General features: G+C 36.4%; 2 protein-coding genes across 4 annotated transcripts in view; both read left to right on the forward strand.

The window, feature by feature from the left end:
* Nucleotides 1–20,697, forward strand: part of Rpn7 (regulatory particle non-ATPase 7) — a 97,456-nt gene extending 76,759 nt beyond the window's left edge. Inside the window, exons 7-8 of the mRNA XM_090401137.1 lie at nt 3,792–3,897; nt 20,431–20,697. Coding sequence (XP_090257263.1) covers nt 3,792–3,897; nt 20,431–20,499 — 175 coding nt within the window. The 3' untranslated portion in view covers nt 20,500–20,697. The remainder of the gene's footprint in view (nt 1–3,791; nt 3,898–20,430) is intronic.
* A 33,134-nt stretch (nt 20,698–53,831) lies between these two features.
* LOC150100738 (beta-galactosidase-like) lies at nt 53,832–435,449 on the forward strand. Of its 3 annotated transcripts, none has more exons than XM_090401983.1 (17): nt 53,832–54,090; nt 111,025–111,253; nt 150,650–150,762; nt 170,769–170,938; nt 190,522–190,672; nt 213,903–213,966; nt 217,760–217,854; nt 239,921–240,101; nt 255,344–255,524; nt 299,305–299,345; nt 320,015–320,133; nt 332,467–332,541; nt 356,227–356,307; nt 380,561–380,668; nt 400,039–400,173; nt 416,574–416,798; nt 435,035–435,449. In XM_090401983.1, the coding sequence occupies exons 3-17, from the start codon at nt 150,694–150,696 to the stop codon at nt 435,302–435,304; spliced, it is 1,965 nt and encodes a 654-aa protein (XP_090258109.1). In that variant the 5' UTR covers nt 53,832–54,090; nt 111,025–111,253; nt 150,650–150,693; the 3' UTR covers nt 435,305–435,449. The 3 variants fall into 3 exon arrangements, with proteins under 3 accessions (XP_090258109.1, XP_090258108.1, XP_090258110.1); XM_090401982.1 differs by lacking the exon at nt 53,832–54,090 and adding an exon at nt 73,253–74,032; XM_090401984.1 differs by lacking the exons at nt 53,832–54,090; nt 111,025–111,253 and having other exon boundaries at nt 150,656–150,764; nt 170,770–170,938.
* The last annotated feature ends 39,973 nt before the right edge of the window (nt 435,450–475,422 follow it).

Here is a 475,422-nt window from a genome sequence, read left to right on the forward strand (position 1 = left end):
GATGATAATGAGAATAAACATTCTTTCACTTTCACTCTCTGCATCTTTACAGTATCACTAACATCCTTAATCTTGGCACAGGAAAACACTATTTTTTCACACTCTCCTCAAGCATTCCTGTTATCAATGAATCACTATACAAAATTTGATCCATATTCTTACACTTTAGCTCTGTCATACTCTGCTTTCTTTTGCTTCTGTGTCATACCATCTGCCATGCATTTCTGTGGAGAACTCCATTTAAGTATGTTACCACTCCATCTTACCATCTGGTCATTCTCTTCATTTTCTGCTGTTTCATTCTTGCAGTTACCCATACAGCTTGCAGCATCATCCATGCCAATCATATTTTCATGCATTTTGTCTTTCAGCTTACTACTGTCAATCTTTGTATTCTCCTCGATTCTGGTATTCACTCTTGAAACTCACGACAGACCTGCTCTCCAGTTTTCGTTGAATAATTATTGTATTGTTATTCATAGTGACATCTTCATTCAGGATATAAGAATATGTAGGGAGATTTAAAATAAGTGATATCATATTTAGTTTTGAGCAGAATAAAATTGAATATCATAATGAGAAGAAAAATATGCACAAAAATCAAGCAGGTTTCAGGGGCATAATGCCATCTCGTGTACAAATGTTATTCAAGAAAATGTGAACAAATTTGAAAACAATAAACCAAGAACTAAGTCTTGGCATCTCTAGCTAAATATGAAGAAAACATTTAATTTTGCTAAGGAAGTATGTGGAGAAGTTATCTGCAAGTATAGAAAAATCAGAATTCTGTGGTAGACCTATGAAGTTAAAGAAGCAGTCCTGGAAAAGAAATCATGTGATCCTGAGACAATTTAGAGAAAAATACAAGAAAGCTACGTAATGTGTAAAAAAAAATATCTAAATCAAAGTCATGGATAGTCTTTAGAAAGAACATAGAAAATAATTATTTCAGAAGGTAGGAAAATGCTCTTGGGAGAGTAATTGAAAATTAGAAATGGAAGAAATAGTAGTATTTAAAGAATTTCTGGGGTGGTTATTCTGAAAAATTATTAAAATAAGATAATAGTAGTGACAGAACAATGGTAGAAAAGATTCAAGAGAAATTGCAATCAGTAGCAATATGAATTCTTGAGATAGAAAGTCATCAGGAACCCAAAATACATAAAAGCAGCTCTTATGAATGTATAAATGTTTAGTTCAGTGGTCGATATAACATTGTTAGGGGTCGATAGAAAAATATAAGACATCATTGTATGGGTAATATTTAATTCGGTTAACTTGGATTACCTCCATCCTGAATGACAACGCAATTAAGAGTGAATCGTAGGAACAGTGACATGAATAAGACCTGTAAGATGAAGGTCATGAAAATAGTTACGGAGGCTAATCAAGTAGGCCAAAATGACGTATTTACCAATAAACGGATGTGTGTAGTTCCGGCGCAGTGGGAGCAAGATGGCAACACGTGCGCGGTCGCTTATTTACTTATACTTACACATATCCGATCCCAGTCTCATTTTTGCCATCGACATACAAGTGAGCCTTAACGTTCTAAAATTCATCAACATACATATTATAATTCAATCATTATTCATTCATGAACTAAACTTTTCTATGCTGAAGAATTGAGAAGGGCTGGTAATAATACCAGTGATATTAATACCAGTATATTAATATCACTAGTAATAGTAATATAATAATATATATTATATTATACATACAATAAACACATATTTAACTATAAAATAAACAATCTAAAAACTCACATAAGCGTCTTTTTCGCTTGTCCTATTATAATTACGTAATAGTAAAATAGAGGGGGTCGATAAAACATAAAGAAACTCTTGAAGGGGTCGACGGTCAAAGAAGTTTGGCGACCCCTGGTTTAGTTTGTATCCCTGAATAATTCAAAGACCTGAAAAGAGGAAATTCTGGATGGTGTAGAGGTTTCATAGGACCAATCTATAAAAAGGGATAAATGAAAGCCTGTGTAACTCATTGGAAATGGGATATCCATCCTCTGTGCTGTGCCACCCAAAGATAAACTTAAGTCTAGTCGCCAACTGGAAGAAATTTTTTAAAGCCTTTCTTTGACAGGTTCCAGAGTTAGTCAATCTCTTGCGTGGGCAAGCAGTTTCTTCTTCCAGAAACTTGGGCTTTTTTTGTCCCATGAACTCAAGAAAATCAACCATAGAACTCGCACTAATTCAACAATAACATATCATGTTAGATACTAAGAGATGGCAGCACTTGTTTGCCCATCTCTTTATTGGTTGCCACTTATAATTAGTGACAGTCTGGGGCATGTTATCTCTGATTGGCTGCTGGTGGAGATTGAACTGCCCACTCAGTCTCCAAAAGCTAGATAGAGCTAAAAACAGCCTCGCCTATTCCCTTTAAGGGAATAAAAGCATTGGCTGATTTTGATAAAACTTAATTATGAGAATTACAGAGGAATTTTCCTACTGAGTGTACCAGGTAAGATTTATTGCAAGAAGGGAAGAGGTTAGGGAAAATTGTAGAAGAGAATCGTGGGAAAAGAACAGGTGGTTTTAGGCCAAATAGGGATTTTGAGGATTGGATTTTTACGATAGGATAAATAGTTGAGAAATCATAGGAAAGAAAGCATACAGTAAGGTGCAAGACAGGCTTGTAAGGTGCAAAACATGTATGATGTATTGGCATGATACTGAAAAGTAAAATTAGCTATAAAAGATGACCAAAACTAGGAAAGTAAACAGGAGCATGGGGAAAACATCAACTGCAACCTAGGTGGAAAACATCAGAGGAGGTAAAATATTTCAGCTGTTTTGGCATAATTTTTAGTGAAGATAGAAAAATTAAATTTGAAAGTAGATAATAAGTAAAGCTGTCATCTAGTTGAGTAAATTTATATAGAATAAGTAAAAAAAATGATTAGCCAAAACACTGAACCAGCAATATACAACATAGCTATCAAACCAGTTTTAACTTGTGGATTTGAGAGTTGGACAATGAAAGATCAGTCAGGTATATAAGTTCTGGGGAAAATTAGAGGGTGGGGTGGAGGGGGGAGATGAACAGATAGCATTATTACTAGAATCATTAAAAATCAAGATATTAGACAACTTGACATTGCTAGCATTCAAAAATCTGCAGATAAAGGTGATATGTTCATTTAAACAGAAAGGATAAAGTTTAGCAAAACAGGTATTTCATTCCAGAATGGCAGGAAAAACATAGAGGAAAACTAGGATCTCAATAAATTGATGAAGTTGGAAGTGCCTTAGATGCTGAAATGTGTGATTTGAAAATATTGGAATCTTGACAAATAACAGATTATTTCGAAGAAAAATTGTTGGTATGCATCTAATGATAATACAAACCAAATGATGTAATACTGTCTTAGTATTGTTCATCCCTTGAAGGGTGTGTGTTATCAGAAGTTTGATTATGACTTAAAACAATTCATCAAATTAAAATACTTATTTAATAAAAAATAAAAAAAATAAAAAAAAGTTATAGGAAAAGAAGAGATGCAATTATCAAGTCTTGATAACCATTTTACACTCCTAACTTTATAGCAATTCTTTTATACCTTTAAGTGATTCATTAGTTTCTGTTCTTATAATTACTTCATATAATTCTAATAACATAATTCATTTATATCATTTCCTTGGAATAATAACTAATTAATTTCCTAGTTAGAACAATAACTAATTCATTAGTTATTGTTCTAACTAGTGAATTTTTCTTCACATGCCAACTTGTTTTTCTGCTTATAGTTGTGGACATTTTTGTATATAATCTAGGGAATTGGCTCGTTTTATTGCTGCTGGGAGGCTACATTGCAAAATTGACAAGGTAGGAGGAATAGTGGAAACAAACAGACCAGACAGTAAGAACTATCAGTATCAAGTAAGTACCTATAAAGTAGGAAAATTCAAAAATATTTTAATTTAAATATTGTTTTGTATTATGAAAGAACTCCTTTGATTGAGTTGCTTAAGGATCATATTTAGAATTAACATGAACTGGATTTATCCAAATTTAGGATTTATTTAGGATTTATCCAAATTTTATCCTGTATTGGTTACAAAATCTTACTGAAATCTTACATGCCAACTGAAGCTTGCCCTGCTTAAACAAGTTTCCACTTTTTTTCATTTGCAGGCCAAGTGGATAGCATACTCGCCTTCAACCTGTAGGTTACAAGTTTGAATTCACCTCAATATAGGCATGGATGTTTTTGAATGTCTTTTGGTGGGAGATGAATTTCATAACCCATTGTGAGACCATCCCCACTTATTGGAGACCTGAAGTATGCAAATATTCCATGTTTGGTCTCTTGAGCAGGGTTTCCAGATTATATACAAAATAAAATAAATTTTACCAACCCACAATACTAAATATACCAAAGATTTAGTCTTTCATGGATGGAAGTCACATAAAAAAAGCATCATTGAAAAAGTGGCAGAGATGGCAGCTGGATTACACACGCACAGAGAGAGAGAGATCATGTCATGATTGGTGTTACTGATATAAAGATAATAAAAACAAGAAATATTTTTACACAAATTAACTGATTTATTCAGGCAGTCATGATAAGAGAAAAGGAGTAACTATAATTTTCAGTATCAGTATGAAGATAAACTTCTTGAACAGCGAATAATAAAATGAGTTATTTGTGCCTATGCTTCACCCCTCCCAAAGATACTGATGAAACATAAATTCTTTTTTGAGGGCGTGGGGGGGGGCAGTAAAATAAATAAAAATTCCTTGTTCTTTATACTTTTGGGGATCTACATTAGCAGACTATGAAATGAATTGCAAACAAACTAGTGTTCTGGAGAAGTTTGGAGAAACAGATGCAACAATAATTTCTACTTAGCAGGTGTGCTCTTTATGACTAATCCAGTGATCCATTTGTAAAGATTATTGTATACATTAACATTGAGAGAACATGCATAAAATAAAATAAAAAAAGATTGTTATATCTGATACTAATATCTTCAGACCAATTTAACATACAAGAATGTATGGATTCCAAAATCGAAATGATCGCTACCTAATGTTTAGCAGGATGGAAATGAGTATCCTATTGAAAAGAGAAGCGGTTAGTATGGGTTAAGGACACTAACTAAATTGAATTACCTCTATATCAGATATCAGCAGTAAAAACATGAAAACTATGATAGTAGACAGAAATCATGTAAAAATGTTACTGCATTCTCCGTGGTTAACCCGTAGATTTGAGTAAAACATTTCACCTATTTAGATACAATCACAATTTTCAGTGAAAATCATAAATTAAATATGGAAATATAAACAAAGCTGATATGTGGAGAGTCAGTTGAATAAATTTTTATGGCATAAGAGAGAAATTAGCAAAAATGTCAAACTAGCAGTGTTCGAACTATTTTTAACCTATGGGACTAAAAGTTTGGTAAGAAATTAGTGTTGATTAACCGTTAGAGACCACAGATGGATCAGTAGCATGTCATACTGAAAAATGACAATATATGAAAGGAACTTGATATTATTGGCATTATGGTGTTTGTATGCAAGATTAATTTAAGGTGGTCATCATTTTAAATGAACTCTGAGTCGACAAAACAGGTGTTTGATGCTATAAATTAAAGATGCCAAGAAATTATATTCTTGGTTTAATCCTTTATCTAAGTAAGCAAGCAAAGTTTGTGCATGAAGTATCTTCACAACTGGGCTACTTATATATAGAGGCTAATGACTTCACATTAATTGCATTATTATTCCATAATGCAAAGCACACATCCTTTTGGGTGTGTGTGTGTGTATATAATGCTAAGCATTGTGGAAAGGGCCAATGCTCAGACAAGTTTCAACCTTTAGTAAGGTCTCATCAGTGGAAGCCAGACCCAGGAGAGTTACAAGGTTGAAGTAAAGCAGAAGTCATATATTTCTCATATACAAGTAGTGTTAGGATAAGGGACCATGAGATGTCAGCACTTGTTAGCTGTCTCTCCAGTGGAGATTGAACTGTCCCCCCCCCCCTCCCCTCAGTCTCCAAAAGTTAGATATGGCTAAGCAGTCTCATCTACTCCCTATAAGGGAAATAAAGGTTTTAATGGATTTTGGATAAGAGATCAATGTTGAAACTGATTAGACCTCAATAAAGGTCAAACTGGTCTGTGTAGTGACCCTTTTCATAATGCTTAGCATTATACACACCCAAAAAGATGTGTGCTTTGCATTATGGGATACTAAGACAATTAATGTGAAATCATTAGCCTCTAATGATTTCACATTAATTATGGTGTCTTTTAGCACAAACATTTTTTGCTTACACTTGGATAAAGGATTAAACCAAGAATATAATTTATTGGCATCTTTAATTTGATGCTAGTCTGATGGAAAAAAAATCCTGGTGTAGATCAAGTTCTAAGTGGATTGATAAAGTTAGTAGCATTTTAAGAGACCAAAATGCAAGACCTGACAATATCGGAGGCCTGATGAACAACAGATCCAGTACATTGCTCTTGGAAGTAGATATCAAAAACTGAACTACTGTTAATGACTGAATAAAAATCTTATCCTGTTTAAAAAAAAAAAATTAAAAAAAAAAAAAAGTTTTCATTACTCACTATAATCCATTATAACAGATGGTTTGCCTAATTCCTGTAATTTTTTTTTTTCAATGAGTAAATCAGTGACTAAATGGGCGAGATCCACAAATAAAGTAATATGACTGATTTTTATCACAGAGGATTTAACTTGTAAGAGCAGGAACAACTTTGTTTCATTTATATATTATTTGATGAGTTCATTGTAGAAATTATTAGCAGATATCAGAGAGAATGAGCATAAAGTTTAAGAGCAGAAAAATGTTACAGAATTATTGGAATATTAAACCATGTTTATGTGAAATGAAACCATGTTCAGACTTTGTACCTTTGAATTAGGTATTCATTATTACTTGTTCATTAATAATGAACCAGCTTTTGTTCATTTCATCTTCTTTGATGCCTGGAGTCCTTAACTAATCAGAGATTACAGTATAGATTATACCAATCAAGATCCATAGTAGATCTCCTTGCCTACATTACCCACCTCTAGTTACATGCTATGGGAAGGTTTGGAGAAACCTGTACTGTTGTATTATTATTTCCAAGGTATTTGATACAGGAATGTGTTAGCAGAGCTAATCTCAGGTGGTATATCACTTAAACAGAATGGGAGAGGAAAGATTAGCAAAACAAGTGTTCTCTGCCAGGTTGGCAGGAAAAAAGACCCAGAGGAAGACCAAGATATATGTAGATTGATACAATAAAAAGTGACTTAGAAGACAGAAATATAAGATCTGATAATGTTGGAATCTTGATAGATAACAGATTGATTTTGGAGGAAAATTGTAGATAGGAAGTTAGTAATTATGTAAGCTTTTCATGTAGTACTATCATAATATCATGTACACTCCTTGAAGATACACATCAGCAATTTGATGATGAGGTGTTTGATAGGATTTTCATTGAAGGCTTCTCAGCAAATTGCCATCTTATGATCTGCTTTCTCTTTGTAATCAGATTGCCAATTCTTTCTCTCTCTGGTCATTCACTGAGTGCAGTGGTGGAGGATGTTATCTCTTTAGCTTTTCCTGCTATTGCAGTTGTTAATTAGGACTGTTATTACACCCACCACAGTTTGGATAATGATAGTACTCTCCACTTATTCTACTCATATGATAAGGATTGCAGTGCTCGAATATCTCAAGCTTAAAGATTGTCTGTAATCAGTAAGTGCCCATCACTGATCTCCACAATGTTTTTCCATGGGATGATAATAGCTTGGTTATCTTTAATGCTTCCAAAACACAGTTTTGTCTTTTTGGTTATAAAAATAAAAAATAAACTTAATTCTTCTGTCCTTATCTTTGATAATGCTCCACTCAGCACTGAAAACCTCTTACTGATTTTCTCCTAGCCTTTCCTCACACAAACACTTCACTTCTGTAGCATCCATAACATCCATTTTCTCTCAAGACATTACTTTTCATTTGTCTAATTGCTTCCTCCATAAAAATCCCAAATCTGCACAACCTCAGAATGCTGCTCACACATTTGGACTGGTGGGCTTAAAATCCCTTTAAAAATTCGGAAAGGGGCAGTTTGGCAAGCTCCGTCTCACTGATTGTCTTCAGCTTCTGTCATATTGAAGGTCAGTTTTTGTAGTGTCACTTCTACAGATAATCTGCAGTAGAGATGAGCACTGTGAAGTAGAATTGACATCTATCATGCCTCCATTTCTGCTAACCCATGATAACATCGAGCCATAGCTTCTTAGCATCCTTTCACAGTTGAACTACTAACTCACCAAATCTGCCTTTTACTCATCTTTCATTCCATCTCCATGAGTTCTTTTGAGCAACCTTTTCCATGAAGTATTTCTCAAAGTAACCCCAACTCTTCGAAAAAAATAATATCAACAGATTATTTTGTTCAGTCCTTGCATCTTTTTTTGTGGGAGAAAATCACAGTTTTAGAATCCACAATATTCACCATACTTGGACCTGCCAAGTTCTCAAGTAGATAAACAATCCATTAAGGGTTCTTTAAATAATAGTGTATTAATACTTTAGATGGGCAGAAAGTTGATGAGAAAAAAGAAATATGAAGACCTGTAAAACTACTGTTTGGAAAATACATCAGTAGGAGAACTGTTTTGGAAAACAGCAGTAGAAGGAATGAATGAAGAGGAAGAAAATTTGTTCTGTGAGTTTTGATTTGAACTCTGCTTGGAGATAATGTGTGTGATTGACATGAAGTACGGGGGGGGGGGGTTCTGATAAACACCTAGAACAAAAATGATGTTAAAGCAACTGATATAACCACAAGAAAGAACATACTAGTAGCAGAGTTATGAAGGTAACTTATGTTCTTATCTTCTTAAATCCTCGTATGTTCTTTCTTGTGGTTATATCAGTTGCTTTAATATCATTTTTGTTTTAGGTGTTTATGAGAACTTTCAAGATCTCACTCATATATATATTAAGAACAGAGCTGGTGAATTATCAGTTCAAATTCTTATAAACAGCAAGTGTATCAATATTTGGAAAATGCAAGCAGCAGAAATTGAATGTCTGAAATGTGTAAAAGAGTGGAATGATTGAGACATGGGTCATTAATGAATCTTTTTATATGTGGATTCCAGCCACAATTCTCCTTCGTTATCTATGTGGTATTTCAACCTTCTTTCTTCTGGGTCTTCCAGCTATCCTCAAAGATTCCAGAGAACATGAAAAGTTCTTTAACTTTGTAAAACTTGACATGATTTAACTGAAAATTACTTGAAAATAAAACAAATCTCTTAGCCAACAATGTGTTAGTATTAGTAATGTGGGCAGACCAAATGATTGGCCTGCTTCCAAAAGATGCTCTGGAAACTGCTGTAGGGATCAAACAAAGATTATTCTAATCTCTTATTTCAAGCTACTTCAGTCTTTCAGTAAGCAGGATGATAGTCTCATGCTGGGTAATGACATTCTTTACCACCCAAAGTCACTCACAAGTAACCATGTTTGTGATGTGGTGTGGTGTAATTTGAATCTGCAGCCTGGTGGGGGGGGGGGGGGGGGGAGCAGATATGCTGACCACTTTTCCAACCAGGCCAGCAAATTGCTATCTTTTGTACCAAATCAAATGTTTTTAGGGGACTTTTAGGGATATCACCTCAAATATGAGGACATTATTCAATGGTTAGATAGATTTTTTGCAATTTGTATAGACATAATAGCTTTCACAGCTATTATGTCTATACTCTGTATCATTAAAATATATCTATTTATTATTATGATAAATTTCCTGATGTGTACTCCCAATAAGTGCACAGGATACAGACCTACATGGTTAAGTTTACATCAACAGTCAACAATCCTCCAAATTAGTCTATTACTTGGCATCAAGTATTTTTGTATTCTGACTGAATCAATCCACCTAGGTCATAATCTTCCTCTGGGTCTTTTTCCTGCCTTCTACTCATCAAACATCTGTTTTGCTAACCTTTCTTGTTAAGGAGGTGGGGGGGGGGAGTGGATATGTAGACATCAGTGAGGCAGTTGAGTGTAAGAATGTATATAATGTGCCCGAGCCAATACGAAGGACAAGAAATCAGAATGGATAGTTAGTATAACGCATCAAGATAGGAGTGGGACAAATGGACCTCTGTATTTCATGTATACTAATGCCAGGAGTATTAGGAAGAAGAAGGAAGAATTTTTGGCCTTGATTGGCTCTTCCTGGCCACAGGTTATTGGCATTAGTGAAACATGGCTGACAGAGGATGATATAGTTAGTGGGATAGGATGTGTAGGGTATAGTGTGTTCAGGAGGGACAGAGAGAATAAAATGAGCAGAGTAGTGTTGATGATAGCTGATGAACTGCAGCCAAGGAGAATAGAAGTTGTATTGCAGGATAGTTAAAAGAGCTCATTTGAGACTATTTGATGTGAGATTGAGACTAACAGAACAAAATATACAGTTGGGTGCTGCTGTAGACCAGGTGATGGAATAGATGGCGGCGATAGTATGCATAAACAAATTGATGAAATGTGTGGGAGGAGGGTAATTATTATGGGGGATTTCAACTATGGTAACATTGATTGGAAGGAGGAGAGGACACATGTGAGGAAGGAATTGGATTTTATTCAGTTATTAAAGGATAACTATCTGAGGCAGCATGTAATGGAAAATACTAAGGGTTCGAGAGTGCTTGACCGAATAATAGCATCTGAGAATTTGACTGTAGTGAATATGACCATGTTGCCACCTATTGGTGAGAGTGATCATAAGGTCATGACCAGGGAGGTGACTAAATGTGTGAAATTTTCGATTAAGACTGGGTACATGTGGAATTACCATGCTGGCAAGTATGACAAGCTTAGGAGATTGCTTGGTTCAGTGCCATGGCATGTTAAACTGTAAGGGCTGGATGTTGATAGTGCATGGGAAGTGGTCAAGGAGCATTTGCAGGAGGTTATGGCTGACTGTATACCTAGAGTCCGAATAGTAAATCAAGTAGGAGTTTAATGGATGAATAACACTATTAAGCTTGAGCTGCAAAAAGAGAAAAAACAACTGTGGAGGGTATTTAAAGAAGCAGGTGACCTGCAGGCACACGAACGGTATAAAGCGCAGGCCAGAAGGATAACGAGTGTGATAAGAAAAGCAAAAGCGGATTATGAGCAGAAATTAACCATGCAAGCTAAAGAGAATCCCAAACAGTTCTTTCAGTATTCATATAGGTGATAATTCAGAGTGGAGATAGTGTGCACCCTTGTCTTATACCTGATTTTACATCAGGCCATCCTGTATTTCCTTCAGTTCCACGTGATGACTTAAGTAAATTTAGCTGTATTGTCCTGTATAATTTTCCATTTATTTCATATGATCATAGTGTTTTGAAAATTTTTCTCTGGGCACTTCATTATATGCTTTTTTTAGATCTACAAAACTTGTAGGTCTTGATGAATCTGATCTTGACAGTCTCTATTTGACTGTAACCTGAGTTGTTCTCTCCTTTCCATAATTTTTTTAGCTTCTTTTTGAAGTATGATTGTATAAATTTTACTTGGAATAAAATTAGGGAATAATAGATGGTAATTATGAGAGCTTTACTCCAATCATCTAGAGGTGGACCTTCTGGCCAGGCTTCCTGAATTATGCAATGCAGCCATTGTAAATTTATACCTCCATACTTGAGCAATTTTGGTTGAATATTGCCCACTTCAGCTACTTTCTCACATTTCAGATTTTTTATGGTGTTTTCATTCTTCAAATATTGTTATGTACACCTGATTGGAATCCTCTTGAATAATTTCTGCCATTATTTTGTCATTTCTTGTTTAGTTTGTATTTTAAAGTAATTTCAGACATCTAAGATATCTTTGTTTTCAGTTTTCATATCACCTTTATCATCTTGGATTCCTTTTATGCAGTACTCTTTTCTCCATTTCTGAGCTTTTTCAAGAGCCTCCAGAATATTTTTCCATCTACCTGATATTTATTTTCTACTTTCTTATCAATCTTCCCATCACCTTTGTTTAGTTACTTTTACATGGTGCTTCACTCTTTTACATTTTTTTTCTGTATTCTCTTAGGACATCTATGGAGTTACTTGCTATGAACTTGCGGTGTGCTTTCTTCTTTTCCAGGACAGCTTCTCTCATTTCTCATCCACTATAGAGTTCTTCCGATGTTTCTATCTTATAACTAAATGGTGATGCTCCTATTTTAAATTCTCGGTATCTTGTGTCTTGAACCAGTATTAAAATATTGCTATCAGCAATAACATAGTCACTGAGACTTTCTAATTTCCTTGTATTTTCTTTCTCAACACTGGTCAAAAATGATTATAATATCTTATCATTTTTGACCTGTGTTGATTTGTGCACATCTTTATGTTGGAGCATGGTGTTAGTGATGACTTGTCTGTGTCCTGAAATCCAGCAGGTACATACCATTATTATTTGTTCTTTTAAATTTTCCCAGCACATTTCCATATGCATAAAAAAACGGCCGAGTTGGATAAAGGAAATGGATACACTATGATAATGTTGGATTTTTCTAAGGCATTTGATAGGATACCACACGATAGGCTGTTGTGTAAACTGGAGAATATGGGATTGGAACATAATCTATTGACTTGGATCAGAGGATGGTTGACAGACAGATATCAAAAAATGGTATACAGTGGGTGTGAATCTGCCAGATTTAAGGTAACTAGTGGTGTATCTCAGGGTTCAGTCCTTGGGCCAGTATTGTTCAATCTATACATTAATGACATCAAGCAGGGTCTATCATCAGATTTGCAATTGTTTGCTGATGATGCGAAGATAGGCAGGGCAGTCAGGGATGCTACTGATATTCTTCTTCTTCTTTGAGTGCCATCTCCTATCGGAGGTCGGCGACCACCTTGGCAAATTTTGAGCGATCTTCAGACACTCTAAACAGTCCCTCAGAGCTCATGCCAGTCCACTGTCATTTACTTCCCCTTTATAAGCAATTGAAGTATTTTATATTTTTCATTATGAAATAGGCGATCAAGATATGCAGTTTTCCTTCTTTTTATGGTATCTAAAAGTTCACATGATTTCCCCATTTGTTCCAGTACTTCCTGATTGGACGTTTTTGCTGTCCATGGGATATTTAACATTCGTCTGTATAACCACATCTCAAAGGCTTCAATTTTTTTTATTGATGTTGTCTTCAAGGTCCAAGTTTCTGCACTGTACAGCAGTATAGACCATACATAGCATTTAACCATGCGTACTGTAAGCTCTAAGTTTAAGTTGCAGTTACACAGTGTTGATTTCATCAGGAGAAAATTTTTTCTTGCCATTTTAATTCTAACTTTTATTTCCATTACTGGATTGCATTCTTCATTTAACCAGCATCCGAGATATTTAAACTTTGTAACTCTTTCTATTCGTTTCCCATTTAAAGAAAGTGATGAATTAAGAATTGGTTTCTTGCTTATGATCATGAATTTAGATTTGGTGATATTTATTTTTAATCCCATTTTTTCACTCTCTTCATTCACTAGTTCCAGAAGATTTGGAAGGTCCTGAATATTATCAGCCAGGAAAGCTGTGTTATCAGCATATCGGATGTTACTGATGATTTCACCATTTACATTAATCCTTTCCTCTCTTCCTTTTAAGATTTTTTGAAATATGGCTTCTGAGTATATGTTAAAAAGAAGAGGTGACAGCATACATCCTTGCCTTACTCCTTGTTTGATGTTAAAGGGGTCTGTAATAATGTCATCAACCTGAACAGATGCCTTTTGGTTCCAATATAAGTTTTGAATGATCCTGATGTCTTTACCATCTAATCCAATCCTCTTTAATAGTGCAATCATTTTAGTATGTTGGACTTTATCAAATGCTTTCTCGAAGTCAATGAAGCAAATAAATACTTCCTTGTTTTGATCAATACATTTTTAGAATAAGATTTGAGAGCAGAAAAGAGCCTCTCTTGTTCCCAAACTGTTTCTAAAGCCGAACTGGGTATCACTGACGGTGTCTTCACATTTTCTCTATATTCTTTTTTGAATTATTTTCAGGAACATTTTGAGAACATGACTCATTAGGCTGATCATTCTGTAGTCATTACAAGTTTTCGCATTTGCTTTTTTAGGTAGCATGATGAAGGTCGACTGTAACCGGTCTTGTGGGAATATGCCTGTATCGGAGACCTTATTAAATAGCTTTACTAATATAGCAATGTAATAACTTTACTATTTCTGCTGGTATTCTATCAGGGCCTAAGGCTTTACCATTTTTAGCTGAGTTCAGCATACATTCTACCTCTGATCTTGGAATGCATGGACCATCCATCTGTTCATAAGTATTTTCTGGGTTCTGTCTGTTATCAGATAAGAGTTCTACATATTTCACCCATTCTTGTATTTTGTCATCTTTTTTGGATATTATTTCTCCCTTTTTTGTTTCGAAGGACACATAGTTGTTTTTTCTTAAATATGCCTGAGGTCTCTTTCAGCTTTTTGTATAGATTAAAACTGTCATGCTTTTCTTGTAGAATTTCAATTTCTCTACATTTTTCATTCATCCAGATTTCTTTTGCTTCTTTGATCTTGCCTTTAATAATTTTTTGAACCTCTTTATATTTTGTTGGACTGTGATTTTTATATGATCTGCATTGATCCATGAGAGAAAGAATTTTGTCAGTTATCCAATCTTTCTTTTTTACTGCTTTATCAGGACACAAGGTATTGATACATTTCTCTATGAAGACAGATTTTAATTTGTCCCATCAACCCTCATGACGTCATCATTCTTGATAAGCACTATCTCTTGATTCAGATCTTGACTCAATTTGTGTCTTATCTCTGGTTTTTTTTTAACTTTCCTAAATTAAATCTCTTTTTGTTGATGTTTCTGAAGTATAGCTTTTAATCTAATTTTTAGCACTGTCACCAGTAGATTATGATCAGAAGCAATATCCGCACTAGGATAGGTTTTTGTGCTCTTTATGGAACTTCGAAATCGTTGATTAATTAGAAGTAATCAATTTGGTTTCTGACTATATTTGTATTATTATCTTGTGGTGATCGCCAAGTATATAGTCTTCGGGATGGTAGCTTAAACCATGTGTTTGTGACTATTAGCTCCTCTTCTTGGCAGAATTGAATAAGAGAGTCTCCTCTCTCATTTCTTGTTCCCAGTCCATGTTCGCCAACTATATCTCCACTTCTACCTTTCCCAACTTTAGCATTGAAATCACCCATGACGATGTTAATATCATGTTTTTTTTTTTTTTTTTTTTTGTTGTTTTTCATTAATTCTTTTAATTGGTCATAAAATTCTTCGATCTCGGTATCACTCTTGACAGCATTAGGAGCATAGACCTGTATAAGATCGATATCTAGTGGTTGACCTTTTAGTTTTAATAACATCATCCTATCTGAGTAGGGGATGAAGCTCAACAGTGACTTATTAGCATCTTTGTTTAATATTATTCCAACTCCATTTTGATGGTTGCTTTCACTACTTCCAGAGTGGTACATTGTCATGTCATTAACTTGAGTTTTGCCTGATCCTGACCACCTAACTTCACTCATTCCTAAAATCTCAATTTCAAGTCTTTTCATTTCCTGAATAGCATTTCTTAGCTTACCTGCTTCGTACAGGGTTCTGACATTCCAAGTTCCTAGTTCACTAGTTAAAAATAGTGAACGCACCATTTTGAGCCCAGAGATTCTTCGCACCCCTGTCCCATTTAAGGGATGCCGGGAACTCGGGGGCCATGTATGTAGATTTGCTTGCCATGGTGGTTAGTCTGGAGAAAATAGAGCAGCAGTTTCTCCATTTGCTTTCTGCTCTGCAGTATTAAAGACGTACACATCTGCAATTTTCTAATCACAAGCTTTACTGTCATCATGAGACTTCAACCTTGTGTCAGTACTGACAAAACTGCTTCCCTTTGTCAGAGGATTGAATCCTTTAATTTTCCTTGTAACCCTAGGTAGGGGCCCTAACCAGGTACTGACAGCTGGAGCTAGCTGAGCCCAGGTTGTTTATAGAGGTCTGCTCCTCTGAAGATTCTTCTGCACATTTCACCGTTGGGATATGAATCCTCCTCCGCTGATTTGTCCGTTGTTCTTCACAGAGGTCCATTAGCATCCTTGTAGGGAGTGTACCCTACAGAAGATCCCAGGGAGCACATCGGGGATGTGGGCTTGCCTCACTCCCCTACTGATATTCAGCAATTACAAAATCTTTTGCTATGTGACCTTTGAACTTTAAATTCTTATCCACCAATACACCAAGATCCCTTGCCTCGACAGTTTCTTGTAGCATAACCCCGCTAATATAATATGCCGCTGGAACTCTAATCACGCCAAAGTGCATAACTTTACACTTACTAACATTAAACTGACAGCCATTTTCGTTTGCGTAGATTTCCAGTCTATTCAAATCATTTTACTGATATTCAACAATTACAAAATGATTTGAATAGACTGGAAATCTGAGCAAATGAAAATGGCTGTCAGTTTAATGTTAGTAAGCGTAAAGTTATGCACTTTGGCGTGATGAGAGTTCCAGCGGCATATTATATTAGCAGGGTTATGCTACAAGAAACTGAAGAGGCAAGGGATCTTGGTGGATAAGAATTTAAAGTTCAAAAGTCACATAGCAAAAGTTGCAAATACAACTCAGAGGATAATTGCTATGTTGAAGCGAATCTTGACATGTAAGGTTAAGGAAGTAATTTTGCCTCTTTATAAGGCTTTGATAAGACCACACTTGGATTACTGTGCGCAGATTTGGTCTCCCAGGTTTCAAGGGGATAAAGAAGCTGTGGAAAGGGTGCAAAGAAGAGTTACAAAGATTATATTCGGATTATGAGATTTAGATTATGACGACAGATTGCGAGTATGTGGTTTGCAGACTCTGGTTAACAGGAGAATGAGGAGTGATATGATAGAGGTCTATGAACTTTTGAATGGGTGTTATAGCATTTCAACTGATGAAATTTTTCATTATATGGAAGGTGGGGGGGGGGAGAACATGGGGCATCCATGGAAGTTAAATTTATTTGCAGTCAAGATAGGGGTAAGAGCTAGGTTTTTCTCCCAGAGAGCAGTGAGTGAGTGAGTGGAATAATTTGCCCTTAGGGGGGGTGAGTGCATCTAGTGTGAATGAATTCAAGGATAGGTATGATAGCTGGGTTGGGTTTACAGCCTCCCTCGATGAGTCCTTGACTCCCTGGAGGTCTCAGATATTAATAATAATAATAATATTTCTTTTTGTTATTGTACTGGTGTTTATGTTGCTCTTGTTTCACCAGCTTTGAACAAATCTAGTAAAACATGTTTTGATTATGTCATATGGAATTGTTTTAATTGGGTGTTTTTTTATAACGATTAATTAATTTTGCCTTTAGTGGGATGTGATTTTCTCCGTTTGATAATATTGCATAATTTTATCAGGCAAAATCATTAGTTACAGATTTAGTTTTCTTAATTTGATTTCAAATGTATGATTGTCAATCAGGTATATTCCATTTAAAATGATTTACAAATTGCAGTTTAGGTGAACAAAAAAGGGGGGAGGTGATTTATTCAAAAAAAGAAAATAGAAGAAAAAATATTATGAACCATTAAAAGTAACAGTGCGTAAAATAAATATCAAAATATTTATCACAAACATATTTAAAACAGATTAGCCTTCTAGAGTAGTAGAATAACACAGTTATTCAATGAAACACATACCTTTGTTTTCAGCAATTTCTCCAGTTTGTGATCATCTCACCCTTTTTCTTCACTCATACCTTTCAAGGGCTGGTCAGTTGCACTGTCAGGATCAAGAATCTTCCCCTTTCAAGAGTGCAGCAATAAAGCAGTTCAACATTTCTGCAATATACTCTATCAAATTATGAATGGAGTTTGATTACAGTAGTATCCAAGGGTCCACGCGGTTAGCCTAGTGGCTGTGCGCTTCACAACCATATGCCTGGGGAAGGAGTATCCTCGGTTCGATTCCTGTCTGTGACGTGAGGAGCTGAAGGATCTTCCTCAGCCATAGCCAAGTTAGCCGGTCTTGGGCGTGGACAGCAGGGTTTTTTCCCCAGTTTATCCTGGGATTTTTCATCCTGCAAACAGGCAAACCGAACCTGTGAACATACAGGATACAGACATAGGCCATATAGACGAAGAGAGAAGAGGAGATGGGCATCTTCTGTCTGAATTCACCGCCCATTAGACATTCATGGCTCAGCCATGAGTGACCCAACGGTCCATTAAGGACTATGGGAGAGATAGTATCTAAGGGGTACTCTCAAATTCAAGGCCATGTATGGACAAGAGACTGGGTCTGTGAAGTTCTTCATGTTCCAAAAATGCTTCCAAACCAGTGTTGGTCTTCATTGGTACTCTCTGTTTCACCTGTGAAGAGTTCCAAACTGATAAAATATTGTCCATGTAGTAGAACTGTAGGGAAGGGAAGGAAAGGATAGTGAGCAAAGGTACTTAACATATATAACATGTTGTGTGTAGCAGAAAGTAGATGAGATTAGAGAACCTATCACTGCTTTCTTAATCTGTTTGTGCAATTTTAACTCTCAGGTCAGATATCTTAATGCTGTCTGAATCTGTTGAATCATTTGTGAGAAGGGGACTACATGCAAACTAATTCAAATGTCAGGAGGAAGAAAGAGAACATTAGACACTTTGTTCTTTAAAATCTCCAAAGTTGGATTATTTTACAAGTAGGGATGCCTGTGGAATCAATCTAAGTGGAATATTTGATTTGTGCATTAAATTTTAAGAGGCCATATTGCATCTGAATCTTATCTTTCAATTCTATGCTCTTCATGATTGGCCCTAATCAAGAAGTTATTTTGAGACTGTATTGGATCTCTTAAGATGTAACAGCACTTAAAGATCTGGTGAGAATAAATTGAATATAAGTTGAAAAAAATTAATATCTTATAATCATTTTTGACCTGAGCTATTCATCCTTTGCCACCAATGTTTATAATAAGATTGTCATTCTTTTTGAGAGAGAGAGAGGGACAAATTTTCATTTCATTCTTGTAAATTAGATGATGATGGGCTTGACTTAATATGTGAGATTTTTCAAAGTAAATTTTACTATCCTATATTATATAGTTAGTATAATATACTTTCTTTAAAGTACTTTATACTTTCTATAAAGCAATAACAGAAGCTTATATAAGACATAAGCTTCTGTTATTGCTTTATAGAAAGTGCATTGCATTTTTAAAAGAAATATTTTGCATCAGTCATAATCTTTAGCCAGTATAGCAATTTCATGTTAATGTTTTTAGCATCTAGGAATAGAACTGAGATCTAATCTTAGTTCATCCTTTTTGCTTATTAAGAAGTTAAATTTTTGTATAAACAGTTTTTTGTAATATTGAAAACTTCATACAGCTACATAGAGGGTCTAAAAATAATTTAAAAATTAGGAGTTAAGACCACTGATTTCAGCAGAAAGAGTAGTAGTATATTGGTTTATTTATGCTTGTTTTAGTGGATGTATCAAATTGTAATGACTAACTATGCAAATGCAAAAGATTTGCTGTTTAGTTTTAGTGGATTGAATTCATTTTATCAATATCCAGTGACGTTAATAGCAATTATCCAAATTATGTAGAATCTTATCTAAAAACTTAATTTGCTTCAGTATAATTGCCAGTAGCTGCTTCTAGTAAAATAGAAAAGGAAATGGTCATCATGGTAATCCTGCTTTTCCATGGCTTAGCTATTACTCTATTTATTCTATATGATTAGTTTGTAACATCACTGTCTCACCAAAAATAAAAAATAAATAAATAATATAGAACAAAAAGCATTATTATTTTTACATTGTTACTGTTACTTAATATTCACAATAAAAATATGGATGGGTTACTTTATAAGCTAAAAACAATATTTATTGCTGTATATTCAATCTCTCACAGCATGGTTTTGTTTGTTTGGGATGAAAAAAATATATATATAATTCATAATTTTCTCCTTCTAAGTTTTATTCTGAAATGAATTTTTATTATTTCATCTGTTTCCAATTATACAAATAAAACTGTGTACTGTACTTCTGGAAAGTGCAGTACATAGTTTTCTGTACTTCTGTAAGCCTTTAACTGAATAAGACATTCTTCATTTGGGAAGATTATTCTTAAGCATGAACTAAAAACTAATCCATTTTTCATTACTTGATGCATGTTGAATTTTCATATATTCATACATAGAAGGGATTGAAATTTCACAAGTTGAATTCATATGTTTGATAATGAAAATATGAGAACTATTTTTACCAGGGAAAGTTAAAGGATTTTCATGTATCCAAATTATATTGGTGTAATGACTAGACTTAAATGAACTTATTGAATTGTTTTTATATTGTAAGAATTTTTAAAATTTTTATTTTAGGCTTGTATTAAGCAAGGAGATGTTCTGTTAAACAGGATACAGAAGTTGAGCCGGGTGATCAATATCTGATCATTTTTTATGCATCTGTGAAGAATTTTATCATACTTCCTGATACATGTTTGTAGTAAAAGTGTTATTTAAATAATTGTATCTTATGATATATTCTTCAGCCTGAAGAAAAGAAGGAAAATACATTTTTTTATATAATTAACATTTGAATTTGATAAATAAGAAATTATGTACAGTAAAATAAAGAAAAAAAATTGAGACACGGGTTTATTATATTATTTCTCTCTCACTGAATTGAAGGAATTTGCTTCTGGAAAACTATGCAGTGTTAGAAGAGAACCAATTTAAGTGGAGAAATGTGGACTGATATGTATCACGTATTCTATGCCTTCTTAAATGCAGTGATCAAAACAGAGCCAAGTTAACAGTTTGTCTTTTTTCTCCATTATATTTTTAAGTAAAAAAGAAAACACTATTTGTGCAACAGCACAAATAGTGTTTTCTTTTTTACTTAAAATTAAGTAAAGTGAAGAAACATGTGGGGTATCCATAATTATAGAATGACATCTATGTCAAAGTAAATAACTTTTTTATTATGTAAATATTTCGTCTTATGTATCATGTATCATAAGACATCGTCAGTACAATTATTGAACAAGAATAGGAATTGAACTCAAGAAACAGTAGCATGCATGTTTAAATTGAAATCCCTCTATGTATATAGTCATGGATTAAAACTACTGGACTGAAATTAAATTAAGTCCTTTGTTCACATTCCATCAAGTAAAGGTAAGTTACCTAGTCTCATACACAGGTGGAAAGATTTCTCCTCCTGAAAACTCGGGTTTTTCACTACGAACTGTTTGAATGGGGGTGGGGGGGGGCTTAAGGATCAAAGCTGTATAACTGAGAGGAGACCTCCACATAGCCTTTAAAGGAATGCAGAGAACCGACCAGGGCTTCTGACCTAATGTTCAATCCTCACCTTCTCATGGTGCACCCTGTTGGGTATCTACCTGGATACTGAACAAACGAGGATGGGCTGGCAATTTGGGATTTAGCTGACCAAATTGTATTCTTATTGGCTTAAACCAATATACAAAATGATGATACAACATGACAAAATTTCATGCCGGCTGTGGCATCGCCCAGTTAACTGAAGCCCCCGTTCTTTTCGCCAGGGCGAACAGCGAAAAGTCAGCTACTGAAATAAATCCTAAAACACACCCCAACTCAGTATCGGCAGAATTGAAGATCGGTACTATCAACATAAGAAGCCTGAATGGCAAAGAAATGGAGCTAGCTGAGGAATTAGATAAGTACCAGATCGACATAATAGGGGTGACTGAAACAAAAAAGACAAAAACTGGTGAGATCTTTCTGAGCAATAAATACCAAATGTTATATTCAGGCAATGACAATCAAGGAAAAGAAGGAGTAGCCATAGTATTCAACACAAACTATGAGGCTAATCTACTTGAATTGCAGTCAGTCTCAAGTAGAGTAATGTGGGAAAATATGAGAATGGGGAACTGGACAATGAGACTTATTTGTGCCTATGGTCCCACAGAAGGTTCTACTAAAGTAGAAGTGGAAGAATTTTTTGATGCTTTAGAAAGAGCAACTGACAAAATGAAAGAGGAAAAGTTGGTCCTTGATGGGGATCTAAATAGCAGAGTAGGAAATGATTGTCAGACATACAAAAATATTTTGGGAAAATTTGGTGAAAAGAGCAAAGCTAATGATAATGGCAGATATCTGTTGGATTTCTGCTCAGGACATGGACTGGTTATTACTAACAAAATGTTCCAACATAAAAATGTGTACAAATTCACATGGAGAGAAGAGACAAGGAATAAGAAAAGTCTCATTGAGTACATTATTGTCGATAGTGATGTTTTCTCCCTGGTGCAGGACACCAGAGTGTACAGAAGATTTGAAATTGGAAGTGATCACTATTTAGTCTTATTTAGCAGGATAAAATTGAATTTCATATTGAAAAGAATAACATGTAAGAAAGTTTTAAAGCGAATAAAAGTTGAGCAGGTCTCAGATGTGAACTGTAGACTAAAATATACAAACATTATTGGGAAAAAAATGAAAGAGTTTGAGAACAGGAACAAAACTTTGGAGAATCAGTGGCAAGCCTTGAAGAAAACCCTAATTGATTCAGCGAGAGAGAGGCATGTGGTGAGGTAGTCTGCAAGGATAGCAGACTACCTCACCATAGAAGGATAGAAAAATCAGAACTCCATGGTGGACACAGGAAGTTAAAGAGGCAGTGAAGGAAAAGAAGAAAGCATATCAAAAGTTCCTGGCAAATAAGTCAGCTTTTGCTCTTAGAGAATACAGAGACAAATGTAAGAAAGCAAAACACTGTGTAAAACTAGCTAAACAAAAGTCACGCGAAGACTTTGGCAAGAACATAGATGATAAATATCAAGAAGGTGGTAAGATATTCTCAAGGTTATTGAAGAAGCTTACTCGAAGTAGAAAATGCCATCAAAGACTTGAAATTTGGAAAGGCAGCAGTAGTAGATGATATTCGACCAGAAATGCTGAAGTATGGTGGTATGATAGTCTTAAATTACCTGCACTGCATAGTTCAGAACACCTGGACAGAGGGACAAATTCCCATGATTGGGGTAGACTTCTAATAGTACCCATATATAAAAAGGGAAATAAAACTGAATGTGAGAATTACAGAGGTATTTCCCTACTGAGTGTTCCTGGCAAGATCTATGCAAGTATACTTGATAAACGGTTGAGAATAATTGTGGAAGAAAAGCTTGGTGAAGAACAAGCTGGATTCAGGCCAAATAGAGACTGTCAGGAGCAGATCTTCACTTTACGACAAATAGTTGAGAAAGCATGGGAATATAACAGATCTGAATTTAAGTTTTGTCGATCTGGTAAAGGCATATGACAAGGTGCCAAGAGAGAAGCTATTCAATACGCTATAGTTATATGGTGTCAATGGGCCGTTATGTCAAGCAATACTTAGTCTTTATTTGAGTTGTAATGATGTTAATGTCAGCTCTTTGCTTTATGTGGACGATGTTATACTTCTAAATAAATCTGCTGCAAGTTTGCAAGATTCCCTGACTAAATTGAATAACGGTTGTAATAGTTATGGTATGAAGGTCAGCATTAAAAAGACAAAGACAATGAAAATAGGTAGAATTTTTCAAAATGTCAGCTGTGTTGTGAATGGGAAAGCTGTGGAACAAGTAAAACATTTCAGCTACTTAGGCACGATTTTTAGTGAAGATGGTAAATTAAAATTGATGTTAATCGACATGGAAATCGACAACAGAATCAACAAAGCTGGTATGGTAAGAAATGAATTGAATAAATTCATATGGAATAAGAGAGAAATTACAGCTAATTTCTTATTAGCTGTATGCAAGGCAGTGTTCAAACCAGTTTTAACTTATGGATATGAGAGTTGAGTCAGAAGTAAAACACTTGACCAAAGACTAGAGACCGCAGATATGAGAGTCCTGAGAAAGATTATAGGTGTGAACAGATGGAATCAATGGCAATATCATATTAAAAACGAGTATATTACGAAAGAACTTGACATTGTCAGCATCCAGGAATGCATTATCAGAGCTAATCTCAGGTGGTATGGTCACTTGAAAAGAATGGGCAAGGAAAGATTAGCAAAACAAGTGTTCTCTGCCAGGTTGGCAGGAAAACGACCCAGAGGAAGAACAAGATATAGGTGGATTGATACGGTACAAAGTGCCTTAGACGATAGAAATATAAGATCTGATAATGTTGGAGTCTTGACAAGTAACAGACTGATTTGGAGGAAAATTGTAGATAGGAAGTTAGTAATGATGTAAATTTTTCATGTAGTACTATCATATCCTATACACCCCTTGAGGGTACATGTCAGGAATTTGATGATGATGATGACTGTTTGATTGGTATCTGTCTGTCTGTCTGTAACTTATTGCAGTAGGATTCACATAAAACATGCATGGAGAATATTGTGCAGTTGACAGACACATGTTGGTTGCAGCCTTAATTGATTTAGCTATCATTCCAAGCAATCTGATGCAATATAGTTGAAGATTTGGAGGATTGAGTATTTAAGCTCTTCCTCTTATTGGATACAAAGTATTCATATTATGTGAGTATTGGAGAAGGATATTGAATTCATACTTTAAAATTTCCTATTCTTCCCCATCAAAAAATAGAATAATAAAAAGTAAAAACAACTTGGCTACAGCATTAATGGATATAATTCTTGTCTTTGAATTTTGATGCCTTTGCACTTATGCACCAACATTGTGTAGTACATTTCTATATATCATTGTTTCTTTGCAGGTAGATTATTTTCCTCCTTCAGGTGTCTTTCCCGAGCATATATTGCTGCTTCATTCCCTGGAATGTCTGTTTTGTTGAGGTCTTGTTTGATATTCTAGTCCATCTCATTTGGGGCTCTTTTCCTAATGCATTCTGGATTACTCAACATAATCTTGTTAATCCAACCAAATATCCAGCACTCTGACAACATGGCTCAACCATCATAGCCTTTCCTTACATAAGATGGTGCTAAGAGATGGCTGACCATTCCAACACATTTAATTATTTATTAATTTAAACCATCTTACTCCCAAAATAAACACTGTTGATGAAAAGCATCAAGTCTCCGATTGTAACTCTTACATGATATCCATGTCTCAGCTCCATAATAAAACTGAGAACCAGAGTATTGTAGATTTTAGGTTTTCTTTTGATTGATATGCTGCTGTCTTTCCAATCTTTGAACACTCCTGAAGCAGTTCCTAATCTTTTACCTACTTTGTTCTTCACTTAATCAGTATCAGTTATATATCTATCAAGATAACTGAAGTGAGTGAGTGACTTGCACATACTTGTTTAGGGTTTTCAGTCAGCCAAGTTACTGTACTCTTCCTATCCCCCCTTTTGACATGTCTGTAGTAATCATATCACATCATATCCTGGTGAATTTTGAAGTTTTAATTTACTTATGCCAGTATAACCTTAGTAGGTGTAATGTGACTGATATTAAATTGAGAATTGGAACCAGTCTATTCACCAATGATAATTTGATCATAAGATTGAATATTGTTTAGAAAATTATCAAAATACTCTGCCCACCCTTGCCATGATGGTATCTTGTTCTTCTATTGTGTTCTTATTTTTTAATGATTTCACTCCATTCTCCCTCTTCCTACATGTCTTATTAATAACTTCATATAGTCCTTGTGATTATTCTCTAGCTGCTTGTTTATTAATTTCCCCGTATCTTAATTCTCATTATTTCTATGCTGCTCCAGCCTCTTCTACATTCTCTTCTTTCAGTAATTAACTGTATTGCTTCAATGCTCAAATAATTGTTTTAGCTTCTCCCTAATCATTAAAGCAGATTGACTAGTTTCATGCACAATTTCTTGAAGCTATCCATACACTTTCTGCATAACAATCCTTTAGGCTAGTTCTTTTATAACATCTGATCAACTCATCCTGGTAAATTTTCCACTTGTACCTGTGTGAAATTCAGCATGTTCTTGTGGATACCATCAAGTGAGACCCAAGTGTATTTGTAAATATCCTTACGTTCGAAATAGATGTTGGTTATTTTCAGTCCATTTAGCTTACATAACTGGAGGAATCTTTCACCATTGTCACAACAATTACCAATTCCAAACAGTCTAGTAATTGTCTAGATTGATTTCTGCTCAGTAATTAGAATTGGTCCTAACCTTGGCATTTAAACTAAAATAATGATATCACTCTTCTTAAAACTGCTTAATATATCTTGTAGCTGGTTAAAGCACTACTGCTGTTTCTCCATCTTCTGAATCTTCAGAAGATATCTACTGGCACATTCCAAATTTAATCCCAGTTTTAAATTTGGCATTTAGGAGCCTTGCATTAATACAGTTATATCCAAGAAGAGTATTACTTGCATTTCTATTATATAACAGTCCTGTATCTTGCAGATATTTGTCATCAAGTCCTGAGTATATGAATTAAGTGCTATTCTTTTCAGTGTCATCTTTTCCTATCTCTTATTTCTTGTAAAGCAAGAATTTCCAACTTGTACTTGTAACATTCTTCAGTGAAATTCAGCAAGAATTCTTGGTTCAGCTCACGTTCCAGGTCCCTGTGGAAAGAAGTTTTGCTAGGTCTGTACAAGAATGATTTCTTGTTTGTTTCGGGATCCCATCAAAATTGGCACCTTAATTGCTGTCATGAGGAAGTTACCTATCTGCTAATCCCCTTCAGCTTAAGCCACATAAACCAGTTGTCAGTGTGCTGGTTAATGTCAAGATGTGCACAAGTTCATGTGGTGAGGAGACACAAATAAGCTTCATTTGACTATGTTGTTATCATCATCATCAAATTCCTGCCATGTACCCTCAAGGGGTGTACAGGATATGATAGTACTACATGAAAAAAATTACATCATTACTAACTTCCTATCCACAATTTTCCTCCAAATCAGTCTGTTACTTATCAAGACTCCAACATTATCAGATCTTATATTTCTATCGTCTAAGGCACATTGTACCGTATCAATCCACCTATATCTTGGTCTTCCTCTGGGTCGTTTTCCTGCCAACCTGGCAGAGAACACTTGTTTTGCTAATCTTTCTTTGCCCATTCTGTTTAGGTGCCCATACCATCTGAGATTAGCTCTGCTAATGCATTCCTGGGTGTTGACAATGTTAAGTTCTTTCCTAATATCCTCATTTTTAATATGATATTGCCATTGATGCCATCTGTTCACGAATATAATCTTTCTCAGGACTCTCATACATGCGGTCTCTAGTCTTTGGTCAAGTGTTTTACTTCTGACGCTCTCAGATCCATAAGTTAAAACTGGTTTGAACACTGTCTTGTATACAGCTAATTTAGTGTTCCTTCTAATTTCTCTCTTATTCCATATGAATTTATTCAATTGACTTCCTACCATATCAGTAAAAATCTTGCCTAAGTAACTGAAATGTTTCACTTGTTCCACAGGTTCTCCATTCACAACACAGTTGACATTTTCAATGATTCTGCCTATTTTCATTGTCTTTGTCTTTTTATTGCTGACCTTCATACCATATCTATTACAACAGCTATTCAGTTTAGTCAGAGAAACTTGTAGCGGATTTATTTAGAAGTATAACATCGTCTGCATAAAGCAAAGAGCTGACATTAACATCTCCAATTTTGATATCATTTTTAATACCACTTTCCTTCATAATGTGATCCATATAGATAATGAATAATAGAGTGGATAATGTACATCCTTGTCTCACACCAGATTTAACATTAAACCATCTTCCTGTACTTCCTTCAATTCTAACTGCTGACTTGCAACTCATTGAATAGCTTCTCTCTTGGCACCTTGTCATATGCCTTTTCCAAATCGACAAAACTTAAATACAGATCTCTGTTATATTCCCATGCTTTCTCGACTATTTGTTGTAAAGTGAAAATCTGATCCTGACAGCCTCTATTTGGCCTGAATCCAGCTTGTTCTTCACCAATCTTTTCTTCCACAATTCTTCTCAACCATTTCTCAAGTATACTTGCATAGATCTTGCCAGGAACACTCAGTAGAGAAATATCTCTGTAATTCTCACATTCAGTTTTTTTTCCCTTTTTATATATGGGTACTATGAGAGCTCTACTCCAATCATCGGGAATTCGTCCCTCTGTCCAGGCTTTCTGAACTATGCAGTGCAGCCACTGTAAGACTCTTATACCACCATACTTCAGCATTTCTGGTCGAATATCATCTACTCCTGCTGCCTTTCCACATTTCATGCCTTGGATGGCTTTTTCTACTTCAAGTATGGATATGTATTCATGACTGCATGCCTGGTCAGTGTGTTTTACCACTGTGCTGTCATTACTGCTTGTTTCATTTAGCAGTTTTTCAAAGTAATTACTCCATACTTCAAGGATATCTTTTTCTCCCGTATTCATGTCACCTTTATCATCTCTAACTCCTTTTACAGCACTCTTTCCTCCATTCCTAAGCTTCTTCAACAACCTCCAGAATATTTTGCCACCTTCTTGGTATTTATTTTCTATATTCTTGCCAAAGTCATCCCATGACTTTTGTTTAGCTAGTTTTACACAGTGTTTAGCATTCTTGCATTTGTCTCTGTATTCTCTAAGAGCACAAGCTGACTTATTTGCCAGGAACTTTTGATATGCTTTTTTCTTTTCCTTCACTGCCTCTTTAACTTCCTGTGTCCACCAGGGAGTTCTGTTTTTTTTATCCTTGCAGACAACCTCACCACATGCCTCTCTGGCAGAATCAATCAAGGTTTGATTCCTGTTCTCAAACTCTTTCATTTTTTCTTCAATAATCTTTGTGTATTTTAGTCTACAGTTCACATTTGAGAGCTGCTCAACTTTTATTTGCTTTAAAACTTTCTTACATGTTATTCTTTTCAATATGAAATTCAATTTTATCCTGCTAAATAAGACTAAATAGTGATCACTTCCAATTTCAAATCCTCTGTACACTCTGGTGTCCTGCACCAGGGAGAAAACATCACTATCAACAATAATATAGTCAATGAGACTTTTCTTATTCCTTGCCTCTTCTCTCCATGTGAATTTGTACACATTTTTATGTTGGAACATTTTGTTAGTAATAACCAGTCCATGTCCTGAGCAGAAATCCAACAGATATTTGCCATTATTATTAGCTTTGGTCTTTTCACCAAATTTTCCCAAAATATTTTTGTATGTCTGACAATCATTTCCTACTCTGCTATTCAGATCACCAACAAGGACCAACTTTTCCTTTTTCATTGTGTCAGTTGCTTTTTCTAAAGCATCAAAAAATTCCTCCACTTCTACCTTAGTAGAACCTTCTGTGGGACCATAGGCATAAATAAGTCTCATTGTCCAGTTCCCCATTCTCATATTTGCCCACATTACTCTACTTGAGACTGCCTGCCATTCAAGAAGATTAGCCTCGTATTTTGTGTTGAATACTATGGCTACTCCTTCTTTTCCTTGTTTGTCATTTCCTGAATATAACATTTTGTATTTAATGCTCAGAAAGATCTCACCAGTTTTGTTCTTTTTTGTTTCCGTCACCCCTATTATGTCGATCTGGTACTTATCTAATTCCTCAACTAGCTCCATTTCTTTGCCATTCAGGCTTCTTATGTTGATAGTACCGACCTTTAACTTTGGTGATGTTGAGTTGGGGTTTGTTTTCAGATTTGTTCCAGTAGCTGACTTTTCGCTGTTCGCCCTGGTTCCCTGGCGAAAACAACGAGGGCCTTGTTTAACTGGGTGACGCCCCAGCCGGCATGAAATTTTGTCACGTCGTACCATCATTTTTTTATTTTGGTTTAACCAATAAGAATACAATTTTGTCGGCTAAATCCCAAATTGCCAACCCATCCTCGTTCGTTCAGTATCCAAGTAGATACCCAACAGGGTGCACCACGAGAAGGTGAGGATTGGACATTAGGTCAGAAGCCCTGGTCGGTTCTCCGCATTCCTTTAAAGGCTATGTGGAGGTCTCCTCTCAGTTATACAGCTTTGACCCTTAAGCACCCCTTATGTTGTTATTCATAGTGATATCTTCATAGGATACAAAAGTGTACAGAGGATTTGAAATTGCAAGTGATCATTACGTAGTTTTAAGTAATGGTGACTTGCAATATTACAGTTGCTTAAAACTGAATATCATTGTTATTTCAATGTGATATTCAGTTTTATACTGAATATCACATTGAAAATAACAGCATATCAAAAAGTTTAAAAAAAATTCATGTTTGTATAGTTTGAGCAGCTTTTACAGCTAAACTGTAGCCTCAACTATACAAACATTATTGAAGAATGGATGAAACAGTTCAGAAACAAGAACCAAACCTTGGAGTGTCAGTAGCAAACTGAAGAAAACATTGATTTATCCAGCTGGCGAGTTGCATGGCGAAGTTGTCTGCAAAAATAGAAAAATAAGAACACCATAGTGGACATGAAGTTGAAGTTCTGGAAAAGCATACTAAAAGTGTGAAAGTATGTGTAACAGTAGCTAAACAAGTTATTTGAAGACTTCGGTAAGAATATAGAAGGTAGATAGATAACTGGAAGCGACAAAATGTTCTGGAGACTATTGAAAAAAAAAACAAAAAAACTTAGAAATGGAGGAAAGAGTACTGTAAAAGGAATGAGATGATAAGATAACATAAAAACTAAAGATAACGATATCCTAGATGTCTGGAGTAATAACTGAAAGACTGTTAAATGAAATAAGCAGTAACAGAATCATAGTAGAAAATTGTCAGGAGAAATGCAAACAGGAGTATATATCAATATTTAAGGTAGAAAAGGCCATCAAAAAAAGAGTGATAAGGGCAGCTATAGTAGATGAAATTTGACCAGAATTGCTGAAATAACTATATATAAAAGTTTTATTTTAATAGTGGCTACACTGCATAATTCACAGGGCCTGGTCAGAAGATTGAATTCCAGATGATTAGAGCTGTCGTTGTTCCCATCTGTAAAAAAAAAAAAATGAAATAAAGCTGAATATGGGAATTAGAGGAATTTCTTTACTCAGTGTTCCATTAAGATTTATGCAAGCATACTTGAAAACAGGCTGAGAACAATTGTGGAAGAGAGACTGGGAAAAGGACAAGCTGGATTTAGGTCAAATAGAAGTTGTTAGGGTCAGATTTTCCTGGCAGAAAAACTTAAATACAGATCCTTGTTATATTTCCATTATTTCTCAACTATTTGTCATGAAGTTTTGTAGATCTGGAAAAGACTAATGATAAGGTGCCCACGGAAACGTTTTTCAAAACGTTGCATTTGTATGGGGTAAATGGAAAATTATAAGCAGTGTTCAAACCAGTTTTAATTATGGATCTGAGAGTTGGGTTAGAAAAGTACTTGATCAAAGATTAGAGACCACAGATATGAGAGCTTTTGGGAATATTAGAGATTTCAACAGGTGGCATCAGTGACAGAATCATATTAAAAATGAAGACCTTAGGAAGGAATTTGACATCGTTTGCATTTGAGAACGTGTGATCAGGGATAACATAAGGTGGTATGGTCACTCAAATATATAATGAGAGAGGAAAGGCAAGCAAAACAGGTCTCTGATGTTAAGATGGCAGGAAGAAGACCCAGAGGAAGACCAAAGTCTTGGTGATTGAGTCAGTCAGAATTGTCTTAGAAGAACAAAATGTTAGATAAAACAATATTGGAGTGCATACAAATAAAAGACTAATTTGGAGGAAAATTGTTGATAAGAAATTATTAATAATGGAAACTTGCTGATCTAGCGTTGTCATAGCAGCCTGAACACCTCTTGAGAGTACATATCAGGAAATTGATGATTTTTGCTTTATCACGAATGCTATTTTCAAATCTGCAATAATGCTTATCTCAAATCTTAAGTCCTCAATTTTTGTTAAACAGTGTCCTTTTTCTTTCCATGATTAACACTTACATCCTTATTGGTAACTATTCAGTTTGTTGCATTATTAGTAATTACAAACACAAGAAGCATAGCTAGAGTTTTGTTGTTCCTTTTACAACAAGCTCTTGTTATTTTTCATAGCAGAAAGTTTAGAATTATTATATTTTAGTGTAAATAAAATTTGTCTATGTTTTACTTTCTGCATTGAGGCTAAGTATACTTAGGTGAAATGTGAGAGTACCATCATTCCAATTGGAGGCCTGACACAGCTTGTGAAAAAAATCTGTTTGTTCTTAAGAGTGAGGTTTGTTAATTTTAGTCCACCATTTTATTAGTACAGTAGGCTTCACAGCCTTTTGTGGGGTGATATTCATATTAAATATATTTATATGCGCTACAGACAAGACATTGCTAACAGATTGATATGTTGGTGAATGTTTTTTTTTTTTTTTTTTGACCACTGTATACTACATAAGATGACATAAAAATTGAGTTTAATAGTTTTAAGGATGCACCTGCTTAACAATGACTAAGTGCTAACATCGATGCATTTGTGTAACGGTTCCTATGAATTTGATATTTTTTCATCTTTTGGCCTATGTGTTCATAACTTAGCTCGTTTTTGTTTTTAAGCTATTATTTGTAGATTATCTGGCCCAGAAGAATCCACCAGTTAATGTGGCAAAACTGGTAGGCTAATAGTTTATATCAAAATCTCTGACCTATTAAACCCAATTTTTATGTCATCTTATGCAGATTGATAGGTTATCCTTTTCAAATTTTCACTTTAGTGGACAAGTTAAAGGAAGAAAGGAATTTGTCAGTCTGTTTTTTGAAGAGTTAAGGGTTGTAATCATTGGGAAAACGTATGAGGGTGGTCTGAAAAGTTCTCGGCCTCGACCATAGATGGCAACACTTGGCAAGATTTTTTTTTTTAAGTTGGTACATGTCATAACCATCCATGTGAAATTGCAAGTCATTTTAAAAAGTAGTTTGTTTTATACAGCTGTCTGAAGCAAAAGTCTGTATCCCTTGAAATGGACAAAATTGAGTATCGTGTGGTTATAAAATTCTTTGTAAAAGAAGGTTTAACACCAAAAGAAATTCATTCGAAGTTCATAAAAGTTTGTGGGCACTTTTCTCCTTCATTTTCAACAGGTTAAGAAATGGGCTGCCGAGTTTAAACATTGCCATACCTGCCTTGAAGATGATCCATGTGAAGGACATCCAAAAAATGTAATGACACCAGAAATCACTTATCAAGTGCACGATATGGTATTGGATGACTGGCAAGTTATAGGGCATGAAATTGCTGAGACTATAGGCATTTCAACAAACTGTGTAGAATATATTTTGCATGAAGAATTGCAAATAAAAAAGTTTTGCGCAAGATGGGTGCCACGCTTGCTCACAGCAGATCAAAAACGCGTGCTCATGAAAATCTGAACAGTGCTTTGAGCGTTTTAACAAGAATAAAACTGATTTTGTGTGTCAATTTATTACTATGGATGAGACTTGGATTCACCATTACACACCAGAATCCAAACAGCAGTCAGAACAGTGGACTGAAGGTGGTGGTTCAGCACCAAAGAAGACAAAGTCGGTTCCATCAGCCGGAAAGGTCATGGCATCGGTGTTTTGGGATGCTAAAGGCATTTGGTTTATTAATTATCTTGAAAAGGGTAAAACAGTAACTAGGGAATATTATTCCGATCTTTTAACCAGACTAGACGAAAAACTTCATGAGAAAAGACCTGGTTTGCAGAAGAAAAAATCATCTTTCATCAGGACAATGCACCTGCACACAAAGGTGTTTTGGCAATGGGAAAATTAAGGGATCTGCACAATCAATTGTTGGAACATCCACCCTATTCCCCAGATTTGACTTCTATCTCTTACCAAAACTAAAACCCTTCCTTGCTGGTCAATGTTTTTCTTTGAATCAAGAGGTGGTTGCAGCTGTAGAGGGGAATTTTGCAAATCTTACTGAGAACCACTATGGGGATAATGGCACTGGACATCGCTGGGATAAATGTATTATTCTCAAGGGAGATTATGTTGAAAAATAAAAATAATTTTGAAATTATAAATTCGTTTTTTTCATTGTTAGACCGAGAACTCGTAAAGATCAGAACTTAAAGGAATGTAGGAGAAGGGTAAGAAGTTGGTTTGATGAGTTTGAAGCTCAAATGGATATGGATGCCAACCAACAGCTGCTCATGTTCATACATAATTAGAAGAAAGTGGCGGAATGGTAGTGGTTTGGTAGGGCTGTGGAAATATCTATAGAAAAGACAATATGGCAGCAGAGCCTCTATGGAAACGTGATTGGAGAGAATTGTTTACAATATTTACTCAAATATGACCTGCACTTTTTTTTTTGTCCCAAAATTGAAGCTAAACAATCGTGGTGTGAGATATATGCAGAGATTTTTGTTAACTAAACTTTTCAAGAAAAAACTGAAAATGGATATGACTTACCAAGAATCTCCTTTTTGCTATCGCTACTTCCGGTCTTGAATGAAAAAGCAGAATGCAAGACAGCAATGGTAAGCCATTAGAGATAGAGCAGCTATGAAGATGTGCAGTATTAACAAAAGATCACACAACCCAAAGACAAAGGCAAGCTCACAATTTTTGAGTTAAAATCTAGTTCTCTTCAACCGAATATGTACAGAGTGTTTCAAAAAGAATGTCCTGGTTTGAAAATTATATCTCTGCAACCACAAATGAATGTGACTTGTCAGACGGAGCACCGCCACATTGGAACCTCCAAGTTCGTCGGTTTCTAAACGAAATGTCTCAGCTTTGGATTGGATGCACGGGACCCCACGACTTGGCACTACACTCTTGGCCTCCAAGATCTGCAGACCACACCTTGTGACTTTTTTTATGGGGATACGTAAAAGACTTTATGTTCCCCCATTACCTGCTGACTTGGATGAGCTCAGAACGAGAAACACGGCTGCGGTAAATTCTGTGACAGAAGACACTCAGACGTGTTTGGGATGAATTCAGCTATCAACTTGATGTCTGGGCAGCAGGTAGAGGACACGAGATTTGTAATTGTGGTGAGTGAAACTTTAGGCCTTACTTCATACTTAATTTATTTTGTTACTACCACATTTTCATTATTAAATATAATTATTTGAAATTGGGACTTTTTTTTTTTGAAACACCCTGTGTATGTATGTATATATATATATATATATATCTTGAGTGTGTGGTTAGCCTAGTGGCTATGCGCTTCGCAACATATGCCTGGGGAAGGAGTGTCCTGTGTTCGATTTCCGTTAAGTGAGGAGCTTAAGGATCTGCCATAGCCAAGTTAGCCAGTCTTGGGCGTGGTCAGCATGGTTTATCTGGGATTCTTCCTCCCGCAAGCAGGCAAATCGGCCCCTTGAGCACAGATGGATTACACTCATGAATCCTTAGGAGATGCAGCAGAGGAGTGGCAAGCCAGCTGCATTTATATGCCAGTATCGCCTCATTAACACCACAACATGGTCATCACAACTGTGAATATGAAAATGAGAGAAATATTACCTACAAAATCAACTCGTAAAAGAAAAAAATTAAAAGATCCCCAAATAAATATACTATATAAATACAAATTAAAACAAATTTTTGACAAGCTTCAAGAAATATAATAATATCGAATCTAAAACCAAATACTTCTCACAAAAGATAACAGATAGCTGAAGAAATCCATGGATACAAAAGGAAAATAAACCATGGATAACCAAAAATATTTTGGACCTATGCAGTGAAAGAAGATATTTGAAATCTCATATTAATAGCAGTGATCATGGACAACCAGAAAATAGTTGATAGATGGAAATGTTATGCAATCAAGCTTTTTCATTGCAGCAGATAGCTCCTCAAAAATACGAAAATCACTGGGAATTGGTGTTTTAATGGAACTGATATGTCAAGGAGGTGACATCATCATAGACACCTTGCTAAATTTATCCCAGGACATATGGAACAGAGACTTTGCCTTCTGATTTGCCTTGTACCTATTCCTAAAAAGGGAAACAGCAATAAATGTAGCAACTACAGAACAGTAAGCCTTATTAGTCATCCAAGCAAAATCCTGTTAAAAATACTATTGTCAAGAATTGAAAAGAAAATAGAAAGCAGATGAACAAGGGTTTCTGGAAGTCAAGAAGTATAATCGACCATATTTTTACAATACACATACTAGGCAAAATATACATAGAACATAACAAAATAATCTGTCACAACTTTTTAGAAAGCTTATTTTTTTCAAAAAGCTTTTGACTCAGTATGGCATGAGGCATTATGGAAAATTTTAGAACATTATGGTATTGACAACAAAATCATTAGGATTATTAAATCTCTTTATTCCTCATCTGATATGAGAACTGAAATTAAAAATTACAGCAATGAACCGTTCTGGGCAGAACGGGGAGTAAGACAGGGATGCATCTTGTCCCCCTCTTTTTATTTGTTTTCTGGAATATGTCATAGATGAAGCTCTTCATGAATATGACACTAAAATAGTAGTTGGTGGACTACGAATAAATAACATGTTTTGCAGACGATATCGATCTTCTGGCAGAAAGTTAACAAGAATTACAAGAGATAACTAGCCGCGTTTTCGGAACATTAAAAAACTGGATTATGCATAAGCCTACAAAACACAAAAACAATGATAACCTCAAAATCAGACATTGAATTCTTAAAGATACAAATTGAGAATGTAAACAAGTTCACTTATCTACGAAGCACGTTGAGTAAAGATGGTCGTTCAAAAACCGACATTAAATACCGAATTATTAAGGCAACAGTGGCCCTACAGAAGTTAAAACCATTGTGGGGAGATAACAGAATAGCAATCAACCAGACTAAGACTAATTAATACCTTGGTGAATTCTATCCTCTTGTATGGTTGTGAGGCATGGACTTTATTGAGGGAAGATGAGAGGAGACTCCTGTCTTTTGAAATGAAAATTTACAGAAGACTTGAGAATTCCCTATACCGCTCACGAAACCAATGAAAATGTCTGAAAACTGATTGATTCAATAGACAGAAGAAGGGAAAATATTCTGACAGTCATCAGAAGAAGACAGATGAAATGGTTCGGACATGTGAAGAGGGCTAATGGCATTCCAAAGCAAACACTAGAAGGAATCGTTCCGGGATCAAGGGTTAGGGGTAGACCTCGATTAAAATGGACTGATAACATCAAAAAATAAATTCCTCCCTTTCTCAACTGACATCAAGAACAAGAGACAGATGATTGGAGGAGGCTAACAAAGAATATCACCTACCAGCCATGAATAACCCAACGGTCCATTTAGGACTATGGGAGAGAAGGAGAAGAACTCCTCATTAGGAGTGGACTCAACCCGTCCTGGGATGGATGGGATATGATATACAGTATATCTTAGTCATTTTGACACATTTACGAATTTTAACATGTTCGGTTGAATTTTGTTTGCATTCGAGCTCGCGGGCGGACTCGCATCTAAAAACAATAGTTTTGAGTTAGGTACTGTATTTGCCGGTGCAACATTTGGTTTTGCTTGAGTCTGTACAGCATGGTTAATGTGGTAGTGGACATGTGATTCATTAATTAGTGCCATTTTTATCCCAGTTGTCTCTACTTGCACTATTTGTTGAGAAATATATACTACACAGACTGCAAATATCTACTTTATTCAGTGATCCAATAAAGCTGCTAGTTTTTCTTGCATCTGCAGTATAGTGACTGTTGGGAAGGCCATTTTACCGTGGGGCGGGAGTTATTGCCCTGACGTGAAAGTGTTTACATTTTTTTTCATGCAATATATATGTGAAACGTTTTAATTTGTTTTTTCATTGAGTAAAATCTTGCGAGTTATACACGAGGACTAGTTATATTCGAGTAAATATGGTATCAGTTATTGAGATTATTCTCTTCTGAATGCAGTCAATCATTCTGAAGGAGATCCTAATTGCACCCACTGAAATCTAAAAACAGTTGAAAACCTGATAAAGTGTCAGGAGTTGAATAGGTTTGAAGCACTGTTGAAAGAAAAAGAATGCCAAACATTTTGGAGACAGAAGAGGCTATGGATCTGAAGTGCTTGTGCCAAGCACATGCTAGATGTGAAAAAATCCAAGAAGAGAAAATTGGTCATGGTTAGTGAGCAGGATATTGTCAACAGTGAGCGAAATGAGAGGTTGTATTTCGTTGGCATCAAGTCGAAACACGAATTACGTGCTCTCTGGACGATGTCAGAGAGAGTATATTATTGATGTGTAGGTGAAAGAAAATAACTTTCAGGTACACCAGCATGAGTTGAAAAAGCAAAACTGATGCAAGGACATCATCAACAAACTGGTGAAAAAGCTGACAATCCATTTACAAAAGAAGGATTATAAGGTAGCTTGCTAAGCTACAATGCCAGACTCGATCAGATCTTTAGATGTCTTGGAAATATCACTAGTGACATTTGAGTTTCTACAAACTTTTCCATGGCTTGTGTTCAAAGGTGAGCAAGGTTGGCTAGGAAATCTGAAGTGGAATGAGATGGAATGATGAAATCTGCATTGATCACTAAGTAATTAGTGAGTAGCAAAGCAATTAGCTGTTGATGACCTTTTCCATTATTTTTTAGGAGTAATGAAGTTAGAGCAATAAAGCAATAGTTTGACTTTTATCCATTATTTTGGGAACTGGCTGTATAGGCTTCCAAACCTTTGGAGAGATACCAGATAAGTACAACAGCTTCAAGAAAGGACCAGATTTATCAGAAAAATATTCAAGACCACTGAGTATTTTACTGATGTCAATCTAGTGAGATTTCAGAGGAGACATGATATGAATAGTTCATGGAATAGTCAAGAGGTCTGACTTATCTTTAGGAGATGCTATCATTGTATCCTCAGGATGTTAGGTGGAAATATGTAAGAACAGAACTGATCCACAGCCTTGGCAAGGGTCCAGAAGGCTTGATTGCCATTTGAACAAGAAGATAAGCTTAGTGAATTTGTCCCTTACAGGATTAGCTTGAGATTTGTTGATTTTTTACAGTTATTAAAGGGATCCACACTATTTTAGACAATAACATATCCTGTTAGGGGACCACGTGATGGCAGCGTGTTTACCTGTCTCTTCGTCAGTTGTCGCTTATAATTAGTGATAATCTTGGGCCAGTCATCTCTGATTTACTAGTAGAAATTCAACTGCCACTTCAGTTAGGACTAAAATGGCTTTGCCTACTTCCTATAAGGGAATAAAAGGCATTATTTGATTTTTTATACAAACAGCCTGTGTAGCTCAATGATAGAAGTGTGCGTTCGCGGCAGTAGGCCACTAGTAAGAAAAATCTGAGGTCAGTTCAAGTTGACTAGAGTAACTTTTGCTAAGCTTTTTTTCGACTAGTCCGGAGTTAATAGATCATTGACACAAACAAGCGGATTTTTCCTCCCAGAAACTCCAATTTTTCGTTTTGAAAACTCAAGAAAATCGACCATAGAACCCACACTAACTATTTCAGACATTGACTATATTATTTGGATTAGGGACCATGAGGTGGCGGCACTTGTCAGGTGAATCACTTTACCGGATGCCATGCATAATTTCTGATAGACTTGGCCAGCTCTCTCTCGGATTGGCTTCCCGGGGGATATTGAAATGCTCCTTCAGTCTCCAAAATGCCTTTTATTCCCCTATAAGAAGAGAGACATATCTAATAGGGGAATAAAAGGCATTAGCTGATTTATATCAGCTAAGCTTAGCTAACGCCTTTTTTTTTTATTACCGTATATACAGGGAGTAGGCGAAACCGTTTTTAGCCCTATCTAATATATATATATATATATATATATATATATATATATATATATATATATATATATATATATATATATATATATATATATATATATATATATAATAAAATTTCCTCTGGGCTACATTTCAACTGAATGGCTATTCCCAAAAAAACTATTGAATTCCTATTTAATCCACTCCCTCGCCATAATGAAGATACAAATGTTAAAAGTAACGTATCTGTACATTACATCAGCGCCGTCTCTCCCAAATCAGCCAAAATTCTTCGAAAGTACAACATATGGACTTGATTCACACCTCTACAGAAACTCCGCTCCTTACTGAGCAGACCTAAACCTGGACATGACAAAATAGAAAAGGCCACTTCATTCCTACCTACTCAAGATGCTAAACTTCTACGTATTGAATCCATATTCATTATTAATAATGCAAAAACTTCCAAAAGATAACATTTCTTCAGCTGAACAACAGGCTATAAAAAGCCTAAAAATCAACACAGATATAATAATATTACCGGCAGATAAAGGCAATGCTACAGTTGTCATCAGTTCTGAAGATTATCATAATAAGATGCTTCAATTGCTTGAAAATAATACATATTCAATACTTCAGGAAGATTCAACTCTAGAACTACAAAATCGCACCTACAATTTATTAAAAACAACAACTGAACTATCTCGAAACATTCGGCTTTCTCTGCGCTTTCTTCGTCCGCTTATCGCACATATTTATGGAGTTCCTAAAATCCACAAGGAAAACATCCCTCTTCGTCCAATTGTGGAAGGTACTGATTCTCCGACTTACAAACTTTCTAAACATCTTGCTAAATACCTTAAATGTTTTTCTAACAAGTCTTCGTCTTTCATCAACAACACCATAGACTTTGTATCACACATTAAGGATATAACTATCAATATATATATATATATATATATATTGATAGTTATATCCTTAATGTGTGATACAAAGTTATATCCTTAATATATATATGATGTCATTCTATATCAATATATATATCAATATAGAATGACATCATAGCTAGTTTTGACATAGGTTCCTTATTTACAAACGTCCCTAAGGAAGAATTACTGATATTACTAAAAGACAAATTATCCAAAAAAATGTTTCCTTTACTGACCCATTGCATTAAGTCTGGTTACTTTCGATATCAAGACACCATCTACAAACAAAACTAAGGTCTAGCGTTGGGCAATCCTTTATCCCCAATTCTTGCAAACATTTATCTAGAGGATTTTGAACTATATCATCCTTCTCGTTTAAACTTAAACTTTGGAAACGTTATGTGGATGACATTTTTATTATTTGGAGCCACGGCCACAATTCTCTCATGGATTTTCTTGATCATCTCAATAATCAACATCCTAATATAAAATTCACAGCTGAACTTGAAGATGACAATTCCCTACCTTTCCTTGATATAAAACTGTCCTGCTGCTCTGGAAAATTTAGAATTTCAATTTATAGAAAACCTGCACACACTAATAGATATCTTCATAGTCAAAAAAAAAAAAAAATCGCCTAACGCCTTTTTATTTCCGTATATACAGGGAGTAGGCGAGGCCGTTTGTAGCCCTATCTAACTGTTTTAGCCCTATCTTCATAGTCAGTCCAATCATTTTCCTCCACAAAAACTTGGAACTATTTCTACCTTAGGACATAGAGGAGCACACTCTCTTCTAAATGACCTGAATGAACTACAAAAAGAAATTAATTACCTGTCATATGTCTTTAGACAAAATGGATATTCTGATAGAACCATTAAAAAATTCCTTCTGGATTCTCCTAGCCACCGAAGAAAGAACCAATATTAAGGGTAATATCTCTATCCCATACATCAGTTCAGTTTCTCAAAAATTAGATAGAGTTCTTAAGAAATACAACATCAGGACTTTATTTACTACACTTCCAAAAATCCGCTCTCTAGTAAGCCATCCGATGCCTCATCATCATAATCTGAAATATCCTGCCATGTACAAGATATGGTGTAACTGTAATATCCTTTATTTTGGTCAAACAGATAAATCTATTGAATTACGTATAGAGGAGCATAAGAGAGACATCTCTTACAAAAGAACACGCGCCATTGCCTTGTCTTGTCATGTTCTTTTCTCGAACAATTCTGATGATAAACACCAGGGTCATTCAGTCTGCTGGGATAGATCCAAAAACATCTTTCGTTGCCATGATGAGTTTGAAAGAAAAATTGTGGAGTCCAGAGACATCATCCTTAATCATGAACATTTAAATAACAATTTGAGCTACAACCTCCCAGATAGCCATTCTGCTGTGGTTTAGTACTGGCATTCACGAGAGACTGCAAGTACGCACGCACTCACCAAACAATGACACGAATGAAAGAACAACTTAAATGTAACTACAACGTTTTTTCATGTTAATTATGTACTGCAATGTTTTCCTGTGTTTCTCAGTTTTTTTTTTAAGCTTCAGTGTTTTTAATGCTGTTTCCTACTTTTAAAAAACACTTGAAGGCCGTCAAAAGCCGAAACTAGTAGTGTGTTATACCACTAAAACCTTACAATTATTTTCGGTTTATATATATATATATATATATATATATATATATATATATATATATATATATATATATATATATATATATATATAGATTGATTCAGAACTCTTGGGCCAAACTTTAAGGGGTGATAGAACACACCTAAACAAGCACTTTTCTTCATACAATGCATGGTCCGAACTCAAGCTTTCACTATCAGGAAATGAAGAAACACAAGAATGACAGAGGAGATTTGAAACAATTGCAGAAATTACAGAACATAAATTAAACAATATTATTGAACAAATTACAGAAACTGCTCAAAAGTGTGACCGCCAACATTAATTAATGCAGCATGCACACCTTCGACGTAGTGATTGGCGTAAACACCAGGCATTTCTTGTACAGCCGCAGCAGCAATAGAAGTCCTGGAAATAAGGTCCTAATTGGAATCGATGGGGCTATCGTAGATCAGGCGATCGTGGCGGCTAAGCGATGGGACTTCCCCGACCAATCCATTGTCCTGGAAATGTTGCATCCAAGGCATTCCGCACATCCCCGCTGAAATGGGGTGGCTCTCCGTCGTGTTGGAACCACATACGTGTTTGAATGTTTGCTGGAACAGGGTTCAGTAATTCTGGGAAGACCTCTTGTAAAAATACGAGGTATGCATGTAATCGTTCGGCTCGTAGAACACGCTAGACCGTCGATTGGAGCACACGAACAGCATGGGAAATTGCTCGCGTGCTACATTCGGGACGATCTGCAACCATACGTAGAATTTCATCTGTAACACAATCCTTGCACGCTCTGTATCCTGCATGCCCTGACAAAGGAGCCCATTTCGCACAGCTACCGGTGCAATCGCTGAAAGGTTTTACAATCAGGCACGCGTATGGTCGGAAAGCCCTCTCGGTACAGTTTTTGGGCTTCCCTCGCATTCCCGTCCGCAACTCCGTAAATGAAATGCATGTCAGCCCTCTCCTGATTTGTGAAAAAATCCATCCTTTTTTCACTCCACGGTAGAAATAACGACGACTGCAAAAACCAGCGCTTATGTGTTCACTGGAAAGCGCCCGCTAGCGCTTCACCGCTTGAGTTCGGACCATGCATTGTATGACGAAAAGTGCTTGTTTAGGTGTGTTCTATCACCCCTTAAAGTTTGGCCCAAGAGTTCTGGGCCAAACTTTAATACAACAGACAAATTTCGTCGGAAAGCCGACTTCTTCAGGAGTGAGAACATTAAAAGCAAACATAAAAAACACCATAAAGAAACATTGTGCCACTATAAAACCGACTATGAACTACAGTTAAGTTTGAACTGCATCTACACTCGTGGCTAAAGTTCTACTGTTAGGCATCTGCGAGCGTGTGACTTCACGAGTGCTCCAGTATCTGATAGCAGAGTTAAACGAGTCTGGTAAATTATAACTGAGGTTACTGTTTATGTGATAAGAGTCGAGGAAAATTTCTTTAGACTCAACTATATGGCGTTCTACCTCGTCGTGACATATATGAGGGTTCGATGTTGTGGTCCAGTTTATCTCATGTTGGCAGCCTTCACTATTTGTGTTCACTGAGAACTGGACATGGCGTGAGAGGGCGCTTGCTCTGCTTCTGTTGTAAGCAATGTCCCTTTGATGTTCTTCGAGACGGAGGAAGATCAAAGACTTCTGTTTGGCCATAATATGGCTTCCCAGTCACACGTGATTTTATACACCCCTGGAAATTGAAGATGGTTGTGAGCCTGTTTTGGTTTGCTTAGAATTGATCTGAGTTTAGGAAGAGTGGAAAAGCTCGTTTTTATGTTAATTTTTTTCAAAATTCTTCTTAGTTTCTGGGAGAGCGAGCTTATGTACGGTAACGAGATATAACCTTTGGGGTTATCCTGTGTTTATGCTTTGTTTTGAAAACGGCGGTATAGTTGTTTATTAATAGTTTTTGAAGAGTGCCATTATTTGCAAAGGTTCTTTTTAGATGTAGTTCATTTTAAGCTCCTCCTCATCTGACAGTAGAGATCTGGCACGATGCGCTAGAGTGGAGATGATACCCAACTTCTGTGCTGGATAGTGGTGTGAGGACGCATGCAGGTATCTATCCGTGTGCGTTGATTTCCTTAAGATCGAGATTTTTATGGAATCAGACATCTTAGTAAGTTTCACATCTAAAAAAGGCAGACATCCATTTTCTTCAATTTCTATGGTCAGCTTGATGTCTGGGTGGAAGTTGTTTAAGTGATTTTAAAAAAATGGAGAAGATTATCTATACCGTATTCTCAAATAAAGAATATCTCGTCAACGTATCGGAGCTATATTTTAGGTTTAAGTGTAGCAGAGGAGATTGCCTTTTTTTCGAAATCCTCGAAAAAAATGTTGACTAGTATTAAAGACAGGGGACTACCCATTGCCGATCCCTTATTTTGTTTATAAATTTTTCCTTCAAACTCAAAGTAGACTGAATTAACACAATGTGATAGCAGAGCAAACATATTTTTTGAGATCTCGTTACTTAAAATATTAAGAACCTCTTGAGTTGGAATATTTGTGAAGAGTGCTATCACCTCAAAGCTCACCATGATATCTGAATTCTTGAGCTTTATATCTTTAATTTTAGAGACGAAGTCTTTTGAATTTTTGATGTGAGAAGGAAATTTTCCTGCAAAATCTTTTAAGGATGATGCTAGATATTTTGATAACCTATATGTAGGTGAGTTAATACTATCAACGATTGGCTTTAATGGACAATTTTCCTTGTGTACCTTCGGGAGGCCGTATAATCTTGGAAAGAACGAAGGGAAAAGTGTATGTTTCATGGAAGTTCCATGGTCTTTTTTAAAGGGTTGTGGATTCTGTTATATATCTCCCTCGTTGGATCTCTCTCTATCTCCGAGTACGTATCTGACTCTAATAACGTTACGATTTTGTTACGGTAATCTGTTTTATTTAGGACTACAGTTGCATTATCCTTGTCAGCTTGGAGGATGATGATATCCCTGTTCTTCTTAAGATTTTTAATGTCTTTCACCAGGGGAGATGTTATCAGATGGAGGTTTTGCTTTGTTGATCGCAAATATTGCCTCCATGCGAAGTAAACTCGCCTCTGCGGTATTAGTGAAGCAGCTTTCTCTTAGTTAAAAAGAATTCTCTGGGATTTGTTTTAGGCGAAAGTACAAAAGTGAGACCTTTTGCGAGAATTTGTTCTACGTCATGATTAAGAACGTACGACGATTGGTTTATCATTAATTTTGAATGTAATGAAATTAAATTATTGAATGTAGTGCCATGACATGCAGTCTAAGGATGCCGCTTATTGGTTTTCTAAAAATAATTTTTCGTAAAGAGAAGAGCTACGTTGTGTTGGTATCGCTAATCCTTTCTGCTAAAAGTTCTAATTTTGTTTTTTTGCCTATATATATATATATATATATATATATATATATATAGGCAAAAATAAAGAGATATAATCATCCTCCCTGCAGATAAAGGAAATGCAACAGTCATCCTGAACTCCGAAGATTACAAGAATAAAATGATCGAATTACTACATAATGATACCTACTCAATACTTGAGAGAGATCCAACTCGTGAACTTCAAAATCGTACAAACAACTTATTAAAAACAACAACTGAATTATCCCGAAACGTCCGTTTATCTCTACGCTCTCTCCATCCGTTATTTCCTCGCATATATGGTGTTCCTAAAATCCATAAAGAGAACACCCCATTACGCCCAATTGTAGAAGGTATCGATTCTCCTACATACATTCTTTCAAAATACCTTGCCAAATACCTCAAAAGTTTTTCAGGGAAATCACCTTCCTTTATCAAGAACACTACAGAATTTGTTACATACTTCAAGGATATTACAGTTGATGAAAATGACATCATGGCTAGCTTGGACATAACTTCTTTGTTCACTAATGTCCCAACAGATGAAGTCCTAACATTACTCAAGGACAAGTTATCCAAAAAAATGTTAGCCTTGCTTACACATTGCATCAGCTTCGGTTACTTCAAATTTCAAGATAATATATACAAACAAAATCATGGATTGGCTATGGGTAATCCTTTATCTCTGTTCTTGCAAATATTTACTTAGAAGATTTTGAAACCAAGACTATCTCTTCCTTTATTTTAACACCTAAAGTTTGGAATCGTTATGTGGATGATGTCTTCATTGTTTGGAGCCATGGATATGAATCCCTTATGGTTTTCCTCGAACATCTCAATAGCCGACATCAAAGTATTAAGTTTACTGCTGAGCTTGAAACGGATAATTCCTTGCCTTTTCTTGATGTCAAACTGACTCGCTCTTCTGCTGGTAAACTAAAGATATCGATATATAGAAAACCCACACATACCAACAGATATCTGCACAGTCAATCCCATCATTTCCCTCCTCATAAGCTTGGAATAATTTCCACCTTGGGACATAGAGCCCGTTCTCTTCTTGATGATCCAAATGAACTGCTTACAGAAATAAACCATCTGAAAACTTCTTTCGAAGTTAATGGATATTCCAAGAAAATCATTAACAAATTCCTTCTTAATCCTCCCAGACATCACTCAGAAGAAACAAATAGATTCAAAAGCAATATATCTATTCCTTACATAAGTACTGTTTCACATAAATTAGCAAACGTTCTAAAAAAATACAATATCAGAACCTTGTTCACTCCACTTCCAAAGATCCGTTCCTTAATTAGCCACCCAAAACCTTGTCATCATCAACTCAAATACCCTGGCGTATATAAAATATTATGTGACTGCGATATTCCTTATTTCGGTCAGACAGACAAATCTGTAGAAATGCGTATGGAAGAACACATGAGAGACATTACTTACAAGAGACAGCGAGCAAGCGCATTATCAAGTCATATCCTCTTCTCGGCTAATCCTAATGATGATAACCAAAGTCACAAAGTCTGCTGGGAAAAATCTACAAACATCTTCCGTTGCAGTGACGAAATAGAGAGAAAAATTGTGGAATCGAGAGAAATCATCTTCAATCCTGTTCATCTAAATAACAACTTAAGCTACAACCTCCCAGATAGTCATTCAGCTGTAATCATGTATTGGCGTTCACGTGATGCAGCAAGCACGCACTCTCCCAACAATGCAACAAATGAAAGAACAGCTTCAAATACAACTACAACGTTTTAATGCTAATTATGTATAAAGACTGTCTATGTTGTTCATAGTCTTTTAACCCTCAATGTTTAGTGTTTTTTCTTTTATAATGTCACCTGAAGAAGGCTGTTACAGGCCGAAACTAGTAGTGTGTTTATATTAAAACCTTTTTAATTAAATCTCGGTTCTAGTCATTCAATTTTTTTCATAAAACTATGTATGTTAACCGAGTCAATGATCATTCTGTCATATATATATATATATATATATGGGAATAAATTTTTAACTTGGGTATATTGTATATTAGGATAACCAAGCAATTTTATATGCTTGGTTATTTTAGCACCTAATCCCAAGTATGCAAACAATTAAGTTTGCGCCTGAAACAAAGTTCAAGTCTAAAGAACCATCTTTAGACTTGAACTTTGTTTCAGGCGCAAACTTAATTGTTTGCATACTTGGGATTAGGTGCTAAAATAACCAAGCATATAAAATTGCTTGGTTATCCTAATATATATATATATATATATATATATATATACACAGTAAAACCCCGTTTTTACGTTCCCGCAATTTACGTTTTCCTGCCATTTACGTCATTTTCCTTTGGTCCTGTCTTAAGGCCTATTCTCACGATATATTGTTTTCCCGCCAATTAACAACTTGATGTGGACGTTATTTCCCGTGATTTGTGTTTTTTTCTGGGGTGGCAATACTGATTTTTGAATCGATTTCTGCAGAAATCTGCGCATTTCTGTTCCCAGATGGCGTTGCTTTCGGTTGAAATTTCGTTTCTGCCATCACATTGACTGCACACTTGCACCAGTATAGTTCGCCCACCATTTCCAGATCCCTTCTTGGCTTGGTGCCAAGAATAGTCGATTCATGCTGAAGGGGAGAAAGAAATGAAGGATGTACGAATTGGTCGCCAACATGCGAAATCACGTGCTTTCTTGTCTGTCGCTGTACTAGTACTAGCTTGATTTTTGTTGTTCTCTTTTTGCATTATTTTTTTATTATTAATTTGAGTGATGGATCCAGTACAGTCAACAAGTTCTATTGTTACACTTTTCAGTAGTTCTTGCAAAAGAATATTGAATAATGTGCTGACATTCTGCGAAAAAGAATCGTCAGAAGGCCGCCTTCTTGTTCCCCTTTCTCAAGTCATAAAACGTGCAAGTGTGAGCGTATCGGGGTCGACTGTTAAAAGAATTCGTAGTGAATCAAAAGGTGAAGGTAAGCCAAAATTTAAATCTCCTAAAAAAAGCGCCAGAGAAAGAAAACCATCGAAACCGTAGCTTTGAATGATTTTGATGTAGACGTTATAAGAAGAGCTATTCACGAATTTTACGTGGTCGAGAAAAGAGTGCCAACTGTTCCGAAATTGATTCCTGTGCTTAAAGAAAAAATTAATTTTCCTTGGAAAAGAGAAACTTTAAGGAAAATACTTCAAGAAATCGGATTTTGTTTTAAAAAGTCACAGAATAAAAGGAAACTTATCATGGAGCGAAGTGACATTGTTTTATGTAGAACCCAGTATTTGCACGTATTAACACTCTACGTACATTTTTCCAACTGTTATACAAGCAAATAGTTACACTTTAAAAACAGCAATGTTCGTAAAAGAAAAGCTAAATTTTCCGACATGTAATAATAAACAAACTCAGTTTGTTTATTATTACATCCCAGAAGACAGACTGATTACCCTATTATCGGAACGGATTCTCCTTTTTCTGACATGCGCAGAAGTGTTGAGGCACCTCAAATCGGTGGGCGAACTATAATGTAGTAATTATTATTATTATTATTATTCCGGACACCTCCAAGGAGTCCGAAGACTCATCGCGAGAGGACACCTACAACTATCTCACCCACTACACCGAACCACCACTACGAATCATCTCCATCAACGCCATATACCGTCCACCTCCACCACTACCACAACTAGTATGTTTTGTCTGTAAATTGCGTGTGTTCTGAAGGGCCGATTTGTCTATATGCAGGATGAAAAACCCGAGTTTCCGGGAGAAAAAACCCTGCTAAAATGAGCGATACCGTTTTTTTTCAATCACAGTACGAATTGATATTGCAGAATTTCTGCTACGTAATTTAGTGCTTTTAAGTTGCGGTGGTGGATTATCCATGTTAGTGGTAGAAAAAAGACAGAAAATGTATTTCGGTAGAAGAAAAGATGGCAATTCTGCTACGTGTGGATTGGCATGCAGGAACACGTGTGCATTTAGCAAAAGATCTTGGACTCTCCGTGTCCATTTTGAACACGATAGTCAAAACAGGTCAAGCATTGAACTCAATGCAAAGCAATCTGGTGCTATGTCAAAAAAAAAACAAAAAACAAAAAGCAAAAACAATCAACAATTAAAGTTTTTTTAAATAGATAAATGTAAGTAATTATAAATTCATTTATTTTCAGTTATTAAATTTTGTAATCTAGTATGTAGACTCATATACTAGCAGTAAGTCATCTTTTAGACTTTTTAAATTTTTTTTTTACATTTCCTGCTAGGTACACTTTTTTTCATCAGTCCCGTGAAAAGTGTAAAAAAGGGAATTTATTAACTGAACCAACTAGTTTCGCCACACTTATCTGTTGGCATCTTCAGGGCTTACATAAAGGTTTAAACAATCTCACAATTATGCGTAACTCCAAACTGACAAGAATAACTGTAAAAAACTGACTAGAATAATTACAAATAAAATAGTATCGAACGCGAGTGAAACACGTATCGCGTGTACAAGATCAGCTAGCTGTTGCTGAGGAACTTTCTGTAGATTGTATTAAAGTTCATTTCTTCCGTTTTTAAGGTTCTGATTAGGGTTTTCCATATCTCTGGGAGTATTAGGCCTTGATTTCTGTTAAGGTTGACAGTAGAACGGGCGGCTGTGGCTGCCTCTTTGAAAATTCTTGAATGGTAATCTTCCTCTATGTAAGAGGAACAGCTTTTGTCCCACTCGATGACATGGTTAGTTGTAGAGAAATGAGACGATAGGCCAGAAATGTCCTGTCTGTTGTTTTTGACATAGCCAATGTGCTCCTTTTGCCTGATTTCGAGGCTTCTCGAAGTCTGTCCGATGTAACTAGAGCCACATGAGCATGGAATATTATAAACTCCGGCATATTTGTAGAAAGTCTTTTAACAAAAGATCCAACATTAAAAAACCACAATGATACCAATGAATTACTACGCAATTTATCCAACTGGCCAACAGACTTGATTAAAAAACTAAAATCGATGCATCCTTTAACTCCGCGACTCTATGGTGTGCCAAAAGTGCACAAAGATGGTATTCCTTTACGCCCAATCGTTGATGCAATCTACTCTACTACCTACTTATTGTCAACACATCTCTCGAAACTCTTACAGCAACACATTCACAACTCAGAGAGTTACATTAAAAACTCCGGACATTTTGTGGAAAAGTTAAAAAACATCAAGATATCGGATAATGATCTTCTAGCCAGCTTAGATGTCACCTCTCACTTTACAAACGTTCCTGTAGTAGAGGTCATTGACATCTTAAGTACCTTGTTCCCACAAGATATAACCTCATTGTTTGCTCACTACCTAAACTCCAACTACTTTTCTTGGAAAAATAAGATCTATCAACAATTAACAGGCTTGGCAATGGGGAGCCCACTCTCACGTTCATGTGCTGACCTCTTTAAGGAAAGCAGAAAACAAAATCTTATCGCAAATTTTTCCTAAACCTAAAATTTGGTTTAGATATGTGGACGATATCTTCATCGTATGGAACAATAACAAAGATGACATATATGATTTCCTCAAAAAGATCAATGCCTTCCATCATTCTATTAAATTCACTCTGGAACTTGAAAGAGAAAAACAACTACCGTTCTTAGACATCTTAATCAAAAAACAAATTGACGGCAGTATAAATCTATCGGTGTACAGAAAGAAAACCGACCAATACAGATCGCTACCTACATTTCAGCTCCTATCACCACATCTCACATAAACTCAGCATTGTACACATGTTAAAGAAAAGAGCGATTCGCATCACAACGGACAACAAGACCCTTCAAGATGAGTTAAAATTTATTTCCAACAATTTGTACTTGAACGGATATCCAAGAAGACTAGTCAATAAAATCCTTTTCTCTGAACCACCACAAAGAGAACAAGAAGATATTCAATATATAAAAATGATTGCAATTCCGTTTGTAAGTGGCATCTCCAACAAGCTCGCCAATCTCCTCAAACAACATAAAATAAGAGTAACATTCAAACCAATAGAATCTATTAGTAAACTACTAAGATATCCAAAAGACAACCATCCTTTCTACAGATATGCTGGAGTTTATAATATTCCATGCTCATGTGGCTCTAGTTACATCGGACAGACTTCGAGAAGCCTCGAAATCAGGCAAAAGGAGCACATTGGCTATGGCAAAAACAACAGACAGGACATTTCTGGCCTATCGTCTCATTTCTCTACAACTAACCATGTCATCGAGTGGGACAAAAGCTGTTCCCCTTAGATAGAGGAAGATTACCATTCAAGAATTTTCAAAGAGGCAGCCACAGCCACCCGTTCTAATGTCAACCTTAACAGAAATCAAGGCCTAATATTCCCAGAGATATGGAAAACCCTAATCAGAACCACCTGAAAAACGGAAGAAATGAGCTTTAATACAATCTACAGAAAGTTCCTCAGCAACAGCTAGCTGATCTTGTACACGCGATACGTGTTTCACTCGCGTTCGATACTATTTTATTTGTAATTATTCTAGTCAGTTTTTTACAGGTATTCTTGTCAGTTTGCAGTTACGCATAATTGTGAGATTGTTTAAACCTTTATGTAAGCCCTGAAGATGCCAACAGATAAGTGTGGCGAAACTAGTTGGTTCAGTTAATAAAATTGATCAACACTTGATCGGTAAACCAAAAAAAAAAAAAAATTATTATTTACTAATTTATGATCAAGAAAATAACCTTCATGGTATATAAAAGGGGTTTTACTGTATATATTACTTACAGGGGAATAAAAGGCATTAACTGATTTATATATATAAGTGGCGTGGCGTGCCTATTTAAGTTGGGTGTCATGAGGCTTATGCAATCTGCGCTACAAAATTCACATCATTTTGACCGTATGATCAGGGCGGTATTTACCATTAGGAGCAAGCTGGGGCACATTTTAAAACCTCACATTTGAACAAACATTGGAAAATTCGCGAAAAAAAAATCTTATATCTTGTCAGTAAAGTGAAAGAACATAAAGTTGTCTTGTTTCGATGCACTGATTTGAAGAATAAAAGACACCAAATTTCCTATTACTAAATAAATACATTGCAAAGGCTGCAAAAAAGGGTTAAATATCGTAGGACACTAAAGGAAATTCTAAGTAGCACAGTACACGTAAAGACAGATGACACAAAGGTCGCTTCGCCACAGTTAATCCGTTAACGCAGTGTTTTTCAACGTGGGTTGTACGCCCCACAGAGGGAGGAATTTGAATATTTTGGGGGCAATTCGAAAATGTACATGTACATATTTATATTATACTTTTCAGAATTTGGCTTACTATTATGCTAGAGGGGGGGGGGCATCAAAATCTTTGAGACGTTGAGGTGGGGAATGATCCAAAAAAGGTTGAGAAACACTGCTTTCACGCCCTTTCCCTGAAACACTGAGAAATACTGCGTTAACGCCGTTAATCCCTGAACAACTCTTAAATCGCCATTCAGGGATAAACGGTGGAAGGGGGCATGATAAAAGATAGAATTATTATTATTATTATTATTATTATTATTATTATTATTATTATTATTATTACGGGCAATTCGAAGGAGTCTCTAGATTCATCGAGGGAGGCCACGAACATCATGTTCATCAAGTATTCAACATTCACACAGTATCTATTGTTAAATTGTGAATGAAACTATGGTGTGTAATTTATTTTTTTTCATTCATATTTAACATTGCTTATTATGTATTAATCATGTTTTATATAAAAAGTAATTACTGTTCCTTATTTAAGAATTACTATTTAATTATTTATTCTATTCTTAACCTACTGTTAATATATTAAATAATAATATGTGTAAAATTTATGGTAACTAAATATATATGATGTAACGTAAAGTGTTATTTATAATTAATTTCATATGTAATGAAAATGTTGACTAAGTAGTTCAAATATTCTGTTTATTCTTATTTGTGAAATTATTTAACGTTATGTAATCATTCATGTAGTAGTAGAGCGTTGTATTACATTAGCGAAATGTTTGCGTTTAGTTTGTTGTCATGGAGACGCATGAGTAAACAACCACGGGGTCGAAGAGAACGTGGCATTCGAACGGGGGGGGGGGGGAAAGAGTAAAAAGGAGATAATTGAAGTTTTATTAGTAAGAGAGAGGGGAGAGTGAGCTTTGCGGAACCAGTAGGAAGGTAGCATACAAGCAAAGAAGTAAAAGAAGATTATAAATTCTTTAGGGCAGATATTCATGAGAATAGTGTTAGAAGGCCAAAGCGTAGTGAATCATAAAGTTTGTTATAAGTGAAATCAGCTGTCGTTGTGAAGAAAAGTTAATGCAGTAATCAGATAAACAAAATTGCTGTTTTTTTTAGAATAGTGAAGCGCAGTTAACAAAAGTTCAGTTAAAGCGTAGAAGAATTTTAATATGTGTGTTCCGCTAATGTAAATAAGTTAATTCATAAGTGTACTCGCAATAACTTGATGTATTGAAGATTTTATCTGGTAAGAGTAGTTGTATATGTTTGTCTATTCTAGCATTAACTGTAATAGATCTCCGATGCTCAAAGTCCGGAATAAGCTTGCTTGGAATATTGTCTACCTAGATTAGTGCCTGCTGTGAACTTAAGCATTGAACTGACAGATTTGTAGAGACAGATTAAATGTGAAGTTTGTTATTTTAATCTGAGTTAAGAAAATATGTTTTTGAAGTTGCAAATTGTTTTTGAGAATTTAGAACATCGAACTGGAATGAGAGACTTAGCAAGTTGTATTGAGTTATTTGTATTGTTTCATTTAAGAGTAGAATTATTGTACTTGTTATATATCATATATTAAATGTTTTATTTTGTTAATCTAAATATTGTGTTTGCCTGAATTCCTTTTTATTGCACCGTTCATTAAAATAATCGAATCTCGCGGGTGCCCCAATTTGAATGATAGTTAATTCGGCCAGAGTAAATGAGAAGACTGCTAGCTAATTGAAGATTGGTCCTACTATTTATATAGACTAACCTAAGATAGGGTGGCGCAGTATAAATATAAATTTCCCTATTTTAAGATTGGTGACCAATTGATAATTAGTTTATTTATTGATATAAGTGACTTGAAGCAAGACCACGGACTCGAAGGACAAGAGTCGTCACGACACTATCATACTTTGCCTTGAACTCATTCACAGTCGCAGCACCCACAACAGACTGTGGTAGCTTATTCCACTCATTCATCAATCTAAAACCCTTACTAACCATTTGTTCTCAAAAATATCCTCTGAATTAATCCAATAGAAACCTTTTAGTAAAATGAATGTCTCAATCATATCCTCCCTTTTCCGCCTATCAACCAATTTCTGCAATCAATCCAGAAATCTTCAACCTGTTCTCATAAGGTTCATTCCATAGACGTGATATCATCTTGGTCACTCGCCTCTGGATCCTCTCCACCTCCTCCCCATCTAGAAGAATCCCAGGCACCCAAATCTGGGCACAGTAGACGAGATGGAGTCTTATCAACGCTCGATACAGAGGAACAATAACTTATTTGTCTCTGCTCGTCATTTAGCAGCCAAGTGATTTGTTGAGCTGATTTAGCCACTTTTGCAATGTGCCCCTTAAACTTCAACTCCCTATCCACCAACACTCCCAAATCCCTGGCCTCATCAATCTCCTGGAGTATCTTTCCACCAATTTGTATACTGCTGCTAATCTTTTGACCCCAAAATGCATAACCTTACATTTTGCCACATTTAATTGACATCCATTCTCTTAGCCCAGTCTTCCAATCTATCCAAATCATCCTGCAAAATTCTGACATCATCTGTATTAACTATTGCTCTACCCAACTTAGCACCATTCAGCGAAAAAATGAACTGTTCCTCCCAGATCCTTTCCTATATCGTTAATGAACAAATTAAATAGTAGTGGTCCAAGAACAGAACCTTGCAGCACACCACTAGCCACTAGTTGTCTTTTGGACTCTACTTCTGAATAAACTAGTCTCTGATATCTCTCCATCAACCATCCTTCTATCCATCTCACCAACCCTATATCCATTCCCATGTGTTGCAGTTTACGGATTAGAATTCCATGTGGTATCCTGTCAAAGGCCTTAGCCAAGTCCAGCAGTATCACTGTAAACCCTTTACCCTTATCTAGTTCAACTCACTGTGTTATAAAACCAGAGCAAGTTACTGAGGCATGATCTACCCTTCACAAAACCATGCTATCCCCCATACAGTACATCATTTTCATCAACTCATTCCTGTATTTTTGCCCTTGATTACTTTCTCCAAGACCTTGACAACGACTCCTGATATGCTGATCAGTCAGTAATTTGCAACAGCTGTCTTGATTCCTCCTTTATGCAGTGGAACTATTTCCCCCTCTTTCCACCCCTTCGGGAGTAAACCAGACCCGAGACTCAGATTGAACAATATGGTCAAGGGCACTGACAATTCTCTAGCCGCTTCACGTAAGACCCATGCTGGTATACCATCCAATCCCACAGATGTATTCACATTAAGGTTCTGTAATAGACTATTCACCTCCACTTCATTCATCACGATTCCTGTATAAACTAATGGTTCCTTCATTTTTTTCAATGTCACCACCTGGATGATATACTCTTGCAAAGTGCTCACTCAGTAATTCCACTATATCGACCGATTCAGTGACCTCCCTACCATCGGCATTCTTTAAAATCATTCTGCCGTGTACAGTTTTTCTTTTACTTGCTGCTTATTGAAAGAACTGTTTGGAATTCTCTTTAGCTTGCATGGCTAATTTCTGCTCATAATCCGCTTTTGCTATTCTTGCCACACTCGTTACCCTTCTGGCCTGCACTTTATACTGTTCGTGTACCTGCAGGTCACCTTTCTCCGTAATTTCCCTCCACAGTTGTTTCTTTTTTTTTTTTGCAACTCCAGCTTAATGGTGTTATTCATCCATTTAACCCCTACTTGATTTACTATTCGGATTCTAGGTATACAGTCAGCCATAACCTCCTGCAAATGCTCCTTGACCACTTTCCATGCACTATCAACATCCAGCCCTTGCAGGTTTACATGCCAAGGCACTGAACCAAGCAATCTCCTAAGCTTTTCATACTTACCAGTACTGTAATTCCACATATACCCTGTCTTAATCGAAAATTTCACACATTTAGCACTTCCCTGGTCAGGACCTGATGATCACTTTCACCAATTGGTGGCAACATGGTCATATTCATTACAGTCAAGTTCTCAGATGCTATTACTAGTTCAAGCACTCTCGAACCCCTAGTATTTTCCATTACATGCTGTCTCAGATAGCTATCCCTTAATAACTGCATAAAATCAAGTTCTGTGTCCTCTCCTCCTTCCAATCAATGTTACCATAGTTGAAATCCCCCATAATAATTACCCTCCTTCTACTCATTGGATCAATTTGTTTATGCATACTATCTCCACCGTCTATTCCGTTACCTGGTCTATAGCAGCAACCAACTGTATATTTTGTTCTGTTAGTCTCAATCTCCCACCAAATAGCCTCAAATAAGTTAATTTCACTATCCTGCAAATGAATACCGATGAAGTTTTGATCCATGAAAAATGCTGAGGTGATCTGACTATTTAATCCACCTCGGCCGGTAGGTAGGTCAAGTGTCATTCGTACGTACGCGTAACAACTGATAGTGTAGTTACTGTTATTTATCATGTAGTATTTGTAAAGCAGTATACAAGTGTATACGTACTTATATGTTTAAAGTAGTTGCCACAGTCTGTAAGAATATATTTTTCAATGAATTTATTATTCTTATTTTACTGTTACTCGTTTATTTTAACAAAACCAATAGGCTACTGTATCTATTTTTGTATTTATTTTGGATTTAATAAATATTTATTTCGCTTTTGACAGTATGATACACATAATGATGCTAAGAAATTTTTGAATCGGGAGCTAGTAAAAGAAAACGATCTCAGAGAAAAGGAAAAACAGCTAAATAGTCAAAAGGGGGCAAAGATGTCTGTCTTACGTTCTTCTGAAAACGAAGGAAGTGAAGAATTTCACAGAACTGAAGTTGTACCTCAAACATTTCTGAATGAAAGCGAAACACTGGTATTAGTATCAGGAGAAGACGAAAGTGAAAATGAAGAACATGAAATAATGTGGAAAACATAGGAGAGAAAAAAGTAAATGAATGAATTCAAGAGGGTTTTTGAAGAAAATTTTCAATCGGAGACTGTACTTACCAGTAAGCAAGCTACCTCTTATCATAGAGATATAGCAGTTTGGCCAATTAGTATTAATGAACAATTTATCGAGCATATTTTAATAAATATGCCTCAAAATGTTCATAAAATCGAAAATTTAAGAAAATATACATCGAACGCAATACAATATATGTCAGAAATGTAAATGATTAACCAAAAGCGAATGGAACAAAGGAGAAACGAGAGTGGCTAATTTAAAATAATAAAAAACAACAAAGCAATTTACTGCTCTGTTTGTAAATTGTTTTCTAAGTCAAATAATAGCGTAATAAAGGATTTTAATGACTGGAGAAATATAACACAAACCTTATGTGATCAGGAGCGTTCTGCTGAACTTATACGAGCGATGTGCAGATATCGCAAAAGAAAAATTAAGTTCTGTAGATAGTCGAATCGATTCTGAATTGGTGAAACAAATACAATCTGGAGGAATTCATTGGAGAGAGGTTTTAAAATGAATAATAGCTACCATTAAGCTCCTGAGTAAACTAGGGCTAGCATTTAGAAACAATACAAATGTCTTTTTCTGATTCTTGCTGAAATTATTTATCGTGTTTACATTATTTAAATAAATTTGATGATTTTTTAAAATATCGCATGAAAATGTATGTCAACTGTGGTTCTGGCAGATAAAATTAGCTTTCTTACCATGCTTGCGATGAATTCACAGCGTTAATAGCTGATAAAACAAGAGAAATATTAATATCAGAAATTAAGAAAGCTACGTATTTTGCAATAATACTCGATTCAACGCCACACATTGCCCATAATGACCAACTAGCTATCATATTTAGGTACGTTACCGCATTATAGAAACATTTATCGGGTTCATCAGTATTACACAATCTAATTCCTTATATTTAGAAGCGGTAGTACTTAAAAAAATTAAAAAATGATCTTTGTAGATAAAAATGTACAGAGGACAAAGTTATGATAACGCTGCCGATATAAAAGGTGTCTGTACTGGTTCACAAGCTAGGCTGAAAAAACATAGTCCCTCTGCACATTATATATCATGCTCTAGTCATTCCTTAAATATAATTGCAAACTATGCCGCAGAATCTTCTCCAGAAGCAATGCAATGTTTTTGTTTTTATTCAAAACATATATAATTACTTTTCATCTTCCTCTAGATGGGGTATACTTCTTAGACATTTAGAAAAACCATCCTTAATAGTTAATAGACTCAGTAAAACGAGGTGGTCCGCAAGAGCTGACGCTATATTGGCTATGATACGTGGATATAAAGAAAATAAAGAGGCATTAATACTTGAGCATTTCTCCTCATGAAAAACCTATTTCTAAATTAGAGAGATCATCGTTGGCTGAACATTTTGACTTCAGAACCAGCAGTTTTAACAGTCGTGTGGGACAAAATTTTACACGAATAAATGCTATTTTTAAATCTCTACAAGATCCCGATATGGATTCGTTGTTAGATAATAATTAGTTGATCTTTAGTTGGTTTATTTTAGATATAATATATAGTTTCGCTGCTTTAAATGAAAAAATGAATTTATTAACAGATGAGACAAAGTTTAAAGATGAGAGGGAAATGGGAAAAAAAATGTGACGAAGTTTCACAATTTGATGAGATGATACATTATGAAAAATTATGGAGACGACTACCGTGTTAGAGCAAAACTTTAGTTTAATATAAACCAAAATGAACACTCGATTTCAACCTTCATATCAAAATCATCATCTGGAGCATGCAGATATACAAAGAAACAAGCTTAGTCCTTATAAGGACTGGCTTAAAGGGGCGAAGCAAGAATGCTTTTCATATTCCCCGTTATCTGTAGAGGACAGTGTAGGGATAAGGTGTTATTGGGCTATTAAAGCTCTGATCATGGCAGGAGGGTAACAGCAATAGCCGAGCTTCAGTTAGAACTTCATTGGCTATAGCATTGCCATCCATTACCCATCCAAGGGTAATGGATGGCAATTGGATTGAATGAATCAATCACCGCATCTCACGGTCGACTGATTCCTGTCCGACCACCATATATATCCTCCGAAACAAGCTGCACTACAATCTACATGCTAAAGTTACTGACAAACCGTTACAACAACTATTGGCCTGACCTCTGGTGAAAAAAAACTTTACTACATCAAAGCTAGAGTCCTATTATTATTAACTGTTAGGTTACAAAATTAGTATGTTTGCATTAAGGGTAAATATTAAGATTAGTGATCAGAGCTTATTCTACTTTTACCATGAGTTGCCTTGGTCTTGCACTACGTGCAGGGTTAGCTAGACTTGCAACACTTGCAGGCGCAAACTTGATTTGTTTGTCTGTTTGCTTACTTGGGAAATGGAGTAAAACCAGGTTTAAAATAGCTTGATATCTTTAACATATATATATATAAAAGCTGAAAATTGCTTAAAGTCTTAATGTCAGGGTATACTGGAAACTAAGTAGGCTGAATATGTGCCATCCAAATTCTTGGAATTTTTATGCCATAAAAATTCCAAAAAATTTGGATGACCACCCCACCATTTTTATTGAGATTAGGGTGGTTAATCAGAATTTCACAGGCTTCTTTAAATTTTCCTTCATACCAGGTTTTTGGATGATGTAAAGAGCAGGTAGTTTTCCAATCAATTTGGTGTAGGGTGCTGAGAGCTTGATCTTAGAGGTCCTCTTCACCAAAATTGTTATATTTAATGTGTCTTTTGTGTTCTTTTTTTACGTATAGGGATTGTACGTCCAGTTTCACCAATATCAGGTAAGTTACAGGTGCAGTAGATGCAATAAATTCCACGATGTGCCAATGGGAGGAGAGGATCCTTAGAGGAGTTAGAATATGTTTTTTAATTTTATAGGTGGTTTAAAAGTGACATTAAGATTATAATGGTGTAGGATTGTATTGATTTTTTTCTGATACCTTTAATGTATTAGATAACTATGGTTTTAGTTTTACTGTAATCTATATTCTTTTTGGATGAAGTTTTATGAAGAACTTTATTAATATTATTTTTGTTATAGCTATTATTTATAAATGTATTGCTAATAATCTGTAATTCTTGTTTAAGAGCTTCTTCATTAGCACAAATTATTATAGCTCTGTTTTTAAGGATGTTAATGACTCCAAATTTTTGCGAAGGGTGGTGATATGAGTTGGCATATACATATTGGCCAGTATGTGTCGGTTTGCAGTAAATTGTGAAGAATAGACACTGCCTGAGGGAAGACGTGTGACCAGTGTATCTAGGAATTGAGCGAGTTCTGATTTTCAGTTTCAATAGTAAATTCTATGAGCTCATGTTGTTTGTTCAGGTGGCTAAGGAATGTGTTTAAAGTTTTTCGACCGCGTGGCCAGATAATGAAAACATAGTCAACGTATCTAAGCCACACTGTAGGTTTTAGAGTAAAGGAATCAAGAGCACTTTGCTCAAAAGCTTCCATGTAAAAGTTAGCAACTGGGGGCGGGGGGGAATAATGGTGAGCCCATGGCCGTTCCATCTTTTTGTAGGTAAAATTTATTTTGCCACACGATGTAACCGGAACGTAGTACATGGACAAAGAGGGCCGTAATGTCGGACGGAAATTTGTCCTGTAAGAGAAGAATTGTGTCAGTGATTGGGAATTTGTGAAAAGGGCAGCAACGTCAAAACTGACTAATAAATCATCTTTGCTGAGCGTTATATTTTTAATATTGTTTATAAGTGAATATTGCAGGAAGTGAGAGAACGAGGGGTCATCCCTGGAGATTGTGTAAGAGTGTGGTTAACAAGGGTGTTAGGACTAGATTTTTTACTTGGAGGGTTGGGAATGGGTGGAATGTTTTGCCAGAGGTGGTTGTGAATGCTTCAATTGTGAATGAATTTAAGGAGAGGTATGACAGGTATTGTGTAAATAATGGTTATTATGACGGGTCTCACGCAATGATCTTTTGACTCCATGGAGACACCGTTAAAATAATAATAATAATAATAATAATAAATTGTTGCGTGTTCTTTATATAGGAGGGGGAATAACTTACTAACTCCTTCAGTGTTGACGCTAATTTCTTGACTATGTGATAATTAGGGCTATCTATTCCTTCAACTATCACCCGAAGCAGAACGTTTTGTTTGTGTACTTTAGGAACACCATATATTCTGGGAGAAAGGGCTTAATGGGGTAGAAGTTTTTTTAACAGTGTCTGACGGCCAAGAAGTGATGGATTAATAATTTCTCAGTTCTTTTCTTTATTCTGTTAATTGGATTATAGTTTACAAGCTGATAGGTGCTGTTATCGCAGACTAGTTGATTTATCTGATGGATGTAAGTTGATCTGTCAAGGATGACAGTGGCATTACCTTTATCCGATTTTGTTATAATTATATCTTGATTAGCTTTTAATAACTTGATTGCTGCTAGTTCTGTTTTTGTAAGATTGCTATAAAGTTTTCTTTTTATTCAGAACATTGCTGGTTTCTAAACGAATTTTATAAATCAAAAAAGTCAGCTAACACCTCCCCCCCCCTTATACACAGAAACGCAGAACGCAGAATGTTACTGGTTTGATCAGTGAAGCATGTATGCTTTTTGTATTCCCCTTTGTCTGAGAGGGAAGTTCTTTGAGTGGAGAGTTATTGAGCTTTAAGCTCGCCCTGGAAAGGCAGTGAGATTAGTTGTGTTCAGCTGAGCATAGAATTGACTTGGGTCTTTTGTATTTGTAGAATTCTGCTTCATTGTAGTCAGAAGCGTGTTTGATCAGCGGGTTTGTGTGATTGCTTGTCTTGCTTGGTGAAGAACTTTTCGGCTAGATCATAAAGGAGGGATGTGATGTAGAGATGTTGACTTCTCTGTGAATCTGGGAGTTCTAATAAACCTTGGGGCATCCAGAATCATTCTCAGGCATTTATTCTGTATCCTCTGCAGTTTTTGAATGTTTGTATCTGAGGCATGGCCCTATGCAGGAGATGCGTAAGTGATGACTGGGCTTATTACCATCCTGTATATGAGTAGTTTGTTCCCAGTATTGAACATGGGGTAGAGTTGCGCGATGACTTAGGTAGTCTTCGAGCTTATGTGTTTTATATGACTGGTGAATTGGAGTTTTTTGTCCAGCATCATACCGAGATATTTGACTTCAGTGTGCCACGGAATCTTGACTCCTAGCAGATCTGTGTCCTCCTTTGTCTGGACCTTCGTTTTGGAGAACAGTATGGCTGAACTCTTCTGGGTGTTTGCTTGGATCTTCCAGTCCATCAGAAACTTCTACAGTATATGAATACTGCTTTGGTGGCTTCTGATAGCTAATTTGGGACTCAGAGATCTTGCTAATAAAGCATTATCATCTCATATAATGTGAGATGGCTTTTTATATTGCATTGATAATGCTGACTAGGAGTGCATTGGAATAGTTGCATTATTCTGTTTGTGATTCCACCTAGACCTGGAGCCTTGTTGTTGTTCAGATGGGTTATGATATTTGTAACTTCTGCTGGAGAAGTGGGTGCGATAGGTTCTGAGTTATCCTTTTGTTGTGTTATGACCTGCTTGACTCGGTGGTGAATCTCGTAGATAAGATTGATGTTCAAGCTTTCATAAGAGAGGTTACATTGAGTTTACAAGCTAGAGCTTTTGCTTTTTCTTTGCCAGTGTGTGCTACTCTCTTCTTGGTCTGAATTGGGGATATAAGTTGTCTTTTAATGCAAAGGGTTGTCAAGAATTTCCAGATGGAGTTGTCATCTGGTTTTAGAGTAGTCAGTTAGGTTCCAAATCTTGGTTTAGATGTTTTTTCAGAGCTTCACGGACTTGTCTATTTAAATTATTCGAGTTGTTTTATATTGTGGAGCTCTTGTATTATGGTAACTCTTTCTTGCTTTGTTTTTTAATCTGATTAGGTCCATGATTTCCTAAGGGATCCGACCGCTAGAGTGAACGTTTGTGATTTGTGTAACAGATGTTATTGTTTTTTGATTTGGCTGGTAAGGTTATTCACGACTATGTCTATTTCCTCTTTTTTGTGGATAACAGGTACTGGGCCAATATGGTCTGAGAGAGTTCTGGAGAGCTTGTCCCAAGATAAAGGGGTGTAGAGGAGAGAATTGCTCTTGTGTACCGAGCTTAAGCAGAATGTAGACATGGGGATGGGGAAGACAACTCGTTTAACGTTTCCAGTTGATATTGGTATCTGATGTTTCTGAGAATGACGAGGTGTAGTACATCTGAGCTTCCAGTTGGGCTGTGATGAGTGGGCTCTGTAGGTCCGGCTATAACTATTGAGTTTTGGGTTGAGTAATTGTCTAGTGTACGACCTTTATTGTTGATTGTGGAGTTGACCCAAGCTGTGTGTTTGGCATTGAAATCTCCAGCCATAATAATGGAGTCAGTAGAGCCGAGAATGGAATCCAAATCAGCTGCCAACAGTGGGATGCCAGATGGGTTGTATGCAGCATAGAATTTTGATGCTCCCAGTTTTGTTAGTGTGAACTTCAATACCTGTTATCTGAAGGTTCGTGGTTTGTGGATTGGTCAGGACATTGTGGCTTAAATAATTTTTCATGTATACGGCTGTGCCTCCTCCACTGGCGGTAAATCTGTCTGTTTTATACACCATGAAGCCCCGTAATTTAGGGCTATTAGCCTGCCTAAGGTGTGTTTCATTAACTAAGACAATATCAGGATTGTATCTGTGAGTGAAGTCTTGCAGTTCAAGGATTTTGTTTAACAGACCATTAGCATTTCATGTTATTATCGTGAGTGAATTTTTTATACATCGTATTTGGCATTTTAAATTCACCGTCAGCATGGATTGGGTTTCTAGATAGACTCTCTTTCTGGAAGATGGTGAGGAGCTTGCGTTGCTGAATTCATTTAGCATGGTGGCAAGAGACGCAATTGGACCTGATGTTAAGTTGAAGCTTGCTTGCTCATGAGATGAAGGAATTAAGTTCGAGCCCCCTCTGCATATGTTTTGGTCATGGATGAAGATCGCGTGCCTTCCTGTGCTGTTGAAGGCGAGGTATTTCGAACAGGAAGGCAACTTTTCATTAATTCAATTAATGGAGTCATTAATGATTCCATAAGGGTCATTAATGACTCCATGATGCTTATGGGGTTATTACATGGAGAAGCAGGGTTCACTCTTGCTGACCCACGATTTTTTGGGTAGAAAAAGTCCCCACCCTCTAGTTTGCAGGGTGAGGTCCTCTACAATTGGCACAACAGGCAGGTGTAGTCCTTGGCTTGGTGCAAAAGCTGGTCTAGTGGCCTTCACCACATTTTAGACATCTGTAGGCTGCTCTGTACAAATTTTGGGCATGCCCAAACTTTTGGCATCTGTGGCATTGGCCTTCCGATGCCCTTTTCCTTAGAGGCTCAGTAGTAATGTTGAGCCTGCATATATTTCTCACTTCGTATATCCTTTTCTGAGTGTTGCTGATTTATATTGATTTTTAATTGGTCCAATGCAATTAATTGTAAGATAACTTTGAATACTTACATTTTTCAATTCATATAATTTTAAATATGAAAAGCATAAAAGGCAAATGAACAATATCTATGCTTCAAATGCGCAGTTAATGTGAAAAACACAAAGGGTTTACATAATCCAGGTGTGATTATGTGCAGATTTCGTCTCCAGGGTTCCAAGGGGTTAAAGAAGCTGTGAAATGGGTGCAACGGTTATGAGGAGAGATTAAAGAATCTGTTTATTAAGAGAAAGACTGGTGATGACATGATAGAGATCTGTAAACTTTTGAACTGATGGTATAAGATAAGATATCGTCTGATGAATATTTTTGTTAAATGGAAGGTTGGGAGAGAAAACGGGATCATCCATGGAAGTCAAATTTGTTTGCAGTCAAGAAATGGGTAAGAGCAGTTTTTGTCACAAAGCAGTGAGTGGAATAGTTTGCTCCTAGGGGTAGTGAGTGCATGCCATGTGAATGAATTTAAGGGAGGATATGACAGCTGGTTTGAGTGATTTACACCGCCTCCCTTTATGAATCGTTGCCTGCAGCTCAGATGACAATAAGAATATATATCCTCTTCTTTTTAAGCATTCTGCAATTGAGCAGGTTCTTCTCTTAGTAGCAAAAACTTTCCTTCCACTCTCTTTTGTTCTGTGCCTTCTCTTTCAAGGTTGTGTACTTGTCTCCAGAGATTCAGCATGTCATCTAGCATTGTTTCCTTTCTCTTCCTCTGGGTCTTTTCCCGTCTATTTTCCCTTCGATGGCATCTCTGATTATTCCATTTCCTCTCAGAATATGTCCAATCCAGTTTCCCTTTATTCTTTTTATCCTCTTTCACAGACTTCTTCTACTCTTTTTAAGACATCTTCATTAGTTATTTTATCTGATGGAAAAAATCCAATGATTTTTTCCAACCTTCTCCAGATCCAAATCTCAAAGCTTTCCAATATCTTATTTTCTTCTTTCTTCAATGTCCAAATTTCAGCTGCATAGAGGGCAACACTCCACACATAACATTTTATTAGTTTTTCTTTAAGTTTCTGTCCATTTTACTTCTGAATAAATTCCATTTTCTATTAAAGGCATCTCTTTCCATAGCTATTCTTGCTTTTATGTCAAAATTTTACATCTTCCATCACTGCTAATCACACTTCCTAGATATTTAAATGTCTTTATTTGATTCAGTTTTTCCCCATTTATTCTGATATCCATATTTGCCTCTTCCCTTGCTATTTCCATTACCTTTGTTTTTCTTATGTTAATTTTCATTCCATAATTGATACATGATTCCAGTAATCTGTTCAACAGATGTAGTCCTGTTTCAGTATTTGATAATAATGCCTTCTCATCTGCATATCTTATTGCAAATATCTGTCTACCTCCAATCTTTATTCCTTCTTCCGAATTCTCCAGTGCTTCTTTTAACATTGCTTCGGAATACATGTTAAACAAAATTGGTGACAGAGAACAGCTCCTCGTCCAATGATATCTGGTTCTGTTGTATCATATATGTCTCTCACCATGTCTTTCCAATCGATACCAGTCTTTTCCATTACTTCCCCCAACTTATCCCATTTTACAAAGTCAAAAGCTTTCTTAAAATCTATATAAGAGATGTTAACTTCTTTATTCACTTCCAGACTTCTTTCACTTATTTATTCTTAACAGTTCATTCGCCTCTATTGTTCCCCTACCCTTCCTGAAACCAAACTGATCTTCTTTGGCTCCCTCTGAAGTCAGAGGGAGACAATGGGTGGTTGTTGCAACAATTCGTGGTGTTAATTTTCCCATTGCCAAAACACCTTTGTGGGCAGGTGCATTGTCCTGATGAAAGATGATTTTTTTCTTCTGCAAACCTGGTCTTTTCTCACGAATTTTTCCCTCTAGTCTGGTTAAAAGATCGGAATAATATTCCTCGGTTATTGATTTACCCTTTTCAAGATAATTAATAAACAAAATGCCTTTAGCATCCCAAAACACCGATGCCATGACCATGATTTCCTACTGACGGAACCGAATTTGTCTTCTTTGGCGCTGAACAACCGGCTTCTGTCCATTGTTTTGTCTGTTGTTTGGGTTATAGTGTATAATGGCGAATCCAAGTCTCATTTATAGTAATAAATCGACCCACAAAATCACTTTTATTCTTGTTAAAACACTCCAAGCACTGCTCAGAGATTTTCATGCAAAAGCGTTTTTGATCTGCTGTGAACAAGCGCGGCACCCATCTTGCGCAAAGCGTTTTCATTTGCAATTCTTCATGCAAAATATATCCTATGCGTTCTTTTGAAATGCCTATAGTCTCAGCAATTTCGCGCTCTTTGACTCGACGATCATCCAATACCATATCGTGCACTTGATCAATGATTTTTGGTATTGTTACACTTTTTGGACATCCTTCACTTGGATCATCTTCAATGCTCGTGCGGCCACTTTCAAACTCTGCAGCCCATTTCTCAATTGTCGAAAACGAAGGAGAAGAGTGCCCATAAACGTTTATGAACGTCGAATGAATTTCGTTTGGCGTTAAACCTTCTTTTACAAAGAATTTTATAACTGCACGATACTCAATTTTATCCAGTTCAAGTGATGCAAACAACACTTTTGCTTCAGATAGCTGTATAAATCAAACTACTTGATAAAATGACTTGCAATTTCACACGGATGCTTACGACAGATGTACCAACTGAATAAAAATCTTGCCAATAGTGTTGCCATCTATGGTCGAGGCCGAGAATTTTTCAGACCACTTTAGTACACTATTACAAACAATAATACTAGTATTAGGGTTCCGGAAGACGATGGGGTGGCACTTTTCTGTTGTACTCTCTCTCTCTCTCTCTCTCTCTTGAAAAGCCTTCATTTATTGCTTGCGCTTACTGTCAGTGTAGGCTTGAAAACGGGGGATTGACTGTATTCTTCTTTTCAGTAATTAAATGCGTTAAAGGATTTATTTATGTTATAACCACGAGATGAAGGCGCTTGTTTGTTGTAATTAATCTTTCTCCTGCAAGTCTTGGATCATTGATAACCTCGAGTTCACGATCAGTGATGAGAGAAGGGTGGATTCCTGCTACTCCTTAACCTAGCCTTAACTTTTTAGAAGTTAAAGTGCTTGGCCTACTACCTTCGTGAACAAAAGGCTCTATCGGATTTATTTATATATTATTTATATGCTCTAATATAAATAGTTCAAGATTTATATTAAAAGTAAATATAATTCTCGATGAAGGCCAGTCGAAAGTAAATGGGCTGTATGTATCATAGTTCTTGAAAAGTGATCGCTTCAGTAATCAAGCCTGGGGCGAGGGAAGGGAGCGGGAAATTATGCTAAGGACCGGGAAGAAGACGGAGTTAGTGAGTGGAGAGGATTAGTCTTGGGGTGGTGGATAATAATCCTAGGGTTATTATTAATCGTACAGAAATCAAATGGATATTTATGTAGTTACACTGTTATGTATTGAAAGATTACAGCACTTTGCTGTAATCTTTCAATACTTTGTTTGCTGTAATTACAGCAAACAAGCGCCTTCATCTTGTGGTTATAAATCCAAAGAGGTATAACATAAATAAATCCTGAGATTAGAATTCGGATTGTATGCTGAAGGTTGATTGTGGTTGGTGATACTTGTTGCTATAGAGTAGTTAATAGTTAAGATGAAATGATATATAGAGGTAAACGTTCTATGCTGTATATAATGGTTGGGACTTCCGAATGATATATTTACAGGTAAGCTTTCTTCCTTTTGTCTATTTTTGTGATTACACATTGCTTAGCTGGTAGACTCTTGCGTGAGTCTGAGGGATTTGTCAATAGATCACCCTCCTAGATCGTCAGGAATAAGACATCGGAATCATTCCTCATTGTACACAAGGATGGAGATTGTAAAAGATATCAAGGACGCCATTCAACAGTTAAACAAAGATATGTCACTTGACATTCTCAAATTCATCCTAAAAAAATTTGAAACGGATTATCCTGGTTGCTTGAATCTCTTCACTCTAGTAAATGACACTGAAGATGATGATTTGGACATCGAAGAGGACATTACACCTGTTCCACCTACAAAGACTCCCCGACAGTTCGATTGTTCACAGGAGGAACAATCTAATAAAAGACGCAGAACATCGGAAGGTGGAATGGAAGATGATGTAACAAGTCACCAAAATCAGATCACCCAAGATAGAAAAGGAAAGGTCCCTCCAGTTATCCTTCGAGATAAAGATAAATGGACCTCAGTCTCAAGATCCTAGGAGAACAAAATATCAATTTCTCCTGGACAAGAAATACTAATAAAGATTCACCTTACCACTGTCACAGATTATCGCATGATGACGAAAATGCTGGACAACTCTAAATTGCCCTTCCACACCTTTGCGCTAGCAAGCAAGAACTTAAAAGTAGTTTTTAGAGGAGTGGCTGAGGACATCACAACTGATGAGATCACAGCTGACCTCATCAATCAAGGAGTGACCCCAATCAAAGTCAGTAGAATGTTGAGGTCAGATAAAACACCAATGCCACTGGTGTTGGTCGAAATCTCCAACACACAAAAAAGAATCTATGAAGTTACCGACATTTGTAAGCTTAAAATTACAACCGAACCTCTAAGGAAGAAGGTATCGGCAGGGCAGTGCCACAGATGCCAGAGGTTCGGGCATGCCCAAAAACTGCGCAGAGCTGCCTACAGATGCCTAAAATGCGGTGAGGGTCACCAAACTAACTCCTGCACCAAGCCCAGATTGATGAACACCTGCCTGCTGTGCCAATTATAGAGGACCACATCCCTCTATTTACAAGGGATGCCTTTTCCATCCAAAAAACTGTGGATCAACAAGCACGAACCACGCTCCTCTGAGCAATGACACAAACAACGAAACAGGTCGTCCTCCAGATCATAATACCTCATTCGGCAACACAGGAAGGCACTCAACCTTCATCCATGTCCAAATCATATGTGGAAGCGGTAAGAACCCAGACTCCTTCATCGCAAGAGCGAACAAGCTCTAATCTCACATCAGCTTTAACTTCATCACTTGCAATCACTTTGCAAGTGATGAGGTTTTTTGAAATCACTTTGCTGCATGAATTTAGCAAAGCAAGCACACCATCTTTCAGAAAGAGATTCTATCTAGAAACCTAATCCATATTAAGAGCTCTCTATAATGTTTAAAAAATTAAACCAAATTCTCTCATGATAACAGCATGGAATGCCAATGGCTTAACAAATAAAATTCTCGAGCGGCAAGAATTCGCAAAAAGATAAAATCCAGACATAATCTTGATCGGTGAATCCCACCCCAGACCATCAAACAACCCAAAACTAAGAGGTTATATTTTATAAAGGACAGACAGACATAACTCTAGTGGAGGCAGCACAACTATTTTTATTAAAAATTATTTAAGCCACAACTCACTGACCAACCTCCAAACTCTAAACCTTGAGGTGACAGGTGTGGAGGTGCACACTAATAATGCAGGCAAACTCAAAATCTACGCAGCGTAAAATCCTCCCAGCATTCCACTATTGACATCAGATGTAGACTCCATCCTCGGCTCCACGGATTCCATAATTATAGCAGGAGACCTAAACTCCAAACATATGACCTGGTTCAGTTCGTCAATCAACTCCAAAGGCCGTACCTTATTCAACTACACGTTACTCAACTCATCAATAGTAGCTGGACCCACTGAGCCCACCCACTACAGCCCATCAGGAAGTTCTGATGTATTAGACATAGTTATCCTCAGAAACATTAAATATCAATACCAGCTGGAGACATTAGAAGAGCTTAACTCAGATCACAATCCCATCCTTCTCAGGTTAGGACTTCAAGATCAGCTCTCTCCCCATCATTCTTTCTTACCATGGGACAAGCTCTCTAAGGTTCTCCCAGTCCACATCGGTCCACCCCCTGTCATTCGTAAAAAAGAAGAAATAGACCAAGCTGTAAGCAATTTAACTAGACAAATCAACACAGCAATAGCATCAGTCACTCAAACCACTGTTCTTCCACGCTCCCAACTTGATTCCAGAAGAGATAATGGACCTGGTTAGGGCCAAAAATAAAGCCAGGAAGCGATATCACAACATCAGAGCCCCGCAGGACAAAACAACCTTAAACAACCTGAACAGACTGGTTCGAGAAGCCTTCTAGAAGTACGGGAATTCCAAATGGGAATCCAAACTCAGGGAAATCAACCTAGAAGATAACTCCATGTGGAAGTTTGTAAAATCTCTTCGTACTAAAAACAACCACTTCCCCCTTTGAAGACCGATCTTGGAATTGCACATTCAGATGAAGAAAAAGTAGAAACCCTAATTGACAATCTGGAAAATCAATGCAGCCATCTTATGTAAACTTAAATATCAATCTTATTTACAAAGTTCATCGTAAAGTTAGAAATGCACTAAGACAGCCTAAGGATAATTCAGAAACCATAACCCCCACATCTCCAACAGAAATAATAAATATTATTTCCCATCTGAAGAATAAAAAGGTCCCTGGCCCTGATGGTATTACCAATAGAATAATAAAGCTACTTCCATGGAAAGCCATAATTCATCTAGTTAATATTACAAATTCCATTTTAAGATTCGAGTACTTTCCCACGGATTGGAAGATGGCGGACATTATACCTCTGAAAAAGCCTGGTAATAACCACAACTTCCCCAAAGCTACAGGCCCATCAGTCTTCTTTCCTGTCTTGGCAAAGTAATAGAAGAGGTCATCCTATCAAGACTACAATCAGCAGTGGACAAACAGAAAATAATCCCAAATGAGCAATTTAGGTTTCGCAAAACTCACAACATGGTGCAACAAATTCACTGACTAACAGAATATATCACTCATGGTTTTAACTGGCACCTTCACACTGCTGCTGTATTTTTGGATGTTGCCAAGGCTTTTGATAAGATCTGGCATCAAGGCCTTATCTTCAAACTAATTGAAAACAATATCCCAATTAAAATAGTGAAACTCATATATTCATATATTAATGAAAGATGCATGCAAGTAACACTCAACGGAATTGTGTCATCAAGGCGCAAAATTCTGGTGGGAGTACCTCTACCTCAGGGTTCTCTTCTGGCCCCAATACTTTTCACAACTTACATGGCAGATATTCCTCTCAATTCAAGAACAACTACTACGGCCCTTTATGCCGATCACACCGCTATTCTAGCTAGATCGCTCAGCCCTCGCCTAACAATCACTAGACTCCAAGGAATTATCAATGAGCTAGCAAACTGGTTTACCAACTGGAGGATTCAAGTGAACCCCCTCAAAAGCTCAGCCATGTTGTTTTCAAGAAGAAAGGTCTGCAATAAAGAATACATCCTGCTCTCTGGTCATAAGATCTCATGGCAATCAGAGACCAAATATCTTGGGGTATTAATGGATAAGAAACTCCTTTTTAACAAGCACATCAATCTCATTGGCTCCAAATCTTCCAAAGTAATAGCACAGCTCTACCCATTGATCAACCGCAAGAGCAAAATAAATTGCTTCTTTACCGGATGGTAATACGTCCAGTCATTACCTACGCCTCACCAGAATGGAGTCACATTTCAAGATCAAATATTTCGAAATTGCAGAGAATCCAAAACAAATGCCTTAGGATGATTCTGGATGCACCGTGGTTCATCAGAAATTCACAGATTCGCCGAGAAATCGGCTTTCCATACATTTCATCCTTTCTACAAGCTGTCAATTACAATGAGAGTGATTACAACAAACACAAAAGACCGAAGGCTATTCTTCTCTCAACTGATCATAGCTAACACAACTGCCCTCAGAGGGCGAGCTTAACTGCTCACAAACCTCCCATTCCCAAACAACTCTCAGTACAGATAAAGGGGAATATGAAAAGCACTAGTGCTTCACTCATCCTGTCAGTAATGTTAATCGTTAAAATAAATAAATCTTTTAACGCATTTAATTACACTTCGTTCAGTTATGTATTACAAAACAACTTCGTCCGTTCAGTTTTGTAATACATAACTGAACTGATACAAACCGAGCGAAGTTCAGTTTTGTAATACTGGAAAGATGTCAACAAGTTCATATGGTTCAAACCTTAATGACATTTTTATTTTCTTCTTGAACAAAAATGATTCTTTTTTTACATCTCTGTGCACTAGAATTATGAGCATTATTTTGATATTAGCAATATCCATGTGGCCTATGAAACTACAAGTGAAGTGAAATGTGTCCCACGTGTTATTTTATTTCTAATTAGTATTTCAATTTGGTATATCTTTGGTAGAATCGGATATGAATGTCTAGAAATAATGATAAACTTAACCCGCAGTCGAGGCTGTGAGAAATCCAATTAAATTCGCATTAAACGCACATTTATTGAGTTTTTAAGTAGAAAAACGGAGAATTTGTTCCTGGAGTGGCCATTGCCTTATGCAGATTCGCGTGTCATAAGGTTGCATTAGAAATACAAGTGTCAGAAAAGATGAAACTAATATATATCGTGTTTGCATTTTAGCACCCACCTCATCCCATTGATACCATTCGTCACAAAACGATAATCCTTTCTTTCTTCCAATAGCATCACGTAATTTAAAACACTGTTACAGTTTTACACTAGCCGCTTACACAATCGCATTATTAACTATTCCAATAATGGCGTACTCAAAAACTAAAAATACTTTTCCGAAGTACTTCGCTCAGTTTTGTAAAATTTGGTGTTGCATGTATATTGATACTGCCTTCGTTGCACATTCAAGTCCACGTTAATATCCAGTAATTTAAAAAAAAAAAAAAATCAGGTACGTTAAATATCAAATGAAAAGCTTATTTGAAGTTTTGCCCAGTTCATTCAGTATTATCTTAAGGAATTTACATGCCACAAGTTAGATATGAGATTTAATTAACTGCCTATTTCTGTATACATTGATCAGTGGCAGAATGAAAAAAAGAAAATTTTGCATCTCCCAATGTTTGGTTGGAATATATACAAAATACATATAAAGAATCATAAAAGCATTTCCTCATCCTAGCAAGGTACTTGGAAGGGGGGGGGGGTCCCCCCATTGTTTTCTATTTGCAATACTACATATGTAAATTTGTGCAGTGAAAAATTTGGATTATTTCATTGTACATGTCCAAGTTTGCTTGATGAAATAAGCCACAAATATGCACATTCTATTCTTTTATACTTTATACAAGCTTTTTGTAATACAGTCCCACCACACATGAAAAATCATGGAACTTGCAGCAGCCTTTGTTATTCTATTTGAAGAACAGTAGTTCATAGCTCTTTAGGAAAACTAGAGTGAAGAAAGCATTCCCGATGAATGGAAGCAGAAGAAAAGATATAGTAGGTTTGGAATTACTGTGTGTGTATATATATGTAGTGGCCAGCTGGTACTGCATCTGGTTTTATAGATTGGAAGGAATGAAGTTTGATGAATGGCCACTCACTATGTTATGTGTAAACAAACGACTGAAATGGAAACAGAAAGCCTGTGTTTTCCTGTCAATTTTGTATTGTAAATGTGATATGGATTTGATAATCTAGGAACCTCACTCTGGAGACTAAACATAGAACTTTCTTTTGAAGCCATTCCACATCTTTAACCACTCCAACAGCTTCACAGATGAAAAAATATATATAAAAAAAAAATATAAGCTTTGTATCTACATTATTTCAATAGTATTCAAATATTATATTAACGTCAATGGACACTTCACATCCATGTAATTATTGACATGTATATACATTAAGGCTGGTTCAGTGGTTAATAAGCAGGATAGTGTCTTCACATTAGCCAACAGAAATCATCTGCTGTGTAAAGATATTCATAGAACTTTCTTTCGAAGCCATTCCAGATCTTTAACCACCCTAATAGCCTCACAGATGAAAAAATATATAAAAATATATAAGCTTTGTATCTATGTTATTTCAATAGCATTCAAATATTATATTAACCTCGATGGACACTTCACATCCATATAATTATTGACATGTATACACATTAAGGCTGGTTCTGTGGTTAGTAAGCAGGATGATGTCTTCACATTAGCCAACAGAAATCATCTGCTGTTTAAAGATATTCATAAATATCCATGCCACAGTGGCATTTAAACCTGTAGTCTAGATTAGAGATCAGAGATGCCCTCTGCTCTGTCAACAAATTTGATGCCTCACCTCTATTTTAGAGGTGAGGCATCAAAATTGTCCAGCACATTAAATTATAACACTAATTTAATGTGCTGGACAGATTTGGGATTTATGCAATATGCAAATCTGAGTATTTGCTTGAGGGACCACATTGTTTTGGAAGCTACATATGAAACATGGTGTATTTTCCTTACTGGCTGAAAATCCTTTATTTTTCAGCAACATACACACATACACCATAGGATCTCCCCAAGTATTATTAGGTCTGATAATAATAAAATATTAGTATTATGTATAGAAAGCATTACAGTGATATGTAGAAATTCTGAAATATATTAGTTACCACACATTCTGTATTGAGATCAGTGGAGGAGAAAAAAAAAAGTCTATACAGAATTACCATAAGTGGCTGAAGATGCTTTATTTAATTTTAACAACTCATACATGTGGCCTCCAAAATATGGTATCCTACTTCATTCTGAAAGACTAGTTTTTTCTGAGCAACTCCTCTATAGGAGTACATAACTTCTAAAAGACTTGATTTGATCTGTACAAATCCTAAATATGTCCTGTATATTCAATTATTATTATTATTACCATATTTGGGATGGGTCACCAAATTTGTTGACCAAGAGTGAATACTGAAAGATTTTTTCACTTGGTTATACTATAAATTAAAGATGTCAAGAAACTATATTAGTTACATCTTTTATACAAGTCCAGAGTATTTTAGTTTGACACCTTTTGGCTACTTGTATATGGAAATATGAATTCTGTATTACTTCAACCTTGGTATCACTTCTCGGCTGTTCTTTGACAAACAGCAAAACTCCATGAGTTTGGCTGTTCACTAAACTTATGTTTAACATCTCTCCATTCCTTCCAATCTATAAAACTAAATGCAGTAGCAGCTGGCCACTGCGCGCGCACACACACACACACACACACACACACACACACACACACACACACACACACACACACACACACACACACACACACACACACACACACACATATACACACACACATATATACACACACACAGAGTAATTCCAAGCCTACACTATCTTTTCTTCTGCTTCCATTCATTGGCTGCCACTGATGAGACCTCAGTAAAGGTCAAAACTGATCTGGATAGTAGCCCTTATCATTATACATATCTGTAAGGAAATGTGCTTTGCATTATAGGATATAAAGGCAATTGATGTCAAGTCATTAGCTTCTATATACAAGTAGCCCAGTCATGAAGTGACTTCACGTGCAAACTTTGTTTGCTTTCACTTGGATAAAGGATGAAACCAAGAATATAATTTCTTGGCATCTTGAATTTTTAAGAGTGGATGCTATCTAATCTACAGGATTTGGTATATAAATACAGTATTAGAATCAGTACTAAAAAAAAGAAGCAACATTAACACTCGAATTACAAAAATACCACGTCAATATAATTGGTGTTTCTGAGACTAAGAAAATCAGAACAAGTGAGTCACTTCAAAATAATAAGGTGATTTATTCAGATGCTGGATTATTATTATTATTATTATTTAGGCTTACATGTAGTCAAAAGACTCATCGTGGGAGGTCCTTTCTAAGAAACACTAGTCTATCAAGACTCATCGAGGGAGGTCCCTCCTAGGAAACACAAAGTCTATCATACCACTCCTTAAATGCATTGACCATTCTTGCTCTCACCACTCCATCAGGCAATGCATTCCATGGTTCAACCACCCTCCATGCAAAGAAACCACTCCTCCTCATCCTCTTTCTCACAGTTTTCGTAACTTCCAGGGATGGCCCCTTATCATGACTCCTTCCCGCTGTTCAACCAAGCGAAAGAACTCCCTAATGTCAACCCTGTAACCACTGCTCAACAGTTTAAAAGTCTCAATCATATCACTCCTCCTTCTTCTATCCACCAAACTCTGCAGCTCACACTCCCTCAGCCGATCCTCATAACTAACATTGTACAGTCCCGACACCATCTTTGTCATCCGCCTTTGTACCCTTTCCACAGTTAATTTATCCCCTTCAAATCCTGGGGGACCAGATCTGAGAACAACAGTCTAAGTGTGGTCTGATCAGAGTCTTATACAACAGAATGATAACTATTTTATCTCTGTGGGTCAGTGTCCTTCTCATTATTGTAGCAATCCTCTGCATTACCTTCACTACCTTTGCAATATGTCCCCTAAATTTCAGGTTTCTATCACTCATCAAACCCAGATCTCTTGTCTCTCCTACTTCCTCCAGTTTAACTCCTCCCATAGAATATGCAGCATCCCATTGATGTGTCCCAAACCTCAAGTCCTTAGATTTTGCTGCATTAAACTGACCCCCATTCATTTGCCCATTTATCTAGCTTATTGAAATCCTCTTGCAGGGGTACCACATCTGCACTATTACTAATAACCCTTCCCAGCTTCGCATCATCAGCAAACAACCCTATATCCCCTTGCAATCCACAGACAATGTCATTGATATAAAGGTTAAACAATGTAGGTCCCAGTACTGAGCCCTGTGGAACCCCACTTGTAACCTTCTGCCTCTTTGATATTGCTCCACCATATACAACTCTCTGATACCTATCGGACAGCCAATCCAGTTGACCAATCTGACATCCAGACCCATGTGCTGCAACTTGAATATCAGCTTATCATGTGGCACCCTGTCAAATGCATTTGCTAAGTCTAGGAAAATGGCAGTATATGCCTTTCCCTCATCTAATGCTCTTGTAACTTTATCATAAAAGGCTAGCATATTGCTAAAAAAGGAGCGCCTCTGCACAAATCCATGCTGACTCTCACTGATAACATTACCCTCATCTGCCCAATGCTGTATATGGTCCCTCACTACTTTCTCCAAGATCTTACTAACTACTCATGACACACAAACTGGCCTATAATTAGACACTTCCAGTCTGCTACCTCCCCTATGCAAACCTTCCTTCCATTCCATGGGCACCTTTCCCGCAGCCACTTTCATTGAAAAAGCCAGGTCAAGGGCACTGTCAGTTCCTTAGCACATTCTCTCAAAACTCGTGATGAAATACCATCCAGTCCTACAGCTTTACTAACATCCAGAGTACTCAGTATGTGGAACATGCTCTCCTCCTGCACCTCTAAACCTCGAACCTGCTCCATCCCTCTAGTATTCAAATTGACTCCTCCAGGATGAAATTATCCAAGAAAGTGTTCATTGAACAATTTCACTATATCCTCTGCATCAGTCACTCTATTCCCATTTTTATCCCATAATGTCATTCTTCCACAGTCATTTCTCCTCCTACTGGCCACATAGCTAAAAAATTCCTTAGGATTTTCCTTGGATCTAAGAGCCAATCTTTTCTCATATTCCAGTTTTGCCTTCCTTACCATACTAGTCACTCTTCTAGCCTGTGTCTTATATTTTTCATGCATCTTCTCTTCACCTGTCTCCTTATATCTCTTCCATAGCCTCTTTTTCGCATGTAGCTCCTGTTTAATATTGTTTGTCATCCACTTTACTCCTAATTGTGTCCTCTTCTTCACTCGTGGAATACACCTTACCATTGCTGCTAACAAATATTCCTTCACAATTTCCCAAGCACTAATGATATCCCGTCCTTCCAATTCCTCCCTCCACGAAACTTCCCCAAGTTGACATCTAAGACTATTATAATCACCTGCTTTATAATTCCACATACATTCCTGTCTCTTTGATACTTCCGCATGTCTATTCATTTTCCAAGTCAAAACCATATGGTCACTCTCTCCAACTGGTGGAAGAGATGTCATCTCAGTTATTATCATCTCTTCTGATGCTATAACCAAATCCAAAACTCTCGAACCTCTTGTTCCCTCTGTTACATGTTGCCTAAGACATTTGTCCCTGAAGAATTCTAGAAAAAGGAAGTTGTAGTTATATCTTCCTCATTCAAGAAAGTTGTCTTCTTTATACATATAGATAAATTTTAACTAGAATGTTTCAAATAGAGTGATGTGAACAGATTTCAAAATTGAAAATTTGACCACTGATGCCAAGTATGCATATGTCTCCTATGAAGGGTAGCAGTAGGACTTTTGGAGTCATTTGAGAGGATAGCTAATATATTGGAGACTAAATGTTTAAGACGAATAGGGAATGAATCACAGAAACATAGAAGTGTATTGGGAAAATTTGGAGGACAGAACAGAACTAACAATAGTGGTAGTACTTCTTAGATTAATGTTCAGAACATGGATTATTCATTACTAATATGATGTACTACCATACAAATGCTCATAAATTCATCTATTGGGGGGGGGGGGAATACACATTTAATAAAATCTAAATAAGAGAATTCTTACATCCATGACCCAATTGTACAGAGGATTTGAACTAGGATGTGGGTACAAGCTACTGTTTAGCAGAATAAAATTGAGTATCACCAAAAAAAAAAATGTGTTTCTAAATTTTGAAGAGGAATCAAAATTGATCAACTTCAAGATATGAACTGTAGACTGAAGTATAAAAACATTGCAAAGGTTGGTCGATTCGTAGAGCCTCTGCTATTAATGGCTCAGTTAAGTAATTTTGAGCACGGTTAGTAGTTGGAAGGGGACCAATTGTTCGTTGCTGTTGGCACACTCTCCCTCGATGAGTCTTTGGACTCCATGGAGGTGTCAAATAATAATAATGATAACATTATTTGAGACAAGGAGGAGAGTTTGAAAAAACGAAGAAGAAGAAGAACTATTGATTTATTCAAGGAAGCATGTAATGATATTGTCAGCAAGTATAAAAATAAAGACTCTGTGACAGAAACAGGAAGTTAAAGAAGCAGTCCACATAGAAAGTTCATGGCCAATAAATCAGTATATGCTCTTAGAGAATATTTAGAAAAATTTTATAAATCCAGGTTGTGTAAAATTAACTAAAACAAAAGTCATAGAAAGATTTTGGAAGAATCGGGATTCTGGAGAAATTATTTATTGGTATGAGACCTGATACAGAGATTCAGGGAAATTCAATTATGATTAGAGGAATGGTGAGAATCTGTGTAAGTTATGTAACTATGTTATTATATGAATATGCTTAATCATAGAGATGATCATGAAAAGGATGATTGTGCATTCATCTGGTTTGGACATATTATGTGTGCACAAATATCTGCATAAGTGAAGCATTGAATATGAACAGAGATCTGAAAGTCATCCAACTGGGTCATATTAAAAAAAAAAAAAAAAAAAAAAAAAAAGCATGGGATAACTTTTTGTATCTGTACACAAATGCCAAGAGTATCAAGAACAAGGGAGGATTGAGTTTGTTGACTTGGTGAATATGTTTTGTCCTCAGATTATTGGCATTAGTGAAACCTGGCACTAGATTGAGTGTACCTTTTACACTCAATACTAGTACTATACTAGTACCTTTTAACTCAATACACTGGTATTGAGTGTAAAAGGTACAGTATTTTTTAGGAAGAATAGACAAAATTGGAGATGGGGGGGGTATTGTTAATTATATCCAATAATTTGAGTCCAGTTAGGGTAGGAAGTGATTGCAACATTAGTAACAATCTTCCATGTAGTAACAAGTTTGAAATAATTTGGTGTGAGGCGGAATCTGACAATCAAATACATAGTGGTGTGCCCATTAAGTTTATAGTACTGATGAAATGCATTGCTATAAACTTAATGGTCACTAAACAATTAATCATCATGGGTGATTTTAATTATCCAAATTATCTTGATTGAATTCCTTGAGCTGTTACGAGGCAACAGAAATTATCTGATACAATAGAACATTTAACCTGCATGTGACAGAAATAACTCATTATATCTGATTATAGGGTCAGAATGGGTTTCAGTTAAAGACATAACTATACTGTGTTTGGTTGGTGACAGTGATTATGCCATTCTGACCTGGGAAATGGCTAAGTATGTGGATGTTCCATCCAGAAAAGGTTACATCCAATCTACAGAGTAAGAAATCATGGATGAGGAGTATACTAGGTTCTGTTCTGTGGTATCATTTACTAGATGGGAAGCATATTGGAGATGCTTGGGATTAATTTAAAACATATTTAAATGTTGTAGTATCAGAATATGTTACTAAAGATTGAAGAATAAATAGCATAGGAATGATATGAACATTCAGTCTTATTAATGAAGAGATTCTTAAAAAGAATATGATGTGAAAGAAAAGAGAAATACTGTGTAGGTGGTAAAATGTTTTGGAAGAAATGATGGAAAGTACCATGAAATTTATCAATGATTATAAAGATATTAGAATTCAAGGATATTCTGGATTATTATTATTATTATTCGTGACACCTCCAAGGAGTCTGAAGACTCATCGCGGGAGGACACCCACTATACATCTGTCTCCAACACTACACCGAACCTCTACTACCAATCACCTCCATCAATGCCATCTACTGCCCACCACCACAACTAGTATTTTTTGTCTGTAAATTGCGTGTGTTCTGAAACGCCGATTTATCTGTATGCGGGATGAGAAACTCAAGTTTCCGGGAGAAACCCTGCTACCTCCGTATGAGATCGGCTAACTCATCTTTGATTGAAAAATTCCACATAAAGATTCCTCCCAAAAATATTTAAAAATAACAGGTGTAATTAACTCTATATTTAAACCAAACCTAGTTCAAAAACAAACCAGACTAAAAGTATACAATACATTAGCTCTACCAGTCTTAATGTATGGAAGTGAAATCTGGACAATAAAACAAAAAGACAAATAAAGATTAACAACAGCAGAAATGAAGTTTATGAGAAAAACTGCAAAGTATACCCTATTTGATCACAAAAGAAATGAAGAAATTATGAAAGAATTAAACCAAGAACCAGTAATAGAAAAAATTAAAAAATATAAGCATAAATGGATGGAACACGTTCAAAGAATGAAAACAGAAAGATTACCAAAACAAGCCTTAAAGTACAAGCCATTAGGAAAAAGAAACCCAGGACGTCCTCTTAAACGATTCAACGATGACTTCTAAGGCCGGAACAGGCCATGCTAGGCCTAAATCCTTGATACGCATGATGATGATGATGATTCCTCCCGTCATGACGAGAATCAAACTTAGGCCTATTCCAATCGAAGGGCACAGTGTACTGTCGTTCTTCCAATGCATAGAATAATCACTTTAAAATAGTTGAATAAACAGCATGGAAGGATTCAGTTTGATGAAGTAAGAAGTAAGAAGTAATTAGCTAATAAAGCTAAGAAAAATCCTAGTAAGTTCTTTGGATATGTGGCAAGTAGAAGGAAAAATGGCTCCATAGTTCAGTCGTTATAGGCAAAGCCCTTTGGTCACAAAGATCTAGGTTTGATTCCGTCAGTGACACGAGGAACTTTATCTGGTCTCTTTCGACGAAAGGCGAGTTAGCTGGTCTCATATGGAGGTAGGGGTTTTTTTCATCAGAAACTCAGGTTTTTCGTATCCCAGAACAGGCAAACCAGCCCCATGAACACGCATCTACAGACATAGGACACACTGGGAAGCATAGGACTTACCACCTTATCCTTAAGTTACAGTTGCGATAGCGAAGTCCAAGAATAGTTGGAAGGTCATGGGCACTTAAGTGCCTGTTTGGACCACTGAGGGATGGATGGATAGAGAAAGAAAAATGACTGGGGGGGGGGCGATGCTAGTTGATGGCACTGGCAGATTGGTAACCAGTGCAGAGGATATAGTTGAATTATTCAATGATCAGTTTATCAGCGTATTTCATTCTCATGAAGGCAACATCAGGAGGACCTGGAGCTTCAAAAGTATGGTGGAGGAGGGACTGATGGTGAATGAGCAGGAAGTATATGAGGAATTAAGCAAATTTGATGTTAATAAGGCAGTAGGATTTGACAGTATATTGTTATGTGTACTAAGGAAATGTCCTATGGAATTAATGGCACCTTTGGCACAACTATTTAACAAGAGTAATGCAACATGACAAGTCCCAAAGGTATGAAGGGTGGGGAAAATTGTTCCACTTCACAAAGGGAAGGAATATAAGACTTAGGCTACAAATTATTGGCTAATCTGTGTGTCTAGGTTTGTTGTTAAGGAATTAGAGAAGTTGGTGATAACTAGGATTCAGAAGTGGGTTCATAATAGTAGTGTTCTTTAGGATGGTCAGCATTGGTTTGTTAGGGGGGGGGGGATCATGTTTCAGCAATCTGCTTACATATTACAACAAAGTGACATACTCACTTGATAAAAGAGATGCATATGCGTTTGTGTACTTGGATTTTTCAGAGCCTTTGGAAGGCTGCCACATGACAAGTTAGTAGCTAAACTGAAACAGATAGGATTAGATAACAGGCTAGTATGTTGGATAGATGATTGTCTGTCAGACAATCATCTATCCAAGTCCTCCATATCAGCAGGTTGTATATGGAGGAGTGGTATCCCAAAAGAGGATGGTCACTAGTGGAGTGCCATAGGGATCTGTTTTGGGATCATTATTGTTTGTGATATTTGGGACTGGCTTAACTGGAGATGGGCAGCTGTTCACCAATGGTGCAAAGTTGGGAAGGGCTATGAGAAGTAGAGTAGATGTCGCATTGCAGGATATCTGAATATACTATGTGAGTTGGTAAATGATTGGAACTATCAGTTTAATGTTTCCAAGTGCAAGGTCTTAGAATTTGGTAGGCAAGGTTGGGATGCAGAGTGTATAATTGATGGAGAAATTTTTGGGAAGTGGAGGAGATGAGAGATCTGGAAGTGATGGTGTGGTGGACAGAGATTTGAAGTTTATGGGTCACATTGCCAAAATTATAAGAACACAATAGATTATCACAATTATGAGAGGGATGCTGATATTTAGAAGCAAAGAAGTCATGGTTCCCCTGTGTAATGCTTTGATCAGGCCACATATTAGACTACTGTGCACAGATTTGGTTGCCTGGTGTTCAGGGGGATGAGAATGAATTGGAAGAGGTTCAGAGAGTTTACTAAGTTAGTGTCAGCTCTAAGGAATGTCAGATATGAGGCGAGATTGGAGGAATGTAATTTACAGTGCCTTGTGAATAGAAGAAGAAGAGGGAATATGATTGAGACATAGAAATTGGTGAGGGGGGCCATCCATGGAAGCTATATAGGAGGATGTAAACAGGGGAGCAAGAAGTAGGTTCTTTGCATGGAGAGTGATTGGTGCAGAAACTGTGAAACTCATTCACGATGGTGCTGCACAACGTCTTATCATTTAATAGATTTCTGTAAAAAACTCTTAAATGATATTGGAAGAGGTTCAGAGAGAGTTTACTGTCAGCTGTAAGGAATGTCAGATTATGAGGAGAGACTGAGGGAATGTAAGGGAATGTAGCTGGCCTGGCTGGCCGAGTGGTTAGTGTATCTGCTCTCCAGCCAAAAGTCTGTGTGTTCGAATCCCGCTGTGGGCATGGATGTTTGTGATTGTCTGTGGAAAAACTAGTGGTGGTGGTGGTCAGCGATAGATGGCATTGGTGTAGTTGTGGTCTGTTGTGGACTGTGTGGTGGAGACAGAGGTGTAGAGCAAGTACCCTCCCTCGATGAGTCTTTGGACTCCCTGGAGGTGTTAAATAATAATAATAATAAAAAATAATATAATATGTGATTTAACGTCATGAGTATATATTTCAATTCTAGATGTAGAAAAGCCATCAAAAATCTGAAATAATGAAATATGGTTAAACTTGCCAAGAAATTATATTGTATAATCTTTTTAATCAATGTGTAAGCAAACAAACTTGAAATATCTTGATGACTAGGCCACTTGTATGTAGTGACTGATGGCTTCAGTGCATACCATTATGCACATCCAAAAGGAAGTGTGCTTTGCATTATGGGATACTAAGGCAATTGATTCAAGTCAGCCTCTATATGCAAGTAACCTAGTCATCAAGATACTCCACATGAAAACTTTGTTTGCTTACACTTAGATAAAGGATTAAATAAGAATATGACCTTGGTGAGTTTAATTTAATTTCTACCCAAGTGAAAAAATATTCACGATGGCTGCACAACATAGATAGCATTGGTGTAGTTGTGGTCAGTTGGTGGACTGTGTGGTGGAGACAGAGTTGTAGAGCAAGTACCCTCCCTCGATGAGTCTTTGGACTCCCTAGAGGTGTTAAATAATAATAATAATAATAATAATAATAATAATAATAATAAAAATAATATATGTGATTTAACATTATGAGTATATATTTCAATTCTAGATGTAGAAAAAGCCATCAAAAATCAAGCCATCACATTGCATTGTGTCCAAAACCCATGAACAAACACTATTTCTGAATATTACAACCATAAATTCAGATAAATCAGCTGTGACAATTTGTATAACTGATGATTTCGAGTAGAAAGTAGATGCGAATTCACATTTTCGAATTGCATGCAAACAGGTCGCATGATAGCACTTAACAGAATAAAAGGCAAAAGGTTACACAAAGCTAATTGTTTGAAGGAAGTGCTTTTTATGAAGGAATAAAGTTGCAAACTTGGATGTCTTGTAATTTATCAGAGACATCATCTAGATGATTTCACATAGGAAAATTATTGGAAAACTTGAAGAAGGGTGGGTACAGATTACTGATATTGCAAAGAGTTTGGAATCTCACATTGCATTGTGTCCAGGCTCTGAGGAATTTTTCAAATCAAAGGATTGTGTTCCAGACATTTGCTAAAAGGTTGCCCTTACTCTATCATGGGGCACGAAGACAGATTTTTGTTCATAACAGCTAAACGTAATTGATGCACCACAGCAGGTCACAAGTCGGCTCCATTAAGCACAGGGGAAAATTTTGTCAAGATATTATGCTAATATCTTGACAAACTGTGGCAAGATGTCTGCAACAAGTAAGCCTATATGCCTGAAGGCCTGTGTTTCTTTATCCACAGTTATCCATTGTAGAGCATTTTCAATGGTGTATCCATAAAAATTGGACAAGACACTAATGGATTAATGTACTCTTTACAGATGAGAGTTGTTTTAGTCTTTCCTCTGATTCTAGATGACACTTGATCTGGCAAGAAAGTGGTACTGCTTACCATCGAGAGAATGTTCTTGAAAGGTATAGATATGGTAGTGCTGGGGTAATGGTATGGGGAGGCATTATGCTTAATTTGAATGCATTATGGATGCACTGAGCTACATGTGCTGGACAAAGGAACTATGACTGGTGGATACTGCAGTGAAGTTATTCAACATCATGTCTGATTGTTCTGTGGTGCTGTAAGTTTTCATTTTTATGTATGACAGTGCCACACCACATTATACATCAAGTAGTGGAAACCCAGGATATTAATTGAATCAAGTGGCCAGCATGCTCCCCAGATCTCCAGTGTATTACAGAATAGGGAGAGAAGACACATTGCTGCTCAAAATTCCCCTCCAGAAAACCAGCAAGGCCTTATCCTTGCTCTGAAGGAGGAATGGGCCAGTTTATCTCAAGAACTCCTGAATCACTTCTTGGTGCTAAGCATGGTATGTGAAAGCTACATTGCAGTTTGGGGTGGTCAACCAGGTCTCACTAATGCCTGTATTTTTTGGCCAAGTTGAGCTTACCAATGCGCAAAACTCCTCACCCTTATTCCTGATACTTCTTGCATTTGTGTACATGCATTTCAACATCCCTCTGTATCCATAGTTATCCTTGTGTAATGTCATTATGAACCCATTTAAATTGGGGACCTGTGAAATCCTGTTTGGCATTGCATAATCATTATTGTACCCATGCTCGTTTATCACAGGAGTCACCAGATACACATGCTTGATGAGGACACATGCCAACAAATAGAAGACCAAAACAAGAAAGGAAAAACAAGAGATCTTTTCAAAAAGATCAGGGAACTGACAGGGAAGTTTAGTGCCAAGCTGACAATATCGAAAAGTAAACACGAAGGATATTATTATTATTATTATTATTTAGGCCTCCAAGAAGTCAAAAGACTCATCGTAGGAGGTCCCTCCTAGGAAACACAAAGCATACCACTCCTTAAACTCATTGACCATTCTTGCTTTCAGCACTCTATTAGGCAATGCATTCCACGGTTCAACCACCCTCCATGCAAAGAAACCACTCCTTACCCTCTTGCTCACAGCTTTCTTTCGTAACCTCCAGGGATGTCCCCTTGTCATCACTCCTTCCTGCTGTTCAACCAAGTGAAAGAACTCCCCAGTGTCAACCCTGTAACCACCTCTCAACAGTTTAAAAGTCTCGATCATATCACCTCTCCTTCTATCCACCAAACTCTGCAGTCCACATTCCCTCAGCCGATCCTCATAACTAACATTGTATAGTCCTGAAACTGTCTTTGTTATCTGCCTTTGTACTCTTTCCACGGTTAATTTATCCCCTTCAAATCCTGGGGACTAAATCTGAGAACAATAGTCTAAGTGTGGTCTGATCAGGGTCTTATACAATGGAATGATAACTCTTTTATCTCTGCAGGTCAGCGTCCTTCTCATTATTGCAGCAATCCTCTGTGTTACCTTCACCACCTTTGCAATATGTCCCCTGACTTTCAGGTTTCTATCAATCATCAACCCCAGATCTCTTGTCTTCCCTACTTCCTCCAGTATAGCTCCTCCAATAGAGTATGCAGTGTCCCATCGATGTGTCCCAAACCTCAAGACCTTACATTTTGCTGCATTAAGCCAACACTCCCATTCATTTGCCCATCTGTTTAGCTTATTCAAATCCTCTTGCAGGACTACCACATCTGTACTATTACTAATAACCCTTCCCAGCTTCACATCATCCACAAACAACTGAATATCCCCTCAATTCACCGACAGTGTCATTGATATAAAGGTTAAAAAATATAGGTCCCAGTACTGAGCCCTGTGGGACTCCACTTGTAACCCTCTGCCTATTTGAAATACACACAACTCTGATACCATACACAACTCTCTGATACCTATCATACAGCCAATCCTGAATCCAGTTGACCAACCTGACATCCAAACCCATGTGCTAGAACTTAAATATCAGCTTGTCATGTGGCACCCTGTCAAATGCCTTCACTAAATCCGAGAAAATGGCAGTATATGCCTTTCTCTTATCTACTGCTCTTGTAACTTTATTATAAAAGGCTAGCATATTGTTAAAATAAGAGTGCCCCTTCACAAATCATGTTGACTCTCACAGATAACATTACCCTCATTTGCCCAATGTTTTATACGGTCCCTAACTAATTTCTTCAAGATTTTAACAACTACTGATGACACACAAACTGGCGTATAATTAGACACTTTCAGTCTGCTACCACCCTTATGCAATGGCACTATCTTACCTTCTTTCCATTCCCTGGGCAGCTTTCCTATAGACAGGTCAAAGGTCAAAACCAGGTTAAAGGCACTGTCAGTTCCTTAGCACATTCTCTCAAAACTCGTAGTGAAATACCATCCAGTCCCACAGCTTTACTGACTTCCAGAGTACTCAGTATTTGAAACAACATGCTCTCCTCTAAACCTCGAACCTGCCCTATCCCTCTAGTATTAAAATTTACTCCTGCAGGATGAAATACACCAATAAAGTGTTCATTGAATAATTCCACTATGTCCTCTGCATCGGTCACTCTATTCCCATTTTTATCCCACAATGTCATTCTTTCACAATCATTTCTCCTCCTACTGGCTACATAGCTAAAAAATTCCCTAGGATTTTCTTTGAATCTTATGGCCAATCTCTTCTCATAACTTACAGAAGCTGCAGACATCAAAGAAAGATGGAAAGAGTATACAGAAGCCCTTTATAGAAAGGACTCCAAAATTACGGAGAAATTTGAAGAGCAGGATTATACACAGGAGCAAGTACCACTGGAGAGTGAAGTGAGGTAGGCACTGCAACAGCTATCCAGTAAGGAAAGCACTAGGAGGGAATGGAATACCTATTGCAATGCTCAAAACCCTGGGAGAAGAGGCAGTTAAAATTTTAACAGCTCTATGTCAGCAAATTTGGATTGCAACTACATGGCCTAGGGAATGGAAAAAATCAGTTTATATATCTTTATTGAAGAAAGGTGATGCACGAGAGTGCGAAAATGACAGAACTATAGCACTTATTTCTCATGCAAGTAAAGTGTTACTTAAAATCATTCAGAAAAGACTGGAGCCATTCATAAAAAGAGAAATGCCAGATGAACAGGCAGGATTTCCAAAAGACAGAAGATTGCCAATGTGAGATGGATAATAGAGAGAGCACAGGAATATCAAAAAAGAATGTCTATCTTTGTTTCCTTGACTATAGTAAGGCTTTCAACTCTGTAGACTATTGAAATTGTGGAATGTGTTAAGAACATTCAGAGTACCAGAGCATTTCATTATCCTTCTGAGGAATCTTTATTATGAACAAGAAGCTACTGTTCAAACAGATCTTAGAGAAACTGAGTATTTCACAATAGGTAAAGGGGTGTGACAAGGATGCATTTTATCTCCGTACCTGTTTATCTTGTACAGCGAATACATTTTAAGAATGGCAGGGCTGGATGAGTCAGCAATTGGAATTAAAATTGGTGGAAGAAATATTAATAATTTGAAGTATGCAGATGATACCACCTTGCTAGCAGAATGCAAAGAAGATTTGGGGGAACTTATTATGAAAGTTAAAGAAGAAAGTGCTAAATATGGCCTTAACCTCAAAAAGACAAAAGTTTTGGCAACCTGTGAACTTAATGATTTTGAAGTAGATGGGGAGAAAATGAAAGTAGCTAACAATTTTGTGCTCCTAGGATCCTGAATTTATAAAGATGGTTATTGTACTGAAGAAGTTTATTACAAATATCATGACAAATTTAAACAAGATCTTAGAAGATAAAGATATTAACCTCGCAACAAAAATCAGAATCGTGAAAGCTATGGTATTCCCTGTGATACTGTATGGATGTGAAAGTTGGACCATGAGAAAGAGCGAAAGAAGGAAAATAGATGTATTTGAATTATGGGTTTGGAGATGCCTGCAAAGCAAACCAATAAATTAGTGATAGAAATAAAGCCAGATTGCTCCCTTGAAACTATGATCATCAAGCAAAAATTGTCATATTTTGGACATATTATGCAAGCAAATGACAGTCTGGAGAAGATAATGATGCTTGATAAAGTTGATGAAAGCAGGAGAAGAGGAAGACCAAGAATTAGATAGGTAGATGGAGTTAAAGCAACTGGATTGCGCTTGGAAATTCTGAAAGATATGGCCAGGGACAGACCTGAATGGAGAATGTCTGTTCATAGAATCACCAGGAGTCGAAAACGACTCAGTGGAACATAAAACACACACACACACACACACACACACACACACACACACACACACACACACACACACACACACACACACACACACACACACATTATCTCTAGTTTCCCTGGTTTTGCACCACTACAGTTACTCCAGACCATTTAAGTGTAGTCCATCAGGCATATAAAAGTCCTTTCATCCATCAGATTCACTCCATACATCAGTAGACTGCACAATCCTTTAATTGATTCATTGCTCTTCTTCTCAGTTCTCTCGTATCATACTGAGGCAGCAGACTCACAGTCTTTATTTTCTTGCTCTTAATTTTCGATTCCACAAACAACTCTTTCATATCTTTAACTCTAATTTTGTTTTCACAGCAAAAAAAATGGCATTAATGGCCAAATCATATTAAAAATGATATTAGGAAGTAACTTGATTGTTAGCATTTGGGAAGGTTGAAGAGCACTTATCTTAAGGTAGTATGGTCACTTAAAGAGAATTGGAAAGGATAGGTCAGCAAAGCAGGTTTACATGCTACATTGGCGAGAAAAAAGACCAAGATTTAGGCAAATCAGTACAGTGAGGCATTCCCTAGAAGACACACAAAAAAAGGAAGATATGGCAATATTGGAGTGCTGACAGTGACAGACTGATTTGGAGTTATTATTATTACATGTCACCTCCAAGGAGTCCAATGACTCATTATAGGAAGGCACTCTACTCCACTCTGCTACACATGCATCTCACTGTCTTTCCTGCTACTTAACATTCCACTACACACAGCTATTATCAGCGTCATCTACTGCTCATCACCACCAACAGCATTTTTTTAGAGCTGGGTTCTTTACTTTTAGAGTGGTAAATGAGTGGAATAAGCTGCCAGAGTCTGTTGTGGGTGCTATGACGGTGAGTGAGTTCAAGGCAAGGTATAATATGAGTATGATATGAGAATGTCGTATAGTTGTGTGGACATGATGTTTAGGACCTCCCTCGATGAGTCTAAGGACTCCCTGGAGTCACCCGTAATAATAATAATAATAATAAATTAACACCTATCCTGTATTGTCACTTCAAACTTCCCTACTTAACTGGCACATATTCTCCATCCATCTATTCATTGGACATCATCATCAGATGCTGTATGGTTGCTCAGTGATGTGCCACACCAATCTTTGCCATGTGGTCCTGTTGTATGTGGTGAAGATCAGTCACTACAGGCACACCATCCATGTGTCCATCTCATTGATGGTCTACCCTTCCTCTTTGTTCAGGAACTTTTCCTTCTATTACTGTATCCTTAAGGAGCCTTAAAGTTCTTCCAGTCATTTCTGCACCCATCCTAATGTCTGCCTTTCAGTATATGATATCTTCAACAGCTTCATGTACCACCGCATCTCAAAAGCAGCTGTCATTTTCCTTTCAGACTTCTTTAGGTTCCAAGTCTCACATCCATAAGTCACTGTTGGAAAAACATTTACATCTGGAATTCTCAAATTTGTTTCTATGAAGATAGATCCATTGTTTCAGATTTTAGACAAGTCTCTGAGTGTTGTTTTAGTCATTCCTAATATTCTTTTGATGTCTACTGAACAGCAGTTCTTTACATTAATAATGGATCCCAGGTACTCATACTTACTGACTTCCTCAATTCTTTCTCAAAGGTAAGGTACACCTCTTTCTCAGGAGCTTCCCTCTCTGTATTTCCTTTGACAACCATAATCTGTTTCTTGCTAGGATTGAGCTGAAGTCCTCTGTTCTTATTGATCTCATTGACTTTGTCAAGGATTTGTCCTAGTGCTTCTTTGTAATGACAAGGACATGTATCATTGAGTCCTCTTAAGCTCATTCACTGCTTACACACATGATGTCCTCAGCATTGATACTAAACAGATGAGGAGAATGTAGTCATCCTTGCCTAACTCCCTTTCGAACCTGAAGCCTGAATTAATTCAACACCTGTTCTTACCATGGCTTCATGCTCACTGTACAAGTTAGCTATCAACCTGATAACGTGTTGAGGAAAACCCATTATTTTCATTCCTTCCCACAGTTTCTCATGCCGAACACGAGTAGTAGTCTGTGAAGCATATTACTATAGGGAGTCTAAATTCTTTATACTTTTCAATGATCTATCTAAGGAAAAGGATCTTATCTCTGGTACTCTTATCTTTCTTAAAGCCTGCTTGATCCTCAGGTATCTCTGCATCAACTTTTGCTTCAGTCTTATTTAGGATGATGTTTTATAATATTTTGCTTGCATGAGAGATTAAAGTAATAGTTGCAATCCTTATCACCTTTCTTGTGTTGTAGTATGAAAACGGACTTCTTCAAGTCTCTAGGTTAGTGTTTCCCAGTCTTTTTTGAGTTGTGACCCCTCTTCTATAATAGCCAAGTAATCTGCAGCTCCTGCCACATCTGCATAAAAAGTCATTTTTAATAGGGTAAAGAAAACACATTAAAATAGATTTTTCAGAGCATAATTCTAACCTAATATTTAATTAACTTAACATTTAATGTGATGGTTTTCAGTTTACTATTTGTAACATAGAATTTTATTCTAATGATAACACTGGATTTGTATATTTTATTTTAATGAGTGAATCAGGGTCTGCTGCAGCAGAAATTAAAAAAATATTAAAGGCCTGCCATTAATGATTGAAAATAATTAAAATAATATAAAATGTTTAATATATATGAACACGATGGGCCTTTGATATTTTGCAAGTATCCGCCACAGTGGACTTTAAATCGCTTCCCTTCATTTATCAAAAATCAGTGTTACAATCACTAGTAAAATATTGCAGTGTAGCCGTTTGAAATAAATAAGTGTCGAAAACTTCATGGTGAAATCCTATAAAAATAAAGGAAGCTAAAAATAATCGTGGTGATCACGGGACCCACCCCCTCTTGGGGATCACTGGTTGTGACCCACAGGTTGGGATCCCAGCCTCTAGGTCATGATCCTGTCTCCTATATCCTTGTAATTAATCTATAAAGCATTTTTATTTTCCCATCTCCTTTGGCTTTAATTAGTTCTGCAGGGAATCCACTTGCATCCAGGACCTTATTGTTGTTTAGCTGTTTAAGTGCTCTTTCAACTTCATGCCTTAGAGGAGGAGTTTCCGATTTGAAATTTTCATGGTGAGAGGGCACATCCAAATTTTCCTTATCCTCTCTGCTATACAGATCCTCATGGTATTCTTTTCATTTGTTTTTGATTTGCAGTTCTACTGTTAGTAGAATGGGATATCTTTGATGACATTCAATTTGGTCTTAAACTTGTGCTTTAGCTCACGAACTAAACAAAACATCCTTTTATAATAAGTCGAAACAGTGTGATTATAATTAAATTTCACATTTCTAACGACTGTAACTGCATAACTATTCAGCAGAACGAATTAATATTTATTCTTGTGAAAAGGCTTAGACGTTGGTTATACATTTTTACTAAATTACTTAAAGAAATTACAACATACAAAAGAATATACATTAAAATAAATTTTAATACATTTCCAATATTTCGGCACCGTCACGTTGCCATTATCACAGGAACAAATACAAGACACGTGCACGCAAGCACAACACACAGTAAACGAGGAACGAAGCAGGAAGCTATTCTTTCTCCTAAAAGTCCTGATGGTGCCCCCTAGAGGGCAATGTTGGTATTCTTGGCTGATTGGGCTGAAGGTCTGCTGATGTAGGTTTCCCAAATTTGGGGCAGTCTCATGCAACCAAATTTGTTGAGATTTGGATTGTTTCTTAGAGCTGAAGCTAATTCCATGAATAGCCTTTCGTATTTGAATTTACTACGGTGTATTATCGTGGCTTTCTTCCACTGTATTCTATGGTGGGTATCCAGTGCATGGTCTGCAAGACCAGAGTGGCTGTATTGGTAAAAACGGATCTAGTCCTTGTGTTCTGAAATTCTGATATTAGCTGTCCTGCCTGTTTGGCGAAAGTAGGACAGCTTACAACTGCAAGGGATTGGTATACACCAGGTAGGTCTAGTGGGGGGGGGTCTTTAGTGGAGCAGATAAGGGATGCCAATTGTTTATAAAGTCTGTAACAAGAAGTTAAGTCATGTTTTTTTAGAATTTTTGTAATTTTTTCCGAGGTGCCTCAGATATAGGGAATGGTGATGGATTTAGAGTAATCCTTGTTGTGAATGGGGGGGGGTAGAGGGGGTTGTGGTTTATTGGTTTCAATATTTTTTGGATTTTTGGTAGCCATTGGCTGAGAAAATGTTGAGAATGGGTTTAGTTCTGTGGTTAGGGCATTGTCATTGGAACAGATAAGTTTAGGCCTGTTGTGTAGTGTCTTAATGACTCCATATTGTTGTGAGGGGGTGGTGGTGGGATTGTTGGTTAATGTATATGGTGGGTTTTCTATAAACTGAGAAAACCAAGGTTCCATCAGGCTGACCGGTGACTAGTGTGTCTAAGAAAGGAAGGCAGTTGTTTTTTTCTTCTTCCAGGGTGAACTTGATTCTGGATGGTTGTTTAAGTGTGTTAGGAAGGAGAGGAGTGCATCAGAGCCATGTGTCCAAATAGCGAGCACATCATCAACATAGCGAAGCCATATGGTTTGTTTTTGTGGGGCAGAGCTTAAGGCTTTCTCTTCAAAAGTCTCCATATAAAAGTTGGCCAAAGGTGGGGAGAGTGGAGAACCCGTGACTGTCCCCTCTATTTGTTTGTAGAATTTTCCTTGCCAAACAAAATAGCCCGAGTTCGTTGTGTGAACTGAAATAGGGCTGTGATATCGGGAGGAAATTTAGCTTGGATTAGCTCCAAGGATTCTTTGAGTGGGACATTTGTGAATAGGAAGGAGACATCAAAACTGACCATTACGTCAGTGTGTTTGAGTGTAAAGTTTTCTATGCTGGCTTTGAAGTGGGCTGAGTTTTTTATGTGTCAAGGTGTGTTTCCAGTATAGTGTGTGAGGGCTTTGGCCAAATGTTTAGTTAGTTTGTATGTGGGGGAATAAATGCCATCTGCTATGGGACGTAATGGCACATTTTCTTTATGTATTTTTAGAAGTCCATATATACGGGGGGGGGGGGGGGTATGGAGTTAAACGGTTTTAATTTTTTAGTGACTTCTACAGGCCAAGAAGTGACCTTCTTAAGGAGCCTGTGGAGTTTTCTAATTTGTGAGTTAGTGGGATTGTACTCGATAAGGAGGTAAGTAGCCCGATCTAACAATAGAGCATTCAGCTTACCTGTGTAATCCTTTTGGTTAAGTAATACAGTGGCGTTCCCTTTATCCGCTGTAGTGATTATTATTTCCTTGTTTTTCTTTAATTCTTGCAGAGATTTAATTTCGTTATTGGGCATGTTGGTTTTTGGTGGTTTTGCTTTGGTCAGAACACAAGCCACATCCAGTCTAATATCGTTGGCAACTTGGTTTGGAAGGTGTTGTATCCCATGTTCAATTTGTATCATAATGTCATCATCAAATTCCTGCCATGTACCCTCAAGGGGTGTACAGGATATGATAGTACTACATGAAAAATTTACTTCATTACTAACTTCCTATCTACAATTTTCCTCCAAATCAGTCTGTTACTTGTCAAGACTCCAACATTACCAGATCTTATATTTCTATCGTCTAAGGCACTTTGTACCGTACAATCTACCTATATCTTGGTCTTCCTCTGGGTCGTTTTCCTGCCAACTTGGCAGAGAGTCCTCCTCCCATGACTTTTGTTTAGCTAGTTTTACACACTGTTTAGCTTTCTTACATTTGTCTCTGTATTCTCTAAGAGTACAAGCTGACTTATTTGCCAAGAACTTTTGACATGCTTCCTTCTTTTCCTTCACTGCCTCTTTAACTTCCTGTGTCCACCATGGAGTTCTATTTTTTCTATCCATGCAGACAACTTCACCACATGACTCTCTAGCTGAATCAGTCAGGGTTTTTTCAAGGCCTGCCACTGAATCTCCAAGGTTTGGTTCCTGTTCTCAAACTCTTTCATTTTTCCTTCAATAATCTTTGTGTATTGTAGTCCACAGGTCACATCTGAGAGCTGCTCAACTTTTGTTCGTTTTAAAACTTTCTTACATGTCATTCTTTTCAATATGAAATTCAATTTTATCCTGCTCAAGACTAAATAGTGATCACTTGCAATTTCAAATCCTATGTACACTCTGGTGTCCTGCACCAGGGAGAAAACATCACTATCAACAATAACATAGTCAATGAGACTTTTCTTATTCCTTGCCTTTTCTCTCCATGTGAATTTGTGCACATTTTTATGTTGGAACATGGTGTTAGTAATAACCAGTCCATATCCTGAGCAGAAATCCAACAGGTATTTGCCATTATTATTAGCTTTGCTCTTTTCTCCAAATTTTCCCAAAATATTTTTGTATGTCTGACAATCATTTCCTACTCTGCTATTCAGATCACCAACAAGGACCAACTTTTCCTTTTTCATTGTGTCAGTTGCTTTTTCTAAAGCATCAAAAAATTCCTCCACTTCTACCTTAGTAGAACCTTCTGTGGTTCTACCATAGGCACAAATAAGTCTCATTGTCCAGTTCCTCATTCTGATATTTGCCCAAATCACTCTACTTGACACTGTCTGCCATTCAAGAAGATGAGTCTTGTATTTTGTGTTGAATACTATGGCTACTCCTTCTTTTCCTTGATTGTCATTGCCTGAATATAACATTTTGTATTTATTGCTCAGAAAGATCTCACCAGTTTTTGTCTTTTTTGTTTCAGTCACCCCTATTATGTCGATCTGGTACTTATCTAATTCCTCCGCTAGCTCCATTTCTTTGCCATTCAGGCTTCTTATGTTGAAAGTACCTATCTTTAACTTTGGTGATGTTGAGTTGGGGCGTGTTTTCAGATTTGTTCCAGTAGCTGACTTTTCGCTGTTCACATGGTTCCCTGGCGAAAACAACAGGGGCCTTGTTTAACTGGGCGACGACCTAGCCGGCATGAAATTTTGTCATGTTGTACCATCATTTTGTATTTTAGTTTAACCAATAGGAATACAATTTGGTTGGCTAAATCCCAAATTGCCAGCCCATCCTCGTTCATTCAGTATCCAGGGAGATACCCAACAGGGTTCACCACGAGAAGGTGAGGATTGGACATTAGGTCAGAAGCCCTGGTCGGTTCTCCGCATTCCTTTAAAGGCTATGTGGAGGTCTCCTCTCAGTTATACAGCTTTGACCCTTAAGCACCCCTATCATAATGTCTTCAGCAGGTATTCTTCTGGTCGCATTAGTGAAGTTGTGGCCACGTGAGAGAGCGTCGAGTGCTTCAGGTTTCACACTAATTGACGAAAGGTTGACTACTGTGTCGGTAGGAAGTTGTGGTTTGGTGTTCGAGTTCTTTTTTAAATTCTCAAATTTTTTGATGTGTTGTTCCTGTACCTTTTTAAATTCTTTATCTGCAGCAGTGCATGAGATGTCGTATAAAATAGACCAAATCTTGTGGTTTAAGGTACTGGAAAGCTCATCTTCAAGTGCCTGGATAGCTAAGTTAGCATCAATAAGGGAACGGCGAGTAGCGACGATTTGTTCAATGAGCAAAGCTTGGCTGGCACGGTTATAAATACAGAGAGCCTTTTGGGAAACAAAATGGTGCTTGAATTTGACACAGTTTGGGATTACCTGGTTAGCCCGGCAGCGTTGTAATTTCCTTAAGCTATTTGGTAAGAATGTATAACCAACGTCTAAGCCTTTCCACGAGAATTACGATAATCCACGGAGATTCTATTGCACATAAGACCCGCATTACGGTAAAATGAAGTTGAAGCTATCAAGACAACTGAATCGTCTCGTTCCTAAAATGCTGCCTGGATAATCAGGTAATCCCAAACTGTGTCAAATTCAAGCACCATTTCGTTTCCCAAAGGCTCTCTGTATTTATAACCGTGCCAGCCAAGCTTTGCTCAATGAACAAATCGTCGCTACTCGCCGTTCCCTTATTGACGCTAACTTAGCTATCCAGGCACTTGAAGATGAGCTTTCCTGCACCTTAAACCACGAGATTTGGTCTATTTTATACGACATCTCATGCACTGCTGTGAATAAAGAATTTAAAAAAGTACTGGAACGACACATCAAAAAATTTGAGAAGACCTTAGCCAACGAGATCAAGGGTAATCCCAAAGAGTTCTTCCACTATGTGGCAAGTAAAAGGAAGAATGACTTTGGAAGGATAACTTTAGTGGTTGCTAATGGTATTGTGGTGACAAAATCAGATGTAATAGTCGAGTTACTGAGTGATCACTTTTCAAAAGTCTATCACCCAAGTGAGGATATCTCTGTACCTGTAGCAATAACTAATGTGAGAATTGAAGTTAAGAAATCAGAGGTATTTAATATATTGCAAAATTTAAATGCAAACACTGCTGGAGGTTTGGATGGAATAACAGCTCGGGTGTTACATTAATGTGCAAAGGAATTGTCAACCCCCCTTACTTGGATATTTAACTTAAGTTTGAACTCTGGTATGCTCCCTAGGGAGTGGAAGTTAGGCAAAGTGGTTCCTTTGCATAACGGTGAGTATTGGAAAAGTTGGTTAAAGACAAAATTGAAGAATGAGTTGATCAGGACATGATACTCTATAGAAGCCAACATGGTTTTGTTAAAGGTAGATCCTGCCTTAGCAATCTATTAACTTTTTATAATAGAATGACATCTGAGTTGGACAAAGGAACTGGCTACACAGTGGTACTTCTGAATTTTGCTAAGGCTTTTGGCAGGATACCCCATCGAACACTGTTATGCAAATTGGAGCAGATGGGAATGGATACTAAATTGGTGATATGGATAGGAGAATGGCGCAGAGAGAGAGAGATACCAGAAGGTTGTGTATGGAGGAGCCAAATCCAGGATGTAGCAGGTGACCAGTGGTGTGCCTCAGGGCTCTGTGCTTGGGCCATTGTTGTTTAATTTGTATATAAATGATATACAAAATGGCTTAAAGGGAGATATTTAGTTGTTTGCTGATGATGCAAAGTTGGGTAGTGCAATAAAAAATCAAGCTGATGTTGAAAGTTTGCAGGATGATTTAAATAAACTGGTAGAATGGGCAAAAGGTAATGGATGTCAGTTCAATGTGGAAAAGTGTAAAGTTATGCATTTTGGGATTAAAAGATTACCAGCTGTGTACTACACTGATGGAACAGTAATCCAAGAGATTGATGAGGCTAGGGACTTAGGGGTGTTGGCAGATGGGGAGATGAAGTTCAGGGGACACATTGCTAAGGTGTCTAAGATTGCACATAACATTACTTGGTTGTTGAGGAACACACTGACATTCAGAGATAAAGAGGTTATTATTTCCCTTTATAAAGCGTTGATACTTCGACATTTGAATTACTGTGCTCAGGTCTAGTTACCTGGATTCCTTGGAGATGAGGAGGCTGTGGAGAGTGTTCAGAGAAGACTGACTAAGTTGGTGAGTGATGTAAAAAAATGCTCCCTACATTGATAGATTGAGAGCTTGTGAATTGCAGAGGTTGGTTGATAGGCGGAGAAGAGGGGATATGATAGAAACAAACATTTAAATTACTGAAAGGTTTTTATAGGATTGATGCAGGGGAAATGTTTCGGCTTTGTGATAGTAATGGAAGAACAAGAGGTCATCCCTGGAAATTAAAGAAGAGTGTGGTTAACAAGGGTGTGAGAACAAGGTTTTTTGCCAAGGATGGTGAATGAGTGGAATTCATTGCCTCACTTAGTTGTGAGTTCTTTGTCTGTAAATGAATTCAAGAGGAGATATGACAGATATTGTTTTGCTAGTTTGGGTCTCCTGCGATGAGTCTACTGACTCCATAGAGATACCCATAATAATAATAATAATAATAATAATAATGATCTGGAAATTTGAAGAGATAGGTTCCTTAGATATCAAACTTGGCAGAGAACAGAAGCCCATCGAACGACAGACAGTGGAGGAAATAGACCACAGTGTTAGAGGAAGAAAAGATGGCAAATGTCATAGGAAGCAGCAGCAGTACAGTGTATTGTATTGTCTTTAGACAAACCGGTAAGCACAGTTTACAGAGTCATAAGACAGATTTTGTACTGTTATCCTTATAAGATTTCCCATGTTCAGCAATTGCTTAATCCTGATCAGGGTGCAAAAGAAACATGTGTCCTGCAGTTTCTGGCTTGAAATAAAATGGACAACGACTAGCCATGGAACATTTTTGAGACTAACGAAGCTCACATCCATCTGAACAGTGCTGTTGTGAATATTCACAACTGCAGAATTCGGACAACCGCAATCCCACATGTTGTGTGACAGATTCTGTTTCATTCCCCAAAAATGTCACCATTTGGTGTGGTTTACAGCAGAATTCATTATCAGACCTTTGTTTTTCAAGATGTTCTTTCCTGCTGGTCTCTTTACCCACATTAATGGCCAGCGATATGCATCTCTCTTAGCCAATCAGGTGATTCCAACACTTCAACAATGTTGTGGTTAGATTCAGCAGTTTTTATGCAGGATGGTGCTCCTCCTCGCATCACCACTCCTGTCAAGCAATTGCTTCAGACACATTTTACTGAGGACAGATTCATCATTTGCGATTTTTGTACAACGTGGACAGCATGCTCGCTGCATCTGAATCCCTACAACTTTTGGCTGTGTGAAACCCTACTCACAAATACATCCTCTGATGAAATGATCAGATCTAAAACTTTCGATCCTCTCGTGCCCTCCTTTATATGCTGCCTGAGATAGTTATCTCTCAAGAACGTGAGAAACTTGTTTTCCTTATTCTCAAATGCTATCTCTTCATTCCAATCTATGCTACCATAATTAAAATCACTCATAAAATTACCCTTTTCCGGGCCTTTAGTAACATCCAACTAAATATTTCTTCTTTCCAACTTCCAGATTACACCACAACCTGCTCATAACCATTGCCATTATTTCCCTCTTTCATGTCTTCCTTATGTGGACATAATTCCCCTGCTATCATCAGCAGCACTCCTGCTCCCTTCTTGTTCATTTCTATCATTGCGAAAAATATCGCATCCTTCCATTTCTATTCCCATTAGAATATCATCTTAATCAACCATGTTTCACTTATTCCAATGATTTTGGGACGAATAAACTCAATCAGTGAAACCATTTCATCTCCCTTATTTCTGATACTTCTAGCATTTGCAAACAAATACAGTAATTCATTTTTATGTCTATAGCAGTCCTATCCAAGGCCACTTGTTGGTTGTTATTTCTTCACCACACCTGCCCAATCACCTTTATTACCTTACCACATATATCTGCTCAATCTCAACTTTCCCACCCACATTGCAATATACTCCATCTTCATACACACATTCATTGCCAATTTCATCATCTACTCTCCCTATGCCATGTCTCCCTGTCCACCTGGGCTTTCCCCATTTCCTTGTTTCTCTTGCATTCCCGTTCTCCCTTCATCTCTCACACTACTACTGTTTTCACTGCCAAGCACTTCTGTCTCTTCAATACCACTCTCCTGATTTTTCACTGCATCTCTTGCTTCTGATCTCTTGCACGCATCACACACTGTGCTTCCATCCAGCAACATTTTCTTCAGTGCACTCACTTCAAAGTCATTCAAATGCAACCCATCACGCCTGTATAATTTCATTCTTCCCTCAAACACATGCGATACATCCACAAACTGTACTCCCTTCTCCTCACACAGTTCAGCTAGCATACCATTCATGATTTTGGCTCTCTGTTGCAACTCATCATTGTCATACCTGAGCAACACACTGACAACCACTACACTGTTAACTTTCACTCTTCTTAGTAACCTCCTGATATTTGTGCTTACATGCTCCTTATGTCTGCTTAGATCATTTGTCCCCACAATCACCATTAACTCTCTTGCTTGTTTCTTCCTCATGTCCAACGCCTGCATTATCCTACTCATTCTCTTTCCTGGATAGCAGACCTTATGGACTCTCTCATTAACTAATCATCTAACTAATTCCTGTCTTCTAGGCACTTCTGACTGCATCAATCCACCTACAGCTTAGTCTTCTTCTAAGTCTTTTTTCCTGCCCTCCTGCATCACAAATCAATGCTGTTTACATGACCATAATACCTTAGATTATTCATGACTTATTTTTAAAGGTATTAACAACACCAAATGAACTATTTTATAAAAAGATGTGTTTATTTTCACTGAATTTCCAATCAGCATATCAGAGCACAACACAGCATGTATATGTGATAGTGAGTAAGTGACATTTACTCATGTCCAACATGTAAGCTTATCTGCTAGATTGACACCTTAGATTAGTTCTGCTCACATATTCTTGAATGCTAACAGTCACTTTCCTCCCTAATATCTTCATTTTTAATATGATTCTGCTGCTGATGCCATCTGTTAACTCTTATAATTTTTTTTCATAACTCTGTGATGTAGTTTAGTCTTTGATAAACTGTTTTATTTCTAACCTAACTTTATAAATTAAAATTGGTTTGAGCACTGTCTTGTATATTACTAATTTAGTGTTTTAGCTAATTTTCTCTTATTCCATTTAAATTTTTATTCAAACTACCTCTCCTTTCATACTAGCTATGGTTATTCTGTTGTCTATTTCCATATTTAATGTGCCATATTCACTAGAAATTGTGCCTAAATGGCTGAAATCTAAATATTTTTCTTTTCTTTAGGTTCTTGAATGCAGTTGAGGTTTTTTTATGTTCTTGCCTTTTTTTTCTTTTTTCTTTCTAATTTTTATGCCAAATTGGTTACAGCTGTTGTTTAGTTTAGTTAAAGGATACTTGAGACTTACAATGAATGTTTTTAGGAGTACATATATTGTCATTTGAATAAAAGACAGAGTGAAGTTTGATATCTCCAATTCTGATGTCAGATTTACAAGTATGATATCACCAATTCTGATATGACCATAATGTCCATAATCACATATGACCATAATCACTTTCCTTCATCATGTTTTCCATATAGATAATAAATGAGATTGGAGATAGAGTGTAGACTTATCTCACTCTTGATTTTATATCAAGCCACCTTCCTGTGCCTCCTTTAGTTCTAACTGCTGACTTTGCTATGAATAATGTTCTGAACAGCTTTTCCCTTGGCACATTGTCATTAATGTTTTCCAGATCTACAAAACAATGCAGATCCTTGTTATATTTCCATAGTTTCTCAACTATTTGTCATAAAGTGAAATCTGATCTTGACAGCAATCTAATTGGCCTGAGCCCAGCTTGTTCTTCTTCCAGTTTTTTATCCACAATTTTTCTTTATCTCTTATCAAGTGTGCTTGCATAGATTTTACCTGGAGCACAATATCCCCATTTTTTTTAAGATATCCACATTAATTATATATCTTTGCAGTGTTATCTTTTGAACAATTCTCAGAATTGAATTGGCTGTCAGTCCATTTAGGGGCCTACATAGACATTCTATTTAAATCTTCCTGTAGAGTCAATGCATCCTCTCCTAGCCATTCTCATAGCTGTCCCCATTTAAACTTTTCACCAGAGGCAGATCAAGTGGGTATCAGACCTGGCAGCCACCAGGGGTCCTGAGCTGTGTGGAAAAATTAAAAGAGATCTATAAAAACAATATAGATATTATGCATTTTGATGATGAATTTGGGACGGTTTCTACTATTTTTAAAAGAAGATAAAGACAAATTCAATAATACTGCCACATAAGTATACCAGGCTGCAAGAGAAATGTTGTCAACTTTTCCAAATAGAAATTTTTTTTAGTGGTCCTGTAAATTTTACTGCCAGGGGCTGCCAGCTGGCTTCATCCATCCCCTGCCTTTCACACCGTCATTAATATATTGGTTTAACAATAGTGGTTTTTAAACACACTTTTTTGAAGCACACAATTAACGATTTTCCTCTTATAGGATACTGTTCCTTCAAGCTATTTTCCTTGCTCCTATATGTTATCTCCTCATTCTCTATTTCATGATTACATAATTTTCCTAATCTAATTAGGATCTTAAGACTAAGATCCTAATCTTAGTTAAGATAGTGATTCTTCTGCTGTAGTATGACAGAGTTGAGTAGAAGGAGGGCCATAATAGTGAATGAGGTTGATGCATAGGTTATGCAGGGAGAATGATGTGAAATTTGTGGATGTGTGTGGATGTGTACTGTGGAGTGAGTTTGATGGATGAAAGGACTTATACAAGAAGCATGGTTTTGCATCTGAATGGATTTGGTTTTCAGAGTTGAAAAAAGTGTTGTTGAATGAAGTGAAAGTGAATTCACAAAATCAGAGAAACTAAAGCTATTGGTGGACATAGCATATTACAGAACCCTGATTTGAATATAGCAATGCGATTAAATAGCATACCAGCTTGAATTTTATGAGAAGGTGCTTGGGAATTGGTAGTGCCTTTGACCACATTGTTTAATCTGAGTCTCGGCTCTGGGATAGTCCCAAAAGGGTGGAAAGAGGGGAAATAGTTCATTGCATAAAGGAGGTTTGAAGACTGATGTAGCAAATTACTGACCAATCAGGAGTCAGTCAAGGTACTCGAGAAGTTGGTTAAGAGCAAAAAATGGAATGGATAGACAAAAATGGGAACTATACGAGAGAAGGGGGGGCAACATGACCCACTCCAACAAGTAGTGGGTCATGTCTTAGTAACTTGCTCATGTTTTATAATACAGCAAAAGCAGAGTTGGATAAAGATAATGTGTTTACAGTGATACTGCTGGACTTTGCAAAAGTTTTTGACAGGATACTGCATGAAATTGTAATCCATAAATTGCAGCACATGGGAATATATATAAAGTTGGTCAAGTGGATAAGAAGGTGGTTGATGGAGAGATATCAGAGAGTAATTTATTCTGGACTAGAGTCTAGTAGAAGGCCAGTGACTAGTGGCATGCCACAGGGTACAGTTTTTAGGCTGCTACTCTTTAATTTGTACATTAACGATATAGGGAATGGTCTGAGAGGCACTATTCAGTTGTTTGCCAACAATGCAAAATTAGGTAGAGCAATAGTAATACAAATAATGTTAAAATTTTGCAGGATGATATGAATAGACTGGCAGTCTGGGCAAAGGAGAATGAATGTCAGTTTAGTGTGTTAAGTGTAAGGCTATGCATTTTGGGTTGAAAATATTACCAGCTATGTTATATTGATGGAACTGTACTCCAGGAAATTGATGAAGCCAGGGATTTGTTGGTGTTTGTGGGTAGCATATTAAAGTTTATAGAGCATATTGCAAAAGTGACTAATGCTGCTCATCGGTTTACTTGATCACTGAAGAAGACCCTCACAAGCAGGTTATTATATCTCTTTATAGAGTCTTGGTGAGATCCTGATTACTATATGATTACTATATGCAGATCTGTGGTCACCTGGGTTTCTTGGGGATGAGGAAGAAGTGGGGAGGATCCAGAGGTATCAGGTCTATGAAATAAACCTTATGAGGATATGTTGAAGATTTGTGGGTTAGAGAAATTGGTTGATAGTTGGAAGAGGAGTGATATGATTGAAACACAAATTACTGAAGGGTTTTTATAAGATTAATAGAGAGAAAATTTTTTAGAACAGGTCTGGTGGTGGGAGAACTAGGGGCCATCATATTCTTTTCCTTGGAAACAGGCAGAGTGTGGTTAGCAGGAGTGTCAGGGCTAGATTCTCTCCATTCATCTGATCGGCAACTAGCATATTCAACTTTTTGATCTTTGGAATACATTCAAACATTTGCTACTCTTAACTACTGTAGTTCTTGACCACTGCTCAAGAAGTATTTATTCCATTTCCAACTAACTAATCATTTCATGCTGTTGCACCAGGATGACTGCTTAGTTTTCTATAATCACTAGCCTCATTGTTCCTCATATCCTTTTTCTTGTAACAGTTCTTACAAGGAAAAAAACTCCTCGTAAATGGTCACCCATCAAGGGAATGGATTTCTTTATGATACATTTTCCAACTAGATAGAGAGATTCGACACTGCACTTCTTTTATATAACAGTCCTCTGATGCAGTAATGAAATCCATTATCCTTTTATTCTCTTTGTTATGTACTGTCTAAGATGGCCGTTTCTCAGAAATTTATATTAATTTTCCTTTTTCTAGATAGTATATCCTCATACCAGTCTCTGTTTCCATGATGACAATCACTTGTAATGATCACCTTCTCTTGTTAAACTAGTTCACTATACATTTCCTCATCATCATTATCTTTCACATTTTGAGGCCTTTATCCTTCTGAATATCTCATCTTGCCCAACTCTACTTTGCACTGTACTGTTTCAGAACTGTTTACTGGCTCACCACATTGTGTGGTGGGCACTTTCCTTTGCTATTGTGAATATCAGTTTCCCCCTTTCGTCTTGTCCTTCATCACCATCATCAAATTCCTGATACCGATCCATAATTTTCCTCCAAATTAATCTGTTATATACCAAGACTTTAATATTATCAGATCTTATATTTCTGTCTTTTAAGGTGCTTTTTACTGTATCAGTCCATCTACACCTTGGTCTTCCTCTTGGTCTTTTTCCTACCATCCTGCAAAGAACACTTGTTTTGCTAATCTTTCCTCTCCCATTCTGTTTAAGTGGCCATACCACCTGAGATTAGCTCTACTAACACATTCCTGAATGCTAACAATGGCGAGTTCTTTCCTAATATCCTCATTTTTAATGTGATACTGCCACTGATACCATCTGTTCATTTCACTAATCTTTCTCAGAACTGTTGTATCAGAGGTCTCTAGTCTTTGACTAAAGACTAAAGACTAGAGACCTTGTCCTTCCTCTCTCTTAAAAACTGTCTTTGCTCTCCTCTATCAACTTCTACATTTAGCATTTACCAGCAACTAGTAAATATCTCAACCTATCTGCTTCCCTCACGCTATACTACTTCATAACCAATGCCACTATTTCCCCCAACCATCAACAACAATTCACTGTTTTCTGTATTCTTCCTCTCCTTATGAAAAACACCATACTCTATTCATCTCTATTCCAATCAGTATATTATCATCCTGCCATGTTTCAATTATACCAATGATTTTTTGGAAGGTAAGCTCTCTCGATGCATCAAATTTATCTCCCTTATTTTTGATACTCTTGACATTTATAATATAGAAACATACTCATTTTTTGGGTCTGTAATCAGTCTTATTCATGCCCAGTTCCAGATTACCAAGTAGGCAGAGTAGGCATTGGCCTATGGGCCACACTCCATTTAGGGGTCCCACAACAACGGGTTAAAATAATATTGATTTGAGTCTTGAAAGGCAATTACAATCAAGCTTCCTTAAATTGTTTCCAAAAGATAGAAAAAATGAATCAACTCAACATTAATGTTATCCCACTAGAGTGTGTGTGTGTGCATGAGAAACCTCCAGAAATGAAACTTTCTGTGAGTTAGTGTGTCGCGAATCCCTGCCGACTCCAGATCCTAGTAGAATATTTGTGAGTAGAAGCTTTGAGAACACCAACAAGTATGTTGGTGTTCTCAAAGCAAAAGAATTCCTTACTTATTGTTTAATAATATTGTATAATATTGTTTAATAATATTTAATAATTATTGTTTAATAATATTTAATAATTATTGTTTAATAACATAATATGTTTATTTGTGTAATAACATTAATAATTGTTAATGCTTGTTTTGTGTAATAAAATTTGTTTATTAAAATTGTTGGTTGGTAAAGTTATAAACGTATTAGGAGGTAATTTCTGAGGAGAGATTTTGACTGCCTAGGGGCCTCTAGAGGGTTTAATCTGGCACTGGTGTCACCTCTCAGCAGTGGCTTCTCCATGTCTGATCTTGAATGTGACACTAATGTTTTAGAATAAGAAAGCCATCCTGCCACTTTACTAGCCTTTAGCATGACAAAACCAAGACTGTTGTACTCAGATCTAGTTTCCTTGATTCCAGTGGGATGAAGAATCTGTGAAAAAATTACAAAAGCAGATAAAACCAAATTATTCAAACTTTTGCAATGGGCACCAAGATAGGTTAACCACGCTACCAGCCAGAACGTATATATACATCCAAGTTACCATGGATGCGAAGTGCATATTAAAATTGTAACACCATTGATATTACTTTGAAATATATAATGCATACGAAGTATGAGGATGCATATTTGATCCATAATGGCCGGTAAGGTGGTTAAGGGACTGCAGGTTGCCGACCATGGCTAAGTGATGTGATTAAGTCATACAAGTTTCTTAGAGGATTTTATGGGATGTAGCTGAGTGAAAATTTTTTAACTTGTAATAGGTAGGAAAAGAACAAGAGGACATCCTCAGAAGTTTAGTAGTTTGGTTATCAGGAGTGTCAGAGTTAGATTTTTTTTTTTTTGTAACAAGTGGTAATTTAGTGTAATGGTTTACTGATAAATGGAGAGTGCATATTTAAAGTTTAATTTGAAAATTATGATTTCTGTGTCTGTTCAGGGTGATTTGGTATTCATTATGACAGAATACCAAAAAATATGTAAGAGTTACATTTTTGTCAGCGTTTGTTCATTGAGACTTCTAGTTTACCTTCAGATAATATAACGTTATTATAAAAAAAAAACAGCACTTATTTTTTGTTTTATCATCATCTATGATAACGAGTGGTTTGTCTACTGGAATGTCATCACAACAAAACTGTGCCTTAAACTCATTCACTGTTTCCACACATGACATTTTTCAGGCAATGCATTCCAATTTTTTTTTTCAGTTTTTTTTCATACCCAACATTCATTCAGAGACTGCCTTAGTCAGTTGTTTCTGACTAAGGAATATTCTGAACTCTGTTCAGTATATTCTCACCTGTTTGAAAACTGGTTAACACGATCTCTGCAGATTAATCCACATGTGGCATGATCAAGGCTTATACAAAGAAACCATAACTTCTTAACTTCTATTGTCCGGACATGAGGTATCCTATGCCTCATTGTCACAATTCATTGGGATGACCTTACAGTTTTAGCAGTGTATGTCCAAGATATCCCTACCAGTTTTATACTCTGCATCCCACTCTTGCCTTCCACATATCAAAACTTTACACACTGCAGTTTCAGTCGTGGGTCTATTCAGATACTCCTGTAAGGTCACAACATTTGTACTGATCCTTATAGTTCTTCTTAACTTGACATCATCTGCAGACTTAGCTGGCATGGTTGGCTGATTGGTTAATGAACCTTCTTTGCAAACAATAGGTGGCATGGATATTTGTGACTGTCTTTAAGTGGAGATGAATTTCATTGTCAGGTATAAGACCACTGTCCTACTTTTGGAGGTCTGAAGCCGATTGAAAAAGTTCCATGTTTGGTTTCTAGAGTGGAGTTTCTGGATTATGTAAAAATTGAATAAAAAATACAAAAAAATCTGTTAATATCTTTTATTCCCTACAGGGTGTAGGAGAAGCCATTTTAGCCCTATCTAACTTTTTTTTTTGAGCCTGAGGGGGAAGTCAGACTCCACTATTTGCCAATCAGAGATAACTGGGCATAAGCCTGTCACTAATTTTAAATGGTGTCTTCTGTCTCTTCACCAGATGCCATTTAAAATGAGTGATTTTGCACCCTCTAATCTTAACTCAATATATTATTGTCTGAAATAGTGTGAGGTTCTAATAGCCTGGTTCAGAGAGTAAGTGTTTTGAGGATGCCATAATGTTGGGAAGGGTGGTTATGGTGGTGGTGTGATTGTTTATATAAATACCTTCCTGTATGAGTGGGAAGCCATTAAGATAATGCCACTGGTGTATATAGAAAGGGATTGCTACTTTCTTTTTCTATGGTGGAGTTTATTTTTGAATGTTGGCTGTTAAGATGCACCAAAATGTATCTAATATGTCTTGGTCTGTGAGGCTAAATACATGATCAACACATCATAGTCAAACTATTGGTTTAAATGTGGCTGTGTTGAGTGCTTGATTTTCAAAATGTTCCATATAGACATTAACTGGGGGGGGGAACTCATAGCATTCCCATCCAGCTGTTTGTATATTTTTTCCTTTCCATCAGAAATAACTGCATATGTTGTGAATCTGAATAGCTTAGTATATCGGGGGGAGGAGTAGAAATGTGATTTAATGAGGTCAAGGATCTCTGTCTAAGGTATTTTAGTGAATATTGAAACTAACCATGATGTCAGAATATGTCATTGTTAGATTTTTTTTATTAATGTTTTAAAGTGTATGAATATTTGCCTTGTCTGATTTCACTCAACATATCTAAATAGAGTATGTATATCTTTTTTTAAATTTCCATATAATCTTTGCCCGCAGTATTGATTATTTCAAAATTCTTTTAATAAGCTAAATTAAATTTTTAATAAACAGTATAAGAAATTATTTTAATATTTAATAATATATTACTTGGATTACTTTGATTAACATTATAGTACTGCAAATGTGAAGTGCTGTGTAGCTTTATCATGGCACATGAAAAGTTTATCATATTATCAAAATATATGTTTTATCTTTTAGGGGCAGACTCTTATCTTTTGTCATGACTGATTAGAGAACAGTAATACTGAAAGAGGTATATATATGTGAGCAGCTTAGCAGCTTAGAGGGATGCCTTAAAGTAGCTTCCTATGTTTTTTTTTTTTGACTCATAAAGAAAAAAAATAAGTAAATGTTGGTTTATTAAGTTACAGAATTATAATCAGTGGCTTCAGGTGTGTGGTAAAAGATCTGCATTCTGTGGAGGCAAGTGTAACTTTGAAATGAGATGATAATTGTTATTTTTGTCTTGTGTTATTCTGTAAATCATATATTATAAAGGATTTATTTATTATTTTGTTTTTTATTCTCTTGTCCTAGAAGGACTGTTTGGTTGTTTTTATATTTTTCACATATTATTAATATGACTAAAACTCCTTGGCAAAAGACTTACTGTGGGAGGTCCTCACTATGAAATATAGTGCCATTACACCATTACTTAAACTCCTGTACTGTTTCCACACTAACTGTAAGCACTCAGGCAATGCATTTCTTTACCTATCCCTCTCCAAGCAAGGAAAAAAAAAGTTGCTCTCATTTACTCCACATAATACAATTATCTATTATTTATCTGGCCTTCAAATACTGGTCCTTGAACAGGTTAGCACATCTGACTCCTGGAATGGCACTTTGCAACAGCATATTCAGTTAGCTGACTAGCAAATCAGCTTCCATATGCAACTGGATAAAATAAGCTGGATGCAATGAATGTTTTTATATTGCCTAATTGTGATATTCATATAAGCACTGATTTTTAGCCTTCTATAGTGAGCTTTGTGACTGATTGGAGAAGATAATTATTATTATTACCCCAAGACCTCATGGAGTCAAAGACTCATCTGGGCTGTCCTTTTATCACACACACAGCTCATAATACCGTGTCTTAAACACACTAAAACTCCTTGCAGACACAACACTCTCAGGCAGGGCAAGGCAAGGCATTCCAATCATTTACAATTCTGCATGAAAAAAAACCTGCTTCTCACTCCCCAACTCACACCTTCTTTATACAATTTCCAGGGATGACCTCTGGTTCTCCCCCTGATCTCCCACTTTTTTCTGTAGAACTTTTCCAGCATTGATCCTATAACAACCCCTCATAGAATCTCCCTACTTCTACAAGCCAGTGTCCTCTGCATCATTCCCAGAAGCCTTTGTGTTGTCTTCACAATTTTGGCTGTGTGTCCCCCCCCCCTAAATTTCAGATCCTTATCCACTATCACCTCCAGAACTCTTATTTCCTCTGCCTCCAACAATATATCCTCACCAAGCATAAATTCTGCATCCCATCTTTATTTTCCAAATTTTAAAACCTTACATTTTGCAACATTGAACTCACATCCCCATTTCCGTGCCCAATCACTCAATTTATTCAAGTCTTCTTGTAAACATCTTCCCTACTCTTCATGGTTCGTCCCAACTTTGTATCATCCGCAAACATCTGAATATCTCCATCCAAATCTTCACCAATATCATTAATATATTAATACAAGTTAAACAGTAATGTCCCTAAAACAGACCCCTGAGGCACTAGTGACTTTCCTTTTCCTGGATATCGCTCCCCCATACACAACTTGTTGATACCTATCAGATAGCCAGTCTTCAATCCAATGCACTAATCTAACATCCAACCCCATCTGTTCTAGTTTGACTATCAACTTATCATGAGGTAATCTGTCAAAAGCATCTGCGAAATCCAAGTATATTATTGTGTATCCCTCTCCTCTGTCCAATGAAGCTGTCACTTTATTGTAATAAGTAAGTAGGTTACTAAAACATGACCTCCCTTTAGAAAATCCATGTTGTCCATCAAAGATAACACCATTGTTGTCAACCCAATTCTGGATCCTAGTTCTCATCAGCTTCTCAAACAACTTAACCACAATACCTGACACATAGATAGGTCTATAATTTGATGCTTGAGTTCTATCACCTCCCTTATGAAGTGGCACAATCTGCTCTCCTTCCACTCCTTTGGAACTTGACCCACTGCAAGACTCATATTAAAAGAATATATCAAGGCAGATGTCAACTCCCTGGTACATTCCTTCAGAATACGCGGTGATATATTATCAAGTCCCACAGCCTTATTAACATCAAGTTTGCTCAACTCCCCATACACCTCTTGTTGACTTACAGTCAGTCTCTCCTCCCCATCATCAACTGCTCCATCTCTCTATGAAGTCGTATTCACAAAAATGAAAGACCTTTATGAACTGCTCATTAAGTGTCTGCATTATATCTTCTGCAACAGTTGTCCTTATACCATTTTATCCAATCAATGTCATCCCTCCATAATCTTTTTTTTTTTTTTTTTGCTGGCTACATATCGAAAGAACTTCCTAGGATTCTTTTTGGTTCATTAGCTAACTGCTGTTCACACCTCTCTTTAGCTACCCTCACCAACCAAGTCACCCACCTTGCCTCGTCTTTTTAAGTCCTCATGGAATTGGTTATTACCACTTCTCTTATGCTGCCTCCATAATGCCCTTTTTCTCTGCATCGCATGCTTAATCTCTTCATTCATCCATTTCATACCTACCTTATTTAACTTTCTCTCCCTTGGAATGCATGTAGACATTGCATCTATTAGATAGTTCTTGAATATCCCCAAGCTGCATTGATCTCTTTTCCAGCTAACTTCTCATTCCATGCTACACCTGCAAGCTGTCTCCTGAGCTCTTCATAATCATCACTCTTGTAGTTCCACATATACCCTTTTCTTACAGAGGTCCTCACACTGCTCCAACCACCCAGGTAATCACTTCATGGTCACTCTCATCAACTTGGTGATTTGACACCTCATTTATAATAACATCTTTGATGAGATGATCAAATTCAAGACCCTCAAACCTCATATTCCCTCTGTTACATACTGCCTGGGGTAGTTGTCCCTCAAAAACTCAAACTCATTTTCTTTACTACCATTTGCTATTTCATTATTCCAGTCTATATTGCCATAATTAAAATCACCCATAATAATCACCCTTTTCTTATTTGTTTGGCTAATTTGATTATACATTTCATGGTCACTACCATCTACATTACCAGGTCTCTAACAACACCGTATTCACCTCTATCTTACACCATACTGCCTCAAAACCATTTCCCATGGCACTATTTCCCTCTTGTATCTCTCTCTACCTTGTATGGACATAACTCTTTCTCTATCATCACTCGCTCCCCCCCCCCCCCCCCCTTCCTTTTTACCTTTTCTATCTTCATGAAACACATCATACCCTTCCATCTCCATTCCTGTCAGGATGTTATCCTCATCCAACTATGTCTCACTTATTCCAACAATTCTTAGGTGAACAGACTAAATTAATGCAACCATTTCATTTGCCTTGTTTCGTACACTTCTAGCATTTGTATACAAACACAGCAGCTCATTCCTGGATCTATTACTAGTTCCACTGATACCATTGGATGTGATTTCTCCATGCTCAACTCAAACCAATTCTCTTTCTCCTTATTCATCTTAGAACCCTTTTCAAATCCAACTGTTTTCTCTTGATCCCAGGTCATCCCCTTCCTTTCCTGTCTACACATGCATTCACATTCTCTTGGAGCATCCACCTTTCTCACGCTCTGTTTCCAACCTGAGCCTTCCCGTTTCCCTGTCCATCCTGCATACCCATTCTTGCATTCTCTATACTCATGCCACTCACTTCTTCATTCATAACCACCTCTCCTGCCTTACTCTCCTGCTCTTTCACATCGCTTCCCACTTGATCAGATTCATTCTCTGCACTCACTTCTCTACTTTCTAGCAGCAGCAGCAGCAGTCTCTAAAACAACTCACACTAAAACCACTGAAATGCAGTCCACTCTTATATAGTTCACTTCATTGGATGAAGTGAACTACATAAGTGAACCACACATTAACAAACTGCACTCCTTTTTCCTCAGACATTTCCGTTAACATATCATTCATAATCTTCGCTCTCCGCCTTATCTTACGACTGTCATACCTAGGCAACACGCTTACCACCTTTCCTTTCACATTATTCTCTTTTTTCTGTCTAAGCCACTTCCTGATATCCAGTCTGAGGTGTTCTTTTGCACTCGTGTAATTTGTACCTATTACAACTACCAACTCTTTTGATTGCTTACTTCTCATATCCAATGCATCAATCGCTACTCATTCTACCTCCAGTAAAACATACCTTATGCATCCTTTTGTCCAGCAAACCTTTAATAATTGAATCACCATATACCGCCACTTGCGGGTCTTTCGTTACCTCTTTTATACCAACATTTCTTTTTTATTATTTTTACTCTCCCATACATATCTCAAATTTTCTTAACTTCATTCCACATCCATTCTCTTGCCTCATCCTAACCAACTCACTTTTGAATCTTGCATCACATTTTCGCTGTCATTCTTTCTTTTGAATTTTCGAACCCTGTGTCACACTTTTGCTGTCATTCATTCTTTCGAATTTTTGAGCTTTCGAACCTTGCATCACACTTTCGCTTTTATTCACTCTCTAAATTTCATTGCCTTCCACCATATTCGCATGACTTTTCATCTTTCTTGCCATCGATTAAGTTTCTCAGATCGCTTATTCTCATTTTCAAAACTTGAAAAAATTTTTTTTGTTACTCTTTTATATCATCCTTCTCTATCAGATGAGCACTAATCCTCCTCGTGGCATTCTTGCTACTAACACTTTCAGTCATCAACATATTAGCACTCATCAAGTCTTCATTCAGCTCATACTTTGCATACACATTCCTTCCATCCGCCTTAAATATCCACAATTTATCTATGTAATCAAATGAGTACATATAGCACACCTCACATTTCATGAAACAACTGAAATCCTGCATGGACAAAGCTGCCATTATCTTTCCTTTGCCAGTTTCTACACTAAACTCTAATATCAATGAATTTGTAAAGAAATTTAAACAAAATATCCAACACACTAATAACACTGCAAGCGCACAACCTTTATAGCAACTCTTACTCTGAACGTACACTTATATACTATTAATTATTTTGCAATTTATGCAAGTATACTTGAGAAATAGCTAAAAACAATTATGGAAGGGAAGCTTGGTGAAGAACAAGCAGGATTCAGGCCAAATAGAGGTTGTCAGCAGATTTTCACTTTAAGACAGATAGTCGAGAAATCTTGGGAATATAGCAAGCATTTGTATTTAAGTTTTGTTTATCTGGAAAAGGCGCATGACAAAGGTACCAAGAGGAAAGTTCTTCAAAACGCTACAGTTATATGGTGTAAATGGGACATTATATTCAGCAATAGATAGTCTATATTTCAGCTGTAAGTCAGCAGTTAGAATTGAAGAAGGTACAGGAAGATGGTTAGATGTTAAATGAAGTGTGCGAGAAGGGTGCAAATTATCTCCACTGTTATTCATTATCTATGGGGATCACATTATGAAGGAAAGTGGTATTAAATCTGATATCAAAATTGGAAATGTTAATCTTAGCTCTTTACTTTATGCAAATGATGCTATACTTCTGAATAAATCCAGCACATATCTATTGTAATAAATTTGGTATGAAAATCAGCAATAAAATGACAAAGACAAAGAAAATAGGCAGAAAGATTGAAAACCTCATCTCTATTCTTAATGGTGAACCTATAGAACAAGTAAAACATTTCAGCTATTTAGGCACAATTTTTGGCGAAGATGGCAAATTGAATATGAAAATAGACAAAAGAATTAGTAAAGCTGGTATGGTAGGAAGTCAGCTGAATAAATTTATATGGAATCAGAAAGAAATTGGTCAAAACGCTAAATTATCTGTATATAAAGCAGTGTTCAAATCAATTTTAACTTATGGATATGAGAGCTGGGTTAGAAATAAAACACTCGATCAAAGACTGAAGACCTCTGATATGACAGGTCTGAGAAAGATTAGTGGAGTCAACAGATAGCATCAATGGGAGTATCACATTAAAAATGAGGATATTAGGAAAGAACTTGTCATTGTTAGCGTTCAGGAATGTGTTCGTGGAGCTAATATCAGGTTGTATGGTCACTTGAATAGAATGGAAGAGGAAATATTAGAAAAACAAGTGTTCTTTGCCAGGTTAGCAGGAAAAAGTGCCTTAAATGACAGTAATATAAGATCTGATGGTGTTGGAGTCTTGACAGATAGTAGATTATTTTGGTGGAAAATTTTGAAGGCATGAAATAAGTTGAGATATAAGGCATGATATCTCAGCTGTTTCAAGACAGTACACTGAAAGAGTACAGCTTATTTTTGGAAAATATCAGTGATATTTGAAAACTCATTTCCAGTCCTTTAAATTCATGTCATGCTAAGGTCGGAAAAGAAATTGTCAAATTAAAGGATCCCAGATAAAATGAGAAGGGATTATAACTTTTATTTTGAAAATGAATAGAATAAGACATTTAAGGAATTGAACAATGTAGTTAAGGATATAAATTAAATTAAACTTTAATAAATATTTTCCGATATTTCGGCAACGTCACGTTGCCATCTTCTAAAGGAACTTACAAAAAAAGTTACGTGCATGTAGGCACTACAACACAGAAACTGGGAATGAAGAGATGAAGCTATTGTTCTCCTAACAGTCCTGATGGTGCCCTCTAGCGGGCTAAGTAGGTGTTCTTGGCCGTTGGGCTGAAGGTCTGATCCAGATCGAACGTGGAATCTGCCACCTTCTCACATCAAGTTGCCAACAGTGTAAGACTGGATGTAGCCTGTGTCCTTTCCAAAGCAAGACCACCAAAAACCAACTTATCCAACAAGGAATATAAAACTTAAGTATAAAGAGCTAATAAGCTTCATTTCGGCAATGAAAACATTACTTAAATTAAGGGTTTCTTTGAGTTTCTTATTCGGTTTTAAAACTATGTGGGATTTAATATCCCCTTAATTTAAGTAAGGAATATAAAGCTCTACAGGAAATGAAGGATAATAAAGAATTAGTTATCACCAAAGCAGATAAGGGAAATGCAACTGTGAAATCCAAAAGGACTACACTGGTAAGCTGAATGCTCTTCTATTAGATCAGGCCACTTACCTCCCTATCAATTACAATCCCACCAACTCTCAAAATAGAAAACTTCACAGGCTCCTTAAGAGAGTCACTTCTTGGCCTGTAGAAGTTACCAACAGATTAAAGCCATTTAACTCTATACCCCCCCCCCCCCCCGTATTTACGGACTCCCAAAAATACACAAAGAAAATGTGCCATTACGTCCCATAGTGGATGGCATTGATTCCCCCACATACAAATTAGCTAAACATTTGGCCGAAGAGCTCACACACTATACTGGCAACACACCATCACACATAAAAAACTCAGCCGATTTCAAAGCCAGCATAGAAAACCTTACACTCCAACATACTGACATAATGGTCAGCTTTGATGTCTCCTCTTTATTTACAAATGTCCCACTCAAGGAAACTTTAGAGCTAATCCAAGCTAAATTTTCTCCCGATATCTCAGCCTTATTTTAGTTCACAATGAATTCAGGCTATTTCGTTTGGCAGGGAAAATTCTACAAACAAATAGAGGGGACAGCCATGGGTTCACCACTCTCCCCACCCTTGGCCAGTTTCTTTATGGAGACCTTTGAAGAAAAAGCCTTAGCCTCTGCCCCACAAAAACCAACCATATGGCTTCGCTACGTTGATGATGTTGTTTGCTATTTGGCCACATGGCTCTGAAACACTTCCCTCCTTCTTAACACACTTAAACAACCAACACCCCAGAATCAAATTCACTCTAGAAAAAGAGGAAAACAACAGCCTCCCTTTCCTAGACACACTAGTCACCCGCCAGCCTAATGGAACCTTGGTTTTCTCAGTTTACAGAAAACCCACCCATACAGGCAGATACATTCACCAACAATCCCCCCCCCCCTCACAACAATATGGAGTAGTGAAAACACTATACAACAGGGCTAAACTAATCTGTTCAAACGACTTGGCCCTAAACACTGAACTAAATCACATCCTCAACACATTTTCAGCCAATGGGTACCCCCCCCCCCCCAAAAAAAAATCCAAAAAATATTAGAACCTACAAACCACAGATCCCCTCCCCCCTCCACAACAAGGATTACTCTAAATCCATCACCATTCCCTACATCCGAGGCACCTCGGAAAAGATTACCAAAATCTTAAAAAAACATGACCTGACCTCCTGTTACAAACCTTACAGAAAATTGGCATCCCTTATCCGCTCCACTAAAGACCAACCACTTCCCCTAGACCTACCTGGTGTTTACCAGGTCCCTTGCAGTTGTAAACTGTCTTACTTTGGCCAAACAGGCAGGACAGCAAATATCAGAATTTCGGAACACAAGGACTACATCTGTTTTCACAAATACAGTCATTCTGGGCTTGCGGACCATGCTCTGGATACACGCCACAGAATACGGTGGAAGAAAGCTACAGTGATACACCGTAGCAAATACAAATTTGAAAGACTCTTTATGGAATCAGCCTCAGCCCTAAGAAATTCTCCAAACCTCAACAAATTTGGTTGTATGCGACTGCCCCAAATTTGGGAGGCCTACATCAGCAGACCTTCAGCCCAATGGCCAAGAACACCTACTTAGCCCGCTAGAGGGCACCATCAGGACTGTTAGGAGAACAATAGCTTCTCCAAAAGAGAGTCACTCTTCATCTCTTCATTCCCAGTTTCTGTGTTGTAGTGCCTACGTGCACGTAACTTTTTTTGCAAGTTCCTTTAGAAGATGGCAATGTGACGTTGCCGAAATATCAGAAAATATTTATTAAAGTTTAATTTAATTTATATCCTTAACTACGTTGTTCAATTCCTTAAGTGTTTTAATAATGCATAACCAATGTATAAGCTTGTCTACGAGAATAGAATAAGAATTCCAAAATATGGAGCATTTATTGTGATGATGGGTACTGAAGAAGAAAAGATTCTATCAAAATGCATGCACTTGAACATCCTACCATTTGACATTCATCAGCAAGTGGGATATATAGTCTGAATGCACTTAATGAATTGTGTGTTTTCTCAGTTTTGTCAAATCTTACTTTATGTGGTAATCATATCGAGGTAATGAATTCAGTATGTGCTGAATATGTGTTTATTTTAGTAGTAAAGGTTGTTCAAGGGTATTATTATTATTATTATTAAAATATTAAGAGAGGCTTCCAAGGAGTCAGGGACTCATTGATTACTAACTTGTGATCAAAATTTTCTGCCAAAAAAGAATTAAATAGAGTGCCCAGATCCTTAATTTAAGGAACAATTTGTATGCCTGATTATGATTGTCCATCTGATTGGCAATTAAAAAAAAAAAAAAAACTGTGATAGAAGAACATTTTATCAATGTTTGCTTACCTTGAAATGGTTGCATTCATTGTGAAAGACTTATGGATTATATTGCCACCATCTAGAGATTAAAAATATAAGCAAAACTAAAATGTTACATTAGATATTTTAGTCTTGGTATTGAGGCTATTTTCAGGAGTGTACATATAACATCAGCATAAAGTAGTTGGTAGACTGTGATAATTCTGTTTATTAACCATAAGATGGATCTGTCTCCTAGTGGGAAAACAAAAATGAACATATTCATGAGCAAATCTTCAAACCTGGAGTTCTAATTTTGGCAATGAATGAGGAACAACTTAGGTGGTAAATTGAGAACTAGGCAGAGAAGGAGATGTTAGCTATCAGTTTGTAGATTGCTAACATATATTACTGAATGAGCCTGAATTATTAGGAACAAAGTATTTTAGAACTTTCTGAATTAAATATATTCAAATATATTCCAACCAGTGTATGGGCTCAACATTAAAAAAAACAAACAAACAAACAAACAGTGATTCTCTTCTCTTATGTGAAAAATTTCTGCCTAATATCATGGCCTTCATGTCTGCCTGCTATACTACTTCATTCTGGTTACTTCATCATAAAATAACTTTTACCTGGGAGAAAAAAAGTGTTAATTTATGTTTTCAAAATGCATATCATCAGTGTTTGAATTTAATCAGAGTAAAAAAAAACCAAACATAATACAATGGGTACTCGTTATGGAAATAAGCAAAATAGCCATAAGTATTAATATCAATTTAGAGGAGTAACATGGAAAATTTCCAGGAATAATATTTAAATATCAGTATTTCTGTTTAGGATACCTGCTAATCATGCAAACAATTGAAAATGAAACAAGACATTGCTGATATAAATTAAAGATACTAAAGTAAATTAAATTAAAGATACCAAGGTTGAAGTGATACAGAAGTCATATATTTCCCATATACAAGTAATGAAAAGGTGTATCACCTTATTATTAAAATACTCTGGATCACAGATGTTGAAAGTTTTTTAAACCTCAACAAAGGTCAAAACTGCTCTGAGTAGTGGCCCCTCTAATAATGCATAGCATTATACATGTTGAAAAGGAGAGCATTATACACATCCTTAGTATCCCATAATTGCATTATCAGTTACTAAGGCAGTCATTAGCCTCTTTATACAAATAGCCCAGTCATTAAGAAAACTTTGTTTGCTTACAATCGGATAAAGGATTAAATCAAGAATATAATTTCATGGCATCTTTTTATAGTTTAACCAAGTGAAAAAATTTTCAACATCTATCTCTGGCTCCCACTGATGAGACCTCACTGAAGGTTGCAGATAGCCCTTCAGCTGAATTCTTCAATAGACAATTTACCAAATTCTGCAAAGAAAGGACTATTGCTCAGATTGGCATGGTTGGTGAAGACATTTCCACCATTCAAGACATCCTTGACTCCTTTCAAAAATACTATAAAAATCTGCTTGAAGACAATAGTACTGTGGGAAATTATAATTCTTGGAACATTAATGACTTTCCTGTTCATATCCAAGACAAGCTTGAAGACCCATTACAGCAGCTGAAGTTGCCGCAGCTTATAAAGAATGCCAGAGAAGAAAATTCCCAGGATATGAAGGTCTAGAGAACTTTATCACAAGGCCTGAGATTTTATTCTTCCCATTCTAATTATGCTGTTTAAGTCTTTTCTCTTTACAGGATACGTACCAACTGAATTTGTAGCAAGCCATATTTCTCATTCCCTTCCTTATTCCAAAACGTAATGGAGATCATACCTTTATCAACAGTTGGAAACTTATTTCTTTATCTAATACTGACTACAAGATATTTTTCCACATCATCAATAACAGGCTCAAAATAGGAATGAGATACATGATTAAAAGCATGCAAGTGTATGGAGTTCCAGGCCAAGTAGTAGAATTTAATCTGTTTCTGCTATGTTATCTACTCCACCTAGTTAATACGAAAAGCAGCCAATGGCAGTATTATCAGCAGACCTTACTCAATCATTTGATAATATCTGGCATCCCTTTCTGTTTAACATTCTACAGCAAATTGCTGTGTGCAAGAAGGCTGCTATCCTCCTAGTTAATGGGTTCCTATCAGGCTGCTCAAAATTCAAAAAGGAGCCAAGCAAGGTTGCCCTTTTAGTGCATTGTGCTTTGCATTGGTTCTTGAACCTTTTTTCTTGCAGGAAGCTGCTGACAATACGTGTGTTGTGTGAGGGATAACAGTTCCCTCAACTATGGAGGAAAATTAAGTATTAGCATATGCTAACAATGTAGTGGGCATTTGAGTGATAATGATTCCATATACATCTTTTTTGGTATTTTGGAAAAATTCCACAAAATCAGTGGATTAACTGCCAGTGCTGACAAGACAAAATTAAAAGTAATTGGAAAGTGGGATCTCAGAAGTATTCCCTTTGGACTAACCCCCTAAGAGAGAACCTCTCACTATACTTGAAATTCTCTTTTCCACTTTCCCAATATTACTAGTTCAAGAACTTATATACAAAATTATTGAAGCCATAGAAGACTGGAAAATTTGGCCACTTTCCTTTTTCTTATAAAGCCGTAGTACTTAAAACCATAATCTTCCCTGCTCAGTTGTGCATAATAAATATTACATACATTACAGAAGCTAAAAAGCAATTATATAGTCATCATCACCAAATTCCTGCTATGTACCCTCAAGGGGTGTACAGGACATGATAGTACTACATGAAAAATTTACATCATTACTAACTTCCTATCTACAATTTTCCTCCAAATCAGTCTGTTACTTGTGAAGACCCCAACATTATCAGATCTTACATTTCTATTATCTAAGACTTTTGCTAATCTTTCCTCGCCCATTCTGTTTAAGTGACCATACCACTTGAGATTAGCTCTGCTAACGCATTCATGGATGCTGACAATGTAAAGTTCTTTCCTAATATCCTAATTTTTGATATGATATTGCCATTGATGCCATCTGTTCATGCCTCTAATCTTTCTCAGGACTCTCATATCTGAAGTCTCTAGTCTTTGGTCAAGTGTTTTACTTCTGACCCAGCTCTCAGATCCATAAGTTAAAGCTGGTTTGAACACTGTCTTGTATACAGCTAATTTAGTGTTCCAACTAATTTCTCTCTTATTCCATATGAATTTATTCAATTGACTTCCTACCCTACCAGCTTTGTTCATTCTGTTGTCTATTTCCATATATAATTGACAATCTTCAATAAAAATTGTGCCTGAGTAGCTGAAATTCTTTCTTAAGTGTTGCACAGTGATCAGCATTCGTTTTAGAAATTATGGACTTTACAACCGTGTTATAAATAATTCTTTTAATTTCCCGATGTTTTGATCTTCATATTAAGATCATCATCTGGAGTATATACAAATATACAAGGACAAGCTGAGTTACATTACACAAAGTAAGCTAGAGAAACAATGATTTGATCATCGGTTATTCTACTGGCATGATCTCTAGTGAAAAAAAAAAAAAATACAAATTAATTAATTATTTAGAAACTACATCAAAGCTAAATTCTATTTAAGGTAACATGAGAAAACATTCTTTCTTATAGGTAATCTTCTTTCAGTAACAATGATGTCCTATTTTTAACATTGCAATTGTTATTTTAGATTTAGGATTCTGGATTACCTACAGCCCTGTTTATAGTTAACTCTTAGAGAGAAAGATTGAATATGTGCCTTCCATATGCTTGGGATTTTTAGACCATCATTATTATACCATCAGATTGGAGTGGTTGATAAGAATCTCACAGGCTTCCTTAAATTTGTGTTCATACCATGTTTTGGTGTGATGTAAACAACTTTTCCAGTCAATTCTATATAAAGTGTTCAGGGCATGATGAAAGGCCAGCTTCACCTATTTAATGTGTCGTTTATGTTCCTTTTGTCTGATAGGAATTGTACGTTCTGTTTCCCCTATATATGGTAGATTACAGGTGCAATAAATAAATACGGTATACTCCAGGGTGGGCCAGCAGAGGGAGTGGGTCTTTGGATAAGTTGTTTTAATTTTGCTGGAGGTTTAAAGGTGGATTTGAGGTTGTATTTCTAGTATTCTGTTTATTTTATCTGATATCCGTTTAATGTAAGGAATGGTTATAGTTTTATTGTAGTCTGGTTTATCTTCGTTTTTTATTGAGCTCTTGTAGATAATTTTGTTAACAGTGTTTTGGCTGTAACCATTTTTTAGGAAAGTATTGCAGATAACTTTAAATTCATTTTTCAGAGCTTGTTCATTGGAGCATATCTTTAAAGCTCTGTTTTTTAGAGTATTAATGACATCTAGTTTTTGTGTTGGGTGGTGGTAGGAGTTTATGTGTATATATTGGCCAGTATGTGTCGGCTTCCGGTACACAATGAAGGAAAGACTGCCAGAAGGAAGACGTGTGACAAGTGTATCTAGAAATGGAAGTGTGTTCTGTTTTTCAATCTCAATTGTGAACTGTATGCGTTTGTGTTGTTTGTTTAGGTGGCTAAGGAAAGTGTCTAGTGTCTGGTGGCCATGGGACCAGATCACGAAAACATCATCAAAGCCAGACTTTGGGTTTTAAAGGAGATGAAGTATCTAAGCCAGACTTTGGGTTTTAAAAGAGATGAATCTAGACCATGTTGCTCAAAATGTTCCATATAAAAGTTAGCAATAGGTGTGTGTGTGTGGGGGGGGGGATAATGGCAAGCCCATAGCTGTGCCTTTTTTTTTTTTTGTAAGTAGAAAGCATTTTGCCAAACAAAATAACCAGAATGTAATACATGTGCAAAGAGTGCCGTGATATCTGGAGGGAATTTCTATAAAAGAAGTATTGTGTCATTGATTGGGACATTTGTAAAAAGGGCAAAGACATCAAAACTGATTAATAAATCATCTTTTTCTAATGTAATGTAATGTCTTTGATTATGTTTATGAAGTGTTGTGTCTTTCTGATATAGGAGGGGGGAATGACCTACCAACTCCTTGAGGGTTGCTGCTAATTTCTTGGCTGGGTAATAATTCGGGCTGTCTATACCTTCAACTATCAGCCATTGTGGTGTGTTTTGTTAGTGTATTTTTGCTAGACCATAAATTCTCGGGGAACGTGCGTAGTGAGGAAGTAGTTTTATGACTGTGTCTTCTGGCCATGTAGTAATAGATTTAAGTAGTTTCTCTGTTTTCTTTTTTATTCTATTGGTTGGGTTGTAGTTAACACGTTGGTATGTATAATAAATTTAGTTTAATCCTTTATCCAAGTGTGAACAAACAAAGTTTGCGTCTGAAAGTATCTTCAGGACTGGGTTAAGGTGTTACACACCAGGGCAACTCGTTGCAAAGGTGGAGCAAGCTACCAACACTCCTATCCTAGTATCTCCTATAATGCAAAACACATCTCCTTGCGGATATGTCTATTGTTATGCATTAAGGGAAGGGCCACTACCCAGACCGGTTTCGACCTTTATTGAGGTCTCTTCAGTGGGAGCCAGGCCCAAGTCGAGATATCAGGCAGAAGCATTTGCAGGTCATCTCCACCTATAGGAATTGCCAATTGGTGTGCCACCCTTTTTTTAATAAATTACTCTGGATTTAGAGAAAGATGTTGAAAGTTTATTTTCCATTGCAACGAGTTGCCCTGGTGTGTACCACCTTAACCCAGTCCTGAAGATACTTTCAGGCGCAAACTTTGTTTGCTCACACTTGGATAAAGGATTAAACTAAATTTATTATACTCTAACCAAGTGGAAAATAAACTTTCAACATCTTTCTCTAAATCCAGAGTAATTTATTAAAAAAAGGGTGGCACACCAATTGGCAATTCCTATAGGTGGAGATGACCTGCAAATGCTTCTGCCTGATATCTCGACTTGGGCCTGGCTCCCACTGAAGAGACCTCAATAAAGGTCGAAACCGGTCTGGGTAGTGGCCCTTCCCTTAATGCATAACAATAGACATATCCGCAAGGAGATGTGTTTTGCATTATAGGAGATACTAGGATAGGAGTGTTGGTAGCTTGCTCCACCTTTGCAACGAGTTGCCCTGGTGTGTACCACCTTAACCCAGTCCTGAAGTTACTTTCAGGCGCAAACTTTGTTTGCTCACACTTGGATAAAGGATTAAACTAAATTTATTATACTCTAACCAAGTGGAAAATAAACTTTCAACACGTTGGTATGTACTATTGTCCAAGACTAGCAGATTCATTTTTCTAAATAAGTAGTTGGTTTAGAATAATGGTGGCACTTCCTTTATCGGCTCTAGTTATTATGATGTTCAGATTTGATTTTAATTATTTCACCACCATTATTTTGTGTTTCGTTAAGTTACTTGTTTTCTTATGATTTATATTTAAAATGTTGGTGGTTTCTAAATGTATTTTGTCTGCTATGTTTTTTGGGATGAACCTTAAGCCTCTTTCAATATTACAAATAAAAATAAAATATTACAATAATACAAATAAAAACAATATTACAAATAACTAGAGCCGATAAATTGGATTTGGTCATAGCTTCAGAGGATCCAATTGTGACTTAGATGTCATACTTCCCCCCCCCCCCCCCCATTGGTGAGAGTGACCATGTAGTTCTGATTTGGAGGATGAATAGGCATGTGGAGGTATCACTACAGAAAGAATTTATGTAGAATTATAAGGCAGGCAACTGTAATGGATTTAGAAGCCAGCTTACAGCAGTAGTGTGATGGATGAAAGACTTTGAAAGAAGAGGGTCATTAGTGCATGGGTAATACTTAGAAAAAGTTGTTGACAACAATGGCAGATTGTATACCTCGAGAAAAGAAAATTAAGAAATTAGAAGTCAAATGGATGACAATAGAAATAAAAGGGGAATTGTAGAAGAAAAAGAGATTATGGAAGACATGTAAAGAGAGAGGTGAAGAACAGTTGCATGAGGAATATAGGACTCAGGATGGTAAAGTGACTAATATTGTAAGGAGAGAAAAATTAGAATATGAGAGGAGATTGGCACTGCAATCCAAGGAGAATCCCAAGGAGTTTTTTCTCCATGTGGTGAGTAGGAGAAAAAATTATAATGGATGAATTACCTTGCTGGATGGAAATGGAAATCAGGTGACCAAAGCAGATGACATAGTTGAACTATTTAATGATTACTTTATTAGTGTTTCATCCTGGTACAGCAGGTTATGTTCCTAGAAGGATAATGACTGATGAAATATTATAAGTGAAGGAAGAGAATCTATTCCAAATACTGAGTATGTTAAATGTTAATAAAGCAGTGAGGCCTAGATGGAATTTCATCACATTTTATTAATATGCTTCATGGCACTGACTGTACCATCAGTTTGGCATAACGAAAGTCTTGCAATGTGACAGGTTCCTGTAGAGCAGAAGGAGGGTAAGATAGTACCATTGCATAAGGGTGACAGTAGGATGTATGTATCAAACTGTAGGCCTGTTTGTATTTCCTTCTGCAGTTGTTAAAATTTTGGAGAAATTGGTAAGCGCTCGTATACAGAATTGGGTAGATGAGGGCAATATTATTTATGCAGGACTGCATGGATTGGTTAAAGGGTGCTCTTGTTCCATTGTTTTAGTAATCTGGTAACCTTTGACAATAGAGTAACCAGAGCAGTGCATGAAGGTAAAGTATACACTGTCATTGTTTTGGATTTTTCCAAGGCATTTGAAAGGATGTCACATGACAAGATTTTTAAATTGCAGCATATGGGTTTGGATATCAGGTTAGTGGATTGGATTGGTGAATTGTTCTCTGGTAGATATCAGGGAGTTGTTTATGGGGGGAACAGTATCAATGAGTAAGAAGGTTACAAGTGAAATTCCAGAGGGGTGTCACAGGACCACAGGGAGATGTTCAGTTGTTTGCAGATGATGTGAATCTTGGGAAGGTTATTAATAATAGTGCTGATGGCTCTGTTATTAATAATGGCTCTTCGAGAGGATTTGAATAAGTTGGAAAGGTGGGAAAATTAACGGAGATGTCAGTTTAATGCAACTAAATGTAAGGTTTTAAAATTTGGAATCACAGATGGGATGCTTCATACTTACCTGGTGGGATTATACTGGAAGAAATGGGGTCAACAAGGGATCTTGAGGCGATTGTGGATAGAGACATGAAGTTTCAAGGACATTGCAAGTTCGTGAAGACATATCAAAGAATTGTTGCATTGTTGAGGAGGACATTGACTGCAAGAGATAAAAGTGTGGTGGTCCCATTGTATAAATCTTTGATCAGACCACATCTGGATTTCGGTGCTCAGATCTGGTCAACGGGATTTGAAGGGGATGAAGTAATCTTGGAGAGGGTGCAGAGATGGAAAACAAAAATGATATCAGGGCTGTAATTATGAGGACAGACTAAGGGCATGGAGACTGCAGAGTTTGGTGAAAAAAGGATGACAGTAGAAATGATAGGGGGATATGATTAAATCATTTAAGCTATTGAAGGGTTATTATTGTGTTAACATCGAGGAGATTTTTCATGTGGTAGAACGAGAGGAAGGAGCAAGGACAAGGTGTCATCCCTGGAAGTTGCAAAAGGGAGTGATGAGTAAAAGGGTAAGAAGTAAGTTTTTTACATGGAGAGTGATAGGAACATAGAATGCATTGCCTGAGAGGGTGGTGAACGTGCAGACAGTGGACGAGTTTAATGAGTGGTATGATAGGCTTTGCGTTGACCTCCCACAATGAGTCTTGTGACTCCATAGAGGTCAGGAAAAATAATAATAAATAATAAATAAATATGATGGAGGATGACAGTAGTGCTCTCTGTTATTAATGCTGATAGGAAGATAGGGCGGTACGCCAAAATCTATTCACAATAACATCATCCGTCTTCCATAGATTGTAGTGCTCCTATCCCTTTTCTGTGATCTCTTTTACACTTCTTTGCAAATAATTTGTTTTAACATAGTCCCTTCTTCTTCTTTTGCACTGGTTAGAATACAGTCAATTCTGCACTTTGTTTACAATCTCATTCACTCTTCCTATTATACCTCCTCTGAAACACACCTTCCATACTTCCTTTGTTTAAACATTCTTCAGCATAGAGTTCAAATATAACAATATACCTTTCCAGTTTTCTGGCCCAATCATCTTCAGCTCCTCTTTCACTGGCAACTTCCTCCCTTTGTTTTTAAGTCTCTTCTTTGAATTTTCTGTCTCATTCTTCATCCACTCAAAATGGTCCTCATCAATTTGCTTCTCATCGTCTTGCATATTTTTAAATCTTTCATTACCATTCTTGATGTCCCCCCCTTTTCAATGTATCCTTTCTCATATGCTCTCTTTATTAAAACTCATTAATAAAACATTTTGTTATCATTCACCACCACCCTATCTTTTGTTCTGCTCAATGTTTTCTCTATTCATGTTGTTAAAAACATCATTCATTTTATTTCTGATGGCTTTCACAACAACAACATTACTCATATTTCACAATGTTTTCTACCCACTTATATGCTCCTTACTTACATATTTTTACTCATTCTCCTTATTATGTTGTTATTCACAACAGTTGCTCTCTCTTGATATCTTTACTCTCAGTCATTGATACATCACCACTACCTGACTCTACATTTAAATATCACTTTGTGCATGCTTTCGTACCATCATATTTTATCGTCCACAACATATCCACATAGGCTAATGAATATATATTATTATTATTATTATTCGTGACACCTCCAAGGAGTTCGAAGACTCATCGCGGGAGGACACCCACTGCACAATTCTCCATCTCCACCACTACCGAACCTCTACTACCAATCAACTACATCAGTGCCATCTACTGCCCACCACCACCACCACAACAACAATATTTTTTGTATGTAAATTGTGTGTGTTCTGAAGGGCTGATTTGTCTGTATGCAGGATGAAAAACCAGAGTTTCCGGGAGAAAAAAACCCTGCTACCTCTGTATGAGATCGGCTAACTCACCTTCAATTGAAAAAGTCCATATAAAGATTCCTCCCATCGCAACGGGAATCGAATTCAGGCCTTTTCCAATCGAAGGGCACAATGTACCATTGTTCTTCTAATTGTGCTTTGGAGGCACTTGACAAAACAACTGTTGTTGAAGTGCATATTATGGAGACAAAGCCGTTGTCATTTTGCATCGAATTCTGCATGTAATTGATTAAAAATGTTATATAACACAGCCTACAGTAAATCACATCTCTTAAGTGGTCTCTCACAACCTTCTCAGTATTTCTAATCAGATCTTCCTATAAACAAAGCCATCCTAAGTTTATTCAGTTATGCTTACATTAAATATACCTAGTTATGCTATACAACACTCAAGTTTGCCTTTAAACAAAAGTAGATGATTTTACCATAATTGTAAGTGCTGAATACAAAAAAAGGACATCCATATTATTCCATTTTCTCCAGTTTACTTAAGAAAATGTCTTGTCAGTAGAAGTTAGCAGCATTGAGTTATAATGAGTCAGTTCAAGATTGAACATCAAGGATATTATTATTATTATTATTATTATACAGTATCTTCATGGAGTCTGGAGTCTCATCGTGGGAAACCTAAACTATTATACACACAAAACCTATCATACCTCTCCTTAAACTCATTCACTGCCAGATAACTCACAACTTATTCTGGTAATCCATTCCACTCATTCATCACTCTCCAAGTAAAAAAATTAGTTTGTACATTCCTACTAACCTCACTCTTACACATCTTCCATGGATGACCTCTAGTTCTCTGACTTATATATATATTAAAAAATTTCATTTGCATCAATTTTATAAAATCCCTTTAATATCATAAAAAATTCTATCATATCCCCTCTTTTCTGCCTATCAACTGAACTTTGTAATCTACACACCTTCAACCTATGCTCATAGGGAACATTCCACAAACCTGTCACCAGTTAGTCCCTCATCTCTGAATCTTCTCTACCATGACCTGGTCCCCAAATGGCCCAGGTGACCAAATCTGTGTGCAGTAGTCAGCAGCCAAATCATCATCTTATAAAGAGGGAAAATAACTTCCCTATCTCTACTTCTTAGCATGTTTTTCAACATTCAGGTAATCCTTTGAGCTATTTTACCAGCTTTTGCAATATTCCCTGTGAACTTCAATTCTACATCCACCATTATCCCCAAGTCCCTAGCCTCATCAGTTTTTTTGCAATCCAGTACCATCAGTATGATACACTGTATGCAAACTTTTCAACTCAAAGTGCATAACATTACATTTTGCAATATTAAATTGATAGTCATTATCCTTTGCCCACAATGTCAGTTTATTTAAATCATCTTGCATGATATCTACATCACCTTTATCAACTATTGGTCTCTCCATATTTGCATCATCAGCAAACAACTGAATATCCTCACCCCCCCAAAAAAAAATCTTTAATATACAAATTAAAGAGTGGTGGCTGTAGTACAGAACCCTGAGTTACTTTACTAGTCACCCTCATTCTCCTATTCACTCCGCCATATTCTATTCTCTGGCCCCTCCCCCCAATCCATGCTGTAATCTTCATATCCATTCCCATTTGCTCTAACTTTTATAATAGATTTGACATATATTGTGTCAAATGTCTTTGTAAAGTCCAGCCAGCGGTATCATGATGTAGTCATTTCCTTTATCCCATTCTGCTGTGACTTTATTATTAAATGTGAATAAATTGCTAAGACAGAACCTATCTTTTACAAAGCTGTGCTACCCACTATAGAGTATTGCATCCCTGTCTATCCGCTGTTTGATTTTTAACCAAATTTTCCAATACTTTAACAGCCACTCCTGATATATATGAATTCGTCTGTAGTTTGCTACCTCTCTCTCTTGGAGCCACCTTCATGCACTGGAAGTATCTTACCCTCTTTTCACTCCATAGAACTCTGCCAGAGCTGAAACTTAGATTGAAAAACTTCATCAGAGATAATGTCATTTCTCTTTCGCATGAATGTGAAAGAGAAATGTGGTGTGAAGTGGAGGTTAACAGAATGAAATATATGGTGGGGTGTTGCTACAGACCTGGCGTTGCTACAGAACCACTCCTGTTACTACAGAACTACCCCTGATATATATGAATTTGTCTGTTGTTTGCTACCTCTCTCTTGGAACCACCTTCATGCACTGGAAGTATCTTATCCTCTTTTCACTCCCATAGAACTCTGCCAGAGCTGAAACTTAGATTGAAAAATTTCATCAGAGATAATGTCATTTCTCTTTCGCATGAATGTGAAAGAGAAATCTCGTGTGAAGTGGAGGTTAACAGAATGAAATATATGGTGGGGTGTTGCTACAGACCTGGCGGCTCAGTTGTAGGGGACGAAGAAATGCATCGCCAATTTAGCCTTATGGGGTACCAAGCGAATGATCATTATGGGCGACTTTAATTTTCCAAACATTGTCTGGGGAGAGAAAAGAGAAAATTCTAGAACAAGACCATATAGATTGCATATCTAATTATAAGAATAGGCTAGGTCGTAATTTAGTATATCTATACACAAATGCCAGGAACATTAGAAACAAAGGGGTTGAGTTCATTGCTTTATTGAATACGATGTGGCTTAGGATTGTTGGCATTAGTGAAACCTGGCTATCAGAATCAGATATGGTAAGTGAGATTGAGTGTAACGGATATACTATTTTTAGGAATGACAGAAGAGATAGGAGAAGAGAAGTGCTACTAATGATATCAGATGACTTAAGTCCAGTTAGGGTAGAAATACAAGAAAACAATGATGGTAACAATGTCACATGTAGTGATGAGTTTGAGTCTATCTGGTGTGAAGTGGAGATTAACAGAATGAAATATATGGTGGGGTGTTGCTACAGACCTGGCAGCTCAGTTGTAGGGGATGAAGAAATGCATTGCCAATTTAGCCTTATGGGTACCAAGCGAATGATCATTATGGGTGACTTTAATTTTCCAAACATTGATTGGGTAGAAGAGAAATCTCATGATGAGAAAGAACAGGAATTTATTGAATTGTTGCGAGACAACTTTCTCAAGCAGCATGTGAAAGAAGCAACTCGAGGTCAAAGAGTGTTGGATTTGCTCATAGCATCAGAAGGGATCTTTGTCAAGAATATGGCTATTTTACCACCAATTGGTGACAGTGATCATGCTGTTCTTTCTTGGGAAGTATCTAATTGTATTGATGCTCCAATTCAAACAGGTTACATGCTGAACTACAAAGCTGGAAATTATGATCAACTTAGAAGAATACTTATCCTTGGTCCCATGGTATCAGTTACTGAATGGAAAAAATGTCAGCAATGCATGGGAATCTTTGAAAAAGTTGAATGAGGCGGTATCTCAATGTATCCCTAGTGTTTGAAGAATAAATAGGTTGGGAGTAAAATGGATGTGCAGCCTTATTAAGCAAGAGATCTACAAGAAGGAGATGATGTGGAAAGAATATTATGAGAATAAGAGTGAGAGGAGTTATGAAATATATAAAGCTTAGGCCAGAAAAGTGACGAGTATTGTGAGAAAAGCTAAAATGGAGTATGAAAAGAAATTGAACATGCAAGCTAAAGGCAATCCAGAAGAATTTTATCATTATGCTGCAAGCAAAAGAAAGAATGAATGTGGAAGAATAACTTTATTGAATGCAGATAGTACATAAGTGTTAAAAGCAAAGGAGATTGTTCAGTTAATGAGTGCTCACTTTGCTAAGATATATCAACCAGGTGTATGTAGCATGCTGCACAGTGCTACTGCTACATTGGATGAAGAGTTAGAGGTTCATGAAAATGAGGTTGAGGAGCTCTTGCATAACCTGGATAAGAATTTGTCAGTAGGGACAGATGGAATATCAGCCCATTTACTAAAGGAATGTTCAGCTGAATTGGCTAGGCCTTTCACACATTTGTATAACTTGAGTCTCAGCTCAGGAATGTATGATAGTTCCATTGCACAAGGGTGGTGCAAAAACTGATGTGTCTGAAGAGTTGGATGAAGAGTTAGAAGTTCATGAAAATGAGGTTGAGGAGCTCTTGCATAACCTGGATAAGAATTTGTCAACAGGGACAGATGGAATATCAGCCCATTTATTAAAGGAATGTCCAGCTGAATTGGCTAGGCCTTTCACACATTTGTATAACTTGAGTCTCAGCTCAGGAATGTATGATAGTTCCATTGCACAAGGGTGGTGCAAAAACTGATGTGTCTAACTACCGACCTATTAGTATCTCTGGTGTGGTAGTGAAGATTTTAGAGAAGTTGGTAAGAACTTGCATACAGAAATGAGTAGACAAGCATTCTATACTTTGCAGGGAACAACATGGGTTTACTAAAGGAAGGTCATGTTTTAGCAATTTGCTCATATTTTATAACAATGTTACGGCCGAGTTGGATAAAGGGAATGGATTCACTATGATAATGTTGGATTTTTCTAAGGCATTTGATAGGATACCACACAATAGGCTGTTTCGTAAACTGGAGAATATGGGTTTGGAATATAATCCATTGACTTGGATCAGGGGATGGTTGACAGACAGATATCAAAAAGTGGTATACAATGGGTGTGAATCTGCCAGATTTAAGGTAACCAGTGGTGTACCTCATTGTTCAGTCCTTGGGCCATTATTGTTCAATCTATGCATTAATGACATCAAGCAGGGTCTATCATCAGATTTGCAGTTGTTTGCCGATGATGCAAAGATAGGCAGGGCAATCAGAGATGCTACTGGTATTCAGCAATTACAAAATGATTTCAATAGACTGGAAATCTGGTCAAGTGAAAATGGCTGTCAGTTTAATGTTGGTAAGTGTAAAGTTATGCACTTTGGCGTGATTAGAGTTCCAGTGGCATATTATATTAGCGGAGTTATGCTACAAGCAACTGAAGAGGCAAGGGATCTTGGTGTATTGGTGGATAAGAATTTAAAGTTCAAAGGTCGCATAGCAAAAGTTGCAAATTCAACTCAGAGGATAATTGCTATATTGAAGCGAACCTTGACATGTAAGGATAAGGAAATAATTTTGCCTCTTTATAAGGCTTTGATAAGACCACACCTGGATTACTGTGTGCAGGTTTAGTCTCCTGCGTTCCAAGGGGATAAAGAAGCTGTGGAAAGGGTGCAAAGAAGAGTTACAAAGATTATATCTGGATTATGGGATTTAGATTGTGGACAGATTTCGAGTATGTGGATTGCATTTCTAGTCAATAGGAGAAAGACGGGGTGATATGATAGAGGCCTATAAACTTTTGAATGGGTGTTATAGCATTTCAAATGATGAAATTTTTTGTTATATGGAAGGTGGGAGAGAACACGGGGACATCCATGGAAGCTAAGTTTGTTCACAGTCAAGAAAGGGGTAAGAGCTAGGTGTTTCTAGTGCATCTGGTGTAAATGAATTTAAGAGAAAGTATGATAGCTGGGTTGGGTAATTTACAGCCTCCCTGGATGAGTCCTTGATTCCCTGGAGGTCTTAGATAATAATAATAATAATAATAATAATAGTAATGTAATGCATGGGATGATATGCTGTCTCACTGCTGTGTTCACATTCATATTTTTTAATATGCTGAACACATCCTGTTCATCTACCTCAATGTTGATATGATCTCTGTCACATCAGCAACTGCAGAATCTCAACCTTGATTTATACACCTTTGCAAAATGATCACCCAGGGATTCAGCTATTTTTTTTTTGCATCTGTGACCTGCCTATCATGAGCATTGTTTAAAGTTATTATACCCATAGTAATTTTCCTTCTTGCTTTCACTTTGTACTGTACATGAGTATGTTGATCACCTTTTCTTTATATTCTCTTCACAGTGTTTCCTTCTTTTCCCCACTCTTGATTTATATGTCTACTCATATAAATGATTGTGTAATTTGGTCTCCCAAGTTACATGGAGATAAAGAAGCTGTGGAAAGGGTGCAAAAGAGATATAAAGATTATATCCAGATTATGAGGATAGATTGCGAGTATGTGGATAACAGACTCGGGTTAAGAGGTGTTTAAATGTCTGATGAAATTTTTCATTATATGGAAGGTGGGAAGAGAACATGGGGGCATCCATGGAAGTTAAGTAAGAAAAGGGTAAGAGCTAAGTTTTTCTCTCACAGAGCAGTGAGTGGAATAGTTTGCGAGTTTAGTTTGGGTGATGTATGGCCTCCCTTGATGAGTCCTTGACTCCCTGGAGGTCTCAGATAATAATAATAATAATAATCCCCAGTTGGTTTATCCTCCTGACCTTGAGTATGCAGTCTGCTACTGCTTCTCTCAAGTAATCTCTGACAACTTCCATGCACTACTGACATTCTTTCCTTGTAGCTTCTTAAGCCATGGCACTGCTCCAAGATGAAAACTTAGTCTGTAATAATTACCAGTTTTTATAGTTCAGCATAAACCCTTTCTTGACAGAGATTTTGATAAATTCTTGACAGAGCATATGTAAGGATTACATCATGCAAAACATATACTAATGTTCAATGAGATAACTTTCTTCATATGTTATAATCACATGGAGAGCAAGAGCAGCAGGAAGATGTAGGATTAGCACATTACATCTTGGAAATATTCAAAACATCTTCCATGTTTTGCATATTTCTGAGTATTGTGTTGAATTTTTTTTCTTTTTTGAATTTCTTTTTTTCTCTGTGTTTTCCTAATAAGTTGAAAGTTTTTTTTTGAAAGTTTGTCAACTCTTGCATGGGAAATAATTCCATTTATCTCAGAGAAGGTATTTCTTAGTTTTTGATTAAGGTCATGTAGGTTTTCTTCTCCCTCTTTTCAGATTTGAAATTTTCTAGTTTTAGTTCTTAGTTGTTGTTGTTTTTAATTCTTAGTTTCTTTTTTATTTTGTTTGTCTTTTATTTCTTCTATTTTATATTCCTATGTACATTTATTGGTTTTCACATTCAGGATTAATTTTTAGTGTCATTATTTTTGGTCCCCAGATATTAAGTTCAGTACTAAAAAAAATTAAAGCAAATTTATTTTTATTTTTATTTTTGCTAATGTGCCTAATTGGAAAGTTTATCCAAATATGGCAATCATTGTTAGAATTTTCAGTTAAGATTTGTTTTCAGTATTATTTCTAATATTAAATTTTAATCAGTAAATAAACAGTTAATTTCTAGCTTTATGGATTGGCTATTCAGTGGCAGTTCTATTTCCGCTAAGTTGTTGTATATGATTATGAAATAATGGGAGCTATATGAAATTGTTTTTTATTTATTTATTTATTTTTACATGATTATGGTATATGCTGATAAAGTGCTCATTAAATAATATCATTTGCTATGGTTACTCTGGTTTCAGAACTATTCACCCATGTCAACCTGCCATAGTTATTTTTCCTCTTGCTCATAATATAGCAGAAAAATTCCCTTGGATTTTTCTTTTTTTGACTAGAATGGACAATCTCCTCTCATATTCTCCTTTTTCTTTTTTAACCATGCTTGTCACTTTTCTGGTTTGCAGCTTATATTCTTCATGCATCTGTTTCACTAAAACATAACAGCTTTTTTTTTGCCACACTGCTTGCTTGCTTGTTTTCACAAGGAGGATGGTCATTAGTGGTGTGATGCAGGGATCAGTTTTGGGACCATTGTTGTATCAATTTGTATATTAATGATATTGTAATGGATTTAACTGGTGATATGCAGCTGTTTGCAGATAATGCAAAATTGGGGAGAGCAATGCAGATGTTATGGCCTTACAGGAGGACTTAAAGATTGCACGAATGGGCAGGTAAGTGAAACTTCAGTTCAGTGTTGCAAAGTGTAATGTTTTGAAATTTGTAATCGATAGTGGGATGAAATGTATACAGTTGGTGAGGTGGGGAAACTTTAAAGAAGGTAGAGGAGATGAGAGATCTGGGAGTAGTAGTGGTGGACAAGGACCTGAAATTCAAGGGACACATTGCACATGTTGTGAAGACATCACATCACGTGCCATTCTATAAGACTGTGATCAGACCTCATTTGAATTGTTGTGCATAGATTTGGTCATCAGGTTTTCATGTGATGAGGATATGTTAGAAAGGGTCCAGAGAAGATTCACAAAGGTGGTCAGTGGTCTTTGGAATGTGGAGTATGAGGACAGATTAAGAGAATGAAAATTGCAAAACCTTGTGAATAGGAGTAGGAGGGGGTGGAGATATGATTGAGACATATAAATGTTATCAGGTTGACATGGAAGAGATTTTCATAGAATGGGATAGGGGGAGTAGAACAAGAGACCATTGCTGGAAACTGTATAAGGAGGGTGTGAGCAAGGGAGTGAAGAGCAGGTTCTTTACATGGAGAGTGGTTGGTGAGTGGAATGCATTGCCTGAGTGTGTTATGAATGTAGACATATTGTATCAGTTTAAGGCACGGTTGGATGAGCTTAGTGTGTACCTCCCATGATGAGTCTCTGACTCCATGGAGGTCAGATGTTAATAATAATAATTTCACTCCTACTCTATTTATTTGTTTAACTTTTGGTATGCAGTAATGCATTTCCCATGCACTGTCAAATCTTTCTTCACAACTCATCAACCCAGTGTATTGATGCTAGTTGACTACAGAGCTTCTCATAATCTTATGAGAAGCTCTGTAGTCAACTACCTACCTTATTAGTGCCTACCTTATTAGTGCAACATATATACCTTCTTGATAACAACCTTTTTCTATTTGACCACCTTTTAATCCAATACCTCATGATTGCTCTCATCAACAGGTGGCTGTGTTGATACCTCATTCACAATCACATCCTGTGAGGATATCATGAAATCCAACATACCTGTAAACCTCGTATTGCTTCATCACATGCTACTTAAGATGGTTACCTGTAGAAACTCAACAACTTCACTCTCCTTGTTACCATACACTATCTCTTCTTTCCACTCCTCATTCTTATAATTAAAATCTCCCATTAGGATCACTTTCCTTTTACTTGCCCAACTAATTTATCTAAACTTTCACAGTTTGTGCTCAACATTCCCTGACCTATAACAATATTCTATTAGATATAGTATTCTATTGATCTCAACTTCCCATCAAATAGTTTCAAATCTTCACCCATACTATTATTTTCTACTTCACCCCTCTTCTGCTCCCCTGTGCCTTCCTTATCCATTTGGAAAATTCTATATCCTACCATTTCTAGTCTTGAGATTATATCATCTTCAGACAATCATGTTTTGCATATATCAGTTATCTTTGGGAATACTGACTCTATCAGTGATACAAATTCCTTTATTTCTGATACTCCTTACATTAGTATACAAACGTACCATATGAAAAATCTCCTCGGTGTTAATCCGGTAATAACCCTTCAACAGCTTAAATTAATGTCTCAATCATATTCTACCCTTCTCTTCTTTCTGCCAAACTGCAGCTTCCTTATATATTCAGTCTATCCTCATAATAAACATTGTACAGTCCTGATATCATTGAAGCAATTTTCTGAGATGTCTTCACAGCCATTGCAATATGTCCTTTGAACTTCAGTTTTCTATTCACTCCAAAATCCCTTGCTTCCTCCACTTTTTCCAGTATAACTCCACCAACTGAGTATGAAACATCCCATCTGCAGATCCCACATTTCAAAATCTTATTGTGGGCAAATGAATGATATTCCCATTCATTTTTCCACCTTTCCAGCTTATTCAAATCCTCTTAAAGATCCAGAACATGAGTACTATTAGTAATAATCCTCTCATGCCTCACATCATCTGCAAATAACTGAATAGTCCTTTGACAACCTTTAGTCCTTTGACAATATCATTGATAAAGGTTGAACAGTAATGGTCGCTGTACTGAACCCTGTGGAACTCCACTTGTAACCTTCTGACTTATTGATGCTGCTTCCCCATATACATATATCTGATATCTATCAGAGAGCCAGTTACCAATCCAGTCCACTAACCTGATATCTATTGCCATATGTTGCAACTTAAAACCAGCTTTGTAAAATAATGTAATATAAATAATATAAATAAAAAATATAAATGTCAAATCTTTTCTTTTAGTTGCATGGTGATCAGCATTTGTTTTAGAAATTATGGACTTTACAACCATGTTATAAATAACTATTTTAATTTCCCAATGTTTCGACTTTCATATTAAGGTCATCATCTGGAGTATATACAAATATACAAGGACAAACTGAGTTACATTTCTCATAGTAAGCTAAAGAAACAATGATTTGATCACCGGTTATTCTACTGGCATGACAACTCTGGTAAAAAAAAAAAAAACAGATAAAATTACAAATTAATTAATTATTTAGAAACTACATCAAAGCTAAATTCTATTTAAGATAACATGATGTCCTATTTTTAACATTACAATTGTTATATTAGATTTAGGATTCTAGATTATCTACAGTCCCGTTTATAGTTAACTCTTTGGGAGAAAGGTTTTCCGTGAGTAGAATATGTGCCTTTCATATCTATCTATCTATCCCAATGGCTTTAACAGGCCTTTAAAGCCCACAACCTTCCAAGCATGCTTGGATTTCGTAACCGAAATACGAGGATAGAATGGTCACTCCTATGCCTCAAGGTATTCTTGGCTGTATCCCTGTGTGTTCAAGGGGCCGGTTTGCCTGCTTGCGGGATGAAAAACACCAGATAAACTGGCGGAAAAAACCCTACTGCCCGCGCCCAAGACCGGCTAACTTGGCTATGGCTGAGGAAGATCCTTCAGCTCCTCACGTCTCCGACGGGAATCGAACCTAGGACACTCCTTCCCCAGGCATATGGTTGCGAAGCGCAAAGCCGCTAGGCTAACCGCGCGGACGTGCCTTTCATATGCTTGGGATTTTTAGACCATCATTATTGTTCAGATTGGGGTGGTTGATAAGAATCTCACAGGCTTCCTTAAATTTGTGTTCATACCATGTTTTGGTGTGATGTAAACAACTGGTTCTTTTCAAGTCTATTCTATGTAAAGTGTTCAGGGCATGATCAGAAAGGTCAGCTTCACCATAGTTATTATATTTAATGTGTCGTTTATGTTCTTTTTGTCTGATAGGAAATTTAATGTATCATTTATGTTCCTTTTGTCTGATAAAATATGTGCATCCTGTTTCCCCTATATATAGTAGATTATAGGTGCAATAAATACAGTATACTCCAGGGTGGGCCAGCAGAGGGAGTGGGTCTTTGGATAAGTTGTTTTAATTTTGCTGAAGGTTTAAAGGTGGATTTGAGGTTGTATTTCTGTGGTATTCTGTTTATTTTATCTGATGTCCCTTTAATGTAAGGAATGGTTATAGTTTTATTGTAGTCTGGTTTATCTTTTTACTGAAATAAGAGCCAACAGGCTTCACTTTGACAAAGTAAAATTATTCAAAATTAAGTGGATATTGAATACCACATTATTTCTTAGCTGAATAAGAAACTTAAAGATAGGAAAGCTAATCTGAGAGTTTCATGCAGAATATAGAAAACTATATAAAGTTCGGCGAGTCCAAGCATAATCCTGGTAGTGCAATGCTAGGGCGACTCATAGTAAAGGTGGGGGGGGGGGTATGCTCCGATTACTGTCCTTAGTATTTTCCCATAATGTAAAACACAGCTCCTAGGAGATGTATTATCGTTTTATATTATGAGAGAAGGTCACTACCCAGATTGGTTTCAACCTTTTTTGAAGTTTCAGTAATCAGAACTTATTTCTTTACTGTATGAGTTGCCAAAAGGTGCACAAATACAATTACTGAAATAAGAGCCAACAGGCTTCACTTCGGCAAAGTAAAATTATTAAAAATTAAGTGGATATTGAATACCACATTATTTCTTAGCCGAATAAGAAACTCAAAGATAGGAAATGTAATCTAAAAGTTTCATGGTGAATATAGAAAACTATATAAAGTTCGACGAGTCCAAGCGTAAGCCAACACCTGGTAGTGCAATGCTAGGGTGACTCGTACATCTCCTAGGAGCCGTGTTTTACATTATGAGAAAATACTAAGGACAGTGTTCGGAGCTTACTCCACCTTTACTACGAGTCGCAATAAAAAACAAAGATAATGGTTTATCTTTGTTTTTTATTGAGGTCTTGTAGAAAATTTTGTTAATAGTGTTTTGGCTGTAACCATTTTTTAGAAAAGTATTGCTGATAACTTTTAATTCGTCTTTCAGAGCTTGTTCATTGGAGCACATCTTCAAAACCCTGTTTTTTAGAATATTAATGACACCTAGTTTTTGTGTTGGGTGGTGGTAGGAGTTTATGTGTATATATTGGCCAGTATGTGTCGGTTTCCAGCAAACAGTGAAGAAAGACTGCCAGAAGGAAGATGTGTGACAAGTGTATCTAGAAATGGAAGTGTGTTCTGTTTTTTAATCTCAATTGTGAACTGTACGTGTTTGTGTTGTTTGTTTAGGTGGCTAAGGAAAGTGTCTGGTGGCCATGGGTCCAGGTTGCAAAAACATCGTCAACGTATCTAAGCCAGACTTTGGGTATGGTTTTTGAGCATGTTGCTCAAAATGTTCCATATAAAAGTTAGCAATGATTTCGCGTGTTGGCGACCAATTCGTACATCCTTCATTTCTTTCTCCCTTTCAGCATGAATCGACTATTCTTGGCACCAAGCAAAGCTCTACAAAGTGTGGGTATACTATAATTTGGGCTGTCTATACCTTCGACTATCAGTCGGAGTGATGTGTTTTGTTTGTGTATCTTTGGTAGGCCATAAATTCTCGGGAAACGAGCGTAGTGAGGAAGAAATGTTTTTACTGTATCTTCGGTCCATTTAGTAATTGATTGAAGTAGTTTCTCTGTTTTCTTTTTTATTCTATTGGTTGGGTAGTAGTTAACAAGTTGATATGTACTATTGTCCGAGACTAGCAGATTCATTTTTTTCTAAATAAGTGATTTGGTTTAGAATAATGGAGGCGAAGAATATCGGGCGGAGTGGTGTGTTTTGTTTGTGTATCTTTAGTAATTAACAAGTACACCACTCTGACCGATATTCTTTGCCACCATTATTCTAAACCGAACCACTTATTTAGAAAAAAATGTGGTTTAGAATAATGTTGGCGAAGAATATCGGTCGGAGCGGTGTGTTTTTTTTTTGTGTATCTTTGGTAGACCGTAAATTCTCAGGAAACGAGTGTCATGTGGAAGTAATTTTTTGACTGTATCTTCGGTCCATGTAGTAATTGATTTAAGTAGTTTCTCTGTTTTCTTTTTTATTCTATTGGTTGGGTCATAGTTAACAAGTTGGTATGTACTATTGTCTGAGACTAGCAGATTCATTTTTTCTAAATAAGTGGTTCGGTTTAGAATAATGGTGTCACTTCCTTTATCAGCTCTAGTTATCATGATGTTCAGATATGATTATAATGATTTCACCACTGTTAATTTGTGTTTAGTTAAGTTGCTTGTTATTGTTTTCTTATGATTTATATTTAAAATGTTGGTGATTTTTAGACGTATTTTATCTGCTATGTTATTTGGGATGAAACTTAAGCCTCTTTCAATATTACACATAAAATCCAGTTTGTTCATCGATCTGGGTGCTACGGCAAAATTTAGAAATTTGATGAGTAGCGCGACAGTTCATCTTTGTTTAAGGAGTGGTTGGATAGGTTAACTACATTACTGTTACCTGCAGGCGATTGGTGGCTCCTGTTGTTTCTTGCTTCTAGTTGGTTGTTAACGTTCAGTGTGAAGAAATTCGAATATGTCCGTTGATTTTGTCGATCTTTTAGTCTATGAAATTTGGATATGAGATTTTCTTTCTTAGTTTGAAGGATGTGGTTTGCCGTAATCTTTTCTATTCTATTGTGTTTTTTTTTTGTGTGTTTTTTTTTTGTGTATCTTTGGTAGACCGTAAATTCTCAGGAAACGAGTGTCATGTGGAAGTAATTTTTTGACTGTATCTTCGGTCCATGTAGTAATTGATTTAAGTAGTTTCTCTGTTTTCTTTTTTATTCTATTGGTTGGGTCATAGTTAACAAGTTGGTATGTACTATTGTCTGAGACTAGCAGATTCATTTTTTCTAAATAAGTGGTTCGGTTTAGAATAATGGTGTCACTTCCTTTATCAGCTCTAGTTATCATGATGTTCAGATATGATTATAATGATTTCACCACTGTTAATTTGTGTTTAGTTAAGTTGCTTGTTATTGTTTTCTTATGATTTATATTTAAAATGTTGGTGATTTTTAGACGTATTTTATCTGCTATGTTATTTGGGATGAAACTTAAGCCTCTTTCAATATTACACATAAAATCCAGTTTGTTCATCGATCTGGGTGCTACGGCAAAATTTAGAAATTTGATGAGTAGCGCGACAGTTCATCTTTGTTTAAGGAGTGGTTGGATAGGTTAACTACATTACTGTTACCTGCAGGCGATTGGTGGCTCCTGTTGTTTCTTGCTTCTAGTTGGTTGTTAACGTTCAGTGTGAAGAAATTCGAATATGTCCGTTGATTTTGTCGATCTTTTAGTCTATGAAATTTGGATATGAGATTTTCTTTCTTAGTTTGAAGGATGTGGTTTGCCGTAATCTTTTCGAGGATAATCCAAATATCTGCATTCAAGTAACTTGGAAGTTACAACAACGCCTTAAACAAAGATCAATTCTCGCTACTCAGCAAAGGTCTAAATTTTGCCATAGCACCCAGATCAATGAACAAACTGGATTTTATTTGTAATATTGAAAGAGGCTTAAGATTCATCCCAAATAACATTGCAGATAAAATACGTTTAGAAACCGGCAACATTTTAAATATAAATCATAAGAAAACAATAACAAGCAACTTAATGAAACACAAATTAGCAGTGGTGAAATCATTAAAATCAAATCCGAACATCATAACTAGAGCCAATAAAGGAAGTGCCACCTTTATTCTAAACCAAACCATTTATTTAGAAAAAATGAATCTGCTAGTCTCAGACAATAGTACATACCAACTTAACTACAACCCAACCAATAGAATAAAAAAACAACAACAGAGAAACTACTTAAATCAATTTACTACATGGCCGAAAGATACAGTCAAAAAATTGCTTCTGCACTATGCTCGTTCCCTGAGAATTTATGGTCTACCAAAGATACACAAACAAAACACACCACTCTGGCTGATAGTCGATGGTATAGACAGCCTGAATTATCACCTAGCCAAGAAATTAGCAGCAACACTCAAGAAGTTGGTAGGTCATTCCCCCCCCCCCCTCCTATATCAGAAATACACAACACTTCATAAACACAATCAATTGGTCCCCAACACATGAAATCACGTGCTTTATAGATAAAATTTTCCAACTGTTATACAAGCAAAATAGTTACCACTTTAAAAACTACAATGATCATAAAAGAGAAGTTAATTTTCCAACGTGTAATAATAAACAACTCATCCCAGAAGATGGATTGATTATCAGAATTATCAGAATGGATTCTCCTTTTTGTGACATGCGCAGAAGTGGCGAAGAGTCTCGAATCTGTGGGCATACTATATCACCTACCCAAGAAATTAGCGGCAACACTGAAGGAGTTGGTAGGTCATTCCCCCCCCCTCCTATATCAGAAACACACAGCACTTCATAAACATAATCAAAGATAGTACAGTAGAAAAACATGATATATCAGTTTTGATGTCTCTGCTCTCTTTACGAATGTCCCAATCAGTGACATAATACTTCTTTTACGAAACAAATTCCCTCCAGTTATCACGGCGCTCTTTGCACATGTATTATGTTCCGGTTATTTTGTATGGCAAAACGCTTTCTACCTACAAAAAAGAAGGCACACCCATGGGCTTGCCATTATCCCACCCCCATTGCTAACTTTTATATGGAACATTTTGAGCAGCATGCTCTAGATTCCCCTCCTTTGAAACCAAACCCAAAGTCTGGGTTAGATACGTGGATGATGTTTTCGCAATCTTGCCCCATGGCCGCCAGACACTAGACACTTTCCTTAGCCACCTAAACAAACAACACAGATGCGTATAGTTCAGAATTGAGATTGAAAAACAGAACACACTTCCGTTTCTAGATACACTTGTCACATATCTTCCTTCTGGCAGTCAAAGTGCTCCATGAAGTAGTTGGCATTCGAACAACATATCTTTGACAAACTTTACACCCAGACCTAACCTTTGGTTCAGATATGTGGACGACATTTTTGCCATATGGAAGGGCATTTCGGAAGAATTACAACAGTTTCTCTCAAAAATAAATGCACTTCATCCAAGGATACAGTAGAAGTAAATAAACAGTTAAGCCTTTCTAGACCTCTTAATTCTTTGCCAACAAGATGGTAACCTACAATTCACAGTCTATAGGAAGAAGACTCATATAGGCCAGTACATCCATGCTGAATCACATCACCATCCCAGTCAAAAGGCAGGTACTATAAAAACACTGGTTCATAGAGCTCACTCCTTTTGTTCTTCAGAAGAACTATTACAAAAAGAATTACAATATATTAATTCCTCCTTCATATCGAATGGTTATAAGAATTCCTTCATAAAAAGAGTTTTAAGTAGTCGTGCTTCAGCATCCTCTTCAAATACAGAAGAACCTACACATATACCTATCCCCTATGTGCATGGCATTAGCAAACGCATAGCTAAATATTTGTGTGGCCTTTCGACCCGTCAGAAAAATCTCCATATTCCTCATGTTTCCAAAGGACAAGCTCCCACATCTCAACTATCCAGGTGTCTACTGATTCCTTGCTCTTGTAGGTTATCATATTTCGGACAAACAGGAAGATCTGCTCTGATCCAGTTAGAAGAACACAAGTCGTATATCCAGTACCTTGAACCTGAACAGTCTGGACTTGTGGAGCATGCCATCAACACTAGACATTGAGTTCAGTGGAACAAGACAAAAGTCATTCACAAAAGTCGGTTCCTAATGGAACGGCATTACAAGGAAACATGTGAAATGTTATTTCACTCCCCTAACCTAAACAGATCCGATGGTCTACGTCTTCCCCCCCCCCTTGTGGGAGATAGTACTCTATAAATCAGCAAATCTTTCCTAACTTGTAATTGCGCGCGCACACACACACACACACATATAAAATAAAAAATAAATAAACTTTTTTTTTTAAAAATAAATTTAGGAAATTTAATCTTAGCTACTTAGATGGCTCTTTGTGAATATTACTGTTATTGTTTAATTAGCCTTTGTACCTGTACTAATGATGCCTGTGATACTCAGGTGAAAATTCTACGAATAAAGAATATTTTACATGAGCTAATTTTGTTATTATAATAGTAATATGTCTACACACTATTTCCTAACTGAAACTTATATGGAAGGCACATATTTTACCCACGAAACCTTTCTCCCTAAGAGTTAACTATAAACAGGACTGTAGATAATCCAGAATCCTAAATCTAATATAACGATTGTAATGTTACAAATAGGACATCATTGTTACTGTAAGAAAACTATTTATAAGAAAGAATGTTTCTCTCATGTTATCTTAAATAGAATTTAGCTTTGATGTAGTTTCTAAATAATTAATTAATTTGTAATTTTATCTGTATTTTTTTTTTTTTTCACTAGAGATCATGCCAGTAGAATAACCAATAATCAAATCATTGTTTCTTTTCTTTAGCTTACTGTGAGAAATGTAACTCAGCTTTATGTTGGAGGTTTAATGGATTTTTTACAACACTCAGAAAGAATTAAATTAGAATTTAATACTCCTATATTTCGTCCTAGTCACTAGGACATCTACGGGGATTACAAAAACTTACAATACTAAGCCCAACCACGTGGGTGACACTAAACTCCTATCTAGGTGGAGCGCCCTCTAAGGGCGGTAGTAGGTGGCCTGGAATGTAAGGTGGGACCTCTGGTGATGAGTGTTTCCCAAATCTTCGGAAGCTTAATGCAACCGTATTTGTTAAGATTTGGTTGGTTTCTGAGAGCTGCTGCTGCTTCTAAGAAAAGTCTCTCTTTCTTGAATTTGCTGTGGTGGAGCATGGTGGTTTTCTTCCATGATACTCTGTGGGTGGTGTCCAAAACATGGTCAGCCAAGCCTGAATGGCAATAGTTGTGTTTAACGATGTACGACTTGTGTTCCTCCAGGCGGATGGATGCTGATCTGCCTGTCTGTCCAAAGTATGCAAGCTTACAGGAACAGGGTACTTTGTAAACTCCAGGCAGAGAGAGAGGGGGGAGCTGATCTTTCATAGAACGGATAAGGGTAGCAAGTTTGCAGTAGGGCTTATATGCTGTGTGTAGGTTATACTTTTTTAGTATCTTGGCTATTTTTTCCGAAGTGCCTCGGATGTAGGATATGGTGATGGCATTTTTAAATTCTTGTTGACGAGAGGGACGGGGAATGGGGGAGGAATTGATTATTTTTTTGATACTGTGTTCACTGTAGCCATTGGAGAGGAAAGTTCTGTGTATGTGGTTAAGCTCAGTAGTGAGGGCGGTTTCACTGGAACAAAGATTGTGGGCTCTCTTGGTAAGGGTTTTAATGATGCCATATTGTTGTGAGGGGTGGTGGTGGGAGAGTTTGTGAATGTATCTGCCTGTGTGTGTGGGTTTTCTGTATACAGTGAAGGCAAGTGTATCATTGGGCAGGCGCGTGACTAAGGTGTCTAGGAAGGGTAAACAATTGTTCTTTTCCTTTTCCATAGTAAACTGGATTCTTGGATGTAGGCTATTGAGATGACCGAGGAAGGAGTCTAACGTGTCTGGGCCATGAGGCCAAATGGAGAACACATCATCTACATATCTTATGGAAACATATCTACATACCATAATGGAAAAGGAAAAGAACAATTGTTTACAAAGTACCCTGTTCCTGTAAGCTTGCGTACTTTGGACAGACAGGCAGATCAGCATCCGTCCGCCTGGAGGAACACAAGTTGTACATCATTAAACACAACTATGGCCATTCAGGCTTGGCTGACCATGTTTTGGACACCACCCACAGAGTATCATGGAAGAAAACCACCATGCTCCACCACAGCAAATTCAAGAAAGAGAGACTTTTCTTAGAAGCAGCAGCAGCAGCTCTTAGAAACCAACCAAATCTTAACAAATACGGTTGCATTAAGCTTCTGAAGATTTGGGAAACACTCATCACCAGAGGTCCCACCTTACATTCCAGGCCACCTACTACTACTGCCCTTAGAGGGCGCTCCACCTAGATAGGACTTTAGTGTCACCCACGTGGTTGGGTTTAGTATTGTAAGTTTTTGTATGCATGTTACATTAATTGTTTTTGTAATCCCCATAGATGTCCTAGTGACTAGGACGAAATATAGGAGTATTAAATTCTAATTTAATTCTTTCTGAGTGTTGAAAAAAATCCATTAAACCTCCAACATAATGTCCTCACAGCACTTAAGCCTCTACACAAGAAGTAACTCAGCTTGTCCTTGTATATTTGTATATACTCCAGATGATGACCTTAATATGAAAGTCGAAATGTCGGGAAATTAAAATAGTTATTTAAACATGGTTGTAAAGTCCATAATTTCTAAAATAAATAAATGTCAAATAATGTTTAAAAAAAAAATAGAGTCTCTGTAGCTCTGTTAGTATAGATGAGGTCCTTTGGTTGGAAAGATCTGGGCTCAATTCCCATCCATAGTACAAGGAACTTTTATGTCGTCTCTTTCGACTAAAGGTGAGTTAGCCGGTCTCATATGGAGGTTTCGTCCCTCAGAACAGGAAAACCGGCCCTGTGACACATACAGGTTTACAGCCATGAATACTTACAATGTGAAAGAAATAGGTCCTCACCACAATATTCTTATGCCCCATAGTCAACTATTAATCACATCATGGTAGTCAACCTCCTGCACGGAGATGATACATAATGATGATTGTAAAAAAAAAAAAAAAAAAGCTTAATTGAAGAATTGTTGTCAACATATCTTGTACTTAAAATGTTATTTTATGGACAGTTGTCTTTATAATTTGATTTTATAATTGCTCCATTTATTAAATGTCTCAGGCATTTATGAACAACCAAATGGCAAGAGCCTTTCCAAAATCTGTAATATTATAAAAAATTACATGCTTGTTTGGATTAATGTACAATTATTGAAAAATAATGTTTGAAATCATTTTCATGCATTTGCTTTCAATTTTCATGAACCTTACAAATTATGCAGACCAAAACAAACAAACAAACAACAACAACGACAATAACAACAAAAAATGTTACTCTGCACAGTTTATGTTGCTTGGGAAAACTCCACTTGGGTCACACACGATTAGGAAATTCACTCACAAAAAAGAAAAATGATGAATTTTTTTTTTGTTTTCTAATGAACAGAAATGATTTTGTTTAAATATATGAAGTATTTTGAATGGAAATATATTTTTATTGTGTTAATTTTTTCACTTATTTAATATTCTTATCTTTTTTTTTTTTTGCTGCAGGAAGAAATAACATATGTTGTACATTGTGTGGAAGTATTTAAGTTGAACATGTCAGCCAGGAACCTGAAATTTATATTAATACAGGCATTATTGCTTGCTATTTATTTTTCCTCAATGGTATAGTATATTAAGAAAAACTTTATTTTGATTATTATATATATATTATAATGGTAACTAGTATCGCTGCATTGATGTATGCATGTATGTTCCTGTAACTCACTTGGTAGCAGCAGAACCCTATGGGTGGAAAGAAAGACCTGGATTAAAATCCTACCTAGCATGTGAAGAACCTTTATACTGTAAGAACTTCTAAATCGAGGGTGAGGAGTTAGGCAGTTTTATACAGAGGCAGAATCTGGTTTCATCACATGCAACAGACATAGCAAACTATGTAGTTAAGACAGCCAGGTTACTTACTTGGTTTTGAAAGGCCTTTGAGGCTAACACAACACAACACATAACAAAGGTATAGGTGATAGATGATATGATTTGATATATATGAGTGGTGCACCCAGGGAGGGGGCCAAGGGGCCCTGGCCCACTCCAAAAGAAAAAGGAAAAAAACACTAGAAAATTTTCCAAAAATGTTTTCCTAATTAAAATTCATGTTTTTTATTTATGTTGTGTCATGTCTTCTATTTCTATACTACTTATGAATTAGTGATCATTGCAGATGCTCAGTCATAGGTCGTATTGCATATTCTCAAATTGTTTACTCAACTCCCCCCCCCCCCAAGATTAAATCCTGAATGCGCCACTGATATATATATACATACATACATATAACTATGCATTGCATTGGAATACTCACTTTGCATATGGGAAGCAAAAAAAAAAAAAAAAGGATTCCAGATATTCTTCACTAGAATGAAATGAAAAACACCTTATTTAACATCCCTGACTATTTACCATCCACTAATTCAGTGCCTAGTTGTATCACTGTAATATATAAAAATTAATCATAATAATAACTTCACAAGGGAATGTATATGAGAGTATGGGATGCAAAAGTTGAAAAAAGCATTGGGAAAGTTGAGAAATTATATGAAATGTATGCAGGATATGATAAGATGATTGATGCATGCAAATAGAAAGGAGTAAGATTATTAGGTGAAAGATAGAAGAAAAGATAAATTATTCAAAAATGGCATTGTATATGAATTCCATTATGAAAAGTATGGTAAATGAGAAGATGCATATGGTACACTTTCCAGATGTAAGGATAACAGGGTGATTGAAGCTTTGGATACATAGAATAAATGAACAAGGAAGTTAGCAGTGGTTGTATATGGTTTGGTTGACCATTTATTCCAAATATATATTGGAGGTGTCACGAATAATAATAATAATAATATTCCAAAATAATTGAGGAGAGTGAATGATAACATTGTGTTGCAAATTATGTTGGTATGCTGCTCATGTATGATGAGAGAGAGAGAGATGAGAATGAGAAAATGGCTATGTAAGATGAATAGAGTAGGAGGAAGAAGAGAAAAGAGAGATGACTGGCATTGCATGGGAATCAGTTTGATCTGGATAAAACAAGATAAGTTATGAACAAGGGAAAGGATTGAGGTAATCAGGATTACATATTTAGTGATATCAGCTATCGGCCTGGTAGTGTGGATGATAATAACAAGGAAATTTATAGGCAAATTGGTTTGAAACAGGGGGATTATCATTATGGATGGTTATGGTGATTTTGATTATGAAAATACATCATAAAATGAAGAGAATGCATTTAGGAGCAAGGAGAATTAATTTTTTTGGGTTTCTGAATGACTGCTGTCTTAGAATGCAACAGAAAGTACAGAGAATGTTATTGTGAGAAAAGTGTCAAATCTTGATGAACATTAATAAGAGTAATAACTTAGTCAATGTCCACTGATATGAAGGCAGGTTGTGAGGAAAAGATATATGTGGAACTACAAGGCAGCTGATTATGGAAAGCTCAGGAGATAGCATTAAATAAGAGAATGTGATAAGGAATTAGGTGAAAAGGAAATCAATGCTGCTAGGTGGTCAAGGAATATTTGACAACAGTGAGGCCTGAATTTATTCCAAAAGTCAGAGGAGTAGGGCAGATGTATAATGGATGAACGATGAGATTAAGTATACAATCTGGAAGAAACAGAAGGCATTAGAGACATTATAAAGGAAGCACTAATCTGGTACATGAAGAGTATGAAGAGAAGGCTAAAAAGATGACACTACATAGAAAACAAAGAGTACAGCATGAGCAGCTCTTATCAATCAGTCTAAGAAAAATACAAATCTCATGGAGTACTGTCTGGTATGCCAGTAAAAGTAAGAAAGAATGAATATGGATTGTTTATTAGTTGAAAAAATAGCAGACTGATAGCCACTGCTAGCAAGTTTAAGACATTTCATGCTAGTGAGTAAGATAATTTCATGCTAATGAGTGAGAATTAAATGGTACATGGGCTAGTACTGAGTAAGTAGGATGTGAGAAATTAGTAAGTAAGCAATGTTAATTAGTTAATATGACTTCAGAAATATCAGCCCTTATTTTAAAGTAATGCTCCATATAAATTCACTGTTGAAGTTGAGATGCTTGTTTAACAAGAGCCTTATGATTGGAAATGATGGAGAAAATTGTTCCACTACAGAAAAAAGTGATAGGACTAAGTCCTCAAATTATAGTCTGGTTGCGGTGTATGGAGTTAAGTGGTTAAAGTGTTAGAGACGTTGGCGAGTGGTTAGAATCTAGGATTGGGTTGATAACAGCAGGATTTGTTGTGAGTGTGTTGGCATGGATTTATAAAGGAAGAGTTGTGTTTTGGTGCAAAAAAAAAAAAAGTAATGAATTAATTAATTATATGAAGAGTCAAAGGCTTCAAATTGGCGACATGAACTTATTTAAGTTAAGGGATATTACATCCCATTTTCTCGGCTATGAAACAATATGGGATGTAATATCCCTTAACTTAAAAAAGTAATGAATAACTACAGTGATATACGTTATGGAGTAAATGGGATGTTGAAGTTCGATACTTTTTTTTTTTTGCACCATACCATATATTACGATAGGGTAACAGATGAACTAGACAAGGTGAGGATTCATATACATTAATATATTTAGATTTTTCAAAGGTCTTCCATAGGTTGCCAACAAGTTCATATTTAAATTGCACAGATGAGGTTTAATAATAAATTATTATATATCTAGAGAGGAAGTAGGACTTGATTACATCAAGTCCTACTTCCTTCCTAGATGTATATACTAATGTGTTAGCAACACATTAGTAAACAGAAAAGCAATATCAAAACCAGTCATGATGTCTAAATTTTTGAACAAAAATTAAATTGAACCCATAAAGGGTATGACTGCTGTTGAAATTTGCTGGGAGACTGTTCTTTCTTCATTGGTTATCTCTGTATAGAAATTGGTTGATGATGTTTCAACGATAACGATTTTGTGATAGTGTTATAGTGATTTGGGATAGTTCTGTTTGAACTTCTTCATCATTGGCGATAAAGTTTCTGGCTCGATTTCTCAACATGTGGATGATGCTCAGTTTATGTGACCTATGATGGTTTGAAGAGTAATGTAGATATCGTCCAGTGTCCGGAGGTTTTTTTTGTAAATGGACAGTTTGAAATTGTTACCTTGTCTTTTAACTAGTATGTCCAGGAAGTGTAGCTGTTTGTTGTTTTCTACTTCTAGAGTAAATTTGATTTTATTGTGGAGTGAGTTGATTCAATTGATAAACATATGTAGGTTTTCCATGTTGTCCTGCCATATGATGAAGATATCATCTACATATCTCCACCATATTGAAGGTTTAGGAGTAATGTTGGTGAAGATTTCATTTTCAAATTTCTCCATGAAAAGGTCTGCACATGGTGGTGACAGAGGGCTTCCCATGGCTAGGCCTTCTAATTGTTTGTATACCTTGTTGTTAATTTTGAAGAAATTTGATTGTAGGTAATGCTTGAACATCTTTGTAATATCAGCAGGAAAGACATCTTTGATAATGTTCATGACTTCTTCTACTGGTACATTCGTGAATAAGGATACTACATCTAGACTGGCGATTATGTCTGTTTGTGTTGTTATCTTCACGTTTTTGAGTTTGTCAACTAAGTGTTGAGAATTTTTTATGTAGGATTCTATTTGTCTAATTTTTTCCAGTGCCACTTCGTCCGATTGTGGATGGCAGGTCTTCCCCCACTTACCTATTGGCTAAGCACCTAGCGAACTTACTTAAGGGAAAAATTAGACAAACAGAATCCTACATAAAAAATTCTCAGCACTTTGTTGACAAACCCAACGTCTTTCCTACATTGGACAAACCCAACATCTTTCCTCATTGGACAAACTTCAAGAAGCCTGGAAATAAGATAGAAAGAACATGTTGGCCATGTAAATCACAACAGAATGATCACCTCCGGGTTAGCACATCACTTTTCAACTTCGAACCACACTATAGACTGGAACAACAGCTCTATGCCCTACGTAGATGAAGATTACAGACATTGATTATTTAAAGACGCAGCAGTAGTGCTACGTACAGGCAGCAACCTAAGCAGAAATCAAGGGGCCATACTGAACGATACTTAGAAAAATCTAATTAATTTCCTCAGTTCAACAGAACTACAGTACGTGAATAATCATATTACGCGTTTGCATGTAACGCGTGTTCATGATTCTGAGTAGAAAGTCACAATTCATACAGACATGTCACGCGAATGTGTTACCTTAGCTACCTAACAGGTACTAACATTTTTTGTATTCTTAAACCTTTTTTGCATTTATCAATTTTTTTTTGTACTGTGCAAGCCTTGAGAAAGCTAGTCAGTTACTAGCGAAACCAGTAGGCAATATTGTACGAACATATGTACAAATTAAAAATCTATGGTCAGTTTAACAATAAGTCTTATATTTTTTAACATTTTACGACCAAAAATATGTATAATTTAAATAGATCTTTGTTATATTCCCATGATTTCTCAACTATTTCTCATAAAGTAAAAATCTGATTCTGACAGAATCTATTTGGCCTGAATCCAGCTTGTTCTTCACCAAGCTTTTCTTCCACAATTCTTTTCAATGATTTCTCAAGTATACTTGTATAAATCTTACCAGGAACACTCATTAGGGAAATACCACTGTAATTCTCATATCAGCTTTATTTCCCTTTTTATATATGGATACTATGAGAGCTCTACTCCAACCCTTGGGAATTCGCCTTCTGTCCGGGCCTTCTGAACTGTGCAGTGCAACCACTATAAGACTTTTATACCTCCATACTTCAGCATTTCTGGTCAGATATCATCTACTCCAGCTGTCTTTCCACATTTCAAGCCTTTGATGGCTTTTTCTACTTCAAGTATGGATATGTATTCCTGACTGTATGCCTGTTGAGTGTTTTTTGCCACTGTGCTATCACTGCTTGTATTCATTTAGCAATTTTTCAAAGTAATTACTTCATACTTCAAGGATATCGTTTTCTCCATTTTTCGCATCACCTTTATCATCTCTAATTCCTTTTACAACACTCTTTCCCCCATTTCCGAGTTTCTTCAACAACCTCCAGAATATGTTGCCACCTTCTTGATATTTATTTTCTATGTTCTTACCAAAGTCTTCCCATGACTTTTGTTTAGCTAGTTTTATACAGTGTTTAGCTTTCTTACATTTGTCTCTGTATTCTCTAAGAGCACAAACTGACTTATTTGCCAGGAACTTTTGATATGCTTTCTTCTTTTCCTTCACTGCCTCTTTAACTTCTTGTTCCACCATGGAGTTCTGATTTTTCTATTGCTGCAGACATCCTCAACACATACCTTTCTGGTTGAATCAATCAGGGTTTTCTTCAAGGCTTGACACTGAATCTTCAAGGTTTGGTTCTTGTTCTCAAACTCTTTTATTTTTCTTCAATAATCTTTGTGTATTTAGTCTACAGTTCACATCTGAGAGCTGCTCAACTTTTATTCGCTTTAAAACTTTCTTACATCTTCTTCTTTTCAGAAATTCAATTTTATCCTGCTCAAGACTAAATAGTGATCACTTCCAATTTCAAATCCTTCCTCTGTACACTGGTGTCCTGCACCAGGGAGAAAACATCACTATCAACAATAACATAGTCAATGAGACTTTTCTTATTCCTTGCCTCTTTTCTCCATGTGAATTTGTGCACATTTTTATGTTGGAACATGGTGTTAGTAATAACCAGTCCATGTCCTGAGCAGAAATCCAATAGATATTTGCCAATATTATTAGCTTTGCTCTTTTCTCCAAATTTTCCGAAAATATTTCTGTATGTCTCACATACAGAAATATTTCCTACTCTGCTATTTTGATCCCCAACAAGGACCAACTTTTCCTTTTTCATTGTGTCAGTTGCTTTTTCTAAAGCCTCAAAAAATTCCTCCACTTCTACCTTAGTAGAACCTTCTGTGGTTCTACCATAGGCACAAATAAGTCTCATTGTCCAGTTCCTCATTCTGATATTTGCCCACATCACTCTACTTGAGACTGCCTGACATTCAAGAAAATGAGCCTCGTATTTTGTGCTGAATACTATGGCTACTCCTTCTTTTCCTTGATTGTCATTGCCTGAATATAACATTTGTATTTATTGCTCAGAAAGATCTCACCAGTTTTTGTCTTTTTTGTTTCAGTCACCCCTATTGTCTATCTGGTACTTATTTAATTCCTCAGCTAGCTCCATTTCTTTGCCATTCAGGCTTTTTATTGAATGAATTGACTGACCTGCTTGTTCACTGGATTGTAATCCAATTGAACATGGCTGGGATGCTTTGCATTTCTGTTCGACTAGTGCCACCACGATCGCTTCAAGAGCTCGAAATTGCTCTCACAGAAGAGTGGAGAAATATCACATAAGAACTGTTTGATCTTATCTGGTTCATGCAATCAAGATGTACTGCTGTTTTGGCTGTTAATGGAGACCATACGTCCTATTAAAAATTAACAAAAGCATTTTTGGCTATTCTTGTTGTTATTCTTGTTAAAATTATTCATGCTAAAATGTACAATTTGTTAAATTTGTAATAAATATCACACGACAGAAACTAAAATATCCCCTAATTGTTTTGACCAGTATAAATAATTAATAAATAAAAAAGTTATTAAAAGTTTAAATTCCTTCTCGACTTATCAGCCACCCTGTATAATGGAATTATTTTGCACTTCTCTTTTTTTTTTTTTAGCATGTGTTAGCATATGCTAAGTCATGCTAAAAAACCTCTAACTCACTTATCTGTTTTTAAATCCAGTTATACCTGACCATCCAGAGAGCTATGTATCATCATCATCATCATCATCATCATCAAATTCCTGCCATGTATCCTCAAGAGATGTACAGGGATATTATGATAGTACTACATGAAGAACTTACATCATTACTAACTTCCTGTCAACAATTATCATTCAAATTAATCTGTTATCTGTCAAGACTCTATGTATTTGCCTGGAATGTGTACCTTATGAAAATGAATACTGACAACTCTGCTATTTCTGACACTTGACTACCATTTACAATTCACCAGAGGTATTCTTCTGTGGTCATTCTTCTTTTTACTTGATACATAATGATAAAATTCTCTTAAATTTCCCTTGGCCTGCTTGGCTAACTTCTTTTCATAAATAAATTTCACCATCCTCATCATAACCATTGCTCTCCAGCCTGCTTTTCATATTTCTCCTACGCCTTATCATCACTTTTTCTCATGGTATCGATCTACATTTCCCTTTTATTCAGCATTGTTTTAAAATGTTATTTATTCATTCAACTCCCATTCTGTTTATTCATTTTATTTTCATACAATTTATTCTCAACTCTGGGAAGAGCAATCACAACTTTCAGGCATCCTTTGACTGTTCACTTGATTTCAGGCATCCTATACACTGTTGTTAACTCATTCTCACAGAAAACAGCCTAACTTATTGTCTGTACTGCTCATACTACCATCATCATTAGAGATTTCTACTTTGGTTAGATTTAACCCCTCTGCATTTATTCCTACTGACTTCTTGTCATTCCTTCCTGAATACACCAAACCAAACCCATCATATTTTGTCAACCAGGTCTCATTAAATGTCCATAATTTTTGGTTCTGCTCTATCTACTAATACTGAGAATTCATTGCCTTTATTCCTATACCAGTCTGATGAATATTCAGTAACTCTTATTTGAACTTACCATGTCAAATAAGAAGCTGGAATTTATTCCTAAACCAAATCATTTTTTCCCTCTCCAATTCCATTCAGTATTGTGAACAGTACTGTCGACAGGGTGTAGCATAGAGGCAGCCTGCCTCATGGTACGACTTAATAAGGGTGCTCATCCACCATATTACGGTAGGCAGCGTCGCTACGCTAACACTTTCTGTTAGCGTAGTTTTCCAAGCTTAAATTGATTAAAAATTATTTGTGAACAGCAATGACCCATGAAAGATTGGTTGGTGTAGCAACTATATCGATAGAGGCAGACATAGTTTATAATTTAAATTTAGAAGAGCTTATAAACAGTTTTCTTGTGCGATATCCCCATAGAGCAAACATTTAATTAATATTATTATGTAATTGTTTTGCATTAATGTTTCTCTTGTAATAAAAACAAAATAGCAATTAGAGATTTTCTTATATTTTTGTCTTATAATCCATCAGGGGTGATATTTAATTATTTACCTCAGGGCGCAATCTAATCTAGCGACAGCTCTGATTGTGAAGCACTCAAAGCCTCGAAACACTTTTTTCTTGTTACTTACACATTACTCATCTCACCTGTTTTACATTGTTGTCATGATGTTGCACTCTTAGACCTCCATTCATTTTTACATCCCTCTAGCATGCATCACTACCTGATATGCCAGCTCATTTGATCTCTCTCTCATTTATAATTTTGCAATATACCTCACGTTCTTCAATATGCCTGATCAACACAGTTCAAACACCATCCACCTTTTCCCTATAAACTATTCGAATTTGCTAACACATACTATCAACACATGCTACATCATATAAAGTGTTTCATGTTAAATACAGTGGACTCATGCTCCTATTGTTATAGTATACTACAAAAATGCAGTTATCAATATATATAAATAATTATAAAATAAGCACTCAACTATATACACCAATTAAAAATACATTTAGATTAATTAATAATAAACAACTAATTATTAATTAAACAAACATACTCATAGAAGACTAAATATTAAAAAACAACTTACCTCCTCATCAGCTACAACAAATCATTGCTGCATTATATCAGTCTCTGGATAAGGAGAAATATATATTATTATTATTATTATTATTATTATTCGTGGCACCTCCAAGGAGTTCAAAGACTCACCGTGGGAGGACACCCACTGTACAGCTCTCTGTCTCCACCACTACCAATCAACTACATCAGCGCCATCCACTGACCACCACCACCACCACCACAACAAGTATTTTTTGTCTGTAAATTGCTTGTGTTCTGAAGGGCCTATTTGTCTGTATGTGGGATGAAAAACCTGAGTTTCCGGGAGAAAAAACCCTGCTTCCTTCTTATGAGATCGGCTAACTCACCTTCAATTGAAAAAGTCTATATAAAGATTTCTCCCGTCACGACGGGAAGCGAACTCAGACCTTTTCCAATCGAAGGACACAATGTACCGTCGTTCTTCCAATTGTGCTATGGAGGCACTTAATTATAGTATATGTAGATTGATTTTTTTTTTTTTTGACTTATAAAGGCATTTCACAGATGGTGACATGGCATATTGGTGTACACTTTGAGAGAGATGAGAAAGGATAATAAATTAGAGAGAGAGAGAGAGAGAGATATGGCTGATGTTTCTAAATGTTGTGTATGTGGAAAACAATATCCTGAAAAAGGAAAGTAACCAGTCACAGTTACAGAGTTCTGTTTTTAGTCCACAGCTGTTCATCTTATTTATTAATGGTATTTCATGTAGCTAGACAAGTAATATTCAGTTGTTTCAGATTTCAAAGTTTGAGAAAGTGCTAAGAAATTATGCTAATATCAAGTCCCATCAGAGAAATATTTAAATACAGTATAGCTTAGACAGATGAGATATGCTGCCTTTTTAATATTAATAAGTGTAGGGTGTAGAAGTGCAGGGCTATGTACTACAGTATATTGTTATAAACCGTGTTCCAGGATGTGGATGCGATTTGGGGGGAAGGGTTTATGGTGGACAAAGGCTGATGTTATTTTGGATTTGTAATTGAACAAACTAAGTCTGTGAAGCCAGTGTGTTATGTTTGTTAACTGTATGTGCCCTTCTGGCTGGTTTGCCTGTTTTGTAGAATGAAAAGACAAGGGATTGAAGTTGAGATTGCAAGTGTTATATCGATGACTATGCAGTGTACTGCTACTGATAAGGAGAATGCTGAGTTATGATGAGGAAACTCCAGAGAGAAGTCAGAAGTAAGTTACTAAGACAATATCAGGAGTCCAGAAAGTTAGCTATGGAGGAAGTTTTAGGAAAATATTAATTGCAGTATTTAGTGAAGTGAAAAGAAGTGATATGATAGCGAAATTTAAGTTGGTTGTGAGGATTTCACAGGATTAAAATGGAAAGGATTATGCATAGAGTGAAGAGTGAGAGGGATGACAGAACAAGAGCCGTTTTTTTTTGCGATTGAGTGAGGATATAACGAAAAAGAAATGAGGAATAAATTTTTTTCCATATTGTGGAACAGTGAATCTATGATGATCTTGAGAGAAAAATCTTAGAATCAACAGAAATTGTAATAAATTCTGTTCACCTTAATGTCAACCTCAGCCACAACCTTTCTGATTGGTACTCCTCTGCTTCTTCTTCTTTTCAGCCATTTTGTGTCCACTGCTGCTGGACGAAGGCCTCCTCGAGTTCTTTCCACCTTTCTCTGTTCTTGGTAATGGTTGACCAATTTTCCCCAACAAAATTTGACAATCATCACTCCACCTTCTTTTAGGATGTCCTTGGCCTCGTTTCCCTTCTTTCGGAATACAGTTCATTAGTATGGTGGTGCATCGCTCATCTTTTCTTCTGGATTGATCCAGCCCATTTCCATTTTAGTCGCTTATGGCGAAGAATGATGTCAGTGATGTGAGTCTGGCTTCTTATCCAGATGTTTTGCTTCTTATCTTTTAATGTGATGCCTAGCATCAACCTCTCCATTAAAATTTTTTTTTTGAGTTCTTGTTAGTTTATTTGCCAGTGCTTTTGTTAACGACCAAGTTTTACAACCATATGAAACGACTGAAAGTATACACTGGTTAAATGTCTTCCTTTTTAAACAGAGTGGGACATCACTCTGTTTAAAATTTTAAAAATTGTTTTGAAAAATGCTTTTCAATTTTCTGAATGTACTCCAGGCAAGTTGAACTTTCCTATTTATTTCCTTTTGGAGTCCACAGTTTAGATCAATGAGATGACCTAAGTATGTATATGAAGAGACTCTTTCCAAGAAATTGTTTTCTATATTATGTTTTTTGGTGTTACAAAATGATTAAACATGATTTTAGTTTTTTCTCTGTTTATTTTTAGACTGACTTTTCTGCTTTCATGATATAGATCTTCTATCATTATATTAAGGTCTTCTGGAGTGTTTGCAAAAAGGTTCTGTTATTAATTTTTATACCAAGGTTTGTCCAGTTTATATTATTAAATATTTCTTGAAGGACTGCTGTAGAGATTTTAGGTGATAGAGTCTCCTTGTCAGACACCTTTTTCAATTGATATTTTATTGCTACTTCTGTGAAGTTGGATTGTTGCAGTGTGGTATATTGCCTGGAGGAGGTCCATATATTCTCCAGGAACTCCCTGCTTCGGGAGTGCTTTGATTATTGCATTAGTTTTGATGGAATGAAATGCTTTTTCATAATCAATGAAGGCTAAACAGAGAGGCAATTGGTTTTCTTCTGCTTTTTGTATTATTTATTTTACTGCATGAATATGATAAATTGTGTTAAAGCCTTTACAGAATCCTGCTTGTTTTACTGTTTGATTTGAGTCTAGAAGAGGGGTTAACCTGTTTGTTATTATTTTTGTGAGAATTTTGTACAGATTAGAGAGAATACTATTTGTTCTATTACTTCTTCTTTGTCCCCTTTTTTAAATAACAGTATCAGAGTGAATATTAATTGATTAATTTTATGCGAAATAGGTCTTCACCAGGACATTTTCCATTTTTTTTGTTTTAATGCTTGTTTTATTTCATCTGAAGTGAATGGGGAGATGAATTCTATATGCGATTGGAGAAGAGTTATTTATATTTGATTTACCTATTGAAGGATCACTATAGAGATCTTTATAAAATTCTTCTAGCCTCCTTAGGATTTGTTCATGGTTCCTTATTGTAGTTCCATTCTTATCTTTTATTGTAGTTATTTGACTTTTGCCAACTGATAAATGCTTTCTTAGTATTTTCATATTTTTATTGTTTTCAATTGTTTCTTTTATTTTTTTAGTGTTATAATATCTTATTTCGTTTTTCATTTTTTTCCTTATTGTTTTGCATAGTTGCATATTCTATTTTAGAAATTACTCCTCTGCTATTCAACTATTATTAGTTCTCATTCAAGAGACCAACAATATGGCTTGTCCACAAATTCATTCTAATATGAGCAATCCATTGATAATTTAGAACTTTGGTTATGTACCTAAGTAATGTTTTTATCTCTCTCTCTTTCTTTTTTCTCATCTCTTCCCTGTAATATGCACTTGATGAATTCTTCTAGAAAGTCGAAACTAGTAGTGCCTTTGGAAATAAATTAGTTATTTTATATTTTATCTTTTGACTATATAGTCATATAAGTTATTTTTGTTAAGAACATGTACAATAGCTGTGAAAATTTAATCTATGAAAAAAAAAAATACATATATATATATATATCACTTCCACACACACACACACACACACACACACACACACACACACACACACACACACACACACACAAAGAGGCCACATATATAGTCATATATGTTATTTGGCTATATAGTCATATAAGTTATTTTTGTTAAAAACATGTACAATAGCTGTGAAAATTTAATCTATGAAAAAAAATACATACATATATATATATATATATATATCACTTCCACACACACACACACACACACACACACACACACACACACACACACACACACATACACACACACACACACAAGAGGCCACAAGACCTATAGCAAATAGGTGCTTGTGTGGATTAAGGGCAAGAGCAAAGAAATCTGTTCATATTCTTCTTAAAGAGGGTTGTAGTCCTTGGGAAATACTTCATGTGTAAAGCTGTTCCACAGAACTGAGGTAGATGGAGTAAAAGATCACTAGGAATAACATGATCAGTGCATCTGCAGTACAACTGTAAAAGGATGTTAGGAAGCTGCTGCTCGTGTTACTGTAGGATTAGCAGAAATGGGGGCATAATTGATGCTAGTTCTGCTGAACATTGACCATGGAAATATCTATGGTACAATGTAGAAACTGATTGCTTCCACATTGTATCTCATATAATCAACAAGATTGCCCTCAAGTATTGCAGGCTTCAGTGTATATTGTAAATGAAGGTGGAATTTTTGTCTCAAGCCACTCCGGATAGGCTGTTTTCTTTAATTAGGCTACGCTGATATAATTTTGGAAAACCATGGCTTAGATATAGGATTGGAATATTGAAGAGAGTCAGGGAGGAATGTTAAGAAATTATCCTTGGAAAACCTCATTCCAAGGATAATTTCTTAACAAAAGGGAGGAGTAAAAGTCTTGAAGATCTTCCCACTTCTCATTGTTGCAATGCCAGACTACATGAGTCTAATCTTGAAAGGTACCTGTGGCATGACTATAAACAACAAATTACATGATAACTACAGTAATTAACTTTAATGAAATGAATGTACAGATATGTCTTACTGAAAATAACAGTAATTCATTTAACTGCCTAGGATGTATGATTACATATGAAAATGAAAAAGATATAAACCTAAAAATTGCAAAATATTTAAAAATAACAGATGTAATTAATTCTATATTTAAACCTAACTTAGTCCAAAAACAAACCAGACTAAAAGTAAGCAATGCATTAGCCCTACCAAGCCTATTGTATGAAAGTGAAAACTGGACAATAAAATAAAAGGACAAACAAAGATTAATAACAGCTGAAATGAAGTTTATGAGAAACACTTCAAAGTATACTCTATTCTAGTGCTTCCCAAACTTATGGATGTAAAGGCCCCCTTTGGAAAAATTAAAATATTTCATGCCCCCCCATCAAAAAAAAAATCGTAATACAGACATATATTATTATAATATTTATTGTATTTATATTCAAGATTTTGCATTTAAAACCTTTTTTGTGCTTCTTATCAATTTGGAAATGAAACTTATATGAATAAGCATATATTTACTAACATTCATTAAGCGCCAAAATAAGCAGGAAGCAAAATTTGTGAACCAACACCAATGTGTGTTTTTTTCCATTAAAATATAAAAAATAACAAAAAGAAATAATAAATAATAGAAATTAAATACGTTTCTTTTAAGATTAAAATAGAACTACTTAATCTTAAAACATTTTTAATTTGTTTTCATTATTTCACGTCCTCCTCAACAAAACTTGCAGTCACCAAGGGGGGCCGCGGCCCATGGTTTAGGAAGTGCCACTCTATTTGATCACAAAAGAAATGAAGAAATTATGAAAGAATTAAACCGGGAATCAGTAATAGAAAAAATTAAAAAATATAAACATAAATGGATGGAATATGTTGAAAGAATGAAAACAGATTACCAAAACAAGCCTTAAACTAAAAACCACTAGGAAAAAGAAAACCAAAAAATTAAGAGATTCAACAATGACTTCTAAGGCCGGAACAGGCCACTCTAGGTCTAAATCCTTGACAAGCATGATGATGATGAAAATAACAGTACATCATCAGTGCATGAAAACAAGCAAATCAAAGAAGCAGGAATACAAGGTACATGCAACAATCAATTTACCAATTAAAAACTGTTGCCACATACTAGAAATTAATATATTAATAAATAATATTATTAAAACTATTTTTGATGGTTACATAAAATGAGGCATTAGAGAGACAATTATTCCAATTCAGATTTGGCTGATGTAAAAGGGCTTCGCAACTTTCTTTGAAAATAGGTTTAATCATATTATTTAATATATTATATGTATCGATTGTTATATGTACCTTATATTCCCATTTCTTTGATTTGCTTGTTTCTACACATTTATGTTGTACTGTTATTTTCAGTATGAAATATCTGTACTTTCATTTCATTAAAGTTAATAACTGTGGTTATCGTGTAATTTGTTATTTATAGACTACACGAGGCTGTGAAAGGCTGAGAGGAGGATGTTCCACAAGAGATGAAACTCGGATTCGATTGTAAACTGAATTACCCAGAGAAGCAGTCATCTCCACAGTGTACCTCGAAGGATAACTGGTTAAGAAAAAACCCAGAGTATTTGATGCATGAAGAGGATTGTTGGGGATCCTGGTCGGTTGTCAGGAGATGAATGATTTGTTTTAAATCATTACTCACAGCAAATATCTCTGCTTTTCTTTCACCTTTGTAATTTCCTTTTTTGGAATTCGAAAAAGGAAGTTAGTTAAAAATATGGACATCAGTGTTGCCAAGGCAGATAACATGCTATTAGGGAATTTGGATTGTATGAAATCAATTTTGTGGATAAAAAGTTAAAGAGGTCACTGTGGTTTTCAGAACTAGTGAAATGGTAATGAAAAACAAATGAATGAGGCATAATGAAGAAATGCCTCATTCATTTGTTATTCTCATATAGTAGAAATGAAAAAATGCCTCATTCAATATAGAAAATTAGGCTATAGATGAAAAAGGAGAAATTCAATTATTATCATCATCAGATCTCTATGGAATCAAAAGACGAATGTGGTAGGTCTCACCATCGTACATGCATAGATATCTTCTTACTGGGCTTTAAATGGTGGTTCCACACACACACACACACACACACACACACACACACACACACACACACACACACACACACACACACACACACACATGCACGCACGCACACACATGCACGCACGCACACACATGCACGCACGCACACACAGAGAGAGAGAGAGAGAAAAAATTTACTGTCTCCTCACTCACCACACTCTCAGGCAATTCATTCCTACCACTCTCCTTCCAAAAAAAAAAAAAAAAAACTACCCTCCCACCCCACTGCTCATATTTTTCCTTATACAGCTTCCATGGATGGCCTCCCCTGTCTCCCCCTCATTTTATGAAAAATCTCATTCACATTGATGATGAATACAAATTGCATTCCTTCAATCTGTATTCATCATTCCGGAGATTAGCAACCACCTTAGTCCATCATCTTTGACCTTTTCCAATATCTCTTCATTCTTTTGAAAACAAAGTGAACAGATCTATGCACAATGATACATATGTAGACTGATCAAAGGCTTATACAATGGAATGAAAACATCTTTACTTCTACACTTTAGTGCCCTCCACATCACTGACATGATCAAAATTTTAGAAATGTGTCTTCAAAACTTCAAGTCCTTGTCCATCATCACTCCCCCAGATCTTTTATCTCTTCTACCTCCTCTAAGGTCTACTAGCCAATTGCATTCTCTGCATTCAATTTATGCTTTTTGAATTTAAAACCCTACACTTTGCAACATTGAACTAGTTAACTTTCTCATTTGCCTGCTTGGCCAGTCTATTCAAATCTTCTTTCATGCAAAGATACAGCACATGCTCTACTTCTCATACTTCTTCCCAACTTTGCATCATTCTCAAAGAGCTGAAACAGCTATTAACTTGGTAACTATCAGACAACCAATCTCTAATCCAGTGCACTAATCTACTATCCAACCCCATTCTTTCCAGTTTAATCAGCAGCTTGTCATGTAGCAATTTATCATAGGACTTTGCAAAATCTAAATATACCACTGTGTATGCATCTCCATTGTCCAATTCATTTGTTACCTTGGTAAAATAAGTGAGTAGATTGCTAAAACACAATCTTCCTTTAGCAAATCCTCACTTCCCATCAAGGAGAACATTGCTGTTATCAACACACACACACACGCGCGCGCGCGCATGCACACACACACACACACACACATGGAGCCTTAGTTTTATCATATCTCCCTTATGAAAGGGAAGAACAATTTGGCCATTTTTCCACTCCTTTGGAACTTGTCCCGGTCTAAGACTCATGTTAACAGTAGCATATTAATGCTATTGTTAACTGAGTGAAACATTTCCTCAAAACATGCAGTAATAAAAAAAGAAAAAAAGCTTTTGGCTTTTTTCTTTTTTTTTTGGCCCATTAGCTAATCACTGCACTTTTGCTACTCTTGCCTGCAAGTCACCTTTCTTGCCTGCTCTTTGTAATACTTGTGCAACTAATTATTGCCATTCATCCCATGCTGCCTCCATAATGCCTTTTTCTTCCAGATTGCATGCCTAACCTCCTTAGTCATCAATTTTACCCCTATTTATTTTACCTTAGCATCAATTTTATCTTATTTAATCTCCTGGCCTTTGGAATATATTTAGACATTGTTTCTGCCAGACAGTTTCTGAGTAGGGCCCAAGCAGCATTAACCTCTTTCCTATCCAATTTCACATTCCATGATATAGCTACAGTTCATAACTTGAGTTTGTTGTAATCACCAGCCTTATAGTTCCATATATATCCCCATTTCATAGAAATCCTCATAGAGGATTTCTTTGACACCACCCAAGTGACCACTTCTGGTCAATCATCAAATCTTCCTCCAGATAGACTGCCACATGGTAAGTTGGTGTGCATGTTGTTGAGGGAGATGGAGATGGATAATAGAACAATGAGGTAAAGATAGTGATTGCCTGAGAGATTACAGCAAGTTGTGTGTGTGTGTGTGTGTGTGTGGGAGGGAGCATAAGGAAATGAAATGTTACAGAAAAGGAAGGTAACCACTATGATGATAATGACATAGGATTTAGCCTTTTGGCCACTGCTGTTCAATTATTTGTTAATGACATTTCATGTAGTTTAACAAAGATATTTGTTTTTTTTTGCAGATAATACAAAGGTGTGTGTGTGTGTGGTGGTGGTGGGGGGGAGGGGATAATTAGAGTGGTGTAAGTGGCAAGTGTATTCAAGAAGGTCAAGCTGTTATTTTGAATGAATAAGTGGGACTGCTTTAACTTTGCTAAGTACAAAGGTTGATTCTGTGTACTTATTATACTGCACTTCAGGAGGTGGATGAAATCCATTAGTCAACAGAGACCTAAAATTTGTGTGGGGAGACACATTGCATAGAGATCATCTCTAGAAATTGTATAAGAGTATGATGAGAAAAGGAATGAGAACTAGGTTTTTTACATCCACTCATCCATCAAGTTCTAGATGAGTGGAATGCATTGCCAGCAGATATTGCAAATGTAAAAATTGTCAATGAGGTTGTTGTTTACACTCCTCCTACTTGCCATATCTCTTGCAGTGAGTCTGCCGACTCCATATCTGGTCTTAATAATAACTTTTGGGAACATAACGCTTCAAATTTATTTCAGTTAAAAATGCTAATTCCAAACTGTCTCAGACAATACAGAATAAATATATTCTGTATTGTCTGAGGTATCTCGCTAATTCGAACCTCTTTAGTCCGAACCCCTCCAGTAATCCCAATTGCGGTTTGAAAGAAAAAAAGTTTTATTTATTACGTATTATTATTTTGTGTACTATTATTTTTATTTAATAATTATTATTTTAACTATTATTATTTATTTTATTATTATTACAGTACAGTATTTTTTTCATACTGTTGATTGTACTGTTATACTGTAGTCTTATTTTGATTTATTATGTGTTCATGCTTGCTTTTTTATACCGTACACAAATGTAAATTTCACAAACAGATGTTACGAAATGGATTACAGGTAGAACCGAAAATGAATTCGAAATCAAATCAGATGCTGAAATTATAAATATGACTCTGCAGAATGAATTAGATGATGATAACAATAAAGAACTCGAAAAAAAAGTAAGGCATGAACAGTTTTTATGTGTTATAAAAACTGTTCATGCTGTTGCATGTTTTAATGTGTTGACAGTTGACAGTTGACAGTTTTAATGTGTATAGAATGGGCTAAGCAGAATGATATGCCATTCCACAAAATTTTATTGCTAATGCAGCTCTGAGAAGAAACATTAGAAAAATGTTTAGCTTCCAAGAAGCAAAAGAAAATCAGTGATTTTTTACAAAGAAATAAAAAAAAACTTTTTTGTGTGTTATTTTGTGAAACTTTTTTTATGTTGTTTACAAGAAAGTGATATTTTTTATGCAAATTAAGTTATGTACTGAACTATGCAATTTTATTAAATCAGAATCCTCAACAATACAGGTACATACAGACTAAATTTTTTACTAAAATAAACTTGTGTACTGTATTATTTTTTAATTTTCACATTACGGTACAGTAGCTTTTTTTCTATCAGTTACTTCATTTATTTACAGAATTAAATTGATGTACCATTGGAATCTGATTATTTTTGTCTTAAACGCTAGTTATTGTTGTCTCTATGGAGGAAATTCCCTAATCCAAACGAGCAACGTTTTTATTAGTTCGGATTTTTGAGATATCACTGTATATTCTTCTTCCTCTTGTGCCTTATCCCATCTATTTGGGCTCAGCCTTTTTACATGATACAACCTCCTCTGCTCGATCCCAACCAACTGTTGCAGAGCCTGATGTTGGCAGGGGGGAGGGGTAAGGTAGTTTTTTGTCTGTAGAAGTGTGTGTTGATGGGCCAGTTTGCGAGATCTGAGGGATGAAAAAACCCAAGTTTCCTGGTGATGTCTAGAATATGTTTTAGACATCAGTAACCCTCCACCTCCATATGAGACTGGCTAACTCACCTTTAGTCAAAAGAGACCTAGATAAAGGTTTCTTATATCACTGGCAGGAATCGAATCCAAGTCTTTCTGACCAAAAGGCTTCGTCTATACCGAATGAACTACAGAGGCTCTGATAAATATATATATGAACTTTTTAATTTTTCTGTGATATGCACCAATTTAAAAAAAAACTTATTTCTTAATTATTATTATTATTTGTTTTCACTCTCTAGGTTTTTTCTGAGCACTCATTTATTATTGATCATGAAAATAACCGTTTCTTGAAAGATGGAAAACCATTTCGTTACGTTTCAGGATCCATGCACTATTTTCGGGTACCATTTGTTTACTGGAAGGATCGAATGATTAAGATGAAGGCAGCTGGACTCAATACTATTCAGACGTAATTAATCACTTCATTACATGCCTTTATAATTGTTATGGTTTTATAGATGTTTTACGATGAAGTAGGGCATACATATATCTTATAACTTTTGTTTTAATCTGTGCATTTTTTTTTTTTTTCTGTGAAGATATATTAAAATTTTATTAAAATTTATTTTTCATTTAACTTAATATATTTATGTTTACATTCGACAATAACATGAAAACTGTTATTTATATTCTGCATGTGGCCTAAAACAGAAAGATAATTCTGTTTTAGGCAATAAATGAAATTCATTAATTAAAATTGAAAGAGATATCATGCAGGAATGAGTTATGTAATGTATTCAAAATTGGGACTCCAAGAAAATATGCAGTGTTTATTTTAGAATATAGTTCCATTCATTAAAAGTTAAAAAACCACTGCTATAGGATATTTGATGATGATATTTTTTTGCTGTTACATAGCAATTCTTTACCTGACTGTTTTTTACCTTGTTAATTTCATTCTTGTTACTAACAGACTTTGAATCTGCCATTTATCCATTTCTAACATATTTTTTGATAAGTTATCTTGATATCTGTGACAGCCTACCCATATATAAATATATATATATATATATATGTTTATAATTATTAACTGACTTAAACACCGAGAAAAAATATAAGAGATTTAATAAGGTTTCATTACTAGTTTCAGTGGAAATGCCAACTTCGTCAGGTGAATACAGTACCAGGGAGTAAACAACACCTTAAAAAATCTTAAATCTTAAAACATCTTAAAACAACTTATTATGGCCAGACAGAAAAGTCCATCTCTCTCCCCCTAGAAGAACATCAACATGACATTTCTTATAACCCGTGTTAGTGCCCTATTCAGCCATGTTTTATTCTCTGCCAATATACCAATGTTGAAGGACGACAACATCAAATAGACTGGAACTTAACTTCAAACATCCATAAATGCTCCAATGAATGAGAGAGAGAGAGAGACATATCTTGGAATCCAAAGAAATAGCTCTCGACTCTGCCTATCTAAACAGCAATCTCAGTTACAGTCTATCCAATTCACATGGCACTGTAATTCAGTTTTGGCGTACTTGTGATATCATTCACATGCAAAGTGCTTCATGCCAGAACTAATGCTTGAACTCAACTTCAAACACAACTACTACTTGTTCTAAACTCTGTGTTTGTTAAAGTACAATATTTTTAAGATGTTGTTTACTCCCTGGTACTGTATTCACCTGACGAAGTCGACATTTCCGATGAAACTAGTAGTGAAACTTTATTAAATCTCTTATATTTTTTCTCAGTGTTTAAGTCAGTTAATAATTATAAACATGTCATTAAACTGAGTCAATTACTCTGTAAATATATATATATATATATATATACATATCCTGACATTTTACAGAAATTTCGTATTTCATCCTCAATTATAAGGGAAATTTATTGTCATCATATAGAAGAGAAATGTTCATTAAGAACATGTTCAGGTAACTGCATTCAGTAATAAGTTATGGTGACTGTAATGAAGCAGCAGTCATGTGGCTACATTGAGCTTATACTATAGTAAAAGCTGTTCCTATGAACTCATAAATTTGCAAAAAAACTATCTAATTTTACATTTGTAGTTTTATATTGAAGTCATTCATCCTCAGTCCTTGGGTGGTAGATGATTTTCATCCCTCAGTGTGAAACTACTGTGACCACAATCTTTCTCTTTGGAGAGGCTTCAGGTTGTTGAAAAAGTACCAAATTTGGCCTTTAGCAGAGTTTTCAGATTATCTAACACTAAGCCTCTACACTACTAAATGTATTATAGGTTTATAGCACATTTTTTATAGCATTCGTAAGATTGATATGTGGTGATGGAGAAAACATGTTCAATATTAAGAAGGTACACTTGTTGTGAAGATGTGTCCAATGTATCTCTTAAAAAATGTCAAATATTAAGAAGTTACACTTGTTGCAAAGGGGTGTCCAATGTATCTCTTATTCCTGACATGCCATAATCATGCCATTCTTCCAAACATGTTAATAGATCTCTCTGTCTACATAAGTCGCAAGCATGTGGCACTTGATAGATTTCTTGAGGTGTCAAAGGATGGGTGGCATTTGTACTCAAGAGAATGGATAAGGTCAAGGACAGTTGCTAGTTTAATATGTGATTTAAAAGTGATGTAAATATCATATTAATGGAGCACTTTGGTAGTATTTTTATATCCAGATATATGGAATGGGAATAATTTTACTATGATCTTGTATGTCTGGAGTGTGACATGAAATATTTTAATATTTTACAGAGGTTTCAGGAATGGATAATTGCAGTCTGCTTGGCTCTATGTGTTATGTATTGTATAATACTGTATTGTTGGACTTGGTGCTGGTGTGGCTGTGCGTATATCTTCCAGTGGGCATTGACTTTCTATAAACAGAAAACAATAATAAACCATTTGAAGGAAAGGTTGACAGTTATCAATTCTTTTCTATAATGAAAAGTATTTTTGAACTGGCTGTTTTAAGGGCCTCACAATTATACCTGATGTGTATATGGATATGGGACCACTTAGCAAACCCATCATCGGCATAGTACAGCAGCTAGACTCATAACAAAACTATTCATATCCTCTGTGTCTTAGGTTCATGTGAAGACATAACCAAAATGCTACATAAATATAATCTTCCCACCACTACAATGGTATCATCATTATAGTCACATGGTGGTTCTATTAGTCCTGCCTTCCATATGATATAGATCACTATGGAAAGTCAGAGTTAACAAGAAGTGTTGGATATACTTCCCTTATCTAAGATTAACTAGTATTATGGTAACTACACAGAAATTATGGTAACTATAGAGAAGATTTTCATGTATCGGAGAGACTATATTTGGAATCAGCAATGAAGCCCAAAATCTTAACAAGTGCATCTGTACATTAATTTACCCAAAGTATGGAAGACTGTTATTATATTAAGATTATATCCAGCTGAACAGTCATAGAGTTGATACCTCCAGTCCTAAAACATACCATAATAGGATGCTGGTTCTCTTCTTTCTGTTACACTTTCATGTGTTTCTACAATCTCTTGATTATAGTGTCTTGTAGTTCTGTGACAAGTGCTTTTGTATTCCAAAGCTGCTGGTTTGAAATCCAACAAAATACAATAGCTTAATTTATTTTGTTCTTATATAGTTGTTGTGTGCCATGATATGTTTATACAGTGCTTTTTTTCAGGATGGTACACAATGTTATGACATACTGGCAACTTTATTAACAGTGACATGTGACATATAGATGTTGCAGTACATTTAAAAATGTGCAATATTCAGCAGTTTTTTTTTTTTTTTTTACATGTTTACCTGGTATTCAAATAAGTTTAATTATTCAATGAAATTTGTATTTTTTTTCACCTTACATCTATTGTTAAGATATTTGCTATATTATTATTATTATTTTTTATTATTATTATTATTATTATTATTATTATTACGGGCAACTCCAAGAAGTTCTTAGACTCATCAAGGGAGACCCTAAACATCATGTCAAGAACTATTCAGCATTTGCACATTATCTAACATACTTTTGAACTCATTCACAGTCATGGCACCCATAACAGACTCTAGCAGCTTATTCCACTCATTTACCACTCTCTCCAAGAAAAACCCTAGTTTTAACACCCTTGCTAACTACACTCTTGCTCAGTTTCCATGGATGGCCCCTAGTTCCCCCACCACCACACCTGTTCTGAAAAATGTCTTCTGAATTAATCTTGTAAAACCCCCTCAATAATTTTAATTGGTAATCTCAATCATATCACCCCTTTTTTGCCCTACCAACCAGTTTCTGTAACCCGCAAATCTTCAACTTGTTCTCATAAGATTCATTCTAGACCAGCTACCATCTTGGTCACTTGCCTCTGGATCCTCTCTATCTCCTCTCCATCACCAAGAAACCCTGGCACCCAGATCTGCACACATTAGTCAAGATGGGGTCTTATCAAGGCTCGATAAAGAGGAACAATAACCTGCTTGTCTCTGCTCATCAAAATATACTTCAGTAACCAAGTGATCTGATGAGCTGATTTAGCCACTTTTGTTATCCAGTAACACTCCCAAGTCTCTGGCTTCATCAACTTCCTGGAGAATGGTTCCACCAATGTGGTGGAACCATTCTGCTGATAATCTTTTCACCCCAAAACTTTACACTTTGCCACATTAAACTGACATCCATTCTGCTTAGCCCAATCTGCCAATCTATCCAAATCATCCTGCAAAATTTTGACATTGTGTGCATTCACTATTGCTCTACCCAACTTTGCATCATCAGCAAATAAACTGAAAAATTCCTCTCAGATCCTTTCCTATATCATTAATGGACAAATTAAATAGCAGTGGTCCAAGAACAGAACCCTGTGCCACACCACTAGTCACAGGCCTTCTTTTGGACTCTACTCCTGAATAAACTACTTTCTGATATCTCTCCATCAACCAACCTCCTATCCATCTCACCAACCCTGTATCCATTCCCATGTGCTGCAGTTTACTGATTAGAATTCCATGTGGTATCCTGTCAAAGGCGTTTGCAAAATCCAGCAGTATCACTGTAAACCCATTACCCTTATCCAGTTCAGCCATCAATGTATTATAAAACATGAGCAAGTTACTGAGGCATGATCGACCCTTCACAAAACCATGCTCCCCCCCCCATACAATATCCCATTTCCATCTATCCATTCCTGTATTTTGCTCTTGACCAACTTCTCCAATACTCTGACAATGATTCCTGATATGCTGATCGGTCAGTAATTAGCAACAGCAGTCATGGAGCCTCCTTTATGCAATGGAACTATTTTCCCCCTCTTTCCATCCTTTCAGGACTAACCCAGAGCTGAGACTTAGATTAAACAATATGGTCAAGGACACTGACAATTCCTTTGCTGCTTCACCTAAAACTCGAGCTGGTATACCATCCAATCCCACAGATGTATTCACATTAAGGTTCTGTAATATGCTATTCACCTCCATTTGATTCACCTCAGTTCCTGTAAGCCATCAGTTCCCTCATTCCTGCAATATCATCGCCTGGATGATATACTCTTGCAAAGTGTTCACTTAGTAATTCTGCTATTTCGACTGATTCAGTTACCTTCCTATCATCGGCATTCCTTAAAATCATTCTGCTGTATACATTTTTTCTTTTACTTGCAGCATATCAAAAGAACTCTTTGGGATTCTCTTTAGTACTAAAAAATAAAATATAAAAATTTATAACTACTTTTAGGCTTTTTTTAAATTACTTTCATGTTTATATCTTAGCACACTATGAGGCTGTGTCTCTTGCAAGTCATGCCTTGTGGGACTGTATTTAGTGCTACAATGAAACTTTACTTTGGTTTTTGACTATGAATTAGGGTGTGTTTTTGAGGAAGGATGTTTTTCTTAAATAGGGTAATTTTCATTCTATTTGTCTCTAATTACATTAAATACTCAAACTATTTTCAACTAAATAAGTGTACATTGACTGTGATTGCACAATTTTTAGTGCTACAATAAAACTTTACTTTGTTTTTCTTGTACCTATGCAGCATAGTGTGTAGGAAGATGGTTTTCACTATATATAGGATCATTTTTATTCCGGTACTAAGCTACCAATATATATCAGATATGCACAGACCAAGTGCAGCAAGTGAGAATTTGTCCCTGCCCCGTGTGAATGTGTTAAATAAATAATTTTACTAGGTTTTATCTGACTTGCACAGATGTTTTGTTCATCTAAAAAGTAATAAAAAAGTTGTCTTGAACCGTATTGGAAACATTAAAAATAATTAATAGTTTCTCCTCCCATTCCACAGTTAAGAAATTAAAATTAGTGAGAAAATGAGTGAAGCGTTAACTACAAAGACTATATCAAAGACTGGTTTTCTGCATCCAGCAACAAGGAATGACTGACATAAATGATTGACAAAGTTTCTGGACTGTTGATTAAAAAAATAAAATAAAATAAAAATCTTGAATGAAAATTGTCAAAATAAGACTTGGACATGCATTATGTAAATGAATTGGAACTCTTCAAGTTGAAAGATGGGCATGAAGACTTCTAAGGAATGGAAAGGTAGACAGCAATAGCTCTTTAAGAAAGAAAAATTTTGATCATAGGGAAACATGGGATATGAAGTTATAACACTGCTTACAGAAGTTGAGAAATAGCCCCTTGAAAATCTGTGTGAATGAGCTCAGCTGTAAATTTGTTTTTGGACTTGATCAAACACGAGAGTGTTACTGCAGAAGGGATATTTAATTCCCTGGTCAATTATCTTCGGTCATAAGGTATGATGGAAAATTATTTAAAATCTCAGTTAGTTTGTGTCACATGATGGTACAGCTGTTATGATAGGTTCTACAAGTGGGATTTCTGATTAGAACTGTTTGGTTATACTGTGAAATCCATTGCAGATGTCAATAGATTTAAAGCATTTATTGGCAAACTTTACATCAAGTATAGAAGATGAAAAGAGATAGCTGGCATTTGAAATGAGGTACTATAGATGACTCCTAAAAATACAATACACTCTTCACATCACATATTTTGAAGTAAGACAAAGAATCAGTTCTTTTGCTGGTCCAAGAGATAACATCATAACTAAAATTCAAAGGAAACAACTTATGTGGTTTGGTACTGTCATCAGATCATATAGTTGACCAGTGCAAGTTCTTGAAGGACTTATTCCAGGAACTCAAAAAAGAGGTAGAGCTAGAATAAAGTGGATAGACAATATATAAAATTGGACAGGTGCTTCACTTACAGAGCTGAAAGCAAAGTGTCAATCAAGGACTGAATGGAAGATTTCTGTGAGGAATTCCTAATATTTACTCTACAGTCCTTTATAGATTATAGGATGAAGAACAAGATAGCACATCACCAAAATATGCCTGAAAATTAAAAGTATGTGCAAACTCAGTTGATATTAAATTATTAAAATTTGAAGAATTTTAAGCACACACATTGTCACCATCGAGTTTCAGATCTGTTTCAGTTGTTTGAAACATTAGTTTCTTTTTGGTCTCAGATCTTTCCTTTTGGTTTGAGAGGAAAAGGAAAGATCCACATATGAAGGACTACAGAAAAAACTTACAAATACAACTTTTATATTAGACTTAGGTTTAATGTGCAATGCTCTTCAAGAATTATCAGATCTCAGTTTGGACTTTCTGGAAAGTAATATAAATCTGTATATAAAATAAAAATAAAAACAAATAAATTAAAAAAAACAGGAGTGCTACAATTTTTTCATTAAAAATGAACAGTATTACTAAAATTATTATTATTATGGCATCCCTCATCGAGTCAAGGACTCTTCAAGGGAGGCCATATGTCACCCACACTAGTTGTCATACCTTCTTTTAAACTCATTCACACTAGATACACTCACCACTTTTACAGGCAAACTGTTCCACTCACTCATTATTATTATTATTATTATTATTATTATTATTATTTCGTGACACCACCAAGAAGTCTAAAGACTCATCAAGAAAGGACACCTATTCTACAACTCTTCATCACCATCGCTACTGCCCACCACTAGTAATTTTTTGTATGTAAATTGCATGTTTCCTGAAGGCTAATTTGTCTGTATGCAGGATGAAAAACCTGAGTTCCAGGATAAAAAAAAAAAAAAACTTGCTACCTCTGTATGAGATCAGCTAACTCACCTTCAATCGAAAAAAAAACCCTTAAAGATGCTCATGGTTCTGTGTGAGAAAAATCTAGCTCTGATGCACTTTCTTAACTATACACAAACTTAACTTCCACAGATGCCTCCTTGTTCTCTCACCACCATCCATATAATGAAAAATTGTATCAAACCAATATTCTATAATCTTATCTAAAGTTTATAGACCTCTATCATATCGTCCCTATTTCTACTGTCTTCCAGTGTCTGAAGCCCACATACCCTCAATCTGCTCTCATAATTTACATTCCATAATTCTGCTGTCATCATTGTAACTCTTATTTGCACTCTTTCCACAGCTTCTATATTCCCTCTGAGCCCAGGAGACTAAATCTACACACAGTAGTCCAGCTGTGGTTGTATCAAGGCCTTGCAAAGAGGAAAAATGACTTCTATATCTTTACATGTCAGTGTTCATTTCAACATTGCAGTTATCCTCTGGATTATATTTGAAATTTTCGATGTGATCCTTGAACTTTAAATTCCTTTCCACCATGACTTCAAGATCTCTAGCCTTGTCAGTCACTCCAAGCATAGCATAATCGTGTCCGGACAGTTCATTGCAGAGACTATTCATCATGAGTAAAATTCATCGCGAAGGAAAATTAATTGTGGGGAAAATTAATTGCACTAAAATTCATCACGGATATATGTGAAAAAAATTTTCCATATAAGAAATATTTTAAAAAATATTTCTTTTAAAATATTTTTTAAAATAATTTAAGAAATATTTTAAAGAATTAAAAAATATTTTATATATTATTTACTATTTTGATTATATTTAGCTTTTTGAAAATTTTTATTCGGTATAAAGTTATTCATTGCGGATATATGTGAAAAAAAAAAAGAAATATTTCCCATATAAGAAATATTTTTTAAAAAATTGAAGAAATTATCCAAAAAATTTTAAGAAATGGCTGGCTTGGTTGGCTGAATGGATAGCTTATCTGCTCTCCAGCCAAAATGCTGCTGGTTCATATCCCGCCATGGACATGGATATTTGTGATCATCTGTGGAAATACGAGTGATGATCGGCGATAGATGACATTGGTGTAGTAGCAGTCAGTTGGTGATTGAATGTTGAAGACAGAGTTCTAGACCTGGCGCCTTCCCTCAATTAGTACTTGGACTCCTTGGAGATGTCAAATAATAATGATAATAATATTTCAGTTATACGAGGGTGGTCTAAAAAGTTCTTGGCCTCAACCATAGATGGCAACACTATTGGCAAGATTTTTTTTTTTTCTAAGTTGCACATCTGTCTTAAGCATCCATGTGAAATTTCAAGTCATTCTATCAAGTATTTTGTTTTATACAGCTGTCTGAAGTAAAAGTTTTGTCTGTATCCCTTGAAATGGATAAAATTGAGTTATAAAATTCTTTGTAAAAGAAGGTTTAATGCCAAAAGAAATTCGTTCGAAGTTCATAAAAGTTTATGGGCACTCTTCTACTTTATTTTCGACAATTAAGAAATGGGCTGCCATGTTTAAACGTGGCCGTACTAGCCTTGAAGATGATCCGTGTGAAGGACGTCCAAAAAATGTAACACCACCAAAAATCATTGATCAGTGCACGATATGGTATTGGATGACCGGCAAGTCAAAGTGTGTGAAATTGCTGAGACTACAGGCATTTCAAAAGAACGTGTAGGATATATTTTGCAAGAAGAATTGCAAATGAAAAAGCTTTGTGCAAGATGGATGCCAAGCTTGCTCACAGCATATCAAAAATGCACTCGCATGAAAATCTCTGAACAGTGCTTGGAGCGTTTTAAGACAAATAAAACTGATTTTGTGCATCGATTTATTACTATGGATGAGACTTGGATTCACCATTACACACCAGAATCCAAACAGCATCAAAACAGTGGACAAAAGCCGGTTGTTTAGCGGCGAAGAAGACAAAGTCTCTTCCATCAGCAGGAAAGATCATGGCATCGGTGTTTTGGGATGCTAAAGGCATTTTGTTTATTAATTATCTTGAAAAGATTAAAACAGTAACCAGGGAACATTATTCCAATCTTTTAACCAGACTAGACAAAAAAATTTGTGATTAAACACCCAGTTTGCAGAAGAAAAAAATCATCTTTCATCAGGATAATGCACCTGCCCACAAAGGTGTTTTGGTAATGGGAAAATTAAGGGATCTGCACAATGAATTGTTGGAACATCCACTCTATTCCCCAGATTTAGTTCCCTCTGACTTCTATTTCTTCCCAAAACTAAAACCCTTCCTCACTGGTCAACATTTTTCTTTGAATCAAGAGGTGATTGCAGCTGTGGAGGTGTATTTTGCAGATCTTATTGAGAACCACTACAGGGACGGGATAATATTTATTTATTTGCTGGAATAAATGTGTTAGTCTTAAAGGAGATTATGTTGAAAAATAAAAATAATTTTGAAATTATAAATTCGTTTTTTCCTTGTTAGACCAAGAACTTTTCAGGCCACACTCGTATATTTACGAATATCATATCTGCATGGGTGTCTAAGTGCACAGAAATATAATGAACGGTTCGCAGAATTAATATTCTTAAATGTGATGCCCTTTCTCCCTATACCTATTCCAGTTTTGTAAATGTTAATATTTCATCAACAGAACCTGCAGTATTTAAGTAATAAAAAATATTTATGACTTTTTAAGACAAAACAGAAATTAGGACCCTTGATCAATAATATATTACTTTCATTGTATAAGAATAAAAATATTATGAAAATCTAATTAAAATCTAAACAAATAATACATAAAAAACTATATTTTGTGAAATTTATATTGCACTGCATTTACTTTTCATATATCGATATCAATGCAATATCATTTCAATTTTGTAGCGATTAATGCTTTCAACGAATTTTTTCTGTGATGAATTTTCCACTCGACGAATTTTCCCCCCATGATGAATTTTCTCCGCGACAAATTTTCTTGTGATGGTTTGTCTGCACTTCTACGAACTGTCGGCGATGAATTGTCTGTGAACCAAGCATAATTCCACCAATATAATATGCCACTGGATATCTCATCACAGCAAAGTGCATAACTTAACACTTACACATTGAACTGATAACAATCCCTGGAGCACACCACTGGTTTATAGCTTTGCTGAAATACACTCCACCGCACTCTTGTAGTGTTCAAATGATTTATGCTTCAAATTTATAACTGAACTTAAAAACTGATCTTCAAACTGAAAATAAAAACATCATTCTCAAGTAGGGTGAATATAATCTAGTGAATTTCAATATTATCAAAATATAATTCTGTTTTATTTCCCAGAAGAAAGATCTTACTTCACTCCTTTTACTCCTAATAATATTTCATTCTTCAATCAAGATTAGTTTTCTCTTCTTGGGTTGACTTTCACGTCTAGCCTATTCTGGGACAAACATATCACATCCACACCCTTTTCAGATTCCAACAAACTATTTCACATCTCACAACTCACACTTCCATTCATGTGCTGTCTCCTATCTAGGAGGTTGACTACCAAGATGGACTCATGGTTAACTATGGACGTAACGACATGTGGTGAGGACCCTATCTCTTCCACATATTGTAAGTATTTATGCCAGTAATTCATGTGTGTTCACGGGGCCAGTTTGTCTGTTCTGAGGGATGATAAACCCGAGTTTCCAGGTGAAAAAACCCCTCTACCTCTGTACAAGACTGACTAACTCACCTTTAGTTGAAAGAGACCAGATAAAGGTTCCTCACATCTTGAACGGGAATTGAACCCAGGTCTTTCCGACCAAATGCTTTGTCTATACCGACTGAGCTACAGAGCTCCTCCTAACACTGCATAAACTCAAAATCCTCCATAAGGATGCTCAACTGTAGTGGGGAAAAATAAAAAAAATCCACTCACAGATTTTTTTTCTCTCACAGATGCTTTGTTTCTGCATTAAGTCTTATATTATATAATCTATAATAATATTATTCTATAATATTATTATAATATAATATTAAGTTAAGGGGATAATAAATCCCTCATTACGCTACCAGAAAAATAGCCTCTTGGCTCTTTATTGTAATAATATAATATTATTATAATGTTTTTTAAATTTCTGAATATAATGTTGCTCCTAATTCTTGTAGATAAGCTTATACATTGGTTAGACATACTTCTAAATTTTTAGGAAATGACAACATAAAATAAATTATTAATTATAAAAACTTTAATTAATAACTACTTATATTTCGACAATGTTACAATGCCATCTTCAGGGGATCACAAAACAATGTTATGTATCTGCATGCAGGCACTCACACTAAGCAAATGATGCTGAAGAAAGGCAACTGAAATCAGTTCTAGAGTCCTAAAAGGTGACCCCCCCCTCCCAGCAGGCTGAATTGGGTTGTCTTGGCTTTTGGGCTGACAATCTTAGAACGTAAGCTTCCCAAATTTGGGGCAGTCTCATGCACCCAAATTTGTTGAGGTTTGGGAAGTTTTTCAGAGCTGAAGCTGATTCAAGGAATAATGTTTCGTACTTCTACTTGCTGCAGTGTAATAAAGTGGCCTTCTTCCAGTGTAAGCACATTACCATTGGATTTGGTCCTGTGTACCATCCAGCAGTCAGCATGCAGAAAGCTGTTTTACTGCTTTACCCTCAAAAGGGAGCAGAAACTGGCTTCATAGTTGAATAATAATAACAGTGTGTTAAGCATGTCCAACAAGGTCCTAACCACATTGCATGTGGGAAGAAGAGGGGGGGGGGGAAGATGAAACTGAAGTCAGAGATCCTATTCTAGGGATGAAACATGATAGTAGCTTCTTTACACCTCTAAAAAGCAGAGAGTTGGTGTTTCACCAGGAAATGAAAGACATTTACCACCTAGCAGTCTGGTTGGCATATCCTCCTATTAAGGAAGACATTCATTTAAGGTAGCAATACACTTTACCAGATCAGAGCCTTAATTGTGGAAATGGGCATGGGAAGGTGAGGATAATTTGTCTGGAAGAGACTTTAAATTGTGTTGTTATCAGCCCATAATGGCTTAAAGTGACTTTTTATTAGTGGTACCGGGCTTTCACCCACCAAAAACAGATAAAGGCTGTATTCATTTACAGTCAGAGTGGCTTCAGTCGCCTTCCACCACTCTGTCTTTCACTGATTCCTTTGTTGTCTGTCATCATGTTTTCTGAGTACAGTCATCCCTCGACTTATGTCCGTTTGAGTTATGTCCTTTTGAAGATACATCTGTGATCCCATAAGGGAATAAATAACATTTTCGGCTATACTTTCGAACAAGACACAAGCAAGCATAAGATAAAGCATGCACAGTGACAACAGTGCTTTCAGCAGTCGGCACGTGTCTTCAATAGTTCCTCTGTTGATTTTGTGTTTGAGAAATAGGTTATTTGTGTATTTATCGTTAAATATTTCGTGATGTTTTGTGCAACATGGCCCCTACACGCACAATCAAAATACCCAGTAAAGAATCACAGAAAAAGAGGCGAGTAATTGATCTTGAAACGAAGTTGCAAGTTATAAAGCAACATGAAGCTGCTAAGCCCGTTAATGTGATTGCACATGACTTTGGATGGTCTCATTCTACAGTGATGTTCATTTTGAAAAATAACGATAAAATCATAGAGGCTGTGAAAGGATCTGCTTCCATTAAATCGATGATAGTGACAAAACAATGACAAGGTCCTATCGGTGATAGGACCTTGTCATTGTTTCGTCAAGCTACTTGGAAAAGCTACTTGCATCATGGATAGAGGACCTGAACCAAAAGCGCATACCCCCCTTAGCCCTGTGACCATAACCTCTAAGACACTAAGTCTCTTCAATATGATGAAAGAGAAAACAAAACCCGATTATGACTACGAATTCAATGCTTCTTCCATTTAGTTCATGAGATTCACACAGCATTTTAAGCTGCATAATGTGAAAATGTGTGGGAATCTGCAAGTGCTAAGAAGGCTGACAAGGAGTTTGTGGAAAAATTGGATAAAATTATTACGGAGGAAAATTATTTTCCGCTGCAAATATTTCATATGGATGAGACAACCTTGATTTGGAAAAAAATGCCCGAGTGGACATTCATCCACAAAAAAGCTCAAATCTATACCTAGTTTCAAGACTCCTAATGCCTGTGTTACCATTCTGTTACAGGTAATGTGGCTAGATATAAACTGAAACTATTTGTTATATGGCACAGTGAGAATCCACGAAGCTTCAAAAACATTAGGAAGCATACTCACAGTTCATTATCGGAGCAATAAGAAGTCGTGGATGACATGATTCAAAAATTGTTTGAGGATGCCTTAGTAAACTGTTAAACTGTTAAATGAGTGAAATAAAAAGCTATTGTGTGAAATAAAATGTAGAATTTAAAATTTTATTAATTCTTAATTCTAGATAATGCTCCAGGTCATCCGTCTTATACCGGTGATCTTCGCCAAGTTCAAGGTCATCTTTTTCCCACCAAACACTACTTCATTGATCCAACCAATGGATCAGGGAGTGTTTTTTCTTGCAGTGTTTAAGGCTTATTATCAAAGGAGAACTTTTTTCACAAGCCATTTCTGCTACTGAAGGAAGTGACCAGACTCTCATGCAATTCTAGAAAACATTAAATATTTATCATGCTATTTAAAATATTGCTGTGGCTTGGGACGAAGTGACTTCTTATTAGTATATGGGTGGCATCTGGAAAAAGACATTAAAAAGGTTTGTGCATGATTTTGGAAGTTTATAATAGTGGGCCTAGAAAACAATCTTAATCTCGAAGTGAATGATGACGACATAATTCAACTCATAGAAAGGTCCCCCTGAAGAGTTGACCAACGAAGAATTTGTCGAACTGCAGGAACAAGTATTGCAGAAGAAGAAAAACGAGAAAAGGAAGAGGGAAAAGAGAAACAGGAGAGATTATTAAACAATTTACTGTGAAGGATCTAGCAGAAATGTTCTTTGCAGTTAGCGATGTTCTCAAAATGGCTCAAGACATGGACCCCAATGTTGAATGCTACTTAATAGAAACGAAAGTACATGATATGTTTGCTTGCTATGAACAAATTCATGATGAAAAGAAGAAGAGGAATAAGCAAAGCACATTGGACATTTTCATCAAAAAAACAAAGGTTACACCAGAAGAGCCGCAGCCTGATCGTTCACACAGGGAAGGTAATGAAGATGTGATTGTGGAGGAAGATCTGGGTGATTGTTCTCCTGTTTTATAGTGGCGGTAACATACACAATACAGTTTTATAATAAGATTTAAAAATTAAAATGACAGTATACTTATTACAGTTAAGTCCCTAACCCCTATAACTGTGTTGATTAAATGTATCGATTTACGTCCGATTCAACTTATGTCCTGCAGGATGGAACGGAATCCGGACATAAGTTGAGGGATAACTGTACTGTCATTATCTGCTTCCACCAGGAGGGATACCCTGTCCTAGATTTCAGCCTGTTTTCAGAAACAAGTTTCCTGCAGCTTGGTAGACTTATGCGAGACTATGACTTTAAGAGACAAGAAAGAGGAAGTAAAATTTTATCTTCTGAAGAGAAGGGAGGATTTAGAAAGGTTTAGGAAGCTAGTTCTAAGTATTCTAGGATTTCATCCTATGGAACTTATGCTGGTTGGGGTAGGCATTCTCTCCATTTTGGGGGAGGACAGGTACCCAAACTCAAATTCTATTCATTCTCTGGGCTAGACAGTAGTTTACATTATTTTATGCTCATTTATTTATTTTTTTTGGGAGTTCATTTATTTATTTTTTCTTATTCTCTAATTTTTGTATGGATATTTGTTTTTAAACTAAGGGTTAGTGGTGAGTGTTGTTTTTTCTTTGTCTTTTTTGCATCCAGAGAGTGTCTTGGGGGTTAGTGGTTAGGGAAGACTGATTGGCAGGGATTCATTAGCATGCTTTTGCATTTGCTGTTATTATTATTAGTTTGCAAAGATGACCCAGTAAGGCTCAATTTTTCCAATTCCCCAACTCTTTCGTGGAGATATGAGTCTTAATAAAGGTGGCTGTAGGATAAATGTTTGTTGCTTTCGTCAGGTGTTATGAGAAAGGAAAAGATAAGGCAATAGGTGAAGAGTTGGGTTAGGTAGTTTAGGTAGTTATAAAAATAAAAGTAAAAATTGTGAAAATTTTAAAAATTAAATGCTATCAATAGATGATAGATAATAGGATGTGATGATACATCATTAGGAAGGACTGGAAATTTGGGACTTAGCCGACCAAATTGTACTCTCTATTGGCTTAAACCACAAATCAATATGATAGTACAATATGATCAGATTTCATGCTGGCTGGGGAGGTGAGATCTTACTAAATAATAAGTATGGGATGTTATTTTCAGACAAAAATAATGAAGGAAAGGAAGGAGTAGCGATAGCATTCAATACCCAACCTGGAAAATAAACTTCTTGATTGGAGGGCAGTTTCAAGTAGAGTTATTTGTGCAAACTTCAAAATGGGAACATGGGCAATGAAACTTATTTTTACCTATGGTCCCACAGAAGGTTCTTCTTAGAAGAACCTTCTGTGGGACCATAGGCAAAAATTGTTTATACCTCCATTTTGAGTCATTAGAACATGCAGCTGACATAAAGAAAATGGCAGAAGTGTTCATTATTGGAGATCTGAACAGCAGAGCAGGAAATGAATCCCACTAGTCACATAGGAACATCTTGGGAAAATTTAGAGAAAAGGGCAAAGCTGATAATAATGGTAAGTATTTACTGGACTTTGCTCAGGACATGGACTAGTCATTACTAACACCATATTTCAGCATAAAGATGCACGTCTGTAGTAATTGCTTTGAAAGGCTGTTAAATGATCCAAGCAATGACAGAACCATACTAGAAAATTTTCAAGAGGAATGCAAAGAGGAGCACATATCAATACTTGGGGTAGAAAAAGCTGCCAAAAACTTGAAATGTGGAAAGGCAGCTGGAGTAGATGATATCCGACCAGAAATTCTTAAGTATGGAGATATGAGTTTTGCAGTTGCTACACTGCACAGTTCAGAGGGTCTGGTCAGAAGGTTGAATTCCTGATGATTGGAGTAGAGCTCTTATAGTACCCATGTATAAAAAAGGGAATAAAACTGAATGTGAGAATTACAGAGGAATTTCTCTACTAAGTGTTCCAGGTAAATTTATGCAAATATACTTGAAAAGAGGTTGAGAAAGATTGTGGAAGAGAAACTTGGAAAAGAGCAAGCTTGGTTCAGGCCAAATAGAGGTTGTCAAGATCAGATTTTCACTTTAAGACAAATAGTTGAAAAATCGTGGGAATATGACAAGGATCTGTACTTAAGTTGTAGATCTGGAAAAGGCATATGAAAAGGTGCCCAGAGGTGCTTTTCAAAACACTACAATTATATGGGGTGAATAGAGTATTATACAAAGCAATACATAGTCAATACTTAAGTTGTCAGTTAGCAGTCAGAATTGAAGGAAATACAGGAAGATGGTTTGATGTAAAATCAGGGGTAAGACAAGGATGCACATTATCTCCACTCCTATTCATCATCTATATGGATCACATTATGAAAGAAAGTGGCATTAGGCTTAATATTAGAATTGGAGATGTCAAACGTAGCTCTTTGCTTTATACAGATAATGTACTCCTAAACACTAGTGCAAGTCTAATTAAATTGAATAACAGCTGTAACAAATTTGGCATGAAAATCAGCAATAAAAAGATTAAAAGTATGAAATAGGCATTGGCATAGAAACCTTCAGCTGTATTCTGAATGGCGATCCTATAGAACAAGTAAAATATTTCAGTTATTTAGGCACAATTTTTATAGTTTCATAGTGAAGATGGCAGGTTAACTATGGAAATAGACAGCCAAATAAGCAAAGCTGGTATGGTGGGTAGCCAGCTAAATAAATTTATATGGAATAAGAGAGAAATGAGCCAAAACTTCAAAAATAAGATACTTCAATTGATTATAAAAGGGATGATAAATGGAAGAAGAGGACAAGGAAGACAAAGAAAATCTTGGCTGGTAGACATAAGACAGTGGACTGGCACGAGCTCTGAGGGATTGTTCAGACTGTCTGAGGATCGCTCAAAATTTGTGAAGTTGGTCATTGACCGATAGAAGATGTCACTTAAAGAAGAAAAATTACAATTGTAACATTGTATTCCTAAAGATGTCTCTGACAAAGAAAAAATATTGAAATGATTGCACCTGCTGTTTAATTATTTCTCTTTCTAATGTAGTTATTACATTAAATTGTACTGAGTGTTTATTCATGTTACAGCATGTGTACTGCACGAACCTACAGCATTCTCATTTCACTGCTCAACTAACTGCAGTTGCAACCTCTTCAGTCATTTTCAGAATTTCAGATTTATGCCCTCTTCAAGGTTGGACTCTCTCTTTCTTCAAATCAATGAACTATGCATCCCACTACATTTGGTGTCACAGGATTTTTTCCCAAAGTTTTCAGGCACCTGTCCTTGTGGAGCTTTGCTGCAGCCTTTTCCCCATTCCTATTCCTATAGAAACACTTCACAAGCAAGGCATGTTCAGGGAAAGTGAAAATCATCATGCAAGTCGAATGAGTTTAAAGTCAGTCTTGCTCTTTTGTTCATACTCCTTATGGCTCATTTGGTATGCAAAATTCACTATCTTTTTTTCTCACTCACAGTGCCACATTACCCCTATCAGTCATTTTTTGAACTAATTTTTTTTAGGTTAAGGGGATAATAAATCGCTCATTATTTTAAAGCCAGATACGAAACTCAGAGATCAAAATGTAAGAGTTTCCTGCCGAAGAACTATCGGCGAGTCCAAGCGTAAGTCAACACCTGGGTAGCACAACACTAGGGCAACTTGGAGCAAAGGCAGAGCAAGCTCCATCACTATCCTTAATATTTTCTCATAATGTAAAACGCAGCTCCTAGGAGATGTATTACTGTTTTTACATTATGAGGAGAGGTCACTACCCAGACTGGTTTCAACCTTTATTAAGGTCTCATCAGTGAGTAGGTAGACTTGGAATACCAAGGTTTAAGTGAACCAAACTTACATATACCCCTACTAACGAATTGCCAGACCAGTATACCCATATATTATTATTACTACAATAAAGAGCCAAGAGGCTATTTTTTTTATTTTTTTTATTTTTTTTTATTATTCCCTTAACTTAATTTATGGTACTGGAAAAATAGCCTCTTGGCTCTTTATCGTAGTAATAATAATATATGGGTACACCGGTCTGGCAATTCGTTAGTAGGGGTATATGTAAGTGCGGTTCACTTAAACCTTGGTATTCCAGGTTTACCTACTCACTGATGAGACCTCAATAAAGGTTCAAACCAGTCTGGGTAGTGACCTCTCCTCATAATGTAAAACAATAATATACATCTCCTAGGAGCTGCATTTTACATTATGAGAAAATATTAAGAATAGTGATGGATCTTGCTCCACCTTTGCTCCGAGTTGCCCTAGTGTTGTACTACCCAGGTGTTGACTTACGTTTGGACTCGCCGATAGTTCTTCGGCAGGAAACTTAGATTTTGATAGATTTTGATCTCTGAGTTTCGTATCCGGCTTTAAAATATTGAGGGATTTATCATCCCCTTATCTTAAGTTACGCCACCGGAAAAATAGCGAATAGCCTCTTTATCCTATTTTTTTTTTTATTTTCAAAATCTTTTCCCAATGATCTGATTAGGGCACCTACCAAGTTTGAAGGCATTTCATCTCTACTGACTTCATCTGATCATTTCTTCTGGTTCTCTCTCTCTCTGCAGATTGCTCTGAATAGGGGTACTTTAATTTGAAATGCCTGTATAATAAATAAATCGTGAATCAAGAATATGTTTTAAAAATGCTTAAAAATTTTGCTTAACAGCATTTCTTTTTCATTTTTTTTAGCTATGTGGAATGGAGTCAGCATGAACCAGAACCTGGAATTTACAACTTCAATGGGAATAATGATTTAGTGTCATTTCTTAAAACTGCTGCTGACCAACAACTTCTGGTAATTCTGAGACCAGGTCCATATATTGATGCTGAAAGAGATATGGTAAAAATGTTATTTTAAAATATGACAAAGTATTATTTTCTTGTACAAATTCATAATGTTTAGTGAAATTATATATTTATACACAATAGAAATAAATAAATAAATCCACTAATGCCTTTTTGTTTCCCAAGGAGTGCAGGCAGAACTTTTATAGTCTTGACTAACTTTTAGGAAATCAGTTGGCATCTGGTGTCCATCCTTAATAATCATTAATAGCTGAGTTCAGGACTAATGATACCCTTTGAGACTCCAGAGTGAGAATACATGTGACAAGAGAGCCATTTTGTTACCCTCACATGCATTATTGTCGGAAATCAGTTGAATCTTGCCATTAATTTTGAGTTGCAGGATTAAAAACTTAAACTTCTGGAACGAGAGTCTACCTTACATGCTTTCACTAAAGATTGAGTAATTAAAGAATCAGCTGAAGATCGTCCTAAAAAAAGTTTCTCTAGTCAGAGAGACTAGAATTTAAACTAATAACAATCCTTATTTAGGTGGCCTAACATTATGGAATAAGCAACATTTCCACAAGACTATGCAGTTCTTTGTACAAAGTATAGTTGAATCTTGTTTAACATCATGCTCAGGTTACATCTTTTCATTTGATGGTGAAGTTTCCATTGGCATACATGCATTCATTCTTCATCACCTACTCCATTTACCATCACACGTTACTCACACGATACTCATGTGATGCTTCTGTGAGGCCTGCATGATGACAGGTTGAGGCAGACATGGAACACCACTATCCAGTCAGTTGTTCTCCAGGCATTTGAAAAACATTTTTTTTAATAATAATATAATATTAAAAAATAATTTAATAAAACATTTCCTGGAATGTTGGGAGACAGTTAAGGAGATTGCAGCTTTCCATCCTAACATAGAGAGGAAAAAGTTAAACATCTGCTCCTTCAAAGACAGCACTGTGGCCTATTTTAAAAAGCTGTTGAATGAGAACCTCTGGCAAGAGATTCTCCTTCAACCTCAACAGAAGGAAGTACTGTCATCCCAGAGATTCCTCCTGCAGAAGAAGAGAATATAGTATGTTAAACTCCCTGACACTTTTGCAGGAGACTCTTCTTCCCAACACTAATCCTTCTCCTCTTTACCTCACCTCTCCATTACCTCAAACTTAGTATGAACAAGACCCAAATAAATAAAGCTTTTTTATTGTTATTATTTGTTTATTATTCAATTGGTATGTAATATGCATAAATACATTAGTTATGAACTTAAAAATATTTACAAAGCTTTAAATTAATAGCTTTGGAGATGATACATTTTTACTTCTGGGTCTCAGAAATGGATTACCTAAAACCCCATTGAACATGTAATTTGTTTAACATCACTTTCAGTTAACATTATTTTTTACCAGAATGAATTAGTGATGTTAATTGAAGGTTGACTGTATATCAGAAAATAAATAGTTGTTTGATCAGTAATGGTTTTCTAAATATAAAGTGGCTTCTGCTTCATTTTAATGAATCATATATAAATATAGAAGTGGTGCTGTAATCACATATGACACATTATCTGATGTCTGAAAAAAAAAAAAGAAAAATAAGTTGGGAGTTGATTAATAATTATTAGAGTGTATGTATGTATGTATGCTATTTGGTACAAAAGTGATTTGTGGAAGTTTATGTGTTAATGTGTTTTTTGGATTGTAGAAATTGTTAATTAGAAACATCATTGTTGGTAATGTGAGCATGTTCAAAATGGCAATAAGAAAAGGGTGCTTAAAAATTGCTTAAAGAATGGAGATTTTTATTCAGAATGGTTTCAGTACCAGAAGTGTAGTGTGTATACATGTGTTGTATGGGGGAAGAGGATGAAATAATGAGGCTGTGTGTGTGTGTGTGTGTGTGTGTGTGTGTTGAGAGGATGAATAAGAGGCAAATCTATGCAGCACAATTAGTAATGACAATACTTGGTTGGAAAGGCCTGGATTCAAATCCTGTCCAGAATGTGAAAAACCTTTATGTTTCAACATGTCTCATACAGAGGTAGCAGTGTTTGTATCTATTTCCCCCAAGATCATGATGGACCATTAAGCCTAACTTGTTAAAGTGAAGATGAATAAGAAGAAGAATGAGAAAGTGTAGATTTGTTGAAAGTGTGATATATATATATATATATATATATATATATATATATATATATATATATAGTGAGCAGAGCATAGAGTGAGCAGAAGTCAACTTACATCTCTTGCTCAATTGTTCCATTTCATGCAAAAGATGTGACACCAAACAGTCTGAACAGGCCACACAGGCAGGAGAGCCAGTATCAGAATTTCTGAACACAAGCCACTCTGGACTATCTGACCATGCTTTGGACACCCACCACAGAATATACTGAAAAGAGGCCATTCTATTGCACCACAGCAAATACAAATGTGAGAGACTATTTGTCAAATTTATTTCAATTCCCAACCTCAACAAATTTGGGTTCATGAAACTTAAGGGTGAAAGCTGTATATGCACAGAACCAACCAGGGCTTCTGACCTAATGTACAATCCTCACCTTCTCATGGTGCATCTTGTTGGGTATCTACCCAGATACCGAATGAACGAGGATGAGCTGGCAGTTTGGGATTTAGCTGACCAGGAAAAACTGGAGAAAAAACTGTCAAACAGGAAATTAATAATGTGCAAGTGCTGGGAAGGCAGACCAAAAAGAACTTAGTTATAGCGCCTCCATAGCGCAATTGGAAGCACGACGGTACATTGCGCCCTTCGATTGGAATAGGCCTAAGTTCGATTCTCGTTGCGACGGGAGGAATCTTTATCTGGTCGATTTCAATCGATGGTGAGTTAGCCGATCTCATACGGAGGTAGCAGGGTTTTTTCTCCCGGAAACTCGGGTTTTTCATCCCGCATACATACAAATCGGCCCTTCAGAACACACGCAATTTACAGACAAAAATTACTAGTTGTGGTGGTGTTGGAGGTGGGCGGTAGGTGGCGTTGATTCGTAGTAGAGGTAAGGTGTAGAGACAGTTGAAGATGTCCTCCCGCGATGAGTCTTCGGACTCCTTGGAGGTATCAGGAATAATAATAATAATACAGTATTTTGGAGGAAAGGTCACAATTACCGAGTTTCAGAGAGATGACAGAAATGGCAAGAGATAGAGCTAGATGGCAAAGATTTCTTCATGGGGGGGGTGATATTCCTAAAAATATCATCCTATATTTATTACTCATTAATAAATATAGGATGATATTTTTAGGAATAGCAATCGAGGAAAGGAAGGAGGAGAACCAACATTATATGGGCAAACGTTACAAGTTTTCCCATGTAATGTTGCTTGTAAGGCAATTTCAAGTAATGTTTCACGGACAAACTTTTAAATGAGAAATTGCTATTCCTAAAAATATCATCCTATATTTATTAATGAGTAGAATCTCTCCTGTTTTATCTGTTTTTAATCTCTCCCACACTAAAACTCTGTGGGATTATTTGTGCTTATAATCCCACAGAGGATTTTCCTGAGGAAGAAGTGGAGGAATTTTTTGAGTCATTAGAGCAGACAGTTGATAAAGAAAATGGAAAAGATGGTCCTTGTTAGCAATCTAAACAGCAGAGTTGGAAATGAATCCCACCAGGCATATTAGAAAAATTCAGGAAAATTTGGAAAAGGGCAAAACTAATCATAATGGTAAGTACCTGCTAGATTTCTGCTCAGGATATGGAGTTGCAGTCAATTCCTAACACTATGTTCCAACATACAGATTATCACAAATTCACATGAAGAGAAGTAACAAAAGCCTTATACTATTATTGTTAATAGTGCTATATTCATGCTGGTTCAGGATACAAGAGCATAAATAGGTACATACAGAAAGATTTAAGTGTTATTGATTATTCATAATAATACTTCATGGTATAAACAACACAAGAAGAGGAAAAATACATTGAATAAACTCACTAATATACTGCTCAAAACAATTGGGGGATATTTTGGTTTTCTTGTAAATTATAAAGTTATAAAATCAAATAATTTACAAATGTAACACATTTGTTTTAAAATATTCTTAATATTATTATTATTATTTGACACCTCCAGGGAGTCCAAAGACTTATCGAGGGAGAGTGTGCCAACAGCATCGAACGATTGTCCCCCTTCCAACTACTAACCGTGCTCAAACTTACTTACCTGAGCCATTAGTAGCAGAGGACAACAGTGTAGAGAATGCAACTGTGTAAAAATCATGTTAAGACTTGTCGAAACGTGTCTTAGCCATATTAGCATGTGGGGAGTATAAAAGCATGGCTTGTTGCGCTCTCTTCCACAGTGCATAATTATCACTTCAATTCTAAATTTGTGTTACCTACCACCCACTATTTTGTTAAAAATGGCAGTGCAACATGATAACCCAGAATCCATGGCTTGGAGAGTCATTGGTCGATTAGAAGCTGGACAAAAATCCAGCAAGTTGTCGCTCAAGTGTGTCGCATATCTCAAAGCATAATTTTGCGACTTTGGAATCACTTTCTGGAGATGGGAGATGTTTGCCGAAGACAAGGTCAAGTTCACCCATCATCTACCACTCCAACAGATGATCGGTATTTGTCATTACATGTCAGAAGAAATCGAACATTTAACACAACACAACTTCATAGCGAACTTGCCATAGCAACAGGGAGGCTGGTATCGACACAAATAGTACGAAATTGTCTTCATGCCATAGATTTATATGTTCGAAGACCAATGGCTTGCATTCCACTTACTGCAAATCACAAAAGAGCCTGAAGAATTTGGGCACAGGAACACCACAATTGGACAAATGAGGATTGGGCTCGTGTACTTTTTAGTGATGAGTCCAGGTTCAGTCTGCAACCAGATAACCAACATATCTCGTGAAAGTGGAACAAGAAATAATCCATAGTTTGTTAGTGAAAGACCCCCAAATCAAGGTGGGAGTTTGATGGTATGGACTGGAATAAGTATAAGTGGCTATATTGATCTCTGTTTTATCAGAAACAGTTCCTTAACAGCCCAAAGATATCGCGATGAGATTTTGGAACGTATAGTTCGTCCATATGCTGCTGCAATTATCCAAGATTTCATTTTTATGGATGACAATGCTTGTCCACATCGTGGAAATTTGGTACAAGAGTGGTTTGAGGAAGAAGGTATTGAATGAATGGACTAGCCTGCCTGTTCACCAGATTGTAATCCAATCGAACATGCCTGCAATGCTTTAGGTAGGTGTGTTTCTGCTTGATTGGTGCTACCACGATCGCTTCAAGAGCTTGAAATTGCTCTCACAGAAAAGTGGGGAAATATCCCACAAGAGCTGTTTGATCATCTTATCTGGTCCATGAAATCAAGATATACCACTGTTTTGGCTGTTAATGGAAACCATATGCCCTATTAAATATTAACAAAAGCGTTTTTGTCTATTCTTGTTGTTATTCTTGTTAAAATTATTTCATGCTAAAATGTATAATTTGTTAAATTTGTAATAAATATCACTTATTTAAACAATATCTCATCAATTACACCCTATCCGTAAGTAAGAAATATTTATTCATGTATAAAGTATCCAATAGTTATAATTATTTGTAGAAATTTATAATTATCCGACAGAAACTAAAATATCTCCTAATTGTTTTGAGCAGTGTATTTCACTGTTTTTCTACCTAGCATCATCAGAGCACAATTATACCTGTGTCAAGCACATAGCATTGATGTAAGTAATTGTGTAAATCATTTCAAATTGTTACTGAAAACAGAACTAATGTCCTTACATGGTGTCCTCTATGAGACCGTAAACTTAATTTAGAGAAGTCAGGCAATTAATGACATACTTGTTGAGGTTGGAAGAGTGCTTCATAGCTGATGCTGATTCTAAAATAGTCTGTGATGTACTCTTAACATGTGGGATGATGGGAATGGTTTTGCTGTGATCCTGTGTGTTGGGTGTAGGAGAAATGGGGGCATGCAGTATTTTATCTATTTTATATGGGCTGTAGCCATTAGCTAAAAAGGTGCTGCAAAGTTTCCTGAGCTCAGTTTCAAGTGCTGTGTCATTTGAACAAATAGCCTGGCTCGGTGAGTGAGTGTTTTGAGGACATCATACTGTTGGGAAGAGTGGTGATGTGATTGTTTATGTAAATATCTTCTTGTTCATGTGGGTTTTTCTGTAAATGGAGAAGGATAATGATCCATTAGGAATTTGTGTCACTAGTGTATCAAGAAAGGGAATACAATTGCTACTTTCTTTTTCTATGGTGGAGTTTATTTTAGAATGTTGAATGTTAAGATGCACCAAAAATATATCTAATGCATTTGGACCACAAAGCCAAACAGCAAAACATCATCAATATAGCATAAGCAAACTATTGGTTTAAGTGTAGCTGCATTGAGTACTTGGTTTTCAAAATGTTCCACAAGGAAATTAGTCAAATTGGGGGAAGGGATATACAAAACAGCTGTTTGTATATTTTTCCTTCCTGTAAGAAATAACCTATATATATATGTGGTGAATCTGAATAATTCAGTTATGTTGGGGTGGGGGCCTAATGACATCAAGGGTCTCTGTCAAAGGTACAGTAGTAAATAGTAAAATAATATCAAAACCCACCATGATGTCAGAATCTATCAAGGTTAGAGTTTTTTTTATTAATGTTTTAAAATGTAGAGAGTTTTTAATAGATGAGGGAAAGTTTCTTATAAGGGAGAAAAGTGATTTGAATAAAGGTTAGGTTAGGTTAGAAAGAATGTGTTTTTGTAACGCACAACTGATGCTATTTTTACAATTAATCTCTGATCCTAAGTTTGTTTATGTGCACAGTTTCAAACTTATACAAACCAGTTTCTGTTTGAAAAGTATCAGCTTCACAAACTTTCCTACTTTTACTGGCATATATTTTTTGTTTTCATGATTACTCTGCAGATGCATTTTTTCCCTGCCTTTTCCAAACTGACAAACGTTTCTTTCATTGCTTTTTTTTTTTTTGTGTGTGCCCTTCCTTATAGTATTAACTGAATTATTATTATTATTATTATTATTATTATTATTATTATTATTCGGGCCTCCAAGGAGTCAAAAGACTCATCGAGGGAGGTCCTTCCTAAGACATAAAGTCTGTCAAGACTCATCGAGGGGAGGTCCCCCCCCGAGAAACACAAAGTTTATCATACCACTCTTTAAAGTCACTGACCGTTCTCGCTCCCACCACTCCATCAGGCAATGCATTCCACGGCTCAACCACCCTCCACACAAAGAAACCACTCCTTACCCTCTTGCTCACAGTTTCCTTTCGTAACTTCCAGGGATGGCCTCTTGTCATCACTCCTTCCCGCTGATCAACCAAGCGAAAGAACTCCCCAGTGTCAACCCTGTAACCACCTCTCAACAGTTTAAAAGTCTCAATCATATCACCTCTCCTTCTTCTATCCGCCAAACTCTGCAGTCCACATTCTCTCAGCCGATCCTCATAACTATCCTTGTACAGTCCTGAAACCATCTTTGTCATCTGTCTTTGTATCCTTTCCACAGTTAATTTATCCCCTTCAAATCCTGGGGACCAAATCTGAGAACAATAGTCCAAGTGTGGTCTGATCAGAGACTTATACAACGGAATGATAACCCTCTTATCTCTGCAGGTCAGTGTCCTTCTCATAATAGCAGCAATCCTCTGTGTTACCTTCACCACCTTTGCAATATGTCCCCTAAACTTCAGGTTTCTATCAATCATCAACCCCAGATCTCTTGTCTCCCCTACTTCCTCCAGTATAACTCCTCCCATAGAGTATGCAGCATCCCATCGATGTTTCCCAAACCTCAAGACCTTACATTTTGCTGCATTAAACTGACACCCCCATTCATTTGCCCATCTATCTAGCTTATTTAAATCCTCTTGCAGGGCTACCACATCTGCGCTATTACTAATAATCCTTCCCAGTTTCGCATCATCCGCAAACAACTGAATATCCCCCTGCAATCCACTGGCTATGTCATTGATATAAAGGTTAAACAATATAGGTCCTAGTACTGAGCCCTGTGGGACCCCACTTGTAACCCTCTGCCTCCTGGAAACTGCTCCACCATACAAATTTTATCAGCAAACAATTGCACAGATCTGATGTTCAGATCAATAGAGTTATTTTGTTATTCAGTTAATAATGCCAGTAATTCATATTAGATGAGGGAAAGGCATATACTGCAATTTTCTTAGACTTGGCAAAGGCATTTGACAGGGTGCCACATGATAAGCTGATATTTAAGTTGCAGCACATGGGTCTGGATGTCAGATTGGTCAACTGGATTCAGGATTGGCTGTCTGATAGGTATCAGAGAGCCAATCCTGAATCCAGTTGACCAATCTGACATCCAGACCCATGTGCTGCAACTTAAATATCAGCTTATCATGTGGCACCCTGTCAAATGCCTTCGCCAAGTCTAAGAAAATTGCAGTATATGCCTTTCCCTCATCTAATATGAATTACTGGCATTATTAACTGAATAACAAAATAACTCTATTGATCTGAACATCAGATCTGTGCAATTGTTTGCTGATAATGCAAAGATAGATTATGATCAACTTAGGAGAATACTATCTTTGGTTCCATAGTATCAGTTACTGAATGGGAAAAATGTCAGCAATGCATGGGAATCTTTGAAAAAGTGCTTAAATGAGGCAGGATCTGAATGTATACCTAGTGTTCGAAGAATAAATAGGTTGAGAATGAAATGGATGTGCAGCCTTATTAAGCAAGAGATCCACAAATCTCGAGAGAATAAGAGTGAGAGGAGTTATGAAATATACAAAGCTCAGGACAGAAGATGAATATTGTGCAAAAAGCTAAATCAGTAAATTATGCAAAGAAATTGGCTATACAAGCTAAAGACAATCCAAAAGAATTTTATTGCTATGCCGCAAGCAAAAGAAAGAATGAATTTGGAAGAATAACTTTATTGAATGCAGATGGTACTCTAGTGTCAGAATCTAATGAGATTATTCAGTTAATGAGAGCTCACTTTGCTAAGATATATCAACCAGGTGTATGTAACATGGTGTACAGTGTTATTGCTACATTGGACGAAGGATAAGAGGTGCAGGAAAATCAGGTTGAAGAGTTGTTGCATAACTTGGATAAGAATTTGTCAACAGGGGCAGATGGAATATCAGAATGTTTGCTAAAGGAATGCTCACCGAATTGGCTAGGCCTTTCACATGTTTGTATAACTTGAGTCTGAAGGAATGATACCACAGGAATGGAAGGAATGTATGACAGCTCCATTGTACAAGGGTGGTGCAAAAACTGTTGTGTCTTAACTATTGATCTATCAGTATCTCTGGTGTGGTAGTGAAATTTTAGAGAGGTTGGTAAGAACTCATATAAGAAATGAGTGGGCAAACAAGCTATACTCTGCAAGGAGCAGCATGGGTTTACTAAAGAAAGGTCATGCTTTAGCAATTTGCTCATATTTTATAACAATGTTATGGCTGAGTTGTATAAAGGAAATGGATACACTATATACATATAATGTTGTATTTTGTTAAGACATTTAGGGTAGACATTTAGGCAAAATCCAATATAATGTTAGATTTTGTTAAGACATCTAGGATACCACACAAAAGGCTATTGCATAAAGCGGAGCATATAGGATTGGAATATAAATGCTTGACTTAAATCAGTGGATGGTTGACAGACAGATATCAAAAAGTGATATACAGTGGGGGTGAATCTGCCAGATTTAAGGTGACCAGTGGTGTACCTCAGGGTTCAGTCCTTGGGCCATTGTTGCAGTCTATACATTAATGACATCAGAAGGGTCTAACAGGAGATGTGCAATTGTTTGCCAATGATCCAAAGATAGGCAGGACAATCAGGGATACTACTGATATCCAGCTTACAAAATGAGTTGAATAGGCCGGAAATATGGTCAAATGAAAATGTCCATCAGTTTAATGTGAGTGAGTTTAAAGTTATGCAGTTTAGTCTGATGAGATTTCCAGTAGCATATTGTATTAGCGAGGTTATGCCACAAGAAACTGATGAAATTAGGTATCTTGGCATAATGGTGGATAGGAATTTGAAGTTCAAAGGTCACATAACAAAAGTTGCAAATACGACTCAGAGGATAATTGCAATGTTGAAGCAAACCTTGACATGTAATGATAAGGAAGTCATTTTAGCTCCTTATAAGGTCTTGATAAGACCACACCTGGATCACTGTGTGCAGATTATTTGGTCTCCTATGTTCCAAAGGGATAAAGAAGCTGTGGAAAGGGTGCAAACAAGAGTTACAAAGATTATATCCAAATTATGGGATTTAGATTATAAGAACAGATTGCAAGTATGTGGATTACAGACTCTAGTTAATAGGAGAAAGATGGGTGATACGATAAAGATGTTATAGGATATTGTCTGATTAGATTTTTCATTATATGGAAGGTGGAGAGAGAACACGGGGGCATCCATGGAAGTTAAGTTTGTTCGCAGTCAAGAAAGGGATAAGAACTAGGTTTTTCTCCCACAGAGCATTAAAAAATGCAGTCACTACCCATAAAGGTAAACTATTACCTTTATGGGTAGTTTATGGAATAGTTTACCTTTATGGGTAGTGAGTGCATCTAGTGTGAATGAATTTAAGAGAAGGTATGATAGTTGGACACTGAAATAATCAGAGTGGATATTGGTTAAGGCAATTTATAGCCTTCCTTCATTAGTCCTTGACTCTCTGGAGGTCTAAGATAATAATAATATTATTATATTATTATTATTACCCCAAGACCTCATGGAATCAAAGACTCATCTGGGAGGTCATTTTATCACACACACAGCTCATCATACTGTGTCTTAAACACACTCAAACTCCTTGCAAACACCACACTCTCAGGCAAGGCATTCCAATCATTCACAACTCTGTACGAAAAAAACCAGCCTCTCACTCCCCTACTCACACCCTCTTTATACAGTTTCCAGGGATGACCTCTGGTTCTCCCCTAATCTCCCAATATTTTCTGTAGAACTTCTCCAGCATTGATCCTATAACAACCCCTTTACCAACTTGTAGGTAATGGGGTTGTTATGATATCTCCCCTCTTCCTCCTATCCACCACTCTGCAAATTACATCTTCTCAATCTTTCCTCATACTTGACATTCCAAAGGTCAGAAACTACCTTAGTCAGTCTCCTTTGGGTCCTTTCCAACATTTCTTCATCCTTCTGAAAACCACGTGACCAAATCTGGGCACAATAGTCCATGTGTGGCCTAATCAAAGCCTTATACAATGGAACAAGAATCTCCCTACTTCTACACATCAGTGTCCTCTGCATCATTCCCAGAAGCTTTTCTGTTGTCTTCACAATTTTGGCTATGTGTCCCCTAAATTTCAGATCCTTATCCACTATCCAACAATCCAACAGCCCTTTCCAACATCTCTTCATCCTTCTGAAAACCAGGTGACCAAATCTGGGCACAATAATCCATGTGTGGCCTAATCAAAGCCTTATACAATGGAATAAGAATCGTGTAGATTCTTATAAGAATCGTGTAAGATTCTTATAAGAATTCTTATAAGATTCTTATAAGAATATCTATAAGAATCTACTTCTACACGTCAGTGTCCTCTGCATCATTCCCAGAAGCCTTTGTGTTGTCTTCACAATTTTGGCTATGTGTCCCCTAAATTTCAGATCCTTATCCACTATCACCCCCCAGAACTCTTATTTCCTCCACCTCCAACAATATATCCTCACCAAGTATAAATTCTGTATCCCATCTTTGTTTTCCAAATTTTAAAACCTTACATTTTGCAACATTGAACTTGAAACCCCATTTCCGTGCCCAATCACACAATTTATTCGAGTCTTCCTGTAAGGCTACAACATCTTCACTACTCTTCATGGTTCGTCCCAACTTTGCATCATCTGCAAACAACTGAATATCTCCATTCAAATCTTCACCAATATCATTAATATACAAGTTAAGCAGTAATGACCCTAAAACTGACCCCTGAGGCACTCCACTAGTGACTTTCCTTTTCCTGGATATCGCATCCCCATACACAACTTGTTGATACCTATCTGATAGCCAGTCTCCAATCCAATGCAGTAGTCTAATATCCAACCCCATCTGCTCTAGTTTGATATCATCTTTGTAGAAACTAAAGAGGGAAACTCAAACTTGCATGGAAATAAATTAAATCAATCTAAAATTTTTGCTTCAGTATCAAAGTCATCCTCAGTATGTTAACAATGTTACACAAAATAAAATGGAATACAAGAATTAATCTTTTAAAGTGCCACTACTATGTAATACAGCAAACAATCAGTAGATTCCTAATTTAAAATAATTAGTATAATAAGATCATAATCAGGAATTTACAGAAGATTGATACAGTAATATTTCTCATAAAGGAGATAATTGAAGGCCATCAGATCTGTTTAAATTTGGGCAGTGTAGAAAGGCCTCACAGCTCTCTTTGTATAATTATTCTACAAGGAATTTACTTTTATGTTAGAGTTTATAGTTTTCTTCCAGAGAATCCTATGTTTAATTGAAATTATATGTTGTGCTAGGTCAGACTGCTCCAGTTCTTGATACCGGATGTACAATTTATGTTCCTCATGACAGGAAGCTGCAGATCTATCAGTAAGAGACACATCACAAGGGCAAGGGATCTGGTAGACATCTGGAAAGCTGAGTGGAGGAAGCTTGTCTTTAGATGAGAAAAAGAAAGTTGAAATCTTCTTGACAGGATGAAAGGAAACTATAATGTTAAGAGATCTTAGAACTTTAGCTGTAAGTTCAGAAATTCCTTTAATATATGGAAGTGTCATCCAAGAGAGATTTTCAGGAGATCTAGAGACTGGTTGCCTAAAGCAGTTAAAAGCTTTTTTTATAAAACATTCATTAAAACCAGTTTTCAAAAAGGCAGATTTGATATAATTAAATTCTTGCTATAGAAGGTCTTCAGTGGAACATATATTATGAGAATGATATAATGAGGTCTTAACCACCTTACCGGCCATTATGGATCAAATACGCATGCTCATACGCTTCGTATCCATCGTATATTTCAATGTAATATCAATGGTATTATAATTTTAATATGCACTTCACATCCATGATAACCTTGATGTCTATAGACGTCTTGGCTGGTAGCGTGGTTAATGGTTCCAACTTTTTGACTGGGATGATGATGAGAAATAGCAAAGATCTAATGATTAGTATGTGTTTCTTTTTGAAAAACTGAAAATTGTAAAGTACCATCTGGCTGATGAAAAATCAATATATCTAAAAAGGCTAGTGTATGGTTTTTCTCCTCTTCTAAGGTAAATTGAATTCTAGGATGAATCATATTTATCTTAGAGGTATATAGTTTTAAATCAGATGGAGAACCATTCCATACTGCAAAAATATCTTCAAAATGCCCCATGTAGTAATTGGCAAGGATAGGAGAGAGAGAACTGTTGCCCATGGCTTTATCTGTTGATATAATTTGTCTTGGACACTGAAATAATCAGAGTGTAAAGCCCAGTGAAAAATCTTGTTTAAGTAAATTAATACTATCCATGATAGGAATGTTTGTGAAAAGAGATACTATATCAATATCTGAAGGTCCTGTTTTAAAACTGTTATTGATATCATCAGCATATGTCAGAATTTGTACTGATTTGTAGAATTTCCCTTGTGTTAATATTAGCATCTGATGACCTTTTCAAACTGTATTAAACGGTAAGCGAGATAGAGCATTAATTTGTTGAAAACACTGTTTTTTTATCTGTATTTGGACCAAATATTTCTCATTGCAGCTTTGATGAGAGCAGTAAACTTTTGTGAGATGTATAATTCCTTAATTGCAATAAATAAATTAGATCTGTGTATGCTATCATATTCTGCCTTAAAATCCATGAAAGGTAATGTATTTCAATCATTCATTGCATTTTTCTGGCATTTGATGTATATTGAAAATCTGGTTACTCATGAATTTTGGAAGATGGGATTTACATTGATAGTTGCTTTGCATAGAGGATGCCAAAGGGGGGAAAGTCTTGAATAAAATGTTGGGAAAAACTTTCATGCATATTCAACTGATTTCCTTTAATTAGAACAGATCATTACATCACCTTTCTTATGGATAGAGCATATGATGCTCAGATTCCATTCTTTTAGTATTGTTTCATTAATCCAGAGTTTGGCAATAAGTTGGCACAGCTATTTGAAGTATTCTGTACCTGCATATTTTATTAGTTCTGTTTGTATCAGATCCATTCCTGAATCTTATTATATTTGAGTTTTTCTAATGGCTACTAATTTCTAAGTTTCTAATAGATTTTTTGGTTTTCTATTTATCCATGCCATCTAATTGATTAGATACATTAGTTGGGTATTGCGTTTCAGTAGTTCAGTGAATCTGCCCATGTTTTTTTTTTTTTTTTTTTCAGTATATTTCTTTGTGCTCAAAATTATGCCCTACATAACATTCAGTCCTGGGCTGAAAATTTTTTCAACTTATGTTCATGTTTCGTTAGAGGGTTCTACATTCATTTGTACTTTGAAGATGTTCCAATTCCTAAAGTTCATACTCATTCTATTTCTTTTTTTTTTTTTTCTTTCCTTCTAGCCATATGACATTCCTCTGCATCTTTACAAGTGTGGTTTCTTTGCTGCATTCTTCTATGCCACATTTTTTGTTGCTATCACATGTCACGTTCTGTATCAAACCAATGACTGTACTCAACTGGGCCTACTTTTCTTAAGATATTTTCTGCTGTTATCATTATGATGTCCTTGAGGATTTCTCAAATGTCACTGACATTCTTCACTGTCAGTTAGACTCTACAGATTTTAACCCCTGATTCCTTCACTCTTTCACTGTTAAACTTTCTGGAATGGGATCCATACATCCTTCTTACATCTGAAATTCAGCTTTTAATCTTTGATATAACTAGATAATAGTAAGAATCAGCATTTTTATTATTATTATTATTATTATTATTATTATTATTATTATTATTACGAGCAACTCCAAGGAGTCCTTATACTCATTGAAGGAGGCCCTAAACATCATGTCCATCACAACTATTCACCATTCACTGTCATAGCACCCACAACAGACTCTGGCAGCTTATTCCACTCATTCAACACTCTAAAAGTAAAAACCCAGCTCTAACACCCTTACTAACCACACTCTTGCCCAGCTTCCATGGATATACCCTAGTCCTCTCACCACCAGTCCTGTTCTCAAAAATATCCTCTGAATTAATCCTATAGAAACCCTTCAGCAATTTGAATGTCTCAATCATATCTCCACTTATCTGCCTATCAACCAATTTCTGCAACCCACAAATCTTCAACCTGTTTTCATACGGTTCATTCCATAGACCTGGTATCATCTTGGTCACTCACCTATGGATCCTCTCAACCTCCTCTCCATCAAGAAGAAACCAAAGTGACCAGATCTGGGCACAGTAGTCGAGATGGGGTCTTATCAGGACTCGATACAGAGGAACAATAACTTGCTTATCTCTGCTCGTCAAAGTATTCTTCAGCATCCAAGTGATTTAATGAGCTGATTTAGCCACTTTTCCAATGTGCCCTCTAAACTTCAACTCCCTATCCACCAACACTCCCAAGTCCCTGGCCTCATCAATCTTCTGGAGTACAGTTCCACCAATGTGATATACTGCTGCTAATCTTTTGACCCCAAAATGCATAGCCTTACATTTTGCCACATTAAATTGATATCCATTCTCCTTAGCCCAGACCTACAATCTATCCATATCATCCTGCAAAATTTTGACATCTTCTGCATTCACTATTGCCCTACTCAGCTTTGCATCATCAGCGAACAAATGAACCGTTCCGCTCAGTTCCTTCCTTATATCGTTAATGAACAAATTAAACAGCAGTGGTCCAAAAACAGAACCCTATGGCATACCACTAGTCACAGGCCATCTTTTGGACTCTGCTCCTGAGTAAACTACTCTCTGGTATCTCTCCATCAACCACCCTCCTATCCATCTCACCAACCCTATATCCATTCCCATATGTTGCAGTTTATTATTATTATTATTATTAAAACAAGACCTCATGGAGTCAAAGACTCATCTAGGAGGTCATTTTATCTCACACACATCTCATCATACCGGGTCTTAAACACATTCAAACTCCTTGCAGACACCACACTCTCAGGCAAGGCATTCCAATCATTCACAACTCTGCACGAAAAACACCTGCCTCTCACTCCCCTACTCACACCCTCTTTATACAGTTTCCAGGTATGACCTCTGGTTCTCCCCTGATCTCCCACTATTCTCTGTAGAACTTCTCCACCATTGATCCTATAACAACCCCTTACCAACTTGTAGGTCTCTATCATATCTCCCCTCTTCCTTCTCTCCACTAGACTCTGCAAATTACATCTTTTCAATCTTTCCTCATACTCGACATTCCAGAGGTCAGAAACTACCTTAGTCAGTCGCCTTTGCACCCTTTCCAACATCTCTTCATCCTTCTGAAAACCAGGTGACCAAATCTGGGCACAATAGTCCATGTGTGGCCTAATCAAAGCCTTATACAATGGAACAAGAATCTTCCTACTTCTACACGTCAGTGTCTTCCTCATCATTCCCAGAAGTCTTTGTGTTGTCTTCACAATTTTGGCGATGTGTCCCCTAAATTTTAGATTCTTATCCACTATCACTCCCAGATCTCTTATATCCTCTACTTCCAACAATATATTCTCACCAAGCATAAATTCTGCATCCCATCTTTGTTTTCCAAATTTTAAAACCTTACATTTTGCAACATTGAACTTGCATCCCCATTTGCTTGCCCAATCACTCAATTTATTCAAGTCTTCTTGCAAGGCCACAACATCTTCACTACTCTTTATGGTTCGTCCCAACTTTGCTTCATCTGCAAACAACTGAATATCTCCATCCAAATCTTCGCCAATATCATTAATATACAAGTTAAATAGTAATGGCCCTAAAACAGATCCCTGAGGCACTCCACTAGTGACTTTCCTTTTCCTGGATATTGCACCCCCATACACAACTTGTTGATACCTATCAGATAGCCAGTCTCCAATCCAATGCACTAATCTAATATCCAACCCCATCTGCTCTAGTTTGACTGTCAACTTATAATGAGGTACTCTATCAAAAGCTTTTGCAAAATCCAAGTATATTACTGTGTATCCTTCTCCTCTGTCCAAGGAAGCAGTCACTTTATTGTAATAAGTAAGTAGATTACTAAAACACGACCTCCCTTTAGCAAATCCATGCTGTCCATCAAAGATTATACCATTGTTGTCAATCCAACTCTGGATCCTAGTTCTCACAAGCTTCTCCAACAACTTAACCACAACACCTGACACACAGATAGGCCTGTAGTTTGATGCTTGAGTTCGATCCCTCCTTTATGAAGTGGCACAATCTTGCCCTCCTTCCACTCTTTAGGGACTTGACCAAGTGCAAGACTCGTATTAAAAAAATATGTCAAGGCAGGTGTCAACTCTCTGGCACATTCCTTCAGAATATGCGGTGATATATTATCAAGTCCCACAGCCTTATTTACATCTAGTTTACTCAACTCCCCAAACACCTCTTGCTCACTTACAGTCAGTCTCTCCTCCCCATCATCAACTGCTCTTAATCTCTCCATGAAGTCACATTCACAAGATTGAAAGATCTTTATGAACTGCTCATTAAGTATCTCCACCACACATTCTGCAACAGCTGTCTTTATACCATTTCCTCCAATCAATGTCATCCTTCCATAATCATTCTTTCTTTTGCTGGCTACATATCGAAAGAACTCCCTAGGATTCTTTTTAGCTTCATTAGTTAACTGCTGTTCATACCTCTCTTTAGCTACTCTCACCAACCAAGTCACTCTCCTTGCCTGGTCTTTGTAGAACTCATGAAATTGGTTACTTCCACTTCTCTTATGCCCTCCACAATGCCCTTTTTCTCTGTATTGCATGCTTAATCTCTTTATTCATCCATCTCACACCTAACTTATTTAACCTTTTCACCCGTGGTATACATTTAGACATTGCATCCACTAAATATTTTTTGAAAATCCCCCAAGCTGCATTGATCTCTTTTCCAGCTAACTCCTCATTCCATGCTACACCTGCAAGCTGTCTCCTGAGCTCTTCATAATCACCCCCGTTGTAGTTCCACATATACCCTTTTTTCACAGGGGTCCTTGCACTGCTGGCAACCACCCAAGTAATCATCTCATGGTCACTTTCACCAATTGGTGGATGATTTGATACCTCATTGATAATTACATCCTCCGATGAGATGACCAAATCCAAGACCCTTAATCCTCTTGTGCCCTCTGTTACATACTGTCTGAGGTAGTTATCCCTCAAAAACTCAAGAAACTCATTTTCTTTACTTCCAGTTGCTATCTCTTCATTCCAGTCTATATTGCCATAATTAAAATCACCCATAATGATCACCCTTTTCTTATTTGCTTGGCTTATTTGACTATACATTTCACTATCACCACCATCCACATTACCAGGTCTATAACAACATCCCACCAAGTATTTGATTCTATTCACCTCTATCTCACACCATACTGCCTCAAAACCACTGGCCCCATTTCCCTCTTGCATCTCTACCTTGTATGGACATAACTCTTTCTCTATCATCAATAGCACTCCCCCTCCCTTTTTACCCCTTCTATCCTCACGAAACACATCATACGTTTCCATCTCTATTCCTGTCAGGATGTCATCCTCATCTAACCATGTCTCACTTATTCCGACAATCTCTGGGTGCACAGACGCAATTAGTGCAACCATTTCATCCGCCTTGTTTCTTATACTTCTAGCATTGGTATACAAACACAACAATTCATTTCTGGATCTACAGCTAGTTCCACTGATACCACTCACTCGATGTGATCTCTCCATGCTGGACTGGGGACATTTCCCTTTCTGCTTCTTCATTTTAGAACCCTTTGCAATTCCATCTGTTTCCTTTTGATCCCTGATCATCCCATTACTTTCCTGCCTACACATTCTCTCACCTCCTCTTGGAGCACCCACCTTTCTCACGCTGTGTATCCCTGTCCACCCTGAGCCTCCCCGTTTTCCTGCTCCTCTTGCACACCCATTCTCTCATTTTCTATACTCATACCACTCACTTCCACATTCATTTCGACTCCTTCAATCTCTCCTGTCTTACTCTCCTGCTCTTCCACATCACTCCCCTCTCGATCTGATTCATTCTCTCTATTCACTTCTCTACCTTCCAGCAGCAGTCTCTCCAAGCGACTCACACCATAACCACTCAAATGCAGTCCATCGCTCCCATACAGCTCACTACGTCCCTCAAACTCATTCCACACATTAACAAACTGTACTCCCATCTCCTCACACATTTCAGCCAGAATATCATTCATAATCCTTGCTCTCCGCCTCATTTCACCACAATCATACCTAGGCAACACACTGACCACCCTTCCGGTCACACTATTCTCCTTTATCTTTCCAAGCAGTCTCCTGACATTCATTTTGACATGCTCTTTGTTCTCTCTCATATCATTCGTACCAATTAATACAATTAACTCTTTTGCTCGTTCCCGCCTCATATTCAATGCCTCAATCACTCTACTCATTTTACCGCCTGGAAAACATACTTTGTGCATTTTATCCTCTAGCACACCTTTAATAATGGAGTCGCCATACAATGCCACTCGCTCATCTTTTGTTATCTCTTTCATGCCATCATGATTTATTTTAATAGTTTTGACCTGAATTCTCTTAATTTCATTCCGCATCCATTTCATTTCTTGCTTCATCCAATCCAATTCACCTTCTGAACCTCGCGACACATTCACTCTATCATTAAATCTATCTAACTTTCTAACTCTCGACCCCCTCTTCTCACTTTCCCTCTCATTCATCCTTCTTTGTTTCCGTACTTTCGGACTAACATGCGTCCAACTTTCGCTATAATTCTTCTCACTTTTACTGTCATTCATCTTTCTTTGGTTCAGTACTTTCGTTCCAACATGTGTCCAACTTTCGCCATCAGTCATTCTTTTTTTACTATCATTCATTCTTTCGATTTTTTTTACTTGCGATTTCTGCACCACGCCATTTCTACTTTCATTCGTTCTCTCAATTTCGTTTCTTTCCGCCTCCCTTTCGTCCCTTTTAACATCCGTTACGGTTGTCAAATCGCTCTTTTTCTTTTTTCCTGATTTTTTAACATTTTTTCGCCTGTCTTTCTCGCCATCCTCTTTCAAACGTGCACTCACGACACAATCGGTACTAGCACTTTCTGTCATCAACTTCATATTCGCATTCATCAATTCCTCGTTCAGGTCATATTTCGCACACACCCTTCTTCCATCCGCACTAAACATCCACTATGCATTAGAATTTCATGTGGTATCCTGTCAAAGGCCTTAGCCAGGTCCACAGTATCACTGTAAACCTTTTACCCTTATCCAGTTCAGCCGTCACTGTGTTATAAAACCTGAGCAAGTTACTGAGGCATGATCTACCCTTCATAAAACCATGCTTACCCCCATACAGTATCTCATTTTCATCAATCCATTCCTGTATTTTTCCCTTGACTACTTTCTCCAAGACCTTGACAATGACTCCTGATATGCTGATCGGTTGGTAATTTGCAACAGTAGTCTTGGATCCTCCTTTATGCAGTGGAACTATTTTCCCCTCTTTCCACCCCTTCGGGACTAAATCAGACCCGAGACTCAGATTAAATAATATGATCAAGGGCACTGACAATTCTTTAGCTGCTTCACGTAAGACCCGTGCTGTATACCATCCAATCCCACAGATGTATTCACGTTAAGGTTCTGTAATAGACTATTCACCTCCACTTCATTTACCACAGTTCCCATATAAACTAATGGTTCCTTCGTTCCTTCAATATCACCACCTGGATGATATACTCTTGCAAAGTGCTCACTCAGTAATTCCACTATATCGACTGATTCAGTGACCTCCCTACCATCGGCATTCTTTAAAATCATTCTGCCGTGTACTTTTTCTTTTACTTGCAGCATATTGAAAGAATTGTTTGGGATTCTCTTTAGCTTGCATGGTTAATTTCCTTTCATAATCCTATTCTGCTTTTCTTACCACACTCGTTACCCTTCTGACCTGCGCTTTATACTGGTCATGTGCCTGCAGGTCACCTTTCTCTGTAAATTCCTTCCACAGTTTTTTCTTTTTTTGCAACTCAAGTTTAATGGTGTTATTCATTCATTTAACCCCTACATGATTTACCATTTGGACTCTAGGTATACAGTCAGCCATAACCTCCTGAAAATGCTGCTTGACCTCTTCCCATGCCCTATCAACATCCAGTCCTTGCAGTTTTACATGCCATGGCACTGACCCAAGCAATCTCCTAAGCTTGTCATACTTGCCAGCACGGTAATTCCACATGTACCCTGTCTTAATCGAAAATTTCACATTTAGCTACCTCCCAGGTCAAGACCCTACGATCACTCTCACCAATAGGTGGCAACATGGTCATATTCATTACAGTCAAATTCCCAGATGCTATTACTAGGTCAAGCACTCTCAAACCCCTAGTATTTTCCATTACATTCCTTCTCAGATAGTTATCCCTTAGTAACTGAATAAAATCCAGTTCCTTCCTCACATGGGTCCTCTCCTCTTTCCAATCAGTGTTACCATAGTTGAAATCCCCCTATAATAATTAATCTTCCTTCCACTCATTGCATCAATTTGTCTATGCATACTATCTCCACCATCTATTCCATCACTTGGTCTATAGCAGCACCCAAATAGCCTCAAATGAGCTATTTTCACTATCCTGCAATACAACTTCTATTTTCCTTGGCTGCAGTTCATCAGCTATCATCAATAACAGTCCTCCCCCCCCCCTCATTTTATTCTCTCTGTCCCTCCTGAACACACTATACCCTGCACATTCTATCCCACTAACTATATCATTTTCTGTCAGCCATGTTTCACTAATGCCAATAACCTGTGGCCAGGAAGATTTGCTTCTCTATACGATCTAATAACTATCACAGCAGACAAGTGTCTAACATCTGTTATGAAGTTATCAGTTTAATTAAAGGCGTTTCTGTCAGGAGATTTCAAAGTCATTTTATGAATTTCTTTATGGTTAAACATTCTGTTGCCAGTCACCATATTTCATGAAGAAATATGGTTGATCAGTTGGTTCCATTGTTATTGAACTTATGCAAGCTACATGTTCCAGTCATTGGCCATTATGTATAAATCAATAAAATAAGTGTTTTTCAACATCATTTTTTTCTTCGTTCAGAGTATGTGTGCAGGTAGTTGAGTTGTTCTCTGATTCATAATCTACACAATCTAGATAATTTAAAGTCCATGATAAGATGTGTTATCCTCTTGTTTGCAAAACATATATGATTATTCTTATGGCTATAAAATATAATGGTTTCTTCTCTATAGTCCTGTTTCCTCCTGCCCATCTTGTTTCTTCTATAGTAGTAGTAATATGTAATTTGCACCTATAATTGCTCCAGACATTCTTAAGGTTCCAGGTTTGAAAAGAGAGAGAGAGAATGTTCCATGATCCAATTCCCAAATCCTTTAAACATTTTTAATTTTATTATAAATTAGTCTATCCAACCATTTTCCTCAAAGATTTCTCAACAAGATATTTTCTAGGCAGTCATCAACCTCATTCCGATCCCTCAGGAATCCTGGAGGATGGATATTTTCTGTTAGGATTGTCTTCTCTAGCTGACTGGTCCAAGTTTGAAAGTACCAGGAACTTGGGTTTTTTGTCTGCATAACTTAGAAACGTTGCTCAGGAGCCACAGCTAGGAAATGGCATCATAGTCGGAATAAATGGCATTACTGGAGTTTTTGTAGTACACATCTGTCTGACATATGCATTATAGTTGGAATAAATGGCACTATCTGAATTTTTACAGTACACACCTATCAGAAAGACGTGTACTTTGAGACCACTTATTACTGTAACCTCTGATTCCCGATTATTCATATTAATGGATAATTGCATTAATGATAATAATTATTAGTAATAACAATTATTAAAAATTGCATGTTAGTGCTGAATTTTGTGTTTTATTATAAGAAATTTTTGCATATTTATATATGATTTATGATATGATTTAATGTATAATTTGTACATTATGAAATATTTGATTATTATTAAAATAATTTAATTTTTATACAATATTAATAAAACTAATTTTATGTTCAGGGTGGTCTTCCATACTGGTTATTAAGAAAAAATCCTAATGTTCAGCTGAGAAGAAGTGATCCAGGTAAGCTGATTGAAGTGTTGATTTCTTGTGTTTGTTCTTCCTTTCCAACTGCACTTACAGTGTCACTGTAGCAGAACTGGAAATGATGTGACATGTTCCTTTTGGTTGGAAAACACCTGTTTTATTTTTGGCATGGAGAAAGGATTTTTTTTTTTTTTTACATTAGAAATGAGTTGACTAGTCTTATGCAGAGATAGCATGTTTTTCATTCTTTCATTTTTTTTTTTTCTCTACTGGGATTTAAACAATAGACAAAAATATGATTTAGTATTATGGAACATAATGTTTGAGTAGCTTTTGCTTTAATTAATGTTTGATAAACAAGGTTTTAATTAGCAAAGATTAATAGAACATTCATAGAATAACACAGTTATTCTATTAATTCTCCCTGTCATTCCTGAACACACTATACCCATCACATTCAATCCCACTAGCTATATCATCTACAGTCATCCATGATTCACTAATACCAATAACCTGAGGTCTGGAAGTGCCAACCATGGCCAAAAACTCTTCCTTCTTGTTCCTAATACTCCTAGCATTAGTGTACATGAATTTAAGACCCCATTAGCCCCAACCCTACCTTGATGCCTTATATTAACTATCCCACTCTGATTTGTTGTCCTTATTCGCTCAGGCATATTATATTCATTCATACATTCAACTGCCCCCCTAAGAACTGTATATCTACTCCCCCCCTTAATAAATCTAGTTTCCCTGAATTTGCACATGCACTACATTCAGCAACACTTTCTCAAGTCTCCTTACACCATAACCATTCAAATGCAAGCCATCCATCTTATATAGATCCTTTCGCCCATCAAACTCACTCCACACGTCCACAAATTCCACACCACTCATCATACATAACCCACGCATAAAGTCATTCGCAATTATGGTCCTCCTTTTAAACATTTCACTGTCATACCGTGGCAAAAGACTAATTACTCTAACTCTCTCACTCCTTTCTTTTGCTACCTCAAACAATTCATTCAGGTCTTCTATCATTTCCATTTTATCTTCTTTCAAATCATTCGTACCTGCCACAACAATCATTTCTTTCACCCTTTCCTTTTGCTCTCTAATAGACTCAGTTACATCCTTTATGGTCGCACCAAGTTGGTACGACTTTGTCAAATCCTCTACTAACACATCTCGTACTAACGAGTCTCCATACAGCACTCTATCCTTCATTTTGTTCTTGTTCACACTCATTCGCCTATTTTTCCTGTCATACTTTTTATTATTGGCTGGTTCATTCAGTCAACTTTTGCTCATATGCTCTAGCTGCTGTTTTGCCCTTTGTATCGCACCATTCAACAACGCGATCTCACTCATTGCATCTATCTCATCTTTTTTATTCTCTGTAAAACCATTAATACTATCATTCACACTTTCTACATTCACACTCTCACAGTTCTCTGGTACAGCCTCGCCGTTTCTTGTCATATCCCTATTTTCTTCATTCTGAAGTTTGACAAAAAATATCACACTCGCGATCCGAAATACACTTCAATTCCCCATTCTCAATACATTTTCTACACACATTCACTCCTTTATTATCATCTAACCACACTCCGACTGCACTCCACGAAGCATACATTTCACAGATAGTACACTGAATCATCTCCTTTATATTACCGTTCTTGAAAGAAGATGGCAACCCATCATTACTGGCCGCCATTTTCCTTCGTACTGGAGCCATACTTATTTGTAACGTATTTTATCAAATTATAAATTATAAAACACCAAAAACACATAAACAGACACACTAAGATACGCAGGGCAAACAAAACTACGCAATATTAAAGTAAATTTATCAATAATAACTGAAAATAACACTTATCTTATCAGGAGCTTTCACGAACACTATTAAGGATACCAAGTAATTTTATAAACTTGGTTTTTTTTACTCCTTCTCCCAAGTAAGCAAAACAATTAAGTTTGTGCCTGAATGTAGTTCAAGTCTAAAGGTAGTGCAACACCAGGGGAACTCGTTGTAAAGGTGGGTAAAGATCTGATCACTATTTTTAGTATTTTCCATAATGTAAAACACATCTCACTAAGAGATGTATACTGTTATACATTATGGGTGGGGGGTCACTACGTTGTAAAGGTCTGTAAAGCTCTGATCACTATTCTTAGTATTTTCCATAATGTAAAACACATCTCACTAAGAGATGTATACTGTTATACATTATGGGTGGGGGAGGGGTCACTACCCAGACCAGTTTCAACCTTTTTTGAGGTCTCCTCAGTGAGTAGCTAGACCCTGAAATACCAAGGTTTTTAGTAACACAGAGCCTTATCAACTCTACCTATACAAGTTGCTACAAGGTGCTTTTACTTTGAATAAGAAACTCTGGATGAGATAAAGATGTGAGAAGTTTTTTACCTTGGGGATAATATATATTAAGGATATCAAGTAATTTTATAAACTTGGTTTTTTTACTCCTTCTCCCAAGTAAGCAAAACAGTTAAGTTTGCGCCTGAATGTAGTTCAAGTCTAAAGGTAGTGCAACAACAGGGCAACAGTACACACATATATATATAACAGTATACATCTCTTAGTGAGATGTGTTTTACATTATGGGAAATACTAAGAATAGTGATCAGAGCTTTACCCACCTTTACAATGAGTTGCCCTAGTGTTGCACTACCTTTAGACTTGAACTATGTTCAGGCACAAACTTAGCTGTTTTGCTTACTTGGGAGAAGGAGTAAAAAAACCAAGTTTATAAAATTACTTGGTATCCTTAAAATATAATATATATTATCCCCAAGGTAAAAAACTTTTCACATATATATATATATATATATATATATATATATATATATATATATATATATATATATATATATATATATATATATATATATGGAATGTATTGTATATGTTATATATATATGTATACACACACACACACTACTGGAAAGAAGGCAACATACATCATAGTGTGAACAAACAGCCATAGCACCCACCTTAATAAGATGTAGGACCTCCTTTTGCTGTAATGACTGTAGCAATCCTGTGGGGGCATACAGATGTCCGCAGAAATCGATTCGAAAATCAGTATTGCCACCCGAGAAAAAATGCAAATCGCGGGAAATAACGTCCACATCAAGTTGTTAATGGCGGGAAAACAATATATCGTATGAATAGGCCTTAAGACGGGACCAAAGGAAAATGACGTAAATGGCAGGAAAACATAAATTGCAGGAACGTAAAAATGGGATTTTACTGTATATGGCTTTTGAAGGGATAAAACATATGGGAGAATGTGGAGGTAAGGCTTAGATACCAGGATAATATGAGGTGTGTGAGATGTTGATTATGATGACAGATTGATTGCTTATGAGAGAATATAGGTTTAAAAGTTTGGTGGTGGAGGAGTGAGTGGGGAATGTACAACCACTCAAGTTGGTAATAGAATTTTGTATCATAGATTCAGAGAAGATTTTTCAATATATGCCATATTAGGGATATAAACAAATGTTGTCCCTAAAAATTGAGTAAGAAAATAGTAAAGGAGAAACACATTGGTTTTTCATGGTAGTGAGCAGAATGGATTGCCTCTAAGAATGGTGAATACTTCTTCAGTGAATCATTTCAGGGAGAGGTAAGATATATGTGGTGTGAGTTAAGAGACTTCGTATGAGAGGTCTGTAGAGGATTCAACCAATAATAATAATAATAATAATATTAGTTCTTAATTTTTTTTAGATTTTTTAAACTTGTTTTTAATGTACATTCTATATATAACATTTATTAGAAGAAATTTTTTTTTTCTAGATTATCTGAAATATGTTGATCGCTGGCTTAAGGTTCTGCTTCCAATGATAAAACCCCTGTTATATATTAATGGTGGTCCAATTATCAGTATTCAGGTAATTTTTTCATACATATGCAATTTTTATTTTCTGCATTACAGTGATATCTCACTGTAATGAGAGATACCCTGATGTTCATATAACTGAACCTTCAGCTAATTGAAGTAGGTCAATGCATTATGGTATTCAGGGCAGAAATTGCTTTGTATCCCATAATATGCTGAACTACTTCGTACAGTACCATGTGACTGTATCTTCACTTGACCAATCCTGCAGTTATCCAACCAACAAATTGATTTCTCACTGCAGTCAGATAATTGGGAGTTTATTGTATATTAATTCTTTTTGTTTAAAGATAGAACAGAAATGTTTGAAAATTACCTCTAATATGCTATATCAGATGTAGACAGTTGTTTAAAAATGATCTGCTATATCATGTGGGATTCAGTATTTCAATTCACTAATGTATACTCTATATTGCCTTTCCCCTTCTTTTCTTTTCTTGGGAGCAATGAAAGGAAGGGAAAGAACTTCTAATATGTACAATAAATTACACAACATCTAGAAAGGTGCTAGTTTATCTATAGTAAACATATAGAGTGGAGCCTCCATAGCTCAGTTCGTATAGATGAAGCCCTTTGGTCTGAAAGACCTGGGTTCAATTCCCATCTATGACGTGAGGAAAACCTTTATCTAGTCTCTTTCAACTAAAGGCAAGTTAGCCAGTCTCATACAAAGGTAGAGGGTTTTTTTCACCTAGAAACTCGGGTTTTTCCGTCCCTCACAACAGGCAAACCAGTCCCATGAACACACAAATACATGGATTACAGTCATGAATACTTACGACAATATGTGGAAGCAATAGAGTCCTCACCACATGTCGTTACATCCATAGTTAACCATGAGTCACATCATGGTAGTCAACCTCCTAGATAGGAGATAACACACGAATTGGAAACATATAGAAATTTAGGTAACCATCCTCAGGATGATTAATCCAGTTTCTATGTTTCTTTCATTTTTATACCTTAATTGAAGGACACTTCCCTACGACACACAGTGTTTAGTTATCATAATTATTGCAGATTAATTGTCGTGTGAGCTCATGGAAGAATTGATGTAATAAATTTAGTTTAACATGTTTGCTGCCACGCTCCTTGTGCATAGTTTGTTACTACATGCCAAGCACTTTCACTTCTTCAAGGTCAGTACAAGTAATGTCCACTCGGTTAGCCTAGTGGCTGTGTGCTTCGCAACCATATTACTGGGGAAGGAGTGTCCCAGGTTCGATTCCCGTTGAAGACGTGAGGAATTTGAGGATCTTCCTCAGCCATAGAGTTAGCCGGTCTTGAGAGCAGGCAGTAGGGTGATGAAAAATGCCAGATAAACTGGCATTTTTCATCCTGCAAGCAGACTAATTAGCCCTGTGAACACACATGAATCTACAGCCATAAATACTTACCCCCCCCCATGAGGGGGCTCAACTCACCCCAATAGGGACAGGGGCGAAAAAGGGAGGAAACTCCATATGAATAAATAAGTACAAGTAATCTCGTAACTGGCGGTAATCGACATATGAGTATATTCATAGTTAGCTTGTGAGGCTGATACATCAACTACGAGTGTACACACGTTCACTGCTTGCTCCGCACGCCAAGCACTTTCACTTCTTCAAGGTCAGTATGAGCAATCTTGCAATCTTGTACCTGGTGGTAATCAACATATGAGTATATTCGTAGTTGGCTTGTGAGGCTGATATACCAACTACTAGTATACTCGTAGTTGGCAGCGAACATGTTAATCCTTTATCCAAGCGTAAGCAAACAAAGTTTGTGCCTGAAAATATCTTCAGGACTGAAGCAAAGTGGTGATTATCCAGAGCACATTTGGATAAAGGATTAAACTAAATTTATTGCAGTCTAACCAAGTGCAAAATAAACTTCCAACATCTTTCTCTAAATCCAGAGTAATTTAATAATAAGGTGGTACAACTCATAGAGGTAAATATTGTTGTGTCCTGAATAATCAAATTATAAGTGGGACAAAACATTAATTCATTCAGGAACAACTATCTTAGATTGTGGATAGAGAATGTTGTGTTTTCACAATGAACGGCATGTATATATATATATTAATAACACTAAGATAGAAGTGAAGAAATAATTAATATGAAAAATATGTGAGACTTAACCTCTTTTGTAAGAAGTCTAATAAGAAATTTATTTAAGGTATTAATTTATCTAAAGTATCCCATTTCATGTAGTATAAGAAAGCAAAATGTATAAGCTAAGGTCCAAGGGTCACACTTTAGCTGTCCAGAATAACGTATGACCGGAGGGAAAGTGAAGTTATACGAAAAGGAAGCTAGAACTCTTTCTAGCTTCCTTTTCTAACTAACTACTAACCTTGCTCAAACTTACTTAACCTTTTGCAAGATGTTAGTAGCTGAGGCTCTACCAATCGACCAATCTTTGCTGGCTGTAACAGGAATTTAGTATACTTATATCTCTATAGTTTTTAGGGTCATCTCTAATACCATTTTTAAAGATAGGGATCACAATTGCTTTTTTTCATTCTATTGAGGGGTTACTAGTTGAATAGATTTTATTTTAAAATGATAGGAGTCTTTCTTTGAACCTTGTTCCTGCATATTTATATAATTCTGAACCTAACTTATCTTCTCCAGGTGATTTTCCGTTTCTTGTTTCTTTCAGGCTGATTTCTAATTCTTCTTTAGTTATTTCCTTTTCATTAAATATTTGCCAGTTATCTTTTTTTTAAATATTTATCTGTCCATAATTCTGTATAGAAATTTAGAAATTCTTCTAATTTCAATTCAGTGTTTAATTTTATGTTTTCTTTAGTATCTTTACTTAAGTGTTTCTAAATCTTATATACATTGGGTCTTATTTTATATAAATCATGTTCTAAATTAGAAACAAATTTGTTCCATGATTCTCTATGTCTTTTTCTGACTTGTCTTTTAGCTATGGCTCTTATTCTTTTATACTCTATTTCATCTTCTAATCCTTTACCGCTTAACCATTTATCATAGGCTTCTTTTTTCATTTTGATTATTTCTTTGATTCTACCATTCCATATCTTCAGTTTTTTGTTTTATTGAATTTTTTTGTCTAAGCTTTCATTTGCTGCTGTATTTAGTATTTTTATATTAAGATATTCTATTTCTATTTCTTCATTCTGTTTTATTTTATCTAAATATTGGTTAATTTTTTGTTCATATAGCCATTGTGTACTTGTGTCATTTAATAATCTAGTTTTATAAACAAATGTTTTAAATTTTCTTTCTGTTCTTGTTATTTGTAGCCATTTAGGTAGTAATCTTAATTTTATTTTAACGAGGAAGCGGTCACTACTTATTTCATATCCTCTGTGAACTCTAACATCTAAAGAGAACTTTGATGTATTTTCATTTAAGATAAAATATTCTAATATTGATTTCCATCCTCTTGCTGCCCAAGTATATTTATGTATGTCCTTATGTTTATAGAAAGAATTCATTATTTTAAGGTTATTATAAACTACGAAGTTATCAATTTTTTTTACCATTCCTGTTTAGAGTATATTCTCCATATATTCCTGTATTATTATTAATTTTCATGTTTCCAATTCTTGCATTTAAGTCTCCTGCTAATTTTACATAACCATTTTTATTTATTTTATTATATATATTTTGTAACTGATTATAAAATTCAATATTATCCTATTCTCTTCCTTCTTCTGGTGCATATAAACCAATTATTGTTAAATAACTTCTATCTATTTTTATTCTAGCTTCTATTATTCTTTCATTTGATAATTTATAATGTTTTAACTGTTTTGAAAGGGAATTATGAATCCAAATCATAACACCTGCTTGTGCTCTTTGGTTTCTGTCAACTCCACTATATATTACATTAAAATTTTCAGTTCTCATTGTTCCTTTTAATTTCTTTTTTGTTTCAGTGATAACTACTATTTGAAAATTTCTTTCATTTAATATTTGGTTTAATTTTATTTCTTTATATGTTATTCCTCTTACGTTCCAGTTTGCTATATGTATTACATTTTGTTGTTTCCATTTTCACTTTACCTTTTCCATTCCAGGGTCGTTTTCCATAGATTCATTCTGATTACTTTTCTCTGTCAACTTAAAAGTAGGATAATGTTCTCCGTGTCAGCTGACTAGCCTGGCAGTGGATAGTCCAATGGTAGGGCTATTACCTTAAGGCTTCTGGACTAGCCTTCTTCCAAATTTAAACTCATAGGAGGAATAAGGTATATTGAATGGGAAAGAGTAGATTATAGTAGAATAGAATAGAATTATAATAGAATACCTGTTCTTAATCCAGTCAATCGGTTAATCCAACACCTGTTCTTACCATGGCTTCTTAGCCATGGTAAGAACAGGTGTTGGATTAACCGATTGACTGCAGGTTGGAAAGAGAGGCAAGGATGCCCACTTTCTCCTCACCTGTTTAGTATCTGTGCTGAGGACATCATGCATGTAGCATTGGATGAGCTTAAGACAGGAATTAAGGTTGGTGGTAGATTGATCAGTAAACTGTGGTATGCAGATGATACAGTACTCCTTTGTAATGACAAGGAGGAACTAGGGCAAATCCTTGACAAAGTTAATGAGATCAGTAAGAACAGAGGACTTCAGCTCAATCCTCACCAGACAAAGATTATGGTTCTCAAAGGAAATACAAACAAGGAAGCTCCTGAGAAACAAATGTACCTTAATGGAGAAAGAATTCAGGAAGTCAGCAAGTTTAAGTAATTATGATCCATCATTAATGTGAAAAATTGTTGTTCAGAAGATGTCAAAAGAAGGTTAGAGATGGCTAAAACAACAATAATGGACTTCTAAAATCTGGAGAGATGGATCTATCTCCGCAGGAACAAGTTGAGGATTCTGAATGTAGTTGCTTTTCCAACTGCAACTTAAATACATTTGAACCTAAAGAGACTTGGAACCTAAAGAAGTCTGATAGGAAAAGGATAGCTACTTTTGAGATATGATGTTTTGCAGAAGGCTGTTGAGGATATCATATGCTGATAATCAGACAAATGGGTGGGTGATAGAAAGGATTGGTAGATTTTGAGGCTCCTTATGGATATTGACAAGAAAGAAAGTTGAATTACATTGGACACATTGCAAGGATTGAAGGTGGACTTCTCAAAACATAATTGCAGGTAAAGTTCCTGGAAAAAGAGGAAGGGAGATGGATGGGTGGATGGTGTGTCTGGAGTGACTGATCTTCAGAGATGAAACCTCCAGAAAAGCATACAGCAGGAACTGCCTGATGAGGACTAGTGTGGCACATAACTGAGTGACCATATGGCATCTGATGATGTCCAATTAATAGATTGATGGAAGGATTGTTACTGGGTTAATGTGGAAGAAATTTTTCATAGGATAAGAGAAAGGAATATAACAAGAGGGCATCCCTAGAAACTGTAAAGGAAGATATGAACTGCGACATAAGGAGCAAGTTCTTTGCATGGTTGGTAAGTGGAATGCATTGCCTGACATTTTGGTGAATGCAGATACATTGAATGAATTTAAAGCATAGTTTGATGGACTTTGTATGTAACAGTATATACCTCGTGATGAGTCTTTTAACTCCATCAAAGCATGGTGCTAATAGTAATTAATTTCACACATTTAAGACTTTCTCAATGTTTATAGTACACTCTTTTGGTAAGCATGACAAATGTTGTATATTTCTTATATAGGCGGCATTGTCATTAGTGTTTCATACAGTAGACTACAGACATAGTTGGCCATTATCTTCAACTAAAAAAATAGAATAAATGCATTTCATTATTTATTCATCGTGAGACAATTCATCGTGGAGATCACGGAACAATTCATCGCGTGGAAAATTCATTGCAGGAAAAATTCATCATAGGGGAAATTTGTGTGTGGAAAATTATTGCGAGAAAATTCTTCACAAAAAAAATTTGAAATCATGTTTCAATGACATGATATGTCATTGACATTCAATTTTCAATGACATTCCCATATATATAAAAAAGAAATATTTTATGTATGATTTATTATTTCGATTATACATAGCATTGTGAAATTTTTTTATTCTGTATAAAGTTATTAGTATTTAATAACTTTATACAGAATTCCATCTACAGGCTGTGTAGATGGAATATTAATTGTTACAAAACTGGGATAGGATGGTTAGAGAGAAAGAGCACCATATTTAAGAATATTTTGGAATAATAGTTATATCCAACTATTAGTTATGGTTAACTATTTATATATTCCTATTCCTATTAACTATTCTATTAATAGTTAGAATAGTTATTAGAGAGAATAAAGTATTTAACAATAGTTAGGGAGAAAGGGCAATATATTTAGAATATTTATTGTTCTAACCATTCACTATTTTTCTGTTCTGTGCATTTAGACATTCATTCAGGTGTGATATATTTTTTACCTGAACTAATTCATGATGTGTTTCAGTTATTGAATGCTTGAATGCACATGCATTTTGAAAATTACTGCACTTTTCCTGCATAGTAAAGACATCTTGCATGCTGCTATCATTTGCAGAGCTAGTTTAAATTCATAGGTGCAATTTCGAGTAAAGATATTAAAGAAAATGATAATAAAATTACGTAAATGCTATAATAATGATGTAAATCAGCATAAGTAAATCTGCTGCTTCAATACTAGTCTTTACTTTTTCCTCCAATACTAGTATTTTATGACACTAAGAAATTTAAAATTTTATATTTAGTATTTTTTACTGAAAAAAAATATAGATGGATGCTCTCAAAGTGAAATATGAGTAATTACTTCTCTTGTGAACCATTCAAAACAAACATTACAGTTTTTGAACCGTTCAAAACAAACAGAAATATCATGTCGTTAACAACCGACTCAACTGGGTAACAACCTTAGCTATGCAGACGATATACGCCCTCTGTCCAAAAAGGAACCAAACTTTTCGAAAATAGAAGAAACCAGTGGCGCCACCTGTAGTACTTTTTGTTTTCGAAAGCGGCAACCTTCATTAGTGTTGTGTACACTGATTATGACATTTGTTTCATTAGAAGCCGAGTTATAGTGCCAAGAGCGACAGTGTGTTTTGATGAATGGTCGGAAAATGAGTTTCAAACAGAGAGCTGTGATTGATTTTTGTGTTAAACTTGGTAAAAGTTTTACCGAAACACATCAAATGCTTCAAAAAGCATACCATGATGAATGCTTATCCCATACTGAAGTTTACAAATGGTTTAAACGATTTCAAAGTGTTCGTGAGACGCTTGAGGACGACAAAAAGCCGGGCCGTCCAAAAACTGGACGGCCGACTGAGCGAAGTTAACATCCAAAAAGTGCGTGATTTCATCAAAGAAAATCTGAAATCGTCTGTAAGATTGATTGAAGATGAATTTGGGATTCCAAAATAAACTGTGCACAACATTTTGACCGAGAATTTGGGCCTTCGTAAATTGAATTCCTGATTTATTACCCACAAGTTGACCGACAACCAAAAAATGCATATCGAATCGAACGCTGCATGGACCTCCTTAAAACTGCTTGTAAAGACTCAAACTTCCTTGAAACGATTGTTACTGGTGACGAAACATGGTGTTTTAGTATGAGCCCGAAAAAAATTGCCAGAGTGCTGAGTGGAGACCACCAGAAGATGGCATCCAAAAAAAAAGTCTCTTGGAGAAGTCAAAAGTAAAGACAATGCTGATTTGTGTCTACAATTCCAAGGACATTATCCACAAAGAATTTATTCTGCCTGGCCAAACGGTCAATGGTGAGTTTTATCGCGAAGATTTGAAGTGATTGATAGCGAGAATTCGTCATGTACGGCATGAATATCGCGAAGCAGGCAGTTGGTCACTTTTGCACGATAATGCACCATCTCATCATTTGAACATTGTGAGACAGTTTTTGAGCAAAAACCAAGTTTGTGTGTTGAATTGCTCGCCGTATTTGCCTGATTTAGCACCCTGTGACTTCTTTCTCTTTCCCCGACTTCATTTGCCGATGAAAGGAAAGCGATACAACACCATTGAAAACGTTCAAGTGGAAGTAACCACAACCCTCAACAAAAACTGATATAAAAAACTCATTAAATGAATTAATTGACCATGCCAAATGCTGTATCGAAGCTGAGAGAGAGTACACTCGGGTCTTTTTTTATGCGTATCTTTTTTATGCGGTGCATAACTTCAAAACTTATGTATATACCGTTGTACGTAATGAACAGCGTGTTGAAGCACATTCTGGTGTAACATGATAACGTGTAAGCAGTGAGTGTCCGTGAAGTTTAATTTTGCACGTGAGTTACTGTTTGTCTTTTTATTATCGAAAGTCTAAATTTTGCTAATTGTTATTTTAAAGATTTAATTTGTCTCAATGGAAAAAAAAAAGCGCCAAAGAAAAGCAATTTCTTTGGAAATGAAAATTGCAATTTTAGATTGCTTAGCAAAAGGAGAGGGATCTATGGCGATTGGTAAACATTTTAATTTAGGTGAATCTACTATAAGAGCAATTAAAAAGAATGAAGTTGCAATAAGAAAATCTGTCATTTCTGGCACAAAACTAAGTGCCAAATTATCATCGTTCTCACGAGATGCTTTATTAGAAACAATGGAACGAGCGCTCATAATTTGAATTGAAGAACTAACTAAAAGAAGAATTCCTATAAGTGGTTATTTAATTAAACAAAAAGTTCTTTGGTTTTATGAAAAGGTGAAGCAATTGGAGCCGTCTACTTCTGTTTCCCAGGCTGATAAAGAATTTTCGGCTAGCAAAGGATGGTTAACCGGGTTTTTAAAAAGGAATGCACTTCATAACGTGAAGATTACAGATGAGGTTGCAGCAGCAGATGAAGAAGCAGCCAAAAATTATCAAGAGAAGTTAGCCAAAATTATTGAACATGGTGGATATTTTCCCGACCAAGTGTTTAGTGCTGACGAAACAGGATTGTTTTAGAAGAAAATGCCTAGTTGAACTTACATCGCAAAGTTTGAGAAAAAAGCAAGTGGATTTAAAGCAAGCAAAGATCGAGTAATGTTGTTACTTTGTAGCAATGCATCAGGAGATCGAATGTTGAAACCCCTCCAGTAAATCGATCTCTAAGACCACCTGCTCTAAAAGGCAAAGATCTAAAACAGCTACCGGTACATTGGATGGCTAATACGAAGGCCTGGGTAACAACTACTGTATTTACTGAATGGTTCAATAATTGCTTTGTACCAGAAGTGGAAACCTATATGGAGCAAAAAGCTCTCGATTTTAAAGTTTTATTAATTGTTGACAATGCACTAAGTCATCTGCATATAGGACATCCAAATGTGCAGGTAGTGTTTTTTCCATCCAATACAACAAGCATTATTCAGCCATTAGATCAAGGCATAATTTCTACTTTTAAAAATATTACGTTAAGCACAACACTTTTAATTTATATTGGATAAACTAGAAAATGAATCATTAACAGTAACTGACATTTGGAAAAAATTTTCTATTTTGGACTGCTTAAATCATGTTGCATCTGCTATCGCTGAAATAAAACTGCAAACTTTAAATGCTTGCTGGAAAGCAGCTTGGATGTATTGCAAACAGTGCAACTATGCATACATCTACATTATCAGCTGAAATCATTACTTTGGCACATGAAATTTGTGGAGAAGGTTTGAAACATTTAGCCAGAATGATGTAGACGAATTGCTTGTGGATAATGCTGTAAGTGATGATATTATTGGATATCGAGATTAACTTTAGACATTGTCGAAGATACAGAAAACGATAGTGAAGAGGAAGAAAAACCTGTCCCCCTCACTGCAAATAGAATTCAAGAAGGTCTTGAACGAGCCTTTAAATTCTAACGTGAGCTGAAGAACTGTATGTCTGGATATCGCGAGCTGTATAAAAAAATTAGTAAAATCATCATCGCAAAGTTTAATCACTGATTACATTGTCAGAAGAAAAAAATCAGCACAGAACGAGAGTGAAGCTAATTCTGTTTGTGAAGAACCATTGCCTTTACCATACAGATCTGATGCGCTGAGTATCTCTTCTGGTGACAAAAGTGATTTCGCACCAGTTTGCAAACATTGCCGAATATTGTCTAATAGCGACAATAATTCTGATGACAAAATGTAAAAAAAACAATTGTTACTTTTCAATGAAATTAAATGAATAAAGCTTTAAAATAAACTTAGGCATTCTTATTTTCCTGAATTTTCATAAACTTCTTTTATGCGATTTTAGGTTTATTTTAATTCATTGCTTCGGTTTTATGCAGTTTTAGAAAATTATGGAACGTATCCCTAATTTTTCAACATAAGTTAGGCCTTTTTTTGTGCAATTTTTTATATGCAGTTTTCAGTGGAATGTATCTACTGCATAAAAAGAGACCCGACTGTATATTGATTGAAATAAATGATTTCAATAATTATAATTGGCTTGTGTTTTATTTTCTATCAAAAGTTTGGTTTCTTTTTCGACAGAGGGTGTAGTATTAATAGACTCATCTTTAGCCAGGGTGCAACAACACTTTGACAAACTATGACAAGCTGCAACAATATTTGGATTGACAGTTAAATGAAATAAAACTAAAATACTCACAAATATAGTACAAGGCTCCATCATTACAGAACAACCAACCTTTAGAAAAAAGTAGAAGATTTCCAATACTTAGGCTCAAATATAAATAATAGTGTAAATGATATATTATTAAGAAAATATAAACTCTCAATCAACACAGGAATCTAAGAAATATATCGGAATCACCCCTCATTACCTTGGAAACAAAAATTAGGCTTTACAAAGCAACCTCTCAGGCTGTCTTCTTGTATCATGGAGAAACATGGGACGGTTCCACCCAAAAAACAATAAAAACCATTAATAGCTTTAATACTTAATTTAACCTGCTTAAGACTGTTACTCAGTTACTTTTGGAAGGATCATATTTGTAATTCCAGTATTTTAGAAGAGGCAAACCAAAAACTCTTGATTGAAATCCAATGCAGACATCAACTTGATTGGCTTGCACATCAACTGAGACATCCTCCTTCTCCATATTTTGACATCTTAGTTTTATATGCTCCCTCAAATGGACAAAGACCAACTAAACAATTCTGGCAGTATATTAACCATTTTATCAGCACAGATACTCTCTCTCTCTCTCTCTCTCTCTTTCTCTCCATGAGAAATAACTCAATTGGCTCAAAACAGAGATGCCTGGAAAAATACATATTATTACTATTATTATTATTATGTGACACCTCCAGGGAGTCCAAAGACTCATCGAGGGAGAGTGTGCTGCAGCATCGAACAATTGATCCCTTCCAACTACTAACCGTCCTCAAACTTGCTTAACTTTTTGCAAGCCATTAGTAGCAGAGGCTCTACCAATTGACCAATATAATAATTAACTTTTTCTTCCTATTTATTTAGTTTGTTTCCCTATTTACAAATTGTAAATTGTAAATAAACCATGATGATGAACAATAGACTAGATTATGTACCCTCTCCCACCAGTAAGCTGTGGATTCGAAACTCGCAATAGGCATGGATGTTTGTAATTGTTATTGTTATTTCAGATGAATTTCTTCATCTGAAAATACTAGCATTGGAGGAAAAGGTAGACTAATATTGCACCCGCAGATGGCAATTTAGCTACTGCTGATTAACATCATTATGATAGTATTTACATAATTTCATTATAATTTTCTTTAATATAATTAATCAAAAGTGCACCTATGATCTTTGATCTTAAACTAGCTCTGTTAGCGATAACAACGTACAGCATATCTTTCCTATGTAGGAAAAGTGGAGTTATTTTTTTTCAAAATACACGTGTATTCAGTAACTGAAACACCTCATCTTCTGAATTAGTTCAGATAAAATGTGCATATATATATATATATATATATATCACATCTGGATGGGTGTCTAAGTGCATAGAAAACCAGTGAATGGTTTGCATAATAAATATTCTTAAATATGGTGCCCTTTCTCTCTAAACCCCTATTCCAGTTTTGTAAATATTAATATTCCATCAGCAGAACCTGTAGTATCAACATAAGAAAGAATATTTATACCTTTTTAAGACAAAACAAATTAGGAAACTCACTGATCAATAAAATATTACTTTCACTGTATAAGAATAAAAATATTATGAAAATCTAATTAAAATCTAATTATTCCCTCTTTCCCTCTTTTACCTTTATGGTGTTGAGGGTTTCTATTCCTTATAACCGCAACCGTTATACGAAGATACGGTGGTTGGCCTTACGCCTCCCAGTCAGAGGCGTAGCTGGGGGGGGGGGGGGGGCTGTCCGCCCCAGGTGGCACTTTGAACCTTTTTGAACTTTTGCAGTTAATTCTAAAATACAGCCTCAAGAACTCAGTTCCAAATATTGTAATACTACTGTGAATTTTCCTCACAATTGCTAAGTGTTGCTAATTGTGAGAGGAATTTTTCTAAATAAAATTGATTAAGAATTACCTACATTACTATGAAACAGACTTCACCAATGTCATCGACGATTTTGCTAACAGAAAAGCAAGAAAAATAACATTTTAGAATGTTGAAAATTAAAGTTTTACTTCAAAAATAACATACTGTTTTAATTTATTTCCTTATGTGTCGTTTTGACTTTTTTATAGTATTTTTGGTGTGTTGAGAGGGGCAGAAAACTCAGGGACCGCCCCAGGGGGCAAACGTTCTAGCTACACCACTGCACCCAGTGTATCCTATGTCTGTAGAAGTGTTATGTTCTCAATGCTGGTTTGCCTGCTTGCAGTAGGAAAAACCCCAGATAAACTGGGGGGAAAAACCCTGCAGTCCTCGCCCAAGACCAGCTCTTGGCTATGTTTGAGAAAGATCCTAAGCTCCTCATATCAGGTACAGGAATCAAACCCAAGATGCTCCTTTCCCAGGCATATGGTTGCAACCAGCTATTTGGCTAACCGCACAGACTAATCATAGATACATAATAAAATTATATTTTGTGAAATTTATCTTGCACTGCATTTACTTTTCATATAGTGGTATAAATGCAATATCATTTCAATTTTCTAGCTAATAACATTTTCAGTGAATTTTTTCCACTATCAGTAGTTCATGCGATGAATTTTTCTGTGATGAATTTTCCCCTCGATGAGTTTTCTTCTTGATGAATTTTCCCTGCGATGATTTTTCCTTGCAATGAATTTTCCCTACAATGCATTGTCTCTGCAATGAATTGTCCCCTCGATTAATTTTTCCGCGATGAATTGTCTGTGAACCATTTATACGTATGTTGTCTAGATTTCAAAGGCTATAGTTATGAAGGATCAGACTAGGGATGTGCTGAAGCTGATTTGACTGAATAAGCAAATATATGTGAGAATACTTTACCTAAGAATGTAGTCACATGATCCTGCAAGAATAAAATTTGACTTTCCTTCATTTTAATAAAAGTCATTAATTTTACAAAGAACTATTAAAAAATAGAACACAGCTTAGAAATAAGGAAAAAAAGGCTCATATTTCCTTAAATAACAAAATAAAAAAATCTTAATGAAAGTTTGATTTGAAATGCTAAATATAGAGAATAATTATGGATTTAATAATCAGAATGAAGTTATAACAAATTATGATTTGGGGAAAAAGCAATTTTCATAAGTACTTCGATTTCATCATAAATATTTCCTACTTCTGAAAACAGCGATTGTGCTGATACTGGTATCTGGTGCTGAAAGAAATTTCTTTATCTTTCACTTAAATTGGGCAACATGATTTTGCATTCTTACCACCATGCTAGTAGATCTTTAGTTCTTTTTATCAGTGGTTTGTTAAAATATATAATCATCTCATTATTGATGTTTTTCTGCTGTTGATTCTGCTTTCAATCTGATGGTGATACAGCAGTATAAGAGATGATATCATTATTATTATTATTATTCAGGCCTCCAAGGAGTCAAAAGACTCATCGAGGGAGGTCCTTCCTAAGACATAAAGTCTGTCAAGACTCATCGAGGGGAGGTCCCCCCCTGAGAAACACAAAGTTTATCATACCACTCTTTAAACTCACTGACCGTTCTCGCTCCCACCACTCCATCAGGCAATGCATTCCACGGCCCAACCACCCTCCACACAAAGAAACCACTCCTTACCCTCTTGCTCACAGTTTCCTCTCGTAACCTCCAGGGATGGCCTCCTGTCATCACTCCTTCCCGCTGATCAACCAAGCGAAAGAACTCCCCAGTGTCAACCCTGTAACCACCTCTCAACAGTTTAAAAGTCTCAATCATATCACCTCTCCTTCTTCTATCCACCAAACTCTGCAGTCCACATTCTCTCAGCCGATCCTCATAACTATCCTTGTACAGTCCTGAAACCATCTTTGTCATCCATCTTTGTATCCTTTCCACAGTTAATTTATCCCCTTCAAATCCTGGGGACCAAATCTGAGAACAATAGTCCAAGTGTGGTCTGATCAGAGACTTATACAACGGAATGATAACCCTCTTATCTCTGCAGGTCAGTGTCCTTCTCATAATAGCAGCAATCCTCTGTGTTACCTTCACCACCTTTGTAATATGTCCCCTAAACTTCAGGTTTCTATCAATCATCAACCCCAGATCTCTTGTCTCCCCTACTTCCTCCAGTATAACTCCTCCCATAGAGTATGCAGCATCCCATCGATGTTTCCCAAACCTCAAGACCTTACATTTTGCTGCATTAAACTGACACCCCCATTCATTTGCCCATCTATCTAGCTTATTTAAATCCTCTTGCAGGGCTACCACATCTGCACTATTACTAATAATCCTTCCCAGCTTCGCATCATCCGCAAACAACTGAATATCCCCCTGCAATCCACTGGCTATGTCATTGATATAAAGGTTAAACAATATAGGTCCTAGTACTGAGCCCTGTGGGACACCACTTGTAACCCTCTGCCTCCTGGAAACTGCTCCACCATACACAACTCTCTGATACCTATCAGACAGCCAATCCTGAATCCAGTTGACCAATCTGACATCCAGACCCATGTGCTGCAACTTAAATATCAGCTTATCATGTGGCACCCTGTCAAATGCCTTCCCCAAGTCTAAGAAAATTGCAGTATATGCCTTTCCCTCATCTAATGTTCTTGTAACTTTATTATAAAAGGCTAGCATATTGCTAAAACAAGAGCGTCCTTTCACAAATCCATGTTGATTCTCACAGATAACATTACCCTCATCTGCCCAATGCTGTATACGGTCCCTCACTACTTTCTCCAAGATCTTAACAACTACTGATGACACACAGACTGGCCTATAATTAAACACTTCTAGTCTGTTACCACCCTTATGCAATGGCACTATTTTACCTTCCTTCCATTCCCTGGGCACCTTTGCCAAAGCCAGACTTTCATTGAAAAGCCACGTTAAAGGTACTGTCAATTCCCTAGCACATTCTCTCAAAACTCGTGGCGAAATACCATCCAGTCCCACAGCTTTACTGACATCCAGAGTACTCAGTATCTGAAACACACTCTCCTCCTGTACCTCCAGACCTCGTACCAGTCCTATCCCTCTAGCATTAAAACTGACTCCTCTAGGATGAAATACTCCAATAAAGTGTTCATTGAACAATTCCACTATGTCCTCTGCATCAGTCACTCTATTCCCATTTTTATCCCACAATATCATTCTTCCACAGTCATTTCTCCTCCTACTGGCCACATAGCTAAAAAATTCCCTAGGATTTTCTTTGGATCTTAGGGCCAATCTCCTCTCATATTCCAATTTCGCTTTCCTTACCACACTAGTCACTCTTCTGGCCTGTGTCTTATATTCCTCATGCATCTCTTCACCTGTCTCCTTATATCTAAGAGTTATGTCCATACAAGGTAGAGATGCAAGAGGGAAATGGGGCCAGTGGTTTTGAGGCAGTATGGTGTGAAATAGAGGTGAATAGAATCAAATACTTGGTGGGATGTTGTTATAGACCTGGTAATGTGGATGGTGGTGATAGTGAAATGTATAGTCAAATAAGCCAAGCAAATAAGAAAAGGGTGATCATTATGGGTGATTTTAATTATGGCAATATAGACTGGAATGAAGAGATAGCAACTGGAAGTAAAGAAAATGAGTTTCTTGAGTTTTTAAGGGATAACTACCTCAGACAGTATGTAACAGAGGGCACAAGAGGATTAAGGGTCTTGGATTTGGTCATCTCATCGGAGGATGTAATTATCAATGAGGTATCAAATCATCCACCAATTGGTGAAAGTGACCATGAGGTGATTACTTGGGTGGTTGCCAGCAGTGCAAGGACCCCTGTGAAAAAAGGGTATATGTGGAACTACAAGGGGGGTGATTATGAAGAGCTCAGGAGACAGCTTGCAGGTGTTGCATGGAATGAGGAGTTAGCTGGAAAAGAGATCAATGCAGCTTGGGGGATTTTCAAAAAATATTTAGTGGATGCAATGTCTAAATGTATACCACGGGTGAGAAGGTTAAATAAGTTAGGTGTGAGATGGATGAATAAAGAGATTAAGCATGCAATACAGAGAAAAAGGGCATTGTGGAGGCAGCATAAGAGAAGTGGAAGTAACCAATTTCATGAGTTCTACAAAGACCAGGCAAGGAGAGTGACTTGGTTGGTGAGAGTAGCTAAAGAGTGGTATGAACAGCAGTTAGCTAATGAAGCTAAAAAGAATCCTAGGTAGTTCTTTCAATATGTAGCCAGCAAAAGAAAGAATGATTATGGAAGGATGACATTGATTGGAGGAAATGGTATAAAGACAGCTGTTGCAGAATGTGTGGTGGAGATACTTAATGAGCAGTTCATAAAGATCTTTCAATCTTGTGAATGTGACTACATGGAGAGATTAAGAGCAGTTGATGATGGGGAGGAGAGACTGACTGTAAGTGAGCAAGAGGTGTTTGGGGAGTTGAGTAAACTAGATGTAAATAAGGCTGTGGGACTTGATAATATATCACCGCGTATTCTGAAGGAATGTGCCAGAGAGTTGACACCTGCCTTGACATATTTTTTTAATACGAGTCTTGCACTTGGTCAAGTCCTAAAGAGTGGAAGGAGGGCAAGATTGTGCCACTTCATAAAGGAGGTGATCGAACTCAAGCATCAAACTATAGGCCTATCTGTGTGTCAGGTGTTGTGGTTAAGTTGTTGGAGAAGCTTGTGAGAACTAGGATCCAGAGTTGAGTTGACAACAATGGTATAATCTTTGATGGACAGCATGGATTTGCTAAAGGGAGGTCGTGTTTTAGTAATCTACTTACTTATTACAATAAAGTGACTGCTTCCTTGGACAGAGGAGAAGGATACACAGTAATATACTTGGATTTTGCAAAAGCTTTTGATAGAGTACCTCATGATAAGTTGACAGTCAAACTAGAGCAGATGGGGTTGGATATTAGATTAGTGCATTGGATTGGAGACTGGCTATCTGATAGGTATCAACAAGTTGTGTATGGGGGTGCAATATCCAGGAAAAGGAAAGTCACTAGTGGAGTGCCTCAGGGATCTGTTTTAGGGCCATTACTATTTAACTTGTATATTAATGATATTGGCGAAGATTTGGATGGAGATATTCAGTTGTTTGCAGATGATGCAAAGTTGGGACGAACCATAAAGAGTAGTGAAGATGTTGTGGCCTTGCAAGAAGACTTGAATAAATTGAGTGATTGGGCAAGCAATTGGGGATGCAAGTTCAATGTTGCAAAATGTAAGGTTTTAAAATTTGGAAAACAAAGATGGGATGCAGAATTTATGCTTGGTGAGAATATATTGTTGGAAGTAGAGGATATAAGAGATCTGGGAGTGATAGTGGATAAGAATCTAAAATTTAGGGGACACATCGCCAAAATTGTGAAGACAACACAAAGACTTCTGGGAATGATGAGGAAGACACTGACGTGTAGAAGTAGGAAGATTCTTGTTCCATTGTATAAGGCTTTGATTAGGCCACACATGGACTATTGTGCCCAGATTTGGTCACCTGGTTTTCAGAAGGATGAAGAGATGTTGGAAAGGGTGCAAAGGCGACTGACTAAGGTAGTTTCTGACCTCTGGAATGTCGAGTATGAGGAAAGATTGAAAAGATGTAATTTGCAGAGTCTAGTGGAGAGAAGGAAGAGGGGAGATATGATAGAGACCTACAAGTTGGTAAGGGGTTGTTATAGGATCAGTGGTGGAGAAGTTCTACAGAGAATAGTGGGAGATCAGGGGAGAACCAGAGGTCATACCTGGAAACTGTATAAAGAGGGTGTGAGTAGGGGAGTGAGAGGCAGGTTTTTTTCGTGCAGAGTTGTGAATGATTGGAATGCCTTGCCTGAGAGTGTGGTGTCTGCAAGGAGTTTGAATGTGTTTAAGACCCGGTATGATGAGATGTGTGTGAGATAAAAGGACCTCCTAGATGAGTCTTTGACTCCATGAGGTCTTGTTTTAATAATAATAATAATAATAATAATATCTCTTCCATAGCTTCTTTTTCGCATGCAATTCCTGTTTAATATTGTTTGTCATCAACTTCACTCCAAATTGCGTCCTCTTCTTCACTTGTGGTATACAACTTACCATTGCTGATAACAAATATTCTTTCACAATTTTCCACGCACTGGTGATATCCCGGCCTTCCAATTCCTCCCTCCATGAAACTTCCCGAAGTTGATGTCTAAGACTATTATAATCACCTGCCTTATAATTCCACATAAGTTCCCGTCTCTTTGATACTCCTGCATGTCTATTCATTTTCCAAGTCAACACCATATGGTCACTCTCTCCAACTGGTGGGAGAGACGTCAACTTAGTTATTATCAGCTCTTCTGATGCTGTAACCAAATCCAAAATTTTTGAACCTCTTGTTCCCTATGTTACATGTTGCCTAAGACATTTGTCCCTCAAGAATTCTAGAAATTCCATTCCCCTATTGTTACATGCATCTTCCTCTCTCCAATTTATACTACTGAAGTTAAAATCTCCCATAACAATCATTCTTCTTGCACTTGCCAAACTTAGCTGTCTAAACATCTCCTGGTCCCCATCCTCTGTGCTCCTGAGTCTGTAGCAACACCCTACTAAATATCCTGTCTTGCCTACCTCTACCTCACACCATACGCTCTCAAAATCATTTGTCTCACTTCCTTCCAAATTCTCCACTCTTAGAGGACATAGGTCATCACTTATCATAAGCAGCACCCCACCACCACGTTTTCCCCTCCTATCCTGACGAAAAATGCTGTACCCTGCTACTTCTATTCCTGTTTTTATATCCCCTTCTGTCAACCACGTCTCAGTGATCGCAATAATTTTTGGCCAGGCTGATGCTATCTGCGCCACCAATTCCTCTCCCTTATTCCGGATACTCCTGGCATTAGTATACAGCATATAAATGCCATTGTTTCTATACCCAGCATTATCCCTTCTAGACTCCACTGGGCTCAGTGTTACCTGACACTGTCTCCCTTCTCCCAAGTATCCATTCCCACAAGAGGCCACCCCTGCTATCATCCTCCCTGGGACACACTGACTCGTTCAGAACAGCAATCTTTCCAGATGCCTACGTCCTTCCTCATTCAAATGTAAACGGTCTCTCACATACAACTCCTCTCTTTCCTCAAACGCACTCCAAGCATCCACATATACCAGTCCTCTCTTGTCACACATTCTCGCTATTATGCCATTCAATATCACCGCTCTTCTGCTCAGCTCATCATTATCATACCTAGGCAACACGCACACTATTTTTCCTCTCTCTGTCTTCTTCCGTACAGTCTCAAGCAAAAATCTCATATCTCTCGCTGCCCGACTTACATTACCACTCAAGTCATTCGTTCCTACCATCACAATCATCTCATCCACCCTTTCACCTCTCTTAATTGCCATAGCCACCCTTTCTATTGTTCCTCCTGGCAAACACTCCTCACGCATCCTATCTTGAACACCACGGATCATTGAGTCGCCATACATTATACCTCTTACCATTCCCTCGCTCCTATTGTTTCCATTCTCTCCTCTTCTTTCATTCCCATACCTCTCTCTTCTACTGTTTCCATTCTCTCCTCTTCTAGCACTCCCATACATCTCTCTCATTCCCTCACTCCTACTGTTTCCATTTTCTCCACTTCTAGCACTTCCATATCCCTCTCTCATTCTGTCTCTCCTACTACTGTTTTCATCCGCTCGTCTTCTAGCATTCCCATACCTCTCTCTCATTCCATCTCTCCTACCGTTTCCATTCTCTCCTCTTCTAGCACTTCCATATCTCTCTCTCATTCTGTCTCTCCTACTGTTTCCATCCTCTCGTCTGCTAGCATTCCCATACCTCTCTCTCATTCCCTCTCTTCTACTGTTTCCATTCTCTCCTCTTCTAGCACCCCCATACCTCTCACTCATACTCCCTAAATTCTCTCTCTCTCTTACTCTGATTCGCCTTGCATTTAACTCTTCCATTCTCCTAATCTTATTTTTCATACTTCTGCTCTCATTCACAAGACATTCCACCTCCTCTTTCAACTCATCTATCTCCCTCTGCAGGTCAGTCACTCTTAATCTAAATTCACTCTCCCAAACAAAACCATCTCCTAAACTTCCACAGTCAAAAAAATGCCATGATTTACTTCTATTTTTCTTTTCATCATGATTTTATTACAACTTCACCTTTCTGCTAAAGAAAAGTTATTGTCTTCATCACTTGATGTTTCTAAATCATATTCAGATTTCTCATTATTACAGTAATCTGCTGTTTATGAGACCACTTCAGGAAGGTTCTGATAATTGAAGGGTTGGACAATTACATGGTACTTTATCAGAAATTGGTTGTCATGCAAGAGTCTGTTAATTGAGGGATTATTGTTTGGGAGGTTGGATGAATGGTAGATTATAATTACAATGCTATTAACGTAATCAATTATGTCTTGCTTAAAATATGCTACTTTAAATCTTGGATCTAATTGTAGAAATAATATATTTGTTTTCAAATAAAGTATCAAATAGCTAATTTCTACCCATTGAAATTTTTTTCATTGCTCATACTCTAAAGAAAAAAAAAAGTCTTATCTTCATCTTTAGATAAATACATTTTCAGAGTTGTAGGTAAGTGCACTTCTGAAATTAAAGCAACATTTAAACTAATTGAACTCATTTAAGCTCAAGAAAACCAGGACATCCTATTAAGAGATTCAACGATGACTTCTAAGGCTGGAACAGGCCACTCGAGGCCTAAATCATTGATAGGCATGATGATGATGATGATGATTTAAATTCATGGTTGGAGTAATTTAAACACTCTAGTAAATTTAGCAGTGATTCCATTAAAAACTTCTGATTTGATGTTAATGTACTTAAATGTTGTCAATTACACAAATATTTAATGCTTTTTCGATCTTGTATTTGTTGTAGTATATAAAAAATAGAGTTTCAGCTAGTAGTACATCTTAAATCTTCACATGAATTTTCTTCACATAAGTAAAAATTTCATATATTGTTGTTGGCCAAAATTTGGACTTCTGGCCAAATTTTTGGACTTTTTAATATAAACTACAATTAAAATACAAGACAACATAAAAAAAAGTACTTATATGGTGTACTATCATGCAAGATAAGGAGAAACTTTTCCCTGATTCACTGCATTTATGATGTATGTAATTTTTTTTTTTTTTAGCTGGCCAAATACTGAATCCTAAATATTGATATTGCAGTTATATAAATTGATAAATATGAAGAAGTGTTTCACAATACCATACTATTTTCATTGTAATGTTGTAATGGAATGTGTGAAAAATAAATTCAACAATAAAATTTTAAGATAGATACCTCTTAAATTAACTTCTACTAAGATGAATACCTGCTACTACAAACTTTGCTTTTCATTCTGCTATTAAGGAGAACAAACAGTAACGGCTGTTTGTTCCTCAAACTGTGGTGTCCATTCAAAAATGTATGTTCTCCATTGATTTTTGTACATGCAATAAAAAATTTTTTTTTGTCATCCAGTGTTATTAATTTTTCAAGAGTATCTTTTTTATGTGATTAAATTTATGACTGTAAATAACAACATAGTTTGTATTTATTATAATAGTGTATTTCTTTCTTAATTAATTTGATGAGAATTTATTTGTTTAAAGGTAGAAAATGAATATGGTAGTTATGAAGCATGTGACTTTTCCTATACTGCCCATCTAAGAGATCTCTATTGGCAGTATTTAGGCAATCGTATTGTACTATTTACAACTGATGGCGCTGGTGATTCAAATCTAAAATGTGGAAAAATAAGTGGCGTATATTCGACTGTTGATTTTGGATCAGGTATGTATGTGTAATCGTATCTATTGTTATTTAATGAAATTTTATACCTAATATTTTTAATTTATTATTATTATTATTGACATCCCAACCCCCTGTAGAATTATAATACTCATCAGAGAATGTCTACACTAGGGGCGAATGCTGATCTTGAAATTCATGCTTGCTCTTGTTATCATTCAGGGAGTGAGAGGTGTGATTGAAGTCTGATTAGCGGAATAATGAATTACTGACCATTTAAAACTATATATTTCAAAATTTATGTACATTTAATCATACAAATACAACTTTTATTTTACAAATGATATTCTATCTTTTTCAATTTAGCTACTTGAATACAAATTCTACCCTACAGTTCTTCTTTATGAACTGGTCAATAACATTGTCATAAAAAGTTGTAACTTAATTTTCCCAATCAACAAGAACACTTGTAAAGGCTGGCTGAAGCTCACTGGCTAGAGCTACTATCACTGCATATGGCATGTGTTTAAGATGACATGAAGGGAGCGGAAATGGCTATGCGCATGCATGAAATCACTGTGCTGCAGCGAGGACCTGGAAGCTCCGACAACCGAGCAAGTCAAGGTAGCTTTGACTAGATGAGCAAGCATCAGCCTTCGATACACAACGCAAAGCTCAATTATTGCCGTGCAAGCTTACGACATCTTCTGTCTACAAAAATAAAAGTCTAAATGGAATGCTTATAAATGCATGCATTTATTAACAAATAAATATTACTTCTTTCTCAATCAATGAGCTTGCGCAGCAAGCATAGCAAGCATGGAGAATTCGCCTCTGGTCTACACTAACAATTAACTTGCCATACTAACTACTAACATTATTACATAGACTCTATCAGAAGTCACAGTGGTATTTCAAACAGCAGTGCTGAAAAAAGTAATTATTACAGAAAATGTAAAGTGGAAATGAAACAACACACCCACAGTGTGGCTTATAACAAAGTTTTTGTAATTTTTACATTTATGTTTATGTATGTCTTGAAAATTATGCCTGGTAGTTCCTGCAGAGTACCACACATTGTAATTTTCATTCCAGACACTGAAACTCGCATCACTCCATTACTGATACTAGTATCTCCTGCTGTATCTAACAATACAGCAGGAGCTTTTTTGTTTTTCCTCTTGTTTTGATTTACTAAGCATTTGATTCTAAGCATATTTGTATCAGGAAATTAGGTGGGAACAGTCTGATGCAAACCATGTGAGGAAGGTTGCACCATCTTACTGGAAATAAATCTTCTGTTTGTTATTCTCAGAGCAGTAGGAGCCACTCATATTTTTTAAATTATTTTGATCATTATTATTACATGGGCATCTTCATGAAGTCCAAAGGCCTAATTATTGCAGGAGACCCAAGCTAACTATTATCCATATATTGCCTTTCTTACTGTTCCTTAAACTCATTCACAAAGTGATTCTGACCACATCTGGTAACTCATTCAACTCATCCACACTCCTTTAGAAAAGTATTTGATTTTCACCACACAACTTCCAGGATGATCCCTTGATTAACTTCTTCTTATGTATTGAAAACTTTCTTCTTCTTCTATCCTATAAAAACTTCTTTAGCAACTTATATATTTCTATTATATCCTTACTTTTCTGCTTATCAATGAATTATTATTATTAACATCAGACCTCCATGGAGTTAAAAGACTCATTGTGGGGAGGTACACATTGTCACACAATTTTGATGACTTATTCTGATCATCAAACCATACTTTAAACTCATTCAATGTATCTACATTCATCACACTGTCAGGCAGTGCATTACACTCTCCATGCCAAGAACTTGCTTTTTATGCTCTTGCTCACAATCTTCTTCTACAGTTTCCCCTCGGGATAGCCCATTGTTCCACCTCCTTCTCCCATTCACTCATCAGTCACTCTTCTTTGGACCTTTTTATCTTCATCACTGTGAAGACCAGGGGACCAAATCTGTATTTCTGCATGTTAATGTCCTCTGCATCATTGCCATAATCTGATGTGATAACTTCACACCTTGTGCAGTGGTGTGATCTCTAAACTTCAGATTCTTGTTTACCACTACTCCAAGGTTTCTTGTCTCCTCAACTTCCTCCAGAATTTCCCCACCAAGTGTATACTTTGCATCCTATTGCTGCCTACCAAATTTCAGGATCTTACATTTTGCAACATCTAACTGGCAGTTCTATATTGCTGCCTTTTCATGCATTCTATTCAAGTCCTCCTGTAAAGCCTCAGCATCTGTTTGATTCATCTTCACTCTCTGCAGTTTTGCATCATCTGCAAACAGTTGTATATCTCTAGTTAAACAGTCCCAACATCATTAATATATAAGTTAAATAACAATGATCCCAAAGCAAACCTCTGCTGTACACCACTAGTGACTTTCTTCTTACTGCATTCCCATACACAACTTGATGATACCTATCAGAGAGCTAGTTGCTTATCCAACTCACTAATATATTTTAAATTAAACTTGCCAAGAAATTATATTCTTGTTTAAACCTTCATCCAATTGTAAGCAAACAAAGTTTGCTGATGAAATATCTTCATGACTACTTGTATATAGAGGCTGATGACTTCGCATCAGTTATCTCATAATGCAAAACACTCATCTCTTTCAGACATGTAAGTGTTATGAATTATGGGAAGATCCACCCAGACTAGTTTCAACCTTTATTGAGTGGGAATGTGGTGAACGAGACCTAGAAGTGATTCCAGGTTGAATAAATGCAGAAGTCAGGTATTTCCCCATATACAAGTAATAAAAAGGGCCACACCTAGACCAGTTAGGTGTTCTACACTGATGTGTAGAAGTAGGGAGATTCTTGTTCCATTGTAAGGCTTTGATTAGGCCACACATGGACTATTGTGCCCAGATTTGGTTACCTGGTTTTCAGAAGGACGAAGAGATGTTGGAAAGAGTCCAAAGGTGACTGACTAAGGTAGTTTCTAACCTCTGGAATGTCAAGTATGAGGAAAGATTGAGAAGATGTAATTTGCAGATTCTGGTGGACAAGAGGAAGAGGGGAGATATGATAGAGACCTATAAGTTGGAAAGGGGTTGTTATAGGATCAATGCTGGATAAGTTCTACAGAAAATATTGGGAGATTAGGGGAGAACCAGAGGTCATCCCTGGAAACTGTATAAAGAGAGTGTGAGTAGGGGAGTGAGAAGCAGGTTTTTTTCGTGCAGAGTTGTAAATGATTGGAATGCCTTGTCTGAGAGTGTGGTGTCTGCAAGGAGTTTGAGTGTGTTTAGGACACAGTATGATGAGCTGTGTGTGTGTGTGTGTGTGTGTGTGTGTGTGTGTGTGTGTGTGTGTGTGTGTGTGTGTGTGTGTGTGTGTGTGTGTGAGATAAAAGGACCTCCTAGATGAGTCTTTGACTCCGTGAGGTCTTGGGGTAATAAGAATAATAATAATAATATGACCTTGTATATACCCAAGCTGGCTAGCACAAAGAATACTGCTGCTATCAACCAACTTTTGCATCCTAGCTCTGACCAGCCACTCCAATACCTTAACTACAACTCTAGATATATAGGTTAGCCTATAATTTGTAGCCTTAGCCTTATCACCACTTTTGTGAAGTAAAACAATTTTCCCTTCCTTCCACTCTTTTGTTTGACTTGTGCTGTTACAAGACTCTTGATAAACAGGTATATCAAGGCAGATACTAACTTGGAACATTCCCTTAAGACACATGGTGATATGTCATCATTACCAATCTACCACTTTCATCCATTAAGATCATCTTGTCATAATCATTTTTTTTCTGATTGATACATATTGAAAAATCTCCTACGGTTTTTCTTAGCCTGATTAGCTCACTTTTTCTGCCCTTACTAACTTAGTCACCCTCCTGGCCTGCTTATTATATTCTTTGTGCTACTGATGATTAATACCTAATTTCATACTTCACCCCCCCATTCTTCCATTTGACACCTAGCCTTTTGACCTTCAGAATACATTCACACATAGATGCTGTTAAGTATCTCTTTGTGAGTTCCAAAGCAACATTTATTTCTGTCCTACTTAACTTCTCATTCCATGGCATAGCTCCAAGCTGTCTCCTAAGCGTTTCATGATCACCAGTCTTGTAATTCCACATATATCCTTTCTCACGGAAGTCTTCATATGGATAGTCATAATCCAAGCGATTGGTTTATGATCATTCTCATTAACTGGAGGGAAGTGCAACTCCCCACTAACAGTCACATCCTCTGAGGAAATGATCAGATCTAAAACTCTCAATCCTTGCATGCTCTCTTTTAAATACTGCCTAAGATAGCTATCTCTCAAGAAATTCATTTTTCTTAATCTGAAATGCTGCATCGTCATTCCAATCTGTACTGCCATAATTAAAATCACCCATAATGATCACTTTCCTTTTTCAAGTTGCTCACACATTTCTTGGTCTATAGCAACATCTAACGAAATATCTCTTCCTGTCAACCTCCATCTGATACATTACTGACTCAAAACTTTTGCCACTATTTTCCTTTTGCATCTCCATTTTGTGGGGCTGTAATTCCCTTGCTATTATCACCAACACTCCCTCTCCTGTCTTGTCCTTTCTATTATCAAGAAAAATATTATACCCTTTCATTTCTATTCATGTCAGAATATCGGAAGTTTATTTTGCACTTGGTTAGACTATAAGAAATTTAGTTTAATCCTTTATCCAAGTGTAAGCAAACAAAGTTTGTGCCTGAAAATATCTTCAGGACTAAAGTAAGGTGGTGCAACACCAAGCAACTCTGAGCAAAGGTGGACCAAGCTCTCATCACTCCTTGTCTCAGTATCTCCCATAATGCAAAGCACATCTCCCTGTGGACATGTATACTGCTATGCATTAAGGGAAGGACCACTACCCAGGCCGGTTTCGACCTTTATTGAGGTCTCGTTCAGTGGGAGGCAGACCCAAATGTGGAGATACCAAGGCAGAAGCAATAGAAGAGGTCATATTTACAAGTTCCAACAGGTGTACCACCTTATTATTGAATTACTCTGGATTTAGAGAAATATGTTGGAAGTTCATTTTGCACTTGGTTAGACTATAACAAATTTAGTTTAATCCTTTATCCAAGTGTAAGCAAACAAAGTTTGTGCCTGAAAATATCTTCAGGACTAAAGTAAGGTGGTGCAACACCAAGCAACTCTGAGCAAAGGTGGACCAAGCTCTCATCACTCCTTGTCTCAGTATCTCCCATAATGCAAAGCACATCTCCTTGTGGACATGTATACTGCTATGCATTAAGGGAAGGACCACTACCCAGGCCGGTTTCGACCTTTATTGAGGTCTCGTTCAGTGGGAGGCAGACCCAAATGTGGAGTACCAAGGCAGAAGCAATAGAAGAGGTCATATTTACAAGTTCCAACAGGTGTACCACCTTATTATTGAATTACTCTGGATTTAGAGAAATATGTTGGAAGTTCATTTTGCACTTGGTTAGACTATAACAAATTTAGTTTAATCCTTTATCCAAGTGTAAGCAAACAAAGTTTGTGCCTGAAAATATCTTCAGGACTAAAGTAAGGTGGTGCAACACCAAGCAACTCTGAGCAAAGGTGGACCAAGCTCTCATCACTCCTTGTCTCAGTATCTCCCATAATGCAAAGCACATCTCCTTGTGGACATGTATACTGCTATGCATTAAGGGAAGGGCCACTACCCAGGCCGGTTTCGATCTTTATTGAGGTCTCGTCAGTGGGAGGCAGACCCAAATGTGGAGATACTAAGGCAGAAGCAATAGAAGAGGTCATATTTACCTATACAAGTTGCCAACAAGTGTACCACCTTATTATTAAATTACTCTGGATTTAGAGAAAGATGTTGGAAGTTTATTTTGCACTTGGTTAGACTATAATAAATTTAGTTTAATCCTTTATCCACTTGCTTACACTTGGATAAAACCAAGTGCAAAATAAACTTCCAACATCTATTAATTTTGTATCGAATCTTCTTGAATGGCAGGAAATTTCAAGTAGAGTGCTGTACTCAAATATGAGAATGGGGAACTGGACAATGAGACTTATTTGTGCCTCTGGTCCCACAGAAGGTTCTGCTAAGGTAGAAGTGGAGGAATTTTTTGAGGGTTTAGAGAAAGCAACTGACACAATGAAAAATGAAAAGTTGGTCCTTGTCAAGGATCTAAATAGCACAGTAGGAAATGATTGTCAGACATACAAAAATATTTTGGGAAAATTTGGAGAAAAGAGAAAAACTAATAATAATGGCAAATACCTGTTCAATTTTTGCTCAGGACATGGACTGCTTATTACTAACACAATAATCCAATATAAAAATGTGCACAAATTCACATGGAGAGAAGAGGCAAGGAATAAGAAAAGTCTCATTGACTGTGTTATTGTTGATAGTGATTCATTTTAAAAATTTATGAAATTTACAACTGTGTTAAAAAACTTTTATATTATTCCAATGTTTTGATCTTCACATCACGATCATCATCTGGAGCATACATCGATATACAAGACAAGCTGAGTTACATTATTAACTGTAAGCTAAAGAAACAATGCTGTGATCACATGTTATTCTACTGGCATGACCTCTAGTGAAAAAAAAAATAAATAAATTACATCAAGATAAATTCTATTTACAATGACAGGAATAAACATTCTTTTAGATGGTTTTCTTTCAGAAACAATGATGACCTATTTTTAGTATTACAGTTCTTTTTTTTTTGCTTTTAGGATACTTGATTTTCTACAGTCTTGTAGTAGTTCTTAATGAGGAACATGCGTCAAATATATACTTTCCATATGTTCCGATTGGGGTGGTTGATAATAATCTCACATGCTTCCTTAAATTTCCGTTCATACCATGTTTTCATGCGATGTAGACAGCTAGTGCTTTTCCATTCATTTCTGTGTAAGGTATTCAGGGCATGATCAGAAAGGCCAGCTTCACCATAATTATTATATTTAATGTGTCGTTTATGTTCTTTTTGTCTGATAGGACTCGTGCATCCTGTTTCTCCCATATATGGTATGTTGCAAGTACAATAAATCCGGTATACTCCAGGGTGGGCTAGTGGAGGCTTTGGATGAGTTGAGCAAGCTTTTTAATTTTGCAGGAGGTTTGAAGTGGCTTTGAGGTTGTATTTTTGTAGTACTCTGTTTATTTTGTCTGATGTTCCTTTAATGTAGGGAATGGTTATAATTTTACTGTAGTCTGGTTTGTCTTTGTTTTTTTTTTTGAGGTTTTGTAGAGAATTTTGTTAATAGTGCTTTGACTGTATCTGTTTTTTTGTAAAGTATTAATGATAATTTTGAATTCATCTTTCAGTGCCTGTTTGTTCGAGCAGATCGTCTGATCCTTGTTTTTTAGTGTGTTGATGACACCTAGTTTTTGTGTTGGGTGGTAGGAGTTTATGTTTATATATTGTCCCATATGTGTCGGTTTCCGGTAAACACTGAAGGAAAGATTGCCAGAGGGAAGACATGTGGCAAGTGTATCCAGAAACTGAAGTATGTTGTGTTTTTCAATTTCAATTGTGAATTGTATGCGTTTGTGTTGTTTGTTTAGGTGGCTAAGGAATGTGTCTAATGTCTGGCGGCCATGGGAGCAGATCGCAAAAACATCGTCAACCTATCTAAGCCAGACTTTGGGTTTTAGAGGGGAAGAACCTAAGGCAGGTTGCTCAAAATGTTCCATGTGAAAGTTAGCAATAGGGGGGAATAATGGCGAGCCTATGGCTGTGCCTTCTTTTTGTAAGTAGAAGGCGTTTTGCCATACAAAATAACCCGACCATAATACATGTGCAAAGAGCGCCGTGATATCTGGAGGGAATTTGTTCTGTAGGAGAAAGATTGTGTCATTGATTGGGATATTTGTGAACAGAGCAGAGACGTCAAAACTGACTAATAAATTATCTTTTTCTAATGTAATGTCTTTGATGGTGTTTATGAAGTGTTATGTGTTTTTGATATAGGAGGGGGAATGACCTACCAATTCCTTGAGTGTTGCCGCTAATTTTTTGGCTAAGTGATACATCAGGCTATCAATTCCTTCAACTATAGGTCTTAACGGTGTGTTTTCTTTGTGAATTTTCAGTAGCCCGTAAATTCTTGTGGAGCGCGCGTAGTGAGGAAATAGTTTTTTGACCATATTTTTTTATATGCTTTCTAACGTGTTAATATATCTGTACGTATCTTTCAACATATCTAAGCCAGACTTTGGTCTGGCTTAGATATGTCGACGATGTTTTTCCGATCTGGTCCCATGGCCGCCAGACATTAGACACATTCCTTAGCCACCTAAACAAACAACACAAACGCATACAATTCTCAGTTGAAATTGAAAAACACCACATACTTCCGTTTTTCGATACACTTGTCACACGTCTTCCCTCTGGCAATCTTTCCTTCACTGTTTACCGGAAACCGACACATATGGGACAATATATAAACATAAACTCCTACCACCCAACACAAAAACTAGGTGTCATCAACACGCTAAAAAACAATGATCAGACGATCTACTCCAACGAACAGGCACTGAAAGACGAATTCAAAATTATCATTAATACTTTACAAAAAAACGGATACAGCCAAAGCACTATTAACAAAATTCTCTACAAAACTTCAATAATAAACAAAGACAAACTAGACTACAGTAAAACTATAACCATTCCCTACATTAAAGGAACATCAGACAAAATAAACAGAGTACTAAAAAATACAACCTCAAAGCCACCTTCAAACCTCCTGCAAAATTAAAAAGCTTGCTCAATTCATCCAAAGACCCTCCACTAGCAAACCTGGAGTATACCAGATTTATTGTACTTGCAACATACCATATATAGAAGAAACAGGATGCACAATTCCTATCAGACAAAAAGAACATAAACCACACATTAAATATAATAATTATGGTGAAGCTGGCCTTTCTGATCATGCCCTGAATACCTTACAGAATTGACTGGAAAAGCACTAACTGTCTAGGTTGCACTAAAAATGGTATGAACGGCAATTTAAAGAAGCATGTGAGATTATTATCAACCACCCCAATCTGAACAATAATGATGGTCTAAAAATCCCAAACATATGGAAAGTATGTATTCGATCCACGGAACGTTCCTCACTAAGAACAACTATAAACAGGACTGTAGAAAATCCAGTATCCTAGAAGCAAAAATAAGAATTATAATACTAAAAATAGGACATCATTGTTTCTGAAAGAAAAACCATTTGAAAGAATGCTTATTCCTGTCATTATAAATAGAATTTAGCTTGATGTAATTTTTTTTTCCTCCAATAGAGGTCATGCCAGAATAACATGTGATCAAAGCATTGTTTCTTTAGCTTACAGTTAATAATGTAACTTTGCTTGTCTTGTATATTGATGTATGCTCCAGATGATGATCTTGATGTGAAGATCGAAATGTCGGGATAATAAAAAAGTTTTTTAACACGGTTGTAAATTTCATAAATTTTTAAAATGAATGCTGATCACCGTGTAACTCTAAAAGATAGGATGTTGATAGTGATGTTTTCTCCCTGGTGCAGGACACTAAAGTGTACAGAGGATTTGAAATTGGAAGTGATCACCATTTAGTCTTCAGAAGGATAAAATTGAATTCATATTGAAAAGAAGAACATGTTAGAAAGTTTTAAAGTGAATAAAAGTTGGAGAGCTCTCAGATGTGAACCGTAAAATACACAAACATTATTGAAGAAAAATGAAAGAGTGTAAGAACAGGAACCACACCTTCGAGATTCATTGGAAAGCCCTGAAGAAAACATTGATTGATTCAGCCAGAAAGGCATGTGCTAAGGTTGTCTGCAAGGATAGAAAAATCAGAACTTCATGGTGGACACAGGCAATGAGGGAAAAGAAGAAAGCATATCAAAAGTTCTTGGCAAATAAGTCAGCTTGTGCTCTTAGAGAATACAGAAACAAACGTAAGAAAGCTAAACACTCTGTAAAACTAGCTAAACAAAAGTCATGGGAAGACTGGTAAGAACATAGAAAATAAATATCAGGAAAGTAGGAAGATATTCTGGAGGTTTGTTGAAGAAGCTCAGAAATGGAGTAAAGAGTGCTGTAAAAGGATTAGAGATATGAAAACTGGAGAAAAAGATATCCTTGAAGTATGTAGTAATAACTAAGAAAATTCGCTAAATGAAACAATCAGTGACAGCACAGTTTAAAAAAAAAAAAATGTATAATTCAGAAGGCCTGGACAGAAGGCTGGATTCCAGATGATTCGAGTAAAGTGCTCATAGTATCCATATATGAAAAGGGAAATAAAACTGAATGTGAGAATTACAGAAGTATTTCTCTACTGAGTGTTCCTGGTAAGATTTATGCAAGTATTCTTGAGATAAGGTTGAGAAGGATTATGGAAGAGAAGCTTGGTGAAGAACAAGCTGGATTCAGACCAAATGAGGCTGTTAGGATCAGGTTTTCACTTTACAACAAATAGTTGACAAATCATGGGAATATAGCAAAGATCTGTATTTAAGTTTTGTAGATCTGTAAAAGGCATATGACAAAGTACCAAGAGAGAAGCTATTCAAAATGCTGCAATTGTATGGTGTCAATGGGGCATTATATCAAACAGTACTTAGTCTTTATTTGAGTTGTAAGTCAGCAGTTAGAATTGAAGGAAGTACAGGAAGGTGGTTAAATGTTAAATCTGGTCAGACAAGGACATACATTATCCCCTCTGTTATTCATTATCTTTATGGATCACATTATGAAGGAAAGTGGTATTAAACCTAATATCAAAATTGGAGATGTTAATGTCAGCTCTTTGCTTTATGCGGATGTTGTTATACTTCTAAATAAATCTGTTACAAGTCTGCAAGATTCCCTGACTAAATTGAATAACTGTTGTAATAGATGTTGAAAGTTTATTTTTCACTAGGTTAGACTATAATAAATTTAGTTTAATCCTTTATCCCAGTGAGAGCAAACAAAGTTTGCGCCTGAAAATATCTTCAGGACTGAATATAGTGTTGTACTATCTTACCTGGGTAAGATACTCGTAGCAAAGGTGGAGCAAGCTACCAACACTCCTATCCCATTATCTCCCATAATGCAAAACACATCTCCTTGTGGATATGTATACTGTTATGCGTTAAAGGATTGGCCACTACCCAGACTAGTTTCGACCTGTCTCTTCAGTGGGAGCCAGGCCCAGAGTTGGAGATACCAGGCAGAAGCTTGCTCTCACTGGGATAAAGGATTAAACTAAATTTATTATAGTCTAACCTAGTGAAAAATAAACTTTCAACATCTTTCTCTAAATTATTATTATTATTATTATTATTATTATTATTATTATTATTATTAAACAAGACCTCATGGAGTCAAAGACTCATCTAGGAGGTCCTTTTATCTCACACACATCTCATCATACCGGGTCTTAAACACATTCAAACTCCTTGCAGACACCACACTCTCAGGCAAGGCATTCCAATCATTCACAACTCTGCACGAAAAAAACCTGCCTCTCACTCCCCTACTCACACCCTCTTTATACAGTTTCCAGGTATGACCTCTGGTTCTCCCCTGATCTCCCACTATTCGCTGTAGAACTTCTCCACCATTGATCCTATAGCAACCCCTTACCAACTTGTAGGTCTCTATCATATCTCCCCTCTTCCTTCTCTCCACTAGTCTCTGCAAATTACATCTTTTCAATCTTTCCTCATACTCGACATTCCAGAGGTCAGAAACTACCTTAGTCAGTCGCCTTTGGACCCTTTCCAACATCTCTTCATCCTTCTGAAAACCAGGTGACCAAATCTGGGCACAATAGTCCATGTGTGGCCTAATCAAAGCCTTATACAATGGAACAAGAATCTCCCTACTTCTACACGTCAGTGTCCTTCTCATCATTCCCAGAAGTCTTTGTGTTGTCTTCACAATTTTGGCGATGTGACCCCTAAATTTTAGATCCTTATCCACTATCACTCCCAGAGTAATTTAATAAAAAAAAAAAAAGGTGACAAACCTTTTGGCAACTTCTATAGGTAAAGATGACCTTGCTACTGCTTCTGCCTGGTATCTCCAACTCTGGGCCTGGTTCCCCCTCAATAAAGGTCGAAACTAGTCTGAGTAGTGGCCAATCTCTTAATGCATAACAGTATACATATCCACAAGGAGATGTGTTTTGCATTATGGGAGATACTGGGATAGGCGTGTTGGTAGCTTGCTCCACATTTGCTACGAGTCGCCTTGGTGTCGTACTACTTACCCAGGTAAGATAGTACAACACTATATTCAGTCCTGAAGATATTTTCAGGTGCAAATTTTGTTTGCTCTCACTGGGATAAAGGATTAAACTAAATTTGTTATTGTTGTATGAATGTCAGCAATAAGAAGACAAAGACAATGAAAATAGGCAGAAGCATTGAAAATATCAACTGTGTGAATGGAGAACCTAGAGAACAAGTAAAACATTTCAGCTACTTTGGCACGATTTTTAGTGAAGATGGTAAATTAAAGATGGACATAGACAACAGAATCAACAAAGTTAGTATTGTAGGAAGTCAGTTGAATAAATTTATATGGAATAAGAGAGAAATTATTAAAAAACTAAATTAGCTGTATACAAGACAGTGTTCAAACTAATTTTATTTTATGGATCTGAGAGCTGGATTAGAAGTAAAACACTTGACCAAAGACTAGAGACACAGATATGAGAATCCTGAGAAATATTAGGGGTGTGAACAGATGGCATCAGTGTCAATATCATATTAAAAATGAGGGCATTAGTAAAGAACTTGACATTGTTAGCATCCAGGAATGTGTTAGCAGAGCTAAACTCAGGTGGTATGGTCACTTAAACAGAATGGGAGAGGAAAGATTAGCAAAACTAGTGTTCTCTGTTAAGTTGGCAGGAAAAAGACCCAGAAGAAGACCAAAATATAGGGGTTGATATGGTAAAAAGTGCCTTAGGAGATAAAAATATAAGATCTGATATTGTTGGAGTTTTGACAGGTAGCAGATTGATCTGGAGGAAAATTGTAGATAGGAAATTAGTATTAGATATAAATTTTTCATGTAGTACTATCGTATCCAATACATCCTGAGGATACATGTCAGGAATTTGATGCCGATGATGATTGTGACGGTCTAGCTATCTAGCCTATGTAGAGACTGTAAAGTGGTAGTTCTTGCTTAGATCCACATTTGTCATAGTCATCTTACATACAGTTTTCTATTGAGGGATGACGACATGCCCATGTGTGAATTTTATAGTTCTAGACTATCCATTGTTCACATTTTAATTGACTGTTTACTAAGAAATAACTGTATTATTCATAATTCACACATAAGTTACACATAGACACAGTTGAAAAATTATTTATTTAAGATAAGATTGATTATTACAAATATTTTGATTCACATATCATGGATCATCATCAGTATAATATAGTTGAAAATTAAACATTTAAGTAACATTGAAGCCATATGGAGAATGGAATTTCTCCTTATATGCAGTTGCGAGTCAGCCAAGTAAAAACCTATACATTTGTGATCAAATGAAGTGTGTGTGCATGTGTGTGATTAAAAAAATTAAGCATGTGTGCATGTAATAAAAACTTATATAATTAAACAGTATAGTTTTTAATAATAATTTCCTAGATTTTTTGGCATGGAGAGTCCATCATTAAGGTTTGAGATTTGGGCAGTGCATGACCATGAGATTTGGGCAGTGCAGAGGTACTCGGAACTTTCTTTAAAAAGAGACACTCGTCTTTGGGAACATTTACATAGTAATTTGGCATCATTCCAAAGGCTCTTGTGGCCATTATTATTAATCCCATGATCTGCTAGACGACCCAATTTGTTCTGTTTCTCAGAGGCAATGTTTCTATACACTTTTCTGAACATCAAAAAGTCCTTCCACCACTAAACCCTTAATCAGGCACTGTTTTTTTTCATGTTATCACCAATTTGTTCACTTTCACTCATTTCCACCACTGTACTTGCATCGACAATCTCATCAACATTCACATTGTCACTACTTTTATTCATTACTCCCTTGTCATGCTTCTTACTTTTATCACCTTTTGGCAAAAACTTTAGAAACACTTCATACTCTCTCACTATTCTTGCTTTCCTTCCATGGGTCTTTACCATGGAAGGAAAAGTACACTTTAGTACACATGAACTGCAGTATCTCATTATGTTCATAACTACCTTTATACCTTATTTGATTATCCCATTCAAATTTGTTACTCAAGTGACTGCATTCAGCATTTTTTGATATGCTAATTTCTGATAGTTCCATGTGTTCTATATCAGTCTTTCCCAAAGTGTTTGTCTACAGCCTGGTACTGGTCTACCAAAGATATAAAAATTGGAATATAGTATACAATCTGTAGATAAAAAACTAAATAAATAAAAACAGAACAAAACATGAAATGACAGAAATGTTCAACTGTTTTTTTATTCAACTTTACACATATACATATCCTGAAAATATGCACTTAGTTTGGGCCACCTCTTGCCCAAACAGTATGCCTAGCCATGTGACTGAATCACTGCTGTTGATTCTTTAATCAATCAAGAAAAAAGTTTTCTTCTAAATAGAACATATTGGCAATGCATATCTCAGAAGAAAAGTCTGAGCTAGCTCACCATACTTCCAATGCACATCACACCGTTGATGGACTGAAAGCATGATGGACAGCCATCATGCTATGTTTAGAAGAAAAGAAAACTTTTTTCTCAATATATTAAAGAATCTACATTTGTGATTCATTCACATAGTTTCCTTATCAGATCTCAAAGATTAATCCAAAATGATGTCCAGAAATCACTAATAAGATCTCCTTGTACAACAGAATTTAACTTCTCCAACATTTCCCTACAAACTCTATGAAGAGACAGTTTACACATACTCTATGCTACTATAGTTGTATTTCATTTGTGTTCAATTTCTCTTCTAATGACTTATGTTTTAATATCAGCTGCTTTCTTCATTTCTTCCATTAAAAAGTCCTGAAGAAACCACCCGGTTATAGGAAGTGTTTATAAAACTAGTTGGTTTTATTTTTCTAGTGCATAGTATTAATGACTAAGAATTTCTTTAGTATCAATATGACATGTGTTATGTATTAAATTAATTCAGGATGTTCATTTGGAATTAATGAATTAGACCACCCTACATGAAAATCTTTACTATGAATGTAAGATGTAATGTTAACCAAGTTCTTTCCAATAAATTCTCTTATAATTGTTTTTTTTTGCTAGGTTCCAATGTTGCTAGTGCCTTTCGCATACAACGAATTCATCAGTCTACTGGGCCTCTTGTAAATTCAGAATTTTATGCTGGGTGGCTTGATCACTGGGGAGAGCCTCATGCTAATATTAGCATTGATAGTGTTTGTAAAACTTTGAACCAGATCCTAGCTCTTAATGCATCAGTAAACATGTAAGTCTCATTTATACTAAATGTTTATATAAATCAACATTATAATCATGCTATAATAAATTTAGTTTAATCGTTTATCCAAGTGTGAGCAAACAAAGTTTGCGCCTGAAAATATCTTCAGGACTGGGGTAAGGTAGTACAACACCGGGAAACTCGTAGCAAAAGTGGACCAAGCTAACATCACTCCTATCTCAGTATCTCCCATAATGCAAAACACATCTCCTTCTGGATATGTATAATGTTATGCATTAAGGGAAGGGCCGCTACCCAGACTAATTTCGACTTTTATTGAGATCTCTTCAGTGGGAGCAGGCCCAGAAGTGGAGATACCAGGCAGAAGCAATGGTGAGGTCATCTTTACCTATAAGAGTTGCCAAATAGTGTGCCACTTTTTTATTACATTACTCTGGATTTAGAGAAAGATGTCGAAAGTTTATTTTTCACTTGGTTAGACACTTGGTTTCATCATCTTTCTCTAAATCCAGAGTAATTTAATAAAAAGGTGGCACACCGTTTGGCAACTCCTATAGGTAAAGATGACCTCGCCATTGCTTCTGCTTGGTATCTCCACTTCTGGGCCTGGCTCCCACTGAAGAGACCTCAATAAAGGTCAAAACTAGTCTGGGTAGTGGCCCTTCCCTTAATGCATAACATTACACATATCCGCAAGGAGATGTGTTTTGCATTAAGGGAGATACTGAGATAGGAGTGATGTTAGCTTGGTCCACCTTTGCTATGAGTTGCTGGTGTTGTGCTACCTTAACCCAGTCCTGAAGGTTTTTTCAGGTGCAAACTTTGTTTGCTCACACTTGGATAAAGGATTAAACTAAATTTATTATAGTCTAACCAAGTGAAAAATAAACTTTCAATAATAATCATGCAGATAAACTAATTTATGAGACATGAAGCTCTATGTATCATTTGAGGGTTCTGTTTTGAAACGTTTTCATTTTAAGACTTTGGATAAAAGATTTGGTGTAATCCACCAAATAAATGGATTACATTTGCATGGCACCATGTTAAGTTTGTGTGAAATCTTGATTCCTGACGTGTATGGAGTTTCATGTTCCTGCAAGTTGCCCTGCTATGAACAGTATGAAGATCAGTCAGCTTCTGCATAGAAGAACATAAAAAATACATCTCCAGTCATCTAGCAGACCATGCTTTAGATAGTACACACAGAATCAAATGTTGTATATTGTTTAAGGCAATTGACAATGTATTTGTTAATAAATAAACTCATTTTTCTCCAAAGTCAAATCGACATCATCAGAGATTAATTAAGGGATAGAACCAAATGGGAAAAAAACATCACAGCAGGTTTAGAAGTGAAAGATTTTTTAAAATCTGCAGCTATCTTCAAAAACCAGCCTAATCTTAATAAATATGGATGCATAAAACTACCCAAAATATGGGAAACATTAATGTTCTCTGATATCAGATTACCTCTGATGCCTCCAGCAAGCATTCACGGAAGGCACCCCACCTAGTTAGATAAACTAATCTTTTGTCCTTGAGTTTCACTTAGTTTTCTGTTGCATTTCTGTGTTGTTACATGTTCAGATTGTACTGCTTGGTTGGGATGAAATATTAGAACAATTAAACACGTTTTTAATCTTTTCTCAGAGCTGTTTTATTCCATTAAGCCTCCATTGTGTCAGATTTGTATGGATTTAATTGTCAAGGATTAAGTATTGATTCAGAGAAATGATATTTGTTAGAACAAAAACATAAGAAGTTCACAAACATTGTTTAGGTCAAAGGCTAATAGCAAGTGATGAAAAATGTGAGATTATATTCAAGAATTAGAGAAAGAAAGTGGGGAAGTTCATTGCTAGAACAATTTATAGTACTAGTTTAGCAAGACCATATCAGTTTGGGCATTAGCGAGGCACAGACAGAGAATATGAACTCAGAGAGAACAGATAGTTTATCATTTTTTTTCTATAATCAACACATATGCAAAATGTCACATGACTTACAATAGTGCCATGTGTTGGTAAGTCATTAAGGAAAAATGGTTAGAACTAGAGCATCCATTGGATAACTAACACTAGTTCTTATATGGTTAAAAGTGGCAGTTCCAACATAAAAATGTGCACAAATTCACATGGAAAAAACAGGCAAGAAATAAGAAAAGTCTCATTGATTATGTTATTGTTGATAGCGATGTTTTCTCCCTGGTACAGGACACCAGAGTGTATAGAGGATTTGAAATTGGAAGTGATCAGTATTTAGTCTCGAGCAGGATAAAATTGAATTTCATATTGAAAAGAATAACATGTAAGAAAGTTTTAAAGCGAATAAAAGTTGAGCAGCTCTCAGATGTGAACTGTAGACTAAAATACACAAAGATTATTGAAGAAAAAATGAAAGAGTTTGAGAACAGGAACCAAAACTTAGAGATTCAGTGGCAAGCCTTGAAGAAAAAAAAAACCTTGATTGATTCAGCCAGAGAGGCATGTGGTGAGGCTGTCTGCAAGGATAGAAAAATCAGAACTCCGTGGTGGACACAGGAAGTTAAAGAGACAGTGAAGGAAAAGAAGAAAGCATATCAAAAGTTTCTGGCAAATAAGTCAGCTGGTGCTCTTAGAGAATACAGAGACAAATGTAATAAAGCTAAACACTGTGTAAAACTAGCTAAACAAAAGTCATGGGAGGACTTTGGAAAGAACATAGAAAATAAATATCAAGAAGGTGGTAAGATATTCTGGAGGTTGTTGAAGAAGCTCAGAAATGGGGGAAAGAGTGCTGTAAAAGGAATTAGAGATGATAAAGGTGACATGAAAACAGGAGAAAAAGATATCCTTGAAGTATGGAGTAATTACTTCGTGAAATTGCTAAATGAAGCAAGCAGTGATAGCACAGTGGTAAAAAACATTCAACAAGCATACAATCAGGAATATATATCCATCCTTGAAGTAGAAAAAGCCATCAAAGGCTTAAAATGGGGAAAGGCAGCAGGAGTAGATGATATTCGACCAGAAATGCTGAAGTATGGTGGTATAAAAGTCTTGCAGTGGCTGCACTGCATAGTTCAGAATCCCTGGACAGAGCTCTACTCCAATCATCGGGAATTCATCCTTAGGGGGACGAATATTCCCTACTGAATGTGCCTATCAAGATATATGCAAGTATACTTGAGAAACGGTTGAGAACAATTTTGGAAGAAAAACTTGGTGAAGAAAAAGCTGGATTCAGGCCAAATAGAGGCTGTCAGGATCAGATCTTCACTTTATAACAAATAGTTGAGAAATCATGGGAATATAACAAAGATCTCTATTTACGTTTTGTAGATCTGGAAAAGGCATATGACAAGGTATCAAGAGAGAAGATATTCAGTACACTATAGTTATATGGTGTCAATGAAGCATTATATCAAACAATACTTAGTCTTTATTCGAGTTGTACATCAGCAGTTAGAACTAAAGGAAGTACAGGAAGATGGTTTAATGTTAAACCTGGTGTGAGACAAGGATGTACATTATCCCCTCTGTTATTCATTATCTATATGGATCACATTATGAAGGAAAGTGGTATTAACCATGATATCAAAATTGGAAATGTTAATGTCTACCTCTTGCTTTAAGAGGACGATGTTATACTTATCAATAAATCCGCTGCAAGTCTGCAAGATTCCCTGATTAAATTGAATAACTGTTGTAATAGATATGGTATAAAGGTCAGCTATAAAAGACAAAGACAATGAAAATAGGCAGAATCATTGAAAATGTCAACTGCATTGTGAACGGAGAACCTGTGGAACAAGTAAAACATTTCACCTACTTAATCACAATTTTTAGTGAAGATGGTAAATTAAATATGGAAATAGACAACAGAATCAATAAAGCTGGTATGGTAGAAAGTCAATTGAATGAATTCATATGAAATAAGAGAGAAATTACTCAGAACACTAAATTAGCTGTATACAAGACAGTGATCAAACTAGTTTTAACTTATGGATCTGAGAGCTGGGTTAGAAGTAAAACACTTGACCAAAGACTAGAGACTGCAGATATGAGAATCCTGAAAAAGATTAGAGGCATGAACAGATGGCATCAATGGCAATATCATATTTAAAACGAGGATATTAGGAAAGAACTTGACATTGTCAGCATCCAGGAATGTGCTAGCAGAGCTAATCTCAGGTGGTATGGTCATTTAAACAGAATGAGCGAGGAAGATTAGCAAAACAAGTGTTCTCTGCAAGATTGGCAGGAAAATGACCCAGAGGAAGACCAAGATATAGGTGGATTGATACGGTACAAAGTGCCTTAGATGACAGAAATATAAGATCTGATAATATTCCTATCTACAATTTTCCTCCAGACTGATCTGGAGGAAAATTGTAGATAGGAAGTTAGTAATGATGTAAATTTTTCATGTAGTACTATCATATCCTGTACACCCCTTGAGGGTACAAGGCAGAAATTTGATGATGATGATGATGATTATCCCAAGACCTCGTGGAGTTAAAGACTCATCTGAGAGGTCCTTTTATCACACACACAGCTCATCATACACCATCTTAAACATACTCAAACTCCTTGCAGACATCACACTCTCAGGCAAGGCATTCCAATCAATTACAACTTTGCACAAAAAAAAACTTGCTTCTCACTCCCCTACTCATACCCTCTTTATACAATTTCCAGGGATGACCTCTGGTTCTCTCCCGATCTCCTAATATTTTCTGTGGAACTTCTCTAGCATTGATCCAAAACAACCCCCTTACCAACTTTGAGATCTCTATCATATCTTCCCTCTTCCTCCTGTCCACCAGACTGCAAATTACTTCTTCTCAATCTTTCCTCATATTCGACATTCCAGAGGTCAGAAAGTACCTTAGTCAATCGCCTTTGGATCCTTTCCAACATCTCTTCATTCTTCTGAAAACTCGGTGACCAAATCTGGGCACAATAGTCCATGTGTGGCCTAATCAAAGCCTTATAATATGGAACAAGAATCTCCCTACTTCTACTTCAGTATCCTCCACATCATTCCCAGAAGCCTTTGTTTTGTCTTCACAATTTTGGCTATGTGTCCCCTAAATTTCAGATCCTTATCCACTATCCAACAGCCCTTTCCAACATCTCTTCATCCTTCTGAAAACCAGGTGACCCCCAGAACTCTTATTTCCTCCACCTCTAACAATATATCCTCACCAAGCATAAATTCTGCATCCCATCTTTGTTTTCCAAATTTTAAAACCTTACATTTTGCAAAATTGAACTCGCATCCCCATTTCCGTGCCCAATCACTCAATCTATTCAAGTCCTCTTATAAGGCCACATCTTATCTACTCTTCGTGGTTTGTCCCAACTTTGTATCATCTGCAAATAACTGAATATCTCCATCCAAATCTTCACCAATATCATTAATATACAAGTTAAACAGTAATTGCCCTAAAACAAGTCCCTGAGGCACTCCACTAGTGATTTTCCTTTTCCTGAATATCGCTCCCCCATACACTACTTGTTGATACCTATCGGATAGCCAGTCTCCAATCCAATCCCATCTGCTCTAGTTTGACTGTCAACTTATCATGAGGTACTCTATCAAAAGCCTTTGCAAAATCCAAGTATATTACTGTGTATCCTTCTCCTCTGTCCAACAAAGCAGTCACTTTATTGTAATAATTAAGTAGTTTACTGAAACATATCCTCCCTTTAGCAAATCCATGCTCTCCATCAAAGATAATACCATTGTTGTCAACCCAACTCTGGATCCTAGTTCTCACAAGCTTCTCCAACAACTTAACCACAACACCTAACACACAGATAGGCCTATAGTTTGATGCTTGAGTTCGATCACCTCCTTTATGAAGTGGAATAGTCTTGCCCTCCTTCCACTCCTTAGGAACTTGACTGAGTGCAAGACTCGTATTAAAAAAATATGTCAAGGCAGGTGTCAACTCCCCGGCACATTCCTTCAGAATACATGGTGATGTATTATCAAGTCCCACAGCCTTATTAACATCTAGTTTACTCAACTCCCCATACACCTCTTGCTCACTTACAGTCAGTCTCTTCTCCCCATCATCAACTGCTCTCAATCTCCCCATGAAGCTTGGGAACTTTGTCAACTTTTACTTTATCACTTCTGAACTTCCTGAGCTTCATCAATATCTTGCAGTCCATTACAATCAATGTGATACAAAGTATATAATCTTATAGTTCTGAAGTACATAACCATACATTTTACAATAATAAATTGACATCCAGCAGCAACCACTCCCAAGATTTTTTATCCAGAATGCCAATTTAATTAAATTATTTTGCAGGATTACTACATCACTTTTATCAACTATTGCCTTCCCCAAGATTTGCATTATCAGTAAACAGTTGAATACCCCCCACCTAAATTATTCCCTATATCATTAATATACAGATTAAAGAGTAGTGGCTCTAGTACAGAGCCTCAAGGCATTAGTTATCCTGATTCTTCCAAATTCATGCTACCAGCTTCATATCCATTCCCATCTCCTCCAACTTTTGTAATAGTTTTCCATGCAGTATTTTGTCAAATGCCTTTATTAAGTCCAGTAGTATCATGGTGTAGCCATTTCATTTATCCAGTCGCTCTCACTTTATTATAATATGTGAATAAATTACTAACACAGGACCTCCCTTTTACAAAGGCCATCCTACTCACTATAGAGTATCGCATCCCCATCCACGCACTGTTGGATTTTATCTTTAAGCAACTTTTCCACTAATTTAACAACCACTTCTGATATATTAATTGGCCTGTAGTTTGCTAATTCTGTCTTGGAGTCACCTTTATATAATGGAACTATCTTACCCTCTTTCTGCTATCCTGCTAGAGCTTAGATTGAACAACTTCATCAGAGACAATGCCATTTCTCTTGTACCATTCACATAGTATCCAGTCCAACTTGTGTATTCCCATTGATTTTTTTCCCCCTCCAGTTCATCTGTCTCAATTATCACATCAGCAGATGCAAAATATCTGTCTAGATATTATATCTTTGTTAAGTGATCACTCAGTAACTCAACTATTTATTCTGCTTCTGTCACCTTCCTACCACTGACATTGATTAAAGTTGTTCTTCATAGTCAGTTCTTCATATTACTCATTACACAGCAAAAAACTCTTCTGGATTTACATTGACATGCTCTAATTTTTTTCTCATAATCTGGTTTATCCTTTTTACTATACTAGTCACTCTTTTTGTGGCACTTTGTACTGCTCAGGAGTAGTCTTATCACCACTTTTTTCTTTATATTCCATCCAGAATGTTTTTTTTTTTTTTTTTTTCCTTCTGCCTATTCATCCACTTAACCTTCACTTCATTTGTGATCCTGACCACTAAGTCATGTACTACTGACATTCTTTCCTTGTAGCTTCTCAAGTCGTGGCACTGCTCCAAGATGCCTCCTAAGTCTGTTATAATTACCAACATCATAAACCCTTTCTTGACAGAGAATTTCAGATTTTAGCAACTTACCAAAGGAAGATTTTCATTTTCTCCAATCAGAGGTGAGAGGGTGTTAAACAGGTTGATATTAGTAAAACACCAATATCTTTTTTGACTGAGGCTGACACTGTAACTGATACAGAAATACTGAGGGGAATAGTATGATCAGAAAACCAGGAAGGATATATGGGGAGGAGGAGGGGGAGGAAGGTAAATTATATTCTTGTTTTCATTAGTATTTTACTTAAATATAAACAAAGTATTTGGGTATTTATCTCATAGGCACTGCTACAGATGTATACCATATTAGAAATAAGAAAAATTAATTGCTTAGTAAAGTCAGTTTGTTAAAAAAATTGTTGCTGTTTGTGAAGCACCACAGTTGGTTACTAAGGTTGACATTGTAATGGGTACAAAAATATTGAGGGGTAGTGTTCAGAGAAAAAGGATAAATGGATAAATGGAAGCTGTATAAGGAGGGTTGAGAGCAGGGTAATAAGTAACAGGTTCATTGAATGGAGAGTGGTGTGAGCAGAATGCATTGCCTGACATTGTGGTGAATGCAGATACATTGAATGAGTTTAGAGCATGGTTTGATGGGTTTTGTGTGTAACAGTTTTTTGCCTCTCATGATGAGTCTTTTAACTTCATGGAGATCTAGTGTTAATAATAGCAATAATAATAATAATTAGTTACTTTAATTCCCAGTTAAAGTGCTATCTACAACTGGCTGTAATATGTGGTATTGTAATAATATGATGATATATCATATTGCTACTTGTATATAGGAAAATGTGAATTCTGCAGTTGAGTTACTTCTTAATATATCCATGGGTTTAGGTTCCACTGATGAGACTGCAATAAAGTTGATTACTCCTTTGCATTCTACATCTGCAGGGAGATTGTGGTAGGCAAAAGACTGCAGTTCATCATCAAAGAAGCCTAAGGAAATACAATTACCCATCCCCTGGGTCGGGGGTGTTCAATCCGTCGACCGGTCGATCGTGGAGCGATTTTTGGTCGATCTCTTTTGTATTCCTCCTTACGTACAAATTTAATTAAAACTGAAAACATAATATTTTATTTATCATTATTTTGTATTATTTTTAATTCGCTTTAAGTGTATTGCTATTGTTTATTTATTTTTCATTAAAATTGTCAAATCAGTAATTTTCTTATAAGTCCGGGTAAATGAATTAATTTGGATCAGTGGAAGTCAAACAGCGAGCCGAGTGAATACGATTATAAGCAAAGTGTCAAAACTCGATTGTAGCTTAAATATTAAATATTCCAAAGCACATTGCATTGATTTTTTACTTAAGTTAAGTCCCATGTGAATATTGTAAAAATATAAACTTTGTTTGTCTCGGTATAGTTTGTATTAGATGTTTTTGTAAATAGCTCTTTTGAAGCTAACTGTATATACTGCTTTAATAAGAATATGTTAGAGGATTAAAAACAAAGGCAATGTTTTTGTTGCCGAAGCTGTACAGGGCTTCATGTACATCAGAAAGATTGTTATTGAAACTTGTATTATGGGAAAGGCTTGCAGGCTCTAAGTGTAAACATCTCCAAAGTCAGTCAGAAAGAGTTCAAACAACTTTCTGATGGCCGGCAACTTACCATCAAAAGAAAACAGAGGAGAATCAAAGGCATGCCGAACTTGAAACTTAAGATGAAAGACTCATACCGATTATTTGGGGATTGCCAAACTTCATGCGAGGTCTCAGAGGGGAGTCTAATAAAAAGGGACTGAAGCAAGCAGAAGAGGTCCCGGTTCCAGAATTGCTGTCAGAGAGGACGCCACCCAGTCAAGAGTTGCCATCAGAGAGACTGCCCGGATCAACGTTGCTTAAGAGAGGAGTTTCCCACTTCCAGAAAGAAGCTTTTCAGTTCAAGACATCGCTAGAGAGAGACTACTTCTAGAGTGCAGACAAGGTTTCAAATTGCCGAAAGGAAGAGTTCCAATTGCCGGAGAAAAGTTTCCAGGCCAGGTTAATGTCAGACATTCACCAGTGTGTTACATTTTCATTACAATTTGATGAGTCAAACGACTTCACTGATATTGCTCAGTTAATGGTATTTATTTGCATGGTATTTCAAGATTACTCAAGTAAAGAAGAACTTTTGGAAATTATACCATTATTGGGAAGGACTAGGGGAGAAGACATTTTTTCTGCATTTGATGAATTTGTGAAACAACACAAACTTCTGCTTTTTAAACTTGTGTCTATTACTACTGATGGTGCTCCTGCAATGATAGGTAATAAATCAGGCTTAATTTCATTATGTAAAAACTATGACAAATATCCCGATTTTTTAACGTACCACTGTATTATTCACCAACAAGTACTGTGTAGTAAAAGATTAAACACAAAAGATGTTTTGGATATTACATTTAAAATTGTAAATTCTGTTCGAGGAAGCTCTGCAATTGCAGTTATTTAAATTACAGGCAGATGATGATAGGGAACTTCTGTTGTACAATAATGTTTGCTGGCTCAGCAGAAGTCAATTTTTAGAAAGATTTCTTGTATTAATTAACAATATAAAAAATTTTCTTGATGAAAAAGGAGATATTTATCCACAATTGAGTGATAAAAGATGTTTGTTACACTTATCATTTTTAGTAGATTTCTGTACGAAATTAAGCAATTTAAATTTAGAGTTACAAGGTAGAGATAAAAATTTAATTGACATGTTAAGTTCAATAAAAAGTTTCCAACAATACTTACTTTTATTAAAGAAAAATATAAATGACCGTGAATTTAGACATCTCCCATATTTATTAAATTTTTTGAACAAAATCAAGAAATGCTTCGCTATGATTTAAAAGAATTTATTCGTGAAATAGAATTAGTTGAGGAAGAAATAAATTCAAGATATAAAGATTTTAATAAAACTGAAATGATTGTATCTTTTATCAATAATCCATTTCAAGAAAACTTGAACATCACAGAAATTTCAAATAAAATTAGTGAGCTGTTTGATATAAACCAAGCTGAAGTAGAACTTGAGATAATAAACGTTCAGAATAGTTTACATTTAAAATCAATAAACAATGAAGTCATTTGGAAATATGCACATGAAAATTAACTGATATTGCACGAAAAATTCTGTCGTGTTTCGGATCGACATACTTGTCAGAATCCGCTTTTTCAAATATGACTGTCATAAAAAATCAATTAAGAAACCAAATTACAAATGATCATTTGGATGATTGTCCGTGATTGGCCACTTCTTCATATCAACTTGACTATGAAAATATTGTGAGGTCCAAACAATGCCAAATTTCACATTAACTTTTTTTTTTTTTTTTTAATCAACCAGCATTTCCTGTAACTCATGAGTTTGTAATCAATCTGTTGTTTTTTCTACTTTGGTTTTCCAAAATACAGAAATAAATATTTTATTCCAATATATTTGTTTTTTTTTTTGTTGTATTAAAATAATTAAAAGTGATAAATAAATTTTTAAATACACAAATAAAGTTTTTAGTTGTGTTTTTTTTTTTTTTTAGTTGTTTATTTTTAATTGTTTGTTTGTGCGTAATCAGACATCAGGTTGGGGGAATGTGATCGATATAAGAGAGTAGATTGCCGAATAACTTATATATAAGAGAGTAGATTGCCGAATAACTTATATATAAGAGAGTAGATTGCCGAATAACTTATATATAAGAGAGTAGATTGCTGAATAACTTTTTATAGAAAAGTACCTCACATAGTAAAAAAGGTTGAACAGCACTGCCCTAGGTGATGTATTCCTATTGGATCCATTCAGAATCCAAAACAAGGTTTCAAACAGCCTGCCTTCTAAATACATTGGTTTCAGAAGTATTCTATACAGGGGATATTGATTCATCCATGAGAGAAAGTAAAGTATTAGTGTCTGCAGATAATGCATTCTGTAACTTATGGAATATTCCTTCCGTATTCATCTTTTTGGTATTTGGAAAAATTCAGCAAAGTCAGTGAACTAAACTGCCAATTGAAATCCTAAAAGATGAAACTAAAAATCAATGAAAAATTGAATCATAAAGGTATCCCATTTGGAATGACCTTAGAAAGAACCTCTCATCATGTTTGGAATTCCCTTTTCTATCTGTCCAGTGTTACTGATTCAAAACTTATACATAAAGGTATTGAAATCCTCGAAGGCTGAAAAACCTGAACACTTTCCTTTTTTCTTACAAAGCTACTTAAAACCATAATCTTTCCTGTTCAGCTATATGTAATTAACATTACAGATATCATTAAAGCCTAAGAAAAACAATTGTACAATAAACCCCTGCAATTTTTTTGGTCTAGCTGATACTAAGAATTTAAAAACATTCCGATTATCAAAGAATTATGGCAGTTTTGGGTCTTCTTTATTAAAATTTGCCATTTAAACTATATACCTTTAGGCTGTATTGCATAAAAAACAATCTATAAAATATTACAAATCTGTTGCAGATATGCAGATCTTCTATGGCACTATTCATTCTACATCCCATTATTTGAAATACATGGCTTCAGTGGCCATGTTTTCCAATTTGTTCCCAAATACTATAACAGTCTGCCTAACCCTGTAAACTTGAGACTGTTCTATTATTTTTGGAATGACAAATTCTATCCAATTACAGCAAAATCTAGTATACAGAAATATTCATCTTTTTCTACCATGAACTTTCATAGTTGGGCACTAACAACACTATTTCCACTTAATTGGAAGCGATGTGGGATCATGCTTAGAAAATTTTGTAATTTTCTAAATTAAATGAAGGTACTATGACATTAGATATCTTATTTATGACATCTGTTATTGATTATCATCATCATCATCAAATTCCTAAAATGTCATCTCAGCAGATGAACAGGATAATTATGATAGTACTATATGAAATAGTCACATCATTACTAACTTCTGATCAACAATTTTTCTATGGATTAACCTGTTATCTGTCAACATTCCAATATTATCAAATCTTATATTTCTGTCTTCTAAGGCCTTTTTGCTGTATTAATCCGCCTACATCTTGGTCTTTTTCTGTGATCCTGATAAAGAATACTTATTTAGCTAATATTTTCTCTCCCATTCTGTTTAAGTAGCCATACCACCTCAGATTAGCTCTGCTAACATGTTCCTGAATTCTAACAATGGCAAGTTCTTTCCTAATATTCCCATTTTTAATATGATACTACCATTGAGGCCATCTGTTCAGTAGTCCTAATCTTTCTCAGGACTTTCATATCTGTGGTCTCTAGTCTTTGATCAAAAGTTTTATTTCTAACTCAGCTCTCAGATCCATAATTTAAAATTGGTTTGAACACTATACAGCTAGTTTAGTGGTTTTTTTTTTCAAATCTCTCTCTCTTATTCCATATAAATTTATTGAGTTGACTTCCTAGCATACAGGCTTTGCTAATTCTTCTGTTTATTTCCAAATTTAATTTGCCGTCTCACTAAAAAGTGTGCCTAAATAGCTGAAATGATTTAATCATGCTGTAGGTTCACCGTTGAAGATACAGTTCATGTTTTCAGTGTTTCTGCCTATTTTCATTATCTTTGTCTTGTAATTGCTGATTTTCATACCAAATTTATTACAACAGTTATTCAATTTAGTCAGGGAATCTGACAGACTTGTACTGTATTTATTTAAGAGTATAACATCATCTGCATGAAGTAAAGAGCTAAGATTAAAATAACCAATTTTGATATCAGATTTATCATCATCATCATCATCATCATCAAATTCCTGCCATGTATCCTCAAGGGGTGTACAGGATATGATAGTACAACATGAAAAAAATTATATTATTACTAACTTCCTATCTATAATTTTCCTCCAAATCAGTCTGTTGCTTGTTAAGACTCCAACGTTATCAGATCTTATATTTCTGTCGTCTAAGGCACTTTGTACCGTATCAATCCATCTATATCTTGGTCTTCCTCTGGGTCGTTTTGCTGCCAACCTGGCAGAGAACACTTGTTTTGCTAATCTTTCTTCGCCCAGTCTGTTAAAGTGACTATACCACCTGAGATTAGCTCTGCTAACACATTCCTGGATGTTGACAATGTCAAGTTCTTTCCTAATATTCTCATTTTTAATATGATATTGCCATTGATGCCACTTGTTCATGCCTATAATCTTTCTCAGGACTCTCATATCTGCAGTCTCTAGTCTTTGGTCAAGTGTTTTACTTCTGATCCAGCTCTCAGATCCATAAGTTAAAACTGGTTTGAACACTGTCTTGTATACAGCTAATTTAGTGTTCCAACTAATTTCTCTCTCTTATTCCATATGAATTTATTCAATTGACTTCCTACCATACTTTGCTGAATCTGTTGTCTATTTAATTTACCATCTTCACTAAAAATCGTGCCTAAGTAGCTGAAATGTTTCACTTGTTCCACAGGTTCTCCATTCACAACACAGTTGATATTTTCAGTGATTCTGCCTATTTTCATTGTCTTTGTCTTTTCATTGCTGACCTTCATACCATATCTATTACAACAGCTATTCAATTTAGTCAGAGAATCTTGCAGACTTGTAGCGGATTTATTTAGAAGTATAACATCATCCGCATAAAGCAAAGAGCTGACGTTAACATCTCTAATTCTGATATCATGTTTAATACCACTTTCCTTCATAATGTGATCCATATAGATAATGAATAACAGAGGGGATAATGTTCATCCCTGTCTCACACCAGATTTAACATTAAACCATCTTCCTGTACTTCCTCCAATTCTAACTGCCGACTTACAACCCAAATAAAGACTAAGTATTGCTTGACATAATGCCCCATTGACACCATATAACTGTAGCGTATTCAACAGCTTCTCTCTTGGCACCTTGTCATATGCCTTTTCCAGATCGACAAAACTTAAATACAGATCTCTGTTATATTCCCATGCTTTCTCGACTATTTGTCATAAAGTGAAGATCTGATCCTGACAGCCTCTATTTGGCCCGAATCCAGCTTGTTCTTCACCAAGCTTTTTTTCCACAATTCTTCTCAACCGTTTCTCAGATATACTTGCATAGATCTTGCCAGGAACACTCAGTAGGGAAATACCTCTGTAATTCTCACATTCAGTTTTATTTCCCTTTTTATATATGGGTACTATGAGAGCTCTACTCCAATCATCGGGAATTCATCCCTCTGTCCAGGCTTTCTGAACTATGCAGTGCAGCCACTGTAAGACTCTTATGCCACCATACTTCAGCAGTTCTGATCAAATATCATCTACTCCTGCTGCCATTCCACATTTCAAGCCTTTGATAGCTTTTTCTATTTCAAGTATGGATATGTATTCCTGACTGCATGCCTGGTCAGTATTTTTTACCACTGTGCTGTCATCACTGCTTGTTTCATTTAGCAGTTTTTCAAAGTAATTGCTCCATAATTCAAGGATATCCTTTTCTCCCATTTTCATGTCACCTTTATCATCTCTAACTCCTTTTACAGCACTCTTTCCTCCATTCCTAAGCTTCTTCAACAACCTCCAGAATATTTTGCCACCTTCTTGATATTTATTTTCTATATTCTTGCCAAAGTCCTCCCATGACTTTTGTTTAGCTAATTTTACACAGTGTTTAGCATTCTTGCATTTGTCTCTGTATTCTCTAAGAGCACAAGCTGACTTATTTGCCAGGAACTTTTGGTATGCTTTCTTCTTTTCCTTCACTGCTCTTTAACTTCCTGTGTCCACCAGGGAGTTCTAATTTTTTTATCCTTGCAGACAACCTCACCACATGCCTCTCTGGCAGAATCAATGTTTTCTTCAGAGTTTGCCAATGAATCTCCAAGGTTTGATTCCTGTTCTCAAACTCTTTCATTTTTTCTTCAATAATCTTTGTGTATTTTAGTCTACAGTTCACATCTGAGAGCTGCTTAACTTTTATTCGCTTTAAAACTTTCTTAAATATTATTCTTTTCAATATGAAATTCAATTTTATCCTGCTCAACACTAAATAGTGATCACTTCCAATTTCAAATCCTCTGTACACTCTGGTGTCCTGCACCAGGGTGAAAACATCACTATCAACAATAACATAGTCAATGAGACTTTTCTTATTCCTGGCCTCTTCTCTCCATGTGAATTTGTGCACATTTTTTATGTTGGAACATGGTGTTAGTAATAACCAGTCCATGTCCTGAGCAGAAATCCAACAGATATTTGCCATTATTATTAGCTTTTCTCTTTTCTCCAAATTTTCCCAAAATATTTTTGTATGTCTCACAATCATTTCCTACTCAGCTATTTAGATCTCCAACAAGGACCAACTTTTCCTTTTTCATTGTGTCAGTTCCTTTTTCTAAAGCATCAGAAAATTCCTCCACTTTTACCTTAGTAAAACCTTCTGCAGGACCACAGGCACAAATAAGTCTCATTGTCCAGTTTTCCCATTCTCATATTTGCCCACATTACTCTACTTGAGACTGGCTGCCATTCAAGAAGATTAGCCTCGTAGTTTGTGTTGAATACTATGGCTACTCCTTCTTTTCCTTGATTGTCATTGCCTGAATATAACATTTTGTATTTATTGCTCAGAAAGATCTCACCAGTTTTTGTCTTTTTTGTTTCAGTCACCCCTATTATGTCGATCTGGTGCTTATCTAATTCCTCAGCTAGCTCCATTTCTTTGCCATTCAGGCTTCTTATGTTGATAGTACTGATCTTTAACTCTGGTGATGTTGAGTTGGAGTTTGTTTTCAGATTCGTTCCAGTAGCTGACTTTTTGTTGTTCACCCTGGTTCCCTAGTGAAAACAATGGGGGGCCTTGTTTAACCAGGTGACGCCCCAGCCGGCATGAAATTTTGTCATGTTGTACCATCATTTTTTATTTTGGTTTAACCAATAAGAATACAATTTGGTCGGTTAAATCCCAAATTGCCAGCCCATCCTCGTTCGTTCACTATCCAAGTAGATATCCAACAGGGTGCACTACGAGAAGGTGAGGATTGAACATTAGGTCAGAAGCCCTGTTCGGTTCTCCGTATTCCTTTAAAGGCTATGTGGAGGTCTCCTCTCAGTTATACAGCTTTGACCCTTAAGCACCCCATTTTTAATACATTTTTAATACAGATTTAATTAAGTTCATGTTAAAAACTATTGCTGAACTGTAAAGAACTGAGAAGTGTAAAGTTTGTTTTTTTAAAGGTCTGCACTTGCTTCTTTCAGCAATATTAAGAACTTATCATCTTTTACTTTAGTATACCAAAAATCTATAATAAAGCTATTTTTCTTACCTTAGATTTATTTTACATATTGTTTGTCTTACCTGTCCAAGGAGAACAATAAATTTAACTAGCATATGCATCTGCAGCATTCTAAGATGGGGTCTAATTCAGCATCTGTGAGTCTGTGTTAATAATTGAATGGAATATTTTTTTTATTTTCTTTTTCTGTTTTCTTTTTTTTAAGAGGATACAGTAGAATGGAAAACAGGGTCCAATAAACTAATCTGAAAGAGTTTCGTCATTAACCACTTTTGTCATTATCCTCATTAACCACTAACAGAAGATATAAATATATAAAAAAAGACTTCTCAGATTAGTTTTAGAGAAAGTTATTTATTTTAGAAATTGGACTGCTTTTGCTCTCCATACTGAGATGTGCTAGCACAGAATTGGAGATAAAACTTTATAACCGTTTCAAGAGAGAAAATTATTCTTTCTAACTTAATAACATTGCTCATGTGATATTTGCACATTTCAGATAGAGCTGGAATTACATGTAATGGAAAAAAGAAGGAAACAGTGTTCTGTTGACAGAAATAAGAACAGTTCCATCAAATGCAAAAATCATCTAGAAAAACAACAAAGTCAACAGAGTTCTATCCTAAGTTGCTCTTTTTGAATATTTTCTAAAGCAGGATGAATTATGGTAAGACTTTTGTATTGAAGTCTGTTGAATAGGACAAGTTTATTCTTTTAGTTCAATTTTAAGAAAAATATATTTTTGGAAGAAGGATACTACCTTGTAATGTTCTCATTTGAAGTGATTTGTATGCACATATGAGTGTAGTAGAAAACTAATTTGTAAAGCTTGAAAGAACTAAGAAAGGATTTTTTTTTGTTTGTTATACTTTTTTTTTTTTCCATTCTGAAGATAAGTTGTATGTATGACAGTGAAAAAATGAATCTTATAAAAATGTTAGCAATGTTATAACAAAATTATGTCAGTTGTTTTGAGGCAGTGTGGTGTGAGGTAGAGGTTGACAAGAATAGTTATTTAGTTGAATGTTGCTATAGGCCAAGGAATGTGGAGGGAGGTGATGAAAAAATGTATAAGCAACTTCAGTTAGTGAACAAGAGAAGGGTGATAATTTTAATTACTGCAGTAGTATTGGAATGAAATGGCCTTTTGGAATAAGGAAAATGAATTTTTTGAGTTTCCCAGAAACAACTGTCTTAGGCAATATGTAAAGGAGGGCATGTGAGGATTGAGAGTTTTAGATATCTGATCATTTTGTTAGAGGATGTAATTGTGATTTGGGTTTTACCCTTCCCTCCAGTGAGTGAGAGCGATCATGAGATTACTTGGGTTGTGACTAGCCATATTAAAACTTCTGTGAGGAAAGAATGTAGATGTACAAACTTGGTGGTGATTACACACTTCAAAGACAGCTTGGAGCTATAGCATGGAATGAGCAGTTGAAGGGAAAGGAAATAAATACTGCTTGAGAACTGACAAAAGAAATATTTGAACAGCATTGATGTGTGAATGTATTCCGAAGGTTAGAAGGCTGAATAAGGTTGATATCAAATGGATGAATGAAAGAATTAAGTATGAAATCTGGAAGAACAATTCACTTTGCAGTCAGCACAAGATGTATAATGGTAATAATCAGTTGCATGAAGAGTATAAAGAGCAGGCCAGAAGAGTGACTCAGTTGGTAAGGACAGCAAAAGTGCAGAAATTAGCAAATCAGACCAAGAAAAACCATAGGGAGTGAGCAAAAGCTATATGAGGAGTGAGGTGTTAAGTAAGCTATATTTCCATAAGGCAGCAGGACTTTATGATATCACTACATGTTTTAAGGGAATGATGTTCCAAAGAGTTAGCATCAGACTTACTTGTTTGTCAAGAGTCGCAATAGCAAAAGTCCCAAAGGAGTGGAAGGAAGGCAAAATTGTTCCACTTCACAAAGGTAGTGGTGATAATGTTAATGCAACAGATTGTAGGCTGATCTATATATCTGGAGTTGTAGTTGAGGCATTGGATAAGTTGGCGAGAAATAGGATATAAAAGTAGGTTGATAACAGTGGCATTCTTTGTGCTTAGTAGCATGGGCTTGTTAAAGGGAGGTTGTGTTTTACCATCTTGCTTATGTAGTATAACAAGGTAATTAATGTATAGGACAAGGTAGATGCATATGCAGTGGTATATGTATCTCCATAGATAGATTTTATAAAGGCATTTGATTGATTGCCACACAACAAGTTAGTAAGTAAACGGAAGCAGATGGAATTGGACTAATGAGTTGGATAGGCTTTCAGATAGGTATCAGCAAGTTGTGTATAGGGATACAGTATCCCAGAAGAGGAAAGTCACCAGTGGTGTGTGCCACAGGGGTCAATTTTGGGACTATTGTTGTTTACAATGTGTGTTAGAGCTAGGTTTTTTACTTGGAGAGTGGTGAATGAGTGGAATAAGCTGCCAGAGTCTGTTGTGGGTGCCATGACTGTGAATGAATTCAAGGCAAGGTATGATAGATACTGTGTGAATGTCGAATAGTTGTTCTTGACATGATGTTAGGCCTCCCTCAACAAGTCCAAGGAATCCTTGGAGTTGCCCGTAATAATAATAATAATATTAATGATATTGGGATGGGTTTAACTGGTGATATATACAACTGTTTGCAGATGATGCAGAACTGGAGAGAAGTTGAGGAAACAAAAGACCTTAGAATGGTGGTGGACAAGGATCTGAGGTTCAGAGGTCACATGTGACAAGTTATGAAGTCATCACATCAGATTATGGCAATGATGCAGAGGGACATAAGGTTGAGGATATATTGGAAAGGATCCAGAGAAGACTGACTAAGGTGATAACTAGTGTTTGGGATGTACGATATGAAGGCAGATTGAGGGAATGCAGTTTGCAAACCTCGTGAATAGGAAGGAGAAAGAGGATATGATTCAGGCATTTAAGTTGGTAAAGGATTGTTACTGGGTTAATGTGGAAGAAAATTTTCATACAATGGGGAAAGGGTTAGAAATGGTGCAAGCAGAAACATAAGGAGCAGATTCTTTGCATGGAAAGTGGTTGGTGAGTGAAATGCATTGCCTGACATTGTGGTGAATGCAGATTGTTTGAATGAGTTTAAAACATGGTTTGATGGGTTTTTGTGTGTGAATCTGCCATGACCATGCTCTGGTGTTAATAATATTTTTATGTAATAAGGATAATGGAGAGGAATTTTTGTTCCTTGGCCAAAAATTATAGGCATTAGTGAGACTTGGTTGGCTAAGGAAGATGTTGCCATATGGATAGAATGCAAGAGTTAAAGTATTCAGAGTAGACAGAGGAAACAGAATGGGGGAGGGTTTTGTTAATGACACTAGAAGTATTGAAGCTAAAAAGAATAGAAGTACATAAGCAGCACAGAAATTCAGAGTGCTTTATTTGAGGCTATCTTGTCTGAGGTAGAGGCCAACAGGATGAAATACATGGTTAGATGCTGCTGTAGTCCATGGGGTACAATAGGGAATGTGGATGACATGTATTATCAAATTAGCACAATGAGTGCAAGTTAAATAATTATATAGGGAGAGGGATTTCAACTGACATAGATTGAAAGGAGGAATGGTCACAGAGAGAAAAAGAATTGGAATTTATACAGCTGCCAAGAAATAATTACCTGAGGCTGCATGTAATGGAGAGGATTCAAGAGTCATGGATCTGATCATCAATGAACCTAGCAGTAGTCAGTACAGCCACACTACCTTTGTTTGGGGGGGGGGGAAGTGATCTTGTGGTCTTGTGGATATTGCAGACATGCAGAATTTTCAGTTAAGAAGGTCTATATGTGGAAATAAAAGCATGTAATTTTGACAAACTTGGAGTCAGCATAGAGCACTGCCATAATATTTAGAGGAGGAAAGATGTTAGTAGTGCATGGGAGATGATCAATGGGGTGTTTAAAGAAAGCACTGTCAGACTATATATCCAGAGTCATGAGGATAAATCAATTATAGTTAAGGAGCACAGAAAGTGTACGGTACAGGCAAAAAAAAAAAAAAAGATGACCTGTATGGTAAGGAAGGCCAGAATTAAAAAAGCTAGCTGATAATGCTAAAAGAAATCCCAAAGAGTTATTTCACTACGTGGCAAGAAAAAGGAAGAACAACTATGGGAAAATGACTTTAATAATGGCAGCGATAAGGAGTTAACAGAGGCAAACAAATAGTTGAATTACTGAAATCATTTTGCAGGTGTGTACTATCCATGTGTGATATTCCAGTGTCAGGTATCATATTGACTGATAGGAGAATAGAGGTTAATTAATTGGAGGTGCGTGTGATATTGCAGTACTTGGACATAAACATGGCCATGAGATTAGATGGCATATCATCCCATGTATTATGAGAATGTGCAGGGGAATTTCCATCTCCTCTGACCAAGCTGTTTAATTTGAGCCTCAACTCTGGAAAGTGCCAAGATAGTGAATTTATGCAGAGTAGTTACACTACATAAATGAGGCTTCAAGGCAGATGTTGCAAATTACAGGTCAACTTGTATCTCAGGAGTAGTGGTTAATGTATTTCAGAAGGTAGTATAGGACTGGGTTTTAGTTGGATAAAAGAATTGCATACTTAGTGATATAAGAGGGTGACTGATGGATAGATATCAAAGAATGGTGTATGGGAAAGTTAGCAACTAATGGTTTACCACAGGACCCAGTACTTGATCTACTGCTGCTTAATTTGTACATTAATAATATAGGAAATGAAGAAATATAAGCTAGTGGGATTGAATGCGACGGGTATAGCGTGTTCAGGAGTGACAGGGTGAATAAAAAGGGGGGAGGAGTGTTATTGATGATAGCTGATGAGTTGCAGCCAAGGTGTATAGAAGTTGAACTGCAGGATAGAGAAAAGAGCACATTTGAGGCCGTTTGGTGTGAGATAGAATCTAGCAGAACAAAATATACAATTGGGTGCTACTATAGACCAGGTGATGGAAAAGATGGTGGGGATAGTATGCATAGGCAAATAGAAGAAATGAGTGGAAGGAGGGTAATTATTATGGGAGATTTCAACTATGGTCGCATTGATTGGAGTGAGGAGAGGACACACGGAAGGAAGCAATTGGATTTTATGTGGTTATTAAGGGACAACTATCTGTGGCAGCATGTAGTGGAAAATACCAGGGGGCAGAGAGTGCTTGACCTGGTAATTGCAACTGAGAATGTGGCTGTAACAAACATGACCATGTTGCCACCAATTGGTGAGAGTGACCATAAGGTCATGACTTGAGAGGTGGCTAAAGGAGTGGAATTTACAATTAAGACAGGGTACATGTGGAATTACTGGGCTGGTAAGTATGACAAGCTTAGGTGTGCTTGGCTCAGTGCCATGGCATGTAAAACTGCAAGGGCTGAATGTTAATAGTGCATGGGAGGTGGTTAAGAAGTGTTTGCAGGAGGCAATGGTTGACTGTATACCAAGAGTCCGAATAATAAATCAAGTAGGGGTTAAATGGATGAATAACACTATTAAGCTTGAGCTGCAAAAAAAGAAACAATTGTGGAGGGAATTTAAGGAGAAAGGTGACCAGCAGGTGCAGGAACAGTATAAAGCTCAGGCCAGGATGGTAACAAGGGTGGTAAGAAAAGCAAAAGCAGATTACGAAAGGAAATTGGCCATGCAGGCTAAAGAGAATCCCAAACAGTTTTTTCAATATGCTGCAAGTAAAAGGAAAAATATTCATGGTAGAATGATCTTAAAAAATGCTGAGGGTAGGGAGGTAACCGAATCAGTTGATATAGTGGAATTACTGAGCGAGCACTTTGCAAGAGTATATCATCCAGGTGGTGACATTGCAGGAATGGAAGAACCAACAGCTTATACTGGAATTGTGATGAATGAAGTAGAGGTAACTAGTCTATTACAGAACCTCAATGTCAATATATATGTGGGATTGGATGGTATACCAGCTCGTGTCATACGTGAAGCAGCTAAAGAATTGTCAGTGCCCTTGACCATTTTGTTTAATTTGAGCCTCGGGTCTGGGTCAGTCCCAAGGGAGTGGAAAGAGGGGAAAATAGTTCCGCTGCATAAAGGTGGTTCCAAGGCTGCTGTTGAAAATTACCAGCTAATCAGCATAACAGGAATCATTATCAAGGTCTTGGAGAAAATAGTCAAGAGGAAAATACAAGATTGGATAGAAGAAAATGTGATACTGTATCCGGGACAGCATGGTTTTGTGAAGGGTAGGTCATGCCTCAGTAACTTGCTCACGTATTATAACACAGTGACGGCTGAACTGGATAAGTGTAATGGGTTTACAGTGATTCTACTGGACCTTGCTAAGGCCTTTGACAGGATACCACATGGAATTCTAATCAGTAAATTGCAGCATATGGGGATGGATATAGGGTTGGTGAGATGGATAGGAGGGTGGTTGACAGAGAGATATCAGAGAGTGGTTTATTCAGGAGTAGAGTCCACAAGATGGCCTGTGACTAGTGGTGAGCCACAAGGATATGTTCTTGGACCACTGCTGTTTAATTTGTTCATTAATGATATAGGAATGGATCTGAGAGGAACAGTTCACTTGTTTGCAGATGATGCAAAGTTGGGATAGGGCAATAGTGAATGCAGAAGATGTCAAAATTTTGCAAGATGATTTGGATAGATTGGAGGTCTGGGTTAAGGTGAATGGATGTCAATTTAATGTGGTAAAATGTAAGGTTATACATTTTTGGGTGAAAAGATTAGCAGCAGTTTACTACATTGGTGGAACTGTACTCCAGGAAATTGATGAGGCAGAGATTTAGGAGTGTTGGTGGATAAGGAGTTGAAGTTTAGGGGGCACATTGCAAAAGTGGCCAAATCAGCTCATCAAATCACTTGGTTGCTGAAGAATACATTGACAAGCAGGTTATTGTTCCTCTGTATCGAGCCTTGATAAGACCCCATCTCGACTACTGTGCCCAGATTTGGTCACCTAGGTTTCTTCTTGATGGGGAGGAGGTTGAGAGGATCCAGAGGCGAGTGACCAAGATGATAGCAGGTCTGTGGAATGAACCTTATGAGAACAGGTTGAGGATTTGTAGGTTGCAAAAATTGGTTGATAGGAGATTGAGAGATATGACTGAGACATTCAAATTACTGAAGGGTTTCTATAAAATTAATTCAGAAGATATTTTTGAGAACAGGGCTGGTTGTGGGAGGACTAGGGGACATCCATGGAAACTGGGCAAAAGTGTGGTTAGTAAAGGTGTTAGAGCTGGGTTCTTTACTTTTAGAGTGGTGAATGAGTGGAATGCGCTCCCAGAGTCTGTGGTGGATGCTTTGACAGTGAATGATTTTAAGGCGAGGTATGATAGATACTGTATGAATGTCGAATAGTTGTGATGAATATGATTTGGGGCCTCCCTCGATGAGTCTAATGCCTCCCTGGAGTTGCCCGTAATAATAATAATAATAATAATAATAAAGGGAAATATTCAGAAAATTGTGTGCCAATCTAGGAAATGTGATGGTCAATGAAGATGATATAGTGATGTGGTCAATGAAGATCCTGCAGTATGAGCTAAATTTACTTGGAGTTTGAATAAATGATAACTACATTTTAATGTGGCTAAGTGTAAGATTGTGCACTTTGGAATGAAGAAATCCCAAGCTGTTCACTACATTGATTGAATTGAATTTTCAGGAAATTTATAAAGCCAAGGATTTAGGAATGATTGCAGACAGAGAGTTGAGGTTTAGAGGACGTATTGCAAAATGGCTAGAACAGTACAGCAGATTATGTGGTTGTTGAAGAACACACACTGACCAGCAGGGACAGAGAGTGAGGTTATGTTTCCCATTATAAGTTTTTAATAAGGCCACATGCATGCAAATCTAGTTGCCTGGAATCCATGGAGATAAGGAAGTGGTGGTAAGGATCCAGAGGTAAGTGACCAAGATCGTGGCAAGTCTATGGAATGTCACCTATGAGGATAAATTGAAGAATTGCTAGCATGACTAGTCAATAGGTCAGGCAAAAATGAGGAGACAGGGCAGAAATAAGTTATTAAAGTGGTTTTATGGGATTAACACCATAAACTTTTTCTTTGTATGGCAGGTAGGGATAGAACAAGGGGGGGATGGGGGATACCCTTGGAAATTGAATAAGTGCATGGTTAGGGCAAGCTTTTTTGCTTAGAGGGTGTGAATGGATGGAATGGATTGCCAGAGATGGTTGGGAGTTTTGTTATAAATGATTTCAAGGAGGTGTGATAAGTATTGTGTGAACAGTGGTTAGAGTTTCATGTGATGAACAGGGGGTCTCTGTAACCCTTGGTTGAGGAGCTTCTCAGTCAGGAGTTAAGAAACTCTCATCTGCTTGCAGAATCATTGCAAGAATTCAAGATAGATATTCATAACTTTAAAGATTTATGATCGAATTTTTTAAAGGTTTGTTGTTATTATGATCATCATCATTATTATGTGATACCTCCAAGGAGTTCAAGGGTTCATTGCAGGAGGGCACCCCACGTCACTCCCCCTGTCTGCACTACATAATCCTCCATCTACATACAATGCTACTATCCATCATCTTCTGCACAGTAATAGCAATTTTTGTTTGGTGTTCTGTATGTACTCTGGCCTATTTGCCCATATGTAGGATAAAAAAAAAACCAAGTTTTCAGGGAGAAAATACCTCGCTACTTCCACATGAAATCATCTAACTCATCTTCAGTTGAAAGTGCTTACATGATTTCTTTCATCACATCTGGAATTGAACTCATGTCTTTTCCAGTGGAAGGGTGCAACATCCTGCCATTCTTCCATCTGTACTACAAAGGCACTGTAGTCTGTACTGAACTCTATGGGATTGATTTCTGTAAAAGAATCACTCTGTATAAACCAAACATTACTCAGTAGTTTTGACTTATGTTTTGAAAAATTGCCATGGTCGGACAGAAAACTCTTGGAAATCTGTAGTGTGAATGAGCGAGTCCCAATAGCACACCCTTTAAATGAGATGGAAATATTTGAGTATAATTGCTGAAACCATGATAACATTATTTCCTGAAGTGCCAACCATTATATTGACATTCTAGACAATCCTGCATATTGTATTTTGTATAGTTTATGAAACTACTAAATTGAGTATCGACATGATATCGACAACTTGGAATTTATTCACTCTTCTTCAGATTTCCAGTAAGCAGTGTGGTGTGTTCATACTGGATGAAGTTCATCTACACTTATAGACACTCACAAACACCCACTCCAACAGGGGGTTTTGAACCCAAACTTAGATTGCAGTGTGGAGACATTATCCACTTGGCTAACCCAATTGACAAGAAATAGCTGCCATTTTGATGGCGAAACAGATTAAATTGCTTGTACCATTTACCTGCTCTGAGCTAGCTTTGCATTAGGAACACCCACCTAATAACATGTTGGGCCACCTCTCTGTGCAATCATGGCTTGCAGACACCTAGGAACAGATTTCACAAGGCGTCTTACATTCGACATGCTAACTCGTGGACCTATGTCCACTGTAGCAACTCTATTAGTTTACACTAATTCCATGGAGGAGGATCAGCTGTTCTCACACCCCTATTCTAGCAGATCCCACACATGTTCAATTGAGTTACAGTCAGGGGAGTAAAGGCTAAGGCAATGTAGCAAATTCGTTGTCATGTTTCTTCAACCACTCAGTAGTTGTATGAGCCTGATGACAAGGTGCTGTTGTGTCTCAATTTATGATTATTATTCTATCTAGTGAAATTCTGCTTATCTATGTTCAACTATTATCTATGCACGAGACATCACCCCAAAATACAAATATTTAAGCTATTTCTCCCCTTAGTGTCCCTAATATTTATATTATACTGCGCCTTTTGGGACATTTAGTTTGAGATATTAAATACAAAAACAAGGAGCAATTACTAAAATATGTCTGAATGTGAAACAATATTGCAGTCGTGACACTTTATCTCGTTTCTTAACACATTAATTTCCTGCATAATCAGGTTCATACGTTTTTCAAGTGGTGCATTGGGCAGCAATTTCAGACAACTGTTTTATCAATGAACAAAAGTTTATTAAACTCATTAGCATGGTACAGTTCAATTTCTAATATAATTCAATTCAATACTAAGAAAATATTTACAAAATAACATTAGTTTATCACAAGTAATTTGGCTATGATCCTATATGGGTATTGAGATCAAGCCGCCATATCAAATTCAACACATACAATCATATGTATAATTCCATATCTAATTAACACCTTAGTTAATCCTATATTAGTCGGACTATACGCTATATGCTGTAGCACATGGGCATGTGTGATCAATTCACTCTATTTAACTATCCAAAACTATGTAGATTAACTTATCCTCTCACTGTACTAACACATAACTTTGACATTTAAACTTTCCTATATGTTACAATACACATGCATAAATCTCAGGACACATAATTACTTATATAATATTAATATTAACAAGTATATTTTCATTATAATCAATCATGTACTAAAGTCCTAGTATAAATTCCTTAGTCTCTTCAACAGTTCAGTAATAGAATAATGATTACAATTACAGACGATTTTCAGTTAACATGAGATTTTTACAGTACCTTTTTTCTCTTGAGTTTTCTATATTGGCCTCTACTTTTTCCGATTGAACTATCCTGGTATGATCTCTCCTATAATCAGTCACTCCTAAGTTCTTTTGGCAATAAACTGTGCTTACGCGATCTTAACCTTTCGTACTTGAATTAAGGACACTTTTAGAATCAATGGCTGTGAAACTCTTACAATGGCTGTGAAACTCGTCACGTGGACACCGACTTCTTTACAGATTTCCTTTTCACTGGACGATGAAACACATAGATAATACCTTCTTTCCTTTAGCTAAATGGCATTCCTCATTTCTTACCATAGGAAATACGGAATTGAAATCCTGCTCACTTTTGTTTCCTTGTTGTGATGACGGAGATATAACTCCACTCCCGCCACTCAGGAAAACCATGTGAAACCTATACGAAGGCGCTTGTGAAGAAACTATCCGGGAAAAGGCCTTTTGTGGGGGGTTTCTAACCCTTTTATACCTTGACCCCTAATAGCACCCACTTTAATTTCTTTTCTCCGCCCCTTACCTGATTCGACTTCACCGACCAATTAGGGTGGCGTTTTTCTGCCAAACATCCTTTGGTCAGCGAGCCCATGACGATGTCTCAAATCCGGGAATTGACCCTGAGTGATAGTCTATTATTTTTTTTATTTTTGCTAGCCTCTAAATTAATCCCCCTTCCAAATTTTTAAGAATTTACTTAATATTTTAATCTCTAGCCTCTCACATACAATTTCTTATGACTAATCCTTTCTGTCTTACTTAGCTAATTTAATCTTTTATATCACAACTGTAATATATTTCTTCTTTTATTAGTTAGTTCAACAAACACCTTTTTTTTTATATATTTTACTTGGATGCAAGAATATTTTTCTTTCTTTTAAATAATTGATCTATTAGCTTTTATACAGGGGTTTTATTTTATTTTCTCTTCATGTTACACCATGATAACTGAGAATTCTACATTCTCAAGGCATCAGGGTGTAACAGTTCATTGTCCTGTTGAAAGATGGCACTGTGGTCTGGGTAGACTTCCTGCAGATATGGATGGAGATGGTTGGCTGACAGGTACCTGTAGTGTTCACCATTCAGCATGGTGAAATTCATGCTTGCTCTTGTTATCATTCAGGGAGTGAGTGGTGTGATTGAAGTCTGATTAGTGGAATAATGAATTACTGACCATTTAAAATACAGATACAACATTTATTTTACAAATGATATTCTATCTTTTTCAATTTAGCTATTTGAATACAAATTCTACCCTACGGTTCTTCTTTATGAATTGGTCAACAACATCGTCATAAAAAGTTGGTTGTAAGTTAATTTTCCCAAGCAACACGCACACTTGTAAAGGCTGGCTGAAGCTCACTGGTTAGAGCTACTTTGACTGTGTATGTTTAAGACGATGCGAAGGGAGCGGAAATGGCTATGCACGTGCATGAAATCACAGTGCTGCAGCCAGGACCTGGAAGCTCCCACAACTGAGCAAGCCAAGGTAGTGTTGACTAGACGAGCAAGCATCGGCCTTCAATACACAACGCAAAACTCAGTTATTGCCATGCAAGCTTAAGATATCTTCTGTCTACAAAAATAAAAGCCTAAATGGAATGCTTATAAATGCATGCATTTATTAACAAATAAATATTACTTCTTTCTCAAGTAATGAGCTTGCACTGCAAGAATAGCAAGCATGGAGAATTCGCCCCTGACTATGTACATAGGCCTGTTGAATTCGAACTGTACAACCAGTGGATAAGACTTCATTTTGTTTACCTCAAATGCATTTGGCCATCAGTATGGTGCAGCAGGAAACGGGACTCATCACTGCCGACAACTCTCTTCCATTTGTCGAGGGTCCATTGATGATGTTCCTTGGCCCATACAAGGCATTGTTTGTGATGCTTAGCAGTCATCATTGGCATCCTTGTTGGTCTTCAGCTGAGGAATCCCAGACACAAGTTATGATGCATGGTGTATGTGGAAATGAGTTGAACTTCCCCATTCTGTTGTACTGGTGGGAGAGCTGTGTGTCGTTGCTGAGATACCAGTCTTGACACACAATGTATACCTTTAGGATCAACCACATATGGCTGATCAATGTGAGCTATTCTGCTAGATGTCTGTTCATGGTTAATTCAGTCTTGGTACACCTTGATACAGTAGTATAGATGTAATCAACAAGTGCAGCTGTTTCCAAAATATTGAACCTACCCTCTGGGCCCCCAACTATCTGTCCATGGTCAAATTGGCTTACATCACCATATTTCCCCATCACTGGCAAATGTTTACTGATTATGTACAGAGGATAGGTTTGCCCATTTATAGTAGCTGCACACGACATTGATATTATATGATACTTTGTTATCGTACCAAATATGTAAATTGATTGGGGGAGTTCCTAATGCAAAGCTAACTCAGTCTATTACCAGAGGTATGGTACTAGACAGTGTTCTAGTACTGTTATTATTATTATTTTTGTTTTGTAAAAAAAAAACATTCTAATGTCCTTTATTTCCCAAAAAGGAGTGGAACAGTTGAACAATTACTTTTCATTCTTCACCCTTCACTGATAGTGAGCCCAAGCTTATCAATGAACCAAGGCTTTTGGGAGAGAAAGAATATGACAGACAAATGCCACTAATTCATGGCTCTAAACCCTAATACTTATTGTTTGTAGTACACTGATTAGAAAGATGTCAGTGGGCAAGGTGCATTGTGCCATGTAATGAGTCGTGTTTGTAGCCAGTATAAATTGGAGGAATGTGATGCTCTCAAGTCAGTGCAAGTGTCCAGGTGAAATGGCAGAGGAACTAACAGAGTTTAAAAGAGGTGTTGTAATAGGATGCCATGTTGCACAACTATCTGTTTGGCAAATTATTACCAAATTATTGGTAATTTGGTAATAATTTGCCAAATTATTACAAAATTATTGGTAAATTATTACCATCCCAGGTCAACATTCATGCATTGATACTGTACTAAGATAGAAGTGCAGGAGGTCAACTGCAAGTGTTGCCTGCAGTGGACGATCCACCACACTTACCAAACATGACTGTAGGGTGCTACGAAGGATAACATGTTGAATACGGAATTCCTGGCATTGGCTGAAACATGAATCTGCAAAAAAAACATTCAGAACCAAGGCTCACAACATGGGTTTCTATGTTAGGGCAGCAATATGCAAGTTTCACATTACCTGAACCAACATGCAGTGTCATCTTCAGTGATGCAACAAACATGCACAGTGGGATGTGAAAGCTTGGAAAGTTGTGTTATGGAGCAACAAATCATACTACTCATTCTCCTGAGAGAGGGAATAGCATGATGACTGGGTGAAGGTGTGGCAGATGTCTGGGTGAATACCTCTTACCAGTGTTCATAACCTCAACCATGAAATTCAGAGATGGCATTGTGATGCATGTCCGGACAGTTCATCGGCGACAATTCATCGTGAGGAAAAATTCATCGCAGAGACTAGTCATCGCCGGAAATTTAATCATGGGGAAAATTAATATTTGTTGTAATAATCGAGACATATTTTTAGGTGGTAAAAGAACTCTGTAAATGATGCTATACATGAAAATATAACATGAAATCTATTAGTGAAAATTAAAATTATTTGAACCATTTGTTATCCGCTAAAACATGTTAAAACAAGTATTGTCACCTAGAAGGCATGGATGTCGTGATGTTCTGTTTTTATTTTATTCCTTCAAAATTGTACTATTAGCCACTTCGAAGGAGCAATTATTATTCTGTTGTTATTAAAACAATTTAAAAATTTATCTTCAAGAGGAACTAGAATCAGTACAATCAGGCATCTCTCTCTATCGATATTTGTAGTCCTGAAAAGGACTGTTTTGATGATCATGAAAAGGAACACTTTTTATTTCATACTATTCAAAATTGAGCAGTATGGGAAAAAAAGTATTTAACAAAAATGGTAAATGCACAGCCACAAAGTTTTCAAAATAAAAAATTATGGGCAACTCCTCTCAAGTAATCAAAATCAGTAATAAGAAGATAAGTAATTCACAATTTTCATAATCACTAACGATGAGCTGAAGTCTTTTTGCAGTATCTCGATAGCGTTTCTTACCAGGAGGAGGTTGGGTGCCAGCTATATATTGCTCTATTTTCCCCTCATTGAAATGTTGTTCATCCTTCAAAGTTTTTAGAAACTTCCATATTGTCAAATGAGAAACACCAGTTAGTTTGCTGAACGCACGATGCCACCCTTCGCATTAGTTGTTTGTTTTTGGTAACCCTTCCAGAGCAGCATATGGTAACAATTCCATAAGGCATTGTTACCATGGGGGAAAGTGAGGTGGACGGCGAAGTGATCGACAATCAGGTTTGCCAATCTAGGTGTCTTCTACGTAGTGCAGAACAGACTGAGCTTCAGCAGGATAGTCATTATTTTCACATAACACTTGAAAAGCACGTACAACATTTGTAGGTGGCACAAAAGCAATTGCCAATATCATGCACATTTTTATTGCAAATTCTGAATCAGCAGGAATCACGTTATTCTTTATAATGCCATGAATTATGTACAGCTCAAAAAGAGGTGGAGTAGTTTTAAAAGTGCCATCTGCATTCCATGTTGTCGATTGTGAGAATAACTGTAGATTTCGTTTAGTAGAAAATATCAGCAATCTGTTCTGGCCATCGCTGCTGTCATGCAAAAGGAAATTTCATTTCCATAGGTGATTTTATATATAGGCGGAATAATTAAATTACTTAACGAATTTGGATTTGGTGGTATCTGTCCTACTTGATTTTGGGTTCTTTGAATAGACTTCTTTACAAAGGCATTGTTCGGCATTTGGCCGATGACGGCAGGAAATAGTTTTGTGTATGCTTCCGTGATAATTCGATGAGTCCCATTGTTAGTTGTGCGGGCTCAATCTTTAATCTCATTAAGTAGCTTTGCTGCTTCAACACATGCATGTTGCCAGCATGATTATGTTGGTTAATTCTATAATAAATTTAGTTTAATCCTTTATCCAAGTGTGAGCAAACAATGTTTCCACCTGAAAGTATCTAGAGGACTGGGGTAAGGTGGTACAACACCGGGAAACTCGTTGCAAAATGTGGAGCAAGATAACATCATCCTATCTCAGTATCTCCCATAATGCAAAACACATCTCCTTGCGGATATGTATAATGTTATGCATTAAGGGAAGGGCCACTACCCAGACTAGTTTTGACCTTTCTTGAGATCTCTTCAGCGGGAGCCAGGCCCAAGTGGAGAAACCAGGCAGAAGCATTAGCAAGGTCATCTCCACCTATAGGAGTTGACAAACGTTGTGCTACCTTCTTATTAAATTACTCTGGATTTAGAGAAAGATTTTGAAAATTTATTTTTCACTTGGTTAGACTATAATAAATTTAGTTTAATCCTTTATCCAAGCGTGCGCAAACAAAGTTTGCACCTGAAAGTATCTTCAGCACTGGGTTAAGGTGGTACAACACCAGGCAACTCGTTTCAAAGGTGGAACAGGCTAACATCACTCCTATCTCAGTATCTCCCATAATGCAAAACACATCTCCTTGCAGATATGTATAATGTTAAGCATTAAGGGAAGGGCCACTACCCGGACTAGTTTGGCCTTGCTAATGCTTCTGCCTGGCTCCCACTGAAGAGATCTCAATAAAGGTCAAAACTAGTCTGGGTAGTGGCCCTTCCCTTAATGCATAACATTATACATATCCGCAAGGAGATGTGTTTTGCATTATGGGAGATACTGAGATAGGAGGGATGTTAGCTTGCTCCACCTTTGCAACGAGTTGTCCAGTGTTGTACCACCTTACCCCAGTCCTGAAGATACTTTCAAGTGCAAACTTTGTTTGCTCACACTTGGATAAAGGATTAAACTAAATTTATTATAGTCTAACCAAGTGAAAAATAAACTTTCAACATGTTGGTTAATTTGTTTGATAATGTTGTCGCCAGATGCATGAATATGCACATGGCAATGCATTTTTTGAAACTGAGCACATTTCCAAAAAATCTTTTCTTCGTTTTCTTTGTCTTTTATAAATAAATGACCATTATCTCTCAATTTACGCTTCATCTTCTCGCTTAAAATAAATTCCAGAGGCATCATGCAATAATTGTAATTATTTTATAAATTGGTTCTTAAACTTCAAATTTTTAAACACTTACCAAAAGAAAAAAATGTTGGGGATTGGACTTCTGAGAGCATGTGACATAAAACCGTTAAAATTGAAATTTTCAGTGCAGAACTTCACTTCCAAATATCTAATCAGGAATATATTCACAGTAGCATCTCCTACATAGTAGTGAAAAACAGCAGTTTTTATACTTTGGGAACCAGTGGTTAAATTCAGTTGGGGCTCTCCTGGTCCCTCCCCCAGAACTTTTTCATGCACTGGACCCAGAACATTTTACTGTTTTGTGACTTTTCTCCCTTTATGGTAATTAAGCCTAATGCGAAACAGAAATGACAGGTTATTAAGAAGTGCATATGATTGGTGCAGTATTAACAAAAGATCGAATTCCATATGTGAAACTGCCATAACAATGTTCACTATATATATATATTTCTTAGTTTTAACATGTTTACGAATTTTAACACGTTCGGTTGAATTTCATTGCTGCTTTGCGAACTCACACACATCTAATTAATAACAATAGTTTTTAGTTAGACACTGTGTTTGCCATATGCTTTTGCTTGAGACTATACAGCATAGTTTCTGTATGAGGCGACATGTCATTCATTCATTAGTGTCGTTTTTATCCAAGTTGTCTTTAATTACACTATTTGTTGAGAAATATATTACACTGACTGCTCATACTTTATTCACTGACATAAAAGTAATTGTTTTTCTTGCCTCTGCAATATGGTGGCTATTGGGAAGAGCGTGTTGATTACCACGAGAGCAGTTACTATCGCCACAACGTGCACGTGTTTAAGCTTTTTCTCATGTGCGAGGGTATATGTGAAACTTTAATTTCTTTTTCCGAAAAGTAAAATCAGGCATGGTGCAAGTTATAAGTGAGGGCGAGTTATTATTATTATTATTATTATTACACCACACCTCCAGGGAGTTCAACAACTCATCGAGGGAGGGTACCTGCTCTACAACTCTGTCTCCACCACTCATCCATAACCGACCACAACTACACCAACTCCATCTACCACCGCCACTAGTATTTCCACAGACAATCACAAACATCCATGCCCACGCTTGGATTCGGAGCCGCAGCCTTTTGGCTGGAGAGCAGATCTGCTAACCACTCAGCCAGCCAGGCTGGCCGAGTGGTTATATTCGAGTAAGTATGGTATTTCAACTATAAATAAGTACTTTGGTACCTTCTTTAACCCTGCAGAAGTCGTGATCGAAAAAATTGCAGCTTAGGTCGCATGTATCTGAGAGATACATTCATTACTAGTATGAATGTATGCAATAAAACTTTAAAAAAAACACTATAAATATCATACATGGTGGTTTATTTATTTTCAGATACAATCTAGAAATTATTGAAAAAAAGAAACAAATAAAAAAAAAACTAAACCAATACTATACTGACATTGGAGTTCGCGGTGTCTCTCAGATACAATTTATTATCAAATATCACACACCTTTACATAACATGTGTTAAACCAAACTGATTTCAATTTTCTAGCGAATAACGCTTTCAGCAAATTTTTTCTGTGATGATTTTTCCTGCAATGATTTTTCCTTTTAATGAATTTTCCCTGTGATGAATTTTCCTCTCGATGAGTTTTCCCTGCGATGATTTTTCTTCTTGATCAATTTTCACGTGATGAATTGTCCATGAACCATTGTGATGATATGGTCATGTTTTTCCTGGCTTGGCCTTGGACCTCTGTTTGTGGTGTCATTCATGAACATTGAACTCCGAAAGGTATTTGAACATTCTGGACAAATGCAATGCTTCATACTTTTTGGCGTTTCTCTGGAAATGACCATCGTCTCTTTCAGCAAGACAATGGAACGTGTCATAAGGCTGCTACTGTAACTGTGTGGTTTGTGGACATGAACATCACCCCAATTTACTGGCATTCACAGAGCCTTGATCTCATCTCTATTGAACATCTGTGGGATGAACTAGAGCATTGGGTGAGGGCAAAGGACATCTACTCCACAACACTCCAGGACCTCATTACATGCCTACAAGAAGAATGGTCCAAAATTCCCATTGATTGTTATCGTGCACTTGTGAAAAGTATGCTCCGTAGGATTGCTGCAGTCATTGCAGTGAAAGAAAATCCTACATCTTGTTAAGCTGGGTACCTGTTCCTTCTTCCACTCCTTTTCTTACCACATGCTCTAGTAACATTGACATCAGACACCAACCTCTGTGCAAAATGTCTATTCCTCATATACTGTTATTCATCACACCATTATGCAGGTACGATAATGACCTCTTATGCTTGATCCTTCAGTCTATTGAAATATTGCTTCCAATATCTATCTGTTAATCATCTTTTCTCAGGTAGTTAATAAAGGCTGTTTTAATGTGTTGTGACACATTAAAGTATTAGCTGATATGAAATACGGAATGTGATTTATCTGCAGCAGTTTGATCTACACTTTCACAGCTATTCTGTGAAATTATATAAGCAAAGTGGATATTAAATCCAGCATTATTTCAAAGCTGAATTTAGAAACTATGAAAGCTTTGTAAGGTAAGTTGACCAGAGAGCTTATGGGAATATATTCCCCAGTCTTCATGAGTTGCCTTAGTGCAGACTACTTAAGAGACATAGGTGCCACCCTAGCATCTATATATTTGCCTTTTATTAGTCTACTTAGAATAAGGTTTGACTGGCCTGACAGCTGTTTTGAACTGATTGGTTCTCTTCAGAGACCAGGCAAAAACCTTAAGAGAGCAAAAATTCTCATTCAGTTCTAAGGAACTTGAAATGTCAGAGAAATGGTCAATGCATAAAAGTAATTACTAAAATAAAGAGCCAAAAGGCTTCATTTGGCTAGCAGGGGAAGAAAAAAAATACTTTCTTCATCCAGTCTTTTGAACTTGAGACTGAAAATTATTGTATCACATTGTATGTGTATGACCAAATATCAAGTTAGTAAGCTGTGATGACTTCTACTTTTGAGAGAAACTTGTGACATGAAATTAAGAATTATCAACACATTAGCACACAAAAAAAGTATATTTAATATAATTGCCAAATATTTCAGTTTGAAAATAACAAATTGTCATCAGTGGCTTGAACAGGAAACAGTTTTTTACAAGTAGAATAAAAAAAATTGATCATTCAAAATTAGAACGAGCCACATGTATGTTTACCTTATGTTTACCTTTCTTTGGTGAAATATCATGATTAGCGATGTAACATCATGTGGCTTGTTCTAATTTTGAATGATCAATTGTTTGTATTCTGCTTTGTAAGAAACTGTTTCCTGTCAAGCTACTGATGATAGTTTGTTATTTTCAAACTGAAATATCTGGCAATCATATTAAATACACTTTTCTTGTGCTAATGTGTTGATAATTCTTAAGCTGTGATGACTGTTTATATATAATATATATAGAAGTTTGAAAATTATACCGAAATTAATATTTCTGAAAAAAAGGCCTATGTTGCCTTGTGTAAATATTGCTTGCTCCATAATGTGATACTACCGGAATTAAGATTATAGGTATGATTCTAATCAGAAATACCCAGAAAAAGAGAAACTTTTTCTGGGTATTTCTTCATCTCCTCCCTGAGTTAATTGATCTGTGACGCTGGCATGTGGAGTTTATCTTCCTGGAAACTGGGGTTTTTAATGCTACACCTCAGGAAAATTGACTGTTGAATAGAATTTACACCATTTCAGACAACAGTAAGAGTATTAGGGTTTAGGGTCAAGAATTATAAACACGTTAACACAAGAATATTTTAATGTTTGCCAAATATTTCAGTCTGAAACTAACAGACTATCCTCAGTGGCTTGATAGGAACAGGATAGTCTGTTAGTTTCAGACTGAAATATTTGGCAAATATTAAAATATTCTTGCATTAACGTGTTTATAATTCTTAATTTAATGTCATAAGTGTCTCTTAAGAATAGGGTTTAGGGTCACAAGCTGGTAGCACTTGTCTACATTAATTATGCCCAAATGTCTTTTATAAATCATTGATAGCTGTGAACTCAGCTATACTTGATGACTGTAGAGTAAAGTCAAGCTGCCACCTGATTTTCAAAAAAAAAAAGGCTACTTCCTTTGGGGAACAAAATGACACTGATAGATTGGTGGTGGGTGGATAATATTTCTTTGAGAGTTCCCATGACAGATTTACATTATTCAGTGAGACATTATTCAGGGACAGATAAAATATTCATTATTCAGGGACAGATAAAATAAATAAATAAATGCAATTTGTATGTAAGAAGAACTACTGATCAACAGCTATTAGCTAAAGCTTAATTCACTAAACTCCCTACCACTCAGCCAGAAAATGGAAGAATCATTCCCGAGTATATAAATGACATCAGTGGGAGCCAAGCTGAGGGAGATGACAAGGTTGAATTGATGCAAAAGGCATATATTTCTCATATATAAGTAGTAAAAAGGGTGTATCACTTTATTAATGAAACAGACAACTTATCGATCAGAGAAAGTTGCAGAGTTTTTTTTTTTTCACTCATTTACAAAGTAAATTGTACTTGCTAAGAAATTATATTATTATTATTATTATCCCAAGACCTCATGGAGTCAAAGACTCATCTGGGAGATCCTTTTATCACACACACAGCTCATCATACTGTGCCTTGAACACATTCAAACTCCTTGCAGACACCACAATCTCAGGCAAGGCATTCCAATCATTCACAACTCTGCACGAAAAAAAACTTGCTTCTCACTCCCCTACTCACACCCTCTTTATACAGTTTCCAGGGATGACCTTTGTTTCTCCCCCCGATTTCCAACTATTTTCTGTAGAACCAGTATTGATCCTGTAAAACCAGTATGTAGTCTCCAGCATTGATCCTATAACAACCCTGTAATAACTTGTAGTCTCTATCATATCTCCCCTCTTCCTCCTGTCCACCAGACTCTGCAAGTTACATCTTCTCAATCTTTCCTCATACTCGACATTCCAGAGGTCAGAAACTACCTTAGTCAATCGCCTTTGGACCCTTTCCAACATCTCTTCATCCTTCTCAAAACCAGGTGACCAAATCTGGGCATAATAAATTTTATTAAATTCTAATCTAGTCATTCTAATTGTAACTCGTGCATATAATTAATTTGCTAATGAAAATGATCCAGTTGAAATTATAATTGTACTACATGAAAATATTCCTATGGAAGTAGGAAGGTTTCCTTCTCTGCCAGAAGAATGCATGAAATTAAAAAACATGATTATGCTGGCCTTGGTTCCTTTGACTGTTTTATTCTTATTTTTATTATTGCAATATACGTACTACATAGAGCTATAGTTTTTTGCCTTCATGGTTTTATTTTACTCACACTGAATTGACATTTCCCCCCCTTTCTTCCTTGTCTTAATCTTTTATCGTATGTATGGCCGGCTGTAATTCTGATTGCCACCAGTCTACAATTTTTCCAGTCCCTTATGCTCTGCAGTTGTGGTATAGTTCTCCCGCCGATTAGAGGTCCCTCGACACTTCTGCGCATGTCAGAAAAAGGAGAATCCATTCCAATAATAGGGTAATCAATCTGTCTTCTGGGATGTGTTTGTTTATTATTACAGGTCGGAAAATTTAGCTTTTCTTTTATGAACATTGCTGTTTTTAAAGTGTAACTATTTTGCATCTATAACAGTTGGAAAAATGTACGTAGAGTATTGACAAAATTAAAAAAGGTATAGCATAAAACAAAAATTTAACTGAGTTTATTTTTAAGAAAGTTTTCTATAAAATAAAAATAATTATACAGAAAAACAGAAATTTTTTCAAATGAATTTAGATATTCTAAACTTACAGTTGAGAGAACAGAGATACTTTAATGTCCTAAACCAATTAATTATTTATGACTTGTTGTGACTCTTTTAACAAACCCATGCAAAAAAAGGTTGGAAAAAAATACCATTATCAAATCCTTTTAATCTTCATAGTCATCTGAATCGGTGTCTGAATCGCCATCACTTTCACTTAAACTGATCACCAAAGGTTCGCATAATTCTTTGATAATTCCATCTCTGTCCCAATACATATTTTCCAATGAGGTGACATGAAAGCAATATTTTCTCCAGTTTTGAACTGTAATACTTTCAATTGCCTGTTCTGAAAGCTTCAAAAGTTTCGACATGTCAATATCTCCAGTTACGTTGCGATGGCGAATGAAACTTTTCACTTCTGCCCAAACATACTTAATAGCATTGATATCGCAATGATATGGTGGTAGCCTCAATGCTAGAATTCCATGCTCTTTGAGCATCATGTCGAATTTAAATAGTTTAGTTGTGGGTGAGTTTCTTTTGACCAAATTAAGCAATTCAATTTTTCGCATATCTGGGGAATGAGAAATGTTATTTGCAGAGAACCAATCCATAAGAACTTGCTTCTTATTAGACCAATTTGGAACTTTGTTTGATCGAATAGAGTGATATGAAGCATTATCAATTATAACAACAGCATTTTTAGGAAGGTTTGGAATCAGTTTTTCTTCTGCCCACTTTTCGAAGATCGTAGAATTCATTTGCTGATGGTAATTGGCTTTGTATAGTAAGTTTGAATTCAGTAAAAAACCCATTTCTCTACCCACACACAAAATTATTATGCGCCGCGAGGCATTTCTGGTTTGTAGCACTCCACAATTTTCTTTAGACTGCCAACATTTTCCATAATTTAATTTACTATCAATCCAAGTTTCATCTAGATACACAATCAGTTTTTTTCCTCCCTGAAATGTCTTATTGCTCTCAAATACTGCTTTCTAGATAAAACAATGTTACTTTGCTCCATGATAAGTTTCCTTTTATTCTGGAACGTTTAAAACAAAATCCAATTTCATGAAGTATTTTCCTTAAAGTTTCTCTTTTCCAAGGAAAATTAATTTTTTCTTTAAGCAATTTCAGAACAGTTGGCACTCTTTTCTCTACTAAAATTCGTGAATAGTTCTTCTTATAACTTCTACATCAAAATCATTTAAAGCTACGGTTTCGATGTTTTTCTTTACTTTGTTTTACGTAATATTAAAATCTTACATATATTATACATTATAACTACTTTTTCATATATACTTTACATCATCTTTGGTTTATATCTTATGTAATTTCTTGATTTAAGATCCCTGTAAAACTGAGCATGATTAGTGAGAGTGATGATGCTGTGATTATTTACGTGGTTGCCAGCCATGTGAGAACTTCTGTGAAGAAAAGGTATATGTGAAACTACAAGGCTGGTGATTATGAGAAGCTCAGGAGAAAACTTGCAGCCGTTGCAGGGAATGAGTTGTTGGGTGGGCAAGAGATCACTGCTGCTATTCATAGACTATTTAATATAAGCAATATATAAATGTATTATAAGGGACAGGAGATTAAATCAGGTAGGTGTGAAATGAATGAATGAATGAATGAAAAGATTAAGCATGCAATACAGAGAAAGCAAGAATTATGAAAGGAACATGTTCGTGATATTGTAAATTAACATCACAATTTCTTAATGTTGTTATTTATTTCTATTATTTGATTTTAATCACTATGACAGATTTGGGTATCACTGTACTGCACCAAAACAAAACAATTTTTATCAAACTGAGTCCCACTATGAAGAGGATTATATGTTATACATTACAGAGGTGAGGGATACACAGTAGTATACTTAGATTTTGCAAAGGCTTTTTATAGATTACCACATGATAAGTTAATAGTCAAACTAGAATGGATGGGATTGGATATTAGATTAGTGCATTGGATCGGAGACTGGCTATCTGATAGGTATCAACAAGTTGTGTTATGGGGGAGCAATATCCCGGAAGAGAAAAGTCACTAGTGGTGTGCTTTATGGGCCATTGCTGTTTAACCTGTATGTTAACAATATTAGCGAAGATTTGGATGGACATTCAATTGTTTACAGATGATGCAAAGTTGTGATGAACTATGAAGAGTAGTGAAGATATGGCCTTACTAGAAGACTTGAATAGATTGAGGGCACAGGAATGGGGGATGAAAGTTCAGTGTTGCAAAATGTAAGTGTAAAGTGTAATGTTGCAAAATTTTAAAATGTAATTTTAAAATTGGGAAACAAAGATGGGATGTAGAACCTACGTTTTGGCAGGAATATATTATTGGAGGTGGAGAAAATAGATCTTGGGGGACTGTGGATAAGGATCTGAAATTTAGGGAACGTATTGCCAAAATTGTAAGGACAATGTGAAGAATTCTGAATGATGCAGAGGACACTGATTTGTAGAGGTAAGGAGTTGTATAAGGCTCTGATTAGGCCACACACAGACTATTGTGCACAGATTTGGTCACCTGGTTTTCAAAAGGATGAAGAGATTTTGGAAAGGATCCAGAGGCAACTGACTAAGGTAATTTCTTTCTGATCCCTGGAATGTTGAATATGAGGAAAGGTTGAAAAGATGCAATTTACAGAGTCTAGTGATAGAATCTGCACAGTTAGTCTAGTGGTTACGCGCTTTGCAACCATATGCGGGAAGGAGTAATCTAGGTTCGATTCCCGTTGGTGACGTGAGGAGCTTAAGGATCTTCCTCAGACGTAGCCAAGTTAGCTGGTGTTGGGCGTGGACAGCAAGGTTTTTTTCCTCCTGCAAAGCAGGAAAACCAGCCCCATGAACACACACTTCGACAGACATGGGATACTAACAGGAATAAGGAGCAGCCACGGTAATTCCATGGGATTATCATTACGGAACCTTACACGGTAAAATGTGTAGGCCTGCAAGAAAGCATAACATACGATGACGAGTAGATAGGAAGAAGAGAGGTAATATGATAGAGACATATAAATTGGTACAGGATTGTTATAGGATCAATGTTGAAGTGGTTTTACAGAAAACGGTGGGAGATCAGGGGAAAACCAGAGGTCATCCCTGGAAACAGCTGTATAAGGAGGGTGGGTGTGAGCAGGGTTTTTTTTTGCATGCAGAGTTGTGAATGCCTTGCCTGAGAGAGAGGTGTCTGCAGAGAATTTGAGTGTGTTTAAGGCACAGTATGATGAGCCATGTGTATGCCTCCTAGATGAGTCTTTGAGTCTATGGGGTCATAGGATAATAATAATAATAATAATAATAATAATATGTAAATCCTGAAAGGTTTCAAAGGCTGGTAATTCCATTGCTGTAGAATTCAAGTTATAAGTGAGGGATTGTAAATAGGAGGAGATTGGGCAATATTGTTAGGAACTTACCAGATAGCTAACAGGAAGAATTTTGAAAGGTTGGAAAGTGCCAGAAGCAGAGAAGTCCTGCCTGGAAACTCATAAATATGTGGTGAATAAGGAAGAATATGAGTAATAATTTATTTTTGCATGTGATGTCTTTGATGTTTTTTTTTTTTTTCATATGTTTTTTGTACTTTGAATAATTCATATGGATCACCAGAGAGTGAGTGTTGGATATGTGAGTATGGTGCAATGGATGTAGCATGTAGATTAAACCCTGATTTTTTTAATACCATTGAGGTATGGCAGTAATAATTATAAGAATTATTTTTATAATAATTCTTGTTAGTATAATTATATTATAGAGCCTCCATAGCTCAGTCAGTAGAGACAAAGAATTGGGTTTGATTTTCGTCCATAATGTGAGGAACCTTTATCTGGTCTCTTTCGACTAAAGGTGAGTTAGCTGATCTCATATTGAGGTAGAGGGTTTTTTCTCCCAGAAACTTGGGTTTTTTGTCCCTCAGAACAGGCAAACCGACCAGTAGAACACAGACAAGAATACTTAGGGCATAGGGTAATTTACAGTTAGTAAATCCAGGGATACTTGGAAGGCTATGGATGCTTAAGTGCCTGTTAAAGCCACTGATGGATGGATGGATGGATGGATAATTATGTAATGTGAAAAAAACACTTGAGCTAACACCTTTTATTCCCATATAGGGAGTAGGAGAGGCCATTTTTAGCCCTATCTAACTTTTGAAGACTGAGTGGGCAGTTCAATCTCCACTGGTAGCCAATCAGAGATAGCTGGACCAAGGCTATCACTAATTTAAGCAGCCTGCATTGAAGAATGGCTCAATAAGTGCTGCCATCTCATGGTCCCTAACGATAACACAATATGTTTAATGTCTGAAATAGTGTGGGTTCTTTGTTCAATTTTCTTGAGTTTATGGGATGCCAAACCCAAGTTTCTCTGAGAAAAAACCCACTTGCCCATGCCAGAAATGGACTAACTTGGGAACCGATTGTAAAAAGGCTTAGATAAAGTTACTCCAGTCGGCGACTAGACTTGAAGAGTCTATCTCCCGGCAGTTTAGTGCTGAGGAGTGCAAACACCACTTCCACTGAGCTACACAGGCTTTTTTAATTATATTTTATTATAAGAATAATAATGAGTTCTGAAAATTAGTTATATCTATTATTATTTTCAGATATATGTTTCATGGAGGAACATCATTTGGATTTACTAGTGGTAAGTTTTGATTATAGTTTAAATGAGTTTAAAATCAGATTTCAAAATTCATAGGCTAGTAAATAATGCAAAAATATTCAAATGAAGCTTTTATTGTGCAAAAAAATATTTAAAATAGATTAATCAAAATGTTATTATGATCATAGAGAACCATAGTATGGCATTAATGTTTTGTTTCAAGAAAGAAACACATCTAGAGATGATAAGTAAATAACTTTTTTTATATAATTAAATTGCCAGCTAGTATTTATCTTTGTCATCAAGCATTTTCATAAGCACACACATACAATATGCACATGCACACAGACACAACCAAAGGAAGACAAATATAGACTGGATTCAATAGCTACCTTTTGTGGATGTGGTGAGGAGAACTTACCTGTTCAGCTGACAATCTCATTATGATAGTCTTTCAGATTTTTGTTTACCACATCGACATTCACCACAATGTCTGGCAATTCATTGTATTCACCAACCACTATCCATGCAAAGAACATGCTCTCAACCCACCTCATACAGCTTCCAGGTATGTCGTCTTGTTCTACTCTCTTCTCCCATTCTATGAAATATTTCTTCCATGTTAACCTGGTAACAACCCTTGACTAACTTAAATGTCTTAATCATATCACTCTCTTCCTCCTATTTATAAGGATTTGCAAACTGTATATCCTCAAACTGTCCTCATATCCCACATCTCAAAAACCAGTTATGACCTTAGTCAGTCTTCTCTAGACCCTCTCCAATATATCCTCATCAACATGAAAACCAGAGGACCAAATCTGTGCACATTAATCCATACAAGGCCTGATTAAGGCCTTATGCAAAGATCCTCTGCAACGATGCAAAGAATCTAAAGTCCTCCATATCATTGCCATAATCTGACTGCACAAGTCGTGAAGACTTGTGCAATGTGACCTCTGAACTTTAGATCCTTGTCCACCAATTCTTCAAGCTCTCTTATCTCTTCAACTTCCCTACTAAGTGTTTACTTTGCATCCCATTGTTTCCTACCAAATTTCAGAACCTTACACTTTGCAAGATTGAAATGACAGTTCCATACTGTTGTCTACTCATACAATCTATTTAAGTCCGCCTGGTAGATCACAAAATCTGCTTGGATCCTTATCACTCATCCCAGTTTTGCATCATCTGCAAACAGTTGTATATCATTAATATACAAATTAAATAACATTGGTCCCAAAACAGATCCCTGTTGCACACCGCTAGTGACTTTTCTCTTCTGAGATAGTCCCTCCTCTTAAACAACTTAGTGATACCTATCTGATTGCCAGTCACCTATCCAACTCACTAGTCTATCATCCAATCCCATCTGCTTCAGTTTGGCAACCAACTTGTGGTGTGGCAGTCTATCAAAAGCCTTTTCAATATCTAAATTTATCACTCTATATGCATTTACCTTGTCCAATAGATTCATCACCTTGTTACAATACATAAGTAGGTTGGTAAAACATAACCTCCCTTTAAAAAACCCATTCTGACAATCACAAAGAGTACTGTTATCAACCCACTTTTGTATCCTATTTCTCACCAACTTCTCCAGTACCTTAACTACAACTCCAGATATAAGATTGGTCTATAATTTGTTTCCTTAGCATTATCACCACCTTTGTGAAATGGAACAATTTTGCCTTCCCTCCACTCCTTTGGGACTTTTGCCGTTGCAAGACTTATAAACAGGTAGGCCAAGTCTGATGCTAATTCCTTGGAATGTTCCCTTAAGACACATAGTAATATGTCATCAGGTCTTATTGCCTTATTGACATCTAATTTACTTAACTCATTCCTATACCTCTTGGTTAGTCACCATTAAGTCTTCTTTCATTTCATTCTCTACAATTGAGCTTCTTATTTCACACTTAGGATGAAACACTCCCTTGAACTGCTCACTGAATACCTCAGTTATGTCCTCTATGTCCTCTGCCGATGTTACCAGTCTCCCACTGTCATCTATTAACAGCATCTTACTATAATCAATCTTCTTTCTGCTGGCCACATAATGAAAAACTCACACGAGTTTTGGCCTGAAATGCTAATTTCTGCTTGTATTCCACTTTTGTTTCCTTACCAACTCTCTTGTTCTGCTCATGATACACTACGTGCAACTGATTATTATCATTATTCATGTTGTGTTGCCTCAAAAGTGCCTTCTTCTTCTTCCAGATTACATGCTTAATCCCTTTGTTCATGCATTTTACATCTACCTTATTCAGCCTCTTCACTTTTGGAATACATTCACACAGTGATGCTGTTATGTATTTCTTTGTCATTTTCCAAGCAGCATTTATTTTCTTACCACTCATATCCTCATTCCATGCTATAACTCTAATCTGTCTCCTAAGCTTGTCATAATTGCAAGCCTTCTACATCCACATATTTCCTTTCCTCACAGAAGTCTTCATATGGCTAGCCACAGTCTGGGTGATCACTTCATTATCTCTCTCTCGCCAACTGGATGGAACTGCGAAACCCCAATCACAGTTACATCCTCTGATGAAATGATCAGGTTCAAAACTCTCTATCCTTGTGTGCCCTCCTCTACATACTGCCTGAGATAGTAGTCTCTAAAGAACTCTGAGAAATTAATTCCATCTGCTTTACAGGATCAAAATGGAGAAACACATACTAATAGAAAAAGGGTAGAAGAAATTGTGCAGAATTTTTATAATGATCTCTATGCAACTAAGTGTCAAGTTTCAGAACCTATCATTCCAGAACCAAGCAATATACCAGATGTACTTTCAGAAGAAATAGAACATGCCCTTAAGAAAATGAGTAAAGGTAAAGCCTCAGGACTTGATCATGTAAAGGCTGAAGAAATCCATCAAGTGGACCAATTATTTTTAAAGTGTTGGCTGCCAGATTCATTTGGTACTTCAAAGAAAGAATGATTCCAGAGGAATGGAAGACCTCAAAAACCATACTTCTATTCAAAAAAAGGGAACAAAGAAGAAATAAAAAATTATCGTCCAATCTGTCTACTCTCTCTCTCACATATATAAAATCATGAACAGAGTAATACTGAGCAGAATCCAAAATACAACTTGAAGACAACTCCGGTAGAGAGCAGGCAGGATTCAGAAGAGGCTTCTCCACAATAGATCATATCTAGGTCATTTCACAACTAACAGAAAAAATGCAGAGAATACCGAATCCCTCTATGTTTTATCTTTATTGATTTTAAAAAAGCATTTGATACCATAGAACACAATGCAGTCATCAGTGCCTTACTGAAAATAAATGTAGATCCTACTTACAGCCACATGATAAAAGAAATTAACAAAAATCAGACAAATAACCCTATTTGATCAACCTATAAATATAGATATAAAGAGAGGGGTCCGTCAAGGCGATATGATCTCCCCAAATCTATTTACCAGCACTTTAGAATACATTCCGAAAAAAATAGACCTAAATGGAGGAATAAGCATAGATGATGAAAAACTACAAATCCTTATGTTTGCCGATGATCTAGTACTGATATCCCACAACCCAAAAGACCTAGAAGAAATGGGTGAAAAAATATACACAAACAGCAGTAAGATAGGCTTAGAATGAATCTAGAAAAAACAAAATGGATCAAAAACATCTACACAAGTGACAGTCACCTATGTATTGATAACATCCCTATAGAACTCATAAAAGTACTTAGGACAAACAATAAAAATGAATAACGATTTATCTGAAGAACTAGCAAAAAGAAAGAAAGCTGCATGGCTATCATTCAACAGACTAAAAGAAACACTTACTGATCCAAATCTTGTCATCTCTCTCTGAAGGCAAAACTATTTAATAGTGATATTCTACCATCACTCACATATTGATCAGAAACATGGAACATGACAAGAAAAGAAGAAACTCTCAGAATGCAATAGAATGCAGGATTTGTAACATCAGCAGAATGGAACATGTTAGAAACACAGAACTAAGAAAGAGATTAGGCGTAAAAGATGTGGTAGCTGCAATATATGAAAGCAAGATGAGATGGGCGGGTCACATAGTCAGACTCAGGGATAACAGATGGACGTATAGAATACTCATCTGGCAACCAAGAACAAAGAGAAAAACAGGAAGACCACCTACAAGATGGGAAGATCCACTAGTGAAATCTATGGATATAACATGGAAGAGAGAGGCTCAAGATCAAGATTGTTGGAGGCATCTTTGTGACCTGCACTCATGGAGAAATCCTGAGTGAAACACAGGTCAATCAAGGTAATAACAATCATCCTTCCTTTGTTCACTAATCCAAGTGATTTATACATTTCTTCATCACCACCCTCCACATTCCCTGGCCTACAATAACATGACTAAATATCTCTTCCTGTCAACTTCCATCTCACAGCACAATGCCTCAAAACTGTTGCCACTATTTTCCTCTTTCGTGTCTACCTTATGTAGACATAAAATTTCCCTGCTATCATTAGCAGCGGTCCCCCCCCCCCTCTCTTCTTGTCCTTTCTATCATGATGTCATCTTAATTTAATCCCAAATCATGGGAATAAGTGAAACTATTTCATCTCATTTATTTATTGAGACTCCTGGCATTTGTAAATAAACACTGAAATTCACTTTTAGGTTTATATCCAATCCTATAAACAAGGATTGGATATAAATCCAACCATACCTGCCCTTTCCCATTCACCTTTATCCCTACTTACTACTTATATTCACTTACGCTCTGCCTCCACGCACCTTATGATCTGTTTTATTTCTATGCTGATTATTCCCATACAAACATTCTCCCCCCCTTTGTTTCCCTTTTCTTCTTGCATTCCATTCTCTGTTCATCTCTCACACTACTACAGTTTCTATTAGTAGTCTCTTCAGTAGACTGAAGAGACTACTATTAGAATGAACACTTCAATATCTTCCATACTACTCTTCTGATCTTTCACTTCACCTCTTACTTCTTATCTCTTGCTTACATCACACATACACTGCACTTCCGTCTATCAACAGCTTCTCCAGTTCACTCACTCCAAAGCCATTCAAATGTAATCCATCATGTCTCCATATAATTGCATTCTTCCCTCAAATATATGCCATACATCCACAAACTGTACTCCTTTCTTTTCAGACTCTGCCAGCTTACCATTTGTGATTCTGGCTCTCCATCTGGAGTCATCATTGTCATACCTCAGCAACACAATGACAAGTTTTCCCAGTATACTTTTATATTTTATTTTCCTTAATAACCTCCTGATATCTGTCTTTACATTCTTATTATATCCACTTAAATGATTTGTTCCCATAACCACCACTAATTCTCTTGCTCGTTTCCTTCTCATGTCCAAAGCATGAAGTATCTTGCTCATTCTTCTTCTTAGATAGCAGACCTTATGAAGTCTCTCTCATTAACCAATCCTCTAGTAATAGAATCTCCATACACTGTCATTCTCAAATCATTCATCACCTCTTTTTTCTTTCATTCTATTATTTTGCACTCTTCCATTTTTTCCCCCTCACTAAATGTCTAATATCACTTCACATATACCTCATTTCATTTTTCATTTTGAATACTCTTTTTTCAAATCTTGTATTTCAGCAGTTTCACTCTCTGTTGTTCCTGTAGTCTTACTACCTCTTGTTCTGTCATATTTTATTTCTGTTTCCTCATTTATACTTCATTTTGCTCCAATATAACTTACCGCTTCTTCATTTTTGCATTATTTCACTCCCTCCATCTCACTAGCTTTTGTTCCATTTATTTCATTTATGCTTTCATTTGTTAAGTTTGTTTTGCATTTATTTACTCTTAGTCTAATAAAATATTGCACTTTCTACAAATCCCTACCTTCTCTCATCTCCTGTTTAGTCAAACAACAAACAAATCTTTCACATTTTGCCATGCGTATATGTCACTCATGATATGGAACCTGTTTCGAAAAGTACATCGTTAATGTCATTTGATTTTCAAGCTGTTCACCAAGATGATCTAATGAGTACTGACATTGTGTTTTGTTCAAGGCTAGATTCAGAATTTCAATAAAAAAAAGTCAGTAATAAATCCATAAGGCCGATAATTATGCAGACACACTAAGCTAATAAAAATAAACAATAGTATACTAAAATGCAAGCAATATCATTAATTATTTCACAAAATAGCGCTTATATTTTTTGGAGTCTGGTAAACACATGGAGGTTCCTCTAGCAGCCAGCCATATGTCCTGTTTTTTGTTTTTTTTTAAAAAAGGAAGATCCCATGATTATCAATAACTATTTCCCTCTTGTACACTTTCTATAAAATGCTGTCTACGCTGACCTGGAAAAGAACTAATTGCTTCAGACATCATCAGAGACTATCATTGTTTCTTATGCAAAGGAAATTCTGCCTGTGTCCTTTTAAAAAAAAAAAAAAAGAAAAAAAAAGGAGATCCCATGATTAACAGATAGATGTATATCCCTCTTGGACACTTTTTACAAAATGTTATCCACACTCATGTAGAAAAGAACTAATGTATATGCTTCAAACATAAACTAGGAAAAGACTAACTATATGTGCATTCCAAGGGCCCATTAGGATTGATTCGACTTGATTCTTGATAATTATATCTTTGATCAGGTGGATAATTTTAGCTATCCAGGAGTCAGTTTTAGCAGCTGCAGTGATATACATCAAGAGATCGAGAAGAAGGGAAAAGAGAATTGAGAAGACTAATCATGAATATTTTGCAATTTTACAACTCCAAAAATCTAGAATATTATCAGGAAAATCCAAAGAAAAACTCTATTTAAGCTATCGATGATTGACATTAACACACAACTATGAAGCATGGTAATCGACAAAGGAGATAGCAGAAAATCTATTACATTTGAAAAAAAAATCCCATGAAAAAATTTTGGACTGTCTTGAAACCAACATACTGCACTTCACATAGTGAAGTGCAGTATGTTGTAATGAGAAATTATGAATTATGAAAATATAATGAGGAATTATGAAATTTGTTTTATCAATTGTAAGAAATAAGAGAATTGAGTGGTTTGGCCATGTTTGGAGAGAAGATGATCAGATAATCAAACAAGTGCTTATAAGTTAAATTAACAAGAAAGGTCTGCAGGAAGATCTGTGAACAAGACAGAGACAGATGGAGAAATCTGATGATGGCAGCATTAATTAGACCTGAATGGCCCCTTAAGATATTTAGGAAGAGGCAACCAAATTTATTTAGCTTAGGTGGGTGTTGAAAAGCTGTTGCTGATTCCAAGGACAGTCTTTTAGATTTGTTTTTACATGTGTATAGTAGAGAGGTTTTCCACTATTTGCAATACTTGTTCACTATTTTTTTTTCTGTATTTGTCTTCTTAGTTGTGCCTATATGCATGTTTATATCATATATGTTTGGTCTGTTATTTACAGTGGTATAATCACTCAGCTAAATTACCATACTATCTTAGATAAGCTCTGCTTACCTCATTCTTAAATGCTAATGGTATCAATATTTTCGTTTCTAATCTGATTCCGCTGTCGTTTAAGCGACTGATTGTCCTCAAACTCCTGTACTTTAGTATTTTAGTTAATTTATCTCTTCTTTAATTTGACATGGTTCCATGCAGTTTTTCTTATTCTGTTGTCTATTTCCAAATTTAATTTGCCATTTGCACTAAAAACTTTGCCCAAATAGCTGAAATGTTTTACTCATTTATTTCATATGGGTCCTACCCTCCCCCCTCTTTCCTCCACTGTCCCTTAGATGGGTTGAGCCCTCCTAATGAAGGATTAAGTATGTATTTTATGACTGTAAATCCGTGTGTGTGTGTGTGTTCATGGGGCTGGTCTGCCTGTTCTGCAGGACGAAAAACCTGAGTTTCCAAGTGAAAACCCCCACCTCCGTATTTGCTATTTGAATATGCTAACTCACCTTTAGTCGAAAGAGACTAGATAAAGGTTCCTCACATCTTGGACGGAATCGAATGCAGGTCTTTCTGACCAAAAGGGCTTCATACGAGCTACAGAGGCCCTAATGTTTTACTTGTTTGGGTTCTCATTAGAATAAGAATATTTTCTGTGTTCCTACTTTATATGTAGCTGCTTTGCATACCACTCTCCTGCACTATTTTGCCACATCCTTTAAGACAAGTATGTTGACACAACTGCTGACTGTCTGCATTACTTTAAAGCATTTGTTGATATGTCAAAAAATACCTCTACCTTCTGTATTAGTGTCAAGTTTTCTTAACATTTCAAAAACCTCCTGCTCTTTACTTCTAGTCTCTAAATCACTATTCTAAACTTAAAATAAAGAACTTTTATTATTAAAAGACTAGAAGATAAATGATAAAATATACAAAGAGCCAACAAGTTTCACTAGCCACTGTCTAGCATTTTCAAGGCTGAACTGGTGTTAAAACAAATGCATTAAGTTATATTTCAAACATACACTTTAGTAACTGTTAAGCCATTACATTTGATCATTCTGTTTGAAGGCGTGCATGTGTTTGAAAGCTTCAGTCAGATTCTGGTACATGACCACGTGTTGTGTAGTTTTTTGCATATTGTAATTCTGTCGAACTGAGAGAGATGATGGGATTTTTCCATATGTCTTTAAGAATGATACCCTGATTTCTATTTAAATTATTGCCTGTGCATATTCTAAACTTATTCAGATTATTGAAAGTTGGGCCTGGCTCCCACTGAAGAGACCTCAATAAAGGTCGAAACTAGTCTGGGTAGTGGCCCTTCCCTTAATGCATAACATTAGACATATCCGCGAGGAGATGTGTTTTGCATTATAGGAGATACTGAGACAGGAGTATTGGTAGCTTGCTCCACCTTTGCAACGAGTTGCCCTGGTGTGTACCACTTTACCTCAGTCCTGAAGATACTTTCAGGCGCAAACTTTGTTTGCTCATACTTGGATAAAGGATTAAACTAAATTTATTATTTTATTCAGATTAGTATGAGATAACACTCATTGGCATGAAATATATTAATGAAATACTTATTAAATATTGTCATCCCTCGACTTTATGTCTTTTAGAAGATACGTTGGTGATCCCATAAGGGAATAAATAACATTTTTGATTATACTTTCAAACAAGACTCAAGCAAGCATAAAGTAAAAATTTTTCTATTTAGCAACAGCGCATTCAGTGGCAACCTTCCTTTGGTAGTTGGCAATCAGCACGTCTTCAACAGTTCCCCTGGTGATTTTGTGTTTGAGAAATAGGTTATTTGCACTAAAAACTTTGCCCAAATAGCTGAAATGTTTTACTCATTTGTGTTTGGTTATTTGTGTATTTATCGTTAAATATTTCCTGATACTTTGTGCAACATGTCTCCTACACACTCAGTCAAAAAATCAATTCATCTTGAAATGAAATGGCAAGTTATAAAGCAGCATGAAGCTGATAAGCCTGTCAATGTGATTGCAGATGGAATCATTCTACAGTGATGATCATTTAAAAAAAATAAGGATAAAATATCATATAGGTTGTGAAAGGATCTGTTTCTATTAAATCAACAATAGTGACAAAGCAACGACAAGGTCCTGTTGGCAATATGGAAAAGCTACTTGCATCATGGATAGAGGACTTGAACCAAAATAAATTATTATGGAGGAAAATTATTTGCCACAGCAAATATTTCATATGGATGAGACCTTGTTTGGGAAAAAAATACCCGAGTGGACATTCATCCACAAAAAGCTAAAATCTATGCCTGGTTTTAAAGCTCTTAAAGACTGTATTATGATTCTGTTAAGGGCTAATGAGGCTGGATATAAACTGAAACCATTTGTGATATGGCACAGTGAGAATCTATGAGCCTTTGAAAACATTAGGAAGCATACTCTTCCAGTTCATTATCGGAGCAAAAAGAAGTCGTGAAGAATTGATGACTCAACAATTGTTTGAGTATGCCTTAATCAACTGTTATGCGAGTGAAATGGAAAGCCATTGTGTGAAAGAAAATGTAGAATTTAAAATTTTATTAATTCAGATAATGCTCCAGGTCATCCACCTTACACCTCACATCTTCACCCCAAGAGCAAGGTCATGTTTCTCCAAATACTACTTCATTGATCCAACTGATGGATCAGGGAGTGTTTAAGGCTTATTATTATCTACAGAGAACTGTGGCTTGGGACAAAGTGACCTCTCAATGTGAGTGGGATATGGAAAAAGACATTAAAAAGATTTGTGCACGATTTTGGAAGTTTTGAAAAAAAATGAAGACCTCTGTAAATTGAGTGAAGAAATAGTGAACGTAGCAAACAATCTGAATCTCAAAGTGAATGGTGATGACATAATTCAACTCATAGAAAGTGTCCTTGAAGAGTTGACCAACGAAGAATTGGTCAAACTGGAGGAACAACATGTTGCAGAAGAGGAAGAATGAGAAAAGGAAAAAAGGAAAAGAGAAACAAGAAGAGGTAGTTAAACAATTCACTGTGAAGGGTCTTGCAGAAATGTTCTCTGCAGTGATGTTTTCAAAATGGCTGAAGATATGAACCCCAGTGTTGAATGCTACTTATTAGTAGAAAAGAAAGTACATGATGCATTTACTTGCTATAAGCAAATTTATGCTGAAAAGAAGAGGAGGAATAAGCAAAGCACTTTGGACATTTTCATCAAAAAAACAATGGTTACACAAGAAGAGCCATAGCCTGGTCCTACATATAGGGAAGGTAATGAAGATGAGATTGTGGAGGAAGATTTGGGTGATTCTCCTGAAATATATGTCTTCTGCAGTAGTTGCTTGTATACAGTTTACATCAACTAATGCATACTCCCATAATAATTTTCTTCTACCAGCTGTATGTTAGAAATACACTTTTTATTTGTCATGTAACTAATTATTGTTTATCACTTTATACTTTCATTTAATACAAGTGGTCATCCACCTTAAATTGGTGATCTTCATCCCAGTCTTCCAAAGAATGATATGTGCATGCATGCAAAATTCTTCAAAATGCTTTTTTTCTAGATTGCCTTGTGTACTATTTACATCAACTGATGTGTACTCCCATAATCAGTATGTTAGAAATACACTTTTTATTTGCCATGTAACTGATTATTGTCTATATTGATTTTTATTGGTTAGTTAGTTATTCACATGTGATGTCATTTTCGATGCTGTATGGTCACTCCTGTATCTCATTGAGTTTTGGGAGTGAAGTTCTCTGTTAGAAGAGGTGGTAGGGCTACAAATGCCCTTTCTACCAAGAGCTTGTAGGACATTCACAAACATTCATTCATTCTACCAAAGACCAGCCATCCACTTCCTCTAGACTAATACAGCCACTCAGGACTTGCTGACCATGCATTGGACATTCACTACAAAATATGCTGGAAAGAAAGTCACTTTATTACATCACAGCAAGTACAAGTATGAAAGATTATTTCTTGGATCAGCCTCAGCTATAAAAAACTTCCCAAACATCAACAAATTTGGGTCATGAGACTGCCCCAAATTTGAGAAGCTTGCATTCTAAGAACATCAGCCCAGCGGCCAAGACAATCCAATTTAGCCCTTTAGGGACAATCCAATTTGGGCCTCTAGACTCCTTTAGGACTCTAGAACTGGCTTCAGTTGCCTTTCTTCAGCCTCATTTGCTTAATGTTAGTGCCTTCATGCACATATCATTGTTTTGTGATCCCTGAAGATGGCAGTGTAGCATTGCCAAAATATAGGAGGGTATTGATTAAAGTTTTCAATTAATATTCTTGTCTACATTGTCATTTCCTGAAAAATTAAAAGCTATGTGTGTAACCAATGTATAAGTTTATCTACAAGAATCCATGTTCCTGGTGGGATTCAAACCCACAGTCTCCTGGCTGGAGACTGATATGTAACCACTCAAGGAACCAGGCTAGCCATCAACTCTATTATCTACCCTATTTAATCTCTTACCCACTGCATTACCTTCTGACATAAATATCCCTTTTCTGGCACATTAACTCTTGTGTGAAGCTATTTTCTGAACTTTCAATGATGATATACTTTGTAGTGTGAACTATATTTTATATATATATATATATATATATATATTATTATTATTATATTATTATTATATTGTAGATTCAGTGGCAAGCACTGAAGAAAACATTGATTAATTGATTCAGCCAAAGAGGCATGTGGTGAGTTTATCTGCATGGATAGAAAAATCAGAACTCCATGGTGGACACAGGATGTTAAAGCGGCAGGGAAGGAAAAGAAGAAAGCATATCGAAAGTTCCTGGTGAATAAGTCAACTTGTGATCTTAGAGAATACAGCAACAATGTAAGAAAGCTAAACACTATGTAAAACTAGATAAGCAAAAGTCATGGGAAGATTTTGGTAAGAACATAGAAACTAAATATCTGGAAGATGGAGCAAAATATTCTGGAGGCTGTTAAAAAAGCTCAGGAATAGAGGAAAGAGTGCTGTAAAAGGAATTAGAGATGATAAAGGTGACTTGAAAACTGAAGAAAAAGATATCCTTGATGTATAGAATAATTACTTCCAAAAATTGCCAAATGAAACAAGCAATAACAGCACAGTGATAAAAAAAACACTGAACAGGCATGCAATCAGGAATACATATCCATACTTGAAGTAGAAAAAGCCATCAAAAGCCTGAAATGTGGAAAGCTGGAGTAGATGATATTCGACCAAAAATGCTCAAGTATGGTATAAAAGTCTTGCAGTGGCTGCACTGCATAATCCAGAAGGCCTGAACAGGGAGATGAATTCCAAATGATAGCAGTAGAGCTCTCAGTGCCCATATAAAAAAAGGGAAATAAAACTAAATGCAAGAATTACAGAAGTATTTCCCTACTAAATGTTCCTGGTAAGATTTATGCAAGTATACTTGAGAAACAGTTGAGAAGGATTATGGAAGAAAAGCTTGGTGAAGAACAAGCTGTATTCAGGCCAAATAGAGGCTGTCAGGATCAGATTTTCACTTTACGACAAATAGTTGAGAAATCGTGAGAATATAACAAAGATCTGTATTTAAGTTTATTTAAGTATTTAAGATATGCAAAAGGCATACGACAAGGGACCAAGAGAGAAGCTGTTCAAAACGCTGCAGTTGTATGGTGTCAGTGGGACATTATATCAAGCAATACTTAGTCTTTATTTGAGTTGTAAGCAGTTAGAATTGAAGGAAGTACAGGAAGATCGTTTGACATTAAATCTTGTGTCAGACAAAGATGTACATTATCTTATCTGTTATTCATCTATATGGATCATTATGAAGGAAAGTGGCATTAAGCCTGATATCAAAATTGGAGATGTTAATCTCAGCTCTTTACTTGATGCAGATGATGTTATAATTTTAAATAAATCCAGTACAAGTCTGCAAGATTCCCTGAATAAATTGAATAACTGTTGTAATAAATTTGGTATGAAAATCAGCAATAACAAGACAGAGACAATAAAAATAGGCAGAAACATTGAAAATATCAAACTCATCGTAAATGGAGAACTTGTGGAACAAGTAAAACATTTCAGCTACTTAGGCACAGTTTTTAGTGAAGATGGTAAATTAAATATGGAAATAGACAATAGAATCAACAAAGCTGGTATTGTAGGAAGTCAATTGAATAAATTTATATGGAATAAGAGAGAAATTAGTCAAAACACTAAATTAGCTGTATACAAGATAGTGTTCAAACTAATTTTAACTTATGGATCTGAGAGATGGGTTAGAAATAAAACACTGTACCAAATTCTAGAGACAGATATGAGAATCCTGAGAAAGATTAGGGGCATGAACAGGTGGCATCAGTGGCTATATCATATTAAAAACAAGGATATTAGGAAGGAATCTGACATTATTTGCATGCAGGAATGTGTTAGCAGAGGTGATCTCAGGTGGTGTGGTCACTTAAACAGAATGGGAGAGGAAGGATTAACAAAACAAGTGTTCTCTGTCAGGTTGGCAAGAAAAAGACCCAGAGGAAGACCAAGATATAGGTAGATATAGTAAAAAGTGCCTTAGAAGACAGAAATATAAGATCTGATAATGTCGGAGTCTTGACAGATAACAGATCGATTTGGAGAAAAATTGTTGATAGTAAGTTAATAATGATGTAAGTTCTTCATGTAGCACTGTCATAATATCCTGTACACCTCTTGAGGGTAAATGTCAGGAATTTGTTGATGATGATGATTATTATATGGTATCTCCATGGACTCTGGAGACTCTTTATGAGTGACCCACTCTAAATTTTATACACAGAAAACCCATCTTACTTCTTCTTAAACCTATTCACCATCAGGGAACTCACAATTATTTCTGGTAATTCATTCCACTCATTTACCACTCTCCACACAAAAGCACACCCCTATCAACAACACTCTTACACAACTTCTACAGATGACCCCTAGTTCTCTATTTGTCATATACACCAAATTCTCCATTTACATGGTTGATTGGTTCCAGAAAAAAAATGTGTAAAAAAAATACAGTGTATATGAAAAAATAGAAGATTGGTTCCAGATGTGAAAACTCGATACAAATAAGTTATTTTCAAATGAAAATCATTGAATATAACTTAATTTAATAAAATAGAATATTTTTTTTTTTTTAAATACTTATTAAAAATATATACATATGTATCTTTCTTAAAGAAAATAGTGTATCACTAATAAAACAGAAATTCAAAAAGGCTCAAATACACTGTGCATATGGTTATGAATTACATTTTTTGGACAGACTTTCTAACAATAGCTACATTCTTTTGTGAGACTGGAATAAAATCACTTCCATCACTTGAAACACTTTGGCTTTCCTGTTCATACTGCAATGGCAAAATGTTCAGTAAAAGCAACTAAATTAGCATTAATTTCCAATAATTCTGAAGGTTGATTTTTTTTATTACAAACACTGTAATTAATCGTTGAGATTCTTGGTTTGACTAGATCTTTGTATAGTTCTTCATATCACACCATACATGAGTTCAGTTCATGTTTAAACTGTTCAGCTTGTTCAGTATTTGGATTATGTATAAGAAAATGATCTTGCAATTTACTAACCACTTGTAACCCTTGTTTAATTAATCCTGTAGTGAATAGAATCTCTTCATCATCATCATTTAATTCCTTTTTCATCGAGATTCTCAAGGACAGCTTCTATTATTTTGTCATCACTAACAGCCTTGTCAACCAGCAATTCTTCAATATCTGCAGACGAAAAATCATGAAATCCTTCTCCACCAACTGAATGTGCTAATCTAATGATATGGGGATATTCAGTTGTATGCAAAAGTACAGGGTTTTTCTTTTTCACACAATTTGGCCAAGTAGCTTTCCAGCATGTATTTAAAGTTGATGGTTTCAATTCTGATAATGCCAACTTAGCAAGTTTGATGCAATCCAAAATAGAAAATTTCTTCAACACATCAATAACTGTTAGTAAATTATCCTTATCTAGTTTATCCAAAATATATTGGAATGTTTTTTCTTATGTAGTAAGTTTTGAAGGTAGCGATCACACCCTGGTCTAGTGGTGTATTAAGGATGTTGTATTAGGTGGCAGAAAACAAAATTCCACATTCAGGTGTTCTAAAATAGGATGGCCAGGAGCATTGTCTATAATCAATAAAACTTTAAAGTCCAGATTTTTTTCAATCAAATAGCGTTTAACTTCTGGTACAAAACAATGATGGAACCATTCATTAAAAATTTCTTTTGTAACCCAACCTTTTTTGTTTGCCTTCCAGTGCACTGGTAACATGTTAAAATTCATACCTTTCATTGCCTGGGGTCTTAAGGATCAATCAATGGGTAATGGTTTTAATATATGATCTCCTGAAGCATTGCTGCAAAATAATAGTCAGACAATCCTTAGCTGCTTTATATAGGTGCGCTTCCTGTAACTGACCAACTTAACTTCGAGGAATCAGCATAGCAGCTTTTTGCTTCCAGGAACCAGTGGCAAATGAATATAACCGATCATCTGTCGGCTTAACTTCAGGGAATCGTAATTACAAAAATTGAATTTTTTTTTTTTGTTGTCGCCACAATTGTCTACATTCTGTAATGTAGAGTAATCCCTGGTATTTAAAACATCGGGGGAGGGGTCTCCAAAATTCAAGTTTAAGTATATATGTACCATACTAGGAAATGATAATTATAATGGAAATACCCTTTTTAACAGAACTGAATTCAAACTGAAATTTTAAAAGTAAGCACCATTCGAACTGTTTAAATTTAAAATATGCGATGTAAAAATAAAATTGCTTCTGCTTTCTAAACCGTGTTATTTTGAAATCGTGTAAAAAATGGCCGTGTAAAAAGAGAATTAGCTGTATTGAAAAATTTCCTCTGTGTCAGTTTTATGAAAAATGCCTGTGTAGCTCAATGGAAGTAACACTTGCATCCTCTGCATTAGGCCACCTGAACATAGATTTCACTTCAAGTCTAGTTGCCAACTAGAGGAACTTTTTCTAATCCTATCTTCAACCGGTTCCCAAGTTCATTAGATAAAAAAGAGGAAATAATATATTGCAATTCTTTCTGTAATAGATCGTCTGAAGAACAAAAGGAGTGGGCCCAATGAACCAGTATTTTAATAGTTCCTGCCTTTTGACTGGGATGTGATGAGATTCAGCATTGATATAGTGGCCTGTATAAGTGTTTTGACTGGGATTGATGAGATTCAGCATTGATATAGTGGCCTGTATAAGTGTTTTGACTGGGATGTGATGAGATTCAGCATTGATATAATGGCCTGTATGAGTCTTCTTCCTATAGACTGAGAAATGTAGTTACCACCTGGTTGGCAAAGAATTAAAAGATCTAAAAAGTCTAACTGCTTATTTAATTCTACTTCTAGGGTGAACTGGATTCTTGGATGAAGTGCATTTAATTTAGAGAGACAATGTTGTAGTTCATCAGAAGAGCCATTCCAGATAGCAAAAATGTCATCTACATATCTTAACCAATGATTAGGTCTAGGAGAATTGTTGTCAAAACTACATTGCTCAAAGTGCTCCTTTTGTTCTTCAGACGATCTATTACAGAAAGAATTGCAATATATTATTTCCTCTTTTTTATCTAATGGATGTAAGAATTCCTTCATTAAAAGAGCTGAGTAGTTTTGATTTGGCTTCCTCTTCAAGTACAGAAGAAATAATGCATATTCCTACCCTTTATGTGCAATGAATTAGTGAACACATAGCAAAAGTTTTAAAACTACTAAGTATTTTTGTTGGCTTTCATCTATTTAGAAAAATCTCCACCTTTCTCACTTCTCCAAAGGACAAGCTTCACATCTCAGTTATAAAGGAAGATCTGCCTTTATTCTTATATTCAATACTTGAACCTGAACAGTATGGACTTGTGGAACATGCCATCAATACTAGAGATAGAGTTCATTGGAACAAGACAAGAGTCCTTCACAAAAGTCGGTTCCTCATGGAACGGCTTTATAAAGAAACATGATCACACCCTGGTTTACGTCTATCCCCTTTGTGGAAGATAGTACTTTATAAATCAGCTAATCTTTCCTAACTTTTAATTGTATATATATATATATATAATTTTTTTTTATGTTAAGAAATTTATTGACCTTTTTTTTAGTTATCTTACATTAGCTACTAAGGTGATTCCTTTTGGAGTTGTCCGTTATTGTTTAATTAGCTTGATACATGTATTGAAGATGCCTGTGATATTCAGGCGAAAATTATACTAATAAATAATATTTTACTGAGTTAATTCCGTTATTATAATTTTAATTATTATGTCTACTCACAGTATTTCCTTACTGAATCAAACAAAGTTTGCTCATGAAGTAACTTCACTACTGGGCTATAGAGACCAATGACTTCTCATTGATTGCCTTGGTATTCATAATGCAAACCACGTTATCCTTATGGGCATGTATAAATGCTATGCATTATGGGAGGGGGACCACTATCTAGACCAGTTTCGACCTTTATTGAGGTCTCATCAGTGGGAACCAGACCCAGAAGTGATACCAAGGTTAAAGTAATGCATAATATAGGATCTAATGACATCACATCTTCTTCATCTGCACTACAGTCCCATGTAGGGCCTTGGCCTCCCATTTTTTGGGTTTCATAATTCACTATGAGGTGGGGTCGTTACCCCCACGCTCAACCATGTGTAATTGTCTGTGAAGCGTTGTGTTCTTAAGACCGGTTTGTTTGCTTTGCAGAAGGAAAACCCCCAGAAAAATCCTACAGTCCACGCCCAAGACCGGCTAATTTGGCTATGTCTGAAAAAGATCCTTAGCTCTTCACGTCAGCGACGAGAATTGAACGCAGGACACTCCTTTCCCAGGCATATGGTTGCAGAGTGCGTAACCACTCGGCTAACCATGCAGACAAATGACTTCACATGCTAATTATAAAATACTAACTTCACATAATAATGACTTCACGTACTAAGGCAACTGATGTGAAGTCATTAGCTTCTATATACTGGTAGCCCAGTCATGAAGTTACTTTGCACGCGAAGTTTGTTTGCTTACACTTGGGGATGAAACCCAGAATATAATTTCTTGGCATCTTTAATTTATAGTATAACCAAGTGAAAAGACTTTCAACATCTGTCTCTAATCCAGAGTATTTTAATAATAAGGCGTGACACATTTTGACTATTTGTATATGGAATTTTGCATTACTTTAACTTTAGTATCACTTCTGGGTCTGGCTCCCACTGATGAGACTTCAATAAATGTCAAAAGCGGTCTGGGTAGTGACCCTTCCCATTATGCATAGAATTAATACATGTCTGTAAGGATGTGTGCATTGCATTATGGAATACTAAGGAAACTGATGTGAAGTTATTTCATGTGCAAGTTTGCTTACACTTGGATAAAGGATGAAAACCAGAATATAATTTCTTGGCATCTTTAATTAATGTAATGTATGACTCTTGATCCTCATGTACCCTCCCCACCATCCAGTCCCACTGCTGTATTCACATTGGAGGTGTTCAACATATTTTTCAATATGCCTAAAGAAGAACCATCATCATCAAATTCCTGACATCTTCCTTCACGAGGAATACAGGATATTATGATAGTACTACATGAGTTTATGTCATTGGCAATCCCCTATCGACAGTTTTACTCCAATTTAATCATCAGATCTCATATTTCAGTTTTCTAAGGCATTGCTTACCATATCAATCCTCCCAGATATCTTGGTCTTCTTCTGTATCTTTTTCCTGTCATCCTGGAAACATATACTTGTTTTGCTAAAGTTTCCTCTCTCATTCTATTTAAGTGGCCATACCTCCTTAAAGTTAGCTTGGTTCACTGATTACTGAATCAAACAATGTCAAGTTTTTCCTAATATGCTCATTTTTATATGATTTTGCCATATGCCATCTATTCATTTCCCTAATTTTTCTCAGAAATCTCTCATATATATTGTTTCCAGCCTTTGATTAAGCGTTTTATTTCTAAAACCCAATTTCCAGATCCATAAGTTAAACAATGTCTTGCATATAGTTAATTTAGTATTTTTATTAATTTCTCTTTTATGCCATATAAATTTATTCAGCTGACTCTCTTCCATACCAACTTTGCTGATTCTGTTGTCTATTTCCATATTTAATTTGTCATCTTACCAAAAATTGTACCTAAATGGCAGAAATGTTTTACTTATTATTATTATGTGACACCTTCAGGGAGTCAAAAGACTCATCAAGGGAAGGTACCTACTCTACAGCTCTCCGCCTCCACCACATCATCCACCAACTACCGGCAACCTCATTATCTACACCAATGCCATCTACAGCCTACCACTACTAATATTTTCACAGACAATCACAAACATTCGTTCCCACAGCAGGATTCGAATGTGCAGCCTTTTGGCTGAAGAGCAGATACGCTAACCACTCAGCCAACCAGGCTGGCATTTGTTTACTTGTTCTATAGATTTCTCATTTAGGATGCAAATGTTTTGCCTATTTTCATAGTATTTATTTTTTATTATCAATTTTCATACCAAATTTATTAATGCACAATATTCAGTGCAGTTAGAGAATCTTGCAGATTTGTACTGGATTTTTAGGAGTGTAATATCATCTGAATAAAGTAAAGAGCTCAGAGTAACATCTGCAATTCGAATATAAAGCCTAATGCCACTTTCCTTCATAATGTGATTCATATAGATGATGAATAACAGTGGAGGATACCAGCTCTATCCACTGTTATGCTCTAGCTACTAACTAATCTTCAAAACGTTAATTAACAATAAAGGAGTGCCACTTACTCTCTTTAGGAATAAAAAACATTAGTGGTAGGGATGGAGAGGTTTTATTTTCTATAGTATTCTTCTTTTTTCTTTTTTTTTTTTGTTATTGGAAATGCCTTGTGCTCTCTATAAATGTTCTCTAATTTGTGTGTGTATGTGCGTGCGCACACATTTTTTTAATTTATTTTATTTTTTGCAAAATGTTATTTTTTGTTCATGTTATGAATACTTCCTGCTTGATTATGAAACATGCATTATAAAATATTTTGGCTTAACCCTGAGAAACAACTGACAGACTGAAACTGATCTTTAATTCACACAGAGCTGCTATGTGAAATGCATGGATTTTATTACTAAGAGTTTCATATATCAATGTTTAAATATTGTTTTTTGATAGTTGCGAAAACTTAATTTTGTTTATTTATTTTTTGATTTTTTACATATTTCTAACATATTACATAAAACATTTTGTTTTGTTTTGTTAACATAGGAGCAAATTTAGATGATGAATTTCAGCCATGTCCAACAAGTTATGATTATAATGCACCTTTAACTGAGGCAGGAGATCCTACTCCAAAGTATTTTGCCATTCGTGATGTTGTCAGTAAGGTACAGAGTAGTTTAGCTGTGTTTTCTCTGTATGCATGTAGAAATCTGGTTACATTTAGAGTAGATTACCAGATACTACACATACCAGCCACTGAATTAGAAACCTTTATGCATATGCACATAAATGTCACTTACACAGTGAATATTCAGAAAACTTTGTCACATTCATTAACACATGTTCTAGGCAACTATTTTAAAATTTTTCCCATTACGATCAATGCGTCAACAGCATTGATCATAATGGGAAAAATTAAGGTTCTTTTGGAGTTTGATCAAGGGCTTATTGTAGGTGTCCTTCTGGCTGGATCCATGATTTTGAAAACAGCAGAGCTGACTGGTTTCTTAAAAGGTGAAATATCCTGGGTGTTGAATCACTAGAAAAATAACCCACATTACTTGTCTAAGAGGTGTAACTGTGGTCCTAAGAATGAGATCAACATTATGTGAGAAGGCTTGTATGGACATACAGAACTTCCTGTGTTTAGCAATTGACTGAAGCATTTAATGAAGGCTGTTTCCACCCATATCTCACTGAACTATGCACAGGAAATTGAAAAGGATTGGTATTGCCAGTTGCATGCCTATATGGAAACCACTGATTTCTGCAAACTTTCTAATTCAGTGGCTAGTGCGTGTTACTCTTGACTCTATTCATTAGCATTCGGTTGCTCAAATCAATTATCACTAGTTTCTTAACTTAAACAAGTTATATGTCGCCGAATTGAAGCCTTTGGCTCTTTATATATCTAATAATTTATTAGGACACCTCATGGCAAAACTCGTAGAAGGGTTGTAAGTTCTGTTCGCTACAAACTTGATATTAACTAGGTCTGCCTACTCACTGATGAGGCCTCAAAAAAGGCTGAAACCGGTCTGGGTAGTGACCTTCTCTCATAATGTCGAACAATAATACAGCTCCTAGGAGCTAAGTTCACATTATGGGTAAATATCAAGAATAGTGATCAGAGCTTGCTCCACCTTTGACACGAGTTGCCTCAGCTTGCACTACCTTTAGGGTCAGTTGCTGCAGTATCCAGGTATTTGCTTACGCTTGGAATCGCCGAACTTTATATATATAGTTTCTACTATATTCGGCATGAAACTCTTTGAGTTTCTTATTCGGCTAAGAAACTATATGGGATGTAATATCCCTTAACTTAAACAAATTATTATTGCTATTATCAACAGACCTTCATACTCATCATGGGAGGTCCCACTCTCATATGCACAGCTCATCATACTTGACTTAAATGCATTCCAATCACCCACCACTTTCCATGCAAAAAATCTACTCCTCATCCCCTTGCTCTTAGTTTAAACTTTTCTGTTATATTTTCATACTACTTTTGATATATATTGCTTAGCATTTTGCACCAAGAACAGTTAGCTATGCTTCATTTCTTAGAGCTGCTCTTTTGATAATAGTAGTATCCTGAATTAATGTAAATATTGAAGAAGAAATAATGTTCTTGTTCTCATCCTTGTTTTCTCTGGGCACAAGTAAACAAAAGTTCGAATGTGACCAATCTTAATGACTTTAACTACTTTTGTGTAGAGGCAGTTGACTTCAAGTTGTCCTAGTTGTCAAGCGCAGTGACATGTATAAGATGAGCTCCTGATTGGGATAAGTTTTCTAGGAATAATTAAATATATATGCATAATTGTTCGAGTAAGAGAAGCTGTAAACGTTGTGCGCTACCGGTTTTATTAGTGTGGGGGATTTTTTTTGCCAAAACTTAATTACGAAATCATTATTATTAGACTTAGTAACCTGCAAAAAATGGCAGCGACATTGTCATTCCATGACTTTAATTTAGATTTCTGTTGTTTCGTTAAGTGTGAGGTCTGTTATATGTATTCTTTCGATTACATAAATGATTTGTGGATATTTGGTGAGGATGGAAGGAAGGTGTGTGTGTGCAAAGTGTGACCTGAATGAGGAATTGATGAATGCAAATATGAAATTGATGACAGAAAGTGTTAATAGCGAAATTGTCACAGGGAAAATGAGTTCATGTTTGAAAGAGAAGGATGGTGAGAAAGAGAGGCGAAAAAATTTTAAAAAATCAGTAAAAAAGAAAAAGAGCGATTTTAAAACCATAACAGATGTTAAAAGGGACAAAAGTGAGGTGATTGTGGCAGAAGGAAATGAAATTGAGAGAACGAATGAAACTAGAAATGGCGTGACGCAGAAATCGAAAGTAAAAAAAAATCAAAAGAATGGATGATAGCGAAAAAAGAATGAATGATAGTGAAAGTTTGACGCATGTTCAGAAACAAAGAAAGATGAATGAGTGTAAAAATGGGAAGAATGATAGCAAAAGTTGGATGCATGTTGGACCGAAAGTACAGAAAGAAAGAAGGATGAATGAGAGTGAAAGTGAGAAGAGAGTTTCGAGAGTTAGAAAGATTGAATGATAGAGAGAATGTGTCACGAGATTCGGAAGTTGAAATGGATTGGATGAGACAAGAAATGAAATGGATGCGGAATGAAATTAAGAAAATTCGGGTAAAAACTATTAAAATAAATAATGATGGAATGAAAGAGTTAACGAAAGATGAGCGAGTGGCATTGTATGGCGATGCCATTATTAAAGGTGTGCTGGAGGATAAAATGCACAAAGTATGTTTTCCAGGTGCTAAAATGAGTAAAGTGATTGAGGCATTGGATATGAGGCGGGAGCGAGCAAAAGAGTTAATAATATTAATTGGTACAAATGATTTGAGAGAGAACAAAGAGTGTGTCAGAATGGATATCAGGAGGCTGCTTAGAAGGATAAAAAAGAACAGTGTGACAGGAAGGGTAGTTAGCGTGTTGCCTAGGCATGACTGTGGTGAAATGAGGCAGAGAGCAAGGATTATGAATGATATGCTGGCTGAAATGTGTGAGGACTCTGGAGTACAGTTTGTTAATGTGTGGAGTGAGTTTGAGGGAGCTGTATGGGAGCGATGGACTGCATTTGAGTGGTTATGGTGTGAGTCGCTTGGAGAGACTGCTGCTGGAAGGTAGAGAAGTGAATAGAGAGAATGAATCAGATTGAGTGGGAAGTGATGTGGAAGAGTGGGAGAGTAAGACAGGAGAGATTGAAGAGGTGGATATGAATGGGGAAGTGAGTGGTATGAGTATAGAAAATGAGAGAATGGGTGTGCAAGAGGAGCAGGGAAACGGGGAGGCTCAGGGTGGACAGGGGTACACAGCTTGAGAAAGGTGGATGCTCCAAGAGGAGGTGAGACAGCATGTATAGGCAGGAAAGAAATGGGATGACCAGGGATCAAGAGGAAGCAGATGGAATTGAAAAGGGTTTTAAAATGAAGAAGCAGAAAGGGAAATGGCCCCAGTTGAGCATAGAGAGATCACATCGAGTGAGTGGTATCAGTAGAACTAGCTGTAGATTCAGAAATGAGAGATCAAAAATGCACTTGCATGAAAATCTCTGAAGAGTGCTTGGAACATTTTAACAAGAATAAAACTGATTTTGTGCGTCGATTTATTACTATGGATGAGACTTGGATTCACCATTACACACCAGAATCCAAACAGCAGTCAAAATAGTGGACAGACGCCAGTTGTTCAGTGCCAAAGAAGACAAAGTCAGTTCCATCAGCAGGAAAGGTCATGGCATCAGTGTTTTGGGATGCTAAAGGCATTTTATTTATTAATTATCTTGAAAAGGGTGAAACAATAACCAGGCAATATTATTCCGATCTTTTAACCAGACTAGACGAAAAAATTCGTGAGAAAAGACCCGGTTTGCAGAAGAAGAAAATCATCTTTCATCAGGACAATGCATCTGCCCACAAAGGTGTTTTGGCAATAGGAAAATTAAGGGATCTGTACTATGAATTATTGGAACATCCACCCTATTCCTCAGATTTGGCTCCCTCTGACTTCTGTGTCTTCCAAAACCTAAAACTTTTCCTTGCTTGTCAGTGTTTTTCTTTGGATCAAGAGATGATTGCAGCAGAGGGGTATTTTGCAGATTTTACTGAGAACCACTACAGGGACGGGATAATGGCACTAGAGCATCACTGGAATAAATGTATTAGTGTTAAGGGAGATTATGTTGAAAAATAAAAATAATTTTGAAATTAAATTTGATTTTTCATTGTTAGGCTGAGCGCTTTTCAGACCACCCTCGTATCATTAGAACAAATGGCTCTGGCTCTGTGGGCAAGTGTTTTTAAAATGCCATATTGTTGAATTGGATGATGATGTGATTGTTTATGTAGATATCTTCCTCTGTGTGTGTGTGTGTGTGTGTGTGTGTGTGTGTGTGTGTGTGTGTGTGTGTGTGTGTGTGTGTGTGTGTGTGTGTGTGTTGGCTTTCTGTAAATGGAAGAAGATAGTGATCCATCTGAAAGGCAGGTAACTAATGTATCAAGAAAAGGTAAATAGTTATTAGATTCTTTTTCTAATGTGTAGTGGATTTTGGAGTGTTGGCTGTTTAGGTTGGTGACAAATGCATCCAAAGTGTCTTCTCCATGGGGCCAAATGGCAAACACATCATCAGCATAGCATAACCACACTAGGGGCTTGTATTTAGCTGTGGTAAGTACTTTGTTTTCAAAGTGTTCCATGTAAAAGTTTGCTAAAGGGGGGAGGAGGAGAATTCTTAGGAGTACCGTTAATCTGTTTGTAGAATTTATACTGAAGAATCCAAGAATGCTCTCAGTCTGGAGCATAACTTTGCTGTTACACCAAACAAATTCCAAAATTAGAAATCATGGTGAAGGTAGAATTGGATATCTGCAATCTTCCACCTGCAATGACTAATAATGTACATTTAGATTTAGAAAGCAGTGGCATACTCAGGATTTAATCTTGGGGGGGGGGGGGGAGTTGAATAGACGATTTGAGAATACACACTATGCATTGCACACGAGCTATGACTGAGCATCTGCAGTGATCGCCAATACATGATACCTGTGATCTCCTCTGGCCTGGCACAGACAAACAAAGTAGCACCCGAGCACTACTTCGTTCACCTTGCGTTCAAAGTGGCCAGGATTCCCAAGCGCTATAGGATACTCCCATCTTATGTGACCACTAATTCATAAGTAGCATAGAAATAGAAGACATGACACAACAAAAATTTAAAAATAATAATAATAATTTTAATTAGGAAAAGATTTTTGGAAATTTTCTAGTGTTTTTTTCCTTTTTCTTTTTTTTTTGGGGGGGGGGGGGGGGGAAGGCCCCTTGTCCCCCTCCCTGGGTGCACCAATGATAGAAAGCATCCTAAACAAGGCTAAACTCCAAAAAGTAATATACCACATAAAGAAATAGCTGCCTTAAAAATGTTTTATAAGAATAAAAATATTGTTATTACAAAAGCTGATAAGGAAAATGCAATAGTTATCATGGATCAAGAGGATTAAAAAAAATGCAAGATCTCCTATGTGACAGTTCTACATACCAAATTATAGATCAAGACCCCGTTGTCTCAAAGGGATAAAAAAAGTCTGCAGATTATTGAAAAAAGTGACTTCCTGGCCAAAAGAAATCATCAAAAAAATAAAACCGATTCATGTTAAACCATCCCGCATTTATGGATTACCAAAAATCCACAAATCTAATATCTCTCTCTCTCTATGCCTTATATTCAGTAGCACAGATAGTCCCACTTATAAAATTGTCCAACAGCTATTCAAGGCAACTCCTCTATTAAAAAATTTAGTCCATTTCAAAAAATAAATGAACTGTAACTAACTAGTTAAAAATCATATCCTTAAAAATTCAGACATAATGGTTAGTTTTCATATCACCTCTTTATTTACCAATGTGCCAATAATAGACACTCTTGATTTGATCGATTCTAAATTTTCCCCTGATATCTTTGAATTATTCAAATTTACTATGTATGCAAGTTACATTATATGTGGATGAAAAATTTACAAACAGATTAATGTACTGCTATGGGTTCCCCCGCCCTTTAGCAAACTTTTGCATGGAACACTTTGAAAACAAAGTACTTACCACGGCTACATCAAGCCCCCTAGTGTGGTTATGCTATGTTGATGGTGTTTGCCATTTGGCCCCATGGACAAGATGCTTTGGATGCATTTGTCACCAACCTAAACAGCCAACACCCCAAAATCCACTTCACAGTAGAAAAAAAGAATCTAATAACTGCTTCCCTTTTCTTGACACATTAATCACCCACCTTTCAGATGGATCTCTATCTTTTTCCATGTGCAGAAAGCCAACACACACACACACACACACACACAGGAAGATATCTACATAAACAATCACATCATCGTTTATTATTACTATTATTATTATATTACATGACACCTCCAGGGAGCCCAAAGACTCATCGAGGGAGGGTACCTACTCTACAACTCTGTCTCCACCAATCACTTATTCCACCAACTAAATGAACCATAACTACATCAACGTCATCTGTCTCCCACCGCCACTAGTATTTTCAATGACAATCACAAAACATCCATGCCCATGGCAGGATTCAAACCTGCAGCCTTTTGGCTGGAGAGCAGATACGCTGATCAATTGGCCAACCAGGCAGAATTTTAAAAACACTTACACACAGAACCAGAGCCATTTGTTCTAATGATACAGTTCTGTCCACAGAACTCAAATATAATAAATTTATTTACTCCTTTATCCAAGTGTGAGCAAACAAAGTTTGCACCTGAAAATATCATTAGGACTGGGATAAGGTAGTACAACACCGGGTAAAGTACAACACCTATAGGTAAAGATGACCTCGCCATTGCTTCTGCCTGGTATCCCCACTTCTGGGCCTGGCTCCCACTGAAGAGACCTCAATAAAGGTTGAAACTAGTCTGGGTAGTGGCCCTTCCCTTAATGCATAACAATAGACATATCTGCAAGGAGATGTGTTTTGCATTATAGGAGATACTGAGATAGGAGTGTTGGTAGCTCGCTCCACCTTTGCAACGAGTTGCCCTGGTGTTGTACCACCTTATTCCAGTCCTGAAGATACTTTCAGGCACAAACTTTGTTTGCTCACACTTGGATAAAGGATTAAACTAATTTTATTATACACAGGAACACAACAATACCATTTCTATTCCCTATGTCAGAGATACATCAGAAAAGATAGCCAAAATAATAATGAAACATGACCTTTGCTTCCCATTCAAACTTCATGTTAAATTAGCAATTCTGATCCGCTTTCCTAAGGTAAACTTCACTCTCTAGCACACTCTAGAGTTTATGAAGTTCCCTGTGACTGTGACTTAGCCCACTATGGGCATACAGGAAGATCTGTTAACATCTGCCTGGAAGATCATAAAAAATACATTTGCTTTATTAAGTCAGGACTGGCAGACCATGCTTTGGACATTCCTTCATACAGGATTAGATGGAAAAAAACTAATGTGCTGTTTAAAAGTTGCTACAGATCTGAAGGTGCAAAGAATTCTTCATGGCTATGAAGAATTCTCTGCACCTGAACAAATATGGTTGTATTAATTTACCAAAAATTTGGGAGACTGTTATCTTATCTTAAGAACAACTCCCACATAGCTGTAATTTTTATTTTATTTTTTTACAACATTAGAGAATGCCAAAATAGGACTTTAGGTCTTTTGTCCGGTACAGTTGTATTGTTTCACTTACTCACTGTCGCATATATACATGCTGTATTGTGCTCTGATGATGCTGATTTGAAATTCAGCAAAATATAAACAAGTTAATAAAACCTCTTTTTATAGAATAGTTTGGTGTTGTTAATACCATTAAAAATAAGTCATGAATAACTGTCAACACATAAGTTTATCTGTTAGATTCAAAGTTTTTTTTTTTTTTTTGGTGTGTATGTGGGAGGAAAGTACAATAAACAACTGCTATCATCTTGTTGCACTAAATCCTAATAAAGCCCAAATCCTACTCTGTCTGAAAGTGTGTGAAAGTGTCTGAAAGTGTTTTCTAACCTTTAAAATGGGCTGTTAAACCCATTTCAATATACTATTTCTTTTTTGTGAACCACTAAACCTATATTCTCTGAAATTGAATAATAATTTTTATCCAGTACTACATTTTTATAAGTGATATTGTCTATTAATATGAAATTATTATTAATTACCTATACATAACTAGTTTTTGAGAATGAACAAAAGAAAATCAGTATGGAAAATATATTTATTTAACGTGATATGATGTAAGATAGTAAACTAATTATAAACAATGTGTGTAATAAAATCCTTACGCGTGATATGTAGTTAAAAATTTAAAAAAAAAGCATATTGTGATTGTTGAACTTATTTAGTTGAACAAAGTGTTGTAATATTATTATTATTATTATTATTCAGGCCTCCATGGAGTCAAAAGACTCATCGTGAGAGGTCCCCCCCCCCCCCCTAAGAAACACAAAGTCTATCCTACCACTCCTTAAACTCATTGACTGTTCTCGCTCTCACCACTCCATCAGGCAATGCATTCCATGGTTCAACCACCCTCTTGCTCACAGTTTCCTTTCATAACTTCCAGGGATGGCCTCTTGTCATCACTCCTTCGTGCTGTTCAACCAAGCAAAAGAACTTCCCAGTGTCAACCCTGTAACCACCTCTCAACAGTTTAAAAGTCTCAATCACATCACCTCTCCTTCTTCTATCCACCAAACTCTGCAGTCCACATTCCCTCAGCCGATCTTCATAACTAACATTGTACAGTCCTGAAACCATCTTTGTTATCCACCTTTGTACCCTTTCCACAGTTAATTTATCCCCTTCAAATCCTGGGGACCAAATCTGAGAACAACAATCTAAGTGTGGTCTGATCAGAGACTTATACAACGGAATGATAACCCTTTTATCTCTGCAGGTCAGTGTCCTTCTCATTATTGCAGCAATCCTCTGTGTTATCTTCACCACCTTTGCAATATGTCCCCTAAATTAAAAATTTCTATCAATCATCAACCCCAGATCTCTTGTCTCCCCTACTTCCCCCAGTATAACTCCTCCCATAGAGTATGCAGCATCCTATCGATGTTTCCCAAACCTCAAGACCTTACATTTTGCTGCATTAAACTGACACCCCCATTCATTTGCCCATCTATCTAGCTTATTCAAATCCTCTTGCAGGGATACCACATCTGCACTATTACTAATAATCCTTCCCAGCTTCACATCATCTGCAAAGAACTGAATATTCCCTTGCAATCCACTGACAATGTTTATTATTATTATTATTATTATTAACATCTGACTTCTATAGAATCAGAGATCATCGTGGGAGGTACAGATAATCACACACAAAGCATATCCAACTGGGCCTTAAAGTGATTCCATGTATCTACATCCACAACACATTCAGGCAATACATTCCACTCACCAACCATTCTCCATGTTTAAAAAAAAAAAAAAAAAAAAAAAAAAAAAAAAAAAAAAAAAAAAAACATTTTTTCACTCATTTGCTCACACCCTCCTTGTACAGTTTCCAGGATTGGCCTCTTGTTCTATTCCCACTGAAACATTTTCCATGAAACATTTCTTCCATGTTAACCTGGAACAATCCCTGACTAACTTATATATCTCAATCATATCTTCCTCTTCCTCCTGTTTACAAGGCTTTGAAAACTGTATTCTTTCAATCTATCCTCATATCCCCACATCCCAAACACCAGTTATCACCTTACTCAGTCTTCTTACTCAGGACACTTTCTAGTATACCCTCATCACTATGAAAACCAAGAGACCAAATTTGTGTACAGTAATCTATATGAGCCTGATCAAGGTCTTATACAGTTAACCAGAACCTCTTTATTTCTGCACGTTAAGGTCCTCCACATCCGATTACTTCATACCTTGTGCAATGTGGCGGCCCCTGAATTTGAGATCCTTATCCACCACCACTCTCAGATCTCTCATTTCCTTTATCTCCTTCAAAGTTTCCCTACATCTGAGAGTGTATACTATGCATCACATCACTGCTTACCAAATTGCAAAATCTTACACTTCTCAACATTGAAATGATAGTTCCGCTTACCTATCTCCTTACTTACCTACTTTCCACTTACTTACCTGCCACTCATACAATCTGTTGGAGTCCTCCTCTAAGGCCATAATATCTGCTTGACTCTACATTGTTCTCTCCAATTTTGCATCACCTGCAAACAGTTTCACATCACCAGTTAAGCCCATCTCCATATCATTAATATACAAATTGATAAACAGTGACCCAATACAGACCCCTGTGGCACACCACTACTGACTCCTCTTTCGGAATGCTGCATCTCCATATACAACTTTCTGGTATCTGTTTGACAGCCACTTACTGATCTAACTCATTAGTCTGTTATCCAATTTGTTTCAGTTTCTTTAACAGCTTGTCATGTGGCAGTCTATCAAAAGATATTGCAAAAATCTAAGTATACCATTGTATATGCATCTCTCTTGTCCAATACATTTATCACCTTGTTATAGTACATAAATAAGTTGATAAAACATGATCTCCCTTTAACAGTGTGCTGACAGTCACAGAGAACATTGCTGTTATTAACCCATTTCTGTATCCTAGTTCTCACTAATCTCTCTCTCTCCAATACCTTAACTACAACTCCAGATATATGGATTAGCCTATAATTTGTACCCAGAGCCTTATTACCACCTTTATGCAGTGGAACAGTTTATCTTCTTTCCACACTCTTGGAACTTCTGCTGTTGTAAGACTCATATTAAATAGGTATGCCAATTCCCTTAAGACACATGGTGATATGTCATCAAATCCTGTCGCCTTGTGACATTAAGCTTATTTATTTCCTCATATACTTCCTGCTCACTTACAATTAAGCTACCCTCTCCTGTTTCCTCTACATTTGAGTTTTTCATGATTTCACCTTGAAGAGGATGAAACACCCTTATAAATTGTTGATTTCTGCTCATAGAGTTTTGCTGTTCCCACCATAGATTGCCAATTATTCATCTCCATTTACAGAAAACTCACACACTGGTAGATACCTTCTTCAACAGTAACCCTCCCTCTCCCAAGTATGGGATTATTAAAACTATATAACAGGACAAAATTAATTAGTTTTGATAGCAGTGACCTCTCCATTGAACTTGATCACATTCTCAAAACCTTCTTAGCTAGTGTCTATGAAGATATCCAGAAAATATTAAACCCTCCCCCCCCACCCCCTCCAGAATAGAGACTACATAAAACTATCACCATTCCATATATCCAGGCCACATCTGAAAAACTTGCTAAAATCTTAAAAAATACAACTTTGCAACCACTTACAGACCTTATAAGAAATTGGAGACCTGCCAGGTATAGTACACCCCAGATACGAGACCCTTTGACACTTTAGTGCATGTCAAAAGAAGGAGAATCCATTCCAATAATAGGGTAATCAATCTGTATTGTGGAATGAGTGTTTATTATTACACGTCGAAAAATTAACTTCTCTTTTATGATCATGGTAGTTTTTAAAGTGGTAACTATTTTGCTTGTATAACAGTTGGAAAATTTTGCATGTTGGTAACCAATTCATACATCGCCTTATTTCTTTCTCCCCTTCAACATGAATTGACTCTTCTTGGCAGTCTGCCAACGATATCTCTTAGTTCTGTGGTCAGGCTATACCAACTCCCTTGAGGTTGTAAACTATCTGATGGTAGAAACCAGGTTATATGTATTAACCTTTTGAATTAATTTGAACAAATGATTGCAAATTTAATTGCTGACCACCATATGTAATTTAAATTTATAAAAAAAAGATGCTTTTTTTTTCTTTTCTAATTTTGTTATACTGTATCATCATGAAGTTCCTAATATGTATCCTCAAAGGAGTATAGGATACAATATCACTACATGAAAAGGTTCACATTATTATTAACTTTCTGAACAATTTCCTGCCAATTTGGTCTATTATCCATCAGTACTCCAATAATGTTAGCTCTTATATTTTAGTATGCCAAAGCACTTCTAATTGTGTAAATTCACTTACTTCTTATCCTTTCTTGAGATCTTTTTTTTTCCTTGTATTATTTTCATGTTATATTCAGTATAGAAAAATTTTACAAATATGAAGATAAAAAGATGTTAGCCAGTAATATATAAATACTTGTATATAAAAAGTACAATTTTTGGGAATGAAATTCATGAGTTGACATTGGCGTACTTATGTTGTGGAGAAGTACTAATCTAGGAGTTAGTTGAATGCATGCAGTATATCTGAATATCCAGTTTTCCAAATCTTCAAATATTACATGAATTATAGTATAATTATTTCTATGAGTATGTGTGTGTGTGTGGGGGGGGGAGATACATGCACACAATATTACATATGTTCATTTTGGTTTGTTTCCAAAATAATTTTAAACTTTTTAAATTTCTTTTAGTATTTGCCTTTGCCTCCTGTGCCTCCTCCTATACCAAGTCCAAAAATGGAAATTGGACCTGTTTCAATGAAAAAAGTAAGTTTTGTTTTGTTACAATAAGAACCTACTGTATTATGACAGCAAACTCACTTTCTTTAAAGTATGCTGCCAAAACCTCTTGATAGACTGTTTCCACTACATCAAGGAAAATATGAGTTATCTTTTGCCTTAGACCCTGTTGTTGTATAGTGGCACTTACTAAGGAAAGGTGGAAGGGATGCTGAGAAATCTTAGGAAACAAAAAAAAAAAAGGACCATTTTTCATTTTATGTACTCTTCTTCCATATGAAAATATGTGCTAGAATACCATTTTTTTTTCACTAGTACAAGAAAATATGAATCTTTTTGCTGAATTTTATCTCACCCAGTTTCTCTTTAATTTTGCCAACAGTCTCCCTCTGAAGTATTAAGTGCTGATATACACCACCAGAGACTAAAGACAAAGTTAATTCAGTTTGTTGTAACTTTTAATCATGTGTTTTTTGCAGACTTCTTAGAAGGAAAATGTATTTTTTACTGTAATAACAAATTGCATATGCTAAAATAAATGGTTTCAGCATATATATGCATGAATAACATTTTATTGTTGTACAATTTACACAACACTACTATGCTATATAGGTTGTAATATTTAATGTATGGGAAAATGTGTGTGTGTGTGTGTGTGTGTGTGTGTGTGTGTGTGTGTGTGTGTGTGTGTGTGTGTGTGTGTGTGTGTGTGTGTGTGTGTGACTCCAATCCATCAACTGCCAGTGGGATGAAAAGTTTTTTTTGTTACTTAAATATAAAGAGCTAATAAGCTTCATTTCGGCGATATAAACATTATTTAAATTAAGGGGATATTAAATCCCACATTGTTTTAAAACCGAATAAGAAACTCAAAGATTGGAATCAGAGAGTTTCTTGCCGAATATAGTAAACTATAAAGTATCGGCGACCACTAGCGTGAGCTAATGCAAGTGACCCTAGTATGTAGTACAATACCGGACAACTCGTAGCAAAGGTGGTGAAGTTCTGATCGCTATTCTTAGGTATTTCCCATAATGTAAAAACACATTTCCTAGGAAATGTATGCTGTTATTACATTATGGTGGAAGGTCACTACCCAGACCGGTTTCAGCCTTTTTTGAGGCTTCATCAGTGAGTAGCTAGACCAATTAATACCAAAGTGGTCGCCGATACTTTATAGTTTACTATATTCAGCAAGAAATTCTCTGATTCCAATCTTTGAGTTTCTTATTCGGTTTTAAAACAATGTGGGATTTAATATCCCTTAATTTAAATAATAGTTTTTTTTGTAATTTTTTATTTTATTTTTTGTATTTTTATTAATTTTTATATGATATGTATAAAGTTCATTTAGTTATCTCAAATAGCATAGGATGTTTAGGCATTTTTTATATATAAATGAAGAAGCATTTTATTATTACAGATCTCCATGGTGTTAACAGATTCATCATAGTAGGGTGCACTGAAGTGGTATTGTATTTGTCATATTACATATTATGGTCATGCTTATCAGCTACACATTTCATTCCTCTGCCTATTTCAATAAAAAAAAAATCACCTTTGGAGATCCATACACACACACACACACACCAACTTAAAATGTATCTTAATTCCCTGTTTCTCCTAATAACTAATACTAAAGCAATAACCATGATATTGCTATAGTTATTCATCTTGGGGCACATGCTGGAGTTTTCTCATTGCTGCAAAAATTAGGTGATCTATATACACAGTGCCTAAGTATTATTTGTACTTTTAAAGATGCATTCTTAATAATAAAAATTTGTATTTGTAAAAATAAATAAATAAATCCCTTTTATAAAGCAAGGAAAAAGGTCATTTTTTTTTTAGTGAGTAATTTCTGCAAGCGAATCAGTTAATCTTATCATTGGTAAATATTTGTAAAGTGCAATGTCTGCATGATGCACACCTTACCAAAGGCAAATGGACTTTGGTTTAAAAGTCATAGTGGTGGGAAATTGTGTTAAAAATGCTATGAAAACAAGGGTCAAAAGTGCAGATTAGGTCACAAGATTGAAGCTGTGGATGGAACAGAGAATCTGCTTGAAAATGTCTGTGACAATGTAATGGCAGATAGGATTGAAACAGGGGTAAAAGTCACATGATTGAGAGAGAGAGAGAGAGAGAGAGAGAGAGCAAAGGTGTTGATTGAAAGAATAGTCGTATGAGAGATGTAAAGAATTAGAGTTGGCTGTAATGAAGGAGATAGCTTGGTTATGCCGAGTGATATGCAAGATATGGGAGCTGCAATGAATGTAGAAATGTCAGCTGATATCAGACAGAAAGAAATGTGAGTAAAGAGAAATGAATGCTTGATTAAAAGAGAGAGAGAGAGAGAGAGAAGGAAAAATCAAGGAGCAAATCTTGAATGGCAGTTCTATCATAAGAGGTACGATTGGCAAGCGAGTGACAAAATTGTGCTTCCCAGATGCAAAAATTAATAATGTTAGTGAGGGTATTAGAGTGCAAAAGGGTAAAGTGAAATAGTCGATTGTTTCAGCTGGAATGAATGATTTGAAAGGAGGAAATTATGGCATAAGGGAGGACATGAAAGAATTACTGGAAGTAGCAAAAGAAAAGAGTGAGAAAGTTAAGATAGTGATGACAGAGTAGAGCTAAGAAGGAAAGCCATAATAGTGAATGCCTCAATGCATAGGTTATGCAGGAGATTTAATGTGAAGTATGTGGATACACATACACAAAAGAAAGCAAAGAAAAAAACAAACAAGAAATCTAAAGATAAATATGTGCAATGTAAGAATGCTTTTGAAGGAAACCATAGAAGAAGAAACAGAGAAGAAGAAGACTTTCTGAAGTAAGAAGGACTGAAAACTGAGTTACCGAGAAAGACAGATATACTTCATGCAGTAGGAGAAAAAGGAGGACAAGGAGGAGTGGGACTAATGATAAAAAAGAAATAGAAGGACAAGATAATAGATATTACACCACTAAATGGACTAGTAATGGGAGATTTTAACTGTAAAATTGAAACAAAGGACAATAATAAAACAAGTATAGAAGAGTTTGGTAAGTTTAAAGAAAGACAAAATAATGAAATCAATAGAAGAATCAGTTAAGATAATAGAGCCTTTAATATACTGAAAGAACATATAATAGGAGAACAGGGGCAATTCTCCATGCTTGCTGTGCAAGTTCATTACTTGAGAAAGAAGTAATATTTATTTGTTAATAAATGCATGCATTTATAAGCATTCCATTTAGGCTTTTATTTTTCTAGACAGAAGATGTGTTAAGCTTGCACTACAATAATTGAGCTTTGTGTTGTGTATCGAAGGCCGATGCTTGCTCATCTAATCAAAGCTACCTTGACTTGCTCGGTTGTTGGAGCTTCCAGGTCCTCGCTGCAGCTCTGTGATTTCCTGCGCACACATAGCCATTTCCGCTCCCTTCACGTCGTCTTAAACACAGGCCATATGCAGTGAAAGTAGCTCTAGCCAGTGAGCTTCAGCCAGCCTGTACAAGTGTGCTTGTTGCTTGCGAAAATTAAGTTACAACCAACTTTTTATGACAATGTTATTGACCAGTTCATAAAGAAGAACCGTAGGGTAGAATTTGTATTCAAGTAGCTAAATTGAAAAAGATAGAATATCATTTGTAAAATAAATGTTATATTTGTATGATTAAATGCACATAAATTTTTAAATATATAGTTTTAAATGGTCAGTAATTCATTATTCTGCTAATCAGACTTCACTCACACCTCTCACTCCCTGAATGATAACAAGAGCAAGCATGAATTTCAAGACCAGCATTTGCCCCTGTAGGAGAACTACTTTCTTCTTTTTCAGCTGCTCCCATTCCTATATGGGGTTGCTGTTTCTGATGAGTCTTCTCCACTGGTTTCTATTGTAGACTGCATCTTTGTCCAGGTTTTTTCCCTTCAGATCTTCCTCTAAATTATCTTTCCACCTCTTCTTTGGTTTTCTTCTTCTTCCTCCTTGTATTTCCATCATCACAATACTTTGTCCATCATATTTTTCATTTCACCTCATTACATTTCCATACCATCTTAATTACACAGTCAGCAAAGCATTCTCATTTCTGTAGTACTAATCTTGCTTTCATTGGACTTCTTCATAGGCAGTGTCTCTAATCCATATAACATTGTAGATCTCACTACTGTTCTGTATATTTTTCCTTTCAATTTCACTGTAACTTTTCTGTCACACAAAATTCTTGGCATTTCTTTTGAATTCTTCCATCCTGCCTGAATTTTGTTATTGACTTTCCTTTTCACTTCATCTTTACTATTCACTACTGAACCCAGATATTTGAATTTATCTACTTTCTTGATGACCTCTCCATTCAGCACCACATCTTCTTCAGTGTTGACATTTTGACCACATACCAGATACTCAGTTTTTCTTCTGCTAACTCTCAGTCTCCTCTTTCTTTTAATACTCTGTTCCATCTTATCAGCATTTGTTCCACTTCCTCTCTTGTTTCCACACACACAGCACAATATCATCTGCATATAGCATACTCCAAGGTGCTTTCTTTCTGACTTGCTCTGTCAAAGTATCTGTTGCTACATTAAAGAGATAAGGACTGAGTGCTGATCCCTGATGTAAACAAACTGTTATCTCAAAACTCTGTTATTCCCAAACAGCTTTTAACTGTTGCTTACATATTTCTGTACATTTCTTGTATCAATCTAACATATTTTTCTGGTACTTTCTTTTCTCTTAAACTCCTCCATATCTCTTTTCTAGGTACTGTGCTATATGCCTTCTCTAGATCTATAAAAATGACATGTGGTGGCCTTTGTCCTTCCATGCATTTTTTGATCATCTGCCTCAGAATAAATACTGCATCCATAATTCCTCTTTGAGGCATAAAACCAAACTGTTCTTTTGCAATATTAACTTCTTCTCTCAACTTTCCATCTATGATTCTTTCAAATAACTTCACCGTATGAGATATAAGTTTAATTCCTCTATAATTACTACAGTTCTGTATATCTCACTTTCCCTTATATACAGGTACCACCACACTCTGTCTCTATTCCTCAGGAATTACCTCTTGACTATAGATCTCCTTCAACAGATTCCATATTAATTCAATGCCTTCATCTCCTAATGCTTTCCAGACCTCACCAGTATTTCATCTGGTCCAACAGCCTTCCATTGGTCATTTCTCACCACTTCCCCTCTGTCAATTTCCCTAGTTATTCCTTCATTTGGTAGTCCCTCTTCCTCAGACAGCCTCCCCTCTTGATCATTTATCAATTTCTCAAAATATTCCTTCCACCTGATCTGAATACCTTCTAATTTTCTTATTATAATTTCATCTGCTCTTAATCTGTTTCACTTTGGAGATATCTTTCATTGCTCTTCTCCGATATTTAGCCAACCTATTAACTTTCTTCTGTCCTTCAGTCATTTCTAATTCATCATACAAATTTTTATATGCCTTTGCTTTTGCTTGCATCACTGCTTTTCTTGCTTCTTTCTTCTTTTCTCTATATAGTTCATGATCTTCATCCTTCTAAGAGTCATCATAACTTTCTATGCTTCTTTCTTCATTTGTATTGTTGCTTATATTTTCTTCCCACCATTAGCTTTCCTTGTTTTCTCTTGTCTTTCCCTATGTTTCTCCTTGTATCTCCTTGCCACATTTTCTGATTGTGTCTGCACTGTGTTGCCACCATTGCTGGACATCACTGAAATCTCTTTTTATCTCCTTAAGTAACATCTCTTTAAATCTGTTCTTCACTACTTCCTCCTTTAGTCTAAACCACGTTATCCTTTGTACTCCTTGTGTTCTTGTTATTTTCACTCTTTTGAGATGCAAGTCCATGCAAAGTAGTCGATACTGTGAAATAATGTGGTCTCCAGAAATTACCTCACAGTTTCTCACTTCCTGAAATGTGTGATGCCAGTGTTTACATATGGTAGCAAAGCATAGAGCATAACAGAGAAGCAGTGTGAAGATTATTATTATTATTATGGGTATCTCCATGGAGTCAGTAGACTCATCGCGGGAGACCCAAACTAGCAAAACAATATCTGTCATATCTCTTCTTGAATTCATTTACAGACGAAGAGCTCACAACTAAGTCAGGCAATGAATTCCACTCATTCACCACCCTCCAGGCAAAAAACCTTGTTCTGACACCTTTGTTAACCACACTCTTCTTTAATTTCCAGAGATGACCTCTTGTTCTTCCATCACTATCACACAGCTGAAACATTTCCCCTGCATCAATCCTATAAAAACCTTTTAGTAATTTGAATGTTTCTATCATATCCCCTCTTCTTCGCCTATCAACCAATCTCTGCAATCCACAAGATCTAAGGATAACACAGAAAAAACTGAAAAGAAGAATGCTGAAAATTACTAAAAAGGATAAAATTAAGAATGAAGAAATAAGAAGACAAACAGTAGTAAGAGATATAATAGAAATGATAAAAAAATTCCAAATGGAGATAGGCTGGTCATATCATGTATGGAGAATGAGAGACAAAAAGTGGGCAAGATTGATAACAGAATGGCAACCAAGAGAGGGGAAAAGGAAAAGGGGTAGACAGAGATAAAGATGAATAGATGATATGATATCCAGACATGGAGAGGAGTGAAATGGTGGTCAGAGACAAAAGAGAAAAAAAATGGGAAAAGTTGGGGAAAGCCGGTGTCCTGCAGTGGACAAAGAAAGACTAAGAAGATGTGGATGTGTGGAGTAAGTTTGATGGGCAAAACGACTTATACAAGAAGGTGGTTTGCATCTGAATGGATTTAGTGTTTCAGATTCAAAAAAGTGTTGTTGATTGAACTGAACGTGGAAGTACAAATTTTACTTTTTTTATCTTTATTTTACTTTTTTTTTAGTGGAAGTTTTTTTACTTGTCTATGCTACCAATTATATATTTGGTTTAATCCTTTATTCAAATGTAAGCAAACAAAGTTTGTGCCTGAAGTATTTTCAGGACTGGGGGTAACTCGTGATAAAGGTAGTATAAGTTCTGATCACTTGCCTTAGTATCTCATAATGCAAAGCACATCTCCTTGTGGATATGTATACTGCTATGCATTAAGGAAAAGGTCACTGCCCAGACCAGTTTCGGCCTTTATTGAGGTCTCATCAGTGGGAGCCAGACCCAGAGATGGTGATACTAAGGTGGAAGTAATGCAGAAGTCATATCACCATATACCAGTTGCCAAAAGGTGTCAACACCTTATTATTAAAATTCTCTGGATTAGAAATAGTTGACCTGTATAAAGAGAGAAGCTAGTTCGTATCAAACTAACACAATGGTGTAGAATGTAACAACATCATTAGAAATATTAACACAGAGATAGAAGTGGAAAGGCAGAAACAAGTAGAAAAAAGAAATTTTAAAATAAGAATACAACAGCAGCACTTAGCAGATTGCCCTTCAACTGCATTCTTCAATAGACAATTCACTAAATTCCACAAAGAAAGGACTATCATTCAAATCTGCATTGATGGTGAAGACGTCCACCACTCAAGAAATACTTGACTCCTTTCAAAAACACTATAAAAATCTGTTTGAAGACAATAGTATTGTTGTAAATTATAACTCTTGGAACATTAATGGCTTTCCTGTTCATATTCAAGATGGGCTTGACAGACCCATTACAGCATCTGGAGTTACCACAGCTTATAAAGAATGCCAGACAAGAAAATCTCCAGGACCTGATGGTCTAGGAATAGAACTTTACTGCAAAGCCTGAATTTTATTCTTCCCATTCTAGTTATACTGTTTAATTCTTTTCTCTCATGAGGACACATACCAAGTGAATTTGTAGCAAGCCATACGTCCTCATTCCAAAACCTAATAGTGATCACATCTTAATCAGCAGCTGAAAATCAATTTCTCTAGATAATACTGACTACAAGATATTTTTCAGCATTATCAATAACATTATCAATAATATGAGATACATAATTAAAAGCACACAGGTGTGTGGAATTCCAGGCCGAGCAGTAGAATTTAATATGTTTCTGCTAATCTATGTGATCTAATCCACATAGTTAATATAATCATCGGCAGTGCTATCAGTAGACCTTACTCAAGCATTTGATAATGTCCGGCATCCCTTTCTGTTCCACATCCTCCAGCAAATTGGTGTAGGTAAAAAACTGCTACCCACTTCCTAGTTAATGGGTTCCTGTCAGACCCAGTCAAAATTAAAAAGGAGTCAAGCAAGGCTGCCCTCTTAGTACATTGCTCTTTGCATTGGTTCTTGAACCTTTCTTACAGGAAGTCGACAATACACATGCTGTATGAGGAATAACAGTTCCTTCAACTATGAAGGAAAATAAGGTATTAGCATATGCCGATGACATAGTGGGCACTTTGGAACAAGTATAGGTGGCGCCTGTGAATAAGTTATATTAAACTTGTGCTCCCACATTTTATTGTAATTGCAAGTGTTTTTTTTGTGCAAAATAAGCAGTAATTGGAAAACTAACAGAGGGTACTAAGAAGCCGATTTTCAGCACAATTGTAAGCACCCCATAGCCCATTAAATCAGCTCTTTTTTTACAACTGAAAAACAGCCACATGAAAGCGCTATGCCTACCGTGCGAAGTAAAGATGGTGGCAACAAAGGCCAACAACGGAAGAGTACTTTGAGTCTGTCAGCATAGCATCGCTGATCACCAACAAAATTAATGACATTATGAAGTGCCGCAGCTGTGAAACTGAAGTTAAAGAAAGGAAAAGAGGTATATTGTGCGATTTCTGTTGCAACTGGCTACATACTTGCTGTGCAAAAATAAATGAATTGCTGTACAAGCTTTTTTTTAACCAGCCCTACTTCTGTACGATGTGCCTCCCTTCCATAAAACAGCTACTAAACCTAGGTAAAAGAGTTGAAAACCTTGAACAACAGTTTAATACTATGATTGATACTTTCTCCTCCAAAATTGGAAAGTTGGAAACTAAGCTCAAGATACTCGACCAGCGTCCGATTGCAAGTGCACCCATGCCTGCTAACGAACTTCGTGAACTAATCACATCAACAGTACACGAATCGCTCGGGGCTGAAAATAGGAGACTCAATGACGTTATCCTGAACTTTCCGATGGAAAACGGTAAATCCTTAAAAGAAAACGTTGGCAAACTAGCAGAAGAATACAATTTTGATCCCAGAAATATCGTCAAATGCCATCATTTCATACCCATAAACAAAAGAAAGGACGGAATGAACGTTCCACGTCTCGTGAAAGTGACCTGCGACACACCAATAAACATATCCAAATTTATAATGGCGATGAAAACAAGCTAAAGGACACTTGTCTCCAGTCGCTCATACATGTTCGACCTGATTTAACCTTTGCCCAAAGAGAACAAAGACGCCAACTTTGAAGACAACTAGAAGAAAAACGCCAACATGGAGACAACAGTTGGATGATAGGCTACAAACAAACCAAACTAGTACAAAAACCTGCATGTTTCCTATGCAGGCACTGCATAGGAAACATGCAAGACTCTTGCAGTCAAATCCATGCCTTACAGAACCTTGCATATCCACTTCACCAACATCCGTGGCCTCAATTCCAACCTTAATAGTGTCCACTACCATCTGCAGTCCACCAAACCCCACTTACTCTTTTTGCCAGAAACTCAAATCTCACCTTCCCCCAGCACTATTCCTCTCAACCTTCCTAACTACACACTATTTAACTCCTTTCGACCCAAGGGTGGCATCTGTGCATATATCTGCTCTGACATACCCTGACAGAGATCACCTAACCTAGAATCGCCCAACTTTGACCTTCTTTGGCTGAAGATATCTCCACCCCCACTCAGTCAAATTCATCTGCTGTCTCTATTGCTCTCCTAATACCACCAATCACTCTGAGCTCTTTCATTTCCTCTCCTTAAAAGTTGATTTTCTCCAGTCCCACTCTCCTAACAACGAATTCATCCTCCTGGGTGATTTTGGCTTTCCTCTTCCAGTTATACAGATCCTGCAGGCAGAGATACTGAAACATTTGCCATCACTAACGACCTTATACAAATTGTTCAAAAACTGACCAGAATATCAGATAACCCAAACAACCCCCCAAACACTCTAGATCTTTTCCTTACTAATGACCCCACCAAATATACAATGAATGATGAATGTAGTGAGCCCCTGGGTAATTCTGACCACAACCTAGTGCTCATATCCTCCCCCATGCAACAACGCTTACACAGTCACTCCAACATAAGAGAGTTTGGCATTATAACAGTGCCAAATGGGACAGTCTCCAAGATTACTATGCATCATTCCCATGGTTCGACTATTGTTTCCTGTCTTCCAGTCCAAACATATGCACCGAACGTATCACCAAAGTAATCCTCATTGGCATGAAAACATACATTCCCCACACTACTCAGAACTGCCATCCTCCTAACTAAACCCTGGTTCTCCAAAAGATGTGCCAAGGCTGTACAAATGAAAAATCAGGCATACCACAACTGGCTCAAATCAAGAACACCCATCCTCTTTCAGTGCCTATACTGAAGCCCAAAACAGATGCAAGAAAATTATCAATGCTTCTAAAACAGAATTTGAATGGGCCAAAAGCAGGAAGCTTGCAGCCTGTCCGAATGGCAGCCATGCCTTTTGGTCTCTTGCCAACAAGGCAATTGTCCGTAACTTTTGCCCTACACTATTCCCACCTCTATCATACCCAGATGGCTCAATTGCATCATCACCCATAGAAAAAACTAACCTCCTCCTAGCTTCACACTTTGCCTCCAGTGCACACATAACTGACAATGGCAAATGCCCTCCAGTCACTCCAACTGCCCAACATACAATGCCCCCTGTATCCTTTTGCTAAAAAGATATCATAAACCTGTTATCTATATTAGACACAAAAAAAGTCTCCTGGTCCTGACGGCATTCCTCCAATTGTCCTGAAGGTCTGTGCACCAGAACTGACTCCTATCCTATGCCATCTGTACATGCTCTCTTACTTCACTGGTATATATATCCCAAAGCCTGGAAACTGGCCTATATTCAATCCATTTCTAAAAAGGGTGAACAAATCACTGCCATCTAACTTCCACCCGATCTCACTCACTTCAGTCCTATCTAAAGTGATGGAGAAAAACCATCAACTCTCAACTCCTAATCTACCTTGAAGGTACCTGGCTACTAAGCGACCACTAGTATGGATTCTGTCAAAGCCGATCAACAGGAGATCTACTCTCATACATTACCCATCACTGGACAGATGTCATGGAGAAATTCAGAGAATCCCAAGTAGTTGCACTTGATATCTCTAAAGCCTTTGACCGAGTCTGGCACAAAGGCTTACTTAGCAAACTCCCATCATTAGGACTATCTCAGGACTTCTGCAGATGGCTCCCTATCCAACTAATGCTGGGATCCCACAAGGTTCAGTTCTCTCACCGACCCTCTTCCTTCTATATATCAATGACCTACTTTAGCTGACCTCTAATCCAATACACAGTTTTGCTGATGATAGCACATTACACTTCTCCCTTTCATTTGATAAACCCTACTCTACACAACTCACTTCAACCCACAGAACATCAACCACCACTTCCCTTAATTCCGACCTCCAAGCCATCCTCCAATGGGACTCAGATAACCTCGTCAACTTCAATGCTAGTAAAACCCAGTTCTGTCTTATTTCTCACAAAAAAAAAAGAACCATTTCCCCCCCACAGCATTGTTTTTGATAATACTCAAATTCCCAGACAAGATGAGATTTCTCTTCTCAGAATTACCCTGACATGAAGCCTCTCCTGGCATAAACACATCACAACCATTGCATCCTCAGCTTCCATAAAAACTAGGTTTTTTTCTCTTTCGCTCAAGACGCTACTTCACCTCTAAACAGCTGTTAACATTATACAAATCACAAATCCACCCAGCTATCGAATACTGCTCACACATTTGGAGTGGGGGCTCCTAAAAGCTCCCTCAAAATGTTTGATTCGATACAGAAGAGAGGCGATTAGACTGATAAATGACCCATCTCTCACCAACTTGCTCCCCCCACTTTCATATAGATGCTTGGTCTCTGCAATTTGTATATTCTCTAAATATTTCCATGGGAAATGTTCATCTGAAACAGCATCAATAATTCCCCCACTATGTACTAAGCCCATTGGAACAAGTACAGCTGCCCCCCCCACATCCTTTCACAGTACACCTTGAAACCCACAGAACAAGTTTCTTTTCCTCCTCCTTTATCCCTGCTACTGCGGTACTGTGGAACAGTCTTCCCCCTGACGTATTTCCCAAGGAATACAACATACAGGCTTTTAAATCAAATGTAAACAACTTTCTCCTTTCCCAACCCACCACCCATATACAGCAATAACATACTATATGTTGACCAGCCAACCTCTAGTATATGGGCAAAAAAAAAAACTTTCAAGGATAATGATTCCGTATATATCTTTTTTTGGTATTTTGGAAAAATTCAGAAAGATCAGTGGATTAACTACTAATGCAGACAAGACAAAATTAAAAGTTTTTGGAAAGTGTGATCTTGGATGCATTCCTTTTGGAGACTAAACCCTAAGAGAGAGAACCCCTCACTATACTTGGAATTCCCTTCTCTACTTACCCAGTATTACCAATTCAATAATTTATATACAAGAACTTTAACCTTAGAAGCCTGGAAAATTGGCCACTTTCCTTTTCTTCTAAAGCCATGGTACTCAAAACCATAATCTTTCCTGCTCAGTTGTACATAATAAATATTACAGACATCACAGAAGCTGAAGAAAAACATTATATAGTAAGATAACTAATATTTAAGGAATTGACAGCATATACTAGAAATATAGATTAAATAAACTTTAATATATACTTTCCGATATTTCGGCGAACGTCACATTGCCATCTTCTTGGGAACTTACTACAAGACACGTGCACACAAGTACTAATAACAGCAAATGAGACTGAAGCTAGGAAGCTAGCATTTCCTAAAGTCCTGATGGTGCCCCCTGGTGGGCTATATTCATAGTTCTTGGCCTTTGGGCTGAAGTTCTTCTGATAAAAGTTTCCCAAATTTGGGGCAGTTTCATGCATCCAAATTTGTTGAGGTTTGGCATGTTCCTAAGGGCCGAGGCTGATTCCATGAATAGTCTTTCATACTTGAACTTGCTGCGGTGTATTACTGTGGCTTTCTTCCATCTTATTCTGTGGCGAGTATCCAGAGCGTGGTCTGCAAGCCCAGAGTGGCTGTACTGGTAAAATCGGATGTAATCCTTGTGTTCTGAGATTCTGATATTTGCTGTCCTGCCTGTTTGGCCAAAGTAGGACAGTTTACAGCTGCAAGGGACCTGGTATACACCAGGTAGGTCTAGGGGAAGTGGTTGGTCTTTAGTGGAGTGGATAAGGGATGCCAGTTTTCTATGTGGTCTGTAACAAGTGGTCAAGTCATGTTTTTTTAAGATTTTATTGATTTTTTCTGAGGTGCCTCTGATGTAGGGAATCGTGATAGATTTAGAGTAATCTTTTTTGTGAAGGGGAGGGGATGGTGGGTTGTGGATAACTGGGTTAAGTATTTTTTGGATTTTTTGGAGGGGGTAGCCGTTGGCTGAGAAAGTGTCACGGATGTGATTTAGTTCAGTGGTTAGGGCTTGATCATTAGAACAGATTATTTTTGCCCTGTTGAATAATGTTTTAATAACTCCATATTGTTGTGAGGGGGGGGGATTGTTGGTGAATGTATCTGCCTGTATGGGTGGGTTTTCTATAAACTGAGAAAACCAAGGTTCCATCAGGTTGGCGGGTGACTAGTGTGTTTAGGAAGGGGAGGTTATTGTTTTCCTCTTTTTCCAGGGTGAATTTGATTCTAGGGTGTTGGTTGTTCAAGTGTGTTAGGAAGGAGAGGAGTGAATCCGGGCCATGTGGCCAAATAGCGAAAACATCATCAACGTAGCGAAGCCATATGGTAGGTTTTTGTGGGGCTGAGTTTAAGGCTTTCTCTTCAAACATCTCCATGAAGAAGTTGGCCAAGGGTGGGGAAAGTGGTGAACCCATGGCTGTCCCCTCTATCTGTTTGTAGAATTTTTCCTGCCAAACGAAATAGCCTGAGTTCATTGTAAACTGAAATAGGGCTGAGATATCAGGAGGAAATTTAGCTTGGATTAGCTCTAAGGTTTCTTTGAGGGGGACATTCGTGAATAGGGAGGAGACATCAAAACTGACCATTATGTCATTATGTTGGAGTGTAAGGTTTTCTATACTGGCTTTGAAGTGGGTTGAGTTTTTTATGTGTGATGGTGTATTGCCAGTATAGTGTGAGAGCGCTTTGGCTAAATGCTTGGCTAGTTTGTAAGTGGGGGAATCAATGCCATCCACTATGGGTGTCAACACCCATAGTGGATGGCCATATAGGTTGCCAAATGGGTTGCCAAAAGGTGTCAACACCTTATTATTAAAATTCTGTCTATTAGAGATAGTTGATGAAGTTTTTTTTTATTTGGCTATGCTACCAATTATATATTTGGTTTAATCCTTTATCCAAATGTAAGCAAACAAAATTTGTGCCCGAAATATTTTCAGGACTGGGACAACTTGTGGTAAAGATGGTATAAGTTCTGATCAATTGCCTTCGTATCCCATAATGCAAAGGACATCTTCTTGTGGACATGTGTACTGCTATATATGTCCACATTTCAACCTTTATTGAGGTCTTGGCAGTGGGAACCATTCCCAGAGGTGGTGATACCAAGGTGGAAGTAATGCAGAAGTCATATCACCATATACCAGGTGCCAAATGGTATCAGTCCGCACAGTTAGCCTAGTGGCTATGCGCTTTACAACCATATGCCTGTGGAAGGAGTGTCCTAGGTTCGATTCCCGTCAAAGACATGAGGAGCTTAAGGATCTTCCTCAGCCATAGCCAAGTTAGCCGGTCTTGGACGTGGACAGCAGGGTTTTTTCCCCCAGTTTATCTGGGGTTTTTCATCCTGCAAGCAGACAAACTGACCCCGTGAACACACACAGATTACAGTCATGAATATCGCCCTTAGGGGATGCAGCAGAGGAGTAGGGAACCAACTGCATTAATACGCCAGTAACCCCTTGTTAGGAGGGGGACTCAACCTGTCCCGGGACTGAAGAGAAGGATAAGATAGATAGATAGGAAATGGTGTCAACTCCTTATTATTAAAATTCTCTGGATTAGAGATAGTTGATGGAAGTTTTTTTTTTTTTTTTCACTTGGCTATGCTACCAGTTATATATTTGGTTTAATTCTCTATCCAAGTGTAAGCAAACAAAGTTTGCGCCTGAAGTATTTTCAGGACTGGGGCAACTCATGGTAAAGGTGGTATAAGTTCTGATCATTTGCCTTAGTATCCCATAATTCAAAGCATATCTCCTTCTGGACGTATATACTAATATGCATTAAGGGAAAGGTCACTATCCAGACCGGTTTCGACTTTTATTGAGGTGCTGTTTAAGTAAAGACCTCTATAAAAATTAGGCCATCTCCCAGACCACTCCCTGCAAGTGACCGAAGGACTGTCCAACTCAGCAGTGGCCTCACTCAGTGACAGGCTCACCCCCACCACCAAGCAGAGTCAAAATCTCAGTGGTGGTCCCACTCAGAGACAGGCAAAAACCTACCTCCAAGCTGAATCTCTCACATTTCAGGGAAAGCAACCACTTCTGCGCAAAAGCACATCAGTGGGAGTCAGACCCAGAGGTGGTGATACTAAGGTGGAAGTAATACAGAAGTCATATCACCATATACCAGTTGCCAAAAAAGATCAACATCTTATTATTAAAATTCTCTGGATTAGAGATAGTTGATGGAAGTTTTTTCACTTGGCTATGCTACTAATTATATATTGGCTTTTATCCTTTATTCAAGTGTAAGCAAACAAGCTGTAAGTAAGCTGTGCATTATGGGAGATGCTAAGGCAAGTGATGAGAACTTATACCACCTTTACCACAAGTTACCCCAGTCCTGAAAATACTTCAGGCACAAACTTTGTTTGCTTACACTTGGATAAAGGATTAAACCAAATATATAATTGGTAGCATAGCCAAGTGAAAAAACTTCCATCAACTATCTCTAATCCAGAGAATTTTAATAATAAGGTGTTGACACCTTTTGGCAACTGGTATATGGTGATATGACTTCTGCATTACTTCCACCTTAGTATCACCACCTCTGGGTCCTGCTCCCAGTGATGTGCTTTTGTGCAGAAGTGGTTGCTTTCCTTGAAATTGGACGCCTGGGTGGTGGATAGCAATGCTGTTGCTACTACCCAGGTTATGAATGGCAGTGCTGTAGCCCATAAAGCCAACTGAGGCACGGCTGTTGCTGTTACCCCTCAGATGAAATATGAGCGACTCTGCTCGGTGGTGGGGTGAGCCTGCCACGGGGTAGAGCCAATGCTGAGAGTTCTTCTCAGTAACAGGGTGAGCCTGTTACTGAGGGGAACAACACTGAGTTTTTGATCCTGCAGATCACTCATTGTTGGGTGATCCGGGGATCTCACGAGTTTTTGGAGAGGTAACCCTGCATGTAAAACATGCACAGAAGTGGTTGCTTTCTCTGAGATGTGAGAGACTCTGCTTGAGGGTAGATTTTTGCCTGTCTCTGAGTGGGACCAGGTCTTAACTTTTTTCTTTTGAGGAAAGCCCATTCTTTTCCCCATTCAATCATATTCTGTTTTACTGCTTGTTTGAATTTTAACTGCATATCCCAGTTCCAGGTAACATTATTCCAATTTGAATAGAGGGTCTAGAATTTGTTGAAAAGATCAATGGAAAATTTTGTTGAAGTGTCCATGGTCCAGAACTGATCTCTACTTGTTCCATGCAGTGGAATTTAGGTAGAACTGGATTATGATCTGACATGTTGATGTCAAGATGTTTTATCTGAATTATCCTATTTATAAGGGAAGGATAGATATAAATTTCATCAAGATGGATACCAATACCTTGATTCACATATGTGTAAGCCTGGAGATTAGGATTGTGAACACTCCATATGTCTACTAGTTGAGCATTGTCAAAACATGTTTTTAACTGTGCATATCCCACTTTTCCACTCTTGGGGGGGGGGGGTCCTACTATTTTGTCTAATGTGGGGGTTTCCAATACAATTCCAGTCTCCAGCTGCTATGATGTAGTGGGCACTGTATAAATATGGCTCCAATTCCTGGAAGAATTTTCATCTAACTGTTCCATTGGATGGAGCATAAACATTATTACACATCCAAGGTATTTCAAGTCTATCAAGATTCTCTCTTCTGCATCCCTTTGGATATTACAAAATGACCTAAGGAGGGGGACAAGAATAAAAACTCTTACTCCAATCCTGTTAAATCTTCCAAACTTCAAATAAGAAAGATGTGGATATCTATCTGTTAAAGTTTTTATATCTGTAGAAGTATGTTTCTTGGAGAAACAAAAACCTGATATTATGGCATAGCATAAGTTTCCATATAGTTTCTTGTTTAATTTGCCTGTGGAATCCTCAGGCAAATTAAACGTACATTTAATGAGGCAATGCAAACAGGTGACACTGTGATTAATGAAGTGTCACCGGTAGGTCTTTAACTTCTAGATTTTGGATGAACCTGATGAAGTCTTCAATCTGTAGGGAGCAATTGTGTAGCCTGCTTCTTGTAAACTGTTTTCCAGTTGCATTCTATTATTTTAATTTATGCCTATTATTCTTGATTTGGAAGCTAGTTATTTTCTTTTCATGGATATGCTAATTTTACTGTAAAAACTTTGAATCAGTAAACTTTTGGATGAACTTTTTTCTTTAATTGCATCTTTTGCTTTTTCTTTATTAGCATGAGATGGTTCTTCATCCATAAACTCTTCTGAACCTGAAATGTTATCATTTGCCAATCCACAATCTTCTCCATCTTTACATTTTTTACTTCTTTTTCTTTTAAATGTAGTTCCTTTTTTTTAATTTTTTTTGTTTATCCTCAATTTATTTTATTAATTCATCTTTCCTTTTTGAAGATCTTTTCTACATATTAAGTTCTTTCAGTTGTCTTGCTTTTCTGTTTCTTCTCCAGTTCATGTTTTTGCATTTCATCTTGTATCTGTTTGATTGTTATACTAGATTCATTATTGGTAATTTCAACTGATGTTGTTCCATCCATATTTGACTGGCTAATTTATAGCTGATTTGGTCATGCACTTTTTGTGATTTTACCAGGTGTAGTTTGTTTATAAGCACTGTCTTTACTGGACTAAATTGGAAAATCCAAGAACTCTTCATTATATACAGTGTTCTAATTGGCTCTACCAGTGCTCCCACTCTTTCAGCAACAGTTCTAAAAGGACAGGTGTTAATGCGGTGTTCAGAACTTTCACATTTCTGACAGGATTTGAGACACTGATTAGCAATATGTCTGATCTCCATGCAGCTACTGCCCCAAAACATGTAGATTTGGGGCAGTTACCACCAAAGTGATCGTATGAACCACAAGGCAGGCAGTGCCTTTGTACTCCTGGATAGTTTATCATACCTCGGGCGGTACCAATGTTGACAAAATTTGGTACAGGCATCTTCATATCCGTTGTGAAGGTGACATCACCAAAAACCAATTTGGATCTTCATCTGATAAACCCTTTTATATGTAAGTAATCTTACCCCATTTCGAGAATATCTGTATAAGAATTTCATTACTCTTCTCTATATATTCCATTGGAAATCTTTTGGTTTTTACCTGGCTCCCGACCATTACAGGAATAACTGCTGCTTTTGAAAGTAAAACCATGTAGTAGTAGTTTGGCCCTTGTTTCCACATCTTTATCTGTTAAAGATGTGGAATTAAATATTTACCTCTGCTACAATTAAATATTTACCTCTGCCATATAGAGTGAAAGAATAAATCTTATTAGCACAAACTATCTATTTTAAAACCTTAGTCACCTATCTTGCTTCTTCACATCCTGGAATTTTGCTTCCTAGAGTTCACACCTTGCAGGAATTGGTACCATTATCTCAGGTGGGGAAAAGACTAAAATCTCTGTGTTTGATTGTAAGAGAGTAAAAAAAAACCTTTTTAGTCATAGGACTGAGAATTAAATAATCCTGTGATATAGAAATAACTCTACACCACCAGCAAATGCTCTATTTGAGCTACTATAGAATGGTGGCTGTGATACTGCCAAAAGTAATCCGGTAATGCAGATATTAGCTGCACTACCAACAATCTTTATATCTACTTAAAAAAAAAAAAAAAACTAGTGCTAGTGGGGGCGAAACCACCACTAACACCAGTAAACTAAAATCAAAGTGAAAAAAAAAAAACAAAAGAAAACTAAAGTATTTATCTTGCTAAAACCTGAGATGTCACCAGTTTTTTTTTTGTTTTTTTTTTTGGCTAGATGGATGGATGTATAGATGGAGTGTTATTGAACTATAACCTATGGTCTTGGCAGGGTAACGGCAATAGCCAAGCCTCAGTTAAAACTTCATTGGCTGCAGCATTGCCATCCATTACCCTCTGGCATCATTATCTTATTTGATGACATCAGTCCTTATAAGGACTGGCTTAAAGGGGCGAAGCAAGAATGCTTTTCATCTTCCCCGTTATCTGTAGAGGACAGCGTAGAGATAAGGTGTTATTGAGCTATTAAAGCCCTGATCATGGCAAGAGGGTAACAGCAATAGCCGAGCCTCAGTTAGAACTTCATTGGCTACAGCATTGGCATCCATTACCCTCCAAGGGTTGGAATCATTATTCGCCAAAACCGGTGACATGAGTCCTTAATGTCCTTATAAGGACTGGCTTAAAGGGGCGAAGCAAGAATGCTTTTCATCTTCCCTGTTATCTGTAGAGGACAGTGTAGGGATAAAGTGTTATTGAGCTATAAAAGCTCTGATCATGGCAGGAGGGTAACAGCAATAGCCAAGCCTCAGTTAGAACTTCATTGGCTACAGCATTGCCATCCATTACCCTCCCAGGGTTTCATTCATTCACCACAACCGACCACCGATGACATCAGTGGGAGCTAGACATAGGAGTCATATTTCCATATACAAGTATCCAAAAGATGTCACACCTTATTACTAATATACTCTGGATTGGAGATAGATGTTGAAAGTTTTTCCACTTGGTTATACTATAAATTAAAGATGCTAAGAAGTTATATTCTTGGCATTATATTTGACCTCAATAAAGGTCGAAACATGTCTGGGTAGTGACCCTTCCCATAATGCACAGCATTATACATGTCCGTAAGGATATGTGCTTTGCATTATAGGATAAGGCAAGTGATGTGAAGTCATTAGCCTCTATATACAAGTTGCCCAGTCATGAAGTTACTTCATATGCAAACTTTGTTTGCTTACACTTGGATAAAGGATTAAACCAAGAATATAATTTCTTGGCATCTTTAATTTATAGTATACGAAGCAGGAAAAACTCTCAACATCTTCTTCTTCTATTAACCAAACTCTGCAGTCCACATGTCAGTCTGTCCTCATAGCTGACATTACTACAGTTCTAATATAATTTTTTTGTTATACACCTTTGCACTCTCTCCAAGGTTAATTTATCCCCTTCAAATCCTGGCTACCAAATATGAGCCCAATAATCCAGATGTAGTCTGATCAGTGATTTATACAACAAAACCACAACTCTTCTATCTCTGCTGGCCAGCATTCTTCTTAGTATTACAGCAACCCTCTGGGTTACCTTCACCACCTTTGTGATATATTCCCTAAACTTAAAGTTTCCATCATTCATCACCCCCCAAGGTCCCTTGCCTCTTCCTCTAGTACAGTTCCTCCAACACAGGATACAGCTTCCCATTGATGGATCCCAAACTTCAAGATCTTATATTTAGTAGCGTTAAATTGAAATCTCCATTCATTTGCCCATCTGTCCAGCTTATTCAATACTCATCTCCCAAGTCAAGACTACATGGTTACTCTCTCTCTCTCTCCAAATGGGGGGCAGGGATGACATATCAGTTACAATCAGCTCCTCTGATGTCATGACCTAATCCAAAACACTTGATTCTCTCTTATTTCTTCTACTACATGTTGCTGGAGTTCCATTCCTTGGTATTACATTCTATTTCCTCTTCCCAGTTATGCTGTTGTAGTTAAAACCTCCCATAATGATCACTCATTTTGCACATTCCAAACTCAACTGTCTAAACATTTCCTGATTCTCAAACTGTGTATTCCCAGGCCAATAGCAACATCCCACTAAATGTCCTGTCCTGCCTGCTCCCACACCTTACACTCTCAAAGCCATTATTGCCATACCCCTTTAGCTCCTCCGCTCTGAGATGACATAGCTCATCACTTGTTATAAAGCAATACTCCACCACCACATTTGTTCTTCCTATCTTGCCAAAATACACTATACCCCTTCTATTTCTATTCTTGTTAGTATATTATCTTCCATCAACCATGTTTCATTGATTCCTATAATCTTTGGATAGGCTGAGGCTATCAATGCCACCAATTCACCTCCTTTATTCCCAGTATATCCTGTCATTCATATAAAGAAATATTAATGAATTGTTAGTATTTCTATACTTTTTATTATTCCTTCCAGACTCCATTTGACTATGCATAACACCATACATTCCTTCATCTTCCAAGTGTCTATTCTCACAAGAGGTTACCCCTTCTTCCATCCACTTTGGCAACTCTAGTTTCGCTGCACTAATACTCTCACTTTCCCTGAGAAGAACATTCTCTCATGATGCCTATGTCCTTTCTCATTCAAATGCAGTCCATCCCTCATACTGCTCTCTTCTAACCTCATATCTACATCATCTCATCACTGTCATACCTGGGCAACACACTGACTACCTATCACAGTATCACAGTATTATCTTTTATCCTTCTCAACAACCTTTGATATCCAATCTTACATTCTATTTGTTCCCAGTCAAGTCATTTGTCCCTACTACCACAATCCACACTTTTTTTTTCCATGTTGCTCCACTTATGAAAGGTTATTTGCAAGCCTATATTATGTTTAGTACCATGAGTAGGCTAAGGATTTTTTACCAATTTTCATAAAACAAATATACATATATATATGTGTGTGTGTGTTTAAGTTTTTTGTATTTTTAATTAATTTTTTACCTAATTCGGAAACCTTGTTCTAGGGAGACCAAACATGGAACTGTTTCAAGCCACTTCAGACCTCCAATAAGCAGGGCATTTGTTTCACACTGGGCAATGAAATTTATCTCCCATCCCCAAAGACAATCACAAACATTCATGCCCATGATGGGAATTGAACCTATGGCCTGTTGGTTGGAGAGTGGGTCTGCTAACTGCTTGGCCAACCAAACTGGTTTATTTTGCTCCCTTACTCTCATATCCAATGCCTCAATCACTCTATTCATTTTACCTCCTGGAAAACAAACCTTGTGCAACTTCTCATTTACTACACCTCTAATATTCAAATCCCCAAGCAATGTCACTCGCAGATCTTTCATTACCTTTTTCATACTGACATAATTTATTTTCGTCTTCTTCACTCATCCATACATATCTCCAGTTCTCTTCATTTCACCTCATCTTCACCAACTCAGCTTTCAAAATCTTACATCATTTTTTCCCTATCATTCACTCTCGCTATTTTATCACCAGTCACACATGTCTGTTTGCCATAAACTCTGCTTGTCACTTTACTGTTAATTGCATCCTGTTTTACAATGTCATTATCACCTGCTTTATCATTTCTTTTCCTTGTTATCACTTCTGCACACTTTCTGAACATTTGCACAATCTTCTTCAACTGCCATTTCAATTACAACAGCATGTTCCCTAGTCATATTTAAACCATTTAAACTCATATTTAAACAAGCCTTGTGGTCCACCAGAATATTGCACTTCCTACATATCCACACATGCTCTTTTTTTCTTATTCAGCCTCTGTACATAAATATCCATGACATCTTCCCATGCATACCAGATTTATGGCACCATACCATTTTTGACAAATCTGTGCCATTTACTTTACTTGTCTTCCATGTCACCTAGGCAACAGTTCGCCTTTCACACTATCTTATATCAGTGTACCAACAAGAACAATAAATTTATTACAGCTATGGTTTGGCTGCATCTTGATAACTGTGTACAGATGATTTGGTTACCTTTGTTTATTGGAGATCATGAGATGGTATAGAGGATTCAGAATCAGGTGACCAAGCTGGTGACAGGTCCGTGAAATTCTCCCTATGAGACTAGGTTGAAAATATGTGTGTGTGTGTTGTGAAGTTTTATTGATAGGAAGAAAAGGGGGGAGGGCATGTTAGAAAGGTAAGTTAATAAACGGGTTCTATAAGATCGGCAAAAAGAAGTTTTCAATACATGATGAATAAATTGAAAACTTGATTTCCTGCCTTGGGATTGTATGAATGTGAGGTTAGTAAGGGTGTGTAGACTAGATTTTTTTGCTTGGAGAATGGTGAGTGAGTGGAATGGATTACCAGAGTAGTCATTCACTGTGGAATGGATTACTCATTCACTGTCAGGGCAAACACAATTGGTTGTGTTTGCCCTGGCAGTGAATGAGTTTAAGGAGAGATAGATAGATTTTGTGTTTAAAGGCTAGTGTGGGTCTCCCATAATGAGTCTTCTGATATGAAGGAGATATCTATATAAAAAAAAAATGTATGTAGTATGTAATTGTTCTTTTTTCAAACAGCTATTCTATGACATTTTTAAAAAAAAATTTCTTTTTCTTATAATAGGTTACTGATATTTGGCACATAATGACCAGATGTGAGTCATTAACGTCTGTGTACCCATTGTCTTTTGAGGACATCAGTCATGTAAGTGAAATTAAATTAAAAGTCTGACTTTATGATTTAAAAAAAAAAAATGAAAGAATAATTTAAAGAAAATTCATGGAATGAATTTTCTTTAAATTATTCTTTTATATTTGTTTATTTTGTGTTGTAAATAATTTCTGATACATAATTGTTTTATATTCCATCCTTCCTATCTTACATATAGACCCACACCAGAGGCGTAGCTAGAGGGGGGGGGGGCAAAGATCCACCCCGGGTGGCACTTTGAACATTTTTGAACTTTTGTAGTTAGTTCTAAAATACAGTCTCGAGAACTCAGTTCCAACTATTGTAATACTAAGCGAATTTTCCTCACAGTTGCTGTAAGTGTTGCTAGTTATGAGAGGAGTTTTTCTAAATAAAATTGATTAAGAATTACCTACATTACTATGAAATAGACTTCGACAATGTCATCGATGATTTTGCTTCAGGGACTGCCCCGGGTGGCAAAAGCTCTAGCTATACTATTGACCACCCCCATACCAATCAGTTCAAAACCTAATGAATGAAATAGGGTGGTTAATCTTTATTCTTATTATGTCCTATGTCTGTATATTGCATGTGTTCTTTGGGTCATTTTGCTTGCTTTTGCAGGATGGAAAACCTGAATTTTAAGGAGAAAAATCTCTACCACCTCCATATGAGACCAGCTACCTCACTTCAGATGGAAAGTCCTGATAAAAGGTTCTTCACATACTAAACATCAAGATTCGAACCTAGGTCTTTCCAATCAGAGGGCATTGTTAAAATCAACTGAGCTACAGTGGCTCTTGTTTTTAATTATAGTAATTAAAATTTAACTATGATTTAATTAAAAATTCGCAGAATATACATAAACAGCTATATTTGTGGGAAGATAACCATTTGGTATTATGCATCAGCATTTTATTTATATTCCTCATATATAAATATATGATCCTGATATATGATCTTATGATATTTATATATATATATATATCATAATATATATATATATATATATAGATATAAATATACACATAAGATATATATATATATATAAACTCCATCGCCAGATGGCTAAGTATCAGTAAGCAGCTATGAAATAGTCTCCCGATTTAGACATTTTTTTAAGGTGGTTAATTGCAAATTAGTAAATAAATTTTAGTTGTGTCATGTACCTTATCAACTATTATCAGTTGATAAGCCTTATCAACTATTATCAGTGACACAACTATTAACTGTGTGCCTCTAATAGTGTTCTAACAGTGTATGAAAAATATATAGAAACCTGAAGACTGCCAACAGCTGCCATAACCTTCTTTGTTCTACTTACAAGGTAAGTAGAACAACCAGCTACAGAATTAACTTATTGCTAATCTTAGGAAATGACCATACACTGCAAAGTATGCAAGGAAATAGCCTTTGATAAAAGACTATTATAAAGGCTATTTCCTTGCATACTTTGCAGTAACTAACTGTAACAGCAACTATAATTTTTACTGTGCAGGACTGAGTGACAGTTCAGTACAAGAATTATCAAAAGACAGAAAGCAGAACTGGAAATGTATTTCATACAAATTTAGGGAGCAACCAAGCTCACAGCAGTCAAGTCCTTTGTCCCAAAGTGGTATACATTCTAGTGCTGACCAGCATTTGCAGGCAAATGAGTCACTCATCCCTGACATCAGTGCAGCAATGTCCATTGCTAATTTAACAAGTGTGATCTGCGACTTGATTACAAGAATATGGGAGACAGGATCATGGCCTAGAGCAGGGGTCGGGAACCGGCGGCTCCAGAGCCACATGTGGCTCTTGGCTGAACAAAGTGCGGCTCTTGGCTGAACAAAGTGCGGCTCTTTTATATTGAATTAAAAGATACATAATTAATACAAACAACTAAATATTGTTTTTTGATACGGCCTGTTCGTGGTGCTAGATACTATGCATGTGATGTGTGTTATGCATGAAATTTTATGACATGAACAACTGACAGCTACATTACATTTGAAATAACACTAAACATTAACCCTGCCTAAGATAACTAGCACCACGGCGAGAATTTGAACTAATTGATCAGCTGTACTGTCAAACACCATGGTTTTTAGATACATATGGATTTTAACTGTCAAAATAAATATTCTGTTAGTTAACTTATTTATTGTGATACTGAAGTGGTGTTTAATTTAGTGTTCAGGTAATGTTATGCACAAATTAATTTTTATTATGTTGAATTTGTGTTTTTACTTGCAGGTAAATTTGTGATAATAACCTTCTTAATATGAGTTCAAGAAAAAGAAAAATAATTGAACAAAACAGAGGATTCTATAAAATATGGATAGAGAAATTTGCATTTAAAGAAGTAAATGGAAATCCGCAATGTTTAATTTGCCATTTACCACTTCAAAATAACAAATCAAGTAATATCGAATGACATTTTTGAGGAAAACATTTAGACTTCAGTAAAAAATATCCTGAGGGTGATAATAGGATAAAAGCTATTGAAGAATTACAAAAGAAAAAATTACTTCAGCAAAGAAATTTATCAACTTGGACAAAATCTTTGTCGAATACTACTGAAGCAAGTTTTTTGTTATCCCTTGAAATAGCAAAAGCAGAAAAACCTTTTACCGATGGTGAATTTCTAAAAAAATTGCATGTACAATGTCTCTGAAATTCTATTTAAGAATATGAAAAATAAGGACGAGATACGTAAAAAAATTAAAGATTTACCTCTTTTGGGTAGAACTGTCAAGGAATGGATTGTAACAATTTCTGCAGAAGTTCAAATATGCAAATTATGGATATTAATTCTGCCAATTTGATATCTATCGTGATTGATGAATCAAATGATATTTCCAATATGGCACAATGCTACATGATGGTTAAATATATCACATCTTCCGTTATTCGAGAAGAATTTCTTGATCTGCTAACACATAAAGGACACACTACAGGTCAAGATATTTAAGAAAACCTTCTAACAAGTTTACAGAATAAAAATATAAATAGTAATAATATAGTATGCATTGCGACCGATGGTGCGCCTTCTATGATTGCAAAAAATAAAGAGTTTGTTAAATTATTCTCCACTCATATTCCACATGGAGTTATTTCATTTCATTGCATTTTGCATCAAGAAGCTTTAGTTGCAAATTCTTTGGGATTATTACCACTACTAAAAAGAGTGATGGATTTGTTGTGCCAATGGTCAATTTCATCTGATTTCAGGCATTGAATCACAGACTTTTTGACACATTTTTAGAGGAACTAGGTAGTCAACATAAAGATTTAGTGACATTTACATCTGTTCGATGGTTATCAAGAGGAAAACATTAAAACGTTTTTTTCAGTGCTTAAAAGAAGTAATAGTTTTCTTAACCACTAAAAATTATAATGTAAATCATGTGGAACTTCTCAGCAATCCCAATTGGATACAAAATTTTTGTTTTTTGCTTGATGTGACAGAACATTTTAATAAGCTAAATTTGAAGTTGCAAGGGAAGGAAAACACAGCCTCACAATTACTAGAGGAAGTCCTTACCTTTGAACAGAAACTAAGAGTGTTTTTCAAAGATGTTACTGAAGGAAAATTTATATATTTTGAAAATCTAAAAATTATAGATTTAATTTAAATGAAGAAAAGCTTGATTGCAAAATATTCGCCAAAATGATTACTGTAATTTTAGATTCATTTACAAGCAGATTTCAGGATTTTAAAAAACATCAGGAGATGATTATATTACATCTGTTAAATTGCAATTTAAAATTAATAGATATTGAAGCTTTTCCCAGAATATCAATTGCAGACCTACAAATGGAGCTTCTGGAAATTCAGAATAAAAGCATCTGGGTACAAAAACTTCAGGAAACGGTAGCACAATTTGAAGAAAATGAGAAAACTATGGAAGAAACACCACAGGAAATTATATTTAAATGTTGGAATTCTTTCTCAACTAATTATTCAAATACCAGGCTACTTACTTTTGAGGTTTTGACTCTTTTCGGTTCAACGTACAATTGCAAACAATTATTCTCTTCAATGAATTACATTAAAAATAAGTATAGGAACAAATTGACAGATGAAAGTTGAATTACTATTAAAGTGCATGACATACAATCCAGATTTAAGTAAATTGGCTGAGAATATTCAAAATCAAAAGTTTCATTAGTGAATTTTAAATCAAAACAATCAAATATCTATTAACATAATATTGTATTTTTGTTCAGACTAATTCTTTTTTGCAATACAAATTCTGACTTTTTTGCAATATTATACTTACTTAAACATGTTTTGTGATTAAAAACTTAATCAAACTTAATGTTGTTTTATTTATTGAACATATAAAAAATTTATATGCAAACATAAAAGTGGTATTTGATATTTGGAAGTACTGAATTAAAAACAAATTTACCTAAGTTGAACTAACTGCAACTTTGAGTCACTAGGAAAAATCAAATTGAAGTTGCGGCTCCCAAAATTTTGTTTTTATTAACTTTTTTGGTGGAATGGCTCTTTGGTTCAAAAAGGTTCCTGACCCCTGTCCTAGAGACTGGAAGAAGTCAATTTTCATACCACTACATAAGAAAGGTGATATGAAAGCGTGCAAGAACTATAGAACTATTAGGTTAATATCTCATGCAAGCACAATTTTATTGAAGATCATGCCAAATAGGATTGAGGCCAAAGGTTGAGGTAGAGATGCCCGAGGAACAAGTAGGTTTACGGAAAGGTAAGGGCACCAGAGATCAGATCCTTTGCCTTGGACAGATTATAGAAAAATATAAAGAATTCAGACTCCCTCTGGTAATGTGTTTCTTAGACTACTCTAAAGCCTTTGACTGTATTGAGCATGTAAGACTGTGGGAAGTAATGAAAAAGAATGGATTTTCCTCAACACACTATCAGGTTCATAGTCAACTTGTACAGGGAGCAAGAAGCCATGGTAAGAACAGGTGTTGGATTGACTGATTGTCTTAAAGTTGGAAAAGGAGTTAGGCAAGGATGTTTACTTTCTTCTGACTTTTTTAATTACTAAATAACTTAAGGAATTCACAACGTACGCTAGAATATAAATTAAATTCAACTTTAATATATATTTCCAATATTTCGGCAACATCACGTTGCCATCTTCAAAAGAACTTAAGATAAAAGACATGTGCATGCAGCCACTAAACACAGTAAATGAGGACGAAGCGAGGAAGCTATTGTTTCTCCTAAAAGTCCTGATGGTGCTCCCTAGCGGGCTATGTAGGTATTCTTGGCCATTGGGCTGAAGATCTCCTGATGTATGTCTCCCAAATTTGGGGCAGTCAAATGCAACCATATTTGTTGAGATTTGGCATGTTTCTTAGGGCTGAGGCTGATTCCACGAAAGTTTTTCAAATTTGAACTTGCTACGGTGTATTACTGGATGTAAACTGGATGTAGTCCTTGTGTTCTGAAATTCTGATATTCGCTGTCCTGCCTGTTTGGCCAAAGTAGGACAGCTTACAGCTGCAAGGGACCTGGTATACACCAGGTCAGTCTAGGGGAAGTGGTTGGTCTTTAGTGGAGCAGATAAGGGATGCCAATTTTCTGTATGTCTGTAACAAGAGGTCAAGTCATGTTCTTTTAAGATTTTGGTAATTTTTTCCGAGGTGCCTTGGATGTAGGGAACGATGCTGGATTTAGAGTAATCCTTGTTGTGAAGGGAGGAGGGGATTGTGGCTTACTGGTTTCAATACTTTTTGGATTTTTTTTGGGGGGGGGGTTTAGCCATTATCTGAGAAAGTGTTGAGGATGTGATTAAGTTCAGTGGTTAGGGTATACCAGGTCCCTTGTACGGTTTCACCAGTACAGTCACTCTGGTCCTGCAGACCATGCTCTGGATACATGCCACAGAATACGGTGGAAGAAAGCCACAGTAATACACCGTAGCAAGTTTGAAAGACTATTCATGGAATCAGCCTCAGCCCTAAGAAACATGCCAAACCTCAACAAATTTGGTTGCATTTGACTGCCCAAAATTTGGGAGATGTAAATCAGGATACCTTCAGCCCAATGGTCAAGAATACCTACATAGCCCACTAGGGAGCACCATCAGGACTTTTAGGAGAAACAATAGCGTCCTCGCTTCATCCTCATTTACTGTGTTTAGTACCTGCGTGCACGTGTCTTTATCTTAAGTTCCTTTGAAGATGGCAACGTGACGTTGCCAAAATATTGGAAATATATATTAAAGTTGAATTTAATTTATATTCTAGTGTACGTTTTGATTCCTTAAGTTATTTAGTAATCATGTATAACCAATGTATAAGCCTTCCTATCAGAATTACTATCATCCATGGAGATTCCATCGCACGCAAGGCCCACCAATACGGTAAAATGAAGCTGAAGTTATCAAGACAACTGAATTGTCTGACCTTCCTAAAACGCTACCAGGATATTCAGGTAATTCCCAAATTGTGTGAAATTTAAGCACCGTTTCTTTTCATAAAAGGCTCTCCGAATCTATAACTTTTTGAAGCCAAACAGATATAGTGCTTGTGTATTATTTCTTTTTGCACTTTTGTGATAAAATATTTTAAACCTGCTTTTCTGCAGAAGTAAAAAAATAAGTAAAAGTGTCTTTCTAATACTTATGTACTGGTTATCAGTCTGTAGGTCACAGTAATCGTTGATGTAAATTATAAATAGTACTGGCCCAAGCACAGAAGTCGTTGAAGATTTTTGTAGTCCATTATATTCTTAGCAAGCACCTCCAAACCCATAATTCAAATGCATCTATCTTCCTTCTTTCACTCTTTCTCAGGGTCCAACTTTCACATCCATACAGAACCACAGGGAATACCATTGCTTTCTTGATTCTGATTTTTATTGCAAGGCTAATATCTTTATCTTTAAAGATCTTGCTTAAATTTGTCATTGCTTTCTTTCTGAGTAATAATCTTCTAACTTCTTCAGTACGATACCCATCTTTATCAATTCGGGATCCTCGGAGCACAAAATTGTTAACTACTTCCATTTTCTCCCCATCTACTTCAAAATCATTAAGTTCCCATGTTGCCATAACTTTTGTCTTTTAAGTTAAGTTTAAGGCCATATTTAGCACTTTCTTCTTTAACTTTCATAATAAGTTCCTCCAAGTCTTCTTTGCATTCTGCTTGCAAGGTGGTATCATCTGCATACCTTAAATTATTGATATTTCTTCCACCAATTTTAATTCCAACTGAAGGCCCTGCCATTCTTAAAATGTATTCACTGTATGAGTTAAACAGGGATGGAGATAAAATACATCCTTGTCACACTCCTTTATCTAATGTGAAATACTCAGTTTCTCCAAGATCTGTTCAGACAGTAGCTTTTTGTTCATAGTAAAGATTCCTTAGAAGGATAATGAAATGCTCTGGTACTCCCATTGTTCTTAACACATTCCACAGTTTCACATGATTACAGAGTCAAAAGCCTTACTATAGTCAAGGAAGTAAAGATAGACATTCTTTTGATATTGTGCTCTTTCTATTATCCATCTCACATTGGCGATCTGATCTCTTGTTCCTCTGCCTTTTCGAAATCCTGCCTGTTCATCTGGCATTTCTCTCTTCATGAATGGTTGTCTTTTCTTAATGATCTTAAGTAATTACTTTCATGAGATATCAGTGCTGTAGTTCTGTAATTTTTGCACTCTGTTGCATCGCTTTTCTTCAATAAAGGTATAAAAACTGATTTTTTCCATTCCCTAGGACAGGGGTGTTCAACCCGTCAATCGCAGAGCGATTTTTGGTCGATCTCTTGTGTATTCCTCCTTACTTACAAATTTAATTAAAACTGAAAACATAATATTTTATTTATCATTATTTTGTATTATTTTTAATTTGCTTTAAGTGTATTGCTATTGTTTATTTATTTTTTGTTAAAATTGTCAAATCAGTAATTTGCTTATAAATCCGGGTAAATGAATTAATTTGGATCAGTGGAAGTCAAACAGCGATCCGAGTGAATACGATTATAAGCAAAGTGTCAAAACTCGACTGTAGCTTAAATATTAAATATTCCAAAGCACATTACATCAATTTTTTACTTAGGTTAAGTCCCATGTGAATATTGTAAAAAAATAAACTTTGTTTCGGTATAGTTTGTATTAGATGTTTTTGTAAATAGCTCTTTTGAAGCTAACTGTATATACTGCTTTAATAAGAATATGTTAGAGTGTTAAAAACAAAGGCAATGTTTTTGTCGCCGAAGCTGTACATGTCGGCATTAGAAAGATTGTTATTGAAACTTGTATGCATGAGAAAGGCTTGCAGGCTCTAAGTGTAAACATCTCCGAAGTCAGTCAGAAAGAGTTCAGACAACTTTCTGATGGCCGGCAACTTACAATCAAAAGAAAGCGGAGGAGAACAAAAGGAATGCCAAACTTGAAACTTAAGATGAAAGACTCATACTGATTCTTTGGGGGTTGCCAAACTTCATGCGAGGTCTCAGAGGCAACTTTTATCACTCCACAATTGAGTGATAAAAGATGGTTGTGACACTTATCATTTTTAGTAGATTTCTGTACGAAATTAAGCAATTTAAATTTAGAGTTACAAGGTAGAGATAAAAATTTAATTCATATGTTAAGTTCAATAAAAACTTTTCAACAATACTTACTTTATATTAAAGAAAAATATAAATGACTGCGAATTTAGACATCTCCCATATTTATTAAAATTTTTTGAACAGAATCAAGAAATGCTTCACTGTGATTTAAAAGAATTTATTCGCGAAATAGAATTAGTTGAGGAAGAAATAAATTCAAGATTTAAAGATTTTAATAAAACTGAAATGATTGTATCTTTTATCAATAATCCATTTCAAGAAAACTTGAACATCACAGAAATTTCAAATAAAATTAGTGGGCTGTTTGATATAAACCAAGCTGAAGTAGAACTTGAGATAATAAACATTCAGAATAGTTTACATTTAAAATCAATAAACAATGAAGTCATTTGGAAGTATGCACATGAAAATTAACTGATATTGCGCGAAAAATTCTGTTGTGTTTCGGATCGACATACTTGTCAGAATCCACTTTTTCAAATATGACCGTCATAAAAAATTAAAAAACCAAATTACAAATGATCATTTGGATGTTTATTTGTAATTTGCGATTGGCCACTTCTTCATATCAACTTGACTATAAAAATATTGCAAGGTCCAAACAATGCCAAATTTTACATTAACTTTTTTTTTTTTTTTAATCAAACCAGCATTTCCTGCAATTTGTGAGTTTGTAATCAACTTTGGTTTTCCAAAATGGAGAAATAAATATTTTATTCCAATATATTTGTTTTTTTTTTGTTGTATTAAAATGTTTGTTGTATTAAAATAATTAAAAGTGATAAATAAATTTTTAAATACACAAATAAAGTTTGTAGTTGTTTATTTGTGCATAATCAGATATCAAGTTGGGGGACATGATCTATATAAGACAGTAGATCGCCGAATAACTTATATATAAGAGAGTAGATCGGCGAATAACTTTTTATAGAAAAGTAGTTCACGTAGTAAAAAAGGTTGAACACCACTTCCCTATGCCATCTAGTTGTGATCTAATAGATATATTGCTTGTGTATTATTTCTTTTTGCGCTTTAGTGATAAAATATTTTTAGCCTGCTTTTCTGCAGAAGTAAGTATCTTTTCTAATACTTATATCAGTCTCTAGGAAAAGTAGCTTCCTGTAAATATATAGTTGTCTAAATGGAAGGATATTTAATACAATATATTTAGCATTCACTGTAGTGCCTCTATATTTAATTATTATTATTATTATTATTACCCCAAGACCTCATGGAGTCAAGGACTTATCTGGGATGTCCTTTTATCACACACACATCTCATCACACCATGTTTTAAACACACTCAAACTCTTTGCAGACACCACACTGTCAGGCAAGGCATTCCAATCATTCACAACTCTGCACGAAGAAAACCTGCCTCTCACTCCCCTACTCACACCCTCTTTATACAGTTTCCATTGATGACCTCTGGTTCTCCCATTATTATTCTGATCTCCCACTATTCTCTGTAGAACTTCTCCACCATTGATCTTATAACACCCTCTTACCAACTTGTAGGTCTCTATCATATCTCCCCTCTTCCTCCTCTCAACCAGAATCTGAAAATTACATCTTTTCAATCTTTCCTCATACTCAACATTCCAGAGGTCAAAAACTACCTTAATCAGTCGCCTTTGGACCCTTTCCAACATCTCTTCATCCTTCTGAAAACTTGGTGACCAAATCTGGGCACAATAGTCCATGTGTAGCCTAATAAAAGCCTTATACAATGGAACAAGAATCTTCCTACTTCTACACATTGTGTCCTCCGCATTATTCCCAGAAGCCTTTGTGTTGGCTTCACAATTTTGGCTATGTGTCACCCAAATTTCAGATCCTTATCCACTATCACTCCCAGAACTCTTATTTCCTCCACCTCTAACAATATATCCTCATCAAGCATAAATTCTGTATCCCATCTTTGTTTTCCAAATTTTAAAACCTTACATTTTGCAACATTGAACTCGCATCCCCATTTCCATGCCCAAGCACTCAATCTATTCAAGTCTTCTTATAAGGCCACATCTTATTTACTCCTCGTAGTATGTCCCAACACTGCATCATCTGCAAATAACTGAATATCTCCAACCAAATCGTCACCAATATCATTAATATACAAGTTAAACAGTAATTGCCCTAAAAGAGACCCCTGCGGCACTCCACTAGTGATTTTCCTTTTCCTGGATATCGCTCCCCCATACACAACTTGTTGATACCTATCAGATAGCCAGTCTCCAATCCAATCCCATCTGCTCTAGTTTGACCGTCAACTTATCATGTGGTACTCTATCAAAAGCCTTTGCAAAATCCAAGTATATTACTGTGTATCCTTCTCCTCTGTCCAAAGAAGCAGTCACTTTATTGTAATAAGTAAGTAGATTACCGAAACATATCTTCCCTTTAACAAATCCATGCTCTCCATCAAAGATAATACCATTGTTGTCAACCCAACTCTGGATCCTAGTTCTCACAAGCTTCTCCAACAACTCAACCACAGCATCTAACACACAGATAGGCCTATAGTTTGATGCTTGAGTTCAATCACCTCCTTTATGAAGTGGAACAGTCTGGCCCTCCTTCCACTCCTTAGGAACTTGACCAAGTGCAAGACTCGTATTAAAAAAAATATGTCAAGGCGGGTGTCAACTATCTAGCACATTCCTTCAAAATACACGGTGATATATTATCAAATCCCACAGCCTTATTTACATCTAGTTTACTCAACTCCCCAAACACCTCTTGCTCACTTACAGTCGGTCTCTTCTCCCCGTCATCAACTGCTCTCAATCTCTCCATGAAGTCACATTCACAAGATTGAAAGATCTTTATGAACTGCTCATTAAGTATCTCCACCACACATTCTGCAACAGCTGTCTGTATACCATTTCCTCCAATCAATGTCATCCTTCCATAATCATTCTTTCTTTTGCTGGCTACATATCAAAACAACTCCCTAGGATTCTTTTTGGCTGCATTAGCTAACTGCTGTTCATACCTCTCTTTAGCTACTCTCACCAACCAAGTCACCCTGCTTTGATTGGTCTTTGTAGACCTCGTGAAATTGGTTACTTCCACTTCTCTTATGCTGCCTCCACAATGCCCTTTTTCTCTGTATCCATGCTTAATCTCTTTATTCATCCATCTCACACCTACCTTATTTAACCTTCTCACCCTTGGAATACATTTAGACATTGCATCCACTAGATAGTTTTTGAAAATCCCACAATCTGCATTGATCTCTTTTCCAGCTAACTCCTCATTCCATGCTACACCTGCAAGCTGTCTCCTGGGCTCTTCATAATCACTCCCCCTTGTAGTTACACATATACCCTTTTCTCACAGAGGTCCTCACACTGCTGGCAACCACCCAGGTAATCATCTCATGGTCACTTTCACCAATTGGTGGATGATTTGACACCTCATTTATAATTACATCCTCTGATGAGATGACCAAATTCAAGACCCTTAATCCTCGTGTGACCTCTGTTACATGCTGTCTGAGGTAGTTATCCCTCAAAAACTCAAGATACTAATTTTCTTTACTCCCAGTTGCTATCTCTTCATTCCAGTCTATTTTGCCATAATTAAAATTGCCCATAATGATCACCCTTTTCTTATTTGCTTGGCTAATTGACTATACATTTCACTATCACAACCATCCACATTACCAGGTCTATAACAACATCCCACCAAGTATTTGATTTTATTTACCTCTATCTCACACCATACTGCCTCAAAACCACTGGCCGTATTTCCCTCTTGCATCTCTATTTTGCATGGACATAACCCTTTCTCTATCATCAATAGCATTCCCCCTCCCTTTTTACCCCTTCTATCCTCACGAAACATATCATACCCTTCCATCTCTATTCCTGTCAGGATGTCTTCCCTCATCTAACCATGTCTCACTTATTCCGACAATCTTTGGGTGAACAGATGCAATTAGTGCAACCATTTCATCCGCCTTGTTTCTTATACTTCTAGCATTGGTATACAAACACAACAGCTGATTTCTGGATCTACAGCTAGTTCCACTGATACCACTCACTTGATGTGATCTCTCCATGCTGGACTGGGGCTATTTCCCTTTCTGTTTCTTCATTTTAGAACCCTTTTCAATTCCATCTGTTTCCTCTTGATCCCTGGTCATCCCATTTCTTTCCTGCCTACACATGCTCTCACCTCCTCTTGGAGCATCTACCTTTCTCAGGCTGTGTACCCCTGTCCACCCTGAGCCTCCCCGCGTCCCTGCTCCTCTTGCACACCCATTCTCTCATTTTCTATACTCATACCACTCACTTCCCCATTCATATCCACCTCTTCAATCCCTCCTGTCTTACTCTCCTGCTCTTCCACATCACTCCGCTCTTGATCTGATTCATTCTCTCTATTCACTTCTGTACCTTCCAGCAGCAGTCTCTCCAAGCGACTCACACCATAACCACTCAAATGCAGTCCATCGCTCCCATACAGCTCAATTCGTCCCTAAACTCATTCCACACATTAACAAACTGTACTCCCATCTCCTCACACATTTCAGTCAGCATATCATTCATAATCCTTGCTCTCTGCCTCATTTCACTACAGTCATACCTAGGCAACACGCTGACTACCCTTCCTGTCACACTCTTCGCTTTTATCTTTCCAAGCAGCCTCCTGATATTCATTCTGACATGCTCTTTGTTCTCTCTCAAATCATTTGTGCCAATTAATATTATTAACTCTTTTGCTCGCTCCCGCCTCACATCCAATGCCTCAATCACTCTACTCATTTTACCGCCTGAAAAACATACCTTGTGCATTCTATCCTCTAGCACACCTTTAATATTGGAGTCGCTATATAACGCCACTCGCTCATCTTTCGTTAAATTTGGTTAAAGCACGTATTAATTTATTTGTAAAAAGATTAGTAGTGTCATTGTGGTGTGATATGTTCCTCCCAGCTTAGTATACTGTACTGTATAACAGTTTGTATCCAGGTGAAATATAATGTTCTTAACATTGTCAGAGCTAAAAATTTCTTTAAGAAGACTCGAGGTAGCATAAATCTTACTTTGTTGCGTACTTCTATAATATATGGTTTCCAGCTTAAGTTGCTGTCTATTTTTAATCCTAGGTAGGTTATAGTATTCACATTTTCTATCCCCATACAGTTATAATTTTACTTACTTTTATAATTCCAGTTATGTAGGAATATAGGAATGGAAAATTTGGTTTTACTATTAGGTGTATTTTCGAGTTTAACAATTATAAATTTTGTTTTTCCAGCATTGAGAGTTAGTTTGTTCACATGAAACCAATTTGTCACCATTTGCAAATCTCTCATAGACAGGCTTATACGTTGGTTATGCATTTCTAAATCACTTAGAGAATTGAACAACGTAGATTCGAATATAAATTAAATTATACTTTAATAAATATTTCCGATATTTCGGCAACGTCACGTTGCCATTTTCAAAAGAAACTTACAAAAAGGCACATGCACGCAGGCACTACAACACAGTAACTGAGAATGAAGATATGAAGCTATCGTTCTCCTAGAAGTCCTGATGGTGCCCTCTAGCGGGCTAAGTAGGTGTTCTTGGCCGTTGGTCTGCTGATGTATGCCTCCCAAATTTGGGGCAGTCGCATACAACCAAATTTGTTGAGGTTTGGAGAGTTTCTTAGGGATGAGGGTGATTCCATAAATAGTCTTTTGAATTTGTATTTGCTACGGTGTATTACTGTAGCTTTCTTCCACCGTATTCTGTGGTGTGTATCCAGAGCATGGTCTGCAAGACCAGAATGGCTGTACTTGTGAAACTTGTAGTCCTTGTGTTCAGAAATTCTGATATTCGCTGTCCTGCCTGTTTGGCCAAAGTACGACAGTTTACAACTGCAAGGGACCTGGTATACACCAGGTAGGTCTAGGGGAAGTGGTTGGTCTTTGGTGGAACGGATAAGGAATGGGAATGGATTTTAGAGTAATCTTTGTTGTGGAGGGGGGGAGGGGGGCTGTGGTTTGTAGGTTTTAATATTTTTTGAATTTTTTTTTTGGGGGGGGGGGTAGCCATTGGCTGAGAAAGTGTTGAGGATGTGATTTAGTTTAGTGTTTAGGGCCATGTCGTTAGAACAGATTAGTTTAGCCCTGTTGTATAGTGTTTTCACCACTCCATATTGTTGTGAGGGGGGGGTGATTGTTGGTGAATATATCTACCTGTATGGGTGGGTTTTCTGTAAACTGAGAAAACCAAGGTTCCATCAGGCTGGCAGGTGACTAGTGGGTTTGGGAAAAGGAGGCTGTTGTTTTCCTCTTTTTCCAGGGTGAACTTAATTCTGGTTGTTTGGTTGATTAAGTGTGTTAAGAAGGAGTGTATCAGAGCCATGTGGTCAAATAGCAAGCACATCATCAACGTAGCAAAGCCATATGGTTGGGTTTTGTGGGGCTGAGGCTAAGGCTTTTTCTTCAAAGGTCTTTGAAGAAAAAATTTTCCCTGCCAAACAAAATAGCCTAAGTTCATTGTGAACTGAAACAGGGCTGAGATATCGGGAGAAAATTTAGCTTGGATTAGCTCTAAAGTTTCCTTGAGTGAAACATTTGTGAATAAGGAGGAGACATCAAAGCTGACCATTATGTCAGTATGTTGGAGTGTAAGGTTTTCTATGCTGGCTTTGAAATGGGCTGAGTTTTTTATGTGTGATGGTGTGTTGCCAGTATAGAGGGTGTGAGCTCTTTGGCCAAATGTTTAGCTAGTTTGTATGTGGGGGAATCAATGCCATCCACTATTGGACGTAATGGCACATTTTCTTTATGTATTTTTGGGAGTAGAATTTCTGAACACAAGGACTACATCCGGTTTCACGAGTACAGCCATTCTGGTCTTGCAGACCATGCTCTGGATACACATCACAGAATACGGTGGAAGAAAGCTACAGTAATACACCGTAGCAAATACAAATTCAAAAGACTATTTATGGAATCAGCCTCAGCCCTAAGAAACTCTCCAAACCTCAACAAATTTGGTTGTATGCGACTGCCCCAAATTTGGGGGGCATACATCAGCAGACTTTCAGCCCAACAACCAACGGCCAAGAACACCTACTTAGCCCGCTAGAGAGCACCATCAGGACTTCTAGGAGAACGATAGCTTCATATCTTCATTCTCAGTTACTGTGTTGTAGTGCCTGCATGCACGTGCCTTTAAGTTCCTTTAAGTTACTTTTGAAAATGGCACGTGCCATTTTCAAAAGTAAGTTCCTTTTGAAAATGGCAATGTGACGTTGCCGAAATATCGGAAAGATTTATTAAAGTATAATTTAATTTATATTCGAATCTATGTTGTTCAATTCCCTAAGTGATTTAGAAATTCCAAATCTCTGTTCACCATATTTTTAATTTCATTTACAGAATTTGCATTGAAATGAATGCAGTATCATCAAAGGTGTTTACTTTACTTGATAACTGTAGGTCACAGAAGTTGTTGATGTAAATTATAAATAGTACTGGCCCAAGCACAGAATCTTGGTGAACACCACATTTTACCTGATGAAATTGCTATAACTTTTGTTGATTTTTACTGCTTGTGATCTAGACATTAAATAACTCCTAAACCAGTCATGTTCACAGTTTCTAATTCCTATATTCTTGAGTTTTTTTAATAAAATATCATCATGGGATATTGTGTCAAAAGCTTTCTTCAGGTCTAGAAATACTGCTAAAGTTAGTTTGTGTTGGTCTTGTGATGAATAAATCAAGTTTGTGAAGTTCAGGAGCATGCTCAGTGTTTTTTTCCCTAAAAAAGTTACTACCATACTTAAATATAAAGAGCCAACAGGCTTCATTTCGGCGATATAAACATTATTCAAATTAAGGGGATATTAAATCCCACATTGTTTTAAAACCAAATAAGAAACTCAAGGATTGGAATCAGAGAGTTTCATGCCGAATATAGTAAACTATAAAAGTATCGGCGGCCACTAGCGTGAGCTAATGCAAGTAGTCCTAGTACGTAGTACAATCTCAGTGAACTCGTTGCAAAGGTGAGGAAAGTTCTGATCGCTAATCTTGGTATTTTCCATAATGTAAAAACGCATTTCCTAGGAAATGTATGCTGTTATTACATTATGGTGGGAGGTCACTACCCACACTGATTTCAGCCTTTTTGATTCTTCATCAGTAAGTAGCTAGACCAAATAGATACCAAAGGGTATAGCAAAAAGAACTTATATACTCTGCTATTGGAATTGTCAAACAGGTGCAACCATTAAGTTACTTAAATATAAAGAGCCAATAGGCTTCATTTCAGTGATATAAACATTATTCAAATTAAGGGGATATTAAATCCCACATTGTTTTAAAACCAAATAAGAAACTCAAGGATTGGAATCAGAGAGTTTCATGCCGAATATAGTAAACTATAAAAGTATCGGCGGCCACTAGCGTGAGCTAATGCAAGTAGTCCTAGTACGTAGTACAATCTCAGGCAACTCGTTGCAAAGATGGGGAAAGTTCTGATCGCTAATCTTGGTATTTTCCATAATGCAAAAACACATTTCCTAGGAAATGTATGCTGTTATTACATTATGGTGGGAGGTCACTACCCAGACCAGTTTCAGCCTTTTTGAGGCTTCATCAGTGAGTAGCTAGGCCAAATAGATACCAAAGGGTATAGCGAAAAGAATGATATTTATAGCGATACTTTTATAGTTTACTATATTCGGCATGAAACTCTGATTCCGATCCTTGAGTTTCTTATTCGGTTTTAAAACAATGTGGGATTTAATATCCCCTTAATTTGAATAATGTTACTACCATATTCATTCTTCCTTTTGATTTATAGATAATGTGCATGCGCCAACTATGGTAGAGTTAGGTTAGGTTAGGTAAGTACAGACAGAGGATGGAAGATTCTTTAAAAGCACGTGCATTGCTAGTAGCCGTGGTCGATTATTCCGTACATCCTGTTTTAAAATATTTCATAAAGTAAATTATTATTTGTTTATATTTTTTGTTATTAGATCTGAATTACCCATGGAAGACAGAATACTTCTTGGAGAAAATCCTACACAGTGCAGTTCAAGCTTGAAGTGGTAGAAGTAGCAAAGGAAAAAAGGGAATCGTGAAGCTGATAGATTGTTCAGTATTGGAGAAAGTAGTGTTCGTGAATGGCGAAAGGCTGAAACAGTCCTGAAATGTTTACATACGAGGAAACATGCTATGAGATTTAGAAGGTGCTTGTGGCCAACCATAGAAAAATTCTGTTTGATTGGGTTGTTAGTGAAAGAGCTAAAGGTATGAGAATATCTACTGTCCGTGTGTTGCAGGAATTGAAAAGAATTGCACAAAACGATAATATAAAGGATTTCAAGGCCTACCCATCTTGGGTTTTTGGATTTATGAAGAGAAACAATTTAAGTGTGTGCTCGTCCACTAGTGTTGGACAAAATTTGCTGTGCAACTGGGAAGCAAAAGTAGCTAAATTTCTTTTGTTTTTGAGAGAAAACTTGTATGGGTTTGATACTTGTCACTTTGGGAATATGGATGAGGTTCCCATAAGTTTTGACATGCCTAGTTCTAGATTGTGAATCTGAAGGGAGCAAAAGGGGTTTCAGTTGCTACAGCAGGGCACGAAAGGTCTAACTTTACTGTGGTTCTCTGCGTAACTGCAGATGGTTCCAAACTGCCACCAATGGTGTTTTTCAAAAGAAAGACTGTTCCAAAAGGTTGTGATTCCAAAGATATTATTGTTACTGCTAATGATAAAGGTTGGATAAATTCCGAGGTTATGAAATTTTGGTTGGAGAATGTGTGATGAAAGAGATAAATGACATTTTTCAACCCAAAATCTTTGTTAGTGTTGGATTCGTGTGGGGCACACACACAACAGCAGAAGTTAAAACAATTGTAAGTATTCCAAATTGGCCGTCATTCCAGGTCATTTAACAAAAAATCTCCATCCCCTTGATCTTGCAGTAAATAAACCATTCAAAGACAATCTGTGGGCTAAGTGGGAAGACTGGATGATGAATGGCATCCATGAATATAACAAAACAGGGCACATGAAAAGAACATCATATAAAGATATAGTTACATGGATTGTAGAAAGTTGGGCTGCTGTAAGTGAAAATTGTGTTAGAAGTGGTTTATTAAAGCACCAGGGAATGCAGTGGTGTCCAGTAACAATGATTATGAAGCTGAAGAAATACCAAACGAAATTTTTAATGCAATTGATTCTTTCAATATTGAGTCTGATGAAGAATTTTTTGGATTTGAATAGTGTAATGTTCAATAAATATTAAGTAATACTTCTACCTTAGTTCTGTTATTACATTTGATTTACCTCTCATGCCTTTCTAATGTATACCGCGCATGTTCATTTTTAACGAATTTAGACTTTTTTGTATAGATAATGCACATGTTATCTATCGAAAAATGCGGTAATCTATTTTTTTTACTAATTTCTCCACTATTTTCGACAGCGTTCTTAAATTTTGCTGAAAACACACCATTCATCATCGATAGATTGAAGATAGATATCAAAGGAGCTATCAGACATTCCTAGCACTCCCGCACAATTCTGACATTAATACTATCTTGGCCTGGAGCAGAAAAGTTTTAAAGTTTCATTATAATGTTTTTAATTTCTTTCTCACAAGTAGAAAAAATGTACTTTGAACTCTAATTTCTTTTAAGTCCTCAACTTACAGATGGAATATTAGGACTATTTACAAGTTTTTCATTGGTGGTTACAGAGTAATTATTAAATCTGTCTGCTAACATTCTTTCACTGTTTAAATCTATTATTATTATTATTATTATTATTATTATTATTACGATTACGGGTATCTCCATGGAGTCAGTAGACTCATCGCGGGAGACCCAAACTAGCAAAACAATATCTGTCATATCTCTTCTTGAATTCATTTACAGACGAAGAGCTCACAACTAAGTCAGGCAATGAATTCCACTCATTCACCACCCTCCAGGCAAAAAACCTTGTTCTAACATCCTTGTTAACCACACTCTTCTTTAATTTCCAGGGATGACCTCTTGTTCTTATATCACTATCACACAGCTGAAACATTTCCCCTGCATTCAATCCTATAAAAACCTTTCAGTAATTTATATCATATCCCCTCTTCTCCACCTATCAATCAACCTCTGCAATCCACAAGTTCTCAATCTATCAATGCAGGGAGCATTTTTTACATCACTTACCAACTTAGTCACTCTTCTCTGAACCCTCTCCGCAGCCTCCTCATCTCCAAGGAATCCAGGTGACCAGACCTGAGCACAGTAATCCAAATGTGGAAGTATCAATGCTTTATAAAGGGGAATAATAACCTCTTTATCTCTGGATGTCAGTGTGTTCCTCAACAACCAAGTAATCCTATGTGCAATCTTGGACACCTTAGCAATGTGTCCTCCGAACTTCATCTCCCTATCTATCACCACTCCTAAGTCCCTATCCTCATCAATCTTTTGGAGTACTCTTTCATCAATGTAATACACAGCTGGTAATCTTTTAATCCCAAAATGCATGAATTTACACTTTTCCACATTGAACTGACATCCATTACCTTTTGCCCATTCTACCAGCTTATTTAAATTATCCAGCAAACTTTCAACATCAGCTTGATTTTTTATTGCACTACCCAACTTTGCATCATCAGCAAACAACTGAATATCTCTCTATCACACAGGTTTCAGATTCCTATTTGTATATATCATTTATATACAAATTAAACAACAATGGCCCAAGCACAGAGCCCTGAGGCACACCACTGGTCACTGCCTCATCCTGGACTCTGCTCCTCCATACACCACCTTCTGGTATCTCTTCTCCCTGAGCCATTCTCTTATCCATATCACCAATTTAGTATCCATTCCCATCTGCTCCAATTTGCATAACAGTGTTCCATGGGGTATCCTGTCAAAAGCCTTAGCAAAATCCAGAAGTACCACTGTGTAGCCAGTTCCTTTGTCCAACTCAGATGTCATTCTATTATGAAAAGTTAATAGATTTGCTAAGGCAGGATCTACCTTTAACAAAACCATGTTGGCCTCTATAGAGTATCATATCCTGATCCACCCATTCTTGAATTTTGTCTTTAACCAACTTTTCCAATACTTTTACCACTACTCCTGAGATGGTGATTGGTCTGTAATTAACAACTGCAGTTTTAGAGCCACCTTTATGCAAAGGAACCACTTTGCCTAACTTCCACTCCCTAGAGACCATACCAGAGTTCAAACTTAAGTTAAATATCCAAGTAAGAGGGGTTGACAATTCCTTTGCACATTAACGCAACACCCGAGCTGATATTCCATCTAAACCTATAGCAGTGTTTGCATTTAAATTTTGCAGTATATTAAATACCTCTGATTTCTTAGCTTCAATTTTCCTATTAGTTATTGCTACAGGTACAGAGATATCCTCACTTGAGTGATAGACTTTTGAAAAGTGATCACTCAGTAACTTGACTATTACATCTGATTTTGTCACCTCAATACCATCAGCACACCCACTAAAGTTATCCTTCCGAAGTCATCTTCCATTTACTTGCCACATAGCGGAAGAACTCTTTGGGATTACCCTTGATCTCTTTGGCTAAGGTCTTCTCATAATCTGATTTAGCTTTTCTTACTATGCTGGTAACCTTCCTAGCTTGAGCCTTGTACTGCTCATGGGTGTACCAATCGCCTTTCTCCTTGTAAATTCTCCATATCATTTTCTTTTTTTTTGCAGGTCAAGCTTGATACTACTGCTTATCCATCTAATGCCTGTCTTGTTTGACTTCCTGACCATGGGGACACAATCTGATATTGCTTTCCTCAGATACCCGCTGATTTCATCCCATGCACTGCTAACATCTTTCCCCTGCGATATGTTCTGTCATGGGATGGCTGCAATCTCACTCCAAAGCTTGTTATAATTGCCTAACTGTAGTTCTGTATATACCCCTTCTTAACAGAAAAATCCACAGATTTTGCAACCTCCCAAGTCAATACCACATGATCGCTTTCACCAATTGGAGGTAACGAGGACACCTTACTTATGCTTATATCCTCTGAACCAATAACCAGGTCCAACACTCTGACACCACGTGTCCCTTCAGTTATGTGCTGTTTCAAGTAATTATCTCGTAGAAGATGTATGAACTCCATTTCCTTTTTGTTACGTGATATTTCCTCCTTCCAATTTGTATCACCATAATTAAAATCCTCCATAATAATCACTAAACATGCACTCATTGCACTAATTTGCTGATGCATGAATTCAATATCTCCCCCTATACTCCCTGGCCTATAGCAGCATCCAGCTGTATATTTGGTTGCATTGGTCACTATTTCACACCAGACCACCTCATGTGATTATGATTGCTTGCTATATGATTGCTCTCCTCATTACTAAATCTTGGAAGTGTTGGTTCTCAGATATTTTTGCCCAGTATATTGTTTACTAATTTCCATTGTTTTTTGGCACCACCTTCACATTTCAAAAATTCATTACAGTAATACTCGTGTTTTTCCTTCTTTCCTTTTTCGACTTACTTGGTTCCTATAATATCTGAAGCTATTCTCATAGCTTCATTGTGAGGGTATTTTTTGTGTTTTTTATTTTTTTTTAATCTCTTAGTTTTTTACATTGTTTTATGTCTTGCATTATCCATGGCTTCGCTAGTTTGCACCTGTTTCCTTGGAGTATGACAGTGCCATGTTGTATTTCAGTATCTAATATGTTAATGAATTTGCAGTAAGCATCATCAACATTGGTTTCAGATTGCATTTGCTCCCAGGGTATGATACTTAATTTATGTTTTAGCACACTGTAGTTTATTCTAGGATAATGGATGCTGACATCTTTTGTGTCTGTAGATGCTGACTGTAGATGGATTCTTATGGCTATCAGAAAGTGATCTGTGATTAGCTGTTTTAACATTGCTGTCTTGGTTTTAGTCAGACTTTGTGTTCTTACAAACACATGATCCAAACACAAAGCACAGCCATTAAAATCCTCTTTGGGATATTTACATGTTGCTCAAAGCCATACATGGCTAATAAATACATGAAATTGAGAGAATAACGGCTGTCACTTAGCAGATCAGTATTTATGTCACCAATTATGATAACATTATCATGATCGATGTCATGTAGTATGGTGTCCAGTTCTTATGTAAAGTCATAAGGCATAAAAGAATGAGATCTATAAACAGCCATTATCTAGTAATTGTAATTCTCTATAAATATTAACATTCTTGGCTGTTTCCATTTTTGTACTGCTAATGTGTACTGCTTTATACAAAAAATGGAAGTGAAAAGCATATGCCATCTTCTCAGGCAAACTTCAATATAATGAGTAGTTTGAGGAATATTCAGTTCTTTGGCAGATGATGCAAAGTTTTTGCCATAAAGAATGACACAATATTAATATCATTGTACTGACCAGAAAATTTTCAATAGGCTTAGAGTTTGGAGTTTGGCAGACAAATGAGATTTCACTCTTGCTGATAATTAAGTTCTACACATTCAAATACGGAGGTGGAATGCCAGATACACCATTTGTAAAGCTATGTGAAAGAAGTGGAGGGGACACTGATGGATCAGGAGCTGTTGGGAAAGCCAGTTTGAGAGTTCTGATAATTGCCATGATGAAAATGATTGATAGAGACAAACGAGGCTATTGTTCTGTTGATCAAACTAAATTTGGGATACACTGCACAGATTTGATCACCTGGTTTTGAAGAGGATGAGGAACATTCTGAACAGGATGAAAGATGATTGATTAATAAATATATCAAGACGTTCAAATGTTGATGGTGATGTCAGATTGATTAAATGTGATTGCAAAGCATAGGAGACAGAAGGTAATGAGTTGAGAGAAATTACTTGCATTTCTGACAACGTTCTTGTGTTACCCTCTTATAGAAAATATAAGAGGGAAAGACAAGAACATTGCCTTCCCTGAGTTGTATAAAAGATTGATGAGTAAGGAACTGAGAAGTAATTTTTTTTTTTACTCAAGAAGTGCAGAGGATATTGAGTGAATGAAATACACTGTATTGGATATAACTAGAACAGAGACAGGTAGCAAATAAGTTTAAGGCACTATATAATGGCCATAGTGATAGTTAATGAATACATACTTCTTATAGTGAGAGTCTTCTTAGTATGGAAGTGTGATGATAATAGTAATAATCTTATAAGGAGCATAAATTGCTATTCCTTAGTGATGTTCAAGAAAATCTAGTCACCTGCAAGAATATGAACATCAGATAAGTAATTTTTTGGTAAAATTAAACGGTTTGAAATGTACATATTGTCAATATTCTTTTAATATACTACATGCAAACATGTATATATGTTTTTCAAGTACTAGTTATAAGTGCCTATGTTCTACATAATTTAGGATCATGCATTAATCCTATGAAAAGATATAAAACTGAACATATATAAAAATCTGATAAGTGTAGTGGAATTTTTTCAACCTATCTTAGGTCAAATTTGTTATATGTGTGATAAATTAAAACGAATACTGTGATTATTATATAATAATTAAAATTTGTCACAATTTTAGGCACAATTCATTTGCTTATTTTGATTGTAATTATTTGTATAAGCATCTTATATTTTGATATAAAAATAGCATTTTATAGTAGCTGGTTGTTTTTGACAGATCCCGATTAATATTTTATTGTTATTGTTACTCTTAGCCATATGGATTTGTTATGTATGCAACCAGAGTATCTTTCCTCCCTTCTGACCCAGCAGTGTTAAATATTCCTGGACTCAGAGATAGAGGTTATGTGTTTGTGGATAAGGTAAGTTTGTGTGTGTGTTTGTGTCTATATATGCATAATAAATAATAAACAGTACAGATGATGCAAAGTTGGGATGAACCATAAAGAGTAGTGATGATGTTGTGGCCTTACAAGAAAACTTGAATAAATTGTGTGATTGGACACGGAAATGGGGATTCGAGTTCAATGTTGCAAAATGTAAGGTTTTAAAATTTGGAAAACAAAGATGGGATGCAGAATTTATGCTTGGTGAGAATATATTGTTGGAGGTAGAGGAAATAAGAGATCTCGAGGTGAGTGTGGATAAGGATCTAAAATTTAGGGGACACATCGCCAAAATTGTGAAGATAACACAAAGGCTTCTGGGAATGATGCAGAGGACACTGACGTGTAGAAGTAGGGAGATTCTTGTTCTCTTGAGGCTTTGATTGGGCCACACAGGGACTATTGTGTCCAGATTTGGTCATTGGGTTTTCAGAAAGATGAAGAGATGCTGGAAACGGTCCAAAGGTGACTAACTAAGGTAGTTTTTGACCTCTGGAATGTCGAGTATGAGGAAAGATTGAGAAGATGTAACTTGCAGAGTCTGGTGGACAGGAGGAAGAGGGGAGATATGATGGAGACCTACAAGTTGGTAAGAGGTTGTTATAGGATCAATGCTGGAGAAGTTCTACAGAGAATAGTGAGAGATCAGGGGAGAACCAGAGGTAATCCCTGGAAACTGTATAAAGAGTGTGTGAGTAGAGGAGTGAGAGGCAGGTTTTTTCATGCAGAGTTGTGAATGATTGGAATGCCTTGCCTGAGTGTGTGGTGTCTGCAAGAAGTTTGAGTGTGTTTAAGACATGATATGATGAGATGTGTGTGTGTGTGATAAAAGGACCTTCCAGATGAGTCTTTTACTCCATGAGGTCTTGGGGTAATAATAATAATAATAATAACAATAAATACCATAGCAAACTCACATTAACTATAAGAACAGTTTTTGTATTAGACAGTCAAATTGGAATGTGGTCATCCCAATTTGACTGTTTGCTATAGTGAATTTTCCTTAGAACAGCTCCCACAAAATAGGCAAATTGGCCATAAGAATACAATTTACAGACATAATATGCTGGCTTCATAGCCTTAGTTGCTTTGGTCATAAATCCAAATCATCCAACCAGCCCAGAATAGTATTGTGTCTATGGGTTTAGTAAGGGGTTTTTCAGTAGTTTAAGGCTTTTCATAACTGTTTGAATGTTTGTGATAGTCTTTAGGTGGGAGATAAATTTCATCACCTGGTGTGAGACCATCGCTCCATTTATTGGAGACCTGAAGTGGCTTAAAAAGTTCCATATTTGATTTCGAGAGCAGGGTTTCTGGACTATGTAAACAGTAAGTTAATATTAAGACATATATAAAGTCAATAAAATAGAAAAAATCTTTAGCCGATGTATGGTACAAATGTGCTTATAAAGTTACAAATAAAACCTTTCATGGTGGGAGCCGTATATAAAAAAAAAATAAATAAATAAAAAATTGTGTGTTTGCTGTATTAATCAACAGTGTATGCATTATAGTCTGTAATGTCTACTATATACATTGACATCAACAGTATGTAATAGATATTTGCCACTATAGCTGAGAGATTTCATCATGTGTCACATGCATGGAAAGGGGGAACTATGTTTATATCCTATCTTTGATGGGAGGAATTTTTGAACCATTTAGTATTATTTCTATTATCATTGCATACATATGCACTTTAAGGTGTCCAAGGATCCTCCCTAATTTAGATGGCACCAAAGCACCTGCTATACCTGCCCTACCTCTCTCTTTGAACACATAGTCTGAAGCTCTCACAGTCCACTATAACTTATCCCACTTCTTTGCAATATGATGTGGTCATCCAAATCTAAACCTTCACATGTTTATTGACTATACCTTCCTATACAAAATCCTTACTAACTTCTTCCTTTCTATTTACCTGTCTCCCTTACTTCACGTATTAACATCTGAATTTTATTACCTGGATTTGAATGCTGTCTCTAGGACCCCTTTATAAGTGGTTTTCAACTGTAAGTGTTCTACAGGAGATGAAAAACCTGAGTTTCTCCTTAAAACTCGGTTTTTTTTTTCATCCTTTAAAACAGATAAGCTAGCCAGAAGAACACACACACACACACACAACGTAATCCACTGTCCTTATAGCCGTAGTTGCTTTGACTGTAATTACAAATAACAGTTTATTTTTTATCATGCTTGGAGGTTTCCTCATTCCTGTGAAAGCATTCAGTCACAGTAACTATTTCAGCAGATTACTAGCCAATACTAGCAAATTACTAGCCAATTTTTTCAGTCCAAAATCTATATTCTTGCACTCGTCAGTTGAACTGACATCATTCCCCCTTGCCATTGTCCATAATACCAGTTCGCTGAATCATCCTACAAGGATTTTGTATCAGAAATGTTCCTTTATCCCAATTTTCCTAATTTTCTAGCATAGACAAGAAATTGGACGTTACTGTTCACATTATTTCCAGTGTTTTTATTATTATTATTTAACAAGTTGAATAGCATTGACCCAGGGATAAAACCCTGTGGGACTTCACTGTTACCTTCATCCTCATAGAAATAGCCCTTCCCATACATTATTTTCTGATACTTGTCAATCAGCCATTCTCCTATTCACCACAAGCCTGTTCTATCTATTTCATCTTATATAACAACTTTCTTTTTAATATTCTGTCAAATTTCTTTGTGAAGCCCAGTAATAACATAGCATATCCAGCACTTGTTAAACTAAGACCTACCCTCAATCTATCTCATATTTCAGTCCATTCATATTTCCAGTGTTTTTATTATTATTATTTAACAAGTTGAACAGCATTGACCCAGGGATAAAACCCTGTGGGACTTCACTGTTACCTTCATCCTCATAGAAATAGCCCTTCCCATACATTATTTTCTGATACTTGTCAATCAGCCATTCTCCTATTCACCACAAGCCTGTTCTATCTATTTCATCTTATATAACAACTTTCTTTTTAATATTCTGTCAAATTTCTTTGTGAAGCCCAGTAATAACATAGCATATCCAGCACTTGTTAAACTAAGACCTACCCTCAATCTATCTCATATTTCAGTCCATTCATTTCTGAATATGGACTCTCTAACCATTATAAATGGTTAGAGCCTCATGTTGGAAGGAAGTGAGATCACATCGAAGAAAGAAAATGGAATTTATACACTACTGAGAGATGACTACATGAGGCAGCATGTAATGAAGGGGACTCGAGGTGCAAAAGTATTGAACCTGGTCATAGGATCAGAAGAACTATCCATAACCAAGGTGGCCACATTGCTTCCAATTGAGGGAAAGCAACCATACTGTCTTGACATGGAAGATTGTAAAAAATAAGGAATATTCTGACAAGAAGAGGTATATGTGGAACTACAAGACAAGTGATTACGAAAATCTTAGTAGAAAGCTCAAGGCTGTGCCATAGTATAAAACCCTGCAAAGGAAGGATATTAGTAGTGCATGGGAGATAGTTAAGGAGCATCTAGAAGTAACTATATTAAATTGTATATCTAAGGTAAGGAGTGTTAATCAGGTAGGAGTTAGATGGATGAGTAATATCATTAAGCATGAGCTTCATAAAAAATAAATGCTGTGGAGGATATATAAGGAGAAAGGTAACCAGCAAACACATGAACAGTATAAGGATCAGAGAAGAAAAGTGATCAGTATGGTAAGGCAGGCAAAATCAGATTACGAGAAGAAACTAGTTGTGCAGGCCATAGGAAATCCCAAAGAGTTCTTTTGTTATGTGGCAAATAAGAGGAAGAATGACTTTGGAAGAATAACCTTAATGAGTGCTGATGGTGATGAGTTAACAGAAGAAGATAAAGTAGTTGTGTTCTTAGTAACCACTTTGCAAGGGTATATCATTCAAGTGAGAATAATGCTGTAACATATGTGACAGAGACTGATGTGAGAACAGAGGTGGATGAATTGAAGGTTCTTGGGATATTGCAGAGTCTCAATGTAAATACATCTGTGGGATTAGATGGTTTATCAGCTCGTGTTTTGCAAGAGCCTTCCTAGCTCAGTCAGAAAGGCCCAGGTTCGATTCCCATCCAAGATGTGAGGAACCTTTATTTGGTCTCTTTCAACTAAAGGTGAGCTAGTGCTGGTCTCATACGGAGTTAGGTTTTTTTCACCTGGAAACTCTGGTTTTTCATCTCCCAGAACAGGCAAACTAGTCCTCTGAACACACACTTATGCAATCATTAAAAAAAAAAAAAAAATCATCCCCTCCCGCAAATGCCAGACTCTGCAGCAAGCCAGTTGGGATTTCCCACAGTAGCATAAATCATAGCGGACCCTGCACCAAGTGGGATAAGATCAGCTCACATTTTGCAAGAATGTGCAAGGGAGCTGGCAGTGCCTCCAACTAGGCTCTTTAATTTACCTACATTCTGGTAGGCTTGAGGGAGTACAAAGAGGGCAAAAGCATTCCCTTGCATAAGTAAGGTTCTAAGACTTCAGTTACAAATTATAGACCAGTCAGTATTTCAGAGTAGTGGTAAAAGTACTGTAAAAATTGGTAAAAAGAGAATTCAAAGTTGAGTCGATAAGAATATGATTGTCTATGAGGGGTGGCATTGCTTTGTGAAGAGTTGGTCGTACCTTTGTAATTTATTAACTTTCTATAACAGACTGGTGACTGAGTTGGATAAAGAAAATGGCTATACAATGATTTTGCAAAGGCAGTTGACCAAATACTTCATGGAATTCTGTTATACAAATTAGAACAAATGGGGATGGATATGACACTTCTTGTGTGGATAAGAGGATAGCTGCTTGACAGATATCAAAAAATAGCATATGGAGGAGGAGGAGGAGAATCCAAGAGAAAGCAGGTGACTAGTGGTATGGTGCAAGGGTCTGTGCTAGGACCACTACTGTTTATTTTGTACATAGATGATATAGGAAATAATCTGAAAGGAAATATTCATTTGTTTGCTGATAATGCAAAATTAAAATGTAAATTTATACATTTTGGGATAAATCGATCACAAGCTGCATACCACATTGATGGAACTGTATGCCAGGAAATAGATGAATTTAGGGATTTATATATATAGAGAGAGAGAGATGAAGTTTAGAGGGCATAATTATAAGGTTGCTGATAAGATTACTAGGCTATCGAAGAACACACTAATAATAATAATAATAATTATTATTATTATCAACAGACGTCCATGAAGTCAAGAGACTCATCGTGGGAAGTTCCACTCTCACATGCACAGCTCATCATACCTCAACTTAAATGCATGCACTGTCCCTGCACTCATCACACTCACAGGTAATACTTCTAATGACCTATAACTCTTCAAGCAAAAAAATCTACTCCTCACCCCCTTCTCACACCCACGTTATACTGCTTCCGGGGATAGTATCTCATTCTCCACCTGTCTCCAGAAATTCTAAGAAAAATTTCATCCACACTACTCTAGTAATTACCTCTTACCAACTTATACATCTCGATTGTATCCCTTCTCTTCCTTCTATTCACTAGGCTCTGTAATTTGCATTCTCTCAATCTCTCCTCATATTCCATGTGTTGAGGCTTAAGTGCTGTGAGGACATCATGTTGGAGGTTTAATGGAATATTTACAGCACTAGGAAAGAATTAAAACTAATTTTAATGCTTCCAATATTTATAATTTAAGCTCTGCCGTAAACTTGCTATCCTTATCCGTTCTTTCAAAGATCAGCAATATTGATTGGGTGGCAGCAGATTCTCATGAGAAGAATGAAAATGCATTTATTGAACTATTGCAGGACAACTTCCTCAAGCAGCATGTGACAGAAGGAACTCAAGGTCAAAGAGTGTTAGAATTTATTATAGTTAATTATATATATAGTTATTATATATATATATATATTATATATATATTAATTATATATATATATATTATTATAGAATTAATTAACTATTCTGCCTCTAGTTGGTGACAGTGATCATGCAGTACTCACTTGGGAAGTGACTAAGTTTATAAATGTTTCATAAAGAAACGTTCAGAAAAGGTTACATGTTGAACTGCAAAGCAGGAAATTATAAGCAACTGAGGAGTATACTGAGTTCATTGGAATGGAATCAGTTGATGGATGGGAAGAATATCAACAGTGCATGGGAAGCATTTAAACAATGCTTAAATTATGCAATATCAGAATTCTCCACCCCCCAAGAGTTCAAAGAATAACTAGAGTAAGAGTGAAATGGATGGGCAATCTAATTAAGCAAGAGATTCTTAAGAAAATGATGATGTGTGAAAGGAATATCATGTTCATAAGGATGATGTCAGTTATGATAATTATAAGCAGCAGGCCAGAAGAGTCACAAGTGTTGTATGGAAAGCCAAGTCTGAATATGAAAAGAAACTGGCTCTGCAAGTTAAAAACAACCCACAAAAATTCTATCAATATGCTGCAAGTAAAAGAAAGAATTAATATGAAAGAATAACTCTTCAAAATGCAGAAAGTGTGAAGGTTACAGATGCAGAAGAGGTTGTTCAACTAATGAGTGCCCATTTTGTTAAAAGCTATCAACCTGGTATATGCGAAATTGAGTTCACTGCTACCTCTTCACTGGATGAAGAAACTCAGGTGTATGAGGATGTGGTACTAGAGCTGTTCCACGAACTGAATAAGAATTCAGCAATAGGGACTGATGGAATATCAGCATATGTGCTAAAAGAGTGTTTAGCTGATCTGGCATTAACTTTGACCAGGTTGTTTGATATGAGTCCCAGAACAGAGAAGATTTCTCAGGAATGGAAAGAATTTATGGCAATTCCATTGCACAGGGGTGGTGCAAAGACCAATGTATCCAGCTATCGACCGATTAATATCTCAGGAGTGGTGGTGGTGAAGATTTTGGAAAAATTGGTTAGTGCTCGCATTCAGAAATGGGTTGACAGTGAATCTCTACTTTGCAATGAGCAACGTGGGTTTACTAAGGGAAAGTCATGTTTTAGCAACTTGCTCACATTTTATAACAATGTTACTAGTGAACTAGACAAGGGGTATGGATACATCATGTTTTTTTGGATTTTGCTAAGGCTTTTGACTTATACAGCATGCTAGACTGTTGCATAAATTATAATTTATGCAACAGTCTAGCAGGGATTATAGAATATTAGCGTGGATAAGAGGATGGCTAACTGACAGATATCAAAAAGTGGTATGTGGGGAATGTGAGTGTACAAGACCAGTGGTGTATAACAAGGATCAGTGCTTGGTCCACTGTTATTCAATCTGTACATTAATGATATTGGGAAGAATTTGGCAAGCTACATACAGCTATTTGCTGATGATGTTGCAAGGGTAATCAGGAATGCTGCTGATATGCAGTACTTGCAGAATGATTTGAATAGGCTGGAATTGTGGACATCGGAAAATTGATGTCAGTTCAATGTCAGCAAATGTAAAGTCATTCATTTTAGCATGATGAGATATCCATGTAGCAAAGATTGCAAATACAACTTGAAAATAATTGCAATGCTAGAGTAAGAGAGAATGAATCAGATCAAGCAGGAAGTGATGTGGAGGAGCAGGAGAGATTGAAGACGTGGTTATGAATGATGAAGTGAGTGGTATGAGTATAGAAAATAAGAGAATGGGTGTGCAAGAGGAGCAGTGAAACGGGGAGGCTCAGGGTGGACAGGGGTAGATAGCATGAGAAAGGTGAATGCTGTGAGAGGAGGTGAGAGCATGTGTAGACAGGAAAGAAATGGGATGACCTGGGATCAAGGGGAAACAGTTGGAATTGAAAAGGGTTTTAAAAAGAAAGGGAAATGGTCCCAGTCAAGCATGGAGAGATCACATCAAGTGAGTGGTAACAGTGGAACCTGCTGTAGATCCAGAAATGAGCTGTTGGGTTTGTACACAAATGCTAGAGTAAGAGAGAATGAATCAGATCAAGCAGGAAGTGATGTGGAGGAGCAGGAGAGATTGAAGACGTGGTTATGAATGATGAAGTGAGTGGTATGAGTATAGAAAATAAGAGAATGGGTGTGCAAGAGGAGCAGTGAAACGGGGAGGCTCAGGGTGGACAGGGGTAGATAGCATGAGAAAGGTGAATGCTGTGAGAGGAGGTGAGAGCATGTGTAGACAGGAAAGAAATGGGATGACCTGGGATCAAGGGGAAACAGTTGGAATTGAAAAGGGTTTTAAAAAGAAAGGGAAATGGTCCCAGTCAAGCATGGAGAGATCACATCAAGTGAGTGATAACAGTGGAACCTGCTGTAGATCCAGAAATGAGCTGTTGGGTTTGTACACAAATGCTAGAAGAATAAGAAACAATGCAGATGAAACGGTTGCATTAATTGCATCTGTTCACCCAAAGATTGTTGGAATAAGTGAGACATGGTTGGAAGAGGATGACATGGTGACAGGAATAGAGATGGAAGGGTATGATGTGTTTCTTGAGGATAGAAGGGGTACAAAGGGAGGGAGAGTGCTATTGATGATAGAGAAAGAATTATGTCCATGCAAAGTAGAGATGCAAGACGGAAATAGTGCCAGTGGTTTTGAGGCAGTATGGTGTTGAGATAGAGGTGAATGGAATCAAATACTTGGTTGGATGTTGTTATAGACCAGTTAATGTGGATGGTGGTGATAATGAAATATATAATGAAATTAATCAAGCAAATAAGAAAAGGGTGATCATTATGGACGATTTTAATTATAACAAAATAGACTGGAATGAAGAGATAGCAACTGGGAGTAAAGAAAATGAGTTTCTTGAGTTTTTGAGGGATAACTACCTCAGACAGTATGTAACAGAGGACACGTGAGGATTGAGAGTCTTGGATTTGGTCATCTCATGAGAGGATGTAATTATAAATGAGGTGTCAAATCATCCACTAATTGGTGAGAGTAACCATGAGGTGATTACCTGGGTGGTTGCCAGCAGTGTGAGGACCTCTGTGAGAAAAGGGTATATGTGGAACTTCAAGGGGGGGGGGGGGGATTATGAAGAGCTCAGGAGACAGCTTGCGGGTGTAGCATGGAATGAGAAGTTAGCTGGAAAAGAGATCGATGCAGCTTGTGGGATTTTCAAAAACTATCTAGTAGATGCAATGTCTAAGTGTATTCCATGGGTGAGAAGGTTAAATAAGGTAGGTGTGAGATGGATGAATAAAGAGATTAAGCATGCGATACAGAGAAAGAGGGCATTGTGGAGGCAACATAAGAGAAGTGGAAATAACCAATTCCATGAGGTCTACAAAGACCAGGCAAGGAGGGTGACTTGTTTGGTGAGGTAGCTAAAGAAAGGTATGAACAGCAGTTAGCTAATGAAGCCAGAAAGAATCCTAAGGAATTTTTTCGATATGTAGCCAGCAAAAGAAAGAATGATTATGGAAGGATGACATTGATAGGAGAAAATGGTATAAGACAGCTGTTGCAGAATGTGTAGTGGAGATACTTAATGAGCAATTCATAAAGGTCTTTCAGTCTTATGAATATGACTTCATGGAGAGATTGAGAGCAGTAGATGATGGGGAAGAGAGACTGACTGTAAGTGAGCAAGAGGTGTATGGAGAGTTCAGTAATATAGATATTAATAAGGCTGTGGGACTTGATAATATATTGCAGCATATTCTGAAGGAATGTTCCAGGGAGTTGACACTTGTCTTGACATATTTTTTTAATACGAGTCTTGCACTTGGTCAAGTTCCTAAAGAGTGGAAGGAAGGCAAGATTGTGCCACTTCATAAAGGAGGTGATCGAACTCAAGCATCAAACTATAGGCCTATCTCTGTGTCAGGTGTTGGGTTAAGTTGTTGGAGAAGCTTGTGAGAACTAGAATCCAGAGTTTGGTTGTCAACATGGATTTGCTAAAGGGAGATCATGTTTTTGTAATCTACTTACTTATTATAATAAAGTGACTGCTTCCTTGGACAGAGGAGAAGGATACACAGTAATATACTTAGATTTCGCAAAGGCTTTTGATAGAGTACCTCATGATAAATTGATAGTCAAACTAGAGCAGATGGGGGTTGGATATTAGATTAGTGCATTGGATTGGAGACTGGCTATCTGATAGGTATCAACAAGTTGTGTATGGGGGAGCGATATCCAGGAAAGTCACTAGTGGAGTGCTTCAGGGATCTGTTTTGGGACCATTACTGTTTAACTTGTATATTAATGATATAGGTGAAGATTTGGATGGAGATGTTCAGTTATTTGCAGATGATGCAAAGTTGAAACGAACCATGAAGGGTAGTGAAGATGTTGTGGCCTTGCAAGAAGGGGGCATTGTGGATAAATTGAGTGATTGGGCACGGAAATGGGGATGTGAGTTCAATGTTGCAAAATGTAAGGTTTTAAAATTCGGAAAACAAAGATGGGATGCAGAATTTATGCTTGGTGAGGATATATTGTTGGAGGTGATAGAAATAAGAGATCTGGGGGTGATAGTGGATAAGGATCTGAAATTTGGGTGACACATAGCCAAAATTGTGAAGCCAACACAAAGGCTTCTGGGAATAATGCGGAGGACACGATGTGTAGAAGTAGGAAGATTCTTGTTCCATTGTATAAGGCTTTGATTAGACCACACATGGACTATTGTGTCCGGATTTGGTCACCGGGTTTTCAGAAGGACGAGGAGATGTTGGAAAGGGTCCAAAGGGGACTGACTAAGGTAGTTTCTGACCTCTGGAGTGTCGAGTATGAGGAAAGATTGAGAAGATGTAATTTGCAGAGTCTGGTGGAGAGAAGGAAGAGGGGAGATATGATAGAGACCTACAAGTTGGTAAGGGGTTGTTATAGGATCAATGCTGGAAAAGTTCTACAGAAAATAGTGGGAGATCGGGGAAGAACCAGAGGTAATTCCTGGAAACTGTATAAAGAGGGTGTGAGTAGGGGAGTGAGAGGCAGGTTTTTTCGTGCAGAGTTGTAAATCATTGGAATGCCTTGCCTGAGAGTGTGATGTCTGCAAGGAGTTTGAGTGTGTTTAAGACAGTGTATGATGAGCTGCGTGTGTGATAAAAGGACCTCCCAGATGAGTCTTTGACTCCATGAGGTCTTGGGGTAATAATAATAATAATAATAATGAGTCATTTTGTCTCTTTACAAGGCCTTGATAAGACCTCACTAGGACTATTGTCTGCAGCTCTGGTCTCTTGGTTTTCATTATAATGCTGATATTTTGGAGAGAGTGCAAAGGGGAGTGTTAAAAATGATATCAGGATTGTGTAATACTGATTATGAAGACAGATTGAGAATTTGTAGACTGCAGCTAGCAAACAGGAGAAAGAGGGATGATATGATTGAGACAAACTTTTGAAAGGATCATACAGGATATTGATGGAATCTTTCAATTTATGGAGAGTGGGGAAAGGACAAGAGGGCATCCTTGGAAGCTGAAAATGAATGCTGCTTAGAAGGGGGTAAGGGTTAGATTTTTCTCTCATAAGGTGATTGGAATGGATTACCATTGGATGTTGTGAGTGCAAGCAGTATGAATGAATTCAAGAATAAGTATGGTAGCTGGTGGCATGTAGTATGTGGCCTCTCCTCGATGTGTCCGTGATTTTCTGGAGGCCTCTCTTAATAATAAATAAGCAGATTACTAAAACACGATCCTTTATTGAATCGATGCTGTCCATTAAAGAGAATTCTAATGCTATCAACCCAGTTCTAATTCCTTGTCCTGACTAGCTTCTCCAACACCGTGATCACAAGTCCAGACAAGCAGATTGGCTTATAATTCAAACTTTAGTCTTATCACCCCTTTTTGAAGTAGAACAATTTTGCCATCTTTCCCCTTCTTTGGAACCTAGGCTAATCTAAGACTCATGTTAAAAATGTACATCGAAACTGTTAACTCTTTGGAACATTCCCTCCAGACATGTAGTGATATACCATCAAGTTCCTTGGGCTTGTTGACATCAAGTTTACTCAATTCCTCATATACCTGCTGCTCACTTATCATCCTTGGTTCCTCTCCCATTTCCACTGCTCTCAAGTTCTGCATTATGTTAAAATCACAAGGATTGAATACTTTAATGAAATGCTCATTAAACACCTCTACTATATCTTCCTCAGTGTTTATCATTCTCCCATTATCACTGACCAACGTCATCCTCCCATAATTATTCTTTATTCTACTGATTGCTTATGAAAAAACTCCCTAGGATTTATTTTAGCCTCATTTGCTAACTATTGCTCATACTACAATTTTGCTAACCTTATCATATGAGTCACCTTCGTTTCTTGCTCATAGTACTTCTCTTGTGTCTAATTATCTCTACTTATCTTGTGCCTTCACAATGCCTTTTTTTTTCCAGAATGCATGTTTCACCTCTTCAGTCATCCATTTTATACCTACGCTATTTAATCTCCTGACACTTGGAATACACTCAGTTATTGCCTGATAATTCATGAAGCCAAACCATTTCCTGTACTTCCTTCAAATCTAACAGCTCAATTACAACTTAAGTATAGAATATACACTATACTGTGCTCTATAATTTTACAGTTATGCCATATAATTGCATGGTGTTGAACAGCTTTTCTTTTGGTACACTATGATATACCTTTTCCATTCTACAAAACTTAAATACAGATCCTTGTTGTATCTCATGATTTTTCAGCTGTTCATCTTAAAGTAAAAATCTGATGTTAAAAACTTCTACTTGTCCTGAATCCAGCTTGTTTCCAAAAATTCTCTTCAAGTTTTTCTTTGTCTCTCCTCAAGAATGTTACAGAAATTATTATTATTTATTATTATTATTATTATTACATAACACCTCCAGGGTGTTCAATGACTCATCGAGAGAGGGTACTCTCCATCTCCACCAACCACAACTACCTTCATCATTTACACCAGTGCCATCTACTGTTGACTTGACTACCACCACTAGTATTTTCACAATCACAAACATCCATGCCCACAGCAGGATTTGAACCCGCAACCTTTTGGCTGGAGAGCGGACACCCTAACCACTCGGCTAACCAGGCCGTTTATATTCTCATTTCCCTTTTTAATCCTATGTTGCCTATACTCTAATCATCTGGAATTTGATCTGACCAAGCCTTCTAAATTATGAAGTATAACCACTATAAAATTTTTATATCTCCATATTTTATAGCTCTATATTTCTGGTTGAATACTTTCTGTTCCACTACCTTCTACATTTCAAGTTTTGAGTGGTGTTTTTTACCTCAAGTATTGATAAGTGCTCCTGATTACATACCTTGTGAACATTTTCTACCACTGTGTCCATCACTACTTGTTTTGTTTAATAGCCTTTTCAGAGTAATTACTCCAGACCTCCAAAATATCTTCATGTTCAATTGTCCAGTCACTTTTATCATCTCTGATTCCTTTTACACTTCAGTTTCCTCTATTTGTTTGCATTTTCCTTAATAACCTGTAGGACATTTTACCCTTCTCTGAATCTTTTAATATGATTTCTTCTTTTCCTGGACTACCTCTTTAACTTCTTGAATTCACCATGAAGTTTTGATTTTTCTATACATCCAAATAACTTTACAACATGCCTCCTTTGTTGAAACAGTGAACATTTACTTCAGCTTTTGCCTCTGGGTTTCAAAGGTTTGTTTCTTTCTTGTTTTCAGACTTATTTTACCCATGTGTATTTGTATATTCAGAGATAAACAAATGTATAAATGCATAGTCTATCTATGATTTGAATAGTATCCTACTTGATTTTAATTATTTTTAAAACTTTTGAACATTTTTATTTTCAGTATGATATTCACTTCCATCCTGATTGAAAGTAAATTGTAACCACTCCCTATTTCAAATGCCTGTGTACTCTTTGTGTCCTGAACAAGTGTGAAGATGCCATTATCAGTAATAACATAGTCAGTCAGTATGACTTTTCTATTTCTATTGTGTTTTCTCTTCATATAAATTTGTGGACATCTTTAGGTTGAACATAGTGCTTGTAATGACTAGTGTGTGTGTATAAACAGAAATCCAGCAAGTGCTTAACTAATATTATCATTATTAGCTATACTCTTTTTTCATATTTTCCCCAGACATTTCAATTGATATGATATTCATTTTTTTTCCCTGCTGTTTCCATCTCCCACAAGATCTAGCTTTTCCTTTTTCTTATGTCACCTTCCAATGACTCAAAAATCTCGTCTATTCTCATTTGATAGAACTTCTAGGGAAAGATAGATACAGATAAGTCATCATCATCCATTGCCCAGGTTCTGTATTTGACATTACTTGACATTCAAGAAGTTTATGGTCATGTTTAGTATTGAATACTACAACAGGTCATTCCTTTTCCTATCATTATTACCAGAATATACGATCATTTATAGTTATTATTTAGGAGTATCTCACTGTTTAGTCTTCTCAGTTTCAGTAACACTAACTGCTGTGTATTGATATGAACTTTGTCTAATTCTTCTGCAAGTTCCACTCCTTTTCTAGACATGTCTCAATTTGATGGGCACCATCAATTGGAGAAACCTGCCATCAGCAGACTAACAGCAGGTTTGTTAAAATAGCTGACTTTTCACTATTCACCCTGGTTTCCTGATGAAAACAGTGTATGTGGGATGGGGGAACACACCTTATTAACTTCACAATAACATGACATTTCTTCACATTGTACCATGATTTTAACAAAATAAAGAACATAGAATACAGAATAAAGTTTAGTTTAGATAATACAGAATAAACCTTAGTCAACTTGTTAGCTAGCCCATCCTCATTAGTTCAGTATCTAAATGGATATCTAATAACAGGATGTGCCTAATAAAGTCCCCTTACCATGATAAAGTGAGGACTAGACATAGTTCGAAGTCCTAGTTGGTTCTTTGCATTTCTTACAGACTATGTGAAAGCCCTTCCGGTTATCATGCTTCAATCCAGCACTACATTATTTTTATTATTATTTTTAATTTCTTTTTATTTTTGGTGACATCCGTGGAGTCAACAGACTCATCATGGGAGGCCTACTTGACCAGCAACATGTCTATCATAATGGGCTTTGAAGTTATTTGCACTACACTACCTGCATTCACAATGCACATGCACTCCGGCAATGCAATCCACTCACCAACAACTCTCTAATCAAAAAATCTACTTCTCACACCCTTCTTCACCACATCTTTATACAACTTCCAGAGATGACCTCTCATTCTTCCCATCTTAACATCCACTCTTTTTATAATTTCTTTTGTATTAATCTGATAGAATCCCTTAACTAACTTGAAAGACTCTATCATATCTCCTCTTTTCCTCCTATCCACCAACCTCTGTAATTGACATTCTCTCAAACGCTCTTCAGAACCAACTCTCCAGAGTCCTGATATCACTTTAGTCATTCATCTTTGGATCCTCTCTAGTGTTTCCACATCACAATGAAAATTAGGTGACCAAATCTGAACACAAACAGTCCATATAATTTATATGGACTGTTTGTGTTCAGATGTGCAGTCATTGCAACATTTGCAATGTGCCCTCGGAACTTCAGTCAGCTGTCTACCATCACTCCAAGATCCTGAATCTCATCCACTTCCTGAAATACAGCTCCACTATTACAGTACATAGCTTTATATCTCTGTATCCCAAAGTATAACACCTTGCATTTATTAATATTAAAATTGCACCCACCCCCACTCATTTGTCCAAACTGTCTGTTCAGATCTTCCTGTAGAGAATTAACATCAGCACTACTACTGATAATTCTATTATCAGTAGTAGTGCTGATGTATAACTTTGCATTATTGGCAAATATTTGATGATTTCCAGTCAATCCTCATAAAATATCATTAACATATAAGTTAAACAGTAGAGGCCCAAGAACAAAACCTTGAGGCACACCATTGGTCACCCTCTTTTTCTGAGACTGCTCCATGATACACAACTTGCTGGTATTGTTCAGAGAGCCAATCTGTAATCCATCTAACCAATATACTCTATTCCTATCCTCTGCAGCTTGTACACCAACGTATCATGTAATGATACGTTGGTGTACAAGCTGCAGAGTATACAAGCAGGTGTACAAGTATCATGTTTTTGTTCGCATACACTTCCAAAAGAGACCAATTTCGTCGCTGTTGATTACCGATCAACACCCTCCTGAATCATCCTTTGCAATTCTTCAGGAAACTTGGCTGCAGAACCTTTATCAGCACTAGCAGATTCCCCAGTTATCTTACATTTATGCAGTCCAGCTTGATTTTTAAAACGGTCAAACCATCCTAAACTCTCAGTAAAGCTTTCACATTCCTCTTGAAATTTGGTCTCTTTCAATGATGTAAAAATTGAGAGCTTTTGCCTGAATATTCCTTATACTAAGAGGTATTCTTTTTTTGGTTACAATCCTCAATCCAGAGTGATAGAAGACCTTCCATCTCAATCATTAAATAACTTCTGTTTTGGGTGGTTTACATGCTTAAAGAAGCAGTAGCAACTTTTCCTTGTTCTTTGCTCTTATTTGATATAGTCCAAACCGTAGACTCGCTGTATCCCAGGTCTCACACATAGCATCACTTTCATGTCTCTTAATGACGTCCAGCTTTTCCTCTAATGTAATTACTTTTATTCTCTTTTTATTACTGCTGCTTTCTTTATAAGTCTTTCTCTATTCCACATCAGGGATTGAATATAATAAAGCTTTATAGGTTTCTAAATTAAAGCAAAATGAAGGAAAAGTGATTGAGCAAGAGAACTGAGTTTGCACGTATGCTTGCAATGATAACTTTGAGTCAACTGCTGAATGTTGCCAGCACCCTGCAACATTGCCACTGCCCACTGGCTGCATTGACAAGTGCTGCTGCTCACTGCAGATTGGTGATAAACATTTTCATGAAGTAAAAAAACTCACAAGAGAATCTGATGTCCATTAACCCAATCCTGTATTCTATTTCTAACCAAATTTTCCAATGCTTTGGTCACAACTGCAGATATACAGACTGGTCTGTAATTGGAAACTTCTGTTCTCAAACCATGCTTGTGGAGAGGTATTATTTTGCCCTCTTTCCACTCCTTAGGAACCTTCTCCACTGTAAGATTTTCATTAAATAATCAGGTCAAAGGCATGGCTAACTCTTTTGCGCATTTTTTAAAAATACATGGTGATATGTTATCCATTCCCACAGCCTTATCAACATCTAACCCAAGCAACACTTGATACACTCCTGATTCTTTCACCTTTAATTTTCCTAATCCTTCCTCCCTGCTACATGTTGCACAGCATCATTCACACCACTATGATATATACTGATAAAGTGTTCATTAAATAATTTCACTATATCATTTGATTGGGTTATTCTGCTACTATAACTATCCACCAGTATCAACCTGCCATAATTATTTTTCCTCTTGCTTGCCACATAGCAGAAGAATTCCATTGGATTAGCTTTGATCTGATTAGCCATTCTCCTCTCATATTCTACGTTTTCTTTTTTTACTGCAAACACCTTGTACTTCCTCCATAACAACTTCTTTTGTAACACTGCTTGCTTGATTTCACTGTTCATCCATATCTCTCCTACTCTAATTATTCACTTAACGCTTGGTATGCAGTTATGCATTGCTTGTGTTAAATACTGCCTTATAATTTCCCATGCACTGGCAACATCTTTTCTACACAATTCATCAACCCAATGTATTGATGATCATATGATGTAAATTGGATGTTGTACAGATCTGTATATCTATATAGCATATATGCTTAATTGGTGAGTCAGCAATTCAAATTAATGGATGTATAGTAAGAGGCTTGAATATGAAATTATGTGGTTAGCAACAGTGCATATATTCTCTCTCTTAATTGTTATTCATCATCTATACAGATCACATCTTTAAAATGAAGGAAAGTGACATGAAAATTAATTGTAAAATCAGATATATTAAGTTCAGTTCTTTACTTGACGTAGATGATATTACAGAAACCCTCGATTTAACAGACTAATAGAGACTAAGGGGGTGTCCGTTAAATCGCGAATTTTTTAAAATAAAAATATCTGTGACATTATACTGCAATTTTATCAATATTAGCACTGTAATAACAAAAAAATTGTTTTACAATTTTTAACACAATTTTCACACTTTTAGATAAGTTAATGTAAAGTTAATGTTCGATGTTGAGGCTCTTGGTTTAGGTAATCCTGCTTTGAAAAAACTATCAAGTTTTTTTTTGAACTTTTGAATTCTGCTGTTTTTTTATAATTAACTCCCTAAAATTATAAAAATGTGTGTAATAAAACTGCTGCAAAAAGTCATGCCACACGACAAAAGAACCAATTACAGTGTGATTAGTGTGATCACGTCCTAATCATTCGCCGAACATGTTTTATGAGCGGTGACTCATTTATGTCGGCTAAATTACTACAGTGTTTTTCCAACATATGATGGCCTATTTGCCAAAATTTGTTAAAAATAACAGGAAATTAATAACAAAAATTAACCTGTTAATTTAATTATAAGCAAATCTTGGTTAAAAGCATTTTAAAATTAACAGGGCGTTAATTTTCACATGTGGCATACGGACCAGAAATTTTGTCCGTTAAATCAAGGGTTCTTTATTCTTAAATAAATCAGGCTACAATTCTTCAGGACTCTTTAACTAAAAATAGGCAGGAATGTGCTTGTTCTATAGAACAAGTATAACATTTCATCTATGTTGGCATTTTAGAGCAACTGGCACATTAAATATGGAAATAGATAATAGAAAAATAATAGAGAGCAATTTGAATAAATTTACATAAAATAAGATAGAAATGATCCAGCATTCACTTATAGATCTGAAAGTTGAGTTGGAAATAAAACACTTGATTGAATATTAAACACAGATATAAACTTTCAGATGGAAATTACCAGCATTAATAGACAACACTGATGCATAACAGAATCCTGTTAGGAATGATTAAGAATGATGATGATGATGTTAAAAGACATAATAAAGATATTGACTTTATTTGCATTCGACAATGTGCGAGTTGAGTAGATACGATACGATACGATACGAGTTTGAAGCCAGACATAGAAAGCCCAAGATATAAGTTGATTTATGCAGTTAGTAGTCTTAAAAGACAGAAATATGAGACTTGATAAATGACATTTTAATTTGGGAAAAAAATGTTGATAAGTATTAATAATAATATCAACTTTACTCTGTAGTACTATCATATCTTTTGCACCCCTTGATGGAAATGAATATCAAGAAATTATAATCATGACGTGCCATAATCATAATTGAACTCATTCTATTTTTACAGCTTTACAATTTTAATTCAAATTGCTATATAAAAAAATCTCTTCTAAATTGTGTTTGTTTTGATGTCTCATCTTTTTGTTTAATTTTAAAATGTTGTTTTATATTATTTCATATAGGTGCTTCAAGGTGTACTAAGCAGGGAGCAAAAAAGCTACACAATATCAATTCAGATTCGGAAAGGACAGGAACTTGCAATTCTGGTAGAAAACCAGGGTAGAGTTTGTTTTGGTTCTGGGATTAATGACCGCAAGGTTAGATAAATACTTGAATATTAAATTTTTATATTAATTAATATATTATCATTATAATCATGACTATTATAATCATCAAGACTAATTGTGTGGGTTCTTCACTGTCAAGCATACTGCTCATCAAACCACTTTTCCTTAAACTGATTTACTGTTTCTGCACTCAACACAATCTGTGGTAATTCAGTCAGCCCTTCTGCAACTAAAGACCTGTGGAGTCCAATCACTCATCATGAAAGCCCAGTCAACTCCTACATAACAAATCCCACTGTAAAACAATAGTTTTAAGTCAGAATTTTCTTTGGATAACTTTTCTACCATCTGGGGGATAGCAGTTTATATAGATGGTTGCAAACTGGATTATTATTATTATTATTGCGAAAGACCTCCAGGGAGTCAGGAACAACTCATTGACTGAGGCCATACTATTCGCATCAGCTGTCATACCTGTTTTTAAGTTCATTCATGCTACTTGCACACACAACATCCAAAAGCAATCTATTCCAATAACATACTACTCTATGACATCTAGCAATAACCCCCTTCTTGACAGCATTCATTCTCAACTTCCATGGATGCCTTTGCATCCTTTCCTCAGCCTCCATAAAATGAAAAATTTCATTTACTGAAATTCTGTATAATCCTTTCAGAATTTGTAAGTCTCAGTCATATCACCCTCTTCCTCTTGTTTGCTAGTGTCTACAGCTTACAAATTCTCACTCTGTCTTCAATCAGTGTTCCACAATACTGATATCATTTTTGACACTCTCCTTTGCACACTCTCCACTGTATCAGAATCAAAACAGAAACCAGGAGACCAGACTTGTATGCACTCATCCAAGTGAAGTTTTATCAAGGCCTTGTGAAGAGGCAAAATGATTCCTTATTTTTACATATCAAGGTTCGTTTCCTCATTGCCATTATTCTCCGAGTTGTATTTGCAATTTTTGGTATGTGATCCTTGAACTTCATCTTCCTGTCTACTAAAACTCCAAGATCCCTAGCCTCATCGGTTTCTTCAAACAATCCCACCAATATAATATCACATTGGATATCTAATCACACCAAAATGCATGACCTTACATTTATTAACATTGAAATGACAGCCATTTTCACATGCCCACAATTCCAGCTTATTCAAATCACTCTGCAAGTACTGCATATCAACAGCACTCCTGATCACCCTGCCTATATTTGCATCATCAGCAAATAGCTGTATGTCGCATGTCAAATCCCTGCCAATGTCATTAATGTACAGATTGAATAACAATGGACCATGCTCTGATCTTTGAGGCATACCACTGGTTACGTTGAATCTTGCAGATTCACCCCCACCCCAAAAAAATGACTTTTTGATATCTGTCAGTCAGCTATTCTCTTATCCTTGACAAAAGTATTATAGTGTATCCATTCCCCTTGTCTATCCCAGTGGTAGCATTATTATAGAATGTGAGCAAGTTACTAAAACATGACCTTCCTTTAGTAAACTCATGCTGCTTGGTGCAAAGTAGAGATTCTCTGTCAGCCCATTTCTGAATGCGAGCCCTAACCAATTTTCCCAAAATCTTCACCACCACTCCTGAGATACTGATTAGTTGATAGCTGGATATGTCAGTCTTTGCAAAACCCTTGTACAATGGGATTACCATACATTCTTTCTGCTCCTCTGCTCCTGTGAAATCTTCCCAGTTCTGGGACTCAAATTATATATCCAAGTCAAAGGAATAGCCAGTTCAGCTGAACACTCTTTTAAGCATATGTACTGATATCTGCAGTTCTTATTCTGCAGTTCTGTTAGTTGAACAGCTGTAGTACTTCCTCCTCATCATCCACATGTTTCTCCATCAAGTGAAGAGATAGCAGTAAACTGAACGTTGCCTGCACCAGATTGATAGCTTTTAGCAAAATGGACACTCATTAGTTGAACAACCTCTTATGCATCTGTCACACTCACATCATCTGCATTCAGAAGAGTTATTCTTTCATATTAATTCTTTCTTTTACTTGCAGCATATTGATAGAAATCTTGTGGGTTGTTTTTAACTTGAGAGCGAGTTTCTTTTCATACAATCATCCTTATGCACACGATATTCCTTCCACACATCATCATTTTCTTACGAATCTCTCACTTAATTAGATTACACATCTATTTCACTCCTGATTATGATTTGCATAATTTAGTCTTTCCAGTTGGCAACATCTGTTTTCAAATCTTGTGTAGGATGAGAGGGACATTTATAAGTGCTTTTCAGCTGAGCTGGTTATTGTCCTGTAGATGTGGTAGAATTTTTGTTTTTCCCTCCCTTCATTCCAGGTTCTCCATTTCCCCATGCACAATAGACAAAGGCAAATTGGCAGCACATTATGGAAATAAGCTTGAACCACCATATGCCATCAAAATTGGTTTCACCATACTATGTCCTCATTTCTCTCTTCTCTCTCTCTCACTTTCTCTGTGATGGAAGAGTAGAAAAGGTATAAGGTATTAAAATTGCATAATAGAAGAATATATTTTTATTTTTCATTCATCTAGATATAAAAGTGATAGTGTATAGTTTGGATTAATGGCTTTAGCAAGGATTCAAAAAGCCAACTCCAATATATTCATGAATCGAGCTTTCCAGGGATTTTTATTTGTTATTTATTATTTATTTTGAATATCATAGATTTTCAGTTTCTGTGATGACTTTTGTTGATGGACGTTTTACAGAACATTAAATGTATTGCAATATATAGAGAGAAAGAAGACAAGGATATAGATTATTGTCATCATTTCTTGTTGTGCACTCTTCAGGAATACACTAGATATTATGATAGATGAATAAAATGAATTCTTCATTACTGGTTTCTTATTTGCAGTTTTCTTCCTAATGGACCTTTTATGTATAAAATTTCCATTATTATCAGCTGTTATGTCTTCTACATATGCATAGGTGCTGTTGATTATTCATAATAGCACTTAACAGTATAAACAACACCAAAAAGGAAAAAATACATATAATGAACATATTAATATTTTGCTGATTTTCTATTCAGCATCTTCTGAGCACAAATTATAATTTTGAAAGCACACAGTACTGAACTAAATAATTATGGAAAACAATTCAAACTAACTGAAACAGAACTAATGCTCACACATAGCACCCTGTATGGGCCAAATAACAATCTAAAATGGGAGGTATACTTCCAAACATCTCCCATTTCAGTGATCATAACATATCTGATCATTTCTTCTTACACATTGAGAACTGCTAAGAAATATATTGAAAGAAGGTTGTCACTCCAGAATTGAATTAAAGGTAAGTTTTAGTTTGATTAATGCGTAGCTGTATTGTGTATATTTAAATTAAGTTGCATTTTTTAAGATAGTTATAACTGAGTGGCTTTTGATTGACTTGTGTTAGTTTCATGTGAAGTTTTGTTTATTGTTGCATTTTGTTGAGCTTAGACAGGATGGTGGTTAGAATGAAGTCATCACATTGGATAGCTTATAAGTCAGGCATCTTAAGCAGTGTGGATTTTATGAGAATATCTAATTAATGGGAATATAATATGCAGTCCTAGGGAAATATTTGGGCATGTATTTGTTGAGAAGGTGAATAATAGAAACGAATTAAGGAGACATCTTCAGGGAGTACAAGCTAACACTTGGAACACACACACAAAGACATCACAATATCAAATGAAACACATGGATATAAGACTATAGTCCTGTCTAGGTGGGGAGCCCTCTGTGGACATCTGTAGGAGGCCTTGTTATAAATAGGAATCTCTGAGGACTAATGTTCATCATATTTTGGGAAGTTTCTTGCATCCATATTTATTTAAATTAGGCTGATTTCTGAGGGTAGATGCAGATTCTAAAAATAGTCTTTCTTTTCTAAATTCGCTTTAATGAAGCGTGGTATTTTTTTTTTCCCAGTTGATCCTATGAGTCTTGCAGACCATGCATTGGATACGATACTGATCATGTGAAAAACTTCAAGAATGTCTTGAACACCCATGACATCAAAAGTTGCAAGATATTAGCAATGCATGTAAAATGGTAACAGATTGTTTGATTAAGCTTTCATCTGTTTAACTCTGAGAGTTAAGAGGATAAATTAGGTGGGGATTAAATGGATGATTAGTATCATTAAGTAAGAATTCTAAAAGGAACATTTTGTTGGTTTCCAGACCATTCATTCCAATCACCCACCACTCTCTATGCAAAAAATCTACTCCTCACCCAACCCATTGGTCATACCTACCTTATAGAGCTTCTAGGGAAGGCCTCTTGATCTCTCCCTGTCTCCAGATATTCTATGAAAAATCTCATCCACATTAATCTGGTAATTATCCTTTACCAACTTATATGTCTTGACCATGTCTCCCCTCATCCTTCTATCCAGTAGACTCTGTAATTCGCATTCTCTCAATCTGTCCTCATATTCCACATTCCAGAGACCAGAAACCAACTTGGTCAATCATCACTGAACCCTCTCCAATATCTCATCATCTTTTTAAAAACCAACAACCAAATATGTGCACAGTAATCCATATGCACCCTAATAAAAGCCTTATACAATGGAATAAAAACATCTTTAATTAAAAGAAACACACGTATTAACCACAGTGAAAATTATTTAATTGTAAATATTTCATCCTAAGTATCTTAGGACATCATCAGTACTGTAGTTTTAAACAATAATGGGAATAACATACAGTTAGGGCGTATGATTACAATAGAATCTCATTAAACGTGCATAACGTGCTACAGTAGCAAAAAAAAAATTAATTAATTTAAAAAAATAATAATAATTATTTAACACAATTTTGTATGACAATTTCCCATACTTTAGGAATAGTAAGAACGTCGTTGTGGTTTAAGTTTGGTCTATGTAGTAGGGCTTCAGAACTTTCTTTGTATAAACGTTCATGTTTATATAAAAATCTATGTAAAAGTTTAGACTTTTCCCAATGGATCCTATGGTTTGGATTTTCAATTCCATGCTGAGAGAGGCCAGATTTCTGCGGTTTAAAAAGACGAATGTGGTCTTGATGTTCCGAGATGCGTTTCTGAGCAGACCTACCTGTCTGTCCAAAGTAAGATAATTTGCATGAGCATGGAATCTCATAAACGCCAGGCAACATCAAAGGTGAGAGTTTGTCCTTAGGAGAAGGTAACAAGTTGTAAATTTGGTTGATAGGTTTGTAAGTAGTGGCAAAATTGTATTTCTTTATAATTTTAGAAAGATGTTCTGAGATGCCTTTAATGTAAGGTATGGGAATCCTATGGACTTCTTCCTGTCTGGTTTGATGTGTGGAGAAGTGACTACATGATTTTTTGAGTTGTTTTAGGATTATATCCATTTAGGGTGGCTGTATTTTTGATTACTTCTAATTCCTGGTTTAAAGATTCTTCAGAGGAGCAGAATTTGTGTGCTCTGGAAACTAGTGATTTAATAATGCCAGATTTCTGAGATGGATGATGAGCAGAAGAATTGTGAATGTAGCGACCTGAGAATGTAGGCTTGCGTAAGACAGATGTGGCGATGGAACCGTCTTCTTTTCTTTGGATGTGTAAATTTAAAAAGGAGATACCCTGTGGATATTCTTTTTCTAACGTAAAGTTGATGCGATGATGAAGAAGGTTAATTTTATCTAGAAACAGTTGTAATTCATGTTCGGGATGATCCCAGACTGCAAATACGTTGTCGACATATCTTAACCAAATTTTTGGTTTGGGTTCAAAAGTGAATATTTTTTCCTCAAGGTGTTCTAGAAACAAGTTTGCTAGGTTTGGTGATAAAGGAGATCCCATTGCTGTTCCTTCTTCTTGCTTGTAAATTTGACCTTTCCAGGTGAAATAACCTGATGCAATAACAAACTTGAACAATTCACTATATCAGACGGAAATTTTGATGTTGCCTGGCGTTTATGAGATTCCATGCTCATGCAAATTATCTTACTTTGGACAAACAGGTAGGTCTTTTCAGAAACGCATCTCGGAACATCAAGACCACATTCATTTTTTTAAACCGCAGAAATCTGCCCTCTCTCAACATGGAATTGAAAATCCAAACCATAGGATCCATTGGGAAAAGTCTAAACTTTTACATAGATCTTTATATAAACATGAACGTTTATACAAAGAAAGTTCTGAAGCCCTACTACACAGACCAAACTTAAACCACAATGACGTTTTTACTATTCCTAAAGTATGGGAAATTGTCATACAAAATTGTGTTAAATATTTTTTTTTAAATTAATTAATTTTTTTTTTTTTTTGTACTACTGTAGCACGTTATGCACGTTTAATGAGATTCTATTGTAATCATACGCCCTAACTGTATGTTATTCCCATTATTGTTTAAAACTACTGTACTGATGATGTCCTAAGATACTTAGGATGAAATATTTACAATTAAATAATTTTCACTGTGGTTAATACGTGTGTTTCTTTTAATTATGATCGCACCACAGGTTTCGTTATTTAAAAAAAAAAAAAAAAAAAAAATCTTTATTTTTACATGTCATTGTTTTCTGCATCATTCCCATAATCCACTGTGTTGTCCTCCACGATCACCCCCAGATCTTTCATCTCCTCCACCCTTCTAAAATATTCCAAACAATCCTATATACTGCATTGCATCTTTGATTCCTAAATTTAAAATCTTACACTTTGCTACAATAAACTGACATCCCCACACTCTTGCTCATTCAGCCAGTCCGTTCAAGTCTTCTTGCTAGGCTATAGCATCTGCCCTACTTCACATAACTCTGTCCAACTTTGCATCATCTGAAACAACTCTATATGACAATTTAAGCCCCTTCCAGTGTCATTTACATACAAATTGATCAACAATGTGCCCAAAACAGACTCTTTTGGCAAACACTAGTAACTTTCCTCTTCTGGGATATCAGTCTTCACACACACACACACACACACACACACACACACACACACACACACACACACCCTGTTGATCAGACAGCCAATCTTCAATCCAATGCGCTAATCTGCTGTCTAACCCTATTTGTTTCAATTTAATTACTAGTTTGTCATGTGGCAATCTATCAAAAGCTTTTGCTAAATCTAAATATAACTACTGTATGTGCATCTCCCATTGTCCAATATATTCATCACCTTGTTATAATAAGTAAGCAAATTGCTAAAATATAATCTTCCTTTAGCAAACTCATGCTGTCCATTAAAAGAGAATTCTACTGCTGTCTACGCAGTTCTGAATCCTTGTCTTCACTAGCTTCTCCAACACCATGACCACAACTCCAGACAAGCAGATTGGCTTATAATTCAAAGTGGTGCATGGTTGCAATGGATTACCATTGGATGTTATGAGTGCAAGCAGTGTGAATGAATTCAAAAATATGTATGATAACTGGTGGCGTGTAGTATGTGGCCTCCCTCGATGAGTCCATGACTCCCTGGAGGTCTCTCTTAATAATAAATAAGCAGATTACTAAAACATGATCCTTTATTGAATCCATGCTGTCCATTAAAGAGAATTTTAATGCTATCAACCCAGTTCTAATTCCTTGTCCTGACTAGCTTCTCCAACACCTTGACCACAAGTCCAGACAAGCAGATTGGCTTATAATTCAAACTTTAGTCTTATCACCCCTTTTTGAAGTAGAACAATTTTGCCATCTTTCCACTTCTTTGGAACCTAGGCTAATCTAAGACTCATGTTAAAAATGTACATCGAAACTGTTAACTCTTTGGAACATTCTCTCCAGACACGCAGTGATATACCATCAAGTTCCTTGGACTTGTTGACATCAAGTTTACTCAATTCCTCATATACCTGCTGCTCACTTATCATCCTTGGTTCCTCTCCCATTTCCACTGCTCTCAAGTTCTGCATTATATTAAAATCACAAGGATGGAATACTTTAATGAAATGCTCATTAAACACCTCTACTATATCTTCCTCAGTATTTATCATTCTCCCATTATCACTGATCAAGTTCATCCTCCCATAATTATTCTTTCTTCTACTGACTGCTTATGAAAAAACTCCCTAGGATTTATTTTAGCCTCATTTGCTAACTACTGCTCATACTACACTTTTGCTAACCTTACCAAGTGCATCACCTTTGTTTCTTGCTCATTGTACTTCCCATGACTAATTATCTCTACTCATCTTGTGCTGCCTCCACAATGCCTTTTTCTTCCAGAATGCATGTTACACCTCTTCACTCATCCATTTTAAACCGACCTTATTTGATCTCCTGACCTTTGGAATGCACTCAGTCATTGCCTGTGACAATCGTTATTATATATATATATATATACAGGAGTGCACCAAGGGTATTTGCCGCCCGGGTACAAACTTTTATCAGCTGCCCCTTAAAAAAATAACTAAAAGAAATTGCATGTAGTATTTACTACAATAAAATATCACTGTTGCCGCCCGGGTGTGCGGCGCACCCTCGGGTTGGAGTGGCCCTGTATATATAGATACTTGAGACTATGCAGCATTAATTTCTTTCCCATTTAATTCTTCATTCCATATTACCGAAAGCTCTCTCCCGAGTTTGTCATAATCATCGTTATCAAATTCCTGATATGTACCCTCAAGGGATGTACAGGATATGATAGTACTACATGAAAAACTTACATCATTACTAATTTCCTATCTACAATTTTCCTCCAAATCAATCTGTTACCTGTCAAGAACTCCAACATTATCAGATCTTATATTTCTGTCTTCTGAGGCACTTTTTGCTGTATCAGCCCACATATATCTTAAGTTTTAAAAGAGGTAAACCGTGAGTAGACATAACTATACATAAAAATATAACGGAAAAACTCACGTAGAAAAATTATTTAATGGTATAATTTTCGCCCGTGTGTCACAGGCATCTTCAGTACAATTAGGCACAAAAATTAAACATTAACTGACAATTCCAAAAAGCACCACCTAAGTAGCTGGTGTAAGATAACTAAAAAGGTCAATAACTTTCCTAAAAAAAAAAATAATAAATAAATAAATAAAAAAAAAAAAAATTAATACAATAAAAAGTTAGGAAAGATTAGCTGATTTGTAAAGTACTATCTCCCATAAAGGGGATAGACGTAAGCCATCGGATCTGTTTAAGTTAGGAGAATGAAGTAGAGTTTCACATGCTTCTTTATAAAGGCGTTCCATGAGAAACTGACTTTTGTGAAGAACTCTTGTCTTTTTCCAATGAACTCTGTGTCTAGTGAAGATGGCATGTTCTGCAAGTCCAGACTTTTCAGGTTTAAAGTATTCAATATAAGATTGGTGTTCTTCTAGCCGAATGGAGGCAGATCTTCCCGTTTGTCCGAAATAACATAATCCACAAGAGCACGGAATCTGGTAGACACCTGGATGATTGAGATGTGGAAGCTTGTCCTTTGGAGAAGCGAGAAAGGTGGAGATTTTTCTAAACGGTCGAAAGGCAACAAAAATATTCAGTGGTTTTAAAATTTTTGCTATACGTTCACTGATGCCTTGTATATAAGGGATGGTAATGCGCGTTATTTCCTCTGTGTTTGAAGAGGGAGACTTATTAAATCTACTCAAAGTTCTTTTAATGAAGCAATTCTTATAGCCATTAGATAGAAAGGAAGAAGTTATATATCGTATTTCTTTCTGTAAAAGATCGTCTGTAGAACAAAAGGAGTGGGCCCGATGAAATACGATATATAACTTCTTCCTTTCTATCTAATGGCTATAAGAATTGCTTCATTAAAAGAACTTTGAGTAGATTTAATATGTCTCCCTCTTCAAACACAGAGGAAATAACGCGCATTACCATCCCTTATATACAAGGCATCAGTGAACGTATAGCAAAAATTTTAAAACCACTGAATATTTTTGTTGCCTTTCGACCGTTTAGAAAAATCTCCACCTTTCTCGCTTCTCCAAAGGACAAGCTTCCACATCTCAATCATCCAGGTGTCTACCAGATTCCGTGCTCTTGTGGATTATGTTATTTCGGACAAACGGGAAGATCTGCCTCCATTCGGCTAGAAGAACACCAATCTTATATTGAATACTTTAAACCTGAAAAGTCTGGACTTGCAGAACATGCCATCTTCACTAGACACAGAGTTCATTGGAAAAAGACAAGAGTTCTTCACAAAAGTCAGTTTCTCATGGAACGCCTTTATAAAGAAGCATGTGAAACTCTACTTCATTCTCCTAACTTAAACAGATCCGACGGCTTACGTCTATCCCCTTTATGGGAGATAGTACTTTACAAATCAGCTAATCTTTCCTAACTTTTTATTGTATTAATTTTTTTTTTTTTTTATTTATTTATTTATTTATTATTTTTTTTTTTTAGGAAAGTTATTGACCTTTTTAGTTATCTTACACCAGCTACTTAGGTGGCGCTTTTTGGAATTGTCAGTTAATGTTTAATTTTTGTGCCTAATTGTACTGAAGATGCCTGTGACACACGGGCGAAAATTATACCATTAAATAATTTTTCTACGTGAGTTTTTCCGTTATATTTTTATGTATAGACACATATATCTTGGTCTTCCTCTGGGTATTTTTTCTGCCAACCTGGCAGGGAACACTTGTTAATCTTTCCCATTCTAATGAAGTGACCATACCACCTGAGATTAGCACTGCTAATACATTCCTGGATGCTAACAATGTTAACTTCTTTCCTAATATCCTCATTTTTAATATGATATTGCCACTGATGCCATCTGGTTACACCTCTAATCTTTCTCAGGACTGTCATATCTGTGGTCTCTAGTCTTTGGAGTTTGTCATAATCATCCGCTTATTCTACATATAAATCTTTCTTACAAAAGGCCTGACTGCCCACCACCCAAGTGATCACTTCATGGCCACTTTCACTAACTGGAAGAAAATATCAAAACAATATGGAGAAGAACAATATCTTCTGATAAGATAATCAAATTCAAGACTTCAGTAAATATATGGTCTCTGTTACATACTGCTTAAGGTGGTTGTCCTTTAAAAATTCAATTAATTCATTCTCTTTGGTTACTGATATCTTCATTCCAGTCTATATTACCATAATTGAAATTGCCAATAATGATCACCCCTTTTCTTATTAACCAGACCAATTTGCTTAAATATTTCATCCTATTCACTTCCACTTCACACCATACTGTTTCAAAACCATTGTCAGTATTTGCTCCATGCATCTCCACCCTATATGGGCATAACTCCTCTGTCATCATCAATAGAACTCCTCCTTCCTTTTTGCTGCCTTGTCTTTTTTCACAAAAGACTACATATCCCTCCATTTCTATTCCTGTCAGAATGTCATCCTCGTTCAATCATGTCTTACTTATACTAACAATTTTTGGAAGAATGAACTCTATCAATGCTACAATGTTTTGAATACTTCTAGCATTGGTAATCATACATGCTCTATAGTTCATTTCTGTTTTTATAACAAGTCTCACTGTCCCCACTTCTCAGATACGACTTGTCCACATTCCCCCTTGTCCATTCCTGTCTATCATCACTGATATTGCAACCCCACATCCTTGACTATGTTAACTCTTTCTTGCACAATCACACATCTACTCCTAAAGCCATCATCTACACTTCTAATGTAGTATCTTGCTGTCCACCCTGTGTTTCTTCTCTCTCTCTCACCTCTTCATTCACAAACTTGTCTACCTTACTCTCCTGCTCTTCCACAGCACTTCTTGTTTCTTCAGGTCATACTTCCACTTCAGTCATAACTTGCTCTTGCAGCAACAGTTTCTCCAACTGACACACTAAATCCATTGAAATGTAGCTCATCTCTTTTATATAGCTCTATCTGCCCCTCAAATTCAACCCACACATTCATAAAATGAACTCCTTTCTCCTCCTGTAATGTATAACACTGAGCAACAAAAGAAAACAATGGATGAAAATTAAAATTAGCAATGAATGTGTGAAACCCAGGCCTGCAAAAGTGAGATTTGTTAAAGATAAAGACCAGATTTGGTGCAAAATGATGCCTTGCTTTTCACAGTACTGAGATAGAGTGTGTAGCATTTTGGAATTCACTTTTGATGTAACTCATTTCTGATTTTTGCCAGAGTTCTGGATGGTATTCATTCATTGTGGGAAAAGCTAAATTTGATTTTTGTTTTCTTTTCTTTCAAAATCTTGAAAATATTCTGACATGCAGATCACTCTGGAACAGTCTGTATGACCAACATAATAAACACCACACACATACAGTGAATCTTGTAGATCCCATTTTTTTTGGAGTGGGGAGTGGAGAGATAAAGAGATTTCATAGGCTATAAGAATCTGAGGAAACATTACAGATTAGAGACTTTTGATTTGTGGTCCATAAACTAAATTTAATTAGGAATAATTGCAATAGGCTGTCCGAATTTTGGGAGATGATTCTGCTGTTGATTTATTTTTTTAACACATATGCTTATGGCATAATGGACAAAATGTTGTGGCTTTACAGGAGGATTTGAATAGATTTGGTAAGTGTGCTACAGTATGGAACTGCTGATTTAATGTTGCAAAGTGTAAGATTCTGATTGGTAAACAACAACAGGATTCAAAATATACATATGGTGGGGAAATTTTGGAGAGAAGCCGAGGAGAAAAGAGACCTTGAAGTTGTGGTGAACGAGGATTTGAAGTTCATAGCTCACAAGGTACAAGCTGTCATCGTATCAGATTATGCAATGATGCAGAGGACCTTAACCTACAAAAAAAAAAAAAAAAAAGACATTCTGGTTCCATTGTATAAAGCTTTGATCAGGCCTTGTATGGATTATTGTACACAGATTTGGTCTCCTGGTTTTCATGGTGATGAAAATATATTGGAAATGGTCCAGAAAAGACTGACTAAGATGATAATAACTGGTCTTTGGGATATGAAGACAGATTGAGGTAATGCAGTTTGCAAAGCTTTGTGAATAGGAGGAAGAGAAGGGATATGATTGAGACATGTAAGTTGGTAACTGAGTTAATGTGGAAGGGGGACATCCCTGGAAGCTGTATAAGGAAGGTGCAAACAGGAGCACAAGGAGCAGGTTCTTTGCATAGAGAGTGGTTGGTGAGTGAAATGTATTGCATGACATGGTGAATGCTGATACATCATTATTATTAATAATATCTTACCTCCATGGAGTCAAAGGACTCATTGTGGAAAATTTATACTCTAAAGAACCTGCTTCTGCTGCTCACACGCTTCTTATACAGCTTCTATGGATGGCCTCTGGCAGTACCCTTGCCTTCCTCTACTTTATGAAATATCATTTCAACATTAATCTGGTAACAACCCCCTCACCAACTTATATGTCTTAATCATATCCCCTGTTCTTCTGTTTACAAGGCTCTGTAAGTTGTATTCCCTCAATCTCTCCTCCTATCTGACATTCCATAGACCTGACACCTTAGTAAATGTTCTCTGGACCTTCTCCAATACATCCCCCTGAAAACCAGGTGACCAAATCTGTATATAGTAGTCCATATGTTGCCTGATGAAAGCCTTATACAGGGGAACCATAATTTCTTTGCTTCTGCATGTCAATGTCCTCTTCATTATTGCCATATCTGTTGGGATATTCTTACAATTTTAACAATGTGACCCCTAAACTTTAAGTCTCTGTCCACCATCACTCCCAGATCTCTCATCTCCTGCACCTCCTTCAAAATTTCTCCATTAATTGTATACTCTGCATCCCAACCTTGCCTAACAAATTTCAAGCCCTTGCATGTTGCAACATTAAACTGATAGCTCCAATCATTTGCCCACTCACATAGTTTACTCAGATCATCCTGCAAAGTCACAATATCTGTTCTACTTCTCACAACCCTTCCCAACATTGGATCATCAGCAAACATTTCCACTTAAGCTGGTTTTAGTGTCATACAAGATAAACAATAATAGTACCAAAACTAATCCCTGTGGACGCCACTTGTAACCTTCCTCTTTTGGGATAACACTCTTCCATATACAATTTGCTGATACCCATCTAACAACCAATCGGCTATCCAACTTACCAGTTTTTTTATCTAATCCCATCTATTTCAGTTTAGCTACTAGCTTGTCATGTGGCAGTCTATCAATCTATCAAAGACTGAAAAATCCAAGCACACCACTGTATATGCATCTCCTTAATCAACTGAATTTGTCACCTTGTTGTAATATGTAAGCAGATTACTGAAACCCGACCTCCCGATAACAAACCCATGCTGACCATCATATAGAATACTGCTATTATCAACCCCCTTCTCAATCCTAGTCTTCACCAACTTTTCTAATAACTTAACAATAATCCCAGGCACACAGATTAACCTATAACTTGTAGCCTTAGTCTTATCCATCAACCTCGTGAAGTGGAACAATTTTCCCCCACATCCTCCATTCCTTTGAAATGGAGGATGTTGCAAGACTCTCTCTCTCTCTCTCTGTTGCAAGACTCATGTTAAATAATGGTATCAAAGGTGCTATTAATTTTATAGAGCATTCCCTCAAAACACATGGTGATATACTGTCAAATCTGATTGTCTTATTAATATCAAGTTTACTTAATTCCTCAAATACTTCCTGCTCATTCCCTATAATTCCCTCCTCTGCCATACCTTCTACTCCAGCTTCTTCTGATATTGCCATGACTAGGATGAAATACTCTGATAAATTGATTATTGAATAATTCAGCTATATCCTCTGTATTGGTTACCAATCTGCCAGTGTCATCAACTGAGTCAACTAATCATTACCAAAATTCATCTTGTTTTGCCTTCATAGTGCTGCCTTCTTCTTCTTCCAGATTTCATGTTTAATCTCTTCATTCATCCATTTTTTACTCCTACCTTGTTTAGTTGGGATATACTCAGCCATTGCTGCTGTTAAATAGCTCTTGATCAATGCCCATGCAGTGTTTATATCCTTCCCACTCAATTCCTCTTCCGATACTATAGCTCACAGTTGCCTCCTAAGCTTTTCATAATAATTGGCCTCTGATGATATAACCAGATCTAAGACTCTTAACTGTAGTGTGCCCTCTGTTATGTTACTCCCTAAGATTGTTGTCTCTTAAGAACTTGAGAAATTCATTCTCCTCATTCCTTGATGCTATCTCTTCATTCCAATCAATATTACCATAGTTGAAATCACTCGTAATGATCACCCTTTGCTTGCTTACTAGGCCAAGTTGCCCATACTTTTCTTTGTCTCCACATTCCCTGACCTCTAGCAACATCCCACCAAATATCTCATTCTATCAACCTCCACTTCACATTCTATCAAATCCTCTTCCGATACTATAGCTCACAGTTGCCTCCTAAGCTTTTCATAATAATTGGCCTCTGATGATATAACCAGATCTAAGACTCTTAACTGTAGTGTGCCCTCTGTTATGTTACTCCCTAAGATTGTTGTCTCTTAAGAACTTGAGAAATTCATTCTCCTCATTCCTTGATGCTATCTCTTCATTCCAATCAATATTACCATAGTTGAAATCACTCGTAATGATCACCCTTTGCTTGCTTACTAGGCCAAGTTGCCCATACTTTTCTTTGTCTCCACATTCCCTGACCTCTAGCAACATCCCACCAAATATCTCATTCTATCAACCTCCACTTCACATCATACGATGAGTCTTTGACTCCATGAGGTCTTGGGGTAATAATAATACTAATTCAAACCATTGCCACTTTTTTCTCCTTGTATCTCAACCTTGCACAGATATAATTCCCCTATTATCATCAGTAGCATTTCATACCTTCATGAAAAACATCATATCCCTCCATTTCTATTCCCATCAAGATGTCATTCTCAGCCAACCATGTTTCACATATTTCAACTATTTTTGGACACATAGACTCAATCAGTGCAACAATTTCATCTCCTTTATTTCTGACGCTCATGGCATTCATAAATATACATAACACTTCATTTCTTGGAGTCATTAAATGTGTTTAAAGCACAGTTTGATGGGCTTTATGTGTAAGAGTGTGTGCCTCTCACAGTGAATCTTTTGACTCCATTGAGGTATAATAATAATAATTCTGTTTAATTATTTCTTTATTGCCCATCAAACGATAATGGCATGTCAGACCTTTCTACCTGTATTGTTGTAAAATCATATTATGTATTCTGTTATTATATTAAAATTGACAACTTTATGTTATTTAACTGATGGCTTTGCAAGCAGGCCAAATCTTTTGCAATAAATAAATAAATAATTACATTAAATATGTTAAATGTTTTTTTTTTAATTTTTTTTTATCATATCTTCACCTTATGTTTCATTAAGGTCTGATTTTATTAATCACTTTACAAGAAATTTCATTGCTTTCATATACTAAACAGAATCGGTTATTTTTCATCAGTCATACTGTCTGTGTGCATCTAATTTTGTTTTTGTGTGCCATTTATATATATATTTTTATTATTATTATTTTTTTCAGGGAATTATACAGAATGTCACCATGGGACCAAAGACATTAACAAATTGGACTATAACACCTATTCCCCTAGATAGACCAACTTTAGATTATATTGGTAAATTAGAGAACATCCATTCACAAAATATGATAAGTACTACTGATGTTCCTGCATTTTATGTTGGCAAATTTGTAGTTCCATCTGCTCCACTTCTTGATACCTTTTTAAGACTTGATGGGTGGCATAAGGTATGAAATAAATAGTTTGAAGATGTATATGGAATGAAATACAAAAGACTTACTTTTACAACTCTGTTTTCAAAACTGTTTTAAAGTTTAGTGTATAGCCCATTTTATTCTGAAAAATCTAGAAAAGAAAATTTCTTAAGAATTTTGAAGTAAAGAGGGAAATAAAAAATGAGGAAAAACCTGAATAAAACATAATGCATCATACTTCATCAGAAAATTATTGCATAGTGATATATACGTTTATTAAATATTTTGCTTTAACATTTTTAATGAATACACCATGCTAATTATATTGTTAGAATACTACCAGACTTCTGTCTGCATTATTATTTTTTTTATAGTGCATAATATATAGTGCATATATATATTTTTATTAAATTATTTTGCTTTAACATTTTTAATGAATATGGCATGGTAATTATATTGTTATTACTACCAGACTTCTGAAAAGTCAATTGATTGTGTGAATCCCATACTAACTGCCATAGTGACTTTCATACTATACCTTGAATACATTCACATCATTCCTTACTCTCTCTTTCTGTCCTCCCTCAATGTATTATACTCACTTAGTCACTCATACACTACATTTAGAAAACCTCTTCTCTCTCTCTCTCTCTCTCTCTCTCTCTTTACTTGGCATCTATTTCATTCATTCATTCATTCATCCTTAAAAGGAGACCATTCCTCCTTAAATACTGTTTCAAAGCACAGAGGTAGATGAGATGATGAAAGAGGTAGACAAGAATTTGGTTTGGTACATCTGAAGCTGGATTATAAACAGAGATGATGATTAGCAGTTTTTCATTTGTTTTTCTTAATGTGGCTCCCACCCATCAAAAGTTTATTTTTAAACATATAGTACATTCATACTATATGAGTGAGTTAAGGTTTTTTAAAATTTTTATTGATTTAATATTTCTTTGTAGAGCCTGTGTAGTTCAGTAGAAGTGGCATTTGCACTCTACAGTGCTTGACCGCACGAAGGAAGACTTATAAGTTTGAGTCTAGGCACTGACTAGAAGAACTTTTTAAGAGATAAATGCAAGGCAAATCAGAGTAGGAGTGAGAGAAAGTTTTGGGAATGATAGAAGAGGAGAGTATAGAAACAATGGGAGAGAGGGAATGAGAGAGAGAGGTATGGGAATGCTAGAAGAGCAGAGAATAGAAACAGTAGAAGAGAGGGAGTGCAAGAGAGAGTTATGGGAATAATAGAGGGGAGAATGGAAACAATCAGAGAGGGGAAATGTGAAGGAGCTGGAACCAGGGATAGAGTGATGCCAGGACAGCAGGGAAGTAGGGGAACACAGAGAAAAAGAGTTAGAGGAGAGAGAGAGAGTGAGGAATGCAGGTGAGCAATCAAGGAACAGAATGGTTAGAGGTGTGATGTATGGAAACTTGATGATCTCAGGTGAGCAAGATAGGATGCCAAAGGTGTGTTTGTCTGGAGAGATGATAGAAAATGTGGCTATGACAATTAAGAAGGTTGAAAGGATGGATGAAACGATTGTGATGGTGAGCACGAATGACTTGAGAGGCAATGTAAATCGGGCGGCGAGAGATCTGAGATTCTTGCTTGAGGTTGTGCAAAAGAAAACACAGAGAGGAAAGATTGTGTGTGTTGCCCAGGTGTGATAGTGATGAGTTGAGCAGAAGGGCAGTAATACTGAATAGCATAATAGCCAGAATGTGTCAGAAGAGAGGATTGGAATATGTGGATGCTTGGAGGGAGTTTGAGAACAGAGGAGAACTGTATGTGAGAGACTGCTTGCATTTGAATAAGGAAGGATGAAGGCACCTGGAGAGATTGCTGTTTTTGTTTTCTGAACGAGTCAGTGTGTCAATACAGGGAAACTAGAATTCCTAGGGTGGATGGTATCAGGGGTGGCCTCTTGTGGGAATGGGTGCTTGGGGGAATGACACAGGTAACACTGAATCCAGTGGGGTCGAGAGGGGACAATGATAGGTATAGAAGCAGTGACATTTTTTATGCTCTCTACTAATGCCAGGAGTATCCAAAATAAAGGGGATGAATTGGCGCTGATAGCATCAGCCTGGCCAAAGATTATTGGGATCTCTGAGATGTGGTTGATGGAGGATGATATAACAGGAATTGAAGTAGCAGGGTACAGCATTTTTCAGCAGAATAGGAAAGGAAAACATGGTGGTGGAGTACTGCTTATAATAAGTGATGACTCTAAGAGTGGAGGCTTTGGAAGGCAGTGACACTAATGGTTTTGAAAGCATATGGTGTGAGGTAAAAGTGGCCAAGACAGGATATTTAGTGGGGTGTTGCTATAAACCAGGGAGCACAGTGGGTGGGAAGCAGATGTTTAGGCAGTTGAGCTTGGCAAGTGCAAGAAGAATGATTGTTATGGGAGATTTTAACTACAGCAGTATAAGCTGGGAGGAGGAAAATGCATGTAGTAGTAAGGGGATGGAATTTCTAGAATTATTGAGGAACAAATGTCTTAGACAACATGTAATAGAGGGAACAAGAGTTTTGAATTTGGTCATAACGTCAGAAGAGCTGATAATAAGTGAGATGACATCTCTCCCACCAGTTGGAGAGAGTGAACATGTGGTTTTGACTTGGAAGATGAATAGACATGCAGGTGTATGAAAGAAAAGGGAACGTATGTGGAATTATAAGGCAGGTGATCATAATAGTCTTAGGTATCAACTGGGGGCAGTTCCATGGAGAGCAGAATTGGAAGGTCAGGATATCATTAGTGCTTTGGAAATTGTGAAAGGATATTTATTAGCAGCAATAGTAAGCTGTATTCCACGAGTGAAGAAGCAGACACAATTTGGTATAAAGTGGATGACAAACAATATCAAACAGGTACTGCAGTTGAAAAAGATATTATAGAAGAGATATAAGGAGAGAGGTGGAGGGCAGATACATGAAGAATATAAGATGCAGGCCAGGAGAGTGACCAGTATGGTGAGGAAGGCAAAACTGGAATATGAGAAGAGATTGGCACTAAGATCCAAAGAAAATCCTAGGGAATTTTTCTATGTGGCCAGTAGGAGGAGAAATGATTGTGGAAGAAGTGGGATAAAAATGAGAATAGAGTGACTGATGCAGAGGATATAGTGGAGTTGTTCAGTGAGCACTTTATTGGAGTATTTCATCCTGGAGAAGAAAGTTTTAATACTAGAGGGATAGGGCAGGTTTAGAGTTTAGCAGTGCAAGAGGAGAGTATGTTCCAAATGCTGAGTATTCTGGATACTAGTAAAACTGTGGGACTGGATGGTATTTCACCACGGGTTTTGAGAGAATGTGCTAAAGAACTGACAGCTCTGTTGACCTGGCTCTTCAATAAAAGTCTGGCTGTGGGAAAGGTACCCAAGGAATGGAAGGAAGGTAAGATAGTGTTGCTGCACAGTGGTGGTAGCAGACTGGAAGTGTCTAATTATAGGCCAGTTTGTGTGTCATCAGTAGTTGTTAAGGTCTTGGAGAAATTAGTAAGGGAGACTATATACAGCATTGGGCAGATGAGGGTAATATTATTTGTGAAAATCAACGTGTATTTGTTAAGGGGAACTCTTGCTTTAATAATATGATTGCTTATTATAATAAAGTGCAAGAGCAGTTGATGAGGGCAAGGCATATACTGCCATTTTTTTAGATTTTGCAAAAGCGTTTGACAGTGTGTCACATGATAAGCTGATACTTAAGTTGCAGCACATGGGTTTAGATGTCGGGTTAGTCAACTGGATTCAGGATTGGCTGTCTGATAGGTATCAGAGAATTGTGTATGGTGGAGCAATATCAAGGAGGCAGAAGATTACAAGTGATGTTCCACAGGGCTCAGTACTGGGACCTGTATTGTTCAACCTTTATATCAATGACATTGTCAATGGATTACAAGGGGATATTCAGTTGTTTACGGATGATGTGAAGCTGGGAAGGGTTATCAGTAATAGTGCAGATGTGGCAGCTCTCCAAGAGGATTTGAATAAACTAGTCAAATGGGCAAATGAATGGGGGTGTCAATTTAATGCAGCAAAATGTAAAGTCTTGAAGTTTGGGAACTGTCGATGGGAGGATCCATACTCGATTGGAGGAGTTATATTGGAGGAAGTAGGGGAGACAAGAGATCTGGGAGTGATGATTGATAGAAAACTGAAATTCAGGGAGCATATTGCAAAGGTGGTAAAAGTAACCCAGAGGATTGCTGAATACTGAGAAGGACACTGACCTACAGAGATAAAAGGGTTATCATTCCATTGTATAAGACCCTGATCAGATCACACTTAGACTATTGTTCTCAGGTTTGGTCTCCAGGATTTGAAGGGGATAAATTAACTGTGGAATGGGTAAAGAGGCAGATAACAAAGATGGTTTCAGGACTGTACAATGTCAGTTTCGAGGATCGACTGAGGGGATGTGGATTGAAGAGTTTGGTGGATAGAAGAAGGAGAGGTGATATGATCAAGACTTTTAAACTGTTGAGAGGTAGTTACAGGGTAGACATTGGGGAGTTCTTTCGTTTAGTAGAACAGCTGGAAGGAGTGATGACAAGGGCCATCCCTGGAAGTTATGAAAGGAGGCTGTGAGCAAGAGGATCAGGAGTGGTTTCTTTGCATGGAGGGTGGTTGAACCGTGGAATGCATTGCCTGAGAGAGAGTGGTTAGAGCAGGAACAGTCAATGGGTTCAAGGAGTGGTATGATAAACTTTGTATTTCCTAAAAACGACCACCTATGATGAGTCTTTTGACTCCATTGAGGCCTGGATAATAATAATAATAATAATAATAATAATAATTTATTTTTACATAGTCTGGAACCCTTGCTAGAGACCAAACATGAAATTTTTTCAGTTAACTTGAGACTTCCAGTAATTAGGATGTGATGTTACACGGGATGATGGAATTCATCTCCCACCTAAAGACAATCACAAAAGTTTATGCTCATGGTGGGATTGAAACCCCCAGGCTGTTGGTTGGAAAGTGGATACGCTAATGGCCAACAAGACTGGCATGTTGCAGCAGGTCTAGGAATATAGAGTTTGGTAACAAGGAAATGTATTAGCAGATTGGCATAGCAAACAAGAAGGTAATCATTATGAACAATTTTAATTATCGTAACATAGACTGAACTAAAGAGGTTGCGTCTGTAAGCAAAGAAAAAAAAATTCTCAAGTTTTTGAGGAATAACTATTTTGAACATGTATTATAGAAAGCACATAAGAATCAATAATATTTTATTTGATCATTTCATCAGAAGATATTATGTGATTGGTGTGCTGAATCTTGCTCCTGTCGGTGAGAGTGACTGCAAGGCCAGCCATATGGGGACATCTTCTATGAGGTAAAGATATATATGTGAAACTACAAGGCCAGTGATTATGGAAAACTCAGGAGACAGCTTTGAGCAAAAACATAGAACGAGAGTTAGGTGGAAAGGAGATCATTGCTGCTTAGGCACTGGACAAGAATAGCAGCATTGTTTGAATGTATTCTTAGATCACAGCATTAAATCCAAAAGGCATGAAATGAATCATTGGAGAGATAAAGATGTAATCTAGAAAGGGAGTAAAAAAAAAAGAAGAAGAAGAAAGCATTATGGAGGCAGTATAGCATGAGAAATAATAATCAGTTACATGAGCAGTGTCAAGAACAGACTAGGAATATTACTTGGTTAGTAAGAATCAGAAATGCAGTATAGTCAATAGTTAACCTGTGTGTTTCAATGTATGGCCAGTAGAAGGAAGAATATTATTAGCTGATGAAAATGATACACTGAAAACCACTGAAGAGAATATAGTTGAACTATTTAATGAATAATTCATCAAGGTATTTCATCCTTTTAATTTTGACAAAATGAAAAGGATGCTCATGGTGGGATTCAAACCCCAAGGCTCCAAAATTCTATAGCTTGAGTTGCTAGAGAATTTTGGAGGAAGGGCTAGTAGTGATTGAGCAGGAGGTATATAAGAGATTATGTAACTTTGCCAGCCTGGTTGGCCAAATTGTTTGCATATCCATTCTCCATTGACATAGATGCTTGTATTATCTTTAGGTGAGAAAGAAATTTCATTTCTTGATGCAAGACCACCACCACCCTGATTATTGGAGACACCTGAAGTGGCCTAAAAAATCTCCATGTTTGTGCTCTAGAGTTCGGTCCTTAGATTATGTAAAAAATAAATAAAAATACAAAAAAAAAAAATAAATATATATGTCATCATCATCATCATCATGCATATCAAGGATTTAAGCCCTAGTGTGGCCTGTTCCTTAGAAATCATCGGTTAAGAGGACGTCCTGGTTTTCTTTTTCCTAATGGCTTGTACTTTAAGGCTTGTTTTGGTAATCTTTCTATTTTCATTCTTTGAACATGTTCCATCCATTTACGTTTATATTTTTTAATTTTTTCTATTACTGATTCTTGATTTAATTCTTTCATAATTTCTTCGTTTCTTTTGTGATCAAATAGAGTATACTTGGCAGTTTTTCTCATAAACTTCATTTCAGCTGTTATTAATCTTTGTTTGTCTTTTTTTTTATTGTCCAGATTTCATGTCCATGCAATAAGACTGGTAGGGCTAATGTATTGTATACTTTTAGTCTGGTCTGTTTTTGAACTAGGTTTGGTTTAAATATAGACTTAATTACACCTGTTATTTTTAAATATTTTGCAATTTTTACGTTTATATCTTTTTCATTTTCATATGTGATCATACATCCTAGGTAGTTAAATGAATTCACCTGTTCTAAGATCTTGTTATCTATTACTATCTTAATTCTTGCTTGATCTTGTCCTTTAAAGGCCATAGTTTTTGATTTTTCTGTTGGTATTATCATACCAACAGAAAAATCTTTGGCTATCTCATTTAGATATAAAATAGCTTTCTGTAAGTTATCTTCAAAATTTGTAATTATTATTTGGTTGTCGGCAAAAAGGAGAGTGTTTAAGTTCACAGTAGGAGAAAGTTTAATACCTGGATGGAAATTTTTATTCCATTTTATTATTATTTCATTTAGGTAAATATTAAAAAGAGTTGCTCAGAGGGGACATCCCTGTCGGACCCCTTGGTTTATCTCTCTTGTATATGATAGCTTATGATTTAATCTTATTTGTATTTGATTATTTTCATGTATACTTATGATAGATGTGTTTCTAAATTGTATTATCTTATTTTCTCTATTATTAATTTACACACACACATATATATATATATATACATTACCTTGATGGACTCGTGTTTCACTCAGGATTTCTCCATGAGTGCAGATCACAAAGATGCTTCCAATGATCTCGATCTTGAGCCTCTCTCTCTTCCATGTTATACCCATAGATTTCACTAGTGGATCTTCCCATCTTGTAGGTGGTCTTGCTGTTTTTCTCTTTATTCTGGGTTGCCAGTTGAGTATTCTATATATCCATCTGTTATCGTTGAGTCTGGCTATGTGACCTGCCCATCTCCTCTTGCTTTCATATACTGCAGTTACCACATATTTTATGCCTGATCTCTTTCATAGTTCCGTGTTTCTAACATGTTCCATTCTGCTGATGTTACAAATCCTGCATTCTTTTGCACACTGAGTTATTCTGAGAGAGTCTCTTCTTCTTTTCTTGTCGTATTCCATGGTTCTGATCTATATGTGAGTGATGGTAGAATATCACTATTAAATAGTTTTTGCCTTCGGAGAGATGTCAAGATTTGGATCAGTAAGTGTTTCTTTTAGTCTGTTGAATGATAGCCATGCAGCTTTCTTTCTTTTTGCTAGTTCTTCAGATAAATCGTTATTTATTTTCATTGTTTGTCCTAAGTACTTGTATGAGTCAACTTGTTCTATAGGGATGTTATCAATACATAGGTGACTGTCACTTGTGTAGATGTTTTTGATCCATTTTGTTTTTCTAGATTCATTTCTAAGCCTATCTTACTGCTGTGTGTGTATACTTTTTCACCCATTTCCTCTAGGTCTTTTGGGTTGTGGGATATCAGTACTAGATCATCAGCAAACATAAGAATTTGTAGCTTTTCACCATCTATGCTTATTCCTCCGTTTAGGTCTATTTTTTTCAGATTATATTCTAAAGTGCTGGTAAATAGATTTGGGGAGAACACATTGCCTTGGCAGACCCCTCTCTTTATATCTATATTTATAGGTTGATCAAATAGGGTTATTTGTGTGATCTGATTTTTGTTAATTTCTTTTATCATGTGGATATAAGTAGGGTCCACATTTATTTCCAGTAAGGCACTGGTGACTGCATTGTGTTCTATGGTTCAAATGCTTTTTTAAAATCAATAAAGAGGAAACATAGAGGGATTCAGTATTCTCTGCATTTTTCTGTTTGTTATGAAATGACCTGGATATGATCTATTGTGGAGAGGCCTCTTCTGAATCCTGCCTGCTCTCTGCTGGAGTTGTCTTCTAGAGTGTTTTGGATTCTGTTTACTCTGTTCATGAACTTATATATGTGAGAGAGTAGACTGATTGTGCGATAGTTTTTTATGTCTTCCTTGTTCCCTTTTTTGAATAGAAGTATGGTTTTTGAGGTTTTCCATTCCTCTGGAATCTTTCTTTCTTTGAAGTACCATGTGAATCTGGCAGCCAAAGCTTTGAAAATAATTGGTCCACTTTGTTGGATATATATATATATATATATTTTTTTAAAAACAGATTTAATGACTTAAAAACCGAGATTACTTATAAAGATTTAATAAGATTAATACAACTAGTTTCGGCTTATAATAGCCTTCATCAGGTATTCTTAAAGGAAGAGAATAGTAGTAAACATTGAAGTGTCTAAAAACTTGAAAATACAGGTAAAATATCGCCACACATAATTGATACATAAAAAACGTATTTTTCCAAGTTGTTCTAACAGATGTGCCATTGTTTATTGCAAGTATGCGTGCAGACTCACGTGAACGCCAATATTGAATAACTGCAGCATGGCTATCTGGGATGTTATAACTCAAATTGTTGTTTAAGTGGACAGGATTCAGAAGGATTTCCCTTGATTCTATAATTTTTCTCTCAAACTCATCATCAGAGCAAAAAATATTTTCTGATCTATCCCAGCAAACGGAGTGGCTTTGTTGATCATCATTAAGATTATTTGAAAAAAGAACATGACTGGATAACGCAGTTGCATGTGATCTTTTGTAAGAGATGTCTCTTTTATACTCTTCTATACGTTGCTCAACAGATTTGTTAGTTTGTCCAAAATAGGGGATATTGCAATCGCACCATAATTTATATACACCTGGATATTTTAGGTTGTGATGAGGAGGCTTTGGATGACTGATTAGAGAAAGGATTTTTGGAAGGGTGGTGAAGAATGTCTTGATGTTATAATTTTTAAGGACTTTTGCTAATTTGTTAGAGACTGTGCTAATATATGGGATGGAGATGCTGCCTTTAAAATTACTAGTTCCTGTGGTGCACTGTCTAGGAGGATCCAGAAGAAATTTCTGCAGACTGTCCCCTCCATATCTCCCCCTAGCTATGCCACTGTCTCTAATTATAGTTTAGGAGTTTGAGAATTAGTAATGGGTGGTATTCAGAATTGGGTTGATAACAGTGGGATTCTCTGTGATCATCAGCATTGTTTTGTTGATAGGAGATTTAATTTTATTTCCATATTCAGGTATCATAGTTACTGTAGTGATTCATGTTGAAGTTTCTGGAATAAAAACCATCTGGAGCTGGAATGAAAATAAAAAAAAAAATTACTAACTAAATTAATTATTGACATGCCAATGTTTCACAAGCTCAAACGGGCATTATCAAAGGCACTTTAAAGACACACACACACACACACATTCACTGAAGGCTGAGACTGAAAATACCTTGAGAATGAGTACTGCACTCTCTGTGGTGAGTTTCTGTGATTTCTGATGATGGGGGAGGGGATAATGTGGTATGCCAACATTTGTGTAGGATTACATTATCAGTTCTATTATAGTTCACTGGGTTCTGTAGAACAAGCCATTTCCAATGGGATCGGGGATCTCTGTAATATCCTGCATTTTTTTCACCTTATGAAATGGTCTTCATCCAAGGCATGCTATACCAGTCCACTTTTAAGTTGCCCATAATGAATAAATTTTTATGTTCTTCTGAATATACTTTTTTTTTTAATCAGAGTGGTCTGCCTTGTCTGTCCAAAATACTGGATCTTGTTATGAGATTACTGTTACGAGATATGAGATAATTACTTGAAACAGCACATAACTGAAGGGACACGTGGTGTGAGAGTGTTGAACCTGGTCATTGGTTCAGAGGATATATGCATAAGTAAGGTGTCCTCGTTACCTCCAGTTCGTGAGAGCGATCATGTGATATTGACTTGGGAGGATGCAAAATTTGTGGATTTCTCTCTTAAAAAGGGGTACATACAGAACTACAGGTTAGTCAATTATAACAAGCTTTGGAGTGAGATTGCAGCCATCCCATGGCAGAACATATTGCAGGGGAAAGATGTTAGCAGTGCATGGGATAAAATCAGTGGGTATCTGAGGAAGGCAATATCAGATTGTGTCTCCATGGTCAGGAAGACAATTAGGTAGGCATTAGATGGATGAGTAGTAGTAACAAGCTTGATCTGCAAAAAAAGAAAATGTTATGGAGAATTTACAAGGAGAAAGGTGATCAGTACACCCATGAGCAGTACGAGGCTCAAGCTAGGAAGGTTACCAGCATAATAAGAAAAGCTAAATCAGATTATGAGAAGACCTTAGCCAAAGAGATCAAGGGTAATCCCAAAGAGTTCTTCTGCTATGTGGCAAGTAAAAGGAAGAATGACTTTGGAAGGATAGCTTTAGTGGGTGCTGATGGTGTTGAGGTGACAAATTCAGATGTAATAGTAGAGTTACTGTATCACTTTTCAAAAGTCTCACCCAAACGAGGATATCTCTGTACCTGAAGCAAAAACTAATGTGAGAATTGAAGTTAAGAAATCAGAGGTCTTAGTATATTGTAAAATTTAAATGCAAACACTGCTGTAGGTTTAGATGGAATATCAGCTCAGGTGTTGCATGAATGTGCAAAGGAATTGTCAGTGCCTCTTACTTGGTTATTTAACTTAAGTTTGAACTCTGGTATGGTCCCTATGGAGTGGAAGGAAGCATAAAGCTGAATAAAGCGGGCTCTAAAACTGCGGTAGTTAACGACATGCCAATTACCATCTCGGGAGTGGTGGTAAAAGTATTGGAAAAGTTGGTTAAAGACAAAATTCAAGAATGGGTGGATCAGGATATGATACTCTGTATGGTCCAACATGGTTTTGTTAAAGGTCAATCCTGCCTTAGCAATTTATTAACTTTTTATAATAGAATGACATCTGAGTTAGACAAAGGAAATGGCTACACAGTAGTATGTCTGGATTTTGTTAAGGCTTTTGACTAGATACCCCATGGAATACTTTTGCACAAATTGGAGCAAATGGATACTAAACTGGTATTATGGATAGGAGAATGGCTCAGGGAGAGATACCAGAAGGTGGTGTATAGAGGAGCGGAGTCCAGGATGAGGCAGGTGACTAGTGGTGTGTCTCAGGGCTCTGTGCTTGGGCCATTGTTGTTTAATTTTTACATAAATGATATAGGAAATGGCTTAAAGGGAGATATTCAGTTGTTTGCTGATGATGCAAAGTTGGTTAGCTCAATAAAAAATCAAGCTGATGTTGAGAGTCTGCAGGATGATTTAAATAAGCTGGCAAAATGGGCAAAAGGTAATGGATGTCAGTTCAATGTGGAAAAGTGTCGAGTTATGCATTTTGGGATTAAAAGATTACCAGCTGTGTACTACATTGATGGAACAGTACTCAAAAGATTGATGAGGCTAGGAACTTAGGGGTGTTGGTGGATAGAGAGATGAAGTTCAGGGGACACATTGCTAAGGTGTCCAAGATTGCACATAGGATTTCCTGGTTATTGAGGAACACACTAACATCCAGAGATAAAGAAGTTATTATTCCCCTTTATAAAGCATTGATACTCCCACATTTGGATTACTGTGCTCAGGTCTGGTCACCTGGATTCCTTGGAGATGAGGAGGTTGTGGAGAGAGAGCTCTGAGGAGAGTGACTAAGTTGGTGAGTGATGTAAAAAATACTCCCTACATTAATAGATTGAGAGTTTGTGGATTGCAAAGGTTGGTTGATAGGCATAGAAGAGGGAATATGATAGAAACATTTAAATTATTAAAATGTTTTTATAAGATTGATGCAGGGGAAATGTTTCAGCTGTGTGAAAGTGATGGAAGAACAAGAGGTCATCCCTGGAAATTAAGGAAAAGTGTGGTTAACAAGGGTGTGAGAATGAGGTTTGTTGCCTGGAGGGTGGTGAATGAGTGGAATTCATTGCCTGACTCATTGTGAGTTCTTCTTCTGTAAATGAATTCAAGAAGAGATATGACAGATATTGTTTTGATAGTTTGGGTCTCCCGTGATGAGTCTACTGACTCCATGGAGATACCCATAATAATAATAATAATAATAATCTCTATAAAGAATTTTTTTTTTTTTTATTCTCTATAAAAATTGTTTATATACTCCGAGCGTTATTATTACACAAGGGTTCAATTCTGATTGGTGCAATGACTTTTAACTGTTTCTTTTAGAATCCAGAAAATCACTGACTCAAGACCAAATACAAAAAATATATACATTTAATAAAACTAAAACAATATATACACTTCAAATAAAATTACATAACTACAAAATTAACTGGATCCAAGGCCTTCTAAAATAAATCCACACTTTAGAGATTTTCTTATCCAAAAATATTAAAATCACCCATTCTTTGACTCATTCTATTACTGGATTGTTTAACATATACTTAATCAGATCTACCAGACTAAACAAATTGTTTTCACAATAACAAAATGTTTATAGTCCATTTCTTTGTTAGGACCCTTTCTGAAAATATAAATTTTTTTTCTTCTTTTCCATAGGATCCTGTTTTTTATCTCCCTTATATAGCACCCAATAAGCGTCTCCGTAGTGCAATTGGAAAAACAACAGTAACTTGCACTCTTCGATTGGAAAAGGTCTAAGTTTGATTCTTGTTGTGACAGGAGGAATTTTTATATGGGCTTTTTCAGTTGAAGTTGAGTTAGCTGATCTCATATGGAGGTAGCAGGGTTTTTCATCCCTCATACAGACAAATCGGCCCTTCAGAACACACACAATTTATAGACAAAAAATACTATATGTGGTCGTGGTGGACAGTAGATGGCGGTAATGTGGATGATTCGTAGTAGAGGTTTGGTTTAGTGGTGGAGACAGAGTTGTACAGTAGGTGTCCTCCTGCGATGGGTCTTCGGCCTCCTTGGAGGTGTCACGAATAATAATAATGATGATAATATTATTCCTCCTGTCTCACTGAAGTATGAATATTTCTTACTATAATAAATTTAGTTTAATCCTTTATCCAAGTGTAAGCAAACAAAGTTTGCACCTGAAGTATCTTTAGGACTGAGGCAACTCATGGTAAAGGTGGACCAAGCTCTCATCACTCCTTGGCTCAGTATCTCCCATAATGCAAAGTACATCTCCTTGCAGACATGTATAATGCTATGCATTAAGGGAAGGGCCACTACCCAGATCGGTTTCGACCTTTATTGAGGTCTTGTCAGTGGGAGCCAGACCCAGAAGTGGTGAGATTAAGGCAGAAGCAATGGAGAAGTCATATTTACGTACTGACGAGACCAGTCCTGAAGATACTTCAGGTGCAAACTTTGTTTGCTTACACTTGGATAAAGGATTAAACTAAATTTATTATAGTCTAACCACGTGGAAAAAAAAAAAAAAAAAACTTCCAAGAATATTTCTTACCTTTTGCAGTTCAATTTGATGCACAATTTACTAATTTTTCTACCAGAGAAAAAAGTTTCTTCTATTACTTTATAAACAACATATCTAAGTTGTGCTAATTCTGTCACTTTTTCCAGTAGAAATAACAAATAGATCTGGCATCCTTAAGACAGATGAAACTTTCCAATCAGCGTTTCCTTGAACATTGAAATTAGAACATTGACTGCAGTAGCTTCTTTTAATTACTAAATACTTGTTGACAGTTTCCACTCCTCCAGTTTAAAGATTCACAGTTCTATGATTCTTTTTCGAAATCTTCTATTAATAATCTTCTGACTTTCACATAATTATACCAAATGCTCTATCTGTCAGTCACGCATCAAACTCCTCAGCCAGCATATACACTCCATGTAAGTGGCAAGTGAGAAGTTACATATAATGAATAATGGCTGACACGTTGTCTTTGTTACCGTAACAAGAATGTCTTTTCAAAACACAACACTAGATAATTTTAAATTATAACAACAGAATTGAAAGTAACACAGTTATCAGAATCTAGTCATTTGAAATTTGACACCTCCAGGGAGTCCAAAGACTAATCAAGGGAGGGCACCTACTCTACACCTGTCTGTCTCCACCACTCAATCCACCAACTGACTGCAACTACCAATCTAGTAAGTACATTAAGATTTCAAATACTTAACATTTCATTTTGTCAATAATAATAATATCAATAATGGACACATCGCAAGTGCAGATGTATGTGTTATGAAACCAAAACTAATAATATACTGACACAAACAATTTGAAAAAATATTCATAATTTTAAATTATGATTATTTTTACATCTACCAAAGTGGTCTGCCCTGTCTATGAAGGGGAGAAAGGATTCTGATAGGCCTCGATTTATCTCAGGAAGGTGGAACCTATGTCCAGAGTTTGTACTGTTCTAATTTTTATGTTGTTTTGGGAGCAAGCCTAGGCTGTCTGTTGTACCTTAAATGTAGGATAGAAATATGATTGATGTATAGTCTGCTTTGGGGTGGGGCCTTGTTATTCTTTTGAAGGAGTTTAGCAAGTTTTTTTTTTGTTGTAACCCTTTTACAACAAAAAAAAAGGTCCTGATGATGAAATTCTCTCTCTGCCCTGAGGCTTAAGTTTTGAAAATTCCAAATTTCTGGGCAGGATAGTGATGATGTGGCATGCCAGTATCTATATATATGGATGGGGCTTAATTTAATTGCCTTGTAACTAAGATATCCAAGAAGACTGCAGCATTTGTTTTTCTTTTTCAATAGTAAAAATAATTTGTGGATGGATACCATTAAGAAACTGAAAAAAGTTAGAAAAAGCCTCTAGGCCATGCAGATAAATGGCAAGGACATCATCTATATACCTCAACCCTACTTTGATCTTGAGTGGGGCTTAATTTAGTGTGAGAGTTTCAAATGATTACATGTATCAGTTAGCACTAGGGGCGAAATTGGAAAGCCCATTACTACACCTTCAGTTTGTTTAAAGAGCTGCTGGTGGAGATATAACTCAGGGTCATACTGAAAGCTGGCTAGTGATGTTGTTAGGAAGTTGTAAGTGTGGGGTGCTTCACATAGCATGTATTAAGTGTGTGGCATGAGCTATTGTTACATCTTGAGAGAGCTCATTTTCAATGAATATGCTTTGGTAAATTCAAAAAGAGGGATGATAGGTATTTAAGAGTGTCTAAATGATCCCTTCTTTATTCAAAAAAAGATTTAGAAGGATTGACAGGATCTCTCAATATTAGGTGTGTGACATGGGCTACTGTTAGATGTTGAGAGAGCTCATTTTAAGTTAAATTAAAATTAAATTAATCAATAAAATTAAATTTTTAACTTAAATTAAATTTAAATTAAGGATCAACAAGTGGCAGGTATGAGGTGCATTCTGATACACAGAGTGTCATCTGGGACTGCTCAGATATTCCACTGAAAGTGGAATATCTGAGCAGTCCTGTTAGGCTATACATCATTAATCTGGTAAGATACTTTAAATGTTAGAAATATGAACATGCCCACTACCTATTGTCTGGTAGTAAAAGGTATGATAATAAATCTAACTCTGCAACAAAACCTAAATGTCAACTGTGAGGAGACTATCCACCCTACTCCTGTGCATGCCAAAGGTGGAAGAGTAAAAAAGAAATACAAATGATAAAAACTGGACAAACTTTCTCATATCAGGATCAAAGAGGAAGCTAGCCATCTCAACATCTCTCTTGGAATCCTCTTACACTAAGAAAGTGGTAGTTAAAAATATATGAAACGTAATGCAAACCATACATCTATTCCACTAACCAATAATTTCAGCATACCTGAACTTTATGATCATTTGTGCTTTTCTCTGAGCATCTTAGTCACCCAGACTGTTTGGTCTCATTCTTGTAATGACTAATATGATCCCACTCAATGAGAACCTGCTGGTCAAGAAAACGATGGCATGTTCAGCACTGAAAGTAAAAACCACACCTCCATAGAAAATCTAATGGGATGTTTTAGCTTTAATGGAGGCTGTGACATAATAAATCAGGAGTGAAATACATTAGACATGGTATATAGCTCTACTTAAAATTAGCAAACCAGTATTTCATACCAAAACTAAGAGACATCATTAGAGACATCACAAACAAAGCAATTTAGAGTAAGACAAAGAATACAAGGCAAATACAACAACTAGTTGACAGCAAGCACTGCATGCTAGAAGGATCATATCAAATAATTAAATAAATAAAAATTTTATTTATGTTGTTTATAAATAAATAAACAACATAAATAAAATTATGTTGCTGTGATCTTGATAAGGCCTATGCAAAGGAAGGAGTTCACTGAGTCATTAGCATAGTTGTTTAATGGAATTTCCATAGGAAGATTTGAGTTTGTTTGTTTTTTTTTCATTAGTAAAATCTGCTGTTTGACCTGTATGTTAATGATATTAGGGGAAGATTTGAATGGGGATATTCAGTTGTTTCCAGATGATGCAAAGTTGGGATGAACCATAAGAAGCAGAGCAGATGTTATGGCCTTACAAGAAGACTTGAATAGTGAATGGGCACAGGAGTGGAAATGTCAGTTCAATGTTTCAAAAGGTAAGGGTTTAATTTTTGGAAAATAAAAATAGGATGTAGAATTTACTCTTGGTGGGGATATATTGTTGGAGGTGGAGGAAATAAGAGATCATGGAGTCATTAGCATAGTTTATTAGTCATTTTGTCGAGTTGGATAAGGATCTAAAATTTAGCAGACAGACACATTGCCAAAACAGTTAGGATAACACAACAGATTCTGGCCATAATGCAGAGAATGCTGCCGTAGAAGTAAGGAGATTCTGGTTCCATTGTATAAGGCTCTGATTAGGCCACATATGGACAACTGGTCACTTGGTTTTTCAAAAGGATGAAGAAATGTTGGAGAGGGTCCTGAGGTGGTGGACTAAAATAGTTTTTGATCTCTGGAATGTTGAATATATAGAAAGGTCTCATGAGACAATTTGCATTTGCATTTTATTACATTTGCAGAGTAATGGGGTAGTTATAGGATTAACTACCTTACCTTATGAAGAGGTTTTCATAAAATGGTGGGAGATTGGAAATTGAGGGAGATCAAGATGTTATGTTATCCCTGGAAGGGGGATGTGAGCAAGGGAGTGAGAAACAGTTTTTTTTTTTTTTTTTTTTGCATAGCGAGTTTTGAATGGTTGGAATGCATTGCCTGAGAGCATAGTGTCTGCAGACAATTTAAATGTGTTTAAGACATGTTATGATGAGCTCTATATGACAAATGGGACCTTGTTATAAATGTTGGTTCCTTAATTTTGATAGGTTTATGATGGCATTATTTAGGTAGGGGACATTACTCTCTCTGGTCTGTATGTACCCTATCGATACTCAAGCTACCTATCAATTCTGTGACCGTCACTTAGATTGCTCACGTGTGCAAATTCGACAAACAAAGAAACTGCCCCTGGATAGAGCCAATTCCCTTATTGAAAATCTGGAGCTGTCTCCTCGTTGGGTTCTGGAAAATTTGTTTGTTAATGGTGCGCCATCCAGAACCCTAGATCAGAAAAGCTTCTTGATCAAGGAGTGAACTCTCAGAGTGACACACGGTTATACAATTTATATAATAACAGTTTATGCTGCTTGTGTCTACCATATCCTCACTGTGAAGGGTTCACATACTGTGTAATTTACTGTAGCTGCAAATTATTAAAATGTTATGATATAAAATTGTAATTTACACAAGAAGTAGAGAATAAACTAGAGAGAGAGAGAAGATAATAAAAATAATTTATTGCTGATATATTTTCAATTTTTTACTAAGTTTTGAATTAGAAGTTATGAATTGTTTAAACCAAAATCTCGTTTCTTTAAACAAAATTCATGAATTCATGACTGATACATAATTACTTTCAGGGAGTTGCTTTTTTAAACGGGCTCAATCTTGGACGCTATTGGCCGATAGTTGGTCCTCAGCAAACGCTCTATGCTCCAGCATCAACTTTTTATCCTCCTCCATCTGCTACTAATACTCTTGTTCTGTTAGAATTGGAGAATGCGCCTTGTGATTTGTCATCTCTTTGTATTGCTAATTTTGTTAAAAAGCCTGTTGTGGATGGACCAACACCTTATCACAGTACTTGTGACATGTTTTGGAAAAGACAGAGGAAATTATTTTATCACTGAAGTGCATCTATTTTTATACTGAAAATTTTGCTACTTCTAAACTTGAATGAAAATAAATGCAATTAATTGCTATAGTTTCTTTACTTTGTGTAAATTTGAATTTGTCAAATAATATTATGCTAATAATAAAAATACTTATTTTCTTCTTTTGTGTATGATTACTTAGCAGTTGTGCAAAATGAAATACCTACATAACAATTTGTAGCACTTTTCAAACTTTTGTGTGAAATATTTTTGCATCCTGCATATCTGTATGTATGATTCTTATTTCAGTACTGGTATTGTGACACTACAGCATTCTAAATTTTAGATAGCAGTGCACTCGCACAATTAAAATTGTATTAATACATGTCAGTATTATTAATTCATAATACTGTATAAGAACAAAATAAATCTTATTATCCTGCTAACATTTGACTTGTGTAAAATTATAATTAAAGCAAATTTGAATTAAAAATGATGCATGTTATACACAGTCAAGCAATTTCATTACAAATATAGTGACACTGCAAAAAGAAATATAATAAGTATGCCTACCATCTCCCAGTTTAGGAAACTCACTGATTTTTGAACAATGAAAATGTAAAGGTTTGAAGTTTAGAAGTCAACAATACTGTCACAAGCACCTGAAATTTAGGGGCATCATTGAAAGAATTGTAAAGGCAACATATCAGAATATGACAATGATGTGGAGGATGAGAATAGAGGTTGGTGAATTAGAGGTACTTGGGATAATATAAAACCTGAATGCAAATACAGCTGTGGGATTGGATGAGATATTGGTTCACATTTTAAGGAATGTGCAGGGAGGACTGGCAATGATTTTGACTAGACTCTTTAATTTAACTCTCAGCTGTGGCAAAGTGTGAGGAGGAACTAAGGCTTGGTAGCAAATTATAGACCAATTAGTATTTAGGAGTGGTGGTAAAAGTCCTGGAAAAGTTGGTCAAAAAGAGAATTCAGGAATGAGTGGATAAGAATATGATACTCTATGAGGGGTAGCATGGTTTTGTGAAGGGTAGGTCATGCCTTAGTAATCTATTAACTTTTAATAATAGAGTGACAGCTGAGTTGGATAAAGGGAATGACTACACACTGATACCAGCAAAGTATGCCAGCGAAGGTTGGTCAATATACTTTGCCAACGAAGGTTAGTCGATTGGTAGAGCCTCTGCTATTAATGGCTCACAAAAAGTTAAGCAGGTTTGAGCGCGGTTAGTAGTTACAAGGGAGACCAATATCATTCGATGGTGTTGCCACATTCTCCCTCGATGAGTCTTTGGACTCCCTGGAGGTATCACATAATAATAATAATAACAACAACAACAATAATAATACTGCTGGATTTTGTAAAACCATTTGACAGGATACCACACGGAACTCTCTTATGCAAATTGCAACACGTGGGGATGGATATGAAACTGGTGATATGAATAAATAACTTTTAATAATAGAGTGACAGCTGAGTTGAATAAAGGGAATGGCTACACACTGATACTCCTGGAAGTATATAAGGAGAAGGGAACTGCAGAGTATGTTTTTTGCTTAGAGAGTGGCAAGTGAGTGGAATGCATTCCTGAGAAGAGTGAGAGAGTAGCAATGGAAACTTGGTAAATTAGTTTAATGCACAGTGTGATGAACATAGTGTTTGACAGTGAGGCCTTTTTTTTGGGATGAGTCATAAGATACATAAACTGTATCAATTAGTACAGTTTGCATCTGAATTGTTTGTAAAAAATACCAAAATCACAGTCTGATTGCTATCCTTTCCATTTGAATATTGATGAGATGTGCATTTCTGTTGCATATTGATAATATTTCTCAAGATGGCAAACAATTCAATGCACTTTTCTCGGGCAAACACATTGTCAAATTTTTTTATTATTATTATTATTTGACACCTCCAGGGAGTTGAAAAACTCATCGAGGAAGGGCACCAGCTCCACAGCTCTGTCTCCACCACTCAATCCTCCAACTGACCACTACTACACCAATGCCGACCACCACTAGTATTTCGACAGACAATCACAAACATCCATGCCCACAGCAGGATTCGAACCCACAGCCTTTTGGCCAGAGAGCGGCCAAAAGGCTGTGGGTTCGAACCACACGGCCAACCAGGCTGGTAACACTTAAGGAGTTGGTAGGTCATTCCCCCTCCTATATTAAAAAGACACAACACTTTGTAAACAAAACACTTTGAGTTAAACTTCATTAAGTACTAACTTACAACATGTGCAAGTTACACAATTGTCTATTATTACATATTATTCCATTCTGCTAGTAAGGTGGACCTGACAAAAAAACAAAATATGTAATGCACTTGCATACATTACCTAAATTTTACTACTCAAAAATGCAAGCATTAATTAGAAATAAAACTGGAATCTGAAAATTATACCACTTTACTTTTATGAAATAAATGATTTAATGGAAAATAACATGCCATGTTCATTACAATGTTAGTCTGGTAAATAAGCAAGGTCCACTCAATATAGTGGACCTTGCAGAGACTACAGAAATGGTTTTTACTAGAGTAAATTTTTTTTTAGCACAGATTTATATTGTGGGACTTTTATCTAGTACTTTTCAGTAGTTTGTTATAGTAAACTAATTAACTATTATTATTATTATTATTATTATTATTATTATTATTCAGGCCTCCAAGGAGTCAAAAGACTCATCGAGGGAGGTCCTTCCTAAGACATAAAGTCTGTCAAGACTCATTGAGGGGAGGTCCCCCCCCCCCTGAGAAACACAAAGTCTATCATACCACTCTTTAAACTCACTGACTGTTCTCGCTCCCACCATTCCATCAGGCAATGCATTCCACGGCTCAACCACCCTCCACACAAAGAAACCACTCCTTACCCTCTTGCTCACAGTTTCCTTTCGTAACTTCCAGGGATGGCCTCTTGTCATCACTCCTTCCCGCTGTTCAACCAAGCGAAAGAACTCCCCAGTGTCAACCCTGTAACCACCTCTCAACAGTTTAAAAGTCTCAATCATATCACCTCTCCTTCTTCTATCCACCAAACTCTGCGGTCCACATTCTCTCAGCCGATCCTCATGACTATCCTTGTACAGTCCTGAAACCATCTTTGTCATCCGTCTTTGTATCCTTTCCACAGTTAATTTATCCCCTTCAAATCCTGGGGACCAAATCTGAGAACAATAGTCCAAGTGTGGTCTGATCAGAGACTTATACAACGGAATGATAACCCTCTTATCTCTGCAGGTCAGTGTCCTTCTCATAATAGCAGCAATCCTCTGTGTTACCTTCACCACCGCAATATGTCCCCTAAACTTCAGGTTTCTATCAATCATCAACCCCAGATCTCTTGTCTCCCCTACTTCCTCCAGTATAACTCCTCCCATAGAGTATGCAGCATCCCATCGATGTTTCCCAAACCTCAAGACCTTACATTTTGCTGCATTAAACTGACACCCCCATTCATTTGCCCATTTGACTAGTTTATTCAAATCCTCTTGGAGAGCTGCCACATCTGCACTATTACTGATAACCCTTCCCAGCTTCACATCATCCGTAAACAACTGAATATCCCCTTGTAATCCATTGACAATGTCATTGATATAAAGGTTGAACAATACAGGTCCCAGTACTGAGCCCTGTGGAACATCACTTGTAACCCTCTGCCTCCTGGAAACTGCTCCACCATACACAACTCTCTGATACTTATCAGACAGCCAATCCTGAATCCAGTTGACCAATCTGACAACCAGACCCATGTGCTGCAACTTAAATATCAGCTTATCATGTGGCACCCTGTCAAATGCCTTCGCCAAGTCTAAGAAAATTGCAGTATATGCCTTTCCCTCATCTAATAATGGCAATAACTGACTGTATAATGCACAAAAAAAAAAAAGGAAAGGGGAAAAAAAAGAAAAAAGAAATGCATTCAGACTTAAAAGATGATTAAACATAAATAAAAGCAGTGATGATAATTTCCAATGACATATAATAAAGTCTTATTTGGTAATTAGAAATATGGAGAGTTTCCTAAAATCTTTTTATATATATCCATTGTAATGCAGCTATTTGTAGTTGTACTCAATGACCTATAACTGGCACCACATCAAGTAAATATTTTGAGTAATCACTGCTGATTAGTCATTTATTTGACTTAATTCAATCAGTTAGAGCTCTGAATGGTTAAGAGTACTTTTCTTTTCCTTTAGTATTACACAGTGATCAGCATTCTTTTCAGACAAATTATGGAAACTGCATATCATCTAGCTAAGAAACCAGCATCAACACTTAAGGAGTTGGTAGGTCATTCTCCCTCCTATATTAAAAGCACACAACACTTTGTAAACAAAATTAAAGACATCACACTGGAAAAAAGTGATTTATTAGTCAGTTTTGGCATCTTTGCCCTTTTCACAAATGTCCCAACAATTCTTTTTTTACAGGACAAATTCCTGTTCGATATCATGTGTTCTTTGTACATGTGCTACGTTCTGACTATTTTGAGTGGCTAAACACTTTCTACCTACGAAAAAAAGACGGCACTTGTATACATAGCCATGGGCTCACTGTTATCCCCCAAATTGCTAACTTTTATATGGAAGCTCTTGAGCAACATACTCTAGCAACATACACGAAGTCTGGCTTAGATACATTAATGATGTTTTCGCTATCTGGTCCCATGGCCACCAGACATTAGACACTATCCTCAGCCACCTGAACAAACAACACAAACACATACAATTTACAATTGAGATTGAAAGTCAGAACACAGTTCCTTTTCTAGATACACTTGTGACACGTCTTCCTTCTGGCAGTCTTTCCTTCACTGTTTACTGGAAACCTACACATACTGGCTAATATATACACAAACTCTTACCACCATCTAGCACAACAAATTAGATGTCATTAACACACCAAAAATAGGGCTTTGAAGATTTCCTGCAGTGAACAAGCACTTAAAGATGAATTAAAAGTTATTAGCAATACCTTCCTGAAAAATAGCTACAGCCAAAATACTATCAACAAAATTCTTCACAAGACTCCACTTAAAAACAAAAATAAACAGGTTACAATAAAACTGTAACCATTCCATACATTAAAGGGATATCAGATAAAATAAACAGAATACTACAGAAACCTTAATGTCAAATTTAAATCTCTTGCAGAATTAAAGAGCTTATTCAATTCATCCAAGGATCCACTTCCTCTGCTGGCCCATCCTGGAGTATACCGTATTCATTGCACCTATAATTTGTCCTATTATAGGTGAAACAGGATGCAAAATTCCTATCCGAAAAAAGGAACATAAACAGCACATTAAATACAATGACTATGGTAAATCTGGCCTTTTAAGATCATATCCTGAATACTATTGTCGTGACGTTCTTTCCTTCATGTTCGAATTCGCCATCTTGTTATAAGTCACTTTCATGTAAAAGAACAACTAATTGTAAATTGATCACCAATCCAAGGGTAGAGAAATTTCTATTATACTGCGCCACTCTATTCTTAGATTAGTCTATATAAAATAGCAGGATCAATTCATAGTTAGTTAGCAGTCCCCTTATTCATTTTGGCCGAAGTATTTATTTTCCACTTGGGATTCCCGCAAGATTCGAATTTTTGTGAACAGTGCAATAAAAAGGAATTCAGGCAAACACAATAATTAGATTAACAAAATAAAACATTTAATATAAGCTATATAACACATACATAAATTCTACTTCAATTTTTAAACAATAAAATCAAGTTAAACATTAGGTCAAGTCAATCATATTAGTTCAATCTTCCAAACCTTCACATACACTTTCTCAGTTTCTGAGTCACAAAGTTCCTACACTTAATTAAATATAATAGAACTTCCTATCTAATCAGTTTTTACACAATTCTCAACCATGCCATACGCTTAAGAACAACACAGGCACTAATTGCTGTAAATATCTCTCAAGCAATTTTTTATTTTCAATTCCCAATCTTGAAGAATTGCCACAGTTAAAGTTAGGTTAAATGTAGCATAACTAACACTCAATTCTTCATGCATTGAAATAAATCAATATGACAGTTCTTACCAGAAACAGTTCCTAGTACATCAATCACGTTGTGAGTATACTTTCAAAATATATTTATTATTCTTGAAAACACATCTATAAGACTTCTCCACAGTTATAACTAAAGCACTATTAATCACGCTTCACAATTCTAGATATCAACTGTAAGGTACTTCAATTATCCTTGTTACCACTCATTAACTAATTAAACACTGTGCAGTTCTCCTTAGGGCAAATTAGAAATAAGTTGCAATTCTAGACTAACTGGGTTTATTCTGAATTCTTCACTGAACGTCCAGTCCTATATATAATCCGATTACGGCATTAATTTCTTGTTATTATTACTGCTGACTTCACTTTCGCTTCGTTCTTGCTCGCTTATAAATATTATCCCTTTTGACTTCTGCCCTTGAGAACCTTTCATTTACTTCCACTTCACTAGTTTATACCCTTGCTTCCTCTCGCTTCAAACTTTCCGTTCCAACTCCCTGTTACCTTTTATTTTTTTTCTATTATCCTTCTCGAAGCTCACGCTCTGTTCCACTCGTGCTCGTTTACTTCATGCGTTTCCATGACAACAAATAAACGTAAACATTTTCGTTAATGTTACATAAGGCTATACCACTACATTGAGTTAATAAAAACACAAAAAATAGAATATTAGAGCTACTTAATCAACTCTTTCATTTCGCATACAGATAACTATAATAAAATTCACGTTACAATATACAGGGTGTTCGGGATAAATTTGACAGTTTCGTAAGGAAAAAGAAAATCTTCTTTGTATCTATTAAATTTAATGAATTGACAAAAAAACATTACAGGCAGAGTTAATTACAATACTATCAACAAGATTTACTCAAAATAACCACCATTAGCATCGATCACAGCTTCAATTCTGCTTCGGAACCTCGAACAAGCTGATGCTACAGTCTCCCTGGGAAGGGCTGCAAAAACTGTTTTAATTTTATCCATTAACTGGGCTTTTGTATTACTGGAAGTGCGATTGGTGTCTTTTTCAACTGCGCCCCATACAAAATAATCCATGGGGTTAAGGTCTGGGGAGTTTGGAGGCCAAACATTTGGACTGGTGAAGTCGTAGAAATTTTCAGACAACCATTTTTGACTTTTCCCAGAGGTGTGGCAAGGGGCCGAATCCTGCTGCCATACATACGGCCTACCATTGGCTACCCTTGTTATCCAGGGCTTGACTACAGTTAGCAACTCCACGAACAAAGCCCGAATTCCAATGCCAGGGTTCTTCAACACCTGTTCCTGCAGATTTGCGAGGAATTCTGCTGTACGAACGCAATCAGATCGTCTGCTAGGGATCTTTCTTCTTGCTACATCCTCGTAGTCACCATTGCAAGTCTCTAGTTCATTCCTGATTGTTTTTACTGTATTCAGGGAGCATTGGGCAGCAGTCGTAATATCCTTATTTTGATGGCGGGCACGAATCATCATGATACAAGTTATTCTCTTCCATGATTCAGGTGGGTTCCAGCTATCCATCCTTTCTGACATCTTGTATATGAATGAAGAAGGGTCCAAACTTTTAAATGAAGAGAAGTGTGTGTTAATACATGTAACTTACGGAAAAATATAATTAATTATAAATATGTCAAATTTATCCCGAACACCCTGTATATATAAGTTACAATTAATTATGCACATATTGTTTAATTAATTAATAGCTGATTAAATTCAGAATAAATACTTAAATAATAATTCTTAAATAAGGATTAATAAATAACTTTTATACAAGTCATGATTAATATATAATAAACAATGTTAAATGTGAATGAAAAAAACAAAATACACAACATAGTTTCATTCACAGTTTAACACTGTATATAGAATTGACTGGAAAGGCACCTAGTATTTACATCACACCAAAAATGTGGTATGAACATAAATTTAAGGAGGCCTGTGAAATTCTTATCAACCACCCTAATCTTAATAATAATGATGGTCTAAAAATCCTCAGAATTTGGTAGGCACTTATTCTAGCCACATAACCTTTTTGTCTAAAAGTTGATTATAAATAGGACTCTAAGTAATCCAGGATCTTAACTCTAATATAACAACTCTCTTGTTAAATTAGGAAACCACTTTTGCTGTAATAAAACTATCTATATGAATTTATTCTCTGATGATGTATCGTCGCGATGGGAGGAATCTTTATCTGGACGATTTTCAATCGAAGGTGAGTTAGCCGATCTCATAAGGAAGTAGCAGGGTTTTTTTCTCCCCGAAACTCAGGTTTTTCATCCCGCATACAGACAAATCGGCCTTTCAGAACACACTTTACAGACATAAAATACCAGTTGTGGTGGTGGTGGAGGTGGGCAGTAGATGGTGTTGATGGAGATGATTCGTAGTAGAGGTTCAGTGTAGTGGTTGAGACAGTTGTAAGTGTCCTCCCGCGATGAGTCTTCGGACTCCTTGGAGGTGTCAGGAATAATAATAATAATGATGATGTTAAATAGAACATAGCTTTGATGTAGTTTTGATTTACATGCTCTCTTATTTTTACTCATTTGTTCGACCTGAACATCAGCATATATAGGATTCCTTATAAGTGGGAGAGCAAGATAACTACATTATAGAAGGGTGAAGTTAGAACTAATAGAGTGAATTATAGACCACATTATTATCTTTAGTGCTGTCATCAAGATGTTGAATAGGCTGGTTAGAAGTCACATCCAAAGATGAGGAGATAGCACTAGTATGCTCTATAGCAGTATTTTTTAAACTATGTTCCATAGAATACTAGGTTGCAGCCTATAAATGCATAGTTTTTAGAACCCCTTAGGTGGTTCTGCAAAGTATCTAGACATAAGTAGTATTAGATATAGCTGTGATAAAAAAAATAAAAAAAAAAACTATGACTGGGGAACATACTATCTAGCTAAACAGTGTTTCTAAATGAGCATGACACACGTTATTATAGTGTAGTGAAGGTGTTAATATCACTGTAATCATTTTTTTTATTATTATTATTGTTCCGGGAAACTCCAAGGAGTCGACAGACTCATCGAGGGAGGCCCTAACATCATGTCCGGAACAACTATTCAACATTCACACAGTATCTATCATATCTTGCCTTGAACTCATTCACGGTCGTAGCACCCACAACAGACTCTGGAAGCTTATTCCACTCATTCACCACTCTCCAAGTAAAAAACCTAGCTCTAACACCCTTGTCAACCATGCTCTTGCCCAGCTTCCATGCATGGCCCCTAGTCCTCCCACCACCAGTCATATTTTCAAAAATATCTTCTGGATCAATCTTATAAAAACCCTTCAGTAACTTGAATGTCTCAATCATATCACCCCTCCTTTGCCTATCATCCAATTTCTGCAACCCACAAATCATCAACCTATTCTCATAAGGTTCATTCCACAGTCCTGCTATCATCTTGGTCACTCGTCTCTGGACCCTCTCCACTTCCTCCCCATCACGAAGAAACCCTGGTGCCCATAACTGGGCACAGAAGTCCAGATGGGGTCTTATCAAGGCTCGATACAGAGGAACAACAACTTGTTTGTCTCTGCATGTTAAAGTATTTTTCATAAGCCAAGTAATTTGGTGAGCTGTTTTAGTCACTTTTGCAATGTGCCCCCTAAACTTCAACTCCCTATCCACCAGCACTCCCAAATCCCTGGCCTCATCAATCTCCTGGAGTACGGTTCCACCAATGCGATATACTGCTGCTGTTCTTTTCACCCCAAAGTGCATAACCTTACACTTTGCCACATTAAACTGACATCCATTTTTCCTAGCCCAGTCCTCCAAACTATCCAAATCATCCTGTAAAATTTTGACATCCTGTGCACTCACAATTGCTCTACCCAACTTTGCATCATCAGCAAACAAGTGAACACTTCCTCTCAAATCCTTTCCAATATCATTGATGAACAAATTGAAAAGCAGAGTGGTCCAAGAACAGAGCCCTGCGGCACTCCACTAGTCACAAGACGTCTTTTTGACTCCACTCCTGAATAAACCACTCTCTGGTATCTCTCCTTCAACAATCCTCCTATCCATCTTACCAACCCTATATCTATCCCCATCTGCTCCAGTTTACTGATTAGGGTTCCATGTGGTATCCTGTCAAAGGCCTTGGCAAGGTCCAGTAGTATCACTGTAAACCCATTACCCCTATCCAGTTCAGCCGTCACTGTGTTATAAAACGTGAGTAAGTTACTGAGGCATGATCTACCCTTCACAAAACCATGTTGTCCCCCATACAATATCCCATTTTCATCTATCCATTCCTGTATTCTTTTCTTGACTAATTTCTCTAAGACCTTGACAATGATTCCTGATATGCTAATTGGTCGGTAATTTACAACAGCAGTCTTGGAACCACCTTTATGCAGTGGAACTATTTTCCCCTCCTTCCACCTGCTCGGGACTAACCCGGACCCGAGACTCAAATTAAACAAAATGGTCAAGGGTACTGACAATTCTTTAGCTGCTTCTCGTACTACACGAGCTGGTATACCATCCAATCCCACAGATGTATTGCCATTGAGGTTATGCAATAGACTACTCACCTCCACTTCATTCACCACAATTCCCGTATAATCTACTGGTTTATTCGTTTCTGCAATGTCACCACCTGGATGATATATTCTTGCAAAGTGCTCACTCAGTAACTCAGCTATCTCAACTAATTCAGTTACCTCCCTACCATCGGCATTCTTTAAAATCATTCTGCCATGTACATTTTTCCTTTTACTTGCTACATATCTAAAAAACTGTTTAGGATTCTCTTTAGCCTGCATGGCCAATGTTCTTTCATAATCCTTTTTTGCTTTTCTTACCACACTCGTCACCCTTCTGGCCTGCGCTTTATACCGTTCATGTGCCTGACGGTCACCTTTCTCCTTAAATTCCCTCCATAGTTGTTTCTTTTTTTGCAGCTCAAGCTTAATGGTGTTATTCATCCATTTAACCCCTACTTGAATTATTATTCGGACTCTAGGTATACAGTCAGCCATTGCTTCATGCAAGCACTTCCTAACTACCTCCCATGCACTGTCAACTTCTAGTCCTTGCAGTTGTACATGCTATGGCACTGAGCCAATCAAACTCCTAAGCTTGTCATACTTTCCTGCCCAATAATTCCACATGTACCCTGTCTTAATTGAAAATTCTACACCTTTAGCCACCTCCCAAGTCAAGACCCTATGATCACTCTCACCAATTGGTGGCAATGTGGTCATATTTGTTACAGCCAAATCCTCAGATGTAATTACTAGGTCAAGCACTCTCTGACCCCTAGTATTTTCCATTACATGCTGTCGCAGATAGTTATCCCTTAATTACCGCATAAAATCCAATTCCTTCCTCCCGTGTGTCCTCTCCTCACTCCAATCAATGCGACCATAGTTGAAATCTCCCATAATAATCACCCTCCTTCCACTCATTTCTTCTATTTGCTTGTGCATACTGTCACCACCATCTTTTCCATCACCTGGTCTATAGCAGCACCCAATTGTATATTTAGTTCTGCTAGCCACAATCTCACACCAAATGGCCTCAAATGTGCTCTTTTCTCTATCCTGTAATTCAACTTCTATTCTCCTTGGCTGTAGCTCATCAGCTATCATCAACAATACTCCTCCCCCCATTTTATTCTGTCATTCCTGAACACACTATACCCATCACATTCAATCACACTAGCTATATCATCTACAGTCATCCATGATTCACTAATACCAATAACCTGTGGTCTGGAAGTGCCAACCATGGCCAAAAACTCTTCCTTCTTGTTCCTAATACTCCTAGTATTAGTGTACATGAATTTAAGACCCCCATTAATCCCAACCCTACCTTGATGCCTTATATTAACTATCCCACTCTGGGATAGTGAATATAAGGATGTCCTTATTTGCTCTAGCATATTATATTCATTCTTACATTCGACTGCCTCCCTAAGGACTGTATATCTACTCCCCCCCTTAACAAATCTAGTTTCCCTGAATTTGCACATCCACTACATTCAGCAACACTCTCTCAAGTCTTCTTACACCATAACCATTCAAATGCAGGCCATCCATCTTATATAGATCCTTTCGCCCATCAAACTCACTCCACACGTCCACAAATTCCACACCACTCATCATACATAACCCACGCATAAAGTCATTCGCAATTATGGACCTCCTTTTAAACATTTCACTGTCATACCGTGGCAAAAGACTAATCATTCTAACTCTCTCACTCTTTTCTTTTGCTACCTAATTATTTATTATTTATTTAAAATTTATTAAATTTTTGACTGATATGAGTAAACAATGTAAATTAGATATCATTTTAAGACAGTATAAGTTCTTTTAATGTTTTTTTGTTATTAAAATGTGATGTGTGATAAAAAAAAAAAGTACAGTAAATGTAGCTGCACTGCTTGATCTATCAGAGGGAGAGCAAAGCTGAGAGGAATCATGTGTTGTCATATCTGTCTGTCAGTCATGTGATGATTTTCGAGTTGATCAGTTTGCTCACTTAGTTGTAAATACATGTTTTGTGTACCTGTGTTTTGTATCCTTTCAACACAAATGAAAAGTGGTAATTGGGAACATAAAATTTTGCTTCAAACTGGATAAGAGTGCATCAGAAACTCACGAAATTAGCAGTAGTTAATGGAAATGGTACTATCACATCCAAGATTTTACAAACGGTTTCAATGATTTCATGGTGGTTCAGAATCGATTGACAATGAAGAAAGACCAGGATGCCCTTCGACTTTGTGCACAGATGAAAACTTATGAAAGAAGATGAAATAGGTCAGTAAAACAGAAGATTGTCCTCAGAAATTGCTGATTATCTCCACATCTCATTCAACTCAGTCCAGTATATTTTTGCAAAAGTTTTGAATATATAACAAGTGAGTGCAAAATTCACTCTGCACATTTTAATGGCTGATGAAAAGGAACAGCGATTTTGTTGGAATTGCATGATCGTGTGACTTCAGATATGAACTTTTACCAAACCGTTATAACAGGAGACGAATCTTGGGAATATGGTTATGATCCTGAGACCAATTCAGAGTTCACAGTGGAAACCCCCAACTCAACTTGGCCCCTTCTTTGGCCATTACACCAATTGATGTCTATCAAAGTCCTGTTGATTGTCTATTTCAATCTGGAGGAGATTGTGCAAGTGGAGTTTGTACCTCGAGGCACTACAGTCAACTCTGAGTATTATAGTATTGGAATGATATGCATCAAAACAGACTGCAGAAGTGGGTGAATGGTTTCATGTTTCATCATGACAATGCTGCAGTCCACACATCGTTTCTTATTCAAGAAAAAAAATTACTGTGTTTCTGCATCTGCTATATTTGTGTGATTTAGCACCCCATGATTTCTGGCTCCTTCCAAAGTTGAAAGTGGTGATGAAGGGCAAGCAAATTCTTTCTTGAATTCTAACATTTCCTGTACTTTTTGATCATGCCTTGTATCTTGTACATAACTGTTCATTGACATAATTTTATTTCCACTAATTTTGATGAAAATTTTCATAGGCGTTATGTGAAAAAGAAATAGTGTTATATAGGATTCTGCAGTCTCAAAAAATTCAAGAAATACTGCTCTATATATAGGACACTATGGATTTGTTAAAGATAGGTCTTCCTTTAGCATTCTGCTCACATTCTGTAATGGAATGATAGTGGAGTTGGATAAGAAGAATTGATATACTTTTGAATTTGGTTAACAGGATTCCATATAGAAGGCTACACAAACTCAAAAGGATGGATATCCAACACAAACCTATGACATGGATAATTTATTATATTCTGACTATGTTAGAGTCAGAATGTGATAAATGGAAGTGCTGAGATCAAAAGTGCCTTGAGATCAAAAAACACAGCTAGTTTCACAGCCTACACAGTTGCCTGCAACAACACTTGTAAAAACCGTCACTTAAAAGGGAAAATCAGTCTCTTGCCACAGCTGTTGGGTGCAACTTTTGTCCATCTGTTCTGCCTCCTCATTCTCATCCTAATGGTAGCATTGTATTATCACCTAAAGACAAGGCTGATGTCCTGGCTTCTTTCTTCTCTTCCAGCTCCTCCATAGATAACCCTGGCAAATTACTTCCTTCTTTACCTAGAACATTGCATCTCATGTATCCTGTGATCTGCCAAAAAGACACCAGAAGAATCTTGAATAACTTGGATTCCACAAAAGCAGCTGATCCTGATGGAATCCCACCACTGTGCTCAAGAGATGTGCTCTTGAAATAACACCTGTTCTCTATCATCTATTCGCCAACCTCTACTCAACTGGCACTTTACCCTACAGCATGGGAAATAGTCTACATACAGCCAATTATCCCCCCCCCCAAAAAAAAGATGATAAATATCTACCATCAAGTTATTGACCTATTGCTGTCACCTCAGTTTGGAGTAATGGAGAAAGTTAGCAACAGTCAACTTCTTCAACACTTGGAGAACTGCCATCTAATTAGTGACCACCAGTATGGATTTTACCTATCTAGATCCACAGGAGATCTGCTGGCTTACACATGTACTCTGGACCCATTACATGGAAAGGTTTGGAGAAACCTATACCGTTACTCTTAACATCTCCAAGGCTTTTGATAGGATGGTATTGATGGCATATCGACAAATTGCCATAATATATGGACTGCCTTCATACTTGTGTAATTGGATTGCCAGTTTTCTCTCCAATTGATCCTTACATTATTATTTTTATTATTATTATCTGACACCTTCAAGGAGTCCAAAGACTCATTGAGGGAGGGCACCTACTCTTCAACTCTCTGTCTCCACCACTCAATCAATCAATGAACGAACCGCAACTACACCAACTGCCCATCACCACCACTACTATTTTCACAGACAATCACAAACATCCATGCCCATGGCGGGATTCGAACCCGCAGCCTTTTGGCTGGGGAGCAGATACACTAACCACTCGGCCAACCAGGCTGGCCAAGTAATGGTGAAATGGCGGTTTCTCTTCAGACTTTCCTGTTAATGCCGGTGTTCCTCGGGACTCTGTCATTTCATCCACCCTCTTCCTGATTTATATAACGTGTTTGTGAACACAATAGAGGATACTAGGAACACTGATTTAATATTAACATCTGAAAATCTAAAAATTGTTCTTAATGAGCCACTGTGTGATAGCTGTCATTTAACTTTGTCATGAGAAGTAACATTATGAGAAGCTGTGATAAGAAAGCAGATCTTGAATTTTAAGAAAGCTAATTCTGAGGACCACAACCTCATAAAAGAGACTTGTATGAAGTTGTGGTCCGAGTTGCCAAGAGGAGAACCGACAACCACAGTATACCTGGAAGGGGAGCTTGTGGTTGAACCTGGAAGAGGTCAAATATGTTGGCAAATTGGAGGGTATGCAGTTATTTGTATATGATTCAGAGTTGGAAGAACTATGAATTTTATTTATGAAATACTGTGAGTTGACATATTGAAAAGAATTATAAAGCTGGAGGAAAACTCACATAAAAAACTTTAATAGCATTGAATTTTTCCCTGAATATCATAGGCATCATCAGTACAAGATCACAAAATGGCAATTAAACATTAACAGACAATTCTGAAAAGCACCAGAAATGTATGTAGCATATATCATCAAAGTACAATGTCACAAGTTTTGATGTCTGTAGGGCTGTAAATGGTGCACACATTGAGTTCTAATAATAGATAATCAAACTTGTGACATTGTACTTTGATAATATATGCTACATATTATCTATGGATAGCAATTCCCATGGATAGGCAACACTCGGGTTAAGCATATCCATGGGAATTGCTTCTGTGGTTGCTGTTTTTCTATGGCACAGTGGGCAAGGGACTGGATTTTTTTTATTTGATACACAGTGCCTTTTACATAGGCTCAAAGGAAGAAATCCATTGTACTCAAATAGGGACTGTGCAGTGGCCAACAAAGACCTCCTCTGCCTATCCATATTCCTGGGAATCAGCAGTCTGCACAATTGCTGCATAATGTGGCAAGGCTCCATCCTATTGAAAAATGAGGCTGCCACATTCTCAACCTGGGAAAACACAGAATTGTCTAGCATATCCAGGTATGCCACACTCGTAATTATCTCCTCATGGAAAAAGAATGGCTCAACAATGCGATGATGCATGATGTCGCACCAGACAGTGACTTTCAGCCTGTTACAGACAAACTCCACCACTTCATGGAGACCACACCTGACGATTATGGCGATTCACAACTCCATGCACATGAAATGTCTCATCAGAAAATAAAATGCCCTAGAGGTAGTAGTAGTGTTCATTTTCAGCAGTGAGTCTAACATGGTGATCATGAACTGAATTTGTGGCCTATCAGTAGGCTGGATGTGATTAACAAGCTGCAGTTTATAAGCAGGAAGTTTCAATCTCTTCTGAAAGACATCATGCACTATGCTTTTAGGAATTTTTAATTAACGACTCATACTATGAACCAAACATTTCGGGCTACACTGGAAAGGCAGATGAATTTGTTCCACATTTTCCACACTTGTTGTAGACCTACCTGGTGAGTGTTGTTTTAAAATGCCTCCAAGAACTGTTGATGCCACACTTATGGATGCTTTTGTCACTCGGAGCATTCCTACCATACTCTTACCTGTAATTCTTTTGGGTAGTTGTCACTGACTTCGTTTCTGCGAACCATAATGAGCACTGTGCTTTCTCTTGTGGCAATCCCATTACTGCAACATGGCGCATCTGTACAGCTATCTGGTCTGTCAGTACTTCTATCTGGTTGTCGCTTCACTAATATGCTCAAAAGACCATTGAATGGTCCAAATATGAAATGCTAGAGAACTTTGTATTTCCCCAGATTGAGAATGTGGAGGGGCCTCATTTTATAACAGGATGGAGCCCTGCCACATTATGCAGTGATCGGATGGACTGTTCTCAATAATCAATTTCCAGGAAAATGGATAGGCAGAGGAGGTCCCACTGCTTGGCCACTGCACAGTCCTGATTTGACTACATATTTCTTCCTTTGAGGAATCCCACTGCGCTATAGAATAATATCAACCATAGAAGTAATTCCTATGGATATACTTACCCGACTGAGGTGGAATTTCGTCTTGATGACTGTTGGGCTGCAAATGGTGCACACATTGAGTTTCACTAACAGGTAATCAAACTTGTGACATTGTATTTTGATAATATATGCTACATACATTTCTGCTTCAAAATGTCAAAATAAATTTCATTGAAAACCTTGGAGTTATTTTTCGGACATCCTGTAAATATTATCATTATTATTATTATCATCTCATCTCATTATTATTGTTATTATGATGTGTCACTCTGCTCTACTTTGCTAAATACATCTCGTTCTCTCCACTACTACTTAATTCTCCAACTACGACACCACTACCTCCAATGCCATCTATCCCCCCCTCCCCATCATTACCAACAACAGTATTTTTTGTCTGTAAATTGCATGGGTTCTGAAGGCCGATTTGTCTGTACATGAGATGAAAAACCCAAGTTTCCTGGAGGAAAAAACCCTGCTACCACCATATGAGATCGGCTAACTCACCTTCAACTGAAAAAAAATCCATATAAGGATCCCCCTTGTCATATACTATCCATCTATCTTCCACAAAGGGGATAGACACAGCCATCGGATCTGTTTAAGTTAGGACAGTAAAGTAAAGTTTCACACATTTCTTTATAAAGCCATACTATGAGGTAACAACTTTTATGAATAATTCTTGCCTTGTTCCAGTTAACTCTATGTTTAGTATTGATAGCATGATTTGAAAGTCTAGACTGTTCAGGCTCGTGGTATTTAATATAAGACTCGTGCTCTTCTAGCTAAATGAAAGCAGATCTTCTGGTTTTTCCAAAATAAGATAATCTTCAAGAGCAAGGAATCTGGTAGATGCCTGGATAATTGAGAGGTGGAAGCTTGTCCTTAAGAGAAGCAAGAAAGGTGGAGATTTTTCTGGTGGAGAAAAAGGTAGCAAAAATATTCAGTGGCTTTACAACTTTTGCTATGTGTTCACTAATGCCGTGCACATAAGGGATAATTCTTTTCAAGCATTATGAAAAGTAGGGATGCCAGTTCAATAGTTGTTTTTTTTCAATGATTTTTTGTATTTTTATTTTTTTACACAGTCAGGAAGCTCTACTCTAGAGACAAACATGGAAATTTCTAAGCCACTTCAGACCTCCAGTAAACAGAAGTATAAGACCACCACTTGAACCCTCGACCTGTTGGTTTGTGAGTGGATATAGCATAGTAAACACTATTTACTATGCTGTATATTTATTGCAGATTTAATAAAATAAAATAGTCTCAAAAGAGAAAACCCAATAAGGAATAAAATAGTGATAGATAATAAAATATTACAACAAATAAATACATTCAAATACTTGGGATGTGATTTATCATACTAAGAAGAAAAAGACATAGACACTAAAATATCAAACTTTATCAAAGTAAATGGCATAAGAAATAATATATTTAACTTAAATATACTAGGGATGGCTTAAATAATTTAAGCCATCTCTAGTACAAAGGCACGTTAGAATCAGAATATATATATCTTATCAAAAGCAACTATACGGAAGCGAAACATGGACCATAAAAAGGAAACATGAAAAACGAATTCAAACAGCAGAAATGAAATTTCTCAGAAAAACAGCTGGTTATACCAAATGGGACAATAAACCAAAGGAAGAAATTTTACAATCCCTGAACATAAAACCAATTAATTACTACATAATACAGTATAAACAAAAATGGATAGAACATTTAAATCGAATGGACAACAGCAGACTACCGTAATTATTTATACAAATATAAAATAAGTAAAAAAAATGAATCGGAAGACCAAGAAAGAGATGGCATGAGACCAGAAGAGGCCACCTGGCCTAAAATTCATGATAGGAAGAAGAAGAAAATAGTCTCCATCGAGTAATGTTTGCCCTCCACAGCACTTGGCCGCCCGAAGAATGATCTAGGTTCGATTCTAGTCGCCGACTAGAGGAATTTTTTTTTAAGCCTTTCTTCTACCGATTCCTGAGTTATCCGATCTCTTGCACTGCATGCGAAGTTTTTTTTTCGTCTCATAAAATCAAGAAAATCGACTGTAGAGTGTCAACATATTTCTGATAAATATGTTAACCCATAGGATTAGACCACAAGTTAGCGGCAGTTGGCTCGCGTACTCCCTAAAGGAAAATAATTGGCTTTGGCGGATTTATATTATTTTAAGAATTTTTCATTATGTTTTTAAAATAATTTTCAAATAACTATCTTCATTAGCGATGTTTTTTTAATCCTACTATACTGATTAGTCCGCGCGGTTAGCCTAGTGGCTTTGCGCTTCGCAACCATATGCCTGGGGAAGGAGTGTCCTAGGTTCGATTCCCGTCCACGACGTGAGGAGCTTAAGGATCTTCCTCAGCCATAGCCAAGTTAGCCGGTCTTGGGCGTGGGCAGCAGGGTTTTTTCCGTTAGTTTATCTGGGGTTTTTCATCCCGCAAGCAGGCAAACCGGCCCCGTGAACACACAGGTTACAGTCACAAATACTTACCGCAAGGAAGGCAACGGGAAACCACCTTGCTCATAATCATCTCTCCCTAGAATGGTAGCATATAGCTACCCTCCCGCGGCCGTATGGCAGATGGGAACCAGAAGAAGATACTGATTACTATATACACAGTTGTCTATTTCTATATATATATATATATATATATATATTTATATATAATAAGTTTAATGACTATTACCGAGAGAAAAGATGGCAAGATATATTTAACAAGATACTACTAGTTTACTAGTTTCGTTACAAGAACATCATCAGGTATCATACTCAAAGAAATATATAAAAAATTACAGAGACTTAAAATTGTATTAACAGAACAAGTGAAAAACAGTAGCATGTTTGAAAAAATGCGAGTATGAGTTCCATACAAACGAATACTACGCGCTGTCGCGAGTGCGCCAGTACTGAACAGAAGCAGCGTGTGCGTCCGAGAGATTGTAACTCAGGCTGTTGTTGATATGAGAGGAATCTAGAGAAATTTCTCTTGATTCAACAATCTTTCTTTCGAGTTCATCGTAGCACACATGGATATTAGCAGTTTGAGTCCAGTTTACAATGTACTGGCGGCCTTCGTCTGAGTTAGCAGAAAAGAGAACGTGGCTAGAGAGAGCGCTAGCTCTAGTCCTGTTATAGGAGATATCTCTACGGTGTTCATCCAAACGTAGAAGGATGGATTTGGCAGTCTGTCCATAGTATGGCTTTCCGCAATCACACAAAATCTTGTAGACTCCTGGAAACTGAGTAGGAAGATGTTTCTGTTTATGTTTGCAAAGTAATGAACGAAGTTTTGGAAGCGTAGTGTAGCACGTTTTGAAGTTAAATTTCTTGAGAATCTTTGCCAGTTTTGGTGAAAGAGAGCTGATGTAAGGCAAGGAGATGAAGGCTCTTGGGGGAGGGGGATCTTCAGCAGTAGTTGAGTGCCTGGGGAAAGAAATTTGTCAATCTTCTTTGGAGAGAAGCCATTGTTAATAAACGTTTTTTTTAAGAAAACTGAGTTCATTTATAATTTCTGTTTCTTCGGTAAGTAATGATTTGGCTCGGTGGGCACTCTAAAATTAAAAATAATTTTCTTCATCTGGGAAGACGGCGTCAATAACCTCTATTTATTTTTAGACCACCTAAACATGTGCCACGAAAAAATCTCTTTCACCCTCGAACTGGAATCGGATGACTGTCTTTCCTTTTTAGACCTCAAACTTACCAGATGTGCTGAGAACATTAAAATCTCAATTTTTAGAAAGCCTACTCATACTGACAGATACCTTCATGCTTCCTCCCATCATTATCCTCCACAAAAATGTGGTATTATTTCTACTTTAGCCCACCGAGCCAAATCATTACTTACCGAAGAAACAGAAATTATAAATGAACTCAGTTTTCTTAAAAAAATGTTTATTAACAATGGCTTCTCTCCAAAGAAGATTGACAAATTTCTTTCCCCCAAGCACTCAACTACTGCTGAAGATCTCCCTCCCCCAAGAGCCTTCATCTCCTTGCCTTACATCAGCTCTCTTTCACCAAAACTGGCAAAGATTCTCAAGAAATTTAACTTGAAAACGTTATATATATGCTACACTACGCTTCCAAAACTTCGTTCATTACTTTGCAAACATAAACAGAAACATCTTCCTACTCAGTTTCCAGGAGTCTACAAGATTTTGTGTGATTGCGGAAAGCCATACTATGGACAGACTGCCAAATCCATCCTTCTACGTTTGGATGAACACCGTAGAGATATCTCCTATAACAGGACTAGAGCTAGCGCTCTCTCTAGCCACGTTCTCTTTTCTGCTAACTCAGACGAAGGCCACCAGCACATTGTAAACTGGACTCAAACTGCTAATATCCATGTGTGCTACGATGAACTCGAAAGAAAGATTGTTGAATCAAGAGAAATTTCTCTAGATTCCTCTCATATCAACAACAGCCTGAGTTACAATCTCTCGGACGCACACGTTGCTTCTGTTCAGTACTGGCGCACTCGCGACAGCGCGTAGTATTCGTTTGTATGGAACTCATACTTGTATTTTTTCAAACATGCTACTGTTTTTCACTTGTTCTGTTAATACAATTTTAAGTCTCTGTAATTTTTTATATATTTCTTTGAGTATGATACCTGATGATGTTCTTGTAACGAAACTAGTAAACTAGTAGTATCTTGTTAAATATATCTTGCCATCTTTTCTCTCGGTAATAGTCATTAAACTTATTTTATAATATTCCTACCGAGTAAAAATGAATTCTCCTAATATATATTTATATATATATATATATATATATATATATATATATATAAAAGTGGTAGTGGTAGAGAGGATTCAGAGGCGGGTTACAAAGATTGTTGCAGGTCTGTGGGATGTTCCCTATGAGGATAGATTGATGATCTGTGGGCTCCAAAAACTAGCTGATAGACGTAGGAGAGATATGATAGAGGTATTTAAATTGTTAAAGTGATTTTACAGGATTGATACTGATGATATTCTTAAGACCAATGCAGGATGTGAGAGAACGAGGGGCCATCCCTGGAGATTGTGTAAGAGTGTGGTTAGGTTTTGGACTAGATTTTTTACTTGGAGGGTTGTGAATGGGTGGAATGCTTTGCCAGAACTGGTTGTGAATGCTTTAACTGTGAATGAATTTAAGGAGAGGTATGACAGGTATTGTGTAAATAATGGTTAGTGTGTCAATGTCGGGTCTCCCGCGATGAGTCTTTTGACTCCATGGAGACACCGTTAAAATAATAATAATAATAATAATAATAATAATATATATATATATATATATATATATATATATATATATATATATATATATATATATATATATATATATATATATATATATATATATAGGGAGAGAGAGAGAGAGAGAGAGAGAGGCCATTTTAGCCCTTTCTAGGTTTTTATAGACTTAGGGGGACGGGTTCGGTTTTCGCGAGCAGGTAGTCATATTTAGCTGACCCGAAGAATATCACAAATTATAAATGACTTTATAAATTATAAATGTTGAAGTATGCTGTATTGTGGTCCCTAACACAGTATAGGAATGTTTGAAATAGTGTGGTTTACTGCCGATTTTCCTCAGTTTATGGGACGAAACTCGAGCTTTTGGAGGGAAAAATCCAGTTGCGCATACTAGAGATCTACTAACCCCGAAATCAGTTGAAGAAAGAGTTTCAAAAAGTTCCTCAGCGTTAAAAATGAAAAGAGAATCACCTATACTGTCCGCCTGGTGTTATAGACTCAAGAGTCATTTCAACTGGGAGTATCCAATTGAAATTGGGTACTGTGAAAAAATTCCACTGTGAAAAAGCACACATTATATACCTGATTTTTCGTCATCTAAATTGATCACATTATTAAAGAACGGGGCATGAAGTATGATATCAATATCAGAAATGTTAATCTCAGACCTTTACTTTATGTAGATGATTTTATAATAAATCCAGTACCAGTGTCTAGGATTCCTTAAATAAATTGAATAAATGCTGTAAAAATAACCATGAACACCAAATTAAAGGGAATTACTATAATATAGGCAGGTACATTGAAAATATCACTTCTTCCAGAATGGGAAATATACTGCTTCTGTTTATATTTTATTTTTTGATTTTAATCAGACCGACATAGAAATTGTCCAAGACCTCTAGTATATCAGTACCACATATTGGCATACAGGCAAAAGGGTACGAAGAAAGGAGAAATTTGTATACTTTTTTTTTTTTTTGAACAACTGAAGATTATATTTATACAGAAAGCAGAGTGGGTAAGGTGTTCTAAAAAAATTGCAGTAGATGAAATGAAAGAGGAGGCAACATAGTCGGTTCAGTAAGTTTCAAGATGAACTGTAAAATGGTGTTCGCTAGCAATAGTTTTTGTTCTAATGATTTTGGAGAAACGTGGAGACACAAGTCACCATTTCAGTAGAGCATTGACCATGGAAATATCTATAGAAGAAACAATAGGCAGAAACTGAACGACTGTGAGAAAGGAATCATTAATTAACTGGATTGCCATCTTCTGATAGAACCCAGTAATCGTGGAGAGTAATTTCCGTGCACCACCTAAACAAGGGAGCAATATTCCATAGCTGAGTGCAATTGGGTATTTTTGTAGGGCATAAATAGTAGAGGAGGCACTCTGAATAAGATCAAGATAAGATAAGGATTTGTGCGATGATTGGTTGGACACTCTGAACAAGTTCAAGATCAACATAAGATAAGGCTTACGTCATGAGTAAGGAATGTTTGGAATTTCGCTGGGGGACACATCTGTCTGTGACGTCACGCTGTGTGTTTTCGTTCGCGTATAACATTCTGGGTAATTGTTTGCATATGGAATTGTGGATGATGGTTAGAGATAAGATCGAATATAAAATCCTTGGAATTTCCCTGGGGGACACATCTGTCAGTGACATCATGTTGGGTGTTTTGGTTCGCATTTGGAATTCTGGGTAATTGTTCGAGTGTGGACTTGTGGATAATGGTCAGAGGGTGGAATTCTGGGATGTGGCTGTATTTGTCATTGACATGATGTGAACTCTTTGTTCGTGTGTGGCATTATGGGTAATGATTACAGATTGGAATTCTGGGAGGATATTTGGTCAAGTGTTGGAGTCTTTGGCTCACTTCTGGAACTATCAGAAAATATTTGTCAATATACCAGTAGACATTTTTTAAAATAATTAGTTACTGGATATCACTGGTGTCCTCCTCACCCCAATCAAACACAAACACATTTATTTCCTTTCATGTTTACATTTTCTAAAATAATTAACTACTGGATGTCAGTAGTGTACCCCTCATCCTCCCCCCCCATCACACACACACAATTTTTTTTCTTTCATGTTTATATTTTCTATAATCATTATTTACTGGATACCAGTGGTCTTTCCCTCATCCCCCCATCAAAGCACACATATACACTTTTTTTCTTTCAGGTTCACATTTTCTAAAATAATTAATTACTGGAATCTCAGTTTTACTGCTTTTTTTTCTTTCACGTTTTTCTTGTCAATAGGTTGTAGTTAGACATTTTCTAAAATAATTAATTACAGGCTATCAGTGGTGTTCCCACACCCCCTTAAACACATGCAAGCGTACATGCACACACACCCACACACACTATTTTTTTTCATGTTCACATCATCTAAAACTAATTAAATGTTACCTTTATCAAAAATTCTAACGAGAATAATTATTCTTAAATATGGAGAACACATCAATTATTATTATTATTATTATTATTATTTTAACGGTGTCTCCATGGAGTCAAAAGACTCATCGCGGGATACCCGACATTGACACACTAACTATTATTTACACAATACCTGTCATACCTCTCCTTAAATTCATTCACAGTTGAAGCATTCACAACCAGTTCTGGCAAAACATTCCACCCATTCACAACCCTCCAAGTAAAAAATCTAGTCCTAACACCCTTGTTAACCACACTCTTGCACAATCTCCAGGGATGACCCCTCGTTCTCTCACATCCTGCATTGGTCTTAAAAATATCATCAGTATCAATCCTGTAAAATCCCTTTAACAATTTAAATACCTCTATCATATCTCCTCTCCTACGTCTATCAGCTAGTTTTTGGAGCCCACAGATCATCAATGACACCTTAATTGTTCATTTAAGCTTACAAATACACATTTATTTGACTGAGATATTATTTACAAGTATATTCACAATGAAAAATTAAAACATGTAATTACCTAGAAATATTTAATTACCTAGTAATTCTAGGTAATTACCATGTAATTACCTAGAAATTCCAAGGCTGCTGTTGAAAATTACCGGCCAATCAGCATAACAGGAATCATTATCAAGGTCTTAGAGAAAATAGTCAAGAGGAAAATACAAGATTGGATAGAAGAAAATGGAATACTGTATCGGGGACAGCATGGTTTTGTGAAGGGTAGGTCATGCCTCAGTAACTTGCTCACGTATTATAACACAGTGACGGCTGAACTGGATAAGGGTAATGGGTTTACAGTGATTCTGCTGGACCTTGCTAAGGCCTTTGACAGGATACCACATGGAATTCTAATCAGTAAATTGCAGCATATGGGAATGGACATAGGGTTGGTGAGATGGATAGGAGGGTGGTTGACGGAGAGATATCAGAGAGTGGTTTACTCAGGAGTAGAGTCCACAAGACGGCCTGTGACTAGTGGTGTACCACAAGGATCTGTTCTTGGACCACTGCTGTTTAATTTGTTCATAAATGATATAGGAAAGGATCTGAGAGGAACAGTTCATTTGTTTGCGGATGATGCGAAGTTGGGTAGGGCAATAGTGAATGCAGATGACGTCAAAATTTTGCAGGATGATTTGGATAGATTGGAGGTCTGGGCTAGGGAGAATGGATGTCAATTTAATGTGGCAAAATGTAAGGTTATGCATTTTGGGGTGAAAAGATGGGAGGCAGTTTACTGCATTGGTGGAACCGTGCTCCAGGAAATTGATGAGGCACGAGATTTAGGAGTGTTGGTGGATAAGGAATTGAAATTTAGGGGACACATTGCAAAAGTGGCCAAACCAGCTCATCAAATCACTTGGTTGCTGAAGAATACGTTGACAAGCAGAGACAAGCAGGTTATTGTTCCTCTGTATCGAGCCTTGATAAGTCCTCATCTCGACTACTGTGCTCAGATTTGGTCACCTAGGTTTCTTCTTGATGGGGAGGAGGTGGAGAGGATCCAGAGGCGAGTGACCAAGATGATAGCAGGTCTGTGGAATGAACCGTATGAGAACAGGTTGAGGATTTGTGGGTTGCAAAAATTGGTTGATAGGCGGAGGAGGGGAGATATGATTGAGACATTCAAATTACTGAAGGGTTTCTATAAAATTAATTCAGAAGATATTTTTGAGAACAGGGCTGGTTGTGGGAGGACTAGGGGACATCCATGGAAACTGGGCAAAAGTGTGGTTAGTAAAGGTGTTAGAGCTGGGTTCTTTACTTTTAGAGTAGTGAATGAGTGGAATGCGCTCCCTGAGTCTGTGGTGGATGCTGTGACAGTGAATGAGTTTAAGGCGAGGTATGATAGATACTGTATGAATGTCGAATAGTTGTGATGAAAATGATTTGGGGCCTCCCTCGATGAGTCTAATGACTCCCTGGAGTTGCCCGTAATAATAATAATAATAATAATAATAATAATAATAATAATAATATTTCACAAGATTTGTTTCTCATGCTATATTCCCAAAGAAAGAAAAATTCCAAAGGGTTTTGGGTTATCTCATTTTTTTTTACTTTATGGGATACACAAAACAGTATAGTACAACACAACACACACAAGATGATCTGCAGCCTGAAGGAACGAATTGCAGTAAATAAAATGAAAATGCACTCGATTATTGTTCCTTATAGGTTTCTGTCCAATGTGACATCATCGATTTGAAGTGGAAAGGAGACATTATTGTCATGGGTATGTGTGACTTCCTGTGTGTGTGTGGAATTCTGAGTGATGGTTAGAGTATGAAATCCTGGGTAATGGTTAGAGTATGGAATTGGAATTCTAACAAGTGTGGTGAGTTTTATTTTTGTTCACTTGTGGCATTATGGTTTTTTCCCCATTCCCGGCATTAATTTAACAGTGGTGATATTTTTAAAAACTCATTTATTATGTTACGAATGTTTTTCCAACACAAATAAATAATTATTTATTCTTATTTCAACTGAATATTAGGTCTGGTACTATAATTTTCAACTTAGTTCCTCTGTTAAAACTTCCAAAGATTATACTTTAGACTCCGTATTTTTCTTTTGCATTAGTAAACATTGACTGAAAGGAAATGAGACAAACAAGGATTAGAAATAATGTATAAAGTCATCGCTATCCTCTTCTGTTAATTTCACAAAGTAGTGTGACAGATTGCACTATAACTTGATAAATTGCACTCTGAATTTTTTTTCACATTCATAACTAAACAGAAATTAAGATTTTAAACTTAACAAGTGTGTGCAAGTAGAGTTACCATATTAATGAAAACAATATGCACATCAATGTCGATCATAAAAAAAATAAAAATAAAAATAATTGTAAATAAAAATAAAATGCTTATCCAAATGATGAAAACAATATGGGTGTGAATGTCAAAACTTTGAAAATCTGATGAATTTCTTGTTTGCTGTGATCATAAATATTTATTTGAAGCTAAACATTTTATTTTTCTTGACAATAAGTTGAAGTCTAGTCGCCGACTGGAGGAACTTTTTCTAAGCCTTTCTTCGACCGATTCCCGAGTTAGTCGATCTCTATCACCTGCAGGTAGGTTTTTTTCTACTGGGTACTGTAGTTTTTCATCCCATAAACTGAAGAAAATCTACCATAGAAACCACATTATTTCACACACTAAGACATACAGTTAAAGTTAGGTGCCAAAAGATGGCAGCACTTGTTTGTCCTTCCCTAATCGGTTACCGCTTATAATTAGTGATAGTCATGGACCAGCTATCTTTGATTGGCTACACTCAGTCTCCGAAAAAATTAAATAAGGTTAAAATGCCTCGCTTACTCCTTACAAGAGAAGAAAAGTGTTCACTGTTTATTATTATTGTTATAAGAGTTACTGTTGGTTTATATTATTCTATTTTATTGTGTGAGAATTTTTGTGATTCAAAGAAGGATCATATTTCTATAAATGTCTATAAATCATATTGTAAAAGTAAAATATTTCGGCTATTTAGTCACAATTTTAATAAAGAGAGCTCATTAAAATGGAATAATACAATAGAAGAAGCAAAACTGGCATGATAGGGAATCAGTGGAATAAATACTTAAAGAATAAGACGAAAATTATTCAGCACAATAATTAGCCTGCATACAAGATAGTATTGAAAGGAATTTTAACTGTTAGATATGAGTGCTGGGTTTAAAAAATTATGAATAATGATTAGGGGTTGGGTATCACGAATATGAGGGTTCTGAAATTATTAGCAGAAATTACCAGTTGACATCAATGGTCTAATTTCAGATAGTGTGATCATTTAAATGTGACAGTTAAATCTTCTTTGTAGCTACGTATGTAAATCCTTGTGTTAGATATTTTTGGTTATTCAAATAATGACGTGTTTGATGAAACATTTTGAGAATGATATGTTATAGTGATCGCGTTCTTGTTGTTAAGTCTAATACTGCCATTCTCTGAGCATATATACTGGATGTTAAATGAAATCTATTGATTATAAGTGCATAACACTGAGATAATTATTTCAAACAACGTATGTAAATTTTGTTAGGTATTGTTTAATGTTGTTTAATATGAGTATTTTATTTTAAACTTAGTTCAGAACTCAATATGATAACAAGATCACAGACAATTTGTTTGAAAGGGCACAATCACAAACCTAATATATTATCTGTTTTTTATAAATTACTTGCTAGTGAAAGTTTGGTGGATGTAACATTATCGTGTGAAGGAATGACCCTCAAGGCTCACTAAATAGTACTATCTGCATGCAGCACTCTTTTATACAGCTTATTTTTAGAGAACCCAAGTAGTCATCCTGTTGTGACATTAAATGACATGAAGTTCAGCGACTTAAGGTTGATGATCCAATATATGTACCGTGGTGAAATTAATATTTCATGGGATATGCTTCCATCATTGTTAAAATCTGCATAGTTTCTAAAAATGAAAGATTTTTTGGAAGTTGCTAATAAGTACAATGATTCTGTGGAAGGCATACAGCAGAGCGCTTTAGATTATGATCGTCACGAAGCAGGGAAACCGATCATTGCTCACTTGGTTGCTGAGGGTCAACTGTCAGGTGAAAGTGTGCATACGGGTGTATTGTCTTGTTCAGTGTCTGATGCTACAGTTGATTCTCACCTAACAGTCACAACCGGGTAGTGATGACAACAGTCCTTTCATCAATTCAGGTGAATGTGTGCATAACGGTGTGTTGTCGGTTTCTGATGCTGCAATCACGGTTTTTAGCGGTGATGATGGTCCTTTCATCAATTCAGGTGAATGTGTGCATGGCAGTGTGTTGTCGGTTTCTGATGCTACGGTTGATTCTCACCTGCCAGTCACAAACTTGGGTATGTCATCTGAGTCAGCCATTTCTTCTGTGGTTGTCAGAAGAAATTTGGTGATATCAATCCAGATTACTTAACATCTTGTGTTTCTATAGTATCCCCTCTTGAATCTGATGTCAAAGTAGAAACGAAAGACTGTGCAGTCCATTCCGCATCTTCTAATATATCAAATTTTTTGCCTGTATTAAGTGACTCGTATGATCGCAGAAGTTTTAATGTAATATATGATGATACATCTGGTTTGACTAATATCCCAAGTTTAAGTGATTATCAAGACTTCGCAGTTAGCTACCATCAGTCACATAGGGAACATACATGTTTTATACAGCCATATCCCAATGTATCGGATAGAAGCATGTGGAGTAGACTGTGTTGTGCAAGTTCTCCTGAAACAAATGAACGGACATTTTTAAATGACTGTAATATATTTTATAATTTTGATCAGACCAAATTGTATAATCTATCTTTTAGAATTCCAATATGTTCTAATATTTTTTATGGAATAGGAAGTATGGAGGGATTAAGAATGACAAAGTATGAGAATGACAGAAGTGAATAAGTGCATGGAATAAATTGTGCAGAAATAGATACACACATATTGCTGAATGATATACTAAAGAATGTGAGAGAGGTTCAAGAACAAAAAAAAGCATCAGTGGGAGTAAACGATGTCAAGTTAAGAAGAAGCAAAAAAGATGTTCTGCTGTATGGGAATTCTATAATTAAGGGTGTGAAGGATGGTAGAGTAATTAAAGCGTGTTATCCATGGTCAAAGATTAAGGATATACCTAGGGCTGTGAAATTGCAGAAAGATAGAGTGAGTGAGATTATTGCAGTTATAGAGACGAATGATCTACGTAGCGAAAGATTTTCAATAAGACGGGATTTGAAGAATTTAATGATTGCAATGAATGCAAAGAGTGAGAGTGGAAAGATCATGAGTGTGCTACCACTATTTGATTGTGATGAAATTAACAGAAGAGCAATTATAGTAAATGGAATGGTGTCCAGATTGTGTAAAAGGTTTTGCAAAGAAATGAAACTGAATATTCATTTTATGAATGTCTGGGATGAGTTTGATAAAAGGAAGGAGTATTTTAAGAGAGAGGGTTTGCACTTAAATGGATTAGGAGCTTGGCATTTAGAACATTTATTGATAAAGGACAGAGTAAAGGGTCATAAACAGGGAAATGGGATTTGCTAGGGAGGCAGGTGATAGAGTTAGCTGTCAATAGTACTAAGGTCATTAATCGTTGTGAAACTGGGATTAATTGTTCGCAGAATGTTAGCAGTATACAGAGTGGGGTAATTCGCACACAGGGACATTATGGGAGGAAGGGAGTATTGCAGTTTATGTATACTAATGCTCGAAGTATTAGGAATAAGTGTGAAGAATTTTTGTCATTACTTAGTACAACATGGACAAAAATTATAGGAATTAGCGAAACTTGGTTAACCAAGAATGATATAGTTATTGGGATTGAATGTAAGGGGTACAGTATTTTCAGGCAGGACAGAGATGACAGAATGGGGGAGGGGTTTTATTAATGATAGACGAAACATTAAAGCAAAAAAAGATAGAAGTACCTCACTGTGACAGGTATGTAGAGGGCAGTTCATTAGAGGCTGTTTGGTGTGAGATAGAGATTAACAAGGCGAAATATGTAATTGGTTGTTGCTATAATCCAAGGGGGATAAGGGAGAATGTAGATAGCATGTATTGGCAAATTAGCACGATGAGTAAAGGTCAAGTAATTATTATGGGGGATTTTAACTTTGGGGACATAGATTGGGGGAAGGAATGGTCACAAGGAATAAAGGAAATGGAGTTTATACAATTGTTAAGAGATAATTACCTGAGACAGCATGTGATGGAAGGGACAAGAGATTCTAGAGTGTTAGATCTGGTCATAACATCGGAGAACATATCAATAAGTAATTTAGGGAAAGCGATCATGTGGTCTTGACCTGGGAGATTGAAAGACGTACTGAATATTCTATTAAGAATGGGTATATGTGGAATTACAAGGCTGGTGATTATGGCAAGCTGAGAAGTCAGCTTTCAGCTGTATTATGGAATGAGCAATTCAAGGGGAGAGATGTTGATGGTGCGTGGGAGATTCTCAAGGAGTATTTGAAGAAAGCTGTATGAGACTGTATTCCCAGAATCAGAAGGAGAAATCATGTAGGAGTAAAATGGATGACTAATACTATTAAACAAGAGTTGCAGATAAAGAAAAGGTTGTGGAAGACATATAAAGAAAAAGGTGATGAGCGTTCCAATGAGCAATATAAGGTACAGGCAAAGAGTGTAACCTGTATGGTAAGGAAAGCCAAAGATAATTATGAGAGGAAGCTAGCTGATGAATCCAAAAGAAACCCTAAAGAGTTCTTTCGCTATTTGGGTAGTAAAAGGAAGAATATCCATGGAAAGATTACTTTAAAAAGTGTTGATGGTAAGGAAATTACTGAAGCTAATCAAATAGTTGAGTTGTTTAGTGATCATTTCGCAAAAGTGTACCATCTTCGTAGTGATAGTGCAGTATCAGATGTGCCATTGACTGATGAGAGTATAGAGATAGATGAAATTGCGGTGCTTAATATATTAAAGAACCTTAATGCTAACACTGCTATTGGGTTAGATGGCATATCGGCCCATGTGTTACGAGAATGTGCAAGAGAATTAGCAAATCCTCTAACCAGGATGTTTAATTTAAGCCTCAGTTCTGGTAAAGTGCCAATAGAGTGGAAAGAGGGGAAAATAGTTCCATTGCACAAGGAAGGCTCTAAGACTGATGTTGCAAATTATAGACCAATCAATATATCTGAAGTGGTGGTTAAGATTTTGGAGAAATTAGTTAAAATTAGAATTCAGGACTGGGTGGACAGCAATATGATACTTTATAAGGGGCAACATGGTTTTGTGAAAGGTAGGTCTTTCCTATGTAATTTGCTTACGTTCTATAATAATGTAACAGTGTAGTTGGATAAAGGAAATCCTTACTCAGTGATACTGCTTGACTTTGCAAAGGCTTTTGACAGGATTCCACATGGAACTCTGTTACATAAATTAGAGCAAATGGGTTTGGATCCGAAGATGGTGATTTAGATTAAAGGATGGCTGGCGGACAGATATCAAAGAGTGGTTTACGGAGGAGCTGAGTCCAGGAAAAGGCAAGTGACTAGTGGTGTACCTCAGGGCTCAGTTCTTGGTCCTGTATTGTTTAATTTGTACATCAATGATATTGCAAATACCTTGAATGGAAATATCCACTTGTTTGCTGATGATGCAAAATTGGGAAGAGCGATAATCAATTCAAATGATGTGGATATTTTACAGGATGACTTAAATAGGCTGACGCTATGGACTGAGGTAAATGGCTGTCAGTTCAACGTGGCTAAGTGTAAGTTGATGCACTTCGGGAAGATGACATCGCATGCTGTTTACTATATTAACGGAACTGAACTGCAGGAAGTTGATGAGACAAGAGACTTGGGAGTTATTGTGGACAGAAAACTTAAGTTTAAAGGGCATATTGCTAAGATTGCCAAAACATCACATCAAATTACATGGTTGTTGAGGAACACACTAACAAGCAGTGATAGGGAAGTTATTATTCCACTCTATAAGGCATTAATTAGGCCGCATTTGGACTATTGTGCACAGATCTGGTAGCCAGGATTTCTTGGTGATGCGGAAGAGGTAGAGAGGATTCAGAGGCGGGTTACAAAGATTGTTGCAGGTCTGTGGGATGTTTCCTATGAGGATAGATTGATGATCTGTGGGCTCCAAAAACTAGCTGATAGACGTAGGAGAGGAGATATGATAGAGGTATTTAAATTGTTAAAGGGATTTTACAGGATTGATACTGATGATATTCTTAAGACCAATGCAGGATGTGAGAGAACGAGGATCCATCCCTGGAGATTGTGTAAGAGTGTGGTTAACAAGGGTGTTAGGACTAGATTTTTTACTTGGAGGGTTGTGAATGGGTGGAATGCTTTGCCAGAACTGGTTGTGAATGCTTCAACTGTGAATGATTTTAAGGAGAGGTATGACAGGTATTGTGTAAATAATGGTTAGTGTGTCAATGTCGGGTCTCCCGCGATGAGTCTTTTGACTCCATGGAGACACCGTTAAAATAATAATAATAATAATAATAATAATAATAATGATAAAATTTACACAATTGGAAAGGAGAGGTTAGCACAAAGTGTGATATCAGGATAACTGACAAAAAGTCGAAAATTCACTTTAAGGACTCAACGTTATTATTATTATTATTATTATTATTATTATTATTATTATTATTATTATTATTATTATTATTATTCCAACTCCATAGATCATACCCCCAAACTATAAGAGAGGTGGAATATTAATTTTTATCGAACACAAATTAATAGCAAAAGAAACTGTCTATCTGTTTGAACATGCTGAAATCCTTTGCATCGAAATCACTAATACCATCAATAGACAGCATCACATAATACTAAATGATATTTATAGGCCACCAAAATTAAACATGATAAAATTTTTGCACGAACTCAATTGCTGGCTTTCACACCAAGAAATATGCTCAACTGAATACCTGATGATAATAGGCGACATAAACATAAATATTGCAAACGAAAACCAGAACAACACTGTACAATACCTAGAACCGCTATCCATGTATAACCTATACCAACAATAACATCATGTAGTAGAGGAGAAATATTCGGAAAAACTATCACCGCTTCCTTCCCAGATCATATAAACATCCAAACAGTTAAACTGCATCAGTTATAAAGTGCAAAGTAGCAGATCATTACTTCATGGCTCTAAACCTGTACACTAAGACAATGTCCATGCAATACCACAGATGAAAAACAACACAAAACAATAATCGACGAAGAAATTGTCAACCATGAATAAGAAAAACCGACTGAGAACACATGGCATCAGATTCAGCTTCATCAAATATCTTATACAACAACATTAAACTCACACTGGAGGAAATATATAAGAAAGCTGCAAAGAGAGTCAGAATTCGTTCAAGAACAACCCGAAATCCTTGGAAAATAGAAAACATAATCCTTGAAATACAACGACTGGACGCTCTATAGAAAGAATTAAAGCGATATCCAAATAACACAGCTCTGTAAAACTGAAATTAAGATAACAAGGAAAAACTTAAAAAATTAAATTAGAAAAACCCGGGTTTTTCTAATTTAATTCTCCCAAATTTCCTACCCCCCCCCTCCACACACTCAGTAGTTTTCGGACATCGCAGAAAGAAGAAAAGCCGCAACACCCAGAAAATGGTCTGTGTAAATTTCTCTTCCTTATGCTACATATACGTTTTGGTAAATTTACATCTACAATGCCCTAATAATCCGTGAGTAAATAGCCAATGACATTTAAACAGGGGCACTCCTAAACTGAAGCAGGCAAAATAGCCGTAATTATAATACTTCATGAATTGTTTTCATTCTCTTTTACGATAAAATTGGAGGTCCAAATTTCTTTTTCAGTATTTTGCTACACAATGAATGAAAGGTTTTATGCTTCAAGGTCTAATCCCAATACAGGCTTGTGTCCACCCTGATTGAAATTCTTGCCATCTAACATGGCAGACAGACAATGTTGGCTGAAGTCCATCTCTAAGCCTGTGAGTAAGACAAGAACAATTTTGCTTGATTTGTTTACTTTTGCCCGTATTGATGTACCAGTAAGCTTCGACAATAAAAGCTGAGAAATTGCATCTCATCCAAGATATAATAATAATAATAATAATAATAATAATAATAATAATAATAATAATAATAATAATAATAATAATAATAAGAAGAAGAAGAAGAAGAAGAAGAAGAAGAAGCCTATGTAGCTCAGTGGATGTGGCGTTTGCACACCATGGCGCTTGACCAGACGAAGGAAGACTTTGTTTCGAATCTAGTCGTCGACTAGAGGAAATTTTTCTAAGCCTTTTTTCTACCAGTTCTGTAGTTAGTCGATCTCTGGTACCGGAAGCAGGTTTTTTCTCCCAGAAACTCGGGTTTTTCGTCCCGTAAACTCAAGAAAATCGACCGTAGAACTCATGTTATTTCAGACATTAAATATATTGTGTTACGGTTAGGGACCACGAGATGGCGGCAATTGTTGAGCCGTCTCTCTTCACTGCGTGCTGCTTAATTAGTGATAGCCTTGGGCCAGCTATTTCTGATTGACTGCCAGTGGAGTTTGAACTGCCCACTCAGTTTCCCAAAGTTAGATAGGACTATACGGCCTCGCCTACTCCCTATACGGGAATAAAAAGGTGTAAACAGATTTTTTTTATAAAAAAAAAAAAAAATCAGCTAACGCCTTTTTATTCCCGTATACGGGAGTAGGCGAGGCCATTTAGCCCTATCTGACTTTTTTTTTTTTTGGAGACTGAGTGGGCAGTTCAATCTCCACTGGTACCCAATCAGAGACAGATGGCCCAAGGCTATCACTAATTACGCGGTACGCAGTGAAGAGAGACGGCTCAAATGTGCCGCCATCTCGTGGTCCCTAACCCTAACACAATATATTTAATGTCTGAAATAATGTGGGTTCTACGGTCGATTTTCTTGAGTTTACAGGACGAAAAACCCGAGTTTCCGGGAGGAAAAACCTGCTTGCCCGTGCCAGAGATCGACTAACTCGAGAACCGGTCGAAAAAGGCTTAGAAAAATTTCCTCTAGTCGCCGACTAGACTCGAAACCAAGTCTTCCTTCGTGCGGCCAAGCGCGGTGGTGTACAAACGCCACATCCACTGAGCTACACAGGCTCTCTAATAATCCCCCGAAGGAACACGGCCTTGTCGTGAAGGTGGGGTTTGCGTGCTTCAGTGATGTTGAGAGCTCTTCTGGCGGTTGCATAGCTGCCAAGCAGGGCCACCATTGTCAGACAGGCCTCAACTGAGGAGCCAGACTAACATTGTTCATCCCCCATTTTAATGGTAAAAAGGAAGAAGAGATCAATACCGGATCATTTGACAACCGGGTCATCAAGGACTGCGTCAGATGTTGGGGATCCTAGGCATCAGCCAACACGTGGGCTATAGGATCCAGCTCTCCTTGCTGGGCAATCAGGACAGGAAGCTGAAAAGCGACTGGAACCAAACGTAAAAAATGGACTGTAGAAGAAAACAGAGAAATTATGAAATATTTTTGCAGATCAACACCAGAAAAACGAGGTTTCAGAAAGCGTATGCATTTAGTTTGGAAACAAAAATTCCCAGAATTTCCAATAACAGAACAAAGTCTTATGGAACAAAAGAAATTCATTTTCCATAATAAAATATTTTCTGAACTTAAGCTGCAAGAGTTAGGTAATAAACCAACAACTCCAGTAACAGAAAATCATCAGGAGGTAGCTATATCAAACTTTGGAATTCAACTAAGTAAACATCAAGTTTACGACATAGCTCAGAATGTTTTGACAGAAGGGCTGTGTAAAACGAAGTCAGGGATATTGGAACATATAAACTTCATAAATGACCGTATAAGACTACCACTATTGGAAGCTTTACAACAATCTAAGCTAAAACAGTTCCTCTTAGACGCAAATGCTGTAATTGAACCCATCACAACCAAAAGTATAAAGGAAACAAATCAGCTCCTTTACAGCATGGCCTATATCATTTCAGTGAAGCTTGGTTGCAAACCGAAAGAGCAAAAGCCGAGGATGAAACAATTTGTACCATGGAAAATCCGGTTAGAACGAAAGGTCAAGAGGCTTCGAGCTGATCTAAGCAACTTAAAGAGTTTTAAAGAAGGATGGTTGAAAAATAATAACATCAAAAACAAACTGATTAACACATATAATTTGGCCAACAAAACAATTGCTGAAGTTACCAAAGAGCTAAAACAAAGAATTACAGCGACTGCACAGAAAATTAAAAGATATGTAGCAAGAATAGGCCAATATGTACGAAATATTAAATTTCGGCAGAACCAACGTCAGTTCTTTCACTCTCTCCAGAGAAATGCAAATGCAAACCATCATTCACCCGGAAAAGAAGAAACACTCAAATTTTGGAAGTCAATCTGGGATAATTTTATTGAACACAATAAAGATGCTTCATGGATTAAGGAAATAGAATCAGAAATGAAACCAAAACAAATGCAACTAAAGAAATGGTCAGTGCCAAGCTAGAAAATTAAAAAACTGGGGTGCACCTGGAAAAGACGAACTACATGGATTTTGTTTAAAACATCTAACCAGTCTACATGATCGAATGGCAGAACAATTTAATTATTTGTTGCAGTCAGACTCAGTAGAAGACTGGATGATATCTGGACGCACTTTTCTCTTCATGAAAGATAAGGATGCGGACCCAAGTAACTATCGTCCAATAACATGCCTAGCAACTATGCTTGAGCTGTTCACTACAATCATAGCAAATTCCATATACCACTACTTAGATAATCAGATTTATCCGATTGAACAAAAAGGCAATGTTCAAAAATCTAGAGGAACAAAAGACCTGATCCTTATTAATAAATTGATTCTCAGAAACTCAAAAAGACGAAAAACTAATTTAAACATGCCATGGATAGACTACAAGAACGCATTCGATTCCCATCCCCGCTCCTGGATCCTAAAATCACTAAAAATATTTGGAATTAGAAAAAACATATGTTCGTTTCGGCTATTGCTATTAAATCATGGAAAACAACATTAATAGTGAATAATGAACGATTTAGAGATATCAGCATTAAACGTGGAATTTTCCAAGGTGATTCCTTGTCACCATTTCTCTTCAACATTTATTTGACACCTTTGTCTATGATTCTGAAGAAAACAAAACTTGGATATGAAGTTCCTAAATGTAATATTGAAATTTCCCATCTGTTGTATATGGATGACTCGAAGCTATATGGAAAATCGGCCCAGTAAATAGATTCTTTATTGAACACAGTTCGTATTTTCAATCAGGACATCAAAATGGAATTTGGTTTAGATAAGTGCGCAATTTTATCTATTAAACGAGGGAAAATTAATGACACTAGCAATTTTAATTTTGATCAAGAGAAATATATAAAAGCAATTTCAGCTGATGAGCACTATAAATATTAAAAGCCAATGATATTCTCCATTCGAAAGTTAAACAACAGGAAGCATCAGAATACATTAAAAGAGTTAGATATATTCATGAAAACAAAACTAAATGGATTATACAGAATTAGAGCAATGAATTCTTGGGCTATACCAGTGATCGGATACACAGCTGACATAATAAATTGGACAAAATAAGACGAAGACAAAGTAGACCGCAAAATTAGAAAACTAATGACTATACATTATGCATTACATCCACGAAGTGATGTTGACCGGTTGTACCTACCGAGGAGAATAGGTGGACTGGGTCTGCTGCAAGTGAGACAGACTTTGGAAGAAGAAGAAATTGGTTTAAGAAATTACATCGACAATAGCTCTGAGCCGACGGTTCAAGCAATTACACAAGAAGGCTTCTAAAAGCAACAGTAAACAAATCCGATTACAAAAAAGGAACAACAAAATATCCTACATTTGCGCTGGAAAAATAAACCCTTGCATGGCCAATTTCTTCGAGATACTGAGGACAAAATTGACGTGAACAAGACATGGCAATGGCTATAACACGGATACATTAAAAAAAAACAAGGATTTATTCTAGCGGCTCAAGAACAGGCATTACAAACTAATGCAATGAAAGAAAAAATTTTCCTCATCAATAATAACAGCAAATGCAGATTATGCGATCAGAAAGACGAGATTGTAGAATATCTAATCAGTGCCTGCAGCAAAATAGCGCAAACTGACCATAAATACCGCCATGATCAAGTGGTCAAAATAGTTCATTGGCATGTATGAAAAAAATATGACTTTCCTACTTCTGATAACTGGTGGCAGCATAAAATAGAGACTGTATTGGAAAACGAAACTGCAAAAATCTGGGACATTCGGATACAAACCGATTGGCATTTGGTACACAATAGACCTGACATCATAATTATCGAACATCGACAGGTTTGGATTATCGATATTGCAGTACCCAGCGATAACAACTTTAACAACAAAGAACTGGAAAAAATGACTAAATATCAAGATCTGGCAATCAAAGATGGCAAGCTGTGGCTTGAACACACCAAAGTCATCCCAATAGTTATCGGTGCACTTGGTGCAACTTCAAAGAAGCTGAAAAACTATTTACAGCAATTAAAAATCAATGAAGTGACCCCATATGACCTACAAAAAACAGCATTACTTGGATTAGTCCATATTTTGCGACTCTACCTGACGGACTATTCTTAGATTCTTGGGTAGAATCTAAATTGTTCTGAATCACCTGTCAAATTTTTATTTATATGATATTTTGTTTTGACTGTGTATCAATCACGTGAATAAAATAATAATAATCATAATACGCATTTTATTATCTG

This window comes from Typopeltis vanoorti, chromosome 12 (genome assembly GCF_054136105.1).
Source record: "Typopeltis vanoorti isolate ZY-2024b chromosome 12, IOZ_Tvanoo_1.0, whole genome shotgun sequence".
In the NCBI taxonomy this organism is placed as follows: Eukaryota; Metazoa; Arthropoda; class Arachnida; order Uropygi; family Thelyphonidae; genus Typopeltis; species Typopeltis vanoorti.

Coding starts and splice junctions, on each gene's coding strand:
- LOC150100738 (XM_090401983.1), top strand. CDS start 150,694: ATGTCAGCCAGGAACCTGAAATTTATATTAATACAGGCATTATTGCTT. Junction 217,855..239,920: donor GTCCAATTATCAGTATTCAG/GTAATTTTTTCA, acceptor ATTTGTTTAAAG/GTAGAAAATGAATATGGTAG. Junction 255,525..299,304: donor CTTAATGCATCAGTAAACAT/GTAAGTCTCATT, acceptor TATTATTTTCAG/ATATATGTTTCATGGAGGAA.